Raw genomic sequence first — 576,716 nt, forward strand, 5'->3', positions numbered from 1 at the left:
TGACTCAGTCCTGCCTGTATTCCTGTCCCCCTTCACTGGCCTTGGGGGCAGGTCCCAAGCTAGTGTATGCATTCGTATATTCCATAATAATAATGCATTTGTTGGATAGGTATTTATAATATTTAGTTATAAGGAATTATTTCCTACTCATATATCAGTAGAAAATAGTAAGACAGGAAAAAGAATCTTCCTTAATTTATAGGAGACAAATAGGAAGTAAACACACATATAAATAATTTTAGATAATGAAAAACATTGTTAAGAAACGTAACCAGGGAAATGGAGCACTTTATATCAGGTTGGTAGAGAACGCCTCTCCTAGGAGGTGATATTTGAGCTGAGAAGGAACTAGCCATGCACATATTGAGGGCAAAGCACCTACCTAGAAGGAATTGCATGTGGAGACCCAGTGAGAACAGAGGGCATCATTTAAAACTCAGGTTCAGAGAGGAAGCAATGTGACATTTTAATAAGTTAATAAAGCTCAAGGTTCAAACCCATGTTGTAAATCAAGATAGGGGTGTGGATGATGGGTGAAGTCAAGTAGAAAGTGCAGATCTTTGGGTTCATGAGGCTAAGAAGTTGAGAAGCCAGGATTTGTGAGAATCCATCTACATGTGTATTGGAGTCTCCAAGAATGATGACAGGGGTATTGTGGTTGAGATGTATCAGAATTAAATTTGGCTATTAAAGCTGAGACACCAAGACTTTCAATTACTTCTCCCAAGTAGAACATAGACATGCTGCTACATTGTAGGATAAAATAAGCTTCTTGTTAAGAAGAATGGGAAGAACAGATGTTAAGGTAATGAGAAGTCCTTGTTTCATTGTTTTACTATTAGGTATGAAACTTGAGAAGAGGCTCCTACACAGTTATCATTAAGTTCGATGATAAAAATACTGGCTTGGGTCTTGATATAGTTTCATCTATACTTCAAACCTAATCCTGAAACATGGGTGATAATAAATGAATCAATAAAAAAATGACTAGATGATCATTACTTATCAAGCTTAAACATTTCTATTTTAAATTTCCAATACTCTGTAAATTCCCATTATAGTATTTATTGACAGTCCACATACACAGTGCTAGTGCTCCGTGCATTAGGAAACCATAGACAAATTTTGTTAGTTCTTCTGCCAATATCTAACTATATCCAAAGGCAAGTTCTTTAACCTCAGAGAGCACCATATTCCTTCTCCTCCATGATCAACATCTTTGCTCTATACACAGAACAACATAATAGCTGATTAATAAAAATCTAAAATGTTGCTTCTCATATCACTGGCCTGGGAGCTGTGTTATAGATATCTAAACATGTGGTTCCTTTACAATAGTGGGTAGTTAAATCATTTTTACACATTTTTTTCTAGTTTAAGGCTATGTGGGAGTCATTAAATGGATGATTGAATGGTCTCCGAAGTATGGTAGAATTGCAATTTATGGCCTTCTGTACTTTTTGTGGACCTATGAGACTAGTTCATGAGTTCAGCCAAAGGGCTATGAACAGAGATCAATTCTGTGCTAGACATTGAGTGGCAGAGCAAGAAACTAAGAATTTAGTTTTTCTTACAACTAAATTTTCTTACAATTTTCTTACAATTTTCTTCTTACAACACAATGCTAGGCAAATCAAAGATGCCTCCTTAAGATTCCTGCCCCGAGGTTACCTTCCCATATGGTGCCCTCACCTTAGTGTGGACAAGACCTGTAAAGATGACAGTGTATCATTTCTGTGTTAGATTACAGGCGTATGGCAGAGATGTTGTGAATTTGGTGGCAGATCATCAAGATTAAGTGAATACTGCAATAAAGTGAGGCACATGGAATTTTGGGTTTCCCAGTACACTTAAAAGTTATGTACATATAATAGTCTACTAAGTGCGCAGTGGCATTATGTCTAAAACGTTGCACCTACCTTTGTTAAAAACACTATTGCTTTAAAAAAAATGCTATCAAACATCTGAGGCTTCATTGAGTTCTAATCTTTTTGCTAAGAAAGTGTCTTACCCCTTTCTGTAGAAGTTGGTGATTGCTGAAGTTTGGGGTGACTATGAATATTTCTTAGATAGCCGGGAAGTCTGGTGTACCTGAGGATCCTTTCATTAAATTCTCTCTGATGGCATGCCGTGCTGTTTGATAGCATTTTCCTCTCAATAGAACTCCTTTTAAATTTGGAGTCAATCCTCTCAAAGTGTACTGCTGTTTTATCAACCAAGTTAATGTAATATGTTAAATCCTTCATTGTCATTCCTAAAACTTTCACAGCTTCTTCACCAGAAGTAGATTCCACCTCAAGAGCCCATTTTTTTTTTGTTGTTCGTCTGTAAGAAGGAGTCCTTTATCCATAAATGTAATATCATGAGATTGCAGTGATTCATATCTTCGGGATCTATGTTCACGTCTAGCTTTCTTGTTGTATTTTTAGAGAACAGGCAGAGCAGATTAGGGCAATTCTACAGAGCCCTAAGATTTTTGTGATAGGAAGTGAACTTTGGCTTCAACTTAAAGCCATTGGCTGCATTGGCCCCTCCCTAAAGAGAGAGTCAGCTTGGCCTTTGAGGCTTTCAAGCCAGGCACTGCCACCTCTTCAGTTCTGAAAATACTGAATGGAATCTTCTTTCAATATAAAACTGTTTCATCTACACTGAAGAATCTCTGATTTAGTGTGTTCACCAGTTAGCTTAGTGAGACCTGGATAACTTGCAGCTTCTACATCAGCTCCTGCTGCTTCACCTTGTACTTTAATGTAATGGAGAAGTTTCTTTCCTAACCCTCATACCAATTCGTGCCAACTTCAGATTTTTCTTCTGCAGCTTCTTCACCTCTTTCAACTTTAACAGAATTGAAGAGAGTCAGGGAGGGCATTGCTCTGGATTGGGCTTTAATTTAGGAGAATGTTGTGGCTGGTTTGATTTTCCCTTCAGACTCCGAAAATTTCTTCATGTCAGCAATAAGGCTGTTAAGCCTTTTTACAACTCATGTGTTCACTGGTCTTCCACTTTCCTTTGCATTCAGAGCTTGTCCAAGTCTTGGGTGACAGAGGCCTAGTGTGGGCTCATCTAAGCTTTTGACATGCTTTCAATGCTAAATCGAATCATTCTAGCTTTTGCTTTAAAGTGAGAAATGTGCAAATTCCTTTCACTTTAACACTTAGGAGTCACTGTAAGGATATTAATTACCCTAATTTCTCTATTGCTGTATATAAAGAAGTAGAGAGACCCAAGAAGAGGGGAGGGATGGAGAAGCAGCTGGTTGGTGGAGCAGTCTAAACACACACACACACACACACACACACACACACACATTTATTAAGTTCACTGTCTAATGTGTGTGTTTTGTGATGCCCCCCCCAAATTATTACAATAGTAGCATTGGAGATATCTGATCATGGATCACCAACACAGATATAATATCAATGGAAAAATTTTAAGTATTGCAAGAATTACCAAAATGTGACACAGACCTTTGAAGTGAGCAGACTGTTGGAAAAATGGAGTTGCTCTACTTGTTTAACAAGGGTTGCCAAACACCTGCAATTTTTTAAATATACAGTTTCTGTGAAGTATAATAGTGTAAAATAAATAGCCACATCTGTACATTATTGGCAAAGTTGAAGAGACGTAATTCAGTTCCCTAATCAATGGTTCAGAGTTGACTTTGAATTAATTCAAAATTATCTGGGTAAGCTCAATTAAATGATGTGATCACTTACTATAGAAATTCTCAAAATGACATATTTTAAATTAAAGTGTTAGCTTAGGTGGTAGGGAAACTGTTACTAAAAACTAGAAAGATATTTATCTATATGATGTAGTGGATAAACATAAAACTGTCAAAAGTTCAAAAGTGACAATTTGCAATATAGATGACTCATCTTTTCATCTTGTAACTTTAGGGAAAAATGTTTGGGATGTAAAATTTAGTAATGTGTTTCGGTTTCTTTTGGCTAAATTTGGGATGCATAAGAAAAAGATAAATTCAGAAAACAATTGGCCGATTTTCAAACAGGAATGAGTCTGGGGAAAGTCCAAAAAGGTGAGTGATTATAGAACCGTGAAAAGGCTATTGGTTCTCAACTGCAACCAAAAAAAAAATATATATATATATATATTGAGAAGATCTTTGAACAACGTAAATGAGTCATAGAGTATGAATGTAACCAAGGGTTTGGCTGTCACGTGGATCAAGGTGAGAGACTATATAATCATTTGAATGGACACAATGTCTCAGGGAAAAAGGGCAAAGAATATGAAGGGTATGACCCTCTCTGACTGAGTCTGAGAATATTGAAGTACCTATGTAGATAGTCCTTGATTTCTGATCGTTTTACTTGACAATTTCTTGACTTAATAATAGTGCACAAGCAATATACATTCAATAGAAACTGTATTTTGAATTTTAAAACTTCTCTGGTGTAGCTATTTGCTGTATCACACTCTCTAATGCTGGGCAGTGGCAGGGAGTTGCAGTGCGCAGTCAGCCACAAAATCATAAGGTAAACGGCCGATATTCTACATTGTGTTATGTTCACATGATATTAGGCATTAACTTTTGATGGACAGTATAACCAAATATAAGTTGAGAAACATCAATAGTTAAATTAAGATAGAAATCTATTTTAAAATCAATTCTGTGTATAGTTCATGGCACAGGGAACTGGCCACAATCAAATAGATTTGATGCTATCTGTTTAAAATAGTTACACTGACAAAAAAAAAACAAAACAAAAACAAAACATGCTTCTAGGATAAAAACATTTGTACCTGGGCATGCTGGCACACACCTTTCATCCCACTGGCTTGGGGGGCTGAGGCAGGAGGATCACGAGTTCAAAGCCAGCCTAAGCAAATTAGTGAGGCCTGTCTCAAAAAAATAAATAAATAAATAAATAAATCGGGCTGGGGATGTGGCTCAGTGTTTAAGTCCCTAGGTTCAATTCCAAGTAACAAAACACACAAACTTAACTTTGAAGTCACAAACTTTATGAAAACATGAACCAGGCTGAGAAAGATGATTAACTCGCAAGGAAGTAAGATTCCTTTATGACCATTTCAAATACGACAAAATTACACAAAAGAGATGATAATTGTAATTGCTGCTATGATCTCAATTTTATGTTTTGAAACTTAATTTCCACATTTAGAGGCAAATGGTATTTGGGTTTGGGACCTTTGGGAAGGGACAGTACTATAAGGACTTGGTCCTCATGAATGAATTAGTCTATTTTCATGGATTAGTTGATTAATGAGTCATCAAGGCAGCATTTTGTTATAAAAATGAGATTTTCTGGCATGCTTGCTCTGTCTTGCCATGTATTGCCCTCTGCCATGTTTTGATGCAGCAAGAAGGAGGTCCTGGTGCCTTCACCATGCTATTAATTTCTCCACCTCCAGAACTGTGAGCTAAATAAACCTCTGTCCTTTGTAAATTACCCAGCCTGTGGTATTCAGTTACAAAAACAGAAACAGAAAATGGACAGTGTCAGAGATAGATCTAAGAGCCAAGAATTTAAAAAGCCAAAGGCCAGTTCTTCCAAGGGGCAGAACCACAGCCTAATTGAGATACAGTGACCACAGCCAATACCGGGTCTTTTCATGGCGTTTGCCCAGGAGATTTCAGCATTGCTTGGAAAAATAATATCTTGCCTTTTTGTCTTTTCTTCCCATTTGTGGATGAGAATGCTTGTTATGATTACCTTATTTTTGTTTAATTAGTTTAGATTGACTTTTGTAAGGGACACCCAGTTTTCTGATGTATCCCTGGATAAAGCTGGAGGAAGTCATAGCTAGAACCAAGGGAGTGAGTCTTGCCTAGGACTTAGAGATTAGGGATTTTGAAATGTGGGCTTTAATATCATAAGAATTTGGAGTTATAGTATTTTTAGAGAGTGTTGTGGGTGTGTGTTTTTTTAGCTTTAGAAAAGAAAATGAATTGAACGGAGTGACTAGGTGATAGTGCTGTTCACTATGTATTTCTGTCTGCATTCTGCATTCCAGGCATATAGCAGACCTGTATTTCCTAGGTCACTGTTGTTGGATGTTCACAGTTATGGCCAATGAGCTGTGAAGAGAAATGATATTTCATTCTAGGGCAGAGCATTTAATTAACAGTGCAACACTTTGGAACTTTCGGTATCTTTCCATATTTAGAAATATAGCATTCTTTTATTCTCAATAGCAATTGGAAACAACTAAAATGTGAGATGATTAATAACCCAACAAATTCTAAATCAGGCATGATGGATGGATGGGATTAGAAGTAGGAAGAGAGAATAGAAACAATGAGGAAGAAAAAAGAAAGCAAAAAAGAAATTGGAAGTATAACATTTTGCATTGTGGAAAAATGGAGAATGGATGATCAGTGGTCAGGCCACATATTCCAAGATGTTAAGAACAATTATAATGGAGGTGGCTCTTTTGATAATGAGACTTGAACTGAAGGTGATGAGCTCACACCATATCATCACTCTCACTAGACATGCAGTCCAAGGTACAACTACAGCATTTTAGACTTTAGTCACTGAGATTTGGGAGTTACTTGTTACCACAATGTATCTTTACCCTTTGTGATGGACATGAAAAGGAAGTCTCATTTATGACCCTAAATGCATCTTATGGGGAAAGATCAGGGAATCTAAAGTGATATCTAGAATCATTCAAAAATTGATATTCAGAATGAAATTTTGATATTTAATTTTAAATTTGTTTTCACAAGAAATTATTATCATCCTGTTAAAAGTTCTGCACTGAAATAACTCTTCAATATTATTACATTTAAATGAAGGGGAAGTTGGTGTTGCCAGAATTAATATAGAAACTGCTTGTTGATGTAAGTGATTCTATTTATAATGTTAAGAAAGATTAACTTAAATATTCCATTTCAACTGCAGTGTAAGTCGCAGTACTGAAAGTTTAAATTGCATGTTTTGAATGAATTTACCTATGAATTGCATGTACTACTCGTAGGAAATGTTCAGCAATTTATTGAAAATCACATGAATATTCATTCTAAGTTTACTTCTACTAAAGTCCTTAATTGTGCCAACACTTTTATGATGATATGATTGTGATGAAGAACTAACATAACATCATTTTATTTGTCACCAGAGAAAAACCTATATTTGTCTCATCAAGAAGTTTCAGAGCAAAAATAATTTTTAGGAAGTTTATATGAATTGAAGATCATGGTAAAGTTGAAATAACAATTTTGCCAAGTATAACATCCTTTTCACTTAAATTTTTATAAAAAATCTTGCTTTAATGGTTTGATTCTTATAAGTATATTGTATTTTTTTAAACTGGAACAATTGTTATATTTCAACTTAGAAGAAATGTGGTTCTCTGAAAGAGGGATTTTTTTTTTTTTTTTTGGAAAGGCCATCTATCATTTTCTGGCTCAGTTAACTGGAGGAGATAATTTGATCTCTTTTGCATCTTTAAAACCTTTACAAATGGGATGAATAATTTATATGAATGTTAAAACTTATATTTTCCCCAAGTATCTAAGTAGCACTTATTTAAAAAGAAAGACCAGTTAAATAAGATGTTACATTAATTCAAATAAGTGAATAAATGGATTCAATGATAGATAATAATGATTGGTTTTACAAGAAATGTGCAAACAGGTGAAGAAATACAAGTAGCAACATCAAGGTGGAATCATCACAATCCAAATACCCACATTCTGAACTCCAGTTACCCCTCCAGTGGCACCTAGCACATGGGGAACTCCTTAGACACCTCTTCTTGGACACTAGAGAGGGTTAAAAGCAAATAAGTCTGATCCTCCATGAGATATAATGGAGAAATGTGGCAATGACAGAGTGGGAATGGTAAGAGGAAAATAAATAAACAATGGAAAACAGGGAAAGGGCCAGGAGGAGAAGACAATTGAGCAGGAGTTAGGGAGGTGCCCGGCTGGATCATTCTGGAGCCCTTTTGAAGGGAACTAATGATGAGGATTTATACTGCCCAATTGTCCTTTCCACTTTTTATCTCACCTAGTGTGGAACCTGTTGTGTTGCACTGTGTTTGAGAGTGCTAGATACAAGGAGGCCTAGACTACTTAGGTCTACTGAAAGGAGGGCTTTCTTTTGGAAGTTCTATCAGGAAAAAAAAATAGGAGTGTGACTATTACAATCTTGTCACAGAGCTTTGTCTCTGAAAGTTCATGCTCAGTGATGACTCACTGAACAGCAACTGGGGAGGGGAAAGGTGGGAGAATGGCTTCAATGAATCCCGTGATCATTGTCATGATTTCAGTGAAAGATCCAGACATATTTGGATAAGGAATATGGTGATTCAATACTGTGACGTGAGGAAATTGGAATAACTACCTCAGAGTTGCTTTTCACTTTGGGAGTGAACCTATTGCTGCCAAAGAAATAACCAAAGATATATTGCAAATATTGATACAAATTGACTATAATGTGAAATTGGGTAGGGTATTCTATGCAAGGAGGATAGGAATTAAGAGTACTTTAGGCTTTTCACTTAAGGGAGGAGTAATGGTGTGTAGCCTCTTATTTTTGTGGGAAGCAAACTCGTATAGCCATGCAAACTATTGAAGACAATGCCATAAAATAGGAACAGGCCTTTAAAAAAACGAAAACAAACGAAGAAACAAAAACAAAAAACAAGTGCTTGGAATTAATTGAAACAAAAATCTTTAAGAGTAAATTTTATCCTAATGAATCATAAAATTTAGTGTAAGAGAAGGGAGTGAGAATGATGATAATAGTAGTATTTATGAGATAAATTCATACCTCTTAATTATTGGAATGAATAGCTTAGTAGTCTGAAGAAGCCTCTCTAGATGCTTTGATTTGAAACTTGGCCACCACATACTATCCTGAGTATGACTCTTGCCATATTGCTTAAGCTCTGTGAGCCTCAGTTCCTCACCTCTAAAATTAGGACACACATACTACTCATTTCATACTACTCATTTTATAAGACTGTTGGGAGAATTAAAATTTTAAAAATGTCTTAGCCAGGTACTATAAAAAACTCTTTATGAATGGTAAGCATATTTTGAAATATTATATAATGTATTTTCTTTCTAAGTTACTTATTCAATTTTTTTTGGAGGGGGTGATGCAGCATCCGGAAGTAGTGTCTTTTTTTTTTTTTTTTTGGTCATTTAAACACTAAACCTAAGTCAAGAAAAAAGGTGAAGAGGGTAAGAGAAACTACTTCAAAGAAAGAAATATTTGTCAATATAGTCAAGAATTTCACCTTTCCCAATGGGAGATAGGATCTGTATATTTGGATCAGAGGAGGTGATCTCCAAGCCCTTAGGATGTCCTACCTCCTAAGTGCCTTTATTCACCTGGGGATTTGGGGTCATAATAGGCAGTCCAAATATATGATCTGTGGTGAAACTTTGAGTCATACAGTGTCAGCTCAACCTCTGGAGAGCCAGGAGACTGAGATTAACCAACCCATCATGTCTACATGACCAAGCACCAATAAAGACTCTGGACACTATGCTCAGGTAAATTCCCTGAGCAACGCTCCCTCCATACTGTCATATATCACTGCTGGAAAAATTAGTGCTGTCCATGACTGCACAGGGTAAGAATAACTGGAAACTTGAGCTTGGATCTTTCTTGGGCCATGGCCCATGTATTTGGTTTTAGTCTATATCCCTTCAGTGTAATAAACCATGACTGTGAGTGTAACAGCTTTCAGAAAGTTCTGTAAGTCCTTCTAGTGGATTTTCACTCTTGATATGTACCTTGAGGATTAAACTTAAAATTGGTGTCAGAAGTGAACATGGGGTTGGGAACCCCTGACCTTGCAATTGGTATCAGAAATAAGTGTTCTTTGAAGATTGTCCTCTTATGTCACTTTCTCAGTAAGTTTCCTTCTTTTCCTTCCTCCCTCCCTTCCTCCCTCCCTTCCTTCCATCCATCCATCCATCCATCCATCTATCCTGGTGGGGGAAGGTAGGATGTTAGGGTGAGTTTTATTTATTTGGTTATTTCAATTACAATTAGGCAAACAGGAAAGTTAAAAAGAACAGGTAAAACTCTGTAGAACAAGAAAGGCTTTGTTCATTTTCATACATAATACACATTTTTTAGACACAGAGAGATAAGCCAAGGTTTTAAGTTCTTTGGAACTCCCACAGCTACCATTTCCATCTTCTCAAACCAAATCTGTCTCTGCCATTGATCTTCATCTCAGTAAGTGTCACTGAAGTTTTCTTATTGAAAACAAAATCCTGACATTATCCTTGATTCCTCTCATTGTTTCATTCATTCCTTTCAACAGATTCAATAGCAAATTCAGTTGACTGCATTCTAAAACATGTCTGGAACTATTAACTTCTTTATAGTTCCACTAATCCACACTGACCCAAAACCCCATATTTCTTTGCCATGAAAGTACAAAATGCTACCCAACTTCTTTAATTCTTATCTTCTTCTCCAATTATTAGTTAATCTTGTGACCCTTAAAGTAAGGTCCAAAGACTTTGGCAAGGGAAGTCCCCTGAGCCTTTTAGACTTAGAGAGTCTTTAAGTTCAAAACTATTTTTAAAATGATACTAACATATTTCTTGCCTCTTTCAGTTTGGAATTTGCACAGATGATGCAAAATCAATGATGTGTAAATAGCTCAAGTCTTAGCACAAATGAAAGCAGTGACACAAAACTGCACTACCTGTCATTATACCTGTCACCACTGCACACTCACAGTTAAAAAGAGGAAAGTTTAACCTAAGAATGTTGATAAACTAAAAAAAAAAAAAACTAAAAATTTTTAAATGTCAATTCGTAAATGCATGTCTTCTACATGTCCAGTGTGACCAAGTGGGTAATATCCATGATGCACTGTTGCTGCATGAGAAGGCAGGATGGTTGTGGTGAGGATAAATAATTGTTAAATGTTTGTGTTGTGTGGCAAATTAGTTGATTTTTATTTATAGAAAACCATTTTTACTTGAGAGAATGACAGAAAAATTAGTTATTGAGTTGGAGTTTTTTTCTTTATTATGAATGAATCAAGACTGTCAATTCAAGGAGGATCACTGACAGTTTTGTCTCGTGATATAATTTTTGAGCACTGAAGAGAAAAACTCAAAATTTAGTCTGAAAAAAAAAGTGAATCCAAAACCATGAGGTTAACAAATCCCCAATAAGTAAGTGCTTATCTGATGAGGGCAATGGTAACACTATTAAATATGACTTGTAAAAAATTGTGTAATGAAATATGTTAACATGAGGAAAACCACATACTTCATGCAACAGATAATCTTTCTAAGGAACAATGTATGTGTTATAAAATTAAAAATGGGTAAAATATCGTTCAAATTGTAAGATAGAACAAAAATTTTATAATAACAGTTTGATGAGTTTCGTAATGGTTTCAAATTCCACAAATTTCAGTTATCTTTTAAGATATCAGCACTACCAAATTTTTGGATTAGTAAGGGAAAAAGATACAAAACTATCTTAAAGATCTATTAAAATATTCCTCCCCTTTAAAACTCTATTTACTCATCCATCCATCTATCTATCTATCTATCTTGCCAGATTCTTTCCATATGTTTCAATCCAAAAGTATATTGCTGTAGAGTTAGTAAAGAAGCACATATAAAAACATATCCTGTAAGATAGACATTAAAGAGATTTGTAATGATGTAAAAACAATGCCAATTCTTTTCATTCTTTTTTTTCCTGTTAAAAATTATGGTTACTTCCCCCAAAAATATATTGGTTTTTTAACATGTAATGGATTTATTGTTTTTAATAGAATTAGTAAATTAGCACATTTTCTTCTTAACTTCTAGTACACTAAATATCAACAAATACAAAGTATGTAAACAAGAGTTCTTTGTGGTCACCCAAAAGTTTCAGAAACCTAAAAAGTTTTAAGACCAGAAGATTTAGGAATCATTTCCTAGTGATCAATGGGAATGATATTTTGAAGTGTCTATGGCAGTACATTAAACTTGGAATAATATCTAAGGACATTTTGTTAGTTTACAAAGTCTCTCATACTCTGATTTCTATGAAATATTCTATAGACTTCTCCACTAAGTAGATTACATTTCAGTAGATTAAGACTGACTTAATCCAGTCTCTTAAATTTCTCGAAGTGAATCACGGAATATACTCACTACCTGGAATGTTCTTCACCATTATTATCACATGGTAAGCTCTTTATTGTGGTTGAAATCTCAGATTAATGTCTCCACCATGGGAAATCTTTCCTAACTTCAAAATATAATGTGATCACTCAGTTACTCTGTATGTATTAATCCTGGTTTAAATCTGTGCATATAATTTAATGATCAATGATACATTCTCTATTTATATTATTTTAAAATTGTACATAGTCTGTCTCCACCCTCTAGAAAATAAGCTATATTAAAGCGGGGTTCTCATCTTTTTAATTTATCACTCATTACATAGGGTCTAGTAAAATCCTGATTTATGTTAGGAGCTTGATGTACGTTTTCTTTTCCCCGTACTGGGGATCAAACCCAGGGATTATTTCCCCATGAGCTACATCACCAGCCCTTTCATTATTTATTTATTTATTTATTTATTTATTTATCAATTAAAAAAAGAGATTTATTTAGCTCAGAGTTTTGGAGTTTTTGTTTTTTTGTTTTTGTTTTTTAAGATAGGGTCTCACTAAGTTGCACAGGATGGACTTGCATTTGCAATACTCTTGCCTCAGCCTCCCAAGTCACTGGGATTTTAAGTGTGTGACACAATGCCAAACTCAATGGAGAGTTTTTAAATTAGTTAATGATGCCTTTACTCTCAGTGTTGCCTCCATGAAATAAGAGAAGATGGAAATTTCAGAGTAGCTAATAGAGGAAAAGTTAAGATTAGACTGAGGTGTATCTAAGAGAATGAATGAAGGTAAGAGCAAGGTGGAGAACATCAAAATGAAGGAGGGCAAGAAAGAACATTTTGAGGTTCAGGGGGCTGGTAGGATCCAATAGGGTCCTTATTTGGGGGAATCTAAAATAATTGTGATCAAGTTTCCCTTCCCCGCTCTCTCCTTCCCTCCCCTCCTCTCCTCTATTCCCTCTTCCCTCCTTTCTTCCTCCTCTCCTCTATCCCCCCTTCTCTCCTCTCTTTCTCTCTCCATACTTCTCTGCCTTCTTATTTTCTTCCTGCCTTTCTTGGCTTCTAAGGATATTCTCATGTTTGGCACAGTACTGAGTCCAAAATGACACAGAAGTAACAGATCAGCAATTTCTAAGCAAAGTATTTGGCCCAAGAGCACTTTCTCAGATTCCTGCACCCAATCAGATGGTATGGAGAAGCAAGATGAGACTTTTTGGGTACTTGAATGATACCCAGAAGTGCTGAGATGAAGGGATGGAAGAATCTGGGGTTGAGGCCAGAGAACTGTAGACCTGAGACTTCAGGACCAGGGACAGTGATAACACCAAATGTTGGGATCGAAACCAAATATCCAGTCCTGACAAAGAGCACTGAGCTGACAGGGTGTATCCCCCACTCTAAAACTCCTTAAGGTGAGAGCTAACTTTAGTACTTGGCTTAACTCTGCATGTTCCTAACTTCATATAGTTTTTAACCCGAGTTATCACTTTATATTCTTTTCCCTTCTAGATTGTGCTTTAATAAGAACTTAGAGGTTTTTATTTAGTGGGATTGCAGTTTTATTGGAATGATTGTACTAGTATATAATCCCTGTGCTGATGTATGCAAGAGTGGAACACAACCTTTTCCATGGCATTTGGCTGTGTAAGGAAGTTCTCATTTCAGCAACTGAAGGAGAAAACATGTGGGTGAATGTCTGGGAACAAGAAATGAAACATGGGCATTAGAAGACAGAGGATTGAGCAATACATTCAAGTTCTTAAAGAGTTAAAAAAGAAAACCAGAAATATCTTTATCTAATAGTCTTTTTAAAGGACATAGACTTTTAGATGAAATGACCAGCACAGTGATACAGGTGCATTAACAGTGGCACAGGTGCATTAACAGTGGCATTGTATGATAGGAGAGGAAGGCCATCCAAATTGTAGCCTCTGACATTATTCAACACCGATTTAGAACATGTTTACAAAAGTTCTGCTACACAGGTTGACAAGACTATTAGAGGTCAAGATTCAGTAGACCCAGTGGGACAGCAGAGAGAGTCAGAAAATTGCAGATTACTTGTTGAACTTTAGGGTAATAAATAAAAAATATGAAGATAATTTAGAATCATTTTTATTTCTGATTTTTAAAAACATATCCTTTGGTTAAATAAAACAAGATTGTTTTTCTTATAATTATGTAAAATAGGCTTTTCTAGGAGAAAAATCCTGGAGAAAAAAGACAAATATAGTATGCATAAAATACTATTCACATGTTTCAGGAGAGGAATAAGGAAGGAATGTAAAATAGCAAGATGGATGGAGATGGGATGCCAAAGTAATCCCTTACCTTATTGTATTTAAGGCCAGATCCTCTCCTCAAACAAAGATATATTGCTGTGTATATGATATTAGTTGAAGATGAAAAGGATCAGCAGTGAATTTTTGATAGATCTGAGTAGCTCAGATTTATATGTATGTGTCAGAGAATCTGGACAGAGAGTTAAAGAATGTTTAAATGGGGAAAAGAAAAAAATCCAAGGAGAATGTAAGAGTGAGCATAGTTTTTTTTTTAAGTCATAAACAATTTCACACAAATTTTGGCCAAGAAATGTATGGAAATATGTGGAGTATGTGGGAAACTAATACCAAATGATAAATATGTAAAGGCTGATTACGGAAGTTGTCACCAGAAACCTGAATAAAATAGCACCTATTTGTTAGTCTTAATTTCATTTTGCATGAGTTGGAGAGCAGTTTCCATAATTTAGCTAAAAAATCCCTTTTTGATTAGCTTATGGATTAAAATATTATAAATATGAAATGACATATTTTCTATAGAAAGAAATATTGCAGATTACTGACCAAGACTCTGTCTTTGAAGAACCTTTAACCAATTTCCCTTAATCCCACTTTTTTAAAAAGTTTTTTTTTTGTAGTTGTAGATGGACACAATGTCTTTATTTAATTAATTAATTTATTTATTTTTGACGTGGCGCTGAGGATGGAACCCAGTGCCTCATGCATGGGAGGCAAGCACTCCACCCCTGAGCTGCAACCTCAGTCCTTAAGCCCACTTTTTAATTGAATTTTGTCTTCAGTCAGACTGGTTCAAGATCACAAGAATCCTGTAAAATCAGTTAGTGAGAATCTACCCATCCTGCATATTTGATCACTCTGGTCTCCTTTAGTAAAAATCCTGATAAACCAGTTTAGGAAAAATCCCTCCTCCCTTGATGTTGCCACTTAGTAATTTTTCATTTCCTGATTCCCTCATTCTGCTCATCAACTATAAATATCCACCTCTTGGAGTTGAGTCCAGTCTCTCTCCCATATTGTGATAGTCTTGATTCTATCTTATCAGTGCTCTATAAAATTTTCTTTTTTGTGTTAACAAGTGTCAAAATAAACTTTAACATTGAATAAAAAAATTTTATTGGACAATACTTTCTCATTAAAACATAAAAGACAAATGAAGCAGTAACTGGGTAAGTTCACAGGGTATATTCAAGTTCCACTGTTTTCATGAAGCGCATGTGCAGAAGGGAGTATTCTATTGAAGAGAAATTTTCCATTATATAAAGGAATGACCTATAAAAAAGAACACTTCAGATTGGAGGATAAAGGTCAAAATCCTGGAAGGAATAACCTAGAAATAATATTAGACAAATGTCAGCATTCTGTTGAAATAAATGAAGTGAGGATGAAGCCAATGGATGGGGATGCAAACGCGGAACAGTCTCAGCATTTTAGGTCTGTTGTGGAATAGAGTGATTGCTTGAAGAATCTCCTAGTTAAGTCCAAAAGTGAAGGCCAGAACTCAACACTATCACACTCACAAGGACTAACGTAGTAACATAAATATCTTAAGGACATAGATACAACTGTCATAGTTTGACTCAGTGTCTGAATCTGAATTTATCTTTTATCACAGGGTATGACAGTAGCTTCCAAACTGGTTCAGAGAATGTCTTTATTTAAAAATTATTATAACACTTAACAGTTTCCTTCAATTAATTATATCTTAACTTGAACTTTGAAACTAAGAATTCTAAATCATATCTTGAGTATCTTATCCTTTTTAATGTTCTCTTTTTGCTTGGAAACATTCAGTCCTTTAACTCAAATCCTCCTAGAGTACATGTTACACTGTTGAGTAATGTTTTGATATTCATTGTAATCACCATATATTCAGAATACCTACAAAATATGTTTTCAAGAACTTGAAACTTTTACGATATTATGATGACACAGAGTGCCTGTGACTTCTTTTGCTCTCTGTAATTCCCAAGAGGCTAATTCTCTGTGAAATGATTTTTATGAAGGAACACAAATAAATTTACATTTAGAAAACAATTACAGAGGAAAAAGCCTTCAGAATAGACTTGGAATGCTTCTGTTCTATGCTCCAGGTCCTTTGAGATTTACTCTACCTTCCTTCCATCTCACCCCCTGCCACAGGACTATACCATCCTTAAACTTCACTCATCCCAAATATGTCAGTTTTTTGTAAGGCATCTCCTCTCTCTGCTTATGCTCTTGTGCTGCTGTTCTCAGCCAAGAACATGCAAACTAATCTCTTCAACTGCACACACAGGGAGTTTGTCCAACAGAGACGATGTGATTTTCGTTTCTCTAGTGAGAGTAGTTGTTAACTGGATCACAGAACAAATAGTCACAAAATATCACCCTACAATTATGAACTTGGCTCTTTTGAAAAATTGCACTCTTTAGCTTTGGAAAATATAGAATTTGAATACAGAAAGAGAGGTGCCAGTTATGTAAGAAGAATTGAACAATCTTATTCAAAACAGGTTTATTATTTTTATAAATACAAATATGCTCTCAGTTTGCTTAGACCATTATAATAAATGCTTTGGGATGAGTGGCTGAAACAACAGAAATGTACTTCTCACAATTCTGGAAACTAGAAAGTCCAAGATCAAGAAACTAGCTGATTTAGTTCCCACTGAGTATCTTCTTCCTAGTTTGTAGACTGCTGCATCTTTGCATGATAAATATAGAGAAAGATCTGGTCTTTATCCCCCTTTAAAGAAACATTCCTTCATTGGCTGCACTACCAGGACCTTATCTAAATTCAGTTACATTCTAACAGCCTCACTCCAAATATATCATATTGAGGGTCAGGACTTCAAACTATAAGTTATGTGATGGGGGAGCATAAATAATTAGAGATTGAGTCATAGCATCACCTAACCATGATTTAGTACCTCAGATCATAGTGGTATGTGAGTAAAAAAATAAGTGATTATGATCAAAATTAAGAGGTGTTTGCCAAGTTGCATGCTTGCAAATTATCACTTCTCAGGAACATTGAAGGATGTTCTCTGTAGACAAATGTAGTATTAGTAGAGAAAAAGATGCAGTCACCATGTCCTGTTAGAGACTGAGTTAGGTTGTTCTGCCTCTCTTGCAAATCCAATTTTTAAAGTTCTAACATCCAGTACTTGAGAATGTGACTGCATTTAGAGATAGGGCCTTTAGAGATATAATTACAGTACAGGTCTTGGTTCAATATGACTGGTATCTTTGTGTAAAGAAGAGATCAGGGTATATACCAACAGAGTGGATAGACCATTGTGAAGAGAGCAGATGAGGGCCATTGAGACCTCAGAAGAAACTGATCCTACTGACATCTTGATCTCATACTTCTAGCCAGCAGAACTATGAGACAATGGATTTCTGTTGTTTAAGGCACCCACCCATTCCATGGTACTTTGTAATGGCAGCTCTTGGAAACTAATATGTTCCATGTACTACAGACACTACTTTGATGAGGCTTCAGTAGCGTAGGCAACAATTGCCTGCCCTAGGAAAATGCCCCAGTCTTCTCCCCAACTTCTGAAGCACCTCATACTCAGTAAATAGATCTTTGGCACTGAATAGATCTGATAACATGCCACCAGAATCTCCTCAACCTCATGCTCCTGAAGCAATAGAAATGTGAAAGGTCTTTGACTCACAGGGTCGAAATAAATGTGAATTCTTTCATGAGTTTACACTGGAAAATAGGTATATTTTCTCTGTCATTCTCTGACTTAAGGGGTGAATCTACTTTCAGTTTATGTGGACTATGTAATAATGAAGAAATTTACAGCATTCTTTCCTTGCCGAAAATAGTTAAATATCTATTTTTTTTTATTTTTCCTGTTTCATTTTTTTTTCTGGTAATCAATCCATCTACATAAAAATAACTGGGACCATTTTGACTTCCCTCCAGAGACTTGAAATCCTGGGAAAAAAAACCCTAAAAATAATGGAAAAAAAAAATTTCCACTTAGACTCTGTCTTTCTTGCAATGACTAGCATATGTAGGTTCAACTAATTCACTCCCAGAATGGATTGGAGCTACACTATTTATCTGCCAAAGCTGTGTAGAAAGGCAGTCTAGTTACATATTTAAGCATTAATATAGGTCACTGAGGGCAGAAGCTATGTCTTTTTTCTCAAGCCTTATTCCCAAGGTCTGCCATAATGTAGCCTGGCACATAGTATACTTTAAATAAGCATTTTGACAGTTATAATTTAAATCTAAACCAAAATATTCTATAGATAGTCTCTACCCTACAGTGGTTAGAGTTATAAGTTTTTGACTGAGATGGTGCAGAAACCATATGCATTCAGGAGAAACTACACTTTGACTTTTGAATTTTGATCTTTCCTGGGCTAGCACCATGCAGTATGTCTCTCAGTACTGGAAAGCAGTGGCAGAGAGCTGCAGCTACCATCAGCCATGTCATCAGGAGGATATACAACTGACACTCTACAACGTTCGGTCTTGCTAAGCTATAATGTTTGGTAGGTTACGTATATAAAATAAATTCTCAGACTTATGATATTTTCAACTTGTGATGGGTCTAACAGATGTCACTACATTGTATACAGAGGAACATATGTAGTTTTGTTTCAAAAGTGACATACATAATGCTTACACTTGTAACTTTTAAATGTGATATGATGCTTGCACATATAAATTTGCACTACATTAACAGAAATGCTTATAATGTTTTGAGGAGGACAAAAGAAATTATGGTGATCTAAATTGATAAGAAATTGATTCTTTTTATTGGAAAAGAACTGTACCTGTGAGATTGAAGTAAGAAGAAATGGGGAAGGACTTTAGATATCATAAAGGAATTTGCTCTTTAGTAGATAGATGCTGGTTCCTGGGAGATGCTGAGGAACTTTATCGGGGAACTTTTAATCTCTAATCGTTAGGCTAGCTTCTCAGATCCCACTGAATGCTTGATGTTCTTCATTCTTGTATTAGAATATATAATCCTGAGACTCATGTGTGTCTTAAAACAGTGTCTAGAGATGAGGTGCAATCTACCGTTTCCTACTATTATCTAAAGAAGCCAAAGATGGCCTCTGTATATTGGTTACCATGTCCTGTCTCTTTGTCTTCCTTCCTTCCTTCCTTCCTTCCTTCCTTCCTTCCTTCCTTCCTTCCTTCCTTCCTTCCTTCCTTCCAGCTTAGCTCCATTAGGTCAAAGAGCTGCCAGCACCAAACTCAAATTTTTACAAATCTAGTTATTTAAAAATAATCCAAAGAAACCATTTAGGCCTGCCTGCTTTGCATTCCCTGCCAAACCTCCCTCTACACACACACACACACACACACACACACACACTCCCCACCATGTGCTTACAAGGGACAAGAAAACCCCAGGTCACAGAGATCCCAAGCATACTGCCCCTCTGGAACTCTGCAGCTTGGAGTCTGCCTACCCTGCTGCTCAGTGACATTCATTACCTGCTCACTTTAACCTTCTTTTTGATTCAGCTCCATTTTCCTCCTCCCCTTCTGAATGGTGGCCCTGACACTGTGGGCCTCTGGACAGTGTCTTGCTATAAGAGACTTCCCCTTTCATGCAAACCTCTTGTCTTTTTTCTTACTCAGCCTCCAATCCCCTTGAACACCTGTGTACCTACTTCAATTTCACCTCTTTTGATGTGATCATAGCTAAATTTTTAAAAGAATGATAGATGAGTTTTTAACTTCTCTAACAAAGCATTTGTTGCAGTTGTACAATATTAGGGGCTGCTCATGTGATATGGGGAAGTTGTATGTTTTGGTATCAAATGAGAGGATTTTGCAAATCTTTCACTAAATAGGCTACCCATTGTTTCCAGGAACTTAGCCTTTCTTTCTCTAGAATTTTGCCAGCTTTGAAGTTTTCAGGCCAATGGCTCTAGGTGAACTGTTCCACGTGGCCTCGACAAGTCTTGAATATCCTGCAAGGTGGTATGAGTATCCAATTGAATGAGGCTCTGAGGCCATCATGAAAGCTAAGCCCAGAATTAAATTGTTCACTCATTAAGTTAATCAGAATTCATCACTAATGGGACTTTTTAAAAAATAGGCATTGGTAGGAGCATACAAGAAGAATACAGGAATGTGAGAGGTCAACTGACAGATATTCCCCATTTAGCTAAATAATTTTTTTTTATTTAAAATGTTTTCAGAAAAGATGTAGATGTTCAAATTATAACGGTTTTTGTAATGTTTTTTGGTTTTTCTCATTTTGATCCCTGACCTAAATTTTCAGACTTATCTCCACATTAACCAAAAGTTACACTTCTCTACGTACAATTATTTCTATGTGTAGCTCTTCTTTGAATTCTCATTCCAGCCCCATCTTTGTGGAGTTCATCCTTACCCTTTTCTCTCTATGAGTTTTATTTTTCAAGCAGCATGTCTGCAGAACTCCAAGTTTCTAGCATCTAGATTGTGGAAGATCCAAGTCTCTAGGCATAGTTCATATATGATCAATTTATGTATTTCCTCATAAGAAGAAAATACTTATTAGAAGGGGAATCTATTAGGAAAGGATTTATGAAGAAGACTGGAAAGGCCCTTATATGCAAATATGTTTATTAAAAAGAATTATTGCTTTTAATAATGCTGTACATTGCTAAAAGTTTTTTTCTTTCTTCAGTAGAATTTCAACAAATATTTCCAAGACATGTAAGGAAATATTTGAAGAAAGGAATCAGAAACGTAGATGAATATAACTGAAATAGTATTAGTTGGTCAGGCCCCCAGAAACAAATAATGTAGACAGGAGAGCAGTTGGAGAAAGGAAGCATAGTTTATGTTGAGAAGTTTGGGGTTATGCACTTTAATAGTACAACTGTTACATGCAAAGAAATACAGTGGAGAGAACCTTTTATAAAACTTAGACAAATTTTGAAAGGATTGTTTGTATTTCAGCAACATACAAAATTTTGGAAGTTGTATATGTCACACATTTTATTTTATCACCTTTCAGTGCCCAGCATAGTTGCAAGATCTTAAGGAATTTGTATTGTATGACTGAAATGCCTCCCATACCATTCCTTCCAAATATAAGGTCCCTTAGCATTAATTTTCAATTCATTTTTTACTCTAGATTTTTCTAAATATTCTCTGTGTGAAATATAGGTTAATCTCTTATGGAGACATAACCTACTTTTTCATGTGATTCTAAGATAAAACTTGAAGCCCTGGAAAGAGGCAAGTTTGCATAGAACTTCCTGTTGAATAAAGCTGACCACAATAAGGTTATGAGCAGTAAAGCAATAATGAGCCTCTCACAATTAGTTTTCACAGACAGGCTAAAAGATACTCTCCAATCTGCAATTTAAGGAAGTTGACATAGATGGCTTCCTGCATTTTTCCAAATATGATTTCTTTTGAGCCTTTTGACTGTTCTAAATACTGAATGCTTGGAAATAGGACTTAATTCTATTGGTTTCTCTTTTCCAGTCTCCCCTGTTATATTATGTTAACCTTAAAAAAAAAAAAAAAAAGAAAAGAAAAGAAAAAGAAAATTCTATGAGCCCGAGGAGGAAATTGTTCCTTTAGATGATTGTTAACTATCAGAGATAAGACATAATCACCCGATTTCTCAGCATAGGCATTATTCTTTATTGTAAATTTTGGAGGTTAAAGCGTAAAAAGTAATATGATCAGCAAAATGATTTCCCATATATACATTTTCTTTTAAAGAAATATCTTACTTTATATGAACTCAAGCACATCTCTTCATTCCTTAAATGTATCTAGGTTAAAAAAGAAACCACCCAAAGCTGTTTCATTAAGTTTGACTACTCTATGTAGTATTTGCAAGGTATAATTTTCTTGTCTGGAAAGCAGAAAGGGACTTCAAGGAGTGATAGAAGGGTGCCAGTGGGTGAGACAAAGTAGGGAGAATCAGGGTCCAGAATTACCCACTGTTGCTCAAGTCTTCCCTTGCTGGTAATCTTTCTAATTGCTGTTCATTCACCAGGCTTCCTAAGGAGGCCTGGCTTAATGTAGACCTCCTGGTTACTTCTCTCTCACATTCATCCAGGAGCAAACACGGAAAGGCAGGATCAAAAGGAACCACACTAGAGCTTTCAGCTCCAACGGAAGACCTTAAAGGCTCTGAACAGCTTGAGCAAAAAAAATGCTGAGACACTGTGCAAGCAATAGTCATCCTTCTAACACTTGCAACTTTTATAAAAGGAATTCAAGATAAGGACATGATTCTGCAGTCTTTTTATTATGCTCATTTCCTGAATGCCAGTTATTTAAGTTGTTTCATGTTTGATTAGTTTGGAATTACATGCTTTTTATATGTGTTGGTCAATTTATCTGCAGGAAACTGATGTTTCCCCAAGGTCATGGCAAATATATGCTGTTTTGTTTGTAAGTCTGTATTGCTGAGAGCAAAATGTTAACATCAGTCAGAGATCACCCCATCAGGGTTTATTCCTGAAGTCTGAATCTCCATTCTAGCTGCACTAATGGCAATAACAATATGTTATTTTCTTATATAACAACAATAAAATGCTACTTAGTACCACATTATACAAGCCTACTTAGTTTCCAGTCTCTTCTGTAATATCCCCCATAGCATTGTATATTTCCAAGTCTAAGTTCTGGTCTATTGCAGATATTAATGGAAAATAATTACACACAACTCTGCCAGATAGACCATTACTTTCAATTCCCTTTGAATCATTTAAACAAAATAGAACGAATCTTTCTTGATCATTTAATTATTGGGTATAATTACTTAAAAGTTCATAAGAGGACTTGTTGTGTTCACTTAAGAATCGATTATAAATCAAAGACTACATCTTTAACATTGAAATTTTTCCAAGGTTAACATAAAGATCAGAAAAAATAGAATATGCTCATGTTATAAGCATATTATTTACAAAATTCCGGGTAAAAATATACTAGACACCAAGCAAAAGCTTGCTTAATCAAATGCTTCATCTGCAGTACCTAGAAGACGAACACTTATTAGTTCAATGAATGAAATTGAATTTAATCCATGTTTAAGCTTGCATTTAACACAGTTCAGACTTTTTAACAGGAAACACACAAGGGAGCTAGAGAGGTATTTGTTTGCTGTTTTGCTTTTGGTTTAGGAGTAAGAGAGATTAAGTCAGGCATCCAGCAGGATGTTTTCTGAAATGTATTTGCTGGTAGTGCGTGTTCGAAGAGCTCAGAAGAGCTTGGATAAACTGGGCTGCTCAGGACACTTATCATATCATCTCACTACCAGGGGATACTATATACCCACTGTGCATTCCTTTCTGAAAGGGAGAGAGAAAAAATAAACAAGCAAGGAAATATCAGCTTATCTTCCCCCTCAAGGAGGCAGTAGTCCAGTTGAAGAGAAGCGAATAATGCACAAGGGACCACTGAACATTATAAAGCCATATAATGTGAATAGCAAAGCTCCTTAATGAATTAAAATCCCTATAGAAAAATACTGCACAAAACATTTCTCTTGTTATTCAAGGAGAGTAGCAAGGATTTTCTTAACCAGAGGTGGGGAACTGGCTACCTGCAGGCAAGACTGCAGAATTGTTTTGTTTTGCCTACACAGTGTTAGAAAAGAATGAATCAACATTCAAATATTGTATATTTTTAGATTAATATAATGTTAGTATTGCTCCTATCAGAGAATAATTTCAGAGAGCTTGATTTCATTGGCCCAGTCACTTCTTGGAAACAACAAATGGCTATTTCCTTTAAAGGTACCATAAGACTTTATTTATTTTTGTAAATTTCTGTAGAAGCAAAGTTTGCTACCCTGGTACTAACTCTCAAGAAGGTCTCCAGCTTGGAAACTTTTGTTTTAAATTTCTGATACAAAAGGTAGGGATGCTTAGGGTATCCTAGTTCATGGCAGCTAAACCACAGGGACCTTTAGGAATATAGTTTACTAAAAGCAGTATGGACATTGTACAACTGTGATTTCTGCACACGTGCAAGAAGGAACCAAACTAGAAACACCATTATTCTAGTGTTTTGCTTTTTGTGACTTTTGTTGTTACTTTAGTTTTAGCAGTTTATCATATCATTAATCTATAGGAAATTTTCTATAGGAAAAATAATCCTTGCCTATACCATTCTTTTTCTTTTATTTGGTGTAATTAAAATTCTAAGTATTCTATAATTTAAGCAGGAGGGATAATTCTTTAATTGGATCCTATAAGCTGTTTTCCAAGTTCAAACAGCTCTCACCAGTTTTCTTGATTTCATCATCCATTTCTTCCATTCATTGTTTACACTTCTTTCTTCTGAGAGTTATGGAAATTTTTTGTCGAAATAGAATCACTTATAAAAGTCAGATTTGTAAAATAAATGTGGTGGAATGGGAAGAAGAGGAACTGGATCTCTTTCTGTCTTCTGGTGACCCCTCAGTATTCTCTGTGGAATGCTACACCTAATTTTGCTTTGGGGGACTCATCTTTCCTTGTTTAAAGTAGGAGCTGTTTCCAGTTTTCTCAGATAGAGAAAGAAAAACCTAAAGTACAGTTATTTGTGGGAGAGAGGTGTGCTGCAATTCAAATTATAGTCTTCTCATGTCTCAAAGAAACCAGAAGGATAAATTAGTAAACATTTTACCACAGGAAGGAGAGGAAACTTACAGCAATATTTTACACTCAGAGGAAGCCATTCAAGTTCAGTCAACTCATTTAAAAGTATTTCTTTCTCTCTCTTTATGGTTATGATAGTGCAACATGTTCTTCCATTCTAGGGGCTTTCAGTTATTCAACAAATGGAGTTAATCAAGTTTACAATCACTATCCTAAATGTTGAGACCCAGAATTCAAACTCTGTTTTCTCTGAGGAGCTCACAACCCAGTAAATATAGAAACAACCAAACAGGGGATCTAAAAAACCAGTGTTCTCAGTGGTAAAAATAGGTCTTAATGGAACATAGAACAAGCACACAGAACTTGATCTTGAGGAAGAAAAAACTTGGTGGGATTGAGAAGTACATTCACTCTAGCTCAGGATATTAAGAGAGGGTCAGATTTTTCTGTGAATGCTGAAGGATGCCTTTGATTATGAAGATTCAAGGATGTTATATTTAAAGTTTTATTTTTAAGAAGAAAGAGTCTACCAGTCTTCATGGCTTAATGGATGTGGAATGAGGTGGATGACTTCTATGTTTATTGATGGGTCTTGGTAGAATTATCCATAGAGGAATCTGTGGAAGGGCAGGCTCTATTAACAGCAAAGATCACAAATTCACTCTTCAGTGAGATGTTGATGGAGGCAAATGGAGATGTCCACCATAACATTGGAAATGTTATGTGCAGAGCTCATGAAGCATGGTGACAGTCTGTGTAGTACATTGTATTATCAGCAGAGGTACAGTCTATAAGAACAAGTACAGGTTCACAGAGGAAGATAAGAAAGGATGAGTGCAGGTCTTAGAATCTAGAAGAGCTAAATGAAATAGCTGGAGAACATGTCATGATATCCAAGGAAGATAAAAGAATAAATAAACTGCAGAAGAAACAATTTAAATAGTGTTGTGAACATCATGCAATGAATTTAAAATTGGAAGTCCCTTATGACTTTAAAAGAAGGCACTTTCCATGAAATGATGGGTGACAAGTCAGAATGCTCTAGTTGAAGGAGCCAGCGTGAAACAACAGAGACACAAATGCTTCTTCAGAGGAGCATAACCCAAAGAGAGAACAATAGCGATGTGGGAGGAAGGAAATACTGGAATAAAGAGAAAGCCTCAATGGGCAGTGGTTAGATCTGGGCTTTGTCCCTTTGGTGAGCAGTTAGCAGGACTATCCTTCCTGCTGATGCCCTTCCTGCAGCTGTGTTTTAGTTTTCTAGTTCTGCCATACAAACTACTACAAACTGAGTGGTTTCAAAAACAGAAAGGCCTTGTCTCTCAGTTCTGGAAGATTGAAGTCTGAGATTAAGCTGTTGTCAGGCCTGTTTCTTTTCAAGGACTCTAAGGAAGAATCTATTCCATGCTGCTTTACTAGCTTCTGGTAGTGGGCTGACAATTTTTTGAATTTTTTGGCATGTTGAAAAGTCACCCCAATTCTGACTTTCATCTTTATCGGGTGTTCTCTTTGTGTTTGTCTCAGCATCCAGCTTTTCCCATCTTATAAAAACATGTGGTCATCTTGGATTAGGAGCCACTCTATTCCAGTATGACCTCATCTTAACTGTTTAAGTTAAGTCAGCAATGACTTTATTTCCAAATAAGGTCACATTTCGAGAGAATGGGGTCTAGGACTTTATCATGGTAATGATAAACCCATTTATGAATTTCTCTTGATTCTTTGAGATAGTTCTCTGAATAATCCTAATTTCTTTCCATGCTCATTACCCCCATAGCAATACAATGAATTGACCAAACTAATAATACAAATATCCTCAATGTGGGCTATTTAGTTCTTTTATGCTCTCTACCACCTGGACACAGAGATGGTATGGGGTGGTTGGACCCATCTGGCTGCCACTAGAATGGTATTGGCTCTTTTACTAGTTTTATCAGTGAGCAACTACTTATTGCAGTTTTATTTCTCAACTCATCCTATGTTTCTTATGTATATGGAACAGATTACGGTGTAGATACATTCTATACCAACTTTTCTTTTTTTCGTTTAAAATCATATAGTCTTTTGTTCACTGTGGATATCTCCTCCTCCTCCTCCTCCTCCTCCTCCTGCTCCTCCTGCTCCTCCTCCTCCTCCTCCTCCTCCTCCTCCTCCTCCTCCTCCTCTTCCTCCTCCTCCTTCTCCTTCTTTTTTTTGTTGGTGGGGGGGAGGATACAGGGGATTGAACCTAGGAGTGCTTAACCACTGAGCCACATTCCTAGCCCTTTATATATTTTATTTAGAGACAGGGTCTTGCTGAGTTGCTCAGGGCCTCACTAAATTCTAAGGCTGGCTTTTGAACTTGCAATACTCCTGCTTCAGTTCCCAAGTCACTGAGATTACAGGTATTACCACTATGCCTGGCAGATAACTTCTTATTAAAAAAGAAAATATATTACATAGGAGAAATAAGTTCTGATGTTCAGTTGGACAGTCAGATGATTATAGTAGATAATGATAATGCATATTTCCAAAAAGCTAGAAAGGGGATTTGAATGATTTACCATAAATATATGATAAGCAAAGAGACAGATATGCTTATTACACAATGTATACATGTATTAAAACCATCACATAATACCCCATGAATATGTACAATTTTATTTGTCAATTAAAAATAAAATAATAGCGTTTCCTGATTAATCTCACAACAATACAGCTTATTTTTCATGACAGATTTTTTTTTGTATTTCTACATTGCAGTATAAATCTTAGCCTATTTGAATAGTTTCATTTTTTTTTGCAAAGTGATCACATTAACTCATTTATACACTTATCTACTCATTTATTCAGCAGCTATTTGTTGAGCCTCTCTGTTGTAGACATTTGTCATTCTTTTGGCTGCCTACTTCTGAGGAGTTCTCTAGTTTATGAGCACTGAGGAGAGTCATCCAATTCTTGGCTCTGTCCCCTGGGAGCTGAAGCATATACAAGTGGCTGATTAGATGATATCTCCAGAGATTTTGATTCTGAACAAATGGATTTAAACTGAATCAATAAATGCTTCTAGGTATGAGGAGAGTGTCACCAATGTTCATTTCTATAGGTGGCATGACTGACAGTGACACACACAGAATTCAGGGCCCAGGATCACCCATGTCAGTGATACCACCTCCAGGTTCCAAAATATAGGCTGATACCAGTGGGCAGTGGTGTCATCCCAGGGTAGATACATGTGGGCTCTGGCTCCGGCTACTTAGCATTTCTTTGTTGATACCCTAATATTCCAGGTTTCCCATAAATTTTATAGACTATTTAACACACGAACAAAACTTTTCATTCTTGCTTAAATCAACAAGCACTTGTTTTGGTGGCTTGTAAATTAGCACTGTGATTAATATGTGATACAATTAATTATATGTGCCCCCACGTCTAATAACTACTAAGCAAATAAAACAAGAGGGGGAAATCAAAGAGTTAATAACATCCAGATTTCTCAAAACAATTTTATTGCTTAATATTCTGAGTCATTAAAAGAAAGTAACTTGTCATACATAAGTAAATATTTGTATGCAAATTGGAGAAATATTACTAGATCGAGAGATGTTAGTATTATATAAAGGTTGAGTATTTTCTGAAGGACCAGAGGGGAACCTCTATCTGTCACTAAATGAGCTACAGTATCATAGATTCTCAGAATAGGAGTGACCCTTAAGGACCATCAAACCCCAACTATTACTTGGTTCATTGAGCACAAGAAGACATTTTCATGGTCAAATTGTTGGAGCATGATAATAACCAGGAGTGAGACCTAAAACTGTTTAGTTTTTTGTTTGTTTTATCAACATAGACTTCTTTCAGTATATCACCATTGTAGAATTATTCCAGGCCAGGCTGTCAGTTAGCCAAGATGGGCAGTGGAGCAGTGCTTCACTAGACAGATATCTGAGTATGGAGAACAGCAACTTCAACACCTTACCTATGCTTTTAGGCTTCTTCATTGATGTTTTACATTTTTTTTTTTTGGTTTTGATCCTACTATATAGGTCTAATATATATTTGTTGTTGAAATCACAATAAAAGCGAATTCACTCAACTCACTGTTGACACCCACAAAGAAACTGAATCCAGAATCTCTTGAATAGTCACAGCATTTATGTTAGTTAAAGGTTGGGGAGATGAAGACAGACTCTATTACATCCACAGGTGAAAACAAATCTCTTCTCTTAATCTTCAAAATTTCTACATTACCTTTAGGCTATCATAGTAAAAATAGAAGTCTGGGTCCCTACATTGGTTTTCCAGGAGTTATGGAAATTCTTTTTTATGCATTGCATACATGCTTTTGGAGAAACCAGTGAATTCATCAATGGTAATATTTTGTTTCATTTGCAAGAAGAAACTTGTTGAACAGGAAAGTTATCCTCAGGCAATAACTACACACCTGGGTAACTCTTGTCTCCCTTAGAATGCTCAACAATTTGGTTCTTCTAGACCATTAGCTTCAGAATACTCTTTCACATTGTGTGAACACTGTAGGAATAACCCCACTGCCTATATTTTTAAACTAATAAAGCTACAATTGCTTGAGTGGGAGCTTATTATTGTGCCAGATTCTCCACTAGGCATTTTTTATATATGTATTACCTCCTTTAAAAATTTCCAACTTGTTCAAGGCATTTATTCTTTAAATCAGTCTGCTAACTCAAGTTTATTCAGACTCAAATTCTATTCCTTCATTCCTACTAGTGTTCTTTTTTAAATTTTTATTTCGTCAATTGCTTTTTTTCATTTGGGATTTAAAATGTGGAAAAGAATGAAAGTTGTTATTTTTAAGTTTTGCAAAATAGAATAAAATATGTCACTCAATATCCTGTAAGTGGGTATGTGTTTTTTATTTTCTAGAACAGTATTATTCCTCATAGAACTTCTCAAAAATGAGTAATGCAGGGAAGAAAAGTATAAATATTCTGGATATAAATATAATATATATACACTTGATTCCCCCCTTGATTGAAATTATTAATAAGTCACTTTAACTCAATTTGGAGAGGTGTAGCCTAAAATGATAGGATTAAAGAATTACAATGTCTCTTCTACTTCTTACATCTATGAGCCATGACCTCCTAAGATAAACATTCATCCATAATATATCTTCTGTATTGTAGTGACATTTATCCAAATTCCCACTTAGTATTTTTATTTGAGAAACTCAGGTACTTCAAGTTGCAACAGGTCTAAACCAAACATAGCCTCTTTCTCTTGAGATTCAACCTGCAATTTGTAAGTCAATCTTTTGTAGAACCACTTACCTTTCATTGTTTTTGTAATTACTTCTCTTTTACATTCAGAATTGTTTTTTCCGTGTTCTCATTTTCTTTTATCTCTCTTTGTAGAGATTTGGTCAATTTAACCGTCTTTCATTGAAAAACGTTTTGTTTTTGTTTTGAATATTTCTATTGATTTTCCTTATGGTTATTATTGTTTATGTTATTGACTTTTGCTCTTACAGTACTTTTCTTCCTTCTATCATGACTTCTGGAGTTTGTTCTTTTGATCTTCAATACTTTAAAATTTAACATAGCTGCTTTTTCACATGCGTAGGTGCCTTAGTCTGTTCAGGTAGCCATAACCAAACATCATGAACTGCTTGGGTTATAAACAACATTATTTCTTACAGTTCTGGAGGCTAGGAAATCCAAGGTCACATTTCCAGCAAAGTCAGTGTCTGCTTCCTAGTTCACAGATGATACCTTCATGCTCTTGAGGTTTCCTCACATGGTAGAAAAGGCAAGGCAACTCTCTAGGACCTCTTTTATGAAGGCGCATAGCCCATCATAAGGGTCCTGTCACTGTAACCTAATTACTTTCAAAATCCCTACCTCCTAATACCACCACACTGAAGATTAGATTTCAACACTTGAATTTTGAAAGGGCCACAAATGTTCAGATCATAATGGTAACCCTGACTTTCAAGACATTCTGTAAGCCTTATGCTTGAGTAGTGCTTCTTCTAAAAGTCTTCTCAAATTTTAATCTTCTAGTCCGACAGGTGAGGTGATGGCAGGAAGGTTTCTGCCTTGTCTTACCAGGCATATATATTTTTTTCCAGACATCTTTGTTTTTAATCTTAGCCAGAGCTGGGATGAATATTGCTAATCTGATTCCAGTTGTCATTTTGAGCACAGTGATCCACCCAGAACACTATGGAAGGGAGAGAAGACTATAAAAAGTTTCCCTCCATCTAAACCCTGCATGAAGAATCATCAGACTCTTCTCCACTCTAAAGTGTTCACCATCCCTCTTCCCTTCTAACCCAACATTCATCTGTCATCACAACTGTGTTAACTTTGTGTTCCAATTTGACGGGATGCACAATAGCTGATAAAGCATTACTTGTGGATTTGTGTGACAGTGTTTCCAGAAGAGATTGGCCTCTGAATTGGTAGATGGAGTGAAGAAAATTCAGCCAAACACATGTGGTCTGGCATCATCCAATCCATTGAAGGTACAATGGGACAGAAATGGCGAAGAAAGTTGAACTTTTTATTTCTTGTCTTGATCTGGGACATGTGACTTTCCCTTTCTCTTATTAAGCTAGTCATCCATCTTTTCCAATCACAGATATTGGAACTCCTGGTTCTTGGACGTTCAGACTCTAAGATTTATACTAGTCACTCCTGTGTTAGTCATCTTTCTACTGACAAAATAGCCGAGATAATCAACTTAATGAGAAAAAGGGTGATTTTGACTCACTACTTTAGAGGTTTCAATTCAAAGTCACTTGTTCCTATTGATTTGGGCTGAAAGTGGGAAAGTATATCATGGCAGGAGTATGTAGCAGAGAAGGCCCGTTTACCTCAGGACAGTCAATAAGGAAACAAAGAGGAGTCACCAGAATCCCAAAATCCCCTTCAAGGGTACACCACCAATGACTTAACTTTCTTTGACTAGGCCTTAGTTCCTAAATGTTGCACCACCTCCCAATAGTTCCATGGGTTTAGAACCAAGTCTTTAACATGTGGACCTTTGAGGACATTTTATATCTAAATGATAACATTCCACTCCCTTCTCAATCCTTCAGCCTGAAACTGAATTGCATCATCAGCTATCCTAGTTCTGTGGGTTTCTGACAGTGTGTCAGGGTACTTCTTGGCCTTCATAAGCATATGAGCCATTTTTCATAATAGATCTTTCCTTTCATATCTATATATGCTACTGGTTCTGTTTCTCAGGAGAATCCTGGCCAATATAATAACTCATCTATTTACTTCATGGTTTCTCATTTGTACATTAGTTTCAAAAAAAAAGACCATCTGATTTTTATAACCAAAAGAAAATAGTAAGAAAAGGCTTCGGTCTTTTCAGGTTTCATCAACTGGTTCCAGAAACAATTCTTACAAAGAAAAGATTTATAAATTTTGAGAGTTACATTTTTATGAAGGCTATTGTTTGCTTGATTAGAAGTGTTAGCAATAGCTTTATTAAACATTATAACTAAGAGGAATTATATAATTTGTGACAGCATAAACAAAATATTTAAAGTCTGTGTTTATGTATTTATTTAATTTATCCTATTTTAAATTTGACTTGAAAGCAGATATTATAATTTAAGTAAAATCATGATTTTAGGTACAAAGCAAACTGTGAGAGATTGCTCAGTAAACTTTTCAACTCAGTGGCTCAATGACAGTAGTGACAGCTTTTGCAATTAGCGTAGGCTCTTTGTTTCTTGAGGCAACTGTAAAACCTACAGCCATGTATTCACTTTCCAATGAAATCGGTACACATCATAAAAATTGTAGTTGAGCTAATTGGTGCATTGGCTGACAGACTCAGCAAAGAGGCCAAGCCCTGAGCCATCCAGTTATTGCTTAAACTGCTCTGTTGTAACTATGTTGGCTAGGATCATTGAGAAGGCTGCGTCTCCCCAAGGCTTATGGAAAGCACAAATTGAGAACTTCGGTGTCTAGGGATGTCAATATGACACTTTTCATAAGCATCAAACACTTACAAATTATAAGAAGTAAAAAGATATGCTCTCCTTGAGAATGTTTTGTAAATACCAAGTAATGATGTTATGCCATCCTGAGGTGTGGAGTGGAGAACTCTAATGACTAGTTGGAAAAATTCATGGATGACATACAATTTATCTATCTCTAAGGTAAGTTAAATATTCTTTTGTGAAATTTATTATAGTCTAATATTTTGATATCCAAAATATTAGCTCATTTCTTAATTTGATTCCAAAGTCCCTCTCATACAGCCAGTGGAAAAACTTTGAATTAATTTTTAAAACAGGCCTATTTTGAGTACTCTTGTAAAACAAGGATTCCTGGTGTGTCTATTTAGAAAGCACTTTTCAAAGGACAGCAAATGCCTTAGGATAATTATTGTTAAACCTGAATGCTTTAGAAAAGCATAAATAGTCAATGAACAGTGACATCCCGCACTCTTTTTCAAAGTCATTTATAACACCTGAAAGAGAATATTTCTCATTCTCAAAATGTACTCAGGATAGTAAACTTTGAAAAATCAAAAGTAACTCAGAATAAAATAGACTATTCTATGCAAACTCAAACCCTCAAAATTTTCAAACAACAGGAAGAATATGTTTCAATTTCAGGGCTTTTTAACCATTGGACATATAATGGGCATTGAAAACATCAATTTATGGCTTGTAAAGAAGAAGAATAGTAAGATTCTGAGTGTAATCTTGAGTGAATTCTATTGCTTCCAAAGTCTTATGAAATAAGTTTACTTTCTTTATGCTATATTAAATTGATTCAAACATATGTTTTGCTTTGTGGGGACCCTGGAATTTTCCACCTTTCTAGGGAGATGTGGATTTTTACAATATGGAGTGGAAGTGAATTTATGATGATACTGATGAAGACACTAAGCTTTGGCATCTTGTGTCCCTCAGTGCCTTTTAAGGCATCCTAACAATTGTTAACATGGTCCTATGCGTGTTAAATTTTGCAAAAGTAAGTTACATTTACTGCACTAAAATCAGAACCAGAGGTTATTTCCAATTCAACTCCTCTGCCATATTTCCCCTCATGCTGGTGATCCCGGAAGGTGAAGAGAAACCTGGTTAAGGGGAAGCTGAGTTAGAAAAACATTTCATTTCAATTTTATCTCTTTCCTTTCCTAAATACATGTCTACATTTCTTAATTTTACTTTTGTAATGTTTCAGAGTTTTTTGATTATTAAAAAGAATTCCCAGATATCCAGTGTTCTGGACTCCCAAATCATGGAACCAACCCTAACAGAAACTGACAGTTAAGTCCTTTAGACTCCTTATGGTTTTCATTATGACCTGATTTTGTTTCTAGTTTCTGAACTTTTTGTCTTCTGCTACTAGTAAATTTTATCTCACCTGATTATTCATTGAAATATTTTACCCACAGGACAGATTTTGTTTTTTAAAGAAAATCATGTCACTTACACAACTCTGCTTTTCCTATTTCTACCATAAAGTCCAAAGCCCTCACTAAAACTTCCAAGATAGTAGATATTTTATTTCCTCAGTCACATCTCCTTCTCTACCCCAGCCATCATACTTTGTTCTCCAGCTACAGGGAGGATCTAGCAATTCCTTCTTACAGAAACAAGCCCTCAGGTCTGGACACAATGTCTAAATTGTACTATCTTTTTAACCTATTTAGGGTAGGGTTGGATTGTGGTGGGCAACTTATTTTATAGGGATCTTCACCAGAGTAGCTTGATTTGGGGAGGACAAGGCCTTTGGATGGATTTTCCTGGGTCTCTATAATGAAGAGTGGTATAGATTTGTGTGTGTGGCTTAGAAAGCAATGTTTCCACATTTTTTTTTCTTAAAGCAAAGTAAAAGCTACAAGAAAGATTTAAAAATATATATATAAATGATTCATTCAATACAAATGTTACTGAAGCAGGGACCAAGACCTTGTGGCTCCAAAGAAACAAAATCACCTCAAGATGGCCTGTCTATAAGAGATTCCAGACCCTTGTGAGGCCTGGCTTCCTTCCCTTTCTTCACCTAGACATTCTTAGATACTTACTACACATCTCTTTCTTGAATCAGCAAAAGTAGGTCTGTTTTACTCATAATGAATAATCCAAGAAACTGAATACGCTGGGTTCTGAGGATCACTTGTCTTTGCACCTGTGCACATTCCTCCACTTAAACCATGGCTTACTCTCTCTCTCCTTAGATGCAAAAAATTGCCCCAATAAGTAGGTAACCTAGGTTGAGGCAACAGACTTCCACAAAGGGCAATTCCAGAGAGGACAGTGTCAACTCTTCTAGGGGCTTGAGAAGTGAGTTCCTCAGACCAGATGAGGAACCTGAGCACCACAAAACAGTATCCATGGTGGGAAGCCCTTTGGTGGTCAAGTGACAGCCTTAAAGCAAATGTAAGAGTTCGCCTAAAGGGTAATGATTCTGTACTTCCATCTTAGGAAAGAATGGATTGGTAGAGAGATAAGAGATTGGGTAGTTTGTTTTATTTTTTACTCAATGAATTGGAAATGATTAATTGGTAATCAGAGTAAAATCTTGTTTTTTTTTTTTTCATCCCAGGGATACTTAAAATCATTTGAAGTATAATTAAGTACAATTATTTGGCAAATTATACTAACTTGTATATTTCAGTCTGGCAAATGCCAATTTAAAATATACAGGTATCTGTATCTATGTGTGTGTTTGAAATACTGTAAAATATTTTCTGTGTGTTGGAATTTCAGGCAGTCAGCAGACCTAGCTTATTATGGCTATTTACTTCTTTTTTTTAGTCAAGACTTATCACCTCTTAACCAGTGAACACTAATTCTAATGAACTAACCGATGTGATAGTGTGTTGCCTCAATTTAAAAACACTGATTTTTTTATCCATTGGAATTAGATAAATTTGCCTAAGAAGCAACCTAATTTTTAACATGGTAGTCAGGACTGTGTAACAACAGTATGTAAGTCACTCTAAATGAGAGGATATTTTTCCTGCAAAAGATCTGTGTTCTCAAATTAGTTTTCTAGCCATAGAATTCAGGAGATATCAGTGGTGTCTAAGAAGGTAGATCTCAGTGTGAGGATAATTTGCCTGATCTCTTTCTTCTCGAATTGTGTCCAATAATTATATGTGTCTATTAAATCCTAAAATGTACATGTAAAATTAAAATATAAAAGGAAAAAAAAAACAAAGGTCTGGATTTGTCAACCCTTCATAGACACTTAGTAATGATCAAACACTATTTTTGGTAGTTCAAAATTTTGTTACCTATGTCATTTATCTTAATTGTGTGGTTTATAGCTTGTCTATGAAAATATAAAACTTACAAATTTTCATTGTACACAAGCATGTTAAATATACTGCACAGATGGATTTTAGACTCTTATTTGCCAGAGGAGCTTCATTAAGGATCCCACACAAAGGAAACTGCATAGTTAAATAGGAATTCATTCTTCACATTTGCTTCAAGAGCCAATATTTTATTTTTGGAGAAAGGGTTCTTAATTAGCATTTGATGGCCCCCCAAATTTGTGAGGCTCTATAATATAATGGCATCTTAAGGTCAAAGCTCATAGAAATATATTCTTAAGGGAAAATATCTTTCCTTTGTTATTGTTAGATTTCTAGAACCTAATGAGGTGCCTGGCTTTCAGTAGATGTTTATTGAAGATGAAAGGAAACAGCTAAGTGATAACAGAGGACAACTAATTGAGTTTTCATGTACCAAGTTAATTATAGTGTTATAGCTGTGAACACTATAATGTGACACACTTGAGGAAGTGAACGTGGAAGTGACTTCTTTTATTAACTATGTTTATATAGAATAATTCTCCCTTATATGTTTCTATATTCCATATGGATGTTTAATTGCATAAATAGCATTAAAAGTAGAGGTACATGCATATCATTAAAAGATTCTAGAGGAAATAAATTACCTTATGAACTTAAATTCTAGCTATATTACTTGGCATATGTTTCTGGCATCTTTAAACCCACTGATAACTAGCATGGCTGCTTGGATCTTTGAACAGAGCTCTAAAAATAGTCGACATTTTGCCGTTTCTATAGTAACAAAGAAAATGGCTTCATATTCTGGCACTGCTCCCACAGAGCTTAATGTTCTCTCTGGATTGCCTATACACTATACCACTATGTTATTGTAGTAAAAACTACCATTACTCTTTCCTTCGTGTCTTTGATGTGTCTTGTAACAATCTGATCAGTAGTACAACAATCTGAGTGTTTGTCTAACATTGGTTAAAGCATTCCAGTTATTTTTTTAAGAAATCGAGTTTCACCTAAGAAATAAAAATTAAAAATGCTAAGACCAGATCATACTTTTACATGTGATGTGAACTGTATTGAAAGGTTTTAAATGCTGTCTCCCTTAACATCTAATATTTACCAGTGTGAATGATTCTTTTGGATTATATAATTATCCCCCTTTGTAATGAACTATTCAGCATTGACTTTTTGGTGACCCTGATAAATTCCATAGTTTTGGACATATCTCTCTGTAACAGTCACATTCATTGTAGTAATTCACTACAATGAATTAACTTCACTGAATTCACTTCATCAAAGTAAGGGAATTTGTCTCTCCTGTTTCCTCAGGAATCCTCTAGCAAGAGGAGGCAACTAATAAATGTTTTGCTAGATGAGTGCTAGGTTAAATAAAATGTCTTTACTCTTGGAGTTGGAGAGTTATTTCAATGTCATTTATAATTGCTAAGTTTATTTAATTTTAATATATATATCTCCATCCCCTGACAGCTCAGTGGTAATAGTTCACCAATTGGTAATTGTGGTAGACAAAATACTTCTCAAATATGTTCAATTTGAAATTCCCAGAACATGTTAGATTATATGGCAAAGGGGAATTAAGGTACAGATGGAACCAAGGTTGCTATGCAGCTGACATTAACCCATAACAATGTCCCAGACTTATCCTGTTGAGCCAATATCATCACATTGTAAAAGTGAAAGAGAGAGAGAAAATAATTTCATTGAGAGAAAGAAGGAGATGGTGGCAGAAAAATTTGCAGGATGCTATATAGGCTTTGAACATGGAGGAAGTTGGCCACAAGACAAGAAAAGCAGATGGCCTCTAGAGGGTAGAAAAGGCAAGGAAACAGACTAATAAGTTTGTGTTCTGAGCCCCTAAGTTTATGATAATTTGTTACAGCAGCAATTGGATATTAAAACAGATTTTTCAATAGTAAGGACTGAAAAACATTGAGAAATAGAGGACTAGATGATTTTTTTTTTATTGAGAAGGTTTGACTACTCAATGTGAAAATTGGAAAAGAGCACGCTACATACCACCTCTAGGTAAGGCAAACTCTGGTATAGAACAAATGAAAGTCAATATATTTATTTAAACTTATCCTTGTAACATATATTAGTTATTTCTTTTATTTGTTGCCTATTTTCACTGAAAAAAAATAAGAATAAAATTTTTTGTTATGTTTGAATGGAAAATAGATCAAATTAATGTGGAGAGAATAAACAAGAAGCCAAATCACCAGTTTCATTTATTATTAGCATATGAGGCAAATGTTTTATCATGTTGATACAATCGTTATCTTATGGATTACTTCTGCATACTGATGTATCGTAATAAACCAAGTTTACTCCACTTATTGAAAATAATATGACTTGACTGATGACATTAAACATAATATTTTTTATAAACAATATATATATGGATGATATATAAGGGAATTTTAATTTTTTAAAAATCTAACTGCATTATCATTTTCATCTTCCTTTTTATCAACTAGAATAATCACTCTATTTAATGGAATGTGTTCTACATTATTAAAAAATAGACATTTATTTTTTAAAACCAACTGAATCTTTAATAGTCTTATACTTTTTGAGATTCCCAAATAGTTTCTCACTCTGGAAAATGTGATATTGGTCAATTTATTTAACACCATCCATTGAATATTTATTATGTTCAACTCATGTGAAATTCTATATTGTGTGCTTCATAAAATGAGAAGTTGTATGATATCAAAATACCATTCTGCCCAAATCTGATCCAATCCAAACCTTGCTGTACTTTAGGTATATTCACTTAGTTTCTTCCTACCCCATTTTTTTCATTTGAAACATTAACTGTCTGGTCTTAAGTAGAGAATTAGCATGCTCATATTTGCATTTAAAAAGCATCACCTAGGATGACTTGTGATGGATGATTTGTTAGAGAGACAGGAAAGAAATAAGCAGATGAGACTATGTGAGATGCTATTGTAATAGTCTAGATGACAGACATGGTGGCTTGATGTGGGATAGTGGTAGATTAAATGAGAAGAATTTTGGTATGTGGGTAGGTTGTAGCATTAAATATGAGAGGAATTTCAATGGATATGATGAGTATGGAATACTAAGAACATGATGTAGGTTTTTAAGATGAGTTACTACCTGGATGTCTTCTGAACTACAATATTCAGTTATAAAAGCAGGTTGGTTAGAGAATGTAGTTTATGTAGTATTAATTACAATTATATTGTTTGGAACATGTTGTCTGAGGTGGTTACTGGAAAAATTTTAAGTGAAAATTTGGATATACAAATGTGTAATTTCAGAGAGTGGTCCCAGGTAGAAATAGATCTATAAATAGTTATAGACACTTATGAGATGCCCAAGGGCATGGGGTTATAGACAAGAACTGGGGTACTCTATCATTCAGGTTTGACAAGAAAGAAGAAACAAATAGGGAAACTGAAAAGCCTTTTGATATTTTGGGGCAAAACCTTCGTACTGATTAACCTCCTAACCCTCTCTCTCCATGCCTTCCATTCTTTGGTTCTTTGGGCCTTTGTAATTAAATTTTGGGTATCTCAGAATTTTTCTCTTATCATCATCCAAACTAGGAAGAAAAAAAAATCATAATTTCACCTAGCCTAAATCTTGAATTTGAGTTTTGCAGACAATTAGGAATGGAGAGAAAGGTCTCCTAAAAAAGAAAATATGTTACGAACAACAGCATCTAAAGGAAAATACAGTCAGTTCAGCAGGAATGTATAGTAGATAAGTTTTTTTTTTTCTTCTCAAATGGAAAAAAAAATCATTTTGAGTGTGCATAAGACTAGAGTTAGCCAAAAATCACAGTGTATGTGAAAGCTAGACAGAAAAAAGGAAAAGAAGGGGGAGGCAGTAATCTCATAAAAATCAAAGAGAGTTCAGTAGAGGAGAGGAAAGAAATTAGGGAGAGGAAAGGGAAAATAGTGGTAAAGGATGTTGCCCAATTATTTTGTTGTATCCTGTGCATGTACATATATATAACCATGAAACCCACCATTATGTATAATTATAATGCACTAATAAAAGATACAAAAAAAATATGCTAGACAAGCAGATGAAACTCAGAGAAAGTGGTATGTGATGGCAAGTGACTCAGATTTGCTTTGGAGAATTTAGGATACTGTTAAAGGAGTCTAAGTAGAGAGCAGACATTGTCCAAGGTGCATTTTATCTAGATCATTCTGGCAGGATTCCAGAGCATGAATCTGATGCATAACTATGTTGAAAGTAAGGACATGGTTTGATTGATAATACAGGACATTGGGAAGATGAGGAAGAGTATGAAGTAAGAAAAGGTAATAGGGAGCATTGTACAATCAATAATTTGGCTGTTTTTTTTCCCCTGGTTCCCCAGAGTCTCTAAACACTTGGAATCTAATGAATGACAGGAGTGTCTTTTTTATTCAGGATAGACTCCTTAGAGGACACCAGAGTTTATGCTGATGAAGTGACTCACTGGTGAGCACCTAGATAATTAATGCTAATGAGATGACTCAGCATGGCAGTTGGCCATATCAGAATGACCATCCATGTAATTGGAGGACTGTAGCTTTGAGAAACAAGATATCTGCCTGACTGACCTCTGTAGGAAAGGGGCCTGTAGACTACAAGGCCAATGATTCAATCAATCATGCCTATGTGATAAGATCTCAAAAAATCCTCTATATGCCAACATTTGGGTAATAGTGTAATGCCAGATTCGTGGGACCCCAATAGACCTCCAGGAGCCAAATCTGATGCAATCACACAAGAGTCTTTATTGCAAGCTGGAGCCTGGACTCATAACCATTTCCAACGCAGTGGTCCTGAGGAGTGAGTCCCGACCCTTAGTTCAGTGAGGATTTGTAGGTTTTGGGGGGATACTCTATGTGTCACAACATCACACAGCAAATCATCACACACCACGGGAAAAATCAAACAACTCTTAATATTGATTAGCACATTCACTGGCGGGAACAAGTTGGGTAGGGGTGATTGGTTAGTACAAGAGGGGAATTCCTTTGAACTGATTGGTTTAATTGGCGAGGGGTGTACCTGCTAAACTACATGGTTTCCCAACATGTTATCAACCACCATAAACTGGGGGCTCATCTGGCATCCCAGGTATTTTCCCTGTCTCATTGTTGATTGGTGGTTGCTAGGGGGTTGCTGTGGGTTCTCACCTATCTTAACTGAGTCAGGGACACCTGGCTCTGCAGATCTCTCCTGTTATTTGCAGACAATCAACTCAGCAGGATGGAGTGCTCTGTGTGTTTTTCCAAGGACAAAGGTCATGCCCCCTTCCTTGGACATTCTTTGCTCTGAAGTAGAGGCTGGTTTCTCAAAAATGGAGTCACATCAGTTTCTCAATAGTACTTTATGTACATGGTTATATATTGATATCACAGGAGGGTGATGTCAACTAAAGGCACAATGAAGCATATTGAGTATGAGAACTAAGAGTTTAATTCAGCCAAAATGAGAATGGCCACACAGGAAAATATATTATAGTTGCTCAGAATATGTGCTTTGAAATAGCATCTGAGAAATCTAGATTCTTTTTTTTTTCTTTTTTTAAGGAAAAAGGGCACAACTGGTTTACAGCAAGTTGGTTGTTACAATTGCCTTGATCAAAAAGACTAACACAAGTTGTTAATTAGTTGTTGCTTACTTGTGCTATAAAGAATTGAGATAAGTAGAAAAATGCTTTTAGTAGGGCTCCTTTTATCTTTGGATTATCAGGGTGTACACAGAAATCTGCAGTGCAAGATCAAACCTGCCTAGGGGACAGTGCCTTGTGCCTCCCGTTTTCCCTGGTCTAAAGAATGCTGTGACCTTATTTCTATGACACTTTGAATCTTTTCTGAGTGAAGTGTCCTGACTCTGGGAATCTCAGCACTCAGGTCCTCCCAGACTTCACCCCTTCCATCTCTTCCTTGGCCCATGCTGATTTGCTGTGGTAAAACTGTAATGGTAAACAGCACTTTGTGCCTGAGTTCTGTGAGTCATCTGCTGAACAACTGAAACCTTGGGGACATTGGGAACCTCCAAAGGCCTTGGCAGTGTGTCAGAACTCCAGGGACCCTGGAAACCTCTAGGCTTGAGGCCAGTGTCTGAAGTGAGGGCAACTGAATGGGGGCCTGTGCCTTGAATTTGTGAAGTTTTGTAACAAGGCAGTTCCTTTGGGAAGGGGTCCTTGGCAATTGCTTTCCAGCTTCCTTTGAACTTCCTTCCCCTAATTCTTTTGCAAGGTTTGCATTCCTCCCTTTTCCCTGACATACTGAATTCTTAAAAGAGGCCTGCTTAGGGTTAAGATGTTAAGATGTTAATTGCAAAGTAATCTTTTCTTAGATGCACAGAACCCAGATCATCTAATAACCTTTGTAACACCTTGTAGTTACTTCAACTAACACAAACTTGAACAGTCAAAAAGAACTATAGGAATTAGCCACAGGAGGTCAATGGTCATTGCTTGTACTGGCAGGAGAGGTGGAAAAAAATAAACACCTGAAGTGGTTGACATCCTCTCCCACCATCTCACCATATAGGCTTCCTGCCCTGCTCTTCCTTTTCTTCCCAATAAAAGCCTTCCATGCCCTAAGCCCCTAAGCTCCCTCCGATGAAGCTTTGAGGTTGAGACCCTCCACCTTCCAAGATACCAACCCTTAAATAAATGGATTCCTTTCTAATGTCTCTTATCTCTAAAATATTGACCTTTGCATGGTGGGTAGCCCAGACTTATACTGGTAATAGTTTGTACTATCTCTGGGTAGCTAATTGTTGGAATTGAATTGGTAGAAGCAAACTGAAGGAAGGAAACTTAGGTATTTCAGATGTTAAAAAAAAAAAAAAAGCTGAATTTGGTGATTAGTAAACTTCTAAACCAAAGAAATTACAAGTGTACCCTAGGTTAAACATTAGTTGGATGTTATGTAAATTGGAGCTAGCTGCTTGCAATTTAGGATATTTAAGCATATTTTCTTCTGTGAATATCTGATGGGATATTTTTTAAGTTGACTGTTACAGTTTAGATACGGAGATATCCCCTGAAAGCTCAGTGTGAGAAAAATGCAGGAATTTTCAGGGTTGAAATGAGTAGATTATGGGAGGTGTAACCTGATCAGCAGATTAATCCATTTGATGGTTTAATAATTTGAATGGATTAATGGATAGTAACTGTAATCAGTTAGGAGGATGTATATCACTGTGGACATGCCCTTGGAGATCATATTATCCCTGACTCATGGCATTTAATCTGTCTCTTCTTTTGCCTGTCATGAACTGAGAAACTTTTCTCTTCCATGCCATTCTGCCATGATGCTCTGCCTTATCTTGAGTCCAGAGCTATGGTGTCAGTAGACCATGGACTGAACCTTCAAAACTTTGAGTCAAAATAAACTTTTCCTTCTCTAAATTGTTCTGGTCAGGTATTTTGGTCACAGCAACAAAAAGCTGATTAAAGCACTAAACCATGTTCTGAGCTTTTTTCTGTCGTGTAGAACTGTATCTTAGACTATAAAGAACATTTAGCATAACTGAACCCTGCCTACCAGACCTACTCTTCTACTTATGTGATAACCAAAAATGCTTCAACAAGTTCCAAAAAGGTATCATATTGACCAAGAACCAATGGCTAACAGGATGAGAAAAAACAATTGGACAGAGGTAAAATGTTGAAGAGAACCAAATTTAAGTTAGCAAAGAAAAAGCAGGTAAAGCAGGAATCTGAGAATAAACAGTAAATATAGTAAAAAAATAAAGAGAATCTGACATCATGAAAGCACAGGGATTTTGTTTACTAAACAATAAACAAATTGAAATTTCAATATATTTTTGTCAGAGAGGGATAAGGATTTCTGGTATCTTGCATGTAGTCAGACAGTACTCACTAATAAGTAGAAGGAAAATTTTTTCTGTCTTTATAGATTACCTTGCTATATGTTTTTTAGAAGTGAGAACTTTTGGCTAAATTATATCTAAATATTTGGATGAAAGTGAGAAATACAAACTGGAAATCTACGAATTCACGTATCTAAAATTAAATGTTTGCTGCAGATAATAAAAAGCAACTTAGAATATATATATATATATATATATATATATATATATATAATTATACAGCATGTATTATAGCCTATTTCAGTAATTAGAATAAGTATTTTTTTCACACTAAATCCAGATGTTTGGTTTACATTTATATAAAGCATGAAAAAGCATTCATAATTCATTACAAATAAAAGTAAAGAATTCTCATTCTTCAGTTAAATATGTAAAAATTAGCCTTAAATAATTTAATTTTTGCAATTTAATTTTGTTAGCTCTGAATTTAGAAATGTCATTGCATCTTTCACAGTTACTAATATAAGGTAATATATTAGCAATTATTTGTGATTTTTAGAAACTTTAATTTACTTTTTCATTTTATTTCAAATTTTAATAAGGTGAAAAATCAGAAGGCAATGTTAAGCTTCCTCTATTAATTGAAATTTAAGATGATTTGGCTTAGATGGTAGTTTGAGAAGATTATGGAAAGTGATTTATAATATATTCTTTCACTGCTAGTACTTATTTAGAAAACAAGATTAAAATATAAAACATTTTTGCAGTTGTGTATTTCAAAGAGATGATACCAACTAATAATTGCTGCATGTGTGCATATATGGCAAAAGAATAAGGCATTCCTTGTAGTAGGTACTGATTTGCACCTATTACCTCATTTTGTTTACTTTAGGTATATAATATTTGGAGGATAAATCAATTTTTATATTGCATTTACTCTTGTGATTGCATAGGGTTACCAGATCAATCCATTTACCAAAAACCAAACAAATACATTTATGAAAATATCAGATATACTAATTAAATTGACTAACTTGAAACATTGTTTCAGTGAAAATTAGTTTAATTCTGGTTTGGTTGATATTTTTGTTGTTGTTTGTTTTTGGTCTTGTGGGCTTTATTTTGAATTATATGATATTTATCTAACCTACAATCTTCTGAGTAATTGGTTTCAGTATTATTTTAACAATTTTTAATTCAACTTCCTAATATCTCATGTATTTTAACTTTTCTTGTAGTATCATGCTAATATTATTTGCATATAACTCACTCTTGAAAGGATAGTGCATATTAATTATTGAAAATGTTTTTGCTTTTGTAGATATAACTTTTCAGTTTATAAATGGGTTTAATTTTTTTTTCCCAATACTAAGGATTGAACCCAGGGACTCTCTAACACTGAGCTACATTTCTAACACTTTTGAGTTTATTTGGAGGCAGGATCTTTCTAATTTGGGCTGGCTGGATTGGAACTTTGATTCCCCTGCCTAAGCCTCTCAAGTTGCTGGGATTACAGGTGTGCATCACTACACCTGACTTAAATGGATTTAAATTTTATTAAATACATTTGTTATCTTTAATATGATAGCTCAGAAAATAGAGAAAATTGGGTCATTCTTCACATACCCTGAGCACTTTTTATTAGTTACCTATCAGACTTATTCTCTACTTGACATATCCTTTCAATTTTCCAGCAAAAAAAAAGAAAGTATTCAGTGAGCTCCAATGTTAGTATGATTTATTTTTAGATTGTTTTAAGAAAATTAACTTCCAGAATAGACACAACATCTTCTTCTTTTTTTTTTTTTTTTTTTTTTTTTTTTGCTGGAGTTGATGGTTTACTTTATCGTCTCATTCCACCCACTGCATACCAGCAACAAAAATCTAAACATAGTCATGCAAAGAATCAAAGCTCAGACAGTGGGAGAGGGAAAAAGAAAATCAGTGGTTTTGAAACAAGTCACAAGAAAAGAATATTGCTTTTTGTGTTCTTCCTGTAAATCTGTCGTGTAATTACTGCCCAGGCCTTCACTTGTCATTTTGCAAAGAAAAACATGGCATAATTTTACTTTCCTTGAATAGTGAATATTTCTTCTAACGCTTGATAAATGTATTTTTCCATGATATGAAAAAGTTACTGGGTTTCTGAAAAACAGAATCTACTTTGTTGAAACTTATATCCTCCTGAATCAGGAAAAATCTTCCGAAGATTAAAATAGACATTTATTGACAATAAAAGTTCCTTATTTCTATGGTTAAAACAAGGGGTGGTGGTGAAGGTTCCACCATGCAACTGTCCCCTGTAATGCTAATTTCTTCTTCTGAATTTATTCACAGGCATTTTTGCAATGTATCATGTACAAGTGGCATAAAGATGAAGCAGGCGGGGGCCCTGCCCTTAAAGGACTGATATTTGGCTGGTGGTGCTTTTCTCATCCAGCTAATATTTTCCAGTCTTCTTGATTGATTTCTGCCCTCAGGCTTATTGCCATATTCAACTTAGATTCTGGTTTTGGTCTAAGGACTTTCTTCTTAGACATCCTTCCTGGGTCACCACCTGGATATCTGGTCATGGGATTAAACCTCAGACTCGCTTTCTCCTCTGATCACTTGATATTATCATTTTCCTCTCTGACTGACTCTGAAGTCTTAATCCAGTCCTGATAAAGAGATCTAACCGTTTCCTGTGCAGGCCAAAGCCAACAAGGAGGGATTTATTTTTCATTAATATTTTAAAACCAATTTAGATAATTATCTCTGTCAGTAGATAAAACAGAATCCTCATAGTCATCAGATACTTCAAGAATAGATAGAGAATTTATTGAGTCAGGCTTTAAGTTAATTAAGAGAGTTTATACCTATAATTCTGCATGGCTTTTTAATAAAGTTTTCTTCCATTTCTACTTTTCATGATGAGGGGTCCATCAGCTTCCAAGATAGTTCTCTGCATACCTCAGAGAAGCTGGAGGAAGGCTAGTTAGAATGAAGCTCATCATTTCCCATCTCTGTGGGTCAGAAGCAAGCATTTCCCATGGTCTAATGTGACCCATGCAAACATCTTCCTGAGTAGTTGCCAGTTTTAGGACTACATAAACTTTATTAGGCCAACTTTGAAAATATGCCCAATCTTTTTACTGATAACTTCATTCTCACATAAAATTAACACCATAGACCACCTCTATTTCATAATCCAAAGGTACAGAAGAATTTGAAGCTCATTTTATGTTAGAGTTTGGTTTGAAAGAAGAGTAACACCAAACAGAAACTATGTATAGTTCAGAGTATTTGATTCAAGCCATCTCCATTTTTTTTCAAGTTTTTATTTTCACTACAATATAATGTATTACTCTAGGCAGATTTCTCAATTAGGTGAAGTTCTTTATATTAATAATACTAAATCACATGAACTAAATTCAATTTCTGCTTGTACAATATATTTAGTAGAGTAGTCTAAAACCTGAAGTTTTTTCATAGGTAGAAAACAGAATATATTTTAGAAATTATTCAACATTTTAATAAGTATATAGATTTGAGAAAACATAGAATAACCCTTTAGAAAATAAGGTTAATTATAATTTGGATATAATTTATATAATATGTAATTTAAGTGCCTTTATAGTATAATTTATCCAGAAATATATTCATAAATGAGTATGACACTTAGGGTTTTGTCATGCAGGTGGTGGCACTAAAAATAATAAAGGTTGGTGTAGTAGCTACTTCTTTTTTTTTTTTTTTGTCTGTACGGCAAAGTTTTGGTTTTTATCACTAGGATTGAATGTTTTTGTTTTTTAGTGCAGTTAAGAGTTTTGCTAAAGATTTCAATTAAATAAATTTCAGGACATTTGATCTCTATTTCACTTGACCTATAGACTGCTGATCTTGAGATTATTTTTCCAAACATTATCACACTTAAAGCTGAAAAGCTAATTAATTTTGCCCAAATGTTAGCTAGGCAGCACTGATTTGGCACCTTTCTAAGATCTGTGAAGCAAAGCCACGATGTTCTCCAATTTTGGATCTAAATCTATAAATGCCTTTGAACTTACCATTCCTAGATAATGGCATATAGAATATGTTTTTACTTTAACAAAATTTGTCCAAGTTGTGTGCTTTGGAAGATAGTTTAATTAGTGCTTGGAAAAAAAAATTAAACCTCTGTACTATACTGTCAAGAATCTCCTAATCATATGTTGCTTGGAAATATAGTAAAAAAAAATAATAATAATAATAGAATTAACAATGATACTCTCTTATCAGAGAAAAATAATTAATAAGTAACCAAATAAATACATCATTTTAATGCCAAACATAATACATTTTTTAAAATGGTACAGGAGATTGAACCTAGCAGTGCTTTATCACAGAGCTACACCCCCAGCAATTGTATTTCTTTTCTTTTTTCTTTATTTTGACATAGAGTCTTGTAAAATTGCTGAGGATAGCCTCAAACTTGTGATCCTCCTGCCTCAGCCTCACAAGTCACTGGGAATACAGGCATGCACCACTGCATCTGGCTAAATAATAAAATTTTTTCATTCCACAGTAGTGTCTTAGGCAGGTCTCCTGCATGTATAGAGTTCTTTATTCCTTCTAATTTCTGGGAGGCAGTACCTAAGATACCTTCCATCTTTCCCCACTTTGTCAGAACCCTGGGAGGGAAAGAAAATGGAGGAATGTCTCCTTTCTTTCCCCTTCCCCTCCCCCTTCCCCTCCCTTCCCCTTTCCCCTTCCTTCCTTGTCGTTTTAGTCAGCTCTAGAAGAGTATATATGACAATGACAACTGCAACAAAATTGGCCCAGAAAGGGTGGAATTATAGACCCAGTTTTGTTTTGTTTTCTGTTTTTGTTTTCAGTGAATCAGTTATTAAAATCTTTGGGGTATGAATTATGAAAGTTTCCTAACTTGAATTTAGAAAAAAATCCTGTAGATTCTAGTTTTGCTCTCTGATAAAATCCTCTTAAACAATATTTTTCAAGGCGCTGACTTCTACCCCTGAGAATGTGCTTCTTTGTCTATTATCCTCCATGGCCATATCTGGAGCGGTTGATGGGGAGGGCGTACATCCTCTTTGGGGAGACATAGGTATGGCAGCTGCTGTGTGTCAGAGGCTCATCCAGTACCCTTGGGTTATTTCAGTAGAGGGTTTTAAGACTCCACAAACAGTCATAGACTATTTTTAGACCATGCTTGCCATTTCTTTGGCAATACAATTTCCTCAAAAACTTAGGAAGCTTTTTATCTATTTGCTTGCAGACAGTACCATGTGCCAGTAAATACAAATTTGTACCTAAAATTATTTCCCAAGCTTGACTTTTCCCTTTATTATCTCTACTCACCTCCTTTCTGATTAATGACAGCAACCTGGTGGCTGCATAGTATAAGCAAGGATCATGGGTAATATTCTTAATTAGATTTTTTTCTACTAAAGTGAGTTACTTTGTTCAGTTTAAAAGCTTACTTGGACTTTTGTTGCTGAAAGATCCCCCCTGCCCTTTTCTTTTATTCTTGTATTTCTTCTTTGTTGGTCTCAACTCTTATATTTATGGCCCAGGATAGTATAGTTTTTTTTTTTTCTAAACTTAAAGTACCGTGATTGGTAGACTTTTTCCTTTTCCTTCCATCTCTCTTTAAAATTCAGACTCTTTTTTCCTGGACATCACCTTATTTTAAAATTATAGGCTATATATATATATATATATATATATATATATATAGAGAGAGAGAGAGAGAGAGAGAGAGAGAGCAAGAGAGTGTCTTCATTTTGTTTTATAGGTGAATTTTCACTAAATATTTTCCCACAAAAATACTATTGCTCACCAGTTTTTAAAAAAAATTTTTTTCAATTTTTTTTTATCTAATCAATAACACATAATCAATTCTCATTGATAAGTTACACTATCTTTTTATGTAGGAACTTATGCTTTTTAGTGGCAGATCTCTGTTGTGAACAACTTCAAAATTTCAGTAGTTTAAACCAACATAGTTTATTTCTCATTTATATAAGAACCTAAAGTGTTTGTTATTGATTGGGAGGTCCTCATGGAAAGTTTTTTCAACATTAGTGATTCAGGAACCCATTTGCCTTCAAATGTCCTAAGACTTCAGTATCAATTGCCATCTGCTTGACAAATAGGGAAAGAGAAAAAGAGAGTGGAAAAATTCTACTCTTGTTTTAAGGATCCAGGCTGCGGGGTGATCTTCGTGGCTCCTACCTATGTTTCCGTGAGCTGTAAGATAAAGAGAGCTGTCAAGTATACTCCCAAACTCTTGGTTTAAATAATTGGGGAAACTGTGGACCATTTAATAAATTGAGAAACATGAACTGAGGTTGAGCAAGTTTGGATAAGGGATTTAGGAATTCAGTTCGCACAAGTGCAACATCTGTAAAAGATATTAGAATGGAAATTTTAATTAAATAGTTGTAGATTCAAATCTGAATTTGGGGGTAATTTCAGTATCATGATAGAAATGTAGGAGACACCTGTAAATGTGAGGTATATAAATATACAGGACCAGATGAATCCACTCATATTATTTGCAGCTAGAGAAGAGTTAAAGGCCAAATTAGAACTCTGGAGCATTCCAGCATCTAGAAAGATGTAGGATAATCTTCACAAACAAATCGAAGAGTGACTTGTCAATAAATTAGAAGGAAGACTGGAAGATTGGAAAGTCTTAATTCCCTGTGAGGAAAGTGTTGCCCAAAAAGGGAGAAATCAATGCATGCTCTATAAGGTCAGTAAGATGAGGGTCAAGAATAGACCATTGAATTGGGTTAAATGAAGGTCATGTGTAACCCTAACAGGAAAGTGATTTGAGGACTGGGGGAGAAAAGCTGGATATTGTTTTATGAGAAAATGTAACAAGGGAAGGAAAAGAGTTTCACTGAAAGAAGAAGATGAATTGTATGAAGGAGTAAATTATGATTGTGTATCTTTAAATAACCCATCAGATAGAGGGAAACACAACAGATAAGAAAAAATAATTGCAGAACAAAATATGTGTGTTAGTCCGCTTTTCATTGCTATGACCAAAATGCAGGACAAAAACTTAGAGGAACCATAGCTTATTTTAGCTCAGAGTTCCAGAGGTTTAATCCATGGTTGGTAGAGTCCTTTGCTGTGGGCTCAAGATGAGGAGAACATCAGGGAGGACAGAACAGAGGGAAGCACCTTATCATGGTCCGGAAGCAAAGAAAGGTAGAAGGGAGAAGGGGCCACAGGAATGAACTGAATTTCCAGCACATGGCCCTTGTGACCCACTCCTCCAGTCACACCCTGCTGCCTGCAGTTACTACCCGGTTACAGCATTTAAACCAGAATGGACTGTTCAGGTTACAGCTCTCACAATCCAATATTTCATCTCCAAACATTCCTGCATTAACACAGGATTTGGGGCGGGATACCTCATGTCCAAACCATAACAATATGATTAAGAAAGAAAGTGGATGGAATCTTTATCCATACAGGAAGATGAATTCGCAGGATAGAATTTAAGTTATGGAACATTATTAGAGGAGTAATCGTTACCCACTGGCTTACCTCCTCTACTGGGGGAGGGGAAGGGTTAGCATGCATTCTGTTATGCATGGGATAGTTGCATTATGTTAGGTAGAAACATTACCTAGTTATTATCTTTATTCGGGAATTAACAATAGTTTAAGGAGATGAGTTTTTTGAGTGTCCAGTTCAAAAGGGGCAAATTTGTGATTTTGGTGTTAACTAAGCTAGAGAACTAGTAAAGCATCCCTTGTTTGGGGGTGTTTATTGGCATGCCAAGTTGGTGGACTGAGTGTGGAAGACTCACCCTTAATGTGGGTGGGCACATCCAGGGAGTAGGGCCTTGAATGGAGCAGAAATGTCAGAGAAAAGGCAATTTCCTGTCTCTCCCTCCTGGAGCTGGGACACTCTTTTTCTCCTGCCCTTGAACATGTGAACGCCATGGCCTTTGGAATGCAACTCTTGGGCCCACAGTACCCTGGATCCTCAGGCCTTCAGTCTTCAACCGATAAATAATTATATGACCAGCTTCTTTGCCTCTGAGGCTTTTGGAATTCCAGTCATCATCCAATCCCCAGCTTGCAAAACCCTATCATGGGTCTTCTCTGCTTCAATGATTAAAAGGGCCAATTTTCCAATAAATCCCCTCACTTCTCTCTATTCTTGATATCTACCTCTCTATCTATCAATCAATCAATCATCCCTCCTATTGTCTTTTTCTTTTTTAGGAACTCTAATACAAGCACTATGAGAACTATACGTGCTACTGATATTTAAAAGTTTTAGACAAACTTTTTTGTGCTTGTTCACCTACCTAATGTAAGTTGGATGGATGCTGTTTTCAGGGTATAATGATAACACAACTGGTTTTATGTTTTTGTTTTTCTTTCTTTCTCTTTCATGCTATCAACAAAGTGTAGAAACCAGTTTTACATATGTTGATGGGCATAGGAGAAGAAATCTTAAAAGCAATTTCATCAAGCTCAGAATATTTGTTTTTAAGTTTTTTGAAAAAGGAGCAAATGATGCTATGCTTTTAAAAAAATTCACCTCCAATCCTTAACTAGCAGTTAGGTCTATCAATTTATCCTATAAAGTTATAGCTATGTTGAAATTAGAAGAGATGAATTTTAAATTCATTAATATTCTACTAATGAATCTTTATTTGACAGAACATAAAAAATCAAACTATGCTATCAAATATTTAAGGTTTTTGTGAGGGCTTTTCACATATTTGCAATATCAAAATCATCACTTCTTCCTGGATAATTGTGGTTTATAGGACACAGCATTAATAATCACTAGAAATGATGCTCTTTCATGCTTCTATCTTGCACTTACCCAATTTTAGCAGAGGCTTTTGGTGTCCATCCAGATTTTCTATATCAGATTTTCTTGGTGCTGACAGTGTCTGCTTGCACCCTATGAGTCATTACACTCCAGAGCACCTCAATGGATCAAGCTAAGGCTATTCTTGGGCTGAATGTACAACTTTGCCAAGCTTCTTCTTCTAATACATTCTGCTTGGCCTATGCCCTTGCAGAAAGCATACTCTCAATAAATAATTAGAGCAAGAACTCATGTCTCAGGCTCTGCTTATAGGGAATCTGACCTAAGAATGGATGACCAGGGTTGTCATTATACTCTATTTTTAAACTTTGCAAGAAGTCAGCAACGTTCATTTGCCTTGAAAGAAATATGCAAAATTAGAGTTTTCTCCCAGAAAAGGTTATTGCACATTGGCAAAATTAAAATTCTGCTAGGATATTTCTCCCAGTTGAATTTAAGTTATAAGCACCACAATCTGAAAACATCTTGGAGAGGATTGATCTGATATTTTATTTTCTGAAAATTCTTTTCTGTAGAGACTACTGAGACTCTGCCATGGATTTTGGCAATGCTAAGTACTAGATTATAGTAACTTAATTTTGTCTGAGGAACTTCTTCTGGGAAAAGGATTGCTTGCTTTTAAATGTGGTGAGAATTTTTTTCTCTAAATGCTCTCTTAAAATTTTATTGACAGAATGATAATTGTATGGATTTACGGGATACAGTATGAAGGATGCTTCCATTCATGTCTTCATTGGATAATGACTAGGTCTGGCTAGTTGACATATCCATCACCGCACAAACTTATTTCTTTATGGTAAGAACATGAAAAATCTACTCTTAACAATTATGAAATATTAAATATGTTTTTTTATTAATTATAGTACATGTGTTAGCTTTTAATCTCTATGATAAAATACCTGAGGATAATCAACTTAGAAGGAGGAAAGTTTTGTTTTGACTCATGATCTTATAGTTTTCAGTCCATGGTCATGTGGCCCTATTGCCTTTGGGCCTAAGAATGGGTGATCCAGTACCTCATGGCAGGAGTATGTAAGAGAAGTTGCTCACCTCATTACAATCAGGAAGCAGAGAGAAAAAGGAAGGCACTAGGGTCCCAATATCCCCTTCAAGGACATGCCCCAATTAACTAAGTTTCTTCTATTAGACTCCATCTCTTAAAGGTTCCACCACCTCCCAATAGGTTTACAGGCTCGGGACCAAGCATTCCACACATGGGCCTTTGGGGAACATTCAAGATCTGCACTACAGCAGTTATCTACTGCACGACAGGTTACCAGAACCTGTTTCTTCTGTCTAACTGAATCTTTGCAACCTTTGACCAACATTTCATCTTTCCTGGCCTACCCTCCTCACATCCCCTTCCAGTCTCTGGTAACTGCCATCTTCCTCTCTATTTCTGTGAGTTTGAATTTTAAGATTCTCACATGGAAGAGTGATCATGTCATATTTGTCTTTCTGTGTGTAACTTATTTGACTTATCCTAATGCTCTCTAGATTGATCCATGAAATCACAAATGATAAAATTTGTATTATTTTTAAGTATTCTAAGTATTCCATTGTGTGTCTGTGTATGTTGATATTTTAACATCTATTAGTCTGTTGATAAATACTTACGTTGCTTCCCAATCATGGCTATTGTGAATAACGCTGCAATGGATGCGAAAGGCTTATGGTTTGACTGTTAGAGGTCGCCAGTACAACAGTGTTCAGTGATGGGGCCTTGGAGAGGGGTTGGATCATGAGATCTTGTAGGCCACTGGGGAAGTCTGATTTTTTTCTGTCCATATATATGATGTAAGGCATCTCTCTCTTCTCCCCCCTTCCTCTCCTCTCTCTCTCTCTCCTTCCTAGTCATCAAGATGTGAGCATCTTTCCTTTACAACATGCTCCCCGACCATGATGTTCTACCTCCTCACCATAGGACCAGAGGCAATGGAGTCAAGTGACTGTGGACTGACACCATGAACCAGAATAAGTCTCTCCTCTTTTAAGTTGACTTATCTTAGGTTTTTTTTTTTTTTTTTTTTTTTTGCCCAGAACCATAGAGCTGACTAAAACAGAGGCAAACATTTCTTTGAAACACCTCGTTCTATTCCTTGAATACAGAAGTATGACTCAAAATAGGATTTCTAGGTCCTGTGGTAATTCTATTTCTAGTTTTTTCGTGGAATCTCCCTATTGTTTTCCAAAGTTGCTATACAGATTTATATTCTCACCAACAGTGTACATGGGTTACAAATTTTGAAGGTAATGTTCTTACAGTGTGTTAGATAATTATAATATTCCCATGTCAGGGTCTACCTAATGACATATCAGCCAATCTGTATGAATCCAAAATTCTAAATTTGGATGGAACACTTCATATGACACACAAGTCATATGCTCTAACTAGCTTTTATCAATGTAAAATAGTATTTGTATCTTCATTTTTTTGGATATCCTCTTTTATTTCCCAATGGAGACAGAACTTGGACAGAGAAAAGGAATGGTACTTGCTATATTGCAAATCCTTTAACAATTTTTAACAATGTAATCTAATTAAAGAAAAAAGAGCTCAAAACTATAATTTTAGTCAAATAGGAAGTTCAGATAAAACCCTGTGCTTTTTATGCCTCAAAATTATAGTCAGTACTTAAAGCAAACTATTCAATATCATGTATATATTTTATTATAAAGAATTGCTTGTCAAAATTATGCACTGCAAAACCACAGAGCCCACAAATGTTTTAATTGTTTCTTAGCTTCTGAAATGTTACAATGTCTTAGGTTTAAACTTCCACAATAGTAGTAAAGGGGGAAAAATTATATATAATCATATAGTTTAAAAGTGTGCAATTATTGATCACTGAAAATCAAAATGAAGTGTTTTGACTCCCTAAAGGCTGTTATTAAATATATAGTTGAGTAACTGATAGACATGTTACAAAGAATTTCAGAAGTAAGAGATTAACTACTACTGCTATTTTAATACTTGGTTTTGTATAGGTTCATGTGCATAATAAGCATGTCTTGGATAATATCTCCAGAGCTAGACAAGCCTAGTTCACTTTATGAGAAACAAATGCATAGCTAATACATTTGTATTCTTATAGTGCTATGCTGGTGGTATGCAGATGTATGATTACTTGAAAAATGGTACAAAATTAATAGAAATTCATAATGTACACTAAATTAGAAATTATCAGGCCAGAAGAAGTGTGCTGAACCTAATGGAGGGTGTACATAGAAAGTTAGTAAAAACTAACAAGAAATGGAAAAACATGAAGAAATGGCTATATGTGCATGGAAAATTTATACTCCATAATGGGAAGAGTGAACACCAGGTAATACCTGAATGGATGATGTAAGTGCATGGGCTGTGTCATGGATATATAACCCCTGCAGTTGTACAAAAACCCCATGAATACACGGTCTCTGAATTTGGATTAACATGGTTGTTTTTCTCTTGAAATCCTTAGTTTTCTAAACAAAGGACCCTTAATTTTATTTAGTTTTGATCCTTGCAAAGTGTGTAGCTAGTGCCTGGTTCATTGGTGCATGCTTGTAGTCCCAGTGATTTAGGAGGCTGAGATAGTAGAATCAAAAGTTGTAGGCCAGTCTTGGCAACTTAGTGATACCTGACTTAATAAAAATAAAAATGGCTGAGGATGTGGCTCAGTGGTGGTAAAGTATTCCTGGGTTAAATACTAGTACCAAATATATATATATATATATATATATATATATATATATATATATATATATATATATATATATAAATGTAGCCAGTCCTATGACATGTTGGTAAATATTTTCGTGGTCTTGCAAAGGACAGTGTTCCTTGCTATGCTACCCTCTCTTCTCCATCACCACACTGACATACACATTTACCTTCTGAACAGATCATAGCCAGAACTCAACTTCAGGGTGATATAAATAAGCATCAGTATTATCTGGTAGCAGTGTGGTAACATCAGGTTGATGGTCTTAGGGAATGGAGCTGACAACAGTGGAATTCGGATGGTCTTTGAGTATTATCATTTCCCCTTTATCATTCCAGGACTGTGTAATCTGGGGTCTGTGGGTCACCTCTGGAGGCTCTTCACTGTGAGATTTTCTCTTTATTTCATGCATAAATTTACATTTCCTTTTCTTCCTTCCCACTTCTCTGAGCCATGCTATTCATTTTCAGCAGATGTATGTTTTATTCCCAGGGGCATATAATGTTCCAGGAGAAAATAGTAAGATTTCTGAGAAGTAAAACCATTGATTGGTTAAGGGACAACAGAATAAAAATTTAGAAAAGACTAACCAAACTCATAAGAATATTTTCAGAGGTAAGTGGGGCTATTAGAAATGTGAAAAAAGAAACAATTTTTAAAGGAAAACCCAAAGTATAATCTGGGAATCAGCAATATAATAGTTAAAATAATAAAAGAAAACCGATAGATTGATAAGAAAACATATGCACATAGCCGAAGACTCATTAAATGAGCTTAAAAAACAAGTGAATGTATTCTCCAAGAAATTATCAAAAAGAGATAGAGGAGAATGGCTGGAGCTCAGTAGCACATAGTACAGTGCTCTCCTAGAATGCATAATGCCCTAGGTTCAGTCCGCACTAACACACACACACACACACACACACACACACACACACATATACACACAGATTCCCGGGGTAAAAAATATAAAAGTTTAAAGATATGGAGGATAGGAATAGGAGAGTGAATGCTTGTGGTTTCTTGAAGGGAGTGGAAAAGTTAATGTAATATATATTTGAATGAACAGTAGGTAAATATTTTACAGAAATGACAATGTGACATATCCAATTTCAAAAATATATAGCAGAAATCTAGTCTATTTTTGTGAAAAAAAAGATCCATGTTGTTGTGAAATTTAAAACAATAATGATAAACAGAGTATTCTAAAAAATGTGACAAAATTAGGTCTTTTTCAAGGGAACAGAAATCAGAATGAGATAATGAGAGTGTGAAATAAGATTATTTTCAGTCATGCATGACTCAGGTCTATCACTGAAAGACACTTTTAAAAATATATTCTAGGAAGAAAACATATCCAATCAAGCAGAAAAATAATTTTGGGATAAAACTATAAAATATAGAAATCAAGTAAGTCATGTAATAAAATTTATTGCCTACCAAATAACCAATTAATCAATGAGTTGTCAGACATTTAATCTCTAGTACAAATCTAAGATCCTAAATGAAAGCAGCATGCTGATAAGTTGATTTGAGAGAAAGACAAAAGGAAAGTAAAAATATGGTAAAGCTGACTGGTCAAAGATAAAGATTTTGATTACTAAGTAATATGAATAGCCTAGGTGATTGTCTATATAAGGACAATAGTTTTTTACTATGTAAAATTATCTCTATTAACTACAAATTAGAATACTTGATTTTTACCCGTATTTTCTGTTTTTGCTATAGATCTTGGGAAAACACAAATAACAATAACAAAAAAAAATCATCTAACCATACAAATCACTTAATAGTGTATCCTGGTCACCTGGAAGACTTATTAAAACATAAACCCCATGGTTTCTGATTTATTAAGCCTGGAGAGGAATATAGATTTTTTCAACTTCTAACAAGTTTTCTAATAATGATGATACCCATTGGACCAAGAACTATATTTTACAATCTCTGCTTTAAATCACTGATCATGCCATCAGGGAAAAGCAAATTGCAACTACAATGAAATACTATTTTCACCGACAAGAAAAACTAAGGTTAAAAAGACTGACACCATCAAATGCTGATGATGATGAAGAGCAACTAGAACACTTTCCCACAGTCATTCAGGAGTACAAAATGGTAAACTCCTATGGAAAAGTATTTGGCAGTTTATTATATAGTTAAAGAATCATCACCTCTGAGTGAATAAACATTCACCTATGAGTTTTTCCTGCTCAGAAATTTCACTTCCTTTTATTTTATCCAAAGGAAATTTGAAAGAATGTCCCCAAAATTGCTTGTTAAAGCATGTCTACACCACCTTTACTTGTACTAGCCCCAAACTATAACTATTCAAAGATTCTTCTATAAGAGAACGGATGAATTAATTTCAACATACTTGTACCATGGAACTCTACTTAGTTATGGAAAGAATTGACTCATACATACAGCCACAAGAATGATTCTTTAAAAAATAATGACCAGTAAAAGAAGTCAGACATCATAGATAGTATACTGTACGGTTGTTATATGGTATTCAAGAACAAGTAAAATTAATTTGTGGTGAAAGAAAGAAAATGGCAAGCTGCCCATGGAGTGTGTTGCCCATTGAGTTGTAGCTCTGTTAAGTAACTCACAAGCTATAGTCATTGGTCAACAGTTCTTCTTAAGAGGACACCAAAGTTAATCATGTGCTTTCCACCATGCCTTTGCCCCATTAGCAACACCTAAAATAAATGTTCTCAGGAATAAAAAAGAAAGGATACAATTTTAGGGACCTCACAAGCTGGGTTGCCTAAGAAAACACCCAAATTTCTCAGTAGGCATCTATTTTTCAAATAATTTTGGCTTCTTTAATTTGTTATCTGTCTTATCTTAGCTATGTCCTTCTTTATCATGACTGTAATTTAAAATCATTCCAGAGCTTCAAAAACAAACTATAAACCCATCCCCAAGGCTCCAACTACTCTAAAGCAGTTAATCAAAATTTATGATCATAAATTCTAAGAATTTGTATGTTTTAAATGATCACCCTCTCTAGCCACAAGTAATCCCTTGAAGGCAAGTTTTAACATCATGGCTTTGAATGTCTATTGGATATCAAATCACTTTCCCTCTATTCTATATAGATCTTCTATTATTTCTGATATTCTACCTGTTTAGTAATAAGTAGCTGCTTAGATTATAGCTGTGATAGACCTGAGAAATTCTAGTCTATTTCCTGATGGCTAAATATTGAGTCGTCATTCCTGCCGCTCTTAGCCTACTTAGATACACCTTAGCTGAAATCAGTGAGCCTGTGTTGTTGATGTTTTCCTGGTTTTCCATCTGCTAATTCTACAGTAAACAAGCTCTTTCAATACAAAGCCGACTGGAATGCCTTCACTATATATTTCATCTGAACCTTTCTCTAATTACATCCACTCTTTGTTCCTTGAACACCAGAATTAACATGGAGGAAAAGTACCATAGTCATTATGCTGAAAATATGTCTGGGATATTAAAGGGAGAAATAGTTTTCTGCTTCTAACTCATGAGTCCAAATCTGCTTTAAAATCACCTGCCAATGCTCATTAAAGCCAAAACCATATTTGAAAGAGCCGGTTGAGTAAAAATGTGGGTTGAAGTGCCAAGTCTATTCTTTTTCAATACTGTTTAGGATATTTACATAGTAGCTGCTTTAATAGGGATTTTACTTCAATATAGCAACATTGGTTTTTAGAGCTTGCCAAACCTCCTTCTTACATCCTGGTTTTTAAAATAGGCACTTAGCATCTTAACCTTCCACTCCACTCATGATTTGAATATGAGCAACATATTACTGAGAATAGATTTCTTTGGCTGTACTTTAACTGAGGTGGAGGAATTCCAGATTACCTTGGGAAGGGAGTCACCTGTCACTTGTCACCTGGAAGTGGAAAGGAACTGAGCTGACTTTGTAAAAGGGGATTTGTTGAATACATGTAGCTGTGCCAAAGTTTGGTCAGCTTTTTTCTTTTCTTTTTCTCCTGGGGCAATGCAGTCATAGATATCTTAACATAATTATGAGAATTGACAAGTATTCACTCTTAATTCGATGTAAACAGTTGATAAGATTGAGTTAACACAGAGATACAATCTGGTGGATGACTCCCCACCTGCTTAGGAATCAAAAGGCCATAAGGAGTGGAAGGAAAAAAAGAAGTTTGTTTGGCAATTCCATGTGTCCTTTCTTCCCCGTCATTGCCACCTAACATGAATCTGATTTATTCAGATTTAAATCTGCATTCCTAGCACTGTTTACATTGGGAAAATATAATTTGCATGTCACCATCTGTGAAGAAAGATTATTAAACAATAAAGGATTAAGAGATAAACACCAAAGCCTTGAAGCAATACACTGAGTCCAAAATATAAATGCTGAGAATCCAAAAGATATGTTTAAGGGCTTCTGAATGGTTTTGGGGTGCTGACTCTATTCTTTGAATAGAAAGAAGCAAAAATAAAAACATGATAAAATGCTTTGTTATTAGATTACCAACTCTAGAGGTTTAGCTTATTTTTCATTAATATAGTTATATTTTAACTGTAATTTATGCTACGTGGACTTTGTTTCCTCCCTTACTTTAATAGTGTAATTATCACCTAATTTGACATATTTTAGACAAAACAGTTTTCATCTCCTATAATGCTTAAAAAAATGTATCTAACATTTATCCTCAAGATCAATAACTTTTTATTTTCTGGCTAATACTTAAAACTAGAACAGTAGGCATGAAGTCCACTGATTTTTTTTTTAAATTTCTCTATGTAATGATTTACCTGATTGATTATCAGTTATTATATCAGGAGAACTCTCTGTAAAAGAAAAAAGAAAGACTGTAGGTATGTATTAGCATATTATAGACAATCTTACATCATGGTGCCACCTCCAGGACACCTATCTCAGACAAATTTTCCTGAGATGTTAGTAGGCAGGGTGAAGAGAGGCAAGGGTGAGGTACCAGCATCTTATCATCCTGATCTGTGAGTAGAGTGCCATTGACTCTAAACATGGTCCAACTCTGAATTTTATGAGCAAGCTCAGTAAAAGTTATTCTCTGTAATAGAAATTGATTAAAAAATCAACACAAATTGAGCAAGACCAAAACAACAACCAAAACAACTTGATAAATGATAAGCTATGTCGAGGAAGTCTCTTTCATTTCTCAAAAATAAGCCATGTAGCTGGTGGGTGTGAACAGGTGACAACACAATGTCAAACATATTGATGTAAGATTAGAGTTAAACTATAATCTAGGAAAAGTGACACAAAATTATATGTGCTTTTGAGATAGTGTGATAATTTGCTCATGTATATAAGGACTTTGAAACTATTCATATATGTTCTTTTTTTAAAACCTTAAAATCCTTGTGTATTTTTTAAATATATTTCTTAGGTATCAGTGGACCTTTATTTATTTTATCCATTTATGTACGGTGCTGAGAATTGAACCCAGTTCTTCACACATGCTAGGCAAGTGCTCTACCACTGAGCTACAACCCCTCTTCTTGTATATATTCATTACATGGCATGTGTTTGATTTTGCTAATAAAACTTTATAACAGCAAATCTTCTCTGGAATAGGGCAGGATAATCATCAGGCCAATACCCTCACCCTCTGGCTTTTTTTTTTTTTTTGCATATATTGCACAACATACTCAATTCCACTTATTTTGCTTCTATGGCTGCCAATTCATTTTCTGATTTATAATTTTATGATTACTAAACAAGAGAGGGTGTCCAGTATTAATGACACATGTGCTCTTTCTTTTCTCTTTTTCTTACTAATCAGTTCTCTGAATTTTTTTACACTTTTTTTTACTGTGAATTTGTTTAGCATAAATTGATCATCTATGGATAAAACTGAGACATTCTCTACTGTTATGTTAAGGTATTAAAAGTGAAATAAAAACAAGATTGCTTTTAGTCTCCAATGTGCATAACTAACTCAATGTCAACTTCTAATTCTTTACCTCCAAATATTTACATGGGTATTATTAGTGATTATATAATATGTGTTTGCAGAATGATAATGACATCAAGAAATTGGTGAATAAGTAGCAAAACATTAAGAGTAGCTATCGCCGAGCATCAAGTACTAAGATACATTTATTTATTTGCTTACTTATTTCTGTGGGATCGAACCTAGTTCCTCACATGTGCTAGGCAAGTCCTCTACCACTGAGCCACAACCCAGCCCTAAGATACACTTTTTTTTCAAATTATGGAAAAAAGTCAAGAGAAAGATGAAAAGGAAAATATGGAAGATTGTAAATCAGGATTTGGCAAGAGTGGTGATGAAGGTAAGCTAGTCTTCAAGCATTTCTTCAGGTATCCTTAACACGGTATTCCAGGACTCCAGATCCAGTTGTTCTACCCACATGGAGGAAAAAATTTGAAAGCTATATCTAATTCCTGTCATAAAGGGTATTCAGACTGAGAGCCATCAGAGCTTGAAGATTATAATCAAAGAAGGAAGTGATCAATATGGACTTATTCTAGAAGACTGTAGGTATTTTATTCTAAGTCGATTCTATAGAATATTTTAGGCACAAGCCCAAATAGAATAGTTTGATGAACTCCCATGTACTTACCGTTTGACTAGGAATGCAATTGAGAAATATCTTAAACAGTTTATTGTATAACTTTTCTTTAAAATATGGGTTACATTTTTTCAATTTAAAAAAGGAAAACTAATAGGTTAAGCTTTGAAAAATTTCAACTTTCTTGTAGAAAAGAGAAACTGCAAAATTGATCCTTTATGTGATTCTTACTTTATAACTGATCTTACAGATTTTCTTCTTAATTCATTGTCCTAGGGAAATAAAAACAAAGGACTAGTGGGACAACTCACTTTGAGTCTTAAACTAATATTTTGAAAGAGTATAGGAAATACAATTTTAATAACAAGGCAATCTGTACTTTTTGTGATTTTTTTTTTTTTGGTACCAGGAATTGGACACAGAGGGGCTTAACCACTGAGCTATACCTCTGGCCCTTTTTGCTTTTTATTTTGAAACAGGGTCTCACTAAGTTGTGTAGGGCCTCCCTGAATTGTTGAAGCTGTCTCTGAACTTAGACTCCCAAGCCACCACGCCCAGTTTGTGATATATTTTCTTAAATATTGCAGTCAAATTATTTAAAGTTTAGTGTTAGCTTTGTTCTCCATACTGATAATTGTATGCTAAAAATAAAATGGTCTACCTTTGGTTTAAAATATTGTAAAAATCCCCAGGCTTAACCATTTTATGGTTGTGGTATTTAATAGAACTTTTAGAGGAATTGATAGACATAATGTTGACACTTGCCTAGATACTTCTGTGAACATGGACACTGAATGATGGATAGATTTTTGTTTTCAGGATGTTAATAGGAATTACATTTATCTAAGTGAATAAGTAAATACGTGGAATGATAAAACAATGACAGAAGAATATCCTGTGAATAATGAATAAGTTGGACTAGATTGCTAACTATTTTGAGGATATAGAAAAAGGACGTAAGTGCAGAAATGAAGATACAAGTGCAAGTAAGTACTGAACTATGTATAAGAAATGCAGCAGTGAGAACTGTTTGATTTAGGGAAGAATACCTGGTCCATCAGCATGAGCTTGGTTTTTGCATTTAAAACACTAAAGCTGAAGCAGAGTTTATCAACTGCTTGGAAAGAAGTTATGTGTCAATGTCATACCATTTCTCTCAAAGTACAATCACTGAACTCAACTGGGAAACAAATTTTAAACAAGCATCGATGCCTATTGAGCATTAAAAATATTCCATTTTCCCACAAGTTTCTAGTATAGCTGAGATGTTACCACCAGATATATAATTAAACATAGAGATCTTTAAGTTTACTATTACTAGACACAGTAGGTTGGGTTCAAGTAGTCTCTTAAAATGTTAAACAACAGGCCACTTATTCAAATGCAGTTCTTCCTGGAAATTCAATATCTAAAACCAGAAAATGTGGAGGTGATCAGTTTTCATCTCCTATAATGCTGAAGTGTCACATAGACGGGGAGTGCCAATCAGTCATGATCTCTTCCCTCAGCTATTTTAGGGAAATTCCAAGATTCCTACTCATTTGTTGCCTATGGTTTTAAATTAATGCTAAAATTCAGTGACAGCCTGATAGGTTACTCTGATAATCAAAGTGCCTGGTCAACCAATCACATATTGAACTTATCAGTAGCCAAGAAGGTTACTGACTGAGAGAATCATAAATTGAATATAATTTTAGCACAAAATCAAGCAAGATATTTGATTCAGATAACAAAATATATACTTTTACTTTGACTAAAATATATCGGACAATATAGTTGAAAGTACTTATACTGTTTTGCAAACTTGTGTTTGAGTGCTCCTCTTCAAATTCTAATATTCTAAGCTTATGCTATAGCAAGTTGTGAGTCATAACATGCTTTTTTAAAAAACACTCAATATATAGATCTTTTTTTTTTTTTTTTGAGTACTGGGGATTGAACTCAGGTATACTCAACCACTGAGCCACATTCCCACTCCTATTTTGTATTTTATTTAGAGACAGGGTCTAACTGAGTTGCTTAGCATCTCAATTTTGCTGAGGCTGGCTTTGAACATATGATCCTCCTGCCTCAGCCTCCTGAGCAGCTGGGATTACAGGCATGTTCCACTGTACCCAGCACAATATATATATATTGAAGAATGAAATTAAGTATAATAGATGGCATGGATCTGCTTTTGGTTTTATAATCAAGCATCTTCCCATTATGGTCAATGGAAGTAAGGATTCATGGTGAAAGTTTAAAACTATAAACACACACACACCCACCCGCCCACACACTATATGAGTACAAATATATATGCAAATAATATAATGTATGTGATATGTAATATAATTGGAAGTATGTTTATTCATATGTAAGTGAATATCTGGACATTTGTAGCTAATTATATAATTTTATTTATTAATTTTTCCTATAATTGTGACCCTGTACAGTCTAGACATGAGTGAATGAGAAATTTGTTGAATAATTTCTTTTGTTCTATCTATGGATTCAAAATTATTCTGTCAGTGTGGTGTTTTGAGATGTCTTAAGGGACAAATCAATCTGTCATTTAATCAACTGTGCCATTTAAGAGAGCTTCCTGATCCTTAATGTGACCAAGAAAATAATAATTTTACCCATTACATATAAAAAGTACCTACATAATTTTCACTGATGTCTTAAGGTCTTTTTTTTTTTCTTGATGGATAAACAATCTCTTAAAGAAAACTCAGTGTTTTTTGGAATAGACTACAAGAACTTTTTCAAGCCACTGTGGTGGTGTTTTGTATAATGAAGCAGTAATTTACAAAATGGTGAACCAAGTCATAAATTTACTGAAGGATACCAAATGACTCAAAAGAATAAACCTAGCTTTCCAAGGAATCTAATAATCCCCAGGATATAGTTTATATGTTAATAGATATTAGCTTTTTGTTCAATTTTAGACAGGTCATCATTACATGTCTAGATTTATTCACCTCCATCAAACATCAATAATAAGAACAATAAAAATCCTTTAATGCAAGGAGATTTCAAAGAGAAGTTCTGTGTTTAAATTTGAAAATTGCTTTACTGTCATTTTCATTATTATGATTATGTAAGTTTATATTAATCTCCTAATTTTACTGTTGAATAAGCTGAGACCCAAAGATGCTAAGTTACTTTTCCAAGTTTATGTATGTGAAAGTGAATTAGTAGCAAAACTGGAATTACTTTTATGGAGTCCTCAGTCCATTACTGTGCTCACTGAATCACTTTGTTTTTCTGCTTTTTGTTAGGATTGTTTTACATTAATTAAGAACCCTGACAATAAACACTCATTTACTCATTTTTGACTTTTATAGTGAAAAATGTTGTGGAATTGAATGCAAAAAAAAATGGCTTTACTTTGGCATTATCATTAGCCTTTCAAAACAGCTGAACTGGATGGTTGTCGAACTTGGCAAGGACTGAAGTCTGACAGAGAGTAAACTCATGCCAAGTTCCATTTGAAATTAAATGCTCTGCCAAAGTGATAAGCTACTGAAAATTGGGACTTCACATTAATCTGCCATTTCAATATACTTTACCAATGTCTCATAAAAATTCTTATTTTAATAACAATGTTGATGTTGCCACAAAGCATATATGCCATGTTCCTTAGAACTAGACTTCCCAAGGTAAAGGACTCAGATTCTAAGTTGAGGCCTTCGAGATGTATTTTAAATTCCACTTGGATGTATTTTTTATTACTCTCTTTCCCTAGATGTAGCTCTCCCTTCCCATGTATGTTTTGACCTCATTTCCATATTTTAATATTATTTTATTAGTGTCCTTGTACTCATTTCAATTTTATGTGAAATGCTCTAGAAATATCTAGATTCTTCACTCAATTGAATAACTCCATAAAATGGATAAAATTGTAGCTTATGATTTGCTATATGCTTAAGGCAAAGTTTAAGAAGAGTCTTATATCTTTGACTGTTTTCTTCTCCTATTATCTTTCTTGCTAGAGGAACTATCATATTTTCACCTGGAAATTTTCTTAGAAATGAAAAAAAGCTAATTAAAGATAATATATACATATATTAAAAAGTTAATTAAATATTTCTGTATCTATATTTCTGTATCTCTCTAGATATATAGATATATCTATCTATCTATATATACATAGATATAGATAGATAGATATAGATAGATATAGATATCTATAGATAGATAGATAGAGGGCGGAGGGGGGGAGGGAGGGAGGGAGGGAGGTGTGTCCTTGTACCCAGAATTTAAATACCAGAATATACTAATTTTTGATTTTCCAAAAATTAAAAAGACTAACAGGTGAGACTGTGATGAAATAATGTTTCCCTAATACCTATTCAGTGATTCACATTAGGTTCTCTAGCTAATGCTGCCAAACACTTCATGACTTAAGCTGGATGTTCTGCCCTTCTTTCAGCCTCAAACTCTAACCTGCATCCTGAAGCAGAGACTTGGAACTAATCATTGATTATCCTTCTCCCTTGACCCAAACACTCCAACCCTGCCAATTCTGCTTCCTAAATGCTTCTTGATTCCTTTTCTTCCTCCCCTGTTTCTACTGCCATTCCCATTTTCTGAATCAGAGCCTCACCTCGATGATTGTCACTAATGTGGTTTTCCTGCCTATCTACAGCTTCATGCCAATACAATTATTTTGTGCTTCCAGAATGATCTTTTAAATAGGAAAAGTCTCATTATATCTGTCCCTTCACTGAAGTCTTCCCTTAAAGGATTATGACTTTACTGCCTTTATCATATCGTTTAAACAACTAATCCTATATTTTTCCCATTTGTTATTGGTATATTATAGCTACATATAACAATTTGATTTGTTTTTAAGTATTTGTACATGCACACAACGTAATTTTGTCAATATTATTCTCCACGGTTTTCTTTTCTCCCTTCTTTTCCTTCTACCCCTAGTCCCTTTCTTTTATTTTTCCCCCTTTGATTTTCATGAGAACCCCCAACCCCCAAAACACACACACTGCTTTCTTTTTCTTCTCTAGCTTCCACATAAGAGAGAAAAATATGACCCTTAACTTACTGAATTTGGCTTATTTTGCTTAACATAATGATATCAAGTTTCATCCATTTTCCTGATAATAACAATTTTATTTTTCCTATGGCTGAATAACATTGCAATGATATCAAGTTTCATCCATTTTCCTGATAATAACATAATTTTATTTTTCCTATGGCTGAATAACATTGCATTGGGTATATGTCTCACATTTTCTTTATCCATTCATCCATTGGTAGATACCTGGACTAATTCCATAATTTGGCTATTGCGAATTGTGCTGCTCTAAAAATGGGTATGCATATATCAGTATAATATGATCACTTTAATTCTTTAGGCTAAATACTGGGGAATCGTACAGCTGGATCATATGGTGGTTCCATTCCTAATATTTTCAGCAACCTCCCATCTGATTTCCACAGTGCTGTACCAATTTAAAATCCCGCCAGCAGTGTAAAAAAAAAAAAAAATGTTCTTTTATCAGTACATTTTCTGCAGCATTTATTATTGTTTGTATTTTTTATACCAATCAAACTGGAGTGAAATGAAATCACAGTGCAGTTTTGATATGCATTTCCCTAATTGCTAAAGATGTTGAACACTTTTTTTTTTTGACATTTGTATTTCTTCTTTTGAGAAGTATCTGTTCATTTAATTTGCCCATTTATTAATTGGGTTAATTGTTTTTATGATAAGTTTTTTTGTGTTCTTTGTATATTATTGATTTTAATCCTCTGTCAGAGGAGTAGCTAGTAAATACATTACCCAATTCTGTAGGTTCTTTCTTCACATTCTTACTTTCTTTGCTGGGCAGAATCTTTTTTATTTGATGAAACCCATTTATTAATTCTTAGTATTATCTCCCAAGTTTTAGGAGTCTGTTGAGAAAGTCGTTGTCTCTGCCTATCTGTTGGAGTGCTGGTCCTGTGTTTTCTTTTAGGAGTTGCAAAGTTTCTAGTCTAATTTCTAGGTCTATGACTGCTAACGTTATTGTTCAAGACTTTCCACTACTTGGTAGTTACTTTCACAAAGATTAATGTTCTAACATTCCTGTGTTGTAAAGTTTATAGAGTGGATCCTTGTCACTCTTATAGACCCCTGCTTTATGCTACATGAAACTTCAAATTGTAGTCGTATTGTAGTTGTATAGAATGGTCTCCTCTTGCTCTCTGGATGATTCATGCACATCTTTCAAGACTAAATTTTGCACTGCAGATTATCTTCATCTCTGTTCTTCCCCAGCTTTGGTAATCTTTCTACCATATGAGTTTTCACATCACTGCATTCAGCGTGCTGTGGAAGAGTGGCAGTGGTTTATCCAACTTTGTAACCTTTTCCCACAGTGTTTCTTACACAGTAGTCACCAGTATAAAATCACTGAATGAATAAACATACCATTTTTCCTCTGCATGCTCCCTTATGTTCTCTTGTCTCTCCTTACCAGGTTCATAAGGGAAAGTTCATACTTTTTGTTTTAAATTTTTTAGTTGTTAATGAAAACAATACCTTTATTTATTCCTATGTGGTGCTGAGGATCAAACCCAGTGACTCACATGTGCAAGGCAAGTGCTCTACCACTGAGCCACAACCCCAGCCCCCATACTTTTTTTTCCAATGTGATAATTTGTAAAATATTATCATTAGGAAAAGATGAGCAATATTACAGGTAATAACTTTTCAAAGTGAGTTATTTGCTGGGCTCTTATTTTGTTCTGTATTATTTGGGGTAGAACAAAGGAACTGAAGCTTCATACTATATAAAATAAGGAAGTTTATTTAAGTCACAGTTCCAGAGATTCAAGAGCATGGTACCTGTATACTGGTGAGGGTTCCTTTCCTCTGTCACAATATGAAATAATTGGGGAAAAAAAAGGAAAATAATTTCATGCAGAAGGGGCAAGAGGAAGCAAGGAAGAGAGCAAGCTGAGGAACCCAAACTCACTTAACAACCCATTTTCATGGGAAGTGACCCACTTCAGCATTAATCCCTTCTGAGGCAGTACACCCTTCAATACCTTCCACTGTGCCTCACCTCTCCCAGGTTCCACCATCTCTCATTGTCACCACACTGGGGACCGAGTGTCCAGCATAAAACCATTGGAGAAGCATTCTAACCATACACAAGCCATGGTAATCCTATTTCAAGAACTTTCATATATTAGCTCAACCAAAACATTGCTTTGGAAGGTTAAGTATCTTACATAATCAAACTCCCATGAACCCATGTTGGATTCCAGGCTATCAGATTACAAAGGCTTTGCTTCTGAGAGATACATGACAGTTATTCCATCCTAAGATCTCCCAGTGTCATCTTTCTATATGTAGGTCTATGGTGTCAACACAATTTAGCTAGAAAACTAGCTAGAAAGCTATGAACAATAAACCTTTACAATAATGCAGATAAGTCTTTTTGCATATAGACTATGATTATTTTTAAAGGACATGGGAGAAGGGGTAGGGCTTAAAATCAAGTCACTAATTCCACTGATTTTTATTGATTAGTTCTTTGCTTTTCATTCATTTTGTAGATATAGTCTTCATTATTTACAATTCTTTGTAAACCACCCACTCCATGCTTTTTTTTTAAAAAAGCAAGCTATTAAAACTGAAAGAGGAAAGAAGCTGTTGAAAGCATCAAGTTGGAATCAGTTGCAGTTTTAGCCTTCTATTTTTATCTTTTTCAAACTCAACATCCTTCCTTCCTCTATCGATGCTTTGAAAGATTACTTTCTAAGCTAGCTATATCACCACAGTGTATAATAAAAAATGTTCAAAGCACTTTTATGACAACAGAATCTTTTTTGTTCCTTTCTGACATTCGAAGCTGAAATTGTTACAAAGAAGCATTGGGAGAGAAGGTAAAGATGACAAAGGTGATAAATACTTACTTGGGGAATGAGGAGATACATAGACAATTTCGTTCATTTATATTGACTGAAGCAGGCCCCCAGGCTAAACTGGCTAGAAGAGCAACATGTTCCCTGGGATGAATTGGAGACAGTGGACTTCGTATCCATCTTGAAAATTTGCAAGTAAAGCTCAGAAAGATTCCTTTCTAGCCTTCTGATAGCTTGTTGTGATATTTGCATGTAGAGATTATTCATGTAATTCAAACATGAATTTTCAGTATTAATTTTCTGCAGTAAACTCAGGGTAGAGTTGTCAGGCAGATCAAATAAAAATACAAGACACTTGGTTAAATTTAAATTTCAGATCTACTTTTTAGTATGAGTATGCCCCATGCAGTTTTCTGTCCTATGTAATACTTTTACTAAAAAGGTCTTGCTTATCTGAAATTTAAATGTATCCAGATATTCTGTATTTTATCTGGTGGCCTTGGTACAAGAGCTCTTTCAGCTTGTTTATGTAGAATTTCATAATCAGTCTCTGTATGAATGCACAAAATATAAGGGAAAGGGTAATAAAGAGGAGGCTTAAAACTCCTTTAAATTTTAACAAACAAATTTGGGGTCCCTAAATAAAGTTGTGAGAGATGGCCTGTCATCACTAGGTTTTATTTATTCATAAACTGAAGGAAATCAGTAGATTTTGCATATTCTACAGTTCTCAATGAACTATATATGTAAGTTTCCTGATTGTAACATAAAATAAGTCACTGGACATACCAGCTGTATGAAATACCCTACCAAGACTTCAGTTTACAAAGACTACTCCTAATCAGCCATTCCCAGACTAGATACCCAGGAAGGAGTGAAAGCTGAAATGAATTTAGTCTATTAAGATTTCTGCCTTTTTAATCCAAAGAAGGTTTTTGTTTTACTTTGGGAGTTTATGTCAACAACCCAGTTCGATAATTGTATAAGTTAGGACTAGTTCTAGCACTCTTGAAATTTTAAACACTATGAAGATTATGGTTTTTACCTACTGTCCATCCAATAATGTACAAGTCTACATAAAACAATACTTAACTATTAAGGAACAATAAGGACACCCTAAATTTTTATTTTGCCACATTTTTGGAAATATAAAATTATTTCCAATTTATATAAAATAATTAAGCTGAGTCCCTTCACTTTGCTGGTATCCTAAGCATAAAGATTGCATCTTATAGCTTAGCATTGGTGGTATGCTCTAAATAGCCAATGAGTTCCTTATTTAGTAGCCCATAAATATAAATAGAATGACTCAGGAACAAAAAATAAATAGCACCATTTTTAATAAATTAGCATTAAATATTTGTGGTAACTTTGAATTGTGTCTGGTAAACTAAACAGAAGTCACATTTCTCAGATTTCCCTTCTTTTTAGACACTGTCCATAAGACATTTTGTGTGAGATCTGAAATGCAGAGCTTAACCTTAGAGGATTAGTGTAAGTCACTGGGCACCATGAAAGTTCATGTGTCTTGTGTGTCCATTTTGATTGAGTGGGGACTCAGTTCCTTCAGCTCTAGTCACATCTCCTGCATCTTCTTCAGGTTTTGGTCCACAGGAAGTGCAGCTGCATTGCAAAGGGTGACACCTGATAGAGCCATCATGACATCATCATTGTAGATGGTTGACAGATGCAGATTCCATGATGTCCTTGTGGGTACTGGTACTCACTTCTTCATGGGTTCTCATTTGTCTTTGCAGACTCTGGCTTCTCCACTTTATGTCCCAAATAAGCTCCGTCAGAGCCACAACAATAGACAATCCTGAAATTATTTTACCTTGGACTTATTTTTTAAGGAAAACAAGAGTATAATTTGAGAATAATGTAAGATTCACGTAGAATAAACTGAACAATATTTACTTACCAGTCAGTCTAGCTTTACCAGACTATAAATAATTTGTGGAAAGTCTAACAAACAAAAAAATATATTTCTTCCAAATAATGACTTTTTCCAAGAAGAAACCAGGAGGAGCTTTTCTTCTCTCGTTTTTTCCCCCCTCACTCATTCTGGAACAGCAATGAAGAAAGAAACCTGCCCTTCACCTTGTAACAGATGCTGTCTGGTCAGGGTAATAACCCGATTCTTGCCCTTGGTTAAGAGTTTTCTGTGACATATGCAAAGACCTACAAACTGCTGAGTTATTTACTGACTTTACTTGGATATATTTAAATCAGATTTTAGTTGCTCTACCAGAAGGAGACATTTCTCTCTTCAACAAACAAACAAATCTCTAGTTTATAACAACATATTACTCATTGCTATTTGAATATTTTTCATCTTTTCATATCATGGAAGTTTAATGTATGTGAAAGATGAGCTTATTAAGTTTTTTCAGAATCTATTTTCCATACCTACATACTTCCAATCTTGTCAATGTCTTTGGTGGCCATATTTGTGGAAAATTATATCAAAGTAACAGTAAACAATGAAAAAGGGGTTCTTTTATTAGATTTCTTTTCAGAGTATGAAACAAGAAATCAGATGCTTTGATGGATACCAGCAAGAACAAATAAAACAAAAAACCACATGTTCCAGTTCCCCCATGATACTTTAAAAATGACTAAGATTTTTTTTTAATTTGGACAAAACTCAATTTGAAAACTCCAAATTAGATCATATTAAATTTCTACTGCTTCTGTTAGAAAGAGATCAGAGAATTAAAAGAATATTACTTAAATGTGTGAATGTGTGAATAGTTATCATACCATTGATATCCAGGTATCTTTGTTCATGCTGTTCATCCCATCTGGACATATTTTCATCTGTATTCATGACTCTCTGTGCTTCCAAGTGACTGATCATTCAGTATGCACATTTAACTCCACTTGTTGCTCCTACACTGTCTGTGCACTTCGTTATCCAAATTGGGGTGACAAATTGTCTGAAATCCAATAGCATTTTTGCACTTTAATTTTAGCATCTTAAAATTTATGTTTAAAGACAGATGCAGGATTTTTGTTAAAAAATTATTTGAAGATAAATTTATTGAAACCAACTTGGTGTCAAGGACTCCTGCTTTGAGTGTTTATTTCAACTGGTTTAGCTTGCAGGAATATTTCATATTTCACATACATTAAACATTGTTTCAGAAAAAACAAATGAACAAAAACTGGAGTACTAGAACTGAGAACTAGTCACCAAAGGCAGAAGATGCAAGACAGGACAATCATCACACCATACAGAAGGAGAAAGAAATTTATATGTGAAGCTAGACAAAGGGGACCCAAAGCCAATCTGGATGTTCCTGGGCTTTCTCAGAAACTTTAACATGTCAAACAGTGGTTAAGAGACAGTCTAGGCATCAATGCCCGAGATGAAATAGTTGGCTGACTACTTTAACAATTTTATTTATCATATAGAGTTTGGAATCAATGCCAGGGACACCTGGTGAGCAAGTTGGCAGTCACAACCAAGATGGCTATGGTCATGTCAAGCTGGATCTTTATGAATATCTTCATCTACCAGTAAAAACAGGATTAGAAGAAACTTAAGAAGAAAGGGTTAGGAAAGGATTTGCAATTTTTTATTAACAATATACACTAAATAATTGTTCCCCCCAATGTATCTAAAGTTCTCTGTGGAAGGAAATAGTATTTTTGTGGAAATATCAAAAGTTACCACTCTCCCCAGCCTCTGGTAATTACCATTCTATGCTCAAATTTCATGAGGTCAAATTTTTGATTCCACATATGGATAAGATCATGAGATACTTGTCATCATGTTTCTGAGTTATTTCACTTAACATAATAATCTTGAGTTCCATTCATGTCGTCATCACCAATAACAGGATTTCATTATTTATTATTGATGAATAGCACTCCATTGTGCGTATTACCACAATTTTTAATCCATTCATTTGCTGATGGACATTTAGCTTGTTGCTGTTTCTTGGCTACTGTGAATAGTGTGCTACCAAACATGGAAGTACAGTTGTTTCTTGAAAACACTGATTTGGTTTCCTTTGGAGGAATGGGATTACTGGATCATATGACAGTTTTATTTCAAACTTTTAGAACTCCCCCACTGCTTTCTATAATATAAAAATCTATCTTCTCACAAATACTGTGCAAGGGTCCCCTTGCCCCGCTCCCTCACCAATACTTGTTAGCTTCAGTTTTCTTTTCCTATTGCTTTTTTTTTTTTATAACAGTTGTTCTTATTGACTGAGAAGATGTGATGTTTTTTATTTGATTTCTTTGATGATTAGTCATGTTGAGAACTTCTTCATATACTCATTGGGCATTTGTATGTCATCTTGTGAGAAATGTCTATTTAGATCTATTGTCCATCTTTAATCAGGTAATTTATTTATTTAATTTGCTATTGAGTTTTTTGAGTTCCTTATTTACTTTTGATCCCAAACCCTTATCTGATGTAGAGTTTGCAAGTCTTTTTCTGTAGATTGTCTCTTTGTTCTGATGGGTGATTCCTTTGTTATGTAGAAGCTTCAGAAGCTTTTCAGTTTGATCTAATCTAGTTACTTTGTATTTGCTTTCATTTCCTGTCCTTTGGAGTCTTATCTAAAAACCCTTGTGCATTTTCAATGTCTTAAAGAAACTTCCCCTGTTTTCTTCACATAGTTTTATCATTTCGGATTTCACATTTAAGCTTTAATATAATTTTAGTTGATTTTTGTAAATCTTAAGAGACGGAGGTCTAGTTTCATTATTCTGTATTTTGATAAACAGTTTTCTCAGTATCAGTTATTGAAAAATCTAACCTTTGTCTACTGTATTCTTAGCAAGTCTGTCAAAAATAAGGCAGCGATAAACGTTTAGATTTACTTCTAGGTTCTCTATTCTGTTCCATTGTTCTGTGTCTGTTTTTATGCCTACACTAAGCCATTTTGATGACTATGGTTTTGTAGTATATTTTGAAGTCAGGTAGTGTAATGTCTCTTTGTTCTTTTTAATTTTCAGCACCCAGGATTGACCAGGAGCTACTTCCCCATACCTTTTTAGTTTTTATATTAAGACAGGGTTTCACTAAATTGCTTAGGGCCTTACTAAGTTGCTGAGGGTATCCTCAAACTTGCCATCCTCTTGACTCAGCCTCCTGAGCTGCTGGGATTACAGGTGTGTGCCCCTGTTTTACTTGGTTCCAATTTGATTGAGACTGTTTGGCTATGTGGGGTTGTTTCTTAGGGCTCCAAAAAATTGTAGGAATGTTATTTCTAGTTTTGTGAAGAATGTCATTGACATTCTCAAAGGGACTAAATTGAATATATGGAGTGCTTTGGGTAGTGTGGACATTTTAAAAACATTAATTCTTTGAATCAGCATGTGTTTCCATTTTTAAGTGTTTTCTTCAATGTCTTTTATCAATACCTTGTAATTTTCATTGTAGAAATACTTGAGCTACTTGGTTACATTTTTGTTCCTAGTGTTTTGTAGCTATTATAAATGGGATTATATCATATTTTAAAGTTTCAATTTCAGGTAATTCTCTGTTGGCAATAATAATGCTATCGATTTTTATATGTTTGTTTTTATACCCTTTAACTTTGCTAAATTTAATAGTTTTAATAGTCTTTTTTTTTTTTTGGTAGTCTCTATTTTTTTCCTATATATAAGATCATGTCATCTGTAAAGAGTAGCAATTTGACTTCCTTTCTTCCCATTTGGATAGTCTTTATTTCTTTTTCTTTGGTGTTTGCTCTGGCTGTTTTCCAATACTACATTGTGTGAAAGAAGTGAAAGTGAGTATCCAGATTGGAAATTTGGATGAAGGAGATAAAAATTTAACATGGATTGTATGGGAAAATTTCTATCATGAAGACTGGGAAATCCCATCCATAATAGAAAACTCACACTGTAAAAATCTACCATCAAGTTATTAATTATTTTCAGGTAAAAGTAGAGTTTGAAGGGCATGAAGTAGCATACTGCAATTTCTATAAAATTTGCTTATTATTTATCTCTCTTGACTTGTAAAAATTCCTGTGTTTATAAAGTTAAAATGTAAAAATAAGCATATATGCAATTGAGACACTTAATGAATATATACCATGTGGCAGATATGAATTGAATGTTCTACATATATTGTTGTTGGTACTTACACACAATATAGGTTATGCATTTTCCTTTAGAAATGAGGAAACTAAATGCATGGAGGTAGTAAACGTACCTAAGTTCTCATAGGTAACAGCTAGTATAGGAACAATGCTAACCAAAGTTTATGAATTCAAAACACATCTTCTGGGCTGGGGTTGTGGCTCAGTGGTAGAGCGCTTGCTTAGCATGCATGAGGCACTGGGTTCGATTCTCAGCACCACATACAAATAAATAAAATAAAGGTCCATCAACAACTTAAAAAACATTAAAAAAACCCCACATCTTCTAATATCATGTTGCCATATAAAACCAATTATTCTCGTGTGAATATTTTATTTGAACAGAAGTATGGTTATTATTCTCAAATTTCAAAAAAGCATTTTAGAATGATATCTTCATGAAAGTAATGTTTATAATCTGGGCCTATGAATATAGATATAATAATTGTCTTCAAATTTACAATTCTCAGAAAATCATGTTGGTTTCTGAAAATACAATTCTCTAAATTCCTTTGTAGTTATACTTGATGTCTTAAATCCCCTTTTTCTACCAAAAAAGAAAAAGTTATTATATAAAAATATGGAGAAAAAATAAATTTATTAGTTATCTATATTAAATTCAAAATTGCATGTAAAATCACAGAATGAATATGAGAATCAGGCAAAAATCTGTTCAGAATACAAAGTAAATTTGCTCTAGTTATTTTTAATGCCAGGAGATTTTTAAAAAAACATAATCATACTATTATATCATGTAATTTTTTGGAATCTGCCTACAACCACATGAATTATTTTAGAAAACTAAATAAGAAAATTTAGTGGGTTATTTGGTTTTGATTGGCTTTAAAAGTATACATGTAGGTTAAATTAACTATTAACTTTATATTGTATAAGAATAAATTTAGACTATGGAGATCTTCTTATATACTAATCTTTTTAGATGTTTTTGGTATGATTATATTCCTGCAGTCCTAAAATGACATTATATTCATTTATTTCATTTTATTTATTTATTTATTTGTTTGTTTGTTTATTTATTTATTTATTTATTCATTCATTCATTCATTCATTCATTTTGTAATACTAAGAGATTGAACCCATGGTGAGCTATCACTGAACCACATCAATAGCTCTATTTTTTTATATTGTATCAGGGTCTTGCTAAATTGCCCAGAAAATTGCCATTCTTCTGCTTCAGATTTTGGATTAACAGCTGAGATTACAGGTGTGTACCACTGTACCTGTCCTAAATTCACAAATTTAACCAATCTCTCTCAGAATTTATAATCTGTGACCTATTTTTCTTAGTAAATTGTAAATATTTTCCAGGTGCAGTGGGTCACACCTGTGATCACAGTGGCTCAGGAAGCTGAATCAGGAAGGTGCCAAGTTCAAAGCCAGCTTTAGCAGTTTAGCAAGGCCCTAAGCAATTTAGGGAGACCATGTCTCCAAATAAAAATAATAATACAAGGGCTGAGGATGTGTTTCAGTGGCTAAGGAGCCCCTGGGATCAGTTCCTAGTACAAGCACACCCCTCCACACACACACAAATAAAACACAAATGAACAAAATAAATAAATAAATACTTTAAGTTTTTTGCTAAAATGTATTTAAATAAAAATGTTTACACTTTTTTTTTTTCTCTAAGATAGTTATGGTGAAAATAATATTAACTAGCAGGACTTCCGATGATGTTTTCAAAATTAGGATTTAAACTTAATATTTTAATCAGTTGAATCCATTTAAAGTAGCTGAGTATTGAAAAAATTAATGCAGTGAAAGAAATATCAAAATATAACAGAAGAATTAAAAAGGGAAATAATCCCAGGAGGGGATAATGGATGGACTTGCTTAACCTGAGTTTCTATTCAATATGAGCTAATCATTTGAATTTTTTTTTAATGAAAGCAGTGAAAGTATTAAGAGAGTACAATGTTGCCAGTCTGTTAAGATTTCTCCACAATTAGCAGAATTCATTGTCATTTTGTCAGAGCTGAGATAATCCCTCACATAACTGCTTAAACCAGTGTCAAAATGTCAACAGAGGGAAGGAATTCTTCTGGTAATCAAAATCCTATATAAATGTTAAACAGGGGTATTAAGCTCACTAAGACCATGCCTCCAGATGATTCCAGAGAGTATTTGGCCTGGAGAAAACCTGTAAATTATAAAAGTTGTTTCAGCACTTCCTTGATTTTAGCACAAACTGCTGGAAGTAGCGAGAAGACCCCAGCCACCTGTCAGCCAGGAACACTGAGGTGAACCAGAGGAAGACCAGAGTGGAAAGGCTCTTGTTTGAAGACTTCTCGCCTGCTGTTCATTTCATATTTTAGTATTAGTTTCTTATCAGATCTAAGGTTTGCAAATATTTTTCCCCAATCCATGGGTTGTCTTTTCATTTTGTTGATAGTTTCCTTTATTGTGCAGAAGCTTTTAAGTTTGACATAGTCCCAATTGTTTGTTTTTTTTTATTTTGTTGCCTGTCTTTTGAGTTCATATCCAAAAATCATTGCCTGGAGGACGTTATGCTAAGTGAAATAATCCAGACACAGAAAGATGCACCTTGTATGATCTTGCTTGTGGGTGGACTCTAAAAAAGTGTGACTTTTTTAGAAGCAGAGCAAGGCAGTCTCCAGGAGCTGGTGCTTGGGTATGGGTGAGGGAGATAGGGCACTTGGTCAGAGGATGCAAACTTTCAGTTATAAAATAAGTAAGTTTTGGAGATTTAATGCACAGCATGATAATTATAGTTAATAATACTGTGATGTACTTTAAAATACTTAAAATTTGCTGAGTACAGGTTATGTGTTCCCAACACACACATACACACACACACACACACACACACACACACAAAGGTAACTAGTTGTATTAAATTGAGTAATATAACTAATCATTTCACAGTGTATATGTATATCAAATCATCACATTTGCACACCAGAAAATGCTGCATATAATTTTAATTTGTTAATTATACCTCAATAAAGTTGATGGGAAACAAAAGTTCTTGCCTAGGGGTTGGAAATTACTACTAGGATTTGTTGGAACACTTTAGATAAACCATTTGATCTTTCTTTATCTTGGCTTTTTTACAGTTAAAATGATGAGAACAGTGACCTTAAGTTACACAGAATTTGGAAGGAATGCTAATAAATTCACAGCAGAGCCCTCAAAACCACTGAGTCCTTAAATCACATAGAGAAGGTGTGTTACTCTCCTCATATAATAGTGTTTTTCTCACAATGTTTTGAAGCCATAATAACAAGAAATTATTGGGAAAATGACTGTTTTCTTTAGGATGCTTTGATCTATAAGAAAATAAAAGGCCCAAATGGCTTAAAGAATGAGGTTTTATTATCTCACATGGCGAGCTGTCTGGGGAGAGTGACAGGAGAGTGGGCTAATTCAGGGACTTGGTGATGTCATCAAAGACAGGGCTCCATTCATCCTGTCTTTTTGTCATCTTCAGCATATTCCTCTGGTCACAAAACAGTGGCTGTTGTTTTAGTTATTGAACAAATACAACAAAACAAAGCCAAAAGAAAATCATCATTTGTTTCTCTTATTTTTATCTCTTCTTAAATATTAAGGAATATTTCTCAAAGGTTTTCTTTTCCTCAGTCCCTTTATATCTCTTTGGACTATTCCGTGCCAGTGTCTGACAAAAGGAAAGGGAGAGATGATTGTATTAGTTTATTTAGCACTCAGCTGAGTCAAGTAGAGGTGGAGAGGTGAGATCTGGAATAGCTCAGGTCAGCTTCTAGAAGAGGAAATGGCCATGCTGACACCAACAATATCCACTGCAATTTCTTTGGTTTTATATCCTAGGTGGTTGGTTTAGATTCAATAAATAAAAAAAGGCAATGCTTTTTTCATTAATAAAATTTTATATTTTTTCCTATAAAGACTTTTCAGGCTGCTGTGATCTGATGATATAGAAACAACAGGAGGATGGGGATTTTGTTGCCTATAGATTTATCTCTTCCTCAGAACCTTATTATTCCAGACTCCAGCACACGCTTCCAAAGTGCCCACTTGCTCTTCTACCACAGGTGATGAATGGTTTTATGGAAATTCTCCAATCTCAATTCTCTATACCTTGTGGGGCTGCCATTGTTGGTGGCTGTACAAATATAACAGTCTGCAGTCTCTCCCTTTTCTAGCTTAAGTTTTGCCATCATTCTAAGTAATTGAATGTGTACATATGGATTTATCTCATATCTTGACCTCTTAAGTCCATGACCTTTCCTAAATGGCGTGCATCTGCAGTCTGATGTAGCCATTTATTGCTGCCATTGAAAATGCTAGATGTTCTTCTTTTGATATTAAATTTAAGTGCTCTCCTTTCTAATCATAACTCCCAATTGTTTCTGTTCTCTCGTTTTACTACTACTTGTGCACAGATCTTCAACTTTATCAAACTCTTATTTCCTTGATTTTTTTTTTCATTCTAACTACGTCAATTTTCTCTTGCTTTCATGTCCATACCCAGGCATTTTTACAGTCCGTAGTCTCTCCCTTTTCTAGCTTAAGTTTTGCCATCATTCTCAGTAATTGAATGTGTACATATAGATTCATCTCATATCTTGACCTCTTAATTCCATGACCTTTCCTAATTGACATGCATCTCATATCTTGACTTCTTAAGTCCATGACCTTTCCTTTACCTGTTTTCTATCACATAGTCTGCTTGTCAATATTCTGCATTTATTAGTAAATTCTTCAGCTGTGTTCTGCCTGTTATATCTATATAACCACAGTACCTGATGACACCAATACTCCTTTATCCTTTCCTGGCACCATGCTGAATACAATCACACATATTGTGTTTCCATGACTTCATGATCTTGAATCATAACTAAGCTTTTGGTGCCTAGTTGAGAAATTCTCTGTGCTCTCTTTGAAATATCCAGTATTAGTTTCTTTCAAAATTATGGATGTCTGTTCTCTTCTAATGCCTTATCTTTTCCTTAGTCTGCCTTTTCTATAACTAGAAGTCTCCACTCTTATTCGAGATCTCATTCTCTCAAACTTACTTGTGTGGAAGTATAGTTGTGCCATCAGCTACCAAAAAATTCCCATCTGATTTTTTTCCTTAATTAGGCATTTCTACATAAAATAAGACCTTGTCCTGACAGGGGTTAAATTGTCTAGGACTGTTGGATCAGAGAATGGTCCACAGGTGGTAAATTAGCATGTTGCATGTTTGGTAGCACCTAAAAGGTGGTGAGTTCATTATATTCCTTTACCAAGCCTTGAAGGCAAAACAAACAAAACAAAACAAAACAAAACAAAAGAAGATTTGTTTTTGTGCTCCCTCACTCTCACTATATCAAGTTCATCCATATCATTCCTTAAAACCCAAACTCCTTTTCCTTCCCTTCTGCTTAATTTTTATTAGTAGAAAAACCAGCAGTGTAAGCATGCATCTAGAGCTTTCTAGCCTGCAGTTTTTTTCAGTGTTTATTTTTGCTGCAGGCTGGAGGAAGGAGAAGTAGCCTCTGAGATACTAATGAGAGAAGAAAGGAAAAAGAAATAACAGACTAGTAACTTATGCTGTAACTCTGCCACATGTGTGAAATGTAAAATATCAAATTCTCTCAGAAATACTCCTCAATACATGCTGATGCTCTCAACACAGGCTTACCATACAGCTTCTTACTCCTCAGAAATCACCCTGTTAATTATACTACGTCCTCTGCACATGTAATTTCTATCACTACTGTCTCCTTTGCATCGGCAGGGTAAATAGAAACAAAGACTTACTTTTAGATTTGAAAACAGTAATAACATGGGATTGCATGACAACAAACCTCCTTTGGCATGTATCTGACCTTTAGCTACAATAATATGTATCTTTTTGTCCTAAATATTCAAATATTTTCATAGAGTAATCTACACTGATTAGTTCTACTTTAACTTGTAGAATAACTCCTGAAGTATTTCACTTAATATGCTCCAATCATAATGATCAATCACTTTTGTTGCTATTTTCAATAATACACTGATGACCAGCCTTTTTTTTTTTCTGAATCAGGGAAATCTTATTAAAATTTCTTTTTGCCTCTCACAATCTCATGTTCTCCTTCATTTCCTCCAATATATATGAATGTCATGGGTTCATCCTGCTCTGCTCATTAATTTAAAAATATATCTTTTTAGAGTCTTGATCTTGATCCTTTCCTCTTTTACTTCTTTCATGGTGTGCAATCCTTGAATTTTGCACTTTACAAAACCACATATAGCTGAATATTAAACATTTCCTTTAGGTCATGGATATTCACCTTGCCACGCAGCTTACTTTGTGGAAGTCCTCGACATTGGAAAATAGTATAGTCTAATCAAAATCAGACTTTGTATGTTAACTTTTGCTATTTTCCACAGTCTTCTACTCTAGTTTCTAAACTATCTTAAGTCTTAGTAGTAAGATTCACTGATGTCTCTTATCATCAAGAGCAGAAGTAATGGGGATCATGCCAGTCATTTTGAACAATATTATTGAATTAATTACATATTAAGTTTACAACAAAACTTGCATTGAGGCATCAAATTAGAAGTACTGATGTGTATGAGATATGAAAAATAAAATAAGTAGAATATTTGCAAATTTTTTGTCTGACTCTTCCATAAAAGTGATAAAAATCTTGATTAGTCTGCATTTTGATTTCTAAAATGGAGCATTTGAAAGGGAGAGAATTAATTGTATAGTGAACTGGGGAAAAAATTGCCCTGATTTTTACAAGATAAGCTGAATTATTGATTTCAGTGAATTAATCTGATTTTTTTTCTCTAAAATAATTTGACAGAGCTGTTTCTGACATGCCCCAGAAAAGGACTGATACCTGAATCAGATTGTGATTTCTCAGCACTTACAGATAAGAAGAGGCATCTTTTTCCCTAGGTAAATTCCATGCCTAGATAATGTTAAATTAATTCATTAAAAGGCATCCTAATAGGTTGATCTACTTGAACTTGCATTTAAGAAACAAAGGAAATTTTTAGCTGCCCTAGACAGAATTAATTGATTTCTACATGAATCTCAGAATTCTACTTTCCAAAACCACAAGAGCTTTGCAGATATCTAGGGAGTTTGTTTGTTTGTTTGTTTGTTTCCTGTAAAATTTTACTGAAAATAAAAATTTAGAAGAGTAACAATCAACAATATGTATTTAAATAACCTCACCAGGATTTCTGACACTGATTGTTTACAAAATGGTTTGGCAAACATTTTCTTCAATATATTTTTCTAGGGCTACATTTGGGACATAAATTTCCTCTTGAAATCTTGCAAACATGCAATTAGATGGCAGGGACAAATATATGTCACTTCATGTAGCCAGGTGGTGTCTGACTTAAAATTATTGCAATTTTTATGTGTTTTCTGTATAAGTGAATTGCAGCTACGTTTTATGCATTGCCTAACACTTAAAATTGAAATTCTCCATGACAATTCTCTTCCCTTCATTATCAGGTTAGCTATGAATTTCTGTCTAACTTTAGTGTCACTAAAATGTATTTAATATGCATACTTCTCCATTCACTTCACCATTATCTCTCATTTTAGATTACATTCATGCCTTTTAAATTGTCTCCACCTTTGAGCTTTTGCTGATGAGATATTATCAATTCCTTGAATAATGGGCTTGTATATGTTCTTTGTTTTAAGATAAAATCCAAAATTCCTTTTTTCAAATGATCTTTTAAATAAGCTCTTAACTGATTAAGCCTGGTAGTGTTCATTGAGTGTGTTCTTAGGAGACTTCAAGAGGTGTGTGGGCATTAACAACTTTAGAGGAATACATTTCCCAACCCTCAAATTCCATTTTTATTCTTTCCTAACTTCATGTATATTTTCTTTTTCACCATTAACTTCATAATTTGTTTCCCCACTTTTTATGAAAAATGTATATGATTCATCATCAACCAATAATCTGATTAAAGTAGATGCTTTCAGCATCCAAAAATGGAAAATATGTCCTGTCAGAGGTATTACTGCCTTTTCTCATCTTAAACACGTTACAAGTATATAATGATTTAACAATGAGTTGCACTTGTTTGGAATCTATAAATCCATACATATGAGTAGAGTGTATGAGCGAGGACAGCGTTGGTAATTTCCTTCTAAGAAACCCATTTTGGTAAACTGTGAGTATACTGCATCCTATATATGGCTTTTAAAACATCAAATTAAATTAATTTCACATGTAAAATTCATGATTAATTTAATTAATGCTATTATACATCATGACTACAGCAAAAATGTATGGACTTTAAAGGTAATCCAAATAAAAGGTAATTCTTGATAGCTCTAATTCTTAATTAAACCATCTGGTCTCTCTATATAAATTATGTCTGAAATACTACTTCCATCAAAATTTAGAAAAATATTATTTTATTCTTAAAGTTTTATCATTTAATTTTTATTTCTTCTCTTTTTGTATAAAATAATAGTTAATATTAAGCCTAGATGCTAAAAAATGTCTAAATAAACAGACTGTTTTTGGTTATAGGTAAGGTAACTTCAAATAGTCTACTATATATAATGTTGCTATATATAATGTTGCTATATATACGCTGTGTATTATGAAATATATGGTTCAATTTTATAAACTCAAGTGGTTTCATAGTTCAGAAAATATTAGAATTGGCTTCTTAGGAGCAGTATCATATATCTAATGGTATTTATGACTTGCAATAATAAAGATTGATGATATTTAATAGGCTGCTTTCCTTGGTCATGCTGTGATTAGATCTAACACTACAGAAGGGTATAAATTTATGTTTTACAATCTCCCCCCCCAAAAAAAAAGAATGAGAGCAATTGAAATGAGCTATATAGAGTGATTATATATAGATTTTTGAATGCAATTAGAATCAGCACCCAGTCAATGATATTTGAAAAACCAGCAAGACAAGCAAAATTATAAATTAATAATAAAATTTTATGACTATAGTGAAATAATAAAAATTTGATATCTAAGTTGAAATAATATTCAATTCTATCCTAGAAAAATTATTTCTTTGGACTCCATAGTTATAAAATTTTAAGTACTGAGGACTCAGTGCTGATAAGATTGAGAATTTGTGATATTCGGTAAATCAAGCTATAGAATCATATTCTTACCACTAGTCCCTTAAGTGTTAAGTTCTTTCATTTGTTTTAAAATACCCACTTTTAGCAAGTCCTGTTATTGATTGCCAAATGTTCTCAAGGAAATGCATTCTGTATCCTGAATTCATATGTAATTAGTTAAAGTCATCAGTTTCCATGAATGTCATTGAACACATGAATGCTGAGTCCTTACTGATCAGGGACCATATTTTTAATGTCAACAATACCTAGAATCTTTTCAGTAATCATCTTTCAATGTTTTATAGAACATTGGTTGAGGAATATATATTCTATTTTGGCCCTACTATATATTTACTAGTATAGCATACATATTTGTGTAAAGACATTGAAATATTAAGAAACAGCCTTCTGAAGTGCATGAAGATGTCTAATGTAGGGATGTTGTCCAGTATAATTATAAACTTCCCTGGGGAAATTTGCACAAAACTCAACTTATTACTACCATAGTCCTAACTCTTCTATGGTAATGCACAGTCTATAAAATACAGAGAACAAGAAGCACATACACTTCAACTACCTATCACAAAACCACAAGAATTTTCTTAAGTTCTTGATATTGAGATCATAAAAAAAGAAATATATTTAGAAATGAGTGATGTCAGAAAGCTAAGATATGAGGGGCTGGGGTTGTAGCTCAGAGGTAGAAAGTTCATCTTCTGTGTGTGAGGCACTGGGTTTGATCCTCAGCACCACATAAAAATTAAAAAATAAAGGTATTGTGTCCAGAAAGCTAAGGTATGACTCACAAAGCACAAGTATGTCTTCAATATTATCATGACCTAATTTCCAAACATATTAGTGCACAAAAGTTTCACATTGTGTGCAGAAGTAATTAAGTCACCAGGACAAGTTAACTTTACAATGTCAAAGCGGACAAATGTATAAAACAAAATGTAGTACTAAATGGGTATATGTCATATTGATTAAAAATTTACTGAGCTATAAATTTGTACAAAGGAATTTTGGTAATCTCCTCATATAAAGACTATACAAACACCTAAAAATATATTTTCTTATACTTCAACATCACTCTAGATATACGAGTCTTCATCTTGGGTGTGCCATTTTCATTCATCCAAGCTATCAAACAATCACTATGTCGCCTGTTTTTTTTGCTTGGAATATCCTGGTTACTGTCATTAGCCTTATGTCTGGTGTTTTGGCACAAGGGACAGAAAGCCACTGGGGACATTTGAAGGACAGAGGAGAGGAAAAGTTATGCTTTTAGGTCTCAGAAAGAAAATGGGCCCAGGAAATATAATGCTAACAAAACTGGTTCAATTAAATAGAGATCCCATTGTAATTTTTTGTTAAAGAAGGAGCTCACTGTCTGAGGCGAGGTCAGCATAACTATGGATAGGGGAATCTTGTCTCATGATAACCACATAGAAGATAAACTAAGGCAGCCATTTTTATGAGAATTCTTAATTATCTATGTGGGACTAGAATTAAAAATAGGTTATCTCTGATGTAAATATTTGGAAATCATACTCATTTTGAGGAAAACTGAACCTGCAAGGACACATAAGATGTCATTGTAAATATGTAAATATAAATATAGGTAAATTAAGATGTGGTTAGCACTGTAATACTGACATTCATCTAGAGAGTCTGTATTTTTAAATGAATTTTATCAAAGTATACTTTGTAAGCAATAAAAAATAGCCATTCAAATTTAAAAATGTAAACTTTCAATAAATGTGACATCTGTTTCTACCGTGAGCACATTGTCCATCACCTCAAAATATCCCTCTTACATATAATGTACCTCTTTCAAAAACCTGGCCCTAGGAAAACTCCAATCTATTTTTTTCTTTCATTCAAAATTAGTTTGGCTCTTTGTCTAGAATTTTCTAAAAGTGAATTTCTATACTCTGAAATCTTTTTAAATTGGCACATGTACTCATACACATTTTTGGAGATTTATCCATGTTGATATATGTATCAGTAGTCTGTCCTTTTATTGCCAAGTAGCATCCATTGATTATGCATGAATTTTATTTATTTTTTTTTTATCCATTCTTGTCTTGATAGAAAATGTTTTCTCTGGTTTTGAATTATTATAAATAAACCTTCTATGAACACTTCTGTAAAGTTTTTTGATGGACACATATGTTTTATTTTCTTTGTCTGAATACCTGATATATGTCTGTCTTTACACCCATACCATTGTCTTAATTATTGTCTTTTAATAATGAATTGAAATGAAGTGGCAAAAGTTTTCCAAATTTATTCTTTTTTTTTTTCTTTTAAAGAGAGTGAAAGAGGAGAGAGAGAGAGAGAGAGAGAGAGAGAGAGAGAGAGAGAGTTTTTTTTTAATATTTATTATTTTTTAGTTCTCGGCGGACACAACATCTTTGTTGGTATGTGGTGCTGAGGATCGAACCCGGGCCGCACGCCTGCCAAGCGAGCACGCTACCACTTGAGCCACATCCCCAGCCCCAAATTTATTCTTTTAAGAATTGTTTGGGGCTGAGGATACAGCTCAGTTGGTAGAGTACTTGCCTTATATGCACAAGGCCCTGGGTTCAATCCTTGCACACACACGCACACAAAAAGAATTGTTTGGCTAGCTTAAGTCCTGTAGGAGAATTAACAATGTTCAGTGTTTTAATTCATGAACAATGTAGGTATTTCCATTTATATAGAGTTTTGAAAATGTTTTCTTATAATAATATTTTTTATTTTATTTTATTATCATTCAAATAATTGACTAACTGTAATTATCCCATATTGGGGCATTTAGAAAATTATATTATAGCCAGTTGTTGTGAAGCATGCCTGTAATCTCAGTGATCGGTTCGGCTGATACAATAGGAATGCAAATTTGAGGTCAGCCTCTGCAACTTAGTGAGACCCTGTCTCAAAACAAAAAATAAAAAGCACCTGGAATGTGGCCCAGTGGTAAAGTACCCTGTATTAAATCCCCAGTACCTGAAAAAAAAATTATGTTTCAGTATTTTATTACTAAGAGATAGAAGGAGATTTATTTATTTACTTTATGACCTCATTAAATTAAATATTATTTCTAGTAGTTTTTATAGATTCCTTTGAGTTTTCTATCAACACCATCTTGTCATATGCAAATTTCAAAATATTTCCTATTTTCCTTTCTAGTTAAGTTTGTCTTTTGTTTCTTATTCTTGCTTTATTGCAAAGGTTAGAAACCCTATTTTTTTTTTAACTGAAACTTAAGGTTATCATCCCTGGTCTAATTGGTTTGTTCTAAAGAAGAGTCTGGTATGAATTTCCTAAATATGCTACTTTGCTATCTATGATAACTAACAACTAGTTTGATACATAAAGATAAATTATATTCACTTGAATGGTCAAGCAAATAATCATGGGAATTATTTGTCCAGTCTGTTAAATAAAGGGACAGACTGATCAAACTGATGATTTTTACTGATCAAATTGCATAATAGTATTTCACTAGAATATAAAATGGTATGAGACCAGAACCTTATTGACTATATTTACCACTATGTGTCTGTTGTGTAGAATAATACCTGGCAAAACATGATATTAACAAACATTTCTTGACCAAGTGATTATTAGTGATACTTCTGAGTCTTAGGATTATATATAAAAGATAGGTAGGAATACCTAAAATGTACAATAGTTCATTCAAAAATAATTTTTGTAAACAAATAATTGACTCTATTGTAGATAAGTTAAGTTCTGAAACACTTCCATGACCATATAAGGCCAAAGACTACAGAGTTTATATTATTTCTGTGCATTGTATTTCAAAGCTGAGATAATTTCTTCAAAATCTGAGATGATCTAGGTCTAAAAGTGATAGGCTCTCCAGACCAATTACAAAAGGTTTTCAGAGAGGCACAAGATTAGTTGATAAGATAAATTTATAATGGCCTTTTTAGCCAAAATAGTCTCAAGGATGCAGGTTCCAGGAGGCCTTTGAACAAAAAGCCACAGAGATAAGAGAAACTTAAAATAATGAAGATAAAAATACTTCTGTGAAGGAGGTAAACTAAACAAATGTGGATAATGAAGAGGATCAAGTCAGGATATGTGTTTTTGAATGTGTATTTATCTGTTATTTTATTTGTTGATGTGGGAATATGTAACAATGCTTTGTTATACTCCCAGTATTTTATAAGGAAGCAATTTATCTAATTTATATAGATTTTTTATATTAATGCATTGTGGACCTTTTTGATATGTAACTTTTTGTCTGTTCTACAGATCATTTGCTCACATTAAAAAATTTGATACAATAAATCGTCTTTAAAATAATGACATAAAACAATTCTTCAAAATGCTAACAATTCTTCTCCTTATGGGAAAATAAGAATTTATTATCGTTCTAACTTTAGTATATTTATAGAACCTTTCAAAATATTTAAAAATGGCTCCTTGCAAGTCTCAATTGCTCATTCTACAATGACTTAGGAAGTAGCTACTATAGGAAGGGCTCTGCACTAAGAATCTGGGATATAGCAGTAAACAAAGTCTTTGCTTTCATGAAGGTAATACTGTAATTAATGCTTTCAAAGGAAATTATCAGTATGAAACATTAATATACAATGTGAAAAATAAAACATATGTAAACATTAAAATGATGCACGAAGCATCATTACCGTAGAGTGATAATTAACTTTTTTAAAAAAAGAAATTCTCCCTTGTGAAATAATATTTAGCAGAGGTATGAATGAAGTGCAGAAGAAAATCATGCAAATAATTTGAAATGGAAAGCAAGTGTATTCCTGGGAGAAGAAGTAGCAGAGTCAAAAATCTTGAAAAGGAATATGCTTGATTTGTTTAAGAAAGACAAGTAGACTAGTGCTGCTCAAGAGGTCTTGAATCTATTGGAGAAAAAAAAATATATGACAGCAGAACAGTGGCCAGGAGAAGGGTCATGCAGGCCCTTTTAAATTCTGGCAATGTCTTTGAGAGTTAGTTTAAGTCTGAGAACATATGAGATATATTTAATCAGGGGATCATATTATTTTTAAACTTGTAAAAATTACTGTATTCTATCTTTTCAAGCACTATAGATTTACAGAAAAAAAATTTTAAAATACAAGTTTCCCGTGTAACCCTCACCCTTTCCCATCCCCTCATCGATTCCTGTATTATAAATATCTTGCTTATCTATGGTGCATTTGAGGAGTTTATATTGATATATCATTACCAAGTCCACAGAGAACATTAAGGGTAATCCTTTGTGTTGTGGTCTGTGGGATTCAATAAATGTATTATATGTGTTTACCATTGTGGTATCATACAGACTAGTTTCACTGTCTTAAAAATCTTCTGTTTCACCCATTTATCCATCTGGCAAACTCTTTTTTTTTTTTTTTTACTTTTTTTTATTGGTTGTTCAAAACATTACAAAGCTCTTGACATATCATATTTCATACATTAGATTCAAGTGGGTTATGAACTCCCATTTTTACCCCAAATACAGATTGCAGAATCACATCGGTTACACATCCACATTTTTACATAATGCCATATTAGTAACTGTTGTATTCTGCTACCTTTCCTATCCCCTACTATCCCCCCTCCCCTCCCCTCCCATCTTCTCTCTCTACCCCATCTACTGTAATTCATTTCTCTCCTTGTTTTTTTTTCCCATTCCCCTCACTTCCTCTTATATGTAATTTTGTATAACAATGAGGGTCTCCTTCCATTTCCATGCAATTTCCCTTTTCTCTCCCTTTCCCTCCCACCTCATGTCTCTGTTTAATGTTAATCTTTTCTTCCTGTTCTTCCTCCCTGCTCTGTTCTTAGTTGCTCTCATTATATCAAAGAAGACATTTGGTATTTGTTTTTTAGGGATTGGCTAGCTTCACTAAGCATAATCTGCTCTAGTGCCATCCATTTCCCTGCAAATTCCATGATTTTGTCATTTTTTTAGTGCTGCATAATACTCCATGGTGTATAAATGCCACATTTTTTTTTTATCCATTCATCTATTGAAGGGCATCTGGGTTGGTTCCACAGTCTAGCTATTGTGAATTGTGCTGCTATGAACATCGATGTGGCAGTATCCCTGTAGTACTCTCTTTTAAGGTCTTCAGGGAATAGTCTGAGAAGGGCAATAGCTGGGTCAAATGGTGGTTCCATTCCCAGCTTTCCCAGGAATCTCCATACTGCTTTCCAAATTGGCTGCACCAATTTGCAGTCCCACCAGCAATGGAGAAGAGTACCCTTTTCCCCACATCCTAGCCAGCACTTGTTGTTGTTTGACTTCATAATGGCTGCCAATCTTACTGGAGTGAGATGGTATCTTAGGGTGGTTTTGATTTGCATTTCTCTGACTGCTAGAGATGGTGAGCATTTTTTCATGTTGATTGATTGTATGTCCTCCTCTGAGAAGTATCTGTTGAGGTCCTTGGCCCACTTGTTGATTGGGTTATTTGTTATCTTATTGTCTAATTTTTTGAGTTATTTGTATACTCTGGATATTAGGGCTCTATCTGAAGTGTGAGGAGTAAAAATTTGTTCCCATGATGTGGCTCCATGATGTGGCTCCCTATTTACCTCTCTTATTGTTTCTCTTGCTGAGAAAAAAACTTTTCAGTTTAAGTAAGTCCCATTTGTTGATTCTTGTTATTAACTCTTGTGCTATGGGTGTCCTATTAAGGAATTTGGAGCCCGACCCCACAATATGTAGATCAGAGCCAACTTTTTCTTCTATTAGACGCAGAGTCTCTGATTTGATATCTAGCTCCTTGATCCACTTTGAGTTAACTTTTGTGCATGGCGAGAGGAGGGGATTCAGTTTCATTTTGTTGCATATGGATTTCCAGTTTTCCCAACACCATTTGTTGAAGATGCTATCCTTCCTCCATTGCATGCTTTTTAGCTCCTTTATCAAATATAAGATAGTTGTAGCTTTGTGGATTAGTCTCTGTGTCATCTGGCAAACTCTTGGCAACTACCAATCACTTACTCTCTTTATAATTGTACCTTTTCCAGAATGTGATATTATTAAGATCATGCAGGATGTAGCTTTTTCACATTTTTATTTATCAGTATGCATTTAAGATTTCTCCATGTCTTTTCATTGCTTTATTGAATAAATTATTTTTTATCACTAAATAATACTCCATTGTACATGTACAAGTTTCTTTCACCTACCAAAGGGCATCCTGGCTGTCTCCAAGCTTTGGAAACTATGAATACCGCTGCTATATCCATATGAATATAGGTTTTTATGTGTACATAAATTTTCAACTGATTTGGGTAAATACCAAGGAGTGCAATTGCTAGATAAAATGCTGTTATATTTGGTTTTGTAAGAAATTGTCGAATTCTCTTTTAAAGTGACTACACTATTTTCTATTCCCACCAGCACTAAATGAAAGTTCCTGTTCCTCCTTACTGGCACTGGGCGTTGTCAGTGGATTTTAGCTATTTTTATAGGTAAGTAGCAATATCTCATTGTTGTTTTAATTTACAATTCTCTAATGATATATGAGGTTTAACATCTTTTTTGATGTTTATTGCCATGTCTATATCTTCTGGTGAGGTTTTCAGACTTTTTGCCTTTTTAAAAACTTGGTTGTTAGTTTTCTTTTATTTACTTTCAAAAATTTTTCATTTCTTTTTGGTTTTAGCTTTTTGCTTTGTGTATTTTGGATATGTCTTTATTAATGTTTGTTTTGCAAATTTCCCGCATCCCTAATATGTAATGGTGTCTTTTATTTCTCTCAAGTATCTTTCACAGAGCAGAAATTGTAGCTATAAAGAAGTCTGTTGCTTTGCCTGTCAAATTATGCTTTGTAAAGTGTCTTACAAAGTCATTTCCAAGCCCAAGAACACCTAAATTTTCTTGTGTCTTCTAAGAGTTTAAGAGTTCTGTATTCTAACATTAGGCCGGTGGATGCATTCTGGGTTTGTTTTTGTGAAAGGTGAAAGATCTGTGTCTGAACTCAGATTTTTCCAATAATACTTAGCACTTCTGTGGCTAAGATATGAAGAAAGTTTGTATAAAGGGAAGAACAGAACTGGAAAAATCATTTTGAAAGCTTTTAAAATCATTACTTAGGAAGAAGATGAAGATTTGTGTAGAAGTAAAAGAGTAGAATTTGTAAGCAGTTGTTAGATTGATGATATTTTACGTTTAGAGTTAATGAGCTTTTATGGAGAATATGTAGGAGATCTGAATAATGAGAACAATAAAACCAAGCTTCTAGGCCTCAGCAACTACGTGAAAAGTGGGGCCATTTGTCAAAATGGAGAACAATGACAAACAATGTCTTGTGTATGAGCTTGGTATATCATAGTGGAGGCTTTTATGTAAGAATCCAGTTGTATGAATCAAGTGTGTAATTAGCTACAATAAGGTGGAACTTAAGAAAGAGTTTTGGAGGAAAATATAAACTTGAGAAATGTCAGTATGGGTGATCTTTAGATCCCTGAGTCTAAGATGAAAGTATCAAGAGAGGGATTGTAAATATAAAGGAAAGTAGATCCAAGATGCCTGGGATATACCAACATTTAGAGTTTCGTAAAGAGATGGGGAGTCCAGAAAAACAGACTGAAAGTGAGCTGCTATTGAACTGAGGACAAATGAGAAGAGACTAAGAAGTACGTTTTCAAAAGGAGGGTGAAAAACAGTGTCAAATTCTGTTGAAGAATAAAAAAAAAAAATCTCATAAAAACAGAACTGAGCATCGGAGTTGACAGTGGGGAAGCTGTTGGTTGATAAGGGAAGCATCATGAAGGAGATAGGGATGAGATCCTGATTGGAATAGATTCTAGGGTTGAGGGGAGGGATGTCTGCCGGCCACCTGGGACTTTCTTTGAAGAGATAGATACATGCACCAAGACAAGCCCATAGACAAAAATGTCCTCACTAGTGAGTGACTGATTTAGCTCTACACACCCCAGAGCAATTTTCTTTTGAGCTCAGGGTCAGAAGTAGGCCTAGAGCCTAAAACTAAAATAGATCAAGGAGTATTTTTTTTTATGCTGTTTTGTTTTTTCCCCCCAATTCTCACTTGTATCTGGCCTCTGTTATCTTTCAACTGTGATTTGGAAAAAAAGAAAGTCTGAGAAGATTATATCAGCAGGCCAACAGAAAAAAGCCAAGAGCAAAAGAGCTTTGCCTCATGAAGGCATTTTAAAACTCGAAGCGTCTTAAAAATAAGGTTCAATTAGGGTCTTGAAACTCTTTGAGCCCCAGGGGAAAATCTTTTCCTTCTTGAAGATGGTGCATAAGTGGAGGTACTGTTCGCCTTCCTGCTCAGCACCACTCTAAAACTATGAGTTACTCGAGATTAGAGACCAGACCTTTATTGCTTCTTTTCCCAGAGCCTATTACAATGCTTGACAAGGGTAGGTCCTTAAAAAAAAAGAGTTTGTTGATTTATCATTTTAAATTGAGCATATAATCAGTCTCTTTCCTTGGTAGAGAATGATGCAAGTTATGAGTCCACAAAATATATTGTCACATAAAAATGCTATATTTTGTCTCCTTTTCTTCTCAAATATTGCATGATTTTATGTTCTGTTTGACAAGTTTATAAGTTTAATTGTGGACATACATTTTTCTTTAAATATTTGCTTATTTTTTAAGACTCTGTATGTATTCAATTTTAGTGTCAATGAATCTAACCTAGAATAGAATTACATACATGAGTCCAACATGTTTCGGTAATAAACTCTTTGGGTTTAGGATTCCTGACAAACATTTTAGCATAATGTCTATATTTTTTGCACACTCATGTTGAGTTATTTTTAATCAATTAAAATTTCTAATTAATTTATTTACAAATTAATTATGGTTATACTATAGTTGAAGATGTCTATCATAATGTTTTGTGAGTTTGTTTTGGGGGAATGCCAGGGTATTATTTCAAATGTATGTTATTATCAAGATTTTCTGTAAGGACTTGCAAATGCTTTAATGCATGAAATTTTTATTGGTGTTGAAAAATTGATTCCGTTATTCTTATTAAAGGCTGTCTTCAATAGAAAATGAGACATTCTAAAGATGATGTGAAATTAATCATAAATTTCTTAAGTAAAGAAACCAAAACAATAGATTCCATTGTTAGATAATATGTATATTTTCTAAGTAGTTAATCATTTCTTTTGATGCTGAATTCTCATTTTTAATCAATGAATCTTTTAAATGCTATGAAATTTACTCATTTTAAGCAAGTATAGGTATATTTTAAAATAATAAATTTTATTTTACTTACATTATTAAAAATAATAACAGCAATTCAAATCTCAGTGTTACCCTATTTTTAAATTTGTTCTAAACATTGTTGAATTTCAAGAATCATGTGTGTATGTATGACTTGGTTACTTACGTTTAGTCTGCATATTGCTAAATGTGGGTATTTGTAGATATTTTCAGTTTGTGTTTTGATGCAAAATACTGCTTCCATGATAGATTTTGGAAATACACATATATGCCAAATATTGAAAATATATGTATCACACCCTAACACATGTACATCTGAAAGCAACATTTAGTTTACTTATTTGCATATTTTCTTTTAAAGTTTGCATCTATCTTGATAAATAGAATGGCTTTAATGTTAATTCTTATTTCATCTTTGACTAGTTTTGATCTTGAGTTAAGCTCAAAATGACTAAGGGAATATTCCATTTTTTTTCTATTGATTGGAAGAGTTTATATAATATTGGAAAAATCGATTTCATTCCTTGAGGTAATATTTTAAACCAGTAATTTACTTCCATAACATACTCAAAGTAGCTTTTATGTCTGTCTTTGTGTATCTGCAGTTATGAATCACCTTTGAATCTCGATATTAGTTATGCCTAGCTCCTTGTTTGTAAATAATTGGCGAGAGAAAGGAGGTCTTGCTACTCAGTAAATGACAGTGAAATTCCAGTTGGCTAAAACATATGTTGACACAAAACAGGGGCAAACTGGGACAGACTGCATATGTGGCTTATGCGTCACCTTTCCTGGGACCAGATTTTACTTCTTTCTATAATTCATTTATGTTTCAACTTATACATAAAAACCAAAAATATTCAAATGATGTTTTAATACATACATTGTGTAATCACATCTATTACCTCAAATATTTATTACTTCTTTTGGTGAAAAAATTCAAAAAATTCAAAAATTTAAAATGATTTCTTCGGCATATTTCCCGGGCCACACGACACCAACAGGAAAATCCCTCCTCGGAAATCCCTCCTACCGCATTTCCCCAACCAATGGGAACTCTCCAGGAGTCCTGCTAGAGCTCCAAAGTAGCAGGCTGAGGCCGACAGCAGGGGTCTAATATCCAATTGAATGCAGATCTTAACATAATCATATCATCTCAATGGCTTGCTGGCCTCACCTTTCAACCAAAAATGCCATGCGTCACTCCTACTTGGCTATGGCTCTCAGTAGATTTCCTCTAGATTTTTTTTTAGATAGATGGTACAAAAATCATTATCTAGTTCCTCTGCTGTGCCATATCACACTACTATCTAAGTTCAACTTAACACCCACTGATCAACCTTTTACCCACCGCTTTTTTAATAATTATCATTTTGCTCTCAATTTCTGTGATATCAACTTTTATATATTCCTAATAAGAGTGCGATCATGTAGTGCTTGTATTTCAGTGTCTGGTTTATTTTACTTAACACAATGATCCCAGTTGCATACATGTTATCATAAATGATAGGTCTTTACTTTTATGTGTGAATAGTATTCCCTTGTACATTTGTAACATATTTTCTTTATCTATTCATCAGTTCATAGATTCTTATGTCATTTCCATCTAATAGTTATTGTATATAGTATAGTAATTTGAATGTAGAAGTACAGGTATCTCTTTGGCGTACTGATTACATTTCCTTTGGATATACACCTAGGCGTGGATTGCTGGATCATATGGTAGCTCTTTTTTATTTTTATTTTTTTTGAGGAATCTCCATACTGTTTTCCATAATGGCTATAGTAATTCACATTCCCACCAACAGTATTTAACACTTCCCTTTTGTCCACACACTCACCAGTACATTAACTTTTGTTTTGATAATAGCCATTCTTATTGGAGTGAGGTGGTATCTCCTTGTGGTTCTGATTTCCGTTTCCCTTATGATTGATGAGTGATCAGCATTTTTTCACTTACCTATTAGCCATTTTTAGAGTTCCTTATATAGTCTGCATTTTAACTCCTTGTCAGAGGTAGAGCTTGCAGATTTTTCTCCTATTCTCTAAATTGAATCTTCACCCTGTGGATTATTTCCTTTATTGTGCAGAACACTTTATTTTCTTGCAATCCGATTTGTCTAGTTTTGCTTTCCTGTGCTTTAGGGGTCTTGCCCCCAAACCCTTGCTCATTACAATGTCCTGGTGCATTTACCCTATGTTTTCCTCTAGTTGTTTCCTAGTTTCAGCCTATTATCCATTTAATAAGTCTTTTACATGTTTTGAGTTGATGTTTTCTAAGTAGTAAATGAAACACAGGGGTCTAATGTAATTGTGATTATTGGTAAACAATTACTTATCACCAGTTATTTAAAAGACTGTGGCAGTGTCCCTGTAGTACTCTCTTTTAAGGTCTTCAGGGAATAGTCCGAGAAGGGCAATAGCTGGGTCAAATGGTGGTTCCATTCCCAGCTTTCCCAGGAATCTCCATACTGCTTTCCAAATTGGCTGCACCAATTTGCAGTCCCACCAGCAATGTAGAAGAGTACCCTTTTCTCCACATCCTAGCCAGCACTTGTTGTTGTTTGACTTCATAATGGCTGCCAATCTTACTGGAGTGAGATGGTATCTTAGGGTGGTTTTGATTTGCATTTCTCTGACTGCTAGAGATGGTGAACATTTTTTCATGTACTTGTTGATTGATTGTATGTCCTCCTCTGAGAAGTGTCTGTTGAGGTCCTTGGCCCATTTGTTGATTGGGTTATTTGTTATCTTATTGTTTAATTTTTTGAGTTCTTTGTATACTCTGGATATTAGGGCTCTATCTGAAGTGTGAGGAGTAAAAATTTGTTCCCATAGCAGCACAATTCACAATAGCTAGATTGTGGAACCAACCCAGATGCCCTTCAATAGATGAATGGATTAAAAAAAAATGTGGCATTTAAATACCATGGAGTATTATGCAGCACTAAAAAATGACAAAATCATGGAATTTGCAGGGAAATGGATGGCATTAGAGCAGATTATGCTAAGTGAAGCTAGCCAATCCCTAAAAGACAAATGCCAAATGTCTTCTTTGATATAATGAGAGCAACTTACAACAGAGAAGGGAGGAAGAGCAGGAGGAAAAGATTAACATTAAACAGAGACATGAGGTGGGAGGGAAAGGGAGAGAAAAGGGAAATTGCATGGAAATCGAAGGAGACCTTCATTGTTATACAAAATTACATATAAGAGGAAGTGAGGGGAATGGGAAAAAAAACTAGGAGAGAAATGAAATATTTAGTAGATGGGGTAGAGAGAGAAGATGGGAGGGGAGGGAGAAGGGGGGATAGTAGAGGATAGGAAAGATAGCAGAATACAACAGTTACTAATAGGGCATTATGTAAAAATGTGGATGTGTAACCGATGTGATTCTGCAATCTGTATTTGGGGTAAAAATGGGAGTTCATAACCCACTTGAATCTAATGTATGAAATATGATATGTCAAGAGCTTTGTAATGTTTTGAACAACCAATTAAAAAAGAAAAAAAAAAGACTGTGCTTTCTTCAGTGTGTATTCTTATGAATTTTTTTTAAATCAATTGAAATCCATCAATTATTATATGTTGAATTCTAGGCTCTCTATGTTTCATTGGTCTATGTGTCTTTTTAATGTCAGTACTATGCTGTTTTGTTGAGTATGTCTTTGTAGTACATTTTAAAATCAGATAGTATAATACTTCTTGCAATGTTTTTTGTGATAAAGATTGCTTTCTAATTAGGTTTTTCCATGATTCCATACAAATTTTAAGACTTTTTTTCTAGATTTGCAAAGAATGCCATTGTATCTTTATATGAATTGCATTGAATCTGTAGGTCATTTTAGGATAGTATGGACCTTCTAATAGCATTGATTTTTATGATCCATACACACAGGAGTACTGTCTTCTTTTTGTGTGTGTCCGCTTCCATTTATTTCAACAGTGTTTTATAGTTTTCATTGCAAAGATCTTCCATATTTCTGGTTAAATGTATTTCTAAGTTGTTTATTTTTTAACTACTGTAAGTGGATTTGCTATCCTGATTTCTAATTCAGATAATTTGCTGTTGGTATATAGTGGCACTACTCTGCTCATCTATTTCTGCATGCTTTCATTTTCAATACTCAGTTGGCTTTCTATCTTCTGAACATACAACTATTCACAGACAAAATTTTATTTCGCTTATATGGAAAAATAGTTTTGCCTTAAACAGACATATGTTCAGTTGTATTTCAACAATATTTTTTCAACTTAATTTTTAGTCAATTGCTAAAAAGCATGATATGATATAAAATCTGGGGCTAGAGTTTATAATTATTAAGTATATGAACTTAAAATTTTATGCTGGGCCTGCTGGCATATGCCTATAATCTCCGCTACTCAAGAGGCTGAGGCCTCACAAGTTCAAGGTCAAAACCAGCAACTTAGCAAGACCTTGTCTCAAAATAAAACAAAAAGGAACGACTATGTAGCTCAATGTGAAAGTTCCTGGTTCAATTCCCAATAATGTTAAAAAAAAGCCAAATTATTCTACTTTTCTGAGAAACTATATATTCATTGGCAGAATAGTGAAAAGCAGCCTCACCTACTTGAGAGTATTATTATTTTAATCACTTGAATTAAAATACTCAAGAAGCACATTGCAATTTTTTGAGAGTAATGCATACATTGTTTGTGAACATAGAATAATTGACAGTGCCAGTATAAAAACAGACTGACACTGTTTTTAGATATATTAGTTAATAAAAATACTATATTTTAGATATCAGTAACATTTTGTTTAGTTCTTCTTTTGGAGATGTTTTTGAAATTTTGCAGCATCCCTATGTAGAAATACAGTCATGTGACTACCTAACTTACAGAACCAGTCAAGGTAACCTGATATTTAAGCCAAGACAAGTTCTTTATTTCTTTCCCCTCTTCTTTATATATTATTTCCATTTCCAGTTATCTCTTCGTTAAAATTAGATTTCATTTTATTATTCTACCACCTTTGAAATGATTTCTGTTTTGATAACACTGAAAATAAAGGAATCAATGTTCCTATAATGAACATTACAATTATTTTCAGGACATGCCCTACTTCTCAAAGCTGAGTACATTTTTCTGAAGTCAATCCTTCGGCCAGGACTTCCTTTCCCTTTTCTTCCCTACTCAATTCCTCTGTAGCTTTTATAGATCAATTTATAGCACATATTCTTTTAAAAGCTTTCCATAATGATTCTGACTAACTATGGTCTGAAATCTGTGACATTCATTTTGATACTTATTGTGATACTTCTTGAGTTGCTATATAAACCTTGAACAGTTTTTTACTTATCTCTAAACTGAAAGGTTGAAAAGAGTGTTTAGGTCTTTGTGCATGTGTGTGATTTTCTTCCCATCCTGATTCTTCAGACACAATCTGGAGTTTTAACAGTATCTAGTTTTTATTCCTTTGCATGACTCATAACTTCAGAAAAGACAAAGGGCAGAAGACGCACATTTGTTGGTTGCATAATCGTGGACTTTCACACTGAGATAATTTATTTATGTTTACATGGTCAAAACTCAGAGAGTAATGTCATTTGCCAGTAATGAACACTGTGTGGTTCTCCATATATATACCTGCCAAAGGATATGAAAGTTATATTTGTCAGCAAGCATCACTGTTGGTTATAAATTGTGTAGAATAATGTCTCCTGCTGTCATTCGGTATGTTAGTTGTGTGAAGCTTTAAAAAACAATGCAAAGGAGGTTGATCTTGGAATGCATGTCTCATGCCTACATGCTGGATGAGTCATTTTTGACTGGGAGAAAATATATACAGGCTCCAGGTATTTTAGGAACAAAAATTGGCCAAAAGAAGCCATTCATTTTGAAATCAGTAATTTAATGTCATATGTTATTACTTGAATTTTGGACCTGAAAAGTTTTTTGTTCATTGATATCTCAGTCAGAAAATTAATCATAATTCACTGTTTTTTTTTTTCATCTGTAGCAGAAAGGAAAAAAAGACAATGCACATAAAAACGACTAGGCTCTATTTTTTGGACATATCATATTATAAAGTGTTATAAATCCAATGATGCAACATACCTACTCATTGTTAGATACAGCTGGCTACAAATTATTTGAGCAACTGCTTTCTGCACTCTTTCCTGTACTACTGCTTTAGACTAAGTTCCAAGCTTCTTTCACAAGCTCTCCTGCAATAGTCTTATAATTGGCCTCCTACTTCCAGTTGCTCACACCTACACTCCACCCACTACGTTATACTAGAAAATTAAAAAAAAAAATTCAAGCACATCATTCTTTTGATACTTTTAATAGTATCCTTCATGCTTTTAATAGTATCCTCATGCCAAAAGAACACATTGAAAAATCATCTTAATACCAATCAAATATGCTTTACAATTTAACCACTCTCTTCTTGTCAGGCATCTCTCCCCCTGTTTTTCCATCCACAATAAGCCTGATCCATCCTAAACCACAGGCATTCCCTAAAGGTGAGATACGGCTTTACATTTCTGTGCTTTTGCTGAAATTCTTTCTAAGCCTGCTGAGCCTCTCTCCTGTCACCACCAGGTGCATACATAGTTATTGTTCAATATTTAGCTCAAGAACCACATCTGTCAAGCCTTTTTCAATTCATCAGTGTTCCTAGCTGAAAATGACTGTTGCTACTTTGTGGCCCCACTGTACCACATACACATTTCTTTACACATTATAGTGAAATGTATTTATCTATGTACTGTTAATCTGCCCTGTGCAAGCAGTCTTTTCAGAAGAGAACCTGCATATTATCTCTCTTGACTGCCTAGCTCTTAACATTCATTGCTCAGTCGATGTACTTCATGTTATAAATTATAAAAGAAAAATAAATTTAGCTTAAAATAACGTAAAAAAAGACTTGCAGCAGTGGTGGAATGAAATTCACATCTAGGTGTGCTTTGAACCCAAACTCATGGTCTTTTTAAATGCTCACATTTAAAAGTTGGAAGTCTCAGAATACTAACCGTTCTGAAAGAAAAAAAAAATGTGCTAAGGAAACAACAGTGATTTTTAGTTTAATTTCTTGTTTTTGCTCCCTCATTATTATAGTACTTAGTGCATCTCTCTACATGTCTCTTATCTAGACTCCAAAGACTTTGTCTATTAAGAATATCACTGGTGTTGCTGCAGTTAGCTCTTACTCTATAAACAGAAAGATTTTGGAAAGAACGACTGATACATTCTGCAACATGATTTTCATCTAAGTATTTTGTTTCCAAACTCCCACTACAACTACAAAGCAATGTTCATAATTCATACTGGGAATCCATAGAAAGCTATTCTTCTCTCTCATCTTCTGTATATGCTTTATCAGTTTGATAAACTGTTTCTAAGACAGCGTCACAATTCCTCCAATAGTTTTTTGCAATGTGATTTTGTCCCTCCTTCTACCAAGAGATGGAGTCAATTCTTTTCCCCTTAAAACCTGGATGAGTCTTGTGATAAGTCTGATCAACAGAAGCAATAAAGTGTTCTTTTGAGAACTGTCTTAAGGGGTCTTAGATTTTCTGATTTTGATCTACCAAAACAATGTCCTGACACCACCATGTAAGGAACTTGATCCTGTCAAATGAAAGAAGAGAGCATGTGCAGAATGAAAACATCCTGGTGGGCAGTAGAAACTGCTAGTTGTACCGCTGAAACCACTGACAGCTTGTAGCCTGGAAGAACCCTTAGCTAATGGAGAATGTAAGTGGACTCAGGTGAAAGAAGAGAAGATCTGCTAGTCAAATATATATTCACGATAACAATAAATTGATGTTTTAAGCCACTTAGTTTTCATGCATTGCTATTTAGCAAATGAGAGTTCAAACAGTAACCCTAGTGTTAATGCATAAGGTCAGTCCATGATTCCACGCATAATAGATCAATAGGAGAAAATTACAAAAAAAAAATACTTTTGTTAAAGGTGATTGCAAGACTGAATTTCTTCTTCTTCTTGCTTTTCAATTTTGCCTTGAGGTTATCAAGATCTCTATCTTTACTTCTTCTATTATAGAAAGAATAGCTATTTTATGTTAGTGAAAGGTTTTTTCTAGCCTTGTGAGGAAGTTTGTTAAAAAGTATTACAGATGAAGAATAAGGATGACTGTGGCTTCTTGACATCTCAGGATGTGGAGCTTTTCTTGCCTGTGTCTAGACCTCTCAGCTCACTTTTCTCTGGTTTTAAACTAAGACACTTTAATGCAAGAAATCATAGTCATGTAAACCAAATTATTATTTTTTATGAACAAAAAAATTCCTGATATTTATGATCGGTAAGGATGCTCTGCTAATGGAAGTATAAATTGGAACTGTAATTTTTACTCTTCTTAAGACATATTAAAATATTTATATCTACTTCTAGAAACTCATGTGTCCCCGACAAGTAAACCCTTGTTCACAGGGGCACTTTTTGAAGTATTGGTTAATGAGAGCCTGGAAACAAGGAACAAAATTAGTTAATAAAAACTTTCAAAGCATTCTAAGTTCATTTAATAACATCGGAAAGTTATTTTAGCTATTTATTTTTTAAATAGCTCACAAAATAACAAATTTAGTATGATGCCCAGTTTTCATTTAATTTTGTGCATTTCTAAGAAGATAGAAAAAACTTGAAATAAAATATTAACAATAGCTATGTGGTGATAGTCTGGGTAAATGTTATTGTATTTTTCCCATTTTTTTCTGTTTCTAATTTTTCATAAAACTATGGCATGCTTATGATAATCTAGACAGATATCAAATGCACACACATATATATGTATGTAATGTTTGTATTTTCCTAAAAATGAATAAAAAGGATTATCGTGAATGGACCCAAAGAAAATAAAAAATTGGGGGCTGGGGATGTGGCTCAAGCGGTAGCGCGCTCGCCTGGCATGCGTGCGGCCCGGGTTCGATCCTCAGCACCACATACAAACAAAGATGTTGTGTCCACCAAAAACTAAAATAAATAAATAAATAAATATTTTTAAAAATTCTCTCTCTCTCCCTCTCTCTTTAAAAAAATTAAAAAAAAATAAAAATTCAAGCAGTTAAAAAAAATTCCCATACTTATTCACATATAAATTTTGTCTCATTATTCTAATGTTAGAAAGCCATTTGGGAGTTATCCATATGCATATTCCTATGTGCAGTGCCTGGCACACTGTGGGTCCTTAACATATATTTCTTGGAGTAATGAAGAGAGGCTCTAGCACAAACGAGGACAAGGATCTTCTTACCCTTTGATGAGAAGTTTCTTGACTAAAATTTGGAACCCATCTAAGTAAAGCATTGGCCCTGCTGTTTAACTACTTTTAGAAATGATTTAATATAAACTGCTGTGAAAACAAAATCATTATTTTTGACAGATGTTCTCTATAATTTAATTGCCTTTATTCATAGTTTCTACAGCCCATGTTTATAAGATCATAAGGTAGCCTGAGAGAATAAGGTATGAAAATGTTAAATATTATGCAAAATGTATCACCCAACAAAACATATGAATCTGACTAGAATTTAAAAAAAGAATTTACAGTCTGATCATATTAGAAGACATATTCACTCTCTAATTATTTGTGATCCAGCTCCTGACACAAGCCTATTGAATTTATCATACAAATTTTACAATCACAAATCTAAATGAAATTTTCTTTTATTTCCCATCACTGAGCTTAACCCAAAGAGGGAATAGAAAACCTAAATTGAGTCACTCATAGTGATCAATTGCCTAGATGGCCACCAGCAATCCTTGACTTCAGGGTCTCAGATCATGGTCTGCTCTCATACTGAATGGAGCTAACCTCTATGACCTGTAAAAAATGGAAGGCTTATAGAAGCTAAGTAGGAGCAAAAGGGCAGGCTCAGGAAATAACCTGATTCCTAGCACTTATATTCCACAAATTCTTCTTCTATCTCTTATACTGTACTTGGTAGTTTTCAAAATCCTTTCATACACCTTAATTCTCTTTATAATTCCATAACTTTCAATTCTTCCCCATTTGGAAGTCTCACAGAATTGCCTCACAATATGGCAGCCATCTTTGATTTCATAGGTTAAGTCCATGGTCTGCTAATTCTAGAGCTCTGGGCCCAAGTGAGGTACAACATCAAGGTGTAAGGGCCCCAGGGAGGAAAACAACTCAGGACATGGCAACAAGGAAGCAGAGTCTATACAAATTATTTATTAGCCAGATGCCATTGCCCTTCAACCAGTACCTCTTGTCTTTTCTCCTATTATCCATCCCTCTCTAGAAATAGGGAGGTCATAATTTGCTGGCTGTCAACACTACTGTGCCTCATTGGATAAGTCCTGTAGTTCTCAACTCAGTCAGGGCTAAGGCCTAGTAGGTAACAGGAATCAGGCCTAGTCAATTGAGGAAGGTGGAGAGGGAAATAGATTGATGTGTCCGATGTTTAGCAATATTAGAAGTAACAGCTTTTCAGCTGAAGATATTAAGACTGAACAGTAAATTTTCTAGATGTTACCATAAGTAATTCTCAATGGTTATAGGGGGACATTCACAATAGTCATGTTATGAAACCAGCCTAGTTATTCTTCAACAGATGAATGGATAAAGAAAATGCGGTATATATATACAGTATACCCTCAGTCATAAAAAATGAAAATTTGTCATTTGCATATAAATGAGTGGAATTAGAGAACATTATGCTAAGTTAAATAAGTCAGACTCAGTGCCTAATGTATTCTCTCATATGCAGAAGCTAGAGAGGCAGAGAAAGAGATTAATTTTTAAAACAAAGAGGGTCTTATGAATATCGAAGGAAAACCAATAGAGTAGAGGAAGTGAACAGAGAGGCCAGAGGGAGGATAGGAGGCCAGGGGGAAGTATGGGGGAAGGAAATCTACCAAATTATGCTATATCTATGTATGAATATACCACAGTAAATCACACATGCACACATCATTTTGAGAATCTGAATAAGCATTCTTGTTCTGTAGGGTTATTACTCCTATGTGCTGGATATCTCAAGCCTTGTATTATGTGTGAAAAAGGGATTTCAGCTCTAGTAACAGTTATATGAGCATTTCCATCCATTAATTTGTATTTATTTTAATGTATATGTAATTAATGGGATGCTGTTTCATCTCTCTGATTACCTCTTCAAAACCAAAATAACTTACCTTCACAGCTAGCAACAATATAGGCTGGAGTTGTCTTACAGATGAATTCCTCTGTGGGCAAGTCCTTGGCCACAAGAAGTGGCATCATTCAGGATCACAGTGCCTTCCCTCACTCTATCTCATGAATGATCACTGAAGAAGAGCAGCCAGGTAACTTGCTCCATTCTTACCACTAACTCTGATAGAGCATCTCAGTTCAAGAATTTACATTAAATTTCAGCTTTTCCCTCTGCCAAATTGGTGCCCTTTGTGTATAAAGTCAATGTTGTTTCCTTCTGGAAATTCATTATCTTATATTGTATCTGGCCTTCAAGTAAATACTTTTCCCCCTTTTTACACGTATTTGTCCTCCTTCATGAATTTTTTCCCATATTTACTCTGGTTTGATATTTTCTCTTGACTATGTTTTCTTTTCTTTTTAATTTTTTTTTGCACTATAATTGTACATAGTAGTGGGGTTCATTTTGACACAGTCATACATACATGGAATATAATTGGCTCCATTTTAGTCCCTAGTGCTCCCTCCTTTCTTCCTCCAACCCCTAATCTCCTTCTTCTACTCTACTGGTCTTTCTTCTATTTACTGATTTTTTTTTAAAATGGCGCTTTAGGGGGTTGGGATTGTGGCTCAGTGGCAGAGTGCTTGCATAGCATGTGTGAGGCATTGAGTTCAATTTTCAACACCATATATAAATAAATAAAGGTCAATCTACAACTAAAAAATATATTTTTAAAAAATGGTGATTTATAGATATTCATAAAGGTAGAATTTACTATGGTATATTCATATACATACATAGCTAAATCTTGTCAATTTCATTTACATTTTCTGCTTTCTTCTGTCCCTCTAATCTCCTCTTCAATCTCCTTTCTCCATTCTACCAATTTTCCTCTATTTTCTGGAGTCCATTGACCATTTTTTCCCTTTATGTGCTCTGACTTCTGATATCAGAGAAAAGAGTAGACCCTTATGTTGTTTTCTTTACTTACTGATATTTTAATTCAAAGTAATTATATACTTTTCCAAATTTTTCATTTTTTAAAAATGTTTGTTTAAATTTTAAAATGTCCATTTATATCATACTTTTAATGATCTCCTTTATTTTTAAACATACTTAACATACTTTATATCGTACCTGATAATCATGTTATTTGCAGAAGAGTTTGCTGGTATACCTTGGCCTTATGGTTGACTGTTTCTTTATTGGTTGCAGTTTTTAATTGTAAATCCCTGTTCCTTGAAATGATTTTAGTGATCTTTGAGACAGATCTTTGTGACCTGGGTCCAAGCAGGATTTTCTTTATTTATACCATGTGTCTAAGAGAAGCTATGGCTTGAGATCACTTTTAAAGTTTTGGTTTTGAGTGTTAATGGGCTTTATTTATAGGTTCATTTCTTGGTCCCCTTTGAAGCTGATGCAAGGTTGGAAAAGGGCTCTCAAAAGATACATCTTTTTAGTTTCTATTTCTCCTAGAACCAGAGTTGGACAGTAAATTTCCCTCACCATGTAAGGGCGGGTAAGAGTGGTTCTCACCTCTCCATTGAATGGTAAGTCCTTCAGGGCTTTTGTGTGTGGTCACTCAACCCCAAAGAAGTCCCATGCTTTGGTCCTATCACTCACAGAAAACTTTGATTGCAGTCTTATTAATACATTTGAAGTGTCTATTAATTTATCTATTTTCCTAACCTAGACCATAAAACTCTTGAAAACATGATTCAAGTCTTATGTATGTTTTAAGGTTTTGATATTGTGATATTTATTTAATTGAATTTAAGTAATTTTTTGGGGGGGTACAGCTCAACTCCTCAATGAAGACCTCCTTTACATTCAGTAGGGCATAATTTAGTATTCCCTTTTTGCTCTTATGATATTATAGGGCCTCTTCTACTCTAGTTATTCCAATGTAATTGTTTCTTTAAACATGTGGTTCTTCCACTGTGTTATGGTATCTCTGAGAGGAGGAAGTATATTATTTCCACAATTAAGTTTTCCGGCACTCAGCACATTCGACATGAGGGATGGTTCAAAAATATGTGTTAAACCTATGTATTTATAAAGGAGAACAAAATGAAAAGGAAGCTGAAAAAAGTTGACCAAAAACAGAGGTGGAACAAAGTGTCCCCTTTACCCAACATCCATTTCATCATGAAATATTTTATTACTGCCTTGATAGATAACAGCTATCTTTGAAGAGGTTTAGATCTTTGCAGCCCAATTCCATCCCCTAGTCAGGCCAACAAAATGAATATTTGACTTAATATCACATATAATTCGGCTTAGAAGAGCTGAAGTAATGATTGGTAAGCTAGTCCATCATGTCATTATTCTTTAAGAGCTTAAAATTTCTAAACACAACTACTCCACTTCAAAATGAAAATCAGCAAATGAAATTTTATTTAAGTGACAAAGTCATGAGTTTGAAGAGGCTTGTGGTTCCTAAATACTAGCTGGAGGAAAGAAACTTATTCATCAAGAGCAGGCACACAGAAAGATGAAAAAGCATAACTCTACTGTGTTGGGGCAAATATATAATCAGGGTTTATTTGTTACAGCAGCTTGTTTGTTGTAGTATCTTAACTAATATAAACTGGTGATCAGTTTTTGGAAACTCAAATGGTATGTCTGTCCTGTTTAGAGAGATTCTTCCTAAATGCTCAAATAGCAATAATAAAAACAAAGTACATTTTAATGGTTAAAAGAAAACCTATGGCTATAACAATACATATTCAAATAGATTTTTATGCCCTTTTCAAACCTCTAAATCTTACTTTTTGAAATATTAATTGTATTGAGATAATTATGTCTAGGGGTGATTTATCTAACAGTCTATAAATATGACAAAATTAATATTTAACCAAATATTCATGTCCTCTGGCTCCTAAATAGGATCCAAGAAAAATGTTAGTCTTGAGGCTAAAACTTTCAACTTATGATTGATGCTCTTTTTGAGAAAAATAAAATAAAATAATCCCTTGCTAGGCTTATATATTTTTCATGTTCTGTAAGATTTATTATACACTCTGCATGTCAGTTTGAAAGAATGATTCTTTGTAAAGGTAATTAACAGAGGAGACTATTAAACAAGGTCTGTATCTAAATTTGTTTTGTGTTATTGCTTATTTTTCAGTTTGGAGATGAAAAACTAAAATGTTAAGATAATGAATGTGTATTACTAGCATCTATTTCTCAGGTGAGATAAGCTAAAGAGATTGATGTTAATAACTTTCTCTGAAGATTAATTATTTCAGGATAGAAAGATGAGTACTTTTCAAATCTCTTCCTCACTTTCCTATTGCCAGTTTTGATTGAACTATTTTCACATTAAGTTTTATTAGGTTGTTGAAGATGCCATTTATTTATTATAAAGCCTCACAAAAATGAGGCCAAGATGAGTTTACTTGCTTAGAACTAATGTGATTATCTGTATTTTCCTCTGCTAGCCTGGTCCACACTTGTATTTAAGCTAAGATCCATCACTTTAGAGAGTGTTCTCTTACAGACACCTAAACGACAAGCTACAGTATGTTGCTCTTACTTTTAAAATCATGTCTGCTTGAGTGCCATCAAAAGGGTGCTGGGAGCATAGTGTTACTAATAGCAAGATAAAGACAGTATCACTCAAATTCCTTTCCAAGCCAGCATTCATTTTTAATTTACTCTGAGTTATCTAAATTCTCTTTTAATATTAAATAATTACAGTAGTTACCAATAATAGTGCTTTATAAACATTAACAGATCTCCTATTTGATTAAATATTTTTATTCTCCATTAAGCAAGAAATGCACAAGAAATTAATAGCATTGCTGGCTTTGGGCCATTTAGTACATCAATGTCAAGATGGAAAATTGATTAGTAACATTTCCTTATGCTAAAGTTATTTTTAATTTATTAATATATAATAATCAATAAATATTTTCATATTATATACAAAATATATATAATATATTTTGTATATAATTGTACTTTTAATATATATATATATATATATATATATATATATGACATTACATTGGTAAGTCTTCAAATTGTTATTAAAGCTTTATCCACACATTTGAAGTTTAAAGTAGATTTTGAAAAAAATGCTATGTTATATCATGTCTAGTAGGAAATAATAGAATTGAAGGCAACTTGTTAATTGGATAGATTAGTAACAATATAATACTAAGTGATTTTTCTGGTAGTTAGAGCTATAAAGTTTCTTAAAGTCTTAATTATAAGTTAAGGTATGAAACAACAAAATGAAAATTAATATAATAGCTATTTAGTGTTACATGACATAAAATCATATATAAAAGTATAGCATTATTTTCTAGAGGGTCAGTAGGTGATTGTTAAGGTTAAATTCCACCCCATACTATTCTATTTTGAATCATATAGAAAGGGGGGAAACCTACTGTTGAAGTGAACTCATGGCCCAAGACCTCTGCAACAAACCACAGGTGATGCTAGCTTGAAAGACATCTGACTAACTGGGGCCATGGTTCTTCCCCTGGCACTGGAGCTGTTCCACGTGCTCCGTGGCACAGGTAGATCTGGGGATGGAGCACAGTGTGATCTGCTCAATATTAGGTTTCACTAGCCCCACATTGACTTCCCAGGGCCAGTCTTTTGCTTATTACATGTCCTAACCCCAGCATTGGCAAAGGGGTCTTATATCACACGACATTGCCCAAGGTTGGGGCAGACATGGTGAAGGCAGACACTTAGCCACCTGGGTTGAAGCTAAGTGGTGTTGAGTCTCACACCTGCACAATCTCAAGGGTACACTGAGGTACCCATCACAACCAGTGGTGCTGTAGGTTGAAATATGGGTCTGTTCTGCTTGGGAACAGACTTCTTCTTGGTGCCTGCACATTTATAGAATCCCATCTGTGAGCACTGGCCCTGTGATTGCTGTGCTGCTTGAGCCTGAAGGATGGGTGGTGGACACAGTCCCTTGCAGTCCCTTGGTCACTAAGACTGGTGCTAAGCTGGGTCATGTCTGAGCCTCACAGCCACAGAGGCCTAAATAGTCTATGGAGGAGGGCACATGTTATCTAGGTCCTCTCTAAGTCTGGTAGTGATATGGTCCAAAGTCAAGTCTGTCCCACAGATATGGTTTGCATATGTCGCCTGTAGGGTGTACTGGGTGCTTGGTCTCTCCATGGTAAGCCTTGCACTGAACTGAGAGAAGCCTTGTGTTAGCTTCCCCAATGGGAGGAGTCCTGCTCCCCACTATTCTGCCCCAAATTGTGTGAGGAGTGGGGGAGAGAATCTGTGCCACCTGGGCTGATATAGTTCCATGAGCTTAGTCTGCAAGTATTAGCCTAGTGGTAGGAAGTAAGGGTTGTGGGCTTTATAAGTCTAAGGACTACATTTAGTTCTCTTTCCCTCTCAACTAGGAGGCTGCTCTCTCCACTCTGGGCTGCTTGGAGATGTGGAAGGAGGGGCTGACTGGGAAAATCCTTCCTGCTTTCTTCAGTGTAGCCTTTCATTTTGCTATGCTAAAATCAGGAACTGTGATCTCACTTTATTTCCTTAGCTCCTGTGCTCACAGTTTCATCATACATGTGTAGCTATTCTACTTGGTGTATCTAAGATGAGGGTTTACTGGAGGAACTTATCTACCATCTTTCTCTGGCTTTCTCAAATTTTGACTTCTTAACATGTTAACATTTTCATAAAGTATTTTTTATCATCTAAGTAATCCCTTTGTTCTAATTTACCTATTTTTCTGATTATATAGAAAACTGAACAAAAAAAATTCCTGTTTTTTTGAAAAAAAAAGTATTTGTTAAAACATTCACAAGACATGTAAAGAAGGAAAGTTTATTTTCCCAGTCTATTCCAAAAGACAAAAATTTCTGCCAAGTTATTTTTGCCCCTTCAGAGTTAAAAACATATTCAAGGATGCTCACTTTGTAGATAATGTGTTAAAGACCAGTGGATATTGGTTTAGGAGTGTTGGAAGTGTGAAGTCCGACATATTAATATGTTGTACTTACTTGATACACATATAAAAGATACTCTATTTTCTTTGACATAAAATATACATAGAAGGTTTTCTTCATATTGATAAACATTCACCAATCAATAGACATCATCCAACTTTAGATAAATTACTTCTCTCACACAAAGATGTATTGGAGAAAAAGGAACAAGAAAATAGAAAGAAATAGACAATTTCACTGGTGATGATTGATTAAAAACCTATAATATTCATAATGTATGCATTTATAAACATACAGATGTATGCATATGTTATTTTAAAGGAATATGAACAACTCAATGGGAAGAAGAAAATGAGAAAACATTCACATATACACAAATTGAATTTTATAATTATGTGAATGATTATTTTTAAACTATAAATTAATGAACATTCACCATTATGTTTTGTGGTCTTGTAAGAGGTGTTATGAGGTCATCCAGTAGAAGCTGGGTTAATGAGATTCGCAAAAGTAAAAGTAGAAGGCAGGCAATTAGCACCTGCATGGAAAGTCAGAGGTTGAAATTAAGAACCTTTGTATAATATATTAATTTTTCCTCCCAAAGTGAATATGCATAGTAAAGCTTAGAAACTTTGAAAAATGGTGTATTTTGTCTGGTTAAGGAAAAATAATGAGTCAATTTACTAAGGGATGTGTTATCAGATATCTAGCTGCCATTATATTTATTTTGATCATTATAAACTTGAAATTATTTTATCACAGAAACATTTTACCAAAGTATAATAGAAAGAGTATGTGATAAACTAATGATGTTTAAAATCAAATATATGAACAATTTCTCTGGATTAATTTATGGGCCTCTTTTTTAATACAAATAATTAATGAGTGCAATTAAAGAAATGCTCAGAATAAATTTATGTAAACACAGCTTTTGTTGCAATTGCAAATATACTATATTTCTGAAAAATATTGAAGTTTTTTGCTTGTGAGACACTAATGTGTGTCTATAGTCTTATTAGAATTTCCAAATATAAATATTTTATTAGACAATATCTTCCATAGCAGTATGTAATCCACCAATACCCCTAAAAATATTTAAAATAATTTATTTTTCTGTGACATATTATAGATAATGTTAAACAGGATTTTTAAATTTTAGGTTATATTTTATTAAATTATATATAGTTTATTCAAATATATGATGTATAAATAATTAATAATATAAAATATTTAATTCTCCCCTTTTAGTAATATTTGTATGTGATAATGAAATGTTTACATGATAATTATTTGTGGCAAATCAAATTTTAAATTGATCTAGTTTCTGTGATTAACTTTGAGACCAAAGGAATATTATGAAGTATATTATGCTTTATAATTATTGCAGGGTCTTATATTCTCTCATATTTGTAATTATTGAATTTTCATTGAAAAAAATCAAATCACTTAAGCTAATGTTTTATATTCTAAACAAAATGAAAAATTCCAGTTTATATATTTTAAATGTCTAATTGACTTTATTTATTTATTTATTTATTTGTACCCAGGATTAACCCCAGGGGTGTTTAACCACATCCTAGACTCTTTTTTATTTTGAATCAGGGTTTTGCTAAGTCGGTTGAATGATTTTTCAAATGTTAAATCAAATTTACCTGTATAATAAATCCCTCTTGGAAATGGTATCCGATTCATTGTATACACTGCTGGATTCATACATTCACATCTCATTGCTGAGGATTTTGATGCCTGAGTGACATTTGGTGCATGAGTGCCATTGTTTTGTAGTGCTCACTTATTTATTTATTTTTGGGACTGAGTTTACCTAGTTTTGATTTTAATAGTACTGGCTTCATAAAATGAGTTGGAAGGTATTGCTGTCTCTCTTATTTTTTGAATGATAATGTATAATGTTGATGGTAATTCTTTAAATATTTGGCAGAATTCTATAAAAGCATTTTGGCTTAGAGATTTTGTTTTAGAATTTTTAAGTTGTGAATTCAGTTTCATTACAGAGCTATTCAGATCATGTATTTCACTTGCTTAAGCTTTGGTAGTTATTGGTTTTGAATAATTGGTTGATTTCTGCTAAGCTATTAAATTTATGAACATGAAGTTGTTCAAAGTTTTCTCTTGTAAACTTTTAATGGCTGCTGTGTCTGGACTGATATCCCCTATTTAATTCATGATATTGGTGATATGTGTTTTCTCTCTTATTTTATTTCTTTCTAGTTCTGCTCTAGGTTTTATTAATTTTATTGATTTTTTTCAAAGAACCATCTTTCAGTTTCATTGATTTCATTTTTTTTCTGTTGTTTTCCTATTTTCAATTTTGTTGATTTCTTATTAATTCCTACTTTCTTCTAGCTTTGGGTATATTTTGCTATTTTACTAGTTCCTTGAGATGACAACTTACGTTATTGCCATGAAAACTTTTCTTGTTTTTAGTGTCAACATTTAGTGTTTAAATTAATTCAAAGCTTAAAATATATTAAAAGTGTTAGACTGTTTATCAGTATTTGTCAATAGTAAGGTTTGGCAAAGTAACAGTAAATATTTTAGGTTCAGTATATTCTCAGTTGCAACTAATTACTCAGCTATTCCAGGGCAGTAGGAGCATGGTCATGATACATAAATGAATGAGCAAGACTGCATTGCAATAAATATTTATACAAACAAGTGGGGTTGGATTTGTTGAGGGAAAGAAATTTGTGGACCCATAATGTAAGGATGAACAGACTTGGACAATGGAAGAGAACAGTTGTTCATGACAAACTTGAATCATGTTCATTTGACAAAACCTTGGAGATCTCAAATTAATGTACCTAAAGGACAAAAATTCTTATTTTTTTCTTGACTCAAAGATGGAAAATGGCACTGATTGAATGATTAATTTTCATTATATAAATCCTCTAATATAATCCCCATCAATTCATTTATTGCCACATGAAAAAACGGATAATAGAATATCATTTCTTGTGAATACGGGCACTCAGATAAGTTTGTTACTGTATGTATCCCCAGCAATAAGTAGATGCTCAGTTATCATTGACTTCATCAATCAGCACAATGTTCCAGTGAAGATGGAGACTGGGAAGAAACAAGGTTAAAGATGAGCACATGGGCATTAACAAGCAAATGGGAGAAAAAAATCTATAGAAAGATGTTTTGGGGTTTTGTTGATGTGCTGGAGCTGACTAGGTATTGGTAAGTTTAAATTCACCAGAGAAGAAGTATTATAGAAATGTTGCCAGGCTGGGATTGTGGCTCAGCGGTAGAGCACTTGCCTAGCATGTGCCAGGCCCTGGGTTTGATCCTCAGCACACATAAAAATAAATAAATAAAATTAAAAAAAAAGAAATTGTAAAATATTACATACAAATCAGGATTTGTATTCCCCCTCACTGCCAGAGAGCCAATTTTAAACATTTACCAGGACACCATGGGTTTTAAAGCTTAGCTCATATAAACATAAAATTGCTAAAAGACATTTAACTTGAATTCAATAATTATTCCTGGGAATAACATTTTTCTTTACAATAGCAAAAGTCCCTTTTATATAGCCTTTAATATCTCATTTTTAACAACAGCACACTAATTGATTTTTATGTACCAAACATGTACAACTATAAATACTAGAAGGGTCAAAAACAGTTTTAATGTTACTCAACTTGATACATGTAATTTGGAATAATTTTTCTTATAAAAGAATAATGAAGAAACAGTACTATATATATGTACATATATAATTTTTTTATTTCAAATAAATATGAAAATAGTACCTTCTGAAAAACAGAATTAGACCATACAAAATGTTGGCTATATAATGATTGATTGATTAATTGATGTTTAATGCTACAAGTTAAATACCTAAAATGTATGATTTAATACAAGTTAAAAAAGATAACAAATGGTGTATTTCTAAATAAAAGTATATATGTTATTTGAAATAGTTATATGTAATTATTCTAATAAATTACTATTAATAGACATCTTATTATTTTATTGATGTTCATAAGATTGTATGTTAAATATAGATAGAAAACTTTTAGAAAATTTTGAGGTTTGAAAAATTAAGTATCATATTTTAAAAATGTCTTTATACTAAGGAAAGTATGGCAAATTTTGTGAGATTAAATATGTTTTATTTTACACATTGTAATTTTCCTGCAAAATAGAAATACAGATCATGACAATTGAAGCATCAAGTTAGGTTTTCAAACATCCTGTAATTATTAATATGGCAATAGATTAGTATCAATCATAAATGTCCTTAAAATACTCATTTCATTGGTAGCAACTAAATTATTTGATAGAATTTGGGAGAAGTGAGATTTGAAAAATGGAAAATTACTGGCTAAGTTGATGTTTCTGTTTGTATCCACCAATTCCATAACAGAAATACACAAATGTTGTATTTCTACTTAGCATGTTCCTATCAACATATAATAGTTGTAGAAAATGTCTGCATGTGCCATTCATTGAATATTGGTTTTACAACACACGCATTTTCTGTAAATTGTTTCAATCACAAAACATTTAAAAGAAAATTTCACTTTAGGTTAACTTGATTCAGTCTATGCTGATAATATCAAATCTATTGGGCAATATAATAAAGTCCTTTAACTGGTAGTCATTGTGTCTTCTAAATGGATGTTGTCATTTTCTTTTCATGAATGAAATGATCTGAGTTGGGTTTCACATCCTTCTGTATGTTTTCTTCTAAATGTCACAAACCACCATTTAAAATTGATAGAGATATAATCATTCAGATCTAAAAGGCTATTCTTTTCAGCCCTCAGCCCTCTCCTATCTTCAAAGCCATGTGCACATTCTCAACTGGTAAAAGGGAGGGGGTTTCCCTAACAATGTTTTTGAATGTTTCAACTTCTCAAGATATGATTAAGAAATTAAATTTCAACTGAAACACTTTTTACAGCTAACATTTTAGAACAATATCCCACAGGAGTAGAAGATTCAGTAATCAAAGTAGGAGAAAGGGTGATTTTTAAATAAGTATTCATATATAGTAATTTTCATGGATTAACAGAATTCCTCATCCATAAGCAATGAATTTTGTGATGCTCCATCTTCCCAGCAAAGACTGCAAAAGCCAAAAACAAAAAAAAAAAAAAAAAAAACACAACAACAACAACAAAAAACACCTTTTTTTTTTCATTCCTGTTAATTAACTGAATTGATCAAAAACTGCAAAACTTTTTGCTCTCTCTACTTTTTGGTAGAAACCCTGTAAATAAATCCTTCTTATTTATCTCATTTTTAACTTTCATCATGCCTTTACCTTGGTCACACGAGATTTGGGAGGATAAAGATCTTTTAATGGATAATTTATACTCAAACAAAATTAGGAAAAGTAGAATAAAAAAACCCTACATCCCTAACCTAAAAATTTTAGAAACAATATTTACAAAACCAAAATCTATATGCTAAATTTGTAATAATGATATCAAATTCCAGAAATCATCCCCAAATTTTTATGAATGGTGGGCAAACATCAACAATATGTTCCTACAACCAACTCTAATTCCATATCTTCTGCAGATCTTTCAATTGTGTGGCCTCTCTGGATTTTTAAAAAAATTTTTTTTATTGGTTGTTCAAAACATTAAAAAGCTCTTGACATATCATATTTCATACATTAGATTCAAGTGGGTTATGAACTCCCATTTTTACCCCAAATACAGATTGCAGAATCACATCAGTTACACATCCACATTTTTACATAATGCCCTATTAGTAACTATTGTATTCTGCTACCTTTCCTATCCTCTACTATCCCCCCTCCCCTCCCCTCCCATCTTCTCTCTCTACCCCATCTACTGTAATTCATTTCTCTCCTTGTTTTTCTTCCCACTCCCCTCACAACCTCTTATATGTAATTTTGTATAACAATGAGGGTCTCCTTCCATTTCCATGCAATTTCCCTTTTCTCTCCCTTTCCCTCCCACCTCATGTCTCTGTTTAATGTTAATCTTTTCCTCTTGCTCTTCCTCCCTGCTCTGTTGTAAGTTGCTCTCATTATATCAAAGAAGACATTTGGCATTTGTTTTTTAGGGATTGGCTAGCTTCACTTAGCATACTCTGCTCTAATGCCATCCATTTCCCTGCAAATTCCATGATTTTGTCATTTTTTAGTGCTGTGTAATAAATGCCACATTTTTTTTTTTATCCATTCATCTATTGAAGGGCATCTGGGTTGGTTCCACAGTCTAGCTATTGTGAATTGTGCTGCTATGAACATCGATGTGGCAGTATCCCTGTAGTACTCTCTTTTAAGGTCTTCAGGGAATAGTCCAAGAAGGGCAATAGCAGGGTCAAATGGTGGTTCCATTCCCAGCTTTCCCAGGAATCTCCATACTGCTTTCCAAATTGGCCGCACCAATTTGCAGTCCCACCAGCAATGTAGAAGAGTACCCTTTTCCCCACATCCTTGCCAGCACTTGTTGTTGTTTGACTTCATAATGGCTGCCAATCTTACTGGAGTGAGATGGTATCTTAGGGTGGTTTTGATTTGCATTTCTCTGACTGCTAGAGATGGTGAGCATTTTTTCATGTACTTGTTGATTGATTGTATGTCCTCCTCTGAGAAGTGTCTGTTCAGGTCCTTGGCCCATTTGTTGATTGGGTTATTTGTTATCTTATTGTTTAATTTTTTGAGTTCTTTGTATACTCTGGATATTAGGGCTCTATCTGAAGTGTGAGGAGTAAAAATTTGTTCCCATGATGTAGGCTCCCTATTTACCTCTCTTATTGTTTCTCTTGCTGAGAAAAAAGTTTTTAGTTAAGTCCCATTTGTTGGTTGTTATTAACTCTTGGGCTATGGGTGTCCTATTAAGGAATTTGGAGCCTGACCCCACAAAATGTAGATGGGAGCCAACTTTTTCTCCTATCAGAGGCAGAGTCTCTGATTTGATATCAAGCTCCTTGATCCATTTTGAGTTAACTTTTGTGCATGGCGAGAGAAATGGATTCAGTTTCATTTTGTTGCATATGGATTTCCAGTTTTCCTAGCACCATTTGTTGAAGATGCTATCCTTCCTCCACTGCATGCTTTTTAGCCCTTTTATCAAATATAAGATAGTTGTAATTTTGTGGATTAGTTTCTGTGTCCTCTATTCTGTACCATTGGTCCAACCGCCTGTTTTGGTACCAGTACCATGCTGTTTTTGTTACTATTGCTCTGTAGTATAGTTTGTGGTCTGGTATCCATATACTGCCTGATTCACACTTCCTGCTTAGAGTTGCTTTTGCTATTCTGGGTCTTTTATTTTTCCATATGAATTTCATGATTGCTTTATCTATTTCTACAAGAAATGCCATTGGGATTTTGATTGGCATTGCATTAAACCTATAGAGAACTTTTGGTAATATTGCCGTTTTGATGATGTTAGTTCTGCCTATCCATGAACAGGGTATATTTTTCCACCTTCTAATATCTTCTTCTATTTCTCTCTTTAGGGTTCTGTAGTTTTCATTGTATAAATCTTTCACCTCTTTTGTTAGGTTGATTCCCAAGTATTTTATTTTTTTTGAGAATATTGTGAATGGGGTGTTTTTCCTCATTTCCATTTCAGAAATTTTGTTGCCGATATACAGAAATCCCTTTGATTTATGCTTGTTGATTTTATATCCTGCCACTTTGCTGAATTTATTTATTAGTTCTAGTAGTTTTTTTTTTTTGTAGACCCTTTTGGGTCTTCTAGGTATAGAATCATGTCGTCCGCAAATAGTGATAATTTAAGTTCTTTTAAGTACTTTTCCTATTTTTATGCCTTTAATTTCTTTCGTCTGTCTAATTGCTCTGGCCAATGTTTCGAGAACTAAATTGAATAGAAGTGGTGATAGAGGACATCCCTGTCTTGTTCCAGATTTTAGAGGGAATGCCTTCAATTTTTCTCCATTCAGAATGATGCTAGCCTGAGGCTTAGCATAGATAGCTTTTACAATGTTGAGGTAAGTTCCTGTTATCCCTAGTTTTTCTAATGTTTTGAACATAAAGGGATGCTGTACTTTGTCAAATGCTTTTTCTGCGTCTATCGAGATGGTTTCAGCTTACTAATATTTTGTTAAGAATTTTTAAATTAGATTTTTGAGATCAGACTTTAAATTTTGTTTTGTAGAATATTCTTTTATAGTTTAGGAATCAAAGAAATACCAACTTTGTTCAATAGATTTTTCTATGTTTTTTTGTTATCCTGGATGAATTTTTGATATATCTTAATTATTTATGCATCAAATATTTTGTAAATGGCTAAAAATATCTAGGTTTTCTGTTTTTCATCAATAGTATCAAATATTGGATCAAATAATAAATAATATTTAATTGCAGAGTACACTGTTCTCAAAATAGGGTTCAATTTATTACATTTGTTGTAAAGTTCTCTTTTTCTGAAATTTTTTTTGCATGCTTCTCTCAATTAAAGGATGATCCATTAATTTCTCCCATATATTATTCAATTTATTCTTGTGGTTTTATATATTCTTTGCTTATATATGTTGAAGATATATTATTAGGTGAAAGCATATTAGAATCTGTTTTCCTGGTAAATAATATTTTTCTCTATATAGTGACTTTCATCATTGTTAGTAATTTATTTCTTTTTAGCTATAAAGTCTATTTGTGGGTAAATGTTTGTATTCTGTTTCGTTTTACATACCAAAAATCTGAATTTATTTAGATATTTCTTTTTTTAATATTTGTATTAGTTGTCGATGAACCTTTATTTATTTATTTATGTCATGCTGAGAATTGAACACAGTTCCTTACACATGCTAGGCAAGCACTCTATCACTGAGCCACAACCTCAGCCGCTAGTTACTTCTTTTTATTCCCTTTCTTCTTTTCTGTCCTGTATTATATTATCTTCTTATAACTGAAAAGTTTCATACATTTACATTTGTTATGATGGACATTTTAAAAATTTTTCTCACAATTAGAAATTTTTATATGTCCCTTTTAAACTCTTTCATTTATTTCTTCTGTTGGACTTTTGTTTTAATTGATCATTTTATTCCTAATTTTTCCTGTTTAAAATTGTACAGTTTTTTTCATGTAAAAATTTTTACTTGTACATTTAGGTCTATTTTTACTTTCTTGCTGAACAAGACAAGAAATTTATAAGCCTTTAACATTAATTGTCCATCTCAAATTATGCGACTACTCTGTTCAGTATTTAGTTGTAATTTGTTTCTTACCTCACTAATTATTATTACATTGATTTTTATAATCAGTGTTTTTATAGTACAATTTACATGTTTAACATTATTCTTTTTTCATCATTTTATTCACTATTTCAGACTTTCTGGAGACATTTTCCTCCTGCCTGAAGTTATTCCTTTAAAATTGTCTTTAACCAGGGGTACAGCAGTATAATCCAGTGTGGTAGCCTCTAGCCACATGCTGACTACTATATTGAACAGTGCCATTCTACCGACTCAGTCTACATATTTTTAACTGAACCCTGTTGCATTTTTGAGACTTTAAAACTACCTTCTTTATTCCCCCTATCATTTTTTTTAACATAAAATGTGCTCTAATACATAACAATATTTCAGGAGCTTAACAAGGGAAAATCTAAATCTTTTCCTATATTCTATCATTAATATTTCACTATACTTGCACATTCAACCATTCATTAATAGCTTGAATATAAATGCATCTCAAAGGAAATGCAGATATCTGTATATTTAGCCATATTTCATTTAAACTTGGTGTCACAGGCCATTCTGTGAGATTCTTTAATGTGTTTTATACTCTTACATATAACAATTTAGAAACCACTGACACAAATATTTTCCTGAATCTAACCAAGCATATCTATTATGGTATAATCTGCTTGAGTTTGATGACTTTTATTATCACCACATTTATTTCTAAACATCCCCAAGGCAATATAATTACCAGCCAAGAAGAAGTATCAAGCCAAGTTGGGATTATTGTCTAAATAAAGATGACCTTCTGTGTTCCTTGAATAATGCATAAAACTCAAATGGATCTTCCTGCACATTAGATTCATTAAACATTTCCAGGAGTCCATACATTTTAGGTGAGGTTGTTTCTCACATGTTAAGGTTAAGATCCCTAGGTAATAATTCTTTTATAAGTTCTCATTATTTTTATTACTTAACTCAGAAGACGTCTTCTCATATACGCTCAGGTTAGGGCTAACTTGTTCAGTATTCCCTGTACCATTCAAATGACACATCATTATTAATATTTTTCTTCTTGCCTGAGCACAATTATTGCCTAGGTCTAAGTAAAATCTAATTGTTTGCATTTTCATAATGATTTTTATTCTGTACTTATAAAACTGATATCACACAAATGACAATGTAGTCTAATATTTAAATTTAATATTTATTTTATTGTTTTATTAATTTCACTAAGTAATTATTTCAGGATTTACTTTGGTACACATAAATTTTCAAAGTATCCATCCTAATCTAGTCATTGATAGTCACTAAAATAAATATATTTTAAGTTTTTTACTTATTCTTTTATTGGCTTTTATGTTTGCGGCCTTCACTTATGCTTTCGTTTTTTGGATAATTCTGTAAATTCTATTTGAAAGTGATTGTCATATATTAAAAAGGTATTTACAAACTGTGTTTTTGAGAAACTGTTTCCAGTATAAGAAATTAGTTGTTCCTAGAAGGACCTATTCCATTGAAAAATGTTTTTAAGAAAGTTCTATTCGATTCTACTTTTAAATGAAAATATTCATTTTGAAAACATATTGATTACATGTATTATCAAAGATCACTTTCTTGAAAACCATAATTTAATTATTGTTATTATTTTCATCTGTTGTTTTTAAAATCACTTAAAAATATTGAATATATACAAAGTGGTACTATTTTTTATGAAATTGCATTATTTCATATGACCAGATGCCTAACAATGTGTACTAGGGTACTTTAATTGTCATAGCTTTGAAACATTTTATTTTTTTGTATTCAGTAGTAATTCTACACTCACAAGAAGTTTACAAAAAACAATACATCAAGTAAATAATACATGAACCCCTGTGTACTTTTCAACCAGCCGGCCCCCAAGGCAACAACCTACATAATTATAAACTTTTCAGCCATTGTTCCTTCAAACAACTTTTTCAGTTCTTGCATTTGTTTCCTCTCCTTTTGTGACTCTCCTGATAATGAGTTAGATTTTTCTTATTTCCCTATGGATAAATGAGTTCATTGTTATCATTTTTCAGTTTTCCTTCTTTTGTTGGGATTGAATAATCTCTACTCCCTAAATTGGAGTTAACTCATTCTTTCCTCTGTTATGGCCAACCTATTTTTGAACCATCTGCTGAAGTGTTAACATTTATTATTTATTAATGCATGTATTTGCTTTTTAGTTCTGTAAGTTCCCTTTGATTCTTTTTTAGGTCTCCCATTTGCCTTAAAATACTTGATAATTCCAAGTTATCTCACTACTGGCATCTTTTGCATGTGTTTTTAATTCTGGTTATTCAGGTTTGTTTCATGATGAGTGGTTTTTGATTGTGTCGTGTACATTGGGTGTGAAGCTGTGAGATTTAGGTTACTGTTGCTTCTTTTTCAGTCAATAGGAACTATGTTCAATTATAGAAAAAGGTCTTGTTGGGAGGTTTATGTTCAGCTCAGTGGTGGCCCCATTCCATGCAATGAAATTAAAGCAGTAACTTTCATCACATCATTGTCCCTGAGAAGAAGTAGAACTATAGCTTCCAACATATTTTACCATATACATGACCCAAAAGTACATTCAAATTTTTGTCTCAGTTAAAGTTCTCAGACCTCAGTTTTGCTTTACTTCATCAATGACTTCTATGGAGAAATACATTCACAGTGATTTCTCTGGAAAATAAAAATAATTATTTTCAAATATACAATAAGAGAATTAGATAGGAATATGATGACCATATAGAAGTTATAGTTAGTTCTTTTCCTACCTTAACCTACTTTGGGCTGAAATAAAATAGTATTTTCACCTGGATTTTGGGTAGTTATAATCTCTGATTGTAATGAAAGGATGGAATGCAAACACATTTGTTTTTAAGGAAAATGTGTATGTGATGAACAGGATTGTATACATATTTCTAAATCTCAATTTACATGTAAACTTTTAAAAAATATCTTATGCACAATATTAAACTTAAAGGATAAAATATGATGTAAATGCTTCCTTTGTATCATTTGATGTTCCTTGTTTGTAAACTTTAGCAACAAAACTAAAAGGGAAATAGTAGGAAATATTTACTTATTTCAATTATGAAAAAATTGATGCTAAGAAAATTAATTTGTCCTAAACTATACAATTAGTTGGTATATTTCAAGTGTTTTTTTTATTTAATAGAATATAGTTATCTTTTGGAAGTAATATACTAATTTTTATTCCAAAGTAAACAGCCATTAACAAAGCCATTAAAAAATATATTTGGGTTTTCAAGAGGAAAAAGGCCTAAATTAAGTATACCTGACAATTGTAGGAATTTGATTTTAAGTTGTGAAAAAGTGAACATTTTCTAAATAAAATTTCTATGTGGAAAGGAAAAATATTTATTCAGGAAAATGAACTTATATTTTTCATTTGTCTTCATATAAACAAATCGGAAAAATCAGATTTACTTGTTATGCATGATATGTAATAAACATTAAAAAATTAGAATCACTCATGTTCTGGAAGTGGTAATATTCTATTCTATTATTAAATCATGGTAAACAGATTCCTAATTTTTAATTGCTTAATCACCAATGCAGCAGATATTTGAAGAACTACATTGACAAATTTGCTTTGTAATTTTAATTAACTTGTTTTTGCTTTTCTAATTAAATTTGCTCCTGTTACTTTTGATGATTTAGCACTGGTAGAGAACTAGCTTTGCTAGCAAGACACCATGGTATTTTCAACACAAGAATCATGTTCAATGTGAAAGAGAGAGAAGAAATAGAGTACTCCAAATATTATGAATATGTTAAAATATTAGGAGTATTTCTACAAGTTATGTGCATGCTATAAAAATAAATCTTGAAAAGGAGCTATAAATATTTGCCACCTAAGTATGTCAGTTTTACTGTATATTTTTGTAAGATTACATGCTATGAAATTTAAGTAGTGGTTCAATGTGGTATTTTATACAAGATAGATTATATGAGGAAACTTTATTAAAAAGACATTTATTTGTTCATTGTTAAAAGGTAAACTATTTTTTATTATTAATTAGAACTCAGGAATTCAAATACTTAAGGTGCTTATTCCTGAGAACACAAAATTATAAATTTTAACATTTTGTTTTCCTTAAATCATTGTTCTTTGACCATTTTTTTGATTTTCTTGTTTGTGTCAAAATTCTCTATTTCTCAGAATTAAGTTCATTATGTACCTCATAACATTTTCTATTATACTAAAGACCACTGTTCAATAGAGTGTAGTTTTTTAAATTTTTGTTTAGTAGCTCCATTATTTTAATACTCCTTGACCCACTGTAATTTGATTTTTTCTATGTGTGTTACTGAAGGCATTTAATTAAATAAATTCCTAGTGTGAAATTTACTTCCTTCTCAGTCTAATCAGTTTCTAAAAATTGGGGGCTTAAACCCCAAATCCCAATTTTTTTCTCATTCTGAGGTAGAATCATTTACTACCTAAGACTGATTTTTTCATTAATTCTATCACAAAACCTACAAATTCTTTATTATACTAAACAGCTATGGTAGAAATGTAAATATCAGATGTATCATGCATTAGATAAATTTTATCTTTCTCCCTTTATTCCCAACAGAAATGACTTTTTCCTATGTACCACATATTCCCAGTGACTAAGGTGGTAACTAGAGCCTAATTTTCAGTAAATTGTGAATTTCATCTGTTTTGTACACAGAATCATCTCCTAGATGTGGTAGCATGAGTCTTTATAAGACATAGGCTTCCAGTGGCTACTATCACTGCCCAACCCTAGGATGACATTTTGTTGTTTCCTTTTTATATTTAATTCTAACCAGTTGTACCACAGGAAAAAACACGTTATTTTATTCTTTCATGTATTTTGCTTTGTTTTCTTAATGCATTGTGGTAGGGCATTTGGAGAACATTGATAAAGGACACTGTCCAGTATTACCCTGCTCTCAAAGATCACTATTGTTTTCATACAAACTTATTTCACAGTGAATATCCAGCAGTCCTTCCTGAGTGAGGGTATGGGCCTCTGGTAACTTCACTGGTGGTGTGGGTGGTCTTCCTTTCCTTTTGAATTGGGTTGTCTCCAGGCTACTTGAAGCAGAGGCTTGTTTCCTGGAAGGTAGCTCCCTCTCTAGTGCCTTTTTAGATCAACAAGTACTTTGCCTCATGACAAATATTTTGGGAATATTTTGTCCTTGAGGCACAGACCATGTCCTCCTATCACACCTGCAGCATGTATATAAAAATGGAGCCATTGCTTATTACAGCACCATATGTATCGTCACGGTTGGTTGCACATTGGACATTGATAACAATCTGTGGAATCTGGAGAACTGGTTTGAACCTCCAAGTGTGGTGTTTCATGACACTGCCAGTTGATACATTAGAAACTCAAATGGGTTCCATCTGGGTGTAGCATAAAGCTTTCCATAGACTGAGATTGTTCACCTCTGGAAGGAAGGGTTCTGTAGAATTAGACATCAACCATCAGTGAAGTAGAGTGCCTTCCTTGTCTCAGCAGCAGGGAATCATAGTGTCTGGAACTCAGTCATACACATGGAAAGGACATTATTGCTGACCCTACAGGGAGAAGAGCAAGCTTCTTATGTGTACAATTAATTTCTTAAACCCTTAATATATTCTTAATTGTGCCACTGAACCTTTATTACTTAATTTTGCTTTACTATTCTCTCCCCCATTGGATGTTTTCTTGCATCACCCGAGGGATAATTGGTACCTCAAGCATCAGAATCATGGTGGTGGGAGCAGTTTCAACTCAAATTCAGTAACAAGTCACAGATTGTTTTCTGCAGTTGGACTAAAGCAAATATAAAAGCTTCCCACTTAAGATAAATGCCAAAGATATCATGGTGAGACTACAATGAAATATGTGTTATTGCATAATGGAATGTCAGCAATTGGAAGATCTGCATAACTGAGTAAACCAGTGTTTTACAAATGGCTGACATGTGATGGTACAAAATCATTCATCAAAAAAATATGCATTAAAAGTGCAAGGTACACCAATGGATTTTGAAAAGAATGAGGAATTCATAGATGTGTTTGCAGATTACACATTGCCGCTTATTTTTAAGCTACTATTTGTTGGATATGGGATCAAATAAGAATATTTACAATTATCTTAAAAGGTTTAAAACACTCTTTTGTAACGACATTTGTACAGGTGATGATTTTTTTTAATTGCAACTGAAGTTATACACCACAATAGTCTGAATGCAAGATTAAATATAAGAATCAAGTTGCCTTTTGTTATGCTACCTTAAAGATTCTCTAAAATATGTAAGATGTCACACCTTTACCATTTATTAATGTTTAAAATAGTTATTTTCAATAAAAAAACTTATTTATGTAACTACATATTGGGATTATTCTATATTTAAATATGTTATAAGTAAATATTTTAAAATTCATATGTTACAATTTTGAATTTGCTACATATAAATAAATAAAATTCACCAAAGCTCTTTGGGCTCTTGAATAACTTTAAGAGAGCAGAGGAATCTGTGCCAAAATATTTGAGAACCCATTAACTTCCAGAAATATTTTTTTAAATACAGAATATATCATACTATTAAAAAGGGAGCTAGTGGGAATAGAAACTCACATCTCAACCATTTTGCTTAATTAGAGTAATGATCTCTTGTTAAATTCTCAACTATAGTTTTGTTTAATTTTTAGCACCAGAAAGGCTAGAATATTTCTAAAGGTTTCCATTTTTCATAGCCAAATAAAATGAGGTTAATATTTTCATGAAAAATAAAAGGGCAACATACCCTGGATACATATAATATCTGCAATAATATTTGTAACTTAAAAATTTGAGTGCAAGCTACTCAATCACCAAATAATCTCTCTAGTCACACCACTCTCTTTTCTTTTTTTTTTAAACCTCCACCATCATGTCTCCATATCAAAGTGGGTTCATCCTATAACTTTTTGGATCTCAACATTTATCCCCTTTCATAGAAATTTCTATACTTTGGATTTCTGTTTTTAATAGACACTCAACTGAGACAAAGATCTGTTATGGTTAGCATCTTGGCTTTTCAAGACCAAGGTTTTTGAAGGCATCTAAGACTGGGGATGGCCCCCATCATAACTCCTATAACTTTGGTGACAGGAACATTAAATTCAGTGTTTCTTACTTGTATCCAGAGAGACAGAGTACAGTTATTTGTGCTCCAGCTATGTTCTCACTAGGAATGTGGCAGATGGAGAAGGTGGAGCAATGGCCCTGCCAGGGTAGGTTTGACAAATCCTTGACTTTCCTGATGGCAACAAATCAGTTATTACTCTCTGAAGCATCAGCTCACAGGATGCTACATCCAAATGGGGATTTGCTGTTCATACAAATATCATTATAGTCTCTGATCATTCATTCTGTATCCATTTCAATAATGATTTACCAGGTTTTGCTGAAGTTACTGTACAGTGATTATGAAATACACTTAATATTTCATAGTCACTTGAACAATGATTTGAACAATGACTACCTGTAAAATCTATTAGTGACTAGTCTCTTTTACTACTTTATGTTAAGAGTGCATATATATTCTCAGGTAGTCTGGAGAAAAAGGCATGCAGGTGACAGGAAATGGTGCCTTTTTCTCTTTGCTTCTGCTACTATCTCCTGTTCTATGGTCTCATTTAAACTAGTTGCAATTGACAAGAAATTTTTCACTCTGTTACCATCTAATTTCTATGACCAATCAGTAATTATCCAATTTTAGTGTCTTTTTATTTTCTATTTAACTTGTAAGATATCTATAATATTCAGCAAAAGTTTGGCCACCTCATGTAATATGTGAATATATCAATTCTTCAGTGTATTTTTCATCTCCTATTTTATCTTGTTAAAAGTGCCTTAAGTCATTAGTAATTTGTGTCAGGATAGATAAAACTTGTCACCACAGTAGGCTCAGCTAATACAAAGTCCTAGATTATTATGTCAGTCTCACATAAAGAAAATGATCCTTTTACTAAGTCACTCAAGCAACAAACATTTATGCATCTGTTTTATGTATCTCTCAACTTCTCCAATTTCTATCTTCAAAACATGTTGTAATCAGAGCCCGGACCTTTTGAACATCTCTTCACCTGTTTACTATTCCACACCAAGCCGAGGCACCACAACTTTTATTGCGGTCGAATGCTAATATATTTGTCTCTTACCTACCCGAACCCTATTTTGAACGCCACAACTAAGGGTGTATTTTCATATTGTCACTTCTTGTTAATTTTTTGATCAAACTTTCTAACTGCCTCAGAGTTCTTACTAGGATCCTCTTTGCACTTATTATCCTAATAATTTTTGCACTTATTATCCTAATACTTTCTTTCTTCACCCCATTTGTGATGGCAGGTTTCCAGTTTGCTCCAACCTGGCTAGTCTTTTTATCATTATTCAGAAGCTCCTTTAACACACATATATACATCATGTGAAATGCAAGGGGTTTATACCATAGTAGCTCCTTACCCATGGTTTCACTTTCTATAATTTTGTTATCTATAGGCAGACTGCAATATGAACTTGTTAAATTGAAAATTCCAGAAATAAACCATTTGTAAGTTGTAAACTCTCTGCTTCCTGGGGTATCACCTGACAAAATTTTTATCAGTCCTTCTCCATCCTTCCTGGGATGTGCATCATCCATTATCCCAGCATATTCAGTCTGTATATGCTACTTGCCCATTAGTCACTTAGCAGGCATCTTGGTTTTCAGAATGACTGTCAGTTTCGCAGTGGTTGTGTTTATATCACCCATATGTAATTTGATACTTTTCCAAAAGTAGCAAGACTAGCAATTCATATACTCTAAAGAGAGGTAGACAAGGATTTCTTCAATTGAAAAGGTAAAAGTTCTTGATTTTATAAGAATAGAAAAAAAAATCATGGGTTTAGGTTGCTAAGATCCATAGCAATAATGAATCTTTTATCTGCAAAATTGTGAATAATGGGAAAAAGTCATGTTAATTTTACTGCAGTAAAACAAATTAAAAGTTATGGTGATGATGTGTGACAATGGTCACATGTGTGGGTAAAAAACCTATATATAGGACTCAGTATGCACTCCCTGGCATCCACTAGGGGTATCAGACTATAACCCTTCTGGATAAGAAAGAGTCAAATACAGAATACTGTTCTTATTCTTCTGTCTTCCTCAAATATACATACGGTTCCTTTCTTCTTTAACTTCATGTCTTGGTTGTGCCTGTATTAGAGAATATTATCTGAATTAGTGGTCATTTCCTGATCACCCCCTGCTTTATTATTCTCCATAGCATTTATCACCTTCTGACTATTCTAAACTATTAATTTGTTCATTGTTTATTTCTCTGTATCAAAATGTTAAACTTCTCAGGCTGAGACCATTTTGTTTCTAATACTCAATTGCAGATATTAGGTTCTACAATAAATATAAAATCAAATACTTGTTGATTATTTGAATGAATACATGCATGAATGCATGGATAAATGAATAAAAAAGGATTATTTGAATTATATTAAAACACTAATATTCTCATTTTCCTGGTTAAGTGAAAGATAATATAAACCTGACTATCTTTCTCAAGTATTTTTCATGTTTTCCCAAGCAGAAGTACAGAAAATAATTTAAAAGTACTGTGTATGTAATATTTAGTGCTAATATTTATTTTAGAGGATGTTGGGGCTATCATTCTGCAAAATGCATGACACACAAATATATTTGAATTCTAAACTTTTAGTGAGTTTACTTGAGATCTCTAGCTTCAAGATAGACTTTGTTCAAAAAACCCATTGCACTTTTACCTGAACAGTATATGGAAAAATATCTATAATGAATGAATACAGTAAAAGGATATATTACTTTTTAAATGACAGGATATACCATTAAAATGGATCAATAAATGTGCCAATATTAAAATTAAAAATTCATATGCCCAATATCAGACAAGGAAAACAATCAAGCTGCACCCTGGTAAAAGGTTTTTTTTTTTAATCTTTGTATAATGCTGCAACAATGTCTATGATAGTGGGGAAAATCACAGCAACCTGTTTCTCAGTGAGGGAATGGATATACTGCGACTTATACAACACGGCTGTTGAAATGAAATTCATAAAGATGCAAAAAGGCATATAAATCTCAAAATAACACTAGTTAAAAATGTTACAAAGTGTATGCATGTAGAAAACCACTTAGGTAGTTTAAAATGCAGAACAACAGTATATATTATGTAAGTTTTGTGTGGGAATCATACATAATAGAGTAGTTATCTCAAAGGGGGAGAAAGTAAGGAATACAGAATGGAACTTTAAAAGTATATCTAGTTTTAAAAGTAACCAACTAGCATAAGCTTGCTTTCTTGAGTATGTGTGTGTCATTGTATCTCTTTATCTCCCCCTTTCCCCAACTTTGAAACATTTCAAACTTACAGAAAAGTATAATTCAAGTAATTTTTAAACTTCCTGAACCATTTGAAAATAATGCCATACAAACCATAAATGTTTTAATATTTTCACATTCTTGAATATAATCTTAAAAATAAGAAAATTAGCATCACTATGAACATCTAATACTTAGCCTCCATTGAATTAACAGTTCCCAGTATTTTTTCTCAATTAGAAGGATACAGTCTAGACTCTCACTTTGTCTTATTGCCATTTTCATTTACCTCAGTCTAGATAAATTCTTCATCATTTGCTTTCATGATCTTAACACTTTGATTACAAATCAACTATTTTCCAGATTGCCTTGGGGACTTGTTATGGCTTAGATAAGAGGTGTCCCCCAAATCTCTTATATGTGAGATAATGAAAGAAAATTTAGAAGTGGAATGATTGGGTTAAAAGAGTTTTAACTTGCTGATAGGGATTAACTGAGTGGTAACAGTAAGCTACAGGTAGCGTGTCCCTGGAAGAGTTCAGTCATTGGGGTCATGCCTTTGGAGTGTATGTTTTGTCCCTGGTGAATGGAACACACATACACACACACACACACACTTTCTCTCTCTCCTCCTCTCTTCCTCTTTCTCTCTGGTTCTCTCTCCTTCCTGATTGTGATGTCCTGAACTACTTTCCTCTGTCATGTGCTGCCACCATGATGTTCTGCCTCCCTGGAGCCCAGAGCAATGGAATCAGCTGTCTATGGACTAACAACTCTGAAACTGTGAGCCAAATAAACATTTTCTTCTCTAAAATTGTTCTTTTCATATCTTTTGGTCACATCTTTTCTTCACAGGGGTGAAAGAGCTGACTAAAATAGAAGTCTAAAATCTCCACCCAACATAGAAAACTTTTTCCTAAAACTACAAGAGAAAAAAAATAATTTCTGCTTCTTGTTGAGTACATGTCAAATCATAGAATAACACTACTACAATCATAAAGACAGAAGAAAATTACCCTCTTATGTAGTGAGTACATATAAAACATTATATACATGTTTTTCCATAATGAATAATTAGTTCTCAGGAAAGAGAACTCTAAGGCAGGATTTGTCACCTATAGTATATCCTAAATGCATTTGAATATAGGAGTGACCATCTGTGTTTGCTAGTTGACTATTCAAAGGAAAGTCAATTGTGTGGGCTTTATACCATAGTAGCCCCTTACCTATGGATTTATTTTCTAAAATTTTTGTTATCTATAGTCAGATCTTATGTGTTTATGACAGGAGATGATTTTACATCTTAGACTGAGGTGCATTCCACAATCAGTTAGGCTTCTACCCTCCCATAGAAGCTGAGAGATAGGGAGCTATAGTCATTGATGGGTACATTTTAAAGGGATGGCTCCCAGATCCTTGAGAATGACATCCCTTAGTCTGTAATGTTGGTAAGGGGCTTTTTAGCTTTTAAATATATCAACATATTAAATTTTATGAAGTAAATGCTCTACAGGAAGGAATATCTTATTTTCACTAGGGTCCTTCATATATATATATATATATATATATATATATATATATATATATATGATGTTTTTTAAAAAAAAATATTAATCTTTAGAATTGCCATTCAATTTGGATGTGTTTAATAACTCCTTATGACCAGACAAAAATTCTACAGCTTTGGCAGAAATAATTATATTTTCTCACTCTATCCTATCAGATGGTACTTGACGTCATTGTGGGCCAGTACCAGTGATCTTAATTCTGATGATTTGCTGAGGGTGGTGTGTACCTGACTTCATCTTAAAGTTATCCCTTTTTAAATTACTAATAATTTTATGAAAAGGAATGTTAAGAGAAGGATATTCTTCATACTTTCAATATACTCACATATTAATTTAAGTCAGTAGGGACTTGTATTTTTTCTGGTTTTGTTCAATTGGACATTGCCGATTTATGCAGCCATTTATTTTGATCCTCATTTGTTAGTATGAATAGTGGAAGTCCTCTCAGATTGACTTACTTTTTCTTTTAATTATTTACATATACTTGGAGAACGTCTCTGTTTTTTAGCAAAAACTTATGTTCTAAGACCATAATTTTTTTAACTCACAACCCAGGAATTGGCCACTTCTCCAAGGAGGTTCATAGCTGTTAGTGGAGAATTGTTTATAGAAACCAGTATCTTGGTGCTAAGTTTTCCTGATGTCATTGATTTTTCACTGTTCTCTGTCACTTCAGTAGACACACCCAGAAGCTGTGTGTGTACGTGTGTGTGTGTTTGTGTGCACGCACACGTGCATGAATTCATATATATATATTTTTTTTTCTATAAATCTCTCTTTTAAAGGTAATGAATTCACACTGTCATCTTCAGTTCAAACCTGATAACCAGGTACCTACTGTTTCTCACCATTTCTGTATTTTTAACTCATTTTTTGAAGGTGATGAATCTATATCGTTTTTATTCTTTATAGATCTAGTTATATGATTAGACCTTTTGTATTTTAATAAATCTTCCACCACTGCCATTATCAACACTCCCTTCCTCAGTTCTGTACCTTGTGGTATCCTTGCTCAATCTGGGCCACTGCAAACTTCATTTGGACATCCTAGTGCCTATTTCAAGTTCAAAACCAGGCATCAGCTACTGAGCCATCCTTTCACCCAACGCAGGGTCTCTCTTTCCAAGGGAAGGAAAGTGAGATAGAAATTGGAATAGAAAGAGCTATTACATCTTTAAATGTTAACTCTATTAAAACATGCACATATGCACACACAACAAAAACGACTTTCCTGATGTCATTCCTGTGGCAGGAGTCTTGAAATACTTTAGTGAATTGGGTAATTCACTAGAATGAGTCACAGGACTAAACTCCTAGTTATGTTCATGATTATGGTTCATTACAGGAAAATATTGTCTACCAGGGAAGCTCATCAAAGACTCAGCATCCAGGATTTCTACTGAAGGTTGATCATGTAGGCAGCTTGTGTCTGGCACACACCATAATTCCAGACTCCCAGAAGGAAAGCAGGTGTACCTCATAAACCATAGTGTATATACAAACAGTTTAGGCATAGTGAGACTTGTCAGTTCTAGGAGAATGATGAAGAGACAACCAAAGCCAATCTCCAAATTTCAGCCAGGGGCCAACCTCTTACACAGGACTTTGATAAGTAGCAGTTAGGCTTGCCAAATATGCTAACTCTTTTGTACACAATCGTTGACTTTTATTTTTCTTCAGTGTAACTTAATTGACCTGCTTCATAATTTTCAAAACCCTTTGACTCATCACCACCATTTTATCAATATTTGGAACATTTCTAGCACTCTCAATGTAGTGACCAACAAGGCTTCTCTCCCTGTAATGAATTGAACTAATTTTTTAAAAACTCCATACAAATGGAATTAGACAGCATGTACAATTTGTGCCTTTTCACTCAATATTATATCTGTGAGATTTTGGGATTAATGAGTTAGTTTTATATTATGTTTTTTTTTTTTATTTTAATTCCTCCATAAGGCTTTTAGTTATACCTTCTTTAGTGATCTTCAAGAGTGTTAAGTTTGGTTCTGGCAACAGTTGAAGGTCACCTTGCCTGCTCTTCAGCTTTGGTAAGCAAGATCTCTGCCAGTGATTTTGTAGTCCCAGAGCATGACCTTCACTCCTGTGACATGATTCCTATCTCTAGGACTTGGCCTTTTCAGGAAGTCAGCTGAACTGTGTTGTCCACTACAGTGTTTTCTTGCTGGCTGGTTTGAACCTCAAATTCTTTCAGTATTGGGAGGTCTCTGAAATTTCTGCTCAGATTTTTTGGGTTTCTATTCTACTACTCACTCTCCACGTAACCTGCCACTGAACCCCATCTCTCTTAACATTCCCTGTTTTGTAACCATGTGATAATGATGCTCTCTGTTGTTTTCTAAATCCACAGGCAGCACTTTGAAAAATACCTTCAGAAATAAATCCTAGGTCAAATGGGACTCACCTTTTGTGTTTTCCTATTCCTAAGGATTACAGTCCTGTATTGGTTTCTTTCCACGCTGCTAACGGTTTTTGTATAGTTTGTCAAGCTTTTACTGTTATTAGTGGGAAACCAGATCCTATACTAACTTTTCTATCATAAGTAGAACTGGAAAAATAAAAATAATCAGCTGCTATAGTAAAAAAAATGTAGATTTTTTAGTTATATTCAAGATGTTTTTTAAATATATGTATATTAACAGTTTCTTGTTTCTTATTTTGGGGGCAAGTTTTATAGTTTTGCTTTTGTATTTCCCACCATATCACCTTACAGTTTCTTATTTGTGATATAAGAAATTAAATGCCAGAAATAGTGCCCAAGATTTACAGTAAATTAGAGTAATTTTTAATGTCAGTCATCAGAACAATGTTTATTGGATATTCTAGATTTAGTTATAAAAGTAAAAAAGGGATCCGGAATTTTAAATAAACATTTTCAGATATTGTATCTGTAGCAAATATTTTTTAGCAGGAAACCTGATGCCCAAAATGTTAAATTAAATATAACATTTAGTTTGGAGATATCTAAACATCTCATATAAACCTTTCAATGAATCTGAATATTTCTCAGAAAAATATTCACTTGATCTTCACAAGTGTTAACATTGGAGATGTGCTGGTGATTAACAATTTCCATTGGCATTCTCCAATACTAGGAGGACAGGGCATGGAATTATACTTGGGATCTCTGAGGAACTGAGAGATCACTTATTGATATCTGCCCACTCAGTAGGCGATTCCCAGTATTCAGCATTTAGATTTGCACCATGTAGTGAATCCCTGGAGGAAGACTTTTGAATTTTAAAAACTTTTCATGTTCTTTAAAATGATAACTTGAGTGTGATTTTCTTATATGATGTACTTCCTTATAGCACTTATTTTAACTTCTGTTATCACACAAAGTAAATCTGTCCTTACTGTACTTAATGGCTTCTAAAGAATTTTTAAAATGGCTATGATTGTTACTAACCCTCCTTCCTACCTGAAAGCCATGTGATTATAAATCAGTCTTTATCTGATTGTATATTCTGCTATCTCCCTGGCCTATCTCGTGAAAGTATCCTAAATTTTTAGTGTTCTTTTTAAATATTATATTTACATGTGGTCTGGGTAGCATTGAGAACTTGAGAATATTTGCTTAGCTACTTTGGAAGACTACTTCTATTAATATAATACTTTTGGAGTAGTTCTGTGGTATCATCTACTTACATTGTGCCTATATTTAACTAGGCAATCAGAATTTTTAAATTACTGCTGCTACATTTGGAGGCCCAAGTGCTTTTTACAAATTTCTGTGTTTTATCCAGTTACTTTTTGGTCATTCTAGCTTCTGATTGCATTTTTTTCTTTTTTTTAAATTTTTATTTTTTTTTTAGTCATACATGACAGCAGAATGTAATTTGACATATTATACATACATGGAATGTACATACATCAATCATATTGTCTATTCTATTCTGCTGCCCTTCCTATCCTCCCTTCTCCTCCCCTCCTCTCCCATCCTTTCTCTCTATCCAATCTAATGTGACACACTTTTTTTTTCTTTTTCTCATTACAACATCATATATGTATTCCGTATAACAATTTGGTTATTACCATATTTATAATCCTCTGTTAACTTCTGCCAAATTCCTCTCAATTACAAAGGTTTGGCCAACATTATCATTAAATAAATCACTATTAAACTGGAATATGTATGAGAATAGCAGAGGTATGAAAGTATTTTATTCTTTCTTGGAGACCATAATAATAGACAAAAAAAAAAAAAACCTGTCCTTTATCCAGAGAAAGTAGGAAGTAGCATAAATCACACATTTCATAAGAAGTCATTAATGTTCCTTTACTAAAAGAGTTCAAAAATGAATTTAACTTTTCTTTCTTTAAATTTTAAATATATACTATAATTTAAGAGAAGGTTGATATAATATGCAGGTAGACTGATTCTAGAAACCTTAGATTATTTCATGTGGTCTGTTTCTCTACAAGAGGTATAAAAGATTCTGAAGGCGGGGACATAGTCTGCTGGGGGTCACATGTGTACACAGCTGCTCTTCTTTGTCCCTCTTACACATGGCACTGCCTCCAACTCTGTTTATTAAAATCTTCAACCAGTTATGCTCTGCTCTCCTGCATGACTATAATACTGGCTACTTGGGAGGCTGAGGCGGAAGGAGTACAAGTTTGAGAGAAGCTTGGACAATTGAGCAAGACCCTGACTTGACTTAAAAAAGGCTGGGGATATAGCTCAGTACCATAAAAAAATAAAAAGTCTTAAAATGCCTAAGCAGCAGCCACTCATCCTTAAGAATAATTTGTTTTTTTAGAAAGCTTTCTGACCAATTATCTCCATAGCTAGCTAAATTTCTTCTAAGCTTCATGGGACTCCTGATACTTTATCAAGTTAGAATGCTCCTTTAGCAGCTTTCAATTCATGATGGTGCTGTGGTTGATTTTTGGCTGAAGATGCTGGAATTCATCCTACAATTATCCTACCCATCTGTATTGTGGCTCTGTTACTCTGTGTGTTAAAGAAATGAATATGCACATGTATACATGTATCAAGTTACACAAGTTGGCAAAGTTCTACTTGGGTTTTATGTCTCCATGTAAATATCATTTTTTTTCCTGCAGAAAAATTTTTCTATCACTGCCTCATGCCTTCTGTAGAGATAGAGGATCTAATACCATCAAAATATTTTCATCTTAATTTCCTTTCATCTTAATTCATTTCCTTTCATCTTTAATCATCCATAATCAGATGAAGTTATGTTGAACACATTGGATCTTGTAAATACAGTGTTGTTTAAGAAAGGTCTCTGCAGGTAGTGTTTATGATGTGTGGCAAATTTACTGTTTTTTGGCTAATATACTGATTGATTTAACAAACACTTTGTACCCATTACCATAAGCCAGACATTATTTTTCCTGTGTAAAAGCTGTTAACTAACAATTATCCTAGATATACCTATGGTGGGTATTTTTCCATTTTATACATGCAGAATCTGAGGTGAGGTGGGGACAAGACCTGAGAATTGGACTCGGGCTCCAAAGTCTGGATGTGTAATGTAACTACCATGTTCTACAGCTGCTATGATCTGGAAATAGATTCTCTGCTTTTTATGTGGGGTCTAGTGTTGCAAAAATACTGTAAGTAATATGGCTTCTTCTATGAACAATAGTTTAATAAATTTGGGATATTAATTATTAGCAAAGAGACGTAACTTTGCACATAATACAGACCTGTTGTGGGGATCTTAATCTGGTGACTACTAAAACTATCCTTGTGAAATGCTTCTATAGAAACTATGAGAAGTTTATATTTATATAAACTTTATATATTTATATTTATATAAACTTTATATATTTATATATTTAAAACATGGAAATGAAAGGCTGTTCCTATTTGTATTTTGTAATGAGCATTTAAAAGTTCAATTTAATGAGAAAATATTTATAAGATAATAAGTTGATTAAATACTAAAGGAAAAAAATATCCATTGGCCTGTCAATGAAAAAAAAAACAAATTAAAATAATAAAACTGTATGTGAAGGAAGAGTAAAAGCCAGTCTATATGAAAACATACAGAGGCAGTAATTATACCATGAAGTGTATTTAGTATGCTGACGAAGTCTGACAAATCAGGATTTCTAAAGTGAGTACTAAATAAAACAATGATTGACTTTGAGCATTAGAGTCACAATGTAATCTAATTTCTCTGTAAATACAATTCAAACACAATGGAGGTAACAAATGAATTTAAATTATACTATTTATGATATACAATGCCATGTATTCTATTGTAATTTCTGAAAAGTAAAATATTTATCACTTGACATTTTCAGTTATTATTTATTTTCAGACCATACTTATAGTATACAGAACATATTGTGCATGAATGGAAAAGCTGTTATTACTAAATTTTTTTTAAAAAAGGTCATTTGCATGATAGGGCTAATTTCTTCTTTTATTCTTTAAAAACATATCTGTATTTGGTCTGCAGTTTTGGCAAAAAGAGGCATTTTAAATTATTTGTCCCTAATTAGGTCAAAAATATACAAATTACCCAGGTGTGATCCGCCCCTTATACTCCCAGTTCCTTGGGAGGCTGAAATAGGATGATCCTGAATTTGAAGCTAGCTTGGGCAGCTAGCCTCAATAAATAAATAAATAATCCACATTAGATAAATCTTGAAGTTAATTTACTGTTTTCTTCTGTTTTGTAAACTCTTTGTCAAGTAAAACTTTCTTAATCTAGAAATCCATATCCTCCAGAGTCTGGGGAGAAAATTAGGTAAAGTAACTCACAAAAACTGAAGAAACTATTATGGGGGAATGCCTGTTTATTCTCAAGAGCACTGGGGTTTTCATGTGACAGTGGAATACTTGAATGCAAAAGTAAGGGTTAATAAAACTTAAATATGCATAAAAGTCATATGGAAAAATATTTTTAAAATATAAACTCCGGGACCCTTTCACTACATAACTTGACTCAAGAAGTCTAAGAAAATACATTTTAACATGAATTTCCAGTAATCCTAATGCAAATAATCCAATAACTACACTATGATAAAGATTTTTTTTTAAGTATGGGAATGGGGGAGGTTGGAGATAAAAATATCTTCATTATTGAATTGACATATGGGAATAATTTGTGTTCCCATCAAGAGGTAATTTAACTTTTGTATCATATTTTTATGTAATTAATGGTATAAAAGCAGCAATATTCAGTTAGCCATATCAGTCTATGATATTGGCACCAGATTTCAACTCTTGGATACAAAATGGATGAAGATGCACTACCCATCACTTGGCACCTTTGCATTTCACATTACCAAAATCTTACTTGTTTTATCTTAGCAAATCTTAAATTCTATAAATTATTTGTAAAACAAATCATTGGAGTTTATTTGCTGTGCCAATTTTCCTCAGCACGCGTAATGCAAATAGTATAAAGTACACACATGTAGATTTAAAAATATTCAGTAACAGAACATTTTGTCCCTGTTCATTTTCTCAAATGATAGTTTCTCTTCACAAGTTGAGGTGCAAACCTTCTCAGGGTGTTCCCATGATAGGAACACTGCCCTTTGTAGTCTCCCAATCTTCTGCTTCCTGTAACCTCACTTTTAAGGTGAATTCTCTATGCCCCTACTTTGCACATAAATGAAAATGCAAAGTTCAGAGCTCTGCTCAGAGGTCAGCAAGAAATAATAGACTTCATCCACTCTCTTTTTTAGAGAGAGCACTATCTGACATTGTGCAAAACTTAACGTCGGTCTCATATTTGACTATAAAAAAATAGACGTTGTGCTTCTGTTTCAAAAACAAAATATCACATATTTTATGTCAGACTTTATTTTTTGTGGTACTGGGGATTGAACTTCTGAGCCACATTCCTAGCCCTTTTTATGTTTTTAGTTTGAGACAAGGTCTTGCTAACTTGTAGAGGCTGACCTTGAACTTGATTCTTCTGAGTTTAGATTATAGGTGTGTGCCACTATGCCAGGCTTATGTTGGACTTTATAACACATTAAAATTCATATAAAATGTATTAACTACTTGTAAAATATATGGTATTATGTTAATTTTATCACTCTATTCTTCATATAAGAAATCTGTTTTCTTGATACCAATATATAGTCAAGAAGGTCAAATACAACTTTATCTAATTGATATTTTCTTACTAAATTCTCCATTTAAGTTGTGAGATGATGTTTCTAGAGTATTCCTGAAGAAGTTTTTTATGAACATTTATGAGTTATATATATTGGAACAACTAGTTTTCTTTCGTTTGTGTTTTGAATGCACTGAGGGGAAATATTCTACATCCCTAGAATCAAGCACATTGTTTTTTATTGGTGCATTATAATTATATATAATAGTGTGATTCATTATGCCATGTTAGTCCATGCACATAACATTATTTGATTCATCTTGTTCCCCAATACCTTCCCTTTCCTTTCCCTCACCCTCCCTCAATCCACTGACTCTACTCTATTGATCTCTCTTTTGTTATTATTATTATTATTACTATTATAATTAATATAATTATATATGAAAGTGCAATTAATTGTGGCATATTCATCCATGAACAGGGCACAATTTGGTAGATCCTGTTCCCCAGTACTTCCCATGCCTACACTCCTTCACTCCCTCTGAATCTCCTTTCCTCTACTCTGTTTTTCTCCCTTCTATTTTCATGAGATTTCTTTATTATTTTTTCCTTATATATCTCCCCAGCTTCCACATTTAAGAGAAAAAATTTAACCCTTGACATTCTATGTCTGGCTTATTTCACTTAGCATGGTATTTTCCAGAACCATCTATTTATCAGCAAATAACATAATTTTATTCTTTTGAGGGCTGAATAAAACTCCATTGACACATTCTTTATATAAGAAATTTTAGACACATGAAAACTGGCTGGATTTGGTGGCACTTTCCTCTAATCCCACTTACTTGGGAAGCTAGGCAAGAAGATTTCCAGTTCAAGGACTGTCTGGGAAACATAGCAAGACCTCATCTTAAAAAACTTATGTAAATTTGTTGACTCACATATGATGTTTTAATACATGTATACATTATGCAATGTTCAAATCAAGGTAAGCATATTAATTTCCTCATTTATCAGTTCTTAAGCATATTAATTTCCTCATTTATCAGTTCTTTTCTATTAGTTTTTTTTTTTTAAATATAATGCACTATCACTGTTTGTACTCACTCTACTCTGCAGTAGGATACCCAAACTCATTTCTCTTACCTATCTGTAAATTGGTATCCATTGGTCAACTTTCTCCCACCCCTCCATCTTTCTATACTATTCCAACTTTTGACTTTGCAAGATCAACTTTGTAAAATCCACATAATGTTTGAAATCATGTGGTATTTGTCTTTCTGTGCATGGCTTATTTCACTTAACATAATAACCTCCAGATTTATATTTTAAATAGAATAAATATTTTCATTTTAAACTTGTATTGGATCAAACCTAAGAAATAAGCTTATTAAATCCATCATAAAATTGGGGTCAGAGCTTTTCCTAGGATATCTGCTATCATGTGTGATAATACATTTTGAAATAGTTTATCCCCATGAAAAAATATTTAATATGAATTAAACTTTTTATTAATAAGTTTGAATAAGCAGGCGAATAACAGTGCATTTTGATATGAGAAAATTGAAGTACAATTTTAAGTAGCTTATACGAAGTCATCTTCCTATATTTTAAAAAAATCTGCCATAAACTCCATTTTTAATGTTTTAGGACATTGAAAACACATTTTTCCATACTTTTTAAGTTGGTGCATCTTAATAGTATATAACAGTGATATTCATTATTACATATTCATACATGCACAAAATATAAGAGTATAATTTGGCCAATATTCCCCAGTATTCCCACTTTCCCTCCCCTCCTTCCTTTCCTTGATCTCTACTGATCTTCTTTTGATTTTCATGAGATTCCCACCCACTCCATCCTTCTTTTCCTTTATTCTCTCTAGCTTCTACATATGAGAGAAAGCATTGATCACCTTCTGAGTTTGGCTTATTTCACTCATCATTATGTTCTCAAGTTTCATCCATTGCAAATGACATTATTTCATTCTTCATTATGGCTCAATAAAACTCCATTGTGTATATATGCCACATTTTCTTTATCTATTCATCTATTGATGGACACTTAGTCTACTTCCATAGTCCAACTATTGTGAATTGTGTTGTTATAAACATGGGTATGCATGTATTTATGTAGTATGGCAAATTAATTCTTTTGGATAAACACTAAGGAGTGTTATAGCTGGGTGATATGGTGGTTCAATTCCTAGTTTTTTAAAGGAAACTTTATATGGATTTCCATAGTGGTTGTATCTATTTATGATCCCAACAATATCTTTAAAGTGTTTTTCTCCACATCCTCTCCTGCAGTTACTGTTTGTATGCTCAATGGCTGCCATTCAAAAGTGGAGTGACATGAAATCTCAGTGTAATTTTGATTTGCATTTCCCTAATTGCTGAGGATATTGAACATTTTTTTTTCATATATTTGTTGGTTATTTGTTTTTCTTCTTTGAAGAAGTGTCTGTTTATTTGACCAATTTTTAAATTGGGTTTTGTTTTTTGTTTTGAGAACACAAATTTAAATTGAATCTACCAATCTTTTAAGCCATGCAAATTAGAGTACTCCTAAGAGAATTATTTTGTAATGCTCATTAAATTAAAAAGTTTTGATACTTAAATGGTTAGGAAATGGCATGGGCTCTAGTAAAAAGCATATACAATTATAAAAACCAGAATAAATACCACTTATATTTATAGTTAAAGTAAAATAATTAAGTGGATATAAATAGAAACTGGTTGTGATGCCCAAAGCTCAGCTGAACTCCTTGTCAGTCATCCATCTTCTCCATTTCCCATCTCCTCTTCTAAAACCTTGAGTCAAAGAACAGAATTCCCTTAGCCAGGAAAGGTCAATTATTTAAAAAAAATGGATGCAATTTAAATACTTACTATTAAATATTAAAATACTGACTTTAATTATATCTCCAATTTTGAGAATAATACCTAGTGTGGACTTTTGAATGTAGCATAGTAGTTTCCAAAGGCAAATATCTGAATTTGATGTTTACTAAGATAAACATTCATATAGATGAAATAGAATAAAGAATAAAACTTCAAATGCTATTACAATATAAGTGACACTATACAGTAAACTCAGGGACTGAATAAAATAGCCTTATGCACATAACGGATGCAATATCTGCCCTGAAGGGAGACTGAAAATATTTATAGAAAGGCTGAAAACACACACAAGTAAGTTTACTTGATACATATTCATCCTGTCAGTTTGACCTAGAAGATTATGTAAAATTTCTTGTCAAATTATTTATGAAATATGATATCCACTCATTTTGGATAGAAATTCAATCTTGAAATATATCAAAAACTAGCTGATTTTATTAAAGAGGTGGAAAAGCTGCGACATGGAAAAATACAACATTAGAACTACAAAAACTCTTTTAATATTTCATGATTACAAAACATTGCATTGAGTGCTATGTGGTTTCATATATTTCTTTTAGTTATTCTAGATTTTAATTTGAGAAATAATTAAAAAGGAAATTTCAAATAGTCACCCTGGACCAGTGAGACTAATTTCATAACCTGCATGTCCAAATCCTTAGGGACCTCAGAGAAAAATGAAAATGAAAAATTTCCTTCCTTGAGGTTGAAGTTTTCAACAGAAAGGAAATGTCAAATTGGAAAATATCATCTCTCTAAACTCTTAGTATGTTTTTAATATATTTAATGAAGTATGTAGCAACTAGACAGTGTTACCAAGAAATAAACAACTCAAATGAACTGAAATATTAAGAAACATCAATTACCTTATAAAACTAAACATTTAAGAAGTTTGTCTCATTTTTATAAAACTACTTTTTAAGGAATTCGTAAGTATATGCCATTGAACAGGAAGAAAACAGGAAGCCCAGCAGGAGATAAACTATAACTCAAGACTTGGTCCTAGTCAAAGTTCCAAGTTTTGTATTTAAAAATTGAGACTAAAATGTAAGTGCCTATGATTATCATCAATCCAATCCTATAAACAATTTAATGAAGACAAAAAAAGTTTGGTAATTTGCCCTATATCTCATAGCAGATAAGTGATTAAGTCATGACATAAACCGGAGGAAATCCTACTCGAGGAATCTGTGCCTAATGGCTAAACTATTCTGTTTCTAAGGACAAGAAAGAAGGGAACAATGTCATCAGTAGTAGCAATATTTACTGTAAATTGGTGTGTGAGTAAATGAATACACATAGGTCTAGTGTTATATTGTAAATGGCTCATAGACTCAGAATATTGCTCACTGTTTCTGCTGAACTAGGTCATACAAAAGTTGAGTTTCTAGCTCCAGATAAAGTTGTATCTGTAGGTGTCGCATAACTTTTATTTTTAATTATAGTGCCGATTCAATCTGCTTCAGACAGTAGTCAAGAAGAAACAAAGCTGTGAGAAAAAGAGGAAGAAAATTGAATGTCAATCTAAATGCTCATTATGTGCATTTATGTCTTTAATATTAAAATTTGACTAGGATTATAGAGTTTCTGCTAAGGAGATTACTCTTCATCAATAATATAATGGTGAATAAATATTAAAAGTATGGGGTTGGGGAGAGCAAGGGCACAGTAGGCACTAGGGTATGCATTCATTCAGGGAACATTTACTGAGGGGCCCTTCATGCACAGTCCCTGACATCATGCCACTCAGCAAAATGCTAAAGTTATAACAAGGTGGAAATGCCCTATGGATGGCAGATACAGCTCTTGGGTCTTGAAGAACATAAATAGGCTGAATAGACCTTGTTAGTGAAACCAGGGAAGATGTCTCTGAGAAAATGAAGTTGGTCATTAATAGAAGTGTGAAGGAGAAGAGTCCATGACGTGGAGAGTATGGTGAATGCCCTGGGGTTTGGTGGAAGCCAAAGGCTATCTCCCTGACCAGATCACAGAAAGCAGGGAACATCCTGGATGAGGTAGGAAATGATGCTGGGAAGGCGCCGACTCTGCAGAGCCTATAAACTTCCTCACAAGTTTGAAATATTTCCTGGAAGCAATAAGTCATTGAAATCATGCAAGGAAATTATGGGCAGAGGAGCAAGTTTGGATTTTGGGTTTTGAATAGATGTCCCTAGTTTTACTGTGGTAAAAGGACTGGTTGGAAATCTAGATGTGAGCAGAAGTTAAGGTGAAAATTCAGGTTTTTTTTTTTTTTTTTTTTTTTTGTGTGTGTGTGTGTGTAGGCAATGGAAATGGAGGAAGAGAAAGGGCAAGAAAAGGAGAAAGCAAAAAAAAAAAAAGACAGAAATGATGATATCATATTGAATGTAAAATGGGCTTGGTTGAATGGATGGAAACTGTTGCTATGCACTGAGATGAGGAAAAGTGGAGTAAGAAATTTTGTTGGTTATTTCTTATTTTGAACATGTGTAATCTTGAGAGAATATGTTGAAATCACCTCTGAGGAAATGAGTAAATAGTTGAATATTCAAACCTGATAATATGACTGTGTGTGTCCTCTCCTTATGGCTAGGAAATTGGAATGTGTGCAGATGGGATTATTGGATATGGGTGGACATGCTAGTAGAGAGGAACTTTGACCTCTGACTTCAGGAAGCCTAATACCGAGTGTTTGTTTAGGATAAACCAGTAAGAGAGACTGAAAATGCAAGACTAAGGAATAGTAAGGAAACCATGTGAAAAGTGATCCATAGGAGCTAACAAAGGAGTGTTTCAGACAGTGAGTTGTCCTAAATATAATCCATATTATAGTATATCCCAAGCATTTTGAAAGATAAGTGCTGAAGAATGTCTATTGGATTTAACATCAAAGAAATTAAGGAGCTTAGCCCCGTCAACTCAGGAGGCAGAGGCAGAATAGCAAGTTCAAGGCCAGCCTCAGGAACTTTGTGGGACCCTGTCTCAAAATAAAACATAAGAAAAAAAGGTTTGAAGATTTAACTCAGTGGTAATGTACCTTTGCATTCAAGCCTCAGTATCAATAATAATAATAACAATAATAATAATAATAAGCCTAGTAATCATTGTTTGGGGTGATTGATGAATTAGGTCTAATTTTGAAATGATAAAAGGTGGATGCCAATGACTTGAAAGTAACTTGAATGGGTTTGCTTATGAGAAAGAAAATAGGACAATAGGTAAAAGATGACATTAGGCAGAAAGAGGCCTTCCTTGAAAATTGAGGACAAAATCCAGTGGGCCTAATTTTGACAGGATGGTAGGCCTGAATAGTTACAAAACATGCTCAGTTTACAAATACCTAAAACCAATATTTGCCATATAAAGTGTCAATATATTTCTTATATAAATTTATGTGTATATATATGTGTATGCAAATATATGGAGAGGAATATGTATATATATGCAGAGTAATATATTATAAAATGATATATTTTATAAGATGAAACATGTAAAACAAAACAATTTTTATCTACATATTTATTTATTATTTATTCATTTGTTTTTACAGTACTGTAAATTTAATTCAGGGCCTCTCATGTGCTAGGCAAGCCCTCAACCACTGAGTTATGACCACAGAGCTCGCTCGTGTGCTCTCTCGCTGTCTCTCTCTCTCTCTCTCTCTCTTTCTCTCTCTCTCTCTCTCTCTCTCTCTCTCTCTCTCTCTCTATATATATATATATATATATATATATGATGGAAAAGCATTCTTTTTCTAAATAATACCAATATCAATAACATTAAGGGATTAAAATGAAGTGGAACAATTGGAAATATTACACCCTGGTAGTAGCAGTGTGAATTGTACAATCTTGCAAAAAAGTGAAGTGTCTTATTTAATAAACTTGGTAATGCTTAGATCCTATGATCTACCGTTTCCTCTTCTATTAATATGTGATAGCAGACATAAGAATTATCCTGGAAGCATCATTTGTAATAGTAAATAAACTAAAAAAATTCTAGAACCAACTTGTATATGTAAAAAAAAATTATAACATACTTGTGTATTATATACATGTATTTAATGTATATAATGTAATATTAATAGATACAGCAAGAGAGATGAACAAACTGCAGCTACTTAAGTTAACAGTGTTGAATCTAATAAACAAATTAAGAAGAAAGAAGCAAATTGCAGAGAAATGTACTGCAATATGATATAATTTAAATGGCAATTTAAACATGCAGAACTAAAAATATTTATATAAAATATTCATGTAATATGCAAATTATATATTCATACATACATGTATATACTTTAAGATATAAAGAAATATAAATAAATTAGATATAGTTTAGCTGTTACCTTCAAAAAGTGGTAGTCAGAGATTTGTTTGATCAAAATGAGACTTTAAGTCTTCAAAGATACTAACATTCTATTCTTTTACTTATACTACTATGTGGGTGTTTGAAATTGAATTATTACTTTTTCATGCATGTGTGTGTATCTGTAGGTTTCATGCATTTTCTCAAAAATTTGAAGCTACTCCTTATGAAAGCTTTAAAATTATGACTATTTATTACATATCATTGAGATAGAATTTGAAAAAAAAACAAGTACTTTAAAGATTATTTGCAAACTCCAATGTGAATCTGATTTCCCTGGGATTATATACATATAATCATAATATTATCACAGCTAAGTTTTTGCTATTTGCAACTTCAGTGAATAGAGATTTTATTTCTGGAAAAACCATTTTAATGACTTCATTTTTCACCTGGTATATTTCACTTGCCAAAAAAGGATAACAGAAATTTGGATCAGAGATTATATTCATAGCCTACCTGCATACATTTGTGTATATGCCCTACCATAAGAAGATGTGAGACTTAAATTTATTTTTCTTTGAACAAACCATCTTTTATTTTCTTTCTTTCTATCTGAAATATAATAATTTCTTGAAAATCAAAGATTTTTCCACTTCTCCCTTTGTAAAAAAGGCCAAGCTTATGTTTTTACTTATAAGCAGAAAACAATCAATAATTTAAAAATAAAATACTTTAAAAGAAATGAAGTCATTATCAACCTGCTGAATAAGGAAGTGATTCATATTATCCTGGACCACAAAGGTCTTTTGAAACAATGAATAACAAGCCTAATTGCCACCGAAGACATTAGAAAACACATTAAAAGGTTTACTTGAGCTTACTTAACAACAAAATATAATAACAGGGAGATTTATTCATAATCAGGGATTCCAGTTTATGTACAATATGCCTCTGGATTCCAAATCTTTTATGCTGTCTGTTCTTCTTTTAAGGTGAGCCCTATAGTTGCTGCTCCCAAGTTCCAAACTCTAAGCCAGTTTTTAGTGCCATTGTACATCTGCAGAGAAGTTATATAGAGAGAACGCAAGACAAATGCCTATTTTCAATTAGTAACAGAGAAAACTCAAATGTTTTCCTGAACTGGTGACCTCGGTAAAAGAGCAAGAATGAAGTTATCATTTATTGTTAATATTACCACTCTTGGTTGAACTTTTGCCTTATGGATTGGAATTGTGCTAAGTGATGTATACAGATTAGTTCACTCAATTCTCCCTTGATAAATAATAAGCATTGTTATTGTCACTCCTACTTTACAGTTGAGGAAACTGAGGTCAATAACTTGGCAAGGGCATATAGAAACCATGTTACAAGGCTCAGTATGAATAAAGATCTCTAACTTCAGGTGTCTCCTTCACAGACATGCCTTCCATGATCACTTGCTGTGAATCTACATAGCTCTTTTGACTTATTTTCAAAACCACAAACTTGTTGTGTGTACTTCACAGCACTAATGGACTATTACTATCTACCAACCTAATGATCCTACTAACTTGTTACCTACTAACTTAACTATCCTGTTAACTTATTAAGCTGTTTATTATCCCCACCCCATTAGCAGGGCTTCACTACCACATTTAGTACTGTACTGTACTTTGCCAGGATAATAGTTTAGTACACAATATGTGCTCTGTAAAAACTTATTGAGCAAATGAATGAACTGTTTCTTCTAAATCACCTCAAATGTTTACTGTTATTAGCTCTAAATCCCATATAGCCAGTATATACAGGTCCAGATCCCATATGTCCTTATGCCTGTGTATCTATTCCCCTAATAATTTCATGGATGTCTTTTCAATATAACATATCTAAAGATGTACTCATTTCTGTCATCTCAGTAAAAAAAAAAGTATGACTTTATTTCTCAAGTCTTTAACCTGAAATGTATTTCTCTGTTTTATTTTTTTTCTGATTCAATACATTGTCAAAATAATAATTTATATAAATCCATTCTAAACATAGCTACTTCCTTTCTCTTCTTCTGTATAATATCTACAAGTCAGGCTATTACTGTCTATTGCTTGAATTTTTTTCAATAATTTAATGTCCCTACCTTCTGATGTTATTTTCCTGCACCCCAATTAACAACTAATTAAGTAATATAAATCAATGTCTGGGAATACAAGGAATCCAAATGCAAAGTTCTTTACCTCTTAACTGTGGGATATGGTAAACCACATAATCCCTTTTTGTCCCTGATAAGTTGATTGTGAAATGGGGGTAGAATGTGATGGTTTTAATCATCAGCTGCAGTAGGGTTCATGTGGATATTAAATTATAAACATAATATAAAGTACAAAAGAGTGTATTAGCTTTATAAATGTCATATATTTCTATATAGTGCTAGAACCCTATTTTTAGTTCTCTGAATATGTCATATTGTCTTTTATCCATACAGTTTTCCATTGTTAACATTGCAGCCTTGTTTGGTTTAATATCTTTGGAGAGCCTTTACTTAGTATCTCAATAAAAGATTGGTTCTTCCAAGGGGTCTTTGATAAGTCCCTGCAAACTACTCTACAGGAAGCACCTGGCATAGGTGCCTGTTTATTGTTTTTAGGCCTCCCTCATTGAAGGTCATTGAATTTGGGGACTATGCCTTGCCCCGATATGTATATAGATAGTTCTAGCACAATTCTTTATAGCAAGAATACACTCAACTGAATCGCTGTTACCCAATCTAAAAGAGCTCAATTGAATGGAAAGGCCAATTGCTAAGAGGGAAAATTCCATATAGAAACATGTTCTTTTGATATTTTCTCTCAGTTCCCACTGAATGTCTAAGATTCTACTAGGGTTTGAAATGGGCAGCATGGATGATGTCAGTACATATTTGCACACCTTCACTCCAGTACTGAACTTCAACAAAAGCAACAGAGGATACCAATTTTCTGGAGGAATGTAGAAACATAATCCATGATTTAATGACTTCCCTAGGAATACATGTGTCATTTTGACACTGAATTATTTAGGAACTCGGTGGTCCCTGTGACAGGAGTGCCTTCTGGAGCAGAGCTATTATTTGTAAACGAGACTCTCACTGAACTTTGATAAAACCAAAGAAAACTGTGCGATGGAATAATTCATATGTTTCTGCAATGTTACCAATTTACTTTTGCTCATGTTTTGTAAAAGTAATTTGAGAAATAAATACAATCTTGTTTCTGGGTGTGAGTGTGTGTGTGAAAGAGAAAAACCACCTCTTCCCATGATATGTAATGAAATGTGAAATGATACAAGAAATTAATCATTGTCCTGTGTCATGACACTTCTCAGCAAGACAAGAAACTATGCCAGGCAAAATGATTTATCAGCCAAAATGACAACCCTTTGCTAAACAAAGTAACATTGTGAGTTTTTGTTGACTTAGTTCTAGCTTAAGGATGTCATTGTATAAAATAATGAATATCCCAGTCTATTCAGGATAAAGGCTTTTATCATTTGCTCTCTCTTCTTTCCTACTTGCCTTCCTCTCCCTTTTAAAGAAGAATCATTACTAATCATTGACAGCCAACTAAGTTCTCTGTTCTCATATATTTGGTATTAACCCTTACCCTTTCCCCCACTCTGATTTTTATTATAATTTTCCACTAATCCAATAATATACCCAGCATTAAAATATTCATTGACTAGAGCTGAACACACTGTCAAAAACAGGATTAGAGTATATGGTATGAGGGGACATGATGTATTCTAGGGCCTCCCATAGTCTACAGTATAAATGGGAAGGTAGGCATTAGATAATCTATTGAACTAAAGGATAAATAATGCCAAATTGAATATAATAAGGGAACTGAAACAAGTTGTGAGAGGTAATGGGGTGGGCTTCCTGTGAAGGTCAGAGAAAGCTATTCTAAGTGGCATTTGAGGTAATGACTCTGACTGAAGTCTTCACCTTAGTCTCATACCTCTTAGAAATCAATGTCACGGACAGTTCTGTTTTTCCCAGAGCCTTCGATTTTTCCCAGAACCTTTATTTTATTAAAGACCAAGATGGGTGTTTTTGACATTATACCTAAAAATCTCTTCATTTAACAGTTAGTATATTCAGCAACTTCTTATGATGTTTTTCAAAGATAAAATACAAAAGTAGATACAGTATTTTTTAAATTTTTTTCAAAATAAAATTTATTAGTACTGGAGAATTCTATGCCTTCCCAAAATAAAACAAATCAAGAATAATAAAAATATTCTGATAAACACTAATACCAATAATATTTAGATAAAATTACATTAAAAGAGAGCAAACAAATATAAACTATGACTTTGCAAGATGCAGTCTTCATTCAATTGTCTGTTTTAATTCAGTGGCTCACATCTCTCTGTATTTTGAATATTGTGTGAATCTAGTCTGGTTTTTAACAACAGAATTAATTTAAATATAGAATGCCTCTTGAACCCATAAACCATTTTCATTAATGACTTCTAAATAACAGCTAGATTAACAGGCAAACACTTAATTACTGTCTCCTTTTTAATCAGGCAAGCAATTCTAATATAAACTGACAAGGCATTTATTTAGGAAGCTACTTACTTTAAATAGTCACTGACAGTTTCAAAGATTTTCTTTTAAGCCTATGAAATGTGTGTTAGAGATGAAAGGCAAACAATAAATCTGAACAATCATTTTTAAATAACCTGGTTTCCATTACTTTCTATTTCCAAATGTAAAAATTCCCATTGTAGTTTGCAGAAAATCTGAGCAAATGGTAACAATTATGACAGAAAGATCTACTTAGAAAATTTAACTTTCTAATAGGTCCCAAAAAGTAAAGTTAATTTAGAAATTTACCACAACTCACATCTTGATTTTTTTTTCTTTTTTACCTTCTCAAAAGTTGGATTACTGTGTTTATATATGGGTCAAACTCTCAATGCAGAATTCACAATATTCAAACAGAGAGATGTTGCAAAAATTTAGAATTTCAATAATAGATTTTAATACTGTGATGCTGACACAAGCATATTAGTGTCTTTTCCCAGTGATTTTTTGATCCTTATAAGCAAGCCTTATGAGATGCACCAGTAATATAATTAGAATTTCTATTAGCATTATGCCAAGTATCTGGCTAACATAATTTTATCAACCAAGATAGCAGCATTTGACTGACTACATGTACTCTGTTTAAAGCTTCCACAAATCCAAAAATGTTTACAGGTTAGTATCAATTTCCTTGCTTTTAGTATATAGTATTTTGTAGTCACACTGGTAGAGGGTTTCCAGATACCATTTTATAAAACAGTATTAGAAAGCAAAATCAACATATATGACATGAGCAAAGCAAACAAGTGTAATAGGCATTTTCATGTTCATGGTTGCCTATCATCTCTGGAATATCCTTTCACTTTTTGAACAAAGCCCCACATTGTAAAATGCCTATAAAGCACATGTAAAACTTTATCAGGTAAGCCTGAAATTCTGGAAGGAATGTACTATGTTCTTTGCTTTTCCAAGGAGGCAAACCAACAAGCAATTTTATTTAAAGGGACTATGTTAAGAAGTTCATGAGTGTTCAGTTAATCCCTGGAAACATGCATATTGGAGGCTTTAAAAATAAAAATAAAAACAAAAACAGCAGTAGGCCAGCAGCACAGTGGCACATGTCTGTAATCCCAGCAGCTCAGGAGGCTGAGACAGGAGGATCTCAAGTTTAAATCCAGTCTCAACAATTTAGTGAGGCCCTAAGCAACTTAGTGAGATCCTATCTCAAAAAAAAAAAAAAAAAAAAAAGGAAGGAAGGAAGGAAGGAAGGAGGATGCAAAATAGGGCTGGGGATGTGGCTCATTGGTCAAGTGCCCCTGAGTTCAATCCCGAGTACCCACCCCCACCAAAATAACAACAACAACAATAAATAAATAAATAAATAAATAAATAAATAAAACAGTAGTTAGATTCTAGGGTCCATTTCCATTTCTCATTTAATGCCAGTGATTTTTTTCTTTTGTTGATACAGATCTGAATGTAGTTGCCCATTGCCTAGGTATGAAGTTTCAGGATTTATTTTCTCATTTTCTTGAAGCTTTTGTTAGCTGTCTAGCATCCCTTAACCCTATTTTATACCTGTAGATTCTGTTGTTGGCAATAAGAATCCCGTTATTTCAAAGTAATAGATTTTGCAACTATTTTTTTTTTCACTAAAGCTCAGCATATACTGAGTCTAAAATCTGTTTTTTTAGTGTGTGTGTGTGTGTGTGTGTGTGTAATGCCTTAATAATCACCCCCATAGAAATAAACCAGTTGTCCATTGTCACCCATGATTTGAAATTTGATGTGTTTAATAGGATTTCCTTGGGAAACTACCAAACTAGCCAGGGAAAATTTCGTGGGAGTTAGTAGAGCTTAGAAGATACAATGACTTGCCTTCACAAACAACTTTCATTGTTTTCAGGATACTCAAGTTAATTTTTTCCAAATGTAGGTTTGCAATAAGTTTATATATACATATATACATACATATATATACATAGTATGTGTATATATATACATATATAATATTTTTATCTTTTCCTCTTTTTCCTATCTGAAATAAATATGGCTTCTGTTGTGTGAAGATATTTTTAGTCATGCAAATGTATTTTTAGAAGCCATATGTGTTGAAATTCTATTTAGAATTGATGAAATGACAGTTCTGCAAATTTTAGTTGCTGGAAACTTTAAATTCACAAGAAATGCCTTCAGAATTTCTACAAGAATTTTATATTTTATTTTCTTCTCTGTCCCCAAAGGTTTTAGTTCTAGAGTAACAACAGTCATAATAATTTTGAACAACCTCCAAAGATCATATAAGAAATGAAAATATTATAAAAATTCTTAAATATATATATACATATATACACACACATATTTCCAACATATAATAGGTTTCATTATTTCTGTGAGCTCACTTTTAATTTTACACTAATTATGTTTATACGAAAAATATGTACATTTTAACTCACAAATGATCTGGTACAACAAATTGCAAGCATCTGTTTCTAGGGTACTATCTAGCTTAATTATTTTTACTTCTTTTATTAAATAACTTTGTATTAATTCTCCTAGAAATATTCACTTCTTACAATGTATAACTTAATAAATACCAAAGACATATATTGACCAGGTGGATTTTTGTACCTAAAGTAGTTTCAAAGTCTTTATAGAATTCTCTTCAATTTAAAAAAGAGATTTGTTCTAGACAAGTTAGTAAAGAATATATAAAAAATATATAAAAATACAATATATTTTTTAAAATAAGCTTTTATTTTTTGTGTATTTATTTAGTTGTACATTAACATACAGGATCTTTATTTATTTTTATGTGTGCTGAGGATTGAACCCAGTGCCTCACACATGCAAGGCAAGCACTTTACCACTGAGCTACAGCCCCAACCCTAAAGTTTTCATTTTAGAATAGTTTTATACTTACTTAAGTTATAAAGATAATGCGCAAAATTCACTCGTGTTCTCTATCTAGTTTTCTCTATTATTAATATTTCACATTATTATGGTACATTTGTCAAATTTATTAAACAAAATTTGCTATGTTAAAATTAACTGTATCAATATTTTATATTCCTAGTTTTTATGAAGTATTCTTTTCTCTTTTCCAGGGTTCCTTGGTTGTTATTATGTGACCTTTGAAACCATTAAGATTTGCTTCATGATCACTTGTTTAACATGTGGTGGTAGTTTCTTGCTATTCTTAGTTTGTTCAGAGGGTTTTTTTTTTTTTACTTGAATCAGTTTTTTATCGAATGCTTTTTTTTGCCTCTAGCAATATAATCATAATTTTCTTTTTCAGTTTGTTAATGTGGTAGATTACACTGAAAGGTTTAAAAACATTGAAACAGACTTGTATACTTGAAATAAATCCTGTGTTGTCTTATTGTATAACTCTTGTTATAGAGTCTCTTGGAGTCTACGTACTCAAATTTTGTTGAAAAATTTTGCATCTCTGTTCATGAAAAATTTTTGTTAGTAGTTTTCCTTTACAGGAATCTTTTTATCTAGTTTTGGCACAAGGGTAATAGTGTTATAAACCAATGTGTTAGGAAGTTTCCCTCTATTTCAATTTTCAGAAGAAATAGGGGAGAATTAGTGTTTTTTATTCTTAAATATTCACTAAAATTTATCCGTGAAAACTTTTAGGTCTGGTGCAGTCTTTTTGGAATATGATTATTGATTTTGATGTTTCAATAGATACAGAATTATTCATGTTAACTGTAGCTTCTTGTGTGGGTTTGGTACTTTGTTTCTTTTAAGAAATTGTTTCAATTTTATCTAAATTGTCAATCTTGCAGGCATGGAGTTTTCATAGTATTTCTTTATTATCCTTCTAACATCCACAGAATCAGTAGTGGTGATTCCTCTTTCATTACTCATGTTGGTAATATGTGTCTTTTTTTTTTCTTGATTTGTCGGGTATAGACTTATCATGTTATTGGTGTTTTCAAATAAAAAGCATTTTATGTCCTTGATTTTATCTGCTGTTATTTATCATTTTCAGTGATTTCTGGTAATTTTTATTTGTTTTTCTTTTCATTTTGCCATAGGCTTGAATTTTCATTCTTTCTTTACTTGCCTAAGTTGTTAGCTTAGACTGTTGATTTTGTCACTTTCTATTGTTAAAATATATGCATTTAATGCTGCATGTTTTCCTGTAAGTACTGTGTTTAAGCTGTACCTTTACTTTAATAAAATATAAAAGCTATATCTTAAGATTTATTTAAGTTATATTTAAACTATATATTCACTTTAATTCAGTTCAAAATATTTTTAACTCTTTTGTCTTCTTCTTGTAGGACTTACTTTTCTGTATTTATGTAATGCCTCTATTCCTAATCATTTTTCTTGTTCTGAAGTTTGATTTATGTGAAGTTAATTTATCTATTTCTGCTTCTTTGCACATTGATATAATGATAGCATGTCTTTTTCAACCCTTTACTTTTGCCCTATCAGAGTATTCACATTTAATGTGGATTATTTTTTTTTTGACAATATCAGATTGGGTCTTTATTATTATTATTATTTAACCTAATCTGACAATCTCTTTAATTTGGTAACTTTAGATAATTAAGATCTATTGTTAAGATAACTGATATTTAGTGTTAAGATAATTAGACTATATATTCATTATGCCTATAACTAGTGTTACTGCATTTGCCATTATTCCTCTCCTTTATCTGCCTTCTCTGCTTTTAATTAAACAAGGCTTAAAATTCCTTTTTATTTTATCTTATGTCAATCATATTTTTAAAATAACCCTCAGTGATTGTTCTAGAGTTATAATAAGTCCTATTTGAAGTAACATGTATAGTGTAGGGATCTTGTGAGAGTAATCAATTCTTCCATTCCATCCTCGATAACTTGATGTATAGATGCCATTCAATTCACTTATTCATGTGCTAAAACATCACATATTATTGATAGTATGACCCCTTTGATTAAAAATAAAACTATCTTCCAAAACAATTAGGAATAAGAAAAATAAAATGTTTATTTTAGTTTATTTCTTCCCCAGTGTTATACTTTTCTTCATGTGGACCCGAATTTCTAATTCATATCAACTTTTTTCCTTGAAGACTTTTTAAATACTATCATAAAATATAGTATGTTCCATTTCAGTTCTTAGTATTTTCCCCCCTTTTCCTCTGCTCCTTTCTCCCCGGATTCTTCTTTCTCTGCTTTACTTATCTTCCTTCTAATTATATCTTGTTTTTTTTTTTAATTAGTTATGTGTATGTGTGTGTGTGTGTGTGTGTGTGTGTGTGTGTGAAATTTCCTGTGGCATACTCATATATGTGTATAGAAGAGTTCTGTCAATTTCATTCTACTGTTCCTCCCATATCCCATCCTTCTTCCCTCCCCCCAAATCCTCTTCTGTTCCACTGGTCTCCCTTCTATTTTTATGGGATTCCTCCTCCCTTTTTTCCTGAGTTTGGTTCAGGTTCTGCATAGGAGAGAAAACATTCAACCCTTAACTTTCTGAGTCTGGCTTATTTCACTTAAATGATTTTCTGAAGAACATTTTTGACAGATCCTTCAGGACAGGTATGCTGGAGATGACTTCTCTAGTTTTGGGGAGAGGTTGTTATGTTTCCATAGGAGACATCCCCCCAAAGTTCATGTGTGAGACAATGCAAGAAACTTTAGAGCTAAAATGACTTGGTTTTGAGAGCCTTAACCTAGTTGGAAAATTAATCCACAGATAGGGATTACAGGGTGGAAAAGGTAGGCAGGTAGGGTGTGGCTGGAGAAGAAGGAGTGTGCCTCTGGAGTATATATTTTGTCTCTGGAGAGCAGAACTCTCCTCTATTTCCTGGTGCCATGTACCCAACTGCTTTCCTCTGCCATATTCTTCTGCCATGGCTGGATCCCCAGCCATCTATGGACTAAGACCATTCAAACTGTGAGCACCAAATAAACTTTTTTTTTCCTCCAAAATTGTTCTTTTCAGGTCTTTTGGTTACAGCAACACAAAAGTTGACTAAAACAGAGAGTGTCAGGAAAAAGTTTTTATATTTATTTCACTTTTGCTTGATGATTTTGCTCAATAAAGGAACCTAGGGTTGTTTTTAACACTATTTAGCTGCACCTTCTTGTTTACACATTTTTTTAACAAAATGTTCACATCATTCTTACTCTTGTTGCTCTGAAGGTAAGGTGTTTCTCTACCACTGCCTGTGTTCCTATGAAGGGTTTCTTTCCCTTTCTTTGGTATATGATATTCATGGGTATAGATTTTTTTATGTTGTTGGAGAACTATTTTTTTTTCTGGTTGGTGTTCTTACTTTCTGTATCTATGATTTGTTCTCTGAAATTAATTTTGAAAGCACTTGTTCATTATTACTTAAAATGCTTCCTTTGTTTCACTCTCTGTATTCCCCTGCTGGTAGCTTTTGGATATTCTCTTCTTCCTGTCCCAGAATTTTTTTTTTTCTCTTTGCATTTTAGTTTAAGAAGTTTAACTTGCCCTATCTTCAAACTCACTGGCCTTTCCTTGGTCATGTTCAGGCTACTAATGAGCCCATCAAAGAAGTTCTTCATTTTTTTGTTAGTGTTTTTAGTGTCTAGCATTTTTGCATAAGCCCTTTTTAGCAACTCTGTCTCTCTGCTTACATTAATTTTCTATTATTTCATGTTGTCTAGTTTTTCTATTAGAGACATTAAAATATAATAACAGTTATTTTAAATTCCCTACCTGGTAATAATAAAACCTGTGTCATTTGTGGATCTTGTTCTGATGTTAGTCTCTTTAGACTGTGTATGCATGTTTTGCCTTGTATTTTCTAACATTAACTGGTTGTAATACTTATAATTACATATGAGGTAGGTATTATAATTAAATACATGTATATAACATGTGATGATCAAATCAGGGTAATTAGCCTATCTGTCTCTCGTGTATTGGAAAACTTCAGTGTCACCTCCTTTATTTATTTTGAGATATATCATCAACTCCTCTAGACTATAGTTGACTTATTGAGCTACCTATCATTAGAAAGACTTCACTCTAGCAGTGTTTGGGTAGCTATTGTCCACCCTCTCACTCTAACCCTCCACCCCTTCCTAACCTCTGGTGACTTCTATTCTTCTACTTTCATGTAATCAATTCTCTCAGCCTCCAGAAGTGAGAACACAAGAGTATTTTTCCTTTTATGCCTTGTTTATTTTACTTGACATAATGTCTTCCAGTTCTATGCATTTTGTTATAAAAGACAAGATTTCATCATCTTTAAGGCTGAATATTCTATTATGCATATATACTTGACTCTTTTTGCTTTATTGCCTGGGTTCTTGGGTTTACTACCAAAATATTTGCTTTTTCCAATGTCTTGAAGGTTTTCCTCTAGTAGTTTCATAGTTTAGAGTTTTAGATTTAGGTCCTTGATTCATTTCTTGTTGTTTTTTTATAAGAAAATTTAAATTATAAAGATTAATGGGATTCATTGCGACATATTCACACATACAAATAACAAGCTTTGATCATGTCCCCACTTCCATTACCCTCCCTTACATTTCTCTCACTCTCCTGGGCCCCTTCCATTTCTCTAACAGTCTCCCAACAGCCTTGTTTACTTTATTTCCCCCTAGATAAAACTTTTGAGGGGAAAAAATGCCATACTTGTATATTTGTGTCTGATTTATTTTTGGCTGAATAATATTCCATTTTATGTACATACTACATTTACTTTAATAATCATTCATCACAACCACCTAGGCTGATTCTATACTTGGCTATGAATTGTGCTATGATAAAGAGGGGAATGTTCATATCTATGTAGCATGCTGACTTTAATTCCTTTGGGTATATAACAAAGAGTATTGTAAATGGGTCATGTGATATTCTATCTTTAGTTTTTTGTGGAATCTTCATATAGATTTTCATTATTGTTGTACTAATTTACATTCCCACCAACAGTGTTTATGGATGGTTTTCTCCCTTACCAGAATATATTTTTCGTTTTCTTATTGATAGTCATTCTGACTGAGGTGAGATGGATTCTCAATGTATTTGAATTTCCCCATTGTCTAGAGATGAACATTTTTTTCTACACTTTATACCATTCATACTGCTTTTGAGAAGTGTCTATTATTAATGGGGTAGTTGTACTTGGTCTTTTGTTTGTCTGTGTGTGTGTGTATTAAGTTGAAACTGATAAAATATAAGGTCCAATTATATTCTTCTGCTTGTGCATGTTTAGTTTTCCCAGCAATATTTGGTGAAAAGAATGTTTTTTCTCAAATGTTTATTCTTGTTGTCTCTTGAAAATCAGTTGGACATAGTTATGTTTATTAATTTCCTGATTTTTCTATTGTATTCAATTGGCCTATGTGTCTGTTTTTTATACTAATACCATGATATTCTGATTTCTATAGTTTTGTAGTATGATTTGAGATCAAGTATTGTGATTCTTCCAGATTTGTGCTTTTTGCTTAGGATTGCTTTGGCTACTGTGATTCTTTGTATTTATGAATTTTATGATTGCCTTTATTTTGTGGAGAATTCCATTGATATATTGATGAGAATTGCATTAAATGTGTAGATTTCTCTGGATAATATGGATATTTTAACAACATTAATTCTTCTAGTCCATGAACATGGGATGTCTTTCTATGTCTTTGTGCCTGTTATTTCTTGATCCTTCACTTTTTCTAGTTAGTTTATTCCTAGGAATTTGTGTGTGTGTGTGTGTGTGTGTGTGTGTGTGTGAAGTATTGTGAATTGAATGACTTTTGTTTTCCAGATAGTTTCTTATTGGTGTATAAAATTTCTACTTTTTTTGCTACTTTGATTTTATATCCTGCTACTAAATCTGTCTGACCTAATAGCTTTATTTTTTTAAGTCTGTTTTTATGTAAAGGATCATATCATCTGTAAGGAGGGATGATTGATTTCTTCTCAATTTGGATTCCCTTTATTACTCTTATTATTCTTGCTATGACTTACAGTGCTATGTTGAAAAGTTTGATGAAAGGAGACATGCTTGTTTTGTTCCAGATTGTACAGAAAACACTTTGAGGTTTTTCTATATTACCATAATGTTGGTTGGGTGCAATATATAGCCTTTATTGTTCCCAGGTATGTGCAGGTAATGTATTGCTGGTTTTCACCAGGAAAGTATGTTGAGTTTTATCAAATGCTTTCTGTATCTTAATAGATGATTGCATGTTTTTTTTTTTTTCTTTTCAATCTGTTGCTGTGCTACCTTATGCTGTCAATATGCATATGTTGAGCTATTCTTTCAACTCTGGAATATATCTCACTTTGATCATTGTGTGGGATCTTTTCAAAATATGTTATTGAATTTGATTTGTTAGCATTTTGCTGATAATTTTGTGTCTGTGTTCACCAGTGATATTGATTTGTAGTTCCCTTTCTCTTTTTTCTGTATGATATTGGTGTGATGTTGGTCTCAATGAGTTTAGCAGAGTTCCATCCTTTTCAACTTAAAAAAAAAATAATAATTTGTGGAAAAGCCACCATATCATGAGTTTTTGTTGGAAGACAAGGTATTATTGAATTAATCTTGTAATACATTTTTAGTCTGTTCAGGAATTCTCTGTCTTTGTGGGTTGTTTTTGTTAGGTTTTATGTGTCCAGAAATGTATCCAATTTTTTTTCTAGGTTTTCAATTTGTTGCTATATAGTTTGATATTTTTTAATGACCCAATGGCAATTTGAGAGTATGTTTGTCAGTTTCTATATATTTGCTATAATTTGTAATTTCTGTTGTTGAATTCTAGTTTTGTTCCATTGTGGTATAAGAAGACACATAACTCATTTTTTCTTGAGTTTATTGAGGCTTGTTTTGTGGTCTATCTTGGAAAATATTTCATGTGTTTATGAGCTATTTGATGACTTATCTTATAATATTGGTCAGGTCCATTCTACCTATAGTGTAGCTTAATGCCAATGTTACTTAGTTGATATTTTGTTTGGATGATCTGCCCATTGATGAACTGGTGGATTAACATCATTGGCCACTATTGGGCTGGAGTTTATCTCTTCTATTAGATCTAGTATTGTTTACTTTATGTAATTAAGTGTTCCAACATTGGGTACATATATGTCAATATTTGTTTCCTCTTGTTGAATTGATCCCTTCCTTCATCATTATATAGTTTCCTTTACCTTCTTTTACAGTTATTGACTTAAGGTTTATTTCAATGATGTAAGTGAGGTTTCTCCCATTCACTACTGGTTTTTATTTGTGTGGAATAACTTCATTCAATTCTCCACTTTTAGACTATCTGTGTTTTTATTGATAAAGTAAGTTTCTCATAGATAAAATATGTTGGCTCTTGTATTTTTTTATTTATTTATTTTTACCAATTGAGCTGCTATATAGTTTTGACAGGAGAATTTAATGCATCAACACATGAATTTATGTGACTTCATCTTTAAATGGTATATGGAATTTAGCAATGAAGCCAGCTTGGTTAATACATTTTCCAACAGGAAGTTTCCTAGATGTTGTTCCTATGCCAAAACACCTGATAATAACTTGATTTCATGAGACAATATGCCATGAAAATACACACACACACACACACACACACACACAAACATATGTTATGTTTTAGTTGTGAAGTGTTCCCCAAAAGCTCCTGTGTGAGAAAATACAAGGAAGTTTAGAGGTAAAGTTATTAGGTTATGAGGGCTTAAAAATTGTGCTTGAGTTGCTAATATAAAGTTGCTTTAAATATAAAAAAAGATGTTTTGAAACTTTTTAACCATCACAAGGTGAAAATCTGAACTCCTGATTTGTTGTATATTGTTTTTTCAATTTTTTTTCAAATTCACTATAAAAGAACCAAGGTGAAAATGTATAGTTTCTGAAAGAAAAATGATAGAGAAGGGTAGTGAAATGAATTTAAATTATTTTGTTATCAAAGAGAAAAATGGAAAAGAAAAATAAAAACTCAATAAACAGTAATCATTATACCCTCAAATAGTAATTCGTTAAAAGAAATAGGCATACTTTAAAAAAAACTGAAAGATAACATCACAAATTATTTGATAATACAATTAAGGAGATAGTACAGTTTGAACAATATGCAGAAAAAATAATTTCCTGCTGATTTGACCTGAAATAGTGATAAACAAAAATAACAGAAAACTTAAAATATAGCACTAGAGTGAGTCTATCCATGACAAACTGGAAAATTATTGTTATCAGTTTAAGAAGTTCTTAAAATTAGTTACTCCAAAACATTTTAATGCCCTGAAATTTTGTAGCTTCCTGATGTTATGAACTTCATAGATGCTCTCAAACATTTATTAGTCCTCCTAAAAATCCTAAGAACATTTATAATGAAGTGAAAGATACTTTTCTAATTGATCAGTAAAACCACCAACTAACCAACCAATGGCAACAATAACAACAACAAACCCACTATAATTAATTTTGCTGGAGAAAAGAACAAATTATCCTTCCATTCTTTTTAGAAAATCATTGCTGCATGAGAAATGTTTAAGAGTATATACCCAAGCAAGGAAAAGGGGAAAATATATTATAAGGGACTGTCAGAAAAAAAAAAATTATAAGAAAGTTTTCTAATACAAGATGTGATTATTTTCTTGAGTTCTGTAATGCTTATGCTATTTATCAGACATTTTTCAGTTTCTAATTTGTTGCGGTTTATTTTGTGCTTATCTTTGTAAGTAATTTCATTTCCCTCGCCATTCTTCACCTTTATCAAGAAATTTTCAGGACCCACAGAACCGGGGCTCATCCCAGGGGGCTCCCAGATTTGCCTTACTTGAACTCTGCTGCTTCCTCATAGTGGAGACCTCTATCCCTCATCAATGAAGTCTTCCAAGACAACAAAATCAAAATGTCAGCTTTTTTCACCCACCTTCCAGTTACCATCTTTTTTCTGTATGGGAACTTTACTCCTGGCACTTATCATTCTCAATGGAATGTAAGATCATTGAGAGAAATCCATTGAGTGTTTTAAGAACAACCGTAACTTCTGATCCTAGAACTGTGGCAGGCTTATGAACCATCAGAAAAAGTGAATTTGGAACATAAGTAATTATATATAATACCTGTTTAATATATATACGTGTGTGTGCATATATTAATATATATATCTATATATAGACATATATTCATTTTTACAAAAATGAACTTCATGGCAGTGTTTCAATATAGCAAATTGATACTCGAAAAAAATTTGAGAATGGGGGCAAGCAGAAAAAATCAAAGTGATAGAGTGCCAGGGATCGCAACAGCCTGCAGCAGGACCCGGGAGATCCAGGCCAACTGATTCGCGCGGCCTGCCCGGCGGCTACAGAAGGTGTGGCGCCTCAGTGAAGCCATTAATTAGCAAGCAGGGAGGTTAGGGACTGCCATTAGGTGGAATCCCACCAGCCAAGCCCACACGGACCCTTGGGCCGAGCATGGGATCTCAGAAGGGGAAGGAAGCGGTACAGTCCCATCCCCCACAGCGGACACTCCACCTAGGCAGTCAGCGGCCACCGTCCGGTAAAGCTGAAGGATACACTGCCACTCTCCTTCAGAGTGCAACATCCAAACAGGTTGGTGTCATTCAGCTCACCCCCCAGACAGCGGGAATTCGCATAAAATCTCTCCTAGGCTTGCCTGGAGAGGGAGTATCAAGCTGAGCCTCCATAAAGACTAGGGAGAAACTAGAGACACCTGACCTCCAACCCCTCCTCCCAGTAGCAGCCAAAACGAAACCTGGCTAGCCAGCGCTGGGGGAGGGGCAAGCAGAAAAAATCAAAGTGATAGAGTGCCAGGGATCCCAACAGCCAGCAGCAGGACCCGGGAGATCCAGGCCAACTGATTCGAGCGGCCAGCCCCGCCGCTACAGAAGGTGTGGCGCCTCAGAGAAGCCATTAATTAGCAAGCAGGGAGGTTAGGGACTGCCATTAGGTGGAATCCCGCCAGCCAAGCCCACACGGACCCTTGGGCCGAGTACGGGATTTCAGAAGGGGAAGGAAGCAGTACAGTCCCGTCCCATCCCCCACAGCGGACACTCCATCCAGGCAGTCAGCGGCCACCATCCGGGAAAGCTGAAGGATACACCACCACTCTCCAACAGCTTGCAACATCAAAACAGCCAACAGCAGGACCCCGGGGATCCAGGCCAACTGATTCGCGCGGCCTGCCCCGCAGCTACAGAAGGCGTGGTGCCTCAGAGAAGCCATTAATTAGCAAGCAGGGAGGTTAGGGACTGCCATAGGTGGAATCCCGCCAGCCAAGCCCACCGCCCACGCCCGGAACAGACCCAGCGACCTGCCAGCATGGTAGTCACGACACCCCAATTGGAATAGGGACAGAGCAGAGCCGCCTTCCAGTCCCGGAACAGGCCCAGAGAGACGCCAGCGTGGTAGACACATCACCCCAATTGGAGTAGGGGCACAGCCGCCGCCCGCACCTGCAAGGGAGACTTTTCAACTATACAAGAGCAACATAAATAAATAGGGGGTAAATTACAAAAACACAACAGTTGCACCAAGCAGAAAGAAACGCGAGCAGTATGAAAAGACAAGGAAAGAAAGGACCACAAGCAATGCAGGTCAACTCAACTTTAGAAGAGGTAATAGCTGCAACAGATGGAATATCAGATAAAGAGTTCAGAATATATATGCTTCAGATGATCTGGAGTCTCAAGGAAGACATGAGACAGCAAAATCAGACAATGAAAGATCACATTGACAAACAAATCCAGGAAGTAAAAGATCAATTTCACAGGGAGATAGAGGTAATAAAAAACAAACAAATAGAAATTCTAGAAATGCAGGAAACAATAAACCAACTTAAAAACTCAATTGAGAATACTACCAGCAGAGTAGATCACTTAGAAGAGAGAACATCAGACAATGAAGACAAAGTATTTCAACTGGAAAAGAACATAGACAGCTCAGCAAATCTGCTAAGAAACCATGAGCAGAACATCCAAGAATTATGGGACAATATCAAAAGACCAAATTTAAGAGTCATTGGGATACAGGAAGGCACAGAGCTCCATTCCAAAGGAATAAACAGTCTATTCAGTGAAATAATACGAGAAAACTTCCCAGAATTGAAGAATGAGACAGAATCCCAAATCCTAGAAGCCTACAGGATGCCGAATGTGCAAAATCATAAGAGATCCACACCTAGACACATTATAATGAAGATGTCCAACATACAGAATAAGGAGAGAATTTTAAAAGCTGCAAGAGAAAGAAAGCAGATTACATTTAGGGGTAAACCAATCAGGATAACAGCTGATCTCTCAACACAGACTCTGAAAGCTAGAAGATCCTGGAATAACATATTTCAAACACTGAAAGACAATGGGCTCCAACCAAGAATCGTGTATCCGGCGAAATTAAGCTTCAGGTTAGAAGATGAAATTAAAACCTTCCATGATAAACAAAAGTTAAAAGAATTCGCAGCTAGAAAACCATCTCTTCAAAAAATCCTTGGCAAAACATTACAGGAAGAGGAAATGGAAAATAACATTGAAAACCAACAATGGGAGGTAGGACAGTAAAGGGGGGAAAGTAGTCAAAGAGGATAACAAATCAGGTTTAGTAACATCAATAAACAAATATGGATAGAAGAACAAACCATATCTCAATAATAACCCTAAATGTTAATGGCTTAAACTCACCAATTAAGAGACACAGGCTAGTAGAATGGATCAAAAAACAAGACCCAACAATATGCTGTCTACAGGAGATGCATTTGATAGGAAAAGATATACATAGACTGAAGGTGAAAGGTTGGGAAAAATCATATCACTCATATGGACCGCGGAAACAAGCAGGAGTGTCCATACTCATATCTAATAAAATAGATTTCAAGCCAAAGCTAATCAAAAGGGATATAGAAGGACACTTTATACTGCTCAAGGGAACCATACACCAACAAGACATAACAATCATAAATATATATGCCCCAAATAATGGTGCAGCTGTGTTCATCAAGCAAACTCTTCTCAAGTTCAAGAGTCTAATAGACCACCATACAATAATCATGGGAGACTTCAACACACCTCTCTCACCACTGGACAGATCTTCCAAACAAAAGTTAAATAAGGAAACTATAGAACTCAATAACACAATTAACAACCTAGACTTAATTGACATATATAGACTATACCACCCAACATCAAGTAGCTACACTTTTTTCTCAGCAGCACATGGAACCTTCTCAAAAATAGACCATATACTATGTCACAGGGCAACTCTTAGACAATACCAAGGGGTAGAGATAATACCATGCATCTTATCTGATCATAATGGAATGAAACTGAAAATCAATGATAAAAGAAGAAAGGAAAAATCAAGCATCACCTGGAGAATGAACAATAGGTTGCTGAGTGATCAATGGGTTTTAGAAGACATCAAGGAGGAAATTAAAAAATTCCTAGAGTTAAATGAAAACACAGACACAACATATCGGAATCTATGGGACACATTGAAAGCAGTTCTAAGAGGAAAATTCATTGCTTGGAGTTCATTCCTCAAAAAAAGAAAAAACCAACAAATAAATGATCTCATACTTCATCTCAAAATCCTAGAAAAAGAAGAGCAAAACAACAGCAAAAGAAGTAGAAGGCAAGAAATAATTAAAATCAGAGCTGAAATTAATGAAATTGAAACAAAAGAAACAATTGAAAAAATTGACAAAACTAAAAGCTGGTTCTTTGAAAAAATAAATAAAATTGACAGACCCTTAGCCATGCTAACGAAGAGAAGAAGAGAGAGAACCCAAATTACTAGCATACGGGATGAAAAAGGCAATATCACAACAGACTCTTCAGAAATACAGAAGATAATCAGAAATTACTTTGAATCCTTATACTCCAATAAAATAGAAGATAGTGAAGGCATAGATAAATTCCTTGAGACCTATGATCTGCCCAGACTGAGCCAGGAGGATATAGACAACCTAAACAGACCAATAACAATAGAGGAAATAGAAGAAACCATCAAAAGACTACCAACTAAGAAAAGCCCAGGACCGGATGGGTATACAGCAGAGTTTTACAAAACCTTTAAAAAGGAACTAACACCAATACTTTTCAAGCTATTTCAGGAAATAGAAAAAGAGGGAGAACTTCCAAATTCATTCTACGAGGCCAACATCACCCTGATTCCGAAACCAGACAAAGACACTTCAAAGAAGGAAAACTACAGACCAATATCTCTAATGAACCTTGACGCAAAAATCCTCAATAAAATTCTGGCGAATCAGATTCAAATACATATCAAAAAAATTATACATCATGATCAAGTAGGATTCATCCCTGGGATGCAAGGCTGGTTTAATATACGGAAATCAATAAATGTTATTCACCACATCAATAGACTTAAAAATAAGAACCATATGATCATCTCAATAGATGCAGAAAAAGCATTCGACAAAGTACAGCATCCCTTTATGTTCAAAACGCTAGAAAAATTAGGGATAACAGGATCATACCTCAACATTGTAAAAGCAATCTATGATAAGCCACAGGCCAGCATCATTCTGAATGGAGAAAAATTGAAGGCATTCCCTCTAAGATCTGGTACAAGACAGGGATGCCCTCTCTCACCACTTCTGTTCAACATAGTCCTCGAAACACTGGCAAGAGCAATTAGACAGACGAAAGAAATTAAAGGCATAAAAATAAGAAAAGAAGAACTTAAATTATCACTATTTGCAGATGATATGATTCTATACCTAGCAGACCCAAAAGGGTCTACAAAGAAGCTATTAGAACTAATAAATGAATTCAGCAAAGTGGCAGGATATAAGATCAACACGCATAAATCAAAGGCATTCCTGTATATCAGCGACAAATCCTCTGAAACAGAAATGAGGACAACTACTCCATTCACAATATCCCCCCAAAAAATAAAATACTTGGGAATCAACCTAACAAAAGAGGTGAAAGATTTATACAAGGAAAATTACAGAACCCTAAAGAAAGATATAGAAGAAGACCTTAGAAGATGGAAAAATATACCCTGCTCATGGATAGGCAGAACCAACATCATCAAGATGGCGATATTACCAAAAGTTCTCTATAAGTTTAATGCAATGCCAATCAAAATCCCAGCAGCATTTCTTGTAGAAATAGATAAAAGAATCATGAAATTCATATGGAATAATATAAGACCCAGAATAGCAAAAACAATGCTAAGCAGGAAGTGTGAATCAGGCGGTATAGCGATACCAGACTTCAAACTATACTACAGAGCAATAGTAACTAAAACAGCATGGTGCTGGTACCAAAACAGGCGGGTGGACAAATGGTACAGAATAGAGGACACAGTAACCAACCCACAAAACTACAACTATCTTATATTTAATAAAGGGTCTAAAAGCATGCAATGGAGGAAGGATAGCATCTTCAACAAATGGTGCTGGGAAAACTGGAAATCCATTTGCACCAAAATGAATCTGAATCCCTATCTCTCGCCATGCACAAAAGTTAACTCAAAATGGATCAAGGAGCTTGATATTAAATCAGAGACACAGCATCTGATAGAAGAAAAAGTAGGGTATGATCTACATACTGTGGGATCGGGCTCCAAATTCCTCAATAGGACACCCATAGCGCAAAAGTTAACAACTAGAATCAACAAATGGGACTTACTCAAACTAAAAAGTTTTTTCTCAGCAAAAGAAACAATAAGAGAGATAAACAGGGAGCCTACATCCTGGGAACACATCTTTACTCCACACACTTCAGATAGAGCCCTAATAACCAGAATATACAAAGAACTCAAAAAATTAGACAATAAGATAACAAATAACCCAATTAATAAATGGGCCAAGGACCTGAACAGACACTTCTCAGAGGAGGACATACAATCAATCAATAAGTACATGAAAAAATGCTCACCATCGCTAGCAGTCAGAGAAATGCAAATCAAAACTACCCTAAGATACCATCTCACCCCAGTAAGATTGGCAGCCATTAGAAAGTCAAACAACAATAAGTGCTGGAGAGGATGCGGGGAAAAGGGCACTCTTGTTCATTGCTGGTGGGACTGCAAATTGGTGCAGCCAATTTGGAAAGCAGTATGGAGATTTCGTGGAAAGCTGGGAATGGAACCACCATTTGACCCAGCTATTCCCCTTCTCGGTCTACTCCCCAAAGACCTAATAAGAGCATGCTACAGGGACACTGCTACATCGATGTTCATAGCAGCACAATTCATGATAGCAAGATTGTGGAATCAGCCTAGATGCCCTTCAATAGATGAATGGATAAAAAAAATGTGGCATTTATACACAATGGAGTATTACTCTGCATTAAGAAATGACAAAATCATAGAATTTGGAGGGAAATGGATGGTATTAGAGCAGATTATGCTAAGTGAAGCTAGTCAATCTTTAAAAAATAAATACCAAATGACCCCTCTGATATAAGGGGAGTAAACAAGGACAGGGTAGGGACGAAGAGCTTGAGAAGAAGATTTACATTAAACAGGGATGAGAGGTGGGAGGGAAAGGGAGTGAGAAGGGAAACCGCATGGAAATGGAAGGCGATCCTCAGGGTTATACATAATGACATATAAGAGGAAAGGAGGGGTAAGACAAGATAATACAAATCGAAGAAATGATTTACAGTAGAAGGGGTAGAGAGAGAAAAGGGGAGGGGAGGGGAGGGGAGGGGGGATAGTAGAGAATAGGACAGACAGCAGAATACATCAGACACTAGAAAGGCAATTTGTCAATCAATGGAAGGGTAACTGATGTGATACAGCAATCTGTATACGGGGTAAAATTGGGAGTTCATAACCCACTTGAATCAAATGGTGAAATATGATGTATTAAGAACTATGTAATGTTTTGAACGACCAACAATAAAAAAAAAAAGAAAAAAAAAGAAAAAAAAAAAGAAAAAAAAATTTGAGAATATCATTAAGCCGCCATGTATTACACAACTAGTATTCATAAAGACTGTACTAGTTTAAATCTTAAGAAAATTTGGATTTTAAATGGTCTTATCATTTATAGCATTTTTATGGAATACAGGCACATATGACCACCACATGTATAAATCAGTTATATGTTTCATTAAAATTATTAAGGTTAGAAATACAAAAAACTTCTTAAAAGTTGGGGTAAAAAGAACTCAGTATCACTCCTTGGATTTACTCTATTGTACTTACATGATTTGTTTTATCCATCCAGCCTTTTGTTTTAAAAATAGAAATTTCATTTCAATGTAACTCATTGGTATTGCCAATTCCTAGGTTAAGAAATGTGGGGAGTTGGCCCAGTTTTACTAGAGTCAATATTTCCAAAACCCCAAGTCTTTTACAAAAACGATATAGGTGAACCACAGTGTTTCAAATCTGAGATAAGTATATGAGTACTTTTTTCTCTTCAATATTCTAAGTGAAATTTCGTAGTTATAGAACATTTATTAAGAAAAACATTTCTAATATTTTGATAATATGTGAAATTGAAATAAGAACCTTGATTATATCTTTATTGATCTTTTTGTTATGGTTAAAATAGGATTATTAAAATAGAGTTTGGAATAACACTGTTCTCTACCGAGTTTCTCAGGGTAGCTTTCTCTTGCAGAATGGAACAATTTTCAGATACTCAAAAGGTTGTTGTATAACTCACTATCCAATGTTTAGTGATAATGAAAACCAGGATGTGATTTTACTTTCATCTTGCTAATGCAATTTTGTATACCAGCTCCATTACTTGGTTAACTTTGTAAACTTGCACAGTTGGTATACACAAGGTATATTTTCTTGTCTGTAAATTGAGTTTACATTTAAAGGACTAACAGTAATTCATTAATTTGAAGATTGTAGCATAGAACTTTGTATATTAAAAAGTCAAAAAAATATTTAGATACTATATAGTAAAATTTTACTTTGACTCCAAAGAGAGGGTCTTATTTGTCACCTGCCCTTATGTATATTTACAGGCATATCTGATAAGAAGGCTGTATAAAACTTTTTCTGTCCTGGGAAGAAATTGGAGCAAGAATGCCAGCAGAAAAACCAGTGCTTTCTCTGAGTTCACATCTCAGAGAGGACCTGGTACAATGGGATTCTTGTAGGAGAAGCCCACAATATTTAGGCTGTTATATTTCTTGTATAAAATGGGGACAAGCATGTATCACTTAATGGCTAGGAGAAGGTCACCAGTACATTATGCCTCCTTTATAAATCTCAGAAATCAACACCGTGCCCATGCACACAGACACACATACACACACTCATTATTTGGGGTGAGTGTATTACAAATTGCAATTGTTGTAAGCTATGAATGACAGTGCTAAGTGAGACATTCACCACCTCTCTAATGTTTTTTGTACAACCTAGATAAATGGATGTGAGCACTATCTTGTACATCTGGAAAGCCAGATGCTCAATATATTGTGACGATACTCTCTTGTATCTAGTCCTCTCATGGGGCAATGGCTCTCTATCCTCTATCACTCATCCACTGCACCTGGAATAGAGCAAGAGTTCAGTTTAATTTCTATTGCAATGTTCATACATGGCAATATATTATCCCTTAGAATGTACAAAATGAAAGAACCACTTGCCATGAGATATATACCACTCAGTTACTATCCAGGTGGCAAGTGTCTTTGCATGAGAGTAAGTCCAACTTTGATTTTAAACTTAGATTCTAACATTTTCTCCAAAACTAATCCTTGTTCTGAATGATGTTAATATCATCAAGATAACACTTCCAATTTCTTGGGCCCATTAAGAGTAGAATAATTAGAGCATTTTACCTCAGATACAGGTAATAAGGGATAAATTGTCTGTAGAGGATTTTAAAACAATAATAAAACTGAGTAAATTTGTTCTGCTTGTTATCACCATGTGGAATCATTTCTTCATAATGTCAGTGTTTAAAAATCTTTTTATAGGTTACACCTAATCAATTGTCCTTGCTACTAGCTTTAAAATATCTATATTTAGCTTCAAATGACCATAGTTTTGTTATTTTTTTAATAAACATTTTAATGCATATGGAAGCTCATTGAGAGAACTTCCAATTAGACATAGTTGGCCCCTATACATTTAGATTTATCTACATGTATTAACTTTAAGAAAAAGTTCATAATAGTTCAGAATTGTTGAAATATTTTTGTGCTTTCCTTGGTACTACATATCACAATATTAGTACTCAGTATTTTTATAAATATAAATAAAATTTTAAGCAATTGTGTCTGTGTGTGAAATAGTTGTAACAAGGAATTTTATGGTTACTCTGAATAATTTTGTGCATAGGGAAAAGAGTAGTCAAAATCATCTGACCGGGTATTAAATACTCTAGGTGTACCACTGCTTGAATTCTCAACTTCTTTTTTTGTTGTCAGTTCAAGAAGTTCTTAAAATTAGTTACTTCAAAACATTCCATAATAACACAACAACCTATGCAAAACATAGACTGTGAATTTTATTTCCAGTGATTGCTATCCTCTACAATTATACATTTGTTTATATTTGAGCAGTACCTCTTATCTTTCAGGGCCATTTTGTCTGCGCAATGACTTCCATGATTTTCTGTTCATATCAGTTTTCATATTGTCATCCTCCAATTATTTTATCATAATTTTTTATGAATACTCTCCAACTTTTAAAACTTCCTTCTTTATACAAGTTCAACTCAAATGTCTATCATTTAGTTACTCCCTAGCATACCCAGTCAACTCTTAGTCTCTTTCTTTTTAATTCTCCCGTTGAAACTAAATGCTAGTAAATTCATTTCTTCACCTGCTCTGAGCAGTCCCTTAGGCACCTGAACTTGCTAGAGAAGCACATGATCATGATGACACTGCTTACCTTAATTAATAAGTATTATCCTAGCTTCACTGCTTGGACATAGATCATTTACTATACTAAGTCTTCCAGGATTCTTTTTTTAACTTCAATTTTCACCAACTTTCAAACTCTCCTCCCCCATTTTCCTTCTGCACTGAACATTTTATTTCATTGAGAAATTATTGCAATCACATTCCACAAGTTTCCATCCTCATACCCTCCCACCTGCCTGCATCTGTCATCATGCACTTTGTACCCCCCTTCTGTTTCCAGAGATGAGCTGTGCGTATCCCAGGCTTGTCAATCCTTCTGCTTTGCCCTGAATATTACCCTCCCACCTGTCTCATAGAAGTAGATCCAACAACTTTCTCATATAATATATCGACTGCTTGGCTGAAACATGCCTATCCCTATCCCTCTTGTTATATGAAGGATGCAGATATATCTCAGCACCCCAGTCAATTGATTACAGATCCCATGATACCAAAATCTGTGGATACTTAAATCCCTAATATAAAATGGCACAGTATTTGCATATACCGTAAACACATCCCCCTTTATCCTTTTAATCATCTCTAGATTACTTATAATATCTAATACAAAGTAAATGCTACGTAAATAGTTGCTCTGTGTTGTTCAGGGAATAGCAAAAAGAAAAATCTGTACACTTTCACTATAAACATAGTTTAAAAATATATTTTCAATCTGAAGTTGGTTGAATCTGTGGATGCAGAATTTAAGGATAGAGAAGATTGACTACATTGTTTCCACTTTTATATGGCAGGAAAATACAACTTCCTTGAATGTGTTTTCTTACACTTTCATCTGGTTTCTCTGTCCATCTAACAACAAATTACCTTATGAGTTGTTTTCATATTGTCATCCTCCAATTATTTCATGCTCATAATTTCTTAAACTCATTCAATTAGTCTTTGATATCCATCACTTAGCAATAACTTTTTGAATGGCCAATGAAGTCTTTTATCTTGCTTTATCTAGTGATCAATTCTCAATCATCATCCTGTTTGATCTCTCACACTATTAATCACTCCCTCTTCTTTTAAAGAATTTCTTCACTTGATTCTGGGAAGTCACTTCATCTCACTTTCTCCCTTATTCTTTCTCATTTCCCTTTGTGGATTCTAATATTTTCAGAGATTTCCCAAGTTCAGGCTGCTATAGCCTGTTCAGACCTAGTAACTCTAATCTATTCCCTCAGTAATGCCATTAACATCATTCAGGCTTCATATATTTTGCATAAAATCATATAAATGTGTATTTCTAGTGTGGAACTTTATCTTGCTCTATAGTCTCAGCAACCACTTAAATATATCCACTCAGATATCTAATAGGATTATGAATTAAATATTGCCAAACCAAAGATCTGAGATTTTTTATATTAAAATCTGCTATTGTTACAATATTCCCTATCTCAGTAGATGGAAATCTTATCTTTCAAGGTATTCAGACTATAGATCCTTAGTCAACTATCTTTTTTTTCTTCCATGGCCAACACACAATCCCTAACAGTTATGCCTTAGAATCATCCCCTCTCTCTTGTAAAACACTCCATGGTTACTAACAGGCTCTAAGCAACTATCATTTCTCACCTGATTTTTGTTTAAAACACCTCTAAAAGGTACCCCTGTCTTTTTTATTCTTCTAACCACATGCCAATTTATTCTCAATAAGGAAGTAAAAGTCCTTGTTTTACAATGTAAATCAAGCCTTATCACTTAACAGGTTCAAAGCTCTCAAGGATTCTCCACTGTGTTCTGAGTCACCATCAGTTTATTCCATGGCCAACATCTTTGTAAAGATCAGACCTACTTCCACCTCCATGACCACCTCCCCTCTCACTCTCCCACCTCTCATCCTGATACAGCCTTTTCCTGTCCCAGTGTGTTTTCTTTAATACCCAAATGTCTCCAGCTCAGTAACTTTGTACATTTTTTCCCTTTACCTTGATAGCTCTTCCCATAAATATCTAAACAACTCACATCATTACACTGGACAAAATATCATTGTGCCTGATTACAGAGTTCTGGGAGACACTCAAAAAATGACTTCAGAAATGTTAGCTTCCTAAAATACAAAATATTTTAAATTCTGCAATAGTTGTCTCCCACCCCTTGCCCCAAGAGGTTAAAGAAAGATTTTTTTTGGAGGGCTGAGCAAGGATTATATATTCAACATAAATTTCCTTAATGGGAAATTTAAGTTTTTTTTCCAAGGATAATATGTACTAAAGACTTCTCTTTTCCTTACGATTGATGGTAGAACCTAACCTCAATGTAAGATGCAATTTTACTTGCCACAGCCTTCAGATGGTGGTGGTTGTCCTCATTTTCAGAATATAAAACTCAGAGCACAAACTGCATAACTAGTTTAAGATTACAAAACCTAAGTAAAAATATCAAAGCTGAAAAAATAAGATCAAAATCACTCCAAGATTGATGACCTTTTTATTTCTCAAAATTATATTTGAAGCAATTATTGGAAATCTGAAATAAGTGTAAGCCTCTTTCTTCTTAGTAGGTAGAACTGAGTCTGCAGTCTCTTGATTTTAATAAACCATTTTCTGTGACCTTAATTCACCCGAAGTAACAGTAACTATTCTTAAAAATTACTGTGAGCTTATTATATGAACAATACGGTGACTTTGGTGGCAGATACTAGGTTGTTTTTATGTCTATATATGCAACCGAGAGGGATTTGATAAAAGATTTGGGTGAATGAAAAGTATTTTTCATAAAGAAGTATATATTATATTGTCATTATTTTTAGGGAACATAAAACTTGTTGGAGAAAAGAAAAAAATAAACCAATCTCTTGTTTCAATTTGAGCAATTAGATTCTGTACCATGTGATTTCTGGCCTTGTCTTTGTTATCATGATCATCAATCAACTTAAGCATTAATGTGTTTTATTTTCATTATTTTCTGAAGGACTTCATGATTGATTTATTAATAGGCATATTCGAAACACTATATTAAATTGTCTTGATATTACTAGTGATTAATCATTTTAAAATAGCTATTTTTAATATCTGTTTATCTTTATATAGGAATTACATATTATTTTTGTTTTTTAGATGGGCTTCTAAAAGGTATTTAGCATAATGCTATTCATAGCAATTTGTTGGTGACAAATTAAATCAAGATTTAGTTTTGAATCATATTCTTTTTCCAGTCTTTCATGTAAAATACATACATGAAGTAGTTTCCTCTGCTTAAAATTTTACCTTGGTATCTATCTTGTAAATCCATGTTTACACTTTATTTACCCATTTCTATTTCTCCTTGTGAAACTCTCAGTGGCATTGAGAACATTTTATTACTGATGTACAACAAGGTAATGCACACCAGCCATTCTTGAAATTTCTAGTTATACCTTCAGAGAGAGTAATATTATAATAAGCAAATTAAAGAGCCATGAAAAAGCAACGAAAACAAGTTTATGTCAAAGGAATAAATGGTAGCAATTGAAAATGAGCCACCTGTTTCTCATTAAGCAAACAAGTGATGTGGCATATAATTCAATGGCTGAAAAATGTGTTTTGCATCCTAGGATCTCTTGTAACACTAGAATTTTAGGCTATTGAATGTGATATCAAGGGAGCAATGTACCATAACAGTCTCTTATAGGATCTTCAGTGTAGTAGAGAAGGATCCTCAGAAACAGAAGTCATTTATCAGGTGATTGTGGAAAATGCTGCTTTTGTTTCACCCCTAGAGTTAGCAAAGAAGAAAATCAGCAGCAGCTGTCCCATAATAGGGGTCATGTCTTCTGTACCTCTGCTGGAGAAGTGGTTCTCACACTTTGGCATGTATCAGAATCCCAAGGAAGACTTGCTAAAACAAAGATTATCAGTTGTACCTTCACATTTCTGGCTCAATAACTTCAAGGAAGGGACCCACACTTTGTATTTGTAGCAAGTCCACAGGGGTGTTGATGCTGTTACTCCAGGGATCACACCCTGGGAAGCACTGGGCTAGAAAATCACTAAGGAATATGGAGAAATTCTGAAATGGTTTTTAAAAACTACTATAAAAATTGAATAGATGTCTGAGCCCTCCTATGATAATAAACATTAAATAATTTTATACAATTAGAAAATTTGATTTGCCTTAAATTTTAAGTATATATATTAAAGTGAATGGATACTCAACTTGAAAATCAAACAGCTCATGGTTCTGCCCCATAGGGATTTTTATTATAAACACAGACATGCGCACACACACATTCATATACACCCAATTATTTGTGTGTGTATATTTAAGAATAATGCTTTGACAAAAATTACGCTCTTTTCTAATAAAGGCTAACTGAAAGCCTATGGATATTTTTGAGAGCAAATAATGTAATAAAATAATGCACATGAATAAGAAACACATGTGCACATATATGTCCCACAATTAACAACAACAAAAATTAGTACTGGGGAAATTGGGAGATAAAGGAAGAAAAGCAGGTGATTCACCATTTGACCCAGTTATCCCACTCCTTGGCTTATAGCCAAAGGACTTAAAATCAGCATGCTACAGCCACATTGAGGTTTCTAGCTGCTCAATTGATAATAACTAAGCTATGAAACCAACTTAGGTGCCCATCAACAGATGAATAGATAAAGAAAATGTGATATATATAAACAATGGAATATTAATCAGCTATAAATAGGAATGACTTTATGAATTTTGCCAGCAAATAAATGGATCTGGAGACTATCATGCTAAGTGAAATAAGCCAATACCTCAAAACCAAAGGCCAAATGTACTCTCTGATATACAGATGCTAACACTCAATAAGGATGGGGAGAGAGGAAAGAATAGGCTTCAGTGGATTAGACAAAGTTGAATGAAGGGAAGGGAGGGGGAATGAGGATAGGAAAAACAGTAGAATGAATAGGACATGACTTTCCTGTGTTCATGTAGGAGTACACCACCAGTGAAACTCCACATGATGCACAACCACAGGAATGGGATCCTAATTAGAATAAGTTACACTCCATGTACATAAAATATGTCAAAATTCCCTCTACAGTCATGTATATCTTTAAAAGAACAAGTAAAAAGTAAAAGCAGGTGGTTCCCCTCAATAGACTTTGATCTCCTTAAATGTAGGAGCAGTGCTTAGTATTCATGCATACCACTTCTTCTTTTCATTGTGTAGTAAAGGAATCATGTTTTGTTTCTTCAAGGAAAAAAGTGCCCTGACATTTATATCTCCATGCAATGTTGGCATTATGTATAACTTCACTCTATGTAGAATCTACTATTAAAAATAACTGAGTTTAAAATGGTCATTCAATTAATGAAAGATAATGGCAGGAAAGACAAAGGCCAGTGTAGAAAGTAGTCAGAGCAGTGTCTTAAACAGGAAATCTGCATGTTGTAACCATTAATTCAAGTAAAAATAATTCTACTAGCAATGTACTATTTTCTGTTCATTAGTGCAAAAAGTCATTAAAATTAACAGCTTGATAAAAGAATCTGTGAACAGTTGGGTAAATAAAGAGGGACTATTTTTCTGCAAATAATAATGAAACTCTCATTTCAGAGACACAATCAGATATACACACATGGTTGTAGGAAAATATGAGAAAGGTGTTGTACAAGATTACTAGAAGTGAAAAAAGTACATTTAGAAACAGATAAGACTTTTTTTTCCACATCAGAAAATGCTTCTCCAGTTACTGATATTAATTATACTTAGATGTCTGAGGTAAAAGTTACCTGCCAATGTATTAAACTCAATACTCTGATGCTTTGATTTGGTTGAACAAGTAACTTCCCAAATAATGTAGCTCATCCTAAAAGTATATTTCTTATTACTTATTATGCATATAAATGAGTGTTAGCTATACAGTAAATTCTTAGATTTAGAACATACCATTCCTTATATCAGGGGTATCACACATGATAAACATGATAAAAAAGGAGGCCCAATACCTTCAGGCTCCAGGAAACCATAGTGTAGAGCAAGTATCACCAAATTTCTGCAAACTATAGTGCACATTTAGTTCCTGGTTTCTTTTCATCTTGCCCAGACACTACTAATGTATTTTATATATATATATATTAATGATTTATTAATATTTTTAATGCAACAGTAATATACATGGCCTTAAAGTTTAATACATTGACTTAGATGACCCATTATTTAAGAAGTTTGCTAACATTTGGTCTACAGATTTAGTTTTTAAAGTCATTCAGTTTGAAGGTGACCCATTATTTGTAACGTAAGGAGAAAGCATGAACACTTAATGTATACATGTATTAACATATAATCTATTAAATGTTTGTGTATGTTTTATGTATAAATATTGTAACAATAGACACTATGAAGTTTTAAATCGTGCGGGTTTAATGTTCTACTAAAAGTGGTATGCGATCTAAAACATGAGTTGCTTGCTCATCTAGATAAGTTGATAAAAATGTGACTAAATATAAAATCATTTTAAACAAGTAAAGGGATAAATCAAGTGATGGTAATGATAAAGTTTGATAGGAATGAGGAGAGGAAAGAAAGATTTTGAGGCCACAAGTTGTTATGTGGTGAATGAAGATTGACATGAAAATTTCAAGGGGAGTAAACATTTCAATATTGAAGTTTAAAACTTTGCTTTTATTCTTTTCTTTCACATAGGTAAATTCAGTTAGGGATTCTAAGAAGTAAAATGGCAAAGAAATAAAAACTTTCACAGTACATTTAGCTTTATTAATAGCAATTACATATTTTTTAATGATTTTTTTTAAAATAAATGACAATGGAATTCATTACAATTCTTATTACATGCATACAGCACAATTTTTCATATCTCTGGTTGTATATAAAGTATGTTGACACCAATTTGTGTCTTCATACATGTACTTTGGATAATGATGTCCATCACATTCCACCATCCTTGCTAATCCCCTGCCCCCTCCCTTTCTCTCTCACCCCTCTGCCCTATCTAGAATTCATCTACTCCTCCCATACTCCCCTTCCCAACCCCACTATGATTCAGCCTCCTTATATCAGAGAAAACATTTGGCATTTGTTTTTTTGGGATTGGCTAACTTCACTTAGGATTATCTTCTCCCAACTAATTCGTATCTCTTGTCTGACATTTTTGAGATTACATCCTGATAGGCCTAACTTGATCTTTCAGGGCTGCTTTTTAAACTCAAAGACAGTTTATGTTAATAATATTTGCTGACAAAAGTCAATATAAAACTTTTGTAGGGAAATTCAGACCTAAAAATTATACCTGTTTTCAAGTTGAATTAGTCTTATTTCTAGAAAATTTCTTCAAACATTCAAATATGTGCCAAATCACCTCAGTTACTTTCAAAATAAAGTCTTGGGCACCATTATAGCTCTCATTTTATAGTTTGATAAGATCCCCTGTGCATTAATAGATATAAATATCAAAGTATTAATGCTTTCATGCTTCACTTGCTAAGCTCAATTCCTGCCCTAACACCTTGAAGCGTGAACATTTTTGGCATTCCATTTGTTAGTGGTTCCGTGAATATTACCAATTTATGTTAAACAAAAGGTAAACAAAAATTAAAGGTCTTTCAAAAAAAATAAAACCAGAATGATTTTTGTTGTTGAATTTTTGAGTTCCCTATATATTCTATAATATTAATCCCTTGTCAGTTGAGTGCTCTGTAAGTATTTTCTCACTTTGTATAGGTAATTCTTGTCTCTATTGACTGTTCCCTTATTTGTCCACTTCTGTTTTTGTTGCTTATTCTCTTGAAATCTTATCCAAAAGCTCTTTGTCTACATTGATGTCTTAAAATGATTTTCCTGTTATTTTAGTAGTTTTCTTGCTTCAGATCTTATATTGTCTTTGATCCACTTTGAGTTGATTTTTGTCTATGGGTAGATATAGGAATCTAGTTTCATTCTTCAGTATAAGAATATCCCGTTTTCCCAACACCATTATTTAAGAGATATTCCTTTCTCCAATGTATGTTTTTTTTTTAAGAGAGAGAGAGAGAGAGGAAAGAGAGAGAGAAAGAGAGAGAGAATTTTTTTAATATTTATTTTTCAGTTTTCAGTGGACACAACATCTTTATTTTATTTTATGTGGTGCTGAGGATTGAACCCAGCGCCCCTTACATGCCAGGTGAGCGCGTTACCACTTGAGCCACATCCCCAGCCCTTTTCTGATTCTTTTTAAATTAAGATTGAGTTATTTTACAAATCTTCAGCTATATTTCGTACTAGATTTTTTTCTCAATTATTCTGATAGACGTTTTTCATGTGTATTTGTTGACCCCACTATATTTTTAATAGGTATAGCAATTAGAATTCAAGGGTTTTAGTCTAATAAGCAATAAACTCTGCTTATGTATTTATTATATTTATTCCTAATAAATATGTAAAAATAGTCTCCTTTGTCAGCCTCTATATCCTTTTGGTTGTTCCAATACAGTATTATATAAAACCTAACTTCAGATACCAACTTATCTTGATATCCACATCTTAAGGCTCTACTTCAGTAAGGCCTCTTTTAAATTTAATTACATCAACAATGACCCTATTTCCAAATAAAGTATTCTGAAATACTGGGGTTTAAGTCTTCAAAATATTTTTTTTGAGTGGGCACAATTCAACCCATAACAGCTAGCAAAAGCAAAGAAAGAATGTTTTTACACTGTTAAGAGTAGTAAAAATATTACTTTCTCTATACCACATACAGTTGCATTGAATCTTATCTGTGTACTACATGAACTCTACCAGAATTTATTTGTAGCCCATATTCTTGTTTCTAGATGTGCTAGTAGTCATTACTGGAGCTACATCCAAACCAATTACCTCTGATCATACTCGCTCTCCAGTGGACCTTGATTCCTATTGATCAGTCTACCTGTAATATCCCTTCATAACCACTTTTTAGAATTAGTCTATCAATAGCTGCCTTATTCATTATTCATTTTCTCAATCACCACTATCAGGAAATAATCATTTTCTAATAATATAAGTATTATTATTTTTTACATTGCTAGTTGTATATATTTCATGCCTTAAACTATTAATGCTTCAAAAGGTTTCACTGTACATACACACTTATATTCTAAAAGTACTGACACTGGTCTTGGAAATCAGGAACAGGTCCTTGTTCTCCCAGTGTTGAAAGCTAATCACCTGAGAAGCACAAAGACAAGTGTAGAAAGCAAGTTCTATTTAAGAAAGGGACAGAGATGGACTTGTCCCAAGAGAAAGGCCCCCAGAACTGGATTTCCACAGGAGGGGGTACGTCTTGGCTTTTTTATAGACCCCAGAACCTCTCTTTTAATTATTGTCTTCTCTCAGTATTTGCCTAAGATCGGGACTAGGAGTTTAATTGTTAGCAACTCAGAGTACCCAGGAGCAAGATCACAGAGGTTAACAACCTATGATCCTATCTTTGATAAAAAGTCATCATCCTCTCAATCTCCCCCTCCTGCACCCTGTGCACCTCCCATCATTCATGACCTATACAGGCTACCAGACCTTGGCCCCTGCAAGTCCAGGTAGGGCTGCAGGCTGATTACTTTTTGTCAAAGAAAGCACGTGGGGGGTTCAGGACAGTGGGCGCATTTTATAGAATTATTCTCTTATCCTCATGTTCCCATCATCCTCGTCTATGTATATCCCCTTATAATACTGGGTATAATTTTATTCATATACTAGCTTTTTTATAAACATTTTTTGATGAATTACTGAATGGTAGACAAAATACTGCATTGCATTCACCAGGTAATTGCTTTACTTCACTGTATAACTTGGCACAGGTACATACTAGGTGCATACATATCAAACTAACAATTTAGAAAAAACAGCTCAGGTTAGAATGCATTGTATGCTTATAGGCAAAAGTGTTTGAAACACTGGTAATAATACTAACTTGACCTCATTGTTACTTTTTCATGAAATATTTATTTATATATATACTTAAAATTTGTTAATGTTAGGCCTTCCTCTATGGTGCTGGAATTGATTTATTTAAGGGGCTATATACACATTGCTTTAAAAAAAAAAACACTTTACAGAATGAATTCAAGTTTCTACATAAATAAGAAAACTATGATCGTAAAGGTGGCAAGTACAAATGCAATTAGACCCAAATTCTCATAATGGCAAAATCACAGATTGAAATCATCAATAATTCCATGAGCTGTGGAAAGATTGTTTTAGTATTTTTTTTAAAGTTGATTCTTTATTGCAGTTATGATACTATGTTTCTGAATTCAGAATTGAATTTGTAGGAGTTCTAATGAAGATTAAAAATTTAATTTTCCTTGAATATCGTTGTATCCTCTCTTTCACTATCTACTACTGCCACAGCAGTCAATCTGAACCATTTCCTGTTGATCTAAGTAGCTCACCCCACAGAGTCCCTCTGAAGGAAGCTATTTACATTTCACAAGCAGAGAAATCAGTATTTGGGATGTTTCTATAACATGACAGCAAGATTAGTTCAAAAATGAAAAATTCAGACAATCAACCAGCTGTTTCATATACAAAATACCAAACATCTGGTTCTCCTGACGTTTTTTTCCCCTCACTAACTTGATTGAAACAGCAGGGTTGATTGTGTTGTGCAAATATAGCCTCTGAGCATGAAAATTAGGGAGTAAAAAATCTTGACTTTATTGTAGACTTCAAAAATCTCAGATCCAGGGATTCTGAAGCTATCCTGTCAGTTATTTGAGCAGAGCTCTTTCTATTGTGTTCCTAGAAGATTCAGTAAGATGTTTACAAAAGAACTCTGGAACCGCAAGATAATTTTAATTACCATAGTTATTAGCATTTCCATTCCCCAGTGACCTTCAAAACATGCTTTTCCCAAGTCTAGACAAATGTACGAAGAAATATTTAGATCTTCATTACAATCCCAGTTCCACATATATACCAGGGATATGTCTCAAGAGATGGCCATTTACTAGATAAATATTTGAACATTAGAGTGGATGATATTAGACACTCTATTTCATTCTCCCAGATGGATGGAAAATGTAATCTGAGGTCATCAAGTCAACTGAATTTTGGCTATTCACAAGTGTGATAATATGCAGTTGCTACCACCTGCTATGCGTTGCTTACACAGTTTACCACATCACTCTTGAGAGAAGTTGGAAGCTATTAAAACGATAATTGGTACATTCATAACAAAAGTCAACAGACTGTCAGCTGTCAACAGGAAGGGCTGTGGTGCCATGATAGGGTGAAAAAAACAACAGACAGAAGGAGAATGAGAAAAATATCAGAAGGAAATGAAAAGTATTAGGAGAATTAGCCTAATATCAAAACCAAGTCTATGCAGTGGGAAAGAGTAGAATGATATCCTATATAAAATGAATTTTTTTTTTTCTAAACAGTGAAGATTCTAAACTATTTTACTTTTTTTCCACAAATTCTGGGTACACATTTCTCTATCGAATTTTCACTAAAAGAAAAACAAGATCAATGTCATCTAGCAATTAAAAGACATGACCTTCAGCAGGTAGTATTTGTAATTGCCAAATTATATAATGATATTTTGCTAATTAAGATGGAGATTAAAAGGATTGCAAGTGCAAATAGGAAGGAAGAAAGCAAGGAAAAGAAAGAGAAAGGAAATTTAATTACAGGTGCCTTTTCTGGGATTTTCATACTTTAAATTTCTTCTAGCTTTCCAGCTGTGAAGGCAGCCATTGTTCTCAGGGGAGCTAATTAGACTAAGAAGCTTGCCTTCCTGGTGGGCTCTAATAAGCACAGTTCATTGCAGAACTTTACCAGTGTGTGTCAAAGACCCACAACTGTGTGGGGCTGGTGCTAGGGGCAGGCAATACAAAGCTCTGTAATGTAGCTGCAGTAAACACACACTCCATTACCAGGGCACTGGTGGAACAGCACAGAGGCCTCAGGAATAGGAAGTTATGGTTCCATTAATGCTGAACTGTAGGGGTCAAAGAACTAATGAAAGGGCTAAAGGGATAACGATCCTACCTATGATAAACACTATTTACCATGTAGTCTTGAGCAGACTTCTATGTTAGCAGGAGTCACATGGAGGAGACAGTGTTAGCCATCTGCTCACTGTGCTGGCTGCCATTTTTTTTCTGCTTGCTTAGTTACTATAAACAGTGACCTAAAAGGCAATCAAAAGGCAAACAGTGATGTGCTTGGAGGTATTTCCAAAAAAAAAAAAAAAAGCAATTAAATAGAGGAAGCATAGAAACATATCTGCCTTTATTTTGTAATTAGAGCTTTATAAAACAATACTCATTTAAAATTAATTATTAATTTCTTAAGTATTCACCTACTGAGTTTATTTATTTATTTTTTAAATGGGACCCCTGAGTATGGATTAGGTCTTCATGGGTATCTAATTTTGAATATCACTAAAATAATACACAGTGAAGGTGTTTACCATAGGAGAATTTCAAGTCTTTCCAATGAAATGCAATGAATACCAGAGACACATCCAAATTAGCAGTCTGGGATTTAACTATAAACTCCTCCATTCAGTGCTTATATTGTGAACTTACATTTTGATTAATTTAGTTTTTATTCTTTAGAACAAAACATTTGTTGATGATGGAGGGAATGGTGTTTAGTTTCTAGTGCTACAACAAAGAAAGCTTTCCCAGAGAATTTTTGACTACATAATTCCTAATTCCTTAATTCCTTTTTAATGGTGACACATGCTCCTTCTGTTTTGTTTTGTTTCCCTAATTCTTTCCCAAGGATTGTTAAAGAACAAAATAAAACACACAATAATTGAAAGCCAAGTGCTTTGGTACATTTCTGTAACTCCACCTACTGGGGAGGCTGAGGCAGGAGGATCATGCAAGGCCAGCCTGGGTATCTTAGTGAGACTCCATCTCAAAATAAAAAGGCCTGGGGTTATAGCTCAGTGACAGAACATTTGCCTAGCATTTACAAGGCCCTAGACTTAATCTAAAAACCTTTTTGCAGACAAATTTGACTCCTTAAAATGCAATATTTTAAAAATAAACTTCCTTCTACTGTCCTTTAATAAGGACTAATGGACTTAGAAGAAAAGTATTCAAAACTTTATAAGCAACAAACTTATGTGAAAAATCCCTTGTACTCCTTTCACATAACAAGTTTTGGTATGCTTAGCTGTATAAATAGAGAAGATTACTACCTTGGTTGTACTGAAATACCCATGCTCCATAGGAAGATTCTTTGAAATTTTCCACTAGCAATTCCACGAGCGAGCTTCATAATGACCTTATGGAAGCATCCTGGTTTTCAACACATTCCTGTTGCTTCAATTGAACAAAGTTGGCCAGCTGTAACAAATAGCACAGCAGTCTTCTGTTCTGGTGTCCAATTCAAATCCGTTTCATCCCACTTGGGAGAAAACTGCGATTTAGTCTTAGGATTTATGGCATGAAAGCAGATGTACCACTCAAAGTCCGTGCAATTGACAACAACAAAAATATACCCCCTGTATGTTTATAGACTAAAGATAACTCTTTATAAAATGAAAGTAATTCTGTTGTGAAATATGGTAAAAAGAAACACCCTGGTCCAGAAGCCACAGCAAAAATAAATAAATAAATAAAAAATAAAAGAACAACAAACACATAAAAGTTACTCTTTCCAAGAAATAAAAGCAAACCCATAATGGAATATAGTAAAAAGAAACATAGTTGTGTAAAAATCAACCAACTGGTAAACAAATTTGTGTCCCCGATACTGAAATGCTATCAAAATTACGACTCTCTATATCCACTTAAAATATATAAATATGAGGATTATACTGCAAAATTTCATGAGTATATTTAGAACTATCAGAATGAATACATAGCTTTGAAATTACAGATAGTTTGCCATTTGAAATGGCTGTTTTTTTTTTTACACAATTGTAAAGTTTAAACATTTTATGTATTTAGTACAAATTGTACTGCACATATTTTTTTCAGGGCTAGGAAAATGGGGTATGATATTCTCTTGTGAGGCTGGGCTGGAACAGGGAGCTGCAGCTCCTACTCAGAGACACAGTCAGGAGAGAAAAAAAATCATGGTACAATATGATGTACTATGTTGCCAGCACTTTTATTTTTTATTTATTTTTTTAAAAATAAATGACAGCAGAATTGCAAGCACTTTTAAATACAGATATTTAATAAATTACATGAACTTGTCATACTTTATCATAAAATAAACTTTGTGTTACATGGTTTTTGTCTAAGATGTACTTAGCATGTTTTAAATAGACTAGGCTAAGTCATGATGTTGGTAGACTATGGGGGTTAAATGCATTTTTGTGCTTATAGTATTTTCAATTTAGAATGGACTTATGGGAATGTTATCCCACATTAAGTCAAGAAGTATCTACAACTGACATTTATTAGTACAGAAATTATAGTCATGTAGTTTGGGATGTGTAGACATTCATCCTTTAGAAGTTTATAAAACTTGCAACATTATGTTTGGTCATTGACATAATCTTTAATTTTCATTAATTCAAAAGATTCAAAAGGCTTATGGGAAAGTGAACTAAACTTGGCATAGATTAATTTAAGTTCTGAACAACAATCTTCAGCTATGTCCATGACCATTATAATTTATTTACATGAATCATCTTTGTTAATCACACAGATTCTATAAAGTTCTAAGAAAACAAATTTCTAATTTATTTGAAGTATATATAATATATATACATATACCCATATATATATATATAATCTTACAATTACTTATATATTATATAATTAAATATATTATATATACATGTATTACATATACATAATTACATATATACATATACATATATATGTACATTTATATGTGTGTGTATGTATATATATATATATCCCAGAAATTCAGATGTGAGGGATCACAGGGCTGAATCCTCTTGTTCTTATAATGCTTTAACAGACCTCATTTTCTTTTTTGCTAGAAAATTCCACATGAGCACAATTTTAAATCTAACTGACAGAGAAATAACTACTCAAATCTTCCTAGGAGACTGTTAAGGACCCTTTTTGTTATGGCTCAGACAACTTGAATTCTGTTTTTCTGAAATCTGTGTGCCAGAATGACTGAGATTTTGTGGTTTTCATTACCAGAATCATTACTGCTTGTTGCCAGCATAGCTCTGTGCTTTGAAAACCCTAGAAAACTGTTTACCTGCTTAATGACTTCACAGGCTGTCTTCTCAGCGGCATATCAGCTAATAAAGTCTTTGCTTCCTCTAATCTTCTGATTTAGTTCAACACACAAGAGGAAGAAGAAGAGGAGGCTTCGGAGGAGCAGAAAGGAAAGGGAAGGAGGGAATGATTGCAAACAGTGATATAATCTCTCATAGCTCTGACCCTAACAATTAGAAAAATTTTAAACTGGCATAATTATAAACTAAGCCAAAATGGAGGAAAGGAACTTGTGGGCCAGCTTCAGGGTTAGGCACTGTATATATTGATTTTTCATCCTTGTACTGTGGAGTAGCTAATATTTATCTTCATTCTTCAGATAAGAAAACGGAAGACAAGGCTAATGTCATACTTATAAAACAATATATATTACCTCATATAAGGCATTTAAAGTGAATCTGAGGTGGCAAAAAGGGTACCAGGTACCTAAATAAGGAATGGCCCCATTCCAAATCTCCCTATAAAAGTAATAAATATAAACAGGTTAGCATTTAGATCTACCAATATCCTAAGATTCTTTAAATATAATAATAACTTAAATAAATGTTTTACGTTAGCTAAGAGTTAATTGAATATGAACTTAAAGGAGGAATTATTTCTTTGAGATTTTCAACATAATTTATTTGGGAATATAATAGTGGAAAGTTTTTGTTTAAATTTGTGTCTTTTATTTTTTTTAATTTGAACTTGTTATATAAGATTTTAGTGAGTATTAGATAATCTGGCAGAGGGGATTTTTTTCCTTGGTTTAGTTGCAGCGTGGCCTTGAAGTTTATTAATACTCTGTAGCATTTCAAAGGTTTATGAAAGCTGAGACAGAATTGCCCTTCTCATTGCTCCCAGAAGAAAATACACATGAACAGTGATCATTATTACAAAGTCCATCTTGTGAAATCAGCAGATCCTGACTGCCCACCTCTTTCTCTGAGAGGGATCCATACACTGCTTTCCTTAATATTGGCTCACGTTAACGGATGAATAAAGAATCTAAACCTGGGGAACACTGCCATTTATGGGGGTGGGGGATGGGCATTTCTCCCCTGACACTTTTCTCTCAATCTCTTTTGTAAAAAGTTCATGAAGAGTACCTTTCCCCATTTCTTTCCACCCCTCATGGAAGATGAGAGAGCTAAAAGTTAATGAAGCCACTCAACACTAGAGGTGGCATTATTTCCTTGAAAATGGCCAGTTCTAGAAGCCATTCCCTTGGTTCCATCTCCAGTGACTGTGCCTAGGAAAATAGACACAAATTCTAAAAGAAAGAAGTTAAAAATCAATAGGTTTATATCTCCTTTTATATGCTGTACCATATTCTATTTTTTAATCAGAATTTTTAATTGCAAGTTTGCATACTTGCCAATATCCTCTACCAAATATTTACCAACACTTTGTTTTTTACTTGACTAGCACTATTTAAGGATACAGTTAACCATTAAGAAATCCCAGATGGGACGTGGGCTGATTAAGATCAATGAACTTGGCCATTCTCCAAGGTTTCCATCTGGATGAATTGGAGAATATGTCCTTAAAACAAAATAGGGATCACAAGAGAAGAGGTTCATTTAACAATAAGGAGGGGAAAATATAGATAAGGTCAATTTTGGACCATAAATATATACAATTTTTATTTGTCAATTATCCCTCAATAAAGCTTGGGAGGAAAAAAAAAAGAAGCAAATTTTTCGGAATGCGTAGGAGAAGGAAAAAGAGATGATAATAATGAAACAAGAAAGCAAAATGGTGGGCATTTGACTTTGATACTTTTTAATTATGAAGGGGAATGTGTTTTTATGTAACTACAATAGTGAAGATTCATGTTCCCACAATGATGCATGCGATAGAGTATGAACAAAGAAAAACTAAACATCAAGGGGAGGAGGGCTTGTATCATTGAGATTTTAGACGGAAGAGCAAATGGCATCTCCAGGCTGCAAGGATAACCTGTTTTCCAGGTTCAGAAGCCAAAAAACATTGAAAACCTACAGAAGTGGCAAATAAAGAATTGATCTGGGGCCCAGTGCATACATTGTGTGTCTTTGTTTAGCTTTATGCATCTGTAACAGTACAGGGACAAAGGTAAGCTTGAGTACTGGCACCTGAATTCCTTTGATGTACTTTGCTGGTCTCCAATTCACTTTAAACTGTTATTTACTGAAGAACATCATGAATTTCAAAATATGTTTCCTTCTTCCCTCCCTCCTTCTCTCTCTCCTTCCTTTCTTTCTTTTGTGGTACTGCTATGCATCAAACTCAGTCTCACGCATGCTCCACATTACTTATGAAAAATTATGTATTTTAATCACTTCTCTTTATGAATTTCTAAAGATGAAACCACTTTTACCTGTTCCAAAATCCAAATAGTAATTCTCAAAATTCATTTTGTTAATTTGGGCATTGCTGTTAGGTGCTATCTTTTAATTTGGAGTAGCCCACATCCCCTTCTTTAAAAGAAAAAGAGGAACTCTAAGACCTTTCAAATTCTATAACAATCAATCTCTTGACTAACTATTTAAATGCCATGATTTATTTGTTGTTTAAAAAGAAATTAGTGTTCGCTCTGACAATGAATATTTCCTCAAAATAATACATACCTATCATGATGAACTATCTAAATTTACTCCATGCAAAAATACAGATTTTGTGGCATAATGAAATAAGTGATGCCTGAGGGCATGAATTTAGTAGATTATTCTGCCATGAAATCGATATTCAACTTAAGCAAGACATTTTCCTGCTTTTGGTATATTTCCCAATCTATAGCATAGAGTAATAAGTCTGGATTGCCTTGGGCTTTTCCTGAATGACTGTTAAAAAAATTGTTTATAAATTTTTTTTTATATTATTATGTGGACTATCATGTTGAAGGTATTTAGAGGCAAATTAACTAAAACCTTCAATAATTCATGACATAAACACTAAAAACTTAGATGAAAAACATACTGGTATTTTTTTTCTTTTTTAGTATTTTTCTAATGTCATCAATTTTTTGAGCTGTTTGAAATTATGATTATAGGCCTAGTATTTAATATTTTGAAAAACGGTAGTAATAGGTTCTTCTAACACTTCTCTAGGAATAACCATTTCTTCATAGTTAACATAAGAATAGTGGTCTTTTAAGGCCTGAGTTAAGCTAAACCTGGAGAATCAGAAAAATATTGAAAACACTTAGAGACATTAAAGCATAGAATATTAAAATTTCATAAATTTAAAAGGAGCAGGGGCTGGAGATGTGGCTCAGCGGTAGCGCGCTCGCCTGGCATGCATGCGGCCCGGGTTCGATCCTCAGCACCACATACCAACAAAGATGTTGTGTCCGCCGAGAACTAAAAAATAAATATTAAAAATTCTCTCTCTCTCTCTCTCACTCTCTCTTTAAAAAAAAAAAAAAAAAAAAAAGGAGCATATAGTATGTAAATATTTCCAAACAAGTTGAAATTTTTTAAAAAAACATTTATGTGAATACTTTTAAACATGTTTAAAATCTACCTCATTGTTAAATATTTAAAAATCTATGTTTCTAAACAAGTAAGTTTTAACTCACTCAGTTTGATTCTTGGGGAGTACACATGCTATATATGAACAAGTTTTACTCATCAATAAGAATATGTTTGGACACCAGTTAAGACTTATTTTGATTTTATAGTTCCTTCTTCCACTGCGTAGTGTTTATATAACTAGCTATTGCGAAATATTAGAAAGTTCACAAGTTTAGTATCAGAGTAAAAGAAAAATGTTTACAGTCGGGTTTATTGAGAAAATAGACACAACATTCAACCTTAGGCATACAGTGTATGAATTCTGATAAGTCCATTCAGTCTTATAATTACCACTGCAAACAACCCATGGAGTCTTTCTCCCAAAAGTGTTGTTGGGGTTTTGTAGTCAATCCCTTCCCTCCTCCTTGACACTCAGACATTAGTGATTTTTCTAGAATTTAATATAAATGATCTGAGTTTCTGAATTAAACCTGTTTCCTTCTCTCTCAAGAACTCCCTCAAGAACATGTCAGGCAAGGCAGGGCTATTGGTGACAGATTTCCCGTTTGTTTTTTCTGAGAAGTTCTTGCTCCATTTTTGAAAATTGGTTTTGCTGGATATACAATTCTAGGTTGATGGAATTTTCATTCAACATTTTGAATTATTTTTCCCTATTCTTGCTTACGTAGTTTCCCTTGGGAAGACTGATGTAATTCTTAATGTTGTTCCTCTGTAGAATGTTTGCCTCCTCATCTCCCCTCACCCCCAGCCTTGTGTCCCAGGCTTTATTTCAAGTTTCGGTCTCTGTCATTGGTTTTCTGTAGCCTGAGTATAGTATGCCTAAGAGTAGATTTTCATTGTTGTTGTTTATTCTATTAGATAGTTCCTGAGTTGTCTAGCTATAGGACTTGGTGTCATTATTTTTTAAAAATCCTGTCTAGTATTATTTTAATCACGTCTTTAGCCTCTTCCTTTCCTCTTTCTGATATATATTATACATGTTTCACCTTTTGTAATTGCCTCACAGTGCTTGATATTCTATTTTATAAAAAAACTATGCATATAGATTTCATTTCTCTTTTCAATTTTTTGAATTTTAATATTGGAAGTTTCTATTGAACTGTCTGTAAGTTCTCTGACACTTTTCTTGGCTGTGTCCAGACTACTGAAAAGAGCCGTTGAAAAGTATTCTTCATTTATGTTATGATGTTTTTGAAATCTCACATTTTCTTTTGATTCATTCTTAGAGTTTCCATATTTCTATTATCTTAGCTATATGTTCTTGCATGTGGTCTCATTTTTGTATTAGAGCCTTGCATACCTTATAGTTAGTTAAAGTTCACTGTTTTAATTCCAAAATATATGCCACATCTGTGTCTGGTTCTGTTACTTACTTTGGCTCTTAAGACCATGGTGTTTTATTTGTTTTTGATTTTTAGATTTAAAATAATTTGTTTTTTAAACCTACAGTTTTTCATTGATAACAGAATATGATGTATTGGGAAACCAAAGAATCCAACATATATTTCTGATCTATCAATTTTTTCCATCCTTTTTGCCAAAACTTTGGACCATTTCTTAATGTTCTTTGTTAAATCCAGTGTATACTTATGCTTTTCCTTATACTGTGACCAATATTGACAAAAAGTAAAAATCTGGGTGTCCTTGTCCTTTGATTAAAAGGAAAAAAAAATCATAAGTTTTAAAAATCTGTTAGAGAGTTAGAAACTTAAATAACACCATCCTTCTCAAAAAAGAGATCTATGGCAACTTTCACTGTGGCAGAGTGGGAGATTGAGTGATTCATAGTAAATATAAGGAAGCAGAAACTGAGTTAAACTTTTAAGAACTTTGTAATAGATGTGGCCTAGTATGATATGCTAGAATACCAAAGACCTCCATATCAGAATGTTCCTGGAGTGCTCATCAATTACTTCCCACAGAACAAAAATGGGAACTGACTCAACACAGTACCCTCTATATGACACTCTTGTCCTTAGGTAAATGCACTGTAATGACCCCCTACAGTTTGGGAACAGGTAAATTGGGAACCATGGAAACTCCTAAACAACACAAATAGCTGAATTCAAGCTATGAAGAAGAGAAAATACCCCATAGATTGGAAAACTATATAGTTAGTTTGAAAAAAATTTTCTGAATTCCTACTAATGCTAAAATTCCAGACACCTTAAATGTTTGATTCCAACTTCATTTTGAAAACATTAGTATACTCATGCTAACAAAAGTTAAAGCAAAACTAAGATACAATTCAAATATATATTGCATTGACAGCTCCCACACCAGCAGCCCGAGAAAACACAGATCATGCAACTTTACTTAGTTTAAATGTTATTTCCATTAATCCATTAATTTCCAAGGTTCAACAAAATATAGCTCATAGGTGTTTTGGTTTGGTCTGTCAGCTAAGAATCATGTTTCCATAATAATATACTTAAAACTAAAAGCAATATTTAAGACATCAAAATTACTTAAAATTCAAATCTGAGTCTATGCATAAAGCTTTAATTGCAGCACAGCCATGTGCATGTTATCTGTATCAGCTTTTGTGCTACAAGAGCAATATTGAATAGTAGTAATAGAGGCTATTATGTCTATAAAGTATTTATAATTGCGTACTTTACCAAAAAAAAACAAAAAAATGTCTCCATTATCTGGTTCATGCTTTTAAAAATATATAGGATATGAAGTATCATATATATTATATTAAGTAAAAAATTATATATATAAAAACTTATGATTTTTCCCCTTTTTCTCTCTTTTTTGATTATCCAACTCTTATTTGGAATGGGAGCAATGATCTTTTTCAACTTTCTATAGCTTAATAACTAAAATATATATAAATTTAATTATTTTAATCAAAGGACAAGGACACCTAGATTTTCAGTTTTAGTCAATATTGGCCACAGTATAAAGAAAAGAATAAGTGTTCACTGGATTTAACAAAGAACATTAATATATATGGTCCAAAGTTTTTTATATATACACACATACACTAATATACGTATATATATATATACATATATATATATGAAATTATATTGACCATGGATTTTTCAAAATTGATGAAAACAGCAGCTTATTTATTAAAAAAAAAAAAAACTCAGTCAAATTAAAGCAGGATTAAAAAAATGGCACCAAGACATGTCATGTTTAACTTACTAAGAACACAGATAGATGAAGAGAAAATATTCAAACAAGCCAGAGATAATGGGCATATTACATTCGGCAGAACAAAGGAATAAACCCTGGATGACTTCTCAGTCTAAAAGATGGGGGTTGTAAGGCAAAGGAAAATATCCTTAAAGTGTTAAATGGATAGAAAAACATCTCTGGCAATCTGAAAGTTTACATCCAGCCAGAAAAGCAGCCAGCAGAAGCATCACAGGAGCCATCTTCTCACTCTCCACCCAGGACCTCTCTTCCCAGAACAACCAGAAGGCAGCTGGCAAGTGAGCTTTGCAAACAGAGTTTGGGGATACCAATCTCCCTAAAGCAAAACAGATCACAGAAGAGCAGAAATGAATCCTGAGAGAACATGGGCAAATAGCTGGAATTATTATTGATCTGGGCCAACTAAGTGAAGGATGATCCATTTACTTACTCCCTTAATGGATTTGCTCAAAGTCTAGTGGATGGCAGCCAAATGACACTGGGTTTCATTGTGCTGTCACCCTAGCTGCTTTCCATTTAAAAATTTCTCAGAGGTGCCTTGCTCTAGTTTCTAGCCATTACATGGATGTTTGTCTACGGTGTCTTGCTTTACCGCTAGTCTCAGTTAACCAGACTTGCAGGCAACAATGGAGGTCATTGATGTCAAACTCCACTTAATTACAGGTTGGTTGTTTGCCAGCCAAGTGCCATCAGCATAGAAATATCTTATAAACAGAGCAGAGGTAACTTGCTTTAGTTTATAATGTCCTAAGTGCAAATTTATATGCAGTGTATAATTAACATGCTTACATAATACATAGGACATAAATTTTGCTCAAGACCAATGAAATAAATTGTTCTACTTTTGAAAAGGACCGGACTAGAACACTGTGATAGTAACCGTACTTGTTGGAAGCTCTAAACATATTCCCTCGTTTTATTTTCCTAATTAAAATGTAATTTATCTGCTATTTCAAATGCTTATTTTAAAGCTTTCTAAATGGAACTCATTGGCCTATAATATTAATAGATATGCCAGAAGGATAAGATTCAGAATATACAAGTGAAATCAAATCAAAGAAAGTTGCATGGAATAGCCCTATCTCATTTATAGGCGGCAGCACATATGATAAATCTGTATCATTTTTTTTTTCCTCAAGAAAAGTGGCCATCAGAGTTTGGGATTTAGAGGTTAAAAACTGACCTAGCAGTTTCATATTCTGAATTTAAAGTACTAGCTGTGTAATGGCAATTTAAGCAGATGCAGACATGTGACAAATTCTACCTGTGTATGCCAAATGTAACTCTTTTAACCCAGTGCTCAGCAAAATTTCTTTGCTATAGAATTATTTGTTTTGAAAGTCCTCCTTACTATAATCTCTTTTTGTAAATATTTAATTTGTCTCATATCCTATTCTATAAAGTTAGCATAGTTTTCAAAGATAAACCCTTCAGTGACACCACAGGTAATAATAATCTCTATCCTAAGAATCAATAAAGTGAGATTTACAAAGATTATTTAGCATTATTAGTTGAATGCATAATCTATATATAGCTAATCAGGATTCAATTATAGGTTATGTAAATTATCAGAAAAATGTCAGAATTACCTATTAAGAAAAAAAACTCATTATAAAATAGAACCAACTTTTATTTCTAGTATTTGTATTAGACATATCTTAAAATAAAATGATGAATTTCACAGAGCAAAGGGAAAGAAAATAAAATACATCATTTGAGGTCTTAGACCTAAAAAGATGCTTTTTATTAGAAAACTGGTATAAAACTGTCTTGCTTACTTCCAAGGGTGGTTTTGGAAATCAAACTTTATATATGATGCTAAAATACAAATAGAACTGTAATTATTTTAAGAGGAATATATTTTTTTATTGTTATTACCTTTGATGTCATATATCTTTTCCTCTAAGAATTAGAAAAAAAATTAGCTTTGAGAAGTCTTTCTCCCCAATAATATAAAAAACATCCAACTGAAGTAAAACATTTTCTTATGCTTTGATTTGTTGTTAAGACAAAGACCCAAAATATATTCCTGGCCACAAAATAGACACTTAATTTCATGAATGGTTACATTCTTCATTACCTAAATATTTCCTTCACACAGCATAGCAGATCAATGATGTATTTCTGACACTGCTTGATTGACAACCAATATTTTGGTTTATATATGTAAATGTTAACTATTTGTTGTCTTATCTTCCCAAGTTCAGGGACTTGCTTACTCAGGAGTATAGATTGGTCATTGCATTAAAAAGTTAATGATATTTGTATGTGGGGATACAAAAAGCATGCTAATGCTCCCTTTACTTTCAAAAGTAGTAGGTAGCTACTTTCTGACTACTTAGGACCCCTAAAAATAATTGGACAAGTCAGGTGGTCCGTTGTAACAACAAAATACAACCAGTTGAATGAAATAGAAATCATGCATTTGAAATGAAGAGTCAAGAACTAGATTCTGAATTTAAGCAAAAGCATAGAACTTTAGAGTCATATTCTCATGAAATTTGAAACAGAGAATGAAGGATATTTTATCTACCTAATGGGCTTCAGCATCTGATCTTTGCAATACTTGATAAAACACTGCAATATTTCTATACTGCTGTTCCTCAGTGCCTCCCTCTCCTCCATCCTGGACTACCTAGATATGTAGTCAGTTTTAGGAGCTCCTGAGATCTCCCTACCATCAACAATACATGTGAAAATCTTTCTCAGCTCTTTTAGTCAGCTGTTTCACTGCTGTGACTGAAGGATCTGACCAGAACTATTTTAGAAGATGAAAAGTTTATTAGTGGGCTCACTGTTTCAGAGGTCTTAATCCACAGAAGGCCGGCTCCATTCCTGGGGGCTGAAGGTGAGGCTGAACATCATGGTGGAAGACTATGGCATATCATGGTGATCAGGGAGCAGAGAAAGACTCCATTCACCAGATACAAATATATATACCCCAAAGCCACACCCAAATTCCCACCTCCTCCAGCCACACCTTACCACTTCAGTTAACACTCAGTTATTCCCTATCAGGGCATTAAATCACAGATTGGATTAAGACTCTAGCAACCCAATCATTTGTATTCTGAACATTCTTGCACCACCTCACACGTGAGCTTCTTGGGGACACTGCACATCCAAACCATAACACCAGCTATGGCCCCTTGGACTCTTCTAAGCCAGCCAACATCTGTTTGATTGGTTTATGTGCATTAAATATTGTGAATATCATTCTACTTGGAAAAACTCTTAAGATGATTTTGTTACAGTACACTTACAGGCATCCTTATAATCAAATAAACCATAAAAACTTGAAATAGAAAACAAAACTTCAATTACTGAAACAACATAAGGGTTCATATTTTCTGAGGAATATATCCATTGTTCCCCTCTTGTAGTTGCACCATTAAGCTCTACATTAATATTGGTTGTCAAAATGAAATCTGAGCTTGTTTTAATATGTAATCCAAAATCTGAAGTTAATATAATGTTATCAAAGTAATTATTTTGACAATACATGCATTTAAAATCAAATAATAATTATGTGATATAACAGTTTTGGTTAAACACAAAGCTTGATAAAAAATTTACATAACATGTAAAAGACTAGGAAAATATTCACTTTGCAATAACAAAAAAGAGCAGGCCATGACATAAAAGAATGGGTAAAAAAATCATATTAATACTGAAAAAATGGGTAACACATTTAAGCATTTATATTAAAAAATATGACATAAAGTTATGGAAAGACATCAAATGCCTAGTGAAATGAATCCAAAGTTTGTATGTTTTAAATTGGAAAGCAGTGCAGGTAATGGAGTGGTTGAAAAGTCAAATTTTGGAAGGAAAGTAAAGAAATATTCCTCTCACTGTTGCTGAAAGTACAAATAAATCCAAGAACTCCATTGGGTAAATGTGTATCAAAACTAAAGTAGTCATATTTGAGGAAGTCAAAAATTATTAGGAACATAACACAATGACATGTGCAATATAATGCATAGAGTTTAATCACTACGGTGATATTACTTTCACATTATAAAAATTTGAGACAATTTATTCATACATGGAGGGTGAGTTAAACCAGTAATTATAAATAATTATGGAGGATTAAAAAAAAACAACTGTTAAAATCATTAGGACACTCTATTTAATAAGATTTGAAAATATGCCCATTATATATATTTTATCAATGTTTCTGCTACCTAGGGTGTTTACATTTTATAAATACATAAACATGCAATTGGTGAGAAGTATGTCATTACAATGTGATTTAGAATGATGTTTGCTTTCTTATATTTCTCTCAATTGCCTGAATTTCATTTTACATTATGAGAGCTCATAATCTTGTACAATCAAGAAAAAAGGACCACTTTCAGTAACAAAAAATACTGAAAGAATAAATCCTTGGATTTACATGACAGATGGTATGATAGTTTCTATCATATTTCAGGTAGCACTTCCAAATAAAGTGTCATGAAACAATATAAATTTTATAGTATTTTCTACAAAAAGTAATAAAAGATAAAGCTTGCTAGAAAGATTCAATATTTGAAGAGGTAGAACTCAATTAGAAGTGTAAATAGAAACTTTAATCAAAAGAAAATAAATTGAAAGAATGTTGTCAATACCTGGGACTCAACTATACATATTCACAGAAGAATAATAAAAGTTCATACAGGAACTTGAAAAGCAGGTAAAGAACTGGGTGAATTCCTTAAAGTGTAGGGAATGTGAGGTTTGATTTGGTTTTTCAGTGGTAACAACCATAGGACAAGCTTGAATGGAAAGACAAGTCTCATTTGACTAGAAAGAAAATCCTATGTATGTATATATATATATATATATATATATATATATATATATATATATATATATATATACATGTCTTGAGAATGATCTTCCCCTGAAATCTAATTCACTTTGCATTGGTGGGAACACATGGGTTTACGATTATTGTTACTCTCCTCTTCTTTCAGCTCCTTGTGGTCTGACTGGCTACTCTTTCACTTGAGCATGTGGATCAATCTCCCATCCCAGTATTTCAGCAAAGTCTGTCCCTGACCCAGAGCACTGCTGGCTAATCTTATAGGTGTTACGCCTTCATTTCTTTAGGCATCAACATATAACATGTATGTAACATATATAATGTTGAAATAACCTGTACCTTACATGTATATAACACTCATATAACACAAATATGGCATACACATAAAAGGCATATAACATGCACACAATACACATGTGCACATGTGTGTAGCACACATGTTATTTATATGTCAGGAGCATGGCAATATGGTATATGTATGTCCTGGGTGCACTATAGACAGGCTATAGGTATGTTATGTGTAGATTTGCTCATATTGTATGTACTTTATATGCATGTTTCATGTACGGTATATGTCAGATTTGTGTCATGTGCATGCCATGCTACATAATGTAACATGCAAACATATATGTTCTAAACATGGCACATGTATGTCACATGTATGTTTCTGTGAAGCCACAAATGCTATCTCCTTCTCCTAATATTGGAGAAATATCAATAATATTAAGTACTGTGAATGTACACCTCACAAATGGGTATTTATATATGTGAATATACTTAGAGAAGAGGTATTTTAATAATTAAAAACATGGATTCTTAAAGAATAATGTTCAATTCATAAAATAAAATTAAATGCATCCTTATAAAAACAAGGAAACATGGTGGTTTGCATAAGCAGGTAACTCTGAGACAGTTATATCAGTGTTGTTGCTCAACTGATTTAGTAATAGAAAAATACATGTTATTCAAAGAACATCTTTTCTCAATTTCTCTCTCTCAAGTTTAAAATAGTACTATTACTATAGTTTGGATCCAAAATTTCTACCAAGGCTCAGGTGTTAAAGGATTGTTCTTAAAATTGATGCTACTGGGAGGTGGTGAAAACATTAAGACATAGAATACAGTAGGAGTTTTTCTGTCATTGGGAGTATGCTCTTGTTTGGGCATCCTATCCCATTGCTCTTTTGCTTTCTCTTTGCTTCCTGGCGAAGAGGCAAATGGTTGCTCTCTGTTATGATATGGTGCTTTACTATAGTCTCAAAAATAATTGGATGAACTGACCATTGACAAAAATGCAAACCAAAGTAAACCCTTCTCTTTATAGGTTGATTGACTTAGGTATTTTGCTACAGTAACAGAAAACTGATGAATAAAAATGCTATATCTTCTAAAATTTGTCATAGTTGTTATCTTCTATTTTTCATATTACATAATGTTGGGATGTGACTATATTTTTGAGGCTAGTTTTTTGCTTTTGTGTTTGTTTAGAGCCAGTACCCCCCAAAACCTGGAAATGTGTTCCTTTCTTCTATTTTCTACCTGGAAATTGGAGTGAAATTAAATATTTATTATAAAATAAAACTGAAGATTTTACATATGCATATTTTAGAAAACATTAATATGTTGATTTTAATAATAAAACATATTATATAGTGAAGATATGTCCTAACTTTAATAAATTCTTTTTGAAAAAATTCACTTTAATGTACTCTTTTGAAAAAAACAATTGGAACAATTGATATCTAGTACATTATTCATTTTGGCTTGATGAAGAGTTGTTGAGTAAAAATAATAGAAAAAACTATTTTATTAGCACACAAAAATACAGATTTACTTAAATATTAGCATAATGTAGTTTTTTTAATAAAAAAGAAAAAATGATACAAGAAACCAATGATCAACTTAAGGAGATACAGTACTATGTATAGAGGTAGAATGCTATTATTTAGTTTATGAGGTACATTAGTTAAATCATATAATCACTAGCTGTCAGTACTGCTGTTTCATATATTTTATTTGTCAGATTTATTTATGTGACAAGTATGTAATTTCATGAATAAAATTTATAAACATTGGTAACTGTCATGTTATGAAAAAAAGCATACATTTATCTCCTACTACTTTTTAGTACATAACAAGTAACAGTGACTTAAATAAATGTATGTATTCTTTATGTCGCTAAAGTAGTAAAACACTAAATAAATTAAAAATGGAAATATCAGCTGACACCTATTCTTTTATTGGCATTCCTGATTTTTTTTCTACAGCATATCCAGGTATGCTAATATAGACTTCATACTATTAACAGAACAGAATTTATTTACAAAAATATATCAGAAGGAATATTTTTTGGGGAAATTTTAATTGTAATTGTTATTTTTCAGATTTTATGTTCAGTTATCAATTTCTATAAATGTGTTCACATTTACTTAGACCATTCCTTATGATTAACCTATTATATTTACTTAAAACTCAGTTTCTTCTGTAAATCATTCTTCATTATTCAACATACACTTATTAAGAACAAAGCATTATGTCTGGCTCTGGAAGAGGTGGCCACACACTTCAAGGATTATGTTTTCATTTGGAAAGAAAACACTCGATTCACAAACATCAACCCTAAAGAAATGGTATCACAGGTGGAAATAACTCAAGTGTCCATCAACATGTGAGTAGGTAAATTATGGTAGATATATACAATAAAATTTTATTCAGTCATAAAAAATTGAAGTTTTGATACATGTTACAACATGGAGAAGCCTTGAAAATATTATGGTAATTAAAAGAAGCTAAACACAAAAGGCTATATATTGTTTGATTCCACTTATGAAAAATATCTAGAGAGGGAAAATCTATGCAAATGACAGAGATTGGTGGTGGTGGAGGATGGACAAGGAGGGAGGAATAAGCAGTTACAGGAATTTATTTTGGAGTGATGATGACATTTTGGAAGTAGATAAAGTTGATGATTGTTCAACATCAGTGAATACTACTGTATTGCTCACTTTTAAATGGTTACTTAAACCTGCAAATTTTACTTTAATTACTGCAAAAAAATCGTATCAAAATTATTTTAAGTAAATTATTTGGGTGATGATACATGTAATGACATTTCAGAAAAAAAAGGAGGAAAAACACACAATAGAGTGGAGGGGGACAAATGCACCACTACCCTAGAAATAGACACATGAGTAACTGGGATTGGATTCTTAGAGCAGATCAGTGTTACTTCATCTTTTGGGGGGAGGTGTGGAGAAAAAAAAGAAGAAAATATCTGTGAGTCAACAGAAAAGTCACATTTCATATATAAAATTTTTTCTCCCTCAAGTGATCACATCTCATGGCCTCATGATAAATGGAGAGGACGTACAATATTTTAAAAACTGTTAAAATGATTTTGCGAAGTTAACATTAAAGGGCAGGATTTGAAAAGGGCATGGAATTAAATGATGAGTTAGTGCAATTTCATGATGACAGATGTTGTGTGGATTCAGTACAGGCTGTAATGGTATCTACTAATAGACCACCACAACCAGAGTTGAACTTGTCAGATCCTCACAGAATAAACAGACATTTTTGTTGGTTGCATAATCTGAACTTATTATGCATTTGAAACAGCTATAGCTAATGGCTTTTTATTCATGTTCTTGCTCTGACATCCAAATAGGGTATTTTTTTTTTTGCTTATACAGCAAAGCACATACATGGAATGAAGAAAAATGGCACAAATTGATCAGCTTCCTCTTATAACCAAAAAATGTTTTGCTCTTAAATCTATTACAACTAAATTCTACAGTATTAAATGTTGCCAATATACCAACTTAAATATTAGTTGTTTATATGCAGTTAGAAATTAATGATTTACATTTTTATCATGTATAACTGCTCAAATAAATCATTATTTGAGATAATTGTTGATAGTTTTTGCATTTTACATTATAAATATTTAGAAACTTGTATGTTTCACGGTCCTGCTACATGCAGGACATATGTAATACATGCATTTTTCAGTATTATAATTTAAATGGCATATCAGTACACTAATGTACATAGACACTGACAATTTTCCTAAGTGCCATGTAAACAAAAATTTGCCATTATCTGTGTAAATTGTGTGTTAGAGTTCTAAGTATGGCAGGCTAGGAAGGGAGGAAATCATGAATTGGAAGAATATGCCCAAGCATGAAGGCTTCAGAGAGACAACATTTGGATGAGTTGAGATAAAGGGGAAAGGTATTTATTGAAATGGAGAAAGATTTTTATTTTATTCAACACCTGATTAATTGGAAGCAGAATGCATTAAGAATACAGGGCAAGCTCTGGAATCACATTGTTGTAGTTCATGAAGCAGCTCAACTATATATTTAGAGGATAACATAAAAAATTTATTTAATCCAAGTCACCACATATTCATCTACAATTATTGATAATAAACCATTCTGTGAACTATCTCATACACAGATATGAATAAAACATTTTTTCTTACTTCAGAAGACTTTTAATTAAAACAGAAGTTGAGCAGAGGGTGGAGGTTGAAGAGCAGTGAATGAATGTGACTAGAAATTCAAAACCACTTTCCTTTCCTCTGGAATGCAAGGAAATATTTCCAAAAAACTAAAATATACAAAAAATTCAAATTCCTATATGTTCATATAAGAATAAATGGGTGAGAAATTCAGTTCAGCATTGAGAGAAAGAGATTGGGGAACTGAACCCATGTATTGCATAATTTTGTATTAGGTAGTTAGATAGAATTTGCTTAGAATTTTATTTTTTTCATCAATAGTTACCAATATTGAATTTTGTCATTTTGTTCTGATTCTATTAGTTGTTGATTTTCTCCTATATGCAATTATATTATTTAATTAATTACCCAGGTAGATACTTGATTGCAATTACAGGCATGTGCTATTGCATGGCTATCACATGGTGGTCCTAGCATAAGTTGGGAAATGTTTTCTCTGACATATTTTTCTCCTGCAGGAAATTTCATAACGTTGCAAGTACTATGATTTCTTATCTAGGTATTTGGCAGAAATCACTAGTGAAGCTGTCTGAAAACTCTCTGAATGAATTCTTTTCTTGGAAATGATTTTAACTAGGCATTTTATAAATACAGTACTGTTTACATCTCCTATTTACTTCTGAGTTATGTTTGGTAAATTATGCATTTTAATAGTAATGGTGCTATTTATATTTCCTGTTTATTCCAGGGGTCATATTTGTTTTTTTTAAATCTAAGTTGTGAAAGTATTGGCTTGAAGTTGCTTCCAATATTCCTTCATTATACTTTCTTTTTTTTTTTTTTCTTTTTTTAAAGAGAGAGTGAGAGAGGAGAGAGAGAGAGAGAGAGAGAGAGAGAGAGAGAGAGAGAGAGAGAGAGAATTTTTAATATTTATTCTTTAGTTCTCGGCAGACACAACATCTTTGTTGGTATGTGGTGCTGAGGATCGAACCCGGGCCGCACACACGCCAGGTGAGCGCGCTACCGCTGAGCCACATCCCCAGCCCTCATTATACTTTCAATGTTTGAAGAATTTGTGGAAATATTCATTCCTAATTGTAACTTGTGTACACTTTCTTCTTCTCTCACTCTCACTTACTGTTTATCCATTTTAACAACTTTTGTCTTTTTGTATTTCTCCACAAATGCATTATTATACAAATTATGCCACTGATTCTCCTTATCTTTACTATTCTCTCATTTTGGTATTTGATTTATTTTTTCACTAGACTCATATCAGAACTGTGTTCATGCTTTTTAAATAAATATTTTATCATGTAACATCTGAAGTAGCATGTTTTATTATTATTCTGTTCACAATATTTTATAATTTATTTTGTTATGTTATTTAAATACGTGTTATTTAATGGACTAGATTTTTCTAGACTCTTGTCATTTTCCTTTTTTATTTGATTAGTTATACATGACAGTAGAATGCATTTATGCACTTTGATATATCAGAGCAATTAAACAAAAGAAAGTAATTAAATGGATACAAATAGGTAAAGAAGAACTCAGACCTTCACTATTTGCTGATGACATGATTCCATATATAGAAGATCCAAAAAATTCCAGCAGAAAACTTTTACAACTAATAAATGAATTCAGAAAAGTAGCAGGATATAAAATCAACACCCATAAATCAAATGCATTCCTATACATCAGCCATGAATCCACTGAAAGACAATTTAGGAACACTACTCCATTTACAATAGCCTAAAAAAAAAGAAAAAAAAAGCCTTGGAATCAATATAACAAAAGAGGTGTAAGACCTCTACAATGAACACCACAGAACACAAAGGAAATTATTGAAGAAAATCTCAGAATATGGAAAGATCCCCCATGCTCCTGGATTGGCAGAATTAGTATTGTCAAAATGGCCATACTTCCAAAAGCATTATACAGATTTAATGTAATTCCTATTAAAATCCAAATGACTTTCTTAAGAGAAAAGAAAAAGCAATCATGAAATTTATTTGTCATTTTCTTTAAGTACATTAAATATATATCTCTACTTTCTTCGGGTTTTCACTTCTGAAATAGAGAACCCACTGTTGGATTTATTGACACTCCTCTGAAAGTAAGCTGTACTTTTCTTTTAGCTGATTTTAAGAATTTTTCTGTCCATTTAGTTTAGAACCTTTTCATTCTGATGTGCTACAGTTTTGATCCTTGTTTCTTTTTTCTTTTTTTGGTTTGTTTGTTTTGTTTTTCTGTCCTGCTACAGATCATTGAACTTCTCAGATTTAATATTGTATTTTAACAATCTAAACATTTTTTCAATGTTCAGAATTAATTTTTATCTTCTCAAATACTGTCTCTGTTCAGTTCTATCATCCTAAAAGGATATTCAAGTTATAGGGTCTCAAAATACTTTCAATGCTATAACATGTTGTTTATTGATCTCTTCACATAGACAACCAGACTAATCAGGTTTTTTTTTTTTTTTTACATTGTTTGCCTTGTCATTAGTGTAATATTGACAATGTTAGTCATTTTATTTATACAGTTCATTCTATTCCCTTTAAACAATAAAATGTTATTCTTTCTTCTTAAATACCTGTATAGCATGCAGTTTACTCAGTTGCTTCTTCATATTCCTATTTCATTCCATCTGTGCATTACAGAAATTGTAAATTTGGTTCTGAAGATGATAACCAGTCAAAATTCTCTTCATGTTATATGCAAAGTTATGTTGGGAGAGATGTCTGTCTTTGCTTTTACATAGTTACTTCAAAATGTCCTTATAATACTAGATAAATGTTCAGAAATCTTTGTGATAAACATCATTGATGAGAATTTTTAGCAAACAACAATATAATTAACTATGCTTACATGTACAACTTAAATTTGTATATAAAATTGGTATTTTCAATGTCTCTTTATTTTACTTTTTGCTCCTGGATATTCAACACAATTTTCAGATATAGGTGTGGAAACAACACCCATATGAGTTTCTCAGCCACCATTTGAATGAACACTGACCTCTTTTGAAGACTGATCTCTTTTTAACTTCCTTTTTCTAAAACTTCCCATCAAAGACATAAAAATAAAGAGGAATACTGGCTTTGTATAGTGGTTAAAATCTATGGAGAAAATCCATTTCTAATGATATAATACATATGAAATAATTTCCTTTAAAGGATAGGAAAATATACAGATTTCTTTTTATAATATGGTCCCTACAAAAAAAATACAATAATTCATCTGCATCTCTGCCTCTCTCGGTCTCTTCCTTTAAAGTTGGTTTTCACATGACTCATGCACACCACACCAAGAATAACTTCACCTCACATATTATAATAATCTTGCCTTTCTAGGGTACCAGGTTTTTAGGTATTTTTACCTAGTCTATGTTCAATGGCAATTCTGCTGCTATATCTGCTCTACCTTGTTGTGCCTACTTCTAATATATAAGCTTTTGCTTTATTCTGGGGGCCATAATTTTTCCCCTATTTCTCTTCCAGTCTTATTCCCTCATGCCTGAGCACACTCACACACATTTTAAACTGCTACCAATGACCTGCTGGTTAAGAGAGAGAAAAATTGACACAAACTACAAGATCTTTTAAACCAACCTGTGAAATTGTTCTTAACTGATTCATTCATAACCATATACTGTACACTAGTCTTCTTGAAAAATTTGTTCACAGACAGACTCAGTATTTCTTATGGAAAACCCAAATTTCAGACTTAGGTTGTTAGCCATAGTATGCTGGAAATAGAAATATTAAAACTTCTGATTCATTTATTGATAGTATCATCTTGTCTTACCTTCCTGAACTTCTTAAACTCATCATTTTATTCTTATCAATTAATACAAAATAATTTGGGTAATGAGCCTTTTCAAAGGAAAATTTTATACAGAAAGAAAATGATTCAAAAATTCTGAGCCCATTGGTCATTCTTGAAGTTAAGAACTCTGAAGAGAGAGATGTACTAACAGTGGTATTTTATGAACTATATCTTCACAGATTAGCATTGATTTGAAGGAGTTAATTTTCCCCCAAAGCTGCTTGTTTAAACCCAGACATCTATTATCTGTAAGAAAGAAAAACTATCTTATTTTTTGTACTTTTATAAGACAAAAAAATTTTTAAGAATACTGTATTTAGTAACTAATTAAGGAAATAATTGCAAAGAATCTGTTCTACTGTGATAAACTTCATGTGTAGTCTTTTTTCAGAATCAGAAGACATAATTTCTCTTGTTATATGATAAAGAGTAAAAAATCATTAAGAAACCCTCATCAAATTCTATGGGGAACTTGATTTGATAGGGAACCAAATCTTTACTATTAATGGAATATAACTGAGAGAAACATGGAAAAATAAAATGAGAATACTATTACCCCTAAACCCTTAACAATAATATCTGAAAGGGGAGCTTAGTTTTTAAGTGTCAAGTTAAATTCATGTTTGAGTAAAATGAAAAAAAAAAAAGAACAAGTGTGCTACCATCTTAATTCTTTTATTTTTCTGTTAATCTCTCTTGAATTTTACATTCTTGATAAATTTCAGAAGTGTAACCATGAAACAATATTGGATACTATGTCAATCTAGGTACCTTTCCCATTGGCAAACCATAGGTCCTCAGATATCATAGGTGAGTCTGGAGACCTTGAAACATTGCCATTTTATATAGTGACTGTATCAGGGAACACTCTTTCCCACCTTTATGAATTCTTCTTAGATAAGACCTGAGTTTAAGTTTATTAATTTTTCTCTATTTTTTATGCTCTCAAGGCTCTGGTATAGTTCTCTGTGGCAAAGTTTTTGTATTTTTTAATGATTTTTTTTGCAAATCTTTTATATGATCCTTTCATTCTGTACACTAAGATTATTTTCCTTATTTATTTATTTTATTTATTTGCATTTTAGTTTTTATTTTTAAATGAAGTTTTGGGTAGCATAGAAAATCTATTATAAAAATAAAAAGCAGATTACACAGGGAATTTATGAGAAAGTTCAAGGTCAAAATAGGCTGCATGACTTATTTTCATAGGTTAAATCTCTAAAGAACCTTCACTTAGCTCTCAGATTTAAAAAAAAAAAAGTGTTTTTCTTTGATAAATGTCTTCACTCTATATTCATTAATCCCATAGAAGTATGGGGTTTCTGTGACATGCTATTCACTCTGTAAACGGGAAATATCATTCCATACTAAAGCAACTCAAATTGAGAGATGGATTGCTGAACATCACAAAACATTAGGAACATGATGAGATTTTATCTGACTAAAAGTTCAGTACAATTAAGTGATAGTGTGATGTGTCTGCCAACATGTCTACTGTAATTGTTATCTACACAAGTGAATGGAGAGTGTTCAACACAAAGCAAGTTATACATATGTTCTCATATGTCTTGGCTAGACAGGACTTGGAGTTGAAATTGAGTTGAAAATTAGAATCTGTACTTTGAAACTCAGGCTGAAAAACACCTACTTATCAGACTTTGCAGAGACATATTCAAGTTATGTTGTACTGTGTTCCTCCCACATAAGAATTTATATACTGAAGAGTAAGAAACTAAGTATTAAGCACCTGGGAAAGTAGACTTTGTGTCAATATAAGGGAGAAAAAATAAGAAAACAAAACCCCCAAACTAAGTTTTTAACTATTTTCAGTGACTGGGATCCCTCTTTTATTCCACTCTGAATCAGCATAATCCATGTAGAACATTTAATAGTATGTGATAGAGGACAGTGAATATGTGTAGTGGGTAAGGATAAGTTCAGTAAACTAAAGCTCTCTTCTCATCCTGGGACTGTTTAGGAAAACATAAAATGAAAGAAATTGTTATAGGTATTGAAGAAGGGAAAATCAATAAGAAATAGAAAAGCATCATAGGGCTAAGTGGACTTTCACTTACCCTATGGAGAGGAAGGATTGTAATAGGAAGATAAATGGGAAAGACACTCTTAGAGGTCAAGGCCCCTGTATTCTAGGGAACCGGGAGTAGCAAGAAAGAACAGAAAGAGAAGGGGGAAAAAACTCTACCAAATATCGATTTGGAAACACAATATTTACTGCCAACTCAAACTAATAATTGTGTTTGAACATAGCAAAACAAACACAATGATGGAATAATTTCTTGTGTAGTATAGTCAATATTTTTTACCTTGATTTAACTTTCCAATATATCTATCCACATGATTTTTCCCTAATTATACTGTTTTGATTCTTTCCTTGGTTTTGATTTATATCCCTAGATCATATTATCTTTCTTATCTCTTACTATAAATTAGAATGAAAATTAACAGGTGTATAATAAACAATACCAGGTCAGCCTATTTAACCAAAATCATGTAAAGGTAAATAAATTAATGGGTGTGTCTTTGCCTCTTAATTAACTCATTTAAACCTCTGAAGAATCAGTATCTAAACCAGTCTTAAAATATTTCAGTGTAGGGGCTGGGGTTGTGGCTCAGTGGTAGAGCACTTGTCTACCATGTGTGAGGCACTGGGTTCGATTCTCAGCACCACATATAAACAAATAAATAAATAAAGGTCCATTAATAACTAATAAAAATATTATAAAAATATTTCAGTTAACACTATTATATTGGACATCATAAAAATTGCACACATGTATAATATGGATACATTCATAATCCTCCAGTTTATCTGATTTTGTTCTATATCCTTTGTATTCTAGATTTGGAATTATATGATGTTATAACAGGTATATTAGGCCTTCTAAAGACATTTATTCATCTTAAAGTATGTATCTTTCTATACCAAAGTACCATGACAAAGAAGATTGTTAAACAATGTTAAATAAGTACTTACTCTGAAGAGGGAACTGGAACTAATATTATTCATTTAAGAATATTTACTGAAGTCTAGTAAAGTTTTATAATATGTGAACAAAAACAAAAGAAATGCACATTGACTTTATTTTAAAGTCTCTCCAGTATGCAATATTCTGAATATTAAGATAGATGAATTTGAAAGATATGTGTTATTCTTGTCTCCAGGGGAATTGTTTCACTTTACTTATGAGATGTATCAGTGTTTCCTAGTTTTTTATTCCATTTACTTTATTTCAACTTTCATAATAAGATATAATTGGATTTTAGACCCTGAAGCAGAAGAGTTTTGTGTTGTGTTCTTGTCATTTATACTAAGCTTTTATCATATTTAAAAAAGTAAAACCTCCAGCAATAAAATAAAATAAAATAAAAAATCTAAGAGAAAAACATAAATATTTGTCTCAAAAGGCAAGTCTCAAAAGGGCTATTTGATTTTTACAGGTTTAGAACAAGCATTAATTAACATAGTGTTAAAGCTTGCAAAAGCTCTGCTTGCAAAAGAATAGTTTAGGCACGGATTAGCATAATTTTGTTACATGCTTAGAAAAATACAGGTTTCATTTATTTCAGAAAGGAGTATGGCAAGAAATGATTTAAACTTTACTTCATTACCAACAGTAAAGAAAAAAAATTAGAAACCATAGAAATCTATAAGTATTTCAAATAACAGGAATTATAAACCATGGTACAATTTTCCATGAGCAAATTTGAAGGGTTGAGAAACAGTCTTTGATTCAGCACTTACTTTTGATTGTTAGCTATATATGCCAGGCACTGGTCTTGTCAGTGGGGAAAAAGTAACAAGATTGCTGGCAGGTACAGTTCAACATTCATCTTAGTTTCAGATGCCTGTAATTACCCACTTTACATCTCCACTAGGATGTTTAATAGGTAGTTCAAACATAATGTATACTAACATCATTCTCAATTTTCCCCAAAGCAGATATTAAGATCCACAGAGTTGCTTAAGCCTAAAAATTGAACATTTATTATTTATTTCCCTCCTTTATTCCCAGACAATCCATCAGTAAGTACTGGGGACAATAATTCCAAAATGTCTCTCAAATTTTTGAATTTTTGTTAATTTCCACTGCTACTCCTTCAATCTACAAAGTTAACCTTGAACCTAACAGTTGAAAATATATCCTTGAGTAAGAAAGAGTTCCTCCTACTCAGTGTTGGCTTTCACTTTTGCTCCATTGTAGCTCATTCTCTATGAAACATTCAGATATCTTATAAAAGTACTGGTCCAGCTGGGCACGGTGGTGCACTCCTGTAATCCCAGATGCTCTGAAGGCTGAGACATGAAGATCCCAAGTTCAAAGCCAGCTTCAGCAATTTAGCTAGGTTCTAAGCAACTCAATGAGACCCTGTCTCTAAAACAAACAAACAAACAAACAAACAAACAAACAAAAAAATAGGGCTGGGTAGCTTCACTTAGCATAATCTGTTCTAATGCCATCCATTTCCCTGCAAATTCTATGATTTTGTCATTTTTAAATGCAGAGTAATACTCCATTGTGTATAACTGCCACATTTTTTTTATCCATTCGTCTATTGAAGGGCATCTAGGTTGGTTCCACAATCTTGCTATTGTGAATTGTGCTGCTATGAACATCGATGTAGCAGTGTCCCTGTAGCATGCTCTTTTTAGGTCTTTAGGGAATAGACCAAGAAGGAGAATAGCTGGGTCAAATGGTGGTTCCATTCCCAGCTTTCCAAGAAATCTCCATACTGCTTTCCAAATTGGCCGCATCAATTTGCAGTCCCACCAGCAATGTACAAGTGTACCCTTTCCCCACATCCTCGCCAGCACTTGTTGTTGTTTGGCTTCATAATGACTGTCAATCTTACTGGAATGAGATGGTATCTTAGGGTGGTTTTGATTTGCATTTCTCTGACTGCTAGCGATGGTGAGCATTTTTTCATGTACTTGTTGATTGATTGTATGTCCTCCTCTGAGAAGTGTCTGTTCAGGTCCTTGGCCCATTTGTTGATTGGGTTATTTGTTTTCTTATTGTTTAATTTTTTGAGTTCTTTGTATACTCTGGATATTAGGGCTCTATCTGAAGTGTGAGGAGTAAAGATTTGTTCCCAGGATGTAGGCTCCCTGTTTACCTCTCTTATTGTTTCTTTTGCTGAGAAAAAACTTTTTAGTTTGAGTAAGTCCCATTTGTTGATTCTAGTTATTAACTCTTGTGCTATGGGTGTCCTATTGAGGAATTTGGAGCCCAGCCCCACAGTATGTAGATCGTAGCCAACTTTTTCTTGTACCAGACGCCGTGTCTCTGATTTGATATCAAGCTCCTTGATCCATTTTGAGTTAACTTTTGTGCATGGCGAGAGAAAGGGATTCAGTTTCATTTTGTTGCATATGGATTTTCAGTTTTCCCAGCACCATTTGTTGAAGATGCTATCCTTCCTCCATTTCATGCTTTTATCCCCTTTATCAAATATAAGATAGTTGTAGTTTTGTGGATTGGTTTCTGTGTCCTCTATTCTGTACCATTGGTCCACCTGCCTGTTTTGGTACCAGTACCATGCTGTTTTTGTTACTATTGCTCTGTAGTATAGTTTGAGGTCTGGTATCGCTATACAGCCTGATTCACACTTCCTGCTTAGAGTTGTTTTTGCTATTCTGGGTCTTTTATTTTTCCATATGAATTTCATAATTGCTTTATCTATTTCTACAAGAAATGCCAATGGAAGTTTGATTGGCATTGCATTAAACCTATAGAGAACTTTTGGTAATATTGCCATTTTGATGATGTTAGTTCTGCCTATCCATGAACAGGGTATATTTTTCCATCTTCTAAGATCTTCTTCTATTTCTCTCTTTAGGTTTCTGTAGTTTTCATTGTATAAGTCTTTCACCTCTTTTGTTAGGTTGATTCCCAAGTATTTTATTTTATTTTTTTTGAGGATATTGTGAATGGAGTGGTTGTCCTCATTTCCATTTCAGAGGATTTGTCACTGATATACAGAAATGCCTTTGATTTATGCGTGTTGATTTTATATCCTGCCACTTTGTGGAATTCATTTATAAGCTGGCCAATCCCTAAAAAACAAATGCCAAATGTTTTCTTTGATATAAGGATAGTAACTAAGAACAGAGTTGGGAGGAAGAGCATGAGAAGAAGATTAACATTAAAGAGGGGTGAGAGGTGGGAGGGAAAAGGAAAGAGAAGGGAAATTGCATGGAAATGGAAGGAGACCCTCATGGTTATACAAAATTACATACAAGAGGAAGTGAGGGGAAGGGGGGGAAACAAAGGGGAGAAATGAATTACAGTGGATGGGGTAGAGAGAGACGATGGGAGGGGAGGGGATGGGGGATAGTAGAGGATAGGAAAGGCAGCAGAATACAACAGACACTAGTATAGCAATATGTAAAACAGTGGATGTGTAACCGATGTGATACTGCAATCTGTATACGGGGTAAAAATGGGAGTTCATAACCCACTTGAATCAAAGTGTGAAATATGATTTGTCAAGAACTTTGTAATATTTTGAACAACCAACAATAAAAATTAGAAAAAAAAATAAAATCTGTGCAACCCCTGGAAATAAAATAAAATAGAAAATGTAAAAAAAAAAATAGGGCTGGGGACGTGGCTCAGTGGTCAAGTTTAATCCCCACTATACCCAATTCAAAGTATTGAATTATTGTTCTAGATTTTTCTACTTTCCTGCCTACACTCATTTATTGGTTTTCCTTTGTTTACCACAGTTCTTCCACATTGAATTCCTTTGGTTCCTAGACCTACTTACTATGCTACTGCTTGATCCTGTTGTTCTATTTTATTCTTAGTTTATCCTCAATGGAGAAATGATATTCTCTTGTATTCTACTTGGATGTCTCATTTACATTTGTGAGGCCTGTTGAGATAGAGCAAACAGGCTCTCAAATATTGAAGAGGCTACCGCTTACCATACTAACACAACTTCCTGGGTTAGTATATGCCAATCACACTCTGTCACAGCACCTTGTTTAATGTTCTAAGTAATTGCTACTATTGGAACTTTCTTTAAAAATTACTTGCAGCAGGTTTTATGATACATGTCTGTATTCACAAGTACTTAGGAGGCTGGCGCAGAAAGACTGCATCAAGTTTGATGTCAGTCTGGGCAATTTAGGGAGACCCTATCTCAAATAAAAAGAAAGGGGGATATAGCTCAGTGGTAGAGACCTGACTTAGCATGAGTAAGATCCTAGGTTCAATTTCCCAGACTGTAGCATTGTGGCAAGATTAAATAAATCACTGGGTCGGTCTTGAAATGGGTCGGGCATGGAAATTTATTCACCCATGGGTCAAGGGGCAGGAACCAAGTCACCTCTTCAACCAATAAGTCAAAACCAGAGAAATGTAGGAAATGGGTTTGAATGACCAAGTTCAGGGAACAGTCAGGATATATTGACCAAGAAAAATGGGAACTAAAAAGAGAACATGTTACAAAAGCATTTCCTACTAATACATTATATAACAATAAAAGAAACATTCAGTTGCTATGCATTGCCAAATGGGTTGTGCTTTGCAGGATGGGGGTTGCAGAGGCGGGATTTTCACACGAGAGAAACATTTCTTATTTGAAATGGAGTCTAAGGGTAAAATGGAGTTTATCTGGTAAAGGTACATATAGTTTGGCCTACAACAGTAGAACTGTCCCTTCACCCTGACTAGTTGGAAGAATGTGGTCTTTGTTGTTTTCTACACACACACACACACACACACACACACAATTATACTTAATCATAATGTAGATAGTCAATAAACACTAGATAGGAAGAAATATATATGAAAATCCTGAAGGATAAGAAAGATTTTCTTTATTTCCAGTGTCATTTTTTTGCTTTCTTTCAACAAATGTATACTGATGGTGTATTTCATTCTAGTTAAAATTCCATTTACTATGATTAAATGGTAAAGAAAGGGATAAGTTTGTTTGTATTAGTGGTGCTCACTTTTTTCCCCCTAGAAGATAGAGACAAAATGAACAAGATAAATAGACAAAATATTCATACCTTAGATATTGATATGTGCCTGGAGAATGGAAAGTTAGTAGAAAGTTAGAGAGTGTTAGATATGGGGTAGCAATTTTAATTAAAGTGGCCTGGAAGAGTTCATAAAAATGGCATATTTGAGCACAGACTTGAAAGAAGTGAGACAGCAAGACGAGAATGAGTATTTCAGACAAAGGAAAAAATAAGTGACAAGGCCTGGCCTGAGTCAGGAGTGCCCGTGGCATATTTGAGGAAGAACAGAAAAGCTGGTATGGTTGCAACCTAGAGAGGAAGCAGGAAGACGTTTGTGGAAGGAAATGAGCATACAGGTTAAAGGTTCCTTAAGATGCTTCGGCCATTTTTAGGAATTTTGATCTTATTATAAGAAGACAGCAGAGGGTTGGCAGTGGATTGTCACCATCCTGATTCTAGCAGCTGAGGGGAAAAGGGAATGAAGAGAAGCAGGAGCAGAGGCAGGAAGATCAGGAGCTGGCTGTTGGAATAACCTTGTAATCTGTCCTGCAAACCAGGAGGAGAGGTTAACACATAGGAGAGAGGAACCGTTTGATTTTTAATGTATTCTGAAGATAGAGCAAGCAGAAGAATAACCCAATATATTGGATGAAGAGTATGAGAGAAAAGTAAAAGGCAAACGCAAGTTTCCTCCTGATTGACCAAGTTCCTATTTAGGAAAATAGGGGTGCCCGTGAGAGAAACAGGGTTTGCTTTTGTTTACTTCTCACCCTGTTCACTAATTGTTGGAGGCCAATATATAAATTATGGTTTGTTCAAGCCATTAAGACAAGGAAGCTGACCTTCTGGGTGAAAGTGCCCAGTTTAAGAAAGCCAGATCATGCTGGCCCTGTCTTAGCTCACAGCCTTAGGATCAAACAGTCTCCCAGAGATGGGCGGAGCCTGCCAACTGCCAAATAACCTTTACTGCAACACCCCTGCAATGCGGAGAAGCAAGCACCAAAACAGGACTCCTCCCCCAATGAAACCTTATGCCTACTGGATCTACTTTGATCTGAACCGCTATAAATAGAGCAAGCGCAGGCTTTTTCTTTGTTAGAAGCCAGACAGACCCCCCTGGTCAGCTCAACTGGTCACGAGACCCTGCTTTAAAAATATTCTTGCCTTTTTGTCTTTATTTTCTGATATATTAATTTCATAGCTTTTATTTCGCAGCCAGCCCATCCCTCCGACAGATACCCATTCCCTCACCCATGTGGGATGTGATTTGAGAACTAATAGCATATTAAAGTTGAGAGGCCAACCATACATGGAAGATGCAATTTCAGGAGCCAATGGAATGAGTCTGGATTTCAGAGGAGTACAGGTTGGATGTAGAGATTTAAGTCATCAGCAGATCAAGATATTTGATGAAAGGAGATCAAATGTATTAACTTCAAAAGTTTTATATATATATATATATATATATATATATATATATATATATATGGAGTAATCAGGTGTTTTGAGGAGGAGCTAGCACAAGAGATGTCAAAGAGTAAACGATGACATAGGACAGACCTTCGCAGGTTTAAATTTATTTGGTAGAGTGTGTTAATCTCAAAAACAAGGTAAGAAATTAATCCTAGAAAAAGAGAATGATCAACTGTGTCAATGCAGCTTGTAAGTCAGGGTTAAGGAAGACTGACAATTGAACCATTTTATGTAGGATTAAGCATAAATTCCCATTTGCTATTAATTTCTTCAAATACTTGCCCGTTTACTGCTTTCAAAAATAAAGGATTATAAACTGAGGCAAAACACAAACAATGCAATCAGATACTCTTGACTGAAGAAGAATACTAACCGGAAAGGTAATTCTAAATAAAGCAATTTAGTTGGGGATATACCTCCATGGACCACAGAATACTGAGAGACTTTCATAGTCACTTGGGTACATCAGTTCTAGGGACTTATGTGGAAGTGGATATGCATCTAGATCTTCCTCATATCTTCTTATCTAAATGTTTAGTCTTGGCTGTGATACATACTACCAGAAGACATGTAAGCAGAAGCTTATAAACTTAGAGAGAATTTGATTAAAACAATGTTAAGTATTTACAAATTTCCAAAAACAAAATGTGTTTTAAATTAAACATAAAAGTTTTATGCAATTTTAAATTAAATTCACATATCAAGCTGCTTCTTCAACAGATTAATTTGGGATTTTAGGTTTTTAATGATTATAACATATGAAATAAAAAAATAATGAAAAATTGGGACAATATCACACGATGGTTAAAGGGCCAGGCTGTACAAAGTGAAATAGGTTCTCACAGTTGACTTCTGTTATCTTCATGACATTACAATTTAGCCTCCTATAACTACATAAATTTGAAGAGTACCTACTTCGTGGGATAATTTTGAGGTCATAATGAAATAGCAAATATAAAGCACTAGATTTCCAGTGCTCTTTAAGTGCTAAATAAATATTAAAATATTTTTTGTAGTGAGTTCACACCCTCCTCAAATGTGTTACTTCTTGCTCTTAGGATTCTAGTATAGATATCTTGAAGTCTTACTCTTGTTATGTTGAACTTTCATATTTCTTACCTTTCATATATTTTTATCTTTCACAAAAAAGATGAAATTCACCCAAATTACTTATGTACAGATAAAACTCAGACACAAACTGCATTTTTAGAATCAGTAACTCTTCATAACATAAAGGTAATATAAGCTATTTAACCATTTTCATACTTTAACTATTTTTATATATATTTTTTATATTTGATGAACTATAAATAAGAACACAAAAGAGTAAAAGTTGATGTATACATAAGCTGAGAAACTTTCAAACTACAGAAAATGCTGTGACTTTTTTTTTAAGCTGGGCCAAAAATATGGGTAATAATAATTTCATGGGGCCTCATAACATTATGGTTTTTTCTGCTTATGTGATTAAAGTTATCTTACACTGCAATTCTTAGGGGAAATAATAAACTAGATTGTAAATTAAGGTTAAGCTTGTGCAGGACAGTTACACACTTTAATTTCCATCAGTGGAGTGTTATATTGCCTATGCTGTATATACTGGCCAGGCCAAATAAACAGAATGTGTGATGATATATGTCTTTACCCCTGAATGGAAAGACCCAATAGCCTTAGAAATGCTCTGAAATGGCTCAAGGAATCTGTTCTTCTTCAAGTGAATATATGAACCAATATGGCAGAATATTTACCAGAATATCAGTATCAAAAAAGCAATAATTTATAAACATTATAGATAAGAACATATATTTAAATGTAACATATAATTTTATATTTATATATAGCCCATTACACATTAATGACAATATAAAGTGATCATTTGTTTTCAGTTGAAATTTATCACCTATAGATACTATATCAACATGTTATAGTGTATAATATATAATAGATTTACATTAATTAATCTTTAAAGAGTCTATATTTATACTGATAATGAGATAAATTGATTTAGAGTTTTTCTTACATCCTTCATCCAGTCTTAATTGTTTGAGAACTTAAATCAACTCTGTGTGCATGTGTATGTGTGCATGGGCACATGCTCTTGTCCAGGTGTGAAAGAAGGAGCAACTTTAATTATAGAGTGTTTTCATAAGTTTATGTAAGAGTACATATAAATTATATTACTTATGTATTTTTGGTTTAATAAAGAACACTGTATTCAGGCTCATTCTGAATTTCTCCTGAGAGCTGCTGAAGTCCCATGTCAAAGCACAAAAGGACATTCTTAATACTCAGTAATTTTTCTGTGAAAGAAAAGATTTAATATGACAGGCACAGTATTAAGCGGCTCCAAAGATAACTGACTCAATTGTGTAAGGCCCCTATACAATCCGTTTCCATTAGTGTATGTAGGACTATATGAATACGATGGTTGGTTCCATTATAAAACAAAAAGGAGAGATTTTTTTCAGACATGATTAAGATCATTAACCCACTGAACTGGAGTTAAACCAGTAGAAAATTACCCAGGGCTATGACTGATTACCTGAACCCTTTAGAAAGGGGCTCTGGAGGCTGGGACAAGAGGCTGTAGCTGGTCTGTGAACTTTGAAAATACAAACTGTTACACTGTAGAGAGGCCCATGTTGCAGGGAAGAAGATGAGGCTACTGGGAGCTGAGGTCCTCAGATCTAAGCAGCAAGAAACTGAATTTTGCCAACCATTGCTTAAATATGGAAGAGCCTGCCATAGATGGAGGGCTGTAGTGCTTTAGAGCATCTGCTTCATATATGATTTGAGCAAGAATATGTGCCATTCACAATGTAGTCTCTCTTACCTTGTTTACCCTGCAGCTTAGTTTTCAAATGCTGCATAACAACCACAAATTATCACCAACATAATGAATCTAATGGAAATGAGAATCAACATGTCCCAGGAATCCAAAGCAACCTAAGCAGTATCAAGAAATAATTTTATTTGTCTGTTTTTGTCTTTTTTTTTTACTTTTTATTTTCAGATTGGCATATCTGTTTAATATTAAAGCAATGTGCATGAAAGAATCATCTAAAAAATCATCTCATGTGCATATTAAAAAGCAGCTGCTTGAGAAATAATTCCAGAGGTTGAGTTCAGGAGTTTTGTAATGAAGCCAGGAATCTTTATGTGTAGTATAACCTAGGAGATTGTGATTCATTACACGCTACATTAACGAGTGTATGAATATTTCATAATACATTCACAAAGTTTAAGTATTTTTATTTGGTTGTTTTTTACTTTTTATTCGTGAATTCATTAGGCATTTCTTCCAATCTCCAAGTTTCCTGCTTTTGGTTAGCTTTAATCTATTTTACAAAATGTTGATACATTTTTCAAACATTAATTCTTATTGTCAGAATACAATTTCACTTATTTTTACATTGGTAACTTTCATGAATTTTGGTACCACTCTCAAATATTTAATTATATCCAATCCTTACAATTTTTACTTTAAAAAATGTTTTCTTTTTGGCTTCCATATTATCATTTTGTTCTTTCATATAATATATCTTTTAAGTGTTTTTAATCTTAAATTTTATGTAGTGGTATTTTTATTTTTAATTTTAAAAATTGATTCATTCTCTATATTTTTAAAAATATTTTTATTTCTTATTTTACTTCTCCCTTGTGTTTTTTCCTTTCCTTTATGTTATTTAATATTTTCCTCCTTTTATAGAAGTTTACTTCTGAAACTCTGAGTGCAGGTAGAAGGATTTAGAGTCTTGCTGCTGTAACTGGTTCTCTTAATTGCTAGCACCTTTTCCTCAACAGATTAATCATGTAATACTAACACTGTCTTCTTTCTTTATTTTTGTACTGGGGATTTAACTCAGGGGCGCTCTACCACTGAGCCACTTCCCCAGCCCTTTTTACTTTTTACTTTTTTTTTCTTTTCTTTTTTTTTTTTTTTTTTTTGAGACAGGGTCTTAGTAAGTGGCTTAGGGTCTTGCTGAATTGCTGAAGCTGGCCTGGAACTTGTTGTCTCCTGTTCAGCCTCCTGAGTAGGAGTACAGGCATTTGCCACTATGTTGGCTCCCTAATATTGACCTGTAGAGGAGCTGAGCTACCACAGAGCTCAGGTAATTGGATCAACATATTAACTACACTCAGCTAATAAATACACACCTTAAATACTCAATTGATAGTATGGTGTTATATAATATACAATGTATGGTGTCATCACATGAGCATTTGGAGTCTTAGAAAATCATGCCCAAAATATTGAAAAGTATTAGGGCAGCCATTGATTGCCAGGAGGGACCTACCCGGCACATCCCTAGTATGAACTTGGAAGAAATAAATTCCAATAGCAGTTTATGGAAAAAACTCCAGTAGAAGGTCCTTGGCTAAATTCTTGAACTGTTTGAAAGCCTCCTTGCTTCTCATATAGTGTACCAATCTCTGGTCTATTTTTCTTCTTTGAGGAGTCAAGAGAATCATTTGTTTGGGATATATTTTCATCATCTTTTTCATTATGGTAGTGGAAGAAAAGTCTCAACACATTGGTGTAATTTCTATAAATATATAGACATACTTTATTTCTCCAATCTTAAAAATTAAAGTCCCCATTTAAACTCATTGATCCCTGGAGCTACCACATCTCTCCCAACTGTTTACAGCAAAAACTTTAAATATTTAAATACTTACTGGTTGCGTTTCTCTGGGGGGTGGTATTTTAATTGACACAAAATATTTTGCATATTTATAGGGTTCCATGTGATGTTTTGTTACATGTATACATTGGCATGTATATGGCATAATAGTCAAATCAGGATAAATATCTAGTCCCTTAAATATTTATCAACTCTTTTGTAATGAAAACACTCAAAATCCTTTCTTCTACTTTTTTAAAAAATATTAGGTAGTCACCCTAAGTGCATTTGAACACGAGAACTTATTTTTTCTATTTGACTAATTTAGTACCTGTTGTGTACCTTTTCTCCATTCCCCTCTTTACCCCATTCTCTCTCCAATCTTTGTTAACCACCATTCTGTCAACTTCTATGAAATAGACCTTTTTTAGATTCTGCATATGAGGATGATTATTCATTCAGTACTTGTTATTCTATGCCAGGTTTATTTCAATCAACATCATGATCTCCAGATCAATCAATGTTGTTGCAATTCACAGGATGTAATTCCCTTTTAATGGCCAAATAATATTTCACTGTGTGTGTGTGTGTGTGTGTGTGTGTATGTGTGTGTGTGTATCACTTTTTCCATTCATCAGCTGATGGACATTTAAGTTGTTTGCACTTGGTTGCAACCATTATAAGATACAGATTGATGTTCAATCAAATCTTATAGCCTCTGTGGGCAACACCATATGAAGATACAGAATCATCTGTTGATATCATAAAATTTTCTTGTACTTTTTTTTGCAGTCAACTCTCCCCATCAACTGCAGATAATTTCTGCTAACTTTTGTCACTATATATTAATATTATCCTTCTAGAATTTACTATAGGTGGAATCATACATGATGTATTCTTTTATATCTAGCATTTATACAGAATAATGTTTTCCAGATTGATTTACATAGTTCCTTATATTAAAATTATTTCTTTGTATTGCTGAATAGTACTTCTTTGTATAGATATACCAAAATTGGTTTATGGAAATATAAATCACTTCCCAATTTTGACTGCAGTGGTACAATTTATGTAAATATTTAAATGCAAATCACTGTATGAATGTATATTTTTAGGGGACGAGATATAAGTGGAGATGTTTCGTCATTTATTAAGTATATGTCTCACTTTATTGAAAGATTACCAAATTGTTTTCTAAAGTGGGCATAAAATTTTAAATTCCCACCAGCACTGTATGATAAGTTTCAAGTTGATCCTTATTCCAAATCATAATTGATTCTACTAGTTTTTTATAATTTGACTAGTTTTTTATAATTTTTCATATCTCTCTCTCTCTCTCTCTCTCTCTCTCTCTCTCTCTCTCTCTTTTTGGTGTACTGAGATTGAACCCATGGCCTACTATACTTTTTCAAGGCAAGCACTCTACCAATTGAGCTGTATCCTCAGCTCCATAATTTGACCCATTATAATAACAATTATTTCCTATTATTTAAGCTTGTTTAGGAAATTAGTTGTGTCAAACATTTCTAGTATACATTTTACTATTATATTTTGTGATGTTTTTATTCAAGTCTCATGTCCATTATGGTATGGAAGATTTTTGTCTTTTACTGAGTTGTGAGATTTCTTTCTTTATTCTGACTAGCATTCCTTCATCAGATATATGAATAACAAATAGGTTTTACCGGTTGAAACTTGCCTTCTCATTTTCAACAGAATTTTTAAAAAGGAAGTTATAAATTTGAATGAAGTCCAAACTATTAGCAAGTCCTTTTTCATTCAAATTAGTGTTTTTTTCCCCAAACTATAATCTTTCAAAATATTAGTATGTTTCATATCTATTAGATTTTGGTCAGTTTCTCATGTTCTATAAACACAATTTTTTTCCTTATTAAAAAATCTGAGTTATGTTTTAAATTTTATATAGCATGCCTCTTTTTTCTTTTCCCTTCTCAACCTTTTCCTTCTCTTCCCCTTTCCACCTGTCTCTTGCCATTGCTCAATTAAAATGCATATTGCAGGCTAGGGATGTAATCCAGTGGCAGACCTCTTACATAGCATGCACATGATCCTTCAGTCAGTCTCTAGCACCACAAAATTATAATAGTAACAATAATAGTAATAAGAATATTAAACAAAATGCATGTTGGGTTTTTTCACTCAAAATCTTTCTCAGCCTCCTTAACCATTGTTCGAAATCTAGGAACAGGTGAGTTTTCCAACTCTTCCAGACCCTAACATTTCTAGAATCATTCTATTTCCTTCCATTTGTTTGCTAGCATCCATTTTCATTCTTACTAATATTTTTCCAACACAGGCAATAAAAAAGAACTTATACCAATAATGTTGTTTTCCCATCTCTTTACCTAGATTTAAATTTCAAGAAATGATGTGCGCCTTTTAAGTTTTTGTAATATCTTACAGTTTGGGGCAGCTACAACAAAATGGCATAAACTGGGTTTCTTGGAGAAAGTAGAAGTTTATTTCTGTCAGTTCTGAGGGCTTGGATCAAGGCACCAGCAAGCATTCTGGTGTCTGGGAAGGACTCTTCCTGGTTCAGAGAAGATACCTTCTTCCTGGATCCTCACAAGGCAGAAGTTCAAGGGGTTTCTCTCTAAACTTTCTCATAAGGTCACCAAGAGTCCCCTCCCAAAGTTTCCAGCTGCCTGTGCTATCACATTTGGAGTTTGGATTTCAATCTGTGATGTTTATGAAGGGAACATTGGGACCACAGTACTCAGACAACTGCTGAGAGCCATAGCCAAGTAGGAATGACGCATGGCAATTTCCTTGTCAGCCTACCCAATGTTGCTTAGAGGGAGGACTCTCCATTGTGGAAATGGGCTTGCCATGGACCCAGGTCATTTGCAGTGATATTGCATGAATGTTTGAGAGTTTTGGTTTGAAAGGTGACCCTGCTCAGGGATTAGGGCGGCTCCAGGTTTAGGGTGGATCCTGCTGGAATAGGGCGGCTCCAGGATTAGGGCATATCCTGCTGCCTCAGGCACTCTCTCCTTTAGAGTTCCTGTTGAGTTCTCTGTGTACCAATACTCTCAGGGTTCTGAGAGTATTGGTACACAGAGCGCGGTGGAGGAAGAGTATTTTCCCAGAACGTGCCTGTAGAGTGCTGGTGAGAGTTCCAGAATAAAGTGTTGCTGTTGGAATCTACAAGTTTTTGTGGTGGCTCTGTTATTTTGTGCCCAGCCAGACTGCGGCAACAACAGTTTCAGCAAACAGCCTCTAACATCTTCTTTCCTGCTCCCTGTCTGAGAAAAGACCAAACTGACAATACAACTACCTTAGGTTTTAAGGTAATAATTTATGTGAATATTTGGATGCAAATCACTGTATGAATATATATTTTTATGAATATATATTTGAGTCACATCTCAAGTTCAAAATCCAATTTCTCTGGGCCTTAGTACATTCTACAGCAAAGTGCAAGTGTATCTGTCTTATTTCTAAAACAGAACAGCTTTTATCTTCAATTTTAGACATAGTCACACATTTGTTTTTAAGATAAGATATTGTTTATCATTTAATTACTTGACAGATTGCTAAGGTTATCAAGCAAAATTCTTAGAGCTCTGAGGCTTTAGAGGTAAAGATTCTGTAGAGAAATCTATTAGGAGAAACAGAATTGAGACTTTGTTGAACTTTGACTTATTGTCAGGAATCAGCTGTGAACTACACTGTTTGAGCTTATAACAGGTCAGGCTTGTCCATTAAGATCATATTTCATTCAAAGTCAGTGTCATTAGGACATATCTCCTAAGATACGATTCAGATTTCATAGCATGAAATAGGAATGGATTCTGTTTCTTTGAATTTCTTTTTAAATGATGTGATATCATTTGAGTTAGCTGAAAATGCATAACATGATCTAGCTGTCTTCAGATTTTTTTTTTTTGAGGAAGGGGTACTGGAGATTGAACTCAGGGGCACTCAACCACTGAACCACATCCCCTGCCCTATTTTGTATTTTATTTAGAGACGGGGTCTCACTTTGTTGCTTAGTGCCTTGCTTTTTCTGAGGCTGGCTTTGAACTCTCCATCTTCTTGTCACAGCCTCCTGAGCTTTTGGGATTACAGGAATATGCCAATGGGCCCAGCTCAAGTATATTTTGTAATCTTTCAGGCATATTAAAGTTAAGATGCCTATTAGACATTGTTACTAAGTATTGAGTAGTCAATCACTGTAGGGTTGTATTAATTAGTCTTTTTAGATATAGATGGTAGTCAAATGTATTTTGACATATCATACCTACATGGAGTACAACTTATTCTAATTAGGATGTCATTTTTGTGGTTGAACTTGATGTGGAATTATGTTGGTCATTTATTCATAAAGAGCTGTCCAATTCATTCTACTGTCTTACCTATTCCCATTTCTCCTCCCTTCTCTTCATTGCTTTTGTTTAATCCAGTGAACATCTCCTCTTCCTTCTCTTCCTTCTCCTCTTCCTTGTTGTGTAAGCGTCTGCATATCGGAGAGAACATTAAGCCTTTGGTTTCGGGGGACTGACTTATTTCACTTAGCATGACAGTCTCCAGTTGGTCCATTTACCAGCAAATGCCATAATTTTATTCTTCTTTATGATGAATAATATTCCATTGTGTGTATATACCACATTTTCTTTATACATTCATCAGTTGAAGGGCACCTAGTTTGGTTCCATAGCTTAGCTATTGTGAGCTGAGCTGCCATAATGTGGCTACACCACTATAATATGGTGATTTTTCAGTCCTTTGGGTATAAACCGAGGAGTGGGATAGCTGGGTCAAATGGTGGTTCCGTTTCAAGTTTTCTGAGGAGTCTTCATACTACTTTCTGTAATAGTTGCACCAATTTGAAGTTCCAGCAGCAATATATGAATGTACTTTTCCTTCACATCCTTGCCAACATTTATTGTTACTCGTATTCTTGATGATTGAATGACCATGAGTTTTGAGCTTGGGTGAGTTCCCAGAAGTGGTAAGTATGGAAAAGGATAATGGAAGTCAGTTGAAGCACTGGAGCCCATAGCCAGAAAGTGATATCCTGGAGATAATTTTTTTTTTCAAGATAATCAGCTAACTGATATTTAATTAAAGTATTTTTATTGGATAAAGTGTTGTTAGGGTACAACAATACAATTGCTGTAGGATGGTAAGAACCCACATGTCGGAACTTTATTTTCAGAGAACTTCATTTAGTTCTTACATCAAAAAGCACAACTTAAATTTTTTTTTTCCTTGAACATTATCCAGCAGTGTCCATTCCTCTACATTTTCTAATAAAAAAATTATCATTTCCTACTACACTTTTTGAAATAGTTTTTGCAATTATTTGACATCTGAACATGAATATATTTTCCCTATCCATATAGATCCTCATTCCTTAACTGGGGTCTGGATTTCATGCAATTTTAGCAAGTATATTTTAATAAAGTAATTATCACATTATATTATTCATGTGTGATGATTGCTAGGTTGAGGCTCTGCTTCTGACATGAGCTAGCTCCATGATATGACATTGCTCATTTGGCCACTCAAGGACTCAGTGAGGTTACTTCTCCATGGAAGACTGAGCTAAATGATTCTTAAGATCATATATTTTTGAAACATTCTGTAATTTGCCTTTCTTGTACACTCCCTGGTGGAAGGCAACTTTATAAATGCACATCTGCATTATTGCATGCATTTATCAGGGAAGAAGGGCACGAGGCACTTAAAGTTTACTTGTCATACAAGTGTATCCAGCAAGTGCAAGGAGAAGTTAAAATAAACTGGTGATAAACTAAAGCCACGTACAGGAAATTTATCATTTCCTAGCAGTCTCCTTGCCTAGGCTGATAAATGGCATTGTTTTTGCATCGCAGGGCCTTTTCAAAATGATAAACTTTTTGAAAGGAACCCAATTCCATGATAAAGAGATTTGGGCAGAAATGAGGAGCACTTGCCTAGTTAGAGTGCTGTGCAGCGGTGTTTGATGAATGAAAAGCAACTCTGTTGTGGCAGGGTGCCAGAGATTGGGAGCATAAACCGACTTGGCTGAAGTAAAGTGTAGTTGATCTGACATCCTGAGAACACCGCAAGTTCCAATGTGCCAAGCAGGCCTTATGACACCTTCCCAAAGCTGTGGATTTGTTTGTTTTATATTTGTAAGGGCACTTATCCTATACTGATGCCCTTTGGAATAGCATCCTTGGGGGGGAAAAAAAAGATCAGCAGATGCTGAAGTGAAATTAAAGAAAACAAAGTTTAAAATGAACACTTTCCTTTTTTTCCTCCCCTCCAACTGCAGATTTTCTTATAGCTCCCAAACTAAGCTGATGACACAGGAAGTGGTTGGTCTAGAGGAGGTGACGGTAATGAAGGGGTAGCATTTTGGAAGGGAGTTGGGGTTGAAGGGGCAATCATTCAGAAAGTTCTATATACACACATATGTCTGAAAAAATATTTTAGTGTAATTAGTTTCATATAATCCCATAATTAACTTCCTGCTATTCTCCACCCTTACTGTTTAATGATTTGTCATAATTAGACTTTTTGTCTCAAGAAACTGCTGTAGAAATTTGTATTTGTTTGATTTCCTATGTGAGAGATGTCTCAGTCTACTCCTCCCTAAGGATGACCATGAGTCTCCACATTGGGCATACATTGCTCATGGTTAGGAGTGAAAAAAAAAATGCAGTTGATGCCAAAATCTTCTTTCCATTTATTTACCATCCTTTTGTTCCTCCCTGGCAGTCCAACTGCTCTACATGATGTAGGGAAATATTTCTGTTTCCCTAAACCAGAGGCTAATGTTTAAGCATGTCTCTTGGCACACAGTGAACTGTAAGATTGTCAGTGCATTTCAGGTAAGAGCCCATCTAAAAAGTAATGATTTTGGAAAGCCACATACTATGGATCATTTTTTTTTAAATAGGATACTAAGTCAATTTTATTAATGTATAATTCCTGGGATATTGAAATTATATGCTGCAGCATAAAGTATTTGCTAATGAAAGTTATTACTTCTGGGCATGGAATAATATTTTTAAAATAAACAATTTAATAATAAATCAATTTTTATATAGCCACGATTTTCCAAAACTGGATAAATAGAAATGTGTTTCCTAATTTAAAAAAAAGTCATGTTTTTATTTTCCTTTGAAGAAAATAGTTATTAATGACTCGGCATAAATGAGTTGATAAATCTTGGTAATAGAAAGTGAAATCTAATAATAAAAAAAATTACACAAGGAGCAAGTACACAAGGAACAGCTGTAGTGTGGAAACAAAGCAAATCTAATAATTATTTTTATGAGTGTTCAGTTCTTTGCTCCTTTAAATTAAATAATGACATCCATACCTAAAATTTCATTTCCTAAAAATATCTTTTAAAGCACATATTTTCCCTTCAGCTAAATTTCACAGCTACTAAAATAAGGTAAATGATAATATTTTGAATATGCCTTCTACATTATTACTTTATCTAATTTAGTGAATGAATGAGCCAGCTCATATCTACATTATTGTTCTACTTTATATTTATTTATTTAGTTATTCATGTGAATTTAATTATATAGTAATTTCATAATAAATCACTTAATTAAAAAAAAGGACTTAGAGGAAACTGACATTCTTGCATTGCTCTTATTTACCATGCCAGGAGCACTTCTTCCTTTTCCCATGCTGTTTCTTCAACCATCAGGGACATTTCTGGGTATTTTAGCTACTATATTCTTCATTTGCTTCAAAGCTTATTTTAAAATACCCTTCTTTGTAAAACGTATTCAAATGCTTCCACTAAATATGAACTCTCACAGTATCCCTCTTTTCTCTTTCTCAATGTGCTATCATATAATTTGCATATTTTGTTTCTATTGTGTCCTTTATTCAGAAAAAATAGCATATGTTACAGATACACAAACTAATACACATTTTTATACAACTATCCATCCTATCATCTACAGAAATATTGATGTGAACTTGGAAGTCTTAAGTACTCTGTTATTTATTTACCTATAAATAGTCCTATTAATTAGTTGTTATTATTATCCTCAATTTTCAAGAGATAGAAAAAAAACTAACTTCCCTCCTCATAAATGTGTGTGTGTGTGTGTGTGTGTGTGAGAGAGAGAGAGAGAGAGAGAGAGAGAGAGAGACATTTAGAATAACTTTCTTAGAAAAGGAATCAGTTTTAGAAGATGAGAGTTTTCATTCAATACAAGTGCCTTAAAGACAGTAAAGTTTCTTTGTCTCTTGAAGGAAAAAAGAACTATGTTTGTAATTTCAATGGGAATGGGATTACTCATGTCAATCTATCTTGTTATTTCTACTTAAATAATCCATTTCATTGTTCTGGATCATACACACATACACCTCTACCTTAAATGTTGACTTAATTAAGCCCTAGTTTGTGATTATCATTTGCAGTTGCCTGGTAAGGTCATCTAACACTTTAACAATTTAACGATTGTTAAATTGTTGCTATTAAGAACTACTAGAATGGAATTAGTTTCCATAGTTAGACTATTAAAGCAAGGGAATAATACTGGGACTAACTTAAACAGTGTTCTTGGGTCTGTTCAACTCAGGCAAGCAAGCAGTTCATTTGACAATTTCCAGCTCTCCCTTGGAATTATGCTTAGTCTTATGTGACTGTGAGGATGTTGATTGGAAAGTGCTTTGTGAGACATAAGCTCCTATACATATTTAAAGGCATTAGTTTTGACATTAATTAGGGTTTTCTACTGACTATGGAATTACTTTGCAATTTCATAATCAAGAAACAAAATGACATTTCCCACTGGCTATTCTTTTCTTCCAAAATATGTAAATATTGTGAGCTCTTGGATTCTGTCCTTACCCTAATTTTTACTATGTGTTTCAGGCAGGAATGAATAGGTTCTAATGTATGTGTCCTCCTTAAACAATTGGTATTGAGAGACTAAAGAACTATTAGAAAGTGTTATGAGACCTCATCCAAAATCAACCAATATGTGCGTGCATGCAAAACACACACACACACACACACACACACACACACACACACACACACACACAAGCTGGAAAGCTGACCTGGACTGGAAAGTATAGAAATGTCAGATGCAGAAGTGATCAAAGCCTCTGCCTGTGGTATAAACAGCTGCAGGAAGCGCCAGTTCCTTCAGTGTTTCCTCTTATTCCCATGGAATGCAGGAGGAGAGGGAGGAGAGGGTGGGATGTATAAGTGTGGATGGGGGAATGAATGTCTGTCACTTCTGAGAGAATACCAAGCTCAAGCCTGCTTACATTTGATACACCAGAGGCCTGGAGGAGAGAAAAGGGATGGAGGGGGTCTAGGATTAAAAAAGTACTGAGCACTGTATCAGAGTGGAGAAAATTGCTTTTGGGTTTCCCATCCTTTCAATGGGAGTCATGGCGTAGGTGTCTGGAGAAGGCATAGGCTGGGGCTCCTTGATAAAGAAGCTCCTGAATGGAGGATCTTGGGCTGGGAATGCAGATATCCATCAGAGCATGGCTGGCCAAGACTCCTGAGTCCTTGGCTGCAACTCCTGTCAGAGACTCTAATGCATTGGCTGTGTCTATTGTGGGGAAGTAGCTTTTCACATGAGCCCTGCCAGGTAAAGCCTTGTGATAATTAGGATAGTTGATTTTATGTGTCACTTGACTACTAAGGGATGTTCAGATAGCTGGTAAAACATTATTTCAGCATGATATTAATATTTGGATCAGAAAAGATGTTTGCTGTCACCAATACGGGTGAGCTTCTTGCAATTTGATGAGGAGGTGAATAGAACAAAAAGTTGGGAAAATGATCTTTACTTTCTGCTGGATACAGGATCTCCCTCTTCTCTTGCCTCAGTCAGCAGTGCTTCTGGATCTCAGGCTTCAAACTCAGATTGAGACTTCATTTTTTACTTCATTTTTTAACACAGCTGGTTACCAGTTCTTCAGGCATTAACTGGAACTGGCTTTGTCTTTCTCCAGCTTAGAATTAACGCAGTGTAGGATTTCTCAGTTTCCGTAATCACATGATCTAATCCCTTTAAATTAATATTTTTCTATATACCCATGTCTGTTTATTTAACTCCTATTTTTCTGGAGAATTCCAACGAATAAAATTCCCTTTGGATAGACCTAAAAGATTATACATAGATTTTCACCAAGAGTTGGACTTTTTCCTACAAAGAGGGTGATTTTGTGAATCACTCCTCTTTTGGACATTTATTATACCTCTACTTAACAAAATTTGAGGAGGAAATTGGCATGTGTTTCCATATTTTCAAATACAATACACATTCTAAACTGAAACTTCAGCTCTAAACTTTCTTGCTAATTCAAGAACTCATTTGCAATCGCTTATTTTACTGACCATATATAATTGGTACTTCAGAGTTAACACTCTCACATTTTTCTGTTTGTCTCCCATGCTGAAGTGTGAAGTCTATAAATTCAGGGATCATTTCCTCCACATTTAGCAACATTCTTGGTTCTTCAAGAATTTAATAGATCTTTAATGAAAGAAAACAGAAGGAGAACTATCAGATTGTCAAGTGGAGAACTTGTTAAATTAAGTCTCCAGTCAGAGTGCATTGTTTAACTTAGCAAATTCAGTCTCAAATTTAATTGACCTAAAATGCATGGTATCTGTAAAAGCTAAAACCAGCTTTTCATTAATCTTCACCTAAATTTATTTAAGTGGTAAAGTTTGAAGAATATTTCCAGTGGTATTTATTTGGTAATGCATTTTGCCAGGTGAGACACATTTTTCTTCAGTTCTTTTCTCATTACCTCTTTTCTATCCCTTAGTTTTCAATTTAAGTGCCACTTTTTCCTTAAAGAGATCTCTCCCTTTCCCCAATCTAAATTTTAAAAAAAATCTCATAGCAGCCATTATTTCTTTTGCATAATTACATTATTTCTTTTATATAATTTCAATTATATAAATCTAAGTGTATTTGTGTGATCATTTGCATCTCCAAGTTGACATCCCAAAGCAGGGACTGAGCTGCTTTAACTCATATCCTGGACCCTGTGCATACAAAGAAATATTTGTTTATTGCATGAGTAAATTAGTGATTTCACAAGCCATAGTCAACAATACTACTTGATTTCCATAACATAAATGTGTTCTCAATATCCTCAATCTGTGTTTGCATTTACATATGAGTGTTATGGTTTATATATGAGGTATCCCCCAAGGGCTCATATGTGAGAAAATCCAAAAAAGTTTAGAGGGGAAGTGATTGGATTTTGAGAGTTTTCACCTAATCCACACATTAATCACCTGATAGGTATTAACTGGGTGGGAACTAGAGGCACTGTCTCTACTTAACGGAGTGCTAGGCTATGGCTAGATGAGGTGGATCCCTGAGGGTGTGCCTTTGGGGGTATATATTTTGTCCTTGTTGAGTGGAGTGGTCTCTCTCTCTCTCTCTCTCTCTCTCTCTCTCTCTCTCTCTCTCTCTCTCTCTCTCTCTCTCTCTCTCCCCCCCCTCTCCCTCTCCCTCCCTCTCCCTCTCTCTCCCTCCCTCCCTCCCTCCCCCCCCCCTCTCTCTCTCTCTCTCTCTCTCTCTCTCTCTCTCTCTCTCTCTCTCTCTCTCTCTCTCTCTCTCTCTCTCTCTCCATGTCTTGAAGTGCTTTCTTCTACCACACTCTTCCTCGATGGTATTCTGCCACATCTTGGACCCAGAGCAACAAATCCCATCTGTGGACTGAGACCTGGGAAACTGTGAGTCCATAAATAAACTTTTTCTCCTCTGTTTTGCTCTTGACAGGTGTTTTGGTCACTGTGGCAAAGAAGCTGACTGAAACACTGAGTATTCCATTTTCCTGTTGCTTTAATCTCTTTTGAAAGTGTCTAGTTCAAGACAAAATTGAGTTGAGCATCATTTGACCCTGAAGATGTTTTGCAGAAAAACAGTCATAAATGCTGAGTTCTAACTACAATTATGTTTCTGCCCACAATTTAATTCTCAGCTCTTATTCCATTTCTGGCAGCTATGCTGTAGTACTGCTGAGGTACTTACAGGTCAATGCCTTTGGAACTTCTTTTTGTGGCATTCAAGCAGCCAGCCTTCTGAATCCTCCTCCTCCAATGAGTTAGTGAATATCTAATGCAACCCTGGGCATGTAGTAAGATCTCAATAAACATTCTGTAGAATGTACACATGTGTACATAAATGAAGAGTGAAACATGTAAATTTATATCTTGTTTGATTTCTCATTCAAAACAAACTTGTGACTATGTGAGCTGTTTAGCAAAATATAAAGTTATTTCAAGCCAATATTTTTAAGGTAGCACATAAATTTTATAAGGAAATATGTTTCCTACAGTTGAATTGGCTCTATTTCCTTTTGAAAAATAATTTGTTGTTATTATTTTGTGTTTCAATTTGAATTTATCAAATAGAAATTATCAACAAAAGGCTTTTTATTTTGCCTAGTTGTCTAAAATATAAACGTCTTAGATATCAAGCTTTATGGAGGGGTACAGATTGATTATTTTTGATGATTTTCCTGCTTTATTCTATATATACTTTACAGTGATGTAAAATCATCTACACATTTACTTTTGGTATTGAATAACAGATACTTTAATTTATCCCTCAATACAGAACAGTTTTCTAGAGTTGGTAACCAAGTTTATTTGAATACTTAAAATGTTTGCTTATAACTTTTGAGAAAATAATGTTACAAAACAGGATTATTTCTTCTCCCCACCTTTTTTTTTTTCTTGCATCTATAATTTATAGACTGACTGTAACTTTGTTGTAGAGTAGCATTACCAAAGTCTGGTAAAGAATAAAAATAAGTTCATAGTAGAAGTCAAGACAGAGCAGGAGAATTTTAAAGTCATGTTAAGATGACCTGAACATCTCCGAGAAACCAAAAAAGTTTAAAAATGAATGGTTGGATTTGAGTTTTAATGTTTGCATTTACTAAGGTTTATGGTCTCTTGCACATTTTCCTCTTTTAATTCATGTCTCTCCCTCTGCCAACTATTGTTATAAGCATTTTATATGGATTTTTCATTCCCTTATCACAATAATTAACTAACCAAGGCAGGTATTATTTGTGTTTCCATAATGCAGGTGATCATTTGAGGCACCAAAAGCCTGAGTAATTTCCACACATTCTCACAGTAATTGGTAGAGCTGGAATTAAGCCCAGGTGCCCCCGATCTAAGTCCAGGCTCAAGACCACTGGAGCACATATTGCCTCTGTATTGCATTCAGATTATTTTGGGCAATTCATTTAGCAAATGCTGTTTATTGAGTACCAACTGTGTGAATGGTACTGGGTTGCAATTGAGTGGACATGAATAAAAGAATAAATCAAACTAATACATGATATAAAGATAAATTGAATCAGCTTGTAATGATAGAAGAGAATGGATGTGCATAAGGCATTCACTGCCTGCAGTTTGGGGTTCTGCTCTTATATTTTCTCATTGGTAATGGCTTTTGTATCAGGCCAGTTTCTATGCTACTGGGGACAGAATCGGCAGTAGAGGATAGTGGGGAAGTGGGCAAGTTGGAGGCAAATTACCTGGGTTGAAAGCCTAAACATGCAAGTTATTATCCAGGCAATTTTGAGTAAGTTCTTTAACCTTTGTGGTGGCTCAGGATATTCATTAATCAAATGGAAAGACACTCTCCCACATGGTTGTTCAGAGAATATAGTGAGCAAAAGCATGCAGTGTCTAGAACAGAAAGTGTAATATTAACATGTGCTGTGTTATTATGATGATGTCATTTTGTTAAGGGCAATGGACACATGTATGACAGTAGAAAAATTTGGATCTGGGATGAATTGTCTAGGAAAAGTTACATACAGATAAATCCTCATCTTGCACAAGTAACACTAATGACTACTTTGAGAAAGATTCCATTGTCAGGCTTAATCTTTCAATTAAGTAAAATGCACCTTAAGGACTCATTCCAAATTTGTGCATGCGGTAATGTTGTATCTTATGACATATAATCTATCTTTGTTTAAATCTCCATTTGCTGAGATTTAACTTATTTTCATGTCCATAATTCATTTGAATGGTGAGTTGAAATCAAGGAACTGCAAGTTATTTAAAAATGATTTTTAAAAATTCAGACTATAAGGAGGCTTGAAATCTTGATTATATGAAACAGTTATTTGATTATAATTCCAACAAGTCTGATTTTTATATATTATTTGCAATACAGAAGGAAAAATGTGTGATGATAGTCATTCACAGTTTTGGATTCTTGTAATAAATTTCAGGGCAATACAAAAAATTTGCATAAAGAATTTTAGGAGGGAGACTGACACATGAAGAAGAGATTTTTTATTAAAAGACCTTTAAAGCTACTGTCAAAAGCTTAGGTTTATGTTTAAGCATTGTTTTGTCTATTGCATATGGACTTTGTCTCTATACCAATCCTCTAAATTTAAATAACAACAATTTCTTGCTGTATAAACACTTTAATCTGACCTTATAATAATGGTTGAATTCATTCTTTTGTGTTCCTGATTTGGGTTTTGGTTTGAAGAAATGTTTCTAGTCATATGCCCCTTCTAAGCCTGATTCAAGAATTTTGTATCTACTTGTTCCCTAATTCAGATCAAATTGTTTGTCACCAGCTTAGGAAACTGATTCTGACTCTTGGTTGCTCCTGTTGTGTGATAATTACCTTGAACAAATTTTAACTGATTGAATCTTCTAATTACTCAGTATGAATGAGATTTTAGTTTGTAATAAGCCATAAATAAAACATTTAGAATAATAAATGTTTTTTTCTCAAATTTTAAGATATAAAATTATGTGACAAATCTTAGCACAGTGATATGTGAATTTGGTATTCAAATGAGGGAAAATTTGTTCGGATATCTGAACTTCAGAGAGTCCATTTATACTATTAGAAACATGTACATTAAAAAGTAAAAGTCTTGGGTTCTCAAATTAAAATAGCTTCCCTGGATTTCACTGGAATAAAAGGTCATTTCTCATAAATGACAATACAATTATTTGTGATTTTCATGTTTATTGAATTATTTTTTGGACTAAGTATATATGTTCTTTTAAAGCTGCATTATTTATGTTAGAGTGATTTTTTTATTTTGAAATAAGATCATAAACATGATGAAATTATTCTAATGTCATACAAATGGTGAAATTATTTCCTGCAAGCTAATTGATAGTTTTAAAATTATACATTAGTTAAGTCCAGCGGATGTAATCTCTCCCAATAGTCAGATATCCTGTCATCATGTACACTACCACAAAGTGACTTGACTGGTTCTCAGGTTTGGTTTAACTGCACACCTTGTTTTTCAATAAAGAATTCCCTTATTGAAAAAAAAATCAATAACAATTTAAAAATGAACAAAAGAACAAAATGATAATTTTTCTCTTACTGTTTGAAAAAATATATATTTTTAATAAACTTAGCTTAAATTTTTAGCTTCATATTCCACTATCAATATCTTTTCAAGTAACCAATTCTTAAGCAATTGTGTCTGCATACTGAACATACACACACACTTTACTGTATGCACACTTTAAATTCATTTTCTGAACCTGAACCCAAATTTTCTTCAGCATTTCAGACGCTAATGATACGTATATACATTTCAGGGAAGGAAATCTTGTAATGAAAAAGCTTTCTGAATGTTTAGTTTTATTAATATTAAATATACCCATTCTGAAGAGACATGTCATATAACCAGTAGGAAAATTATTTTAAAAGTCTTCCTGAATCAATAAGAGAATTAAAGGGAAGAGTCAATTGTCCTTCAGTAAAAAGGGTACTGGAAGCCAGAGCCAATGTATCTTTTTCCCTTGTGGCAGTTACTTGGACTACTGGAAAATAACTGTCAACAGGTGGATTCCCAAATCAGAGGGAAGCCTCAGGTCAGAAGGTGACAAGAACAAATCCTTTGTACATCCCTGTAATTCCAGGGTGAGATGTTCTGGTAAATATTGTGATTGGCCAAGGAGAGAAGAGAAAGATGATAGTTTTCAATGGAGAAAAATACAAGATACAAAATGGAGTGATACTATGTGAAATAGAAACCACCTGGTTAAGAAATTACCATAAAATTTGTCCCAGGTGGCAGTTGCTCTGAGGTACCATGGGAAAGTAAATGTCATACAAACCCTTCTGCTTCACCCAAGAGACTTCAGGTTCTTTAATGAATATGCAAGTGAGCTCCTGTTACCCCCACACCACACACATTCCCTGCTCTCCTGAGGTGGTATCAAGTTAAAAAGTAAACTATGGCTAAATACACAAGATATATATATCAATGAAACAAAACAAATACTGAAAAAACTGGAAATAGACCCTTAAATTTTGGGGTACATAAATAAAAAAAACAAGTATATTTAAGTTGGTAAAATGTTCAAATACAGATGCTATCTCTAAAAAGAATACAATAATTGAAAATAAAAAGTAGATTTGAAAATGAAATATAATTATCAAAAGAGAAGCATACATAATCATGGAAATGAGAAGTTTCACTTAACCACCGGAATGGATGTAGGGGTAAAAAGTGTGAATTGAAAGAAATATCTGAGAAAATCATCTAGGAATGGCAGAGTGATAAAGTAATGAGACTATCTGAAAATTAAGGACAGGACAATTATTTTTATAATATGAAAGACATTTTATAATATCTTATGTTTAGTAGCAGCCCAGAGAAAAACTTTTAAGAAGTACAAGGCATAATAAACTAAAGAGGTTCAAATGAAATAAAACATGGTATAACTGAAAAGAGAAGTGTAGGAATCCAAAATTAGAGTTGCAGATTTAAAGATTCTCTCAGTAGAATAGAAATTTTGATAACCATCTAGTTGTAGGTCACTCTTCTTAGTAACAGGAAGATACTAATTCTTTTCCAGTGCTCATGAAATACTCAAGATAGACCATATGGCACATTGCATACATTGTGTAAAATCACAACAAATTAAATACTGAAATAGCAATAGCATTTTTTTTCATCATAACAGAACTAAACTGGAATCAAACAGCAAAAAATATTTGGAAACAACAAATATTTAGAAAATAAAAAACTAGAAAAGAAAAAATAGAAAACATTTTAAAGGGGCAATGAACTGAAAATAAAACATGTGAAAGTTAAGCTATATGAGTGTTTTCAGGAAAAATAATAGTAAGAAATTATTACATTATAAGAGGAGAGAAATATAAAATCATATATGAAATTAAAGAAGACTATACACTGTAGAAAAATCGTTTCTGATGTTGAGGTAGGCAAAGATTCTCAGAATACAAAAACATGTATAACAAGAAAACCTGTATGGCTTGCATATGAGTTCTTATGTTCAAATAGGAATATTCAGAACTAAAATGACTGGGTCATAAGTCCATAAATCCATTGTAGTTTGAATGGACTAAGTGGATTGTAACTGAAGGTATATGGGGTGTGGCATGAATGGAGCAGCAATCTTTCATCTCCCCGTTATGTTGTGATGTTCTACCTCATCTTAGCCCACCATGGACTCTGAAACTATAAGCCAAAATAAACTTTTCCTCTTCTAACTTATTGTTTTTGTTGGGTATTTTGGTCATAACAATGCAAAGCTAACTAACACAAAACGTCAAAATTAAAATTCCTATTTTATTATCTACATTAAAAAAATAGACAAGGCAGAATACCAGAGAAAAAACATTATAGATATATCTGACCATAGACTTGTGTCCAGAATATGCAAGGAAATTTTATAGCACAATAAGCCAAGCATCATGATACTAAATGAATAAAATATTTGAATAGATACTTTACTAAGTGAGCAAAAATTCTATGAACTCATATAAAAAGTTAAAATATTATTCATTGTGAAAACACAAATTGAACCTACAGTGCAGTACCACTAACATCCACCAGAGAGACTTAAATTAAAATGGACTGGCATAACTAAGTGCTGGCTTGGATGTGGAGCAAGTTTATTAAAATTTTCTTGCATTTTTTTTTTTTGGTAAGATTATTGCAAATAAAAGCAACATTGTCCCCACACATTAACAATAATCATCTCTTAAACTAGGATAGAATAGAGTCTCTATAGGTTTTGGATGTATTTTTATCATGTTTTGCTTTGTGCATGTGCGTGTAATTGTAAAATGCCAATCAAATGTATTTTATTGTTTAGAATTTTGTTTTCTTTCTCAATGTCATATATTGAACAGATATTTTGAATTGAATTGAATGCTAATAAAGGGAAACAGAATCTATGTACTTTTGGACATGGAAGAATTGTTGTAAGTAAAGAAAATTAACTATTTTCTTATGATAGCAGAGACTGCTAATAACTGGTGACAGAGACACATTTACCATCCTCCTTCATATATTGCTTTGGAAAATATTCAGGTATTACTCTACCCATATCAGAGAGTTTAACTGAGTAGCTTCATGACTTCTGGATATTAACTGTCTTTACGGTCTGGGTTAAATATTATTCAAAATATTAAAAATAAGACATGCTTATGTGGCTCTGAATATCTCTTCTTTCTTTTGTTTCTAGATTATTTAATATTTTTCCTTAATCTATAGGTCTTAATACGCCAGTTTTAAAATTAGTGCTTTTTTCTAAATGTAAGACAAATGATGACATGACAAGTATTTATATTTTTTTATATCCAACTTTTAGAAAATTATTATGTGCAATAATCATTTATTTTACCTAAATGAATTATTTTAGTCAAACAAATAAATTAACTAGTAGTTGAAATGTTTTGGAATTAGCCAAGGATTTGGTCATATGTGTTATATACAGTTTTCTGTATATATTGTGGGTAGTTAATGCAATGTTAGACTTTTTAGATGTGATTAAGGCTACCACAAACTAATTTTGGTTATCATAAGATTCTTCAAAAGCAGTGGTCTTGTCCTCCTCTAACAAACAATTGAAATATCACTCTTAGTGGTTAAATCCCTGTCTGATGCTTGTTTAGCAGATGTGTCAGGGACTGTGCAAACTCATTAAATAAAATCCAATTATCTATAAGAAGAGCATATTTCTTATCTCTTAGACAAAATGTTATTGATCAGAAGATTAGCTGTGACAAACAACATGGCCAAGGTCACAGAGATAGTTACTGATATTCAGAGAGATAATCCAAGATTCTCTGGGTCATAGACAAATGATTTCACATCTGATGCTATTTCCCTAATTTTAATCCCTGAAAATAAATTTAATGAATTTGATGCCTAAAATAATGTTCTACTTTAGAGAATATTATTACCAGTATTCTACAAAAGATAAGCATTTTAAAAATCATCTCTGTGTGACATGATATATTTTAGTCTCAATACTAAATTATCTCTTTTTATTGATATTTCTCAATGTATCTTTCTAAGCCATTTTTATTTAAATACATTAACATTATTATCTTTCATTATTCTATGGTCTTCTTCTATTGTCCTCTAAAACTCAAGCACAATTCTATCCAAAGAGTTGGATACAAGAAAAGAAGAGACTACCCTTTGAAGCCCATTCTATTGGAAAAACAACTGCTTTGCAACTTAATAAATTTTTAAAATGTATTCATTATTATGAAGATGTTTGTTTGTTGGCGGTGTGCCAGGTACTGGAACCATGATGGATGAGGAAGGGGAAGGTTTGGCCTCATGAAACTCTGGGCTGCATAAGATTCTTACTCGGTCGTCAAAGCCATCCTGCCAGCCATGTGTGCTCAGGCTTCCGCTTTTAGAGCCCAAGTGATCATTTTGTCATAGAAAAGTGATCAATCAGATTCTGAAGTCTCTTATTAGGAGTTGATAGCACTAAATCACCAAACAATGACTTGACTGCTGAGTTCATCTCACCACATTTAGGAGATCAGTGTCAACTTCCAGTGCCCAAAGAAATAAATCACTCACTACTGTAAAATCATGGATGGTAAGAACTGAGCCTTTAAAATATTGACTTATGTTAACAAAGCTTTTCTCATGTCTTACTTTTCTCTTATATCAGGACTTTAAGCTTGAGCAATAAGACAGTATACCTATACCCCGATTGCTTTATATCCTATGAAAGAAGTATATATTTCTCTTATAGAGAAACGTATAAAAATATATAATATTTAAAATCCATATGTTAACTCTCACAAATTTAAGTAAATAAGGAAATTTTGAATTAAGATCTAAAAATGTTATTAGATTTGTTTTTAATAAATATACAGCCAGGCATAGTGGTGCACACCTGTAATCCTAGTAGCCTGGGAAACTGAGGCAAGAGGATTGTATGTTCAAACTAGCCTCAGTAACTTTGTGAGGCTCTGAGCAACCCAGTGTGACCCTCTGTCAAAATATAAAATGGAAGGAGGGTCTAGGGATATGGCTCAGTCCTTAAGTGTCCCATGGTTCAATTCCTAGTACCTAAATAACAACAGCAAAAAAATAAACAAACATATTGTGATTATAAAGAGAAATATGCATTTTTCATTCATTCAATAAACTTGTTTTTAATGTCAATATGTATCTGAAAAATTTTGGGGACCATGTTTTTTCAAGTATTATATAGATTCTCTTGCAGGTTTCCAAATTATTTGTTATTTATCTTTTGTCTGTTTTTCTGTCATAAGTTTACTAAGGTCGTTTTCCGAATCTACTTGATCTACAATGATGTCACTGCTTTATTAATGGAAAATATATTTGTATGTTACTTTGTTTTCTACAATTTTCTAAAATAGTGACTTCAGAGCATAAGTATGTAAATCTTCAAAAATTCACTCAGCTCTTAAAACTCTTACTATATCCTTTATAGTTATCTTTTAGTTTAATTGCTATATTCTTTGTAAAGTCTCCTTATCTTCTAATACATTAATTTTAAATATCTAAGTTGTACTTGTGTGTATGTGAAAATACAAGAAAGTAAATTTTATTTATTTTGCAAAATTATTTATAAAAAAGAAAAGTTTCCTGAATTGAAATACTTTATCTGAAAATGTTACATTAGATTTCAGTATCTTACCAACAATTATTTATATTTTCTTCTATACTTAAGAACTGACTAAATTTGAGATTAGAAGACTAGACTTTGTCCATCTACAACTACATTATTCTTAAAGATACTGAAAACATGGAAACGACACAGTATTTTTTAACTTATATAAGGCAATTTATTCTTTGAAATCAATTCTGAAGACAGGAAAGTTTTAAATAAGAGGAAAGTACAATGAGAACAGTCTTTCTCAACTTTAGAGACTTAATAACAAGACACTGAGTTTTATGCAAGAATGTATTTTAGTATTATAATGCATTCATGTATTTAAGCCTATTTTGTCTACTAGGAGAATAGTCTGCCTTCATCCTTTTTACATTTCTTTTGAGGATAGTAAATAGCACTTTTTTTTGCATTAATAAATTATAGGACACTATGAGTCCTATAATGCTTTCTAAATGCTATACTCTTTGCATACATGTAGAGTGGTCAAAAAGTTATGGAGTCATCAAAAGTATGAAAACAGCTATATTATATTAGAAGGCAAGAACAAAAAAGTTGTAATCATATATATGTGTGTGTGTATTTTTTAAAGGAGAAGTCATTAAGGACTAGTTGATTTATATTATGATAAATATTCACTATAAATAATTAAAATTTCATTAGTTCTTAGATAAGCATTTAATGTGAGATGTTGATAATATTGGTGACGGTATTATGCCTATTGTTGAGACTCAACCATGAAATAGACTAAATACCTAAGGCATTATGATTTCATAAAGTTATATTTTTAAGTGAATTTAAATGTCTGTGTGTATAGCTATTTTTTTTTTAGTTTGTTTGGAAGTATTCCCAGTGATCCCCCACCAATTTATAGTCCTTTCTGAGTATGATTTGTAACTTGCATCTAACCAGTAAAATATTTCAAGGGTAAATGTTTTGCAGATATAATAAAACTATTTCAGATCAAAAAAGAATTATCCTTTGTCTACTCAGAAACAGTCAATAATGATACTGGTCTTGGAGATCAGGAATGGGTCCTCACTCTCCTAGTGTTGAAGACTGAACACCAAGAAATGCTGAAGCAAGGTTAGAAAGCAAGTTTTATTTAAGAAAGGGATAAAGACAGACTTCTACAGAAAGAAGTGGGGCCCAGAGCTGGGAGTGGGTGTTTCTTGCTCTTTTAGAGACCCCTAAAATCCCTCCTCACCAGTTCTTTCTTCTCCATGCATGTTCCTAAGGGCAGGAAGGAGCAGGACAGGGGAAGTGGATCACTAGAGGTGTTAGCAATCCACCAGAAGTAAAATCCCTTAGGTTAGTGGTTAGCAACCCATTTCCTTTTCTTTGATAACCAGCCCTCATCTTCTCAAACCCTTTCACTCACTGCCAGGCCTTCTGCCCTCTGCCTCAGTTTGTTGAGGAATGTGATATTTCCTCTTTCCTCAGGCCAGGCAGGGCTGCAGGCAGATTGCTTTTGTACATAGAAAGCATGTTGGGAGTCAGTTCAGTGGGCTCATTTTATAGAATTATCCTCAACATTGCATTCCCACCATCCTCATCTATTTGACCCCTTATACTAACTAATGTGACCAGTTCAACAGAAATTCTAGAGGGACACAAATCTTTCTTTTGTTGGACTAGAAGAAATAAGCCATTATAGGTTCTATAGCTGTGAGAAAATGAGTATTACAAAAAGTCACATAAGCTTGAGAGAGAACTCTTAGTCTCTCATGAAATTGTAGTTTGGGGCAATGTTTTAATGGCAATCTTGTAAGACTTTTAGCAGAGCACATAGACAAGAAAATTAATATGTCCTTTTAAGCCATTGAGATTGTGGCAATTTATTATAAGCGAAGGACAACTGACACACTACTTAGTTGGGAAGATGATAACTTGGCTTATTAATTCTTCACATTCACCACTAGGTAATTCATGACAGGAAAGAGACTTTGTAAAGTACCAATGGTAAGCGTAACTGAGTACTCTGAGTAAGAAACTTGTAATCAGAGATATTTGTTCATAGGAGAATAGTCTGACAGATATAACTACCAAAGAAAGAATACTTGAAAAATAATTCACATTGGCCTAGAAATAAAGCTTGATATAAGAATATGTAGTTCTGTATTTTAGTTATATAATGAAAAAGTACTACTGGAAGAGGATTTATGGGCACTTAGCTGATGATAATTGAAAAACTAATATATCAGGTCCAAAAGTCTATAGATTAATCAATATTTTGTAAAGTGTTAGTTGATCACAAAAGTATCCTGATTATTCTTAGGAAGATATGCAAGAAGTACAATAGTCCATTGTGGTATTCAACTTCTAAGATGCATCTTTCCTTACCCAGATCCCAAATTCCAGGTATTGTGCATTATAGGAAATATTAAAGAAAATTATTTAGATTAAAAAATGAGATCTGCTTGATCAGATCCAGAAGTATAAAAAGTATATAAAATGTAAATAAAGTATAAAAATGTAAAAATACATTTTTACAAATTATTTTAAAAAATAACTGACCTAGCATTGTATAGCTGGATTAAATGCCATTTTGGATTGTGAATAATTATTTCTATATTTTGTTGAATTTAATTGTTAGATATATTGTTGAGGACTTTGGCATCTATGCTTATAAAGATAATTATCTTTAGTTTCCTTTCTTGTATGTCTTTTTTAGTACTAGTATTAAGTTAGTGCTATCCTCCTTGGAGTTAGGAAATGTCCACTATGCACTTATTTTTATAAATATATTGACATCAAAGACATCATTTGTTCTTTAAGTGTTTGGTAGAATTTGTCAATTAAATTATATAGGTCTTATATTAGTTCATTTTCTATTGCTATAACAAAATACTCGAAACCACGTAGTTAGCTAATAGCTTGCAGATTTGGAGGCTGGAAGTTCAAGATTGTATGACTGTACCTGACTGTCTGTGGTAAGGATCTCATGGCAGATGGTGTCACAACTGCTGAACCAAGTGGGAACTAACTAGGGTTCTTTAAGTGCAACATTAATCTCTTCCAAAATGATACCTTGTGACCTAACTTGCATGTGGCCCCATATCTTATAAATCTACCACCTCCACACTGTTCCACTGGGTACAAACCCCTCTGGCACATGAACACACTTAGGTCATATCTAAAACACAGAGGCCTGGTGCTTTCTTTTTAGGGAAGTTATTATCTATTGGTTCAATTTTGTTAGTAGAGTAAGGTTTACTAAGATTATCCATATATGTTTGTGTGACTTTTTGTAGTTTATATCTTTCACGGAATTGGAGTGTGCAATTCGGTCTCTAATTTGCGGGCAAAGAGCTTTCACAGTCTTTGGTCTTTATAATGTCCATGACACTGGAAGATTCCTGTTTCATCTATGACATCACTAATTTGTGAATTCTCTCTTTATTTTCTTAGTTATAACTAGAACCTAATCGATTTTACTAAATTATATTTAGAGAACAAACTTTTAGTTTTCTTGATTTTTTGATTTTACTAATATCTGCTTTTTAATTATTTTTTCACTTGATTCAGGATTGGCTTACTTTCTCTTCCTAATTTCCTAAGGTATAAATTCATATGATTTATTTTTTTCTTTTTATTATATTCATTAAATACTATTGATTTCACTACGTTCCACAAATTTTCATAATAAGTTCAATTTATATTAGTTCAAAATAGTTGTAAATTCCTCTTGAGATTTATTTATAACCCATGTCATTTAGGAGTATATCATTTACATTCCAAATATTTTAAAAAATTTTAGCTGCCTGTCAATCTCTAATTTTATTATGCCTTGAAACATACTTCTTATGACTTTTGTACTTTTCAATTTTTAAGGTATGTGGTGACCTAGCATGAGAACTATTTTTTCAATTTTTCAACTTTATAAGCAGTTTTTTTAGGACATAAGAGTATCATAAGTCATGGAGCATCTGGTCTTAACTATGGTTTGACTTATAAATTTTCAGCCTCAAGATGGGTTTATAAAAGTATTGAATGCATTTTTCCTTACAATATTTTTGACTTATGGTACATTCATTGGGACATAACTCCCCCCAAATTCAAGGATTATTTGTATTCACATTTTTGTGCAACTAAAGTCTTGGTAAATGTTAAATCTAACCTTGAGAAAAAAATGTGTATTTTGCTCTTGTTGAAATATTTTATAAATGTCACTTACATTTATTGATTGATAGTGTTGTTCAGAACAACTATATTCTTGCTGATTTCCTGACTCCTTGATCTATCAAATTCTGTAACAGGCATATTGAATCTCTAACTTTAGCAGTGAATTCATTTATTTTTTCCTTATAGTTCTATTATTTTTTCCTCTTGTATTTTCTTTGTTCTGAAATATGTTTGATAATATAGTTTCTCCAGTTTCTTTTGATTAGTGTATCTAAATATTTTTATGAACTTATTTCACTTAGTATAATGTATCATTTCCTCAAGTATTCCAGTTGTAGCATGTTTCAGACCTTTCTTTGTCTTTAAGGCTAAATAATATTGTATTATTTATATATATACACTTATTTTTGAGTTGCATCCACTTAAAATTATTGTTAATAATGCTGTTATGAATATGGGTGTACAAATACTTCTTCAAGATTCTGCATTCAACTCATTTGGATTTGTACCCACAAGCAGAATCTCAAGTTCACATTGTGGTTCTGGTTTAAACTTTTTAAGAAACTGATATACTGTCTCATAATTTTATATTTTGGTCCAAAGTATTCAAGAATTCCAATTCCTCTAGATCCTAGCCAAACTTGTTATGTTATTTTTCATTAGCAGCCATCCTAATAAATAGGAGGTTATATCTCACTTTGATTTTGATATGCATTTCCCAGATGATAAATGATATTAAACAGCTTTTTATGTGCTTCTTGACCATTTATATGAATTCTTTGGAGAAATACCTGTTCAAGCACTTTTTTTTTTTCAGTTTTGAATTGAGTTGTGAATACATGTATAATTAAAACTATAAGGAAATGAATGGTTAAGAAAAATAAGTTGAGTAAATTAATATAATTGTAGTAATATGAAATGGAGCTAAATAATATAAATCAAGGCTTTATTTAAAAAGGAGAATAATGCTAATTACACTCTTGGGGAAGAGAAGAATAATTTTATTCAAAAGTACATATGAGAGATATAAAAGTAGGTAAATAAGATGAGATAATTTTATTCCTATATAATGTCAACCAAGAAAAATAAATAAGAAATACACAATTGAAGATAAACATGATGGAAAAAGAATACAAATTTTAAAATGTTCATTAATAACAAGACAGAAAACACAAAATTTAAGATACTTTTCAGAAATAAAGCAGGTTAAAATGTATGCTTTAAGAAATATAGTGCCATTGCATAATTTAAATTTTTATTATCAGGTCATATTTTACTAGAAAGATGAAGGATAGAAGGGTAGATTTTACAGTTGTTTTAATGGCTTATATATACATTTTAATTTGTATTTTAAGCAGAAGTTGATAATTTATAGGCTTTCATGCTTGTCTTCATTGAGTTGGAATTCACCAAAACAAACAAACAAAAAAAGATGGATTTCCTCAGAAGTACCCCTTGAAAGCTCTCTGGGCTACTCAACCAGGGTACCTCCAAATTCTAAATTTCCAACAGAACTCTACACTGTGCAAGTGTACAGAGTCTTTGGTTATCCCATATTCTAGACAATTTTTTTCATGAATCAACACTGAGTCCACATATAAAGTAGTTTTAGATTTTCACGTGTACTCTGGCTTAATGAAATTTCCATTATAACTAAACAAGTATAAAATTGTCAATTATGAAAATGTGCTTAAAATTATTTGGAAGAACAAAGAAAATGCTTGGAAAAAGGTAACAATATACTACTTTGATTAAATTATCACAGGTAATTGTTTTGATTTCGTAAATTGACAAACATGTATTGTTTTTTTTTCAAATGAAGTTATTTATAGCTAGCTATTTCCTTCCTGTGGTGCATTCTTCTTTGACACTTTTGAAACACAAGGGTCCTATTTAATGAACTGCTAATGCCCACACATGAAATGGCCATGATGGTCACACAGTTAATGCCCCTGCAGAAGTGCTGACTTATATCCAGGGATCAGTGAATGCTCTGAAGGAATTCAGCTGAATGTGGTTGCAATTATAAACTAAATGATTCTTAAAGGAATAACTCTTCCATGACAAATGTGTGACAAATAACTATTCCCACACCTCTTCCAGGGCACATTATAAGCCTACAAACTCCAGCTTGATTTCTCTACTAGTTCATCCATGGGAGAATAAAGAGCCAGATTGCACCATTTAATAGCCTTCCCTTTCTGGCCTTATTGCTAATGAGGGGATGTGGGATGAGACATTCCAGAAACAACTGAAGGCTTCTGATCCTTTCATTGCTAATTTATGATCTCTACTTGAATAATGTGCAAGGTTATTCACACTGTTGAAAAGTGTAGTCATTGTTCAAGGGATTACAATTTATATATTTTTAGTCACTACATGAGCCAAATGTGCAGACAGAATAAGAACTTTCAAAATTGTGACTTAATTTACTGTATACTTTCATTTTTCTTAATTCAAGTATCTGTGATAAATGCAGTGAAAGTATGCAGAACATAAATCTACAGTTGAATTGATGATCAAAAAATGAACACACCTGTGTAACCACCTGTTGGGGAAATGTACTGGAAGATAGCTTTATACCCTCACTCAATTATCACTTCTTCTTCCTCCCAAAGCTAAACTGTTCATATGTGTTATGCTTTTAAAATCTTTGCCCAAAGAGGATTATTATGTGAAAGGTATTATTTTATGTCTTGATTCTTTTGACTAACTATTTTGTTTGAGATTCATCTATGAATATAATCTTGAATTTTATATCAGGCCATTCTTTCTTATTAGTATAAAACATTTCTTTGTGTAACTATGCCACAAATTTTTACACATTCCACTATTGATAAACACCTGAGCTATTTTTAGTTTTGGTGCTGTTTGAAACATAATGCCATAAACTTCTAGTGCCTAACTTTTTTTTTTTTCTGATGAAAGTTACATTTGTTCAACTCCAATAGATGCTGTCAGTTTTCCAAAAGAGTAGGCAGAATTTCTATATGAGAGTTTCTGCTTCCTGTGTTTATTTTTATTTGTTTTTAATTTTTAATTTTTGTTAAAGTATATAACACATGAAAGAAACTGCAAAAATCTGAAGTGTCAGCATGGGTAATAATATCAGAATATTAATAACAGTATGGGATATACAGCTCCTGATTGGAAATCTGTGTGTGACATTGCAGGCCCACTCACAGGCAATTGCAAAGGCTTCTTTAGCCTTCGATAGCAAGCTGTGCCACATGAAACACACTCGGTCTACGACCAGTGCACTGTAGTCTCTGAGGGGAGTGCTAGGCAAGGATTCGAGTGATCTTGCAAGTCTTGCTCTTTGAACATGGAACCCCTTAGCCCAGCACCTTCATTCCTAAGTTTCTTTATCTGAGGTCTGTGGCAGTCATCTGCTTTAGGGCCCTTTGCAGATGCCTCCTTATGGGCATGGGAGCAGGAGCCCAGGGGCCATCATGAGTAGAGACATTTTTCCCCACTAGGAATGGGTGACTCCATACTCTAGACCCTCCTCCTGTATTCCCCATACTCCTGCCTTTACCTCCTGGTCTAAATGGGTGGAGCCTTCTGTTCGGGACCCCCTGACCAGGAAGTCAGCCCTCAATTCTGTGCTGACCTACCTGAGCTTCTACAATGAAAAAGCTGGGGACATGGTAGCCACTGCATTCTCTGGATTAGATTCTTGCTTATACCACCACAGTGACTGAGTCACTCTTTTACTTTTGGCTTGTTGATTTACTCAGCTGCCACCATGCTTGACAACTCTGGGCTCTCCCAGCTCAGCTGAGCTCCCGACACAATATTTTACCAAGGCAATAAGAGAAGTACCTATATTTTAAAAGTTGCATGTGACATAAATTCACCAAATAAACCAAATACATATCAAGTTCAATCAAAGAGCCTAAAAATATAAAAATGGGCGAGGATCTACTTTTGCTCTTGAAGAGAAACATAATAAACTACTCTACCCATCACACAGAAAGCTTAGGTTTAGACAGCAGAATGCCCAGAACACAGTGTACTTTAAAAAGAGTGGTGAACAATTTTATAATGAAGGTTTAAGACTCTTCATATGAAGGCATGTCATCTGAGCTGGGCTTTGTAAAGGATAAGATTCTGCTGATTATAAGGATGATAGGCAAGGAATTCTAATCATATAAAAGTGCACATACAAAAAATGCACAGCATTGAAAAAAACATAATATATTGCTGACAATGGATCTCAATGATTTTTTTTTTTTTATAGAAAGGGTGTGGGGAAAGAGGCTAAAAATGTAATGTTAGAGGTCAGATGATGGCGGGGATTTTAATAAAGGGATTAGTCTTTTTTTTCCTAGAGAAAATATCAAGGATAGAAATTGATGACAACATTAATATTCATTTGATTAATTTTAGATGATTAAGTAGCTAATATTTGTGAATAAGTTCATATTCTCAACAGCATTCCCAACAGATGATTATAAATGCATCCTTTTGCCATTAATTTAGTTCAAACAACATTAAAACACACTTCCTTCCTATTTTTTACATTATAATGGAAATAGAAGCTTAAAATGGAAATTTTATATGCTTTGCATATTGTTGAGATGAATATTTCAATATAGATCTTTATCTACTTGGGACACATTTCTTTCTTCAAAGGGAATTTTTTTCTGTATTGCATTGTAATTTCTAGCACACATATTTATAGCCTAAAGTAGATTATTAAGACAGTAATTACACAAGTATTTGGCCTTCATCTCTGTGTTGCTTTACTGTAGTCTCTAACACAAAGCCAAAAACCTTGAAGGTGCTCAGGAGACTTGATATGCATAGGCTGGATGACAGGAGAGTGCAAACCTGCACGGCACTGGACTCTCAGTTAACTCACTGTTCTCTCTGATTACTAGCTTCACCCCATAATTTTTATACAACTCCAGATGATTTCATCTACAAATAAACTTTGCCATTCTTAACTCTTCAGTGGGATACTTTCAACCCTTGCTCATATTCAAACCCCCTCCCACAAATATCTATTTATAGATAGCTTCTGAAACAAATAATATCAAATCACAGCAAAATGCCAGTTTCTGACAAAGAAGAAAGGTCACATGCCTTTATTTTCTGTTGTTCAGGTTGATTCTACTTGATTGCTTTACAAGATCCAGTAATAGGATTATGGTCTCATATTTTGAAGCATGCATTCCTATTAATCATGCATTTAATATTTACTGAGTATCAACTATGTCTAAGGCAATGTTTTAGGTGCTGAGGAGGGGAAAAGCACAAAGACAAGAAAAAATTACTTTTTCTTGCTGTAGAGAGAGCTTAACCTTCCCCAACTTTGGCTTCTTTCAAAGAGATCTTACCTTTGAAATGGTTTCTTTCACTTTATGGAGTGATACATAGTTTGGGCCATTATTTACCAGGAGATTATTATCATTAATTGTATATATACGCATCTAATGACAAGTTAGGTTTCATTGCTGCTCTCACTGTTGAATCATATAGAGTTAATTTAATGGGAGGAATAATTTTAAGGCAGCAGGTAAACACCAAATAGCTTCTATTCTGTCAATAATTAATTATTTAAAAGTTCTAAATAGAAAATGTTTTTCCCTAAAAAATGCTAAGCATTTTCAAAATTGCTTATGTGAATTACTTTTCAGATGTAAAATCTTAATATTTCTCATAAAGTGCCAAGGAAGTATGCTGATGAGTATGAAATTCAAAAGTTATTTGGAATTTGGTGTTCAGGAGGTAATTATGTGCTGAGTGCATTGAACTCTAAATTGGAGATGGGCACATCTGTATGGATTCACAGAAAAGAATTAAAGTCTTGAAAATAAACTCATCATCCTCTATCAATAACCAGAAATATCCCTTCTTTAAATCTGATACTCCCTGACATTCTCTTGCATGAATGTGTTGAAATCAGATAAATCTTTAGGCTATTTATTTTGAACTATTGGATTTCAGAGTATTGCTTCAGATTTCAGGTTTTTTTTAATCCTTAGTTTCTTTTTCATCAGAATGTTATTTTCAAGAAAAAATATATGCATGCATTGCTCTATGGAATTTTTCACAGAAGTTGAATATTACATGAACATTTTTAGACCAATAAGGCTATGGCTAAGAAAACATAATGGGATACTTTTCCCTTTAGAAATGAAGAAAATTGATTTGAAGAGAAGTCAAGGTTTAAGGAATGTCTGATATTGTAGGATTGTTGGTTTAAATGTGAAACAAACAAACAACAACAGAAACATTAACACTTAAGACCTACATATATGCCAGAGGCATTAGTAGACCTCTGCTAGTACTCAAGTATTTTTTTTTAATTTTTGATCTTGACATATCATACATTTGAATCAAATGGGGTATAATTTCTCATTTTTCTGAGTGTACAGGTTGCAGAATCCCATTAGTTATACAGACAGGTATATACATATAGCAATACTAGTGTCTATTTTATTCTGCTGCCCTTCCTATCCCCCAGTCCCCTCTCCTCCCCTCCCATCACTTCTCTCTACCCAATCTAATGTAACACACTTCTTTTTCCCCCCTCACATCATCATACATGTATTTTGTATAACGATGAGGGTCTCCTTCCATCTTCTGTGCAATTCCCCTTCTCCCTCCCATTTCCTCCCACCTCTCTTCCCTATTTAGTGGTAATCTTCTTCTCATGCTCTTCTTCCCTACCCCATTTTGAGTCAAGTATACTGAGATTAGCAAAAGTTAATAATGAGGTAGCACTAGAAGAATTTTGTTTGCTTGTTTTTCAAGTAATAGCCAATCAGGTTAACAGGAAGTTAACCACTTTATTTTTCCCCCAAATGCTGGGCTGTTTGTCTACTTAATATACAGTTCTATTCTAAGATGTATAGTTCTTGATATTTATAATAAATACTATGAAAACTTGCAAGGAGTTTCTACAGTGTTTTCTTTGGTCAATTTTCCTTTATTTTTTTTATTTCATTTTTAAATTCAGAGTCTACTGGGACAAAGCATCATTGTGAATTTTTGTGTTCTTAAGTTGTTCTTTTGGATACTTACATTAAATAATTTTAGGATTTTATAAAGTTTAATTTGCTTTTATTTAAGGTATGATAACTATCTATGTCAATTTGCTATGAAGCTTACTTTGAGACAGATTAGCATGAAGGAACCATGCTGTGGAAAGCATCCAGGAAAGACACTTGTATAGATTGCAAGAGTCAGTGTGAGGCCAAGGGAGATGTTAAATTGTAATGTGATCACAACAAAGACCTCAGATGACTGAGAGAAAAGTCTGGAGCTAGAATGGACATCCACATTAGTCCCAAATTTGATGAAGGGGGCTAAATCTTAATACTCTTCACCAACAGTTACTGGACATGAGCTGCTCCTGAGAATGCCACATGTCATTTGTGAAATGGCTTTCTTCATTTTAGGGACCTTTCCAGAGGGTTACTCAGCTATGAGATGTCAATAATCAACACATTCAGCAGCTGGGGAAATGAATGCTTTAATCCTGAAGGAGAAGGAGATGGGTTTTCTAGGAACCATAATACCACTCCAATCCATCCCTCGGCCACTTAATTCCACTTTGCTCATCTTTTCTCACATAATTTCTTAGAACAGTTCTTTCTCGATTCTAACATGACATTGGTTTGAAGGGACAAAATATAGCCAGCCCTTAACAATGCAGCTAGTTTCATGATCCCTACAGATTTCATCATTTATCTTCTCTACGATATAATTGTTTCTCCTTACCTTTGGATAGCCTCTCTGCTTGGGCAACCCAGACACTCATCCCTAAGGGGTCTGAAACCTTGTGTGTCAGTTATCAGTTTATTCCCTTTTAGTTAAAATACACTCTTCAGTATATGCTTGGTAATAAGCAAATAAATTCTTGTATCTCTTCTTTAAAGGGAACATGGAGTTAAGTTTTCTTAGGAGAGTACACTAAAGGGATTTGTAAGAGGAAAAAAGGTCTCCTACTGTGCCTAGTGCTGGTTGGGGGTAGGGCACATGGGTATAAAAACAGCCAATGTTGCTTGTCTGAGTTAGGAACCCAGGATAATGTCCCTCTGCAACCGTTCTACCAGCATTGGCCTGATGTGAACTTTCTGAAGCTCTCTTGAAACAGAAACCCAAATCCCTGCATGATTCACCTATTCTGAAGACCTCCTGCTTGGACAGTACCTATGCTTCTTTGTTAAGCACCCATGTGACCTGATTGCTCTGAAAGACTCCTGCTCCCCTAGCTCCAGGCTCCTATTGCACACCCAGACCACTATTATTAATCACTTGCCCCCTTATGGGGGCTCCACTTTCCTTATGGAAACTCTACTTCAGCTCTAACTTAAACCTAACTGGAGAACTATTCTTCTCTCTGGGAGTCTGAATCATACCTTATCCAATGAGGTCAGAGCCCTTGCATGTTTATTCTTCCTTGTGTATTCTGTGACAGCCCAGAATATCATGTTGAATATCCTCATATCCTTGTATCCTGTGGTTACTCTTTCATCATTGTTCATAATTCTCCAAATACAACTAATCCTGCTTAACCCATTGCACAGCTTCTGCCTCCTGATTGGACTTAGACAGCTACATGCTGGTCACCATACATTCTTCAGATCTTCCCTGTCCTCATTGTATAATGCTATTTCTGTATCTTATTGATGATGAGAGTCAAGCATTTCACTGCTTATCACCCAAAACCTCTAAATCCACAGAGATCTAAGTTGCAAGGATGAGGAGTACAAATCTTTTAAGCTGATTACTAAGATTGATAGTAAGGACACTCTTGTGTCTACTGCTAGGCCCTAAGCCTGTTGTGTTCTACCTTAGTGGACATAGCACCATATCATGGTCATGGATGTACAATGTACACTGAAACTTGTATGCTGGTGACCAGTTCATGAAGGGTAATATCTCTAAGCTGACACTTTGCCTGTTTCCGTTATAGGCCATAATCACTGCTCCACGAGGCCAGCAACCTTTAAGTAGCACAATATGAGTTAAAGTCAGTGAAGTCTATTGTCATGCATTTACTGTTTTGCCTGCTTTGTTGTCAAGTGATTTTCCTAAACCCACAGAAAATTATGCAGAATATCTATGTCAACGGATCACATGCTTTAGCATGTGATATTGATTATGAACATATGGTCTCAAAGTGGAAACCTATACTGTGAATATGTATCAGTTAAGGTTAAAATAAACTACTACCACTTTTAGTGGTCTAAGGAGTTCCTTGTAGTCACCATCATCAAATGGTTGCTAAGTCTCCTTAGAGAATGGTACTATATTGGGGACTCAACATTGATCTTTGTTTCTAGTAAATATTACATTTCCGAATGAAAGCAGATAGATCTTTCTTGAAGAGTAGAGACTCCTGTATAAGTTACAAATTATGCTAGTAATAGGTCCTAGGTCCACTGACCATAAGCAAGTCATTCTCTTTACTTGGTTGTTTAGGTACCTTTTCTATTATGGATAAAATGGACATCTAGAACACCTACTTACACAGCTTATTTGTGTCTTCTAACCCTAATCATTCCTGATTCTAGATGTGTCCTTTGCATCTTATGATGATTCTCTGATGAACTTGCATTCTGTTATGACTTGGGGGTCTTGTCAAAACTTATGTCATGCTGAACAATTTTGATCACATGGTCCCTTGAGGTTTCATCTAAAGATACTCCATTTCTATCAGACCCACATAACACACTAGGATTTTTTTTTTCTTTTTCTTTTTTAGTACAATTCTCCAATAGAAATTCCAGGGTCTTTCTCCAGAGCCCTGAAAGTCCACAGTATATTTCTTCCTTGTGGCATTGCCATTAATTCCTCATTGTATTTTGTGCTACCATAGATACCGCTAATGCTATAGAATACCCTGTATCTTATGGCCCAAGAATTAAAGCCTCAACTTTCTGAGGAATTCTTTACTACTTCAGGTCCCGGTCATAGAGATCAGGATTTCATACTAGCAGTTTAGGGACCAATTGTCTGTACAATAGTGGGAGTTGGTAAACTTCAAGGATGAAATTGCCCCCATACACATAGTGGAGTTTATTAGATAAAATAGCAGTTTTGCCACTTGTGAGATAGTCTGTCTTCAATAGCCATCCTTTTATCATACAATAGTATTTTATGCTTATATTAATAATGTCAAATTTGTAATAACTAGATGCTTTAATTTCCAGCTATTACATTATATATCTCAGCTGATATCAATACATTACAAATGTCTCTTGTAAATTATGACATACTTACAAAAGGGAATAAAGAATACATAGTTTAAATATAATTAAGAAGACATACTTAGTACAACATTTTATCACATTTCTTTAATCCTGAAACATAGTTCACAGTACTGATATTTGCATTAATTGTGTTTTTGATGTCTTCAGAATTATCATCTGTATATTTATCACAATAATGCACACTACTTGTTTTCTTTTAAGTTCTATAGAAATAGAATTGTGTAGCACATTTTAAAGACAATGCTAACTCCAGTGATAAATAAATCCTAAAATATTTAATGGATAAACATTATTTCTTGTTCATTAATTCTAAGCATTTCTGATTGACATGACTCTCTTTTAAGCAATTCTACATGGAACCCAGGTTCTTTGTGTTATATAGTTCTGCCATCTTAAAAATGTATGGTCAATATCAATATGTTTATTTACTTTAAGTAAAGGGGATGATGAAGGAGGATCAAATGTGGTAGCTTTTTAAGGGCTAGTCCTAGAAGTGGTACAAATTAATTTTTTTTCCAGTTCCACTGACTGAAACTTATTTACACATTTATTTTCTCAAGGAAACTTGAAAAAAAAAAACAAGGGAAAAGGAGAAAGGGGATGAGACTTAGAAGGTCTCAGCAGTCACATATCAAGAAACTGAGTAAGATTCCTTATTCCAACTCTTTCTTGTTGCTTGGATGATGACTGAAGTGTGTCATGGTCTATTTAACTGAATTTTAATGTAAAGTCAGCCTTCTGTATCTGAGTTGTGAATCCATGGGTTCAATCAACCATAGATCAAAGATATTCAAAAACATTTATCTGTATTGAACACTTACAGACTTTTCTTGTATTTCCTAAACAATGTATCATGACAACTATTTACATAGCATTTGAACTGCATGAGTATTATAAGTACCTAAGGTACTAGTACCTCTATAGATCATTTAAAGTGAACTAGAAGATGTGTACCAGTTATATATATATATATATATATAGATATGTGCCACATAATGACATTTTAGTGATGGACTATGTATATGTCAGTGGTTCCAAAATATTATATCACTTACTGATGTTGTCACTGTCTTAGTTTAAATACACTCTATGATGTTTGCACAGCTATGGAAGTTCTTGACAAGATACTTCTCATGATGTGTCTCATCATTGAGCCACATGTGATTGTACTAACCTATTTTAAATAAGAGCCTGGAACATCTACAGATTTTGGTATTGGGGGAATGGAGTGTACTTGAGCCAGTTTTCCACTGATATTGAATGACAGCTGTATTTCAATGAGCCAGTGTGTTACTCTATGAGGCAAATAAGGAAGAAAGAAGTTTATTTGGATGGCATATTAAAGAGCCCAGCATTTCATATTCTGAGACGTGAAATGAGTGAGATGGCCACTCTTGATAGTGTTTGGAGCAATGAAATATACAAAGAGTTTCCTGGTGAGATCTGCTATTGTGTTCTTAGTGTGTTAGGACATGTGTTTACCTTGATTTACTTTTCAAGAATCTGTGAAGAATAATTCCCAGAGTTCCATATTATTTTACTCTGTAGTAATATTCCGATGAGTGTGGTTGTTGACCAGGGCATCTAGTACAAATATTTCAGGCCAAAACTGGTCCAATTGTGCTGGGTCTTTAGTGCTGTCATGCACCAGAGACTGGCTTTTTAGAAACAAAAAACAATAGTTATCCAGTAAACTCCACTATGTGTATGGGGGCAATTCCATCCTTGAAGTTTACCAACTCCCACTATTGTACAGGCAGTGGATTCCAAGCAGTTCCTTAGGTACTCAGATTATCCAGGAGAAAAGGAAATTTCTTCAGAAACTTGGCATCCAACAAAACACTGCAAACAAAGAAATTCATCCCCTTTTATAGATGGGATATGCCAGAAGGTTCAAGATTGTCTTCATCACGTAGCAACAGGTCCTGAGATGCCATGCTGAGCTTTTAGATGATGCTTCCATGATTAAAAATATGGTGGGCCACTGGACATGGAGGTCTATGATTTCAGGACTTGTGATATTCTCTTAAACCAACAGAGCTCAGCATGTGGCCAGCAATTCCTACTCTGATGTTGTATACTACAGGGACATTGAGGTCAATTACTTGTATAAGAAATCCATTAGCAACATTTTGGTATAGATACATGCACAAAGTCTACAAAAGACATGCAGTTTTCTGTGCCTCTTACATCAGAGGGTTTCTGAGGGGACTAGTGAGATGATCTGTTAGATTGAAATTTAATATTCTAGAGCCCTTTGTTCAAGGGAGCTCCAGGCAGGGTGGTACAATTGGTACTCAACAGTGTAAATGAGGGACATGTGGCCTCTGGAGCCCATAAAGGCTTAAAAATTGGGGTGCTTATTTTACCACAGTAGCTTCTAAGCAAGTCAATACCTGTTTCTTGATACTGTCAGGATGAATCACCCTTTAGTTTACCAAATGACTTTCAGAAACTTATCCTAAGTAGAGGGTCTTGTACTATGTGTAGTGTGATGACTCAGTGCCTTTTGAGGAGCTCCTTGGTGAGTACATGTATGTTCTGAATGAGGGTACCAAATGAGTGACCTTAGAGGATTACACCATCACATAATGTCATATCCAGGCTCTAGAAGAAAACTGGATACAGTTAAGAACTTTGAATGAAAAGGCTGTGGTGTGAACAGGAAGGCTACTGAGATACCCTATGGGTATCAATAGAGTAAATAATCTGTTGATAGAGATAATCAGCAAAACATATTAACCTGACCTCTAATAACCAAGTATGTACAAAGTGCTGACTGGATTGAGTCAACAACTTGCATAACATTGGATATGGGGACATTAGTCGATGGGAGCACAGCATTAAGATTTCAGTCAACCACTGTGGCATTAAGATTTTTGTAATCCACCATGAAGCATCACTGATTATTTCTAAGCTTAAGGACATGGCAAATTGGACTGTTAAATGGAGGAGCCATGGTGGGGTTTAATTACTTGTTCTCTATCTAGGCCTTTAATGATAAGATTCAATTCTTGAAAGTCCTGTTTAAATTTACATTGGGTTTATTAACAATTTTAATTTAAGAAATTATCCTTGGAACCCATTTTTGTCATGCCAATTTATAAGAGTCAAAGACTTGATTTATTTTCACTTTATTACTCATTGGATCAGTGTTCATATCCCCTGTGGGATACTTAAGGGAGTATAAGATGTGACCCTAGGGAACTTAGCAGGGGAGTAGCTGAGATCAAGCATACTTATCTGTCCTTTACTTTATGTGCTATAATTCCTCTAAGATTACAGGCAGTACCTTGTTCAAATTTATGGGGTCCCTTGGTATAAATGTAATTTCAGCCACTGTATTGATTAAGCCCATGAAGTTTTTCCAGTGGATGTACTTCAGCAGATGTTGACATAAAATGTACAACCTATGTTGTAAAGGTGGGAGCGAGGAGAGGGGGAAACAGCTAATTGTGACCTTTTTATCTGTTTTTGTTTGTTTGTTTTTTGGATAAATTCCTGTAATGAATTCTAGACTTCTAGTTGGATAACATTACAGACCTTCATTTTAGGCTTTTATTCTTTTGTTTTCTCCATGTATATTCCTCCATATTCAGTGTCCATCTGTCCTTCCTTTCTTCCTATCTTCCTGCAGCCCTGGCTTCCTTCCTGCCAGCCTGCCTTTCAAAGTACTTATTCATTTTTATTTACTGAATATGTTTCAGGGTGGGATGCCTGCTACTGTGCACATATTTATAAATAACTTTCTCTAGACATTGTTGTCAGTCTCATCAGGATTAACAAATTCTCCCATGAAAACAATTGTATTGTAGCATTCAGTGAGCTTGGGTACAGTTGGGTGTGGCTCACCCATCTGTTGTGCCACGGGGGTAGCATGGATGGTCTTTCCTATGACTGAAAGAATCAGATCATTGTTGCAGTAAAGACATGAAAATAGCAACAGCAGAGATATTTAAGAATCCTGGTAAGCCACCTGCTCTTAGAAGAGTAGACCTCAGCATACCACCCAATGGCTGCTTTATTTACCCCTTTTCTGGTTCTTTATTTTTTCTTTCATAACTCCCTAATGACTTCTCTTTCATAAGCAAGGGCCACTTCATTTTTCCATAACTCCTACCAGGGGGTCTTTCCTCTCAGTGCTGTTTAGATCCAGGGTCAATGCTCGGTTGACACATACAATCAATTGATCACAGTCTTTCCCCTGATCGTAGCCTCAGTCACAATTTCATTTTAAGACACATAAGTAGGTCTAGACAGAGACACAGGATGCGTGGCCACAGGGAGGGCTCTAATCCCATACTCTTGTCCCTAAATGCCAAATATAGAAATTTCTGACTTAGGTGAGCTAAATCTACAACAGAGGCTCAGTGGGACTCAACAATGCCACATAAAGCAGCCCAGATCAAAGGACAACGAGTCAGCAGGCAGCAGCTCTGAGTGCACAGTGTGTGCTTCTCATCAAGCAACAGTTAGCAACACAAGGTAAGAAAAGACACATACAAAATGGTGCCCATTAGCTAGGCATGCTCCTCAGAGTGCCAGTTGTTGTGACAACCTTGCCATATCAGGATGCACCAAAATTTAGTTTAGAAGTTGAGACCAATAATGCCACATGTCTACTAAGTTACTAAGAAAATACTTATGACCTGTATAATGACGTTTGTAGGAGAGCAGGACAGGTCTTCCAAGCAGATCTGAAATGGCTTGAAAGAGAAGGGAAAGGAAACTGGTTTGGGGATGTTATTGTTACTGGGAGGTGGGGCTGGAGAAAGAGTGTCAACATTTGGGCTGGGCTTAGATGGTTTGAATTTTGCTGGCAGAAAAGAGAGAGCACTCATGCCATGCGTTCTTGTCAGCTCTTCCAGATGAAGGACACCAAGGGAAGAGAAGATGTCAGCAGTCAAATATCAAATACTCTACATTTGGAAAAGAATTAATTAGCTCATTAGGTTCCATTGTGCCATATATAGGGCACCTATATAAAGTCAAATTGATCAGTTTTCTGTTTGTCCTATAAAATTTTCTAAGTCTTATTTTTTTTAAAAATGTGTCCTATATAATAGATGATGCCACAAAGTAGGTTAGAAGCTTTTTTTTTTTTACAGAGGTGTAAATAGAGTTTGATAAACAAATAAGGAAACTTCAATCATATGAATTTTAGAAGTCAGTGTGTGAAATCAATGCTACCTCTAATCTGAGGGAAGCTGATATTCACTTTGGTAAAGGAAAAGAGTCCACCCAACACACACTGTGATAGAGAAACAGACGTTGCTGAAGCAATACGGCTGCCGAAAGAGCAGCACCTAGGTCTTTCTCTCCTACTGCCTTTGGATCTGCTGGTTCTTCTGAGCCTAACCAGAAGCCAGATGGCAAGGAAGTCTGCGAAAGACAGTGCATAATTTTTTTTTCCCCAGGAAATAAGAAGGGTAGAGGGGGCTAGAGAACTGCTGTAGGGGCCAAATGGAAAAATAACAGAAGTGTCAATATTATCTTAAGATGGAAGTTGGTTGTTACAGCATCCTTGAAGCTTCCACAGCACCCTGTAATGGCTCTTGTGTACCTGGTGTTGACACATGCATGGCTGTTTGGGCGCTCTCCATTCTATTTCCTTGTTTTATTGATCATATGGCAATTTATTAAATATAATTTTGGCCTATATCTTTTTATATGACATAGCAATTTCCCCTCATAATTATTCAAATTAAAAGTATCCTTGAACCTTTATACACTTATGTACTATTATGATGAGTCTGTCAAGTTTCCAAACACAGAAACACTCAAAACAGGAGATTAAATATCTGGTAGAAATTTGAATGGAATCATATTGAGTATGTGATCAATTTGGGGAAAATTTACATATTCATAACATAATCATCTAAGTAATGAATAGTATATATCTCTTCTTTTACATTGCCTCATTAATTTCCTTAAAAAAACAATTTATTTTCTTTTCAAGATTTAAACATTTTTGTTGGATTTATTCCCAGGAACTTTACTTATATTGATGTACCATGAAATTTCTAAAATTTCAGTTTTGAAATCTTTGTGTTTGTTGTGTATAATTGCAATTGACTTCTATATATTAATTTTATGACTAGTAGTTCTGCTAACTATTTTAACTACTTATTTTTAATATGGACTATAGAAAATCACCACCTATAAAAATATATATGCTTTTTTTCTCCTCTGTACTACTCAGAATTTGTTTTTAAATTTTGCCTCTCCATACTAGCTAAAAGCTTCAATAAAATGCTCAAGAGAGGTAGGTGCTTATGTGTTGTACCCACTCTTACATAGAATGCTTAAAATTTTTCACCACTAACTGTCCTGTTGCTGGTATTTGATGGGGCCATAAACATACTTTATCATGTAAAATAGGCCTTACATCAGAGTTTTTTAAAAATACTTTTTATATGAGCTTGAGAAGTGAGCGTAGGCTGATGTTTTTGATGCAGTCTTCCAAATATAATCCCTACAAAAGACTATTGATCTTTGTTATTTAAATCTCTATTTACCTATATTGCATTTCTTTAACTCTCATTTACCGAGGAGTGAAATGTGTTAACATTTCTCACTATGATTCTGGTTTTGTATTTTTCAACTTATTTTGTACAGATTTTTGTTATCCATATTTTGAGGCTGAATTATTCAGTGTGCACACATTTCCATTCATATTTGTGATGATTTTTTACTATTAAGCAAATTTGTATTGTTATATCTTTGCTCTGTGTTAATATTGAGAGATTCCCTTTTTTATTTGGAAATTGTTTCACTGAGCTAAATTCATGTTACTTTCATAATTTGTTTACATGTTAATAGGTTAACCTTTGACAACATAATATCCAAATATGATAGCTTACTTGGGTTTAGAGACATTATCCACAATGAATTAAGTACTTAAACTGGTACAGAAATTTTTATGTTCACAGAAAACAATATGCTGAAGTGTCATTAACAATGTCACAAAATCATTGTGTGCATACATGTGTGTGTATATATATGTATGTATGTATACACACACACACACACACACCCCACATGTGTATATATAGGTATGCACACCTTTATTCTTTTAAAAGTATGTATATATCTTCCTTATGGCTTTTAAAAGTTATATGTTGATTTAGATTGCTGTTGTAAAACTTTTACAAGATAAATTTAGAACCTCAGAGAGACTATTACATTTTTCTGAAATTTGGGAAATACAAATTTGCTTAATGATGGAAGGTAAATGGGTTTAATTAACTTCCAAATAGAAAAAGCATATTATCTTAGAACTAAATTTTCCTGTTTTATGTTCAGTCAATATTTTTACCCATTATGGTGATAAACAATTTGTATAATATTTATGTACCATCTCCACTTTGTTCACGGTTTTCAGTGTTCACGCTGTTTCAGAGCACAGAGACATTAAATAAAAGAGACAGGATAAAGAGTTTTTCAAATGAAGTGAAAAATCTAAGGAACATGTCTGTCAGTATAAGATAAGATTTTTACAAGAATACAACAAATACATTATAGAGAACAATCAACAGATGCGCAACTCTGGTAAACATAACAATAAAATCATATTCCCCTGGCCTCTGTTACTTCACTATCACCCTTGACACAAGTGATTTGACAGGTACAATAGTATAGCACAAGACTGAGGAAAAATCACTACCTTAGTTTGAAGTTATTCATGATCTGAACAAATTTGTCTACATTTAAAAGAACACAGACATTTTTTCCCTCTAAATTAATTTCAAACAGGCTAAAAAATTCTCTTGTTATTATTTTAAATAGTGAATCTCAACATCATGTGCATGCACAAGACTGGAAACCTAATCAGACATATATTCCATGCTTGTATAAATACATTAAAAACAGACTCTACAGTCATGTAAAACTAAAAAGAACAAATAAAAATTAAAAAGAAAATAAATAAATAAATGCAGAATAAATAATAAATTTCTGGTGCAGAAATTTTTATGTTAATTACTTCGGAGCCATTTTCTTTGTAGCAAGAAATTATTTGTGGGATATCATAGCCTAGAAAAGAAGATAATTGTACAGCATTTAATATAATTTCATTAAAATTAGAAAATCTCTATCATTAGGAAAAATCTAACACTTGCTCTGTCATTTATGAACATTTTCATGCTTTTTTCTAACTTTTATATATTACATAAAATTCCTTAAGTTATTGTGCATTCTTATGTTTTGAGCAGAATAGCTAAATTTTTTTAAGACAGCAAATACATGTAGTTGCTAATTTAATTTTTATATATTTAAATGAGCTTACAACTATCACAAAACAGGTATTTAAAAAATGAAACAGAGCAATTCTTTGCATATGCAGTCCTATATTGTTTGACTAAGAATATAAAAAAGAAAATATATATTAAAATAACAAATTTTTCATTTTATTTTTTACATATGGAGATTGAACTAGTTTTGAAAAATTGTGATTTTTTTCTTGAATAGAATCTTCAACATGGCAAAATATATACAATTACTCATGTTAGATTATCACTTATCCAAGAGGGAATATGAGAAAAATAATATTTTTATCAATTACAAAAGAGGTAAATCTATAAGGGAAATTTTTTTTAATGTTGAATGAACTGTATATTAGATAGTTCAGCAAATGCTTAATCCTGAAAAGGTAAAATATTTTAGAAAATCACAGTTGGCTGTTTATATGATTTTAAAAAATGCAAATTCAGAAATTTTAATGGAATAGGTTGTAAAATGAAGTATTTCTTCTCTAACTTTTATTTAGCTCAGACCCCAAAGCTGAGGATAACAGTTGCCAACCACTGCATTCTATATTTCAGATTATGTTTTTAGAACTTGTAAATTGAGTTTCCTAATTCTATTTTTGCTAACACTGGCCCATCTGTCAAGCTATCCTATATATGAGACAAGTAGGAGACCAAAATAATAAATCTTTGAATGAGCATTCCTTTGAAACAACTTAGACTTCTGGTTCCCCAACATAGGAAGTCTTCACAATCCAGGCTAATGGTCAGTAGACTTTCAAACAATAACTTAGAGAGTCATGGCATACCTTTGGAATGGAGGTGCAGGAAGGAAGGGAGGGAGGAAGGGAGGGAGGGAGGGAGGGAGGGAGGAAGGAAGGAAGGAAGGAAGGAAGGAAGGAAGGAAGAGCAGTCTGATTGCAGCTGCTTTTGTTCACAAAGGGGAAGAGAAACATTTAATGCATGTACTTTAGTTCCAATTTCTTATAGGAGAAATTATTTTCCCCATGTTCTAAAATAAGTATGTTTCTCTTTATGTTGCTATAGCAAAATACTTGAAGCCAGGTATTTTGTAAAGAAAATAATTTAGTTAATAGTTCTGAAGGTGGATCATCAAGGTATTGTTGTCCTTGTCAGGGCCTCCTGGCTGTATAACAACATGGTAGAAAAGTGGACAGGGAAACTGTCACATGCATAAAGGGTCACATGGAAATCTGGAAGCCAGGAAGTTTTAGGGGGGCAAGTCATGCTCAGTGACTTGCTCTTGAGGAAACTAATCAGGGTCCTGAAATTACTAAATCAATGCCTTCTGAGGGCAGCATCCAATGACTTTATGACCTTCCACTAGGCCTTAGGTCTTAGGGTCTACCCCTTCAACATCCCCACCCTGGGGAGCAGCTTTTAGCCCATGAGACTCTGGAGGACACACTCAGATCATATTCAAACCACAGCACCAAGCAGTAGACCTTGAGGCACCTTCAAAGGCACTACTGGTGAGGTAGCATGCCCTGAGATTGTGGCCTTCACAGAAATGATCTGTGTTGGGTGTGTAGTTGGAAGAGGACTAAATGAGAACTAGATTATAGCAATACATAACCTGTAAAAATAAATCCAACATCTCCATTATGTCCTCTAATTTCTTCTACCCAGGATCCATGCCTACTGGATGGGAGAAAAAAGAAAACTGGGTAGAGACTGGCCATGGCACCTTCCTCATTGCAGGTTTCTGCATCTGAGTCACACTTGATCTGTAAGATAGGAGTCTTTAAGCTGGATAAAGACTTGATATTTGTTTAATGTTTAAATCAGTTTTGTTCTTAGTAGCCCAGACTAAGAATAATTGAAATGCATCCCCATTAAAAAGTCATTAAATAAACAGTCATAGCCATATCATAATTTATACTACAGATGATCAATATACACAATTTGAGTAGCTCTCAAGGGCATAATTCTCATTGGGGAAAACAATTTAACCTTAAAATATCAATATAGTAACATTTGATTCTATCAATATAGTAACATTCTGGAAATGTAAAAATAAATATACAGAAATAACAGATAACTAGTTGCCAGGAGTGAAGGAGATAATGAGTGTGAGAGAAAAATGGAAGTGGCTCTGAAAGAGTAGGTGGCATCTCCAGTGCAAATGGAAAGACCCTCCATGGAACATAATCTAAGGGCAGAGTTCCTAACCTTTGACAACCTTCATGTTATCTTCATTATGGGAATGTTCTGTATTTTGACTTCATCAATGCCAATATTCAAGTTATAATCTGGAATATAGTTTTGCAAGATGTTACCATTAGGGGAAATTGGGAAGAGGATACATTCCCAATTTCTTTGTATGATATTTTACAACTGCTCATGAATTTAGTGTTATCTCAAATGTTTAATTAAAAGGTTTTTTTCTGTATTATCAAAATTTGTGGTATAATGGAAAGGACATAGATTTTCCATGTACCCCCAGCTCCCACCCATCCTAACCTCACCATATCATAGGAATGTATTTGTTAGAATCAGTAACCCATAATGACTTGTTGTTATAACCCAAAGTCCATAATTTATATTAAATTTCTCTCTTGATGTACATTCTGTCCTTTTTCACAGACATATGAGGAAGGATATTGGCATTTCAATATTTGCAATATTGACTATTAAGCATAATAATGTGTGTTTTGTGTTCTGTTTATTCAACTTTCCCTTCCCCACTGATAACCAGTGATCTTTTTACTCTCTACATAGTTCTTTTTCTAGACTTTTGGTATAGTATGGTATGGTATGGTATGGTAGTCCTTTCAGATTGACTTCTTTCACTGAAGAATATACATTTAAGGTTTCTCTGTGTCTTCTCAAGACTTTATAAATTATTTATATTTAGTGTTGAATAATATTCTACTATCGGGATGCACCAGAGTTTATTCATCCATTTACCTATCAAAGGACATACTGACTACCACCATATTTTGACAACTATAAATTAAATTGCTATAAAGGTACATATGGAGACTTTTACATGGACATACATTTTCAAATCACTTGAGGAAATACCAAGGATGTAAATTGTTGGATGATGTGATAAGAGTACGTTTAGTTTTCTAAGAAACTGCCAAAATGTCTTGTAAAATGGCTGTACCTTTTTGCATCCCACAAACAAAGACTGAGAGTTCTCAGTACTCCACATCCTTACCAGTACTTGGTCCTGTTAATGCTGGAATTTATATTAAGTTGGATTTAAATATTTGATATGTGAAAACAAGAATGACATTTACTACTTTGGTAATTTGAAAAGTCATGACATCTTTCAACAATTGCTAAGACAGAAAAGCAAGATCCAATAAAAAGCAAAATAAAATTTGTTCACGTACCCTTCTCTTACTCCTCCTCCCTATTCTTGTTCCTCTTCCTCTTCCCTTCTTTCTGCTTCTTCACATTAGGGCTAGGTCCTTTAAATGTCTGATGGAAGTTCCTTTTAGGCATCAAAGAAAAGCCTGCGTTTTGGTTGTTATGTTGTAGAGAATGAAGTAAAATGTTCCATTTTTGTGTTCCATAGAAATCCTATGGAACACAAAAAAATAGGATGAGTGTGAGAAGTGATCTTGCTTCAGGTTTCAAGTACCCAGGTATATTTCCTCTCACATTTCTGGACTACCGTAGGAACAAGCCCTACATGTTTTAAAGTGGAAGTATTGGACTATGTGTCCCTAAACTGATCATACATTAACTTATAAAAATCTACTCAAAGAGAAACTTTAATGAAGTAACAAATGTACTCTGTACTCTAGAAACTAGGAAAAATAGCAACAAGAAATAAATGATTAAAAATAGGATGTAACTATCAATTTATTTATCTCTTCTTAAACCCCCCCTTGAAGTAATTAGTTGTTTTTGTGTGTGTGTGTGTGTGTGTGTGTATGTGTGTGATTTGTTTAAAAAGGCACCAAAGCAATAATGGCACCTTCTGTGAACACATTCTGGGATCACTCACACATATTTTAGTAAGTAGCATATAGATAATGCAAACTACAGTGAAAAGACTGGAGTTTATTACAAATTCCCCTTAGGGTGTTGATGAAACTTTTAGCCAGGAGTAGGTAGAGAGCCATCTGTCTTGATTGTGTTCTTAAAATCGTTGTCTTTCTATGTGTTAGTTGTAGGTCATTGACAAGCTAGTGGTAGATTATTGCGCTGATTTTAAATCATCAACAATTTTCCTGAGACCATAGTTTAAGTTCATAATATTCCAACTGAAGCTGCTTGGGGTTTTTTGTGTGTCTAATTTAGTTATAAGGATTATAGATCATTAATGGACCAACTGACTGTTAAAATTGCCATCCCTGAATACCACCTACTTCTGATTTTGCCTTTGTTTTTAATACTGCCACTATTTTTCATATCATAACTTTTCCACTGTAGGTTTGGAACTATTTTTTGATCCATAGCTTCAGTTATGTTCAATTTAACTTGAATCACTTTCCAGCCATTGTTCACTTTCTCTACTATCCTCCAAAGCAAATGACGCAAATTAGTTTGTGTACCCACATTCCCCACTTTCTCACTATCATTCTCTCTTTAATTCATATCAGTTTAGTTTCAGTGCCTAGAACTCTTTAGAATTTTTCCTTAAGCCACTACCACTTAATGTTCCAATCCAGTATTTCATTATTTTGTCATTACCGTAAAGTCTTAGCTTCATTTAACACACTTAACTGAATCTTCTTTCTTTAAGCCTGTTTTTTAAATCTCTTTGTTTCATTTGTTGTTTTATTCTTTTCTTGTCTATTTTCTCGACTCCTCTCTGCTTCCTGAAAAACTCTAGATCATCCCTGAGCTCACTCCTCAGTCACCATCTCTTACCTCCATGTACTTCCTTACTCTATGTCCTACAAGGTCTGGTCCAGCCTCTGAGCTTTCAAACCCTGGTGACTACTGATTAAGTCCCATGCATGTACCATCAACTCTGGCTGCCCCCTGTCCCCAGTGCCATTTCATGCTCACCATGAAATAATGTCTTAAGGAGGTTCTTTCAGGTATCAGTGCAATGCCTGGGTGTAGGTTGCTGTGTAGAAAATGATGAAGCAAAATGCTTAGTTACATAAAGTAAACCCTATGGAACACAAAAGAAATAAAAAATTGGATGAGTATGGGGAGTGATTCCTGGTTCAAGTTTAAGTACCCAGGTGTATTTCCTCTCACATTTCTGGTTTGCAGTAGGATCAAATAATCCAGCCACCTTCACTTAGACTGAACATTTTCAACATCACGTTTAAAGAACAATCAAATGGAATGGAATGGAACATGCATGTCCCATAAACCTGCTACCAAACCTGTTCTTTCCCAAGGCTTCTGATCTCTGTAAATAGTGTTGTTCATTTGCTGAAGTCGAGATCCAGATATAGCAGTGCTTAAAAAGATTTTTTTTCCCAGTTACTCTAGGGTTTGGCATATTTTTACCTAAAACATCTGTTTCTCTGTTAAAATCGAGTAGGTATAGCCTCTAATTAAAGATTTTTTTTTTTTTTTTTTTTTGCTTAGTAGCTTTATAAACTTTGCTGTGTAGCAAGCTATGGTTATGTTCATTTACGTGTGAATTACACAATTATTTTCTTATTTTATTTTTAGGAAATTTAACTTTTTGGGAAATAATTTTTGAAGTATTTATAAAAGTGCCCAGAAAAATTAGACAAGTTATTTACATTACTTTTCTAGAGGTTTTTTAAAACTAGTTTCCATATCCTCCAAACATTAAAAAAAAAACATGTTTCCAATGTACTATCTTTTTTGATCTACTTTGATATAATTCTCATTTTTAGTGTTTTATTCACTAGTATATAAGGTTTTCAGCAATTTTTTTATTTGTACTATTATTACAAAATGCACATTTCCTTTTTAGTTGTCTTATAGTCATCTTGATTTATCTTTGAAAGGCTAAGTTAACAACAGTTTTCTAAAATTGTTTTATGTTATTTTATTAACTTCTCATTTGATTCTTATATTTTAAAATGTGTTTTCATGGAATTCCTTGTGAAGTCCCTTCCCGTTGTTGTCTCTTTTCTCTCAGCACAGAATTATGTGCTAATATGTTTTCTCAGTGTCTTCAGGCTCAAGTTCATAACTGAGGCTACCTCACATTCTAATTAAGATAAAAGATGGATGTGATTCTGGATTCTTTCTTGGTTAGATAGCTGATTTCTACAGCTTGGCAATTTGGTTTTCTCCTAACCAGACATATTTTTCAAAACCTAGGTACTATTCTAATAAATATTTTAGTTTATAGAAGGAGACTTATTAGAACCAAATCAGTCAGTTGCCAAGTGAGGAATCAGAGTATATTTGTGTTGCTGTATTAAGTAGGTTTTAATTGGTATTCAGGCAGAAGAAACCAATTGAAATTCTGACAGTGCTTTCCTTTTAATAAGGAACAGTAAAGCCAAAGGCAATGCTTTTAAACACACACACACACACACACACACACACACACACACACAGGAAAATTTAACAGCTTGGTGAGCCAAACACAATCCCTTGGACTAATGTTCTGAGGTAGCTGCTGTGAACAGATTCATTCCTCATTAAAAGCTGCAGGTGGAACACAAGTATTTATAAAGTGTTAGAGGATGTTGGCACAAACAAAAACTCAAATAAAATTAATTGCTTATAAATGGTAAAAAAAACCCTCCAGTGGAATAAACATGGTTACTATGTTGATACTGATATCATTAGAAAAATCATTTCATGAATCGAATTTAATTGCAATCATTCTTCAGAATGAATATGAATGTACACAATTATATTCCATGCCATTTCATTTCAATACATTGACAAAGTTCCATTGACTTAAACACCTAATGCTGGCTTCAATTTTAAATGTAATGTGGAATAATAATGTACAAGTGGTTTAATTTGTCTCAGAGCTCATTAATTGCATGAAAATCCAATATTAAAATAATCCTAACACAAGAACAAACCAAAGTAAAATGGAAAACTAACAAAAAAGGTCTATTATATTGAGAAAATTACAATAAAGGAAAGAAAGTAATAGAAAGTCATACTTAAAAATGAAAAACACATATTGGAGCATTTCTGTTATGTACAGAACCATATGTGAGAAGTTGAACTTTGTACAATTTATGTGTAACGAGCAGAATCTAATCAAGTTTCTTGAAATTGTTTCATCTGTTACAGTGAAGTTATACAACCATTTTGAAAATTCTAACTTTCTAGAAAGTAATAACTATCTTGGTAGTGTAATTATAGGAAAAGAGGCTTTCTTTGAACAAGATTATTCCAGGGACACAAATCTGTTTTCTTCTTTGGATGGTACTTTCTACGTCTTCTCACTTTCAGGCTCCGCCCACACTGTCACCTCCTACTCAACATTTTCAAATTTGTCCTCCCCTCTCTTGACTTCTGGTTTGTGCTTGCTTCCAGAGAATATCTTAGACTCTCCAGACTCTTCTAAAACACTAATTTACATTTCCAGAGGATGAATTTATTTGACTATCTTTAAATTCTGTTTTTTTTTTTTGTGAAAATGTTACCAGAAATACTTTCCCTTTATTCTAATTTGAACTTGTTGAAATATTGTTCATTTGCTCAACTCCAATTAATTCATGTTCTATGTAATTTTTTAATATTTCTTTTTAGATGTTGATGGACCTTTATTTTATTCATTTATTTATATGTAGTGCTGAGAATTGAACCCAGTGCCTCACACATGTGAGGCAAATGCCCTACTTCTGGAGCCACAACCCCAGCACTCCATATAATTTTACATAGAAAAAATCTTGACTATTATTATTAGCCAATGATTATTCACTTTATTGAAAACTTGAAAGGAAAAATAGTGATTAATAATGGTGGCTGGATTTCAACTCCATAAAGTCTATGTTTGTTTTTCTCATTTGAGATGATCACAAGGTTTCTAAATTTTGAAATATTTGAGCTTGAATGAAATGAGTCAATAATTGTGCTTTTATTTCTTGAGTATAAAGAAAGAATGATCAAAGTTAATATTCTCCTTTAGTGTGGTGTTTCAGAAGCAAATTGCATCTTATAATGTTTATTTACACATGTATCCATTCAGCAGTTATTTACTTGTTTTCCTTCTGTAAGGCTGATACAGGGCTAGAAGTTATATATGAAGAAAGCCAAGCAAATGGGGGAAAAACACATTGTTTTCCTTTTGCATTTAAAAATCATCAAACCTACGGAATAAAGAATAATAAAACGCCCATATGCCATTTGGTTAATTCCGGCAACCCTCTCCTCTTTCTCTCCTACACTCCATCTTTTTCTCAAGATCTAATCAGTCAAGTTTCACTTGTTGCCTGTATCTATCAAATCTGTCTAAATTTGTTTTATGGAAGAATATTACAGGTTCTCTCAGGTTCTGGATTTGACTGACAATTTGCTTACCAGGTTGGCCAGGGTATTACATAAATAAGCATGTTTCTGTTGTTGTTTTGCTTTGTTTTTTTTTTTTTTTTTTTTTTTTTTTGTGTGTGTGTGTGTTCTATTTGCATTTCTATTTGGCTACTTTTTATGAATCTATATTAAAATTTGCTGATTCTTTTCCTTTTGAAAGGGTTTTTTTTGGTGGACTTTATATTAAAGTAGCAGAAATTATAGTTTAATATTATAGTTTAATTATTATTAAAGTTTGCTATAGCTACAATTATCCTTAGCACCTAAGATGCTTCAAGTTCCCCAGTTATACCTTCACAGTATAGGCTAATTTTTCAGAAGTTTGTCTCAGAGTCTAATTGCAATTGACTTTTCAGTTTCCCTTTACCCTGCTTCTGAGAAGAATATGTATTTTGAAACCCTCCCAGCTACATACCACTGTTACTTTACTTATGCCTCTTAGGGTTTACTTAACCCTCCCAGCTACATACCACTGTTACTTTACTTATGCCTCTTAGTGTGGGGTGGGGTGTTCTCTGATCATCTGACTAAACCTGACTCTTTGACTGTGAACCTGGATCTAAGGGACATGGCCTTCACAGCATTCCTGCCTCTCTGCAGATGTGTTGTTGGCCTACTTCTTTCCCCAAAAGTAGATTCAGCTCCTTCTTCCTTTTAAAGGATAGATTTTGTTGTCTTTCCTGCTTTAGATTATTTCATGGGAGCTCATAATGATAGGTCTGAGGATGGGGCAGAGATGCTGTTGTCTCCCCCTTAAGCACCTAAGGGAAGCATTATCGGAAATCTGTTTCATCTTTCATTTGGGTGCCCGGTAGAGTTCTGATGGAAAGTTCTGCCATACTGTGAAAGTCCCTCCCTCCGTCTTTCATCCCTCATCTATGACACTCCTGCACTAACCCATGGTGGACCTTTTTGGCTTGATTCATTGATGTCTTTTCCAGATAAGTTAAATTCTGTCTGTTGTTGTTGTTGTTGTTGTTGTTTTTCCAGCCATCAGTTAAATGCCCTCACTCCATATTTTGGGCAATTTCTTTGTCCTGTGACCTTGGTTCTCTGGTAGGTTTAATAAAAACAAACTTTTTTTTTCCAGGTTTTCTCTTGTTTTAAAAGTACGGACAGCACCCTTACTTGCTCAATGTTATCTCCAAACAAGAACGGATTTCTTGAAGCTCCCTTTTCTTAATTGATAGTATGAAATGTGCCTATTATAGCATTTGACACATAGCAGGACTCAATAATTTTAAATTATTTTGCAATTACTTAGTTTTGTAGTGTTCTTCCCACTTAATGCTATTATTTCTGAGAGTGAAAATATTGTAAGCTAGATTTTTCCACTGATATATATCTGATATTAGTTGGTGATTTATGACAGGGAAGAGGAGATAGACATGGAATGATCCATGATTAATATGAGAAAAAATATTTAAGTACATTAAATGGGATTCTTTAATAAAATAATTCTCAGAATTATTTTTCACTATGTATTTCATATACATACATACACATAAGGTTCCTTATCAGAACACCCACCAATACTTCCAAAAGTATCATTTTCTATAATAAATTATCTGTCACATATATACCAATAAGAATGAAGGAATGAAATCTCTTAGAAGAAATTATTGCTACATGATAATAAGAACCACTACAATAAATAACAAAAGTTTGGAAATATTAATTATTCTGAGAAGTATGCTTCCTACAGTTCTAGCTATATAAAAGAGACATATTCTAAACTTTCTAATACCCAGTTTCTTTTTAAGAAATGAATAAATATTGGGCTGGGGATGTGGCTCAAGCGGTAGCGCGCTCACCTGGCATGCATTCGAGCCTCAGCACCACATACAAACAAAGATGTTGTGTCCTCCAAAAACTAAAAAATAAATATTAAAAAGTTTTCTCTCTCTCTCTCTCTCTCTCTCTCTCTCTCTCTCTCTCTCTCTCTCTCTTCTCTCTTTTTTTTAAAAAAAGAAATGAATAAATATTGATCATTGACTAACAACTACATATGAGCAAGTAGAGGATTCATGATTATAATTGGAGCATGATTATAATTGGAGAAGACTTTGTAATATGTACACTTTATGTTTGAACATTTTTTTTTCTTTTTGATCATTTACTCTTTATATTTTCTATGTACTATTCTGTGCTTTCTTTAAATTTGGTCCAAAATATTTCCACTGAAAATCAATCCCATTCTATTTCTACCTTAAAATGAGGCTAGAGAATTCTGTACTTATGCTGCTCTACTCAATTGCATTTGAGAAGGAGTGGATTATATAGAATGTTGCTTAACTAACAGCCTCTTTTTGGGCTTCAGCAAACCGGTCCAAATATTAAGATAGACAACCACTGACTTAACTTGTAAATTAGGGGTGCATAGTGGATGCTCTTTGTTATTTGATGGATCAGGTTCATGACTTAACTTATGTTTCCAGCAGATATGCTGAACAAACCAATTCTCACTATTCAATCCACCTGGACCCTTTCCTGAATCCAAATTGTCTTTTCTTTCTCCTGAGGTTTTCTGAGTGAAATGCAAATAGAGGAAGAACATCAGTGTCATCCCTCCCCTAACCAGAAATGTCACCTCACATCTAATCAGTGTGGCAGTCTCATGAAGCATTTTAATTCTCTCAACCCAAAACTTTAATGAAGAATGGGAGCATGAAGTCATTTCAAATGTATATAGTTTGAAGAATTAATATTAATTAATGTACTGAGAACATTGTGTGACTCTTTGTAAGTTAAAACAATCATCAGTTTCAGAGTGGGATTGAATTAAAATTGAAAACCACATTTCCACTGAACATGAATATCAAGAATATATATAAATTTCAATATGCTTTTTATTAATACTATTCATCCCTACTCGATGTCAAAAGCATGGATATGCACTTAAAATATTTCTTATAAAATGAACAAAGTTTAGAGAAGGAACATAGATTAGTAAAACTTTTGGAGTTCCTTAGTTTTAGTAAAGTTTATTTTTCTTTTTTTTTGTAAGGACAAACACTAGTGGTATGGGGTCTTGAGTGGAAATGGATTATAGTTTCAATCTTGCCAATGAATTATTAGTAAGCTAAATTTTATAGTTTTTGCTTAGATGTACAAGCTTTGAAAAGAAAATTAACATAATTTATTATTGGTTTATCCCCTTAAGAGAATTAGGGTGGGCACCTGATTTACAATATTTACACAAGGATTTATTAACTGATTTATCCTGGGACCTGTTTATTTTGTTCTGTGTCATTGTTTTACTTTTCAATTATTGTTAACTCCTTTAAAATTTCCGACTCATCTATCTACTTGACTTTCTTCCTTAAAACTAAGTTCTCTTTTTTGCTATAATATATGGATAATTTCTCCCTTCACTTTACACTTTAGGGCTACATTTCATTATCCAGCTAAATAAAACCACATTTGTCTTTTCCATCCTAACATTTGCCATTCATCAATAGGGACAGTTCTACAGTCACAGCAGATAGTTTAGAGGGCATCTATGCTGCTGGGAAATCCTCCCTAAATCTCTAAAGATTGAAGTTTGTTTCCTAAAGAATCTTCCAGAATCCTGGTTCTGTCCTATTTATTTATCAATCTTATTTTCTCCCCAAATGATCACAATTTGAGTTTTGTTTCTACTGTAATAATGACACAAATAAGAACAACAAAAATAATAAAAATTACAATTTACATGCTTATTTTCTTATCTTTTTCTTTTCAGTGAAAGACAATATTATATCTGTTACCAAAATGCAGAGCAACATCATGTGGAGATTCTTGCAAAGACTACCACACTGACACAGTTGGCCATGCTTTTACTTGGAGCTCTCCTTCCTTTAATTCAAAGTCATTACCAGGTCACTTCCTCCTTTAAGCTACAGGGCTAGATGACTTATTTCATTCATTAATTCCTGTCCCTCTTAATTTGCTTACTTCTTCAGGGATGAGGTTTTGGTTGGTTTGAACCCCACATTTTCCCTGGGCTCTTACACTGCCCTCTCCTTACGGGTTTTCTCACCCACATCCCATCCTTTGAAGAACACCCATAAGCAGAATTTACCAGAAGTAGCATGCAAGTTCCCAAACACATAGGACATTTCATCCTTGACATTGTCATTTGGATATTACTTAGGAATGTAAAAACTGAAACTTATAAAACTCAGCTTTTTTTTTGGATAATATTACTATATTCTGTTTATATGTTATTAATTTCCTCATTAATCAAGGTTTCTAAGGTAAAAATCTTAAAATTTTTATTCTACTTTCCATTTCTTCTTCCTCAAAACTCAATTTACAGTAAAGACATCTTAAAATTGCAAGAGTATATTACAATTTTATTTGAATGAGAAGAAAAGGCAAAGACTATTTTATCAATTCTTGGATAATTTGTTTATGGTTAAGCTAATCTCTCATGTTTTTTGTTTAAGGAGAATCTGCCTTACATTTGCTCTGGAAAAAAAAAAAAAAAACAACCAGTAGTGCGATTTTTATCATTTCATGATCTGCTTCCATCTTATTACTAAACTTCAACTACTCTTATCAAAAACCTGTGAACCAGTTAAAACCTCTCTATCTTGCATACTCTGATTGGCCAATCCAAACCACCAATTCTATCTTCTGTGATTGGATACTCTCCTACTGCCATATTCCTCCAATACAGTGTTGTCAATTTTCTGAATTACTATTAAAAATTAGGACAATACTGCTTATCTTTGGCATCTGCTTTTACCTCAATCTGAAACCCAGATTGAACAGGAACCTTATCATCATGATCTGCTAAAACACCCTTCAGTGACTTGTTGGGTTTACAATAAGAAGGAACCTAAAAATATACCTGGTTTTATGAAACTCAAGATCTGAGAAGCATGTGCTTCTGCCACTGGTATCTGCATAGCTTTTCCCATTCTCACTTCAGAACATATTTCCGTTTCTGAAATGAACTGTTTTCCTTTTTTCTCTCTTTCCTATTTCCTTCATGCCTCATTTGGAATCTGGTTTTGGTTCCTCCATGATACGTAAATGTCCCAAAGGTTTCATTTTTCTCACATTTACAATTACTTCAAATTCCTTTTTCTTATTCTTTTTAAATTCAGTGATATTTTTCTTTATCCTTTCTTTCCCTTGGAATTTGGCACAATCCCTGGCATGTATTAGACACAAAATTCACTTGTTATTAAATAGAGGTTTTAAAAATAATCTCTTAAAATAATTTTATACATAATTTGTTAGTTATCCTGAAGGAGCAATTTTTTCAATGTCCCATTTCTTTGTGGTTCAGGAGCATAATTTTTACAGCCCAAGTCTAACAGTGTCAGTCATGTTTAAATTTTAGCCTTGAGGGTGTAGAAAAGTAGAATATCCTACTTTTTAGTATGATGTTCAAAGGATTTGTCTTTTTCATGTAGTCTTTTATTTTTATTTCATAAGGCTTTTGGGCATGCCTTATTCTATTTCTTTATACTTTCAGAGTAATCGTAATACAACAAAATTGAACTAAATTTTACTTCCATAAAATTCTCAGTTGATGTTATATAATACAAATCTCTTTTGAGTATTCAGTATTATTATTCCTGTTGCTTTGGATAAAAACCAAAATAAATAAATAAAAAGAAAGAAAGAAGGATCCATATAAAAACCTTTGATCACCCCCCGCAAAAATTAAGAAGCTTTTTATCTTCTAATACTTTGTCTTCAAATCTATATACCTGTAAATAAAAATGTTCATCATCTGAAGGTCATGTAGATATTTTAACTAGCTTTACTTCTCTCTCTCTCTCTCTCTCTCTCTCTCTCCCTCCCTCCCTCCCTCCCTCCCTCCCTCCCTCTTGAAACAAAGGCCAGCAATCCTCCTTAAGGCAGCACTGCATTAAATAACATCATCTTTTGCTTGCTATGGATACAATAGAATGATGAACTTGAAATTGGAGCATGTTAGTAAAGAAACAAAATCAACTGTGCCACAGCAGCATTTTAGGAAATTTTAATGAATGTCTTATGTTAGACTAAATGTTCTACAGCCAATTGAGCTCTGCTAACCATGGACAAAAGATGGAAAGAAGGCCAAGTTACCTAATGTAGTAATTGAAATAAGCTTGGAGAGTTTGACCAAAGTGACCTATTATGTTTTTAATGTCTAGGAAAACCAAACCTAGAAATGAATAAAAATACAAGGCATGCTCCAATAAATAAAAGGTTGCTTTAGCTTTTCATATTTAAAACTCACTAACACACATAATCACAAGAAGTAATTACTGTGGAGCATAGTCTTATGGAACTACATGTGCTTAAACTTTCGGTAATAATTTTTTAGTTTTTCTTTCTATCTTTTTTCTTTTTCTCTCTTTCTTTTCTTTTTTTTTTTTCTTTTTGTTTTTGGTACTGGGGATTGAATCCAGGGGAACTTAAACACTGAACCACATCCCCAGCCCTATTTTTTTTTTTAATATTTTATTTTGAGACAGGTCTGGCTAAGTTACTCAGGACCTTGCTAAATTGCTGAGGCTACCTCAGCCTCTGGAGCTGCTGGGAATATAGGCATGTGCCAGTCACCTGGTAATATTTGATAACTAGTTTTAGTTTAGAGGTTATTTGATATCTGTTCAAAAATAGGTTTAATTCTTTTTTTTTTTTTATTGTTGGTCGTTCAAAACATTACATAGTTCCTCATACATCATATTTCACAGTTTGATTCAAATGAGTTATGAACTCCCAATTTTATCCCGTATACAGATTGCTGTATCACATCAGTTACCCTTCCATTGATTGACATATTGCCTTTCTAGTGTCTGATGTATTCTGCTGTCTATATTATTCTCTACTATCCCCCCTCCCCTCCCCTCCCCTCCCCTTTTCTCTCTCTACCCCTTCTACTGTAAATCACTTCTTCCATTTGAATTATCTTGTCTTTATAATCATAACGTACATATTAGTATTGATGGTGGTATGCAAGAGTGTGTATGCATTAGAGAGAGATTGGGAGAGAATTAAAGGGATTTTAAAATTACATCATTATCTTAATCTTATTCATTATCTTAAATTCATATAATTTTCAAAAATTCTAAATGATTTTTGAGAACTAGATATTTGCCATTACTTAAAATATCAAAAAAGCTATCAAAAAATCTAAAATATTTCAAAAATTTAATTTCAGAAATAGATCTTATTGATGTCAGTACATGTGAAGAATGTCAGGTGACTTTGAGAAGCTGACACTCATTTTTTTTGCAAAAGTTTCAGGAAGCTTGTTTAAAATAATTCATGTGGCACTTGAGACCCTCTTTGAAAAATATTTGTCAATATGAAAGAACTATGAAAAAAAATATACAAATAAAATATAAAGACAAAAGCAACAGAGGCCAGAAGTGAACGTGAGTACTAAATTATGTGATTAAAATAAAAGCTAAAAATAACTATCAAAATGGAGAGGGTATATATTTCACAATTTAATAATGAATGATTCATTAAAGAAAACATTACAATGAAATTATGTGAAAAATAATGGCTAATATACTTGAATATGAGCTAAGTGTGTCACTCAGACACAATTTTTAATATTAGCTGTTAATATCATTTAAAATAATTTTCTCAGAATATGTATGTGTATGCCCATAGATAGACACATAAATGTTTCATTTGTTTTAAATATGTTTGCAGTTCTTTTACCTTATCCTTTAAAAAATAAAATGTCTTGTTAGAAGATAAATTATTTGGACTTTTGGTGTCCAGGATGAAAATGACACACATAAATTCTCATGATCATAAATAAACATTGTGGAATTTATTACTCTTTGACAATTTTATTTTATCTTAAAAATGTGAATAATCCAGATTATGTTCAAAAGTTAGTAAAGATGTTATAAATATACAGATCATACTCCTGTTCTGAAAATTTAAATCTTATCCTTTGAATTGGCTAACAGCATTAGACAAACTTTGATTTTTATCCACATTATATTTCTGTTATTTCTTTCTTGGACTTTGTATCCAATGTGGTCATTCAATCATTGAGCCATTGGTGTGAAATCAGGCATTTTTGACAGACACATAAGCAGAATATTCAAGATGCCAACCTTTACCGCACTGTATGTCAAGTAGGAGTTGCTATAGAGCCCATAGAACTAGGACACCAGAAAGCAGGATTTTAGAACTTAAGGAGTGACTATGATGCCAAGGGAGTGCCTTGTACTCTACAAACACAGAGAGAAATTGAGGCATTAAAACAAAGGTGTTTCAGGAGTAATGATAACCTCATAAAAACCTAAGAATAAATTATAGTTTTCTAAGTAAAATAATGGCAACTTTGGGTAGCTTTAGAATGATGAGATAAGAACTGTGCCCAATCCAGGAAATGACCTGTTTAAGGAACATTAGGTTGACAATCACTTTTTCTAAGAGACAAAAGAAGCTTGAAAAGCCTGAATCCCTCCAAGTGGCCTTATTCTATTATTTCTATATGGATAAATTATATGTGCATTCATGCAGTGTTTCTCTGAATTGTCTGTAGATGTGAATTTCTCAAGAGTGAGGACCATGCTTCATTTGTGTTACCAACTTTGTGCATAATTTAAAACCTAATAAATCAACCAATTTGGTGCTTCCTGAGGTCATGGGGAGCTTCCTGAAAATTAAACTGTCACATTGATATTTTGATGAAAATTGTGTCATTTAGTATATAGTTTATTCTCCAATGGAATCAAGTTACTAAACCATTTGTGATGCTGAACGTTTAGCCAGGACTCCTCACTGATCCCAGTTTACTTTGCAAAATGCATGTTTAGAGCATGTTATAAAAAGAGAAACACATTTAATACTACATAACACAGCCAGGAAGACAGGCTAAGAAAAGATAGATAGATGCTCTCTTCAGAAACATTTTGTCTTGCTCTGTAACGAAGTTTTGAAAACATCTTATGAGAAATAAGAATGGACTTTTAAAGTTTCAAAGTCAGCAGAAATTGATGTCCACGCTATTTTCAATGTCTATCTTTAAATTTGCCAAGTTTTTTATTCTTATTTTTGCTAAGGAAGCTGGGATGTGGTATTTGAAGCCAGATTAGCTAGAAGTCAGCTGTCTCCAGTTTCATTCCTGTGCTCATTGCACCCCATGATATTGACAACACTCATTAAATTCTGATTTTTATAGTGATCCTTAAGAACTTCAAACATTCACTAAGACTTAAGCATGGTTATTATTGTATATTCAGATATGATTTGCAGAATTCATTGGTATTTCTTTAACACTACCAAAATCTTATTAAAGCTAAATTAAATGCATCATTGGCAACTTTAATTTAAATCTTATTATTATTCTGTATTTAAATTCAAGAAGTACTACATACAGTAACCCTGCTTCTATATCCAGCAGAGTGTTTAAAATTTTGATTTAAATCACTCAATCAAAATTAATTTCAAAAAAGATGTTGTTGGGGAAAAATCCTTAATGCCTTCCATTAGGCAAAATATTTTCTGATATTTTGTTTCTATTGAAATTTACTTTTCTAATATAAATAGTTTATTTTTATTTATTTTTTGTCAGCATATTATATATAGTAGTGGGATTTGTTATGCCATATGCCATATATTCATTATGAAAATAAAAGCCATTAACATAAATTGTTTAAACTCATTACCAAATAATGCTATGTCCATGTACAAATATACACAATGAATCTGGCTTAGATATATAGTTATTATGCATCTCTTAATAATAAGAATTAATAGAAGGGAGATCAGTAGAATAGAATGAGGGGATCAGGGTGAGGGATGAGGGGAGGGAAAATGTTAGGGAACAGAGTGATTAAATAGAAATTCTTAAAATTTATTTTGAAAGAAATGCTTATGAGATTACCTGTGATTGCATTAAAGCCTACTATGGTTAAAAAAATAAAGAAAAAAAATAAGAATCAATGAATTTGGGATGGGGTTTTAGCTCAGTAGTAGAGTGCTTGCCTAGTACATGTGAGGCACTGGATTTTATCCTCAGTATCACATACAAAATTAAATAAATAAACTTATTTTAAAAAAGGAATCAACACATTTATAGTAAGGAATCTTAATAATTTACCAGTAACTATTGTGTTCTTTGAATTACATTATATACACTTTAAAGTATTTCTTTTATCAAAAGTAAGTTTATAGAAGAATATATGGAAGCAATGATTAAGTAAAAGATATCAAATAGTGTTCTAATAAAGTTCGTGGCTTTCTTTTCTTTTTTCTTCTGAATATGTGTATATGGAATCATAAAATTTTTTATTGTTAACTATGTCATGGAACTTCAGCTTTTTATTTTGTCTGAACATATTACTTTTATTGGCAGGAATTCAACAGATTTTAATGTGTAGATAGGTTTTGTTGTGTCGCGCTTGGAGGATTATGTTATCAGTTTTTCCTTCTGATTTCAAATCACCATGGACTACTTCCTTTGAAGGTCATTTTATGAGAATAAGGTGGAATCCTCTTTTAGAACTATTGGCAGCATACTCAGTGAAAATAAAATAAAAGTAATTCTTCTATTAGTTATAAGATGAATAGGTATTAGTTTCCTTTCAACCTCATCACTGATCCTGTTTTTTGTTTTGAGAAAAATGTAAAAAAATGTAAAAGGTACATCAGTTTTAGGTATATTTTTGGTGACCTCCATCCCAATCTTCCATATAAGGTTAGTGTCAGAATGCTTACCCAAACACCTACTGCAACATTACTTTTTATTAAAAGATATATTTTCAGCTATTTTTTATTAGTGGATATTTAAAAACAAGCATCTGGTTTGTTCCATGGTGATTAGAACATTTTTTAAAATAGAAGGAGATGAGAGGTCTTCTAACTTTTTTTTTTCTATGACCTAAAGCAGAGAGGCATAGTGGATGAATAATTTTAAACCCTGTTCACTACTAAACTTATCTGGGCCCCACCTGTCTATACTTGGTCTATTAAGTTCAAGAATACAAAGAAACAGAAAGAGGAGGAGGAGGGAGGAGAGAGAAGGAAGATGGAGGAGGAGGAGGGAGAAGGGAGAAGGAAAAGGGAAGAGGAGGAGGGAGGAGAAGGTGAAGGAGGAGGAGGGAGGAGAGAGGAGGAGGAGGGAGGAAAAGGGAGGAGGAGGAGGGAGGAAAAGGGAGGAGGAGGAGGGAGGAAAAGGGAGGAGGAGGAGGGAGGAAAAGGGAGGAGGAGGAGGGAGGAAAAGGGAGGAGGAGGAGGGAGGAAAAGGGAGGAGGAGGAGGGAGGAAAAGGGAGGAGGAGGGAGAAGGAGGAGGGAGGAGGGAGAAGGAGGAGGGAGGAGGGAGAAGGAGGAGGGAGGAGGGAGAAGGAGGAGGGAGGAGGGAGAAGAAGGAGGGAAGAGGGAGGAAAAGGGAGGAGGGAGGAGGGAGGAGGAGGAGGGAGGAAAAGGGAGGAGGGAGGAGAGAGGAGGAGGAGGGAGGAAAAGGGAGGAGGAGGGAGAAGGAGGAGGGAGGAGGAGGGAGGAAAAGGGAGGAGGAGGAGGGAGGAGGAGAAGGTGGAGGAGGGAGGAAAAGGGAGGAGGAGGAGGGAGGAGGAGGGAGGAGGAACAGGAAGGAGGAGAAGAAGAAGGAGGGAGGAGGAGCAGGGAGGAAGAGAAGGGAGGAGGAGGGAGGATGAGAAGGAGGAGGAGGGAGGAAAAGGGAGGAGGAGGGAGAAGGGAGGAGGATCAGGGAGGAAGAGAAGGGAGGAGGAGGGAGGAGGAGCAGGGAGGAGGAGGGAGAAGGAGAAGGGAGGAGGAGCAGGGAGGAGGGAGGAGGAGCAGGGAGGAGGGAGGAGGAGCAGGGAGGAGGATGGAGGAGGGAGGAGGAGAAGGGAGGAGGATGGAGGAGGGAGGAGGAGAAGGGAGGAGGATGGAGGAGGGAGGAGGAGAAGGGAAGAGTAGGGAGGAGGAGGGAGGAGGAAAAGGGAGGAGGAGGGAGGAGGAAAAGGGAGGAGGAGCAGGGAGGAGGAGAAGGAGAAGGAGAGAGGAGGAGGAGGGATGAGGAGGAAGGAGGAGGAGAAGGAAGAGGAGGAGGGAGGAGGAGAATTGGTTAGGCCATAAGGAGGGAGGAAGAAAAGAAAAATGTCTAATTTTTTTTGAGATATTATTTTTCCCCAGTCTTTTATTTGTACTTCTGCTACCTATGGCATGAAGTCTGCTATAAAGAAAAAGTGAGAGGGAATGTGCTCAAAATTTCAGCTCCCTACATTGTAGCAAATCATTAAAGAGTTTGGCATGATAGTGAAGAACCTATTTTAATTTTCTACATTTAATAAGTTTTTCAGTTTCTTTAAATCCATAAAGGATACCATTGTTTTTATTCCATTACCTAGGAAACAATTTTATATTGAGATTTGGCATTTTGAAATTATTATGACCAATTTTGATTGCTTTTTGTTTTAGATAACTTTTATTAGTATAAAAATGTACCTGAGGCTGGGTGAATTTACAAAGAAAAGAGATTTATTAAATAGTTTTGGAGTCTGAATGTCTAAGATGGGATAGCTTTGTGTCCTCTAGACAGGACCTCATTAATGGTGCTTGGCATCACGAGAGAAGCATTTGTCGGAGAAAGCAACCGCATTGCCAGACAACAATCAGAGAGAAATTCATGTGTCACAATCAGGCTTTCTGTGCTCTCAAGAGAACTAACTCAGGATCCCAAGAAAACTCCCTTAATCCTGTCCTACAGAAAGACCCTCCAGTAAGCCAAGGATAACTGGATCTCAGCTCTTAAGTCACCAACTTGAGGATCAGTCTACCAGTACACAAACCCCCAAAGACAAACCAACCTAATAAATTTTAATATGCTACATGCTTTTTTTTTTAATTTTAAGAGCTCAAAAATATCCTTTCTATGCTACAGATGCTTTCATGATATATATTAATGCTGGCATTTCTTTATTTCTTATTCTGTGCTATAAACCCATATATATATCAACACCTGCCATTGTTTTACATATATATATTAAATTTTAAAAATTTCCTTCATGACAATTTTAAGAGGTAGAGAGCCTTAAAGAATTGGTTAGGCCATGAGGGCTCCACCCTCATGTGTGGAATTGATGCCATTTGAAAAGGCCAAGTTCATCATAAAGAAATGATAAATATTTGAAGAGATGGGTGTGTAACATGATTTAAATACTGCAAAAAAAAAAAAGTATATCAAAGCATCTCATGGAAACTCCACTAACCTGAACATTTTTTATGTTTTCATGAGTTTGTTTAAAATAAATTTAATTAATTAAACACAAAATAAAAGAGTAAGTACAGTCTCCTCTTGCTCTTTCTCTTCCACCATTCACTGTGTAATGTGGAAGCAAGAAGGCCTTTTCTAGATGCCGGCAGCTTGATATTGGACTTCTTACCCTCAAGAATCATAAGCCAATAAATTCCTGCTCTTTACAAATGACCCAGCCTCAGGTATTCTGTTATAACATCACAAAATGGACCAAGACCATAAACAATCAGCTATTTTTTTATTATCACTCTTCAACACTTCAACACAAATGGGCAGACATGTAATTTAGTTTTTGTGTGTCAAATACCCCTTTGACATTATTGATGTTGATATTCAGAAACTGGCCAGGTAAGAAGATGGCAGTTTTTGTGACACTTATTGTACTGGGTACAGGTGGCAGCCAAAGATGTGCAGTTCCATGGTGGAGGGAGATAGCAGTTCTTGTGACTAAGACATAAGGGACTTGTTTTTAATATTGTCGGCAGATCAGCACTTCTGCTAAGAGTATGTCTTAAAATAATTCTACTACCTCAGCCTGGAGCTTCATCAAAGTTTTATAATCTTCTTACTAATATTCAGCACACCCCTTCCTGCTTAACCCACTGGGAATGGGCTATTTTACCTATCACTAAGAATCATAACAGACTTCAAGTGACTCAAGTAGACATTGCAAAAGTGATCACTGGACACACGCTAAGCATAATTAGTGTTTGTCATGCCCTTAAACAGTCTTCTTCATAAGCATTTGACCTCATTAGAGACAGTAACTTATAATTCTAAGAATCGGGTTTGAATGACTATAATGCAGAATTTTTATTGTTTCCCGATTAGCCTAAAACAGTCAGACTTAAACCTGGAGCATTGTGAGGTTAAGGTTTATGGCTGCTTGAGACAGGGGTGGAGAGGGTGGGGGGATAAAGCAGGATAATGATTTCACCAAGGTGAAATCTTCTCACTTCATCCAATTTGATCTCAACTCAAGACATACCCCTGGAATTTTCACTTGTAAGAATCAATATATTTTCCTTTTTGTACAAAATAACTTTGCTCTGATATCTACCATTTTCAAAAACACTTCTGCATCTCACATTGTAAAAACCAGTTGTGTAAAGATGAATAGAAAGAGTCCTTGCTTCCAAGCAGTAGGGAGGACAGACACTTAAACAAAGAACAATGGAATGCCTGCTAGAAAAAAGGTACTTGCAAAGGGCTGTGGGGGAAAATACAGCTTTTGTGTGAAACCTACATCAACTGGAAAGATTAATTATCAAGGAGGATAATTAATTGCTCTGAAATGAATTGTCAAAAATTAATTGAATAACTAACTCGACAAGACCAGAAAGAAGATGCTCTGAAAAGCCTCAAGGTAGACTACAAAATTTGTAGAAATAGAAATTATGAAACAGAAAAAAAAAATAGTTGAATGACAATCCAAATCCTCCTCAGAAGCCTGCCCTGCTCTCTTTACTTACAGCTTTAAAGCAACAATGTACTTTATAATGCCTATTCAAAATTTCCCTGAAGTCATTCAGCACTACAATTGGCTACTCATGTTTCATAATTAAACATTCAAGCCTAGAACTGTGATTGCAAAGAAGTAAATGCTTGGTCATTTTGGAACAAAATAAGCAAATCTTGAACATCTTCCCTTGAAGTCCTAACAATCATATTTTCTTTGTAAAGATGGAACAAAATGCTAACTATAATTTCAAGATTCAGGTTTCTTCTTAAAAGGTGCAATCATATAATTAATCACCGTGATCATTCATGAAAGATTGCACCCTTGTATTGTTACCACTAGCTTAAACATCTTAACTTTACAAATGGTTTTCCTTCATTAAAAGACTGAAGTGTCCTCTTGAAAATTTTTGAAAAGAATAGAAAATCCATTAAGACATATGTAGTATCTCAAAATATAGCAATAATAAGCAAAATTTGAGACTTTATTTTAAGAACCTTCATACAGAAGGTTTTTGTTTTGTTTTTAATAAATGGTGGCAATGATAGTTGCTAGTTGCTATCAGAGTACTTTCTACTTTGAATTAAAAGATGATGAACGAAGGCAGTCTTGGGTAGACTGATAATTCATCTCTGCCTTTAAAAGATGGTGTGTGAATGTTTTTATTAAATAATGAATTATGTAGTAGGAAACTATTGAATTCCCTTTTTATATGAAATGAAGTTGAATAGAATTTTAAGTAAAAATGCTGAAATATGAATAAGCTATATTTTTGGTAACATGGAGGCAACACACAAATCTAAAAGGAGAATATATAGGTGAATAAAATAACTTATTTCCTATGAACTTTGCCTAAGACATAAATCAGCTGAAATACTGAAATGTCTAATGTGGATAAATAGGACACTAACATTAGGGATGATGGCATGATTCAGAGAGGTAACATTTTAGTGATATTTTTCATTAGGATATGAATTTTACTGAAGAAATGTAAGTTCAGAGAGGAGCGTATTACTTTTCATAAAGCTTCAAATCAACCAATAACTGAATAAAAGACGGAGGGGAAAAAACAATAAAACTTAGATTTATAAGGGTTCTTTCCTCTGAGGGACTCAAAATCTCTTAAATATTGCTGACCTTCTCTTTTCAGAGAAATAGATGGCAAACTGCTTACTTTTACAGGTAAATTTGTTTTCTTCTTCTCAAGTATTTGAGATCACTCATTAGTGCCTCAGACTTCACCCTGAAATTTTCTACAGATCTTTGAAATGATGAGTAATTTACACAATATTAAATGAATTAAATTACATCTATGAACATTGGCAATATGAGATTTTATAATTAAATAATCCTCATTGCTCACTATATTTTAAGAAATTTAAAGTGTTAATTCACTGAATCCTTATCATAATAAAATAGCTATTATTGTCGCTGACAATAAAAAGTGAAGTTTGGACAGGTTAAACACCTCTCTTGAATCATATACTATATGCCAAAGCCAGGACCTGAACTAGAACTGCAGGTCTCCTATGCTTAAGTATCATGCCAGTTCACCTCTTCATACATTTTCAATTTGGTCAAATATAGGGATTCAAATCCAGGACAAAATAGTTTAGATTCTCCTTGCTCCTTTCCCTTTTTAAATTGTAAAGGGAATTTTTTTTTTTTTCAGAATACTTCCAAGTCCTGCAGAAAAGAATGGCTTGCCCATACTTAATCCAATCACTACCAAATGTTAAGGAGAACTATTATGAAGGATTTCGACCAACACTTCTTACCTTTTAATCATTTACTTTGGCTTGGCATGAACTCATGTCATTGGAAAATATCTCGGGAAACTTCTCAGTTCTCTTACTGAGACTAGAAGATGAGCCACCCATGTGCAGCCAGGAAAAGGGTCTCAGAGAAGACCAAGAGGAAGACAGAATTGGGGAATCAAGCTTCTGATCCCAGATATTCCAAACACAAGGACAGTTTCTAAATAACACTTTGACACAACCACTCACACAAAGGTACTTGCTCTTGGGTCAATAGACCCTTATCCCCACCCTTGCATTAATAAAGATTAGAAATTATTTTTCTCTATATTTCTGAAGAAGACAAAGTTCATTGACCCCTTTATGAGTTCAATATTTAAATGTCATCTCATCAAGCCCATAAAACCCCTAGACAACAGATACCCATTGACATCCATCTCTTGGGAACTCTCTCCTTTGGGAGCTCTGCTTTCTTCCGGTGACTCTAATAAATCCTGTTACTTTGTTCTTATCCTTGTGTCCAGAGATTTCATTTTTTTTTTAAATTTTAAGATAAAAACTTGCCCACCCACTGCTCCATGTTGCATTACCACTCCTTGTTTCTTCAGTCTTGGTAATGGGACATTTACCTTCTTGTTACTATGGAAGGTCTGGCATCCAGAGAAGCTGCTAAGGAGTCTTCAGACAAAATACAGAGACATGAAGGATTTAGCTATCCTGATCAGGTCAACTTTGACCAGATTATATGAGACTAATGGGTGAGCCAGTATCAAACAGACAAATCCTTCTTCATCTCTCTCCAGGAAATGTCTTTGAGTTGATGGTCCCTTGCCAAATGGCCAAAGAAATCCTCAAATGGATTAATACCAGTTGTATCCCTCTGTAGATTCCTGTGAAGCAGCCATCGTTGCTGGCTAAAGATCAAATAACGTTTGCTAGTTTGTTCTTTTATTTCCTCTCTTTTCCTTTTGCACACATACTTACTATCCTGTCACAACTCCAATAATTTATTTTTATTCTTTGACTCAGAGTCTGCTTTGTTAAGAACTAAACAGATATTAAACCTAATTGTATCAATACAGTTGAGATTCTTTTATCTATTAAAGAGAGAGATATTTGTTTAGTAGATAAACAAAAGTTTACTCCAGTGCCCAAAGTTCAGTGGTGAAACATCGATTCAAACTTTGGTCGATTAAACTCCAAATTCTTTATTCCTCAATACTAAAGTGTATTTATGTAAGTTTATGTGTAATCATTGAACTTTCTGTTACAGAAATTCCAGGGAAAATAATAGAATTCCGTGTTAGGTTTTCTCTGGCTCCTTTCTACATTCAGAAAAAGAAAAAGAGAGAGAGAGAGAGAGAGAGAGAGAGAGAGAGAGAGAGAGAGAGAGAGAGAGAGAGAAAGAAAGAAAGAGGGAGGGAGGGTGAGAGGGAGAGAGAGAGATTCTAGACACTTTATCCCTGTGAGAATTTACCTGCCAATCCTGGTAATTATTCCCAGTCTGAGAGTTTGATGGACACTTGTCTTTCTCTCTTTAGTAACTATAATTAATGTTCTGTGCTGCAGAACAATCTCTTGGGATGAAAATCATCTTAATGGTAATGCTTTATTGCTCTAGTTCACCAGGTGTTCCCTCATGGAGAGTAGGAAATTAAATTATATAAAAAGCATGCACCTTAATTTATAGTCTGAAACAATATTATCAATCAGCCTACTCGTATGCAATACCAATTAGATGGGAATACTAAGAGTGACAGAATTTTACCTTTCAGTTCTATTGGGCTTAAATTCTGTGGCCATATATCATTCCTTGTTTCCACCAATCCTTCATTAAGATTCTCAGACCCAAATGGTATCATGAATTTCATTAATTATGACTATACCTGTGACTGCCAAGTTATCAAAGCGTGGAAGACTCAAGCAAAGAAAGGTGGGATTCTCAATATAATACACAAGTTAGACTAACTTAGGATCCTCATTTATTAAAAACAGTGGCATTCTGGTTTTAAAACTGAAGGCAATACATGGGTCAATTTTTAACTTGTGGAAGATTGGTCTGTGTGGAACAGAAGAGAATGGAGATCCATAGAGATCGGTGTGGAATGACAGACTGGCTTGAACAGTGAATGATTTGCCTTTGTAAATGGAGTGGATTGTATGCTGTTCAGTATTTTCCAAGTGCAGGGACTGCTGGTGACCTTTCCTCACCGTGCAACCACACATTCTTTGAGCATCATGAAAACAGTACTTTATTCCCAAGGCTGTGGGCATTGAGAAGGAAATTTGTTCTTGGAGCAATTTGCTTAATCTCAGCTGAGTCTCCTGACATCAGTAAATTTCACCCCTTCAGGACCATCCACCTGTGATGTTCACAGAAGAGTCTAGAAAAGGGTCACCAAACAGTAGTGAGAATGGTTCAGAACAGCTCATGTGCAGTGATCCCTGGAATGGTGATAGTGACAGCCATCACTAACTCATCCTGCATAGAGGTAACTGGAACTTGTGTCAGATAATTTGAGGTCATGCTTTCATGCTGATTGATGCTGATTTAGATACATTGAAGTGCAAATGTAATTGTAAAGACTTTGTCTTCCATGATCCCCACACATTAGTTTCTACAGTTTTCTTCTTTAACATCTTTTAGTTCCAGTTTCCTTTTCTTGAACCCTTCCTACCTTTTGTATGTTTGTGTCCTAGTCAGTTCTCTTCTCTTTCCTTCTCATTATATATATATATATATATATATATATATATATATATATATATATGTGTGTGTGTGTGTGTGTGTGTGTGTGTGTGTGTGTGTGTATCCAGAGTGCATGGGGCAGCTAAGAGTTTACTGTAATTTCTTTGCAATATTTTGTTAAACATTTGCATTCTACCCTTCTTACTCTCTAAACCATATCTTTCTTTTGCAGACCAATACAAAACAAAAATGGATTTCATAATTTCCCTCTCTTATATTAGATTCATGATCCTATTTTGGAAATCTTGAATTTTTCTCAGAGACTTCCTACTATAGAAAACCTAATTCTCCTTATAGTAAGTGAATTCTAAGAACACAGAGGTTAATACACATCATTGAAATGTATAAGCATGGAGAAGTATACTGTCCAGTGTACATCTGTGTAGACAGCAATCTTACAAGTGATGCTTCCATCACAGCTAATCTGGGTAGAGCTGAAAGTTCACTTCTGTATGTGTTTTATTTCTCCTCACATTCTGCTTCTCTCTTTTATCCCCTGTATAATGTGCTAGTAATGTTCCTCTACCACCAGTCCTTTTCATTCTCTGGCACAGATATGTACACATATTTTCACATGTACAATTACATCATGAATAATCAGATCTTGGATAAAAGAATCTGCACATTTCCTGCTGTATTCCTCCGAGGGCCACAAAAAATACATCAACAAAGTAATTGTTGAATTAGATGGAAGTCAAGATTAGGAGAATATTTGAGATTGAGTTCACAGCTACTACTTGAAAATTATTTTTATAGCATGTATTATAAATTTATATCTTTATTAAATACATAGATTGTTATGGCCAAAGTAATATGCTAAAAGAAAAAAATTAGATGATCATCAAGAGGCTGTAAATATGCTAATGAGATTGTATCTTCTTTAATGTTGTGTGCTAGATGAACAACACATATTTTATCTAACTCTTTCACTTAAATATGTTCAACCAGTTGAAGATAAATTATAAATGGAGGAATTTGCAGTGAAAAAAGTTTTGCTTATTGCTGTAGTGTTTTTTATCATCAAAATCTGTGATACCTGACCACTCAGTGAACCAATTAATTACTGTTTACTTTTCTCAGTGTTCAGAAATTCATTATGTGGTAAGTACTGAGTGTCTTTTAGAGTGATGATTTAAAAGAAATTTAGAGGAGCTATTACATTCTTATAAACATTGATCTGAATCTAATCAAGATCTGGGACTCATAGCACTTTTGGGAAAATATTGTAGATAGAAGAGCCTGTGAGGATAACAACAACAACAACAACAACAATGAAATTGTGAGGATACAATCAGCCAAATCTACACCATGAGAAAATCTAAAGTGTAGTTCCTTTAAAAAACAAATGTCTCCAACAGAGGATGCTATTAAATTTAAGGTGATCTATATCAAAACTCCAAAGTTATTTTTCACTAAATGGCAAAAACACTCATAAATTTACATGAAATAACAAAAAGACCCAAATATCCAAAAGAATTGAGAAAGAAAAAAGTTGGAAGTAATCTCTTCCTTAGTTTCAAATTAGATTACAAAACTATAGTATTCAAAACAGTATTCTGGGAAAGATGGTAGAGTGGATGTAGGTGGCAACCTTCAGCCCATCCATGGTCCAGAAAGCAAGGATTAAAAGAACAGCTGACCAGAGAGATGGGTGACACAGTAAATACTCTAAAACTCAATTGTGGACAGTTTGAGAGTTTGTAGTTTGGTTACTGCAGTGGAAAATAAGGATAGAATTTCTAACCAGGTAGGTCAAGGGGGGAGTGTTTATAGAGAAAGACAGAGAGGAAAATCACATAAGCTTACTTACTTAGCAACAAATGGAAAGAAAAGATGACCAAGTTAAAACAGGACAGAAAGGGCAAAGAGAGTAAAAGAGATCAAGCAGTTTAACCCAAATTGTGAACTGAAAGCTGAGTTGGGTAGGGCGGCCATTTTGTAGAGTCGACAGCTAGGTAGCCTACCTGGAAGAAATTAAGTCAATATTGCTTCTCTCCACCTTCAGAGAGCAACAAATAAGACTAGAGGGAGTTCCTATGAAGCAGGATGTCTCAATAATCCATCTAGAAGGAACTTGTAGAGGAGTCACTGCTGAAAACCTCCCTACAGACAAGGTGAGAAGGGTCTAGGAGACCCTGGAACTCATCACTCCTGTTAATTGCCAGCCCTGGCCCAGCACTCAACATAGCCTCGGTGGGAGCTCAGGCAAAACAGGCCAGCGTATATCCCACCCACATCATGGTGATGGATAAAACCCTTGTGAGCTCTACCACCAGACATAGGCTTCAGTGTCACTGAAGGCTCCCTGTGTCACCGGCAGATCCCATGGTTGTAGATGGGCACAAGGAGCTTGGACAGCACCACCCTGAAGAGATTATAGCAGAAGAGAGTGAACAACCATGTTTCTTGGCCATGAGAAGTGAGAGCTGAGATGAGTTGGGCCCATCAGCTGACTCTCTTTCCTGGTCACAGTGATGATACCCTGGGGATCTCTACAAGCCTGGGTGGAGGTGTCTTTGTCTCAGATGGCTCACAGAAAACCTGTACCCAAGGGCCCCATGGCTTTAGGCAGCCACCAGGTTTGCTTAAATAGCCATAAATCACACAGTTGATATTAAAGCAGGATATGGAATCTTTATTCACCAATTGGCGGGCCAAGGGGCAAGCTGCAAGTCTATACACTTTGACCCGATCCTGAGGTTTGAGTACACTTTTTTGTAATCCAAAACCATATTCATCATAGGTGGCTGTTGCTTTAATTCAAAAACATAAACAAACGTCATGAGATCTAAAATCATAGGCAGAAGGGGAGTGGGTCAAATCGTCCTTAGTTGAATACAAGTTAAAGAATGGTTACTATCATCTAGACAATCAATCAGGGACAATCAAACATTGTCCAAGAAAGATGGGGACCAAAGAAAGAACAATTTTACATTGTATAATCATTACCATTTTGTGTTGCCAAACATGCTATGTTCAGCAACTGTGGATGGGCACAAAGGTGGTATGTTCCCATGGGAGAAGCATTTCTTATATGACATGGAGTCTCAGGGCAAAATGGACTCTGTTTGGTCATTGTTCTTGTAGCCTGACCCATAACACAGGGAGTACCATAAGAAGGGAGCAAGTGCTAAAGATTGACAACAGTGGGCAGTGGGAACAGGCAGGCCAACTGACTTTATATCCAGTTATGGGTATAGTAGCTTGGCAATCTACATCAGTCAGGGCGGAGACTTCTGTCTCATAGACCACTCACAGAAAACATGAAATCACAGGTTCCATGCTTGCAGACAGTCACTACACTCTAGGCCACTTTAAAAATGCCCATTTGGAATGGAGCCAGGGCTCAGCATCCCACATGACTCAGAGTGACAGCCTTGAGCACTGCATGCTATATTCCTGCAACCAGTAGAAGATGCAACAAAGCACCTTCAGAGCAGATGGCCTCAGTCCCCTGGGATGGTGACCATAAACTGGTTGGTAAGAAACCTGTAACAACTCTGAAAGTAGACCCTGTGGCCCAGGACCTCTAGAAGGATTCAGAGATGAAGAGTGATGGGCTTCCTCTCTAGGTTCCAAATACTGGTGAAATCCAAACCAGGAGGCTTATTTAGAATTTTCTCTGCAATGTCATGAATTACTATAAATAGTTCTAATGTCAATTTTAATCTTTAGTATTCTTCACTGTGATTTAATAGTTGTTCCTGTAGTATTCAGTTTTGTTCCCTCAACCCATCTGATTGTATTTCCTCTAATATTTTAAAGCATTAATTGTAATCACTCTTACTTTTTTCCCTAGCTTAGATTTACATTTGCTCCTCTTAGCCCCTCTTAATTATCAAATCCCCCCATTCATTCTTTTCTTCATTTTACTTATTCTTTTCTGTCTTTTCTTTTTATTTATTTCTTGCCCATTTTTCTCTCTTCTCCTTTTCTGACCCTATATAATGTAATAGTAATTTTATAAACTTTAATAACTAATTTCTTAACTTATTCCCAGAAGATTAGTATAATTTTATGCCTGGATTAGAGAAACTTTGTAGAACATTATCAACAAGTTTTTCTTTTTCTTAAGGTTGAGTAGAACGAGACTTTGCTCTGAAGAGTAAAGTAAATAGAATTTAATATTGTCTCTCAAAGTGGTGCCAATACTGAGAATAACAGCGGACACACTTTGAGTGAAAATATTGTTATCTGGATACTCACACAGCCTGGAACTCTTAAAAGAAATAATCTCACTAAATAGTCCCCTGTATTAAAATAGAAACAATTATAATTCCTGCACATGGTTAGAGATACAAGCAGTATGAAAAAGCAAAAGAACAATCAACTGAAAAAAACCCACAACACTTCAACAACAGATTCTATTGATACCACAGTGGAAGAAATAGCAGAGAAATAACTTAGAAAATTCATATTTAAAATGTTCAGTGACCTAAAATATGTAAGAAATTAATATAGAAAATACACGAAGTTAAAGATTATTTCAATTAAGAGATAGAGACTTGAAAAAGAACCAAAGGGAAGTTGTGGAAATGAAAGATTCAACAAATGAAATTAAAAATGTATAACCAATAAATTAGACCACTTTGGAGACAGATTCTCAGACCTTTAAAACAAATTATATAATCTTGAAATAAAAGCAACAATAACAAAAAGATGTTAAGAGATCATGACCAGAATACGTAGAAAATTTGGGATAACTTTAAGAGACCAAATAGAATCATTGGCATAGAAGAAGACTCAGAAATACAAACTAAAGGAATGAATAAATATTTCAATGAAATATCAGAAAATTTTCCAAACCTTTGGGACAAGATGGAAGTCCAAATTCAAGAGGAATATAGGCAAGACACATTACATGACAATACCTAATATACACAACAACTATAAAATCTTAATAGCTGCAAGAGAAAAAAAATGCAGGTAACATTTAGAAGTAAGCCAATTAGAATTTCAACTTATTTCTCTCCAGACAAAATTCAGGAGGACTTGGAATAATATATACCAATTCCTGAAAGAAAAAGTGTCAACCAAGATTATTGTATACAGAAAAAATAGCTTTCATAATTGAAGATAAAATAAAAACATTCCATGATAAGCAGAAACTAAAAGAATTTATGACTACTAAGCCTGAGCTGCAAAACATACTTAATGAAATCCTTCATGAAGAAGAAATGAAAAAGGTACACTTATTCATTTTTGGTGGGCTACACATTAGTATAACCACTTTGAAAAGCAGTATGGAGATCCTTCAAAAACTAACAATGGAAACATGACCCAGATGTCCCACTGCTCAGTATTTATTCAAAAGAGCTGAAAATAGCATAGTATAGTGACATAACTACATTGTTTATAACAGTGCAATTCACAGTAGCCCACTTAGGGAATCAGCCCAGATGACCATCAGTAGATGAATGGATAAAGAAAATGTGGTATATACATGCCCAATGGAGTTTTCTCATCTGTGAAGAATGAAATTATGGCATTTGCTGTTAAATGAATGGACCTAGAGGATATAACATTAAGCAAAAAAGGTTGACTCAAAAATCCAAGGATCAAATGGTTTTCTCATGCGCAGAAGTTAGATCAAAATCAGGGTACAAAACTGTGGGATGCGGGATACCATGAAGACACAAGAGATATCAATGAAGTAGAAGGGGATTGAAGAGGAGGGAGGAGGGATGGGAAAAGCAAGATTGGAATGAAAATGAAATTAACTCAAATTAACCCAGATTTCCTGTGTGTGTGTGTGTGTGTGTGTGTGTGTGTATGTGTATGTATGTGTGTGTATGAATATATCACAGTTAATTCATCTTTATGTGAATATTTAAAGCACTAATTAATAAAAACTATACATAAATAGAAGGGCTAGCAGTAGTGTTGGCGAAAGGGAGAGGTAGGAACTGAGTCAGAGCAAATGATGTTCCATGCTTGTATGATTATAGGATGCTGAGAAATAAATGAAGACTTACGCAGTCAACAAAATTTTAATAAGACATAAAAACATACAATGAGCAAAAGATAATCTGTGTAATAAATGGTGTGAAAACCTAGATATCAACATGCAAAACAATCAAATTGGATCCTTAGGCCATACATGGAAAATAAACTCAGAATAGATTAAAGACTTATCTACGGGATCAGAGACCATAAAACTTCTAGAGAAAAGAGAGAATAAGCTTCATGACTTGGCAGTGATTTTTTTTTTTTTTATATATGATAGCGAAAGTGCAGGAAAGAAAAACAGAAATACAGAAGTGGGACTACATCAAACCAAAAAGCTTCTGGACAGTATAGGAAAAATCAATAAAATTAAAAGGCAATCAAGTAATAAAATATTTATCAACCATATATTTGCTAAATGATTACTACTGAAAATATGCAAAGAACACTTACAATTCAATAGTAAAGTAAATAATCTCATTAAGATTTGTGCAAAGGACCTGAATAGACATTTCACTAAAGAAGGCCTACTAGTGGCCACTGGTATATGAAAAGGTACTTGACATCATTAACCATGAGGAAAATCCAAATCACAACCACAGTGAGATATATCACCTTATACCTGTTAAGACGACTATTAATCAAAGGACAAAATGTAAATATATATTGGCAAGGATGTAGAAGAAAGGAGACCTTGGTACACTGCTGGTGGGAATGTTAATTAACATAGTAACTATGAAAAAAATGTGAAGTTTTCTCAAAAAATTAAAAATCGAACTGCAATTTGATTCACTAATCCCATTTCTGGGTATATATTCACCAGAATTAAAATCAGGATCTCAAAGAGACATCTGTAATCCCATGTTTATTCTAGCATCAGTCACGATATCCAGACATGGAAACAATGCAAATGCTCATGGACACATGAATGAATAATGAAATTGTGGTATATGCATACAATAGAATGCCAGTCAGTGTTAAAATAGAAGCTCCTCCTATTTGTGAAAACATGGCATATGGATGGACTTGGCATCCCAGTACGTGAAATGAGCCATAAAAGGAAAGGCAAACACTAACTAGACTATCTCACTTAAATGTAAAAATCTAAAATAGTCAAAGTCATAAAAATGGACAGTAGATGGTGGTTGCCAGGGGATACAGACGAGGAACGAAGAGGTGATGACAAAAGGATACAATGTTGCTGTTATGCAAGATAAATTCTGGAGAGCTATTACATAGCGCAGTGACAATACTTAAAATTTGCTAAGAGTACTGACTTTCTATTAAGTGTTTTTACTTTACATACACACATGTGCACGCACAGAACAACAACAGTACAGAGCATGAGAGGGCTGTGGCACAGCCCAGGGGCTCCGAAGGCTGAGGTAGGAGGATTGTGAGTTCAAAGCCAGCCTCAGCAGAAGTGAAGTGCTAAGCAACTCAGTGAGACCCTGTCTCTCAATAAAATACAAAATAGGGCTGGGGATGTGGCTCAGTGGTTGGGTCCCCCTGAGTCCAGCCGCTGGCACACCCCCCCACCAAAGAGAAAAAAAAAACAACAAGCATGGAGGAAATGGGGGAAAATAATGTGTATGTTTGTGACCTTGATGGTGTGATGACTGCACAAGTGTATAGTTAATTCATCCAACTATCTAAATTATATATGTAGCTTTTTATATGCTCTGCATATTTTATTGAAGTGATTCAAAAAAATAAAAATGAAAATAGTGAGGAAGACTTTATATACTAAAATGGAATGATTTTTAAGATATGTGTGTGTTGTTTTGCTATTAAAAGAAAGATCCAAAACCTTCCTCTCCCCTGGCTAAATGCAGACACTGTTTGAGATAAAAGGAGACTTTGAAGAACTATTAACAAACAGCTTAAGTGGAACTTATTTTTTGAAAGAAAATAATAAAAGAAACTGAAAATGGCATTTAAGGAAGTAATTAATAAAATTATATTATCAGGTTGTATTAAGGAATGGTTAATTTTTGCTGGTTGTGAAAATGGTACTGTGGTTTTTAATTAAAAATATGTCAGAAATCCTTACTTAGTCTTCCTAGATGGAATTATATATGGGATAAGATAGGATAGTAAAAACTCCAAAAATTATATGTAAAATATAATATTAGACATTGCATATAGATAGATATAATAGGTAAAATCAGATAGATACCATAGAAAGAATGAGCTACATTAAGATAATTCTGTTGCTGGCTATTTCCAGTATCACATAAAATTTTTCTTTACTAGCTGGGTGTGGTGGGGCACGCCCAATCCCAGTGGCTGAGGAGGCCAAGGGGGGAGGTTTTCAAATTCAAAGCCAGACTCCTCCAATTAGTGAGGCCCTAAGCAGCTTAGTGATAAACTGTCTCTAAATAAAATATTTTTATTTTATTAGTTGCTCAGTGGTTAAGTGCCCCTGAGTTCAACCCCAGAACAATTTTTTTTTTCTTTGCTATCAGCAAGTGATCCCAAGGTAGCCTTCTTGTAGGGAGATTGTATTCCTTGTGACTTGAAGTATTAATAACTGCCATTTCTAACTTAAGGCCATATGTAAAAGACAACCCAGAGAATTGTCTTAGGGAGATAAATAGACTGTAACCTATAGCTTTGAATGCTAAAACACTGCAAATCATTCAGTCAGTACAATAAATAAAAAAATGCTTAAGAAATTGTTAAATAAGAATGTTTTATTTGTCCTTTACACTTTAAAGTAGTTTTGTTCCAGTGTATGATCAAATGTATATAACCTCTATTCATAACATAGTATCAGAAAACAACTGTTATGTTATGGTGTTCTTTTAATCAAACATTTGATGTATGATTTTAAGGTTAAACAATATATAGAGTAGATGTTCCTTCTGCAAAGATTCACTTATCTTGCCTTATGGAAAGTTTCTAATTGTAAATTTTGGTAATAAATCTGAATAGTCTTTGTTTAGTAAAAGCATTTGGATTATTGTCAACAACGCTTTATCCAATAAGGTAAGCTTTGCCATGAACTTTCATCCTGTCGGCGGTACTCATTCTCTAGAATTCTGAGATTCTGTTCTTTCAAACTATACTTTAAATCTGACCAGCCTAAGCAAAAGGGTCATGCAGCTTTTTATCATGGTTCCTTGTTTTCCAGCCTTCATTTCTTAAAATTTAATGAGCTTTCTGCTTGACCTGTGAAGGATTAACTATGTAAGCAATGATAAAGGTAGAAAAATACATTCAGCAACACTTTTTCAGAATTGGATGTTAGGCTCACTGGGACTCTGATCTCTGAACAAAGGAAAATAAGCAAGAGAAGCTCCTTAATTATCCCAGCATACTGCTGGAGGCAAGTTCCTGATCACAGAGCAGGGAGGAAGAACACAAACAGAAGTCCTAAAGTCCTGCTGAGCTATGGAGTCAGAGATTGGAGTTCTAGTCTGGGGAATAGAGAACTGCAAAGAAAGAACATTAGAGATCTGAAGGAGAATCCTTCACATTTCTGGCGGAGCACTCATGTGCACATCTGTGATGGGAAACTCCACGGAGCCAGCAGGCCAAACAATTCCCACAGCTCTCACTTGGCCTCGAGAGATTGCATCTTCATCAGCTTGTAAAAAATATGACAAAATGCACGAGCTATCAAGCACAATTCCCAAAAAGTTATTTTTATTTTTCAGAAGAATTTTTTTGTGTGTGTTTGTGTGGAATTGATACTGTAAGTTGCTGCAGTATATTGCAAAATTAACCAGTGAAACCATTTCTATTCTGTCCCTGGAATTGTTTCCTAGAGAAAGTTTTGTTGTTGTTTACTATACATAGTTTTAATTATTTAATAAGTATAGTGATGCTCAGGGCATCTATTTCTTCTTGAGGCAGCTGTGATGATCTTTATTTTCCAAGTGGACCCGTTCACCTAAGTTGTTAATTTATTCTAATAAATTTGTTCATAATATTCCCTTATTATTTATTTAGGATCAATATATTCTGAAGCAATGCCACTTCTCTCATTCCTAATATCAATCTCATTTGTGTCTTATGATTTTTTTTTTCCTCTTGGAAGGTTGGTTACGAGTTTTATGGATTTCTCTGTCCTCCTCAAGGAGCCAACTTTTGATTTTAATGATTTTCTGGGTTACTTGTCTGTTTTTTTATTTCATAGATTTCTCTTGAATGATATTTATTTTATTTCAGAAAAATTTGCTTTTAATTAGAAAAAGGCTTCAATGTGTAAAGGAGTTCTGTTTTCATATCTTTAGGGCTTTGGTTGATGTGTTAGTTTGCTATGGTTGCTGTGAAATATTGCTAAAATTGGTTCAAGACAAGAGATATGTATTCTTTTGGATTGTACACTAGAATTTTGAACTGAATTTGACGGGGCTTAAATCACGATGCCAGTAAAGATTTGCTCCTTCCACAGAGGCTGGCCCAAACTCCTTTACTTTCCTGTTCCAGCTTCTGGAGGCCACCACATTCCTCAACTCTGTGGCATCATGCCACTAACAACCCCCATGGCCACGCTGCATTCTCTGCTTCTTTAGCCAATTTTCTTCTGCATTCTTCTTCTTCTAAGGATAAATCGTGATTAAATTTAGGGCCCATCAAGATAATCCAGGATAATGTCATATCTCAAGATGTTTTAATTTAACTGGATCCTCTAAGTCTCTTTTCCCAAACAAGTTAGCTCACAGGTTCTGGGGCTCAGGATGTGGCAATCTTAAGATTCAGCCCACTATGAGGGAGCATGGCAGCAGGATGAATTCCAAGAAGGGTAATTGCTAAATCAAATACTGGGAAATTGCACTCCAGAAAGTTGTAACCACTTATAGTATCACACTAATGTGGGTCCTATTTCCCTGAATTCTCATCAATGGAAAATGAGTTCAAATATTTGAAACTTTGTAACTCCGAGAAGTTAAAAATTCCATTGTGCTCTTTTTAAATGTGATGTTCTTTTGTAAGTAGGTTAAATTAACTTTAAATTTACTGGTGAATTATACTGCGAAGGTACTTCACATTTTAAGCAAAAATATTATATGTATTTATTTCTATTATTTTTGGAAAGCTAATCTTACTTGCAGTTTACAAATACTGATGTAATTCTGTACCTTAATTTCAGATATTTTGCTGAGATTTTTTTTTATCATTTTAAATCTTTGTATTTAAATTTTGTTATTTATTTTATCATTAGTCTTGATTTCGTGTTACCTGATATTAATATCCTAGTTTTGTTTTGCTTTGTGCCCATCTTCTGCTTTTAAGCTTACTTTGTCACTTTGATTGACATATTTCTATTAAGCAGCTTGAAGCCAGATTGTTGTTACCATTTTCATTTATTTATAAGTGAATTTTTCAATGCATTTGACTTAATTTTGTCAACTATTTATTGCTTTCCTTTAATTAGCATGCTACTTCCTGATTTTTTTCTTCTTCTTTTGCTATAACAAAAGTCTGTAGTTTACTTTGAATTCTTCTTTTGAGTATATTCTTACTTAATATTTTATACTTTTGTAGACATTTATTGATGTTAGAAGAGAAAGTATAACCTATCAATTTTTGATACAAAACATGAGAAAAATTGAACAGTTTACAGGATTATTCAGCCACCTTCTATGCTCCTCCCCAGTAACTTCACAGAGTTTCTTATTAATCTATTCCATTGGATGTCCTTCATCCCTACGTATGCCTGTATCATAATTTCTATATTGTTCCGCTGCTTTCAATGTTTCAATTTTGATTTTTGATTCAAGGGAGAAAGTTGATAAAACTTGGATATTAACTTGTGATGAGTGACTGATTATGAAAGTTTAGTTTGGGGATCAGGGTCTATGCCTTTTCCTTGGGTTCTAATGTCACCCCAACTCCATAACCTGATTGTCCCTCAACCTGGCTGCTTCTTTTCAAATGCTTATCACTTAGAATTTTTAGAATTTTATCTCCTTATGTCATCCTCTACATCACTATTTCAATATTATTATACTCCTAGAAATTTATTTATTTATAAAGGTTTTGTCATTTTGCTTAAAGGAAAAAATAAGATTTATTAGTGTGGGGTAGATCATTGGATCTTATGAAATAATTAGTAAGTATTCATCAATTCTTTGAGTTTTAAAGACAGACATTAAGAAGAGAGTCATGTTACAGGTGCCTCCCTTTAAATGTCCTTAATGCATTAGAGATTAAAGAGTATATGCTCATATTTTAATGAGAGAAATAAAAAAAACCTAGAATAAAACATTTGAAATTACATATCACAATGATACATTATACATTTAATATATAATGTATAATGTATTTCTTACATATACAAAATATGTAAGACAGCTGCATTTAAAAAATATTTTTTACTTTAACCTCAAATATGAATTTAACATTCATCAGATGGGGATATAAATAAATGCAGAAGTCTTTAAAAAGTAACTAGGTTGATTTGCATCATTTATTTCATTAATTGAGCCCTTGCATAGTAAAAAAGAGTAAAAAGTTATTTCCATTCTGCACATTTAAAAATTTTTAAGTATGCAGCATGCAGTGCTGGATCTTTTCAAGGAGTTTATCAATTGAAATTATTTTTCTTTCTCATTTCCTACCTTTCTTCTTGTTTCCTCAGTTTGGTTTTTTGTCCATTTTCTTATTCCTCCTGAAAAAAATCCTTAATGTCATTTGAAGTTCTTACAGTCCCTGATATGTTGATAAACCAAAATAGAGCAATAATTGTGTAGTGATGTTCAACAATAAAAATAACCATATGCCAGTGGAAAATTCATGTATGTTCATTCTTAGGTGGAATGTAAATATCTCCTCCTTTTGTAACTCCTGTCTCCGTACAGTTAATCCACCAGCTAGGTGATTATACTAAGGACTTGGTTTTATCCAAAACACTGGTGCAGTCACCAAGAACTGTATAAAAGAGTATTTTATGTTTAGGTATGGAGCTGGGTAGTAATGGCAAAGTCAAAGGAAGAAAACCTCAAGCTTAATGCTGTTCTCTTTATTCCATCCAAATAAAGCATGCTTCAGAAGTTGTTTGATTGGAAATGGTGCTGAGATCAGGTAGAATTTTGGCAAGTAGGGTACTGAAAGTGTGAGATGGGACTGTGCCCTATGTTAACACTTGTTAGTTAACTACAGGCCAAGTTCTGAAATGTAAGAAGCCACTAAAATCCTCTTCAAAGCACTGAATGCCTTCAAGCATTTTAGGTCCTCCTTCCCTGATACAATAGCTTTAACTTTGGTAAATTGCGTCATAAATATTCAGAGCATTTGGTTTGTCTTAAAATCGTAGCAGTGAAAGTTGAGACTTGCTCTGAAATGCATAGGAGAATGGATTTGGGAGCACCCTGTGATCCCCACTTCCTGATAGTTACACTTTTGTGGTATCTCTTCTCACTAGGGATGGATGTTGGCCTGAGTGCCTAAAGAATATCTTAGATGTGATAACATGTTAGGGTTGAGATTATGCCTCAAAAGGCACTTATGACTTTCCTTTTCATACATTCTCCTCTCATTTGGGAAATACTTGCTCTGGGTGAAGCTGTCTACCATGACATCAGCTAGCTACCATCCCTCCTACAAAGCAAGGAATTGCAGCCTGCTTCTAACAGTGAAGAGTGTCAGTCTGAAAGTCTAGTTCTAGTCCCAGGCAAGACCTCAGATGACTGTAGTGCCAGTCAAAAGCTTTACTGAAACTAGAAATGCCCAGTGAAGACAAACATCAATTCCTAATTTTCAGAAACTGTGTTAAATAATATAGCAGGCTTAATGGTGGCCTCCTCCAAAGATATAATCCTTGAGAATATGAATTCAATATTGTTTGGAAAAAAAAAGGTCTTTGCAGATGTAATTGAGTTAGGGATCTTAATATGAGATCATCTGGAGTAGCGTGTCCCTGAAATACAATGATAAGGCATTCTAAGACAGGAAAGAAGAAAGACATGAATAGAAGAAGGCAATGAGAAGATTGAGGCCCAGGTTGCATGATGAGTCTGTAAGACAAGGAACATAAGCACAGTCTGAAATCTCCAGAAGCTAGGAGTGGGGCATGGAATGAATTTCCTCAGGGCCTGCAGAAGAACTCAGACCTGCTTATACCTTGATTTTGGATTGCCACCTATATATAAGAGAGAGTAAACTGCTGTTATCTTAAGTCACCCAGTTTGTGGTAATTTGTTGTGACTGTTCTAGAAAACTATCCCAGATAATAAGTGATGTTTGTCTTCAGGTGCTAAAATGTGCAATAATTTTTTTTTTATTCAGCAACAGATAACTAATTCAGATTTTGATACGGTTAAGTGTGGTGCTTTTGTAACAGCTGCTTTAAAGCAAGAGTCGTGTTGGAAATCGGTATTGAGCAATAGCTGGAAGGACTTTAACAGAGAAGTGTTAAAGTCTAAATTGCTTTGAACAGACCATTAGAAGAATTGTGGACTTTGAGGAGGTTGCCAGTGAGAACTTTAAAAATGTGAGAAAAACTTTCTTGGAAGATGGAAGAAAGGAGAGTTCTTTTATGTAATGGCACAAAAGTTAGCAATACTCTTGCCCGCAATAAGGGAGAAAGTAGAAAATGTATCCAATGAACTGTGTGATCTAGCTAAGGACGAGCCTTGCCAGTGTGCTGAAGGTGTTCCTGCTTTCTTCTTGGTGTTTAAAGTAAAATGTGAGCATAGAGAGAAAATCCAAAAAGAAGGTCTTTTGAAAATGAACGAGCTAGGAATCCTGGTTTTGAAAACTATCAGCCTCACCAGATGGCAGACAATGCTAAAGTTAAGGAATGCCTTTTTGAATAAAGATCAGATCCAAGACAGTATATAAAATGTATGGCCAACTATAAAACCAAGGGTATGAATGAATATTAAATCATCTGTTAATCAGTGATATTTAAGAATATTGTTCAGTAAGGCAAAAAAAAAATAACCTTCTAAAGTATTTAAAGGAAATAGCCCATAGATCTTCTCATGTGAACAATAAAACCTGTGAAAAATTTAAAAGTATTGCTCCTCAGTAGAAGTTCAAGGTAGAGAAGGAAGAGTTTTATGCATGTGGTTTTGCTTGTATATCTGTATCTGTTTTTCTATAGATCAGTGGAATCTAACGCAGATTAAAAGAGTACAAGGGCTGGGGATGTGGCTCAAGCCACATATAAATATATTTAATAATATAAATATAAATATATTTAATAATATTTTAAATTATTTTAAAATAAATATTAAAATTCTCTCTCTCTCTCTCTCTCTCTCTCTCTCTCTCTCTCTCTCTCTCTCCCTCCCTCTCTCCCCTCTCTCAAAAAAAAAAAGTATAAACTTCCAGCAGATTTCACCATGTGATAAGTATTTTGAGAAATGTGAGAGCCTCTTGCCTGTCAAACAGGCTTGGATCATTAAGGAGCAAGGGGCATAATGTGGTACCCAATCTCAAAGCCTCATGTACAAAGCCTGATCATCTCCTCTCCTTCAGTGTACCAGTCTCCTGGATGGCCAAGAGGAGAAATGAAATGCCATGCCTGAGATGAGATTCTGCAACACACTGAGCATCTTGGTCAGTTTCTCTCTTTCCCTCTGACCACTCCCTGTGATGGAAGTCTGCCATATGGCTATGGCAAAGCCATCCGAAAAGATCCACATGCAGAGCAACTAAAGCTACCTGCAAACAAAACAGTCTTGGTCAAAGCTCGAATGCAACCTAATGAGAGATCTTATGCCTAACTTCCCAGCTAAGTCACACCTGGTATTCTGACCTTCACAACTATGAGATTGCATTTTTTTTTTTGTCTTCAGGTGCTAATGGATTCTCCATTAGAGAGAAACAGAAATAATACAGCAGAAAAGGACTCAGTGATTAAGATTAGCAATCGGCAAAAGGAAAAGAAATCTCCTTTGGAGATATGTAGGAAAAAGAGGTATTTTTTTTAAGACCCCAGGGCAATTTGAAATGTTCAGGTCAACAGTCATTTCTTTCCTGCCCATCAGGTCTCAGCAAAGTGCTAGGCACTGAAAGACTGAAACATAAACTTTGCATTGTTAATGCCTTTGCAGTGTGCCTTTGCAATGTCTGATCTAGAAAATATGCCTGTTTAGTGCCTTCCTTTCTTTTTTCTTTGTCTCCTTCTTCCTATCTCCCTCTTTGTTTCCCTCTCTCCATTTCTCCTTCTCTCCTTCATTCCATTCTTTGTTCCTCTCCATGTTCTCTCTATTTTCACTACATAGAATGTAGTCTCCTCTCAGGATGTTCATTTTTGATTTCTGGAAAAGGAAGTCAACTCTTCCTTGCATGCAGATTCTGAACCAGACTCCCTACCAGAAAATAAGGTTTTTATTTAAAAACCAAAATAAACCAACAGAATATCAAAACATCAGAAAGAATATAAATCAAATTATACTCATAACCAAGAGAAAAAAAGATAATTATTATAAAAAATTCAAGTGATTTCATATTAATTTTCATTAAAATTTCAGTTGTGGTATTAAAATAAATATTTAAGACATGCATGTGTCCTTTTAATTAAACAGCCATTTAGCCATATTTCATTTTGGCTTACTTATTTCAAATACATTTGGTGATGTGACATGAAATCTGTTATGTGTTTATAAACATGAACTTATTAACTGATTAGGAACTTGTAGGGTATTGCAATTGACTCTGTACAGCTGCTTAAGATCCACAAGGAGGAGTGGAAATGAATTGAGAATGTTTTATAGAATGGAAATGTAGCACTTTAAGGGACTACTGGAATATTGTCCTCTAGATAAATCAGTCTTAGGATCTCTTAGAATAAATAGACTACCTAGAAGCAGAATTAGAAAAAACAATTCACAAAGTTTCTTGCAAAACTCTCTTTCAAAACAGAGACTATAATTTTGATTAGAAACAAATGCTTAGCATGAGGCAGGCATTTATTAATTTTTAAGCACATCAACATGATTATGTATGTACACATGAATGTATATATACACACATGCAAATATAGACATTTGTACAAATATATATATTAAATAGTTATCTGCAATATATATAACAGATATTTAAATATATACTTTTTCTATTGAAATTCTGTTTTTGAATTATTTATGCTGAGAAAAAAAATTTTGAATGTTCCCCTCAATTTAGCTATGAAATCAAAGTTATTTTTTTCTTGAAATTTTTAAGCAACATCTGTTCTTAATTTTTAAGACAGTTTGTAGTTCAAAAGTATTATTTCATTCTATTTAAAACTGCACTTATATTCTGAAACTATTCCGATACAAACAAATGTGGTACAGTTGGACAGCTAGTTGACGAGATGGTCATATATTTTAGAGAATTACAAATTCAGAAAAGTGTGATATTGTTATATTACTGGCCATCTTTAAAGTGAAAATGAAATGCCATGTTTAGTTGTAGCCTCTTATCAAGCCTCAAAATTGCTCAATTTTTCTAATTTCTTGGTGATAGATCTTTCTAAAGACTCTTTAAGGAACAGGAAATGGAAAAATATATAAATGTTCTTTAGTGTAAAGGTATACATATGATTCATGAGTATATAAATGAAATATACAAAATTATATCCTATATAATTCACATACCTAATATAAAAATAACTCTAGATTATTTATCACATGTGTTTTAATTAGCTTTTTCTCTGCTGTGACCAAAAGACCTGATAAGAACAATTTTAAGGAGGAAAAGTTTATTTGGGTCTCACAGTTTTGGAGGTCTCAGTCCATAGACAGCTAGTTCCATTTCTCAGGGCTTGAGGAGGAAGAGTGTGACAGAGAGAAGCAGCTCACAGGAAGCTGAGAGAGAGACTCTACTCCCCAGATATAAAATACGCAACCCAAAGGCACACCCACAATAACATACCTCCTCCAGCCATACCCCACCTGCCTTCAGTTACCACCAAGTTAATCCCTATCAGGAGATGAATTCACTGATTGGGTTAAGGGTCTCATAACCCCATCATTTCAGCTCAAAACTTTCTTACATTGTCTCACACATGAGGTTTTGGGGAACTCCTCACATCTAAATCATAACAACTTGTAAAAATATAAATATTATACATTAACATGGTATATGAAAAACTATGAGAACTATTCTTATAACCCACACTGTAACTCAATTTCAAGAATTTTTAAAATTATAATTATTAACACATTGCAATTTTGAAAATTGATAGGATTCACTGTGACATTTTCCTACAGGCATACAACATACATTGATCATGTCCATTTGCCTTTCTACCCTTGCCTCCACACCCTTCTTCCCATTCCAGTAGCACCCTTCCCAGTAATCCCTATTCTATTTTCAGATAATCTCTCTCTCTGTCTCTCTCTGTCTCTCTGTCTCTCTGTCTCTCTGTCTCTCTCTGTCTCTCTCTCTCTCTCTCTCTGTTTCTCTATCCATCTATCTATCTCTATTTCTCTCCCTCTTTAGTTTCTTAAATGAGAGGAAAATGTGATTATTGTCTTCCTGTGTCTGAATTCTGTCACTTAACATGATGTCTCCAGTTCCATCCATTTTCCTACAAGACCAATTCATGATGTATGATTATGCCTAGGTGTAGCTTCTTTGTAATTAATGAATTTGATCACTGCATACCATGTCAGAATAAGAGAGACCTATTGTTTCTGTGGCTCATGTAAGAGTGAGGACACTAGCAGTTCAGGTGAGTATGGTAGAAATAGCAGACTATATGGTGTGCACCTTGTGTGGATATTCCTATGACCACATGACCAGACATGACTGAGGGCTCCTATCTGGTGATGGGTATTTCCTCAGGCACTGTTGATATTGGTTCTGTATTTTAGTTGGTCTCTGGTGTTGGCTGCTGTAGTAGTGATGAGGAATATGAAGCATTTGTCCTTGATTAAACATTGGTGTGACAGGCCCAGGTGCTTCACAAGATGAGGCAGGGTCAGGGATAATAGCACTCCCTCTGTGACAGTGATAACCAAACTGATCAGCAGTGTTTGATCAGACAAGAAGTAGAGGTGATACATGGGTCCTGTGTAAGTGCAGCATAGCAGCAGTAGCAGCAACAATTGTGTCATTACCTTTTGATGCTACTGTGGGCTTGCCTGCCCACAAATAGGACCTCAGACTCTCGTATCTGTGCATGGCTGGGAATAGGGCAACAGCCAGGATTTTAATTTTATTTTTTTACTTTTTTTTTTGCCCCACCTTCTCGACTGATTCTTTAAGTTGTAGCTTCCTGCCAGGAATAAACTAGGAGTGGGTAATGGCTAGAGTTAAGTAAATCTCCTAGCTGAGATGTTTGCAGGATCAAGGGAGACTAGAATCTGACTTGTACTGAGCAAAGTTTCTTCTTAAGCTATAAATCTGTGGGGTGGGGCTATACCCAGGCTTATAGTGACCTTTTTCAGAACTATCCCAGCCCACCTCTGTGGACAGTAGAATAGTGGAATTTCAGAGTTCTTTTTCCATTTTGTTAGTACATGGTGCTGGGAGAAGGAGGCAGAAACCATGAGGGTAATTGCCCTCAGTCCTAGCATCCACACAAAACCAAGGTGACTGGACTTTTCCCTAATCTCAGACAGCAGGTTCCCTGATCCTACAGCTCTTATGGATTGCACCCCTCCACCTCTGTCCACGTTGCACCATCCATTGCCCTCAGGGACACATTCTCAGTGGATTTGGGTCAGGCTCACTCCACAGAGCCAAGTCTGGCTCCTGAGGCAGCCACTCACAGCCTGTGCAATGGAATGTCTGTGAGTCCAAGAGACTTGAAATATGTGCTTCCAAATGCTAATGCCTTTCATATGCCAATGGCTCTCCATCTCCAGCCTCTCCCTTGATCTTTGTACTGAACGCAAACTACCCACTTAAGAGTTATCTTTTACATCACAACAGCATCTCAAGCTACATGACTAGTGTCAAAGTCCCATAATCTTTCCTCTCTCTGGAATTGGCACTGTCATCTTCCCAGATGCTCCAGATAATCTCTAGTTATTATCTTACATTCAATCTAAAAGCAACAAGTATTCTTCTAAAGTATCTCCTAAATCTGCCACATTCTCCACCTCTTCTCCAACTCTTCTTAGTGCGAAACAAAAAAACTTTCAATTGAATTATTTAATTTCTCTACCTTTCTGGTTTTTTTCCTGTCACTATAATCAGAATTTGTTAAATCAAAGGGATTTTTTACAATTAACATAGAAGTGATTTTATGTCTACATTTAAAATCTCCCAATTGATTTCTATCTATTATTTCAAACCAATGATCTCATCATGGTATATAAGACCCTATCAAACTTCTCTTCAAAAGTAAGGTTAGAAAATTGCATTAGATGATACTAGAAATGTATGCATAATTTGAGGTGCTCTTGATGACTTACATCCCCAAATTGAGTTTTATTCATTAGTTTAAAATTACATTGTCAAAGAACTTAAGAGAATATGTGTTGACAAATTTACCTTTACAAATGACTCTGACTCTCACCAGCAGAATTACTGAAATGAGAGAATATTGACATAAATTTGCTTATGGAGCCTGCTAGGGAACAGGAGGAGCGAGAGAAAGGTGCTGTGGAAGCCCAGAGAACCAAGCCTCTCTCTGGCACTAAAGTTGCAATTCAACAATGTGATCCTCTTGTACAATATGATCCTCTATTACATACTATCTTTTTCTTTACATTTAGATCCTCTTCTTTGTACACATGGAAAGTTAAAGTTCAAAATAACCATTAGTAACCATTAATAAATGTTTTGATGATACATTTATTTTATGAATGAGAAAACTAGATGCTGAGAGATTTTGGAGACATTCCACATGTTACCACCAAAGAGTGGAGACTGGTTTAATTTTTAAATTATACATAAATATGTATAAATTTTTGTGTGTATAATTATATAGATTATTATAGAATATGAGTCATTTACATCTGAAGGAAATTTTTCAGTATCCTAAGATTAAGGCAAAGCAATTATTAATTTCTGTGCTTTCAGAAAAGGTAAGTAAAATGTACTATCAAAGCAAAATTAATCAAACAGCAGAAATAAATCTAGAATCTAGGTTTCCGGGTTACTATTCTACCTCATTTTCTACTGTGTTACATAACAAGTCCACAGAGTGCATCATGGCACAGGACCTAAAATAAGAAACGTAATAATCATTTCTCAGTCTCCATATTAGGCTATGAAGGAGCCCAAAGCATCCAAAGACAGATTCTCTAAGAAGCAGAAGAAAAGAACTGGGCTCATTAACTTACATTTTATTGATATGGAAGCATATTTTGCATTACAATTAAACTCAAATATCACTACTTCATTTAACATTTTTTTTCTTCAACCAGGAAATTTGAATGTCTATTAATGACATAATAAAGAAGAACAATTGCTTTTATGTTTAATAAAGTACTATCTATAATATTTTATTTATATAGTATTATCCTTTCCATTTTAAACTGGAAGATATAAAATAATTCTCATTTATATTAGTATTCCCTTAGATAGTCTTTCAGAGAGAAATCCTAGGGAGATTGGAATAAGGCCTCAAATCATGAATACTAAATAGATCCAGTGCAGTGGCGCTCAGCTCATCTCCTTAAAACTAGGATGGCAGTAAAATACATGATTAGCATTGTGAATTTGAGGAAAGTTTGTTTCTACATTCTCAGGAATTCTTTGTTCATTTTCTAAAGTGGTGTTTATTGGGGAGCAGTTAAGCACATAGGTTCTCTCAAAGCCTGGTTCTGAAACTGTCTAGATATGTAACTCTGGACAAGATAATTAACCTCTCCATGACTCAGTCTTCTCCTTTATAACTCTTCTAATGGGGTTGCTGTGATTATTAAATAATCAGATTTTATAATAGTACTTCACACAAGAATAAAATTTTTATAAAGAACTGAGAAAATGTTCTTTATACAAGTGTTCTTTATTTTCTAAAATAATTAAAACAGACATGAAAGAAGCTTGCCTCCCCTCCTTGCTTCTTCACAGACTTTTATTTTTTTTTCCTTCCTTTTTTTTTTTTCTGTCTACAAACCTCTCCCTCCTCTGAACCTCAACTAAAAGACAAACTGCCAAGCTTACACAAACAGCTCTCAAAGGAACTCTTTTGAGCTTGCCCAATATTATCAAGTAAGGGCACAGAATTGGAAAAACCTGAATGTTTCCAGCACTTTTAGATGAGAGAAACTGCCACCTGGGCCAAAACACAATGACGTGTGCTCTCTCTTTTCCTTGTCCTGTGACTTACATGAACATTTTGCTGGACATCCTCTGCTAGAATGTTAGCTCACTAACAGCAAGAATATTGCTTTCTTCACCCTGTGTCCTCAGTGCCGGGCTGGCTTACGGGAGATGCTCCATTTACATTTGTCGGATAAAGGAATGAGTATCACAATGTGCCATGAACTTGGTAGGCATGGTGATGTACTGATGACCAGGGCTAGTAAAGCTTTCCCCCACAGAAACCTTACTATTTGGTAAATCCTAGAGACGGGTAAAGATAGGTACTGATGATGAGAGCTATGATGGAGACCATATGCCACCAGGTATGTGAGTATGTGTGCGATTTAGTCTACTTCCTAATTCCTGATCCTAAATGAGTTGAAACCACATGGGGCATCTACATGTGGGCATCATACAAACTTGAAAGGAGCTAAGATGCTATTAAACCCTAGAATGTAAACAGATTATAATCATACATGGGAAGGACTTACAGCAATAAGTAGCAGGAAGTGAGTAGATAGAAGTTAGTTAATAGAGAAAGAAATGATGAGCAAAGAGAAAGAATTCAATAATCAGGCAGATGCCATAATCAAATGGAAAAGAAAGCTCATTGGCCACATATATCCTCAGTTTAGCAGAATTGTTTTGAAAAAGTAGAGAGGTTAGAAGGACATAGTTGATGAACTGAAAATTGCTCACTGTGACTGGACAATATGTAATTAGATGGTGAAGTGAAGTTGGAAAAATAAGAAGTTCCTAGAACTTACACATGTGTAGTGCAGACTAAACCTTAAGGTTAAAAAATGAAAAAAAATCCAGAAACAACAACAAAAACAACCAAACCATTCTTAAGCAAAAGTATAATATTGTTGGATTCTTGCTTTTAAAAGGTCATCAGGACTGCAGTGCAGAAAATGGATTTCAAATAGAGAAACACTTGACGTATGAAAACAAATAGGAAAAATTCAGGAGATCTTGTAGTGGGTGAGTAGAAAACTGAAAAAAGATAGAAAATGGATAGATTCAAGTATTATTTGGAAGATATAATTGACAAAAGTCTGTAAAATTTTCTGACTGAAACCCAAAATATAAAATACATTCAATTCCCTTTTCCCTCTGTAAGAAAAGGAAAAAATTCCAAACAACCATAGAATGCATTATTTATTCTATTATTTTATGTTCTATTTTATTTTTAATATATTATGACTCACTCAATTGATTTTGAAACTCATTATAGGATAACATAAAAATAAAATCACTTATCTATGTGATTTTAAGATTGATTGGATACAAGAGGCTCTTAATTAGGAATGCAGGATGACAGATAATGTCTTGTTTAGACAAGTGTATGTATGGTAGGACCTTTTATATTTTTGAAATAAGAGGAAGCTCAGTTTTGGGCTTCTGTATAAATTTCTGTAAGATTTTTAGTAGAGGTGTATGATACATGGCTCTATATAGTTAGAGAATTTATTTTGTAATTCTGGGCTACATATGGATACAGAATGGCTTGTAAATCTAGAATATCTGGATTCCAGTTCTGACTATAGCATTTTTACAGCTATAAAAAAATTTCATTCTTTCTCAGCCTTTGTTTCTTTATGTACATATACAGAGGATACAATGGCTATGTTGCAGGTGGAGTTTCAGGAATGAATAGAAAGGATACCTGGGAAGTGCTTAACACAGAACTGGTCCATGAAAGTGGTTAATAAATGTTACCTATTATTAGTTCTAGTACTTCTATTTTTAGAATCCCTGAACACATTGTAGAATAGCAGTAGGAGGCTGCTTCAGTTCTTACTACTTCATATCTAGGGCCATTGTGCAACATGTCTCTGTCAATTCCCCTGCCTGCAGCACTGCTAGGGAATAGAATCCCTATCAATAAGGGATTGCTCCACTTTGCACTAACTTCTACCTGGTCCTGGAAAAACCAGCCTATGAAAAACCAACCTCTGAACCAATTAATGATTCTTCAAAGCTATAAATAATTCACCTCATAATTATGGATGGCTAAAAGAGAAAAGGGAAAAGCTCCTTTTTTTTTTAACAACAAGTTTATAGGTTGAGAGTTGGTTCAGGGGCTTGCCAACACAATCCAATACAGAGGCTATTCTACTCTGCCATGTTGGTTTGCTGGCCTGAGCCATTTTTGTCTGATATTTTCCAGGGAGGTGTTTCAGCTATAAACGTCAAATAGACGAAGCACCACACAAGCAGTTTATATTCCATTTTTATCAAGAAAGCAGAATTCTCCCTAAAGGTCACCTGAGTGACTTTTTATCTGGACTCACTGGTTCAAATTTGTCACTCCTAGCTATACAGCACTCTAGGAAACTGGGGAACAGTTTTGTAATGCTTAGCTTTTGCAGTGGTTCTTGACTTTGTCAAGACAGTAGTATTATCTGGGGAGCTTTAAAAATACTGACTTCTGGGTTCCCTTGTTGAGCCCTTGAGGTAGGTTTCTTGCTGCCTGAAACAAAGGAAAAATCATGCTGTAGGGTTAAAATGTTGTGCTCAATGCCCCCTGGAGTTGTACAACATAGAAAGTGCATAATCACTCAGAAATCCCTGTTAGTGTGAAGAAAAGGGAAAGGAATACTGTGTAAGCAATTAAATGTGTCTGCCACCAGTGGTAAATACAAAGCCTGGCAAACAGAATCTAATTAATCAGATATCTGGACAAGGTCCCAGAAATGGACAGAGACCAATTCCTGTGGCAGTTAATGAATTTGGCTGGGGAATATCTGATTTTAACATGGATTTTTTTTTTTTAAAGAGAATGGCATGCCCTTTTTATCAAATGTAATTGATAGCTTTCAAATAAATAGAGAAATTTAGATTTTTTAATCAATCAGAGATTATATTCATCCACATGTGACTCAGAAGGCAACATCCTATCAATGAATGGTAGAGAATAGTTTATTAATTGGATGAGGCAGAAAATAGGCTTAGGAAAGCACTGTGCCAAACCAACAGCTAGGAAAGAAGGGCTGATAAGTGATCAGAGAAAAACTAAAGGATCTTTAGGGAATGTCAACTCAGTTGGGCTGCCATTGACACATGATGAAGTTGGTATTTGTCTAGCAACTGGAGTTTTTTGGGAATGGTAAGACTTTTGTTGAAACAATTACAGGAAAATGTTTGAGGAAGAGTTCAAAAGTAGTTGGATGGATGAGAGTTCAATGAGAATTGGAAGATGCAGGGTTGAGAATGTGTAAAGGTGAAGATAGCGATGGTATGGTAGTTTCAGGAAAACCCAAGGTTGGGGAATTATTCTTTTCTTTTTTCATATATGAGGAAGCTGAGATTGCTTGAATAACTATGAAGACATACAAAAAGAGAAAAATAGGGTTTGGAAGCAGGAAAAAAAGAGGGAAAATTAGATTAATAGGAAAGCCTCCAAGGAAAGGAAGGCAGAAACCCACATGAGCAGTGCTATGGTTGAGTGTCCCCCGAAATTTCATGTGATGGAAACTTAAAACCTAAATTCATACGTTAATAGTACTTGGAGATGGGACCTTGGGGAGGTAATTAGGATTAAATGAAGCCATCAGAGTGGGATTCCCAGGATGTTATTAGTGGCTTTATAAGAAGAGGAAGATCCAAGCTATCAGGCTTGCTCTGTTCTTAGACTTCCAAGCCTCCAGGAACATCACCAATTCTGTAGTATTTATTTACAGCAATTGGAAACTTGAGCACACAGAAAAGGGAAGGCTAAAGAATGCAATTCTTACTAAGTGCTGCTTGCAATTTTGAACCTTGGTTGACCTCAGGGAATTTGCTGATTTGAGGAGAGTTTTTACCATTCCCAGAACGATTCAGAGTGGCTCACTGTACCTACGTTCTTTGGGCAAATAAATATTTTGTGCTAAACGCCTGCTTTCCCTCTGGGGGCCCACATGTTAGGCAGAATATCCATGCAACTAGATCCCAATAAAATTACTGGACTCTTGAGTCCCTAATGAACTTCCTCATAGACAAATTTCAGGCCAGTTGTCACAATTCGATGCTAGTGAAACTGATGGGCATCCTGCATATCTTTGCAAAAAGATCACAGAAGCATGCACTAATTTCTTCTGAATTTTGTCCTTCTCATCTTTGCATTTGTTAATTTTGCTTTGTGTCCTTTCTTGTATAACAATAAATCGTAACTATAGTATGAGGACATATCACCTCTTTTGAGTCCTTCTAGTGAATTGTTGGCATTTGGGGGTGGTCTTAGGGCTCTATGACATACAACAGAATTGAAAGTCTATGTTGTGTTAAACAATAAAGAATACCGATGCCACTATAATTGGAATGTAGAAGACAGGTTAGGATAACTGATTTTATTGAATTAAGTTGAGAGTGTTTATTTTGGATAGTCATGTGATCAAAGTAAATAAGAAGATTTTAGAAGAAGAAATTTTAAAAAGTGAAGAAGTTTAAAAGTAATCTCTCTATATTAGATCCAATGAGTAAAAGATAAATGGATTGGCAAAGGATACTGATAATCTAGTTACTCTGAAAATCATGAGTTTATAAGACTGCAGCAGTCGATGTGTGTGTTTACATGTGTGTGTGTACATGAATTCTTTAATCTAGCAGCTCTAAGAATCCTGTGTGCAGATCAGAATATCTGGCTGAATTGTTTTAAGTCACTTATTTGCTAAGAATTTTCAAATTCATGATGATAAGGAAGTTTACTAGAAATGAGCCTAGATGAATCATAGAGTTTAACTTGCTAGGAAAACATAGGAATCTAGAAAAGACCTCAGTGTGATGGAGAAAAGATGACCCAATATTTCTACGAGGAAGACTCAGACAAATTACTGTAAAACTACAAATGAGAAGGGCCATGGCAATAAGCACTTTAGAATGGTGACTGTAGTAGTTGAATGGTGACCTCCTACATGATAAGTCCATATGCCAACTCCTGGAACCTGTCAATGTGGCCTTCTTTGGACAAAGATTCTTAGATTCTTAAAAGATATAATTTTCTTTTTCTTTTTTGTTGGTTCCAGAGATTGCACCCAGTGGCCTTAACTACTGAGCCACATGCACAGATCCCCAGCCCGTTTTATTTGTTATTTTGAGACGGGTTCTCGCTAAGTTATTTACGGCCTCACTAAGTTACTGAGGCTAGCTTTGAACTTTTGATTCTCCTGCCTCAGCCTCCAGTTGCTGGGATTGCAGGCGGGTACCACCACACCCGGCAGCAGATATAATTAGGAACCTCAGTTGAGATCATTCTGGCTTACCCAGGTGGGGCCCCAGATCCAATGACAAGTGATTTTGTTGGACATGACATGGAAAAGAGAGGTGACAAAGACTTTGATGACAGAACAGAGTTCTGTATCTTCAAGCCAAGGAAAGCCTGGAGCCACTGGAAGTTGGAAATGATAAGCAAGGGTTTTCTACAAGAGAGGCTACTGGAGAGTGCTGCCTACTAACACCTTGATTTTAGAATTCTTGTGAGTGAAATTTTTCTGCTGTTTTAATCCACAAAGATTGTGGTAATTTTTTTTTTTCATTTTAAAAATTTGTCCTAATTAGTTATACATGACAGTAGAATTCAATTTGTTACATCATATATAAATGGAGTATAACTTCTCATTCTTCTGGTTGTGAATGACATAGGATCACACCAGTTGTATAGTCATACGTGCACATAACATCACAATGTTCAATTCATTCTACTATGGTTCCTGCTCCCTCCCCATCTCCCCTCCTTACACTCCCTTCTGCCAGGTCAAAGTAAGGATTGTGGTAATTTCTTACAGCAGCTCAAAGGAACTAATATAGTAATTATGAAAAATAGAGCTGAGTTGGACCGATATGAAAATCATCAGAGATGAAAAAATTGAAGACATGAGCCAAAGGATATTGGACCTGTTGTCCATATGAAGTGATCTCTCCCAGGATGAAGACAAGGATCTGTAGAAGAGAAGAGGGCTAGTAGGAATAATCCAAAATTCAAGTTGTATGTAAACCCATGAACATATAAGTTATAAACCTAAAGCAAGGAAAATATTCCTACTGAATACCTCTTAAACATAATGAGTATAGTTATATTAATAATAATTTTTGTTGTTTTATTTAAAATGCTCATTTTATGTCATTAATTAAAGAAAAATGTCTGAATACTCTGATATTCTTTTGCATGTCTAAAACTGAAGGTATTTTTGTCATTTTGGTTTGGTAAAGGGACTAAGCCTAGGGGTGATTTACCCCTGAGCTACATTCATATTTGCTGAGAGCCATAGCTGAGTCCGAATGACACATTTTTTGCCAGAACGGAGTGGTCGAGAGGTGACACCAGCAAGATAATAATGGTTATGTCAAGCTGTGTATATTAGACCCCTGCTGTCCACTTCCCCTGGCTACTGCATGGGTGGCATTCGGGAGAGTTCCCAGGGAGCATGTATGGTGTGTGCTGGTGGAGTTCAGAAATAAAGTTTGTTCCTGCTTCAGTGGCTTGTGATTTGTGCCCAGCCAGACTGCGGCACATATTTACTTTTAAAATTTTTTTATAGTTTTGAAGAAGGTCTCATTTAGCTGAAGAGGATGGTCTTGAACTTGTGATCCTTATGCCTTAGCCTTCCAAGTAGCTGGGATTACAGTTGTGTGCACCACATCCAAAACTGGAAAAACTCTTCTTTAGAAAAGAACACTTGCACATGGAGTAGACCATGTTGTTACCCTAAATTGTAGTTGCTAAAATATTCTATTTCCTACATTATAATCTTTGGGGATTTGAGAAAATATTTATAATATGCCTGACATCATATCTTTTTTTAAAAAAATTGTTCTAATTAGTTATACATGACAGCAGAATGCATTTTGACACATCATATATAAATGAAGTATAACTTCTCTTATTCTTCTGGTTGTATATGATGTGGAATCACACTGGTTATACATTCATATTTGTACATAAGGTAATAGTATTGGATTCATTATATATCCTTCCTACCCCCATCTCCCCTCCTCTCCTTTCTCTCCCCTCTGCCTAATCCAAAATACATTCTTTCCTAGCCCACACCCTTATTGTGAATTAGCATCTTCATATCAGAGAAAATATTCAGCCTTTGGTTTTGTGGGATTGGTTTATTTCATTTAGCATGATATTCTCCAGCTCCATCCATTTACTGGCAAATGCCATAATTTCATTCTTCTTTAAGGTTGAGTAATATTTTATTGTGTATACATTTTTTTTATCCATTCTTCTGTTGAAAGGCATGTAGGTTGATTCCATAGATTGGCTATTGTGAATTGTGCTGGTATAAACATTGATGTGGCTGTTTCTATGTGGTATGCTGATTTTAAGTCCTTTGGGTATACGCTAAGGATTTCGATACCTGGATCAAATGTGGTTCCATTCCAAATTTTCTGAGGCATCTCCATACTGCTTTCCATAATGGCTCCACCAATTTGCAGTTCCACCAGCAACATATGAGTGTACCTTTTCCCCCACATCCTCACCAACATTTATTGTTATTTATGTTCTTGATAATTGCCATTCTGAGTGGAGTGAGCTGAAATCTTAGCATAGTTTTGATTTGCATTTCTCTAATCACTAAAGATATTGACCAATTTTTCATATATGTGTTGATCCATTATATTTCTTTTTCTGTGAAGTGTCTGTTAATCTGTTAGGTTCCTTAGCCCATTTATTAATTGAGTTTTTTTTTGTTGTTGTTGAGTTTTTTGAATTCATTATATATCCTGGACATTAATGCTATATTTGTGGTGGTAAAGATTTTCTCCCATTCTGTAGCTCTCTCTTTACATTATTGATTGTTCCCTCTGCTGAGAAGAAGCTTTTTGTTTGAATCCATCCTATTTATTGATTTTTAATTTTACTTCTTTTGCTTTAGGAGTCTTCCTAAGGAAGTCAGCTTCTAAGCTGTTATAGCTGTTATATATTTGGGCCTACTTTTTCTTCTATTAGGCACAGGGTCTCTGTTCTAAGAGAAGTGACTAAGTGCCTAAGTCTTTGATCTACTTTGAGTTGATTTTCATGCAGGGTGAGAGATAGGGGTTTAATTTCATTTTTTTAATATATGGATTTCCAGTTTTCTAAGCACCATTTGTTGAAAAGGATATCTTTCTTCTAAAGAATGTTTTGGAAATTTTTCTATTATGAAATAACTGTATTTATGTGGGTTTGTATCTGTGGCTTCTATTCTGTACCATTGATCTACATGTTTATTTTAATGCCATTACCTTGCCTTTTTTGTTACCATGGCTCTGTAGTATAGTTTAAGGTCTGGTATTGTGATACCTCTTGTTTAACTTTTCTAAGAATTGTTTTGGCTATTCTGGGTCTCTTATTTTTCCAAATTAATTTAATTACTGCTTTTTCCAATTATAAGAAGAATAGCATTTGGGATTTTAATAGGAACTGAGTTAAATCTGTATAACACTCTTGTTCGTATGGCCATTTTGATAATATTAATTCTGTGTATCTAAGAACATGGGAGATCTTTCCATCTTCTAAGGTCTTTTTCAATATCTTTCTTTAGTGTTCTGTAGTTTTCATTGTATGGATCTTCCAGCTCTTTTTTAGACTGATTGCCAAGACTTTTTTTTTGAGGGTATTGTGAATGAGGTAGTTTTCCTAATTTCTCTTTCAGTGGATTAATCACTGATGTATAGGAATGTGGTTGATTTATAGATGTTGATAGATGATGATCCTGCTACTTTCCTGAATTCATTTATTAGTTCTAAGAGTTTTCTGGTGGGATTTTTTGGATCTTCTAAATATAGAACCTGTTGTCAGCAAATAGTGTGCTCTTCTTTTTCTAGTCATATCCCTTTTATTTCTTTCATCTGTCTAATTGCTTGGGCTACAGTTTCCAGATCTATGTTGAATAAAAGTGGTGATAAAGAGTATTCTTGTCTTGTTTCAATTTTTAAAGGGAATGCTTTCACTTTTTATCCATTTAAAATGATATTTTCCTTGGGTTTAGCATAAACGGCTTTTACACTGATGAGGTATGTTCCTACTATCCATAGTTTTCCTAGTGTTTTGAACATGAAGGGCTGCTGTATTTTGTCAAATGCTTTGGAAGACATACACAATTTAAACAGATTGAGTTCAAGCAATGAAATAGAAGACACCATAAAAAGCCTTCCAAACAAGAAAAGCCCAAGACAAGATGGATTGTCAGCTGAGTTCTACCTTCAATGAAGAATGAATACCAATGACCCTCAAATTATTCCATGAAATAGAAAAGGAGAGAACCCTTCCAAACTCATTCTGTGAAGCTACTATCAGTCTCCTACCAAAACCAGACAAAGACACATCAAGGAAAGAAAACTTCAGACCAATTTCCCTGATTAATGTAGATGCAAAAATTCTTAATATAATTCTGGCAAATTGCATACAAAAGCATATTAAAAAGAGTACACTGAAATCAAGTGAGGTCATCCCAGGGATGCAAGGATGGTTCAACATACAGAAATCAATAAAAATAATTGCTCACATCAATAGACTTAAAGACAAAATAATATGATCACCTCAATAGATGCTGATGTCATATCTTAAATCATACCAACCTTATATTTTGATATCCAGAACAGTTAATTAACCTCCAAAAAATCTTGGCAGTCATGAATTTAAATACCATACCATTCTTTCCCTTCATCAGTTTTTCTGGAAGTACGAAAGGATAAATAAAGTCAGTTGATACTTCTTTTTTACCTTAAAAAGTAAGGTTACCTCTAGGTTTTATATAAAATGTCAAATGAATAACTCAATTTATGAGGGTTCTGCTCTTTTAAGCCTAACAAATATTTTGTGAGGTAATTTTGCCTAATTGTTGGGGCATCTTTGAAATTCCATGTCATATTAGCCCTTTCCCAGTCTATAAAATTGTGTGATACTTTTTAATAGCTCGGTTTTATATTTGGCCTTTTTAAAGCAGCATGCTTTGTAGTACATCGGCTACATAGTGGCAATAAGCACAGGTGTTTTGTTCATGGCTTGAGCTATACTCAGATACTTTCATCTTTCTTGTATATGCTCCCCCTCCCTACAATAAAGAGTAAAATCTGATGAATGTTAAGTCTGGGAGCATTTAATGTCACATTTATGTATTTAGAGGCTTATTTGTGAACTACTGTTGTGCTCTATCCAACTTATTGAATTGAGTCATTCTCTAAATTCCTGTCTATGTCTAAGGCTAGCCCTTTTCCAGTTCCTTTTGGTTTTTACAGACCAAAAGGCTGCCTAGCTATGTATATGAGATTCTTGCTTTCCAAAAAATAAAATGCATTCTTATCATCAATCCCTAGTGATTTTATAGACCCAAGCATTTAAAAAATATTTATTAGGAAATTAATTTGGTCAGTATCTACTCTGCCTAGCACTATCCTGGCACTGGTGATCTGCATGTCATACATGAAATAATCAAGGAACACATGTGTTAGGAGAACTCAATGACAAACATGTATTCATCTTGTAGAAATCAAGTAATGATTCCTACGGACCCTCAGGGAAAAAATAACCACAATCAAGGTTTGTTTATTAAAAGAAATTTTAATTAATGATAATAATGATAAATGATAAAAGTAATAATTTTTCCTATCATAAAAATATGGAGATCAGAGTATAGTAGAATAAGAGAGAAGAATCCTTTTTATCAATGTTTTCTTTTTAAGTTTTGCATTTATTGTATAGATTTTTTTTATCTCTTGATTCAGAAAATTTATCCTACATTTTGTATTTTCCTTTCATAGTTTTACAGTTTTAAAGCTCATAGTTAGGTCCATGATGGATTAATATTTATCTTTGTGTTTATGGTATGAGATGAAGGATGACATTTCTTTCCTTCCATGAGGATATCTAATTTTTCCTCTATATCTGTTAAGGGACATACCATTCAGATTGATTCCTTGGAGTCCATTGAATCACCTTTTTTTTTTTTTTTGTAATTGAAGGTAATTTTTACTCAGGCCATTATTAGGCCTACCACTGAGGGTCCTTCCTTTTCACTATTTAATAAATGTCTTAGACATTTTCTTTTCATTTTTCTAAGAAATGTCTTAATAAAAGTAGAGCACCACGGAGGTGGTAGGATCTTAAATGCCTCACAACTCCTTTGGTCCTCTGTGTATGTTGATATCAGGACATTTTACTCTACACATTTATGTCTTGTAATTCAGACAAGATATGAGAATCCACTATGCTGAATTCTGAGCTTCCTTTACTGTCTATTTCATATCTTTGCAGATTTGGAAATTTCTAGCCACCTCAGATTTCCTGATCTTGGTTCTCTGTCTCACCTCAGAAAGATTACCATGTTCTTTTGGGGATTGTTGTTTCTTTGGACTGTGCCTAGAGGCAGAATATATCTGTAAGCATTTCCCTTCCAACAAGAACCACAGTTGCTCTATTAGTCAATGTCTGGAAACAGTTGTTTTATATGCACTGTCCATATGTGTTAAGTTTCTTAAGGTGAGAGGATAAATCCATTCTACTTACTCAAGCATGGCAGCAAACCTAGGCTCATGTTTTGAACTTATTGTTCCTACTGATTCCGTGTGGAGCACATTGTTAACATTTTGCTGATTAAAAAACTGATATTCAGAAAAGTCAAGACAATTTCCTAAGTCCAAACTGGTAAGAAGTCCTTAAATCAAGTTCCCAAACAATTTTGGAGTCAGATTAATTTATATTATCCCGTCTTGCTAACATTTTGATGAAAAAAAAGTAAAGACAACATTGGCAATAGGCACTGACAGGATGCATTGACAAAGTGACAGTCCATGCAGAAGCATGCCACACTTACAAATGAGGATAATATCTCTCCGAGCTTCAGTCCTAAAGTGAGACAGAGACAAATGAGACAGGAGATTTCCAAAAACACTGATTATGAAAAAACAAATTGCAATTGTTTTAGGAATAACTTCAAAAGTTATATTAATAAAATTCAATGACCAATCAACCTTAACCAAGAAAGAGGTATTAATCCATCTGTGTTTAGGAAGACTATTTTTTCCAACTCACTATAGAAATTCATAAGAAAATGCCTTTGATATTTCTAAATTGTAAAAAAAATAAATGAGAGTAGGTAAATTGCTTAGAGAAGAAATGTTTTGGGTAATTTGGATACCTAAAAAGTAAATAGATAGAACATAGAAACTAAATGAAAAAAATAGATGGGCTGAGTTTCAAGCTAAGTAAAGTATGATTCCAAATATAGAACAGTAAAAGAATGGTTGTATCACATAAATAGGCTCAGCTCATTATAACATAAAATTTACATTAAATTATTAGAACTAGAGAATATCAGGTTAAGCAAAGTAAGACAGACTCCGAAATTTAAATAGCATATGTTTTTCTATGGAGGCTAGAAAAAAAGAGAAGAAAAAACACATCATGAAAGTATATTGGAGAACATTTGAGTCCAGGAAGGGGATTCAGGAGAGAGTAGGAGAGCATAAGGGAGGTAGTGGGGAGTAAATGTGATCAAATTATATTGCATGATGTATGAACATTCCATAATGATACCCACTCTACCGTATAATTAATGGGCAACAATAAACTACATTAAATAAGGAAGTTCCATTTTTTCTATTACATAAAATAGCTTACAAGGTAGGCAATCCAAAACTGGTACCGTGGTTCTATAGCATCATCAATGAAACAGACTTCCCATCTTTTTACCCTACTATCCTAGTACACCACTTCTATATTTAAGCTCCCACCATATGGTTCAAGGTAATGTTTAAGAATTTCATTTATAACATCACCATTGCTAGAAGATGGAGTAACAGCAGGAGCACAGACTGAGCTGGATTCCTCAGTCAGGCAACACAATCCACTGCTGCTTGCATCTCATTCACCAATATTTACTCATATCTCCACACTGGCTGATAAAGAGTCTAGGAAAATGTACAATTTTGTTAACAGCAGAATGAGCTCTGCCAAACTCTGGTTTCTGGTATTAAAAAAGATTAGAAGAATAAAAGTTGGAATAGATGAACAGAATATTCTCTAGGAGAGGAGGTATGGGAGGAGGATTATACATTTCTTGTGGGTTATATGTAGTGTTTATGTGCTCACTACATTTATGTGGTAATTTCAAGTGTGTAATGATAAACGAGCCAAGAGACCATGGACTGAAACTTTGGGCCACAATAAATTTTACTTCCTTATAATTTTTTTTTTTAATCTCAGGTATTTAGTTACAGTGGCAGAAAGCTGACTAATATAATAAGGAAATTAGAAATCAAATCACTTAACCACTACATAACTCATAAATGAAATTTCTTGTTCCCATCTCTGCATTACTCTTCTCCTCCTATTTCTTCAGAAAACACTTGTTTGCTTTGTTTTTATATTTGAGAATAAAGTTATGTTAGAGTTTTATATTTGGGAATGAAGTTATGTTAGAGCTTTATTTTTATTGCTTCTAGGGACCATTGTAAAATTGACACTCAGAGGAAATGTTTTGTAGTCCCTTAATTGTTACACCATTTACAGTTTTATCTCAAAAAGAATTTTGCATAATTAAATAATTTTTTTCTGCCATATATCTCTAGGGCCTTCATATGTGTACTAGTTTCAATGTTTCAATCTAATAAAATGCATACTATTCTTTAATGTTATCTAATCCTTTGCCTACTTCATGACAGAAATTAGCACTTTACCTCTATCAAATGTGTGAGCAATGATTTTTTTTTTTTTTGGTCACATCTGGATAATGCCAGTGAATAAACAGAATATAGGTGGTGACCTAGGATTTTTTTTTCAAATTTATATTCTATAAGAAGTTGCCTGGAATTGCTTCAGAATTTAAATGCCACAGATGATACAATCTTCACTTCCACATTTCACATTGGGTAAAGTGCCCCTGGATGATAGTCAAATTTGTTTTCTATTGTAGGAAGGGATGGGATGACTGTCTGAGGCAAATATATTTCTAAACATTTAGTTCTGGGAAATAGAGATTATTTTACACAATCAAAAATGTATCACACTCCCAGAGTATTAATTAGGAACTCTTATTAGACCATTGGAGCATCCTGAAATCAGGCAGGATAACATTACATTCAAAGCAAAAATGTGTGGCAGGTTGGCATTTTCATTCTCCTGCTTTAAGCAAGGAAAATTTCAGCCAAGATTTCTGACCTTAACATAAACCTCAATATAGAATACAATTCAAATCTGTCATTTCTTGAAGATTTTCAATTATTTTCAGGTGAGGAGAGGTTAAAGGTTTTCTTCTTGGCACTCTTTCCCCAAATGGCTCATACTCTTCCTCCCTTGCAAAACAGAAAGGGAATGTAACTTCTTAAAAGTAGGAGAGGAGAAAAGATGAATAGTTAAGAAGAAAGAATGTAAGAGAGGAAGTTACATGGAAATTACAGACTCAGGAAGAAATTACAGGTCTGAGGGAGAGAGGCAGGTAAAGATAAGTGTATAGAAGAAAACAGGATAAGAAGTCTTAAGGGAGAAATAGAGGGAACTGGCTTGTAGAAGAAAAAGTTTCTAAAATAGATTGCTGGGAGCTGTAATTAAAATACAATTTAATACTAAAATGTATTAAAATAAAACTATAATATTTCTATAACTGGAGAGACAATGGCTGGTTATAAATCAATTAAAATTAATCATGTTCCTACTGTGAAACGAGTACAAGATATAGTAAAATGTAATAAACTCATTTTATAAAGAATTCTGCTTTTTAAAATTATTTTTTAACAGTCCATTATCAGTACTCCATTTTTTTCTGTCGTTGACCTTATTGCTTAAATACCAATAGTTATCTTGGAGATACTTAAAAGGTTTATAGTATCTAAGTTATATCTTAGAAGAATGGTTAAGCTCCTAGAAGATAAAAAACAAAACACCTACATACATATGCAAATCAACAGAAACAAAATCAAACTATTTTGACTTGATACCTTGAAATGAAAACCAAAGTACTTATATCAATGGATTGCTTGATATAAATAAGTAGGTTTTAATATTTCCTTCTTTACATTTTCTTGCTTGAATTTTCTTATTGTTTTTTAATAGTTATTAGGATATTTGATCAATGGCAGTCTTTCTTATTTTCTTCTTATAATACAACTGCTAGTAAATATTTTATGAATAAAAAACAGTGATTTCTAATTGAGTTGTAGATATTATAATAAAGCTTCTTGTTCATCTTGTATCACTAAAACTTGAGACAGAGATAGTTAAGGTTGAACAGCTCTAAACTGCATGTAATCATTGAAAGTTCCTAATGGAAGGTATGCCAATTAATTATTGTGCTTTATTTTTACCACAGGCCTTTGAGCTCTGTCTGGTCCGTTTTGCGGGTGAGGCTAGTTTGATTTACAGGTAAGCTAAGGTTCCCATTTACTTAAACACAAACATGCCTAGAGCATATATATCAGATATATCTTTAACCCTTTGGACTCACATTATACAGAAAAGTTTTTTAACTGTGAAGGGAGAGGTGCTCTTTCCCAAGAGGAAAGGGTTTAGAGCTGTTGCAGTTTTCTGACTGTATGAGAGATTAAAAGGAAAGAAGAGGATCCTTTGTAGAAAAGTAACTAGCTATGTTCCAACATCCAAGCACCTTTGAAGACCAACTAAAAAAATAGTTGGGTCTGGAATGTCCCATGAAGGTTCATGCATTTAAGGCTTGGACACCAGCCTGTGGTGCCATTGCAAGGCAGTGGAACCTTTAACTGGTGGGGGCCTACCTAATGAAAGTTGTGCCACTGGGGATATACCCTCCTAGGGTACCAGGACCCTCGCCCTGTCTTCTTCTATATTGGCTTCCTGGACATAATGAGGTAAGCAGCTTCATCTGCCATGTGCTCCCACCATGATGTTCTGCCTCACCACACACTCAAAAATAATGGGCTAAGCATCCGTGGACTGCAACCTATGAGACCCAGAGTCAAAATAAACATTTCTTGTTTTTAAGTCATTTTTCTCAGATATGTTGTCACGCATAAAGAGGTTACATGCAGGGCTGGGGATGTGGCTCAAGCGGTAGCCCGGGTTCGATCCTCAGCACCACATACCAACAAAGATGTCGTGTCTGCCGAGAACTAAAAAATAAATATTAAAAAAATTCTCTCTCTCTCTTTAAAAAAAAGCGGGGGTTACAGGCAGTATAAAGAGCTTCCATTTCTATTCTTTCCCCTAAAACATGGTCAAGGACTTCCTTTGATCTGATTAGTGCTGCTCCTCAACCTGATGAAGTAGAAGAAAAGAGAGAGCTTTGAGCTCCTCAAATTTTTTTGGTATTTCACTCTATATGTTTACTATCATTATATTTTAAAATAAGCTATGAACATTTTAATTGATAAATCATAAAAATATATATATATATATATATATATATATATATATATATATATATATATAATATGCATATATATGATACCAACGTGGTGTTTTGATATAAATAGATAACATGGAATTATTAAATCAAGCCAATTTTCACTTGAGATTACCAGATTGTATGGTAACTACGTTTTTAGTTTTTTTGATGTACCTCCATTCTATTTTCCACAGTGACTGTACTAATTTATTATTCATTTATCAATGTGTTAAGAACACACAATAAGAAAAGGGCTATCTCTCCAATACCTGATGTAGGCAAAACAGGATACCTATATGCAGAAGAATGAAATTGGATCCTTATCTCTCACCACATAGGAAAATTAACTCAAAATGAACCAAAGACTCAAATATAAGATGAGAAATTATGAAATTACTAGTAGAAACATAGGAGAAAGTTTCTACAATATCAATTTGGGTAACAATTTTTTTTTGCCTATAACCCAAAAACATAGGCAACAAAAAATAGACCAATGGGACGGCACCAAACAAAAAAGCATCTGTTCCTCAAAGGAAGCGACACAGTAGAGAAAAAACTCATGGAGTTATTTGTGAAAATATTCACAAATAATACAAGTGTACAAGGGTTAAAATCCTGACTATATAAGGAATTCAAATGCCTTAATAGCAAGAAAACAAATAACCTGATCAAAAAATGAGCAAAGACTTGAGACATACATTTCTCAAGAAACATACAAATGGCCAACAGATACATGAAAAGATGGTTAGCATCACTAATCCTGAGGAAAATGCAAATTAAAACCTCAATGAGATATCACCTCACACCCATGTTAGAATGACTTTTTTCAAAAAGATGAAAGATAACAAGTGTTGGCAACTATGCAGAGAAAAAGAGGCTCACACTGTTATCATCTTAAAGCACTTGAAGTCTTTTTGAAGAGGGCTAGGAGGGAGATTCACAGAGGCTACTTGTAAAATAACTGAATTTTTTTAAAGCCTTCTAATCTCCATGTTATTGAATAGATTCAGGGTATGTGAGTGAACCTGGAAATTGAATTTGAATATGGAATTCTGCTGTTACATGTGTCTGTCATGACCTTGTTCATTGTACCTAGATTTTTTTTCCTCTTACCTGAATCTTGTGAACATTTAACAGGCTGGATGCTTTTTGATTTTTGTACTAAGAATCCTATGTTCAATTATTCACAGAATTCAAATATCTGCTTTTATTGGCCTTTTTACTTGTTAAGTCTACATATAATTTTATATTGAAGTATATATTTACTGCTCAGATGCATGTATTTTCAGCCAAGATGACATTTCTGCTATTGCCACACCTATAGCATGTTTCTTTACTTCATTTGGAATAAGGGTCATTTCTCCTTAAGAACATTTAGATGATGAAGAATTCCCTTATGGAGTAAAATTCCCTATGAGAAGAAATAGTCTCCTCAGATTAGAAGCACTGTGGTGCATTTCCTTTTAATCCTTTCATGTCAAAAACCACAACAGTTTCAAAATGTACTGGTAAAATTCATATAAAACCCTCATCTTCCAAAAATTTAAATTTAGTAGAAAGTGAGCTTAGAGAGAGGCTCTAAAAAAGGGGAGTCACTAATTTTTTATTGGTCTCATATGGACTCCTTAGTGGCAAAATTTATGATGAAGCAGTTGGGAGTTATTTGATAACTTGCTCTGAACTCCCTAGATCCATCTCCCCAGAACTTTTTTTTTCTTCATATCTCTGACATTTTGTATTTGCCTTTTTCTCTTGTTCTTCCTTACACCATCATTAAAGAAACCAGGATCTTATTTGTAAGAGTACTGCCCAAAATGTGTCTAGAAACCTTGCTTGTGTAATGGAATAAATCCTCTTCAAATGTCTAAATTGGCAATTAAGGGAAATAACTATATATTAAGAATTAATAATCTGAATTCAAGTTACAGTTTTGCTTTATATTATTGTTATGTCACATACATAATTTAATCACTTAAATCTCAGTTGTCTTATCCATAAGTATGGATAATGTTTTAGTCTCTCTCTCTCTGTCTCTGTCTCTGTCTCTCTCTCTCTCTCTCTTTTTTGCTATTGTGAACAAAAGACCCAACAAGAACAATTTCTGAAGAGAAAAAGCTCATTTGAGAGGGTTCCTGGTTTCAGATATCTCAGTCCATAGATAGCTGTTTTTATTCCTCAGGGTTCAAGGTGAGGCAGAACATCATAGCAAAAGGGTGGCAGCCAGGACATCACACCAAGAAGCAGAGAGACAGCGAGAGCTGTGGTGAACAAAGACAAAATATATACTCCAAAGGCAAGTCCCCTGTTACACACCTCCTGTAGCCACACCTTACCCACCTCCTGTTACCAATCAATCTCTATCAGGGGATTAATGCAAAGATTAGATTAAAACTCTCATAACCCAATCATTTCTAAAATTTCTTGCAATTGTCTTACACATAAGCAAAGGGGACACCTCGTATCTAAACCATACAGATAGCAATGACTCTTTCTGGGATTTTATAATAAATAAAAACAATCATTTTTTTGTGAATGCACTTTATAAATTATAAATGACTGTAAAATATGATAATATTATTTTGTATAGCACGGATTGATTTTTTTGGTGTTTTCCAGTTTATTGAAAAAGTTTATTTTCTGCAAAATAACTGTTTTATAATAACCTATCCTTGCTACTAACACAATAAACAAACTTACTTGGCAAAGACAAATTATCAAAATATTTCAAATAAAAACACTTCCAATTTAATGTATTTCATTGATTTCATCCTTATCTTATGCTGCTTGACTTATGAATGTTAATATTCTTTCATTTTCAGATTAAGTATGAGAAAGAACATTATGGTTGTTTATAAAAGAAAAAATGCAAAAACAAAAGAAAAATATTGAACCTAGTTTTCACTTGTATTCCTTTATGTAAAATAATCAAAATTTTGTAATAGTAAGAATAATTCCAAAGCAAGCATATGTCTTGCTTCAGAGCTACTTATTTTCAATGTTGGCTCATTATCAATTTTATGTTGGTAACATGTTAGGTATTACCACAAATTGTCAAACATACTTGTTTGAATGAGGCATTTTATATTTTTTAAAAGTATGTATATTCCTACATAAACTTAAATATTAATTGTCTATATGATTAAAAACATGGAGTTCAAATGTTTTAATGTTTAAAAACATTTTTATTATAGGGTAACTTCAAAATGTAATAATAGGAATCAACTGTGTTTAAAAACAACATTATTTATAACAATTAAAGTGCATATTTTAGTCTTAGATGAATTGTAAATATACATTTAAAAATGGAGAAGGGAAAAATGGGGAAAAGTTTAACAATTAGATCAGATTACAGTTAAATCAGAATAAAAGATTCTGGTGATTTATTGGGCAGAAGAATCCTAGGTACCAGTTAGATTAGAATAAATTATGGTGAGCTATTAGGCAGATAGGTGACAAGAGACAAGAGTTATAGAACATAAATTTTAAAAGGCTATAAGAAAGAGTTTTCTTGTTTTTGTTTGTTTGTTTGGTACTAGAATTGAATCCAGGAGTGCTTGACTACTGAGCCACATCCCAGTCCTTTTTATATTTTATAAATATAAAATATAAGTGAAGGTCTTACTAAGTTGCTGAGGCTGGCCTCAAACTTGCAGTCCTCTGGCCTCAGCTCCTGAGTTACTGGGATTAGAGATATGAATCACTATGTCCAGATAGAAAAAAAAAAGATTTTAAATACTGTATTTCACTGCAGAATCATTACAGATTTTATGCCATTTTTTTTTGCAAATATGTGACATGTGACTATTATGTGAAAGTTTTTTTTTAAAATTTTGTGTGATGATGTTACTTAAAAATCATTTGTTACTAAACTATCTTTGGTGCAAGATTAGGGTACATTGAATACTTGTGAATATAAATGATTCAGGGGTGACAATTAGGCAGTAAAATACATCATTTTCATTATAAATGATACATAAATGATAAATCCTTGAGAAGATATCCTGATTTGACCAGCATACATACAATGTATACATGTATTGAAAGAGCATGTAGTACCCCATTAATATGTAAATTATTTTTAGTTTTATGAAGTAGTTAAAAATAAATTTAATAAAATAAAGATGTGAAATAATGAAAACCCAAACACTCATGCACTTGCATATATACTTATTATAAGTGAAAACTTTCAAGGGTATGTCTTAGCACATTTTGTGATGTTATAACAGAATACCCTAGACTGGGTAATTTATGAACATAAATTTATTGGCTTTTGATTTTGAAAACTGGAAGGTTAAACACTGAGGTGCCAGCATCTGGAAATGGGTCATCATTCTCCAGAAATGTGAAAGGATAGTAAGATAGGAAATGTGAGCCAAACTCTCTGCTTTATAATGAACCCAATCCTGAAATAACAAACCCATTTCCATGATAACCACACTCCCCCTCATTGCCTGACCACCTGCATTCAGCCATAATTCCCAGGATTTTCATTGGGAATTAAATTTCCAGAACATATTGTTGGGGACACATTAAAACTAGAGCTGTGTAATACACATCCTGTTACCTCTCCATGACATCATCATCCTCTCCCAGGGGTTTAGTATAGGATCATTGGCTTTAAGCCAAGGTCATCAGGACTCAGGTGCAAAGTTGGTCCTTCAAGATTCTAAGCCAGTCTTTCTCCTAGGCACTTTATTCAGAACTAAGCCAGTTATTTCATTATATGTCCCTAGAAATAGAAATAGTCATGTGATCCAATTCATAGGCATAAGGCGATTGGGTAATAGTTTTGAGCTTGGCTAACTAAATCCAAAACACTAGAGCATATTCCTTTGCAGAATTCTTGTTTTGTTATTGGTTAGTTTTTCTTACTGCTTATATGTATTTAATGTGGGATTTCTATAACTTCAACCAGAGATTTCTAGATTAGTGGAATTTGCAACAACTGAATTGAAATATTATGAAAAAAATGTATTTAAAGTTTGATTGAAACACATATAGACTCAAGAACAACTAAAAAACACAGAACACTTATTTTAAATGAGACATATTTTACATAAAATGTAATACATGAATGAATGCTAAATATTTTTTTAAAAAATCAAAATTTTAGAAATCATCTTTTAAATATAACAGATTGTTCAAGTGAGTGTTAGTTATTCATCTAACATTTGTTGAGAATTTAATTTAGACTGTTGGGTCTAAAGAAATGTATACTACCTTGAGGGTGATGATAGCCTACTTGCGAATACAACATTAGAAACTATAAAATGTGTAATCAAGAGACCCTAATCATTATATAATAGAGAAGGATTTCTTGCCTGCAAGAGTGACACCAATGTATCCCTCATTTTAAAAGTCAGAAAATGATTAAAATTGGGTAATCTGAATTCAATTATCTGCATTAATTATGCAAGGTCAGATTTATATTAAGTGGATTAGTTGAAAAAATATTACAAGCAGAGCTTAAATCATGTGTAGTGAAGAGAGTGGTGACATACTGATGGAAGATTGGTAAATGGTTTAAAGTGACCAGATAGGATGCTGTATTAGTCAACATACTACAGAGAAACAGTACTAATTGGAAATGATAGGTAGATAGATAGGCAGACTGATAGACTGATTACAGGAAATGACTCACATGATTATGTAGGCTCAGGAGTGCCATAATCTGTTGTCTGTAAATTAGAGAACAAGAATGCTGACGGTATAATTCAGGATGAGTCTGAAAACTCAAAACCCAGGAACCAATATTCAAGGGCAGGAGAAGATGGATGTCTTAGCTCAAACACAGAGAAGAAATTCACCCTTCTGCATTTTGTTCTAATAGGGTCCTCAATGTATTGGATGATTTGCACTCACACTGGTGAGGGTGATCTTTATACAGTCTGCTGATTCAAATGCTAGCCCCTTCGGAAAACAGCCTCACAGACACATCCAGAAATTATGTTTTACCAGCATTATGGGCATCCCTAAGCCCACTCAAGATGACACAAGAATTAATCACCCCAGATGCTTTGGTGAATTTCAGGGAACTGAGACTCAGGGTAGGTAGGAATTACCTCATGAGCAAGGTTATCATTTTTCCTTGAATGTGATTATGTTCCATCGAAGATTCTAAGCAAGTATCATTTTGGAAAGGGGATAATTATGTGGCTTTGGTACTGGGGGTGAGATATGAGAAGTCAGTTAGAAGGCTATCACTGTTGTCCAGTACATATATAATAAATATGTGACCTAGAGTAATAACCCAATCCTGAAAATATTTAGAATTCACACAAGCTCTTTCTGGTAGTAAAATACAAAATAAAAGGGGGTTAGGGAGCATAAATAAATGCTCTATAATTATGTATAAAAGTGGTAGGTGAGATTCAGTATAAAATTAAATGGCAATCTATAGTTACTAAAATGATTTATTTTCTCCTTCCAAATTGGTGCCCCACTATATTACTAGCTCACGAATTCTCTTCTGTGATATTCAGTTCCGTATTTTTACTGGTATTATATTTTTTTTCTGTGACAGCAATAAATGATTTAAAGTATTAAAATTTTCCAGCTTTCCTAGATATTTGTGGTAAGAGTTTGTCAGGTTCTGATGGTCTGGTATGGCATACTGTTGTAACACCTTCTTCAATTATCATTCAAGTCTTGCAATTTGGAAGTACAACAATTCCAATGCAACCACCTTTATGAAAGTCATTGATTATTTCTACTTTAATCAAATTTTGAAAATTCTTGTAGTCATCAACTAGTTAGCAGCACTTGACTTCTGCTCCTGGCCTTCAGGAGGTCTCCTCCTCAGGTGTCCTTGCTGCCTCACTGATGACCTTAGTCTTCCCTGGCATCTCTTGTCTCAATGAGGCAGATCCTTAGATCATAGGTGGTTTCCTCTCTATGATTTTCCATGTTATCACTTGATAATGATGTCATTCTCTTAAATATCATCCATATATTTTTCACATGTAGAGCACCAGCCAAGATATTTTTACTGAGCTTTTGGTATTTCCACTTGGCTAGCTCATAGGCATCTAAACTTAGCCATCCAAAATGGAGCGTTTTGTATTATTTTTTCCCTTAAAACCTAATTTCTTCAGAACTGAAATAACCATCATTCTAGTTATTAAAGAGAAAAACTTTGTAGTTATGTTAAATATTGTCTCGCCCTATCTCTAATATCCAGTTTCTTGACCAAAAATATATCTGAAAACTATCTATTCTTCACTACCACTATTCTGTGCCCCTAGACAGCCTCATTAACCTGACAGCTCTTCTTCCTTATATATTTACTCCTTTCCCATTAATTTTTAAAATATATGGTCAACTGTGAAAAATCAAGAATAAAATAGCTTATCATCTATTTTTCCTTCAGTGGTTTCCAGAGCATTTGTAATAAGACATCTTTTCAATGACCTTCATGATCAGTTTCCCTTGAACATATCCAGGTTTACTCTGACTGGACTCAAGGTACAGGTTGTGTGTCATTCCTAGCAAACTAAGTGTCTCACACCAATCATACTTTTGAGTTCTTGTCTCTATACCTAGGAAAAGTCTTCTCCACCTTAATGTTTCAAGTCATGCATCACCTCTAAGTCCATCCAACACAAAAAATGTATTTCTTTTACTCTCGACCATGTTACATTATTTTCATGGTTAGCATTACTTACATACTTGTAGTGCTGACTATGTAGAATAATGCATTAGTTGTCATTATGCCATTACAAATATATTTATTTGGTTGATAGATATTTATCCTACTGCAATATTTCAAAAAGAAACACAGACAGATGTTTATTAAAAGTAACAAGACAGATTTCATTGTGATTGCCTTAGTAGAGCAGACTCCCATATAAACTGAGCTCAATTCCACAGAAAAAAAAGATAGGAGGTTTTTTTAAACATTGGGGCCTGTCAGAAGTTTAAATACTGATGGACCTTAAGAGTGGGGGGAGTCTAGTCAATGTAATTAGAATATCTGTGTTTGCTAAGGGTCCTTTATTGAAGTGAGATGCCTATACTCTCACAGGCACTGGGAGATGGGGGACTGTCCTTGATAATTACATGGTTCCCAAGCTCTTAAGGAAGACATTTCTGGGTTGCAGAAGATTTACAACTCAAAAGGGCAGAAAGGGGGTTTATAATTGTAAGTTTTTTAGAGTAAATACTCTAATAAATAGAGGTCAATAGTTTGTAATCAGGTTTGGGTTGGAACAAATAGTAAATTACTTTCACAGCTGAGCTTTCTCAGGCACGCATTTTCAGGAACTGGGGTCATTTTGTAAACAGGAATTCGGACTTGATAACCAGTATAACCACACTGGAGTTTAGTCTTTTAGTTTGGGAGAGGTAGGACTGACAATTATCACAGGGTACCAGATGCTGAGAGTTTACATGTCTCTAGTTCATTAAAGGGACTCATCATATCTCTGTCTCTCTCTTGTTTTCCTTTGAAGACCCAAGGACTGATTTTTATATTAATGAGGGAATGAAGGAAAAATCTCTTTGAGTCCAAAGGCCCCAAATCCTTAAAATTCACTAAAGTAGATTACAAAGATAGGTATAATATGTAATTGTTTCACTTGAAGTTGCTTTCATTATACAGTAATGGTTCAATAATATTAAATTGTTTAGTAATTTCTAGTTTTTATTTTGTTTTAAAAATTATTCTGTCATTAACTCAAAATATTATAATTTTGTTAATAACACTGTTATCCTTTTATTCTACTTATTTTGTTCCTAAAATTAAATTACTTTGAACACACTAAGTAGTTGAATTCAATAATAACATAGTGGCTATTTGTAATCAGTTGGATTGCATCAAACATTTAGGACAAAGTTCACAACCTTGCAGTTCTACTCTTAGCAGTCTTTCAATTTTAATAAAATATCACAAGATACATTTACTATATATTGTTTTGTAATTTTTCTATGCACAGTTTAACTGATTCAATGTTATTTTAAAAACATTTAGCATCAAATATTATATGTATATATACACTGCAAAATGTGGAATTACTCAAAGAGCCAAGAAGAGATGATTTTACTTTTTAAAAATTTGTTATCACTTAAATAACTGCAAAAGTAACAGCTGAACTCAATTTAGTTGTTTCTCCTTCCACTCTTTTATTAATTCTATTTGATATACATTTACCAGGCAGCTCGTAGAAGATAGTAGTTTCTACTTCCATGTTTTTCTTTTTTTTCCAAGAAGATCCGGTATCAAAATCAGTGTACTTAGTGTCCTTTTTACCTTGGGCCCAAAAATCCAAAAGAGATTTATTTGTATTGCACCAGAATCCCTCAAAGAACATACAAGGACTTTTTCTTGTAAAATCCCTGATGAATTACAAATGCTGACAAGAATTTATCAGCACAGTGTTAAACTGGCTGTTGAAATCTACTAGCTTAAAGTGGAGCTCTTGTTCTCTATCAATCTTCCTCCTTACTTCAGTTTTCCTAATATATCATAGATTCTTCAAAGATAGGAGATTGTAGAAGATACCTTGAGAGGTCTTTAGTTCTTCCTCATCCTTGGAGACTTGTAAGTCTTTCACCTTCTTTCAATTTTCTATGGGGTTTAAGCACTCACAATAAAGAAATTCCAACATGTCAATTTAATGCACTCAACAAATTTTCAGAGGGTCAGTCATTCAGGTTTCAAACGTAATCCGCTTTTATATTGTTCTAGTATCTGTAAGAGGAAAAATGTGATTATACTTCTCTTATTCGCATAAAGAGATACCCCAAAGCATCAGATAATACTGTCAAATTGAAGATGACAATAGTTTTTCCTTATGTGAATGTAATTGATATGATTCAGTTAAAAACAAACCCAAGTGATATCAAATAAATATAGAGTATTTTTCTACTTCCCTTTGGTTCACAAATATTTAGGTTTTTATGAATTTGCTTGATTCAAAGAAAATAAGTACATGTAATTTCTCAATTCTGAACTACATGATTTCATTTTATCCATTATTACAAGTTCTAATGATTTTCCTAACTCTCTTTTTCTGTTGTCTTCTTTGGTATAGAAAGCTAATAAAAGTATTTTCTAACTAATATCTGAATCTTCCAGAAGTGGAGTAACAAATCAGCCCTTGAGATAGGAATTTCCATGTTGCAGAGACTTATGAATGTGAATTACACACACTCACACACACACATACACACACACACTTATACACACAAATACACAAGAGTAGAGGGAATAGTCAGAAAATGAAGAAAGAAAAATGGAAGACTGGAGCAGGTAGAAAAACAAGACCTTCCTTCTAGAAGCAGAGCTGTGCTATAAAGAGAGACCTGAGGAAAGCAACAGAAAGTAATGGTGAGGCACAACTTGTCAAATCCAAATTTTATTTTTTCCCTACTCAACTAGATTTATCCTATATAACTGGTGTCTTAATTGCTAAGTGGCCCTTAAAAGAGTTAATTCTGGAAGCACTTCTTGCAGATAATAATGTTTAAAATTAAAGTGTTTAATTATTCAAAAGCCATAGTAAGCCCGAAGCCCTTGGACCAGAGTTTCTCAGATCACAACTGATGACCAATTTCAAAAATATGTGCGTGATCCTCTTCTATTTGTAAATGGCTTTCCCCCTCTACTATGGAAATTGTAATATGTTAACTGTAAACATTTTAAAAATGCAGTTAAGCTTTCCCATAATACAACTCCCTGAGAATTTACACATTCATTGCTCTTCTAGAGAGATTCTCTGCAGGAAAGTCATTAATCTGACTTTACTTCTACTCTTTTCTCTGATCTCCTGGAAGGTAATCTCTATGCCCTGGTAATATCAGGTACCAGAGGAGTGTTTTTATGTCTGGGGGACTTGGGTCAGCCCGATAGTAACAGTGAGGTTTTAGGGTGTCGTTTTGGGGTCATGTGAAACCAAGCAGATCTCCAAAGGAGGAATGAGGTCACTCAGGCCATCAGTGTAACCATAGGATGCAGCCCAATAAGGACTCTGGGAAGGGTCAGGTGAACTTCCTTGGTTGGTTAGGACTTGATGTTGTGAAAGTAACATCCCTAACTCCACAGGAGGAGGGCAGTGAGGCTCCCTGTATAGTATTGTTCCTGGAAAGTCTCTCTAGACCTTTTCTCTTTCTATCAGAGTTCTCTGGGTTCTTCTATTGAAATGTAGAAATTGGGGGAGAATTGGGAAGCATTCTGCATTGGCAGGTGATGTCAGAAAAGTTGTGTTGTGTAATACTAATTGTACAATTGGCAAATTCTTACACATGCCAGAGAGAGAGAGAGAGAGAGAGAGAGAGAGAGAGAGAGAGAGAGAGAGAGAGAAAGAGCGCAAGGGAGGAAGAAGGAACAAAACTTACAATAAATTATCTTATATATGAAAATTATGTTTGACAAAAAAACTAATATATCATTAAATAATAAAGCCTTCAACTACTTCTCCCCAACCTCATTTCAATCATATTATTATTTCTTATTTTGCTTTATACTTTCACTACACTGCACTATTTCCATAATTAAACAATATGTGGTCTCTTGAATTAATTTAAATTCTTATAAAATTTATCTTGCTACGTTCTCCATTCTCTTACAGTCTATTCTTTGCATTCAAAATTCTCTTTGAAGAATTATCCAGTCTAGACGGGTGCGCTGGTGCACACCTGTAATCCCAGTGGCTTGGGAGGCTGAGGCAGGAGTATCATGAGTTGAAAGGCAGCCTGAGCAAAAGCTAGGTGCTAAGCAACTCAGTGAGACCCTGTCTCTAACTAAAACACAAAACAGATAATGATGTTTAAAATTAAAGTGGTTGAGTGCCTCTAAGTACAATCCCTGGTAACTCCCTGCCCCCACCCCCCCAAAAAAAATTACCCAGTCTATTGTTTTCCCCAGAACCAAAATGGTATATTCCTCTTCCCTTGCTCTTTCCCATATAATAACCAAGAAGCAAGATACCAATTCTGATTTCACTTCAAGTTGCTACTTTTTTCTTTAAGCACAGTTCTAACATTTAAATAAACTCAGGCATATCATAGATAATATAAATTAAAAACATAGCATTTTAATGGAAAAAATCAGAAAAAATATTCTCACACTTCATGAAAGAAAACTGTGGAAATCCTTATTACTATATACATGGTGTTTTTTTAACCAATTATCAATTATGATGGACTCCAATGTATTCATTTATCTACCTTTAAAGATATTTATAGAAAATTTATTTTACTATATGTTTATTTGTACATTATCAATGTCAATATGACCCTGACAGTGTCATTAACAAGTAGACTTCCAATGCATAATCCAAATACTATATAATTGTGATGTGTACCTTGCTTCATATCCATATTTGTCATTACAAAGTTGAAATTGCCACATATCTTTACTAACACATGAACTCTCAGCACAATCATAAAAGACATAAAAGTTCTGGAGGAAAATTGTGAACTTGACGGTGGAGCTCACTGTGACACCTGCACAAATGCTCATATCATCATTTGCTCCATTTTGTTCCCCAGTGTCTACACTCTCCCTCCCCTCCTCCCTCTCCTCCTCCCTTCCCATGATCCTTAGAAAACTGAATTGTATTGGACTAAATTACCCATTTAAAGCAATATACTCATGGGTTAAAATAGGCAAAAAAGAAAATTTCTTAGTTTCAGGATCAAATCAATAATTATGTTGAAGTAACAAAAGTAAAATTTAGTGGCACTAAGAAAATGACCATGAAACAATGAAAAATTCATTGAGAATATGGACTGCTATGATTGTCGCACTTATAATAGTTATCTTTGATTATTATTGGAGCCTTGGAGTTTTAAAAAAAGAAACGACAAGTTTTGAATGTTTTTTTATCAATTTATAAAAGAATAGAATAATTAACTATTGGCTTTTCTTCCATAGCACTCAGATCATTGTCACACAAGTAATCCTGAAATAACTAATCCTCTTGTTTTTAAATAGCAGGTTAGAGATTTAATTTCTACTCTTAACGCTTTTCTCCATTATTTTTTCCTGTTTTATCCCCCATATCAATTAATTCCTGAAGAAGATGAACCCGTGACCAATTTCAACATAGTTTTAAATGCAGGGTTATTTCATCTTCAGCAAAAGGAAGATTTAAGGCTGATAAGCTATAGAGGTTGGGGATAGAGAGAGGATGGTTAGCAGACAGAGGAGCAGCTGGATAGGAGGAATAATTTCTAATTCCCTATAGTATAGTAGCAGAGTTGTGGTTGACAACAATTAATTGTATATTTCCAAACAGATAGTGGAGAGGAGTTTAAATGTTCCCAATATGAAGAAATGATAAGCATTTGAGATAATGGTTACCCTGACCTCATCAATACATATTATATACATGTATTGAAATATCATGCTGTACCCCATTAATATGAACAACTATTTATTAACTTAAATGATTTAAATATTTTTCTTAATAAAATGCAGGTTTTATTAAGGAAAATATGGAGCAGTTCTCTGTTTGATCATCCTATTTTTAAGCTTTGACCATTTTCAGGAATCATATATATTTTTTAAAATTAGGAAATGTTTTCTAATAGCAAATTTAGTCTTGAAGATAAAAGACATTATGAGACAAATAATATTGTTTATTACCAGTGAAGCCACAGCAAAAAAAGGAATCAAGTAACAATGTTATCGTTAAGAGAGCAGAACATGGGTTGGTTTATTTGTTCAAGCCTTAAGCTAACCATTCTATGGATATACCCAGTTGTAATTATCACAGTAAAAAAACATGGTTTGGGCTGAATATTCTTAAGAATGTGTCTGCTTAATGCTTTCTGCCAATCTGTTCAGTGAGATTAAATTGGATTCTATTTGAAATTAGAAGAAAAGGCAGAAGAGAGATTTTTTAATTGCTCAGACTCAAGGGTAGTTTATTTCCAATATAAAAAAATGTGGTGGTATTCAATATGCAATACGTCTTTAGAGTTCATGATAATAAAGGAACAATATTGAGAATACAAAAACAAATCTCTTTTAAAAAATATGGTATAATTGTTGCTACGTTTATCTGATATGAAACCAAATTTTAATATGCTTCTATATGTAGCCAATAAAATGTTTAGTTGGTATTCTTGAAGACCTTTGTCGACTTCTGCCTATTCATAAGTGATGATAATTAGAAGTAGTCATTTTAGTAATAGATTTTAAAATCTGAAATTCGGAAGAATTAAAATCATACCCCGGTACACTATACCTAGTTTTGCTTCCCCTTTTTGTCTCACTCTTCTTGGAAGGAAGGCAAGCCGACATGAGCTAAGTTGAGTGACACATGGAATCAATTGATCACTGACTGCTCTGCACACTTTGTATGAGTCAAATGTCACTTCCAATTTTGGGGGAGAAGGAATTTACTTTTACTAAGACTCCAGGGAAGGTCTTTTCTCTACTTTTGTACTTTTGTTAGTCATCAATGAATTCTTCACTCATAGAGCAGTTTTGTAATATGTCACTTTAATTTGGTTAAACTACATTCCACTGAATTCTCTTCCCTGTGTCTTCCTGAGCAGAGTGAACCACAGAAAAGGTTTTTGTGGGAGATTCCAAGGGGAGATGTGAAGCAGTGACCATTCTGTGACTTATGCCACTTTTGGTTTAATGGCTGAGCTCCTCATTTTCATGCATGGCATGGACCAGGCTGGTCCTGCTCCATATCAAACACTCTTCAATTTCTGTGACTCCTGCAGAAGGTGTGTCATTTGCCCCCTGATGAAAGACACCGGGGTTTGGTTTTTTTGTGCTTTCAAACTCCCATATATGAAGGTTAGAGATGCCTAGAATTGATATCAGTTTCAATACATTGCACTTGTGGGGCTGGTCTTGTTCCTGTTCTTAACTACTTCACATCCACCAGCTCTTAGCAACCGCATGCCCGGAGGTGGTGAGGGGAGCCAAGCTCCAGCATCCATCTCCACTATGGACACTGCTTACCCAGTTCCCACAATTGCAGGAAGGCTAATGACTGTGCACAATCTGCGTGTGTGTACATACACACTATTGGTTTGATTTCTGATTGAATTCTGACAAAGATAGCTTGTGCTTTGCCATATCTTTTCTCTGAAGCTGTTTGAAAATTGTGCAAAAGACTAAAAAATATAAACTAAAAATAATTGACAAGGAAGGAATAGATGCAACTTATAAAAACCACCACTACCAATAAGAGTCAAAGCTAAAATCAGTAATGTTTATATTCTTGTAATGTGCAACTTACTCTATTGGGGATGTGTTTTTCACCAACAGAACTAAGGATTTGTAGTAGATAATATTATTTATGTTTTATCAGTATGATCGCTCCTTTATAGACCTTTGAAAGTGCAGAATAGAATTTTACAGTCATAATTTTATTTTTTGACATACAACATCTTTAACCTTAGTGAAAAAAAAATAGTGGTTATCAGGGAAACATTTATTTATCTTGAAGGTAACTAAAAAAGTAACCATTTATTATCTTGAAATAATGAGAAAATTATGTAATATTGAGAATTAATTTAATATGGCAGTGATTGAGGAATATTTAAGTTCATATTTTTTCATTGTCATATATTAATGACAAGTTTATGTCAAAATATAGCAATAAAAATTCAAAATAATATATGTAACCAGATAAAATATTGGAATATAGCAGTTAAAATATAATCACATCTATTATCTCCTTTATCATTATAATGCATTATACTGGCTGAGACTCAGTAAATTATTCATGACAAATAGACAAATATATTAAAGAAACAACCACCTTTTTGTTTTCCAACAACACTCCCATGAAGAAATATGATGTTTGATATTTGAATACTGCAGGATTAGCAGGTGGTGCTGTGTCTGGACCACCTTGCCTAAAACTCAGAAGTTTATCAATTGGAGATATTTCAGGGTAGTGTTTCTTTTTTAATCCAGTTAATTCTATAATCCAGTTTCTTCTGTTATACTAATAGTTGACTTTTAAAAATCATTTGTTTACACAAGTTTTCAGTGTTCTTCAGCTTTCTGCAAAATGAAAGAACTGGCAATTTATGAGATTATTTTAATAATTAACAATATATATGTAATCTCATATTCTTTCTAATTGCAAAATAAATTTGGTATGAATTTCTTAGAAATTTGTATAATCTGATACAAATATAAGTGGTATGCCTACTATCTTACATAGAATATTACTTTTCTTACATCATTAATCATTTGATTAAAAATAATGAGAGATCTTTCAAGTGTCAGATTAGTGGGAATAAAACTAAAAGTTATTCTGCTCTGCTAACCTGATAAGACACTAAAAGCATATTTATACTTCCATTGATTGCAGCCTGGACAAAAATAACCTTAAATTAAAGCAAGGGAGATTAAAAATAAGAAATAATGCTTAGGTCTACAGGTATTTTCCAGATATTATGGTACAGTACATTTATTTATAGGGATAATAAACAAAGGCTATATCTCACAGATCTCCGGAGAACCCTCTGATTCTTGTAATTCACATTCAGAGCTGAATTATTTTGGAAAACCCTACATTTGGGGGCATGTGTATGTATTGATTGTATAAGTATACATTCCAGTTTTTCTATGGTGTCAGTTGGAATCATATCTCTGATCCCTGATATTGTATGTGGCTTTCTTTAAGTTCAAGAAAGTAAGAGGCTGAGAAATTCTTCCAGTGCTTCAAATCTTTCTAACTTCTCCTTCTGATTTTAGCCTAAGAAAATTTTCTGCTTTTTATGTGCTCCTGTGATGAGACTGTACTCACCCAGAGTACTACTCTTTTGGCACATACTATAACACAATCATGGGAGAATAATTCACATTATTTATAGATTCCACCTGCACTCAAAGAGGAGGACAAGGGTCATTAGCAATCATTCAGACATTCCTATAGAAATCTATCTGTGAGCTTCATGAAGGCCATGCATTGAAAGAAATCAACCAGCTCACTAGGTTTCAGATTTATTCTAAAGGTCATCAAACTTAAATTTTATAAAAATGAAAGCTTTTTACTTCTCTTTAAACAGGGTACACATGCCTGTGATCCCAGAAATTGGAGAGGTTGAGGAAGGAGGCTTGTAAGTTCAAAGCCAGCCTCATCAACTTAGTGAGGCCCTAACCAACTTAGTGAGAACTTATCTTAAAATAATAAATAAATAAATAAATATATATATATATATATATATATATATATATATATATATATATATATACACATAGATATGGCCAGGAATGTGGCTCAGAGGTAGAGTGCTCCTGGATGAAATATCCAGTACCAGTTAAAAAAAAAAAAGTATGATGTTATTTCTAGTAATAGCATTTTATTTCTGCCAGTCTATTAGTCTCCTCTAGGAAAAATGTGACCTGTATTCCTTGTAAATTACCATAAATGAAGTTCTCTTTGAATTCTTAAAAATGTGTTCTTGTAACCTACAGCTACTGAAATAAATGCTAGGACTTAATAGGTTGTTAAGTATAAACAAATCCTATACTTAAGTTTGAACTCTGGATCAACCTTTTCTAGATGATTTCCTCAGGGAATATGTTCTTTTATACCTACAACTCTTTCTTTATTGCCCACCTTTTTAACTAGACCATAAACTTCAAGAAATCAGAGACTAAGGCTGTTTTGTTTATCAATGAATTTTCAAGACTTAGCACATTACCAAGTAAATGTAAGTATTTAATAAATATATGTTGGCTGACAAACTGACTAAATAGTGAAAATCCTTACTCCAGAATAAGAATCAAATGATATAAGATAAAAAATCAAATAATACTTGTGAAAGCACTTGATAAACAATTTAATTTTATGGCTTATATAGTATAAGACACTAAAACTAATATGTCATGGATGATAATACTAAATCCTATAAGAAGTAGAATGTGTGAAAACAGGGATTTTTAAAAAAAATCTTCCAATTAGTTGTACATGACAGTAGAATGCATTTTGACACATTATACATAAATGGAGTATAAATTCTCATTCTTCTGGTTGTACATGATGTAGAATCATGCTGATCATGTAATCATATATGCACATAGGGTAATAATGTCCTATTCATTCTTTTACCCTTCCTACCCCCATACCCTCACCCCTTCATTTACTCTCCTCTGCCTAATCCAAAGGGATTTTTAATAACTCAATTTTGGTAATTTTTTAGAACAAATATTTTAATATGTAAGGAGATGTAAACTTCAGTTCATCTGTCCATAAAGAGCCTATAACTAAATGTATGAGAGAAAGACTCTCATATTTCCTTTGTACAACTTACACTATTTGTCATCTCCAAAGTAGAAGAGCTTGTCATCCTGATATTTGCTATGTAATGCTTATTTCGCAAGCATCTTGGTAAAATACGTTTATATGGGTAGAGAATTGGCTCAAATTGTAATGTCTTGACAATTTCACTATGCCTACATTATTTTCAAAATTGTTTAGCAGATGTTGATGAGAGGTCACAATTGTTAAACTCTATTAGCTACTTCAAACAAGAGCTTCTTATCCATTTTGATTGTTTTGTATAATATTTTCTACAAACTTAAATTCACATTTATAGTCTATAGGAACTCCTGATGATAATTACTACTCAGTTGCAAATTAAAGGACAGTTTTAATCAAAGTCATTATAATTTGGAGCACAGTCTTATGAAAAAGCAGTTCTAAAGATAATTCCTTACTAAGTATGTGGCAGAGGTTTACAAAGACAATTAATAAATTCCTGGAACCTATTTTCCAACCATTAATAAAATCTTTGCAATTATAATTATTGATATTGTGGGCCTTAATAAAAACAATTAGTATACTTCACAAATTGTATATGAAACATATACACATAATATTGTTTACATTAGAAGTTTTGCAGCTACCAAAAAATCAAGTTTTCTATGAGACTCTGTTCCTACTTGGCTTTGTGTTTTTAACATACTTTTATCACATTTCAGGGCTTCTAAAGCAGTTGTATAATTGCACAGTTCCATTATTGAAAGTACTTACATTGATCATAAATCAATTGCATTATTGCTCTCTAACATCTTTGTTTCTTAAATCAGTGCTCCACTCTTTGACAAAAATCATTTTATATAATCAGCTTTACATTCTGCTGAACAGGGAGATGCTTGTTTCTTTTTCAGACATAGTTCTGTTGGATTGATATTTAAATAGTGCAATGAGCAGGAAACTTGTTAGTTTATGGTCATGCTTTGGATTGTGGTTCACCATTTTGTCAAAAATTCATAATTTTATTCTATTCAGTTCAAAGGAGGCAATTAACAAATTTCAAAAGAATACTGACTGGATGGTAAAGAAAAATGAATGGATGATCATCTTAATAAAACAATGAAGGATTAGTTTTCCCTATCTAATTGATTCATTTTCAGCATGTCATTTACATTTTAGCATTTGCTAACATTTAATTTCCTTCTGAGGTGTCCTACTTCTTTCCTATAAACACAATCTATATGAAAATTCATTACTCTTTGACTTAAAATTTTGAATGCTCTCCTACCACTCTATATTTAGAAAAAAAGACACAGTAATTACACAGAGTATTAGTGAAAAGCCCAGACATTGGCTTTCATCTAGAATACTTTCTAATAATAATAAAACTGCTACTAGTACTACTAGTAATTTATTACTTTTATCATAAACATTTGTATTGGAATTTAGCACATTTTCTTCTTAGATAATGGCCATATGTAATATGTGAGGAAATTAAGTAATGACTATATACAGTGAGTTACCAACAGGAAAAAAAGCATTCTAATAAAGAAACCTATTAAACTGCAGGAAATCATCTCTCTAGGGAAGTTACACCAGGTTACTGCCTAAGTCATGTAAAACTGGAACAGAAACAAAGAAGCCCTTGAAACTACACCAGGGGAATAATCCTGTTTTAGCAAGAAACGGAAAGTAGGTGATAAAATGATTGTTCTTCTGCCCCTCTGCTATAAATATCTTTAACCTGCAGCTCAGAGAGTTCCTTCCTAAGCAGTGGTGAGTTTTAGTAGAACAAACACATGGGTCATGTTGCCAAGAAGCACTGGAGAGCAGAACGGAACCCCTTGTTCCCATAGAGGGGTGCTGACTGTTCCCTCTTCCTCATGTGCTCCCTTTATTTGAAGCAGGATAAGAAGTTTGCTCAACACTTTTTTTGGATATTTGATGAATCAAAGTGTCCATTGTTTATCATCATTGCAGGAAAATGTAGGTATCCAAGAACTAGAAACTTTGGGGTTTATTAGAAGTTGCAAGTATTCCATTTAACCTTTGTAAGCATTAATACCCATGGGGAGCTCAGTGGTGGGTCACTTGTCTAGCATGGTGGGAGCCTGGGTTCAAGCTCCACTATTGCAAGGTGAAAAAAAAAATGGTAGGAATAAGTAAAGGAAGCTTTAATAGTTAATTTTATGTTTCAACCTGATTGGGCTAGAGAATGCTCAGATAGCTAGTAAAACATCACTTTTGGCTGTACCTGTGAGGGTATACCCTGAAGAGTTTAGCATTTAAATCAGTAGACAGAGGAAAAGAGCTATGCTCCCTAACATGAGAGGGCATCAATCAAACCCTAGAGAGCCTGAATGAAACAAAAGAAGAAGGTTGAAAATTTTTGTCTTCTTGATATTTGTTTTTCCTGCACTCCAGCATCAGAGGTCCTGATTCTTGGGCCTTTGAACTCCAGGGCTCTTACCAGCAAATTCTTCCACCCCTTACCTTTCTGCCTTATACTGAGCTATACCACCAATTTAATTTGGAGAAAATAGGTAGTGTTAATTCCCATAATAAATAAAATAAATAAATGAATAAATAAATCTCCTGCTAGTTCTGTTTTTCTGGAAAATTTTGACTAATACAGAAGCCATTGATCCCTTGGTGTTTGTATGTATCTGTTCCCTCTGGGATAGAAAGGAATTGAATCCATCCCTCTCAAGATAAATTCTCTGGGTTTGAATTCTGGATCCAGCACTAACAGATGGTGCAATCTGGAACATATTGCTTACTCTGACTGCATCTTTATTTCCTCACCTATATGCAGTTGTTGAGTATTAAATGAGCTAGCATAGGAGAAACATCAAAATACTATGTCTTCCACATGGTTATTATTCAAATTCTTTGACATATCACCATTGAAGGTAGTGAATATAGGCTCTTCAGAAATAAGAGAGGAAAAGTCTTTCAGATGCCACAATGCAGTAACAAAATCCCATTTCTTATAAAGTCATTCTTTCTCTCACCGATGGCTAGAGGTCATTTGTTAGTTTTGCTGTTCTTGTGTTTGATTTTTAATATTTTTAAATTTTATTATGGTGTTGCCTTCATTAATCACTGAATCTACAATAAGAAAAAATACACTATTAAGTTCCTCTTGACCATTGTAAGTATTTACAATGAGTTTTCCATGAGTTCTGAAAAAAATCAATTTTTAAGGAGTTCAAGAAAACATCTGGAAGTGAGCATGAGGAAGCAGGAGGCCATGAGGAGACCTGAGGAGAAGGACATCACAGCCAGGTATATTTAGGAGCTCACAGATAATTCTACTGTGCACCCAGATTTGATGAAGCTATTATTTGCCATCTGGAACTATACTAAATAGGTTTAAAGGAAAGAGCCACAATTTTAGATTTATACCACATCAAATGGCACACTTTGAATACTTGGGCAAGACATTGAATCCCCCTGAGCTTTCATTTCTTTATTAGCAAATTCAACCTACTCATAAAGATTAATAACCATGTTATCTAAGTGTAGATGAAAGTGGTGAAGAGGGATGATTGTGAGTAGAAAATGATAGAGTAAATAGGCAGGAAATCATGATAGTAAGAATTTTTGTTGGAGTTAAGCTATCACATGTTGCAAATCAGAATGAATTTGCGCAAGAAAGGTGAATAATAGAGATGAACATGGGAGTATGATTATCGGTGATGATAAGTGGAAAATAATAAAAGAAGATGACTGAATTTAAATGTGAGAAGATTTTGAGATACAGAAGAAAGAACCCAACTGATGAGAATGTTGAGAAAATGTCTCATGTGATTATTTAAAAAAATTTTCCAAGAAAATGTCAAAGAAAAAAGGACAATTCCAGATACTATACAGGGAGATTTACTCACCTTTATTATTTGTATACCAAAAACATTCCTTACATTCTCCTTTTTAGAAACTTAACCTATAAATAAAGTTTTACCTTAAAATGTTACGGTAACATCAAGAATTTAATATACATCATCATGCAAAGCAAATAATCAGTTAGCTGTATTTTTTCATTACTTTACATTTGACTACCCCAATTATGAGGTAGCTGATTAAGATGTTGGCTTAACCTTCACATTAATCAACCAAGCTCAGTTTTATTAATATTATTAAGTAAAGGGAGGATCATTTGAAGAATTGTGATCAGTTGGTGCAGTTACTAGGTTCTATATAACATTTTTTTGAACTAAAATTCAATATGGTATTTGAATTGCCTCTGTAAACTTAGCTGGTATAAATAACAACAACAAAATCTTGTTCGGTCAGGATTTGTAGGTTGTAGAAAGAAGAGTCTTTATTGTCTCTTCATTTCTTGGGGCCTTTAATAGTGTTTTGCTGGTTGGAATTTTATAAACTGAAACAATTAAAGGGGACTTCTCCCAGGTTTCCAGTGCATCTTGCTGATTCAGCTGGTTTCTGAGGTCTTTCCTGACAAAGCCTATTATAGAAATGTTTGCACCATCTCCTGACTGCTAACGCCCCTGACCCCTCCTCCAATCGGCTCTTTGCTTAAGCTGCTAACACATGGCACACAACTTTCTATTTATTAAACTATCCTTAGCTTAATTCAAGGAAAAATCATCAATTATTATTTTCCTCTAGTGGTATTCTTGCTACTTCCATCATCACCCCCACTCTGAGCTAAGTAAATATTTTTTTAAAATAATAATACCTGCTGGTTTTGTATGGTTTAAATTCTCCAGCAGCCACATATCAAATCTTTTCTGCTCTGCTATTTAGGACATTTTAATTCTTAAATGTCCAACTCTGCCTGACATACTTACTCACCTCAGCCAAGAAACTGTCCCAGTGGGAAAGCAATTGTGTATTGAACTCTGTCCCATTTGACAGGTAAAAAATGAGATCTTTAAAAGGGAATGACCAATGTTTTATACTGAACACTGTGCAAACAAATAAAGCTTTAAATGCTCCAGTCAAGTTTCCTCTGTTTGGTAACTATGAAAATGCATATTTTCTTCTTGCAAAAAATTGGACATTTTCTTTAAATATAGTTAACAAATAGGTATTTGATTTCATATTTTTCTGTGTGCCAAAATATCACTTTTACAAAAGAGTTTCACTGCATTTTTTTATGTAAAATGAATTTTTTCTCATTAATTGTACTTGGATATTTTTCAAGTACTGTGCATACATTACCTTGACCTATTTTATCAAAGTGTTATTTCTATTCTGTACAGATAAGGAAACTGAAAATTAAATATTTTTAATGATTTGACTAATTCACACAACTATAAGGGGTTAAAATAAGTTATTACAGACATTTAGTCGTTTGCTATTTATATTTTGTATTACATAATGTAAAAGAATCTACAAGCATCCTTATAGACATTATTTTCTTCATGCATATGATATTTATATATTCCTGAAATGTGTATACATTGATTTTTTAAAATAAGACTTTAAGTGTATTAAATTGCTCTTCACTTAATTAAATTTCTTAAGTTTGGCAAATGTAAAATTCTTTTTAAAACATGACTCACCTAGTTTGATAAGTGTGGCACAAATTAAAAAGAGGATCAGACATGGTTTAGGAATGTAATTTTATTCAGTGTGGTGAATATGACTTTTAGCCTCTTTTTGGTAAACAAAATGTAATAAATGTGCACATATTGAAAGGCAGTTTGCATTTCCTCTGGCATGAAAAATTACATTTATCCACTCCTTTTTTCTAAGAGAAGGAATTTTTTTCTAGAGCACTATTCTGACCTAACTGCTTTTATTTACTCAATGGGCCTCTAGATACATGGATAATATTCAAAACAGGTCTCTGTGTATTTTGTTTGAATTATTACTTATTTAAAATTAAAATTGTTTTTGAAATGTCAAATATTTTTCTAGGCATTGTAGATGGAAAATTAACAAAACTAAGTAGGGGGGAATTACTTTGTGTAGTTACTAAGGAAGGCCCACTGGTCACGTATGTGTAGTAGGTGTTACGGTTTGGGTCAGAAATGTCCCCAGAAGTCCATATTCTAGACTTGTTCACCCAGCCTTCAGTCGTTTTGGAACATTGTGGAACATTTATGAACCTAGTTGGAGGACATTATAGGTCATTGGGAAAATGCTCTTGAAAGGGGTGTTGTAACCCCAAACCATTCTTCTATCTCGTTGCTTCCTGGTCATCATGAGGTGAGTACTCTTCCTCCACCACACACTTCTGCCACCAAGATGTTTTGTGTTGCCACAGATCCAAAGCAACCTGACCAAGTGTCTACGGACTGAAATCTCTAAAACTGTGAGGAAATATAAATATTTCTTCTCTTTAAATTTATTTTTCTCAGATATTGTGTCACCCTGATAGAAACCTGACTAACATAGTAGATAAAATGAAGTAGCAGAGCATTGTGCAACCATTAGAGGGAAGAATGTGTAGTACAGAAGAGAAAGTAGAAAGACCATGAAATAAGAGCAAGTGTGGATATTTAATGTACAGTAAGGAGGTAATTAATTATGGCTGTGGCAGCTTGGTCAAAATGGATATCATAAAAAGAAAGTTTCAAAGAATATCCAGGAATCAGAGTATATAAAGCATGCTCACGTTCAAAAAAGGCTATGATTTTTATTCTGTGCGGAATTAGAAATCATTGGTAGGAACAGGGTTGTAAAGTAACTCATTTACAGTTTTAAACAATGAGAGTACTACATGGAAAGAAGTTCACATACAGAGGGATCAACAGTAAAACCAAGGTGTCCCCTTCAGAGGTGTGGCAATGTTCCAGGAGGGAGGTAATGGTGACTTTGATGAGTGTAGGTAGCACTAGGGGTAGTGAGAGTGATTCGCTTTTTAATCTATTTTAAGTGTATCTGTCAAGCCAATAGGTAGATATTGGATGGGATATAAAAATGAGAGGAAGAAAGAGTATATCTTAGGTTTTTAGGTTTTACAATGAAACGAAAAGTTTTGCCATTTATTAGGAGGGATAGACTGAGTAAGAAGCTGGTTTGATTGCACTTAGTGTAGAAAGTCAAGGGTTGGATTTTGGACATATTGTGTTCATGATGCAATTATTAGGCATTTAACTGTGTATAATAAAGGGGCAGTTGGACTCAATCCTGAAGCTTCAATGAAAAATCTTGAGCATCAGCTAGTAGGTATTGTTTGAAGACTAAGACCGAGGGAGTGAGTATGGTTAGAGAAGATAGCATATCCAAAGGTTGAGCTCTAGGGTGCTACAGATTTTAGAATTCACAAAGAGAGTGTAAAAGAATGTAAAGTTAGAAAATGAGTAAAGAGTGAAACAGGTAGAAGGTACACAATTTCTGGGAAACCCAGAAAATAAAATAATTCGAGATATAATTGTTTTGAATGAATGAAATTTCAGGAAATTGAACTTTAGAATTAATCATTGGAGCTGGCTCTGTTGAGGAAATGGTGACTTAAAGAGTTGTTCATTTGTAATATTATTTAAAAACAATCTTATAATGTAATAAGTTTAGGAGAGATGGAGGAATCAGGTACACCATAATACCAAAATATAAACCACTTTGGAGTTTTGCTTGAAAGTGGAGAAGAAAAGTGAGGTGGTATTAGAGAGAAGCATGGAATCAGCAGTCTCTCTGCCTCAGTGATGGTATACATGCTGATTGTGTTCTTGTTTTAGGATGAGATGTTTTGATATGTATATGGCTAATTTGGGATTTTCCACTAGAATATAAAAAAGACTGTGATACAGGAGACAAAAATTTAATTGCAATATTAAATACCTTGAAGAAACAGGTGAAAAAAAAACATGCTTTTGAGTGTCCTGCTCCCTAGACAGTTGCTGAAATTTTTCAATAATTTTTAGATGAGGAAGTCAGAGTACAGATAGCAGTTTTAAATTTAGAAGGTGATCATTAAGATACTTTGTTCAGATTGTTTCTTATTTCTCAGTCAACTAAGTAACTTCATCAGTGCAAAATGAGGAGGGGGTAATGTGTCAGAGGAAAGAGAATGTTTAAAATGGTATGCACCTAAAATGGAAACTAAAGCTGTTGCTAACTTCCTTCTATGTAGATTTTCACTTCCTAATATCAAGTTGCTACTTGATGTAGTCTCAGCCTCTCTCAAACTTGAACCACACTTCTGTTCCCTTTCCCACTATTACCCAATCAAACCTAGTGCCATAAAAATAATGGCCTGACATATACAAGTAGGTTATAGCCATTTACGGTTGTTTCATACATCAGAAATATATTAATATATTTCACCATATAAGTAGATAAATGATAAAAAATATGGTCAATGTTTTAGGATTAACATGATTGTTAGCCAAATACAACTTTCATTTTAATTTAAACTTCATTAAATTATAAATAATTAGACATTTACGAATATAATATTACACATATATGAATTGTAGCATAATGAAACACTGAACACCTCATCATTAATGTCAAGACAGGGACACAGTTTTAATATTATCATTCATTTTGATAATCATTACCTAGTATTCTAGCTATTTTAATTATACTAGCTACAACAAACAAGCAAAAGATATTAACAAATATGTTGTAAAAGAATGAATATAATCATTATGATGTAACTATAACATTGTAGAATTACCTATCTTGTTTAATACTAGTAACCAAATGAGGCAGGTACTATTTTTTTCTTTTTTCAAAATACAATGGATGAGTCAAGATAACTGGGAGCTTAAGAAAATTAATTTGGTAAACATGACACAAACATTGGTCAGTAAAATGTGCTTTGATTTGAATTGAAGTAGTTTGAATACAATTTGAAGACACTCAAATTACAAATGTGAGAGAGAAATTAAACCGAATAACCCTTAAATTGGGGGCAGTTCACAGTCTCACCAAGAAACAAAGTATGAGCCACGTTTTTCAAAGCCATGACAGTTTAGAGGCAGATTCAAATCACAGTTATAATGGTCAAATTTTATTTTGACCATTTGCCCTTCCCTTGAATACAGTCACAGTCTCTCTCTTGTAGGGGAATGGCTTTCCAGTAAATTTTTAGAATCTTGTGGGCATGATCTATAAATTATCTCTAGTATCTCTAGTAATTCTCCCAAATTATGATAGAGTTTCTGTCTCGTACAAGGATAAGAGGAGGCTAACAGCAAAATGTCTTAGTTTATTTGTTTTAAGTGGCTTTAATAGAACAACATAGACTGTGTAATTTACAAAGGAAAAAAAATTCTCACAGAAAGTCTAATAACAAGCTCCTGACAACTGGCAGGGGCCTTCTTACTGCATCATAGCATAGCAGAGTGCATCACACTCAAGAGAACATGCCAGAACTGAAGAGGGAAGGAGCAAGAGAAAATGAAGGAACTCGCGCTGGATTATATAACAAAGCCACTTCGGCAATAACTCACTTCCTCTTTATGACCCACTCCCCTCTTACAGGTGCCTCCCCCTTTCTCTTCATTGCTAAAACCACCACAGTGGCAAGGAAATTCCAACACCAATTTTGGAGGGGACATTCAAATCACAACACTCAATTTTTGAGACAGATGAAAATAAAATGGATTTTCACATTAACATTGAAGTTTTTTAAAAATATAATAGAATAAAATGTATACAGAAACATTGATATGTGGGGAAAATGACATTTACCAAAGCTTAAGATAGGCTAGAAGTAAATATAAAACTAATGTTAAATTTTTATATTTTTCTCTGAAATAATAGTCTAAGGATATTAGAGATCATTGACTTTTAAGTCAATCATAAAATATCCCCTGAATGTATATTAATTTAACTCAATGTGCTTATTCTTTAGACCAGAATTTAGAAATGTTATTTCTAGCATAAAATTTATACATCTTCTATACATCTTCTTCGTAGTTGATAAAAACCTATGTAAATAAGATAAGCTTGGGAAGCATTATAGAATAGTGGTTAAAGATTTTGAATTTGGAAAAGGTACCTAGGTTTAATTTCTGGGTCTATTATCTTTGATCACCCTTGTAAAAAGTTACTAACAGTCCTGTGCCTCATTTTTCTGATCTTAAAGTAAGATTATTCAATTTTCTAACTAATAGGATGGCTTGAGATTAAATAGGATGATGCTTAGAGAGCAATTGAATCAATGTGTGGTTCTTTATAATGTAAAGACACAATAATGTTTGTGTGTGTGTGTGTGTGTGTGTGTGTGTGTGTGTTTAATGCCAACCCACACAGCACAGCTTTGTTTTATTAATAATTTTGGAAAAAGAAGACCCATCAATTTTAATTATAAATATACTGTGGGTATCCCCTCCTAGTTCTGACCTTTGGGGTACCATTTATACTTAGAATATACTTAAAAGAAACCACTTCTGGTACTCCCAGTACAACCACCCTAATAAAAACCTACCATCGTCCCTCTCTTAGAGTATCATCTGATCCAAGGCCCTAAAGGGATCCCTTTCTTTTGTACTGCTCTCTCCCCATACAGGATGCTCTCATAAAATACTGCTGATAAAATAAATAAATAGGGAATATTTGGAATGTATTTACTGTTCTTTTAAAACAACAACAACAAATATCTATTAAAGCATTTAATATTTTTAAGAAAAAATACCCCCTGCAATTCCACTGCCCTATTAAATTAGCAGGTAATTCTCATTTCATTTTCCAGAGTTTCAAAGGCCTCATTGACGATGCCGTGACTGCAGCTTGATTCTTAGGTGAGGCTGAGCTGATTGACTCCAGGACACTATGTCTGATTAGAGGCTCAAACTTTTCTTTATATGTTTGTCTATAAAGAAAAAAAAAACTATTCCTGTAGCTTGAAAGAAAATTAAAATTATGAATTACTCCTTAAAGAAATATTTAAATCAAAACATTTAATCAATACAAATGACAGACTATTTCCAAAAAAAGAATGTCTTTTATGTATTCTATATTTAAATATAAGTGTTTGCTTGGATTTATTTAAGTTGTGTTATTAAATATGAATTTTAGAAATATTTTAATTCAAGTTTCCAAATATTCAAAAATAGATAACTTTTTTTACATTATTTTAGATTAATATATTAGTGTACAGGACATTAGTTAAGAAGCAAAACAAAAACATGATAAAAATGAACAAGTTTTATTATTTCTAACATTACTTTGATCTAACCCTATATTAAGTCACTAAAATGCACTCTGTAAATGAACCAAAATGCTCAAGATGACCAGCAATAAACATATCAGCTCCTTTAACATATTAATGATAATATTTTATCTAATTTAGACAATATTTTTTTCTTAATCAAAAAAATCATGCTTCTGGGTCTTTCCCCAAGTATAACAATCAGTGTAGAAAATCCAACCACTATAATTCTGCAGTTACGGAGGCCAGAACATTAAAATTCTCTTTCTTCTTTCTGGATATTCTGTGGCATCCACTACAATCAATACTGTATAGCTTTAAAAACATTATCCAATCATTTTCAAGTCATTAGGGTCATAGTGCCTTTAAATAGCAATGCCACTTTCCAGTTTCTACTGATAGACCTATGGATTGCACTAACCTAAAGACCTCAATTATTGTGGCAGGAAATTAAGTTCTTCCAGTCCTAAGGATGCTCCTTATCATATGTGATTGATAGAAGCAAATATATTCATGTTTAGTTTGTACTGTTGCAACGTTGGCTACAGGACATTGTATCCTAGCCCAAATTAACATCTCTGACTTTCAGTTTTCTCTTTGTAATATCAAAGATTATCAGAGGTGATATGAATGTTTTTCTGGGGGCTAGGAATAATATAATAAAGTAATTTTTATCTGTCCTAAAAATAGTGAATTCTCAAAAAGAGACAATTATTTTTTATTATTATAGGGTTTCTAATATGGTGCAATAGATATGATGACAGTACCCTTTTAAAGGTGGACACACACAAGTCTCCTTTATTTATTAAATAGCATATAATTCTAATATCCAATTACATGGATATAATGCCTAATATATCAGATGCTTTGGGCAAAGCCGATATTGTATTACCTTTTTTATTGCAATCATTAGTTCTTGTTGAGAGAAAATTAACTGAAGTGAGGTCACATGGAGTAGCAATTGGCCAACCTCAGATATCACCTCCACAGAGAGTGCCTTGGGAGATCAGTTGATGGATGCCTTCAATGACCCTGCAGAGGAGTGGGAAACATGGTTCTTGAGAACAAGTAATAATTCTTAGCAATTTATATACTTGATTTAAATTTTTATTTTTAACTTAGTATCTCGGAGTTGGAATATTTTACAGGTATATAAAAGATTGCTAGTGATATTTATCTTCTAAGGTGGTGGTTTTGGCTCAGATAATACACGAAAATTTGCACATAATAAAGTCTGTCACATGGTAGTTAAAACATATGTGCTTCTTAAATTGACTACTTAATTATACAACAAAGTGACTGACAACTTCTAGACACATAATTGTTGTTCACTGTCTCTCCAGCTTTTCCCTGTGGTTGGCCTGTTCTAGTGGTAAGACCTCTGTGGCAATAAAAATTCATGGTGTTTTCAACTGGTTCTTTACATCTCACATGGTTATTATATGATAACAGAAGAAAACTTCTCAGTAAATGTCATGCTTCATTCATATCTGATTTCCTAGTAATAAAACATGTGTTTGAATTGAATTCAAGAAAAGGGGATCTTGGCCTCACCAAACATGGTAAAGTCAATTGTGAGAAAATATCAGGAATATTGATCTACCAGAGATAAAATTCTATCTCTTTATTTTACTTACTATCACAGGAAGATTAGAGGAATATGGTTCATCCTCAGCAGATATGAATAACACAAGCATGCTTTCAACTTTTATTGGTTGCAAAATGTTTAGACTTAGGATCAAAGGATTAGAAGATGACTTAATTATGTCAAATTTTGCTTATGGCTGGCTTCCCTAGATGTCAAGTGAGCACAGGTGAACTGTAATGCCAACTGGTGATTTAATCAGAGAATCCTAGCATGCTTATTCAATAATATCCAATTACTTTCTAACTGAATTATTTTCTTGCCGAATTATTCTTTTCTAGGTCACCTGGGCAATAAAACCAATAAGATTTGATAATTAAAAATTTTGTTTTCACCAAGAAGAATAATTTCTGCCTAATCCTAGTTATAGTAATATACCAATAACTCTTCAAATAGCCAATGGTTAATTATGTTTAGTTAAAAGTGATATACCTATTAGATTAAACTTAATCATGCTTTTAATGATAAGCAATATTAAAACCTCACTCTTACAAATCCTTGCTCAAGTTACATGTGCATTTAGCATGGCTGAAAAAGGTTTTCATCCTATGATGTCACACAATAGGATCTAAGCTGGTGAAGAATTCCATCATCCATTACTGAAGCACTATTTTTGTAGTGGAAGAAAGTAATGGTAAATAAATCACCAGATTTCAAATGTTTTCTTTTTTCTGAGAAATGGTGTGTTACTTGTGTTTGTTATGGTCAAATCAGAACACATGAACTCACCTATTTATAGGAAAACAGTAATACTCTGTCCTAAAGGAAAAGAATCCAAAATCTTGGAAGACATTGCTGATGAATGCCACTGTTCATATCATCATTCAATCCACGGACTAAAAATCCCTTCCCAGAAAGAGATGCATAGAAATGGCAAAATATAAATTACTAAGGTTTACAAGTATAACCTTAATAATATTCTTAAAAACATAGTCTTTAGCATTCTTAATTCAAAAGAAATGAAACTTTTGAATCAATTTCCTATGTAAAAGATTTGGAAACATTTTTTAATATTTTTGTGTAAAACAATGATTTTTATAGAAGTCATATATTCTGGTTACTTAGGTTTTCTTTTTTCTTTTGGTACCAAGCATTGAACCCAGGGCACTTAACTACTGAACAACATCCCAGACCTTTTTGTATTTTATTTAGAGACAGCGTCTCACTTAGTGGCTCAGGGACTTGCTTAATTGCTGAGGCTGGCTTTGAACTCCAGAATCTCCCGGCTCAGCTGCTGCAATTACAGGCGTGCACCACCACGCCCAGATGGTTAGTTATTCCTTAACACTGGGTATCAAGCTTAGAACTGATTGGCATTATCTTACTGAGTTGGGCCTTCTGGATTTGGTCCATTTCTAACTCATACATAACTCTGAAGGTATTTTTTAATGAATTTTGTTAAAATTATAAAATCCATATTTTTGTACAAAGACTTAAATCACCCACACATAAATGATGTTGAACTGTATTAGGTGTCTGGCTCAGAACTATACAAGTATTTTGACAAAAATTAGCAAAACTTTTTACTTCAGACTCAAGCACTCTTGTTTTGTCAGGCTGTTTGATGGACCCTTTGTTGATTGTGAACACGGGTTTCTTACAGTTTAAAAGGAAAAAAGTCATTCCATTACTTGAACTGTGACATATAAAAAATTAATTGCCAAATTAACCCTCAACTTTCTGACAACAATGCAGAGCTTAGTAAAAAATTTTAGTTACTCTGAACTTTCCAAAAGCTTACTACATGTTTAAAATGATGGGATATGATAGTTATTTGTTATTTTAAGTATAAATCTGAATGGTATTCAGTAACTAATCTGGGAAATTAACCATTAATCCCGTCTGATAAATTCTGAAAAAGATATTCACAAAAAATAAAAAAAAATGCAGCACTGGATAAAATGGCAGATGTCAGAAATTTCACAAAAGTATATTAACAAGGAAATCTGCATTCACTCGATGAAGTATGGAACAATTTGTTAAAATTGAATGTCATGATCTTTCATAGACAAGAAAGCATACATCAAGAAATAGTAAAAAATGACCAATGTAATATCAATTTAGATAAACATTCTATGAAGAACCGAAAAAAATCATTATCATGTTTTACTCTATGTTTGTTTCTACAAATATAAGAGAAAATTAAGGAAAATATGTAAAAATTGTTTGTCCTTATTTTCCTTAAGGCTAGAATTGCAGGGATGCTTTCTATATTACCTATTTCTTATTTGTTTGACTTAACTTTAATAATATATTTTTGTAATAAGAAAATAAAAGCAACAAAACTGTGAAATAGAAGAAAGCAATGAACCCAGATTTTATGTATATGTTTATATATATATATATATATATATATATATATATATATATGTATAGAACACGTATATGTATTTTTTTTACAAATGTGCCTGAGGAACTTTTGATTTAATGATTGTTTTATGTCAATGATTAAAAAGAAACCTTCAATTTCAAGTATCTTTGAAGAGTTTGGATATGTTTATAAAACTAGTGGATGATACACTTTTCCATTATATAAGTATATAATTTTTAAAAATTTTCTTTGAACTCAAAGTTCAATAGAATCTTGTATCTAATAAATTTCCATTGTTATATACTTAGGGAATAATGCAATTGCCACAAAATACAAAGGCAAATACAATGGATAGTTGAGTAATAAACTCATTCATGATGACAGAAATAATAATTTTCAGTAGTGCAGATTTTATAATTTCCAAATTGTACACAGCATTATTTTGTCAAAATCTTATAACAGTTTTGTAAAAACAGGGAAAATTTGCATTAATTCTCAAGGATTAAGCTGCTGGCAAATCATTCAAAAGGACTAGATCAGATGCTTAAAGACACATTGCTTAGTGATTTTTTTTCTCTGTGTTAAAGACTATACTATATTTAAAGATTTTTCCATAATTGACTTCAGGAGCATGTTTTTATGCTTTTACTTCATAATTATCCATATTCATGTTCTTTGAAGTTACAGAATATTGTAATAAAAATAAATGCTATTGGAAAATCTTAAAACTACTTACTTTTAAAACATCACAAGTTTCCTATCATATGGCCAACACAGTTCAAATATGAGGGAGCTGCTAATGAGCATTAAATGGCATTTATTCTTTCAACAAACACTGTCATAAGCACTCCTGAAATACCAGTGACTAAGTGCAAGTCATATGCAATGTCACAAGATGTCCCCTATGACCATAAAGATTTTTGCCTTTTTATAAAGTTGATCATGCCTCTAGATGAGGCCCTATTTGCCCTCCTTAAACTTAGAGACATATTGCAGCATGAAAAAGTTGTAAATAAATTGATTTGTGTGGTATTGAAGCAATTCTATTTTTCTGCTTACTAACTCTTAAGTAGTCTTACTAACTCTTACAAACAACTTTCTGTTTAAAGATTTTTTTTTATTTCTGGAATGTATTTTTGATTCAGTCATACGTGTTAGGCTTTTTATTAAAATCATCACAGAGAAGAATATCCAGACTTAGCGTTCATTCTGCATATAAAGCAAATCAGTAGAGTGAAACATGATCATATCCCTGCATTTAAGTCTGATTCAAGATAGAATATGTCTTAACATGACGTTGTTTTGGTGCAATTTTAATATGAAGGTTGTGCTGTGTGCCTTCAGTAATTGAAAATGTCCTCCAAATGTTATAATTTAGAGTAAAAAGTACTTCTGAGGTCATTGTGATAAATATTTGGCTAATATACACTGTTACAAGATCATCTCTCAACACATGGAAGTCTGAAAACATTGATCTGTTTGAATTATTATAAAGTTTTGTATTCAATGTTAGGTACATAAAGGTGTAGAACAAAGTTTCATTTTTCAGTGCTGATCTGTGGTACATGGAAAATGGATTCATTGATTTTAGCTTTCTGTCGTCTTTACATTCATCTCTCTCTCTCCCCCTTCTCCCTTTTATCTCTCTGTTATTCTCCCTCTTCTTTTCTCCTCTTCCTTCCCTCTTCAGGAAAAAAATAAAATAAAAGGTGGAAAAAAATTCTAGTAGTTTAACAAAACTTTATCATTCAAAACTTAATTCCCTGAGGAATCATAGAATATTTCCTACACAAATGTAAGACGTTATAATTTTCAGGACACCAACATGAAATAATATTATTCAATGGAATACATATCAAAAGGGGTGGGGAAGCTTTGAAAAATTAGAAACCCTTTTAAGCTACGAAAAAAATGAAACTCTTCTTATGTTATTTTATCCTCATTATTTTTTGAGAGCTGCTCTGAACATGCAAGTTCAAGGGTGCATAAGAATGAAAAGAAAGGTGATGAAAGGAAAATTAATTGAACATTTATAGACCTCAATAAGGAGTTTATTTTCAGAAGGGTCAATTGACTGAGTTAATTTCCTCAGCCCTGGTAATAATGTGTTAGTGATTTAAGATTCAATGTCTTCTACTTACTAAAAAATATCGGTCCAGCCTAAAAGGAATACATTTCATTCAAACATTCCACTTTCTTGAAATCCAAACAAATGACATGTCTTATGATCCATTAAGTCAGTTTTGCAGTGTTAAAAAAAAAAACTATAGAAAATGTAATCCTTAAATATATATTTTAGAATTTTATAAAATATAAAAGTAGTATAAATCATTTTAGGAGGTTAAACAGGTAAAAATGGTTTTGTATAGGATTTAAGTATTCTGTTAGTACCTCAGATACCTTTGCATAAGAACCAAAAATTGAAATTGACTAGAAGAAATTAAAGTGAAACTGCTATTTCGTATTCATCATCTAACCTCTGCTGTGCATATTTTGTAACCTTCCAATCAGTTCTCTTCTAAAGACAGAATAGTTTTGGTCTCAGAACAATTGAGATTTCTTTCTAAAAGGCTAACTTTTTACAAACTGATTAAATTAGTATATCATTAGGAATTTAAAATTTATTTTAATGCAGTCTTAGACTTCAAGTTGCGTATTGTAGGATATGAAAGTTGTGTCAAGTCAAGTCAACTTAAGGACAGTGTCAAATAATAATTCTTTGTTAATCATTAATGTTGGAAATAAAACGTGATGATGAACAGTAAATAATGCATTACTTGAGATCCACATTAGCTTACTCAAAATAAATATAATGCTAATACTGTAAAGAGATCAATAGAGATGTTATATATGCTATGTCCTACATTTTGTGGTACTTTTGAGAATTTTGTCTCTTTTAAAATTTTAAACCATTAATGAATATACTGCAACATGTTATCATTCTTTGTCATATCAAGGTATACAGGAACAGAGAAATCATATATTTTGATCCTGTATATTAAACAAGTTTTTTGAGTTCTAACAATTGGATTATGACACTATGTGATCAATATATATATATATTTCTATTTTATATATTGTTGGTGATACAATTTTGTTCTTCATTTTCTTTTGTAATGAGTCATTTACATTTGAGGACTTTTTAAATTTATTTTTTGATCTATTGCTTTTGTGTTTAAACTGGGAAGGATACTTTCTGGGTAGGCATTTTAGTAAGGACACTTTTAACTATAAATTAAAATATATACAAGGTAAAGAATCATTAACCACATGTGACATTCATATCTCACCCAAAAATATATACAGAATGGCTCCAGCATACCTTCACATATTGAATCAATGACATCAGGGAGGACCAGGTTTTTTTCATCATTCTAATTTGTCATTCTTAGTACTAGTTTTTTTTTTTAAGTCTTGCAACATTAATGATAATAAAACACTTATCAGCTCATAGAAACATCACAATTTAAAATAAAATAAAACTGTGTTCATGAAGAGCACAAGGACTTTCTCTCAGTGACCTGTCAACTGACTTAGCTTCTTATCTATCATAATTATATAAATACCAATACAAAAACCAGTTCCTAGAAGGGAAAAGGAAAATTGATTGACTAAGGCAATGTTTCCTAGGCATTCAGAGAGCACTGCTATGACCCCCCCCCCAAAAAAAAAAAGGCTGCAAGAAAACCATTTTTTTAAGGGAAACATAGGAAAAGAATATTGGAGAGGAAAACAAAATAATACATTTGCTGTAATATAAAGAAAATCCGATAACTCCCATTTTATAAATTGAAGTGAAACCTACATATAGGAATTTGAAGGATTATGATTATATACTTTCATGAGTTTGGACAGAAATTTTCTTTATATATCCAACACCTTAATCAAAATATAGAACATTTCCATCATTCCAGAAAGTATTTTTGTGCATATTTCCCATTAATTTCTACAGCATATATAAAATGCCTGTTTTGATTTCTGTCCTCATAGATTATTCTTCATATTCTTAAACTTTATAAGAAGGGATGACACATTTTGTGTTCTTTTCTGTCTGGCATGTTTTCTCTGTATCAACTTTTTGTTGATTGCATAAATAATTTTCCTTCCTTCCTTCCTTCCTTCCTTCCTTCCTTCCTTTCTTTCTTTCTTTTTGTTCTTCATTTGCATGAATATATGAGTATTGCACTATTTGTTGATAAATTGCCATATCTATGGGTATAACTCTGGGTTCCTTCAAGTTTTGGCTAGGAACATTCTTGTACAAATATTATTGTGTGCATGTATTATTGTTCTTGAGTAAATATCAAAGAGCAGAACTTTTGGCTCAGAAGAGATATATGCCACATTGTTGATTTAATTTGTAATTCCTTATAGTAATAACACCATATCCATCCCCCACCCCATATATTCATACATAAAGTGTCTGTTCTAGTCTTTTGTACTTTTATTTTGATAGTACTATTAATTTTGATAATAGTAAAGAGATTTTACATATATCAGAAAAAAGCCATTTGTCAGATTTATAATGTGGATTTATTCTCCCAATTTGTGTCTATCCTTTTTATATTCTTAACAGTATCTTTGAAAAAAGCTGGAGTTTTAAAATCTTATATAGTCCACTTGACTAAATTTTCTTTTAAGCTGTTTTTGTGTACTTCCAACTAAATCTTTTTACAACCCAATGTTAAAAGTTATTATGAGTTCTTTAAAATGATTTTATGGATTTTTTTACATGTAAATCTATTATTTGTTTTGTGCTAAATTTTGCATGTTATTTTAGCTATTTTCCTTTATTTTTTTTCCTAGATTGGTAAGGTATTTCAGTATCATTAAAAAGTTTTTTTAAAAAATAGTTTTAATTTATAAAATAATTACATAAAAATGACAGTATAATGTGATATTTTGATATGTTTATATTGTTGAATTATTAAGTGTATCAAATTAACATATATCACCACATAGTCTTATATATTTTGTGACAGGAGTATTAAAATATAAGCTTTATGTAATTTTTAAATATGCCCTGCACTAGAGCTTGGAGGACGTCATGCAAATGAAATACACAGAAAGAGAAAGACCCTGTTGGATTTCACTTCTATGTGAAATCTAAAATAGCTGAACTCCAAGGGTGGGGCGTATCTCTGTGGTAGAATGCTTGCCTAGTGGGCCAAAGGCTCTTATTACTTCAACACTGCTGAACTCAGAAATAGAGTGGGATGGTGAGGACAAGAGCCTGGGGTTTGTAATAGATAAGGAAATGGAAGATGTTGACCAAAGAGTGCAAACATTCAGCTAGACAGGAAGAATCAACTTTAACCATGAATCGCAAAGAATTCATCATGACTTTTTGGAAAAACAAAAAACAAAAAACTTTCATTAGTACAATTACCAAACAAGTGTGTGTGTGTGTGTGTGTGTGTGTGTGTGTGTGTGTGTGTGTGTGAGCACGCGCATATGCATACATTGTTTACACACATCTGTATTCACAGGCTCCTTGTTCCATTCCCTCGTTCCTTCAATTTTTTTTGTTTATTCTTAAGTAGCTCTTAGGTATATAGCTCTGTATCTATATAGAAATAATATGCTCACCAAATTTGTTATAACATTTCAATATTGTTTTAAATGTTGCAGTTCTTGGGGGTTATCTCTATTGTATACATTTTTTTGAGGAAAATACAACAAATTCTACAAAAAGAAACCCTAAAGAAATTTATTTGTATTGCCTTGAATTAATAGATTAATTGCTGAAGAAATAATTTATTTATAATGTTGAGTTTTCTGATGCATGAATATATATGTTGATTTAATGGAATGTACTTTATTTTATCTCAGTCTTATTATACTTCTCAATGTAGAGAGTTTTCTAAATACCTTTCTAAAACTCTGTCACTCAAAAGTTTTTGTTTCTAATAGTATCTTAGATGGTGTTTTGAAAATGCATTTTCTAATCTTTTTTAATCTAATCAGCCTTGATAAATGTTAATCAACTTCATTAACCTTTCAAATAATTGATTTTAATTTTGTTAATTTTATTTCTACTTTTTATTCTAGTTTATTGATTTATATTCTCATTTCCTTCATTCTACTTAGTCTTTCTGCTTTATGTTATAGTTTTCAAAAATTCTGCTTTTTAAATTTATATAGCCATAGGGGCTGGGGGTGTGGCTCAAGCGGTAGTGCACTCGCCTGGCATGCGTGCGGCCCGGGTTCGATCCTCAGCACCACATACAAACAAAGATGTTGTGTCTGCTGAAAACTAAAAAATAAATATTTTTTAAAAAATTATATAGCCATAACTATTAAGTCATTCTCTTTCAAAATGATTCTACTCTCTTCTTGCTTATAGAATTTAGGGTAAAAATGGGGAAAAATAGAGAAAGCCTATACTACCAGTTCAAAATTAATAGTACAGTACTCAAAAAAAAAAAAAAGCCACCTGAAAACTACTTTTCTTAATAAACTTTTTTAACAGCAGAATCTACACAAACTTACATGAAGCTATTTATACTCCCTTATACATCCCACTTACAAATATTCAAAGATTCTTTAGTGCAGAAATATTACCGTGTTTGATTATAAGATGATGGAGACTCTACTGGGGTCTTTCTTTTTCTCAATATATTTCCCCAAAACTTCTTTGATGAATCTCCACTTCTTAAAAACTGGAGGATTCTTAACAATATCTTAGGGAGCATACTTAAATTTTCTGTCATTATTAGTCACTAAAATCCCATGCAATTTCTAATGTCAGGCTCATATCCAGTTCCAGGTAGTTTTACTCATTACAAGATAGAATACTGGCACATGGAGATTCTACTGGAATAGAGACAGAAGTATGAGCCTTCCTTTGCTTTCTTTTCTGGCTTATAGCTTATCTGGGAAAGCATGGCAGAAAGGAGAAGCAGGAAATCTTCTGCTTTGATTTGTATTGATTTGTTACTGTTTAGTTCACTATATTTGTGTGTATATTTGTTTGTTTGTTTGTTGTTTTGTTTTGGGGTACCAGGGATTGAACTCAGGGAATTCAACCACTGAGCCACATCCCCAGCTCTGTTTTGTATTTTACTTAGAGACAGTGTTTCACTGAGTTGTTAAGTGCCCTACTTTTCCTGAGGCTGGCTTTGAATTCATGATCTTCCTGCCTCAGCCTCCTGAGCCACTGGTATTATAAGCATGTGCCACTCTGCCCAGCACTCTGAGTTTTCACTGAGTCTCTGGCTAATAAATGACAGTCGGACTAGTCATATATCCATGAGACTTATTATAATTCCAGAGATAATGATAATAATAATGATGATAATAATAATAATAATAATAATAATAACAATATCCTTGTCAGAATTCAGAGAAAGGGTCACTCTTGTACACTATTGGTGGGAAAGTATATTAGTACAGTCACTATCAAAAACAGTATGAAATTTCCTCAAAAACCCCAAACTAGAACTATCAGATTTCCAAAAATCCCACTATCCAATGAAATGAAAGAGATGTCTGCATTGCCATGTTCTTTGCAGTACTTTTCACAGTGGCCAAGGTATGGAATTAACTTAGATTTCCATTGACAGAATGGAAAAGGAAAATCAGCACACATACACAATGGAACATTATTCAGCCATGTAAAATAAAGGAATCCTAATAGAACTTCTCTTTATACTTTATTTGCATTTATTTAATCATAGTTACACATAAGCTACAGGGAAGATTGAAAGACACCATCTTTTAGCTCTAAGGTAAAGTGCTTAATGAGAAATTAGATTCAATAAACTCAAGTGAATGCAGAGAATCAATGTTGAGAAACAACGCTAGCCTCTCAACAATCAATCAAAACAGTGGCAAAAACCATAAAATTAGTGGAAAGTTATTACTATTTAAGCAAAATTAAAATAGACACCAGACATGAAAAGTTTTTGAGCAAACAAAACCTTAGTAGAGCCTAAAAATAGCCTTAACATTGTTTACAATTCAAACATAAGTGAGATTTAACTTGGGCCATTTCTTGTGTTTGTGCTATATAGAAATAAAACTTTAAGCCACACATAAACCACACACTAACATATGGTTGTGTGACAACAGAATTTCCAACAAGGAAAACCAAAAAAGTCATTTTTGTAATACAACCAATCAAATAATGTCTCTATTACTTTCACATTCACAATGAAACACTAATTTTCTTTCAATTTTGTATTTCCTAAGTCATGCATTATTTCTTAGTCAAACTTTTAACAATTTATTGGACCTCAGAGTTTTGTTTACATTAATAAGTTAACAGTAAGTAAAGATTAAAAAACAAGTGAAAATTTTCATAATCCCACTAGACACGTAGTATCCACAACTAGGAACTAAAGTTGTCAATGAATGGACACCCTTTTATAAGACTGTGCCTGCAATACTGTACTTACTCCCTAGCAACACATTAAAAATTGGAATTTAAAAGCTAGACCTCATTTATTAGAACATGCATAGCTACAATAAGGCTGTTCAAATCAAGAACAAAAATATTCATGGGTTTGTGCTATTAAGAAACAGATATTAAGTTCTTGCCTAGATAATTTTTGTTGCTGTAACAAAATGCCACAAGCTAGGCAGCATTTACAAGGTAGAAATTTATTTCTCACAACTCTGGTAGCTGGGAAGTACAAGATTATGGATGCCTACAGATTCTGTCTAGTGTTGGCATGGTTTCTGGCTCATAGATGGATTCTTCCAGCTCTGTACTCACAGGGTGGACGAGAAAAATGAGCTCAATTGGTTTTCTTTTAAGGGTACTAATACCAACCATCAGGGCTCTGGTCTCATGACTTAATTACCTTTCAAAATTCCAATCCCTTAATACCAACATATTGGGAGTTAGGATCTCAAATGAATTTGCAGGGAGGGCACATTCATACCATATATTTATATTCATAAATATATAAAAGATATTTGAATAATAACTTGCACCATCTATGGGATTTGAAAGCAGAGGATGGATGGCAATCATGTATCTCGGATGTTGGCACACAGCAGTTGGTTAGAGAATTACACAATATCTGATGTTGAAATTACATGATTCGTATTTTTAAAAGGCACTTAAGTACCAGGTCAGAGTCTCTGAATTAGCAATGTCTAGTGTCACTGGATTGCATTTGAAGGAGGCTAACAGCTGTTCCTCTGATAAAGGGTTATAAAGTCAAATTGCTTTAGAAGATCCTGGGAGTTTACTGAGAGACTCTTGAAATTCAAAGATGCTAATGAGCATCATGACCCTCACAAGGGGCTTGTGTATGTGGGCGGGCTTTCCTAGCCACATTTAACTCCACAAAAAATCCACATGCATGTTTTAATACCTCCCAGAACTAGGGGCTTCATGGAAGGCAGTTTTAAAGATACTTCCTTAAAAATTCATTTTGGTTCCCAATTATCATACGTGTGCCTCTTAATTTCAATGATACATATACCTCATCCTCAACCAATTCTAAAGTATTCTTGGTTGTACTTTTCAAGGAATATAAAGAATAAAAACAAAAATAAATACATTTTAATACTCTCCTTTATATAAATATTCTCAGTATATCTTTTTGAGTATATGTAAGTTTTATTTCAAAAATATGTTTGAAGAAGGCATTATGAGAAAAATTAACGTATTATCAACATATATGTATATATACATATATATATATAAAATACATATATCACATATATTAGTATATTGTAAAATGGAGCTAATTTTGTTCTACTTTCTCTTTTTGATCAGTTCTGAATTTAACATTTGCCATTAGATGTTGAGTTAGCAAAGAACTACTAATGTAACTCATGAAGAAGAAAAGCTAAATTTATGCCAACTGTACATTTTAATGAACTTCACTGTACTTAGTGGTGTACATAAAGGTTGATGTCATACGGTATTTTATTGATTGATTGATTGATTGATTAATTGTCATCTAGTTTCAGGAGATCTTTTAAGGTGGCAATGAAAAGTGCTGATTAGGCTTAGACCAAATTGGTGATGTGATGGTTAGGACTGGTGAACACAGAGATGCCAGGTTTATGAAGTAGGTGATTGAAAAGTAGATCCATGTTGATGAGTTAGTTGACAGATCAGAGAGGAAACCCTGAATAAAGTACAATGATGAGTCTACTTTTTTATGAATAGATAAAAAGTCCTGGAAACAAAATAGAAATTTGTTTGCAATTTCATTCCACAGGAAGTTTCTCAGGCTTGCTGAAGTCATGTTATTTCGAAAAGTAAGTCCATGGTGTTTCTAGATGGTTTCATTATTCAGGTCAAACTTAGCATCTGAGAACTCTCATCATTCCTAGCCTTTGAAATTTTAATGTTGAAATGGAAGAAATGATTTACAGTAGAAGGGGTAGAGAGAGAAAAGGGGAAGGGAGGGGAGGGGAGGGGGGATAGTAGAGAATAGTACAGACAGCAGAATACATCAGACAGGAGAAAGGCAATATGTCAATCAATGGAAGGGTAACTGATGTGATACAGCAATCTGTATACGGGGTAAAATTGGGAGTTCATAACCCACCTGAATCAAACTGTGAAATATGATGTATTAAGAACTATGTAATGTTTTGAATGACCAACAATAAATAATAAATAAATAAATAATAAATAAATAAATAAATAAAATACAAAAAAAATTTAATGTTGAGGGCAGGGGCATAAACCAGTTTAGTATTACTTCTCTGTTAAATTGTATGAAAGAACTTTTACCTACTATCACAATTTATCTAGCATTATATGAACTACTACACTGTTTTTCACACTTTATTGAATTAAAGATGGATGCTGTGAAATACATGATATCTATAAATAGCACCTGAGCAGTTCAACTTAAGAAAGTGCTAGAATTTATTTTGCTTATCTCAGTTTTCAAATGAGTTGAATAAGTAGCTCCAAAAAAAAAAGCTTTTTAGAAACCTGATTTTTAATAATAGTGTTAAATGATTAAAACATTGTGCTTTTTATCCTTGTCATTTATCATGCTCTATAAGGCAGAATAGTTCTGGTTTGTTAAACATTAATTAAAATCACAAATTTACTTCTTGCTAGTATTGATGATGCTCTGGAGTGTGAATTATTCATGATAACTAATAATAGTTTAGTTGCTTGGTTTCTTTCTATTTATTATGCATGTAGTTCATCACTTAGAATTTTGATCTTTTGCACATTAAAATCCACATTTACCTTTCAAACCTTTATAATACCTCTTCATGTTTAAGAGGTCTACTGGATGACTTTGTACATAATCATAGCAGTTTGTTCAGCACTTAAAACATTTCTGGATTTACAATAATCCACGATAACGCATACAGTTCACCTATTGTCTCTTAAATGTATCTCCACTTTCTATAAATAACAACATAACAAAGTTGATTTCAAGGCACCAGAACTAGCACTATAGCTCAGAGGAAAGTATGGAAAGGCACAAATTCAAGAAATGTGTGGAACCTACCAATCTATCACCAGACAACCTGTTCAAAATGCAGAGGAAAACTAGTTAGAACTCACTGCAGAATGGATAGAGCAATAACTTGGAGGAGTCTGAGAGGGTTAAATTGAGAAACATCCTCCAGAATCTGACCTCAAGTCTTTTAAAGTGTATCTGTCAAGGTGGGCAAATTAGTGGGATTAAACAGAATGTATGGTATACCATAGTTTAAGGTTGGTGAATATAGTGCAGGGATGATACTGAATAAGTAAACTGTTATTTGATAAAGTGGTGTTTGCTGAGGTGAGAAGATTCTTGTCTTCAATAAATGGATCTCTAGGATTTCCTGAAACAACTAGAGAAGTAATTTGTTAGTCTACTGTCATATCTTTCCCAGACAAAACTTTAACTCATATTGATACAGATGGCCTCAGTTCCCAAAGCCAACTAAAACAGAAAATAACAAATATTTATTAACTGGACCTGACATTTTGCTGAGTCTGAAAATTTTGCTACCATTTTTATGTTTGGCTCAGGTACTGGGGTAGGACTGGTCTCAACAGCTTTTGGAGCTTGGAATAATATCAACAACCCCTCCCCTCAAAGAACAGGACCATCAAGTATCCACTGCATTATTCCTTCAGTTTGGTATTTGAAAAAAAGGCTCCTAATGGTTTATGCTGCACTTATTCTACTTATTTCTAAAAACATGAGCTATACAGACATAATTCTGTTATTTTCATGGAGCTGCCTATAGATATTATTTAGGTGCACTTTTGTTGCACAGGCACCCTAACCACCTCATCCTGAGACCCTTTAGTTTCAAACAAGACTCATATTTGTATATATGTAGATATTCTTTAAAATTTTTAACTTGTACCACTTCCCAATACCCTCCCATTATTTTATTCTCACAGTGTTTATCTCTGACTCTCAAATCTAAGCTTTTTCATGCTTGAGTTCTGATTTCCCTTTTTCATTCACTTACTGTGAATTTCTACTAAAAACCAAGGCTGAATCACAGCCACAGTGTAGATTAACCTGTTGCTAATTTTTGCTAAGACTTCACTTTGCTAAGTGTCTGAAGTCTCCATTTTATGTGTACTTTGGACTGCTTTAGCAAGCTAACCTCCACAGCTGGATCAATTCCCACAGAGTATACCCTTGAACTAGTGATACTTGACCTTTTCCAGTTTTTAATGTCTTCCTCTTCCAGGGTCATTGTGGTAATCCAGACCCAACATAACTTCTACCCAAGTGTATTGACATATTATAGGGTTCTCCAGAGAAATAGAACTAATAGCATCTATTTATAATTATCTATATATCAATGATATAGAGATACTTATATATCTATCTATGTCCCATATTACTCCTCTCTCTTTCTCTCTCTCTCTCTCTCTCTCTCTCTCTCTCTCTCTCTCTCTCTCTCTCTCACACACACACACACACACACACACACAATCCATAGATATAGATACACCACTCAGCTATATCTAGATATAGATATAGTTACAGAGAACCAGAGAGAGGAGGAGGATGTACTAAGGGAATTGGCTCACTAATTAGGCAATGCATATATTTTGATTAGTGATGTTTTTAACAATTCTGTCATTTTTTTCCTCAAAATTATTTGTCATTGAATTTTGATAGCTATTTGTTTACATGACAATTACAAAAATCTAAGTGGATAATTGAGCTTTGTTTTAATAAAATACAAACTTTCAATATAAATCACTCATCTACCAAAAGTAACTCTGTTTTGATAAATTATCAAACAACATCTGAAGTGAAACCTTGTTTCTCTGGATTGTACTTACCGCTGACCATCTGTTCTAAGCAAGATCATTACCATACTTGCCCTGAGTAGAAGGTGCTCTTTTATACTTAGGTTCATTGGTGATACCCTTCTGCCTGCTTAGACCACCTGATCAATAGATTACATCCTTCCTGCTGGATAGCCAAATTGTTCAAAGTCATCATATTTTTACAGCATAAGGGCAGGAGGGGCCATGACATAAACATTGTTAGATCAAATTATGAAGGGCATGCATGAAGTGATCACCATCCCTCTACTAATTTGGAAGTTTGTTTTTGTTTTTGTTTTGTTTTTTTTTTTTTGCTTGCTCCTGTTGAAGAAAATCTGAAGCACCCTTTCTACTGATAACTTCCTTGAATATCCTAAATTGTATTTATCTTCCCCCTTTGCTGCAATCCTACTGCTTATAAACTGGAAACTTCAGAATTAAATATACATTGCTTTGTTTTCTCTTTACTTTGCATGCCACAGCCATAGTATTGTAATTTGGTTCCCTGAAAACACAGAATAAAATGAAGTTTTCCTTGTACATGCTGCAGCACCAATCTCAATATAAATAGCATACACTTCATAAATAGCTCTTCAGTGAGTCTGTGATTGATCAAGGGCTTGTTGATTAGGGCAACAGTTTAAGCTGCTTATTTTATCGTACAAGAGTCCTAGACATGGCTGTTAAGGGAAGCCCGGGAAACAGGGCCAGATGGCTCCTAGGAGGTTTGTCTCCCAGGGAATTCAGCAGTTACCTCCAATTCAGCAGCACTCAGCTCTATTTGGGCATTCATTTTGCATATCATATCCACAGGGCATTCTCCGTTCTTTTCTGAGTAGAAAAGTCAATATTTCAGGAATAAAAATTCACCATGTAATTCAAAAATCTGTTCTCACCATCATCAGGGACTTGTCCTGCAATTTTTACATGCACAAAACATGTTAAAAGTGTTCAGGAGTTACACATAAAAGTGACAAATTGCATCACTGGGCTGAATAACTTTAGACCTAAAGCCAAATATAATTATAAAGCCCTTGGAACATTGAGATGTAAAACAAAAATAGAGGAATAAAGCTATGATTTTTCATTTATCAAGGATTGATAATATGAAATTAATAAAATGCTAAATCATTTATTTAATTAAAAATATATTTTTATGAAATTAAAATTTAATTTGAATACACTCACTCTGCAATGTAAACTACAGTCTCTATGATTAGATCCTTGGCTCCTTGCATTATAATTAATTATGTAAAGCCAAAATGGCCTCCCCCTCAGGGCAATAGGACCTGAATTCAGCCCCAGTGCGTATTTGACTTTAACCAATGAAAAGAATTACAGGATATTTCAGAAGCAAGGCGCAAAGACAGATTTATTTAAGAACAGCAAAGATTTACACACCCCAAAGGCAGAGTGCTGGCGCCCCTCCCTTCTCAGAGAAGAATACAAGTGATGCCCCCAGGGTTGACTCTCTGATTCTGTGTATGATTTTTCTGGGAAGAAATGTGTAGGTTCTCAGGCAGGCTTCTCTGAAAATCAAATCCCATGACGACCATTTGTTATTTAGGGTTCAGAATGTTACTTTTGGTTAAGCAGTGTAGCCATAAATCAGTTGTGAACACGATGTATAAGTCTTTGAATCTGGTGACATTTAAATTGATGGTGTTTTCATTCTAGTTGATCTGGTACAAGCATATGCTGGAGATTTTGCTCATCTAACTAAAAGGACAAGCACATCCTGTCAGACTCATAGATTCTGGTTTCCATTTACCAAGTGTGTGTCTGTCCCCCTTTCCCCCACTCACTTTCTCTGCCTCTATTTTCTCTCTCTCTCTCTCTCTCTCTCTCTCTCTCTCTCTCTCTCTGTCTCTCTGTCTCTCTCTAAAAGACTGGGGTCCAGGAAAGGAGAAAATTGTGAATCTCAAAGACTGAAAACACCCAATAATTACTAAAATTTGTCATATTTTACTGTTTTGTATGCAAAAGCCTTGGTATTTTTAAATGGGAAATATTGATCAGAAGGTCAATCCTCATCCTCCTTGAAAGACTTATCAGAACCTCCTCCTGGAATGACTCTGTACACTTGGGCACACAATGCAGTTGCTGTGGTTTAGGTCTCCCTCCAAAGTCCCACGTGAGAGACAGTGCAAGGAGGGATTCAATGAGCGACTCCTGTAGGCAGGGAGGGTGTGGCTGCAGGAGGTGGGTCATTGTGGGGGACATATTCCTTTGGTATATAATTTGTGACTTTAGTCTCTCTGCTTCCTGGAACCATGTCCCTGCTTTCCTCTGCCACACCTTTCCACCATAAGGTTCTGCCTCACCTCGGGTCCTGAGGAATGAAGTCAGCCATCTATAGATTGAGGTCTCTGAAATCTTGAGTCCCCCAAAAAACTTTTCCTCCTCTAAAACTGTTCTTGTGAGGTCTTCTGGTCACAGCAGCAAAAAAAGCTGACAGCAGCAGTTCTTCTGTTCTTCTGATGTTTCCACCTTTGTCTCTCTATGTAGTGTCACTTGGTTGTACTAATTTCTTGGCATTAGAATACGGAAGCTGAGTCCCTGAATCTATTCTGAATGCTATTTTTTTTTTCTTTGTTGTCTCACCCAGTTTCATAACCTTAAGTGCCATCCATTACATTTCTGGCCCCTTATTTTTTATGGCCCAATTTTCTCCCCTTACTCAATTTCATTAGTATAATTAGCATTTCATAATGAATATATTCTAAATTTAATATGTCCAAAATTTAGCTCCTATACTATATTCTATTTAACAGAAAATATAGTTCCTCTGGTTAGTCAGGCCAAAAGTCATCTTGGAGTCTTTGACTCTTCTTTCTCCCACACTTCTGATCCCATTGATTTAATATATACCATAATACATCTGAATGTATAACAATATGTTCTGATTCTTAACATTTCTCAATAATACCACTGCACCTGCACACATCCAAGGCACAATTTTCTATTGTGTAAAACTTTACGGTTGTCTAACTATTTCAGCACAATAAAATATCATCACCACTCTCACCATATTGTTCACTATATCATTATTTATAGTTCTGGTCCAGCCACACTGGACTCTTGGTTTTGTCTCAGAAACTCCAGCTCTGCTTCCCAATCAGGGCCATTGCCATCATATCATCTAACTTCAGCTAAAATACACTATTTTTAGAAAAATTTAATTCTATTGATCATGTCCTCTACTTTGAATAATAGTGTTTTGACAACTGAACATGCAAAAACTCAGTATATACTCATTATGAAATACTAATATCCTTTGAGAAATTTTCTTATAAAGAAATTGGAAAAAGTAAACTATATGATATTCTTTAATATTCATTAATTTTTTAAATAATTTCTAATATTTTTATTGTGGAATCAAGTTTCTATATGGAACCATTCTTCTTAAACTTGGAAATTTTTAAAAAATTGTAGGTCTTCCGTTGTGATATTATTTATAACTTCTTTTATCTGAAAACTGTTTCGATTTCACTCATATTTGAAGGATATTTTTGCTGGATCTCTAAATCTGGGTTGATACTTTTATTTATTTATTTATTTATTTTTAGCACTTTAGAGACACCCTTCTATTGATTTCTGGTCTTCATCATTTCTGATAACAAAGACCACTGCCATTCCTGTAATCATAACCTACATGCTATGTCATTTTTCTTTGGCTCCTTATAAAGATATTTTCTTCATTTATTTTTTTAAGCTGTATTACTACAATACACAGTCATCCTGTTATCCTTGAGAAATTGGTACCAGGCCTCCCATGGAAATACAGAGGTCCATGGCTATTTTATTATAAACAACATTATATAAAAGTTATGTAATGTCTATTGTATTATATTCAACATTATATAAATATTGTATTATATACAACATTATATAAAAGGCTGTTTTTTTCATATAATCTATGCACATCCTCTTTTTTATTTTAAATCCTTCTTAGACAAATTAATAATTCCTATACAATGTAAATGCTCTGTATGTAGTTGTTATATTGTTTGTTATATTATATTGCATGCTTTGTTCCCATACTTCTTTGTCAAATATCATGGAAAATGAGCTTAAGATAAAATGAACTATATTGAAAGAAAACTATACCATACTTTAAAATCCAACTTCTATAAACAAACCTATCTACTTATCAATCTTTAATAGTGTACTTAGTATGAATTTAGCTTTCATTATTATATTTAATCTGGAAATATTCATCTTAATAACTCTTCTAAATGTTTTCACACAGAAAGACAAAATTTAATGAGTCAGAAAACTTCTACTTGATATGAGCATGATTTATCTTTGAAATGCTATATGTTCCTCTAATAATTTTCAAATTCATTTTTCATGTATGCTAAAATGTAATTTCTCATTTAAACACAAGAAAGAAATGAAAAATACGTAAACCTGTATATATTCAAGTAAGTAATTGCTTTTTACACTTACATAACAGGAAAAGTTTCATTTTTGTAATGTGAAAACATTATTACCTTGTTTAAACAGTAATAATTGGAAACAAAGACCATCGTTTCTGGACATTAATTTTTATGTCTTTTAAAACGTCAAACCTGACTCTAGCTTTACTGAAAGTTTCTGTCTATAATGTACGCACAGCTCATTAGAAAACATTTAACAACTTCTAAAGGAACAAAACAATATTTGCTTTTCTCAGTGTGGATTTTTAAAATGAAGAACCAATCATAACAACTGATACAATTAAATTCAAAAGCTATTGAGTCTTTATCATTATGTGACATTGTTGCATTTCACATTATTCCAAAATAGCTCACACTTTGGTTAAAGCCAAACAGGCAATTAAGGTTGTAAATATGATCAACATGGCATCACATCACACATACCATTATGTTTTCATATTCAAGAGAAAAAATAATCTTCAATAGTTAAAACAAGAGGTATCAGAAAATAAAATACCGCTATCTAAAGCTATATTCAACTTCTTTGGCATACTGTTAACTTTATACTGAAGTAAAGTTTATAGAAAGATGGTTTGCTTCTTGGGTATTAATTTGTTTATTGCATATTGAAAAATCAGTAGATTGGATCTCATGAAAAATTACAATAGTGGCTCATCCCTGATTCCCCTAGGTCTCATCCCTGAGACCTAGGGGAAGTCTTTCAATTTCATAGAAACTTTATTCCTTCATTAGAAATTAAAAATACTTTGTATTTAGAGCTTCAAGCTCCTCCCCTCTAGTTATTCATAAAATATATCACAGGTCCTTGTGAACTACTGTCCCCCACTGTCCTTAGAGCACGAGAGCTTATTATTTCCATCTTATTATGTTTTGGTACCCATTATCTAATCTCCTGTCATCTGCTCTGAACTCTAACACTCTCTCTCTCTCTCTCTCTCTCTCTCTCTCTCTCTCTCTCTCTGCCTGTTGTAACTATTATTCTGATCAAAAAAGACAAGAAGATGAAAACATTAATTACCTCAATTCTATCAGTACATATTGTATACATGTATTTAATTATCACATAGTACCTCATGACCATGTGCTATTATTACTCACTAATAATTTATTAAGTTTAAGAAGATAGAAATTTTAATGAACATGATCTGATCATTATACACTCTATAAATATATTGAATTTTCATGTTACTCCATAAATTGTATAATTAATAGTTTAAAAAATAAAATATATTTTAAAAAATTAAATTCTTAATTTAACTCAATGTCTTTCAAATTTTTTCACTGTGATAATAAGAACACATTTTACTTTCTGCTTTGAAATACATATATATATGCATATATATGAATTGATATTATATACATTCCAAAAAGTTTTATCAAAAAATACCATTATATTGTATAGTTCTCTATGTCCTACATATTCTATATATTTAGAGCTAATCATAAATGACAAAAACACATGAACTAATTCTGATCAATACTAATAAATGGAAATATATTAGTCAAAATGTTTATTTCAATTTCTAGCAGCACTAAAATTTGATAATTCCAAATATGCATATCGCTTTATCATACTTCCCTCCATATACTGATACAAACAATGTTCATAAATATGTTGTTAATATAATTCCCTAGAGATTCGATATATTTATAAAAATCATTCTCTACTAACAACATTTCTTTACAAATAAGTTATTTGTATGGGTATTATTATAAATGATACATTATGTTGATTTATTCCTAAAGAGGATAAAACTTATCTAGTATACCTTTAAGTATTCAGTGTGCTCAGCAAATTTTTTTTACTATAAATTATGCAAAGATGAACTTTGTTTTATTGCTTATCAAAATTAATAAAAACCTTTAGGGAAAAACCTAGTTAATTTTATGTGTAGAGTTTGTTATAAAGTTGTTTAAGATTGCTCCTTTATTTTACTTTAATAAAGAGTTCTTTATTAAGAATAATTTTTAGTTAGAGTTCTCCAATACTATTTTATTTTTTGTTCATGAGTAATTAAATTGTTCAAATCTATTTTCATTGATAATGATATTTTCATCACTTTAGTAGACTTTTTGTATAAATTTTTATCAGGATAAAAACAAAAGAAAGACTCAAGGATTTGAAATGTCTCTTTTTAAATCAATAATGCTGAACATTTCTGATGAGTTTTATGTCCAAATATCTTTCCTCTCTACCAACTTTATGCTGTGGGAGATCATTTCTTACCAACACATTTCTTGACCCTGCCTATGGGACCTGGTCTGTGGAGAATGATACTATCTTCTTGATTCTCATTGTTCCTGTTAAATGATTACATTGAGATAGACTTTGATTAACTAAAGTTGATTATTGTTTAGGCTTGTACCAAAGATCAAATCAAGAACAAGACTTTCTGTGTCTTTTGTTAAAAGTTCTAAATCAGTGAAATTGAGGCTGAAGATTTTCTCAGTACTGGTCCAGGTAAGAGCTAAAGACAAGTTTCTAAAACAGACATCTAATAAAGTCTATATGACCATTTTCACGTACAGAAAAACAGGCATTTTCCAGTAAGAATTTGGAGTATATCTAATGGTACCCAAACATAGTTATTTGAACTGAGTATTTATGTACTTTTTGTTTGAATGTTGTCTTCAATATTAATCTAAGCAATACATTATAAAATGCAAATGAGAGTCTGTCTCTAGCAATGTAAAAATGATCCAGAGAAAATGTGGTAATGAGTATGTCCAATTTTATTCTTATTGAAAAGCGATAAAACCCTATGCATGTTATGTTGAAATTTAAAGCTCTTTCCTAGCAGAAAAGAAGTTGTATGAGCTCAGGATCAAGTTTATCTCATTCTCTGGAATTATGTCACCACCTCCTTAATGTCTGTCACATAATTCCTAATATCATTTATTAGGCACTTGAACGAGAACTTCATAATATTTTTATAATTTCCCTAGGAAATGTATACAATGATTATCCCCATTTTAAAGAACAGAAAATGAGAAAAAGGCTAAATCACTCATTAAGTATTTCATTACTAATAAGTAGCAAAGCCAGAATTTGTAGTCATGAAGATTCATATGAAGTATCTGCTTTTCAGTGAATAAAACACACACAAGTTTTGTAGCATAATTATTACATGGAATTTGCCACAAATATGAGATTATGTTACAACACAGATTCATTCGTTAATTTTCCTACACTCCTGCATTTTCTATAGGTGTGTTTTATTTCATAATTAAAAAAATAAATTTCATTTTATCATATTTTTAACTTCATAATGAATCTAAGAAAGTAAATCAGATTAAAATGTTTATGAAGTGCAGAAAAATTGTACTTAAATTATTCTGACCAAAGTTTTACATAATTTCTGTATAGAATGTGTCACAAAGTTGTATATTATTCCAGTTAACATATTTTAGGGTGCTTTTAGAGTAAAACAAATTCGAATCTAGTCTGCATGGAACATGCATTTCTGTCTAGATAGAGTAGAATAATTTTACCAAACTTATTTTCAATTTTGGTAGAAACAAATGTATACGAAAGTTTAGTTGGGGAAAAAAGTGAGGCTCTTAGAATCCTTGAATGAATATTACAGATTTAAAGAGTACATTTTACTCTCACTCTTTACATACAGAAAATATATTTTTGTTGGAGACCTTTATTTGCTATCCCAGAAAAATTGTCGAGTAAACAATGGGCTTTATAAAATTGAACTTGATTTAAGAGTTCAGAATTGGAACTGGGATTAAGGTGAGATAGTATTTAAAGCCACAGGACTGAATGACAAATGATATACAGAATATTAGATGCCCTGAAGATTTTTTCTGTAAGTTACTTAGCAGCCATGAAGATAGAAACTAGGGTGGGAAAAGTCTGGTATCATGAGAGAGATTGCCTAACTTAAATAATAGATAGAAAATTCTTAAGTATTTTGAGTGTCACCTCATAATCTACAAGTGGTGATTACAAAATCATATAATAGATATTTCCATTCTAAATAAGCTTACTATCTAATAAGGGTGAGTTAACACATACACAATGCTAAATAACTAGTCCCAGGTAAAAAGAAATACTTTTATATTAATTCTCTGTTGCTATAAGAAAATACCTGAGTCTAGGTAAACAAAAGAGGTTTATTTAGCTCACAGTTTGGAGAGGCCACCAGAGAGTGAGAGTGGCCAGTCATACTCTTATATAACAACTGGCTCATGAGAACTACCAGGGGCCCTGTGAAAACTGTACCAATTCCTTCCAAGAGCAGGGCTTGCCAAGACTAGGCCCACCTCTTAAAAGGCCCCACCACCTTACAGCTTTGTCACACTGAGGACCAAGTTTCCAACACATGATCCTTTGGGGCAACTCACTCAAACCATACCCAAACCATAGCCAATGAGAAGAATCAATCTGAAAAACACAAATTCTTGCAATTATTTTTAATAATACATTTTCTGTTTTTACACTCAGTTTTGAGTTCATAGCCTATACAGCTCTGATGGATGTCAATTTTTAAACAAAAATTTCAATACTGAGATTGCTTTTCTCAGAAACCATTGTTGTTCACCACAGTACAGGGAGATTTTTAAACTTTCATCTTGTATTATGGACAATATGACAGGAAAAAGGTTTCATCTTCATCAAATGAGAACAGTTCACTGCCGTCAAGTGGTTCAATGGTACCATTATAACTTTTCCAGCATAAAGCACTCATATGCTATGATAGAAGATACATAAGAATTCTACAAAGAACATACACTTGTGAGTTGGTGAAGTAGGTAAAGAAGCATGAAGTATTCTAGAAGTAGCTGAACATACCAAACAAAAACTGGGTTTCCACTCTGAATAGTTTAAGCCACATATAAGTTTGTTTGTTTGTTTGTTTTTGTGACAGGGGTACTGCGGATTGAACTCAGGGGTACACAACTGCTGAGCCACATCCCCAGCCCGATTTTGTATTTTATTTAGAGACAGGGTCTCACTGAGTTGCTTAGCACCTCAATTTTGCTGTAGCTGGCTTTGAACTCATCCTCCTGTCTCAGCCTCCTGAGCTGCTGCAAGTATTTAGGCATGCACCACCACGCCCTAACAGTGTTATTTTTAAGAACGATAAAATAACTAAGCCATTAGATAGATATATTATCTAAAAAACACAAAAATGTATTTATAGACAGAACAAAATAAAATATTTTATGTAAGTATGTATGTGTTCGTGTGTGTCCATTTCCTATATGAGTCAGAATTAATGTAGTCTTTTCAATAAATTAATTCTAACTTTAAAATAAGTAATCACAATTTTAGAGGCTGTATTTGTATTGGTAAACATTATGGATATTAGCAAGTAGAGCAGTTGCTATGGTTTCAATACGTATTCCCCACATTTCCATGTGTTAGAGGCTTGTTTTCCAGGATGACACTATTGGGAAGCAGTAGAACCTTTGAAAGGTGGCCCTTGTGGGAGGTCCTCAGGCATCAGAGGTGTGCCCTTGTAGGGGATTGTGGAATCCTGGACCCATCTTCTCTCAGTTTTTTGCTTCTTGGCCATGAGGTAGGCGGTTTTGATCCACCACATGCTTTCACCATGATGTGCTTGCCACAGGACCCAACCATTGGGGTCAATTGATCATGGGCTGAAACCTTCAAAACTGTGCAGCCAAATAAGCCTTTTATCTTTGTAAGTTTATTTCCTCAGGTATTTTGTTGTAGTGATGAAAAGTTGATTAAAACAGCAGCATAAAAGTTTTTATCTCAACATAAAAATATTAAATATACTTATGGGATGGCATTTCTATAGCTGATAACATGTATCCACTGGCCCTGCCAAGCCAAGGGAAGCAGACAATAGTATTTTTACTCAATAAAGTCAATATGGACTGTGATTTAGATTTGGAAGTATTGTTTTTCTTTACTATGATTGTGTGCAAACTAATCCAACTGACAATTACTTGAGTCTTTTTACCCTCCATGTGCTACAGTATAATTTTCCCAAGTAAAATGTCTGAAGGGACAAAAACCTGACTCAATCTTGTACAAACTGTATTGACAAAGAGCCTTTCACTGTCATTTCATCCTCAGATATCATCAGGTGATATCATGGATGGGAGACAAGTGGTAATAATTTTCACTGTATTCCTTTTGAATTTGTCTCACATGTAATCCTGTAATAGGTGACACCTGTTTTGCTTTTCTCTACTTGAAGAATTTTCTCAACTCGAAGTTTCAAATTTGTTTTTACCTGATCATGATGCTTACCTGTAAATTTCCTTTAACTCCTTGTAGCCTCTTTCCAGTAAGGAAGCACTGACAAACATCTGCATTGTGTAGAGCTTGAAGAGAGCCCTGGCTGTTCATGGGATCTCTAGCTATCATATTACTGTATTTCCCTTAAGAGACGGAGTTAGTGGTATTATTCTAATACCACTAGCCTACAGAAAATATAGTCGGTCACCAATCATCAGAAGTTAGTGCACAAATCGTAAAGTACATGGTGCCCCAAAAGACAGCCCTTGTTTTAGATGGTAACTACAAGTTGGTTTATTCTTTTATTTGTATCCTTTATTCTTTGAACAAAGACATAATTTTTTCAACTCCATTATTGTCTTACGGGATCACCATTCTATAAACAGTGTGTCATTGACCTAAACAACATTATGCAGTGAATGACAATATCTAGCATCTGTTGTAGAACACACACTTTGAAAACATACTACCAATTGTTTTAACAAGGCTGTCTATAGTGTGCATTTTTAATACTGATTAAAGAGAAAGGAAGATTTCAGGTACATTACTAATAAATTAACCAAACAAACTCATAAAATACCTTGCTGCTATTTGTTGTTTGTTTTGTTTGTGGATTTATTTTTTTTTCCATTATCAAATACTTGATTTTTTTCCATAACATAAAAATAAATGATAGCATTTGCAAATAAAGAATAATAGGCAAGGTATGAGCTGTGTAGCTTTCCTCTATCATACACTTCTTCCATAATGCTCTACCTCACCTCTGGCCCAGAAAAACAGCGTTGGTTGACTATGGACTAAAACTCTGAGGCCAAGAATCCAAACTAAACCTTTTCTCCCTTTAAGTTGTTCTTGTCAGACATTTTGATCACAGAGACAAAAAGTTGATTAACACAATCTTTTTTTTGGGGGGGAGCATATTTAAGCCTCTTGAAAGATAAATGATGACAGCACTTTTCATATCACTTTATGATACTTGGAACTAAGAAAGTCTGTAAAATGAATGTATTTGAGAAGTCAAACTTAGAAATGTACACAGTAAGTATGATGTGCCTTTGACAAACAGTGAGATAAACACTGAAACTGATAACACATGAGGGTACAACAACCAGTGACATTATCCAACAGAGGAATTCTCTAGTGAGATTAAGAAATAGAACAGTTTCAGTTTATGAAATGATACTATATTCATGGAGACATGTTATTTAAGTGAAGGATTTACATTTCAATTTTTGAACCAGAAGTTATGTTAAATGAAAGCAAATAATTCAGAATAACTTTTTGTGATATTTTGTAGCAATTTACATTCTTACATCCTTTTTGTCTTCTGGGTTACATAATTCACTCACTTATCAATATTTCATAATAAAACTAGAGATGAATCATGATACACATAGAGACAGTAGGATATTAAATGACTCAATATTCTCAGAAGACTAAGAAGCTACTCTTTTAAGACAAAAAGATGTAGTAGGGAAGTAAATTTTGTTGTTACATCTGATTTTGAATTCTGCAAATAAAATAATCAGTATTAAATTCAGTCCCCCCCTTTTTTATATGTACATATACTTACACTTAAGTTTGATGAATGTTACTGGCTTTGGGAGAAAAAAACAGAAATGAATATTATTGTTCTAGTATCAGTCATGCTTTATTTTTAAATTTCAGAATTATTTTTAGATAAACAAAAACACTTCTCCCAATGCAGAGAGACTGTCCACAATATTTTTAACGGTCAACAATATCCTTCTCACTAATTCTAAGAGTAAGCAGTTCGTTTCTTTATAGAGAAGCCATTTTACTGCTCGCTTCTATCTAACAGGAAAAACAATTTGGTGTCTTCATCCCTCTGATTCCCCAGGTTATTTTCATGTACTCACATTCGCTGTGATTTCGGAAATAAACAAGATGGGGCATTTCCTCTACCTTTTAGGATCAGCCTTTCCAGGATGTGAAGAAGCTTTTCCAGATGACTTTCTCCACCCCAACCAGCTTCCAGTTAAGAGCACAACTCCCAGGGTCAGACTTTAGGGTTCCAAACTTGACGGCTTCATTTGATAGCTAATTGACCTTTAACAGGTTTCTTTCCAGTTAAAAGCCTCAGTTTCCTGTCTTTAAAATGATAAACCGCAGCACATTTCAACCCTAGGATGTTGCTTCTACTAATTGACACTAAAAGCAAAACAAAACAAAAAAATTCCTGGCACAGATGATGAGTTCAATGAATGTTAGCTGCTTTGATGAATTTGAAAATAATGTTTTCTCAATAATATTTACATTAGATGTTGTAAATGTCTTATTGAAATAAAAAGATAGTATTTTAATATCTAATTCCATATTTTACCATTTATCTTATTTCAACTATTGAATTCACCTAATCATTCTATCATCACATCAAAAATGAGTTAAATTTGTCCAAATCTGTCTTCAGCTAATAGTTTTTAATGATATTTTTGTGTGTGTGGCTTTTTTTCAATAAGCACATCCAAAAATATCTGCCAGTAATGTGTTCCCAAAAGTTGTGAAGACTTTGCATCTCAAGCATACTTTTCAGAACTTGTCTCATTTATTACTTTTTAAAATCAGAACAAATATACATCACCCCAGTGTTCTGCTAGTCTTATATTTCTGAAATATATGATGATTAATGTCACTCCTAAATTCAGGTGAATCTGAGAACATTTTGCAGTACCAAAAACCAAATATTGTTACATTGATCTATTATTAAAATATAATGGTAGAAGTATTTTATAACTAAATAAAATTTCATGAGGCAAGTTCAATAAAATTCTACTTTTAAAAATGAAAATTTTTGAAAATCAAATGTTAGTTAAAACCTATAATTTTTGAATAATATCAAAATTTATCAACATTCATTTATTCTCTGACTAATTACCTCAAAATTTGGTTTCTCTATTCTTTTCCTGATTGTATTATTTTCTTCAGAATTGTCCAGAGAGGAAGATTACCCCCTCCACTACATTAACATTTTCTACTCAAGGGCTGATTGCAATATTATGCAAAGTAGAACTCACCAAAAATAGTTGAAAGACAGAGAGGGCACTAAATAATATATCCCAAATCACTCCAGATGTGAGAAGCTTCCTTTGAAATGCCAAATGCATGGTTTTGAATGCCCTATTAATATATATTTAGTGGGTTGATGAGCTATATTATAATATAAATTGTGAATTGTTTGATGTGTTCTTCAACTTCAGTTCTAATTACAATGTAGTCAACTCTTGATTATCCATTGTAATAGGGACATGATCAGTAGAGATAAACAAAATCCACAGATTTTTCCCACACTTTCAAAAACCAATCGTTTTTCCATTTTCTGTTTTTTACATGCAACCTTTATTTGTCCTCCACCTTCTATTACCTTCTATCCATCCTCAAGAAAAACTAAGGAAATAAACTGAAATCTGACAGGCTTAGGTTAGCATTTGTCTAACATTTAGTAAACAATGGCTGAATTTTTAAGGTGGTATTTGAAATTTCTATGCAAAGACATGGATATTGAAAGTATTAAATGAGTATATTCTAATTATGGTTTCACTTTATATTTTTAATATGAAATAATATGGACTTATTACATATTCAGAAAAACCATCAGGACTATTCATGATACATGCATTATGTATTTGTAAATTTGTCCTATCAACATAGGATCAGAAATTTGGATATGTTTAGATTTCTCTTTCTTCTGTTCTTTAGGATGCTTGACCACCTGTAGTAAAACACCCCAGGTCTATCTTTAATATAAACCTTGAGGAAAGGCCAAAGGATTTAAAGTAAATAATATAAATGCCAAAATGTCTATAATCCTCTTTCCTCTGGAACCAGAGAGCTACAGAAAATAGGAAATACCTTTAAAGATTCTAATAAAAATAATTTTCAAGGGTTAATTCCAAAAATATGACAAGTTTTTTAATAGTTTAGAGACCAGTCTAGGTCTTGCTAACTTCCTACAACTGATTTCCAGTAAATGGGTTCCTGACTCCAATTTTAAGTGGACTCAGATCTGTGATACACTTACCTGATTAGAATCATCTTCCTAGCCCCAGGTTATGTTCCTCCATGGGACTGTGTGATGGGATATGGACTACTCTGAGTCCAAGACAGAGTCACTCACTTGCCTACTGGCCTCCTCCATTTCCTTGTAACTTCATGCACTTTTTTTTTTTTAACATTTTTAAAATTTGTTTTAATTAGTCTTCATGCACTTTTCTAAGAGCCTGCTCTGTTGCTATCATCAGACACATAAGGCTGACCAATTATTAACCAGTCCTCTCAGAAGAAAAAATAAAATGTAAAACTTAAAAAAAATAATAATCAAACAAAAGAACTGTTCTAGTTTGTTCTAGTAATAGGTATAGGAAACTCACAATGTTATAACCTGCATATTAAAAGGAGAATGCAAGCTATCTTCTCATGTCATCATAGGTCCTTATATTTCACTAAAAGAGAAGCTTAGCCAAGACATGCATTTTGTCTCCATATTGAGCCTTCACTGGGTTTTTGCTCCTCTGCAGAACAAAGATATTACTTTTTTTTTTTGCTAGATACTTATCTCTATTTATCCTCATCCAGATGTTTCTAGTTTCATGTCAGATGATTCCTCACTATGCTCATTTGACTGAGGCTGGAGAGCTTAAAAGTTCTTAATGAATTATGTTATACTGAAATAAGAATGTGCTAGGAAGTGCAAAAAGTTGTCCATTTCAGTATAAGGAAAGCAGTGAAGTGATAGTGTGTAGATAGGAAGTGAGAAAGAGGTAATAAATATCACATGTGTGTAGAAGAGAGAAAACATCATATTAAGTGGATCCCAAAGATGTAAAAGAAAATTAAAAATAGTATTGGCAAAACCTAATTTAAAAAGGCCTTTTTGAACCTGCCATGATGTGAAAAAAGAGGGGAACTATTTGTGAGAACCTCATAAATAAATAAATACGCGCTGCCAGACTTGCCAAGAAGTATTATGGAGCATATGCTGACTCTATACTGTGTCTTAGCAGAGAGCACAAGAGTACTTTACTCTCACATTGAAAAATTTTTCTGAGCAAAGAAGGAGAAATCTGTAGAGATTTGGACAAACCCATCACAGCTGTGCCAACATATGGCAAGCTGATTAATACATGTGTCACTCGAAATAATGAACCACAAGAAAATGTTATCCATATAAACTGTTTATTTTTAAAATGCAGGCCTCCTTCCAAACTGTATTTTTTCAACTTCTCCATCAAATGATAAGTAAAATGTTAAAATCCTTGAATTCTCAAAGATTTCTAAAGAAGGTTATAATTTAAAAGATAAGGATATTCGAATAATCATATTCTAATTCACAACATCAGTAGATTTTCTTTTCATGCACCTTTTATCCTACAGGAATAACTTCTAATAGAGGCCAGAAGTATTGGCATATGTAATATTTGCCCCAGAAATTTATAGCACAGTTTTTTAATTTGTAAGCGCCATTTTTTTTTTTTTGCAGTAGAAATCTGAAATATTTGACATTGTGGCATATCTACTCAATGGCAAGGTTCTAATGCATGCATTTTCAGTGAGTAGATACTGGCCATAGTGGTTCTCGAGACACAAAATATCTTAAATATTACAATGGTTTATGGTTTATGGTTCCCCAAAGGACCACATAGATAAACAGATAAAAGGTACATCTGCCATGTTAAGAGTTTAAACAGAATGAGAGAATAAATAGGAAAAAGAAAGATCTGGGCTGGGGATGTGGCTCAAGTGGTAGTGCGCTCGCCTGGCAAGCATGGGACACTGGGTTCAATCCTCAGCACCACATAAAGATGTTGTGTCCACCGAAAACTAAAAAATAAATATTAAAAAGTCTCTCTCTCTTTCTCTTTCTCTCTCTCTCTCTCTCTCTTAAAAAAAGATCTATCAAACTCCTTAATAGATGAGATCATGAAAAATAAATTTTATCAACTATGGATTAATGCATCTGTAGTTATAGATAGAAGCTGTCCATCCATAAGATTAGAACCATCCATAAGAATCGGAACAAACAGCAAGAATGTAGTTGCATAGCATGAAGAATAGGTAAACATACAGCAGGTATTAACCTGGAGTTAGTGTTGTGGTAGACATTTAGAAATTAAAATGCACAGATAAAGAATCTCATAAAACAAGAGTATAGTTACCAGATGAAAGAGAGGGCACTCAGTTTAATTTGAATTCAAGATAAACAACTATAAATACTTTGGGACATACTCATGTTAAAACATTATCTTCTATCTTAAATTCAAATTTAATTCTCTACACTGTATTTGCATTCAATATTTCTGGTAACTTTTCTACCAAAATGCCAGTTATCTATAGGAAAAAGATAAAAGTGCATAATGATCCTAAAACTTTCATTTATCTATTTAGACATTCACAGTTCTTACAAAGGCTTGCTTTTTTTTTCCTAAATTTAATTTGTAAGCTAACTAATTTGTCTAAATTCAAAAAGGCTAAACTACTTATCTGTTTTCCATGCCCTCCCATCTCTTTGTACCGTCACTCTTATCTCTGAGATTAACCTAATTCTTTGCTATGATAGAAATGACTAAGAAATGTATGTACCAACAAAATACATATGTAAACATATACAGGGAATACTTAATGATCCTCTCTGTTAAGTGGGAAGGTGGCAGGTATTCCATTTGCTCCTCATCTAATAGAACATGGTTGCTAATTTGCAATTGGTAGATAGGTTGACACAGACTGGTTTATGATAGAAAAAATAGCTGGGTCTTGTCTCCTACCCATAGATAAAACAATAATATACTGTCAATCAGCTGACAGTTCTCCTTGGCTTTAATACTTCCATGGGTTGTAAATTTCTTGTCAAATGAAGATCATGTATTTTCATAGGCATGGGCTGTTCTTAGGCTTTCAGAGAAAATTATTCCATATCCTGCTTTGTTTCTTGATATATTCCTCCACATCATTCAATATTCTTCATAGTTATAATCAAGTACACCTACAGCCTGTGGAGCTAGATGAATGTCAGACTTAATCATTCACTTCCTTTGAGGAAACATCAAGACTGTATCTGAAAATAGGAAATCTATTCGGTAATGGACCCTCTCCTAACCTCCATTTCCAACATAAAAATAATCGGGAATTAATTTAATGCATATAAATTAGCATTAGTTGTGTAACTGAAGAATTGAGATTCACTGTCTAACAAAAGACTAGTGTCTTAACAGTCTTTAATTGAATCCCATTTTCATGAATAGTGATTGGAGCAAAGTAGAGAGAACAAAAGGGAAATGCCCACATTAATTTAAAATTTTGATTTTTTTAGTGTGGATTTTTCTACTAATTTAAATTTTTAAAATATTTCATTAAAATAGTATTTGTCTTGATTACTATTTTGTGTCATTCTTAAGTTTTGCATCCAAAGCTAGTGCTTTGATTGACTCACTCATTTTACCCTAGAAGAGGTATAGTCAAGTACAAATTTCTTCCTTTAACTTAATAAATACGTGGATAGATTATTTCCATGATTAAATTAAATGTAGCTGTGATGTCTGTCTTAGAAAAATATTTGGATAAAGACATGACTTGTAAGTACTTTTTTCCTTCTTCAATAACCAAAATATAGTGCTCTGCTCTTGTAGGTGACAGGTGACAGGATTGTTTTTTCATTTCTCTAACTCAAGACCAGTCTAAATCTCTTTAACCAATTCCCAATTTTGTCCATACTGTCATTACTGAATAAAGAAACCACTTTTTTTAAGACCAAGTAAAAACTGAGTTACTAGAAGGACCAGAGAAGCATCATAAAGCTTCACTACTTATAAAGAATTCTTATAAAGAATTTTTATTTTTTTCCTGTGACACATAACACAATTTTTAAAATCAGAATATTTAAAAAATCTCATTGTTTTTCACTAGCGTTCTTTCATGCATCCTTTACCAACTATAAATAATAACACAATTTGACTAAAATGTTTCCTTAAACATGCAATCTAATATTAAAATGAACTCACTTTGTGTGGGAGTCGGTTCTGATTCCCATCTACAGTTCTAAATGGATAGACACAGGAATAAGAAGAAAATCAAGTCTTCCAATATTGTGTACAATGTACAAAATGTTGTCATTAATTTTCACTGTACAATTTTCTGTATTTTACAAATTATATAGATAAGTTCAGTGTAAGTAGGGCCCATGGAGCCTCCACATATAATTTAAATAAACAATAGACCACTGTTGTATTTTTTTTTTTAATTTTCTGTACCAGGGATTGAACTCAGGGGCACTTGACCACTGAGCCACATCTCTAACCCTATTTTGTATTTTATTTAGAGGAAGGGTCTCACTGTGTTGCTTAGCACCTAACTTTTGCTGAGGCTGGCTTTGAACTCACAATCCTTCTGCTTCAGCCACCTGAGCCAGTGGGAATACAGGTGTGCACCACCATGTCTAACTGTTCCATATTCTTTTTTTTTTTTTTAACAAATCTCTTTTTTTTTTATTGTTGGTCGTTCAAAACATTACATAGTTCCTCATACATCATATTTCACAGTTTGATTCAAATGAGTTATGAACTCCCAATTTTATCCCGTATACAGATTGCTGTATCACATCAGTTACCCTTCCATTGATTGACATATTGCCTTTACAAATCTCTTATAAAATCTTAGGGAGACTCAGTAAATAAAGACAAACCACTTGTCAGTACATCTAAAACTTCTCTCAGGGGTCTGTGTAATTAACCATATTAAGATAGCATTTAGATGAAAGTGAAAAGCCACTGCAGAGCTGCTTAACCCAGCTTTTAAGGACACAACTATATTCCACATTTCTCAGGCTTTAAAAATAATGGCATTGAAAATCATTAAAATAATAATACTTCTGTGGACTACCAAGAATATGTGGTATAGTCATGGCTACATTTACAACATACCTTTAAATTTTCTAATAAATATGTGTTCATGTGTTTTCACAAAAATTTTAAAAAATTAAATTTGAAACAAAATTAAATACAAAACATTAAAATTGCAATCAGTTTTTGTCTGAATGAGTCCAAACCAGCCTTCATAGATTCTAATAATGAACTGATTACACAATTTTTCAGTCTGATCTGAGGAAACTAGAGAATATATTAAAAAGCTAATTTTTTTGTATAATTTGGTGGCTGGATGAGATATATTTATTTTTACTGTAGTGATAATTAAGCCGAAGCATATTTTTGTATTGTTCTACAGATTTTTTTAAAAATTCAGATTTTTTATTATTAGTGATCAGTTTCATTTCCCAATACCCTGTTCCTGTCACTCCAGCTTACATAATCTGTGCAACATATAATTAATCCTGATAATATATATTGTTCTCTTGGAATATATATCAAATACTTTCTCAAAACTCATGAGCTCATTCTAACAATGCAAGAATTTTCTCAACAAAATGTCTCCAATATGTTCATTTTCTACATCTGAATTTTCTTAACTTCTGGAGTTATGTGTTCAGCAGCAATGCTACTACTACTACTATTACTACTACTACTAATAATAATAATAATAGCTAAAGCAGAGAGATCCATGGTTTAAGGGAAATATAAGATCCATTGGGTTTAGGATTTGAATATTTGATTTAGAAACTTCTGGGCTCTAGTAGGTACTGGTGGTTTTTCACATGTGACAAAATGGAAAGATTTGGAGGATTGGAATAACGTCACTAATGACTCTTGAAAGACAACTCTAGGTGCTGTGTAAATGTAATGGCAAAGTCTTCTCCGAAGACTGGGGACTGATGCAATCCATGGCCAGTATCCATAGCCACCTAGAGCCATGGTGCTATCCAAAGTCCAAACCCGAATGAAGTGGGCTAACTCTGATTTTTGCAGTCCCGTGCTAGGGTGTAAAGCAGACCCAGGATGAACTATTCTAGCGTGTGTTCATTTTTTATAATGTATATCACTGGTTTATATCTGGATTCTGGTATAATTTTAATATTTTTTGCTGTTCAAATTAGGGGAGAGAATTTTCCATCTTGATTCTGCTCAGACTGATACAATGATCTTCAAAATATTTGTATTGGGCTAATACTTAAGGACTGGCTATGGTCTCTGATATTTTGGTAAAACTTCTCTTCATTTTTTTCCCCACTTTTTTTTTCTCTTTCTTTTCCTCCTCTTCCCAGGAGGCACTAGGCAAGACTAAGAGAACAAGGATTTACATCATGTATTTCTTCCCTGGTGATGAATAATTTCCCCTAGCTATATTTTTGTACTTTTTCCTCTAACTTTTTTTGTTAAGTCTTAGTTTTCTTCTCTTTGAATGATTCCTGATGACCTATCTATGATTTATACTATGGTAAACACAGCTCAGTTTCTGAAATTTGGATACTGAATCTATGTACCTTGGGGAAATTCTTCAGAAATATGCCCATGAACAAAATTGTTTTGAAAGAATTGAATATTAAATGTCCATTCTGGATATGTATTGTTTGGTTCCCTGTATATGTCAACAAATAGGAATAAAACATTTTAAAAATATGTTAAGAGCTAATCTTGTTGCCACAAAGGACCACTAGCCTAGCTACTTGAAGAACATTTCACCAACTATACGGGGAGGTGAGTGGTGGGAGAAAGAAACCTGTCTTCCTGTATTTTAATAGTCTTTGGGGGGAAGTTTTGTCAAAATGCTTCCCCTTAACTAACCCTGATTTGTAAAAAGCTCTCAGGAATTTAAACTATACATTTTTTTAATGTACTTAACTATTTCCAGAATTCTAGTCTCAATCACCCATTAGTATTTCTTTTTTTAACCGAAGTTACTTAGTAACAAAATAAACATCATGGACATTTTTCATAGAATAAAATGCAATTAATATAATTTTTCAAATTTCATGCTGTATTAAATGGAGTATATAGATAAAGGGAACATTTTTTTTCCTTTTGATTAACCTTGGCCTTTATAAAGGAAGCACAGGCAGAATCTTTACTCAATAATCCCAATAAATGAAATTCTAGAGGAATAAAAACAACTTGGTTTTTATGGTTGTAAGGTAGGTATAGAATTTGAATTTGAAAGTCATTTTGAAACATGCTACTTTTGAGTTAATTTCATGTAAATGACTATAGTGTAATAATTTCTTTATTCTGTTAGTCTCCTCATCTCACTTTTGACTTTCACAAGTTATATGTCTATAAATTTAGAAATTAAAATCTCAAAGACTGTGAACATTTACTTTTGCTTCTAGCCTTCTCATGATAACCTAACCAACAGGGACTTACTAACACCACAGGACAATGTCCTCCAACAAAAAATAATAGATACTGCTAAGATTTTTTTGAGTCCTTATCTATACACAAAGCTAAATATGTAGATCTACAGAAAAGAAGTGACAAACTACCATTTTGGGTGTAGTAATATATTCTTAGTGCTCTTTACCCTAATACATCTCTGGAGTGACATGTGAACACACTTCAGCTGTGCCACATAAATACATTTCCAGAAGACTCTATGTATTTTCTTCAAACGTACTGATTCTTAGAAGCTGTGACTTTGACCTGCTCATCACATCCAATTGATAAAAACATGGATAGGTTATACATTCATTGTAGAAACTTTACACATTTTTTTTAAAAGAGAAGAAATATACTTTACTTGATAAAAAATCCTTTCAAAAAGAAACTGTCAAAGTGAAGAAACTTGTCAACTAAGCAGTAGCTATGACTGTGTAAAGCATTATTCATTTAAGCCATTCTGGCAGATTCAAAAAAGAATTCTTAAAAAAATGCCAGAAATAAAAACGATTTCTGAGACATGCAATTGAACACTTTTGTACTTTTCTTCCAAGTCATAAAAGGGAAGAGGGGAAGAGGAGAAAATAAAGGAAGAAAGTAGGCAAAAGGAAAAGTAAAACATTTTTAAGAATTTCTTTTATTAATGAACTCTACAATATCCCTATTATTTTGTTTTTTTTAAAATGAGTGAACATGCATTTATAATTCCATAGAATATGCAAAAGTATGGAACCTTTATGATACTAGGATATTGTGGACAAGAATATATCTACAGTACCACTCGCTGAATAATACTGGGAATCTCAGCAGTATGTCTACTTAATGATAGATGGATTGCAGGTGAACTGGAACATTTGTTTGGATGGTCCTTACGAAAACACAGTAAAGTAGTAAATCAGACTGGAAGAAAGAAATAGGTGGCATGTTCAGTCCAGGGCAACCTGAGAGGCATATGTGATTAGGAACATTTGCAAAGATGTGGGAAACTCTCTTGAAACTCAGGGAACTGTAATATCTGGAGACTACTAACAGTAAGGTACTGTTAGCACCTTTTGACTTTAAACAGCAAAGAGCTGTCTCTAAATATGGAGTGAGAGGAATATTTGAGATTGATTTCTGTTCAAGTGATGCCTAGAAGTGAAAGGTATGTGTGTGGGTAAAAGTCATAGCTATAAGTTACTAGTCTCACCCTATCTCCCTCTTCCTATTTCCTTTCATGCTTTCCTTCCCTATGTAGCAGAAAAGCTCATGGGTGAAGTCCAGATTGGCAGAGCAGGGCATAGAAACATGGGAATGTGAATTTAAACTAAAGGGTAAACCAAAGAAATAAGCATAGTGAGAAATAGTAACAAGGAATATAGAAGAGATACAGTTAAGAAACAGAGAAGAGATAGATATGTCAAAATCATTTACATGTTTTGCTTGGGAAAAAGTTGTGTTATATTTTGAACCTCAAAAAAAAGTGCTTACTTGAATTTATAAAACCATTTGTTTTATCTCAGTCTCCTTTTATTTAATGGAAGGCACTTTATAGACTATCTTGGATCACTATAGCTTGGTATTGATTGGAATAGTGAGATAAATTTCTTGATTACAAGCCTAAGAGTAACTGGTTGTTCTGAGGTACTGAAAATATAGAAGTCCCTTTCAAAATGTTAGATCTATCAACATGGAAGCAATGTCCCCAAGTTACAGAAATATGCATTATCTTTACTAAATTACAAAATTTAGTAAATTTACAAAAATCAAAGAACAAAGAAAAATGATGATATAAGAAATTACATATTCCTTAGTCAGAATTTTGGAAGATTGGTTCAGTGTTTATTAATGTGTAGCAAACTATCCCAAAATATAGTAGCTTAAAACAGCAACTGATTTTTTTCACATCTGTGGATCGACTGAGCTCAGCTGGGAAACTCTTCTGCTTAATATAGTATAACTGAAGTTGCTCATGTGTTTTTTGTTTGTTTGTTTTTTTCTGGTACGGGGGATTAAACTCATAGGCACTCGGCCACTGAGAAACATCCCTAGCCCTATTTTTTATTTTATTTAGAGACAGTGTCTCACTGAGTTGCTTAGCAACCTCACTTTTGCTGAGGCTGGCTTTGAACTTCCAATTCTCCTGTCTCAGCCTTCTGAGTGCCTGGGATTACAGGTCTATACCACTGCTCCTGACTTGCTCATGTGGTTTTTCTATAGCTTAGAGATGAAGTGGAGCTGGAATCTACATCTGCCATCCTTTGTGGTCTCTTACCACATAGTCTCCACTATTTAGGATTCCAGTGTGAGTTTCATTATATCTTGGGGATTGATTTCTAAGAAAAAAAAAAAAACATTTCAAGAAGACAAGTCCTAATATGTGTATATTAAGCCTCAGTTAACATCATTCTTAATAAGGTCTAATGAGTGAAATTAAATGTCATGACCAAGCTCAGAGTCTTGCAGAAAGAACTCTATCAGGCAGGCATCATTTACTGTACATCAACAATGAAAGAGTCTACCAAAAGCATAAAGTATTTATGGATATAATTTACTTATTTCACAACTTTTCAAGAAAACCAAGTACACTGATACATATGAAATTTAAAAAATGAAATCCATGTATTCAAATAATTTGTAGTGCATTAAAGGAAACAGGTACCTTTAGTGAAGTACTATGATAAAATTATATAAGAAGCATTCAGAAAAACCTCAAGTTGGGGCCACAAATTCCATCTGGACATAAAAATGAGGGAAACAACTTTTTTTTGTCTATTGCTTGAAGAATTTTAGTTTATTACAAGAACAATAAACCAGAATACTCCAGGAAAGACATTTTTTCTAGAAAGAAACCCTTGTGTGTGATTAATTATAACTTAGTTGGGGGAAGGTGGGAAGTTCTGTCAGATTAGAAAATCATTTATATAATAAGGGTTTGAAAGATTCTTTTTAGTTATAAAAAATGGTAGCAATGCCCCACTTTGGTCCTAAAAGGGAATGACACATCCAATGTCTGATAGCTGAAGACAATATGGCATGCATGATATTGTCACTAACAGAGAAGGAATACTCAGAGTCATCATAGAAGACCATCCAGGTGCAAGCTAAGAATGGCATTTATGAAGGAGAGAGTGCAAACAAGAGAGGGGAGGAGCCAATGTCATGATAGGAAAAAAAAATCTGTGCCACTTCACAGGCATGAAGAAAGGGAGAGATAGAAATCAAGCACAAGGGGTTGAGGTTGTGACTCAATGGTAGAGTACTTGCCTAGACATGCAAGGCCTGGGTTAAATCCTCAGCACCACATAAAAATAAATTAATGAAATAAAAGTGAAAAAAAGAAAAGAAATCAAGCACACAAGAATCAGACCATCATGATTACCCAACTACACATAAATCACGGATAATAAATTTACAAGGGACTGGTTAACTTCTAAATGTCTCTAAAACAGAATCTTCATTAGTGATTTGGGCCAGTCACACATATCTCAGTTTATTTAATAATTCATGTGTGTGTGTGTGTGTGTGTGTGTGTGTGTGTGTGTGTGTGTGAGAGAGATACAGAGAGAGAGAGAGGCAGACATAGTAGCTGTTTACTAAATGGTAAAGCTATTTTTTTCTCCTACCTGATTTAGTAAGTTATAGGTATCTCATTAGTATTTTTATAATAATTAATTCTAATCCAAACTAATACTATTTAAAATAAATATTGCTATTCCTATCATTTATATAAGCAAACTAAGACTCAGAATCTCATTTTCCTTGTACAAGTTCATAAAGAGAGTTAATAGAAAAATCTAATGTTAAAACCTAAGTCATGCTAATTTAAAAATCTGGTTACTCTTAGATTATGCCATTAAATGAAGAGTATCAAGAAAAGCCAGTGAATTCAGTTTAAATTATTGGGTAACTATGAACAATTTAGTCCTTGGCCCATCTATTTTGTCTAAGTGCTGCGTCTGTTTTGGCCACAGGAGATGTCTTAGTGAAACTAGTACACAAAGTAACCAAGGAACATGAGAACAAGTTCTCCTGGAGTAGAGAACTACTGTTTTTGAATAGATTACATTAGGGGATCTGATGACTCATTTGGGGATAATAATAAGCCCTCATAAACAGAAATCTGCATCATAAGAAGATTTGAAGGAGAACAGAGCAAAAGGAAAGCGCTTTACCACACTGGCAGAAGCACTGTGAAGAGTATTTTTTTGGACAGCTGGCTTTGGTACACTGTGGGCAGAAGGTAAATACTGGCTTGAAGACACTGTGTGGGTTATAGAGAAGGGAATGGGGCAGAGAAAACGTCAAATACGATCTCCTTTGAAGAGTCTGCCTATGCCTCTCCTTACCTTCACTTCATCTCTCCTCATGAAACTGTATCCCTTTTCTTAGTTTAAAGGAGTCAAAAGAAAGTGATACACAATTGTATCCTCACTCCTGAAGATTAAAAAATGAGGCATCAGAACAGTTAGTGTCTTTCCTTACTAACGTCGTATTACCTAAATTATATATTTTAATGTTTCATTTAGTACTTATACCAACCTAGTCATAAAGGGCCTGATATACCCTGCCTGCATCTCCTCAAATACCACCATGATGTCCTCATGCATGTCACTTCAGCCACACTGCTTTCCTCTCACCATTGTTCCAATATTCAGGTCTGTTATGTTGTTGCTCCCTCTACTAAGAGTCCTTTCCCCAATGTTTCTGTGGATGACAGCCCACACAGATATTGGGCACTGCTCAGAAATCACCTCTTCAGCGAAGCATGATGATTTAACGTTATGGCACCCCCCTCCAGTTTCACCCACAAAGTTTCCATCCTTTGGCCCTTTTGAAAATTTCGATGTTCTATAATACCTGCCAGAGATGTCCTTGTTTGAATTATGTGTGCTTGTTTATTTTTTTGTTCCTGAAATTAGAAGGTAGCCTCCATAGAATCAGTCTTGCTTGGGATAATGATACATAGTTGTAGAAAATGATGAATTTCTATTTTAGCAGGTTATATAAAAAAGCAGAGTCTCAATCAAGTTCAATGAATTGTGCAATGTAAATGAGATCATGCTCTGTTTGGCAAATATTGTTGGTAAAGAATAAGATAGTGTTTTGGTCTTTGAAGGCCTTATGGTTTCTCTCATCACTAATCAACTCTACTTTTGTAACCTATTTTAATAAAACTCTACTTACAGAAATAGTGAGCCATAGTTTGCCAAACCCAGTTGTAGGTCATAGAAATAATGCTCTGACCTCTGTGTATATGAAATTAAGCACAGACTCATCTTCATTCAATAGCTGTGATAAATCTGTACCTGATGAATCAAGTATAGGCCTCACTTTCATTCTATTCCAAGTAACTGAAAATATATAAATTTTTTGATTAGATGGCTGGTTAAGTGTGTATTATAAAGGAATATGATATGTACTTTCAGAAATAGAACATTTTCATAAGTGAGCTAATCATTTACAAGCAGACATTTAAACAGCATACCATTATTATTCTCTTTATTGAAAATGCTCCTACCCTATCTAGTAGGGTAGTTTTAAAAAATATTCTCTTGTACTTATTGCAGTTTAGAAGAATTATTTACATAAATTAATGTATAGATTATGGCATTGAAATCACAGCTTCAAGTGAAACATTCATTGAACATCAATGGTTTACCCTGCCCTCAGCTTACATACATTTTTCTTCACATAAATAATCATTTGGTATTAATTTATTTGTGTCCTACCTATTTTCATGTTTTTTAAAAATCAAGATTGACAATGTAAAGAAAACTATGCAATAATTGAGAAAAGTATTTTAGTTCATTAGAGAACAACACAACACCAATGACTCAAAGCATATAAATCCTCAGTTACAGAAATACCATCTTCTGCTTGATTACATAAAAATAATAAAAGAAAATATAATAATTGAAAAATCCGAGGGAACAAGAGTTTTTGTTTTTAGTGATATTAATGTTATTGTTGGACTGAAACATTAAATATCATTATGTGAAAATTTGAGTGGAATCTAATTTAACCTAATTTATTTTTAAAGTCCATGTTTCAAAATTATTTTACTGCTATTTTCAAACTCTCATGCAGGTATAATTTTCCTTCCCTTTTGGGAGTCTTTATTCATCTCAGTGATTGATGGTTATGGATTTGGATGCCACTCTGTCGCACTGCTAAATGTTATCTTTGACACCAGTATGTATATCTTGTATTTACACATTATAAATATGGCATTTAGTTTCTGAAATTCAAAGAAGTTGTCATTTGGTCCAGTATATTATTCATATTTGGGTGAGGAAATATTATCTAGGTTTGATTCTCAGGAAGATTGATTCTTTTTACTGAAAACCTGTTGTTTTGCCAAATAATTTTTTTCATAGGTCCATTAAATAGTTCATTAAATGGCAATAATTCATATGCATTCCAGTTAGGACTTAAATCTGCCAGATGGTTTATAGCACAGTTGACTTCAGCCATTTAGAATGTTATTCATAAACATTTGTCATCTTAAATCTTGTCATGAATCTCTTTCATGCAAGTATTTTTCTTTGCAGGGAAAAAGTTACTTACATGGTCCTAATTCTTTCTGAGCTAGTCCTTTTTTCTACAAGCTCATTAGTTTTCCCTAAATAGATTTGCAGAATAAAGCTGAAGGTTCCTATAAAAACATTGCCATATAACCTTTAAGCTGGTTTTATCCTTCTTGTACTACAGTAATTAACCATGGCTTCAAGAAGTCAGAGATATAAGTGATAGAAATTAGATTTTGTAAAGAGTAAAATCCCAGTTTTAATAAAAAGACTGTATATAACTAATGTCAAATACTTTATAATAATGTGTCATTTAGTGAGAAATACATCTTCATATGTGAAGCAGCCAATGTTAATATACCTGACATTGGTTAATTATACTATTAAAATCTGAAGTTACTCTTCGGTAAGGAGAATGTTTAAGCCTTTATCACTTGAAAACTAAGTTTCAACCTTAAATTACTTATTTATTACATATTGTAGGTTTGCACTGTCTGTGAAATAGAATATATTTTAATGAAAATGTAGATTTGGTGATTATAAATAAATAGCAAATAAATTTGCAATATTGAAGTATGGTTTTATTAGAGTCCTGAGAAACTGAGTTCCATATATTAAAGTATATAATATTAAATCAAGTTAAATATGATATTACAAACAATGTGTAGTTGGTCAGTTCATAATCCAAAGAGTGTTTCCCAAATTATTGTATTTTAGGACAGTTATTTTACATGTCTATTTAGAGAATTTTTGGTGACTGCATAGAATTCATATTTATAAAAGTCTTAGCTGAGTACAGTGTCACACAACTGTAATCCCAGGGATTACAGGAAGTTGAAGGCCGGTCTCAGCAATTTAGTGAGACCTGGTCTCCAAATTAAAAAAGTAATAATAACAATACAAAGGACTGGGGATATATTCCCAGTAGTAGAGAACCCTGTGTTCAATCCACTGTATCAAATGGTTAAAAAAGAAAAGAAAAGAAAAGTCTTAGAGACAGATGCATGAAGAGATAAGAAACAAATATTTTTGCCTGCCTTCTAGGAACCAGTTGGCTTTTTTTTTAAGAAAATTGCCACAGTAATTCTAAAGCTGCCTCAGACCTGTTATAAAATAGATACATCAAACTAATAAAACAAGAATGCACTAGTATAAATTATGTTTTATAGATGCATTCAAATAACATACAATGAAATAATTTAATAAACTTCTCTGGACATTTTTACCTTCAAAATTTAGTAAAAACTTTAAATTCAAAGCTTAAAAATACTAAATGTATTTCAAGAAGAATTATTTTGATTTTCAGAACTAATAAGGTTTCCTCTGAAACTGATCTTTCAAAGTTGCCTATTTGCTTATGATTTGTGTGCTCAAATTTGATACTGTCTGGCTAGAGCTGAGTACTAACAAACATTCCAGTATTTTCTTCCAAGGTTACCAACCTGGATATTCCTACAATTATTCTACCAAAATAGCAGGAAGTTCTCAGGCAGGGCTGTTTAACCAAGTTCCCAAACTTGTACTCTTCATCTATATGAGGAAAAAAATGGAGAAGGAATATTGTACTTACCATATTACAATCTCCTATAATGTTGCCTTAAAGAAAAGATGTAAGTTATAGACAAGAGGGACATGCCAAATATTTAACAACAAATGAAAACTGACCCTCATTACAAAGATCCCGAATGGGATGGCTATAATATGTCCTTTCACTGAAAAACAACTATGCATCTGATATAAATTCATGAAGACTTCTTGAACTCCTATATATAGTGATAGCCATAAAAACATTTACCCTTAAAATATTAAACATTTTATTGTACTTCTCGCCAACGCCATTTACTCATTTTGGGGTAGGGTAAATAGGTAGCAAGTCTCAGAGATAGAAATGAGGCATAGATTGTAAATCTTCCCTGCCTTCAGACTTTTAATTCATATATCAACATTTTGGTCATACTTTTGAATGATTTGTTTAGTGGTTCTTTTTATTCCTATAAAAACATAGATATAAAAGCTTTTAACATATTGATAATTTCATTAATAAGGTGCAGCTTTTAATTGTGTTAGGTGCTAAAGAAATAAAAGCTTCAGATGGACAAATTTATCATTGTTTACATGACTTCTGATGTTGAAATTGATTTTCTTACTTATTTTTTACTAGTTTTTTTTTTAATTTTTATTTTTTAGAGGTCAGAAAGAACTTATGGTCCTCCAAATTCAAATTATTAGTGAGTAAGTAAAATGTTTAAACCAAAGTATCTTTCAAGTTTTCAATTTTTAAACTTTCTATCACACAAGAGATTACAAAAGTTCTTTTCTAGAAGACACCCACAAGAACACCAGAAAAATGAAAGTGAGGGTGACATGTTTCCCTATTTGCATCAGATTTCTCTTTTAAAAAATTAAATGAAATTCAACAGATACACTTAAATCTTATATGTCATCTTCTCTTCCTTCTCCCTCTTGGGGGCATTCTCCTAAATTTGGAATAAATACATTCTATGCATAGTTTCCTAATTTCAATGCATACTGAAGTATCAAAGAAGTCACATGCTATAGAGTTCTATATTTGAAAATTTAGTATATATGATATCATCTTTTACACGTAATTTTGCAACTTGCTCTTGACATCCACAAAATGATAAAAGCTGGTATAATGTTCTCTGAACTTATTAAAGAAAATATTTCCAAAGATTTAGTATAAAATATGTTACTCCTCTGACATCTTATATTGTCAATTGGTAATTGATAATTGTAATTGGTATTGTTAATTGATGAATGTGCTTTGTCAGAGTAAGCATAATTTTTGCTCTAGAGTGTGTTGCTTTTGACAAACATAGTTGATTGAGTTGGGTTAGTCACTCCTTTCTGCACCTGCCCTCCTGCCACCTTTAATTGCAGAGAAGCTGTACCACCTGCCTTTCCAAGAGAAGAAAACACCCCAGGTCAGACTTGCACTGGGAATGCTTCTCAACTGTCCATCCTAGGAGCAGTTTTTATAAAAATACAAATTTCACTTTTTGGCTTTCTGTATCATTAAGATTAATGTACATTTTTTTTTATTTCAAAAGTCTTAATGCTTTGCTATCTCATATAGATAATTTCCCTTGTAAAATCCTACCAAAAAATCATAATAATTACTTTGACATTTCTTTCTTTTGGCTAAGTATTTTTTTTCCATTGAAGTAAATTTTCAAGGATTCTGGTCCTTCTCTAGAATCTCATTTCTAATCGTCACCTTTTGTAAATCAAGGTGTTCTATCTCTTGAAATTAAAAAAAAAAAGAAAAAGAAAAAAACCCCAACAAAACAAAAAAAAAGAAAAAAAAAGCCAACTCAATCTCTGCACTGTATCTATGATCCACCAGACTTTTTCACATTCACCCTAGTAAGTCATCAAATCTGTATCCAGAAAACTTCCTTTTATATTTCCTTAAGGATCTTACCTGTTTGGTGTGGGAAGGGAATTGGAGAAGAGGGAAGGGAAGGACTGTCATGTCTCTCTAGTCTGTCTAGATGTGGAGGGTTTTAGCTCCTCTTTCCACTGGGCATCATGCAGATTTGACTTTTTATAGGCAAATTGGACAGTTTGAGAGACCTATTGGGTAATTATCCAAGGTGAATATTTCTGGGAATTAGAGAATGTTGGAATTTTATGTGACAAAATTAGTATTTTAATATTTTCAAATTTCTTCAGTGGAGAACATATTGTCTCTATGCCTGAGTAGATATTTTTCTCAGGAGTTTGTATGGAATCCTACTTAGGCTTGTGAGTTCTGATAGATTGAATAACTCTATTTCACTCTTGTCCCAAGCCACAGTAAACACTAATGATTAGTACATCATATGACCTGAGGTGATTTAACTTGAGATGATTAAGCTTTTGATTCAGGGTTTTGATGAAACCCTGAAACTTACTTCAAAATTTGGTAGAAACAGTATTTATAAAGGTTTGCTGAAGAATATATAGTTCATTAATATATGTAGCTGGTCAAAAATTGTGAAATGAAGCTCTAAAAAGAAAGTAAAATTAAGTAAGAAAGATTGGGGACAGTTAAAACTATTGACTTTTGACCATTTGTTTGAATCATAATTAACTTTTCTTTATTATGGAAGGTTGTCTGTTTTAAAAAAATGCACTACCATTCCCCCCAAAAAAATGGCTAGAAAAATTTTTATTTTTAATTTTTGTTTCAAGAATAAAGACTGCAGAATAATCAAAACCATAATTTGTATGTCTGAGAGTTCTGCTGGGTGTTTTTAAAAGTTGCTCCCGCCAGGTGCTGTGATGCATGCCTGTAATCCCAGCGATTCCAGAGGCTGAGACAGGAGGATCTCAAGTTCAAAACCTGCCTTAGTAATGGTGAGGCTCTAAGGAACTCAGTGAGACCTTGTCCCTAAATAAAATACAAAATAGGTCTAACTGTACATATGGTGCATCTCTACATCATATACTACCAGAGAAATGAAAAGCTGTGTTCCATTTGTGTACAAGGAACTGAAATGCATTTTGTTGTCATGTATAACTAATTAGAACAAATAAAAAGTAAATTGAAAAATAATTAAAATCCTAAAAACAAAATAGGGCTAGGGATGCTGTTGAGGGCCACTGCCCAGTCGGGATGATGCATGACATTTTTGCCAGAAGTAGTGGTTGAGAGGTGACGCCAGGGAGCCATTAAGTTGATGATTTTTGAGTTCTCCAGGAGTTCCCGTTGAGTTCCCGTTGAGCTCTTGCAGGATTCCTGAAGAGTTCCCATTGGTTGATGAAGTTCCTGTGGTGAGAGTTCCCATTGGTGTGTGGTGGTTCCTGGAGGAGCCTTGTGGGTGGAGTTCGGGAGAGTTCCCGGGAGTGTGCTGGTGGAGTTCAGAAATAAAGTTTGTTCCTGCTTGAGTGGCTCCTAATTTGTGCCCAGCCAGACTGCAGCAGGATGCGGCTTAGGTTGAGTCTCCCTGAATTCAATCCCTAGTACCCCGCCCCCCAAAAAATGGTGCTCCCATCTTGATTTTTTTCAAAATGCAAATTTTAATATCTTGATAATTACTTCATTATATCACTATGAACAACTGGAAGTAAATGTATTATCTTCAGGTTTCTTAAGCAAAAGTTTTGATGCTTTATGTAAATTTTTTATGCTTAAAATTGTTTTGAGACTTGATTTTTAAGTTTTCTTTGTGGATATTTTCTAATAAGTTACAAACAATGTAACTTAGCTAGAAATGGATACAAAACTTTCTCCAGATAAGTACACAGTTTAGGTTGGAATCTACATAAATGGATTGATTTTAAAATTGGAATGGAATAGTTATATTAAAAACACTTGAAAGCATTATATTCAGTAGTAATATAAGACACATACTAATTATTTTTTTAAAGGGCATTAAAAATTCTGGAGCAATGCTATAAATTGTTAAAATTTTATTGTATGTAAACATAACCAAGCATCCAAATTCTATTTAATAATTTTCCAGATGGTATCACTTTTAAAGTAAGTTAATGAAAGGTTATAGTTCAATAAATTCCATTTAGTTCAGTGTAGAACTCTTAAGGCTAAATGAATCATTGACCCATAGTTAGTAATGGCTCACTATTTTCTAGAAATAAAAAATGATATTTTTCTATATGACTGGTATCAAAATACATTTTTTATGTCTAAAATGTGTTTTGGGCCATTACAAACAAAGCAGTTTCAAAACCAATAAAAAAATGGATTAAATATAATGTTCACCCTGTGTCTAGGCCCAGTGTCTTGTTTTGTGTTTTAAAGCACATTTACCAAATATGTTCTAGAACTATGGTAACAATTTTATTTTATGTATTGTATAATACCTCCAGAAATATTGGCTTTAGGAAGCTCTATGAGCTTTAAAACTTTAGCTACATTACATTAAATTCAGAGATTCTTTTATATGCTAATCCTTCACAATGCACAAAACAGAAAGTAGAGGGCTATTGCATATTGCAAGTTTTTCTTTAATCTTAAATCATCACAGGGGACTATTGTGAAAATCCTACACAACAATTAAATACTTATGCAAACATCGATATGTTACTGAAAGTAGAATTATTAAATTCTTTGAATAATCTCTAGATATAAGCATGTGAAAATTATGTTCAGATATACAAAAACAGACACATTTTACACTACTTGCAAATAACGAATATATTTATCCTTTTTTTCCTATTTCTACAGAAAAATACATACTTTCTGTTTTTCCCATTTATCTAATGAGTTTCATTTCACTTAAGTTTCCTTTTATTATTGCTGCATGTTGCTTGGAACTTATTTTATTTTGCACCCAAACAAGTTTCACTTGAGCTTACAATCTTCTACCCCCAAGAATAGCAAATAGACACCCACCTTCTTGTTGTTCCTTACTTAACAACAGAGAGAGAGAGAGAGAGAGAGAGAGAGAGAGAGAGAGAGAGAGAGAGAGAGATATGCTTGGCATTTACAGGCTCTCCCTAGTCTGTATATAGCTCCATCATACTCATGACAACTCAATAATTTACAATTAATTGAATGGAGAATGTGATTAGGGAAGTTGTTCTCATTCTCTTAATTTCCAATTTCCTTCATGAGTAAATTTTATTATTCTATATCCCTTTATAGACTCATTTCTGTGTTCATAAGAGAAAAAAGAAAGTAGATTAAAACACTTTCAGAGATTTCCTGAAGAGAAAGGGAAACAGGGAGGACGGAGAGATAATGAGAGAGAGAAAAAGAGAGAGAGAGAAAGGAAATTTGTTGGGAAAAGTTGTAGAAAAGATTATTCTTATTAAATATCTTTTAATTAGGGGGGAAAGATTTAAAAAAAAATACCACAACAATCGCCCTCTCCAACACACCCACCCTGACTTCATTTAATAGCTCTGGACCTCACAGGGACCCCCAGCAGCAAGTGGGCCTGAAAAGTAGATCACATTTTAAAGAGGTATCCATTGGGTAAGAAAGAGAGAATTAGCCAAGCAACAGGATTCTTCAATCTTTTTCCCCCCCACATTTTAATCCATTCATTTTAGTTACACATATTGGGATTTGTTGTTACATATTTGTAAATGCACAAAATATAGCAATATTATTTGGCAATATCCCTTTCCAGCTCTTGCCCTCCCTCCCTTCTTCCTATGCTCAGGTCCCTTTACTCTATTCTACTGATCTCCCTGTGATTATCATGAGATTCCCCCACACCTTTATTTTTTCTTTTTCCTCTCTAGCTTCCACATATTACAACCTTTGATTCTGTGAATTTGGCTTACTTTGCTAAACAAGTTCCATCCATTTTTCTTCAAATGACATAATTTAATTTTTCTTTATGGCTGAATAAAACTTTATGTGTATATACATATAACATTTCTTTATTCATTTATCCATTGATGGACACCCAGGTTGGACTCATAGTCTGCTGTTAATTGTGCTGCTATAAACATGAGTATGCATGTATCACCATAGTATGGTGATTTTAATTCTTTAGGATAAATATTAAGGAGTGGTATAGCTGGATCATACGATAGTTCCATTCCTAGTCTCGTCTTTTCTGTTTCTTTTTTGTAGCAGTGGTTGAACCCATGGGTGCCTAATCACTAAGCCACATTCCCAGCCCTTTTTTAAAAATTTATTTTTTATTAGTTCTAATCAGTTATATATAGCAGCAGAAAGCTTTCTGATGCATTGTACACAAATGGAGCACAACATTTCATTCCTCTGGTTGTACACAATGTAGATTCATACCACATGTGCAGTCATATATGTGATTAGGGTAATGATGTTTGTTTCATTCCACCATCTTTCCTACTCCCATGCTCCTGCACCTGACCTCCTTCCCCTCAGCCCTATCAAAGTTCCATACCCCCATTATGGGTCAGTATCCACTTATCAGAGAGAACATCCAGCCTTTGGTTTTGGGGGATTGGCTTACTTTGCTTAGCATTATATTCTCCAACTCCATCCATTTACCAGCAAATGCCATGATTTTATTCTCTTTTAATGCTGAGTAATATTACATAGTGTATATGAACCACAGTTTCTTTTCCATTCACCTATTGAAGGACATCTAGATTGATTCCACAGTTTAGCTACTGTGAATCATGCAGCTATAAACATTGAAGTGGCTGCATTGATGTGGTATGCTGTCTTTAAGTCCTTTGGATATAGGCTGAAGAGTGGGATAGCTGGGTGAAATGGTTGTTCCATTCCAAGTTTTCTGAGGAATCTCCATACTGCTTTCCAGATTGGCTGCACCAATTTGCTGTCCCACCAGCAATGTATGAGTGTGCCTTTTTCCTCACATTCTCTCCCGCCAACACTTATTTTTGTTTGTATTGTTGATAACTGCCAGTCTTCCAGCCCTTTTATATTTTACTCACTAAGTTGCTGAGACTGGCTTTGAACTTTCGATCTTCCTGCCTCAGCCTCCTGAGCTGCTGGGATTACAGTTATACACCACTGCACCCAGCTTTGTTTCTAGTCTTTTAAGGAAATTCCATGCTGATTTTCATGGTGTTTGTACTAATTCATGATCTCATCAACAGTGTAAAAGTGTTTCTTTTTCTCCACATCTTTTCCCACATTTATTACTGTTTTCAGGCTTGATGACTACAGTGAACATTGAATGCACAGCTACTTAAGATACCTGTAATATATTAGGCATACGCTAAATTAGTTTTTTTCCTTTGTGCTTTCTTTTTTGCTTTTTCATTTATCAAAATTTTGAAACAAAAAGAGAGAGCAATTGAAAGAGATTAAAAATTAGGGGTAGCATCTAAGAAGTATAATTTATGTTTTGTTTGTTTATGAAGTCATCTTATAAAGTAATTTATATTCATAATTCAGATGGAGTAGGTTTCAGCTCTGTTTTTAAATTGCATTTACAGGAATAATAAAGGTAAAGTAGCTCATGAAGTTGAAGAGGATAAGCAAATTATTCCAAGTAAAATATTAATCACTATCCCTTAACACAAGTTAGGCATTAAATACAAATGTATACATATGTAGTTTATATATGATTATTTTTTGTTGTTGTTTACTTTTAATAGCGCTCTCTATTAAAGTAGTTTCAACAGTGTAAATGGGTAGCTTTTCATTTAGTAATAATTTCACTAATCTTTTATCTAAGCAACCTTGTTTTTCGGTGAACAACTGAGATGAAGGTGAACTCAAGAGAGTACTAGTGATTTGTTCTTAGAAGGTAAAGTTACAGAAAAATCATTTCTGAGAATTAATCTATTTTTAGAGTTCTATAGTTTATTAATAATCTAAACAAAGCAGTTGAAAATCTGCTCATCAGTTTTGCAGACAATACTAAATTAGACAAGCTTGTTAATGACTCTGAAAGTGAAAGTGCGATTTTTAAGTGAAAGTGTGATTTTAAATGAATTAAAAAACTCATTTAAAATGACAAATTTTAAATGAGTTTTTTCCAAAGCTTAAGTAAATAATACATTCATGATCCCTTTTATATTTTAACTAGAAAGCAAAACAAACATGAAGAAGCAAAACAAACCCAGAAGAAAAGGGCTAAAGCCACAGTTTAGTATAAGCAGTTGAAGTGTTACAGCAATTTATTATTTGGAGTTTAAATCACTATTAAGCATGCATTTTCCAGGAATGTTTATATAATCATTTTAAATTTACTTAATTCTATTAAATTTCCCCAGAAGACCTGAAAATGTCTGTTGTATTCTTTCTACCTACTTAGCAACCAACCTATATGTATGAGTTGTGAAAATTCTTATTGGCTGAAATTCATCAGCTTTTAAAAAAATTATTTAACCTATGAAACACTTTTTCTCCCATCATTCTGTAGAATGTCCTCTTGATGAAATCATCCTTGCCATCAATAAGAAAACATTTCCATCATTTACTTGTTCATCCCTTAAGTTATTATTAAACTTATTTTTGCTACACTATGGCACATTTAATCATGTAGAGGTTATGAATTGAGAACACATTTCTAGTTAACAGACATTGTATTTTCAGACAGGTTGAAGTTCTAAGGCACGTGTTATTTAGCATGAGATAATGCAGTTTCCTAAAGAGCATTTTGCTGTCTGGTGTGGTGGCACACATTTGTAATCCCAGCAGCTCTCGAGGCTGAGGCAGGAGGATCACAAGTTCAAAGCCAGCCTCCCCAAAAGCAAGATGCTAGGCAACTCAGTGAGACACCCCCCCCAACACACACACAAAAAGAACATTTGGGGGAATTTAGGAGGTATTAATGTCATTATAATAACTTGAGAATAGTGTTGGCAGTTAATGAAAGAGTACCTGATATAATCTAGAGGACAAAATTATCCTTCACATGATAGAATTGTCAACAACTGAGCTTATATATCCTACTAGATATGTATTTATGTGAATGAAAAACTTCTTCAAAATAGAATCAGTTTTTACATATAATAGTGTTTTCAGTATAAACTAAAATTTTTAAAGAACATCATAATTATTCACATTGGGTAATATTCTAGTGGCTTTATTCAGACTTTCCAAAAGCTATTCACCCTTTCATAAATTGAGTCAACAATAAGAGTGCCACTTGTGATACAACCATGTCACACACAATGCACATCCGAACAAATCTGCATTTGTAGCTGTCCTAAGTGTGGTGATTCTACACACAGGTGCAAGCAAATGATACTTCTACATGTTTTCTCACCTAGCCATTCTTTTCTGAACATTTATTTAGGGAAGTGAATGTAATTTTATTGTAACAAACTTTGTAGTTCATATATACAAAGAATTATAGAATTGCACTAATTTTTTTAAAGGCATATATGCAAGTAATCCATGAACATTTTTATTTTAATTCATAACGGCACAGAGAGTTTTACAGAGTACTTTCTATTATAAGACATTGCATTGAGGATGAGTGCTATGGCTGAGGTTACAACAATACTGTTTTTAGTAGATTTATTCCTGGAGCTCCCCTGAGCTGCTCTATCATTCATTAAGTGGATCCCTGTATAGGAAACCTGGTCTGGGAAGGCGAGCTGAGCGTAGGAGTAAAAGACCTCTGAGGCTTTGAGGAGAAGGATATCTTTGAAATTGTTTCTATTATTGGAGATAAAAAATGTTCTTTGCTACACAAAAGCAGAGCAGTAGTAGGGAAGGTGCCCTGTTGTGGGTCACAAACTGAAAGTCAAATTAAATAATTGCTAATTGTCCATTGTGCCTATTTACCTTTTTCCAATCCACAAAACTTAGTAAAATTTGCTCTAATTTTAACTGTGTTAGGATACGTTTAAAAAAAAAATATCTTGTTTACATGATTGGGGAAGCACTCTCTTAACACTTTTAAGTGGTGGCAGAAAAGGTGAATTTTTGAAAACAAGGAAGAAACCCTGGGGTCCGTTCCTTCCTGTACTTGTTGATATTTACTCCTTCCATTTAAGAAACCTAGTGTGAATGTTCTGTGAGCTCATAATACCTTCCACTTTTCACAGTAATAGATTCATTATGAATGGCCAGTAACTGCTGCTTCTACATTTCTCCAGTCCCAGCTATTATGACATGCCACCCCTCTCCCTCTCCTGTTTAGCTTGTTCTCTTCACAATATCCATCAGTGGATTTTTTTTAAAGTCATACCTTTAAATCACAGTGATTCTCAATTTTCTGGTCTCAGTCTTATTTTCTCCTTGGGATATATATTCATCAAGAGAAGCTCTGCACAACCAATTTATCTATAACCTGAACACTGAGGACTCCTAAATGCAGACACTTAGTTCTAAAGTCATGTATCTATTTTCCAATTTTGCTTTAGATATTTCCATCTAAATTCCTCAAAACTACTTCAAACTAAGTAAGTTCATTACTGACTCACTACATATTTTTTGTTCCCCAAATCATGTTTATCCCTTACAATAGATCTAGGTTCATGAATGACAACCCATTTTAGTTTACCTAGGTTGGGAACTCTCAATTATCTCCCTTTTACTGAATAATATATCACCAAATCCTGTGAATTTGCCTCCTAAATATCTGTGAATTGCCACTTATTCTCTAACCCCCACGTCACTCTCATTATTCTGTATGCACTATAGCAATCATTGGTTTCCTGCTTTCTAACAATATCTCATTCCATCAGTCCTCTTCATCTGATTTCTAAAATAGATTGTGCTTGATGATCCTAAAGAACGAGAGCATTCTAATTTTTCTGTAGCAGTTTCAATATGGCTACAGATTCTTTACCGTGGTCATTGAGATTTGGAATCTATGACAGCTTCCCATGAACATGGAACCTATGATTTTCATCACTAGAATGTGTGGAAATGACACATTGACAGTTTTCAGGCTCAGGACTTAAGAGATTGGCCTCACCAGTGGCTGTCTCTTGGAATGTTTGCTCTTGAATGTAGCTTCCATGTCTGTGGAGGGGCTCTCGCTGAAAGATCTGTCAGGCAGCAAAAATGTACAAGGCATGAATGAACCATCCTGGAATTTGCTTTGCCAGATCCAATTGAGCCACCTCAGTTCACATGGAGAAGGGACACCTTGTCTTCACCATGCTCTGCCCAAATTGTAAGATCATGAGTAAAATAAATCAGTATTGGGTCAAACTTCTATACTGTGCAGTATTTTAATGCCACCCTAGACGACTGCTACATATACTCTTTTCATTTAATGCCAGATAAATGCATTACTTATATTGAATATATACATCAACTCTATGCCCTTACTGGTCTACAATGTACAAAATAAAGTCTATTTTACAGTATATGAAGAACAATTCTGAAGAAAGCACCCAAGTCCCCAATTAAGGAATTGTCGAAAGTGGCAATCTCAAGTACTGGTTGTCAATCTATTGCAATGTGCATCAGTTAACTTGGTCCTGGTAGGGAATCAACAGATATACATTGAAAATAGCTAAATTTTCTCAGCTAATTTTCACAAAATATACAAATAGCTTGAAATTATATAAATCTTTCCAGACAAATACATTTTTAAAAATAATATTAATAAACTTATCACAATGAACCAAATAGTGGTATGTTATATGTTTGTCTTCAGCAATGAAATATATCAAAGCAATTATAATATAATCATATTTGGAAGGAAGTTGGCCAAAAAGTATTCAAAAAATATAATTAACAAGAATGATTATTTTAAATAGAATTTGTAACAAGTAATTTTGATAAATTTGAATCTATTATTACTGATTGAGTAAATAAATAAAAAATTTCAGGAAATTTTTAAAGCTGAGAATACAAAGCTAATTTTTCAACAATTATTTTAAGCTGTATTTATAGTTGTATAATATTTAATGCATGTCTTTGCAAACTCACTGTATAATAGTAAATGATTAGAAGCCTCACTTGATTTATCTTATCTAACAGTGAAATAGACCACATTTCTCCTAGAAGGTATGTATTCTTCCTACTCTAGCAACAGTGCAAAATTAATGCATAGATGAAATATGACAACAAATGAAACTCAGTCCTTTGCCCCTTACGCTATTAGAGGGTATAACATAAAAAATCTGATAGGTTGATTAGTGACATTTCTTCTGTTGAGTTTCTGAACATGAGTCAATTCCTTCCTTCCTTCCTCTCTTTCGTCCTTCCTTCCTTCCTCATCTTTTTTTTTCTCTTTTTTCCTTCTTATTATGATTTCAAATGTTGACTGTAGTTTAGGCCACAGTTAGGCTATATTGTAAAGTCAGACATGCATCTGCTATTGCACTCCTTCAGAAACCTTCCTCTTTCACTTGTGTAGAAATAACACATCTATCTAATAAAGACATGGATTGTCATTTCATGTGTAGACACACAGATGGATTTATTTGAAAAGAAATCATAGAAATGTGGAAAATGTTTACTTGGACAGAACAATCTGCATGAAAGCAGCAAATGTCCAAATGCCAAATATCTCTGAAGTGTTTTAGCATTGACAACTTAGTTCTTACAAATTAGGCTGTATCTGAAACAGTGCCTTTGACAAAAGAAAACTCCATAACACTTAAATAATGAGTGTTTTTTCAAATGTCAGATGAGGCATAATTATTGGATAGCAAATCAACTTAGTAGACTGCAATATAACACTTTGTTTTAAGAAACAGATGATAATAGACTTTATTAGAGCTAGTTAACAATGTGTGTGTGTGTACTGATGTTTGTGTGTGTGTACAAGGACCTTATATAAAATTTATGAAATGTGAAAAAATAATACTTAGTACTTTAAATGAAGAATAAATTGTGGTATAGCAAACATTTTTATCTCTAGATATTACGGGAGATAAATAATAGAGTTCTGAAGAATCAAAGAGCAAAGGCTATGGATCAAAGGGACTCAAGATTTCAGAGGTTAAATTAGACCCCATTGAACATGGATAAAGGAGTGTGTGTCACTTTAACCTGGATCTAATGATTTAAAGGTGATTCTGAAATATCAGAGGAATATTTATAGCCTTGGGTCACAGAAGGTGACTGGTGCACCTCAAAGGAAAAAGAATGCAGGGTGGGGCAGGTAGGGGAGAACAGCTACCCCAAGGAGGAAAGGTGCTTCACTTTGTTGGGAAGCATTGTCTAGAAGCTGCAGTGCTATGGGGATCCATTCCCTGGATTTCCAAGTGCTTATATGAGATTGGGATAGATGTAAAATAGAAGAAGAATAAGAGCAAAAGACATATCCATCCCATTGCCAGATTTCACATGATAGCTAAAGATGCAGCTAAGATCGGATTGTTACCTTCTAATCCAGCATCTTGGGCATGGTTCTCATATTTGCCATAGGTTGCTCCAATCTTTGTTTTCTTTCCAGAATCCTGAGGTCCTCATTGTCCTCTGTCCATGGGTTATAGCATTCATTTGTATTTCTAACATTTTACTCTAAATTTCACCTCCTTATGTTAATCTATAATGAGATATTGTAAATGCTGAGAAATGTATGTCACTCAAACAGATCTTATCCTGAGTAGCATAATTTAACCTAAGCAGTCAAGCAACATCTAACCCAGACCTCGAATCTCCCTTTCATTCACATCATCAAACCTGAACCATCTTTGGTGAAAGAATCCCCAGGGATGTTCCCCTAAAGCAATCAATCTTTCCTCCAAGGATTGGACTATAAGTCTATAGAACTGATATCTGAAATTGTAGGATCAGCACAATTTCACATAATTATTGAGGAAGAAAGAAGGTGATTCTGAAAGTCACTGGAAATATACAAAAGCATGCAGTTTTATACAGGCTTACTCAAATGTGATGTGCTGAAGGAGGAGGTAATAGTTGGATTGATGGAGACAATTTTTAACTCTCTTGTCTACTCTGTTCTTTGTGTCATATATATGTTCTTTGTGTGTGAGTGTGTGAGAGGAGATATGTTTGTTCATGTCTGCATTTCCCTTCTTCCTATTAAACGAGTATTCTGTACGTACAATTCCCGCTGGTGACCTCACTGAGAGTCCTCACCTATTAGCATCAGTTGAATAAGCAAATCTTATTGAGTCGTGGGCCTCTTTTTTTGATCACTTATTACCTGTAGATAGAATAGCAAAGATGTTTTAAGAAAATTCTCTTAAAAATATTGAGCAGTTTGTTGACTTTCTTAAGTAGTCATTTTATGGGGATTTCCCCACATAGGATTATAGGAATTTTCCTTTCATGTTTTCCTTTTGGTAGAATGGTACTGAGTGCCCGGATTTCAAAAATCAGAAAGTGGGACTATTTTACCATAATAGGTAATTTAGTAGGAGGCTGGATTTGAAATAAATATTGGTGATTAATCATGAAAGATACAGTGTGAAGATATATGTTGAACAGAATAAGTATTTCCTTGCTCATTATTGTATATGAGGTGTCACATTCCATATCTACAATCACGTAACAAAAAAGAAACCCTACTGAGAGACATTCTGAAAGTCTTGTATAAACATGGCCTAAAAATTCTGTAGCAGTGCAGCCAGCCTATTTCAGGCATCTCGTGGTAATCTGAAAGGCTGCCACCAGCACTGCCAACACACTAGAAGGCATTTATGGAATGTTATAAACACTTGCTTGGATCTGTCAGCATTGCCAAGTGAAGGGATCTGAGGAGCAGAACATTCTTATCAGAAGAGCAGCCTGACGGAATGCATTGTAAACCTGGCTACGCAGATGAACAGTTTGTCTGAATTTAAGTACATGCTCTTTGCCTGATAGTGTGCTATTGTGAGATAGTTCTTCATGAGTCTCTTGAGTTTCCAGATGTCTTATAACCACAGGCCTTAACAACCTTTGTCTAAGATTGTATTTTCAAGGATTTCTGTGTATCAAAAGGCAGGTTTATTTACTGTCCACTTCAAATAAAGATGATGTTTCCATTTGGGGCAAACTTAGGACAGTTTATCTTAAAATCAACTATTAAAAACGTGAGTTTCCTAAGTATGGGACTGCTCTTTAATGCCTTAGTCATATTGTGTGAATACCATTCACTTTAGTCCTTCTCTGTTGCTCTTATGAGAGACAAGGGTCACCAGGGGAATGTGTGAACATGAAACTAATGTTGCTTGTTATATTATGGATCACAAATATCTTTGTCTCTGACCCAGGAATCTTATGTCTTCTGCCAGTATCCAAGAAAAAAATTGCTGCAAAATATCAGGTCCATATAAGATATGGCTTGAAATGTAAAGTTAACTGTAATGTAAGAGCTCTATGTAGAGTAAAAACTACAAAGGATATCATAATTCTATTAACTATAAAATTCTATAAACTACAAAGAATATCAGGGCCATACTCCATTTCCAAGTACTTAGCCCATTCAGAGACAAAGAGTGGAAATATAGAGAGTCTAGAAAAGTAAGGATATAGATTTTACTATTGGTCCGTGTATGATTACAACTTGAATGATACAGACAGGAGGAGAGAACAAATCAATTCTTCATAGGCACATAAGAGTTTATGACTGCCCTGTGATATTGAGAACCAGTGGAAGGATATTAAAAGATGTTTCTAAAGGGTGTCATATTGGAATCTGACCAACATATGGACTCAATTTTATGCAGAATTTTCCTATATTAAAGTTATGTTGTTTTTATTGAAGGTTAGATTCTATAATATAGAAAACATAACATAGAAATTTAGAATGAAAAAAAATGTTCGTCATACATTTGAATTAGATTTTTGAAAATTGTGTAAAAATGCATGTGAAATAATCATGTTTTAGGCAGATGCATTAAAATATTCAAAATTATTATTGCACCTGGTATTCAAATGATGTGGTGAAACTGAAAATTGTAGACAGATGTGCTTTTTATTTTCCAGAGGAAATAACCACAAAGTTTGCCCTAAGAAAAATACAATTATACATATGTTCTAATGACCCAAATCAAAAGTAATAAAGTTTTACTTTGGTGTACTTTATATATGTGATAATTATTGTGGTAATACTCCATTGGTATTAAACCAATGGAGATATTTTAAAGCCATTAAAAATAAGAAAAATAAAATGTTACTTTACCGTCATTTAGCTTTCTAATGCTTATTTCTTCATTTTGTAGACCTAAGCTTCCAATGTAAGTATCATTTTCATTCAGTGGAAAAACTTCTGTTAATATTTTTTCAGGGGAAACAATATAATTAAATCCTATGTTTGAGTCAGCCAATGTCTCTGGCTACAGTATTCCCAGTCTATTTCTTTGAAACCTGGATAGCTATAGTTTTCGTCAACATTTTCATTGCTGTGACCAAAATATCTAACAAGAACAACTCAGAATGAAAAGTTTACTTGGGGTTCATGAGTTCAGAGATCTCAGTCCACAGATGACTAACTCCATTGCTTTGGGCCTAACAGGAGGCAATTCAATATGGAATGTTACCCACCTAAGGAAAACTGCTCAGCTCACGACAGGGTCAGGAAGCAGATAGAGTGAGAAGGTTAAAGGGACCACAGGGAAGGTGAAACCTTTCAGGGGTGACACCAGCCTGCCTACAGTTACCACCTCTTCAGTCCATTCCAATCAGGATGAACCAATGAGATGACAGGCCTCGTGATCTAATCTTTTTAACTCTGAATATTTCTGAAGCTTTTGAGGGATATGGCGTATGCAAACCACAACATTTTACCCCTGGGCCCCAAAAGCTTATGTCTGTCTTATAATGCAAAACTCATTTAGTTTATTTCCAAGAGTTCCCTACTCTTAACAGTTTTATCATTGTCTAAAAGACCAAGTCTAAAATCTCTTCTGAGATGCAAGGCAAACTCTTGGCTGTAAGCCCTTATGAAAATTAAAAGTAAGTTACATATATCCAATATATGGTGGCACAGAGTAAATATTCCCTTCTCCAAGGGGGAGAAATAGGGACACAAAAAGAAAGTATGGGGCCAAAGCAAAATCAAATCCCAGGTCCAGTAACTCTGCCTACAGTGAAATGAGAATTTCTTTGCTTCTGCTGGCAGGTGGGGTCTGTGTAAGTCACAGGCCTCTGCAGCTGAGAAAAAATGTTGCAGCTCTTAACAGAGGGGGATGCCCTCCAGTATTGCAGGAGATTCCAGCAGTGCACCACCAATCTCTTTGTTCTGGGTCCTTGACTTATGAATTCAATGAAATTCACAGGTGAGGATGAGTGAATGTAGGATTGAGAACTGTAATTAGAAACAGAATTCCCAGAGGGTGAGAGGGGACTCAAAAGAGGTTGCTGCCTTAGTGCAAGAGTTTAGGGGTTGATATAGTATTTGGGTCAATGCTATTTATAGTAAGCAGGGTTTGGAAAAGTAGTGATGCTATTGTTTGACCCTTGAGTTTGAATTTTCATTAATTTCTGCCTCACTTCTGTTTTCTCACCACTTGACTGCAATCCTCAATTCTCAGGAGGATGAATATGGTGCATCATGAATATTAGGAGTTTCTAGGGTATAACACATCACCCTATCTGGGAAACCAATCCTTCTATTTTTCTGGCCTCCTAGGTCTTACTTTGAAATCTTGGTGGTAGCCTCCATGGTCCCTTAACTCAAACATTCTCTAGTCTTGCAGAATCAGCGCCAGATAATGTGTACTGCCCACTCACAAAATACCTGGGGCCCGTGGAATCACAGTTACAGCAGCTTCTGAGTGATGGCAAGGATCATCATGGTGAAACAACTTCCTGGGCCCTTTGGTAGAAGCAGAGCATCCCCATGATCTCTTCTCAAAGGAATTTTCTCTTCTGTACCCTGGAGCCTATTATGGGGGCCCTCTGACAAAATCCTGAAATCTTTGAAGTGTCTTTCCTATTGTCTCTGTTTAAAGTACTTAGCATTTGTTTAGAAGCTGTAATCTCTTCAATAAGTGTAACTTCCTTGGCCCCAATCACTTTTCTGGTCAAATTGTAATCATTTATTCTTTAGTTCTGTTTTCTGCTCCTGTTTCTCACTTTAAACTCAGCTAAAACTAATAGGCAATATCCATGCCACTGACTAAATGTTGTACTGCCTTCAAATATCCTCCACCAGATTAGGTGGTCCATCACTTTTAAAATAGGCTTCACAAAATGTTTCAGGACATGGGAAAAGTGTACCTAATTTCTTTGCGAGAAAATAACATGAATGGCCTGTAATCCAACTCCCCATCGAGTCTCAATTTCTTCAGAAACTTCCTTCGTACAACTGACATTGGCATTTTAGTCTTTTGAGCTCCCACAAGTATCATCCATTAAACTCCATGTAGAACATTCTAAAGCTTTTCCAGCCTTCATGGGTAAACTTTTCAAAATATCTCACACAACTCGACTTCAAAGGCTTCTGAACCACATGGTCAGTGTAGACCTTTATGTCTTAGTTCCAATTTCTGTTTTAGTCAGCTTTTTCATCACTGTGTCCAAAGTACAAGACAAGAAGAACTTTGAAAGAAAAAGTTTGTTTGGGATACGTGATTTCAGAGGTTTTAGTCCACAGATAACTGACTCCATTGCTGCGTGTGAGAGCCAGAATATCTTGGGTGAATAACCAGCAAAGGAAAGGTACACAGCTCATGGTGCGACCCACGGAGAAGAAAGTGCAGGGAAGAACAACCCTTCTAGGGCAGGCCCCACTGTCCCACTCCTTCAGTCATGCCCCAGCTGTCTACAGTTACCAACCCGTCAGTCCATTCAAAGTGGGATAGACTAAATAGGTTACAGCTCTCACAATCTAGGCTGAATATTGCTGCATTAACAGGATCTTTTGGAGGATACCTCATATCCAAACCACAATAACTATTAATGCTTTTTCTTCCTTCAGTTGAATCCATAAAAGAAAAAAAAAATCTCTGCTCCTAGAATGTAGCCCTTGGTTATGGAAAAGTCCATGGAAATATTTTAGAGGATTATCTTTTCCTCCCTCTGTCAAAGGCAAGGTTTTGTTCAGATTAACACTGTAAGCACTTGGTTGGTTTCTGGCAGGTAAAGCACACAAGGTGTACCCAGCTCCTCCCTCTTCCTGACAATGCAGCCTTAAGGAATTTCACACTCTAGAGCTAGTGCAAACCCAGGCTCAAGCAATTCATCAAAATCCCCACTGAGATGTGGCCAACACTTCTACCAGTTCTTGGCTCTCACAGTTCTAATGAAGCAGGTTTTGATTGTGATTCTCTGTGGGTACACTTTTCTTCTCAGTTTACAGTACAATTTGGGTGGTATTTTCCCTGTGACCTTCAGTTATTTGGTGGTTTAAGAAAAACTTAATATTCAGTTCATGCAGCTCTTTCCTGCCTTAAGGTCATAGTGATGACTTCCAAGCACTGTGCATACTCAAGCTGAAACAAGAAGGCTGAAATCATGCTAGAATTTACTCATTTTTTATACTTCTGTATTGTTAACACATTGAACAATGAATAATATTCTTTTTATAATCAAAAATTAAGAGAGGAGATGAGGTCCCCTTACAAAAACTTTCAATCCGACATTTTCTCTAGAGATAACCTATCTTTCCAGCCAATCTTTCTGCTACATTTTAAAATATTTGTGTTTCTTTTCACTCCTTTGAATCAACCATCCTCTTCCATCTTATTTTGACTCCTAGAAACCACTCCTGTTGGGGTGAACACTAATCAGCACCTAGGAAGGCTTATTTTTCCTGGTGGTGAGATAAGGACTCCGACCAATGGTATAAGAAAGGTAAGGAGAAGGGAAACTGATCATTTCCCTTGTCTCCATTTGAGGTGGGGATCAAACCAGATCAGTCTAGGTTGTAAAACAGATGAATGCACTCATAAAAATCTGAAGGAATCAATTGACACAGTGGACTTGCAAACTATCGTATATGTTCCCCTTGATTGTAGAGTAGGGAAGCCTGGCCTTTTGTTCCTGCCTGCTGCCTCAGAGGAGAGGCATGGGAGAAACAAAATCTCCAAACCCTTTCCAGTGAGTCTTTGGATCTGGATCTGTAAATTCTTGGATCTGTAAACAACATGCTGGGCTTTTGCAGCCCTGGGGTTGAACAAACAAAATTTGGCAAGTCTCACTATTAGAGACAAACTTGGCTACAGGTACCCAGGTTCATTAAATTCTCTGTGGGTTCTTCAGGCTGAAACTCATTAGTATACTGTGCCCTTCTTTGCCACCATGTACCAAAACTAAAATTTTTTTAAAAAATGTTTGTGTGTATGTGTGTGTATGTGTGTGTGTGTGTACGTGCATTAGATGGGTTTTGAAAAGAATCATCCGAGGTTATTAAATAGATGGGCAGTAGAGCCTACAGTGAAGGCTACAAAGACATTGCTTCTTTTATTTGGAGGCGATCATTTATAACCTGGACCCGAGGTTACAAAACCATGATACAGGCCATTAAATGAAGGGTGGTGCTTTGATTCCTAAATGTCTTCTAGAAGAACAGAAACTGGGGCCTTTTAAAGAGCTTTTATAATAATTACATAGTTGATCTAAAGTGGGAAAAAGGACCTAAGCTATTTAGGCCCTTTGAAAAAATATATGTTTTTTATAAAATTCACTTACGTCTCTTCCATCACATTCTTTTTCACTTCATGCTCTTCAAAGTAATGTCCTGACCTTTACTTGACTTCCTAAATACTTTTTTTCAAAGAGACAGAAATACATTGATGGGAAACAAGTTGAAGGTTACCTAGGTAGTTATAATTCCCATGTAAAATGAATCTATTGACCTCTTTAACAAATTAGTGTTCTGTGAATTTGGTTAGCCTATGTCAGGCTGTTAGGGCCTAATAAACCCTTCAGTCATAGAAAAAAAGACCTGAAACTGAGACCCATAAGGACAATATTATGGGCCACCAAAGGAAATATAGCTATGGAGGTAACCTAGGATTTGCAAATATAAGCTATTTTATTCACTATCCCTCACATTAGTTATTGGATACTGATGAGGACACACACTGACCTTGGCATATCAGCAGTGCCCAAAATACAGCACAACTAACTTAGCAAAATGCAATTAGCTAAATGGATTATTAATATAATCATTGCTGTGGGCACTAATTAAGATGAAAATTAATTTCATGACCTAGTATAAGAAAACATCTAATCACATAAATTGTCACTGTTATAAGAAACTGTTTGCCCTAGGAAGCCACATCTTTAAAAGGATGAAAATAAACCACCTTATAAAAATGGTTTTTCATAGCCATCTAATTATTGACCATGAATATAAATTAAATGTTTTATAGGACTTTATAGAAGAAATATAGTTAACAATGGAATAGTTATTAGTGATAATTTTTCCAACTCTATTTAAAATAAGTGAAAAGCTAACAAAATCATATACTACATTAAAACACCAAACTTCTTATTTATTTATTTTTATTTATTTATTTTTAGTGATGTACAAAGCATCTTTATTCATTTATTTTTATGTGGTGCTGAGGATGGAACCCAGTGCCTCACACATGCGAGACAAGCGCTCTACCACTGAGCCACAACTCCAGCCTGAAACAACAAACTTTTAATAATTTCAGTTAAGCTTTAAATTTTTTAAGAAAATTTTAAAAGATCCAACTTACAAAAATCTTCATTTTTAAAGCATTCAGATGATTATTAAATATTAGCTGATGTTTTACTATGATCTGTACAACAGAAAAGAAAAACATTATCTATCAAAAACGTGTGCTAATGAAAGTAACCAGGTCCCAAATCACAGCAGATTATAATCCAATTGCATGGGCCAATTCTTTCAACATCAAATGATAAGAGCTGAAATAAAGTCATGTGCATATTGTGATATTACAAAAACAAAAGCTGGTTTAATTTCTGTTCTAATTTTGCAAAGGAATTTGCTCAGAGCAGTAGTTGACATTGAAATGCTATAATAGTGGCATTAAAATACTTCTGACAGAAAAGGAGTATAATTAAGTAGATTAATAGTATTTTAGAAATTCTTAGCAATAAACAAAGAATAATTGAAGAAAAATATTCCCAGTCAACTTGAGAACTAAAGGTCAAAGAACTGAGAAGAAATCAAAGGGATCAACATAACAGCAGTAGCATTAAATGTTAAAAAAGAAAGGGAGAGAGAGAGAGAGAGAGAGAGAGAGAGAGAGAGAGAGAAAGAAGAAGAAGAAGAAGAAGAAGAAGAAGAAGAAGGAGGAGGAGGAGGAGGAGGAGGAGGAGGAGGAGGAGGAGGAGGGAGGGAGGGAGGAGGACATGTGGCTTTTTCAGACAATGCAAATATGACATCCATTCTTTTAGAAGAAGGACTACTCAGTATCCAAATGAGGTTGTTCATGACTAACCCAGCTAAAAGCCACATGACAGTAGAAAGAAGAGTAAATACAAATAGTTCTCTTCTCTGGTCCAGAACAGCAGACCCCAATCAAGAAGTTGATAGATGGGGTTCTTGGGTGGATTACAGAGAGAGAATAGAGGCAGGATTTCTGATTTTGTACACATTTGCCATAAAATCAGCCAGAAAGCATAACAAATTCATGATCCTGTATATACTTACCTTTCCGCTACTGCCATAGTCAAAAGTCAGTGTGAATAACTCAGGCAATGTGACACTGTCTCCTTCGGCATCTCTGTAGGAATAACTTTCAGAATGTAGACTGCTGAGCTCATCATTCTTTTGGTGGCTCTTAGAAGCAGAATTGGGATTGTTGCAGTTACATCAACTTCAACTTGTTGCCTTTCACTTGATTAGTGCCAAGGAGGATGATTTTCTTCCCAAACAGAGAGGAGGGAGGAATTTTACAAAAGCTAGATGTGTCCTTTTCTTGAATAAGGTAAGATGACAGTAGTTACATATAAGAGCAGTAGGCCCTAATTCAGTTCTTTTGGGAAAAGTGAGAGACAGAGACAGAGAGAGAGAGAGATAGAAAGAGGATAAGATAATTTCTTCCCTTAAGGCCCTTAGGACAAATTTGATCTAATAATTTTTGATCTCTTCATAAGCTTTGTTAAGATACACTGCTTTATTAACTTCATATTTTCACTTTTTACATTTCCCATTGCCAATGGAAACCATTCTTCTATCTGAAGACTAATCATGTTTCTATGTTTTTTTTAATGAATGTCTATAGTGACCTGAATATCGTTATCGCCAATACTCAAATGGTAGCTTTCCAGTTATTAAACTTACTGCAACATTTAAAAGAAATTATCTGTCTTTCTTAAACACTTCCCTTCTCTGGGTTTTGTTCAACCATCTTAACAGATAAGGACACTTGTAAATGATATTTTGAGGCTTGTGGTTAAAAAATCTTCTATATAAATGGAGAATTATATTTTTGATGCCCATACTCAACAATTCTGACATTATACTTGAGGAGAAGAAAAGTTGCTATCGAAGTGTGTGACCCCTAGAAGAGGGATTTACTCAGTGTTTCAGGAAGTAGGAGGAATATGTTGGTTTCCCTCTGTCCCTGGATATTTGTATTTTCTTTCCGTATATTCATGATGTGCTCTTAAACATTTCTGTTTGAGAGACTCTAAGAATGTCTTCATGAATTATGAAGGATCTTCAGCAGATTAGAGAATCATAAAAGAATTAGAAAAGTGAAAATTTCTAGTGAGCTAGATAATAGATTAAGATTTTCCATGTTGTTATGTACCATATAATATGATATCAAGTGAAATAAGTGAGGTTATGTATTGAAATTTGTTGTAATTCATACAACAATGTAGGTTTTTCCAGTTTGTATTATCTTAGCACAAAAATTATGAAAAAGTTTTGTGCTTTGATATTTTTCTGTTGCTCAAATAATTTACCACATTAGTTTTTCTTAAATGTACTGAATAGTTGAAAAGTAGAAAAATGAAGACTGCGGAGTCTAATAAAATATTCATTTTTTTCTATTGTTAAAGGGATATTTGGATTGTATCCACAAACACAGATAAACAAAGTTGTGAATATAAAATACAACTTCACAGAAATGTAATGTCAGCCTAATGTATTGCCTCTTAAAAACTTCTCACTTTTGTGAGGAAATACATAACGGTATAAAATGTACTTAGCAGCACTTGTTGTATAGCCTGATGAAAATGTTGGGAAACAATTCTATGAAACTGTTTTGGCTAAAAAGGTATCTAATTAAAGTCCTCATTCAGTGAAGTGGATCACAGGACAATTAGGGGTCTGATGTTTCAAGAATCAAGACTTTTATTGAAGTCCTTTACATTAGAAATTATAACTTTATACTTTAAAAGAGAGGTGTTGTTTGATATCAAATCCCAATTGCTGATTTTTTCTGCAAAAAAAATAGAAATGAAAATAGAAAAATTCTTCAGTTGAATAAGTCTCGGTGTAACCGTGGGTGGGCATCAAGAATCGGGCATACCCAACAGGTAACCAGCCACAGGACTCTAATCAGGAAAACCTACAATCAACTTTCAGAGAAAAGTTCTATCTGCAGGTACTTGCTGAAAATATTTCTCTACTTCTTTCTTTGTCATCATAAAAATCAGTGTACAGACTACAAAACTTCAATCCTCATTCACTCCTGAGCAAGCTGAATTTTCTCCTATGTACACAAAAGAAAATAGAAAAAAAAAACTTCTCGCCTATTTAAATAATTACTATCTTTGAAGACTTTGATATTGTTGATTAATGCTAACTTGTCACAGACCCATTAGTTTATCCTTTTCAGTCTCCTCATTTTTTGTCTTTCTTCTAGCAACACTTTATTTGTTGGTATTCCTTAAGTTTCTAAATTTTAGTGTTCTCAGTTAATGTGCTCCTTTTGAAGGAAATCATCTAAGACTTCATCTATTGCCAAAATTCTAGCAGCTGCCAAACTTGTACTCTCAGATCTATTTCTCCTCTGAGAAGCAAACCGAAATTTCACTACACTTCAAATTTATCAGAGATGGTTCAAGTAAGCATGGCCAACTTCAAGGTCATTATTTTCCCACATGCCTTCAATCTGGTGCAATCCCAACCATGCCATAGAATTAATCCTTCTAGGAAGAAATTTGTTAAATTTGTACTTCTCTAAATAACCAGGTTATATCTGTCACCAATTTGTCATTTGTGAAATGAAATATTCTCCTAAATTCCACTTCCTGCCTTAATTTAAGCTTCATTTTCTGTTACTTAAATGATTTAAATATTTTGTTGAGTGATCTCTATTCTCCTTCTTTTCCTCTAATTCGGTGTCTAAAAGTTAATCTGATTTTCCATTCTCAATTTTAGGAGGAAAATTCTTCCACTAACTCTTTGTTGCTGTTCTGTTAAATCTATACACATTTTTAGGTTATTTAGGGATTTATATGGATAAGCGTGTGCACTTACAATTTATCTTTTTCTAAACCAGGGTAATTCACCAGACATCTTTAGCTCCTTGTATCTATTTAGTAACTCAAACAACGTTATTGTTATTTTTTAGGCCCTAAAGTTTCAGGAACTTAACAAAATTCTCAAAGCTTAATCTCTCCACATGAACGTGAGAGTAGAATGGAATTAAATTATCATCTAGATTATCACCTGTCAAATTTAGTAAGCATACAGATTTATTAAAATACTGTTTTTGATCCCTGCTTATGGGATGGGGCCCCTTGATATTGTCATTTCTTCTTTCTTTCTTTCTTTCTTTCTTTCTTTCTTTCTTTCTTTCTATTTGTTCTTCTTAGCTCTACATGATAGTGGAATAGTACGTTGACATATCATACATACATACATATAGTTGTTGACATACAATAGTATGTTGACATCATACATATCATGCATACTTCCCGTTTTTGTGGTTTACATGATGTGGAGTTACACTGATCGTGTATTCATATATGAACACAGGGAAGTTATGTCCAATTCATTCTACTGTATTTTCCATTTCTATTCCTCCCCTCCCCTCACTCCCCCCTGTCCAGTCTGTTGATCCTCCACTCCTTCCTTCCCCTTGTCTATTGTTAAGTCAGCATCCATCTATCAGAGAGAACATTCAGCCTTTGGCTATTTGGGATTGGCTTATTTCACTTAGTATAATAGTTTCCAGATCCACCCATTTATCAGCAAATGCCATAATGTCATTCTTCTTTATGGCTGAGTAATATTCCATTGTGTGTGTGTGTGTGTGTGTGTGTGTGTGTGTGTGTATATATATATATATTACATTTTCTTTATCCATTCATCTCCTGAAGGGCACCTACCTTAGTTCCATAGCTTAGCTATTATAAATTGAGTGGCTATAAACATTGATGTGACTGTGTCTCTATAGTATGCTGATTTTAAGTCCTTTGGGCATATGCTGAGGAGTGGGATGACAGGGTCAAATGATGGTTCTATTCCACATTTTCTAAGGAATCTCCATTCTGCTTTCCAGGGTGGTTGCACCAATTTGCAGTCCCACAAGCAACATATGCATGTACCTTTTTCCCCACATCCTTGCCAACATTTATTGTTGCTTGTATTCTTGATAATTGCCATTCCGGTTGTAGAGAGATTAAATCTCAGTGTAGTTTTAATTTGCATTTCTCTAATTGCTAGTGATTTTGAACATTTTTTTCATATATTTTTGACAGATCATGTTTCTTCTCCAGTGAAGTATCTGATATTATCATTTCAAAGAAGATTCCAAGAATAATGCTGCTAGCCAAAAATTATGTTTCAAATAACAAATGTCTAGAATAGTTTGGCTTAAACTTTAGTACTTATAAAATTCATCATGTACTGGTTAAATATGAAGACCCTGGGAACCCCAAAACACAAAGAGTCTAATTGAGTATGTCTTGGTTATTTGTATTTTAATAGACATCTACTGTGGATTTAAACTAGAGAAATGGTTGCCTAGAGGAAAATATGAATGATAAATAGATACTGGAGTGAACAAAGAAGACTGAAATTAAATTTTTACAGAAATTTTTAAAATCGGTTGAATGTGATGCTGTGTTTCCCAGAGGAGATTCAGAATGGAATGCCTTCATCTTTCCTCCAACTTTGGCCTGGATACAAATTTCTCTCCTTTGAGGTTGATAGCTAGTTTGTTATCTCCTTTTATTTCCGTAAGAGTTTTCATTATTTGATCAGAAGATCAATTCTTGAGTTAGCCATCTTTCCCCTCTCACTATTTTTTTAAATCAGTGCAATAGAGTTATATGTAATGTTGGTGTTAATTTTGACATAATCATACAAACATGGAATGTAATTTTTTCCACTTTGGTTCCCAGTACTTTACCTTTACCTCCTCCACCCTCTCTCTGTTCCCCATCTTCTACTCTACTGATCTTCTTTGAACTTATTTATATGTATTTTTAAAAGTAGCTATAACTACACAAAGATTAAATTCCCCGTGGTGTATTTATATGGGAACATAGCATAGATTAGTCAATTTTATTCTACCATTCTTCTTTTCCCATCCTTTCTCCCTCTCCCTTAATCCCTTTCATCTTCTCCACGGATCTGCCTTCTACTTTCATGGGATTCTTCCTGCCTCCCTCCCCACCCCCAACACCACATTTTGCTCTAGCTTCTGCATATGAGAGAAGACATTTTGTCCTTGACTTTCTGAGTCGGACTTATTTCACTTAGAGTCATGTTGTCTAGTTCCACCCATGTGTAGAAGAACGAAACTAGATCCCTATCTTTCATCTTCCACAAAAGTCAACTCAAAGTGGATCAAATATCTAGAAATTACATGAGAAATGTTGTAATTGCTAGAAGAAAACATAGGATTAACTCTCCGACATATTGACCTGAGGACCAACTTCCTCAATAAGACTCCTGAAGTGCAAGAAATAAAACTTAAAATAAGTAAGTGGGATGGCATCAAATTAAAAAGCTTCTGTACAGCAAAGGAAACCAGTGTGTGAAGTCATAGACTCTAAAGTGGGAGAAGTCATTGTCAGCCGCTCCTCTGACAGGAAATTAATATTTTGACTATATAAAGAACTAAAAAAACCCAACCAACCAACAAACAAAATAACTCAATTAACAACTGGACCAAAGAACTAAACAAGACACTTCTCAAAGAAATATTAGTGGCCAACAAACAGAAAAATATTCAATATCCCTATAAATCAGGGAAGTACACATCAAAACCTTATTGAGTTTTTATCTCACTTTTATCTCAGTCAGAAAGGCAATTATCAAGAATACAAATAATAATAAATTCTGGTGAGGATGTGGGGAAAAGATTACACTCATACATTGTGGGTGGGACTGAAAATTAGTATATCCACTCAGGAATGCAATACGGAGAGTCCTCAAAAACTAGGAATGGAATCACCATAAAACCTACTATTCCACTCCTACGTGTTTATCCTATAGCTATTTTTTGAAAGTTCTTTTAGTCAAACTATTCTTCTAAGTCTCTGTCCTATTATATACATCCCTGCTGCATTTCAGCCTTATTAGTAGCAAAAGTAATTATACTATGTTAGAAATCATAATATTTTTGTACTATAATATTTTTTTGCTTAGGGATGCTTTGATGGCATCCCTAAGCAGAAAAGCAAACAATTTCATCGTGTATGACTTTGGTTTAATGGAAATCACAACTGAGAAGAAAATGAGAGAGATTATTACACAGTCTTATAGAAGAGACCTTTGCTTTTCATGAAATATTTTTCCTGGATTAAAGGAAAACTGAAGGGGGATACAAATAACATGAAGAATCCATAAACCTTTTGTATTTCTTGGAGTTGAATTCTCCCAGCAGAAGAAACGTATTTAATTGTGAGTTAGTAATAGGCTTGCAGAGAAATCACTCACACACCTGCACACACACACACACACAAAATAGCTGTGCACTTGGGAAGGATGATCAGCTATTGTTCATGCTGAGTGGATCAGAAGAGCTTCTATCTGTTTCTGCCCACATCTGCAACAACATTTCGGCATGAAATTCACATTCAGATTCCTTATACAAAAAAAAAGTAATTAAATTTCAAATGACTGTTCCTATTTTTCAAGCTACAAATGGAATTCAACATGCAATTATTAAACATTTACTACATTTTGTTTATTTTCCATATAATTAATATACGCACATGGTTAAACAGCTAATAATGTGGACTTACTATGAAAAGCAACAGCCCTGTTTTGCAACTTCAGTCCTCCTACTTTTTTTTTTTAAGGGACAATCATGTTTAAACTGTAGCTAATTTAAAAATCTAAGTCAATAATACATACGAGAATTGTTTGGATGACTATTTTTGATAATACCTATTAATTAACTTAAACTACTTTCTTACTCTTTCCACATCTTTCCATTATAGTTAAATGAAATTTAGTTTTATAGTCTATTAAATTTTTGACTTTATTTCATGGGCATTTTATTATTTTTGGTCTTATCAAACATGAAGAGAATATATTAGTTCTCTATTTTGTTCAGGAAGGATATTAACATGAGGCTAGTACTTACAATATATAAAACTGTTATTATTATGCTTTGGATCTTAAATGTCTCCCAAACATAATATGCTGAAGGCTTTGTGTTAAGAAGCCTCCTGCTGCACTGTTGGGTAGTAGTGGAACCTTTCTTTAGGAAGTGGGTACTAATTGGTGGTTGTTAGTTCATTGGGGGCATGTCCTCAAAAGGGAATATGGGGACCCTGACTCTTTCTCTTTCTCTCTTTTGCTTCCCTGCCATCGTGATATGACCAGCTTCCTCTGTCATGTATTTCCCTCCAGGGTACACTGTGCTACTACAGGCCCAGCCGCATAGAGCTAAGTGACCATGGCTGAAACCTCTGAAAACTTCAGCCAAAATAAGCCTTTCCTTTTTTTATATTGTTTATCTTAGGTATTTTGTAACAGTAATGGAAAGCTGACTAGCACAAATTGTACAAATGGGCACTATTCCAAAAGGACACTGAGCTTTGCCCAAACAAGGCAGACATAAGAGTGGACCCTTCTGTCCTCTTTTCTGTCATAACTCTTCGCTTTCAAATCCCCTGCCTCTGGCATCTCTCTTTTTCTCTTTATCATTTAAAATCAATGGCTTTTACCTCATCTTCTGAATGCTTTAACACTGATAGCTGCATTTTGTCAATAGTTTAGGTTTTATTTTTCTTCTTAGATGCAGCTATAATAGAGAACATGGAGTGCTCTTACAAAGAGACTCAGGCCTGGGCCTTGGTACCAGACATTCTAGTTTAAATCCCTTGAAGTCAAGGTTAACAACTCTTGGTCTGTGGTTCAAACTGAAATTGTAGTACCAAATAAGCAGGTTTTTAAAAATACCTTTATGTCAATGGTGTTCACAGGTGTTCATCAATTGGAGAATAATTCCTGTGTGTATGTTCCATTTTATTTTGCTTGTAGCCAGTATGTCCTCTCCTTGACTAGTATGATCAGCCATTTTATTGGACCATTTAGTTTTGCCTTGTTTCTACTGAAGGTCCCTGCTTACTATTGTTGTAATTCTCTAAACCATCCCGTATTAAAAATATATTGACTATTCTGATCCATTTGTTTAAAAAATATCTTAGTTAAAAGTCACTCCCATTTAGAAATGTAAAGGTATTATCTGATTGGATAGTTTTGATGCTAAGAACACTAATGCAATCACGGTCTTGTGCAGGTAACACATTTTACTCTAAAATATTCTAAGTGTATACATTTCTGTACTGTCCATAAAGCCTCCTACAGACCTACACCTCTCACTAACCCCACTGCCCGCTGTGGATGTGTCCTGGGGGACAGGGGGGTGGTTCAGGCACCTTTCATATCAGCTCTACTTTAATCTCATGTGTAATGCGGGATTCCATCCATTCTTCTCCACATATCACCCATCTTCCAAAATCTTCCTGCAAGAATCACATGTGTTGACAAATTTCAGTCCACTGCTGACTTCACATCTATTTTAATTATTCTTTCTTTTCTTTTTGCCACCTTTCTTTCTCTTCTCTCTTTCTCCTCCTCCCATTCCTCCTCCTCTTTGTTTATTCTTCCCTAATGGCACCTTGGCAGATTCTTGGGAGTTAAAAGGAATCAATCCAATTGGCTAGCTTTTTAATCTTTGAACAGAAGCCAATTTATTCTAAAAAGCTGCACCCTAGAATTTATTATTGCTGAACTTTTGGCATTGCTATACAATGATGGTAATTATGGACTATATACAAGAGAAAAGGTAACTAGCAGCGGAGAGTGTTAGGCTTCTTACAAAATGGTCAAAGTAGCAAACTATTATAAATTAATGACTAAACTGCAGGGTTCTCTTATGTTCCTTTCTTCTATTCTCTTTTTCTTTCTTTCTTAAATTTTCCACACTACTACTTCTTCTAGGCTTTGGTTTTTGGTCCACCACACTTACAGGCATTGCTCTCCTATTCTCATGCTTAAGATCATTTTCTCTATTCAATATGACCAGTATATATTCTATTTAATGTGTCACAGGTGCAGTATGACAAAAATACTTAACATGGGTAGAGCAAAAGATTTACTAAACAGCAAATGAGGAACCCTGGTCATCAGTTCCAATTGCCATTTGGGAAAGTTCTTAAAACCATGAAACTCATATTAAAAGAGTTTGTAAAATGGGGCTTACTATATACCTTTATTGGCTTTTACATGAATCAGCTGTAGAAAATTTAAAACTTCAACAGGTCTGTAAACTTAAACCTGAAATACTTTCAAGTAAATATTGCTTTTATTTTTTTTTAAAAAAGAGTTTTCTACCTTGTGTTATAATTCATTAGAAATTGACACTAAATGTTTTTAATGTGCCTTTGACAAACTTCCCTTTTGCTAGGAATCTTTCTATAAGAGTGCTTGAATAATTTAAATGACTTCCCTTCACATACTCTGACAGGTCTGTAAATTGTTATATTGATCTGCAGGAGTTCTATGTATTATATAAGCTATTAGATCAGACAATGCATAAATATAAATCTTGAGATTATTTTAAGGAAAAACAGAGAAAGCCTCTCTTATATATTTACTACGATAGCCGGGGTTTGTTTAGTTGATTAATTAGGTCTTCGATATATGAACTTACTTTATATACTCTTGAAATAGTATGTGCATGGATTTTTTTTAACCTTATGCAGATTAAATCATGTGTATAAAACAGTGGTACAGGAGGGAAGAGCAACAATATTTCAGCTGAATGGTTTTCAATTAATCAGCCCAGGAGGAGGTGATATGAATTGGAAATTCATAGGTTCAAAGAATATCTGATGAGTTTTGACAGAAGGCCTATTATCTACTAAATATTTTTAGCATCTAACTCAGCTACCATGAAAGCAAATACTTATCATCTAAATCAAATAACATGGACCTTATTAATAACAAGTAGAGTAGATTTTTATAATACTTTAAAGTTTTATGATTTTTTTTGCTACATAATTTGTTATTCAGGTGCCTAGATAGCTAGGTATTATGGATATAAAATTCTAAAATTTAATAGCACTATTGGTTGAGCAACAATTTTACTAGACCAGTATTTTATCAAACATAGCATTATGTACTACTACCATCATTCAAAGTTTTAATTGCACCTTTGGCAACAGGACAAGAAAGCACCCAAATTTCCTATTACACACACATCAATTCAAACCATAGACGACATCTTTTTAGGTCACTCATGGTAAGATATCCCTCAAACATTTTATAACAAGTTTCATGAAGATGAATGGAATATAGGGCTTAAAAATTGTTAAATATTTTAAATCTTTCTAACTGCCTTTCAATATATGAACATTTGGGATGTTGTAAAAGAAATAGAGAAGAGAGCAAAACTTAACTTTTTGAAGATTGAGAAAGGACAGATATATTTAATAATTATTAACTTGCTGATAGAAAGGCTGGGCAGTAGAAACATTTAGTTTTAAAAAAACACTTATCAACTGAAAAGTACTTCTTACTACTTTATAAAACCTTTGATGACCATGTGGCTACATTGATTTGGAATGTCATGAAGTCATGGCTATAATCTTGCAAACTGGCACCAGATTTAGTATGTTCTGTAAAATTGTGTACTTCGTTTTTATCAGTTATTATCAAATATAAATATTTGACACTATAAGTAGTTTCTTTAAACATAATACGCTAGGAAAACAACACAAGGCAATTGTATGGAGCAATGAGAAATGAATTTTCAAAGATATCCCATATAATAACAGTGAAAGGGTGAAAATACATAGTAGGAGATTGTTTACTGTGTCCAGGAATTCAAATGGTTCATTGGGACACATGCAGAGTGTCCCCTTTATTTCTTTGCTATCCATCTAACTTATTTTCTTGTTGTAAATTAATATCTTATCCTCACCCTATTTGTTTATTTTGATGTGATCTCAAAAATAATAAATATAAATTATGAACACTTAAGTTAGCTAGTAGCAGGTATGTTCCATTTTATGACCATCACGTGTATTCAGAGAAGATTTTTTTTCACATTCCAAAGAAATATTAAATAATAATTGAACCTAATGTGACTTCACCTTGAAGTTACCTGAAGTATTTGAAGGCTCCTTATTATTTGCAAAGAACAAATTTATAGCCAGTTTGGATAACTGGGCAATTTTTTCCTTAAAGTTCATAGAAGATAAAAATATCTTACATTGTTCTAAAATCCAGGCATTATACATTTGTATAGGTATGGAGGTACAGATTTAGCTATAGTTTGAATTTCTGATTATACTCTAAGAAAATGTTTTTAAGGAGTAGAAAAAGAATATTCCAGATGGCATTGTTATGTTGGGTACCTAAATTTTGGAATATAAAAAGTTACATAATCCTTATATAAATGCAAAAAACAACAAAAAAAGTCTAAGAAAGAGAACACAGCAAAATTAAGTGGAATTTTTTGCTAAAGTTTATTGTCATGACAATCTTCAATTTAACTTATTTTAAGTAAATAAGCAAATAATTTATTTATTTATTTATTTATTTAAAATTTATATCACCCTCTTCAGGTCAAAATCTGCTATTATAACATTATGTTTTTCTTTTATTGCACAGTACTAATAAGGCATACAAATATGTATTAGGCTGATATTAACATGATGTTCTTTATAGCATTTTAGTTTATAAAATGAAAGAAAGGCTGATCAAGATGCCACTGTACAGTTCAGGAGACATTGCTCTACTTGCAATCTAACAAGTTGGCCTGCCACAGGTGGACATACTCACCACCATCACCATCACCACCATCAGAGAAGATCCTCTTAGTCACCAAATAGCTCGAATCAGGTGCCTAAGTTCCAAATCCAAATATCCACAGCAAGATATGCTGAGAGCCAGTTGACACATGCACACTCAAAGGACCAGAGGAAAGGGCCTCTGGAATGAGATCCTCTTGAGCTCATGTGCAAGCTGCTGGAACATTTGCACTCACTCCACTGAGAAGATAGAAACCCCATCCTTTGCTGTAGAGTGTAAACAAAATTGTCCTTGAGGAAGGAAGAAAGGGTCTCTTCCCTGGAGTGTAGGCCTTGGACACCGGGGGCACTATAAAGATTCCTCTAAACTTTGTTGCCATTAGAATAATAGCAAATGACACTGGAGAGATTCACTATTTCTTACTTCTAGATGTTGTTTCTCTTTAATCATCCTTAAGGTTTCAGTGTTCCTTGCTCAGCAATCCCAGAACATGCAGAAGCATAAAATTACTGATGGCATATCATCAGCTCCTGGCAAAAGTTTATACCAAAAGCAAATATCAGAGCAATAAATGAATGATTCTATTGAAATTACATTTTTCTGATTTTTTTTCAAGTTGACAAATTTAATAGAAACACAGAATCTATAAATTAAATGAAGTAGATCCAAGAATGAACTTCAATATTTGCATCGTGCATGATTAACAATGGATGAATATTTCCATTACATTTTCTTTAGGCAAATATTGAGGAAAAAATACAAATATCAAAATTGGGCTAGAAGAAAGAATTTAGAACGTTTATTTCATAAAGAAATGACAAATGTTTGAGTCTGATTTAAACATTATCAATATACACATCATCAAACATTATATGGTACCCCATTAATAGCTACAATTTTTATGTTTATATGTATTTGGTAAATATTTTTAAAAATTAAAAATTGAAAAAATATGCAAAATTCATGAAGATAAATTCCAGAATAAGAAATACAAATGTTCTTTAAAAGGTAAAATATACACAAACTCACTAGTAGACTGAAATTTAAAATTAAAATGAACACGATATCTTTAACCCGTATTGCATATTTGGTAAAAATTCAGGCTATTAAAAATATCCAGTGCTAATTAAAATATATGGCAGAATGGGTACATTGTTAAAGAGAATAATATTTATTAAAAATGCTGAGAATATTTAACGAATAGTCTATTAAAATTTTTATCAACTGTAGGAAATATTTATAGATCGTACTTTTTTCCTACAGTTTGGAGTTGTTTAGACTTGCTACCACAAACCATATTTCCCTGTCCCCTTGTAACCAGGTGTTTATATGCCTGAGATCTGACTGTGGAAGAAGGAGCTATTCAGGAGTCATCAGTAAATATCTCCTACAGGTAGATGGTCCCCCATGCTCTTCCACTTTCTGGTCAATCTATAACACAAAACATTCTCAATATATATCTTTCAAAATTTCATCAATTATGATCTTTCAAAATTCATACATGCATATATATGTGTGTGTATATATATATACACACACATATATATATGTAGCTATATGATAGCAGAGATTTTATATATATATATATTAGCAGAGATTTTTGTCACCAAAAGCCCCTAAATGACAAGATGAAGTGAACTTCCCTCTATTTTTTTCCTTGACTCAGTATCATTCACTGAATGAAATATTAACCATGGTTGGGTTAAGCCACTAATATGTGTGATTCATGTGTTGTATGATCTGGCTTTGCCCTAATACAATTTAGAAACCCAAACAAAACAAAACAAAATAATGAAATAAAATGTATGAACATGTATCGAAAGGATATTATAATCAGTAATGGAGGTGGAAGCTAAATTCTGGACTTAAGATAAGCTCCCCCAATCAATTATATAATATCAAGTGTTGTAAGAGGCTATTAAAGATGATGAGATAAATGATCTGGAAAATCGACATGCTATATTTAATTAAAAAGCAAAAGTCTACGTGTGTGTGTATAGGTGTTGGTTTATATAAATACATACACCCTTGAGTCATCCCCTACATTTAGAAAATGAACACATTTTTTGCCTCTGAAACTTTCTCTCTGACCTTGTATAATTTCTGCCTTCAAACCTGCTCTGTCACAGGCAAAAACTGATCAAATTTCTGTCATTATATTTATTTATTTTTATTTTCTAGAATCTATGAAGTGGGAATAAACACTAACCACTTGACTTCTGGGGTGGGAAGATTTAAGGTCTGTCTTCTCTCACTCTGCAAATTTTTTTTGAGATCCATTCAAGTTGCTATGTGCATTGGACCCTTCTTCAGCAATATTGTTCTTCCCTTTGACACATAAAAGGCAACTCTTTTGAAGGTACATGAGTTTATACTTTATCTTGGCTACCTTTATTCATTATTGTTTTATGTAGTCACTATTTTTCTTTTTAGAAAAAGTATTTATTATTCCTTTTAAATTCATTTGTTGTTCATTACTCCTTTTAGAATGGGAATTGCATGAAGGAAACACATTTATGCTTATTCACAATTTTTTTTTTCACCATAAACTACAACATTGACTGGGATTAAAAGAAATTCAAACAGGCTCAAGAAATATTGCAGGTTGGGTTTGAAACCATCTAATATAACAAACATGGCAATAAAGCAAGTCACACATTTTTTTTGGTTTATAACTGCATATAAAATTATATTTAGTGTGTACCTCATTATGTCTAAAAATTCATACATGCCTTAGTTAAAAGACTTTATTGCCAAAAAATGCTAGAGAGGATCTGAGCCTTCAGTGAGTGGTAATCTTCTTACTGATGGAGGATCTAGCTGTGTTTTAGGTAGCTGGTGACTACTCAGGGTTTGTCATTGCTCAAGTTTGAGATGGTTGTGGCATCCTTTAATGAAAGATGTTTTTGGTAGCATGTGATGGTATTTGATCTTGCATAAGTCCTTTCAAAATAGGAGTGAATCCTCTCACATGCTGCCACTGTTTTAGCAACTAAGTTTATTGAATAGTGCAGGTTTATTCTTTCTTCTTTATTATCATTTCAACAATGTTTACTGCATCTTCACCAGTAGTACATCCCATCCCAAGAAGCCATTTTCTTTGTTCATTGAATTCCTCATATATGTTTGATTTTTTTTTGAAATTGCATCAACTTTGTCACATCTTTAGGCTCTGCTTTTAATATTAATTGTTTTGCTCTTTCTATTATATCTGAAGTCAATTCCTGCACAGAAGTTTGAACTCCTCAAAATTACTCATGAGGACTGGAATCAACTTCTTCCAAACATGTATTCATCTAGGCATTTTGACTACTAACCTTTAATTTACTTCGCCCAGACCCATCAGAGGAATCACTATCTATGGAAGCTATATCTTTATGAAATATAAGACTTCAAGAAGAATCGAAAGTCAAAATTACTCCTTGACCCACAGCTTCAGAATGGATATTGTGTTAGTAGGCAGGAAAACATTAATTTCAATGTACATCTACATCAGAGCTCTTTAGATGACAGGGTACATTGCTAGTGGGCAGTAATATTTTAAAAATAACCTTTTCTTTTTCTGAAAAGTAGATGCCAACAGTGGGTTTAAAATATCCAGTAAATCATGTGAAAACAGATGCGCTGTCATACTGGCTGTGGTGTTGTATTTGTAGAGCACAAACAGAGTCAATTTAATATAGTTTTAAAGGCTCTACGGTTTTCACAGTGGTAAATGGGTAATGGCTTCAGCTTAAAGTCACCAGCTCCAGTAGCTCCTAACAAGAGAGTTGGCCTGTCCTTTGATGTTTCAAAGCTCAGCACTGATTTCTCTAGCTATGGAAGTCTTAGATGGCATCTGCTTCCAATGGAAGGTTATTTTGTCAACATTGGGAATCAATTGCTCACTGCACCTACCATCGTTGGTTATCTTAGCTGGTCTTCCGGACAGCTGACTGCAGCTTCCACAGCACTTTGTCTCTTCATCTTACACTTTTATATTAAGGAAATGGTGTCTTTCCTTACACCCCATGAACCAACCTGTGCTAGTTTACAACTTTTCCTCTAGCTCCCTGACCTCTCTCTGTCTTCGTAGACTTGAAGGCAGGGTTTTGCTATAGGTGTTGGATTAAGGAAAGGTTGTGACTTCTTTGATCCTCTATCCAGACCAGTAAAATTTTCTTCATGTCAGCCATGGGGCAGTTATGCTTTCTTATCATTCAGGTGTTCATCACAGCACTTGAAATTTTCCTTAAGAACTTTGCCTTTGCCTTCACAACTTAGCTAATCATTTCACAAGAGACCTGCCTTCTAGCCTATCTGTGCTTTTGATGTGCCTATAACTCTAGGTTGAATCAATTTATAGCTTTTGATTTAAAGTAAGAGATGTAAAACTCTTCCTTTCAGTTAAACACCTAGAAGCCATAATACAGTAATTAATTAATTAGTCTAATTTCAATAGTGTTATGTCTCAGGAAATAAGGAAACCTTAGGAAATCTAGAGAGATGGTTGAATGGCTAGTTGGCAAAGCAGTCTTAACACTGATTTTTGGTTAAGTTTTCCATCTTTGGTAATTGTGGTTTATGGTAACCAAAAATAATTACAATAATGAGATCAAAGATCACTGCTGATCGTGAATAATCATAACAGATATAATAATAACATGATAAGAAAAAAGTTTTAAGATATTGTGAAAATTACCAAAATGTGATTGATAGAGAGACATTAAAGTGAGCACATGCTATTGGAAAAAATCACCCATGTATTGGGTCAACCTATTCACTACAAATCTTCGATTTGTAAAAAGCACATTAACTGTGATGTACAATAAAGCAAAGCACAACAAATTGTAATATGTATACACATATTTGCTGAACAAATTAAAACAATTAAGTTTTGTTAAATAAAACAATTATGAATATTGGAAATATTTGTGATGAAAATTCAGACATCTGAAATTCTAACTCTGGACCTAAAAAAAGTAGGTTCCTGTGAATAGATTCAGTTGAGTGCATATTTAAAATGTATGCTATATTTCTGTTTCAAGAATGGATTGTAACTTCTGTAATGGGTAGTCAGAAAGATAACACTAAAAGTGGTGGTGTGACTCCTAGGGTCTGAATGCTCTGTGTATCCCAGATTCATATATTCACCTAATCAACAATGTGACATAATTATGTGATGATATTACTCTTAGGAGGTGGCAGTCATGAGAGTGGAACCCTTAATAAAGTGATTAGTTCTATTATAAAAGAGTCTCAGAAGCCAGGTGTGGTGGTGCACACTTTTAATCCCAGCAGTTTGGGAGGCTGAGACAGGAGTATCTGGAGTTTAAAGCAAGCCTCAGCAGTGACCAGGCGCTTACCAACTCAGTGAAATTTTATTTATATCTTTCTTTAAATAAAATATTTAAAAATAGAGCTGGGGATGTGGCTCAGTGGTTGAGTATCCCTGAGTGCAATCTCTGGTACAATCAACAATCAATCAATAAATAAATTAAATTGAATACAAGTTCCTCAGAGATTTGCCTTACCTTTTTTTCTCTCATGTGAGGCTACAGTGAGAAGATGCCTTTCGGCAGACATGGAATCTGCTCATACCTTGATCTTGGAGTTTTCAGCTTCCAGAAATCTGAGAAACAAACTTTTACTGTTTATCAGCTACTTAGTCTGGGGAATTGTGCCATGGCAGTCTGAATGGATTAAGGCCAAGGGGAAATTATGAAGAGAATAGGCAACATTTGACTATGAAAGAGTTCTAGAATTTCACAGAGAATGTTCCTAAAAATGCTCTCTTATCCCCATGTTATCTTCTCAGGAAAAATCTTGAAAAGGAGTTTTTAAGGGAACATAAAAGTGAAGGAAACTGGAGAAAAAGTTTACAGATTAAAAATGTAACAATAAACAACTCACTACTACCTAACAACTTTAAGACTAAGGATGCATGTTCTGAAATTGGAGTTTGTAAATATGTTTCAGGGCAAAGAGAATTTGTATCTACCTACCTACTTACCAGGATCACATCAAAAAGATAGCAAAAACAAACAAACAAACAACAACAACAACAAAAAAAACTTACCAGAGGAATAAATATGAACAAATATGTGTTTAGGATTATCTACCCTTTTAAATTCAGGCAACTGGCAGGATCTGAACAGATTCTCATGTTAATAATCAATATAGCAGAAAATGAAGAGGAATCATTATATATTTTCAAATGATTTTTGGAGTATTCGAGGGATAATGTTATTTGTTGACAGTTTGAAATGACACTTCAGAAATTCATGGTTATTTGCACAGGAGAATAAATATTTCCTATTTTAAAAATAACAATAAAAACAGCTCAAAAAATTAGGACAGATTATAAAGTTATATGAATAGTGAGTAAGTAACCCATGATACAATTCCAAATTCATATAAAGCTCCAAATCCCAAATCACAAGAGTTGAATTTAACATACAAACTCTTTCTCTACAAGTCACTTTTTTCTTTAACAAAATATTGCTTACTATATAACAAGGAGAAATTAATAGTTCAAACTGTAATTTATTTCTCTGAAAATTACTGATTAATACAATATATACAATTACACTGGCTATCCAAAAACACACATTGACGCCTATATATGGCAATCATATATATGTGAAAAAATATATGCATCAAGTGTTCATGAGAGTCTGTTTGTGTGAGTGTGTGTTACTTACTAAAGACTTTCTGCGAATTTTTTTGTGTTGGAAAAAGAAACTTTTTCATCAAACTGTATTGTAGGTAAGAGAGGAACAAAACATGCACTTGGCTTAATAATCATTTAAATAAATCTTGTTGGTCAATACAGTAACAAGCTTATAAACAGATCTCATTTAACATTCAATTTTGCAGATACTTAATGCATTAACTTCAACAAAGTCCAAATTTAAGCTCCCTAATCATATTACTTCATCTCTCATTAACCAATATGATTATTATATTTACCAGGCAAGTGAAAAACAGCCTACCTACAGCTGTGCTTGCACCTGCATCTTCCAGCTAGACCTCCAAAAGGATGTCATCACACTATCTGGAGGATCAGAAATAGATGAACTATAACCTCATATTGCTCATGCAACAGACAAACATTAATTGCAATATTTGTTAGGTAGAAGGCATTAGAGTAGTGCTATGTGTATGTGTGTGTGTGTGTGTGTGTGTGTGTGTGTTTGTGTGCATTCTTGTTTGTGCTGTTAGAAATATTAAATATTAAATACACATATTATTAAATATGTGTATTTAATCAATCATCAGCATTTTCAGTAGATACAAATCAAGTACTTCCTCCTTGGTTTCTTCTTTTCAAATTCTTTTGTTTTCCTAGGGAAAATAAAATAGTAATATAGAAAGGACACAAAACATTGTTTCATTGTTTAAGGAATATGTACATCTTTTCACTTAAATATCATCAAGACTAATAATCTCACAAAAGAGTGAAAGAAGGAGAAAACACATACATATTTTGTGTGTCAAGCTTGACATGATTTTTTTTAAAAAGTTAACATTCAGAAGAGAAACAAACAAAATATAGCATATTTAAAAACTAAAATAATGCCAAGCAGCTAATTAAAATGGCTTTTATGAATTGAAATTAATTATGTTTTCTGTTTGGACAGAAACATATGAATAAAACATCAAATTAAATAAGAATAAAAATTGATATCATTTAGCATATTAGAAATTGTTATTATTACGTACAAAATAGACATTACTTTAGGACAGAACACTAGATTTTCAGCCACAAAATTAAATTACTGCCAGTGTAATCACAGAGTGAAAAATTATCCAAAGTGAAAATTAAAAGTCACCAATGTACTGATTGTGATGCTGAGAGAATGCATCACTGTTTTATGGATATTTTGATGGATAATAAACCATGTTTTCTTATGCATTATGTTAGTATAAGAAAGTAAGCAATGTGTTCCATATTTTCAAAGGAAAGTTTTCTAAATCACTACATAATTATTGTGAACACATTTCTTTAAAAAAATTTTAGTAGTTGTAGATGGGCAACATTTTATTTTATTTGTTTATTTTCTTAATGTGGTGCTGAGGATGAAACCCAGTGCCTCACCCATGCTAGGCAAGCACTCTGCCACAGAGCTGCAGCCCCAGCACATGAACACATTTTTATTAACTTCTGAAAGTCTTTTGTTCTAAAACAAGATTTTATTTTAGGTTGGGTAGTAATTTATATCTATCTAATTAGATTAGAATTTGATTATCTCTATCCAAATGATAGGGAAAGGCTATTAATTATAGGTTTAGACCAAAACTGATGGAAACATCAATAATTTTGCTGCAATTTTCTCAGTAGATTCCAAATCATAAAACCATATGCTTGCATTCTGAGGTAGGACAAGTTTTATATCCATTAACATAGAGACAACACATTGACTGCCTGCTATGACATTATTAAAATAAACTGATGAGACAGCTCTGGGGAAAAATGTTCAAATGAAGTGAGCATTTCAATGAATAAATTCATCCTTTCTTAAAATTAGGACATATGATTTTTGAGCCATGTTTTTCTTATTCAAGTAAGCTTTCATGTTGAAACCTCAGTATATATGCACTTTGAAAACTGATCAATAAAGGTTAGCTGCAGATTATTGCCAATAATAATGACATTTATTTTTCAAAATATTAATTGTAAGACTAATAGAACCAAACACTCTTCTTTGGTAGAGGAAAGGAAAAAGTGCTATAATTGATTGGAGTAAGAGTATTTAGTGCCTAAGAGTCCAAGTCTGGCATACAGATAAAAAACGTGGTGTTTAGAGACAACATTGGGAAGAAGACAGAGATTTTAAGCAGGTAGATTTGGTGGTGGTAGTTTTGGGGTGTCTTCATCAGAGGTTTTCTATTGTCTTGATTAGTAAAGAACATCATCATTTGGGAATGTAGTAATAAAGTAATGTTTGAAGTTAATGGTTTTGAATTTAACATAAATCCAAGAATATTTATGTGTTTTTGTCTCAACAAATACATATGCGCAGATACAAGAACAGAATAAGTTAAAAGTTTTATCTGGCAAGACTTGGGATTCTTTTAGATAAGATGGAAAACCGAAGACAAGATAGTTCATTGCACATACAGGGATATGATTAGAAAGATTATGCAATTAAATTTGGTCTTGCTTGGGTATGAAGATGTGAAGGTTTTAAATCAATAGTGGCTATCTCCCCTACTTGGGGGAAATAGACAAATATTGGTTGGAATAGTGGATACAGAATGAACTGGAAGGATAGGAATGAGGGTTCTAGAGTAAAACATTTACAACTGAGATTTTAGAAGGATTGCAAATAAGGGTTACTATATATTTTCGTGTTTTTAGATCAGTTTAGTGGGTCATATGTACTGCTTTTAAATAAAGTAAAATAGAATAGAATACAGTAGAAGAGAATATTTAGCACAATGTAAATATTATGAGTAAATGCATATTTCTTTTTTTAAAAAATAAAGGCATTATTAAGGAGCCATTTTAGATATATGGCAAAATAAAAAGGAAAAAAAGGAATTTTCTATAAACCCTGTTTCCTTGCACTTGGATAGCCACCTCCATGTTTGTTACAGTTAATAAAGCTGTGTTGGCACTCCATAACCATCCAAAGTACATCATTTATATTAGGGCTCACTCCTGGTGTTTAAATACAATAATAACATGTATCCAATATTATGGTTCTAGATAAAATAGTTTCCACACCTTAAGAATCCTCTGTCCTCTGCCTCCCTCCCCTGAATGCAGCCCCTGACAATCTCTTATACTATCTCCAAAGTTTACATTTTCCAGAAGACCCTTTAGTTGGAATCACACAAAATATAGCATTTGGGGAGTGGTTTCTGTCCTATAAATTATGCCTTTTCATGGGTTGGTAGCTTCTCACTTTTTAGTGCTAAATTATATTCCACTTCTGCTTCTGGATGTGTGTATATACTGAATAATAATATATATTAATCTACTAAAGAATAATATATATATGCATATATATTAACCTAATTATATATATATATATATATATATATATATATATATATATATATATACCTAATAATAATTAACTTCTGAAAGCCTTTTGTTCTAAAACCAGATTTTATCATCATAGGTTGGGTAGTAATTTATCTCTATCTAATTAGATTATAATTTGATTATCTCCATCCAAATGATAGGGAAAAGGCTATTAATTATAGGTTTAGACTAAAACTGATGGGAACATCAATAAATTTTGCTGCAATTTTCTCAGTAAATTCCAAATTTCTCAGTAAATTCAAGTTATTCTACTAAAGACTATCTAGATTTCTTCTAATTTTGGGCAATTATGAATAAAACTATTATAAACATCCACATGCATTGTCTCCTGTTCATGTAAGTTTTCAATTCCTTTAGCTAAATACATAGTAGCACAATTGTAGATCATATCCTAATGATATGTTGGTATGTTTAGTTTTGTAAGAATTGCCAAACTATCTTCCAAAGTGACTGCACCATTTCACATTCCTGAGAAAGAGAAAGAGATAAGCTGGGAGAGAGGGAGGGAGAAAGGGAGAGAGAGAGAGAGAGAGAGAGAGAGAGAGAGAGAGAGAGAGAGAGAATATCATATTTTACCATATCCTAATCAGCATTTGATGTTGTCAGTATTCATGATCAGATTTTAGCCATTGACCATTCTTATATGTATGTAGTGGTGTCACATTGTTTTAATTTGAATTTCCAATGACATATATGTAAAGTCTGTTTTAATATGTTTATATATTATCTGTATATCTTTGTTATTGAAGTGTCTGTTAAGGTCTTTGGCCCATTTCTAGATTGTGTTGTCTGTATTTTTGTTGTTGGAAATGTTTTAAATGGAAGTTTTTTCAACACACACACATAGACACACACACACACAAATCTGGGGAAATGTTTGTATATTCATATATATTCTGGCAATTATATTATCTTTTCATTGAGTATTTTTTTAAAAAATAGAGCCACTTGACATGAAGTCGCTGAAGCAGTTTGAAAGAGCCTATACCATTGAAGAGAGGCAACTAGAGAATTAGGAAAAAAAAATCTATTATTTCTGTTTAGACCTTTGCTCTTTCTTTCATAGTCAACTAAGCAAAATTTATTATTCCTTCTAAGAAACAAGCATTTGGTCTTATGCTTTTGCTTTGTGTTTTTCCTTACTATAGTTTGACATCTGTACATATTTCTTTTCTTCTGAAAGGAAAATTGATTTTATTTGTTTTTAATATTGTAATTTAGATCTTCCTTGTCAACTGTCATCCTTTCTTCTCTTTTAAGACTATAATACTTTCAAAGTATTGCCTTTTCTGAATGAAACATGAATTGATCTAATTATGATGAATTAGTTTTAATTTCCATAGTTCTTTTTTTTAGTATACAAGTAGTATAAATCTCTATGATGATGTTCTACTAATATATTTTAGTTATTATTTGACATTTCATAGTAGCCTAAGAATATGTTATTCAGGATAACAAGCATCTGATATTTGAAGTAAAATTTTTGCTCTTGTACATTCCCTATGCACAAAAATATACGAAGTCTCCAGTATTTGAGTTCAGGAGCCTACACCTATCTGTCAATATTTTTCCGAATTATCCTCCGAGTGAGAAATCATGTTGAAAGCTTGCTATCCTCAGAGATTACACTTTTTCCCCTTAGCTCAATCAGTTCTTGCTCTATGCATTTTGAAGCTTCCTTAATAAATATCTGTTAGCTAAGAATTACAACTTTTTCTTGATACATTGCATAATAATAACTTAGTAATCTTACCTATAGTACTACCTTCTATTTTATAGTGCATACATTCCAATTAACATTTCTCCTTCAGATTCAGATAGAATGTATCATATAGAATGTTTCAGTTCTTACTTTTGATGTTTTCTGTTTCCCAAATCTTGAGTTCTTTTATATGTATTGATTAATTAAAGAATAATTTAAAAAACCTCTGATCCTTTTTGATATTAGCCTTTGTCTTCAAGGAGACCCCACTTTAATGTTTTCTTAATGCACATAGGTAATGGCTCCAGTTTCTATGTAAGTTGTTTTTTTTTTTTTTTTTTTTTTTTTTTTTGGTTCTGGGTGAAGGTGGTTCTTCCTGGGGTTTTAAATGGCATTTTTAATTATTTAAATTAATTATTGTGTTGTGGTTTAAAAAGTTATTATGATGTATGATGTCAATATTAGTGACCAAAGCTTTAAATCATACTTCATCCAGACTCTAATGCTTCCTCATTATGAGAACACGCTGTGTATTCATTCCCCTATAGTGCCAAATATCCTAGATATCTTCTTTCCTACTTCTCATTGTGTAACCCAAGAAAAGGTACTTTTGTCTGGGGTTTCTCATCTCTAAAATGGTTACAATTACAAAACAATGTCCACCTTCAGGAATGTTGTGATTACAAAAATCACTACAAGCAAATCGTAACTCTGCCCTACTCTGTTCCCAATGAATCAGAACTCTTAGTAGAATGTGGTATTCTCCCTTGAATTTGAAAAAGCTTTTGCTCTGGTATTTCTGTGCTACCACTGCACAAATTCAGGTAAATGTTAAAGTTAAAAAGGTTATAGCTTTTCTCCATGCCATGACCTATTCAATACCTGCTTCACCTCCTGGGAGATGTTCCTTCCTGGCCTCCACTTCCTCCTCTACTCCTTAAAGCATGTCACATGTTGTAGGAACAGTTTTTGCAGAACACTGTGATTTTGGCTGGTCGAGAACAATTTTCAGTTGAGTAACTAAAATAGGCTACCCTGCTGTTCTAAAGAAGTTTTCTTTGTTAATAATAGGTTCTTACTGTTAACTACCTCCTAACATCCACAAACCCTGAGGACTTTCCATTTAAGTTCTTCATGTTTATTTATGCACTGACTCTAGTAAGCACAAGCTCTATGTCTTTATCCTTTTAATGATTTACTTAATATTTAACCTAAGGGATAGAAGCTCTCTGATTGTTATGGGAATGATAGAATTAAACTGCCTCCCACAGAGTCCCTACAGGTGTAAGAGATAAAAGATGCACTTGGAGAATGCGTCTCAGAAGGATACATTGTTATGTCCTATGGAAAATAATATACAGAGCCCAGACTAATTGGGATTAAAATGCCCACTGTTATTGTGAGAGATAAGCACCAAAAGTACATTCCCAGGATAAAATATAGAGAATAAAAAGAACAATATTGAAAAATAAAGAAGTGAAATGATGAAATTTTAAGCATCTGGACAAAATCAAATATTTCTTTTTATCCTGAGCATCTCTCTATAATTAAAATTGAAAAACCCCGTTAATATTGAAGCTTGAATGCTTTTTACAAGTTCTTTTGTTTAATCATGTTTTGTTAGATATTTAAGTATCTGATTAATCAAATATTTGCTTCATATATTAAACATAAATGTATAATGAGAAAAATTTTTTACAATAACATGGAATTCTATATTAATTTATCTATGATTATACAGAAGAAATTTATAAACCTGAAAGGCATTAAACAGTAAATATTATTTTATTTTAGGAAAGCAATATTCTAATAAAATACTAAATGAATTCACAAAGTGAAAATGCAATCTTATAAAATGTAAAGATTCTTAACACATTTTTAAACTTGACAAAATGCATTTGGTCAAAAACTTTCTCTAATCTAAAGCTTATATTACATTTGTGATTCAATTGATTTATATTGATATAAAATGTTGACTTCAGTTAGAGTGCTTAAATAGTATGTGGAAGACCCTGAACACAATTCCTACCACTGAAAAAAAATGCAAGTTTATCAATCAGTATGAAAATTCTCTTTATAGTAGTATTTTTTCAACATGAGAGATGCAAATGCTCATATTGCACATATCAGCACACTTAATTTCAGAAAATTGTAGTGCTTTAGTTAAGCTCTGAAGGGGTAGAAGATCTTTCTAGAATAAGATAACCTTGATGATTTTAAGTTTCAAATGTAAATTCAATACATATTTTTTAATTGGTAATTATAAAAATGCAGAATTTTGTATTATTGTGAATTTTCCTTATAACTATTTAACCTGGGACAATTCAAAGTTTTGTGTTTTTATGTATCTCTAGATATCAGAGTTTTCATCTGAACTAAAATTTTCATGGAGCTAAACTGAGCAGTTTCACTGTTCATCTAGATCATAAAAAGCTTCAATTTACTATGAATGTCTCAATAATGCCCCTCAAAAGATCCAGGTCCATAAATGTAATTATGCATTTCTAATTATTTTATAGTGTAATTTTTAGGAGGAGACAATGCTCCACTAATATTTTCATGTTTCTAGACAATTAGGGCTGACCAAAATGTATAGTAGTAAGAGGTTTAAAGAAAATGTGTTGGAAGTAAAATGCAGCATTTTTCAGACAGCATTAAATTATTATCTTTTCTACTTTCTGGAAAGGTTAAAAAACAAAAACAAAAAAAATGAGGGAATTTCTCATATTTTCTCTAGAGGATTTATTTATGTTTAAATCTGAGGCCCCTTTCTCTCTAAACAGAAGAAGAGACACTCTGACAGCCTCTCTAAATAATCCTTCAGTCTCCTAACCTTGGGGTACCTCCTCTGGGGTTTAGCCTCAGTGCATCTGTAGTTTAGCACCAGGCTTTTGTCAATGACCCCATGGGGATTAGGGCTCAGGGAATTAGCACGAAGCTGCTCTAGGAATAACAATCTGCTCTCTAATAGAGGTCTTGTGTATTCTTTCAGTAAATAAGTAAATACAAATATAAAAGCTAAATACTAAATAAGAATTAATAGGTCTTTGATCTCTTTCTTTTTTGAACTATCATGAATTTAATATTTGACTTTTACAGAACATTCTTGAGTTCCTATATGTTCTTAGAATTATGCTAAATATTTTTATATGTGTTCCCTTAATTAATTTGAAATTATATTAGTGAACTTACTATTAGAGTCAAGGCCCATATTAAAATAAGGCAGTAAAATGCATACAATTTGTGCTTGTTCTAGAACAACCAATCCCTCCCTAATGGATAGCAAACAGGTTTGAGATGCTGTGATACTAAAAAAAGAGAGGCAGAGAAATCTGGGATTGCACAGAGTACAAGTCATCAGGGGCTCAATGACAGAAGAGGGGCGTGACAAGTTACAATTTTAGATGGTTACAGTCATGTGAAGCTGAGTCCATATGATACAGGTTAGGAATAAATTTCAGAAATCATAAACATGCTTATCACAAAACCCTCATGTTTAAAATGTATTATTTATATGTCTGTACCCATCTTTAAATCCTCTGTCTTCTACTAAGTAACACATCAAAGAGTTCTTTCTTTCTTTTTATCTGTACCTAAGCTAAAGCCATATAAGTATGCCAGAAACATTTTAGCTAAGAAATGTCAGGGGCCCATACACTGAATAACCAACAGAAGAGATAGTCAGTTTGTGGAAAACAAACATTAATTTGAAAGCTAGTGAGCTTCACTGAAAAGTTAGCGTGAATGCATTATTAGATTGAAGCTCTGACAACATTTACATAGTGAAACATACCTTTTCATGAACTCAATATTATTATGTTATATAAAGAATTCTAAGGTATTTGTTTCCTGAGTGAAGTATGTCTTAGTTGCTAGAAATATGCAAATAGTTTTAGGGATAAATACTTTAAGATAGACTTTACCCACTTTCTGAACTTGAGTAATAATGATCAATTTAATGTGAGGAGCATTCAGTGAGATGGTTTTACATTTTATTTTCCCTATTTCAAGATGAAACATGTCAGTCACAGAGAGAAAACAGCCATCAGGGTTCACATGCCAATCCAGTTCAAGAAACACAATTTTGATATGAAGTTCTTAGGTATTAATTTTTATAGCTAATTTATCATATTGAAAATAAAGGCTGAAAATTTCAAAAAGTCACCAATACCTGAGTCCACATTCCATTTGCCTTTGAAGAAATGAAGTACTCACATGGCTTGTACCATTCTACTATATGTTTACTAGAAGATGAGAGACAAAAGGCTAATGATATCCATAAGAATTATCAAGAAAATAGTTCTCTTTTCTCTTATGAACACCTGGAAAAGATCTCAGGAAATCTACAGAAGGTCCCAGGCCATAAGATGAGAGGTGCTAATTTGAAACATAATTATGATTTGTCTGTTTGCATTTCTTCACAGTATTTTCCCTCAAATCATTGATTCTTTCTACTCATGAATGCATATTTGGGTGTTTTCAATTTTTTGCTCATATGAACAAGTCTACTTATAATGATATTTTAATTCCAGGTACTTATTTCAAGTTGTCTGCAGTATATGTCTAGCTGTATAATTGGTGGGTCACACAATTATAGTAATAAAATTAGCCTTCAATTTTTCAGAGTAAAGGAAGTCTCTTTCCTAAAATGGACTTAGTGATTTAAACACCAGCCTACAGATGAAGAAAATATCACCCTCTTCTTTACAGCCTCAAAAACATTTTCAGAATTTTAAATTTTGTTACTAGGTGTGAGAGAGAATTAGAAACCTCTAAATTGTGGTGGCAATTTACATTTTTGTTACTCATGAGCTTGAAAATGTGTGTATCTCTGTGTGTTTGTGTTTCATATATTTGTTACCTATATTCAATGCCTGTTTTATGAAGTATAGATTTTTTTTCTAGTTCGAAATTAATTTAAGCTATTTTATTTTGTTTTATATTATTAAATCTATGCCAATTTTCTTATGGCTAGTGTTTTTGCGTGACACCCTATTTCTTTTTTGCATGACACCCTATTTCTCCTCACATCAACTCCTCTCTGGCCTTAAGAATTAGGTGTGTGTTCATGTTGACAACTCATTTGGATTTTCATTAGCATGGACATTTAGGCTTTTAACTAGAGCTCTAGTCCTTCAATAGTTATTTAAATAAATGTTTGGGAGTCACATCTACCAAATTTGTTTTTGACTTTATACTTGTTTCACATGTTTTATTTAACTATCCCTATTTTCTTGATCTTTTCAAGGATCAACTAGATTTCTTCTCTTTCTCCTTCTCCTTTTTACTGTCTGGAATATTTATACTCTGTTTCTGTCCTAATGATGAAAACAGGAATGACAACATTCTTATATAACATAACATGATATCAATGAATCAATTTAATCAATATCATTTCACGTCCTCCTCAACAATCAGTTTCTTACACTTTAATTTTGTATCTGTTACCTTATGTAAATTTATTATATAATATAATTCTATTTTTTAAAGCAAAAACACAGTATTACTTTTTATGCTGGCAGTAGTCAGTAGCCATAAAATACACAAGCATTTTTACCACAGACTTTGCTCTCTATTCCATCTTTTACCTTTGACTTTCCATCTAGAATCTTCTTTGCCTCCTCCTTATATATGGTGCCAGGTGACATGTCTGAACTTTGATAGATAACTATAAAACATGCCAAAAGGCAAGAAAAGTGAACAAATCTCTGTCTGAAAAGAGAAAGCAATTATTATAATCAGACTCAAGAATGATACAAATGTTGAAATGATAAGCCTGAGAATTTGAAATATCTCTCTTTAGTATGTTAAATACTGATAGAAGAGGTAAGCCACATGTAAGATCAAAGAGACTTAAGCAAAGAGATGGAAGCTATCAGATTGAATAAATGGAAATACCAGATATAAAAATACATTTCTTCACAAGAAGTAAAGAAAACTTTCAACAGTTTCCATGGCAAGATTAGGCAAAACTTAAGAAAATCAATAAATCCAAAGACAGATCAGTAGAAATTTCTCAAATTAAAATTCAAGGAGACCAGAATAAAGCTATGAAAAGGAAAAAAAAAAGTCATTATCATTGATAATATCAAATGTTAAAACATGTGAGTAATTACACTCCCAGAAAGAAAAGAAGAAGAAAGCACAGGAAATGTAATGGTAAAAATTACTAAAATTTCACCAAAATTAGCTACAGATGCCAAAGCACAGATTCAAGAATCTCCAAGAACATAAATCAGAATAAGCAGGATAAAAAATTTTTCAACTTCAATAAGATAGGGTGGGAACTTATCTACACATGGTCAAAAATAAGAATTATGGTAGATTTCCTGTTAGCCATCACACTAGAAAGAAAAACATAGATTGCTAAAGGAAACAAGCAAAAATTTACCAACGCAGAGATTTATAACTAGAGAAAACCTCTTTCAAAAGTAGAGAACTAAATATGTTCTCATTTAAAAAAGTGGTAATTTCCAACAGATGGGCCTTGTAAAATATGTTAAAGCTCTGCAGACAAAATGATTGTTATGACTTTAGAAAGGATCTTTACAAAGAAATAAAAAACATTTAGAATGGAATAAGTAAAAGTTTGAAGGGTATATATGATTTTTGTGCCTCTATATATGTGTGTATCTATGTATGAGTATACACACGTATATACATATAAGCAAATGTATTTTTCTATATGTATCTATTTATTATATGTATGTAATAGTACTTTAAAGATAACCAACTTTTTATTGATTTTTAAATATATGATAGCAGAATGCATTTCAATTTATATTATACATATAGAGCACATTTTTTCATATCTCTGGTTGTATATAAGGCATATTCACACCAATTCATGTCTTTATACATGTACTTTGGATAATGATGTTCATCATATTCCACCATCATTTCTAACCCTCTGTCCCCTCCCACCCCTCTGCCCTATCTAGAGTTCATCCATTCCTCCAATGCTTCCCATCCCTACCCCACTATGAATCAGACTCCTTATATCAGAGAAAACATTCAGCATTTAGTTTTTTGGGGATTGGCTAACTTTACTTAGAATTATCTTCTCCAATGCCATCCATTTATCTGCAAATGCCATGATTTTATTCTCTTTTGTTGCTGAGTAATATTCACCTTGCTATTGTCAGAATAGCAGCTATTATGAAGACAAACCACAATAAATGCTAGCGAGGATGTGGGGAAAAAGGTACACTCATACATTGCTGGTAGAACTGCAAATAGGTGCAGCCAATATGACAAGCAGTATAGAGATTCCTTGGAAAACTGGGAATGGAACCACCTTGAATCAGTATGCCTCTCCTCTTTCTATACCCAAAGGACTTAAAAACAGGATATTACAGGGACACAGCCACATCAATGTTTATAGCAGCACAATTCACAAAAACTAAACTGTGGAACCAACCTAGATGCCCTTCAGTAGTTGAATGGATTAAAAATGTGGCATATATATCCAATGGAAGATAACCAACTTTAATTTTCAAAATTACTTAAATATACTGCTTTTGAGGCACTAATGGTAATGCTATTAATTGAGGGAATTGAATAATGAGGTAATAATAATAATGATAGTAATGATAGTAATAACAGTAATTGACTAGTCTCTTATAGTATATAAATTATAATTACATTTAAAATGAGATAGATGATACAATTTAAGAGATTAGTCGGCATTCATATTAAATAGAAAAGTGGCAACTTCTATTTCCTTGTCCCATTTTCTTAAATAACATCCAGGAGACTGTAGGAAGAAGGGAAACCAAGGAGTCTGTAAACATGTGAGTACTGACATGCACTTATTTCATTTTATTTAATGTGAATTGTAAGGACTGATCCATGTTATAAACTTAGAAACTCCCCCAGCACCAAGATATTTTAACCTTCTGGGACACTCTCCTCATCCTTTTTTTTAATCATATAATTATGCACAAAAATAAATTCTCAGATACAGTTTTCAGGAGTTTTTAGTTTTTTATATCTGGTTAAATGGTCACTGTTGTAAAGAAAAGAGTCATGTACAATGGTTTTATTAAATGATGGAAATAAATTCTTTGGACAACTATGCTGCATATTTTTTTAATGCAAAGTTACCTAACAAAAGTTATAAAGTTAACATGAATATAAAATCTTAAGAAAATCTTAAGTATAATGCTTATCATGTACACATAAATATTTAACCTCGGCTATTATTTAAGCATTCCATCTGACGTGCTAGTCATTTACAAAGGCAAACCTAAGTCATAACTATACTTTAATATAAAACTAAAGGAAAATGTACAGTCAATAATAGGTTTCATTTCTCTGGGTAATTATATTCACCATCTTTATAAAATAAAACTCCAGAAAAATTATCCTTGTCAAAATTTCTTTTTTTTCTTTCACTGTAGTGACTTGCTAACAACTAAACATTGTTATTTTCCTTCATCTAATTTAATAAGGAACATTAATCATCCATTAGTTGGTTCTTTAGCTTAACATTATTTGCTCTAGACCACAAATAAGACAGCTATGGCTTGAAGTTGTTAGCATTGGAATTCTATTAGGATATAGCATTTATCTTGTCCCTTCATATTAGTTCAGTTAATTGCATTTGATTTTTTATTATTCTATTTAATGAAAAATATACACTGCTACATGCAGGACCAGCCCCAAGCAAAATACTTAAACTAATTAATGTATGTCTTCAATTTTTCTCTGTTCATTGCTCTTTCATATTTAGGAAGACTCCTATATAAAAGTTATTAAATGAAATGATTGATTAGTCTGTTGGCTTTTCAATCATCATTGCAAGCAACCTGAGAGTATGGAAGACTTGAACCTTCTATAAGACTTTTGTCAAAAGTGTCTTTACACTAAATCATCACAAATATAAATAAGCTGGATAAACTAAACATGCTGATAATATGATTCAAGACAAAATCTGATGCACCTAGTCAATATTTGAGAAGCCAAAGACAATGGAGGAAACCAAAGGTTTCTATCATGCATTAGCTAATCCCACAGATCATATGAAATTGAATTACCCATTAATTAGTGACCATATGGTTGAAAATAAATCATGAACAAACGTAGGGATTATGGAAATATACAGGGAAGCATTCTTCTGGTGAGCAAACTCCCTGCGGGTAACTGCACCCTATTTCCCATGCTTGGAAGGCTCTGCAGTTTTCCTAGAAGCTATTAAGATCATTAATACAGCTACAGTATCTAGTTACTATAGTAATGTCCATTGTGAAGAGGCTCTGGGCTAGAGTCTTATCAGCCTGGACCTTGATTTCAGTCATTCAGCTCCTGGGAATAAAGAAAGACCAAACAATAATGTAGTTATTACACTAATGACCTAAAGTAACCTATTGATATGTATATATATATAAAAGGCTTGGCAGTTTGACCTCTCTGCTATTCTGCCATCTTTCTGGACTCTGCATCTTGTCTCTGTGCCTCTTTTTATTTTCCTTACAAACAACCCTTCTTCGAGAACATTTATACACAAAGTTTATGTTGTCATAAAGAAGGAATTTGCAGAGGCTAGTGGGAGGTAAACAATCAATAGACAACTTTTGCTAGAGACTTCTTACAGATGCTATGTCTTAGTTCAAGTTGCTAGAACAAAGCTGGGGAGTAGCTTAAATAGCAAAAATTAATTTTGAGTTGTTTGCCTTGATGTGTGTGTGGGGGGGAATTTTTTTCTCTCTTTAGTGTAAGTTGTTTCTGCTAAGTGACACTAGAGATTGAATTTTCCAATTTTACAATGTAGATGCCTAAATGATTTGTCTGCAGACTCACAGTAATCACTGGCCTTCTGTGACTAGATGCCTGTAATCATAGCCGTGGCTACAATCTTCTTCTAGAAAATGTCTCAACACTCCGAATACTGTCTAACAATTCATCCAAATGGATTTTTCTATTCTCACATGGAAATCACAAAATTGTTTCATTTTTATAATGTTGTCTTCAAATCCACAAGTAAACAGATCACTTTCCCTTCCTTTCTGTAAATGCAGTTCTGTGTGATATGCTAAGGCAATAAGTCCCTTTTTTCAGATTAAGAAGCTGATGGGAATTATTTTCACTTACTTTGTTTGTTTCTTTATACGGACCATTGTTTTATTTGTTATTTTACACTGAGTAAAGTATATGATTTCCAGGAAAAACTTAGCATATCTACTTGTCATAACAGTTTTCATTCTTTATAAAGACATAAAATTTATTCAGATAGTATTATGTAATGTCAGGCAGTAGACTTTGCATATTTATTTAGTTGATTCGTATTTCAAATTTTACACATATACACATATATTCATGTGTGTATAAAGGAGGGAAGATTGGTATTTGAGACATGTATTATACAATTTACCTTAAATTTAAATTTCAAATTTCTTCTTTGATTTTTAAATTTTTGGGTTTCTTTTTTATTTCAGTTTTTAAAATTTAGTTCTGTAAGATGTGGTGCTCAGAACTAAATATAAAAATGTATTTAAAATATATTGAATTAACAAGATGGTAATTTTAGTTTAATTTTCTTGTTTATTTTTTTTCAGATACATTTATCATCCCTCTATGCAGTGTTTCTCTATTTTCTTTTTCACATTGTTCTGAGAAAGAGCTTTCTTAGTTCCTAATCACACTCCCTTAGTTACATTCATCTGTCTGTCCCATTTATTCTGTTATTATATAGTGTCCCTTTGGAGGAACAGGAAACACAGTAATATCAAAATATTTTCCCTTTTTCCAAAACCAGTTCTCACCTGCTTATGATTTTTTTTTTTATAATTGCATCTTATTCACATAGTTACCTTTCTGATACTTCTGTAAAGGGCAAGTTTTTCATGCAATTTTTGCAATAGGAATTTATGAGGATACTAAACTTTACTAATATATGTTCTTAATCATATTTCCCAAATTCATTTATAAAATTTGACAGTGTAGAGAAGTATGGGATTCCTTTAACTTAACTATAATTATGGTAATCAATCTATTTCTGTGAAACTACTTGGTTTTTCATTATGAGGTTTTGTTCCTCTCTTCTTTCTAAATAATTATTTATTCATGTTATATTCTACATGGCCTTAAATTTTCACACCTTTAAATTTAATCTAGCCAAAAGTTATTTTAACTAATTACATAATTAGAGGTTCATCTAATTTTGTCATCTGTGGTCATTACAATAATAGTAGGAGAATTAAAAAATCAAAATTTCTGTGCTATCATGTAAGAGACTACTAGTCTCAACATTGAGTGGGATCAGTTCACCTAACCAATGTCTTTGTATAAGAAATCATTCTACTTCACATCTACTTGCATTAATTCATGCATACAGTTATATTTATTTATACACCAAACATTTATCAACTACTTATTTTGGTTAGAAAGTATTTAGGTTGTAGAGATACAGGCTTGAGTTTAGTCCAGCACTGACTCTTTAGATTGACACAGCTAAGTTGGAGTGATAGATATGTGCATATTTAACAGCAATACAACCAAATAGTTGTCTTTGAATTACTCTGCACAGGCCAACGAATATCAAAATACAAAATACAAGGCACAAATTTCACACAAAAATTCTGATTGTGTCTTTTTGTGACAATGAAAAATTACTTAAATATTTTTCAAACACTTAGAAATGCTAATCTATTAATTGTCATTATCAAATATGACAATATGTATTTTCTACAGATTTTTAAAAAATTTTTTACTATCTAGAAATATCCTCAAGTGTAATCTGATCACAATATTATATGTTCATGTCTTTAAATCAAGCTTAAACAAGGAGTGGCATGAATTCAATTTTTGGAAGCATAATCTCTTAATTTTAGTTATATTTCTTCCAAGTCATCTTCAGATACTCTTAATTTTATTTTATTTTCTTAAGAACTGAGAACATTAAATATTTTTAGTTGTAAAAAAATCTTGAAAAGCAAAACTGTTTTAGCTTCATAAGCATTGACTTTGATATTTATTTCTTTTAAAATGATATGAGGAAAATATCATTGCAATAGCAAGATAGTCTCAATATATCCAACCAAGGGAAATGTTAGGTATAATTTTTGTTGGTGATATTGCAGGAAACATCCTTTAGTATATTTTATATTATAGAGTATTACAAATAGTAGATAGTGTGTTCTACTTTTTTAATGTATGTACTTAGAAAGACTTTACATTTCAAATATAACCTGATGTTAGATTAAAATTAAATGTGGTAATAAGGGGCACTAATGCCTATAAGGGATGGACACTAACATTTCAGTGAATGTTACAAATGCAAAGACTAGAATTTAGGAACACACCAGAGGCTATTTTTGTTATTCATGTTACCAGCTCATGTTTGGAGATGTAATCTCAATCTCACTTTCTTCATTATTCCATAGCACTTTCTATTTACACCCTGTTGTGAGAACTAATGAGACCAAATCACCTCCTAAAACCTTATAAAGCAGAGACATTTTATAACTCACTGGTACATAACTTGTGAATGTTTTTGACAAATGCACTATGGAAGAAAGCAGAAACTTAGCTTTAGACAACATCATGGTCAGAGACAACTGAAGCACCCAAATCCAGAAACCAGCATCCAAATCAAGAAGCTGAACATTATCAGCAGTCCGATAAACTGACCCTTTCTTTTTAACTCAGAATTTACCACCCCCAAGATGAACTGTCCTGTCATTTAACAGTACAGGTTAAACTTACCTGCTTTAGTATTTTATATAAATGGGATCATTCTGTAGTGGTGTCCTTTGGGTGATGCAGTTGTTTATCAGTCATTCTCATCACTGTATAATTTCCCCTAATGTGAATAACCACAATTAATTTATTTATTATACTATAGATGGTCATTTGTTTGTCCTCTTTTGAGGGGCTGTTGCATGTCCTGCTGCTCTGCTATGATGATTTTCTCATATATCCTTTGGTAAAGCTACAAATGCATTTCTCTGGGAGAGGGACCTACAGATGGAATTATTGGGTTGTCCACTTTGCTCATGCTCAGCTCTGGTAGACAATGCCTAGCGGTTTGCCAAATGACTTTCCTACTTATGCTCCCACCAACAGCGAATGAGAACTCTGGCGGTTCCTTATACTTTGCAACTTTGCATCCTTTGAAAATATTCTTTGATATTTTCCTGCTATTAATGTTTGCTATAGTACTATGACTTTACTGTTCTTAGAACTTAAGTTTTCATGAAATATGATAAAATTTGTCAAAAAGTATATTCACATTTTTAGAAAGAAATATCTATATCAATGTTTTAATTATTATGCTTAATTTTTTTTAAACAGGACAGGTCTTTTCCTGTCATGTTCCATCACTGCCACAGTTAGTGAGTTAGGGAATTGTAGAGTTATGTCTGACAGTTTCTTGAGTTTAAATGTGACTACTTTGTTTCTTACAGTACAAAACCTAATTCTAAAATTTCATGGCTAGAGTAACTAGAGTTTTTTTCAACTTAATCTAGCTCTCATTTTTCAGTTTTAAAATAATAAATTCTGGGGGATCCTACAACTAGTTCTGTATAAGTTTCAAATGCTGGCAGCAGGAAGAACAGAGTGATCCAGTCTTCATATTTAAATGTATTATTTGCATAATTTATCAACTAAAGTTCAGAATTTGGAGATCTAAGCACTAATATTAGAATATATGTCTTTGTGTAACATAAAATAATCTTGTTGAATATTAGGTGAATGACAAAAATTCTGATGTACAGTAGACCACAACTAGATTTGCTACTAACAGAAACTTCTGTCTTGATAATTAAGTGTAAATAAATACAAAGTAAAATAAAAACTTGTAGTAAAACAAGAATGAATACAATTCATTTAACTTCTATTTCCAGTGCTACTTTTCTCTGCCCTATTTTAGTAGTACTGACATAAAATCAATCAAATGTGATATGAAGACCAAATTTGCATGGCCTTCAGATTTGCTAACGTATTATATGTTACAAAATATAAATTGCCTTCATTTTAAAAATTGTTTTATCTCTTTTTGCCAGAAGAGACAAGAATATGTGCAGGTATTCAGCTGCATGGATAACAGGGAGGAACCTCATGGTACCTAAAAAAAATCATATTCTAGATTTTGTTGTATAGTAGCAAACCTGACTCATTGGTTCCCCATAGCTTTCCTGTACTGATTGTGAACATGCCTGTGTAGTCATGAAGATGGTTATGTGCTAATTTTTTCCTTTAGTTCAAATAAAATATTTCTCATAGTATCTGAGAAGGCATTGTAACTCACATGGAAGACACAGAAAGTGATAGAAGGAAAAACAGGGGGATTGAAAGTTTTAGGGAGAGTGTCATGCCTGATAGTCTGTTTAACAAAGGGGAATGAGAAATGTGTGAAATCATGGAAGAAAAACAGGGTGAAATAGCAAAGAAAGAAAAAAGTAAAAGAAGGGATAAGAAGAGATGAGGAGGCAAGGGAAGGGAATAGAAGTTTGGGACAGAAGAGATGAAATAATGGGAATTCTGAACGCTTATGGGACTTCTACCAAGCCTATAATTATCTTCACATATCCAAAACTCTTTCTCCCGTCTCTGATAAAAACAATGAAATGTGTTCACCAAAGTACCACACGAAGTGCCAGGCCTTAGTCGTATTTTAATGTTACGAATTAATTTCTATGAGACCCAGTCATAAACAATGCAGCAAGAACTGCAGTATTAATTGCTTAGGAGGCTTGAAGTCCTATTCCATTACTGTTATCCATTAACTTCAGTAACAATAAATGAAGACTATATTCACCAAGTTGAAAGATTAGTTCAAATAAATATAATTAGGAATTAAATACTATACCAACAACATCAGTAATTTTGTGAAGTCAAATGGTTTTGTTTGTATTTTACCTCCTTTGACTTTTCAGCAAGGTTCAGTGAAATCTTCCACCATCTAGATCTTCAAAGACTATCTTCTTCTGGTTTCTATGGTGGCTCACTCTGCTACTTTTTCTCTTACTTTATTGACTAGTCACTCTTTCATAATTTCTGTTTCTGAAGAATTTTCTTTAAGCTCTGTATGCTACAGACGAGAGAACACTTTCTTGGTACTCCCCTCTTTTCTATCAAAATAGGGTAAGTAAGTGATTTTACTGATCTTTTGAATTTAAACAGAATATACTAACAACTCCCAAATCTTTATCTCTGTAATGACTACAGGGGCATATCTATGTCTAGATATGCAGGAAAATTTTCATACACTTTTTTCATTGTTAAGGACTTATCCCAAATAGTTAAGAAAATAATAGGATTCTTACTGAAAATATTTTATGGAGGAGTGAATTCAAGTCACTTCTCATGTTTCTTAAAGAAAAAGGAAAAAAAAAAGTGGAGTACAGTTTGTTTGTAAGGTTTATAATATTGGCAACCATATTATTTAAAGTAGAGAAAAATTAAAGAAAACTTAAGTTACAAAAAGGGAAAGCAGGAGGGAATTCCCATCATTAATATTAATGTCTTTGAAGAATATTTAATGGTATTCTACATCTCTTGATGTAATGTTACATTACCAAAACAGGAAAACTGCAAAAATTATTTTCTTCAGCTGAACATGTTCTAACGTTCTAACAATAGATCAGAAATTAGAATTGCTCTTGTGTAAATATGCCAAAATAGTTTTGAAGTTCCATATAATTTATAGAATATGTGTGAAATATATTTTAACTTTTGCATATAAAAGAGCTAAAACATAAACATGCTCTGAAGAATGATATTTTGGTCAAGAGATTACTATATAAACAATGATGATTCTGTGAGATTATATCACCCAGCTATGTCTTGGTCATTGTATACTATGAAAGTGCACTTTATCATATGCTAAATAATGAAACTACCTAACAATGCATTTTTCAGACAGTGTTTCCATCATTAAGTGGTGCATGGTCCTAAGTGTGTTCAACACCAAATACATTGTTTGAAATAGAAAAAAAAATGTATTATAAACATCATTTCATCCTGTTTTTATGTAAAAATCCATTCATCTATATTCTTCTATCTTTTCATGACTTCTCACCATGAAGACATCAATACACACATACTAAGTTGAATATGTCTTCCTTTTTGATGTCATTGGATCACATATTGAGAGAAAAACACAGATTTTTAAATCTAAATTATGTGGGTTAAAAATAATCAAGATCACTATTAACTGACTTGAAGATAGGCTCAGGCTACAAATTACTTTTAGTATAGGTCTGGAAGTGGGGTTAGAATTGCCAGGTGGAATGGCCGCATAGGTCATTCTAGAATGTGTTGGAAGGAGGTTGTCCAAGTGAGACTCACTACAAATGGCTAGGAGATACAAGTAAAAAGAATACCAATTTCCTTCTAATCCTGTAATAATGACTATAGAAAATATGCTTCCAATAACTTTTAGATGTGCCTAGGACAGGTAGGGAAGGATTCGCTTTTACATTTGCTTCTATATTGCATTTTTTTTTTGGGGGGTGTTTACTTCTTTGTTTTCCTGAGGAACTTATCTTTCTTCTCTAAGGTATGAATACTTTCCAAGTATTAGGAGAAGAATCGCAGTGCACTAAACCAAACATCAGGTGCACTTTTCAGTGAAGGTCTTAAAAATAGCATGAAGGAAACTAGTGCATCTAGAAAGTGAGAGCACAACAGGAGCTCGATGGAGGAGCAGAAGTAGTACTAGGGGATTAGACGGCATCACAGGAAGAAAGCAAGGGTATAAAGGGAATTCAATGAGAGGCCTTAGAGAAATAACAAGAAAGCAGAGAAAAGCCATCTGCAGAGCAGAAAATAAAATGTACCTCAACACATAAAAGAGAATGGCACACGTTAAGAGAAAATTCGTGAAAACAACTGAAAGGGTCTATGAGACTTTTTAGTGGGGTTATTAAAGGTCAAAAGAAATAATGATTGCTGAACCCTGAGAAACTACAAAATGATAATGGAAGAAAATAGAAGAAAACAGAACAAAGTGGTCAAGAGATCAAGAAAAGCTGCCTGTGTTGAAGTTTATGCTGTCTCTGGCTACAGAACTTATGACCTCAGAAAACAATGCACTAGTCTTGTAAGTCATAAGATGAATGTGCACCATATCTGCCTGTATTTAATTCTTTTCATCTACCTTATGCATTTATAATATGATATAGTTAACTCGAGTAAATATGTTCATGAAATTAAATTTCAGTTTAAAATCCAAATCCTGATAAAAATATAGATCAGGTTTATTTAGGTCTTTCATCTTCTTGCTTACTTATAAAATATATTTAAAGGAAGAAATCCTCTGTCCAGAAAAGGTTATATTTGGTTCCGCAACTTGCATGAAAGTTAAGCCTTTAGTTGGTTTCTACTGTTTATTTTTTGTAACCATCTTAATTTTCTACACTAATATTTTCAATTGTCTCTTTTTATGTCTTACTTTTCTGTATTTTATCTTGATGCATAGATAATTTATATTTTTATTCATACATTATAATTATACAAAATGATGGGGTTCATTGTGACACGTGAGAGAAAATATACTTCATAAATCAGTACAACCACTATAGAGATCAGTACGGAGATTCCTCAAAAGACTAGGAATAGAAGCACCATATAACCCAGTTATTCCACTCCTTGGTATTTATCCAAAGGAAATGAAATCAGCATACTGTACTCATAATTGCATTCCAATTTATAGCAGCACAATTCCTGATAGCCATGTTATGGAATCAGCCTAGGTTTCTTTCAACAGATGAACAAATACAGAAAATGTGGCATATGTACACAATGGAGTTCTATTCATCTATAAGGAATGAGATTGTGTCATTTGCTGATACATGGAGGAACTGGAACCATCATGACCAGTAATATAGGTCAGTTTCAGAAAGTCAAGGGTCAAATGTTTTCTCTCATATTTAGAAGCTTAAGTGAAGAAAATAATTTAAAAGGGGGATCTACTACTTATTTTGATGACAGAAAATATCCAAGTCTCTGAGTAGATATGTAATAGTATCCAGAATTATTCATTGCATGGCTTACGTTTTTGCAAGGAAAGAGTGATTTGTGTCAATCAAGATTGAAGTTCATCTAGGTTCCTTACAATCTCCTCTGCCCACTAAAGCCACCATGTCAAGTTGAGCATCATAGAGCTTGTGTTTCTCAGGATTTACAAATTACTGTGAATGAATGTCTAAATATTAAGATTATCTGAGCAGGTCATTTGCCTACATTTCATCTTTATTCTATTAGTTAAATCTTTCATTATTCTTCTCAAAATACTTTAATTCTATATTGCATTACACAATTAACTATCTACAATAGTTTTATCAATTAGGCTACATATCTCAGGGATTTAGTCATATATTTGGTAAAACAAAAGTTTATGATGTGTGTTTTCTTTCCATAATTAGTGAGATTCATTGATTAAATACCTTTGGGGCTTAATTTATAATTAAATTGTCTTCCCATGATTAAAAAAAATTGCTTATGGTACAGATCCAGCTAGGTATAGAGATGATTCCACTGAGTAATAGAGAATTATCTGCAAAGTCTTTCATTTTAGAGATGTACTTTACAGAAAAAGCCCTAGTATACACACTAATCAAGCTGAAAATATTAGAAGCTCAATATTTCTTTTCTTTATTAATCAGTATAAACTTTTGGCATATTCAGAAATCTATGTTAAAACTTCCTCATTGCCACTTTCATTTCAAGTCTTAAACAGATAATTTTAGAATTTATAAAATTATTGCACAGTATAATTTTATTATAAGTAATTATATTTTATCAAAAATGCATTAAAATATTTATTTAATTCTAATTTCATTAATGCAGAGAAAATAATTATTGTATTTTTAAATGTAGACAAGGTCAAAAATATATTCAGATGGTTACATTCCACTTAGATGTTTATAGATTTCCCAGTGTGGAGGTCAATTTCCCAGGAAATCATCAAGAAAATATCTCTTCCTTATTTTTGTGACACTGGCTACCAAAAGCTTTGCATTTTATGCTTTCAATTTAATTTTCTGAAAAATAAGAAAGTTTTCCGATGTGTACGTTCTATGAAGTCTATGAGATACATAAATGATTTTCTTGAGAATGATTGTTCTGATCTGTAGCTCTTTATACATATTTAGTATGGATAATATCATGTCAACCAACTGTCTCTCACCTTTCACTTTATCAGTAATTATCTATCTAATCATTCCTTTACATATTTATTGATCCATATCATTCTCTATGTTTATTATTGTGATTCCCAGTAAGTGAACTTTTAGAATTTTTGTTGAAAGTATAATGCTTGTTTGTTTTAGGACATAATTTTTTTAAAGAAGTAGCAATAACTAAAACAGATCCAAGATTAACAGGTAGTCATTTCTTAGAAACAAAACCAAGCAGACTAAAATAAAAGCAAAAACACTATTATAGATGCAGTATTTTTCAATATTTCATTGAATACATTTTACTTAATTTTCAGATAAGGCTTTAATATTGTGGCTTGCATATGATTTGTTTCTCCCCAAAGGTCCGTACTTACAACTTGGTCCCCAGGGTTGGTGGGAGATTGTGAGGACCTTTAAGTGATGGAGCATGGTGGGAGGTCCCTAAGTCATTGTGGTATGAGTGGTTTTCGTTTGCTCTGCCCCTCCTGTCTTCTGTTCGCTCCTGTATAAGACATATCATTTGGCTGCTTTCACATGTTCACTGGTCCTTGCTATCTGGGCCATGAGGTGATGCAGTCACAGGGTGAATCTCACTGCAGAGCTGGCACTATGCTGTTAGGACTTTGAAACTCCACAACTTTGAGCTAAATAAACTTCTTTCTTTTCATAAGTAGCCTGCATCAGGTATTTCATTATAGTGACAACAAGATGACAGAAACAGAGTGTGTAATTCATCAAGCAAAGAAATTTTCAAATCAAACACTAAGAACTTGAGTTGTAAAATAATTATGTTAATGAGACTCCATGTGTTGAAAAAAGAAGACCTCTCTAAATTTCTCCAAGTACAGGGGATTGAATACCATATGTCATTGAGTTGTCATGTCCCTTTAGGCTTCACTCTTGTATAACAATTTCTTTGACTTTCCTTGTGTTTGGTGATCTTAACAGTTTAGAAAAAATATTGGTTAGATGTTTTGTAAAACCCTAACCCTAACCCTAACCCTAATCCATCAGATATTGGCAAAACCAGTGGTGGGGAGGTAGGCATTACAGAAGGCTTTGAGGAGGGTGACCATTATCTTTTTCTGTCAATTTACTCTGTGTGTGACATCAGGTTTTTATATCAAGAGCTACTGAGCTTTAATCTCAGTTCCAGTGGTTTTTTTTTGTTGTTGTTGTTGTTTGTTTTAACATATATTTGTTCATCAGTAGGTAATTGCATATAGCTGTTTACACTAAAAAAGATATCAAAGGAAAAAAACAACATTTTTATATAGGAAACTTCTCCACCTCTGAATGTAAATCAAAATTGGGAAAATATATTATCAAACACTTGTGCATTCATTTGCCAAACAAAATGACAAAAGCACTTGACTCTTGCATATCAGAAGTATGAGTTGGCTTCTCTTACCTGTTTTCCCTTCCTATATTTCTTAATATTATTTTATTCATCTGTAGAATGATTTTTTTATTCAACAGGTGTTTTATTTTCTACCAGCCTACTTCTTAAGTATTATTTCTTAAGATATTAAGCTATTTTTTGTTCAAATATTTCAACACTGCTCATTACTTATTATCCACATCTCACATAGCTCCTGGAACATGACAGAATTTCAACAAAAAATATTAAATAAATCAGTGTAATGCCATTACATATTTAAAAGTAGACACAAGGTGACAAACAGTATTACTAAAATAGTACCCCAACACAGACATGTCCACATAGCAGGAAACCTACTTTCCTTATTGTTCTAACATTTTAAAAGTATGTATGAACAGTTGAAATAATGTTATCATTTTATTGAAAACTTATTGTGTAGGTTTCAAAGGATTCACACTAATGTGATACTCCATTGTAAAGATACTAAAACTCTATTATACCATATTAACATATTTAAAGAAAAACTGAAATAGTATTTAATGACAGCAGAAGTCTTTCCAAATAGAAGCAGCATTTGGAATAAATCAATACTGCAGGAGGGAAATAGAAAGGGAAGCCTGGTTTTTTCATTGAAGAAAGGATATATTTTCAACTTTCCTATTAAAGCATTCTTTCAGAATTATGAGGTGCATGCAAAAAATTGTTAAACAACACCACACACACACACACACACACTCCTAATCCCTCAATGATTCAAGAAAGAAGACTACAAAAGGAAAGAAGACTGGTAAAAAAGCAATGTGGGTATTTTAGTCTGAGCAGTTGGGAAGACTTAGAAGAAAGTGCTATTCTTTGCTTCTAGTCTTGGGTTAAATTGAAGTGTGAAACAGATTTATTTGGAAGACCTTAAACTCGTGGGCAACCTCTGGAGAAGACAATATTTTATTTTGAGCCTAACAAATTAAAGATCAATCTTGGCCATCTGGGTCTCTAATAAGAACAAATACCAAAATCATGGTTAGCAAATATCATAGCATGGCTAAAGGGTGTTGCAAACATAGCTGACTATAGATGCCATGATTTACAGACATTTTCTGTTTCCTTGGGTAATACTTGTGATTTATTCCTTTGATTCTTTATTTTAGATAATTTTTATCTCACTTCATCAATATATTTTTCAATGCTAGATTGATCATGTATCATTGCTTTTAGTGTGTAGGTGTGTGGTGCTGAGGATTGAACCCAAGGCCTTGTGCATGTGAGGGAAGTACTCTAGCAACTGAGTTACATCCCCAGCCCCGACAAATAAAGGCTTAAGTGAATTGTAAATTTACTGTTTTTAGTTAATCCATTATCTGTTAGGTTAGCTTGGAAGGATTTTTTTCACAGGATCACAGGCAATTTTCATGAGACAACACTAACCATGTGAAATATTTCAAGAAAAACAACCTATTTTATGTTACATCATAGGATTACATTTTTTACCATATCTTTTTAATTTATCAGTATTTTATTTTTCTCTTTCCGTTCAAATATTTCATTCTTAGTGGAAATTCAACTTAATGTGTGAATGTTAGGATAAGAATGTAATGCAAAAAAAATGAATAACAACAGCAAATTGGTAATGAATGGCTCATGCACCATGGAAACTAGCATCTTCTTTCACAGAGATTTTCAACTCTAATGGTATTTGGAAATTGATAAGGATATTTTCTGTAGCTTAACACTGCTACTCGCAAGTTCTGTATGAATGCCAGAGATTTTAAAAGTCCCACATTTGTGGGGCAGTAAAGTGTCAAAAAATGAAGAATATTTCCAACAAAATTTTAGATTCTATCCACTTTTAAAAAGTGTTTTGTTTAACTGTTCTAAAAAGGCCAGCTTCATATTTCTTCTGTTGTCAAATCCTAAATATCATACATTTTCTTGTTGTCGAATTCCTAAAACATTCAATTTGTTTGAATGAAGCAGCTTTATTTTAGTGATATGAGGATCAGTGATTTAATTTATGAACTGCTGCATTATTTAGTAGCTAGGCTATTTTAAAAAATATTTAATTTACATGTAAATTGTGTATAGTCAAGATGTACAATATGATATTTTGGTATATATATATATATATATATATATATATATATATATATATATATATTCTACATTGATTACCACAATCAAAGTAAATAACTTATCAATCCCCACCCATTGTTATAATTTGTGTGTGTGTGTGTGAAAGAGAGAGAGTTAAAGGTGATAAGGACACATCTTTTCTCATCAATTTTCAATATTTCAGTCACCATACTATACATTAGATTCCCAGAACATATCCCCTTTTCAGTACATATATAATGATATATATGCTTATTCACATGGACCACTATGTTCTTTCTTTCACAGGTAATAATCATTCTACTTTCTTGTTTTTGAGTTTCACCAATTTTCAAGCATCTCAGTCAGGTAAAGTGTGTACCTAAAGATACACTGAGAGGCCTAGAGCTATAGCCCTTACCTCCTTCTCTATCTAGAGGTAAACAAACAGTATACAAATTTAATTGAATATAGCTGAGATTAGGAAAAGAATTATTGATATTATGTGAGTTTATAAGTAGGGCACTGGATATGATCATCTATATCATTGCCTCTTATTTGTTTCAGGTTTTTCTTAAATTTTTATTCTGTATAATCCCCTATTAAGCATATTTTTTGAGTAAATTAATATCCAATGTAATTAATTTTCTAATCCGTATAATTAAAATAATAGCAGCTTTCTAACCTTTTTGATTTGAGGGCTGTAAGGGAACATAACTTGTAAGAAACATGTGAGAAACAAGCTTTCAGTGTCCAGCAAATGAACTGTCACTAGATGTATCTTCTTCATAGTATGCCTTAAAATTTTCCTTTATGTTATCTAATGTGTTTGTTGAAAGAGAGAGAGACAAAATCCCATTTTATTTCCATGATGTGAAAACTCACATATTATTCTTTCAGTGTCAAAATATCAACATTTTTTAAATAGTGGTATTTCCATATATATCCATATGTTATATGGATAAATATTGTAACATGTATAAAGCATTTAACATAGTTCCTTTGAGAGAGAAACATTCACTGTCTGCCAACTATGATTTCAATGTATTAGTATATGTGTATTGTTATAGTTTTAAGAATATGACAGAATTTAAGAATTTTATAGAGATTTATGCAAATGTATATTAATATGATGTGTTCTAATAAGAACAAAGAAATATTTAAACCTTCCCCCAATATTCTTTCTGTATTCAAATTATTATTTTAATGTCTAACCATAATGCTGTATTAATTTCTTAGGACTCTCATGAGAAAGAACCACAGCATGGTAACTTAAAAATGATAGAAATTTATTCAGTTATATTTCTGGAAGGTAGAAAGCAAGGGATTGATGCTATGCTTTCTGAAGGTTCTATGGGAGGATGCTTATTTTGAACTTCCTAGATTTGATTGGCTGCCAGTAATTACTTGCGTTCTTTGTTTATTGCTACATTATTCTGCCTTGATTGTCACAAGGCCTTTGTTCTATGTCTTCTGTATTTTCACAATATTCTCCTCTATCTGCATGAATTTGGTTCTGTCAAAATTTCCTCTTCTTATCAAGGAAATAGTGTTTGAATTTTGCTAATCAATGATGGTCTTGTTACATATAACCTGATTATATCTGGCATACAGTCCCAGTAACTGGCATCTCTTTATTCCTGGGTTTTTTCCCCCAGTTTTGACTGCATCTTCATAGATTCATGAATTGTCTTCTCAGAGGCATCCCACAGGTATTCTGAGCCTGCTACACTTTGTCTGTTCCCTCAAGGTCTTCCTTTGGAATGTCAGTGGAAGCCTTCATATGATCCCTTAATGGGAGCATCTTACATTCCTCAAGAACCATCATTAAATAGATGATGCCAAGGTCTGCCTCTAGCTTATGCAGTATCTGTTATCCCTGGAACCATGGCTGTAAGCAGCCTCTCAGTGCCTACAAAACAACTTCTTATTCCCTTGTGTGTGAGCATGGCATCCCCAGAATCTCTATCAAAGAAGTTTAGTTCTACTCCTTGGCACCTGCAATGGGTGTGGTTTTACAAATTCCTAAGGTGGCCTAAATGCATATTTCCTATTTTCTCCTTGGGAAGTACTTGGCATCTCTTTTGTGACTGTAATCTCTTCAAAAAAGCAAAGCTTCCTTAGACCCAGCTTTCCATGTACTTATCTGGCCAAACAGAGTTTATAAATTCCTTCATTTCATGCTCTTGGTTCTTACAGTAAACCTGGCCAACTACTGCCAGCAATATTCCTGCACTGACTGAATGTTCTCCTGATTTGAAATTCCTTCACAAGCTTAGTTTGTTCATAATTTTAAAATTCAGCCCACACAAAGTCTCAGAATGAGGCAAATTGTAGCCAGTTTCTTTGCCAGAATATAACATGAATGACTTCTAGTTTGAAATAAAGTGATCCTTTCCTCTGACTCTTCAAGACCACAGTTCACATTTCCATCTCCATTCCAATTTTCTTAGCTTCCATCAGAATTGTCCATTAAGCAATGCTTACAGTATTCTAAAACTTTTCCAGCTTGTGTCCCTAAACTTCAAAATTCCTGTTGCAAACCAGCTCCAAAAGCATCTGTACCATATGGTCAGGACAGTCTTAACAATGAACCCATTCCTTGATACCAGTTTCTCTTTTAGTTAGCTTTTTCATCACCGAGTTCAGAATACTGACAAGAACAATTTAGAAGGAGTAAAATTTATTGGGGGCTTACAGATTCAGAAATCTGAATTCACAGATGGATGATTCCATTGTTCTGGATCCAGAGTGAGACAGCACATCATGGGGGAAATGTGCAATGAAAGAAAGCTGCTCAGATCATGAAGGGGTCAGGAATCAGAGAGAGAGTGAGCGAGCATGGGAAAAGGGCTTCAGAGAAGATACATGCTTCCACAGCAAGTCCCAAGTGACCTATATCCACCAGCTATGCACCATCTACCTAAAGTTATCACCCAATCTATCAAAGTAGGATGAACTTGTTAGTTCATAGCATCCATAATCCAATTATTTGACTCTTAACATTCCTGCATTAATACAGGAGCTTTGGGGATAAAACTCATTTCTAAACCATAGTACTGTGACTACCAAAATATTATAATTTGCAAAAATTGGCATGCCTATCAAATTGAAAATTATGGTCTTCCCTGATACAACAAAGTTTCAGAATATTCAACAATGATGGACAAACCTAGAGTTCATTAGACCACCACCATCATAAACAGCTTTTTGATAGCTATCACCGTTCTCATGCAAAAAGCATGATCCTACTATTTTACATTTTCTAAAATAATTATTCATTATTTTTCAGAAAAGTAATACTTAATTTTCCTTAAATGTAAATTAGAGAAACAAAATATGCTGGTAGTTGATGGTTTTACAGCACTGATTTTTAAAGATAACCTTGGTATCTTTGTTATTCCTATTATTTAATAATTTTTGTTGAGCCAAACATTTGGTTAAGAAAGTATAACATTAAAGATGAACTAGATTTTGAGGAATTTTCATTTCCAAAGTAAAAATTCTCTCTGATTACACAGGTTACTCTGTATTAGTGAATAATTTACTTTCATTTCAAACATTTTTAAAAGTCTTTTTTTATGAACTTGCTTTTAGTTCATATGCAAAACATGAGAGTAGAATAGACCATCATGTCAGAATGACCTAGAAATAAAGAAGGATTTTTTTTTGTACTTTTTGTATTTAGTTCTATTGAATACCAGATGGTCTGGAAAGGTAAGATAATGTTAATGAGTCTCAAGATATTTCGTGACAATTAGTGCAACAACCAAGGTCAAACTGCTATCCTTCGGCTGTATAAAACAGTTTGATTTATAAATAAGTTTATTTTCCTAGAAAAGGAGAAGGTTGTAAAATATCACTAAGCAAGTTTTTTGGAATAGTCCACACAATTTTGTGTCCTCTGTTGCTCAGGAAAAGATTAACTAAGCAAGTTTGGGTTATCCAAATATTGCACATTACAAGGAAGTTTTATCATTGTGTGGGTCCTGAATATAATCTCATAGCTCTTGAAACTTCCTGAATATTAACAGAGTCTTTTCACCTGAGGCCATAGGCAAAGCCAGTTAATGTATGGCAATAATGTATGGCAATAATGGGATTTAAAGAATGTTTCTTTGGCTGTGCTAGTTTATGTTAGCAGTGTGATCAGTCATGGGATCTTAGATATGAGGTATCAGTTCAACCTTGGGAGAGGTAGAAACTGAAGATGAATAACTTGAGAAATCAACCATATCTCTGAAACTGAATCCAATATATTCCTGGACTTCAAGATTTGGGTGAACTTCTTTGGTTGGCAATGTCCCATCATGTTCACACTCAACTGCTCCACTTATCTGTGTGACTCTAGTTGGAGAGGACAATTGGAAGCTTGTGGCAGGCATCTCACAAATCCTAAGTACTTCCACTGTAGTAGACATAAGCTTGAATGTCACAGCTTTTTTGAGTGATGTGAATCTTTATAGAAAAATCACTGAATATAAGTGTGGTCTTGGGAACTCTAAATCACATCTATTTATTAATCTGTTCTTTTTCTTTTCTTGACACTGGTGAGAATAAGATAGCGTTTTATATCTAGATGTTATAATTATTTGTTAAAGATGAAATTAATGTTTTCAAGAATAGCAATTGTTTGATCTATGCTGTACAGTAAATATTATTAGAATTGATACTGAAAAGGAAACACCAAAATAGTTCTCAGTAACATGTTATCTTTTATCATTGAATGTAGGATACTAGCTCTAGGTATTTCTACAATGTAGATATACTTAATCTTGATGAGAAATATGCCTCATACTCCTATATTAACAATTTTTAAGCACTTTACCATAGTTGATTTATAGGCAATGATCTTGGGTCATTAAATTCTCTGGTGTGAATTACCCTAGATTACTTTTAGAAACTGTTTCATGTTTTCTTGTGTAGTGAGTATATGAAATTGCCCAACAAGCTTTATAGCACTTTTGTACCTCATATAAATCAGGTATATTCTATTATTTTCAAGATAAAATAATCTTAATTAATTTAATTGTCAACATCATCCTCATGCTAGATTATAAATTTTAAGTAATTTTAGATCAATCACAATGGTTAGATACTTGATAATTGATGAGCTAAAACTAAGAATCAGGAGTCTATTTGAATGCATCTATATTGTTTAAAATACTAGATCAAATTGCATAAGAGATGTCAGGATAAATATACTCAGTTCTTTCTATTAAGGAAGTTATATCACAGAAAGTAAGAATAAAGATATAACAGGGAGTGGTGGCACACACCTGTAATCCCAGCAGCTTGGGAGACTGAGACAGGAGGATAACAAACAATTTCAAAGCAAGCCTCAGCAACTTAGTGAGGCCCTTAGCAACTTAGCAAGACTCTGTGTCAAAATAAAAATTAAAAAAAAAAAAGCCTAGGGACCAGACTCAGTGGTTATGTATCCCTGATATGGAAAAAAATTAAAGATATAAAAAATAATAATTTTATATTGAATGTGTCAAGTTTCAACAATGTGGTATAAAGAGAGTGTTAGTGACTGAGATTCAGTGTTAGTGACTGAGTTACCTGTTGTAATGAATTTCCTGTCAACTTAGCTAGGCCATGGTGCTCAGACATCTGGTTAGGCACTATTCTGTATTTTCTTTGGAGCATTTTTGAATGAGATTTATATTGAAACAGGTAGACTTTGAGGTAAGAAGCAGATTACCCTTCATAACATGGGTAAACCTCAGCAACTCAGTGTGAAGTCCTGAATGGAACAAAAGATTAACCTCCCCAAACAAGAGGGGATCTGCAGCACATGGCCTTTGGACTTGAACTTCAACATAGTTTCTTTCCTGTGTCCTTGCCCTGCTGACCTGTTCTTCAGAATTTTGCCATGCCAGCTTCCATAATTGTGTTAACCAACTCCTTAAAATAAATCTCTTCATATATATCTATAATTTGATTCTAAACATTTCTATATATTTAATATAGATGCAGATACAATTTTTTCTTTGAAGAAAACTAAAATACATATTTTAGTTTAATGCTTTACTTATATATTTTGATCTCTTGGCCTGGATTTATATTTCATTTGTCTAAATTCTAATATCATCACTGATTTGTTTTCTTTTTCTTTCTTTCTTTTCTTTCTTTCTTTTTTCTTTTTTTTTTTTTTTTGATACTATAGATTGAAATTGTTCAGGGTGTTGCTAAATTGCTGAGACTGGCCTTGAACTTGCAGTCCTCCTGCCTCAGCCTCCCAAGCCACTGGGATTAGAGGTGTATACCATCATGCCTGGCTCTGTCACTGTTTTCTATAAATTAACACTTTTTTTTCCCTCAATCAAAACAATACTGTAGTAGTTTCCTTTTGTTGCTTCAAAATAAAGAAATAAATAAAACACAAAGATCATGGGTTAAAAACAATAGACATTTTTTTTTCTCACAGTTCTTGAGGCACTGAATTTGAAATGAATCTTACAGAGCTACACTCAATGTTTCAGAAGAGCTAGCTCCTTTGGAAGCCTCCAGGTGAGGATTTCTTTCACTTTTTCCTGATTCTGTGGCTGCCTTCATTCCTTCACTTGTGTTCCATCCCTCCAATTGTTATACTCTTTACATCCTTCATTGTTACACTCTTTTTTCCTCTTCTATGTCCCTCTTGTAAGGAAGCTTGTGACTACGTTTAGGACACATCCAGATAGCTAAGACAATATTCCTAAGATTCTTTATATCTACAAAGTCTTTTTTTTTCCCCGTGTAAATAACATTCATAGATTCCAGGGATTAGAATCCAAATATCTTTAGGAATGTCCATTGCTTAAGCTATTCAAACCCCCCAAACTGTCATTCATCCATGTTGATAAACATAAATAAGTTTTATCCACTAAAATAAAGGTCTAATACAAAGCTTATATTTTTATGCTATGAGCGAGTATTTTAAACATAAGTTGTTTGAAAAATATATGTCCTATATTGCTACTATGACTATTATTTTTAACTCTGATTGAATTAGTATTTTATTTTACACAATCTTAAGGAGTCCTTTAGACAATGAACAATTAAAAAATAGTGGACATACCTACATTTACCTAATCTCTTTTTAAATTGCAAAAAAAATTGAAATGATTTTTCAAAATTTCTCTCTGATAAATGGGTACAAGATGAAACATTTTTATATCCAGCCAAAATGAGATGCTGCTCATCACTCAGATCTTTAGGTAACCTCGATTACCTATTAGTGTCTTCTTGATGTATAGGAATTATTTAACCAAAATCAATTTTATTGAAATAGAAAACATGAAAATTGAATCCTAAAGAAATGTTTATTTCAAAATATTTAATTATAATCTGTCTTGACAGAAATAATGATTATAAATTATTTATTATTCTTAAAAATAGCTAAAGCATAGGCAATGAATAAATATAGCTTTGCTGTATTTAGAATCCCAAAAGATTTCTTTTTTGTATTTGCTTTCTATTTCAAATTTCTGGTCTTGTGTCAAATTTTATATAGTTTTCTCCTCCAATACATTATTTAATATAAAATTCAGAGTAGATATGCTCCTGGAAATGATAGATTGGTGTTTTGGTTCATTTTTCTCCCACAGAACTACTGTGAAAGCTACACAAATATTAAAATACTGATTTATTAATGAAACTAAGAATGGTCAAGTCAGAGAAAAATTATGGAAGTCTGTGGATTTCTCTTGGCTCTTTTCTGATGGTTGAAACAGTTATTGAATCTCCAGTGTTTTCAAATAAATGCAGCAATGGCAGGAAAGATAGAACACTCTTAAATTTCAAGAAAAGACTTTCCCAGAAGCACCTTAAATAACTTCCCCTCAAATCCCATTGAACACAATCTTTTATTGGAGAAGAGGTTGGGAATTTAGTATAAAAAACATGAACTATTAGGTTAATCATGCGTCATACCCCAGGGAAGGGCTCACTGAGTAATGAACAAAATAGTGAATCTTCTTGTAGGCCACTTAGGATGGGATGGTAGGAAATTTATGTGGCTAAGAGCATATGGGTAGAGCTTTTCTTTAATATTTATTTTTATATTTAAGGTTGTATAGAATTGGTGCAGGGCGAGACATAATGAACTTTTTGTTTTCTGAAAATCCAAATATTTTAGCCATGTTTTATGTCTACATGTATTTATACCTACAAAAATATAACATAGTGCTTATGAATTGAAAATCTAGACACAATTCTATTTAAGACAGGAAGAAGAAAATGGTATCAGTATTGTGTGGTGTTATGATTTTAGGCAAGATAAATGAAAGCTATACAAAATGGACAGAAGTTGATGATATGATTATTTTTGATGATTATTTTTACATTATATTATATGCTAAAACCCACTGAGCATTAATAATTATAATTCAGTTTGTCACATATATTGTACATAATTTCATTGGCTTCTAAATAAATAAACCAACTGAAAAACCAATGCTTACATGAAGGAAGTTAAAATACCACTTCCTCGAAAGTCTTAATTTACCAAAATATCTGACCTCTAGCTATGACAGAAATCTTATTATAAAAGAAAGCACAAAAAACAACACATAATTTTAGCACATTATTGCCATTGGTAATAAATAAAGGTATATAATAAAAATTAATTATAGTTACTAAAGTATACCAAAAATAAGTTAGAAATTATTTTAAAGAAAGTTATATAAAAGTTGAAAATGCATATATTCTTTTACCAAAAATATTTACTTCTATGAAATGTTCTATAGCTACATTCTATAGCTACATTTGAGTGTAGAGATAAAGTGCTAGGCAATGAAATATTCTGTTTAGCAGTGTGTCTGTGTGAATAAATATATAAACTAATATCTGTTTATCTGGAGATCTAACATAGAATATTACATAGTTGTTACATTTTATGTGATAAATCTCTGTAAAAACACATGGTGATATTTCCATGATATATTTTGGGAATGAAAATAACCACATAAGATTGTAAGGAAATATAATTGTCTTTTGCATCATATTTGTGTTTTTTTTCATTTTATTTATTTTTTTAAATTTTTATTGTTGGTTGTTCAAAACATTACATAGTTCTTGACATATCATATTTCACACTTTGATTCAAGTGGGTTATGAACTCCCATTTTTCCCCCGTATACAGATTGCAGCATCACATCGGTTACACATCCACAGTTTTACATATTGCTATACTAGTGTCTGTTGTATTCTGCTGCCTTTCCTATCCTCTACTATCCCCCCTTCCCCTCCCCTCCCATCTTCTCTCTCTACCCCTTCTACTATAATTCATTTCTCCCTCTTGTTTTTTGTTTTTTTCCCCTTTCCTCTCACTTCCTCTTGTATGTAATTTTGTATAACCATGAGGGTCTCCTTCCATTTCCATGCAATTTCCCTTCTCTCTCCCTTTCCCTCCCATCTCTCATCCCTGTTTAATGTTAATCTTCTTCTCATGCTCTTCCTCCCAACTCTGTTCTTAGTTACTCTCCTTATGTCAAAGAAAACATTTGGCATTTGTTTTTTACGGATTGGCTAGCTTCACTTAGCATAATCTGCTCTAATGCCATCCATTTTCCTGCAAATTCTATGATGTTTTTTTCATTTTAAATTTCTCATGTTTTGTGATTGCCCCAAAAAATACACTAAGGTTTTAATGAATAAAACCATGTTTCGGATCTCTTTGTATTACCTAGATAAATGACTTCCCAACAATTCTTTGCAAGTTTTACAGATTATTTTGTTTATCCACTTCAAATATCAAATAAAAATTAGAAAATATAGTGCAGCTTAAAGTTATGGCAACTTTTCAAGTTGAAGTGCATCATTTACTTTGCTAAATCTCAATTTAATTTTATGCACAAGCAATTGTTGCTCTAAGCATTTGTTCAATAAAATAAATACTTTAAGCATCACAAGTCACTACTGCATGAGTAATTTTTATATCATTATCTGAAAATGGTGAAAAAGCAAGTATAATGAATGTTATATCAGCAAACTCTATACCAGTCAATTTCAAACTATAACTTATTTAACATCATTTTGAGGGCAAGTTTATCAAAAATTCTTTTCCAACATGATTTTCATCAAATTATCACTGTATAATTTTTATCATAATGTTGTGTCTTTAATTTGCCAGCAAAATACTACTGTGCAATTTCGTTTTCAAATGCCAAGATACTGTGATAGAAACTAATATCATAGAGTAACCCATTTATTTGATAGTGTCAATAACCTCAATGGGTTCAACTGAATTATATTTTCATTTTACCATTTTATTTGTATATATAAAAATGTATATCTTTGTCTCTCCTGGCCAACTTGAAATTTGTGTTTTTTTCATCATAAGTTGAAATTTTAAATTACTTGTAGTAACATGAGATTTAAATTCACAGTGTAATTTATTTTCCACATGTTAATATTATCTCTATGTACTTCAATTATATCCTTGAATAGTGATATCCTTTGAAACTGAATAAATGAAAATAAATGTTATATAACATTTTAAATAAAGCAGCTTTTATAAAGAACCAGATAAAATTAACCCAAATCAACCTCCCTAACTTGAATTGAGTTTAGTCCAAAGGGACCTCCACATATTGTGATCTATAACTTAGCCTGATGTACATGAAGAATGTAATCAAACAAAAGTATGCTCTTTGAGCTGAGCAACTGAGTCTCCCCGCTAATCACAATGGTCAATCCTTCAGTCAGTCAGCTAAAGGCAGGCAAACAATGGCTAATATGTCAATGCCAAGGTGAGCCAGCCAAGAAATTTCTCTATCTTCTCCTGCATTTCTGGTTATAAAGGTAGCTCGCACAACAGTAAGAGGGGCCTTCTGAAACTGATTCTGGAAACATTTTTTTTTTTCCCCTTACTCAAGTACTTAAGTTTGTTAAATTAATTCAGTCTCTGTTTCTGTTTTAACACCCTTGGCTGGCAATGTCATTAAAGAGGTTAGTTTTGTAACGTAAACATTTCTACTTTTGTGAAAATGAAACCAAATGTTGGATATAAAGATATTGCTAACAATATTTTCAGTCAGCATTTTACTACCAATTAGAATTTATTAAATTATTTTTATGTTTTCAAAAACATAATTAGTTCTTACTCCACATTTATGAAAAAAGAATTAATATATAGATGAAGCTGAAATATGCAAAACTACCTATTCTTTATGTTTAATCTATAAAGTAAGATTGTTATCATTTGTCCCCTTTTTTGTAGATGTAGAGTTTCGTATCCCTTCTTTTTCTACCCCAAGGACGTGGCTGATAACAACTAGAAATACTGTAAACTAAGCTATATACTGAGCTTTTCTCAGTCATATAAACAATTTCTCCAAATATACAGCAAATAATTAGAATAATTAATAAGACTCAAAGTAAGCTATTTCACTGTAATGCTAATGTGTGTGTGTGCATGCACACACACTCACACACATACACACACACAAGTATATATAATTTTTTTTCTTTTGTACCTGAAATTGATTCCAGGGGCAATTAACCACTAAGCCCCAATCCTATTTTTATTTTTATTTTTATTTTGAGATAAGGTCTCACTAATTTTCTGAGGTCCTTGCTCACTTGCTGAGTCTGGCTTTGAACTTGTGATCCACCCATCTCAGCCTCCTGAGCCTCTGAAGATATACAGACCCATGCCACTGGGCCTGGCCTAATATACACTTTTTAAAAATGTCATCAGGCCAACCTGTTTCTGACAGTCTCTGACTCTGAGATCTAGATAAATTGAAAGACATTTCTTTATTTTTCCTTAAATTTTTTTTTGTCTTTTTAGATATACATGACAGTAGAGTTTATTTTGACATATTATCCATACACGGAATGTAACTTATTCTAATTAGAATCCCATTCCTGTGGTTGTACATGATGTGGAGTTGTACTGGTTGTGTATTCATATATGAACGTAGAAAAGTTATGTCCACTTCATTCTATCATTTTTCTTATCCCCACGTCTTTCCATTTCCTTCGTTCCTCTTTGTCTAATCCAATGAACTTTCTGTCTTTCCCTCCACTACCACTTATTGTGTGTTAGCAATCCACATATTAGAAAGAACATTTGGCTTCAGGATTTGGGGAACTGGCTTATTTCATTTAGCATGATAGTCTCCAGTTCTATTCATTTAATGGCAAATGTCATGCTTTCTTTTTTTTTTATGGCTAAGTAATACCCACCAGTAATCTTTTGAAAGTCATCTATATTGGTTCCATAGCTTTGCTATTGTGAATTGAGTTTCTATAAACATTGGTGTGACTGCATCACTGTGGTATGTTAATTTTAAGTCCTTTGGTTATATACTGAAGAGTAGGATAACTGGTTCACATAGTGGTTCCATTCCAAATTTTCTGAGGAATCTCTATACTTCTTGCCCTAGTAGCTGCACTAATTTGCAGTCCCACCAGCAATGTATAAGTAAACCTTTTCCTCACATCCTCATCAACACTTATTTTTACTTGTATTCTTGATAATTGCCATTTTGCCTGGAGTCAGATGGAATCTCAGTATGGTTTTAATTTGCATTTTTATAATTGCTACAAATGTTGAACATTTTTTTTTCATCTTTTTTTTTTGACAGACCACATTTCTTCTGTGAAGTGACTGTTCAGTTTCTATTTGCCATTTATTGGTTGGGTTATTTGTTTTTTTTTGTATTAATTTTTTTTGAGTTATTTGTATGTCCTGGATATTAGTGCTCTATCTGAGGTGCAGGTGGCAAAGATTTTATCGCATTCTGTAGACTGTCTACATATTTGATTGTTGCTTTTTCTGTTAAGAAGCTTTGTAGTAGCTGGTAGAAGCGATGCATGCCTGTAATCCCAGAGGCTGGGGAGGCTGAGACAGTAGGATTGTGATTTCAAAGCCAACTTCAGCAATGGTGACATGATAAGCAACCCAGTAAGACCCTGTCTCTAAATAAAATACAAAATAGGGCTGGGGATGCGGCTCAGTGGTTGAGTGCCCCTGAGTTTAATCCCTGGTACAAAAAAAAAAATAGTGTGGAACCATCCCATTTATTGATTTTTTAATTTTACTTCTTGTGCTTTAGGAGTCTTAGTGAGGAAGTCAGTTCCTAAGATGACATGTTGGAGAGTTAGACCTATATTTTCTTCTAGTAGGCACAGGATCTCTGGCCTAATGTCTAGATCACTGATCTACTTTGAGTTGAGTTTTGTGCGGGTTGAGAGATAGGAATTCAATTTCATTCTATGCATATGAATTTCCAATTCTCCTAGAACCATCTGTTGAAGAGGCTATCTTTTGTCCAATACAAGTTTATGGTGCCTTTATCTAGTATAGGTTAACTGCATATATGTGGGTTTGTCCCTGTGTCTTCTATTCTGTTCCATTGCTCTTCATATGTGTTTTGGTGCCAATACCATGCCATTTTGTTACTATGGCATTGTAGTATAATTTAAGGTCTGGTATTGTGATGCTTTCTGCATCACTTTTCTCGATAATGACTGCTTTGGCTTTCCTGGGCCTCTTATTTTTCACATATATCTTATAATATTGGTAAATTTTTCTACACTGTCTCATAAAAATTTTAAAAATAATAATTATCACTCAGATTTTTACTGTCCTTTTCACATCTTAGACTATTTTTTACTGCTGTTCATCTAAATGTTAGCCTACTTTAAATTCCAGTTAGGCATCAAGCTCCTGTATTAATTTTCCTTAAATTTGTTAACTATTGTTGATTTTTACATACTTGTCAAATTCAATTAATGTTCTCTAACTTTGCTATTTTATTGTACTATTTATTATTGGAATTTTAATCTTTGTAGGTATTTTCAATTTTCTTTGAAAGTTCACTGTCTAATGTATATTAGGTATATTAATATTACATTAAAAAGTACAAAAAATAAGTAAACAATCTTTAAGGTAGTTTATGTTTAGATAAAACAGTTATAGGCTGGTTTGTGTATTAGTTTATTAGAAAAAATAAACTGACATATCACAGATATTTGAAGCTCAATAAAATTTTATTCTGTATTTACTAAAATATAGTAAAGCCATTTCTAGGGGAATATAACAAGCATTCTGTCTGTTTAGAGGCATTATGTGTAAAAACATTATATTATGAATTTTGATAGCATATATCTACTAAATAAACTATCAGTATGTAGTCACTGAAATTGTATGTAGTATGTAGTCAAATTAGATACTTTATTTTACCAAGGAAAAATGTTTCTCATATAAAAGGATAACAGTACAGTAATAATTATAAAGGTCATGACTATTATACTACATGAATGATTAGAATAAAAATATGCATTGCCGCAGTCTGGTTGGGTACAATTCAGGAGCCACTTGTCAAAAGAAACGAACTTTATTTTTAGAACCACACACGCCAAACAAAACAGCTCCTCAGGAAAACCTTCAGAGCCTAACTGCCACCACTGGCTTCCCACAAGCCTCTCCCCCAACCACCAGCCTCTTCACCTCCCACAATCCTCCTGCTCTTGAGGCCAATTGGCTGGGTTGCATGGGCGGAGCCAAAAAAGTCCCCCAATGAGCAGCTCTGTGGTCTGAAAGGGCAGGGAAACAGCCCAATGAGCATCACCACAGAGGAGCCAATCAGCTAAATGTTGCTGGGGCCAATGTGAGCCAATCATCAGCTGGCAGTCTGAAAGTTTGCTGGGGCCCCTTCGGCTGTGGCTCTCAACAATGCATGGCAGAGAAATGAATATGGATTGACAATATCCCTGGTCAACACTTTAAAAAGCAAATAAAGCTTAATTTTATGAACATGAACAAGGAAGAGTTTTACCAAAAAAAATTAGATAGATCAAATCAGCCTTTTCCATGGTATTGGATTTTGACCAATCCCTCATGAATGCATTATATTTTGCAGGTCCAGCTAAAATGTTAGGTCACAATTTGAGCTAACCATTAATTGTGAATGTTTTTATTTTCTATTTTTGAGAACATAGAAAACTTGTTTTTTATGTTTTACTGAAATAAAGTCATTGGATAAGTATAGAAAGTCTTAAGTTTCTTAATATATGTAAGCATATATACATTTGTTTATCCATACACTTCAGTTAATTATCTAAAACTTTTATTATAACATTCAGATGCTCTGGTTCAAAAGACCAGCTTGATTTTACATTTTAGGTACCTCTCTTATTTATTAATTATTTTTAATATGTAAAATTATCTACATTAAATCTCTTTTTCTATATATTCTTCTTAAATAGAACAGTTGATATATACACTATTGCTTTTTTGCAATATAATTCTTATATTTCTTATAGTACAATAGGAAGCCCATGTCACAAGAGGATTCAGCAAATTTAGAGAATATGGACAATGGGACTACAGTAATTTCACTGTGGTTAAAATTAGTTGTGTTAGGTTACCAACATTTATATGCATTAAACACGTACTTACTTTGTTTTAAAGTAACTTGTTCAATTATAGTTTTGTATAAATCCTTCCAGTACATTTTAATTCCCCAGACAGAACATGATACAGAATAAATATTCAATATTTTTGATTAATGAATTAATAATTGCTTTTCCCAATATAAGATCATTTCAAAGCACTAATCTGAATTTATAATCACAAGGTTTGTTGTGAATATAGGTGAGACCCTGTTGCCAATAAGGGTACTTAATCAAGATTTCAGCTGTGGGCTAGTCTAATTGTTTTAATAGGAACAGTGTAGAGACATAGAGTATAATTTGCAAAAGGCATATATTTTTTGAAATCACAGGAATAATTCAGTATATTGTATTATCAATTTATAATTTAAAAAATTCTGTATTTGGCTTTCAGTCATTTATAATAATTATCATCACTCTCTATGTAGTTTTCTCTTCAAACTGAGTCAGATTAAGTTGCTTTTTGACAGTGGAATAAGATGGGGTGAGTTATGTTTAAGAATTTCAAAGTTAATGGCATTTAAATACGATAGTCTGATATACCTACATACTTCATAAGAATAAATCAATAAAACCTCAACCTTAGTAAACAACTTGGAAGCATTTGCAATGAAAATTGGGGATACTTTCTTACTCTATATTTTCTTACTTTATGTTACCTCTATTATCTAATTTATCAGTAAACATTTAGTCAAAGAAGGTGAACCAATGCAATACTATCTTGATACTATCTTGTCAGGAGTTGGCTACACAACTCTAGAACTAAGGAAACCCAAATTATGTAAAGGAAAGATTTCTGGAAAGGAAGGATGCCAACTAGGCTGGAATTCCATTGATGGGGCTCAATATTATTGTCCACTCGTGGAATTTTTTTGCTTTTATGCCTTGAGGAAACCTCAGCTTGGCTTATAAAACCTCTCACATGGTTAAGTTAGGCACATTCAGAATAATTTTCCTGATTTAAACTCACCTAAAACTTGAACTATAAATATTACATTATTTTACAACAGCACTTAGATTATACAGCTGAGGATGACAAGCTAACCAAATGGACCATTAAAAACCATCATGTCTATCCGTCAGTTTGTTCATATCACTGCAGTCCTACACTGTAAAATCATGTTTTTGTTTGGCTAATTAATGCCATTATTTTTCAAGTATAATATAATTTGTAATATCTTAATAAACATTATATGGATAGACCATTATTTGGTTAACCATTTGTTTTACATTGTATCAAAGTAGTTTTTAATTTTTCACTATCATAAATAATATTATTCTGAATATGTTTTTGTATGAAACATGATCAGCTTTCTCATTGTTCAATAAAATATGTATCTAGAATGGCATTATGGGGCAAAGATTATGGGCATGCTAATTTTGTATTTCATATTTTGCTACCAATTTTGAATCTGTACGCAATATTCTGTAAAAACTCAAGGCTTTCTCTTCCCCACATCTTTGTCTCTTTTTTAAAAAATGTCCTACAGCAAGGGCTACAGTTATATGCTCTATTGGGATGAAGAGTACAATTTTGTTTGGGAAGATCTAAGTGGGTGTAACCTTTTATATATGTTGGACTATTAAAGGATTTGTTCTTCTGTGACCTCTGTACTTTTATTGCTCTTCGTGCTTTGTGTTTTTCTATTTCCTCTTTGAGCCACAAAGAAACAAAGCAAGTATTATAGAAAATTAGCTGAAGGCTCACATTTTGGGGAAGGGTCTTAGCCTTTCTAGTTTCCTAGAAAGACAGGAAGGATTGGAGTAACGTTTAGGACTTGTTTTTGATGATTGACACAGTTGTAATCTTGTTTTGGAAAATGCCATTTTTCTATTTGTTATTTTTTTCATACTTCTTCTAAAAATTAAAGCAAACAATGTTTAAGAGTCAAATTTTAATCAAGTTCCCTTAGTTCAAGAGAACCACTGAGGCTAGAGTACTTTAGTTCATACAAGGCCTAAACATTTCCAAATAAGGAAACTATTTGGAATTTAATTGGAATTAAGTATGCAAATAAGATTAAAGAATATTTGTATGACTAAAATGTGTTCTGTTCATATATCTAATAGGGTTTTTTGGCTCATGGTATGCAAGTGCCTGGATACAGAGATACAAGAACCCTAATGCACTTGTTATGAGCAATATCAATGTAATTAGTTATTAAAAATTTATTAATACTAGACTCCTAAAAGAGTGAATGAGAACTTCCAATTAAAGTAAATGTTAAAAATTTAAATCAATGTCCCATATAAAGACTTAGTTAAAAACATATGATAAGGAGGAATGAGAAAGAGTAGAGAAGTTCTTAATTAAAAAACAACCACAAATTGCAAATAAACATGTAGACAAGTTTTTGTATTAATAATCACATGCAATAAAGATTAAACACAAGGATATTCTTACAGGTATGACAAAAATTAATGATATCACATGGAATGAGACTGGAGTCCATGTTGCACATTTCTAATATGAGTAAATATTGCTAAACCATTTAGAAACTATTTAGTAAACATTACTAATGTTGAGCTACCCCTGGCCTATATATGATACAACAATTTCATTTATACATATATATCCAACTGAAATCTTCATCCATATATATCAGAAGACATATGCAAGAATATTCATGACAATATTATTTAAAAGAACTACAAAGTTCAAAAACAGGCAAAACTAAATTCCAGTTTCATAGATGCATACTTATGTGAATTAACCCTAAAAATGCAGAAGCATAGTCAACATAAATTAGTAGAATAGTTAAATTCAGTGAGGAAAGGATCCTGCTAAGAGGAAGGATCCTGCTAAGAGAAAAAAAAATGGAAAATTCTTCATTGTTAACCATATTTGATGCTTTTCTTAGAGTGAAGATTTTATGAATGCTCACATTTTAAAAATTTAAAGTATACAATTATCTTGATAGGTTTTCTATATGTGTGCTGTATTTTACAACAAAAAGTTATATATCAGGCAAACTTTCCTTAAAAGTCATTTATATTAAGTCTATTATTCAATTTAAGTAAGTCTCATTTATTTTCCATGTAATTATTTGTTGAGAAGTGTTAGCTTATGATGAGGAATTCTTCTACATCCCTTCATGTAACACTTATTTTGAAGTTTGCTATGATGATCAAGTGTGGTTGTAGGCAATCAAGATTTAGCACTGAAGAGTTAATCTGTATGCTTACGGAGTTTATGACTATTCTTTCTACCTAACTTGGTCTTTAAAAAGTACATTGTTCGATGATATGTTATTTTGCCTGTTGAGAATAACTTTATTAAACTTGTACTGGTAAAAATAATAAAATTATTTGTGTTGACTGATTTTTTTTTCATATTTAATACAGTGAAAAACTAGGAGATATTACTATTATCTATATGTTAATTTTTCAATCTTACAACTGGTGATTTGAAAAAGCTTCTTACCCTACCAAAAGATCTAAAGAAAGGCATATCTATTTTCCTCATGCAGTTTATTTTCTCTGCAAGGAAAGAAATCTTCATATAGCAAAATTCTCATTTCTATGTGATATGTTTTTGGTGTAATCATTTATAAAATGTCTCTGAATAAATTAGGACAAACTGAAGGATACTAGGAAATCAAATTGCCTATATGATGAATTTCAAGTGACTTAATGGTAATACCTTTTCTTTTCTTTCTTTTATTATTATTATTATTATTATTATTATTATTATGTGGTGCTGAGGATCAAACCCAGGGCCTTGCACATGCGAGGCCGAGCACTGTACTGCTGAGCCATGACCTCAGCCCTGGTAATACCCTTTCGACTTTTTCTTTATCCCTTGTAAAGCAATGTAGACCTGTGAAAATGAACATTTTATGTTACTTGTTAACAGTGTATATTTTATAACAAGATAGATAAGTTGCTCTTTTCTTTTTAGAGAGAGAGAGAGAGAGAGAGAGAATTTTTTTTTAATATTTATTTTTAGTTTTCGGCAGACACAACATCTTTGTATGTGGTGCTGAGGATCTAACCCGGGCCACATGCATGCCAGGCCAGCGCTCTACCGCTTGAGCCACATCCCCAGCTCAGTTGCTCTTTTTTTTTTACAAATTTGTTCAAAAGTTTGGATTTCCCTTTGAGCTCTACTGCAGAAGATAAAATTTTGATCACTAAATTGTAATAATAATACGATTATTTTGAAATGAAAATATTTTGTTCATATAAATACATTGAAAAGGACTATTTTTTTAAAAAAGCTTAATAAATGACAGATAATACACCAATTACTCTAAACCCTTTTAGAGTAGACAGAGGAATATCACCTTATAATGTAATGTGATGCACTATATATTTATTATTAAAAACATCATGCTGCTCATTTTTGACTGATAATAAAACTCATAGTATTAAAAAAAAAAAAAAAACAAAAGTTTTGAACTGGGGATGTGGCTCAAGCGGTAGCGCGCTCACCTGGCATGTGTGCGGCCTGGCATGTGTTCAGCATGTGTTCAGCACCACATACAAACAAAGATGTTGTGTCCGCCTAAAACTAAAAAAATAAATATTAAAAAATTCTCTCTCTCTCTCTCTCTCTCTCTCTCTCTCTCTCTCTCTCTTTAAAAACAGTTTCTATGATGGTGTGAGTATAATTTTTTAAAAATCTATTTCCTTCTAATATTTCTTGTAAAATTAACCCCAGGGTGGTAAGAGAAGTTTTTTTTTTTTTTTTTTTTTTTTTTTACAAAACTTGTAGAAGATGTCTGCACATCTAAAATCTTAAGATTTTTTTTCCCATATTATGTAGTGCCTATTTCAGAATTACCTTTGCCTATCTCATCTTCACTGTTTATCAACTCACCTCCAATCACTATGGAGACATGCTGTAACACCATTCACCTGCTCAGAGGAGTTAGGCCTTTATCAGAAAAAAGTAGCAGGCATGTTTTATGTTTTGGCATGATGCTCTGCTTGGGGAACTTTCTTGCTCAAATGAGCGTGTGGCCAATCTTGCCCAGAGTTACTTGAGGAGAGATCTAAGGACATCTAAAAAGGATAGATTATCCCTAAGAAAGAAACCTACAACTTCCAGCCATCCTCTGGATACTGTTATATATGGATGTAAACTGCTCAACTATCTGGAAACCATAAAAAGCCATTGCCTTGAATGAATGTTTGTCAGTGATAAGCAGAATATCAACCGTTTTAATCTTCAACTAGTTTGTCCAATGATCTTACTCTTTAAACTTGTCTTTTACATGTACTTCTTATATTTTTATTGTACTTTTCAATTTATAAATTTCTTAATCTGCCATGCATAATTATTTTTAAGTTTTATTGCAAGAGAAATTGAGACACATTTAATTTTTATTCCTTTATATATATATATAAAAAAAAAAAAACGTATCCAGTGTCTGTGGTTTGCCAAGAACTCTTCTAGACAAAAGAAACAGAAGAGAACAAAGTATACATGAAAATCAGTTAGGAAAAATATCAAGGAAATAAAACATAATACATTTGTATGTAAAGTATGAAAATCTGAAATATTAAGTGACATTACTGTCATTTAAAGCATTATATTTCATATTAGAGCACTATGGCAATATACTTCTAATATACATTAATCTTTCTTTCTTTATGACAAATCAAAATTGTTGGGCAAAACATAGAATAAGAATTCAGCTGGAATTCATTCCAGAAAGTAGACTAACTAAAAACAGGTTTTGAAATTTAAGTAAGAATAATCAATAAGAGAAGAATGATCTGAAGAATTTTAATGAGATAATAAATAATATTTTAAAATTCACTGAACCAAAATTAGGAACATCTGATTTTTTTCCTGACATAGTAGATTTTCTCCAATTGTTTAATATCAAAATGCTTTTATTTCATATAAAATATTTATTTCAGAATGTTAGGAAAATAAGTTTGCAGAATAAGGAAATTCTTTGAAAACTGTATAGAATAGTGAAGGTATAAGGTATCATTAAGAAAATCATTAGAAGGTCAAGAGGCACTGATTTAGAGCTAGTTAAAAGCGAATAAGTAAGAAAAATGTTAAATACATTCACCTATGAAGGTGACAATTTTCATGCCTCATTAAAGTCACTCATATCCTACAAGGAAAAAAAATCCCATCTGGCTACCACTTTCCACGGTCTACCTAAGGTTTGTGTACTCAGGTGATGAAATGGGAGAGAGGGTTCTGCGGCTGCTACAGAGAGCTGGCTGTGTTGCTGATGTAACATGTGTCCCTTGCTCAATCTACTGAGGTGTGTGAAAATGTATTCACAATTATGTAATTTATATCACTGTAAATCAGCTCATTTACACATCTCCAAGCCATCTTTCATTTCATTTGTTTCTAATATTATTTTTTTCACACACAGTGGTGCAGAGTGTAATAAGATAATCAAACAAGAAACTTCCAAATGAGATCAGTAATAGAATTAGAGAGGACAAAATGATATTGTAGCAATGCCAAAAGATGGAATACAGGAAGGAAGCCAAGGTCAATTACAACAAAAAACACCAAGAGCCGAGTAAGAATCAATGATCAAAAACACAGGCAGACAGAGGAGGCAAGGATAGAGAGTGGACAGGAGCGGGGAGAAAATGTTGGCCTAGTATGATTAATTTTGCTAAAGTGAATTTATTTTGGCTTGAGGCTAATTTAAGAGTTCTGGAGTACATTTACATCCCTGGTGGTTCATAGTTTTTGTTTCTCTAATGTATGCATCCCATGAAGACACACATCTATGAATATACAAACCCTAATGCTAGAGTTCTTTCAATAGTCAGCTAATCAGTAAAATTGCTTTCTGTTCCATGTTAATTCCTTTAGTGTCAATTGTTTAAAAAATATAAATAATGTGAAGCATTTTAAATATATATTATAATAAGATTTTGGACCAAATCAATTACTATGTAGTTCATAATCTTGTTGGTATATTTTTAAACCAACCAAATACATTTTGAACACTTTTTTATGCATTAAAATATTGTATTTTCAGCTTATACAAAATAAAGATTGAAAATGTAATGTTTAGTTGTGTTAGTTCAGACAAGGAAAATAATAGGATGGATGCTATATTATTTTAGCAGAACAATATAAAAGAAATGTATAGGCAATAGAGTATAAGAATACAAGAAAATAAGATAACCACCATTTATTTAAGATTAATATAATTTCCCTATTGGTCATTGACATAATCAAAAAAGGATAGATGACACATGAGATATGGAAATAATAAGTCCGAATTTAGAAATGGTGATCATTGAATGGATGTCTAAGTAATCAGAAATTGTGACCAAATTATAAGGCTTATAGCAAAATATATACTTGGGGATTATTTGTTCTACAAATGTTGATTTCATGATTCTTTCTCAATTTTCTTTTGCATATTAATATTAGATGGTAGCAGGGAGATAACAAGGCAAATGAGATATAAGAAAATTGAAGACATGATAATCTAAAATGGTATGTCAGGATTTTATCTGAATTTATTTTACAATATCTCTGTATCTTTAATTTCCATGGATTAAAAACGTTGACTGGACTATCTATATACAGGTTTTCATTTCCTCTTGCTTACTCTAATGAGTCGCAAGGGCATCCTTAGGTTATTAGTTTCCCAGCTATTAGAGACTTGATTACTTCCTTTTCCATTTATTTTATTTTCCTCCTTAGTCCTACTGGAATACAGCTCTTTAAACAATTTTCCATTTACATGGTGCCTCTTCCCTCCAGATTTGATTATTTTTAGAGTAGTCAGATAGATGTTTGGCAAACAACGTATTACCTGAATTTAAAAAAAAAAATCAGTTTTGTTCTCATTTTAACTTTCTGCTAGAAGGATGTATCAATTGCAGAATCTCTGATGCTTATCCTTATGGTAATTTACTGAATTCCTTTATGGGTATGTTATTAATGATGTCATTTAAACAGTTCAAAAACAAGTACCCTATTAACATAATGTCCCAATCTCTTTCACTTTAAATCTAGCTGTTTCTATTTCCTGCATCTATAGATTTGATTTAGTAGTTTTATTAGCCTTTAGCTATTCTTTAGTTGAATTACAGATTATTTTGGCCCGTATTGTCTCTTTAAACAAGCATATTTGTATATGTGAAAATTTCCTCTTACCAAGTATGTAATTTTTATGCTTTAAAGAGATATAAAAAACGTTTCAATGTTAAAATATTATATCATTTTTCTCATGCTATATTGAAGTTATTATTTTCAATAATATTATTGACTCATGGGGATATGGAAATAATAATTCCAATATTTCAGATTCACAGTGAGAAGGGGAACACATGTAGAAAAAAAAAGTGTACCACTTAGTGATTAAGATATACATTTACACAAATCTGCATGTGTATTCATACATAATCTTCATACCACTTTCAAGCATCAACAATATAGGTAATGAATTTTAATATTTAGTGTGAAGCATCTATGTGACATTTCTAGGTTAGCACTTATGAAACACATTTTTGCACATTCTTCTAGGTTCACATGAGAAATAGCACAATATAATTTGTAGGGAAAAAAAAGCTTTCTCTTAAACAGAACTTTCCACATAAAATTTAAACACAGTTAAGATAAAGTTTAATGATTTAAAATAATTTAACAATTTCCTTTGAGTATTTGAAGTTTTTTTTGTTTGGTTTCTATCTTTTTAAAAGATAGGATATTTCTTTCACATCAAAAATATATATAAATTAAAAAAATCCTTTTCTTTCTAGAATTGTTTACTAAAGATAAATAATATGGCAATAATTACATCATAGCCTCTGGACCTTTGCAAAACAAAAATATTTACAGGAACCCGTGTATAAAATACTAATAGTTTTATTTGCTATTTATTTTCTACTACAGATTCTTTGAGAAATAGCTTACTCTTTGGCATAATTTCAGACATTGTGTAAAACTATGAATATATGCTACTCTCAAATAAACAATGGTAGAATCATAACTTGATATAGTGTTGTTTAATAAAAACATCATTATCTTTGTGGATAAGGATATGTATGATACAGTATTTGCAAAGAAATGGCAAACAAGACTACGTCCCAAAACTCTATAGCATTCCTTATATTTTTTTGAAAATTAACCAAGATTTTATTGACAATCAGATGCTGTACTGTAATTGTTAATGTGAGTTATATTGTTTACAATAAAAATAATTTTACTTTATACCCAAGAATGTGCTTTAGCAAAACTATTTAATATTTAAATTCCTATGACCTGAAAACAGGTTCAACAAATAATTACAAACATAAGAATGCACAGATATCATAGCATAACAATATTACATCCACAAACTTCACACTGGATTTGCTACATATTGGCAATGATTTTATCTGCCTTTTAACAGAATCCATATGATAACATTTCATACAAACGTGGCAATAGTATTGAGCACAATCTCTAATCTTTCATCAATGCCTCATATAGATAGAATTGATGTAAATCATGTTGAAGGGTGAGAAGTTAAACAGGCAGTATAGGTCAATTTATTATCATCATTACAAGATGCTTAATTATTATCCTAATTTGTGTGGTAATCTATAGTACAATGAATTGACAGCAAAATCCGCTGGGTAGGGGATCTCTTCCTGTTCTTTACAGATACTCAAATCTTATTACTTTTTTTGAAGTTTTCCATGGTCATTTTTCTTCCATTTTCAAGAATACTCTTTTGCAGGTAACTTTCCATAACTTACTCCATTTGCTTAAAATAGGCAATCCCCTAAGTCTCTATCCTCTTGTACTTTCTATTTTTTTATTTATTCTTTTTAGTTATACTTTACAGTAGAATCCATTTTGACATAATTATACAAACATGAACTACATCTTGTTCCAACTCAGACCCTCTCCTTCCCTGCACCACACTCCCTTTGTTGTCTTTAGCGAACCCCACATTTCAGAATGTTGATAAGGAAGAGAAGGACGCATCAGTAATGGAGCATGCGGATGTAAACATGGGAAGAACTTACATTCTAATTATGCTAGTTTAGGCTGAAGAGTAAAAAAAAAAATGAAAGCCAAAAAAATATTAAGTAGGATTATAACACTGTAGATTTACAATGCTGTGCTGGAAAGTTACATAGAAGACAATAGGTTGTGCAAATGGAGGCTGAGGATTACTGAACATAGCATTGAACACTTGAAGAAAGATTTTATGAAAACCTAAATTATGAACTGAATGATGGAATAAAAAGCAAATGCCAGCATTTCTGAATGGCAGCAGCATAAGCACCTAGATATATCCCCCTGTACCTCTCACCTCTATAGGGAAGCAACCCACATTTTGAAGGGACTTTTGGAACATTAAAGAGAAACAGGTTTACCTAGAATATTCAGATCTCATATTGTGAGATGAAATCAGAGAATATAAAGTACCAGTCATCTCAGGAAAATTATTCTCTTCCTGCAGAAGAATATAAGGCAAAAGATCCTCATTGGAATGATGAGGTTAATGGTTGGTTAACTTTATACCAAAAGTTTATACAAGGTAAAAGACATTAGAATAAGTATTCAAAGTGCTGAGGAAAAAAAAATTCAAGAATTCTGTGTCAAGCCATATTTTCATTCAAAAACATTGAATTGAAAAGGATTTTTTCAAATGAATAAGAACCGAGTTCCTATGAACTAGAAGAAATGAAAAATGGATTTCAGACAGAGGTTTTCCAGTTCTATATTGAATAAAAGTGGTAAAAATGAGCATCTTTTGACACAAAGCAAGCTAGTGTTTGAGTCCTCCCAGGGAGGAAGCCAGGAAGGGAAGATCAAGGGTTGAGGACATTTTCTGGGGGTTGTAAATGCCGTGCACACTGACTGAGGTGGTTGTTTCATGGTTGTATATGTCTTTCAGAACTAATTGCATTATGAACTCTATACGGATGCAGCTTAATGTACATAAGACTGATGAAAATTGCATCAAGAAAAATAGAATTCTGCAGGAGTGTGTTTTCACATAATATGTTTTTAGAGATGTATATTAACTTAGCCTTCATTTATAAATTAGATGTTCGCTTCAAATATCTATATTCATCTTTATTACTGGATAAAGTTGAAAGATATAAAGCTATTTTATTTAAAAAATGATTTGATTATTTCACCAGTTAAATCAGCCTTATTTTCAATAAAGTTCCACTCTTGCTTAAAAATAATTGATTTATTTATTTCAAAAAACTACATATCCTAAACAAATGTAAGAGAAAATAATATTATTCACACACACACAAAGACACACACACAAAAGATAGATAAAGTGCATGCCCTAATAAGAGAGTAGTCTTTGCCTCTTTTGATACTGGTATATGCCTTAAAATATTTATAAAAATATTTTATTAGCTTTTGTAACTTTTTTCATAGTGGATGTAACACACTGACCTTCAAGTAGATGAAAGGTAGAATTCTTTGTTACTTACAGCCCAAAGGAGAGAAGGCAGGGTCATGGAATGGGTTGTACCAGGGGGACAGGTCAACAGCAACTTGGGCAATTAGGGAGCAGCTTATGTATGGCAAGCAGGATGGGGTTAGCAAGCTTTCTTGGGCTCCCTGTGTATTAATTTTAATGAGGTCATAGGCTCTGAGGTATAGGAACCATTCCTGGCTGCCTAGTACCAACCCCAGGACTATTAGGGTAAATGCATAATGACACAGAGTATCACAGTCGAACAAGGAAAGTGGGTTTATTTAACTGCTCAAAAAGAGCAACTGACCAGCTTCTAACCAGGGCCTCAAAACTGGGTCAAGAGAACATCTTTAAAAAAAAAAAGTTCTAACTAATAATTACTTATCCCAAAAATCTAAATTATGAAGTTCAGGTATAATAAGCAGAGAATTTCAAATAACAACCCAAGCTAGTATAAATAATATAAGTCAAAGCTGTGTTTATTAGAGAAAATATTTTCTACCAATAAGCTATCCAATGTGAGATTCATGGAGCTGGAACATCATTTAATATTCATGATTTTATATGCACCTCTAAAGGTATTATTTATAGCATTGTTTTCAATGAGTACAGCAAATAGTACATAAAACATTTTGCAGATCATTTCCTTGACTACTTAGTAATATTTGGAAATAAAACCCAGCCATTTGCCTGGATCACCTCTGGCTAAGCTGTTTATACACTGGCTCAACACAGACCACGCTAGGGACCACTGGATTTATCCCTGTGTGGGAGAGAGACTTTGTCCTTAGCAAGGGGCCTATTTCATCAAAGTTTTTATCCTCTACTTCTTCCAAAGAATTTTATGCAGCTACACTCAGATATCAAGTATAAAATATCTATAGTACAATATTTTTGTCTTTATTGAACATTTCTATTCTAAAAATATTATAATTTGGAATATAATACTTTTATTTTTCTAAGACCATTTTGGTTCTGTGTTAACCTGTTTATAAACTGTTAATAAAATTTGATATATTATTATTGGTTAACTGTATAACTTACAACTATAATATGCATAGTATAATGCATAATAATTTTGATAAGTAGCTATTAAACATTAAAATAAAATGTATTGGAGAGATATCAAAAAAATATGTGGAAGTTATTATTTTCAATTAATTCATGAATCTCTAAATGACCATTACTTATTGGTAAAATAAGGGATTATTAGCAATTCTGTTCCTTTTTATATTAGCTTAATTACTGTGAAACTTTCATAAATTTAAATAGATATAAATTAAAGTAGTTTTCCAGAGAGATACCAATTACTTGCAACCTTTCTAATTTACATGCTAAAGTTCACATAATTACTGCTTATCAAATTCTTTATGTGCTGACAACTTGAGTTAATGCTTCTTTTGTTGATGTCATGAAATTCAACAGGATTTAACTTGAACAATTTTTTAACTTAATTATTGGAAAATTCACATTCTAAATTATTAGGAAGTACACAAACAAAGCTTTATCATAAGTTGACAATAACTGAAGTTCTCTGATACTTTTTAACTTAGAGTTTAATTGAGATAAAATTATCTGAAACAGTGTAAAGCTACTTTTAGAAACTGAAAGCTGCACATTTCATATTTTTATACAAGCATGATAAAAACCTATGCATTCACCTCAATTTCAATTTTATTTTATGAATCTTTCTTTTCTCAACCATCACCTAAAATATCCATTGAGTTCTCCATTTTTCTCAATCCCTGTATCTGTGCATCAACAAATCCTGAGAGTCCTGTCTTCAAATTATATCCAGAAACCAACCAGTTTTCTTCCATTTACTGTTGAAACACAGACCCAGTCACCATCATTTCCTGTCTACATTACAGCAAAGGTTTTCTAAAGAGTCATTCTCCAGTTGTCTTGCTGTTTGCATTAGGAATATCTCAGGGTCAGAATTATTCTGTTTAACTCAGAAAAAGTCACTGCTCTGCTCAAAATCCTCTAGTATCTACCCATCTCAGAGTAAATGTCAATCATGCTGTCACTTTGGTCTCTTGTTTTTCTTCTCTAAACACAACATATATATTCCAATTATACTCCAATAACAGCACATGAGTTTATTTGTGGAATTATTATTTAATACTTATTGGTGATATTGGTATCAGATGTCAATCTTATTACTCCTTTGATGACATTGTTCTCTATCTTAATGTTCTGTCATCACTTTCAAAAATTTACTACTGACATATCTATCAGGTTAGGCTTTTTCTGTATTTATCATTCTTGGAATTTGTGGAAGTTTATTAATATGTAATTAGATGCCTTTAATCAGTTTGGGGAAACTCTTAGTCATTATTTTTCAGATATTTCTTCTTTCTCATTCTCTTTGTGTTATTATTTTTCATATACCAATTATATGACATTAAAACTGTCCAAAATGTCCCATTTATCTCTTATTCTTTTCTATATCCCCATTTGTTTATCTAGTTTTTCAATTTTAATATTTTTGCTTTCCTCACCCCCAGATCATTAGTCTCTGTTCTACTGTACCTAATATTTTTAAAAATCATATATTGAGTTCTTAATTATAGTTTTAAAACACAATAGCACTGAAATTTATATATCATTCTTTTGGATTTATTTCACTTTGGGGGAAATTTTTAAAATTTCCTTAAACATATTTATACTAGTATTTGAAGAGTGATAAATACATTTTTACCTCAGAATCATCCTTTGAAAGTATAAATGTACATGTATAATTTAATAAATCATTTAAAAGAAAAGATAGGGTAGTCACTAATGTCACAATCCTATAATTCCAGTGACTTTGGAGTCTAAGGCAGGAGGATCAGAAGTTTAAGGCTAGCATAAGCAACTTAATAAGGCCCTAAGCAACATAGTGAGACCCTATTTCAAAATAAAAAATGAAGAGGGCTGGTGATGTAGCTCAGTGGTATAGTGCCCTGGGTTCTATCCCCAGTACCAAAAATAAACAAATAAATAATAGAACAATAAAAGCAAAAATAAAATAAATTGATAATATGGATATTATTTTAGTTGTTTAAGCATTTAAAATATGATTATTACCTGAGTTAGGACATGCATGCTATAATTTATAATTTAACATTATTTAGCTTCTATATAACATGTATTATATAGTATTCTTGTATTTCTAGGCCAATTCAGTTATAATTATTTTAGCTTTTAATTCACTATAGAAAAAAAGAAAAGATTTCTATGGTAACTTAAAGACAGGCTTTCTAAAGATGATAAAATTATATTAATCATATTCTGTAATTTTTTCCAAAGAAGTCTGACAAGTTATAAAAGTATAATTTCATTTTATAGAAGACTTATACCTCATTCTAACTAGTCTGTGTTTGCCCAGAAGCAATAAAACTCAGCTTCAATTAAATATCTTCTTCCAATTTCCCTGATTAATATCTCAGTCCTTCAATGTTTTATTAACATATTTTCCTGAGCACTCTTTTTATAAATTTGTCTAGTTTGAAATACATTGTGTTAAACCATATTTTGATGTTTTACATAGCCAGGTAACCTAAAAGTTGTGGTGAATACTTGTAGTAAACCTAAGTTTTTACTGTGCTGATTATTAATATAATAAAAAAAACAAGCATTCACTGAAGAAAATAAATCCAGTATTGGTGGTAAAATTGAAGCAGAACAGGTTAAAACACATGGCATGTAATACTTCTACTATCAGGAAGTCAAATGAGCAGTTTCATGATTGTGACTAAAGAATGTACATTTAAAAATAATATTAAATTCTTTGCATAAAAACAGACTATAGCATTTTCTCCAGAACTAAGAACAACAAAAATCTATCTGGAAGTCCCAGGAGTAGTTAAGCTCTGTATTTATATTACAAGTCAAAAAATAACAAAAAAAACTTGTTGCACAGGTGTCAAAATAGATCAAAAACCCAGATTCATATACTGCATCAATATATAAATGCTGTTCATGGTCTGTGTCTCTCTTCTACCCAATTTCCAGAAAAAAAAGACATGCACATTAACAGTTCTGAAATATGACTAGAATGTCAAGAAATTAAGAGAAAAGACAAAGAGTATGGATAGTTTGAATTGACTGTGAGAAATAATACATAGCCCCAGGAAGATAAGCAAAGTATTGCTACAAAGGCTCATGGAATGGAAGGACACCAGGTGTCACTTTTAGGAAAAATTCTGGGAATTTCCCAATAAGGAAAAAAAGACTGAGTATTCAGAAAAATATTTGGTCTTCCCCATGTTTCTTCTTTCATATGGTAGGTCTTTTCTATGTCCTTTCTTTTCTTTCTCTTCTCTTCCTCCTTCTCCTTCCTTTCCCCCACTTTTTTACACCTCTCTTTCTCTTCTATCTTCTTCTTTGTTGCTCTTTTTTTTAATTCCAAGTTGAAGAAACCACTTTGATTGTTCAAGCCTCCAATCCAAGGATGATAGAGAAAGTGTATATATATATAGGCTTCACAAATTATTAAGTAGGATGTGGGATCCTTCTAAAGAGGGGAAGGATTCTCCATGCACAAACTACCCTGAATCAGTCCCTCTAATATGAACCACATTCTGTTAGATATTTATTGTAGCATGGATTGTAATACAGGAAACAAAGACAGAAGAGGGAGTAAAGTGGGTAGAGGGGGGAAGAAAATAGGAAAAAAAAGACAGAAAGACAGGGGAGGGAGGAAAGAGAGAAAGAATAAAACAAAGAAGCCTAGATAATCACTAATAGGTTGCTAAATAAATCATGATACAGCCATAGTGTAGAATGCTATGTTGCAATTCAGATCAGACCTATTATGGAAAAATTTTTCAGAAATTTATAGAATAACAAATAGGTTTTTTAAATGTAATAGATTTTACATTCAAAAGATTTAGTTTTCAAGTTAATGTATTTAAAGTATTATATACCTATCTATACATTTCACTTTAGTGCAAATTATTCTCTATTATATACCTCACTTTATTATGAGTACACAGGAGAGAGAAAAAATAATTGAGGAAAATGTAATATCTGATGTGGCTTTCAAGTAGAGCAAGATCAGCAAAATTTCTCTGTAAAAGTCAAGATGTAGTTAATATTTCTGGTTCTTTTTTGATAAATACTCTCTGGCTACAACTTCTGAAATTTTTCCTTGAAGCAAAAAAAAAAAAAAATAGCCACAGACAATAAGTAAATGAATGACTGTGTTTGTTTCTATAAAACTTTATCTACAAAAGAAGGTAACAGTCTGGGTTGGGTTGTGAACTTTTACTTACTGAGCTCTCAAGTTCAGTCTCAAACAAACTAAAAAGGAAAAGTTCTAAGGATAAAATATTGGGTAACTTTACTGAAAATGACCCCAAAAATCCATATTTCAATATAAATTCCTTCTGTAAGTAAAATTGCTAAGCAGGATGATAGTACATCTAAAGGTTATTTATGTTTTTGAAATGTTCAGCAAATGTAAAGAAAAGTAATTCAAAGTGTTTGAGATCACAGACTTTACTTTTTTTCTGGTAATACAAGGTTTTAATTTTTTTCTCTGAGTTAATATGTTTTTAAAGTCAATATGCTTGTGGGGTGTAGTTCAAATGGTAGTGTGCTTGCCTAGCATGTGTGAGGCACTGGGTTCAATCCTTAGCACCACATACAAATAAAATAAAGATATTGGGTCCACCTTTAAAAAAACTAAAAAATAAATATTTAAAATAAAATGACACAGTGCTTATTTAAAAAAATAAAGTCAATATGTGTATCTTGTGAAAAATAAGATACAGTATTTATGTTTATCTAAAACAGTGTTAAATACTAGAATCCATACTTTACATAGGTACTTGTTGTCAAGAACTGTCCGGGTTGCATGCGGGTCACCACACATGGAAGCCTAGTGGATAGAAACATCTGGTGTCTGGGAGTGGCCAGTGTACATTTTCTCTGGTCAATTGCCCAAGAACAATGTGAGTTTGTTTCCCGTTCTACCATGTCCCATACAGCAACTGAGATGGGTGTGACCTGCCAAGATGTCAATCAATTTGCTGACTGGAGAACATCATGAAGCAAGACTCCACCCTTGAAACCTTATCCCTGCCTTAGATGTACCCCTTTAAATCAACCACCGAAGACATCTTTTGTCTAGTTCCAGTACCCACATGGATTAGGTCCATCAGGGGCTTTGCTTTTGTAAATGTATTTCTGAATATTTGTGTTTTGTTATTCAATAATTATTTCAGACTTTAAGTTTTAGGGTGGCTTATATCCTCCTGGGCAGGAAGAAGAACCCCCCAATGAGATGCTGACCATCACTCCCATTAACTAGTTGCTATATATTACACATATATTCTCTCATTTATACCTGTTAAATTATATAAAAGCACCTTAAAGAGGTTCCTTGGGATGGTCCCAGGTTGCCATAAGTGTTTTAATTTTAGCTAAATAAGTTATCTCACACTTTTTATTGTGAATTCAGCTGCTTACAATGATAAATGACAAATAATTGGTCCTTTAGAAGGATCCCACATCCTACTTAATTGTCAAAAAAAATGGTATTCAAAATTCATGTGTAATTGAATGGACATTTCAGAAAAATACTTAATATTTAAGTTGACATATATATAACTCAGTATAGATTTTAAAGCTTCTTAAATTATAGTCTCCATTTGATGCTGAATTCCATGTGGCAGAGTTTGGCTAGCTGTTCACAGTCTACTTCATCTTGTTTAGGGGAAGCTGGATTTCACTTTCTTTCCTTTTTTTAATATTTGTTTTTAGTTGCAGGTTTTTGGTGTTGTTGTTTTCCATTTTACAGCCTCTTTTGTACTTAGTTGTGGTCAAATGACTAAATTTTCACCAATGGGACATATGCAGAAGGAATGTACATTGAGACCAGTTCTAATAAAGGTCACCCTTCTGCCACATGGAATTCAGCATCAAATGCTGACTATAATCTAAGCAGCTTTAAGGTAAAGTCATTATATAATTAAAAATATCAGAATGATAATTTTCTAATAGGGAGCAGACAGAAGTAGTGAACTCAATGAGGTTAGAGGATGGTTCTGTAGATCGAGCTTGCTGGGCTGAACCCAGACACATGCTTTCTTTTGTAAAGTTCTTTACCTAGGCCCTGGCCTGGCTTAAATCAATAGGATGTGCTACATCCCTCAGCAAACAACTTAAATCTGTGGGTAGAAGGAGTGCAGGCTTAAAGATCCTCCTTGCCAAAAAGAAGAGCAGGAGCAGGAGATCTTTGGGGAATTTTTTTTGACCTCTATACAGACCAAAGGGGAGACAGGATAATTAGAAACAAAGCCCACTAACCATAAAATCTATATGAACAATGCACTGGTCAAGGGGACCCAAGTAACTTTTGGATCTTTAGCATATCATTATAATAGTACCCAAATGGACACCATGGGTTGTACTTTGGTATCTCCGAGTGCGATCACGGACAGTGGGTACCTGGAAGTCTGTTGCAATCCTGTCAAAAGTTAAGAGGTGGACAGGGATGGAACCCTCAATACAACAGGAAAGTGGGGATGGGGTAGTCCCTCTGTTCTCTGAGAGGGCCCACTCTCTCCCTTTCTCCCTAAAGAAGGTACCCTTTCCTCCTTCCTCTTTCCATCTAATAAACTCTTGCCTGCCACTATGTGTGACTTGCTGGAAATCTTTCCTACAGGGACCAAAGAACTGGTGGCTTGTAGATTCCCCCAATCACGACAGCTCTGAGGGTCTCCTCCTTTGCATCAGTAATCTTTAATATTGTATGTATATACTTAAATACACAAAACAGTGTGAGCCACTATTTAGAACTTAGTGCTGGATATCGTGCTTCCTTCCTATACTTACAACAACAACAAAAGAAAAATGTGACTTCAGAAAAAAAATGAACTCAGTGAAAATGAACTTTTATAAAAAACTATTTTTGGGTCTTTAATCTAGCTTTCTAATATTCTATGTTCTGATTCAGTTTTCTGCATATTGTAATAATGGCCTGAGTTATAACAACATAATTTCAGGTTTGTTAGATAAAAGTGAACATTTATGTAATGACAACAATCCATGAACATATTTCTATTTTTTAATTAACCAGTATTGCTGCTTTTGTTCAAAGAACTGTGACCAATTAAGTTGATTATGGAGAAGTGTCACGGGTCTTCAGTCATAAAGGCAGATGAAATCTGGAGTGTTTATCATAATATGCAGTTCCAACCTCAGGCTATTCAGGCCAACATAAAAAAAGGAAACAAATAAAAGACAGGGAAATTATATTATACACTAAGCGATATTAGCTTTGATATTGATGAGATGTCAGGGAGAATGGACATAGTCCCAGAGACTTGGATAATACTGCTTTATTGTTTGATTCTTTACTGGAGGTGTTCTGAGACCCACACAGGGATTGTTCTGTCAATCTTCTAGCAATTTCCATTATTTCAATGATTGAAGGGCCTCGCTGTAGTGGTAGAGGAGATACAACAGTGAGACAGTGAGTCTCAGTGCAATCTAATAATCGTACAAAATACTGTCTCATCTCCAAATTAGTAACAAGTTCTGTTGATGCCGCCCTCGTATGTGCAGAACAGAATGTTTCCTCAAACTCCAGAGGAAAAATGTGTTTTTCTACCCAATTGCCTGACATATTTTTTTTTTTCTTATATTATATATGGATGAATTAGAGGAAGAGGGGGAGAGCAGAAGGAAGAAAGATCATGAGTGCATGCTTCACTCCACAGTCTGGTAAGTCAGTTGACCAGTATATATTTAGTAATGTGTTCTCTGACTCAGAAAATATATTAACCCTAGCAAAGAATATGGACTCAAAAAGCTTTTATTCTAATGAAGGATATTATCAAAAAAACATACAAAACCCAGACATCATCAAGCGTCCCAAAGAAAATAAAGCAGCACAAAATAGGACAGTATGAGGAGCAGGGTCTCAGCAGATGCCTAGATACTCACACAGGGTCTACTTCTGAGCCAACGCTTCACAGAACCAATAGCAAGGTGATCATACTTTTGGCTGTTCTCTAGAAGGGAAAGAATGACTTGAAAATTAGGTAGGTAGAAAATAATTATGTGCACATGTATCAATCTGAATAGTTAGGAAAATATAATTGAGTGCTTTCAAATAGTCCTTCATGCTCTTCTGATTTTTAGGAATGGGCTGTGGTGTAACAATCTTCCTGTCTTATCAGCTCCACTAGCAGAGCTCAATGACCTCTTCCTTCCACCACTCAGCCGTCCTTTACCCCTTGCATCTCACTGCTTGATGCACACTCCATTGCTGCTTCTTTGCTCTTATGTCTTTCTCTCTTTCTAGGCTCTTCTAGTTCTTCCTGTAGTAAATACCTTTCCATTCTTAGTACATCCCTTCTCTTCTACTCAATGCTATGATTGTATGAAAAGATTAGTTCTTAGACAAAAGCAGCAGGAAAGGACATTAGGGTTGATTTTTTTCTTTCTCAAGACATGGAAATCTATCTAGATTGGGCACTTGGCCCTTAACTCCTGCCCATCAAGCAAGGTTAGGTTTTGGAAGCATAATAATTTGAGAGTGAAAGAGAGAGAAAAAAAGATTGATTGATTGATGTGTATAAAATGGTTGTGGTGGGAAAACAGGAATGCAAGAGGAGATTTGTAACCCTTCCTGTGATCTCAGTGAATGATTCCAGGAATCAAGTGTATACAACTTGCCAGGTACAAGCTGTCTGAGGATATTGTACCTGTTATGTAAGAGATGGGAATTCTAGGTGAGGGTGATGATGAACATTTTTCATTTGTCTCATTTCTCCAAAACTTGAAATCCATCCAGAATTAGCATATCTTGCTCCTAATTAGAACATCATGACACATTGCCTCCCAGGAGAAGATGCAATTTGTAGGGTAAATATTGCAAAGCCAGCTAAGAAATGTGAAAAACTGACTAAAAATCACGAGGTAGGTATAATAATATCTGTGTTACAGACAAGAGAAATGAGACTCAATGGAGTAAAATACGTTTTCTTAGCTATTTAAGTCCCAAGAACTAGAATTCCAAACCCCAGACTGTATGCATAAAAATGCATACTTTCTTTAAAGCAGTATAATATAATCTTTGAGCCAATCTGCCCCAGCTTTAAATTCTGACTTTCTCACTTACTAGTTATTTGCCTGTGGGCAAGAAACTTAACCCTTCCACACCTCAATTCCCTTGCCTTTGTGTATCAGTGATTATAAAATTTAATATAAGCCTTCATGTTTTGTCTTTGGAGATTATATGAGTTAGGTGGTAGATAACATGTTAACTGTTTAGCATATGTAATAGTGAAAATACTTGTTTTTGTGATTTTTTGTTTAAATTAGAAGTCTAGATATAAATTAGACATCTAATGTAATTTATACATTTTGTATAAATTAGATGCCAAGATAGAATTAATGTAAAAAGCTACTAGTGATCAATCAAAATTTGCCAACAGCTTCCAATCAAAAATCTATAGAAACAATAGGACTTATTTTTTAAAATTTTTGTAATGATCCTTTCAAGTTGCATATGAAACAAGTTTTCTAGTCATCTTTGCTGTGTTACTGAGTAGATTTGATAAATACTACTTTACAATAGCTCTTGAGTCCATGCTCAGCTGGGAGCTAGATGAGATGCCTAGGCATGGCTGTTTTCAGCTGAGCTCATTCACCCAGGGTTTGGAGCTTTGCTCTAGGTTAGACTTGACTGGGGAATCTTTACTGGGGCAGCCCTGCTATAAAAGAAATTCATCCTCTTCTGGGATTGGTTGCCCCCCATGAGGATGTCCTTTTTATGGCAGGGCAGGGATGTAAAAGAGCACATCAACTGGAAAATTTAAAATTTAAAATCTCTGCTATATCAGTAAGATGACCCCTACTGTTACCTTATTGGACAAAGCACATGATTCAGGCAAACAGACTCTAGGGTCATGGAGATGTTTTCTACCTCCGAAAGTAAGGAACTAACAAAAGCAGTGTGACACAGTGGCACAAGGAAAGCTAATCACAGCTAATAATCACTCAAAAAAAAAAATCTAAAAAATTCCCTGTTTGTGGTTTGAGGATGCATTCCCTTCCCCTTGAAAGAACAGAAATGGAATGTAGTATTGATTATGTGCTGTATTACCTTGGGCAAACCACTTGACCTTCCTGTGGTTCCGTAAAATGGAATAACAATAAGATATAAGGCAGAGAATTTCCTTAAGAATTAAACTAAAAGTGTTAAAGTACATAATTTACAAAAAAAATGGAAAAAAAATGCTTGAATGATCAATAAATGCTTATCTCTATTTGGACCTGGTCAATAAAAATAATTTTACACAAATATCAGGAACTCCTGAGAACAAGGGGAATCCAGGACTCCAGGTTCTCAAACGTAGGGTTTCAGGTTTTAACTTTTTCAGATCTTCCCTAAGCCAAGATCTACAGGTTCATTAGTTCAGAAATGTGATAATGTTTTTTTTTGTCAGAGGATGCTATGATAATATGAAGTGGAATAATTAGAACCCTAAACATAGAATTTTTATGTCCTAAGATGATTAAGAGTTTAGGGGAATCTTCCTCACAATAATATTATATTCAAGGTAGTTTTCCTCATTATAATATCTGATTGAAAATCTCTTAAAATATTTTTACTGATGCAATAAAATTATACTTGCTAGTGGGATTCAGTGTAGTGTGTTCATATATGTACAAATTTGTACATAGTTTTTCATTCCCAGTATCTTCTTTATCCCTTCCTCTTTTCTTCCCCTACTTTCTTCTACATTACTGGTCTCTCTTCTGTTTTCATGAGGTCGCCTTTTTTTTTCTCCTTTTTTTCTCTCTAGCTTCTGTATATGAGGGAAGCATACATACATTATAAATTAGTATGAACAATATTAGGATCACTCAAAAGAGTAAGAATGGGAACACCATATTACCCAGCTATACCATGCCTTGGTATCTGTCCAGAAGAATTAAGGTCACCATAATACATGCATACACCTGTGACTTAAAATCTTTAATAAGGAACTTGTTAAACTCAGATGAATGTTGTACTGTGATTAAGATAGCTTTCCTCAACTTTGAGACACTAGAACATTATACCAGACCAAATTTAGGGCCATTGCAGAAGTAGACAGGGATGCTATTAGAATTCATTTAGCAGGTAAGTGGAGCTTGTTTTTAGTCTGGGTAAATATAAAAGCTCACTCTCTTGTGGACATTTAGGAGCAGGACTAAACTGTCTTAATTGAGGAAACTTTCATGCTTCTTGGACAATTAATGAGGAAAGGTAACTCAGAGATACTAAATCTAATCCATGATCATGGAGGGTTTATGTGATTAATTTATTTGTTGAAATGATTCTTTAATATTATCATTATTACTATTATTGTAATATATCACCAAAATCCCTATTAATTCAGAAGATATTCAAAATTTATTTTGTTTATGAATGAAGAATCCCAAGAAATATTTTAACTGGAAGTTTGAAATATTTGGGTAGAACAAATGAGGTAATTTGATGAGTAACTGTTATAAACATGTTGATGGACTCCATTAATCTCATTGTGGAATCGTTAGCAGTGTCTTCGCTCCATTTCAGTCTTTCTCCTGAGTGTCAGTGCTGGGAATCACTCTCATTCTATATTAGTTTGCTTTTTCTAAAATTTAATATAATAAAATTGTAATTAATATAATGAAATTTTAATTCTCAATCATTGTAGTTTCAGGAATGTTTGTTAATAAATGGTTTGAATTGTCATTCCCATTAGTATTTTTAGATTAATCTAGGCTCTAGCCTAATGGAAATGTTATTGGAAAATTAATAACATTCTAGCTATGTTTAAAAGAGAAAACATGCTTTCTATCTTTGGATAAAACAAACTAAGAAAGACATCAACAGACATTTTGCATTATAAAACTGGTAATGTTAAAATAAGATATGGAGATCCCATGGAATCAAACATGGTAAAAAAAATAAGATAGACATGAAGTGTTGCATTTAAGTTTGAAAAACAATATTTGAAGGAAAAGTAACTTAGGCAGTCATATGAACATATGAACCAACACTAGTGGTGTTGTTGGCCTTATAGGCATAACTTTGCTGTCAACAGTGCTAATGCAATTTAATCTGAAATAATATAAAGATATTATATACTGAAGCCAAGCTAATTTTACTACTTTAATTGGAAGTAACCAAAAGAACAGTGTTTAATTTTGGAATTCTTATTTTAAGAAATCCAAAAATGAGTCATATTGTTTCCATAAGATTTTGATCCGGTTGAAGAGAAGTCTAGAAAATGAATCATATCATATCAGAGTTTTAGAAGGAAATGTGAATTTTTGCTTGATTTAGACATGATTATTTGAAATACTTCCATGCAAAAAAGGGTTGGGAATTTTTATGATGAAAATAAAAAATACTGACAAGGTTGTCTAAAAATGGAACGATTTTTCTACCATTAACTTGTGCAAAAAAGAAGTTAAAAAAACTTTAAAAAGAATTTTAAAGATGAGATTGAAGTATCTGATTAGACACTGAAATAGGAAATGAGGTAACTTTTAACCTTGATGGGAGAAATCAAGAATTCTTTGGCTTTTACAAAACAAACTAGAAAATTCACTATTATCTTCAAAAAATATTCTAATTTTTCTCCTATTCTCAATGATACCCACATTTACCATACCCTTTACATTTCATATATTCTTTTTATATTTATATACACTTATAAATATCCAATTTATAACTCAATATAATCTTATATGGTAAATTAACTTAACCTTATTTTAATGACTTTATTTTAGAATCAATTTTCTTAAAATATTCACTGTCTGAAACATTTCCAAGGTAACAATGACTCCTTTTGGCTCTAAGGAATGGAAGTGCTGCTATTAGTTACTACTTGTATTAGATCCCCAGGACTGCCATAATACATTATTACAAACCTAGAGGCTTATAACAATAAGAATATATTCCCTTCCACAGCTGGAGGTTCAAAGTCTGAAATCAGTGTCAGCAGAGCCAGGCTCACTCAGAGAACTCTAGGGGGAATCACTGCTTGCCTCCTCCAGCCTCTGGGGTTCCAGATGTACCTTTGCTTGTGGGAACCACATACCAATCTCTGCCTCTGTCTTCACATTCCCTTCCTCTCCTGCTGTGTCTCTGTGTTGTTTTATCTCTTATAAGAACACTCATTGTATTTAGGACCTACCCTACTCCAATATCATTTCATTCCAATCTTTACTTAAATGGCATCTGTGAAAGCCATTATTTTCAAATAAGATCACAGGATGATCCATTCTCAACATGGATCTGAATGAACCTGAATTGTGGGGGTATAGTATTATACTCACTATTCTACTTTCAAAAGAAACATTCATGCTTTGCATTCCAGTGGGGGCTGTGTTTTTGTTGTTGTTGTTTTGTTTTTCATCTTCAAATAGGATAAATATCATGCACCTTTACTCATGACCTAGTACAGGACTTCTAACTTTCAAGAAACAGCAGCAGAGGCTTTGCTCTATTTTAATATAAACATAGAGCAGTGATTTGTTTGCAATAGCATAATGTAATTAATTTCAAAAATATTTATTATTAAATTTAGAAAAACCACTCTCCTGTATGTGCAATTAAAGGTAAACCATTCAAAGCATTAAGAAGTATAGGATCTTTATAACTCCCTCATAGTCCTTTTGTAAGCAATGTTTCCACAGTCTGTTACCAGAATACTGATTTTCTTTCCATCTTACATGATCTAATTTTAGCTTATTGATCCCAGAAGCTAAAAAATAATATCATTGAATTTCACACAAAGCATATAGATATAAGATATCAGATCAGTTATAGAATGAAGGTGCTTGAAACAAATTACAAACAAATCAAATTATTTTTGGATTTGTCTTTAGCACTGCTAATGGCATGTATTATAAGCACCTTAAATTATTTTTGTCTTCAGAGGAGAAATTTTAATCTAATCGTAGTTAATTCTTAGAAGCCACATGTGACATGAATAAATAGTTACTGGGGACTAATATATTACTTTTTATCATTAATCATTTTATCACCCATTTGTAGGACACTAAGAAATTGCATTTTAGAGCTCAAGTCCTTCAGACATTCTTCAACTGGCAGTAACTTCACTTATTATGCATCCAAGTATCTTTGGGCATTGTTCAACACACTGTAGTCTTATATTGTGTTGCTTGAATGGAGAATATCTTAATAATTGGGATAACAAATGAATATCTCAAAATGTTAATTCAGGAAATATACAATTAATAGCCTGCATCTAAACTGTGAATCCAGTAATAACCCAGAAGCTGAAATAGAGTAACACTAGTTGTGCTCTTAGAATAAAAATGGGGCACTAGAGTCACAGTTTTGTTCCTGGTGCCCTCTTAATAAATCAACGGGAGTCTGAAGGGGTGGGTTTGGAATACAGCAAGGGAGGGGGTCATAGGGTTCTACACTATGGGTTTTAACTGAAGAGTAACCAATGATCCATTCTTAATAAGGTATCATCTATTTCCCTCCCCAGAGAAAGTGGCCCTCTCTATGGTGAATCTCAGTCCACATTGAGACGTACTGCCTTCCAAATGCTATCCCCTTTCCTTTCAATAGATAGCAGAAACTGAGGGGTGCTATTTTCTTTTCTTTGGTTTTACACATAATACCTTAAATAGCTGACATTGTGATTCTTTTGCTAACCACTTAGAATCAAGCCTTGGTCTAAAACCAGAAACAAAACAATTTTGATCCTTTGGGAAAACAATGAGATATAGATGTTTAGAGACAGAATATCCAGTGCTAGTGAGATAGTTTAGGGATTGCAAATTTAGCCTTTGATTTACGTAGCTTAAACTTAAATAAGTCTAAAAACTACTTCACTTCCACTTTTTAATTTCTCCATGATCTCTTGAGAAGTGAAAAATGACACTACTTTAACTGTCTCTTAATTACTTTCTGATATCTTGATGGAGCATGGTGCTTTAAAAACTCTTGTTTAACATCAACTTGTGGACTAAGATCATTAAATATTGTGTCACAACTTTGAGTACCATTATTTTCTGCCCCTGGTTGATTGCATTTAAGGTTTTTCTTAATGAGCACCTAATAACCTTCAGGGTGCCCTACCCTTCTTGTGGAACTAATGAGAAAAGAGCAAATTAGAATTTTAATAGAGGAGCCCCAACCTCTAATATAATTTTGAAATTTTTGTTTCTTTTTTAAAGTCTGAGAGTGGGAGTATGGGTGACAGTCACTCCTCAGAATAGATCTACAGAGTAGCTACCTGCAAAGTTCCCTCTCTACAAGGCTTTTGAGACCAGACGAGTCACCCTGCCTTCTATTAATGAGTGTAAGGGCATAGGCAACTGCAATGTGCCATAGCCTTTTGATCATGTCTTGTTTGTCTGTCTGTCTTAAATCCGTGACACAAAATAATCTTCTTTTCTGTAGACAGACACTACTGGTGGATAAAATAGGTTCAGGTTGTTATTGGAAAGAATGAAAATTTCATGCAGACGCATTAAGAAAGAAGCTAAGCATTGTGGATCCTTAACTAATCTGGAGGTTTATGATATCCATGAAATTGGTTTGGAGTCTAACAAAAACACATTATTTTGTTAATAACAGGTATTTAGAAAAGCAGTTAGAACATCAACTAATGTCAAGACCAAAATAAAAGACTCTACAAGAGAAATCTGAAGGTTGTTCTTTACAAATAGTTTAATACAACAATCAGGTACAGCAGAGCTCTTACATGTAACATAAATACAATGGGTGAGAAATTCGCAGATTACTTGGAAAAAAGATAATTTTATAAGATAATTCTTAGTGTATCTGGAATCTGACATGATTAAAGGTTTGGAGTTGAGGAACTTATCAAGTAAGGGAGTATTCTTTTTCCCTCACACTATAATGCACATTACAGATTTTTTTTTTAATTTGGATATTATTTTTCAATTTATTGTCCATTTTAAAAAGTTTGCCCAAACTCTTGATCTATTCTGACTCCAGCTATGTTGGCTCTAATATTAAAAAGTGTTAAATAACATAATAAATTATAACACTTAAAAAAGTATGTTTGAAAACTGCAAGCCAGCTAGCACTAGAGAATGGCCTAACATTTTCCTGATACTTGGTAACATAACCGTAAATTTCTTTAGCCTTCAGTCTCCCAACAGTGTTGTCCACTAAACCTTTTTTATGGGTTACCATCTCATGAATCTATAAATGCAGCCCCTTTTCTAAGTTTTCCATAGCTTCATCATATCTTGTAGATGTTAGGTTTGTTCCTTTCAGAGTGGCCTCGTGAACAGAACAAATGCACTCCTCCTTTTACTGGATGTATGGTATTGTTGATTCATGAACTGAGCTTTTGGCCAACAGTGCTGTAACTCATGTACAGAGGAGTCTTATCTAACATATGTTATTTTCTTGTTAAGGCACATAGCAGCCTTGTGCTTAGGGACCCTAGACAACATTTTAACACAGTGTTTGAGGGCCATTTTAAATAGTGAAATGACAAAAAGGAAAAAAAGGAGGCAAAAAATGTGAAAGATGTGGCACTAAATAGATTGCAAATAGGACACTTTCTTTATAGTAAAACAAATGAAAAAATAAATAGACAAGGCATATTGTGGCCTTGAGTAGGGAATGCTTGACTCAAGTTTTTTGCGAGTCTCTGCTTACTACAAAGGACAAGGAGAGTACTCATGTATTTATTTTCAGTTTTTGTTTGTTTTATGGTATAGCACATGGGCTATTTTTTATGGATACTCCCTGTATATTCTTTTGTTGGTTGAGTTTCTATAAACATCAAATATCTGAAGTAACTCATAAACAGTACATTTGTGTTATGGTTTGCATACAGTGTCCCCTAAAATCTCATGTGTGAGACAATGCAAGTAGATTCAAAGAAGAACAGACTGGGTTAGTAGGGTCTTCCCCCAATCAGTGAATTAATCACCTGATGCGATTGATTGAGTGGGAACTGAAGGCAGGTGGGGTGTGGCTTTAGGGTGTGTATTTGTATCTGGCAAGTGAAAATCCCTCTCTCAGCTTGCTGATCATCACATGAACTGCTTCCCTCTACCACACTCTTCCTCCATGATGTTCAGCCTCACCTCTGTCCCTGAGGAAAGGAGCCAGCGGTCTATGGACTGAGACCTCTGAAACCATGAGTTCCCCAAATAAACATTTCCTCCTCTACAATGGCTCTGCTCAGATCTTTTAGTCATAGCAGAGAAAACGTTGACTAAAACAGTATGTCTTCTGTGCTGGTGCTAATTCCATCTCATTTCTTCCATCAGTCACTTAAGATGTGAACTCAAGTCTCCAACGGTGACTCTGGCTTTGTTTCTTGTGGCTTTGTCTTTTCTGTTCTATCAGTTTGGGCTTTACATATTTTGAAGATCTGTTATGGATTTTCTGTGATTCTAATTGCCAATATAGCCCTCTTTTTTTCAGATTTTTACACATTTAAAATTTTTCTGTTTTATTATATTGAATTATTTCCTGAAAAATATTTATATTTTATGCTATTTAAGTGTGTGTGTATGTCTGTCTGTCTCCATGAGGATAGTAAGCATACATAATTTGTTTTCTATGTCTTATTATCCCTGAATCTATGAATATGTATAAGTCTGTTTCTACACTGTGTGGATGATTGCATGCACTACTTTATTTCCTTTTTTTTTTTTTGTAATTTCAAGTACATGCTCTCTCAGAAAATTATTTTGAGGATCTTCATCTTTAAGTTGTAATTTTAAGATAATTCTCACCAGAGAAGATTACCCATTGCCATGCTAGGCCTCAGAGCAGCGACCATTCCTTGTCTGGTATTTTTATATTTAATTCAAAATTTGTATTTTTAACATTTGGGTTACATATACTTGACGTGTAAATGCAGGCACAAGGAATGCTTTTGTTGTAGCATCCCAGATATCCTTTTATTCTTGAGATTTCCTCACAGCAGAGATAGCTTTTATTTTAGTCCTGTTGGTGCAGGGACTAGAGAAAATATATTTCAGACTTTGTCAGACACTGAGTGCGTGATCCTGCTCTCTGGTTTATTTGGAAGGGTCACCTCCATTGTAGTGGCACATCTATGTTCTTCTCCAATTTTCCACGGAGCCATGAAAACTGAAGTTCAAGTTTTATAAGTCTTACCTAGTGTCATCAAAACAAAGCCCACTTCTCTAAATCCCTGTTTCATTGAGATTTCAGACATACAGTTTCTACTATTTTTCAAAAATTTTGATATGCTTAAAGATACTTCCAGCATTTGGGGGAGATACCTAAATAATCATAGTACCAAAAATCCATTTCCTTTCTGTGAAATTGATCAATTATGATGTAAGCATGCATAAATATTTTCAAAGATTTTCATTGTCACCTTTTTAACCTGAATACCTAAAAATATATGCTTCTACTAATATTTCCCAGATTATTATCTCCAGGGGTTTTGTTTGAAGATGTTGTCTCTGATTTCTCTGTCTTCCTGTGCTATAACATCCTGGTATTTCTTGTTAATGATACTCCTTATATCCTCAGTTTCTTAACCACCATTTGTTATCCTTCTTTTTATATGATGTCAAAATATATTCTCTCAGGCAATAATACTTTTAGTATTACTTGCCTAATAAAAGTTTTAGTGGCATGCAAGTTCCTGCTTTCCACAACTGTATTTTTTAGTCTCTTCTCAAATATGTGTTGAGAGTATCATTGCATATAAATTCTAGGTGCAAAGTATTTTACTCATTTACTACATTGCAATGTGACTATGTTTTCCACTATTTCTTGGAAGAGTCTGATACCAGTTAAGACAGTTTTTATTCCATTCTGCATATTAATCTGTAACACTAGCTTATTATTCCTGCATCAATCAGATGATGAACCTAGTGTAAAGAGGTTATGTTCCTTACTTTCACCATACTCCAAAGTTTTTATTCCTTTCTTTTTGTTCTATTCTTTAGGATTTTGCCTCATAACTACAAAGAGATTGACTTGTCATTCTATTTCTAGTTTCTGAGTTAGAAGGTTAGGTTATGTATTTATGTATTTATTTATTTATTAGTTTTTATTCTAATTGTTATATATGACAGCACAATGCATTATAATTCATATTATACATATAGAACACAAGTTTTCATATCTCTAGTTGTACACAAATTAGTCACACCATTAGTGTCTTCATACATGAACTTAGGGAAATGATGTCCATCTCACTCCACCGTCTTTTCTACCCCAATGCCTCCTCACTTCCCCTCCCTCCCCATTGCTCTATCTAGATTTTGTCTAATACACACTCCCCCCTCAACCCCATTATGAATCAGCATCCTAATATCAGAGAAAACAGTCAGCATTTGTTTTTGGGGGGTTGAATAACTTCACTTAGCATTATATTCTCCAACTTCACCCATTTACCTGCAATGCCATGATTTTATTCTCTTTTACTACTGAATAATATTCCATTGTGCATATATAGCACATTTTCTTCATTCATTCATCAACTGAAGTACATCTGGGTTGGTTTTATAGCTTAGCTGTTATGAATTGTGCTGCTATAAACATTCATGTGGCTATGTCCCTGTAGTATGTTGCTTTTAAGTCATTTGGGTATAGACTAAGGAGTGGTCAAATGATGGTTCCAGTCCCAGTTTTCATGGAATCTCCGTATTTCTTTCCACATTGGCTGCACCAATTTGTAATCCCACCAGCAATGTATGAATGTGCCTTTTCCCCACATCCTTGCCAACACTTATTGTTGTTTGTATTCTTCATAGCTGCCATTATGACTGGAATGAGATGCAATCTTCGAGTGGTTTTGATTTACATTTCTCTAATTGCTAGAGATGTTGAACAGATTTGTTTATTGATTGTATATCACCTTCTGAGAAGTGTCTGTTTAGTTCCTTGGTCCATTTATAGATTGGGTTATTTGTGGGGGTTTGTTGGTGTTAAAATTTTTGAGCTCTTTATATATCCTAGAGATTAGTGTTCTATCTGATATGTGTGTGGTCAAAATTTGCTCCCAAAATGTAGGCTCTCTCTATTTACTTCACTGATTGTTTCTTTTGCCAAGAAGAAGCTTTTTAGTTTGACTCCATCCAATTTATTACTTCTTGACTTTAATTCTTGTGCTATAGGAATCTTATTAAGGAAGTAGGTGCCTAATCTGAACACTATGGAGATTTGGGCCTACTTTTTCTTCTGATAGGCACAGTGTTTCTGGTTTAATTCCAAGAGTTGAGTTTTATGCATGGTGAGAGATAGGGTTTTAATTACATTTTGTTGCATATGGCCCTACAATTTTGCCAGCAATAGCAATAGGCTATCCTATTCTTCAATGTATGTTTTTGACAACTTTGTCTAATATAAGATAACTGTGGTTATGTGGGTTTGGCTCTGTGTGTCCTCTATTCTATACCACTGATCTACAAGTCTATTTTGGTGCTAATACCATAATGTTTTTGTTACTATTGCTCTGTAATATAGTTTGCTATCTGGCCTGGTGATGCCACCTACTTCGCTCTTCTTGCTAAGGATCACTTTGGCTATTTTGGATCTCTTTATTTTTTCAAAATAAATTTCATGATGGATTTTTCTATTTCTATGAGGAATGTTATTGGGATTTTGATTGGAATTGCCTTTAATCTGTATAGTGTTTTTGGTAGTATGATCATTTTCACAATATTAATTCTGCCTATCCAAAAACAAGGTAGATCTTTTCATCTTCTAAGATCTCCTTTAATTTCTTCCTTTAGCATTCTGTAGTTTCATTGTTGAGGTCTTTCACCTCTTTCATTGAGTTTTAATTCTCATTCTTTCTCTCTCTCTCTCTCTCTCTCTCTCTCTCTCTCTCTCTCTCTCTCTCTTAAGGCTATTTTAAATGTGGTAATTTTCCTTGTTTCACTTTCAGTGGATTCGTCACTGATGTACAGAAATGCCTTGATTTATGGGTGTTGATGTTATATCCTGCTACATTGCTGAATTTATTTATTAGTTCTAGAAGTTTTCTGGTGGCATTTTTTGATTCTTCTAGGAATAGAATCACATTAGCAAATAGTGCTAATTTGAGTACATCTTTTCCTATCCATATCCCTTTAATTTCTTTCATTTGTCTAATTGGTCTGGCCAGTGTTTCAAGAACTATGTTAAATAGAAGTGGTAAAAGATGGCATTTCCTGTCTTGTTCCCGATTTTAGAGGAAATGCTTTCAATTTTTTTTCCATTTAAAATGATGTTGGCCTGAGGTTTAGCATAGATAGCTTTTACGATGTTGAGATATGATCCTGTTATCCCTACTTTTTCTAGTGTTTTGAACATGAAAAGGTGCTGTATTTTGTCAAAGGTTTTTTCTGTGTCTATTGAGATGATCATATGATTCTTCTCTTTAAGTCTATTGATGTGATGAATTAAATTTATTGATTTCTGTGTGTTGAACCAACTTTGCATCCCTGGGATGAATCCCACTTTTTGATATGTGCAAAATCTTTTTGATATGTTTTTTATATTCAATTGGCCAGAATTTTATTGAGAATTTTTGCATCTATGTTCATTAGAGAGATTGGTTTAAAGTTTTCTTTCTTCACTGTATCTTTGCCTGGTTTTGGAATCAGGGTGATGTTGTCCCCTTAGAATGAGTTTGGACGTGCTCCCTTTTTTTCTATTTCATGAAATAATTTGAAGAGTATTGATAATAGTTCTTCATTAAAAGTCTTATAGAACTCAGCTGTGTATTCATCCAGTCCTGGGCTTTTCTTGGTTGGTAGGCTTCTGATAGCATCTTCTATTTCATTGCTTGAAATTGATCTGTTTAAATTGTGTATATCATCTTGATTCAATTTGTGTAAATCATAAGACTCTTGAAATTTGTCAATGCCTTCGATATTTCTATTTTATTGGAGTACAAGTTTTCAAAATAATTTCTAATTATCTTCTGTATTTCTGTAGTGTCTATTGTGATATTTCCTTTTTTATCACATACTTTAATAATTTGAGTGTTTTTCTCCTTCTATTTGTTAGCTTGGCTAATTGTTTGTCAATTTTAGTTATATTTTCAAAAAAAAACAACTTTTGTTTTGTCAATTTTTTTTCCAATTCTTTGTTTTGTTTCAATTTAATTGATTTCAGCTCTGATTTTATTTATTTTCTGTCTTCTACTAATTTGGGTGTTGGTTTGTTTTTCTTTTTCTAGGGTTTTGAGATGTAATGTAGATCATTAATTTGTTTACTTTTTCTTCTTTTAAGGAATGAACTCCATGCCATGAACTTTCCTCTTAGTACTGCCTTCGTAATGTCAGAGAGATTTTGATACGTTGTATCAGTGTTCTCATTTACCTCTGAGAATTTTTTAATCTTCTCTTTGATATCTTTTACAACTCACTGTTCATTCAGTAGCATATTATGTAGTTTCCAGGTGTTGGAGTAGCTTTTATTTTTTATTTTATCATTGATTTCTAATTTCATTCCATTATGATCTGTGCATTCATTCTTTGTTGAATGAAATATTCTATATATGTCAGTTAAGTCTAAGTTATTATTGATTTCTCTGATTTTTTGTTCAGCCTTAGAAGCTCCATTGTTTGGGGCATATATATTTATAATTGTTATGTCTTGTTGGTGTATGATTCCCTTGAGCAGTATATAGTGTTTGTGGATGTCTTTCCCTATGAGTCTCTTGGAGGCAGCATATTGTTGGGTCTTTTTCTTTTGATCCAATCTGCTAGTCTATGTCTTTTGATTGGTGAGATTAGGCTATTAACATTCAGAATTATTATTAATTCATGATTTGTTATCACAGCCCTTGTTATTTTTGGTATTTAGCTTCACTTGGTTTCTCTTTAATTAGTTTTTCCTTTAGTGTAATACCTCCCTCTGCTGATTTTCATTGTTGTTTTTCTTTTCCTCTTCCTGGAATATTTTGCCAAGGATGTCTCTAGTGCAGGCTTTCTAGTTATAATTTTTTAAACTTTTATTTATCATGGAAGGTTTTATTTCATTATCAAATCTAAAGCTTCATTTTGCTAGATATAATATTATTGGTTGGCATCCATTTTCTTTCAAAGCTTGGTATATGTTGTTCCATGATCTCCTGGCTTTGAGGGTCTGTGTTGAAAAATCTGCTAAGATACAAATTGGTCTCCCCATATATGTGATCTGATTCCTCTCTCTTGTGGCCTTTAAGATTCTATCCTTTTTCTATATGTTAGGCATTTTTATTATAATGTACCTTGGTGTAGATATGTTGTAATTTTGTACATTTGGTGTCTTGTAAGCCTCTTGTGATTTTTCAATTCATTCTTCATGTTTGGGAAATTTTCTGATATTATCTCATTGAAGAGATTGTGCATGCCTTTGGTTTGAAACTCTGCGCTTTCCTCTTAGATTTGGCCTTTTGATGCTACCCCATAATTCTTGGATGTTTGGTTCATGATGTCTTACTATCTTTACTGTGTGGTCAACTCTATTTTCCAGATTGTATACTTTGTCTTTATTATCTGATGTTCTGTCTTCCAAGTGATCTAGTCTTTTGGTGATGTTTTCTATTGAGTTTTTTATTTGGTTTATTGTTTTCTTCATTTCAAGGATTTCTGATTTTTTTTCAGAGTCTTTATTTTTTTCTTGAAGTAATCTTTTGCTACCTGTATTTGCTCTCTTATCTCTTTGTTGTTGTGAAAAATTAATGCCTGTATTTGCTCTCTCATCTCTTTGTTGGAGTGACCAATTTTTGCCTGTATTTGCTCATTTAGGTCATTCTTGAATTCACAGATCATTTTTATTATGAACATTCTGAACTCCTTCTCTGAGATTATTATTCACCTTGCTGTCCATGAGTTCTGTTATTGTAGTATCCTGGTTTGTTTGGAGCACTTTCCTCCCTTGTTTATTCATGTTGTCTATGTGTTTTCCTTTCTTGCAGCATGGATCTGAGATATTACAGTTTCTACCCTATAATCTTGTAGTATCCTTGCAAATTGTCTGTACCTCCATTGGTGTCCCACGATAGATGCTACTTCAGCTAAAATTGATGGTGGCAATAACAGAGGTAACTCTAGATAAAAATGGAAGTGCCCTATGATGGATGAAAGGTCTTTCAGAGATGGGGCTGTGAAAGGGTGGGACTTGCACTGGCTTTGGGATACCTGCTCCAAGATGCAGCTGCTTCTAAGTCCTGTCTGTTGTCTCAAAGTAGAGGCTACTGTGGGGAAAGCTATGGCGAAGTCTGCAGTGTCCCAAGATGGAAGTGGGTTAAGCCTGGGTTCCCGGTTTAGGGGAAGGCAGACCTGGATCTACCCTGAGCCTGGATTCCTGCACAGGTCTGCAGAGGTAGTCTTGGCCTGTGGTATGAGCTCTAGACAGGGTCATTGGGTGGTGGGATGGACCCTGGCCTCAGATTATGTATTTTAACTTGTATTATTTTATAACATATACATTTAAAGTATAATTGCATTTTAAATTCTGCTTTAGCTACATCACAAAGTTTGATGTTACAATTTTATTTTCATTTCATACAAAATATGTTCTAAAATATATTTTCCCTTTCATGGTTTATCTTGAAGGATTTTGCTTAATTTTCCTTTTGTTTTGTATTTTTCAATAATTGTTCCATTCTTTGTACTACATTTTATATCATCACAATCATCTGAAATGTGTAAGGACTTATTTTTCTGCTCAGATCACAATCAATTTTAGAAAATGTTTGATTGCACTTAAGAATAATGAATATTCTCAATAGTGGAAAAATAAGTAAGTCTTATTTTTAAAAATAAGTAAGTCTTGTGATACAGACTTGAATTTTCTTCCTGGAAGATACAGAGAACATTGGTGGAGCTTAATATTCTCAAGAATTTTGAGACCTAGATCTTAATCTTGATTTGTTTCCTGATGCCTTGGGCATGTCCCTTCTTTTGCTTTCTCAAAGTTGATCAAGACTCTTCCATCTTGACTCTCAAGAAGAAAACTTTTTCCTCTCCAGTCCTAAAGACCTATTATAATATCTGATGTAGCCACACAGATGATGTTCTCTCTTAGGGTTTTTGAAGTTTACATCATGTTCATTCACTGTTTAGCAAGAAGCCAATGACTTGAAGTTTAATTCTTTTTTTTTATTAGTTGCTCAAGACAATACAATGATCTTGACATATCATACATTTGATTCAAATAGGGTATGAATTCTCATTTTTCCACGTGTACAGATTGCAGGATCACATTGGTTATACATCTATGTGTATACATTCAGCAATCCTAGTGTCATTGTATTCTGCTGCCCTCCCTATCTCCCCTCCCCTCCTCTCTCCCCTCCCTTCCCCTCCTATCACTATTCTCTACCCATTCTACTGTTTTGTGATCACATTTTGTGGTGCCTTCATATCCATCCCTTGATTCTGACCTTCTGTCCCATACTTATTCTGCAAGCATACATCTTTCTGCTAAATATTCTGCTTTCTGATGATGCTTATCAGAAATTATCTCTTAGGGGAAAAAATAAAAATAGGTTGCATCTAATACCTTTTAGTTATTTTCTCTATTCTTTGGAATCATGGATCTTCAAACACTACCTGAACAGATAGGATAGCATTTAAGTCCTTTCCAGAGAGATATTTATTTTGTCCCCAGTTATCTTTTTTTTTTTTTTTTTTTTGGCAGCTCTTCAAAATCTGGCAGCCTTTTGCTGTTTGTTTCATATATGACTGTGCTTTGAGTAATTTTTATGGAGTTCTTACTACATTTCAAGCCCCCTGTGACCCCTGTAAGTCTGATCTCTCTTTACAAATGCCTTCTAAATTTGATACTATTAAATACTTACTGTAAGAATAAAGAGACTGAGATGAAAAGAAAGTAAGCAATCTGCCCAATATCAAAGAATTGGAACTGAAGGAAGCCTAGACTTGAACCTGCAAGTCTGTGTCAGTGTGCTCACTCTTAACTACTGTATTTACAGGCCTACTATGTGTCCTGATAAATATTTTATGAATTAATAAACAATTGAGTGACATCTATATGCCCGGGTAGCTGAAATGACAAAATAATCTCTTCCATGCTTAAATCAAAGAAAAGAGACTCTAATGTTTATTACAGTTTACTACTGGTTGTAGGTTGAATTTGGTTCTGCTCAAAGCCCATAACACAGACTTTGCCTGGATGTGAAAATAGTCATGGCAGATACAATTAGTTAACATGAGGGTGGAACCTAATCCAAAAACTGATATTCCAATAAAAAGATGGCCATAGAAAGTCCAACACAAGGTAAAAATTATGTGAGAGTAAATACAAGGATTGGAGTTATGTGGATGCCAACTGAGGAATCCCAACACTGTCATCAAACCACTAGAATCTAATAAGAGTCAAAGAAGTATTCTCTAACAGGTTACAAAGCAAACATGATTAGGCTGACACTTTCATTTTGGACTCTTAGCACTCAGGACTGTAAAACAATACATTGCTCTTATTTTAATCTACTCAGTTTATGGCACTTTTTTGGGGAAGCTCTGGAAAATTAATAAGCCACTAATGGATTTATTAAATCTTACACAAAGAATACATAACTGAACATCTGAACAACTGTTCAAAATCTGCATTTTTATGAATCATTTTAACATCTAGATGGAATGTTTTAAATTGTAAACAAGAAGTGTACTGAGAGCAAATTTCTCAGATTAACACTAACAAAAACCAAAGCCTAATAATTTTCTAGAGAAATAACATTAGGAAAAAAAACTACTTTAGTATTGAAATGATTAATTTTTCTCTATTCTTATTGAATGTTGAGGAAAACAAGAATGGTGTAGCTTGGATTCTAAAAATGCATTTATTAAAACAAATTGGGGCTGTTATATATTATAAATAAGAAACCCTAAATGCTTTATTGAGGAAGTCTGTTCAGTGGAAATTGTAGATTTATGATTACACTTTATCAACTATTTAGAGATGCTTCCATTTTAAAACTTCTGTTTTAACACATACTTATATATAGTTATTTTTAAAACATGCCACATAGAAATACACACAATATATTCATTGAGAAAAAAAATCTCCTATAATAATGCATTAGTCAGAATTTAACATCTTCTCAGAATTTTAAGACAAAAGAATACAAAATGAGACTTTTATATATCGACTATATTAAGATGAGATATAAAATTCTGATGTGCACAGTTGTTTTTTTTTTGAGTTATGATTCCATAAACCATGCATACACATCCACCATGGCAAAGAACTAGCAATGAGCTATGACATGTATCTCCTTCAACCACCATATTTAATTTATCACTAAGTTCTCTCTGCTTTTCTTCATCAAAACTACTTCTCTCTTTTTCTGTCATCTAGTTCAAAGCAACAGCTCCCCTTGGGACATTTACATCATGCTTCCAGTGTTCCGCTGATATTTACTTTACCATCTGCTCTTGACACAACAGGTCCAATCATCATTTTTTTCCTCCAAATTATCTGATTATCTAAGCTTCTCCAAATGCTTTAAATATCTCAAAATATTTTAATCTTTCTCTGAATAAATACAAATCTTTTTAACATATCTTACAATTTCTTAGCTTCATTTTGATACATTTATTTTTTTTTACTCTAGCCATTCTGAGCTTTTTTCAGTTCTCTGTTGTATAAAACTGCATATGATTTTTCCTCTTCTTGAAACACATAATTTGAATTTCTCAGAAACATTTCAGTTCAAAACTTTACAGCAGAAGTTTTTCCTACACTCCTGAGGAAATTAAATCACCTACTTTTTCATATCTTATAAAACATTAGAAATCCCGGGTTAAACATTTATCTTAATTGTAATGTAGTGTATGTATTTTGAAATTGTATATCCTAAATGTATTTCCCCACCAGACCACAATCTCCTGTAAATCGTAACCATGGTTTTTTTCTTTGTCATGTGTATTATCTTTACATAATGCCCAGTATTCTATGAGTATTCTCAAAAATTCATATACTTCTTATAAAATAATTTACTGGACATTTTTTGAGGTCACAAATACGCTACAGAGATTATTTGAAGGCAAATACCAATGATCATTTCTGTAGGTGATGGTGATAAAACTAAATAAACAACAACAACAACAACAACAAAATCTTGTCCTTTTAAAACTTCATTTAAAAAAGATAAGACAAAAATGAGTCCATGCATATTAAATATCAGTCCTGAAAAGAAAAATCCTAAAGAGTTTTAGGATTGGAATATCTTTGTTTGACTAGACTTCTATTTTAAGTAGCTGGGCATAAACAATAACAACAAAAATCAGCCTTTTGCAAAAAGTGATGAATCAGAAGAGGCCTGAAATAAAGAAAGTAGCAAGTCATGTGAAGATCTGAGAAAGGCAGCTTATGGTTGGAGCCCAGGACTCATGCAAAACCTCAATATTAGGGTTGACAAATCAAAGATGGAACACCGTTATGGTTGACTTTGAGAAAAACAGCATTCGTTTAAGTTTAAATACACCCCAAATATAGTACTGCACATAATTACACTAAAGAGGTATTCATTGTTTGTCCTGAACATCAAGTGCCACAAGGAGAGCTGTTTGTCCTGATTCAATCTGGCAATGCTATGTTGAGGTGACCTGCACCTTGTGTATGTGAAGTTTAACTCTGTGAAGTCTGAGGCCCAGAGGTACCAGAAAAGAGAAATAAGAAAACTGGAAAGGAGTACAGTGAATACAATGGGGTGGACCCCAAGGACAATTTTAAGGCATTTGATTTTCATTTAAATGTGAAGAAAAGCCAGTGAAATTTTTTTGAGCTTGAGAGTAACATGATCTCATTATGATCTCATTAATTTTTAAATATTTTATTGTCGTGTTTTAATCATTCAAGATAGTTGGATTCGTTGAGACATATGTATTCATCCATGCTCATAACATAATTTGATTAATTTTATTCCCCAGAGCTTTCTCTCTTTCTCCCTTCTTCCATTCCCTGATTCCTTCTCTTAGTCCTACTGATCTCTCTTCTTTTTTTTGTAATTATACATAAAAGTGGGATTGATTGTGATATATCTATACATGCATATATAATAATTTGGTTGATATCATTCATGTTTTTAAAATAATTTCTGTATTTGTTGAATGAAACCTCATAAATAGTCACTTGGAATGGAAAAGCTAGAGAAGTTTGATTTGTAGAAAAAAATAAATATCCTGAAAGAGTATATACTTAGAAGAGATTTTCAGAAACAAGTTACGGGTTAGTAAAGAATGTGCTGATTAAATTTGTCCTCATAATCAAGTTAAGAAATATAAATTTACAGAAGTGATCATAGAGTGGTAGACATTAGAAGATAAATATTTATGAAGGTAAGTCAAAAAATGATAGAAAGCAATCACAATTCAACATGAATTAAATTGATAGACGATAGACTAGATAAACTTTAACAATGTACATAAATTCAAAATAAGGTTAATTTTTCTCTATAGGGAGAGATCATGCATTTGCAATAGTGACTGTATTAGTTTAGTAGAATTGCCAAAACAATTTACCACAAATTGGGTGGTTAGTCTGTTTTTTTTATAATAGTAAAATATCCCAAAATGAGTAACTTTATAAAGAAAAAAGGTTTGTTCAGTTCACAATTGTGGAAGTTGAAAGACCAAGATCCTGAGGCTCTTCAGGATTGGCCTTTGATGAGAGCCTAAAGGCAGATGGCATCATGGTGCAGCATATTTGCTAACAGATCTTATCACAAGATAAGAATACAGAGAGTGATTTGGGGATCTGACTCACTTTTATAACTCTAGCTAGAACTAACTCAGGGTCCCACAAGAAGTACCTAATCCCTTTAGAGGTTAGCACCCCCAATCAGCCAAGGATTTCACACTATGCCCCACCTCTTAAAGGTCTGCACCACCTCCCAACATCATCACATGAAGAACCACGCTTCCAACACCCAAACCCTGGGGGAGTAAATCATCTTCAAACCAGGGCAGTGGCATAAACAGCAGAAATTTATTATATCATAGTTCTAGGGATAAGAAACCCAAAGTGGAGTTCTTGGTAATGCTGATACTTTCTGAGGGTTGTGAAAGAAAATCTATTCCATTCCTCATTCCTCGGTTTTGATGGCTTGCTGAAAATCACTGTGTTCCTTGACTTGTAGAAGCCTCACTCAGATAATCTCATGCCATCAGATAGCATTCTTCATGTGTGTGTATCCAAATGTCCCTTTTTAATGAGGCTGCTAAACATAGTTTTTAGGTCCTGCCTTATTCCAGTAGAGTCTCATATTAACCAAATCCTCCTACAACAACCCTCTGGCCAAATAAGATCACATTTAGTGGTACCAGGGAATAGGACATCAAAATGTGAATTTGAGAGAGGGAGGGGACACAATTTAACCTAAAACAGTTATGCACACAAAATAACTGGTAGGATATTTTATAGTTGACTATATTTTTTAAATCTTATAAACAATCTGTATTTTATTGATTTTTTCACATAATATTTATTCTAACTCCATCTATAATTTTAATAGATCAAGTATTTTTCATATAGAATTCCATGAGGCCCACATTTCACTTGTATGTAGTAGGCATTGTTCTCTATTTTAAATTTAAGCTGAAACTTAAAATGAGAAAATAATTTTGGCCAGTGTTTCTATCCAGTGAATGACAGAGTCTTTATTTTAATCTTAAATTGCCAGCATCCAAAAGCAATTTGAAGCACTAAGTAAACATGTTATGGAGAAAAAAAGGTAGTCCAGCAAGAATAAAGTATATGATGTTTTTCATTGTGAGAATATTAAAAAAATACCACAATTTGCCACATCATAGTCTTTTAACAAAAATTTTTATAATTTTAATAATTCTACCTTAATAATATTATATTTATTTGAAATTCTACACAGCAGTGTCTTTGTCTCGCTATCCAACATTTTATTCAGAATATTTAAATAATAGTTTTTTTTAACTGTAATTTTCAGTTGCAACAAGTAGTGCTTATCTGTGAACTCATTTCCACTTTTCCCATTTAAAGGCCATTCAGCAATTTCTTTCACTGCTGTCTTGAAATTCTATACTTTATTTTCCATTCCAGCAGTGCTGGAATGAAAGAATACTGAAGGAAGCTGTCAAATATTCCCTCCTAGTGACAGGCAATGACCTTGTTATGGCTACATCTTCCTGCTTTGCAAGAAGATACATAAAGGGAAGAAAAATTTTTATTTTCTCTGTCTGTAACCCTTTTTTTACAAAGGTAAAGCCTTTCAGTGTTAATTCTATAGTCAGAACCTAAGTTCAATTGGATATCACTGGAAAACTCCATCAGCTTAATTGTCTGCAGAATATCTCCACAAATCAGGCAGGTAGTACAAACTCAAGAGAGAAAACTCTAAGATCTGCTCCCAGTGCAGCAACTAAACCTAAGTAAGACCATAAGGTACTTAGATTTTTGTCATTTTGGCATAGTTTAGGGAAAAAATTGACAAATTATGTTATTTAATAAGAGAAAGGAAATGAATGTTATGGACAGTTAACAAAAAAGACAACATAATTTTTTAAAAATGAAGAATCTAAATTGGACTGTTGTATATCTTTTGTATAATTTTTAAATAAATTTAAAGACTTGTTTTTCTATACAGATCTATATATTATCTTGACCCCATTTGTTGACTCTGTTCTTTTAATAGATATGGGTATTCTTCGTAATACTCTGTTTGATAATTGTTTTAAAATCTTTAAAAATTATGGCTCCAAGATATCTTTAAGTGAATGGATAATGCAAAGTTACCTGGAAATGAAAACTGTGTATGTACAAATGAAAACATATTTAAAAATAAAGTTCATTACATTAATAAGATATTAATGAAAAGTGGTCAGAAAATAAAATTCTAGAAGAAAAAAAAACTCAGAATTAAAATTTTAAAAAAATAATAAAAGAATTCATACATACAGGATAACAGTATGTTCTTGTTTTCCCAGAATTATAATGATTTATTCCTGTTCTCTTGCTGTGCCTTCCAATTTAATATTTGTCTTGAATATTTCAGTAGGTTAGTATTTATACCACTATTAATTATTGTACTAAAATGAATGAGGAGAGTTTGGAAAGACTGACATTTTCTCTTTCTGTTTTTCCCTATAATAGTGTGTAAAATGCACATGTGGAAGACAGGGTATAATCACAACAGTATTTGACTAAATCTTATAGAAAGCTGTGTTTCTCTTGATCATTTCAGACTCAATCAATGAAGCTAGCATTTGCTTTCAAGGCAAGGTGTATCACATTTGCTAAAGTACTGAAGTGTGCTTGGGAGATGGACAATCAGGGAAAGAGAACTCTTCTTGCCTCAGGATGATGGGAGATGTCTTTAACTCTTTGTATCTGCTAGTCTTTTAATGGAAGTTAGGCCTTAACTTGGGCACAGACCTGCAAAATCAATGAGGCCTCTGGGCCACTAGGTGGCCAGTCATGGGAAATGACATTGCACATTGATATAACACACATGTGCTTGAAATAGAAGATGAGATGCCCTTGAAGGTATTAAGCACAAAGGGACCCTGATACCACAAAGGTTATATACCATTTATTGTATGCATTTAAATGTACTGTGTTATTTGGTAACTCATTTTTCATTTTGTAATAAATGATTTAGGCAGCATGATTATAAAAACAGAAACAACAAACTGAACCAAAAAAAAAAAAAAAAAAAAGCCAAAAGTTCAATGTTCAGGAAAATGCATGATAAATGGGAAGTAGCAAACTGTGGATATTTTTCACCTTTACATTCAGTAGTAAGTTAAAACATTGATAACAATTAAAGTCAGATAACTCAAATTTATTAAGGGTATCTGAATAAATTGGTAGCGAACAAATTTAAGAAAGTTTTTTAGAAAAGGATAATTTAACTTGTGGTACCTTGAGGACAGAGCATGTGCCAGAATTATTTGGAATCTTACACGGGAAATGTGCCCCCCTTTACTTGAGTAAATACGAATATTTGTTGCTCATATTGTTCCAACTTTGACCATCAGGATCTCTCAGCTCTCTCTTTTGTTCCATTGACACATTACATCATTACAAGATCTTTTATTGTTTTTTTTTCCTTTCATCTTTGTATTGATTTTGAAACTTCCTTAATCTCTGACACTACAGGATGTTCCAGTCTCATCTCACACATTTCATTCCCCAATCCTATAATCAGCTCTTTCTCTACTGTGCCCTGTTTCAATTTCCCAACTAACTATATAGAAAACAAAGATCTAGATGCAATATGGACTGTTGCTCCTGCAATGCTGTTTCTTCTAAACTGACAGGGCACAGAAATATGTACATGTATACTCACCAGTGTATATACATGTTTATTAATAGTTCTATATGATGGTAAAAAATTTCTATACTGAAATCTCCAAGTTTAATCCATTACTACAAAGAGAGTACATCCATTGCTTCTATATAAATTCCCACTCCAAAAGCAGAAGTAGGGCTCCAGAGAGTAAAAATCTGGTATCAGTTTACTTAATTTTTCAGTTTTACTATCCATATATAGCAGTTACAAAACTCTTAACACCACACCTGTGCAATACAACTTTATCTAATAAAGGATGGTGCTCCTGTGAGTTTGATTTTGTCTTTACTCTTACAGGTTCCTGTCTCATAAATCTAATAACATTAGATTGTCTTCTTACAGTCTGAATTTGGTTCTAGGACCCCTGAGCTCCTAAATAATTCCTATTTAATTGTATACATTAAGATTCACTCATCATGCATTAAATTATATAGGTTATGACATGTGCACAGTACTATGTATCTATGATTATGATGTCATTCAGATATTATAAAACATAAAATTCCCTGCTGTCCAGTTTCCTATGTCTTTCACCTGTCAATCTTTACCCCTCCTACCTCAACCCATGACAATCACAAAATTTCTATACGATCTCTACAGTATTGGCTTTTCAAAGAATTATTGTACCTGAAAAACTACATTATGTAGCTGTTGCAGATTAGATTCTTTAACTTTACAATTATGCTGTTAGTATTCATTTCTGTCTTTCATGGCTCTGTGGTTCATTATTTTTATCACTGAATAATGTTCCATTGTAAAGATGCACCACATTTTGTTTATCCATTCAACTGTTGAAGAACATCTTCGTTATTTTCAAGTTTTGACAGTCATAACTGAAGCCACTGCAAACAATTAAGTTCTTTGTGTGGATGTAGTTTTCAAATCAGTTCGGTGAATAATAAAAAAAAATAATAATAACAATGTATTGCCAAACTTTCGGAACACTGGTATACATGCTGAAAATATTTTCAACTTTGTAAGAGATGCTAAATGTGTCCATTGTGACTGTACCCTTTTGCACTTTTCCCCAGCAATGATGAAAGTTTCTGTTGATCCACATCCTTGCCAAACTGAGGCACTGTTTTATGTATTTTAAACATTCTAATAAATATGATGTACCCCATTATTGTTTTGGTTTGGAATTGTTTATTGGCCAATATTTTGTGCATATTTTTTTACTCTAACTTGAAATCTGCATATCTTCTTTGGTGAGGTGTTGATTTTAATACTTTGTCCATATGTTTCAATTGAATTGTTTATTTTCTTATTGTATAATCTCAAGTATTTTTAAATATTTTGCATATAATCCTTTATCAGATATGCATTTTGCCAATAATTTCTCCCAGTCTGCAGTTTGTTTTTTATTCTTAATTATAGCCAAAAGGGAGACAATTGATTGCCTTTTTGTTCTTTATCACTATTTTTCACAAAGTAGTACTTTCCAATTAAAAAAAAAATAATATGTTTTTTAATGAATTGTGCATCTGGTGTTTTATCTAAGAATTCATAACCAAGCCCTAAGTCACTTAGATTTTTATCTTGTGTTTCCTTCTAGAATATTGTGCTTTTCTGTATTGTGTTTAGATTTATAATCAATTTTTAATTATTTTCAGATGAAGATCTAAGGTTTATTTCTTTCTTTGTTTAAAAAAAAATAAAGACACATTTATTTCAGAAGGACTCATTGAATAAACCCTTTCTCCTTGAATTGGCTTTGACTCTGGGCTACTGTCAAATTTCAGTTGCTTTATTTGTGGAGTCTATTTAAGTTCTATCTATTGCACTCCATTGATCTGTGTTCCTATTTTTTCTATAGTACTATGCTGTCTTGATTATTGTAGTTTTATAGTAAGTCATGAAGTGAGTTAACCCCATAACTTTTTTTCAGTGTATTTCTAGGTGTATTAGGTATTCTATATTTCCTGTAAGTTTAGAATGAGCTTATTAATATGTACAAAATAACCTTGGAATTTTGTTGGAAATGAGTTGAATGTTGAGAACAAATTAAAAATTCACATCTCAACAATATGAAATATTCCAATTTGTGAATGGAATATCCTTTTATGTAGTTAGTTCTTCCTTGATATCTTTAGCCAGAATTTGGTACTTTTTCCCATGTAGATTCATTTCCATATTTTGTTAGACTTATATGTTAAAGGTGTTTTCAATTTTTGTTGCTATAATAATTGGCAATGCATCTTAAATTTCAAATTAAAGTCAATTGCATTTGTAATTTTAATTCCTAATAGTTTATTACTGTAATATGCAAAAGCAATTAACTTTAGTTTATTATCTTGCATCCTGACATCTTCCCATAATTGCTTATTAATACCAAATATTTTGTTACTGGTGTCAATTCTTCCTGATTTCCTGCCTAATGATATTGCTTTCAGAGAAAATGGACTTCAGGACAAAAAATAATTATCAGAGAGAAGGGCACTACATAATAATATAAATAACTATAGGATCAAAAGTCCAAGAAGAAATTAATATACTTAACATATAGATATCTAAAAACAGATGAAGTGGACAAATTATTATAAACTATCAAAATTAATGGAAGGAGAAATTAATACATGGCATAATGTTTATTAAAAATCAATTTTATAAATATTTCCCCAAAAGGAAGTTCCAGACCAGGATTATTTCATTGGTGAATTTTCCCAAACTTTTAAAAAGCAATGATACTAATCTATACAGTCTATTTGAAAAAATAGAAGCAGAGGGGAAGACTTCCTAACTCATTTCTGTGGCTACAGCATTACACTTACACCAAAATCACATTACGACAAAAATAACTACAGTCCAATGTCTGCTATGAACACTTACTAAAAGTCTACAACAAAATATTAGCAGATATTTCTAGTAATACATAAAAGGAATTGTAAACTGGAAGTCTCTTTATATTGTTATTCTTCCTGAAAGTGTATATTTAGGCAATCATGCATTAGAAAAATAATATAAAACATTGAACATTTAAATATTAAAATAGAATGAAAACAAGGGATTAATGAATTATAGAATAGGAGGGGAAATAAAAATATGATTTAAATCAAATTGAGCAAGGAGAATAACCCACTTTCAGCTAAAACCCTATAATGGACAAATTATATATTAATGACCAAGTCAAATTGAAACCAATAACATGAGTCAGAAATGATTAATTAACATCCTTTCACAATTGTAATAGCTTATGATGTTGGCAATGTTGGGTGAATATGTCAATATTTAGCTCTAACAAAGGAATAAAAGCATATACTATTATCAGAACATAACTTGTTTATCAGGAATATCTCCTGGAGGATTTCTATCTATAACCATGATTTCCTTTGGTAGGTAAAGCCTTCTGAAGTTTTAATAATATATTAAGGTAAAGGTGGAGTATATTGTAAATTCACACAGCAAGGCACTTGCTCAACTGATCTTTTTTTTAAACAAAGATGTAATATGTTATTTTAATAAAATTTTAACCACAAAGTTAAATGTATTCATGACCTCACTTCAAACAATATGATGTTTTTTTATCTAAAAATCTCACATTAACTTCATCTAAAGATAAACATATAGTGTATTAAGAAAAAAAAGTTATTTTAGGACTAATTAATGTACTTGTGAGATATATGTAGAGGTATTCTGATAAGTCCTGTCTAACATAAATTTAGTTTCATGCACATTAAATATATTCTGAAAATATAAGAGTAGCCTAGTTTTACAGATCTGTTACTATGCTTCTACATAACTCACACTTCACTTTGAAAATCACTTGATTTTTGTACTCCCAGCACAAATTTTATTCTTTTCAGGGTAGTATTTTTCAAAACCACTTTCTAATGGTATGATTGACATGAAAAAAGCTATACTACATGCTATGTAACTAATAAGTAAAACTTGATGAATTTGAAGATAAATAGGTACCCATGAAACGACCTCTTAAAAATCCTGATTTCAGCTTTTTTGGATATATACTCAAAATTGGGATTGCTACACTAAAGGTAGTTCTATTTTTAATTTTTGGAAGCATCTCCATTCTTTTTTCTATATTAATTTCACTAGTTTACATTCCTACTAACAATGTATAGGATTTTCTGTTCTTAATATCCTTACCAGTACTTGTTACCTCTTGGTTTTACTTTATTGTTGTTGTTGTTATTGTTACTGCTAGTGACCCCTCTAACAGGTATGAGATTATGTCTCCTTAAATTTTTGGTCTGCGTTTACCTGATGATTAATGATGTTGAGTTTTTATTCACATAACTGTTGATCACTGTACATGGTGTTTAGGAAAATGTTAGTTCTGGTCATTAGCCCATTTTTAATTGAATTATTTAAATTTTGTTTTGTTGTGCTTTTTGAGATGTATGAATTCCTGACATTTTGTATATCAAGCCCTTATCACATATATGATTTGCAAATATTTTGATATTATTGTATGGCTGTCTTTGTATTCTATGGATTATTTCCTTTGCTGTGCAGAAGCATTTTAATTTGATGCAATTCCTTGTGCCTATTTTTATTTTTGTTCCCCATGCTTTTGGTGTCATATCTAAGAAATTGGCCAAGTCTAATCTTTTTTAATAGCTTCTTTTGTAATCTTTATTTTATTTATTTATTTTTATGTTGCGCTGAAGATTGAACTCAGAACTTCACACATGCTAGGGGAACACTCTACCACTAGCCACAACCCCAGCCCCAAGTCTAAACTTTAAAGAGTTTTCCCCTAAGTTTTATTCTAAGAATTTTAAGTCTTCAATGTTTTTTTAATTAACTTGCATATGATATGAGATGATGGTCCAAGTTTATTCCTTTGTGTGTGGGGACCAGTTTTTTTAAAGAGCATGTGTTAAGGCTGGGGATGTGGCTCAAGCAGGAGTGCGCTCACCTGGCATGCGTGCCTCCCGGGTTCGATCCTCAGCACCACATGCCAACAAAGATGTTGTGTCCGCCGAAAACTAAAAAATAAATATTAAAAAAAACCACCTCTCTCTCTTAAAACAAAACAAAACAAAACAAAAAACTACATGTTCCCAATTATATACACGTGGCTTATTTCTGAGCTGTTGATTCTCTTACATCTGTCTGTATGTTTGTATTTATGTCAGGGCCATACCATATTCATTCTGATAGATGTTAAGATATTTTAAATAAGAAATTATTATATCAGAAGTTTTATTTTTCAAAGTTTCTTTGGTATTCAGGGTCTTTTGTGATTGCTAATGAACTTCAGTGTAGTTTTCTAAATTTTTTTTTTTTTCAATAAAAATCCGTCCAGCTTTTGGTAGGATTGTAGTGAATCTGTAGATTGCTGTGAATGGTCTAGACATTTTAATAATATTTATCCTTCCAAATCATGAAAAAAGAATGTCTGTCCATGTATTTACATTTTTTAATTTACATGTCTTTTATTTCTTTGGTTAAGTTTATTCCTAAGTATTTGATTCATTTTTATATTAGTATAAAATAAGATCATTTTCTCCATTTCCTTTTCAGATGGGTTGTTGTTGGTAGGTAAGAACCCAATTGATATATGTATGTAGATTTTCTGTCTCTTGGGGTGTCATTGAAGATTTTCTGGGCAGTGGCTGCCAAGAGCCCCCATCCTTTTCTTTGTAGTTAAGTATTCTCAGAAATTCTACCATGCAAATTTCACCTGTGCTCTGGAAAGGCCAACAGATAAATATCTCTTGGGAAGTACCTTGAAAAGCTTAGAAGTGGGGAGTCCCATTCATGCCTCCTTTCTGAACATAAGAAATCTTGCCTCAAGGGGAAAACTGTCAGCTTTTTCTCATGTGGCCTGGGAAGGATGATACAGGCAAAAGGAAACTGTTGTTCAACCATTTTTAATGTGTCTGTTCTTTATTTTTGTGCTACATTATAGGCTGTAATCCCTCCCTTGGATTTCAAAGCTCTCTTTTCTTTTTTATCTGCAAATGGTTGTCAAAATAAAAGGCTGAGGACCTTCTCTCATGAAGTCTTTCTCCATTCTCAAAACATTAATCTTAATACAAATTGTTCTCAGATGAAATTAAAATATAAATGTGTATTATATGTATGCATATATATATTTAAAATATTTGCATCAGTTAATATTTATTTCAAATAAATTAGGTTCTTTCCTAATGTGATTCAGCTCAGGTATAAACTTCTCACCAAACTCTAACCTCTTAGAATGAATCAGATCATTCTCAGTGTTCTTTCACTTCTTTAAGTGTACTCACAATTATTCTAACACAAAGTACATTATATCATACTTTTGTTTGTATTGTAGAGTCTCTTCACCGAAATGTAATTTTCTTAAGGAGAGTCATGCTTTATTGCTTGTAATTTATTTTCAGTGTCTAACATATATTAAACTCAAGTAGGATCTTCTTTGTATGAATGATTGAAGGGATGAACAGAAATAAAATGGAATGCATTCAATATCTTTTAGAATTTTTTTATGTAGGAAATTATTTTATATGTAGCATTAACATATATACCTCTGGCTAAAGGACTGTATAAAAAACATCACATTTGAACTGAATTTATAATTTGATTTCTAAATATTATATTTTATTTTCATGCATATATACTCATGTACATATATGTAATCAAGGAATGTAATATCTAGAGATAGCATAATAGTGATTGTGAATCTCAGTTTGAAATTCTATTGAGTTTAAGAATATTTTCCTATCCAAAGTATTGGAAAATTGATAAAATTTCTCTTATCTAGATTTTAGCCTGGGTTTGTTAGGAATATATTCATATATGATTCCATTCTTTATTGTTGAAATAGTCTTTCTGCAGTGTTACCAGTAGTTAAGAAGAAGGCAGAGGAGAGGAGGAGGAGGAGGAGGAGGAGGAGGAGGAGGAGGAGGAGGAGGAAAGGGGAAAAAAACAACTATTTTTATTTGTTTTGGACTGAAGAGGTAAACTAAAAAAAAAAGGATCAGGAATTGGAGTTTCTTGACTTCTGTTGTGGTCTTACTTAGCATTTGAAAAGATACTTTCTATCCTTCTTCATCTCCTATATCACATTAGAAATGTTGTGTACCCCTACAAATATTGAAAGATGCTCTCTCCAAAGAGGGCACATATTTGAGGAACCTATTACCTGTGTTGAATTGGAAGAAATGTACGTTTTAAAACCAGACAAATATCTGACTGGCCTCCACCATACAAGCAGGTATTGGTTACAATACCCAACTCACAGATTTAGTATAAAGTTAAATAAGGCCACATGAGAGGATACAGAATACCATCAACAATTTATCAATTGTGCATTCTATTCCTCACTTGACAATATCAAGTAATCATTGTGCATCAAGTGATTTAGAGTTAGGTTGCGTGTATAAAATATGAAAGTAATATTTCTATTTTTGTTATCAAATCACTTGACTCATAATACTCAGAAAAGGACATTAAAAAAAAACAAAAAACAAAAACCAACCTTGAGGGAACCATGGAAGAATCATTGGGGATCTAGGAACTTACCTTAGGAAAAAAAGTATTTGGTAATTCTTATGAATGTTAAGTGAATGAATTTAATTTTTAGTTCTAAGTGTAATCGTGTTTACTGTGTTTATTCTATAAGAAAATTAATTTCATGGCTTGTTATACAACAAATATTTAAATAATTACTAACATTCATTCCTACTATGCACTAGATGAGACTAAATTACTTTTTTCCACATTTAATCTTTGTGATAATGGTATTTAAAGCCTGCCCTTATGATAACTTTACATATAATTTATTTTCCTTATAATATATAGAGCTTAGACTCACTTTTTCCTTGTGAGGCCAAGAAAACCTGATGGAGTCACTTTTTTAGAAAAATATATAGAGAATTATGATAAAATTAAACAATTATGTATGTGAAACTACTTTTAAATTACAGAAGCTCTTTGTAATTATAGATACTTTGATTTTTCTTTGTTTTAAAGAGAGAATTTTTTTAATATTTATTTTTTAGTTTTTGGTGGACACACATCTTTATTTTTTATTTTTTTATGTGGTGCTGAGGATCCAACCCAGCACCCCGCGCATGCCAGATGAGTGCGCTACCGCTTGAGCCACATCCCCAGCCCAATACTTTGATTTTTGTATTAAGAAAAATAGGGCAACCCATAACTGTATGTCATTTCAAACATTCTGCTACGAATGTTATAAATGGATGTTAATTTTAATTTCAGGTTTTTTTTTTCAAATTTTAGTATGTTACCTGGTAATGTCTCTTCTTTGGGGAATAATTACTTTTTTTCTAACACAATCTTTACATCTGTTATTATACAAATTGAAGTATCTCAAAATTTCTTTGATTCTATTATAGATTAAGCTTGAAACAAGTAGGGGTGTTTCCTATTCTACCAGTTTCAGACACCTTATAGCATAAGTAATCTTGTTTCTTAGCTTCTGTAATGAATAATATGTAGATGGAAAGGATTTGTTCAAGTAAAATCTGTCCATCTAGACTTCCTTGTTCAATGCTAGGGATGTAAGCCACCCTCCAGTCTCAGTTGTTCAGTATTTTGCCTCCATCTGGTCTGAGGGAAAAAAAAAAAATCTTTCATGTTCCTACTTCTGGAGGCTCTGCACAGAGAAGGCTAAATGACATCAGATAAAATATAGAGGTGGATGCATGTTTGAGTTTTGCACTCCGCTGCTTAACGAAATTCAAATTTCATAAGAATGAATTCAATCTTTTTTGGATATGGACAGAAGGTTCTGTGCAATATGGTCCTTAGTGGTATTTAATCACAATATATGAACCACACTGTTTTATATATATATATATATGTGTATATATATATATATATATATATATATATTTTTTTTTTTTTTTCTCTGCTTTGAATATCTGTCTCTCCAAATGGCCATACCTTTCATACCCTTTACACTTCAATGGGAAAATAAAGGGAATCTTTTGAAAGATTTTTTTTCTTATCCACCAAATTTAAGAAGATTCTTTCTAGTTTATGTATCAACTGTATTTGTTAAGTTTGTCATTATTTATTACATATTTTTATTTTCCTTACTCCATGAAGCCAGAAATCACAGATGGTTACTTCCTTGGTGAATATATACAATAAAAAGTTTAACAAATATTAGCTTCTCAATATATATTTATCTCACAAATTAATAAATAAGTGAATGAATAATAACCAGTATATTACATTGAAAAAGGTAAAGTATTGTTATGAAGAATTAGAGACTTGACATTTTTTCTAAACAATGCAAAATACTCATTTTTTATTTAAAGACAAAAATAAAATTAGATCACTTGGATTTTTAAATAGACTAATATAATTTAAATAGACTAATATATATATATAATATAAATAGACATATATATAATATATATATGAAATAGAAGTTTACTCTAGTGTTTGATGGCAAAAATAACACAGGTATTTTGTAATTTATAATCATCCTCCTCCTCTATACTTTTCCCTCCAAAATTCTATTAAAATCCAATTTTAATAAATAAATCCAGTTGAATAACAATATTATTGTAATGTGAAGCTACAGGGTGTCTATTAATTAGAATCTGAATAACATGTAAGCTTTTTCACCAGCTATTCAGAATATTAGCTATACACAGTGTTTCTTTCCTTTAGATGTATAAATCCTATCAGGTCACAAAATATGCAATAATGGAGTAACCCAAGTATATGGCATTCTGAGATGAAAATGCCTAACCATTTCATCATACTTATTTTATATTTATTTGACATATTTGAAGAATAATTGCCAGCATATGTGTCTATAGGAACCATTTTGTCATTTGTGTACTATTGTTCCTATTTTTGGTCAAATTAACAGGAGAAGTTAGGGCAATGAAAAGAAATAAAAATATTTCATCAAAATAACTTTCTTTTTTGGTGTTTAGGGTGGAACCCAGGGCCTCCATCCTGATAGGCAAACATTCTACAACTGAATTATACCTCCACCCTTAAACTTTTTTTTAAAAAGAGAACTAGAATAATATTCTAAGATTTTCTGAAGATAATTTAATTTTTTAGTAATTTCATTAAAAAAACCTGACAAACTTTATGTTTCATTTCTACCCCAAAGACCCTAAATTATAGAATAACAAAAGAAAGACTATTTCTTCTAATCCTCCTTTCATTTTAGAGATATCCAAAAGTTGGCAATAACATAACATGGAAGCAATATGATAGAATACATTCATAGTAACATTTTATTTAAGAGGACAAGACAACTCAAAAATCAACATAGCATTTCAACCTGAACTTCCCTTTTCTAAGTCCGTGGAACCTAATCAATGTTACCTTCTCTGTTTCCCCTTGTGGCACCTGTGAATTTAATTAGTGTATCTCCCATCCACCCCGGAGGGTGCTCCCCAACAGTATTGGGAGAATTCAGAACTTCAGAACCACACGTATCTATTTCTTTCAGCCTTAATTCTGCATATCTCTGAGAAATTTCCAACTCACCTCCACAAAGTAAGGTTCTTGAACCAGCAGCATTTCCATTTCCAGAGGCTGAAAGAAAGCAGAATTTGAGGTCCTGGTCCAGATCTACTGGATTGGAATCTGCATTTTACCAAGATACCAAGATTCATATGGACACAACATTTAAGAATAACTGATATTTTTAATTAAAACACTGAGTATTTTGTTATCATTTTTATTATCTTTCCTTTCATTAATGTTTATCTCAAAATTTAGACAGACTTACAAACGGGCACACTAAGAATGTCATTTGTCAGTTCTACATCCTCTGAAGACACTTCTAGGAAGACTTAAGTGCCCAGGACAAAACCTTCTGAAGGTGTCTTTTATTACATTATTGGCAGTTGATGGTGGCTATTAGCTGAGAAACAGATTAAAAGTCATTCTGTTCTGGTTCCTGTATGTTTAGCAGTTCTCTCTTTAGCTGGTATTTCTTCTCTCAGTAATAGCATCAAATTTTGTCTGTTCCTGATTCTTCTTACTGAAGGAAAACAGAGGATCCTTTTAATTTTTTTCCTATACAAATGTTCTGTTCCTTAGATATGTATTCTGCTTCTCACATGAGCACAAGAACAGCTTTACTGAACTCTCTTATATCATAACAAAGCTCCTCTTTCCTTCACAGGGCTTTGCAGGGTTTCACTGTGTCTTCCAAAGAACTTCTTGTTTAGTCCCTAAATCAGTGATATTCCCTGAAGGTGTTTTGCCATTTGTTTATTTCTGATGGCATCCTTTAGCAACCAAGTAATAAATTTGTTTCACATTTGGTTGCAGTAAAATTTACTCGCAAATATTTGAATTAGATCAATCATATTATTATGCTTGTGGTTTTAGGGGGGTCAAAATGTGGAAGGCGACAAATAGGACTGATTTGTCTCTGATTCTAGATGTTTGCGGTTTTATTGAGAAGACTCATTCCTTGGGCATCAAAATATTCTGACATGTAATTATCACTTACATATCCAAGAGTGGGTTGCTAGTTGGGATTTCCCTTGGGACTGTGGGATAGAAAATCCAAAATATGGCCTCTCCCTGTGACCTGGTTTCCTCACAGTATGAAACCTTGGGACTTTGTAGATGGTCATTCAAATGTCCCAGTCCAGAAGTAATAATTTTCATCATTTAAAAGTAAGTCCTAGATTTTTGTTTTCCTTTTTGACTCTTTTATTATTTTTTGTTTTGTTTTGTTTTAATCTAATTTGTTGTGTATGACAGCACAATGCATTACAATTCATATTACACATGTAGAGCACAATTTTTCATATCTCTGGTTGTATACAAAGTATATTCACACCATTCAGGTTTTCATACATGTACTTAGGGTAATGATGTCCATCTCATTCCACCATCTTTTTTCACCCCTTGCCCCCTCCCTTCCCCTCTGTCCCCTTTACCCTATCTAGAGTTTGTCTAATCTTCCCATGCTTCCCCTCCCAACCTCTCTCTGGAATATTACTCAGCAACAAAAGAGAATAAAATCATGATATTTGCAGGTAAATAGATAGATTTAGATAATATGATGCTAAGTGACATTAGCCAATCCCCCAAAAAACAAATGCCAAATGTTTTCTCTGATATAAGGAGACTGATTCAAGTCTTGGATTTTGTATAGTTTAATTTCTACCACATTCATTGATTAAAATGTAATCACATATTCTGCCACAATTCAAGGAGAGGAAAATTTGACTTCACCTGTTGATGGAAGAGTGCTAGTGTCCCAGAAGAGCATGCCATGTTCTTTGTAAAACAAAATGCAGTCTACCCAAACTAGTTACCTCAGTGCATTTAAATATTTACTTATATGATAACTTCAACCAGTGCAGTTTTAGCCAAGCTTTTGTTTTTGTGTCTGACTGTGGGTGTCTTGAGAAGAAGGACAAGAATTATGAGTTAATTATACTGAAAGAATCCATAGCACAGGATGAAATGTGTACTATGTGCTTCATAAATACTTACCAACTGTAATGGCTCTGTGGTGTTTGCAAGTATAACCATTTGATTGACAGAAATATCTTATGAAATATTTAGGAAAAGTAAACTTCCGAAATAGGACTTTCATATCTATTTATCTTTTTAGGTGTTTTTTGTTTTATTATGTTTGGTTTTGTCTGGATAAATGTAATATTACAAGAGAAACATTGGTCTTCAAGTGTATGAAGATTTATTACACATAAGATGATAAATGACTCTTCCTGATTTATAATAAGAGTTGATCTAGGAAAACATGGGCTTAAGCTATAATATCAATAATCTAGGTTGGATATATATTAGACTCATACTGGGTATGAGTAAAGTTAAACATTAGAAAGAATAGCTTGGAGCAATGGTATCATTGCATCCGTAGATCATTTTAAAATAGTATAAACTTAAAACAACAACAAAAAGAAAATACCCCAGGGATCTTTTATATTTCCATGTCTAAAAATAGATATTTATGAAATTTACCTCTATGCCAAATATTTTTTTGGAAAATGGAGGAATTTTGTTTCAGTGTTTATGAGTTAAATATGCAATTTGTGTTGCATTAGTTAAGTAACAGTAGTGACACAAAATTTTAATACTTTGTTTTTATGAATTATTTATTTGGATAATATGAATTTATAAAATCTGAAAATCAGAATATAACAATTTGCTTAATTTTTCTCTTTTTAGCTATAGATGAACCTTTGCTTAAAATCATAGAGGCAATCTTAATATTTTTTTATAACTTCTCTTACAACATATAAAATCTACTATATAACTTAATTTTCTCTGATTATAATTGAAATGTATATCTTTGGCTTACCTTGACTAGAAAGTAAGCTGCTTCTCTATATTTAAAGTGAGTTTGTGACCAAAAACTAAATGAAAATAATTTTTTTTAAGAAAAGAAGCTTGTTCTGAGTGCTGTTTTTATGTTTATTTTTCTAGTTCGGTGTAAAAGAATATAATTGGTAATAGCTAACTTGATAACTGATATCTATTTATAAACACTCCTTGACAGGGTGTATAAGATACTATTATACAAGATAGAATGATCAGAATATTTCCTAACCTTCTACTTACATAATAGATTTCTACATGTTACATTACATTGTAAGCATAAAAACCCAGCATACCTCAACATTTGTTTCGAAGGGAGGGGTGCTTGAGATATGTAATGAAATTTCATTTATAGTCTAAGAAAATGCCCAGGAAACATGGATTATTTAATTCCCAAGATAAGACAATTATACATATTTATGAAAATCTGGTTTTAGAGATGAATACCAAAAAGTTGAGACAGAAGTTTTCCAGAGGAAGAAAGGATGCATGATCTACTTTCCAAACTCAGCTAATGTGAGACATTAGAAATATGAGAAATTGACTGGTTTTCATAGATATTTCAAGGAGGACACATTTGCTTAGATCTCCGAGGAGACACTTTGTATTTCTCTTCCAACCTCCCCGGTTCTCACCCATTCACTGAATTCCCATGATTATGACACATTTCTAGCCTTTCTCAGAATACTGTATGTGCCAAGATAATTTTGCCCTTCTCTGAACAACTGCATCAAAAACCACAATTCCATCAGTGCCTCTGATTTCTTGTAGACACTAATGAGGCAGAGAGTAGAACCTTTTTGGTGTACTTTAAAGTGAATTGCCTCACATAGCTAATGCCTGTGGTAGCAGTGAGAAACACTTCATAGTCCCATATAAAGAATTTTAAACAATCCATTTCATCTCTAATTGCTCCTTATTAGCACATGAATTTTCTAGAAAGTGCTCCTAATCCCTTGCCTACCAGTGGAGCTGATTATTTCCCTTTTGTCCTTGCCAGGATTTTTAGCAGCAGCATTTCTGTGGCTCCTCATGATCCATACTCAGAGGCTCAGACACACAATACCTTCCCCGCCTCTCCATTTTGTCCTCCAATGTGTTAACAATGCCACTAACTTTTCACATCATTGGTGATATTTTCTGCTATGTAGGTTAACAAAAAAAAAGTGTTATTTGGAGATCTCAATATTTTACAGCCAGTTTAGCTGTTATTCTTTAATACTTCTTTCTGATGGAAAGGTGAGGAAGAAATTGTGCAGCCTTATCTTCCAGTATAAAATAATCCTTTTACTCCGAGGTGAACCAATTACTCTGGTTCTTAATTGTTTGGTTCTACTCTTTCTTCCCTTGGTGTATCTTCTTTTCCATTAACGGTCTTTTAATATAGCAGAAATTAAGCTGTGGTAGATTGATCCCCAAAGTACTTCAGATACAAGTGTTATTATACAAAGCTCATGTCAGACCTCTGAAAATCTACAGTAACTATTAAATATAAATAGATAACACCTTGATTTTTCAAGGGGCAAATTTTGGCCTAATATAAAATGTTTTCCTATAATATATTACTCTGGAGAAGTGTTTACTAAATCACCTCTGAGTGGATAGTTTCCAAACTTGGCTCAACTTCAGAATCCAGTTTGATTATTTCAATGTTCATTTGCTAAATTTTACCTCCAAGCAATTCTATTATTATTATTATTAGGAAGAATCATGAAAAAAACATCAAATGGAGTACAGGGAGGGGAAATGCAGCTTGACCTTAACAGTGAATGAACTGGTAACTTGACAGCAGTCAGGTTGAAGCCATTACCAGGGCTCTCTGATGCCAGGGGACCCCTCATCCCCTCTGTGCATCTGTATCATGTCTGTGCTTTATTCTGACTGGTGTCTCTACTCTGAAGTCATGACTGCTTCAAAGGAGCATTCTCATTATCTAAATTTTATTTTCTTCTAGTTCTCCTGACACAACCACCAGCTTTGCTTATACCCTATTTCCTGGTTCTAAATTTTTGAGAGAAAAAGTCTTATGGAGTCAGCGTATGTCAGGTGTTCACCAATAAAATGACTGGAAATTGTTGCATCTGTTTTCTTACATTCAGTCTATGGAATGTATACATTACTATCTAAGCTTTATGAACTTTTATTTATTAAATTTTTACATTATATGCTTTAAAAGAAACTTTATAATCCACTTTCAAATTTCATAAATGAGCCTATCATTATTGTTTCAATACTTTTAAATAATTTGGGGTGATGATTTATGTCAGATTAAAAATATGAATTGATGAACAAATAGCATTTGTCACACATTCAGGGAAGGAGTCCCATTGAGTAGAGGATAGCTAAGACTGTAAGGATATCTCCCATCAAGACCAGCAGTCTCAGGATGTCAACCCATTGCATAGTTTACAGGTGTTGGGGTCATCAAGAAAGATTTCAATTGCACAGGTTTTGGATGGCACAAAACTTTTATCACATGGAGGAGACAAAGCAAGATCACCTTCAATGGTCAGCATGGATTTTTTGTGGAAATGCTTTGCATGCATACCTCTCCTGCTGCAGGTAAAGAGCTCTGTTCCTTCCTTGCCAGAAGTGGATATAGTGGCATAGTTGGTAGGTTCTAGGTAATACACATATTTTAAGCAAAAAAAAAAAAAGGAACTATTAAGTCCAAAACAGGTGATGATATTCTCCAATACTACAATAAGCTCAGCACAGACTATGAGTGATCTTCTCCTCTAGGTAGGAATTGTTTGGGCCCAAGGTACATTCTTAAGAGAATCTGGGTATCAGCAGGCTGAACATGACTGTTTTTCCCAGCAAACATTTCATATTTACATTATAAGTAGTTTCTTTCCCTGTATTCTGTTACGTGTTTAAAACTTGTTTTCAATTGTTATTTTTTTCCTAATTTAATAATTATTTGTAAATATAAAATAAACAGCCAAAGACCTGTATTGACAGTTTATATTACCATCTCTGTATATGAAAAAGTCTAGTTTACATAGTCTTGGGAAAAGTAGGTTCATATTAAATTAATAATTGCAGCTTCAACATGTTCAAACATATCATATTTGCTATGTTAATAGATTTCTATAATCTATTTTGTTTATCTCTTCATGATCTGAGATCTGAGGGAAACTTTCTCCTGAGGCACTTCAATTCACTTGTGTTAAAACAAATATAATCAATTTGTGATTTATCATACTAAAGTGAAACAAAATTGGGAAAATAAAGCAAAGAGTAACAAAATCTAGTTAGAATAAAATTATTCAACATATAATGTAGGAAAATATATCCTTTATCTTGAGTAAACAATTTCTCTACATTCAGCACATTAAAGCTTATTTATCATTTTACAGATATGTTCAGGTAACAAAAACATAGCAGGTTAAATTTATTTAAAATACAACAAGAAATTCTATTGAAAAATTAATTTACACTTGGTATTTAACAACAATGGAGAGGAAGGTATGAGTTTTCTCCCATTCTAAGTTGTCAGGTAGTTATTTCATTCATTCAGTGACTTTTACATTCTCTTTTTCCACTAGCTCCAACATTCTCAAGAGACTTCACTAACTGTAGCATTTAATTTTGGGATGTACCTCAAGTATGAAGTCTCTGACACCTTAGTCCTCCCTAATCCTTCCCACTTCCACACAGCTTGGGTAAGGATAAGGTTGTTTTTTTTTTTTCTTACCCAGTTTATAATACCTAAAATATTAATTATTTGTAGTAATATTTTGTAGTAATATTAATCACTACAAACAATTTAATGTGTTTGAACACAAAAGTAAATATTGAGTTAGTGGTACATGTTATATGAACAAAAGTGTCATTTTCACCTTCCAATTATGATGTTTCATTTATGGCAATAGTTAGTAAACACTTTTACTAAAGTTATGTGGGCAAATTTGAAATTGGAGTTTGCTAAGCTCATTTTATTTGGTAAGTGAAAGTTTGGTATTTAATGCTATGATTCCTCATAAAACTTTTAAATCTTTATCCTCCACACAAGTTATACCAAGAGGCAATTAGGATGACTCAAATGTAACAAAGTACTTATCTTAGTTGGTTTTAATAAAAAGAGAAACATTGTTTTATATAATAAACCACCTCTAAGAAAAACAAGCTACAAGCAATGTACTTTGGACTCTGACTCTGCTTCTCTGTGGATTTTAGCTGCCCTTGAAGTACTCTCTTTATTTTAAGGCAGCTAGATGGCTGCAACATTTCACATGAATACAACCACAGCCTGTTATATCCAGAGGCAGAAATGCAAAAATGCCTGTTTTTAATATCAAGGACATATTTCACAAAGGGGCTCCAAATGACTTAGTGTCACATTTGATTGGGCCAGAAATGCATATAATTTGCTATAATGCTCAAACCCAGAAAGTCACATTTCCAACACCTAGATACCTCACTTTGCTTCATTGTTCCTTGCCTCATGGGTTTTAATAAGGAATAAATAGACTGGGCACAGTGGTGCAGGCCTGTAATCCCAACAGTGCAGGAGGGTTTCAAGTTTGATGCCAGCTGGGCAATTGAGCCATACTCTATCTCAAAAATTAAATGAATGAATGAATGAATAAATGAGAAATAGAAGATGATGATTTTAAAAGATGTTTTTTTTTAATATTCTTGTTAAAAATGTTCACATAACAATGATTTTGTTAACTGTTCAAGAAGAAAAGAGAAAAGATTAGAGAAGAAAAATAAAGATTTTCAGTGACTGGAAAGGGGAAGAGGACAAAGTTCATTTAGATTGATGATTAATAACAACTCATTCTGTGGTACCACTAAGAGGGCACAGCTGTGTAGTATAAGCATGGAAGCTGGTAGATGTGCAGGAGAAATCTTGGTTTTGGCAAAGTCAATCATGGAACATCTGTGGCTATCCAAGGAACCACACAAATTGAGAGAACATCTCTTCTTGGGAAGTAATAATTTTAATTTTCAACTTTGTATAGAGTCACATATGACCTTTATCACTCTAAAGAGTGATGAAGACAATTATATAAATCATCTAAAGATGAATATATTACAAAATCCTTAATCTTGTACAAAAATACATCACAGAAAATGATAAGATATACATGTGTATATTTGTATATATACATATATATGTATATTTAGTGAGTATACAAGTACAAATTTTGATGCATTTTTAGTCTTCCCTAAAATTGCTTTATGTTCATGAACACATGGACCTTTCTTTTTGTGTATTCAGAATAAACTGTCAGTAATAAGGAATTCATCTATGCATTCCCTGGATGATCATTGAAACTTAACTTGTGTCATTACTGTTCAAGTATCAGTGAAACAAAGCATGCCTTTGTTATTGGGACCTTCACTGCAGTGGTTGATGAAGTTGAGGAAACATGAACAAAAAATAAATTAAATATGAATGTAAATATAAACTTCAAAGAAAATAAGAGATATAAGAAGATAGCCAGAGAGCTGTTTAATAAAATGTGATCTGTGGAAATCCTGTTAATGAGGACACACTTTGTTGAGTTTCTGTTGGGAATAGAAAACACAGATCCTGAGTGCAGCACATTTCTTCATTTATTAATAGAGGCATCAATTTCTAAGATCTTGAGAAGGATAACTTATACAATATTGACTAATTACTCCATTGCCACATACCTTTCAAAAGAAAAGCAATGAAACTTTTGGATCACCGTGTATTGAGGAATAAAGGTACCTAGATTTCTTGCTTTCTATAGTTTTATGTATGGACATTTTAAAATATAAAAATATATAAAATATATACTGAAAATGCAACATATATATTTAAACAATTTTTAATAACATTTTCTAATTTATTAATCCCAATATAATTATATATTATATTGTAATTATATGTGTGTATAATATATACATATATATTAAACACACATATAATTACATATAATAAAATAGATAATAATTAAGATTCTTTATGTATCATTTTTAGAATTCCTCCAGGTAAATATACAGCTTCATCACTGCAAATTCAATCTTCCACAAAACACTAGAACATGAACACAATTCAGCCTTGCTTTTTTTGCTCCTTTCTAACAAAGACTATTTTTTTCCATTATCAAATAACGCATTCTCCAATTCTGTCCAATAATTCATCAGACTCAGTTTTACTGTCTATATTTCAACTTGGCATTGTGTATATGATTACTTATGTATTTATATGCATTTCTTATGTATTTTTACACAATAAGGAATTTTTACCTCAAGCTATTTTTTATTTTTTTTTTTTTGAGCCCTCAACCAGAATCACCTTCCTGGCAATATTGGCTTTTTCTAACATCCACTTCACAACTCTTTCAGCCTCTACTCAGTTCCAAAGACACTTCCACATGTTCAGTGTTTGTTGCAGCAGCATCTCATTTCGCAGCATTGATATCTGTCTTTGTCAATTTGGGCTACTGTAACCGAATACCATAGACTTGGGCAGGGGGGCGGGGGGCTTCATCAATAGAAACTATTTCTCACAGTTTCTGAGGATTGAAAATTTGAGATAAGGTTTCTCTTTTAGGGTCTTCCTCTATGTTTTTTAGATACATTTTTGCTATATCTTCACATGGCAGAGAGACAAAGCTCTAATCCCATCATGAGAGATCCATCCCCATGATGTAATCTAAACCTTATTTCCTCCCTAAACCCCCTAATCCCCTACCTCCTAATGCTACCTGATTGGAGGTTAAAGTTTCAACACATGAATTTGAAGGGCAGAGCCAAGAAAAACTATGGAGTCCATAACAATTACATACAGAAAATTTTATGTGCCTGAAGCATCAATGATATTTGTAAGCAACCAATAGATAAATGTGCATTAATTGGAAGGCTTTAGGGTTTTTTTGTTTGTTTGTTTGTTTTGTTTTGTTTTGTGGTGCTGGGGGGTAGAACTCAGGGCTCTGTGCATGTAAGGTAAGCACTCCACCAACTGAGCTATATCTTCAGCCTTGGAAGGCTTTAGGGAGACCAAAGAAACAACTGTTCCAGTCCAACTGACTTGTCATGTATCTTGCCCATGGCCTCTTAGGTAAGGAGAAAGAACACTCTGGATAGTCCACCATAAGAAAACAAAGCTTTGCCAAAGGAAATGAAGGATAACTTTTCAGGAGAAAGAAAAGGCAAACCTTGGCATCCTAACATGAAAATTTGTACTATCATTCCAGTCTTTTCCTCTATTTATTATATTTCACACATTTTTTGAGAAAATTTGAAGGTATCCATGGACCCTTCTTCCCAAAAGGAATAAATGATCATGCAAAATGTAAAAATGAACATATGGAAGGGCATAGCAGTAGATGATACAAGCACTGTAGCTGGAATAATACAGAGTTGAGCTTTAATTATAAATTTGCTAATTCCTAGTTTGGGGACTCTGGACAAGTTAATTAGCCCCTTTCTGCCTCATTTTTTTTTTTCATCTAGAAAACTAGCATTGATGTTGGCAGTGCTACAGTACTAAAATGATGTAAATTAAAATTTGATATGGACTCATGCTCCAAATCACATGCTACAATAAATTTATTTTATTCACAAAACAGAATATTGAAATATTTTAAGATAAATACTCTTCTTTCAAGAAACATTAATAAATAATATATTTGCTCTTTTTAATTAGGGATAGTCTGTGTATAGCCCTTTCTACCCTACTTCTCTCTGGTCTTTCTTAATAGTACTATGATACCTTCATGAAACATTTAGTTTCAAAGAAACACAATATAAAATACACAGACCTCTTCCCTTGTTAATTTACAAATGAAAGGACTAAGATATAGAAAGACTGTCTCCTACTCATACAGATAGTGGAGGTAAAAATAAAGCTAAAGTATGTTGCTTTTTTCTTATCACAGAAAGTCTCTGCTTATCCTCATATAGTTCATATTTTATCTTTGCCTTTGTCAGATAGAAATATGAAAGTAGCATTTTAAGTCTTATCCTGCAAGGGCAAGGTTTAGTAATTCTCTTTCCCTTAGAGGATTACTTGAACTACAAAAAATCTAGTTTCTTTTACAATTGCTTTTTCTATTTAAATTGCTATTTGGTGATTGGAACAAAGAGCATTTGTGAATTTCCTAAGCACTGAGGAAAGATCTTACATGGATTATGTTTCAATGATCATTCTATTCTTTGAAATTTGATCAAAAACACTACTCTACCTTTAAGTTTTTGAAAGGAAGCTCATTGAAATTTAAAACTTTTTTTCTGAGATCAGAGAAAAGAATGTTTAAAATACAAACGAATCTGTATGTCCACAATGTTTTTAATTATTTAAAACTATAATTATGGAAACAAATTTATGTTATAAACATACATTCAAAAATTATTAACATAAAACTATAATATTGTTCACAAGTATCTTAAACTGGGACACTGAAATACATTTTTTAAGCATGCAAAATCCTTCTTTCTCTATCTCTATTTCTCTCCATGTATATTAGTTTACATCATATTTTATTAAAGTGTGTTATTTTATATTATATCTTCTTTCATCTCACATGAATCTGCTTCATATTTGAAATTCATATATAACCTTATATATATGGGGCATCTCTTTCATTGAAGTTAGTTACCCAATCTGTCAAAAGAGTTGAAAGGTGGGCAGCAACCTGCTAGTTGCTAGTATGAATAAAATTTGAAAGCTTCAGTTTTCTTAACTATAAAGTAGAAAAAATAATATCTATCCTTTCTCTTTTAAGAAAGTAAAAATTATAGGTCAAAATAACTAAAAAAGACTAAATGAACCCATAAACTCATTATCTTCTACATGTATTATTATGGTTTGGAGGTGAGGTATCCCCCCAAAGCTCTGGAGTGAGACAATGCAAGAATATTCAGAGAAGAAATTATTGGGTTGTGAGAGTCTTATCCTAATCAGTGAACAAATCTCTGATTGGATAACTGGGTGGTAACTAGAGGCAGGTGGGGTGTGGCTAATTGGAGGTGTGGCTTTGGGTTATATATATCTGGTAGGTCCTTTAATTCAAGCAGCAAAAAAGCTGATCAAGACATGTATGGTACTATCAAATCAGATTGGCTACCTTGTTTGTTTATTTGTATCCATTTTAGTTTTTCTTACATTCAAAGAGTTTCTCTTCAGCAATATTTATACTAATTTCTTTTTTAAAAAAATAACAAATATAATTAAATAATTTATAATAATAACTTATAATTAAATAATTTATGTTGAATTGTGTACTGCATTTTTTATTTATTTCTACCTTATTTCCTGGGCATCTCTTATCATGAATCAACCTACTCATAGATTTTCATGGAACAATATGTTTAGCCATATAGTTAATAAGTCTTTTAAAAATCATACCCCATATTATAACTACTGATCTATTCATAAATATAAAATAATTTCTAAGTAATATAAATTAAAGACATTACCAACATCCTCACAAAAGGAGTCCTCACAGTCTGGGAGATTATGAGCTTTAATATCTAGTTTCTAACAAACGTTATTTCCATAGCTTTCAACTGTATTTACTGAGAATATTTAAAAATATTTGATGTCTATTGTTTAATGGGATTCCTTAAATCATTTTGGAATAAAAAAAAAACAAGCATGCATTCATATATAATTTAGTGATATCATTTTCCTTGCTTCTAAGATCAGATCATTAGTCACATAAATTTTATGTCAAAAAACTTTCCACAGTCAGAAAAAAGAATGAAATATAAAAATATGGGTTGCTCACAAAAGAATAAATACCATAAGTGTGTTGTCAAGAATAGCTTAATTTAAAATGTCTGCAGTTTATAAGACATTTTCTGTAATAGTTTCATATTGATTATCTGAAGTTGGAAATTATTACTGTTTCCATATAACTATTCCATGTCCTTTTGAGTTTTAATAATCAGTGTTTGTGACATATGGTAGCACAATCATGACTTATTGGGAAGGATTTAGTATTTCTTTCACTGAAGAATTTTACAAAGTTATGGTTTGTTGTTTGTAAAACATGGTGTAGTATATGTGGTATGTGCATCCTGTAAAAATTTTCTCTAATTTCTTGAAATTATATAAAACAAACTGTTTTCCTAAGAGAACGTTATGCTTTGCATAATGTTATGCAAAAACACATTGTAGGAAATAAAGATTTCTACTAAGTATGTTTTGTTCTTTGAAGCACAAATTTGTTTCATATTTTTGTAACTTAAGGAAACATTTTATTTAAATTACTAAGGCATGAAATTTGCCTTGTGAACACCAAAAATGTATTATATAACACTGGGCAAAGGTTAAAATATAAAAACAAATATTTCTTAATCTACAGAAGGAAATTAAATGTTGTTTGGCTTGAATCCATATACTAATGACCAGCTAGTGCCTGCATTGGATAATAAATATAAACTGCTGGGGCATATGAGGAGGATTTCATAATACTGATAGATGACCTTTCAATTCTGGGGCTGAAAAATATTTCTGATTACTTACATATTCTTTTAAATTTTATTTTTATTTAGAAAATATAACTGAGAATAATACTATTTGAACCCTCCATTGAAGCATTCTCATAGCAGATATAAATATAATGTCTTCATGTGATATTGATCACCAACTAGCTACATTTGAATATGTTTAAGTATTTAAAAATCAATTAAAGCACTGTGACAGGTTATTATACCTCAATGATGCAGTTGCTTATATAAATTTGTCAGTACTCCACAAATAAAAATGAAACAAAATGAAATTCTGCATATGCCCAATTACACTTGCAAAATGTGTATATAAAGTCAATGTCATTTCATTTTATTTTATTCACACAATTTGCAACTAATTTTGGAAGGTGAAAAAATAATTTATTATTAAACTAATTATTTTTGAAGTTGTAAACCCTACTTTTAGTTTTCGTCTTCCGAATTTCTGGCTTGATGATACTTTATATAAGGGAAGGAAATCATGCCTACTGAAAAAAATAGTATACTTCTACAGAATTTAAGAAAGAATCCTAGACCAAGGAAAAACACACATGCATTAGGTGTAATTTCACCTTGTTCATGTATGTATTAGGGATTTTGTTTTAGTCTCATATAAAATACAATCAGAGGTTGGCAAGATAATCCCCATTTAACAGCCCAAAGGACTTTATCTTTCTTGACAAAGAATCTGTTTGGTTCTTTACTTGCTTTCTACAAAATATTCAACAGCAGTCTTTTTGGTTGTCTCATCCAAGAAAATAACATTTATTCTCATCTAATTGCATATTATATGACTTGGTTTTATGATTTCAGTTTTTGAAAACTACATATGAAATATTTTGCTAGAATCCATATTAGGAAAAATGTACTTTCTTCAGCACTGCTAGCCAAATGATGGCTTATTTTACTTTTGTTTATTCTTGAGTCTATAAGTTTCTTTTTTTTCATTTCTGCAATATAAATTTTGAATTATCTGTTAAAATGCTTCAAACAAGGCCCTACCATATTTTCTGCTACTAGCTACAATTGTATCTGTGCACTGTTTTCTCTCTTGGAAGATAATGTTTTTTCTCATAGGTGATAGTCTGTGTTCCATTATTCTCTTTCTCTTTCTTTATAAGGAAGTAAAGCATTTCTTTTTCTTATCACATCTACAGAAAATATTGCATTATCAATGCAGAATGACAGGGAAGAGATTTAATTTCCTGATCCTCAACCTATTGAGAAACAAATAATTCATTGACTACTTCCACTAGAGGACTTTTCAATTGTGAATTTACCAGTAGATTTTAGATATATAAAAGACTTCCCCCCCCCCTGTATTTTGTGAAAAAAATAGTTCCAGCTTCCCTTGCATATATATGTTGCTAATGAACTCTACATAAATAAACATAATCACTGCTCTTTGGGGAAGGTGGAAAAAGGGTATGGAAGTTGCATTTGTATAAAAAGAGTACAAATAAATTAGACTAAGAAATTTTCTCCTATTTCTATATATTCTGATCCTCTCTCAAGTAGTTCTGTGAAAGAGACATAGTTTTTCTAAACTTGAGTGTAAAATAGGAATGGTAACTTATATATTCTATTCTAAGGGCATCTGTGATGGGGAAAAATAATCCTTTATGTAGAAATTCTTTGATGCTAGTATTGTTCATATTGAACATTGCTTAGCAAATTTGTGCAATTTAATGTGGAACAAAAAAGTAAAATGATCCCATAAATAAGAAGATAATGATCATTTAAAAGCAATTTAATTTTGAACATTTCTAACCTGGTAAACATTTCCAGTGTTCTCCCATTGGCTGAAATTGGATATCACAAATTACAAAGGAAACACATTAAAAAGGACATAGTTATATGCACACTTTATATAAAACCACTGAAAGCATGCCATGAAAATCAAAATAGTCTGTATTGAAAAGTTGCTTTCAGAAGTTATAAATATCGATTTATCTATCTATTAATTCACAAATATGATTTTCCTATTGGTCCTCTGTCACCTTGATGTGGCACAACACATGTGATTATATATTCCTTGAGGACAGAAAACTTTTGGACAATGTTTGTTATTGACAAGGTGGTAATAGGCAATCAATGCATATTTGGATTGAACTACATGCCATATGCATGAGGAATACAATGAAAATATGTGTATAAGCATTATTTTACCCCAAAATCAATTCATAAAGGTAATTCATATCTTAATTTCTTAATTATTATACCTATGCATCAATACTATATAGAGAGATAAAGTAGCACTTTTGATTTAGTAAATTATTTAAAAATATGTTTGTTTTACCATATAGGAATTTTCACTCATCATAGATAGACCATAGTTGTTTTTTCTTCAATTAATTTTGTCAGACTCTAATCAATCACTTTAATGTAGAATAATCAGTTCTTAAAGATGCTTAGTGATTGTCCATTTACTGTGTCAAGACTTACCAAGTGGTTCCTGAATTAGAGATCTCTGCAGTGGCATTACTGTCATCATCAGTTTTCTGGTTTGTTTGTTTATTTGTTGTTGTCATCTCTGTCTGATTACTTCCAAACTCACCAATCTCTAATCTTCTGAATAAGAAATAATCAATAATTCCCTTAAAACATTGTATGGTAGTTGCTAACTCTTCCACCATCTCACAAATGTCATAAATGGCTCATCTTACTTATATCATAATAAACATGCAAAGTATTTACTAGATTTTGAGGTTTAATCTATATGACAAGAAGAAAAACATCATATCATATATACATAGAAATGAGTAAAATGATACAAATGTTAAATTATTACTAAAAATAATTTGATGAGAATCAAGGAAAAGCCCCTATGATAGAGGATGTTGAAACCTCACTTGCCCAACTTCACATAGCTAATTAAGGTCTTGAGTGTGTTACAAGGCACTACATTGCAGACAGGAAGCAGTGATATTTTCATTATCCTGCCCATCACATGAACATTGGCACAAATTCTCAAATTGTAAATTTCAGCAGTTTTTACTAGGTGATTTCCTGATAAATACTTGTGTCTGTGATTTGACTATTGATATCATTGGTTTTGTGTAGCACACTGAATATTATCCACCCAATAAGTCTCTGGATCCAATCCCTAGAATGTGTGAATACTCTCTTACATGGCAAAAGGTGTAATTAAGTTAAGGATTGTGAATTTTCCATGTGGATTCTAAGTCCAATGACGAATGTCCTTGTGAGAATAAGGCAGAAAAGAAAAGGCAATGTGGCCAGAAAGGCAGAGAGAGGAGTGAAGAGGCTGTAAGCCAAGGCCACTAGCAAGTTGTAACCAGGGGGCTTGTAGACTTGTAGGTAGTCACTGAACAGACTTGTAGCCTCTCAAGCTATGACTTGATGTGATATCAAGTCAACATTGAGTGGGGGTATAAAAAAATGTATGTTGTTATACTAAGAAGTGGACCCCATATTTATTGTGTGAGGAACTGATCAATTGTTTTTATTGATGTTGTTTCATTTTCCTCCATAATTATACATTATGCCCATTGAATGGAGTAGAAAAACTATAGTGAGAATTTTGACAAAGTGAATAATGACCAAAGTAACAAGCCATATGGAACAACATTCACAGAAGCAATTTAGGGGGTCTTCCTTTCAGTGAGAAAGCTATATCCTGAAGTTCATGCACAAATATATGGTGTAGAGCCTCAAATAAATGAAGGAATTCTTATATGGTCTAAAACAATCTCTGTACTAATATTAAAAATAGTAAGAATACAGATATTAAAAAGTAGAAAATTGCTAAACCATATACAAAAACTCTGAAAAACCGTATAAGACAGAATAACTATACATCAGAGAAAAGATTAAATCAGTTGAGGAAAAACTAACACTGTGTGCTGATGAACTTCAATCAACAGTATTGAATGAAGAGAACAATGATTGGAAGGAAGAGTGCAAGACCATGTGATTAATCAACTATAACTTCCAAATGTTAGTCATCAAAAAGTATCTGTGCAAGAGCATATTGAGGGAATCTTTTGTTATCCTGAAATCTACAGTGTACTTGAATAGAGCTTCACAATTTTCTTGCTTATTACACTTCAAACAAATTTTGTTTGACAATCTTAAGACGACAGTGTATTCTACATAAGTGAGGCACATTGGGGCACATTTACTTGCATGGATGCCATTCTACTCTCTTGGCAGAATGAGAAAGCAAAACTGTTTAAATAGAGTAAATTTGCTTCCCACTTAAGAATAAGATGAAAATGAGATGAGGGAATGAGATCCTGTTACTCCATCAAGAAATCAGTTTTCATGTGCCTCTCATAGCATAAACATCCCTTTATACTGTGCATGACTCTCATATTTAAACAAATAACTTTTTCTTATAATATGTGCTCTAAACAAACTTCATCTGAATCTGAATGATAACATCAGGAGAGGAAAGTATCTGAAGATAGGCTATTGAGAAGAATTATATTAAGTTCTAAGAGCAATATTAATAAGCATTTTAAGAACAATTTGATTATTTGTCATTTTTTCACCATTATATATATATATTTTAAATTATTAAGAAATTGCAGTTCAGACTGTAAAGTGATATGGTTTTGTAATCTGAAATCTGTATTTACCTCTGAAGTGCTGTATGTTATGTCTTATTTGAATATGCCCAGGCTACTGTGTGGCACATACAGTGATTTGGAGAGCTGGAAACAGGTTCCACTTATTGATCAAGACTTAACAAATGACTTAGTTACTCTTTCAACACTCTCATTTCACCTAGTTTGTTGTGCTAAAATTAAATGAAATAAGGAAAATTCTCACCATGTAATTGTGCCATTTTAGATCTTGCTGAATATATCCATCAAGCATGACAAAATTCTATATCTAGACCTAGGCCATTTTCTATATATTTTTTAACCCATGCAGGATGGCATGACCCAGACTTGCCAGTTTCCACCTGGAATGCGCCACACTGGAATAGAGCATCCCTTCCACATGTAACAACAAAGACATAGATTACCTGCAAACTGGCAAGTTAAATGCTTCAGAGAGCCGAGGTCACAGGACAACAAAATGACATTCAGGGCTAAGAAAAGACTAGATCCCAGGACTGGCTTCCCTGGCTAGAACACAGCAAGCCACTGAGAATGCAGCTAAAATTGTTGACTAAGCACTTAAGGCCAATGTGAGTGAGAGTGAGAGTATACACCACCTGGCACTGCCAGCACAATGTGGCCACCCTTAGCCTCTCCTTCACTGGACTCCCTGAATCCTTAGGAGAAAGACTGAGGGCCCTTCAAGGACCCTAAGAAAGTCTCCCTCAAATGGCAGGCCCTGGGCTGGGGTAGAACAGCTGCAAAGCCCCGCCCACACCTTGCTCAGTTTATTGTGGCTTTTACCCTTAGATCTGCAATCTACTTCAACTGAATGTCCTCCTATGTAAGAACAGGTTCACTATTGGTGTTTGGTTTTGTTTTCTTCTCCATACAGATATCTTTTTGTCTTGAAATCAGTTGTTCTTTTCCTCTGGACTTATTTTGGTGGAAGTACAGAAAATCAATTAATATATATGTACATACAAATTTATAAATTTCTGGCTTTCTGTTCCATTCCATTGGAACAGAAAATGTTCCTATCTCGACACCTTTACCACATAAAAATATTTACTGTGGTTTTACAATAAGTTACAAAATAAATCAGGTAGCATATATTATTGAACTTTATTTTTATTATAAATAAATGGTTGTGACTATACTAGATCTTTTGCATTTCCACATAACTTTTTATAGAATCCATTTTTTTAAGTATACCAAAACACAATGCTTTCTAGGATCTTGATTAGAATTAGATTAAATCTGCAAATCAGTTTTGGGATAATGGACAGTTCTAAATTATTGATTTATCCCATTTATGTTCATGACAATTCTTTTTTATTCCTTCTTTCCTCAATTTCACAGCAGTTTTTGGAGATTTTGAAAAAGGTCTTATAAACATATTATTCAATTAGTTTCTAAGATGTTTTCATTATTTTTTAATATTTAAAAATTTTGGTAAAATATAAATGTAAATTTATTATGTTAATTATGTTAAGCATATAATCAAATATAATTTAAACAAATGACATTAAATAAATAGATATTTCTGTGTATTGATCACCCCTCTCTCCAGAACTTTTCAGTATCCCAAGGTGAAACTTTACCTGTTAGCAACAGTTCTCCTCTTCTTCTTCTATTAAGTCCCTGGTAGTTACTACTCTACTTTCTGCATTTATTATTTTTATTTTTCTCATTAACTCATATAAGCAAAATCATATAGTCATTACATATTGGTTTGTTCTCTCTTATCTAAATTACAATAAAGTGTTCCAAATTTATCGGTATTGCAACATATGTCAGAACTTGTTTCATTTTTAAAGTCATATAATATTTTATTGTTTGTATATTTCATACCCTATTTTGTTTCTCAATTCTTCTGAAATTGAGCATTTGGATTATTTCTACTTTCTGCCAATTATGAATAATGCTACCTTCAACATCAGTGGAAAAATATCTGATTTGTTTCCTGATTTTTATTATTTTGACTGTATACCTATAAGTGGAATTGCTGGATCATGTTGTAATTGTATTGTTAATATTTTGTGGAATTACCACAATGTTTTTCACAGAAGTTGCACCATTTTATATTCCTTATGGCAACATACAAATCTTCTGATTTATCCATATCTTGCCAAGATTTCTTATTTTTTTGAAAGAAAAACTGTACTAATGGATATAAAGGACTATCCCATTGTGGTTTTGGTTTGCATTTTCCAAAGCATTTGCAATGTTTAATATCTTTTTGTGTACTTGGTAACCATTTGTATATCTTTTTTAGAGAAATATCTATGACTAATCTGGAATGATGAAGCTTACCTGTGATCCCAGCAACTCAGGAAGCTGACAGGAGATTCACAAGTTCAAGGTCAGCCTCAGCAATTTAGCAAGAAACTATGCAGGTTAGTGAGAATTTGTCTCAAAATAAAAATAAAAAGGGCTGGAGATCTCTCGCACTAGCAAAACACCTATTAGGTCAATTTCCTGTATCAAAAAAAAAAGGTGGGGGGTGTCTATTCCTGACATTTTCCTGTTTTTAATCAGATCATCTATTTTTGAGTTGTAATAATTCCTTATCAGATGTGGTCTTCCCTCAGTATCTGTGGAGGATTGGTTTCAGGACTTCTATAGGTACTAAAATTTGTATGTACTCACATCCTTTTCAGAAAGTCATGTAGTATTTGCATATACTCTACATGCATTCTCCTGTGCATTTAAAACATCTCTAAATTATCTGTATTACCTAATACAATGTAAATTTGATTTAAACATTTATTATACTATGTTGCTTAGAATACAATGGCAAGAAAGAAAAGTGTCTGTTTATGTTCAGTACAGACACAAGATTTCCTCCTATTTTCAATTTGGTTGAATTATGGTTGAATTCACAGATGCCAACCCCAGATAGACTGACTGTATATGCTTGCAAATATTATCTTTCATTCTGGGAGTTCCCTTTTCATCCCTTAGCTACTGTCCTCAATTTTTTTTTTTTTGAAATGGGATTGTAAGTGGCAATTTCAACATTTGAATTTCCACCCCTTAGGATCATGTTGTGCTGACTTTTGTCCACTGCCTACAAGCGGTGGTCCTATCCATGTTATGATGTGGTCTTTAAATTAAATTCATCATCATGCTTTTCATTGTTCTCTACAATATCTGAATTTCCAGCATGGACCAAAATATCTTTTTCTACCTCCACTCTTCACTCTCAACACAAATGTGTCTAAATCAAGGGAAGAACCACCATGATTTATGGTGAATTTAATAGTCAAGGAAAGCTTCACTACCACTCATTTCAAATTGTGTCTTTGGTGGCCTGGAGACAGAAGCAAATGACCTTGAAGCAAATGAACCTTAAGTTTCAGAGCTACTTCCTAAAACAGATTTGTATTATTGCTTGGAGTTACTGTTAGTTGTAGACTGTTCTGGGAGAAAAAATGAAGACAAATTACAAATACGGAACATTTCTATGTAGTAGTTCTGGTAAATCGCTTAAAACCATTTCACAAGAAATCAACCTAGATTTCACAAGAAATATAATGCTGGATCATTAGAATTTATGATTTCCTTTTTTTATTCCAAGTAAATATTATATTCATGCCTGATTTTGTACTTTTATTCTTGTAATTTTGTATTCTCCCCCTTTATATTTCAAACATTTTTTAGTTGTAGATGGACTCAATACCTTTATTTATTTATCTTTATGTGGTGATGAGGATTGAATCCAGGGCCTCATATATGGTAGGTGAGCACTCTACAACTGAGCCACAACCCCAGCCCACTGTGTTCTCTTTCTTAAAGCCTAGATAGTTCTTATTTTATTTTATTTATTTTGAGATGGGATTATGCTATTACTCAAGGGGGTTTTGAATTCATGGGCTCCAGTGATCTTCCTGCCTCTGCCTAACAAGTAGCTGAGTATATGGGTATGTACCACCACACCTGGCTAGTCCTTACCTTTTATAACCTTCAGTTTTCTCAAAATTGTGATCTGCCTATGTGTAGGGAATTTTGAACCTTGTACCAATACACATCTGTGAAATTTGGAATGAGCAAAAAATACATCTTCATTTTTTGATAGTTTAGATAAGAAAGAAAAGATGAACCCCATGACATAATTCCTCGACAAAAGGCATTCTCTGAGGTCAGGCAGCATACACTCAGTATATATAAAATGTCAGTAAATGACATATTATTTCCCTTGAATAGCCTTGCTGGTTCATCCAAAATGGTCAGTTAACTTCCACATATGTGTATCCCAATTTGAAGTCTGATGACTTGCACAACTTTGGTGTTTAAAATCAGTTTCATTTGGTTATTGTAGTGATCTACTCATTTAATTTTATTTTAAAAAACCTGTACACAAGTCAGATGGTAACTTTTCATTTTGTCACATAGAGTCTAATTTCTTTATAAACTCTAAATTTTTCACTGTTTTTTTTGGGGGGTTTTGTTTTTGATGAGCAGAGTTATATTTTCTTTTTACTTTTTAATGTCTTTATTTCTCAATGGAAAATATCTAGTATGATGTAGATGACAAATGACTGAATATATAATGAAGCAAACCAAGGTTTGTTACTCAATTCTACCCATTACTGTGTTACATTAGAATAAATACATTTCCTGAGTTTCTATTCAACAGGAAGCTATTGGTATTGCTTTGGGACAGAGTCCGCTTATATGTAGTCATCATTATTTTCTTATGAGATGCTGGACAGTGTACAAAGGTTACAATTAATACATTGAACTAAGAAAGAAGCCATCTTTCCTCATGTTTTTTTAAAAAGCATTTTCCTCTATGTAGGATATGAATTCAATTTTCAAAAAGGAATGGTACCTCAAGGTTTAAGTAGTTACCTCTTCAACCTCTTCTCAATCCCAGTCATTTAGAGAAAGAATCATATTCAAATCTCTCATGATATCTTGAGTATTGAACTTTAGATATTTTTTAACCATTTTTGTGGCATAATTTAACTAGGCTCCTATACTTTTCCCTCATTGCAAACATATTTGTTTCAGCCTTTTCCACTTTGATGACTTAGCTACAATTAATCTATTTGTGTTTCTTCTTCCAAATGTTTGTTTCTTTTCTTTTTTTTCTTTCTCTCTTTCTTTCTCTCTCTTTTTTTTTTATAATACTCATATAGCCATCCTCTTTTCCTCAATTTGGATTCCTGACTTTTATACATTTTTTTATTCTTAATATCCCATTATTTGAGGTTCAGTAAGAAGTGAATATAATATTTGTTTTTAAGCCATTATTTTACATCAGGGACTTCTCAGTTTCACAGGGTCACTCTGCATTCTACTGCACTCCTTTATAAAAGCCCAAGTTCGGAAGCTGACTTTAAAAGACATTTGATAAATGAAAGTCTCCATTTATTCCTTCCTTTCTGGTCCCAACTAGAGATGTAAGTATCTATTAGATTTGATGAAGCATCTAGTAATGGACACTGCATTTCTCTATTGACCCTTTGCTTGGCAAGAAAAATTTCATGAGTTAATATAAAGCACAAACTATTTTCTCTAGATTTTAGGTTGTTATAGGAAAGACATGCACAGCTGATATGTACCTCATTTGTTTTAAATTCCCCAAAATAAGGCCCTGTGTCAGTTCAGATAAACACTTGATTGTATCTTATTTTTGTACTGAAATCACAATATCCCATAAATTTTCTAACCAAATTGTTTTTGTGTATGGCATGAAGTATGACATTTCTATAATAGGATGATAACATGTCAACAAGAGCCTAACATATTGAAGTTTGAAATTTTCTGGAAAGCCTCATAAATTTTATGGCTCAAAAGTACACTTAAAAGCTCACAAAGCATTTCACAATTCTGTCTGTACTTCTCCAGTGCTGTATGTTTATTTCTTCCTGAATAAAATAAATAAGGATTAAAATTCCATACCTAATTTCCACAGAGGCATGGATTACTGCATATTTTTCTTCCATTTTTTTTCAAAACAAAATCCAACTTTGATTATTTATTATAATATTGCAGAAATATAAAACTGTCAGGAACCATCAAGGAGCAGACCTTGAAGAGTAACTCAAATTTGTCTTGATACCCGTAGCTGAAATTGCAAGCCTTCAACTCCCTCTGTAATTGAGTTCCTCTGGATTGAAACAGGGGTTATAAAATGTAGGAAATGTGAAAATCTTATTAGGTCAGAAGAATGATCTCTTTATATTGATAATCTCTAATGAAGGTTAAGATGTACGATTATTCCCAATTTTTAGACATTTGAGGTTGCACATTGTGTCATATATTTTTATTTTCACTCAGGCATTATTTTTAAGATAGGCTTTATCTGGCATCCATGATGCAAATAATTTCAAAAGGCAAATAAAATCATTGACTTTCAGTATGAAAACACTATGCACAATGGAGTTTTATATCCTTTAAACTTTTTTATAAACACAATAAATATTTAAGAATTTCTGGGAGCAATAAACATAAAATGATCACATGAGATGTCTGTATTATGGACTAGTGTTATTAATAATAGTATCCAATGATAGAAATTACTTTGCTCTCTATAAAAAAGGATTTTTCCTTAAAAATCAGTTGTTATAGTTGATTTTTGTAAAATGCCTGATTATATTTGAACTATATATTCAATTTATATGTAACATAAATTGAACTTTTTATTCAGGTTTATGTTTATAATATTAGGGTTTTAAAAGATAAATACAAGTTTATGTGTATAATATTTAGATTATAATACATAAAATAAGTATACATACAAGAGTAAGAAATACAGCAGAGTTTGAGAAGGACCTGTCCTGTTGTATCATAACATTACTAAAACTCTACAAACAGAAAGAGAGATAAGAGGTCCTAATGAGCTGTTATGATTTCCTCAGGCTGAGGACATATCCAGTTTCCATCAATTTTATATTGCCATGGAGTATCTCTAGTTTATGTAAGAAACAACTAGAAATAAGAAAGATATTTATTTGACTGTCATATACTATAGCATTCATGGTGATAAGTCACTTCCCTGGCTAATGTCAGAGAAGAAAGAGGTACAAGTGAGAAGAGAGGTGTCTCAGATACTAATGGAGACTAACAATTCTGCAGGAAGAGAGCTTTGACAATCTTTCCCTGAATGGCTGCTGCACTATAAAACATTCAGGCTAACTATGTATAGCCATCAGAATAGAATAGGATATTGGCAGGAATTCTTGGAAGAACTTAACATGGGTCCTGTAGAGTTTGGGGGTAATTTATTTATAAAGACTGGTTCTAGGATTATTCTGTCAGAGGGCTTGAAAGGACCATGATATAGTACTCCTGGGTAGAATATGGATATCATGTCAATTATTCCATTTCACTAAAATTCTCAGAACATGAAGCAGAGGGACCCATGTGATCCCCTCTTCCAATAGAAAGAATGAGGAAATTAGAGAATGGGTGGGAGCTACTTTTACATTATCAAGAGTGGGAACACAGAGTACTGAGATGGTTTTGGTGGGTAAACTTCTACTGGGATCCAACGGAGTTAAGACTGGACATATTCACATCCCTTATAAATATCCTCGAGTCTACTTTTAACCAGTGCTCCTCTTTGAAAGGTAAAGAATTTGTGATTAAGCTTTTAAACTTCACTGTGCTAATTTTTTTTGAAATATACTTTTTGAACCACAAATTACATGTATTACAATGTATATATCTTAAGGTTATATATGTGTGATGGTAATCTTAATTGTCAAGTGGATTAGATGTAGAGACATGTAAGATTAAGAGACTTCTGGGTGTCTCAATGAGGGTATTTTTAAGAATGATTGGCATATGGCACAGCAAAATAAGGCAGAAACCCACCCTAAGTGTGGGCAGTACAGAATCATGTTGATTCTGTTCCTCTAGAAAAACCCTGATTAGTATTCTATGGTTGAGTCACTAATATGACAATCAAGGCATAATGAATCCAAGCCTTGTCTTGGACTGGTGGGAAAACAGAATTGAGGGTCAACCTGAATAAAGGTTATGAGAATGTTTAGACTCAAGGGCTAATCA

The sequence above is a fragment of the Urocitellus parryii genome, chromosome 9 (assembly GCF_045843805.1).
Source record: "Urocitellus parryii isolate mUroPar1 chromosome 9, mUroPar1.hap1, whole genome shotgun sequence".
NCBI lineage: Eukaryota > Metazoa > Chordata > Mammalia > Rodentia > Sciuridae > Urocitellus > Urocitellus parryii.